Below are 502616 nucleotides of genomic sequence, written 5' to 3'. Positions count from 1 at the left end.
AAATATTTTATATTCATTAATTTTGATGTTTTACCTACGTGACTTTACCGAAAAAAACTAAGAATATAGTTAAAATTAATTTAACAATTTTACGTGGAGATACAGATCGGAAGTTAGTTCGCGTGTGTCATTCTTACCACGACCATGCATTTGAAGGCTATCTCTTGGTGATGTTGTGCGTGCGTGCGTGGTGAGCGATTGACACGTATTTAATTTCTATCAAAGCAACAACAACAAAAAACACAAGAGAATATTGACATTTGTCCGGCAAATACATAAGAAGGGGAGCGGTGGCATAATGGTTAGCGCACTGCGCCGGAAAGCTTGATTTACCTGAGTTAAATTCAATGGCAACGGCTACGTTCATTTACCAGTGATACGGCGCTCTGCCGGAACACCCACCAGCCTTGCTGGATTGAGTCCGGTCCGTCCTTGGAGGGGCTATCACTGGAGCTTGCCTTGTGTTGTAGCCACAAGGCACCCATTCGTATGCCTGGGGCTTTCTCCCGGGTTCTCCAATTACCTCCCAACAAACACTCAACAATATAATGAACCAAACATCATCCCAATGCGGCAGCAACATTGAGTGTTGCAAACGAGGCTGTTCTAGAATTGGTAGTATATTCTAAGACGTCCGGTCTACATGGAAGAGTAGGTCAAAATTCCCTCTGGAGGTGCTCTCGAAAGCTGCCTTTACTGGAGTCTTCTGCCAGCAGGGACAAGAAAAAGTAATTGCAGGGTTGAACCTTTGCCTATTATTATTCTCGCAGCAGCTTTTGGCTTTCAGATGCGCTTCAGCGGCCGTCTGGAACGCTCTTCCGATATTAGGACGCCACTGGAGCGATGTACTTTTAAATGTCGATTGAAAACGAATTTCTTTAAGAACTGCGTTTTGGGTTTAGTTTGTTGTTCTTAGCCTGAACCTCTGATTCGCACGGTTGGCTACGTACAGTGCGAAATAAGTTGAACGTACATTCATAACTTCAGTTACACGCTCCTAAATCCAGTTTCATCTCAGGTTTACACACACATCTCCACGGTGTGCCAGGTGTGTGTTGTTTGGGAGTTGAATGTAGCTCCCCGGGTGAATTGACATGACTGGCGTAGATAGTGTGTGGAGGATGAGCGTTACTCTACGGTACACCTTGGAGTGGTTGGTTTCGCAATGATAGACCCGTGGTGTAATTGTGATGGAAAATTGTTACCTTGAAAATATCCGTGAAATTTCACGATTAAATTCTTCCACTCCCCATCGCCAAAAATAAACTCAATTTGTTCCCCACGGGATAATAACGCACGTATACCCACATCTATGTCTGATATATAGCCGGTTGGGAGTTGAGTACCTGATGGTAATTCGAATGATGTGCTAGAAGTTCTTGATAGATCATATTGGGCACAGATGTAGCTGTTGAGTATGTTTATAACAAGAACAAAAACATATCCCACTTATTCTTTTTTATTTGGGACCCCCAAAATTGTGATTAAAATAACTTTTACTTTTTTTTTATCTTGGCCTACGAAAGGTTGTATCGAGAGATTAAGTGTGTGGAACGAAAATATCACGAAATAGCTTTACTCTAAATAGAGACGCAACTTATTCTTTATTTTTTTTAACGTCCACATTTGGCCGTTGCTGAATCAAAATATGGTGTCAGATAAAAAAAAAAGCCAAAAATAGAGCTAAATTATTCAAGCTAATTTTAAACTTTACTTTAAACGAGGAAAGAGAAAAAAAGAACATCTTGCAGAAGCGAGAAGGGGGTAGTCGACTGCGCTCGCCACACATGGGAGAACTTCCACGAATTTCCGATTCATAAACCCCACAGCCAACCAGCACGGGCCAACCCCGCAAGGTGACCACACCAAATGACCACACCACGTGACCACACCAAATGACCACACCACGTGACCGCACCAAATGACCACACCACGTGACCACACCAAATGACCACACCACGTGACCGCACCAAATCACCACACCACGTGACCGCACCAAATTACCACACCACGTGACCGCACCAAATCACCTCACCACGTGACCATCCAACGCGATCCGCTCGCTCGTTGTGCGTCTCTCGCACCACGCGAAGATGATGGCTGGTGGCTGCTCGGCTCAGGTGGTTTGAAAACCCCTGGGTTTATGCATAAGCTGGGCCCCTGCCAAAGGAATGTGGAATATCCACCGCCGGATAGGAGTCAGCAAAGTCCTTGAAAAATTGCGGGATTCATTTCATTCGAACGGAAGCTGATTGGGATAATTATCGCTATTCACAGTTCATATCGTGCCCGTCTGTCCATCCGTCCGTCCATCTGTGGACACGACACGTGTTATGAAAAGTTGTTTTTGTTTACAAAACCGCCAATCCAATCGCTACGAAACTTACAAAGCAGCTCGCGAAAACGAATGCCAAGATCGGGCAATGACGTTGTTTTAAAAGAAAAAGTGGTTTAATAAAAAACAAACCCTGCACAATGTACCCCACACGAATATCATTGTCAAAACGCGCGTGCGTGGGTCCCAGCACGCACGCGTACAAACACTCTAACGCGTGATAACATATTGCACGTACATTCACAACAGTTGCACCGTGCATGCATGGATAACCAAGGCGACGCCTCGATGTGCATGTTTTGTTTAAAAGTGCATGCGTAGGCGCCTACAAAACCAAATCATCCTGAATCTCGTTAGATCTCGTCAGGTTTAAGAAAACTGTACGAGCAGGCTTGAGCTCAGTGTTGCTAAATGTATGGGATAGTGACTGAGAATGATTGGTGTTGTGGGCTTGGATCCAAAGGTAGACAGGGAGGGATTGGGAGTACAGCAGTAATGCTTTTATATATTTTATATATATCGGTCTGGACGTGTTAGTGGTATCCTGTCGTATGTTTGGCTTTTCTCCGGGTACTCCGCATGGATCTGTCCAAATTAGCCACCGCCAGGATCCTCCTGAAAATGAGTCTGAAAGAATCAGTGAGACTTTCCCGGTAGGAATAAAACATTAGTATATCGTTATGTGCATCCACTTGCATACATTTCCAGGTCTTTTTCTTCCAATCAACTCCACTTGTAATGCAATTGTTGGCAATGATGTAATGGTTACCACACTGGACTTGCAATTCCGAGGTCACTACTTCTAAACTAAATTATTTTTTATTTTTACAAGGCAAGGCCCACTGAACTGTATAGCTCTTTTTCATCATATGGAAATTTATAGGAGCCAAATACTTCTCTAAACACATTTCTAAATATGGATGGAAAGACTTGAGGACCCAGAGAAAAATCCACGGGACCACCGGAATAAATCCATGCACGCTCTAAATATGCAGGCATCAGGGGTCAGGATCGAACCCACGACCTCCTGTATACCGGGCGAGGTAGTTAACATCTCCTAGCCACCATGACGCCAAATAGATAACCTGGCACCAGTCGGGCAGTATGGAGGCAGCGAGGGTTGGTAGATCACCGCACACATGTTCTGAAACTCCCTTCCCGTGGACGTCAAGGAAATGCCGTACCCTGGCTCGTCAGGAGATGGCAGTAGATCACGTGGACTAATTGGCATCAGTTTTCTATCTTTACAGGGGCAGAGTGGTTTCCCATATGCTTGCGTGCGGTTTGTTCTAATTGTCCCAGGTGTCCTCCCACTTGCATAAACCTTCACGAAATGGTTGAAAACATCTTAAAATAAAAATCCTATTTAGGACCTTCCTAAAGAAGAGTCATACAACCTTTTTTTCATCAATCCACTGCTAAGTTTAGAATCAAATTATGTACGTATAACTGGAGGAATCCGATGAGCTATGAAGCTCTTTGTTTCACAGATGACCAGTAGGTGTCGCTTGCGCGGATGAATAAATAAGTACAATCATTTGAAACGATTCACGTTTCTTCAATCACACGAACCGCCAATGGTTTCACCCCAGCCAACCGATAGAGTAGCGTGTAGTGGGGTAAAGTGTGGATACTCTAACTTCTAGCAAAGATGTCTGGCTAGCGTGGAGGAGTAGGCCAAAATCGAGTTGGAGGCCCTTCCTGCCCAGCCGTGGTATGCGCGAGTAATGCCAGGGTTGCACATTTTCCAATTATTAAAAATATATCTTACTCAATAAATTCAGCATTCATTGGATATGAAGATGTTCTTTAGGAATACCATTACATTGTTTGATACATTCAAGTGGAATAAGCCGGACGCATTTGGCAAAGTGTCGCCTTATTTCACGTGGATGCGCTTCTGTGGCCGTCTGGAACGCTCTCCCTTCCGATATCAGGAAGCCACTGGGAGCTACGCACTTTTACATCATCTAGATCGACAAACTCATCTCTTTGGAACTGCTTTTTGTGTTTAGTTTGTTGTCCTTCCACGCACCTGCGATTCGCGTGGTTGGCTACGTACGATGAGAAAGACGTTCAACGAACATACGCACTTCCGTTTGATAATTGTGCATTTAAACAAAGCGTTTTAGCGTTCGGCATCAATTAAACCAAATGGGACATTTTTGCCAGTTTCAAAGTATGAAAAAATAAGAATTGGTTTTACCCTTTCTGCCAATAAAACAGGAGATGTTAAGATGTTCAAACACCAAATAGAAACCTTTTGCAAGGAATCGTACACTGCACTAACCCCACACGGTACTTGTGGTGAACATATAAACAAACATACTCTGATAATATGATTATGAAGAAATGGCATTGTCTTTGAAACTGATTCGGCCAACACCAGAGGCAGCCTTCTTTAGGGCCTAGTCTCACCAGTGTCAGGCCAGAGAACGCCAAAGTATAGCGTCTAATATTGTCGAAGGTCTAAGGAAGAAAGGTGTAATCTATTAACGGGTGTTTCTCTCCCCCCCACCACCCCACTCGCGAGAAACTTTAAAGTTAGTCAAATCGAGTATCGGTTGAACGCAGCATGGGCGCTCAGGTAGCGTTCACGAACACGACGGATGTGTAAGCGCATGCTTCGGCAGGTCCGTTTAACGCAGGGGTGTCCAAACTTTTTGCAAAGAGGGCCACATTTGATAAAGTGAAGATGCCCGGGGGCCAATCGTTCCTTTTGACATTGTTTTAACCACAAAAGTTACGTGGAAATACACACACTGTTATAAAAAAAATTCATTGTCACAATTACCTTTATTTTTCAAACGACAATGTAACCAAATGTAAGCCACTCAGGCAGACGTGAACAACTCTAAAAACGCAATTCTGCCTTTCATTCAGTCAGATAACATTGAACAAACTGTATAGAATACCTTCAATTTCCATGTATGTATTTATTCTGACAGAGCTGGCGAGCCATAACTAACACATTATAAGACCGAAGCTGCGGGCCGTATGAAATCTGCCCGCGGGCCGTGATTGGCCCGCGGGCCAGACTTTGGACATGCCTGGTTTAACGCGAACGCTTAATTACTGCCACATCTGAGGGCGCCTAAACACCACAATTTACTACCGGCGGAGTGGCTTGATTTTTTTTTGTTGCTTTACATTTTTTTTGCTTTTTATTTTTTTTCGGGCAATCGTTGCCGGGAAAAGTGGCGGCGGTCAGTGACAAAGATCGTTTTTGATGAACCGCGCAGGTGTGAACTCCAGAGACCAGGATGAGTCACCTGGGGGCATCGGCGTGCCAGCAGGGGGCACTGGTCGCTCATGCATAATCCAGGACGGCGACGGCGCCGAGGTGGCCAGATGTTAACAACCTCGCCCGGTATACAGAAGGTCGTGGGCACGATGCCAACCCTGACGCCCGCTGTATATTTGAAGTTTGCGTGTTCATCTCCCGCTCGTCGCGTGGATTTTTCTCCGGGGCCTCCGGTTTTCCCCCCTCCACATTTAGAATCGACATCACGCGTTTAGAGTATTTATTTGGCTGCTATTAAATGTCCACGTGCTAAGCCACTGCGTTGAGCTATCATTTGTGTCTAGGTCGCTTCTGAAAAAGAGTTATACAGCTCAGCGGCCCTGACCTTGTAAAATAAAACAAAACATAGATGAGTTTTAAAGAGAAAACAATCCCGATTGAATATTTACGCAGAATGACTTTGGCAACTCGGCATTGCAATTGCATCGGGCGGCAGTTCTGTTTAGCCATTGAATTCTTTCTAGATTTGAAGCTTTCGTGACGACAAGGATTCATACTCTTAGTTTTTTCGGTAAAGTCACGTTGGTAAAAAATGAAATAAAAAATAAATTAAAATAAAATAATAAAAATCACGACGTTTCGGAGGCAACACAAGTCTCCGTCATCAGGTGGGACCATCACTTGATACAGTAAATTTAGCTGTGACGGTCCCACCTGATGACGGAAACTTATGTTGCCTCCGAAACGTCGTGATTTTTATTATTTCTTTACCGAAAAAACTAAGAGTATGAACCATTGAATTCTGTTTGTTCACGACTGTCTTTGATCGACGATGATCGGTTGACAGACTACAACCCCGAGTGGTCGTGTAACTTCTGACCGTGATCTGATTGAACGTTGCTTTGCCGGTTGCTCCTCGCGGGGGCGGGGGGGTGGGGTGAGCAGCTTGTTCAGATTTCGGAAACTCACATTTCCTACAATGGAGAATGGATGTGGCAGCAGTTGTCTGCAATGATTTCTGCCAACATGATTATCATCGGCCATGATCAATCCTTTGCTGGATGAAGGTCTCCCGAAAGCAATGACATTGCTCACCATAACAGCAGCCGACACCTGCACACGAGCTGATGCCATCGCTCCATCGGTTGATAAACCTCTCGGACGAGTTCCAGTCTCTGTATGTCACTCCATCATCAAACTTTACCATCGGCGGTCATTCCTTCAAGACTTGTGACTCTCCCAAGCCTAGTTGGGTGCGCCACGGTGGTGCGATGTTAACTCCTTCGCCTGGTGTACAGGAGGTCGTGAGTGCGATCCCGACCTTGACGCCTGCTGCTGCATATTTGGAGTCTGCGGTGTCTTTCTCCACGTGGTCGCGTGGATTTTTTCTCCGGGTCCTCCGGTTTTCCCCATCCTTATTTAGAATCAACGTCACGCGGTTAGAAGTATTTGGCTGCTATAAATGTCCACGTGATGATAAGCCACTTCGTTGTGCGACCAGTTGTGGCCAGGTCGCTTCTGAAAAAAAATCTGTATAGCTCAGTGCGCCATACTTAACATAAAATAAAAAAAAATATGTAGTTTAGTTTCCTTTAATTAACACTTGTAATTGTACCGTACATCGTTAACATGCATATCTTCTGGAATAAACGCTGTAACTCGTGGTGCCTCTCAATATTGTCAGATGACAACCCCTTCAAAACCACCCACCGCTCATTTAAGTCCACACACTTCACGCGCGCACACCGTAGTCGCGCCCACGGTTCGACGCAGCGGTAACCGGGAGCGGCGCATTTCGAGAGCGGGGAAACCCCCCGGCACTGGGAAACGCGGCGCGCGGAAGTTAATAGGTTCGTTTTAAATTATAAACTCGAAGCCGCTCGTTAATCAATTCCAACTGTTTACGACAGCTAAGGAGTGCGCAGCAAAAGGGTGACTCAACGTGACTAGGGCGCACGCGCGGTTGTGAGATTTGTGATTGCATAATTGATAGCTATAATCCCAACAATTGCACGCGCTGGACAGAGTGGTGGGGGTGGGGGTGGGAATGTGATTCTAATTACGCTTTGAACGAATGTTTGCCCGGCTAATGTGGGTCTACATTCTTGGGGGTGACAAGCACTCATTAACGTGCACTGTCTGTGCGCGTAGGAGGGAGTTGGGTGGAGTGGGGGTGAAGGTGGGGGGGTGGAGGTGGGGGTTGGGTGGAGGTGGGGTGGAGGTGGGGGGAGGGGTGGAGGTGGGGGGAGGGGTGGAGGTGGGGGGGAGGGGTGGAGGTGGGGGGGAGGGGTGGAAATGGGGGGGAGGAGTGGAAGTGGGGGGGGAGGGGTGGAGGTGGGGGGTGGAGGTGGGGGTGGGGTGGGGGTGGGGGGTGGGGTGGGGGTGGGGGGGGGGGGTGGAGGTGGGGGGGGGGTGGAGGTGGGTGGGGGGTGGAGGTGGGGGGGGTGGAGGTGGGGGGGGGGTGGAGGTGGGAGGGGTGGAGGTGGTGGGGGGGGTTGGAGGTGGGGGGGGAGTGGAGGTGGGGGGTGGAGGTGGGGGGGGTGGAGGTGGGGGGAGTGGAGGTGGGGGGGGGTGGAGGTGGGGGGTGGAGGTGGGGGGGGGGTGGAGGTGGGGGGGGGGGTGGAGGTGGGGGGGGGGGTGGAGGTGGGGGGTGGAGGTGGGGGGGGGTGGAGGTGGGGGGGGGTGGAGGTGGTGGAGGGGGTGGAGGTGGGGGGGGGTGGGGGTGGAGGTGGGGGGGGTGGGGGTGGAGGTGGGGGGGGTGGAGGTGGGGGTGGAGGTGGGGGGAGTGGAGGTGGGGGGGGGTGGGGGTGGAGGTGGGGGGGGGTGGAGGTGGTGGAGGGGGTGGAGGTGGGGGTGGGGGTGGAGGTGGGGGGGGTAGGAGTGGAGGTGGGGGGGGGGTAGGGGTGGAGGTGGGGGGGGGGGTGGAGGTGGGGGGTGGAGGTGGTGGGGGGTGGAGGTGGGGGGTGGAGGTGGGGGGTGGAGGTGGGGGGGGTGGAGGTGGGGGGAGTGGAGGTGGGGGGGGGGGTGGAGGTGGGGGGGGGTGGAGGTGGGGGGGGGGGTGGAGGTGGTGGAGGGGGTGGAGGTGGGGGGGGGGGGTGGGGGTGGAGGTGGGGGGGGTGGGGGTGGAGGTGGGGGGGGTGGGGGTGGAGGTGGGGGTGGAGGTGGGGGTGGAGGTGGGAGGTGGGGGTGGAGGTGGGGGGGGTGGAGGTGGGGGGGGGGGTGGAGGTGGGGGGGGGTGGAGGTGGGGGGTGGAGGTGGTGGGGGGTGGAGGTGGTGGGGGGTGGAGGTGGGGGGTGGAGGTGGGGGGGGTGCAGGTGGGGGGGGGGTGGAGGTGGAGGGGTGGGGTGGAGGTGGGGTGGAGGTGGGGGGGTGGGGTGGAGGTGGGGTGGAGGTGGGGGGGTGGAGGTGGGGGGGGTGGAGGTGGGGGGGGTGGAGGGGGGGGTGGGGTGGGTGTGCGGTGGGGGGGGGGTGCGGTGGGGGAGGGCAAAAAATAGACTTCAAGATTTTTGTGAAGAAAAAAATTAATTTCCCGAATGGCTTTCATACAAAGCGATGCCACAACGGTACGGCGGATAACACCAGTCTGTCACACTTAGGGAAACGCATGGAAATTAACGTGTCGTTCGCTATGCTGCTCTGATGTAATTTTTGACAAAAATCAAAGGAATGATTCCTCTCTGTTGGGAACAGTCGAGTGCGATACCATCCTGGGGTGCGTGTCTCATTCGACTCGGATATTACACCTATCGTGACGTTAAAGACATTCGTGGAAACTATGGTGTTCCGTTGTAAGCTCGTTTGCAAGAGTATCTGTGACTGCGCAACGCGATTGTAAATAACAAGAGCAATATTTCCGTAATGTTTTTTTCTCATCATTCAATATTCTGCTGTTCGGTTGGAGAAATAACTTACCTGTCCCAGTCTCGTGGCAAAAATGTTCAATAATGTAAAACTAAATTTCGATTTAAAGCTTTCGTGACTGCAGGGATTCATCTTATTGGTTCTTTCGGTAAAGTCACGTAGAAGGGAAATAATAAAATAATAAAAATAAAACATAATAAAATAGGAATTCACTGAATAGTTTTACATTTTTCTTGGTTCTTTCGGCAAATAAAATATGTTATTATGTTTTATTTATATTATTTTATTATTTCCCTTCGACGCGACTTCACCAAAAGAACCAAGAATATGAATCCCCGCAGTCACGAAAGCCTTAAATCGATATTCAGTGGATGTTAATATTTCGTTGCCAGCTCACATGCTGACCTGGCACCGCCGAGATCCTGGTTGGAACCTTATTAAAACCGGTTTCTCAAGCGCAACAAGTCGATGGGGTATCCGCCTGGCCATCGGTGACTCACTGCAACAACAAAAAAAAACGAACGCCAGTCAATGGGTAATTTAAGTGTTCTCAATTCCAGGTCTGATAATTGAAAGATCAGTTTCGCCCGTCATGGCCACGTCCCAAACAAAGCAGACGCGACTTTGATTCGAAATAAGATCGCGATTATTTCAGTGTGCTCGCGTGCGCTTGGACTCCGATTACACGTGCAATGTTGTTGTTTAGGACGAGCGAGGGAACGTGATGATATGATATCATTTTTGGAGTATTCGAACGAAAAAGATTTGGTCAAGGCTCGGAGTTCGACTGCTTTCGTCGGTCACGTGTTTCCACCTGCCTTCCTCCACGTTTATATTTTTGTCTCACCGAGTGAGAAGGCAAGCAACACGCGGGACAGGTCTCGTTCGCAAGGGAGGAGACCCTAAGTCAACAGAAGGGAATGGTCTTATTGCAGGCGCGTGGACTGCACGATTAGGGAAACGGTCCGTCTATGGTAGGGATAGAACATTTACTGGTAGGAACGAAGTGAACCAGCCTACAATAGATTATATCGTCCGTTCGTCAGTCCGATGTCCGATTAGGTGTAGCAACATCGCCCCCTACTGCAAACACTTGGCAGGACCCTACAAAAACCTTAAGACTCAGTGAGGCTTTCCTGGCTAAACAAGTGTAACATTCCCTTATAATTCCCTGAGATAGTTTTTAATTAAAACATTTAAATTAAAAATTAACTCATTCCCTGAGATAGTTTTTAATTAAAACATTAAAATTAAAAATTAACTCACAGCGGCCTAAAGCCTACAGCTAGGCCTAAAGCCTAGAACTAGGCCTCAAACTCTCCCTTCATATCGTATTTGTTCGTTCCTACCAGCCCACCCCGCAGGGACCTGTTCAGGCGTAAATGTCGATTTAAAGCTTTCGTAACTGCAGGGATTCATGTTCTTGGTTCTTTCGGTAAAGTCACGTAGAAGGGAAATAATTGATTGTGTTCACGCGTACGGTGACTTTCAGACCGCATTCCATTCTCCTTCTCTCCCCCCTCCTCCGTTCCGAGCACAGATGGACTCGTCCGTGTCAACAACCGTCAGTTGCTGTCCGTGGTGCTGACGTTAAGAAAAAAAACGCCACTTTTTTCAAATTTTCTTGCTGTGGTTTTCACACCTGACGATGATTGCTTGTGTTGCAATCGAAACGTCGTGATAATTTTATTGTTTTGTTTATTTGTTTTTATTATTTCCATTCTACGTGACTTTACCGAAAGAACCAGTAATATAATATTATCAGGCGTGTCAATTACGCCCGGACACGTTCACTTTTAAATAAACGCGTGTAAAAAAAAATAACATAAAGGCGCAAGCCCTGCAGTTGCTTGCTCGAGACACTGCCGGCAGAAGGGGGCCTCCACTAGAGGGCGCTCTTGAAAGCTCCTTCTTGATGGTGCCATGGCCCGCGTATTCCACGTCTTGCTGGAGTTGGGGAGTACCCACACTTTACCCCAGCGTGCGCGACCTGCCCTATTGGGTTGTCGTCACCTTCTTTGGCCAGGACGTCTCAAATGTACAACCCCGGAGTTGGAGCCTCTTCATTTGGTAGAACCACAATATGTAAGAAGCACCATGCTTCGAGTCGACATTTATCAGGATTATTGCTTCCTGTTAACCTCTTTCCCCTCTCTGTGCCATCTTCCAATTATTGCCCTTGAGGGCAGTGATGTCTTGACAGCAACATGATTATTTCCTACAGGAGCCCGTGAAAAGGGAGCAGCCGAGATCGAAAGGAGAGTGAGCGAGAGGGAGAGAGAGAAAGGGGAAAGAGACACATGCGATACTGTATTACTAATCTGTGCCACTCAAAGCCACAGCCAGTCCCGATTATAGAGTACACGGTGTGGCCTGTGTTTGAAAGCCCACCTGAAATGACCTCTATGACCTGCGTGCCACCTCTTAACATCCATCAAAGGCGTTTTCATCGGCTCATCCATGCCTCCGTGCCGGGTCCGATTGTGATCCAGAAACTCGGGGGCAAGGTTGGTGGTTCACAAAAGGATGTAGCCATAGCTCCAAATAGGTGTGTCGCACAAAACCATGAGTACTTACATATGTATACAGTATATGAAGGTGGAATATTCACCGAATAGACATGTTTCTACGTACGTATGTATGTTGAACTTCTTTCGCACCGTATGCAGCCAACCGTACGAATCGGAGGTGCAGTACGTAGCCAACCGTGCTAATTTAAGCGGTAGGCTGCTGCTTTTTTTAAAGCCCCTATTTGATCACATGCTGATATTCAAAGTAAACTTGGGTAGAAAAAAAATGTCTTTAACAAAAAGTAAGAAGCGTTAGTATTAGCTTTGAAAATCAGTACGTGTTAACAACGTTTAACATCAGCAGCCAACCGCGAATATCTGTTGGCTGGCCAAATATATGGCTATTCAAGGGTGGTAAGTTTAATCGACAGTGACAGTAATTGGCCAATTCCCTCGCGTTAAGTGGCATCTCAGGAGCGCAAAGCTCTCTGGGTATTCCCTGATTTGGCGACGATGAGTCGTGCCGCCCTCCGCGTGGAAGTGGCAGCGTCGCTTTGTCGAGCGGTGTTTTGTTTTTTGGTGGAGGAAAAAAATGGAACTTTACAGGCGGTTCGCCTGCTTTCCCGTGCGGCCGGCGAAAACGTGGCCACTCGTTCAGAAGGCGGTGCCGCAAGTGTACACAACAACAACGACAACAACAACACAAACAAATGCGACGTCAGTAAACGTGACGAGGATATGAAAGCAGATGTCTCAATGCGGCCGTGTTTGTGCCCTTAAGACTGCTATGCTCCTGCCCTTTATAGGACAAATGTGCACTCACATTCAAAGTCCGCAAACACGTTGCTGGGGTTCCTACACACGCTAGTGCACAATATGTATATGACTAGGGCTGAACGATTAATCGATTTCAAATCGAAATCGCAATTTGAAACAATGCGATTAGTAAATCTCAAAGGCTGCGATTTTTTGCGATTTGAAAAGTCCTAATACTTTCTTATTGGAATTGTTTAATTATTTTATTATTATAACTTTATTTATTTAACTTAATTGTCCTATGCTTGATTGTTCTATTTCAATTAAAACATTTTAATAAATACATGTTGGAAGCAATTCATATCTTTTAAGTTCTCATTCTTGCATTATAATATATAGAGCAGTTCATATTTTTATGGTATCATGTGGTAATGCTTTAATGTTTTAAATCTATTACACAGTGAGTATTGAACTGAAGCTTGACTTTAAAAAATGTAATCGCAAATCAAATCGCAATCGCAATATCTGTCGTAAAAATCGCAATTAGAGATTTCCCCAAATCGTTCAGCCCTATCTTCTTGACAAAAGAATTTGAAAATTTGAAAATTATTTTGTCAAGGTGCTCTTCTTCCACCTCCAACCCAGCTTATATATACGCTCCAAGCTTGGTGGTGTTTCATTCTTCACCTGATGACGGCTGCTTGCGTTGTAGCCGAAACGTCGTGAGAATTATTTTATTATGTTTTAATTTTTATTATTTTATTACTTACCTTCTACGTGACTTTACCGAAAGAACCAAGAAGATGAATCCCTGCAGTCACGAAAGCTTTAAATCGAAACGTTCAGCCCTAGTATATAATACCCGTACACTCTAAACCCCCAGCTATTTATTGCGTTACACACACCACCACCACAACAACAGCTACACATAAAACACCCAACAAACGAATGCACAACTCTGTGGCCCTAAATAAAAAAAAATATAGATACGAGGCGACGTTTCAGGCAAGGGTCCTTCCTCCGTAGCAGACGGCTCAAAGGCGTTGGCGGCCGCGCACGTAAGGGGGACGTTCAGCTGATAGAGCACCGCCCTCCGTGGACGCGCGTTAAATCGGATCGAGGGCTCATTAGCGAAGAACAGAAACGCGTTGTAAGTGGAGGACGGCTGAGCCTTTTTAAAATTGCGTTTGATATATACCGCAGCGCACCTCATTACCGTTATGGGATGTGTGCGTTGCATACCAAGTGAGATGACAATGCGGGCAACCATCAGCGCGCCTCCGCGCTTGCACCGGCCACGTGGATATGCTTAATGCGCATCGCCACGCAGAGATGTCTAATTTACAATGAACGCGGCACAGCCAACGTGCAATTTTGGGGCATGCCCGATTCACCAGAAACAATGGCAATGGCCATGCGCCGGTCGCATTACAGGCGAACGCAGAGCACGCCGGAAAATCGCGCTGAAAAGGACGGGGTAAGAGGCCGTCCATAAATGACGTCACGCACCGAGGGGGGCGGGGGGGTCAGACATTTGTGACGATGTGTGACAAGGGCGGGGGGGGGTTGAGATGAGAAATGTGACGTCACATAAAAATGCGCAACATTAAATAAATATAGAATTGTTATAACAACAATAATTGTTATAACAACACTCCTGCGACATCAGAGCGCAGCGGCACATTAAATACGCACTACAATGACAATAGTTTAAAGCGATTTGAAGCATGTTTTATTTTTTTTTGGGGGGGGGGGTGGCAGAGCTTTGTGACGTCATATTTGAGGGGGGTCTGACTTTTTGTGACGGCGTGTGACGAAGGCGGGGGGGGGGTCAAAAATCGTCCAAAATCGCGTGACGTCATTTATGGACGGCCCCTAAGCAACTTGGCGAGTTCCGTGCGTGTGCTGAACTTCTTTAGCACCGTACGTGACCAACCGCGTTCGAAACAGGCGACAAGAACGTATTTGTTGTCGATGTCATCCGAAAGAGGGGAGTGGGTGACGTTGGGTCCGGGGCACGTGGGCGAGATGTCGGACTGCAGGTTGCGGAGACAGGCGCTGGATTGACACGCGGATTTCAGCGATTCAAGGGGAAGACGTTAAGTCCGACGGTAGTTGTTGTGGTGGTGGTGGTGACTACGAGTGGCATGATAATTGGTTTTTTACCCTTCTATCTGGCAACAAAACTGACACCTTTTTTTACAAGGAGTCATGTTTACATAGACCACAATACCTGCAGTCATAATGCAAACAAAAAACATAACTCTGATAATGTGCACTGTCCTTGAAGTTGATTGATCCACACTCCTTGTAAAAAAAAGGTGTCAGTTTTGTTGCCAGATAGAAGGGTAAAAAAACAATTATCATATTTTTTACTGGCAAATCAGGTTCCAATGGTGTAAATACGAGTGGCATGTTAAGGACAGGCAGACTGTGTACCAAGGGTAGCGGCGGGGAGCTCAAGCCAAATGGTAGTAGCGATGAAACTGTAAACGACCCCAGGACGTGACGTTTCGACCTTGCAACAACTGGAGGATCTAGCAGAAGGAAGGAAGCGAACGTCAGGCGTGGTGACATCATTTGCATTGGCGCCGAGTTGCATCGGAGAGCTTGACGATTCTCTGCAAAATCATGGACGAGCCTTTGAGATTTGCAATAGGTCCGCGAAGGCATTGACAGCACGTACACACGCACAGGTGTGCAAAGCAGAGAGACACTTAATTTACACGTGAATCCTATGTGGCGTAATACACCCCTGTGGACAAACATGCTATTTCGCGTCTAGCATCACACCCAATTTATTCTGCGACTGTCATTGTTCAAGGCAACCAAAAGAAAAAACAAGCCGACAAATACACACAAGACAGAGATTCAACACCTTAACATGTTGATTGCCTGCGATTGTGCCTGCATTAGCCGTGACTTGCAAATCACAGCAATGGAGCAAGCCGCGTTTTCTTTTCGCGAGAACATGTGACATTGCGCTTAGAAAAGTGCAAGAATTGGCACCTCGATATCGAGCCGTGAACCCCACAGGGAGGAGGTGTAGGAGCGGTGTTGGTGAGATGGGCCTTGAAAAGTAGAATGAGAATGTGGCACAATAACAAAAACTCAGCACATTCGTCAACATACACTGCATTGTAAGATGCTCTTGAAGGTGAGACGTAACCCAAAACGTGTGCCCGGTATGAATAAAAGGACACAAACCCGGTCACGCACGCACACACGCGCTCCTGCCAGCTTACAGGACGCTTTAAAACACAGGGAGGTGGGGGGGATGTGTCTCTTATAATGCAGCGAATACGTTGACAAACAGCGTTTCGGGAAATGTCGTTGCGTGGAATGACACCCAATTATACATTTGTTTTGTGTGTGTCCTTTAAACGCCCCAGTGTTATCGACATACGTGAGCGTATTCATCGCAATTGTATTTTATTTCTTTAATTTTTCAACACAGTGATCGACCGTTACGGCACGCAAAGTGTTCTTCTGTCTGGCTGTTTTGGCAGCGCACTTGAACATCTGTCCACGTGAACATTGAGACTGTAGTGTGCCCTGTTAAAACACGGCGTTATATCAACAAATACAAAGATCCGCCGTACACACGTGTTTGGGGAAGTGCGCTGTTTGTAGCGAGCAGCACCTACGAAGGCCGGCACGGCACACGAGGGGGTGGGCGGCCAGCGCTACACCCGGCCGCCTTTGTCTCCCTAGTGGCGATGCTTAAACACCGCGCCAGGTACGCACTCATTTGAGGCTGAGTCGACCTAGGGGAGGCCCAGGCCCGGCTCAAATAATCGTCACTGGTATTGATGGTCGTTAGCGGGAACTGAACTCGAATCGCCGGGTTGGAAAGCGTAGCGCGCTAACCGCTGCACTACCGCTCCCCCCACATTACAAAGACAAAGATCCCCCGTAAAGCCTGGGCAGACTGTTGGGGCAAGTGCTGTTAGCGAGCACCTCCTCCGCATGAACACGCGCACACATTGCATTGTAAAGCATTTCCACATCTCAAAAATACCCAACGTATTTTGCAAATACAAAGCGCGTCTCAGTTTATATCGCCGTTTCGTGGCCCATTAGTTTCCAGCAAAAGAATCTCACACCCCGTTCTTCGGACCCAGAATAACAACAGTCCTCACAGGAGGCCTGGAGCAAGAGCAAGCGAGCACCTGTTAAGACATCGGTGGCTCATGCCAAGCGATGTGCACGGTGACCTCGAGATTTGAAGCTTTCGTGACTGCAAGGATTTGTCGGTAAAGTCACGTATGTAAAAAAAGAATACAATAAAATAATAATACATGAAAATAACTCAATTAAATCACGACGTTTCAGAGACAACACAAGTCTCCGTCTTCAGGTGGGACCGTCACAGCTAAATTTACTGTATCACTTGACACACTTGATACAGTAACGTCGTGATTTAATTTATTTGTTTTAATTTATCATTATTATTTTATTATTATTATTTTACCTACGTGACTTTACCCAAAAAATCTAAGAGTGTGCACGGTGACCTCAGACATTTCTGTGTTAAGGGGGGGGCGGGGGGCGGGGAAAGGCACGTGGTGTGTAGAAAGGTGTTGAGGTCTGTTTCAAAGCGCACAGGTTTCACGAAGTTAAGCATTCCCACTCCTTCACCCCCTTTCCTTCCTCTCTCAAAGCTTCACCTCTTCTCCAATGCCCCCCCCCCCCCCCCATTATTTATTTCCTCCCCTCGCCCCTCCATCCTCCTTCTCGTCCCTCCCCTGCCCTGACCTGACCCATACCCCCACGCCCGCTCCTGTCTTGGCCACCCAATCCTTGTACCTTTGCACGGCCCTGCCATCTCAACAATGTCTTCGTTTGCACCGCTGTTTTTTTTATTATGTTAAGCGCATTTAATAAAGACGCTCCATGAATATAAAATAATAAGATTAGTCAAAGATTTGTCGTAAATGTTTCTCGTTTGTAGGTCCTTCCCGCACCACCACCACCGCACCTCCGATGAGCACGGTTGGCTAAGTACGGTGCGAAAGAAGTCCATCAGATTTCGATTTAAAGCTTTCGTGACTGCAGGGATTCGTCTTCTTGGTTCTTTCAGTAAAGTCACGTAGAAGGTAAATAATAAAGTAATAAAATAAAACATAATAAAATAATTCTCACGACGTTTCGGCCACAACGCAAACAGCCGTCCTCAGGTGAAGAACAGGTCTGTCGGAAAGACAGCGTCTTTTCATTCAGACAGCGCCTTTTCATTCAACATAGACAGACCTGTTCTTCACCTGAGGACGGCTGCTTGCGTTGTGGCCGAAACGTCGTGAGAATTATTTTATGATGTTTTATTTTTATTATTTTAGTATTTCCCTTCTACGTGACTTTACCGAAAGATCCAAAAAGTTCAACTATAAGTTCAACGAAGACAAACGAATACAAAGACCCCCCCCCCCCCCCCCCGTGTAGCCTCATTTGAAGCCTAGACCATCCAGAGAAGAGACCCAAGGTCTGGTTCAGGTATCTCTCGCCACTGATCTTGGCCGTGGCCCGGAATAAAATGTGAGTATTTACGGATTCATCGCACACACGCTTGCAACTACACACACACCCACGCAACAAAGACAACGACTGTAGGAGCAAGTGCTGTTAGCGAGCACCTATGAAGGCCGGCACGGCACACGAGGGGGGGTGGGTGACCAGCACCACGCCCGGCCGCCTTTGTCTCCCGAGTAGCGATGTTTTACACACCGCACCGGGTACTCATTTGAGGCTGAGTCGACCTAGGGGAGGCCCAGTACCCGCTTCCGATAATCGTCACCGGTGTTGGCCGTGAGCGGGAATCGAACTCGGGACGCACGGGTTCGTAGGGTGGGGCTGAGTGGGGGGTGGGAGGGGTGGGGCTGGGTGGGGAGGGGCTGGTCACTCCGTGGTGCCCTTATAAAACTCAACGTTTAACCTACTCACGCCGGCTTGTGCCCGTCCTCACAGTCGGGCATATTTGCGGAATACACCACGCCGCCGTTGACCCTGGCCATTGACCGAGCAACCCAACGTTCCTACCAGCTCCCTCCGCAGCAGGAATGTGTTTTTGGGTTTTGTTTGGACGGAATCGCGTTCACGAGAACCCGACCGTTCTCGAACGACCCGCCGATGGCTCTGCGCCCCAAGCCCCGACGAGTCATCCCGGCGACACCGTCAATCACCGCCGCGCAAGTCACGAAAGGGTACAAAGTCGTCTTTATTTTTATTATTTATTACAAGCTTTTATTTAACTCACTCTGTCTGTTATTATTGTTGTTGTCGTATCCTCAAATCTTGTAACTCAATTTTAACCCACTTCCCAATGTGGTATCGACTGCAAACTTGGTATACTTAAGTCTTACTGATGACAATACTGTACTATATTCTATCATTAAAAATAAAAATATATATTTTTAAACAATATTTTTACACGCTTTTATTGAACTCTGTCTGTTGTTGTCGTATCCTCAAATCTTGTAACTCAATTTTAACCCATTTCCCAATGTATTATCGACTGCAAACTTGGTATACGTATGCCATACTGATGACAATACTAAATTCTATCATTAAAAATAAAAACATTTAAACCATATTTTTTACATGTTATGTTTCGCCTTAGGTCTAATTGTCCAAGCTTCGGGGCCACTTCCTGGAGTTGTGGAGTTTTGCCATTACTCGTACGGTACATTTCATTAAAGCGTTTTTAAAAAAAAAGTATTTTTTAATATTATTTATTTGCATCCGAAGAACGAACTGCACCCTGGGAATGAGCGATTGAAAATTGAAACCGACACAATGTTGACTCTCCGCGCGACAAATTCCCACGTGGAAGTCAAGGTGGAGGTTTTTTATTTATTTTTGAAATCCATTATTTCTTAGCAAGATCATTTAAAAAACAAGAATGCTCTGTGCCAGGTGTGGCTAATAGAGTTATTAGAAGCCCATTTGCATACACTTTCTCGACAATTACACGCCTCGTTTTGATGCACCTGGCGTGTCGAATTCTATGTAAATGCGGACGTCCGTTATTAAAGTTGGAAAACGATCCCGTGGAGATTAACGACCTGTTGTTTTATATTCTACACCGTAGCCGTGCGTGCACAGTTATTTGGACTCAGAATGCCAGCGTCTGCAGACTCAAGCGAGCATTGGGCGGCGGTACGAATCTCCATTGGCAGCACTGGACAAGACACAGGTGGATCATTCCCACGCTCCTAGAGTAAAAGTCCCTCCCCATATGACGGCCAACCGTGGACTGCTGTTACGGCCATTGGACTCGCGTGAAGATGTTTTGAATGGCACGGGGCATGCAAACAGTTGATATTCGTGCATGTCGCGGGGTTTCTTGTGTCATATTCTTAGGTTTTTTCGGTAAAGTCACGTAGGTAAAACATTAAAATTACTTGATACAGCTGTCGTGGCTGTGACGGTTCCACCTGAAGACGGAAGCTTGTGTTGCCTCCGAAATGTCGTGATTTTTATTTTATTTTACTTTTATTAATTTTAATGTTTTACCTACGTGACTTTACCGAAAAAACCTAAGAATATGAATCCTTGCAGTCACGAAAGCTTCAAATCTAAAATTTCTTGTGTCACTTCACTCGTCGCTCACTCGCCAGAGTCGGTCACTTTAGCATCGCTCTACGAACATTTTAGAGCGATGGGACCAGTCACCATGGCTACTGCTGCCACTGTTCCGTACGTTTTGTAAATCAGAATCAATTCACAACTCTCATCTTATTGTTTCTTCCCTTCCACTGCTCACATTTGAAATTCCCCTCCCACCGCCTCTCTTCCCAAGCGCCGATGACCTTGCTCAATTAAAGACATATGCGGGGTTCCCTCGCTTTATGCTGCCTACAGAGTAGCGTACAGAATGCACACACACAGTACACACACACAGCACACACACAGTACACACATTAACACAGTGCACACAGTACACACATTAACACAGTACACACAGTACACACACACAGTACACACACAGTACACACACACAGTACACACATTAACACAGTACACATATTATCACAGTACACACATTAACCCAGTACACACACACAGTACACACAGTACACACACAATACACACACCGTACATACAGTACACACACAGTACACACACAGTACACACATTAACACAGTACACACAGTATACACACAGCACACGCACAGTATACACGCAGTACACACATGAACACAGTACACACATTAACACAGTACACACACAGTACACACACAGTACACACATTAACACAGTACACACAGTACACACATTAACACAGTATACACACAGTACACACATTAACACAGTACACACACACATTACACACATTAACACAGTATACACACAGTACACACATTAACACAGTACACACAGTACACACACAGTCCACACAGGGAAACCTGTATGGATGCTCGTACCTTCAATGGCGATGTCTGTTGCTGGAAGTTTGACATGTTGAGACTTTTGTGTGTTTGTGGTCAGTCATCGTGATAATTTAAAACAACGCGTGTGTGATTGTGTGTGTGCTTTGGCAATGCCCCACAGAAGTCGATGATCAATCACAGCCATCGTCATCATCATGCGTGCTCCGGCAACACGCCATTCAAGTTGCTTCACGGAACAAATACAATGCCGTGCAGATAATAACTGACGACAATGAAGACGACGAATGACACTACAGCTTCGACAAGAGGCTGCACAACATGAAACCCACGTAGAGCAGTAACATCGCATTTCAGTTGGGCGGCTACCGGGGGTGATTTTACGCAATGTCAGAAACGTGTCTACGACGGACGTTCTCTCAGCGGTGTCCCCCCTCCTTGGGCTGCTATTCTGTTCTTGGTCTTGACCACCTCCGTCTCCGGAGCCGCATGCGGTTGCTTTTAAAGGAAACAAAACAAACAAACAAAAAGGGCTCTTCTTGTTATTTTGGTTGCCGGCCTCTGACCATGTATACGACCAGTTCACCATGGAAGACCAGTTCACTATGGAAGTCCAGTTTACCATGGAAGACCACTTCACCACGGAAGGCCACTTCACCATGGAAGGCCAGTTCACCATGGAAGGCCAGTTCACCATGGAAGTCCAGTTCACCATGGAAGGCCACTTCACCATGGAAGGCCAGTTAACCATGGAAGTCCAGTTCACCATGGAAGTTCAGTTCACCATGGAAGGCCACTTCACCATGGAAGGCCAGTTCACCATGGAAGGCCACTTCACCATGGAAGGCCAGTTCACCATGGAAGTTCACTTCACCATGGAAGGCCACTTCACCATGGAAGGCCAGTTCACCATGGAAGGCCACTTCACCATGGAAGGCCAGTTCACCATGGAAGTTCACTTCACCATGGAAGGCCACTTCACCATGGAAGTCCAATTCACCATGGAAGTCCACTTCACCACGGAAAGTTATTTCACCATGGAAGGCCACTTCACCATGGAAGGCCACCACCATGGAAGGCCAGGTTACCATGGAAGGCCAGTTCACCATGAGCCTCCGGAGAGGCAAGCGGCTCATTGAGGACTGTTCCGTGGCTTTATTTATCAAGGGCCGCCGTCTCGTAATCACCACCACGCAGTGCATTGTAGCTCTTGAAATATTGAGCTTTTTTTTGTTTACCGAATTCGAGAAAAAAATGTCTCTTCTTGTTGTTTTTGGTTTCCGACCACCCTGTATTGACCAACAGTCATCATCCGTGTTGGCAAACGCGTCCTGCTCAAAACCATGGGTGGAAAAAACCCGATTTTTCCAGCGGCAGGCATCTGGTTTTTTCCTTAATACAATTAAACCCGATTTCGGGGAATTAAAACCTGGTTTAATGAATACAAAACTCTGATAGGCTTAGGCTGCTTCCTCGTCGGTGCTGCTATCGTACTCGGGGCCGTCGGGCACGGGGTAGTCGTAGAATGCGGCGGGCAGGTTGGTCTTGATGAACACGAGCTTCTCCTCCACAATCGTGGGCGCCAGTGAGTTGCTTAGCTTGGAATGGATGAAGCCCATCGTTGAGAAGTTGGCGAAGTGCGCTTCTGCAATTAGAACCAATTAAACCGGATTTCTCCCAATCTCAGATGATCGGGTTTAATATAAAAAGACAATTAAACCCGATTGTAAAAACCCCAACTGTGCCACCCTTGGTCAAAACCCACTCATCAAAGCCCTTAGACACGTCTCTCAACTGCCCCGTGCGTTGGCTCTCTCTCTCTCAATGCGTCTCTGCCTCTCGGTGTAATTTCAACGCGTGCGTCTCTCTCGTCTTTGTGTCCCACCTTTCATCTGTTGTTCCATTTTCTTCCTCGACGTCCCTAGTGCTGATCCACGTCGTTAGCTGTTCCCTAATTCATCCATCAAGTTCGGGTTTTGATAAAAGCGCTGACGCCCACTCGCCTCGTCCGCCTCCTTAATTGAACCACTGGACATCTGTGAAACAAAGTGCTTCATAGCTCATCGGATTCCTCCAGATTCCTCCAGTGTATATAGAAACATATTCTGAACCGTTCAGATCCAGGCCTGCCGTCAGCACTTGCCACAATTGTACTATTTACAACGACTAATTCAATCTAGATTTGAAGTTTTCGTGACTGCAGGGATCCATACTCTTTGGTTCTTTCGGTAAAGTCACGTCGGCATAAACGAAGTTCGTGATTTAATTTATTTTATTTTATACCTACGCGACTTTACCGAAAGAACAAATGACTAATTCACCGCTCAACTCAACTGCCATTTAAGTTTTTTCGCACTCGCTCCTCACGACGCGTGTTGTGTGTGTACAGTCTGTTCTCCTACAACGGCGCTGGTAAGTCGCCTTCTGGAAGGACACCAGCGTGAGACAATATGGGCTAAAGCACAGTCCCCGATAACACGGTGAGATGCGCACCCAGGCTGAACAAAGACCGAGGCGCGTGGGTAACGTCCAGAAGCATCCAGCAGTATCCCACCGCCTTGTGCGGCGCTACGCCGAGGCAGGGGTACATCCGCTTATTGCTATAAAGATTAAGCTTGGAAAGAGCCAAAAAGTACGCTGATTCCGTTACATCAAAATACATAAATTAGGGGCCATCCATAAATGACGTCACGCGATTTTGGACGATTTTTGACCCCCCCCCCCCCCGTCGTCGTCACACGGCGTCACAAAAAGTCAGACCCCCCCTCAAATATGACGTCACAAAGCTCTGCCCCCCCCCCCCCCAAAAAAAAAAACATGTATCAAATCGCTTTAAACTATTGTCATTGTAGTGCGTATTTAATGTGGCGCTGCACTTTGATGTTGTAGGAGAAAACATTTATTACAAAGTCAATTTTATTGAGTCGAACGTGTTGTCTATATTTATTTAAAGTTGCGCATTTTGATGTGACGTCACATTTCTCACCCCCCCCCCTCGTCACACATCGTCACAAATGTCTGACCCCGCCCCCCCCCCCCCAGGTGCGTGACGTCATTTATGGACGGCCTCTTATGAAAAATGTGCTCACGAATACATTTATCGCGTTATATGCAATTCGCGTGATGACAACATGCAGCGTTATGGAGAAGACTGTACGTTGAACTTATTTCGCACCGTGCTCAACGCCTTTTAATAACATCATTGAAACTATATTCTTGGTTACTCTTTCGGTAAAGTCACAAAGAAGGGAAATAATAGCCCAAATGTCTCACCGCCACTTGTTTCAAATGTTCTTGCTGTGGTTTTCACACCTGATGATGATTGCTTGTGTTGCAATCGAAACGTCGCGAGAATTTTATTGTTTTATTTTATTATTTTATTATTTCCCTTTAGAACCAAGAATATGAATCCCTGCACTCACGAAAGCTTTACATCGAAAAAAATAATTGACACTGTTAAGAAAAGTAAGTCGGTTTGGGCAGGACACGTCATGGTTCTATATGTTTGTATGTATGTATGTTGTATGTATGTTTGTATGTATGTTGTATGTTTGTATGTATGTATGTTTGTATGTATGTTTGTATGTTGTATCTTTGTATGTATGTTTGTATGTAGTATGTATTTTTATATGTATGTTGCATGTATGTTGTATGTATGTTGTATGTATGTTGTATGTATGTTGTCACGCTCGTTTTTACTTCATCACAACCTCGCGGCCTTCTTAATTGGGCTGCCAAATGATATCTTGCAAGTTAATTTTAATTGGAAGCTATAATTACTGCGGAGGTATTTGTCATTATCCAATGATATTTTTTGCTAAAATGTATTATTAGGTAGCTATCGTCATCCCATTTGTATGTATGTTGAACTTCTTTCGCGCCGTACGTAGCCAATCGTGCTAACGGATGTGCGATATAATGTCTTGTCATACTTAAAATAAATAATCCCAGTATAATTGGCAAATTTTAATGAAGGCTAGTTATTGTTTTTAAGCATGGATTTATTGTTTCTAAATGTGGATTCGTTTCGGCATCAGTTTGCCAACGCTGAGATGAAACGCATTGAATGCTACAAGTCAAATGCCATTTGCACGGTCGACAAAGGGCAGGAAAAGTGGTGATTGATATATATTCCGATTTAAAGCTTTCGTGACTGCAGGGATTCATCTTCTTGGTTCTTTCGGTAAAGTCACGTAGAAGGGAAGTAATAAAATAATAAAAATAAAACATAATAAAAAATAAATAAAAAATAAAAAATTCTCACGACGTTTCGGCCACAATGAAACGTCGTGAGAATTATTTTATTTTTATTATGTTTTATTTTTATTATTTTATTACTTCCCTTCTACGTGACTTTACCGAAAGAACCAAGAAGATGATATATATTCATCTGTATTATCCCGAAACGGAGTGATCGTAATGTCCCGTGGTCAGAGTTATGAACTGAAGAGAAACAGCTTCGGTACCTCGGGGTTTGACGTCGCGGACACCATCAAAGGAATTACCATAGGGTGGTACAGTCGGGTTTGTTACAATCGGGTTTAATTGTCTTTTTATATCAAACCCGATCATCTGAGATTGGGAGAAATCCGGTTTCATTGGTTCTAATTGCAGAACCGCACTTCTCAACGATGGGCTTCATCCATTCCAAGCTAAGGAACTCACTGGCGCCCACGATTGTGGAGGAGAATCTCGTGTTCATCACGACCAACCTGCCCGCCGCATTCTACAACTACCCCGTGCCCGACGCCCCCCCCCCCCGAGTACGATAGCAGCACCGATGAGGAAGCAGCCTAAGCATTGGATCAAAGCTTCGTATTCATTAAACCAGGTTTTAACTCCCCGAAATCGGGTTTAATTGTATTCAGGATAAAACCCGATGCCTGCCGCTGTAAAAATCGGGGTTTTCCCACCCATGGGAATTACTCGCAGCTGTTGGACGACGATTCACTCACTCGACAGTTGACGTGGCACCACCAAACGAACTCCGCATGGGCCTCATTCTTCGGGCGGCATTGCGATATTGGACAATGCGACCTGACTTCAAGTTCAAGTTCAAGTTTCATTTATTAGGTACAAGCCCTGTGAGCCATTCGGCTCTTGAGACACTTGAAGAACCAGCCGTTCGCCTCTCCTCCGCACGCGTGTCACAGATTGCCACGGAGATCACTGGGGCCGCGGAATTTCGCGAGTTTTCACTCCGACAATGAGCCCGCGCTCGTTCTCTCAACAAAACAGTGGCGTCAAAAATAAGAACAATGATAATTATCGTTGTTATGAGCGTGCGGCGATTGTAATCAACGCACGTTTATTTTGCCCAATAAAAATTGCTTCGGCGCGTGGTGTGAAAGATGCTGAGTTGGTAGTGGTGCTAAAAAAACACAACTAATAAATACAAATTCGTGGTTCTTTCGGTAAAGTCACGTCGAAGGGAAATCATAAAATGATAAAAATTAAACTTAATGAATAAAATTCTCACGACGTTTCGGCCACGACAGAAGCAGCCGTCCTCAGGCGCCGTGGCTGCTTGTATTGTGGCCGAAACGTCGTGAGAATTTTATTTTATGTTTTATATTTTTATTATTTTATTATTTCCCTTCTACGTAATTTTACATGAAGAACCAAGAATATGAATCCCTGCAGTCACGAAAGCTTTAAATCGAATTTAATAAATACAACACAAAACTCAACATGTTTGTCGATAGCAGCACCGTGGCCAACAAGCGACGTTCCGGGCAATGGTCCTTCCTCACAACACTAAAGGACCGTTCATAAATGACGTCACGCGATTTTGGACGATTTTTTACCCCCCCCCCCACCCTCGTTACACGGCGTCATAAAAAGTCAGACCCCCCCTCAAATATGACGTCACAAAGCTCTGCCCCCCCCCCCCCCCAAAATAAAACATGCTTCAAATCGCTTTAAACTATTGTCATTGTAGTGCGTATTTTATGTGGCGCTGCACTCTGATGTTGTAGGAGAAAACATTTATTAAAAAGTCTATTTAAATAAGTAGAACGTGTTGTCTATATTTATTTAAAGTTGCGCATTTTGATGTGACGTCACATTTCTCACCCCCCCCCCCTCGTCACACATCGTCACAAATGTCTGACTCCCCCCCCCACCCCCTAGGTGCGTGACGTCATTATGGACGGCCCCTAAACTGTGCAATGAAGAGGTGTTTCGCGTGCTATGGAGAAGGCCTGTTGAGCCGAAACGCTACATGTTGTTCATGTTTCATTTTAAGGTTATTGACAAATGCGTTGTGAGTTGTTGTTGTTGTTGTTTTATGCTTCGCATTCGTAAAGCTGTCCTTTTGAAAGATCGCGCCGAAACCTCCTCTCTCCTTCTTAAGAAACATAAAAAAAATGGGTCAAGCAGAAACACAATGGGGCTCCTCCTGCAGATCAGGCGAGGTGTCCCCCTCACCATACATACAGCAGCTCCCTCCCCTACCCAACGTAATCCCACAGTCTCCCTCTTGACCCTCACCCCCATCTCCACGTGCCGTGTGTCCAACCCTACCTGGTTGATTACGTTCTTCCAAAGATTGCTAAATTTGAAAGAGAGACAAAACACAGTCACGGAGACACACAGAGACACAAGCAGAGAGAGACACACATAGACACACAGAGAGAGACACAACATAGACACACAGACACTTAAGTAGAGAGAGACACACAACATAGGCACACAGAGAAACAACGCCTCTGTGTCGAGGCCTTAAATAGAGAGAGGGGGGGGCAGAGCAACACAATAAGACCGCACGCGCCTTGCCTGCCTGGCACAATCGGCTGCACGGACTCTAAACGCGTTCCTCGCAAGCGCATTTGCTTTTTGTCGCTGTTGTTGTTGTTTGTTTACAAAATCAGAAACCAGCACGCAGGCATCATCGTGGCAATAAATACCGAGGACTCCATCAGCGTCTACATTTCCCGTGGTCGCGAGTAGCAGGCAAACAGCGGCAGGGGCAGCGGCAGCGGCAGGGGCAGCAGCAGCGGCAGGGGCAGCAGCAGCGGCAGGGGCAGCAGCCACCGCCTCCTCTAGCTTGGCTGCACGCCGCACCCCACTGCTGCGATAGATCACGTGACCTGCCGGGACCTCCCCCGTGACTGCTGCTCGTTCATGCACCGCACGATTCCAACCAAACGCGTCGCGCGATGGCTCCAGCTCAGCTCGGCACGCGCGCCGCAGAACGGTATACAGGGAGCGCTGAAACCGGTTTACAGGGAGCGCTGCAACCGGTTCACAGGGCGAGAGAGCAAAACAAAAAAATTGAGACAATGGACCAACGATTCAGCTCATACGCCCTATAGGCGATGTTCGATTGCGGTTTTTGCGTGGGGTGGTTGTGCCCGCCCCGTGTCGCTCGGCACAGTTGTCTGACGTTTCGTGGATAGCGCCTCCCCCCCCCCCCTCTATAGGAGCTAGAGCAACAGCGGAGCGGGGAGAGGGAATACTGTAATCTCCTAACCACGTTCTTGGTCTCGTGGGTGACAAGTTGGTGCGGTCACTATAAATTGCCCCTCGGCCGAAACAACTCCACGGCGTGGTGAGCGCCCGATAAACTCGCCGTGATTATTTGCTGAGCGCTCGCAGCATTTCGGGCTCACCTTAAACCTGTTGCCAAGGAAAGGTTTACACGAGCGACGTTCGCGTCTATAAGTTCGCCGATTCAAGCCGCGAAAACGTCGCGTTAACTCGCCATAATAAATATAATCAAGATGCATTTCGTGAGACCGCGATGTAATGATTTTTATTTCTAGATTTTAAGTTTTCGTGACTGCAAGGATCCATACTCTTTGGTTCTTTCGGTAAAGTCACGTAGATTAAAAATAATAAAATTATAATAAAATAAAAAATAATAAAATTTAAAATAACTAAATTCAATCACGACGTTTCGGAGGCAACACAAGCTTCCGTCATCAGGTAGAACAGCCACAGCAAAATTACTACTAAAATTACAAAAATAATTTTACTGTTCCACCTAATGACGGAAGCTTGTGTTGCCTCCAAAACGTCGTGATTTAATTTAGTTATTGTCATTTCATTATTTTTATTTTTCATATACGTGACTTTACCGAATGATTATTATTTTTGCACACTAGTTTGTCTTTTTTATTTGGAAACTGGCAACCCACCAAAGACGCCACGTTTGTTTTAATTCTATTTTATCTCGTGATTAAAGCATTGAAACTGGGTACACAATTAGCGTTGCAGTCAACTCCCGATTACCCGGGTTAATCGCGGATGTTGGCTGGGGAGGCCCGGATAATTCAAAATCGACGTGAATTATTGGGATATAAAACGCTATTTGTTGTGTTCCTGTGTGTATGCCGGGTGTGGAATTGAAAAAAATAATCAATTTTGAGTGTGTGTTTTTTTAGTCCAGTAACTGGTTTGCTGGCCGACTGAAGCCACGTGGTACGGCCGCAGACACCGCGATGAGCGAGGAGCGACAGTCGGCAATTCAAACCCGGAGCGCACGTGGCGAGCGGCGAGCGATGATGTCTCACTCGCACGGTTAATCTCAAACGCGGATTATCCGCCCACGCGAAATCGAGCCTTAGCCGCAAACACATCGAATACAAAGGTGGCGACGTTGATATCGGAACAAAAAAAAACATCTTGCACGTGTTCTTCGAATTTATATGACAAGCAGCAGTTTTGTCTCGCCTATCAACTGGACGTGTAACGACCAGTGGCCGCATTATCCCAGTAGCAACAGCAGCTGCATGTGCTACGGGGCCCGCACTTTCAAGGGCCCCGCGCTAAATGCTCTCAAATGCTCTCAATCTATCAATTCCGGTTCAGTGATTCTGCACTTGCTCTACTACTATAGTACTATACCGCCTTCAACTTTTATGAACGACTGGGTGTTTAAGGTTAGCTATTTGTCGTATTATCTGGCTGTATAGCAAATGAAAAATACAATTACTTTGCAAGTAAAAAGTGTGTTTTAATATTTAAGTGTTTTTTTTCTTAATTTAGGGACACTTTATAACATATGCGATAGGCCCCGCAATAGCTTAATCCGACACTGGTAACGACTTATAATTTATACTATTTTCTTATCCTATTTCGATTATGCATGCATCGGATCACACGTGTACATGTCAACGTTTGTTGTTTTGTATAGTTATCAAACGACGCACAGCAATGTGCGGTGATTAAAATCAGCTTGTGTGCACGGAGGAGGATTACCGCTGCCGAATCATGAGAAATGGGGGGGGGGCATCGCTTGGGAAAGCCTTCATCCAGCAGTGGATTGACCATGGCTGATGATAATGATGACGATACAAGGCCATCTTGAAAATTTGCCTTGAGACGTTTTGTTTTTCCCATTCCTGAGGCCTGAACACACGGACAACACATGAGCATATCGGTTGGAGCAAGCTTCGGCAGAGCTGCGAATGTTGCACTTGTGAAAATACATTCCTGCGGAGGGAGCTGGTAGGAACGTTGGGTTGCTCGGTCAATGGCCAGGGTCAACGGCGGCGTGGTGTATTCCGCAAATATGGCCGACTGTGAGGGCGGGCACAAGCCGGCGTGAGTAGGTTAACGTTGACTTTATTAGGGCACCACGGGGTGACCAGCCCCTCCCCATCCTCCCCTCCCCACCTAGCCCAGCCCCTCCCCACCCAGCCCCTCCCCACCCTCCCCTCTCCACCCTGCCCCACCCCTCCCATTTTTGGATGCACGACGGACGGACGGACACAATAATTCCCTGTGGGCTGGTGTAACCAGGAGGATCCTACCAGTAATATGGGTCTCTCTGTATGAACTCTACACCAACAATGGATCTGTGTTCCCCCCCCTCCCCCCGGTTAATCCAGCACCATCACGCAGGTCATGCTGCGCTTGACCTTTCGTAGCCTTGTCGGCTATACATCATCGAGATGACATCCCCAACAAGCCCGATCTTGAAAAGCTCGCACACTTTACACAGCGTTTGTTAATTTTCCACATTTTATAAAATAGCTCCATCACGGCTCAAATGACAGGCTGCCAAAGAGCGAGAGAGCGAGGGAGAGCGCGGGCCATAAATGGCTTCGTGATTTCTTATCATCAGGCAAAGTGATGGATACGCCAGTCGGTGAAACGAATGCTTCCATATCTGTGATTGATCAATTAGGGTACTCGCGCTGATTAATTCGCTATCTCTGTTCCAGCGGCGCTAGTTAAAGGTTGGTTTAAGTTCCTATTGATCGGCGTCAGTAGGAGCGTCTAAAAAGTGCAATTGAAATAAATGGCAAATTTTTTTGTGTATTGTTTTTAAAAACTAAAAATCACGCGTCAACATGCGCGTGAAAAGCTCCGAACATGATTTTGGCTTAACAATTTTTACACGGGCGATCACGTGGCCTCAAAATAAAAAATAAATACCAGCCGGGCGTCGATAGAAACATTCGCACAGCAGAAGCCAAATTAATTTTAATTAGCCACTCGCATTCTCCGTGGCTCTTAATTGCGCCATGGTTGGCAAAATAAAAAAAAGAGAAAAACGTTGCAAAGACAATTTGCTACGTTGCGAAAATAATTAACAGTTCTGGACCAAAATGCCATTATGACACATCAGAAGATTTGAAAATCAATGTCATAGAATGTAACGATGGGTTTGGCAAACAACACAAAAAAAAACCCAGGGACCGTGAGCCAAATGTGGGTAGAATAAAAAAAAGTCGATAGCATAGGACCCATCGGGAATGTAAACTATAATTTTCTTCTGCTGCGCCTTTGCGAATGTCTGCCAGCAAGGGAAGTCGTTTAGTGATTGAAATGCGGAGCGCCGAGTTTAACTTATTGGGTCCCGTGAGGAGCCAGTGATCAACTCCGTGGCATTTTGTCGCTACATACATAAATTAATAAATATTTTTTTTTAAAAACTATAAAATCACGTTTCGGAGGCAACACAAGCTTCCGTCTTCATGTGAAACTTGTGTTGCCTCCGAAACGTCGTGATTTTTTTTTATTAATTTTAATTTCATTTTTTACCTACGTGACTTTACCGAAAGAACTAAGAGTATGAATCCTTGCAGTCACGAAAGCTTCAAATGTAGAATTCTGTCGCTACATTTAACATTTCTCCTTTGCGAGGCCAGCACAGGTAGGTTGCTTGCTTGCATCAAGGGTTCTGATTCCACAGGGGCAAGAGGCAGTGACGACACATACATGCGCCACGCAGTGTCGTGATGTTAACTACCTCGCCTGGTATACAGGATGTCATGGATGGACGTTGAACTTCTTTCGCACCGTACGTAACCAACCGTGCTAAACATGGGTTCAACCCTGACCCTGATGCCTGTTTATTTGGAATTTGCGTGTCTCTCCATAGCCCCGTGGTCGCGTGGATTTTTCTCCGAGCACTCTGTGGGTTTTTCCCCCTCCACAATTAGAATCAACATCACGCGTTTAGAGTATTCGGCTGCTCTTAAATATCTACGTAATAAGCCACGTCGTTAAGCTATCATTTATGATAGCCAGGTCGCTTCTGAATTAGAGCTACATAGCTCAATAGGCCTTCCTTGGTCACATTACAATTCTTGAGAATAAACAATTCTTTTAAAGTAAAACCCCAACCGATTCTCAACACACTCTCGCCCCTTTCACCAACCCCACACTGACCAATGCGGTGAAGTATGGTCAAACAACCTCTGGGGGCGAGGGGGGGGGCGGGAGCTTCGTTCAACAATGTGATTGACAAAGGGTGGTAAACAGCTTTTTTATTTTATTGTTACCCAAGTGTGATGAGACAATGGTGTTGCATAAAAACACAAGTGGAGGAAGCTGAAATTAAATGTGGATCGTAGAGTAAAAGTCACAATTGTACAAAACAAAATATCAGACGTGAGATTTCATGCTTTCGAGACCAAATGAGTAATGCTAATGGGGTTGGAAGGACATTATACCGAACACCTGTTTCATCTGACAGCTGGAAATCACTTTTCTCAACAGAAAAAAATTATCAACGGATAATAACAACGAATATAGGGCAGGGATTCATTTTCTCTGGGTCGGCGTCCCGCAAATATCCCTGCACCCGGCGCAACCACATCCAGTATATCCACCTCGCTATGGCTGTGGGTCCAAATCACGTGGGTGGAGGTTTGCATTGCACTCAAGTTTCATAGAAGAGCGTAAACAAATAACAATAACGACAACAACAAAGACCCAAACGCGTTTCCTTCCCGTCTCTCTCGGTCTCTGGGTCGCGCGGCGTGCCAAGCTGTGCCTGCACACGAGCACGGAGAGGCATGGTCGATCGCCGCCGCCGCCGCTTCAGTTTCCCACGAACAACGATCACGTGGCCACGCACGCACGCACGTGGCCACCGCGACCACTCCACGCCGTCACGGAGATGGGAAAGCATCGTCCACAATGTCGCACCGCCGTGGTGTCTCTCTCTCTCTCTTGATCTACCCGTGTCAAAAAAGCGCACACACACCCCCCGCTCTATTCTTTTGAGGCGCATTCACCACCTTGTGAACAAAGTGTGGGGGCCCACTCCCATCTCCCAGCCACGCGCTCCGCACTTGCACCCCGACTTGATAGTTTCCACCCCCCCCCATCCACCGCCCTCCCGTTGTACTCCTATTTATTAGCAAGCAAAGTTGTAAAAAACAAACAAACAAACAAACATGAATTGTGGAAGCTGGATATATAGTGCACACCTTGGGAGCAAGGCCAGCAGTGTGCTTATATCCGAAGTAGCGTGCTTGTGTCAGAAGTTGCCCTTCACCATCACCAGTAAAATGTTCACTTATCGATTTATTTGGCGATACTGCATTGGCAGTGGTGCGTTAGCACAAACAACAGCAAATAGTTATCTCTTGAAAAAGAACAAGTATATAACAGGCGACGTTTAAGGTATTGACCCTTCTTCACGGCGCATAGAGAGGCCAATTAGGCCTCTACCTTTGGGCCTCTGTGTGCCGTGAAGATGGGCCCTTTCCCGAAACGTCGCCTATTATAAAACCTTTCTTTTCAAGGCCATTAATTGTGTCATTCACGAACGTGTTCAGTATTTTTGTTTGTTGCTTACATCAGACCTGTGCTTAGACACGGTGTGCTTATATGCGGATTCTTATGTATTCGTCCACTTCAACACTATCGCCACATTACATCAGGATTACAGTTCGTAATACAGTGTTACAGTTAAAAAAGAAAAGAACGTGGCAACGAAAGGGCTGGAGCTGTAAACAAGACGATGTTGTGATGGGTGGGACACGTGTGCAGGGTGGTGGAGGGAGTTGTGATGAGTTGGACACGTGTACAGGACATAGAGGGGGTTGTGATGGGTGGAACACGTGTACAGGGTGGTGCAGGGGGTTGTGATGGGTGGAACACGTGTGCAGGGTGGTGGAGGGAGTTGTGATGAGTTGGACACGTGTACAGGACATAGAGGGGGTTGTGATGCGTGGAACACGTGTACAGGGTGGTGCAGGGGGTTGTGATGTGTGGAACACGTGTGCAGGGTGGTGGAGGGCAGGCAACCCAGACCGGACATTGAAGTGGCACGCAGAGGGAACACCGAACGTCAGATGCTGGTGATGGTGAGACCGTTAGAGTTAGGGCAAGGTGGAAGGTCAGTAGGTCATTGCGGCCAATGACGCTGCCGTCAAAACACCTCGCCATCGCTTCATTGCTTTGATGTCTGCCGGCCGAGTCGCCCTCGAAACAAAACCTCTGATTCTCATTTATACTCGTAGAAGCCACGGAGTGGAAATGTCACCACCCGCCTTCCAAGAGGTACCCTCTCAGTCACAACACCGTGGCTCGGTTTCAGGTCGTTTCCCCTTTGCCAGTGAGGTTGACAACCAGGCTGGTGGTGGCGGTGGTAATGAGACTGCATGAGGGGGCCCTTGAAGGCCGTGCTGGCCACGTGACACCTCGAGTCAGATGTCGAGGCCTCAAATGTCGGGTGTCCACTCTGAAACAACGAAGTGACGTGGGAGCTGTTGCGCCATCAATGGCAACGGTGACCTCTTGATCTGGACTTTGTTTTTTTTGTACACGCACATTATAATGTGTAAATAATGATTAGCGCCGTGTGACCGAGTAACAATTGGGGATGAATTAGTGGAGCGCTATTCGCGTTCCGAATGGCTGGCAGGTACGTTGGCAATGGGGAATCACAACAACAACATAAAACTTGGGACGATCGTGGACATTAGTGGCACGGCAACATCTGTTTGTCTGTCCAATATAGCCATCTGTCAGTCTGCCGGTCCGTCTGTCCAACCGTCAGTGCATAATTTTACGATTCCATTCGTCCAAGTGACACATTGCTATGAATTGCTTGGCACGGGCTGGTTCACTATCGCAGAGTTGAGTGGCGACTGTTGGCAAAAAGCGCAGCACCATCACTTCAGCGATACGAGCTAAACAAACGGAGACAAGCTGCACTCTCAGCATATCAGCTGTGTGGCCCATACACACAACGATGCGACCATCCCCGTACGGCCAAATAGATCGTGCAGCATAACAAGGGGGCGGGGTGTTGCAGGCACCATGCCCAGCCACCTTGAACTCCCGTGTGCTGAAGTTTACACACCGCACCAGGTACTCATTTGAAGCCGAGACCATCCAGAGAAGAGACCCAAGGTCTGGTTCAGGTATCTCTCGCCACTGATCTTGGCCGTGGCCCGGAATCAAATTTGAGTATTTTCGTATTCGTCGCGCACACGCTTGCAACTACACACACACCCACGCAACAAAGACAAAGATCCCCCGTATAGCCTTAACAGACTGTAGGAGCAAGTGCTGTTAGCGAGCAGCTATGAAGGCCGGCACGGCACACGAGGGGGTGGGTGGCCAGCACCACGCCCGGCCGCCTTTGTCTCCCCAGTGGTGATGTTTTCACAACTTACCAGGTACTCATTTGAGGGTTGAGTCGACCTAGGGGAGGCCCAAGACCGCATCAGATAATCAGCACTGGTGACAGCCGTGAGCGGGAATCTAACTCGGGCCGCCGGATTCGTAGCGCAGCGTGCTAACCACTACACCCACCACTCCCCCACGCACGCACGCACGACAAACCGTGGAGTGCCCAATTCCATCTTTTCTCCGTCCGCTCGCTCTCTGAGCACACAGTGCAGACGGACAACAGGGGAGGCGCCCTGTAACACACAGCTCGATAGGCACCCACCCACGGTACCTTGCCAGCGACATTGCATTCATTTCCTCTGTTGATTGCACACGCTTCCCGAACTCGTTTCTGTGCCCTCCCCACTCTCTGCCAATGCTTGCCGGGGCCTTAATTGTTGGCAATACATTCTCATCCAGTGTCCAAGAGGTAATGCTGCTGCGAGTATACAATGAACAGCACCGCATGCATGTGTTAAATTATTACGTAATTAAATACATCGATTTTTTTTTATTCCAAAGCGCAGCCTAACTCGTAAGTATTTTCATTTAATTAACTTACAGCAATAAGAATGTATATTATATCTCGAAGCAAACAGTTTGTAAGCTACGAATGAAATTAACCGCACTAAACATTTTCAAGTGTTCCGTTACATCTATTTTCAGTCCACCTTGTGAAATAGGTCGACTCCATATTTTGGCCAATTATCACCACATCCACTCAGATCACTTAATTGGGATAAACCAAAGAGGCGTCATTAAAAAGCGGGCTCCCGCCTGCAGCATCTAGCTAATTGTGCGGGCTAGAGTGGGGTTAAATTACGCAGAGCCTGCTAATGTAAAATCTCCCATTCATTTGTATCCGCTCAACCCAAACGCATTTTACATTAAGCCATGCGTGCTGCGCTAATATGAGCGGATTACAAAGCAAAGGGGGGACGAGGTGGGGCGGGGGGCAGGGCACGCGGCGGCATCTGACGATGGGGGGGGGGGGGGGGCACTGTTCCAGCTCTATCCCCCCACGGTTTACGAATTCAAACGGTCGCCCCGCTCACGACCGCGGCTTTGGCAGCCGCGACTGGGGCCCGGTGGCTCTCCGTCCGTGCCGGGGCACGGGCCCCGGTCGCGCGCCGCCCTCCGCACCCCGGTGCGGCTCCGCGTCGTCGCGGCCGGCGCCCGCCGACGGCACCGCGTGCTGGCCCCACGCGCCGCCCGGCGCTCCGGGGGCGGCCGGGAAAGCCCCGCCGTCCTCCTGCGTGCCGGGCGGCCGCGGGGGCGGCCCGCGCTCGCCCGCGAACGCCGCCGGGCGGTGCGTCTGCCGACCGGGGATCGCGGCGGCCGGTGCGGCGGGGTGACCGGGGAGGGCCGCCACGACCCCGGGCGGGACCCCGGGCGGGTCCCACGCGAGCGGCGCGCGCGGCCTCGGCCGGACGGCCACGGACGGCGCGGCGGCGGCGTCGGGGGGGTCTCCGCGTCGGAGCCGCTCGTCCCCGGAGACGAACGGCGCCCGGGGTTCGTCGAGGGGCGGCGGTCCGGGGGGAGCCTGCGTTTGCCCGTGGCCCCGGTGGCCGTGCTGAGGCCAGGGCGGCCGGCACGCGCGGTGCTGCGCGACCGTGAAGCGGCCCGAGGGGCGGCCGGCGACGGGGGGCGCGTCGCGAACGCCGTCGCCCTCGTCGATGCGCAGCTTGGCGCTGAGGAGGGCGCTCAGCTCGTCCTCGCGGCAAGCGGCCTCTCGGGCGCCCTCGGCGGCGCGGGGGGGGGGCGGCACCGTTGGCGTCACTGGGGTCCCCGGTGAGCACCGGCCTTTGGGGATTTCCAGCCGCGCTGCTGCCCTGGGCACTGGGAGGAGGCGATGGTTTGAGCTGCGGGGCGTCCATGTGCGTGCGTGCAGGGAAGTTTGTGAGTAGTCAGAAACAAAAAGAGAGAAAACAGAATACATGAGTTGGACACACACAAGACGAGATCACCTTTTATCACGAAATGTGGCCGTGCGAATGGTGTCACGGGATCTTCAAAGTCGACTGTAAAGCAGACGGCGCGAATTTGTACGGTTAATACGCCCGCGGTGTTAATCAGCGCGGCCGCTGGATTCGAACCACGAACCTGTGCAACAACAATCGGTGGACGTGCTCCCACTGGGCCGTGTCGCAGCCCGTGCCGTTACGATAACCTGTCACGATTCCATTTCAACATTGACCCTTTCCCGTAACACGTTCGCGTGTCTGTTTTATTAAACGTAATCAGAATCAGACTCTTTATTCATCCTGGAGGAATCCGATGAGCTATGAAGCTCTTCTTCACAGAAAGTGACAACAACAAACAGTACAAAAACATGATCAGAGTACAAAGTATTGGAAAGTTAAGCAAACCGCCAAAAAAAAAATAACAACGTAATTCTCGTATAGGAGACCCAGACCACACCTTTGCCTTGCACTTTCCCACAACGAGAGTGGAGAAAGAGCGAAACAAAACAGCGGACGATAAACGCGACGCAACGGAACATCGTGAGTTACCGCCGAAACCAGAAAAAAAAGATGCAGACGTGGGGACACACCGGTCTCAATTCGGGACGATGAACATTGCACGTCATCCCGGCTCCTGCTTATCTGATGAAAGCGCAACAGAGGGAAAACAAACCAGGCCCTAAGAGAAAGCAAGCACGTAAATCTTACAATGCCAACGCAGCGAACGGCACCGGAGTAAAAAAAAAACTAATTATTTTTTATCCCCTTTCATCAGCATCCGCAAATCATATTTACAAAGTGAGGACGGAAACGGCGCACGCAGGTCCCCGCTTGCGTGTAAGCAACGTCCCCGGGCGCTGGCCAAGACGGCAGCGGTGGCGCCCTTCCACGCCCCTCCGCGCTTGAATAACTATCTCGAGTTTGTACGTCGTGAAAATAATCAGTCGTTTTTTTCTTTTGCTTTCGTTACTTTTCTTCACGTGGACCTCCGACCTCCCTGCCGACGGGTCCTGGGCTGCCGTGGTTGTGGCAGCGCTGCTGGGCTCAATAGTGGCCTTACCGGCCGAAATGATTAAGTCCCAGTCGATGAGTCTATGCGTAACTCTATTAGTCTCCGTGCAATTTTACGAGTCTCTACGGGTCTCCGTGTAACTCTTTGTAAACGCGACGTCCGGTAACTCTCTCTCTACTGCCGACAAAACCGGGCTGCGGTCGCCGCCCTTGTAAAAGAGCTGTTTAACTCAATGGGGCCTTACCAGCTGCAATAATGAAGCCTAAGTCGGGGGATAAAATTGGTCGGGGAGGCACAAAGCGTATCGAAAGCCCTCCCCAAACACCGTGGTTCGAGGTGCAATCACGCCAGCCCCCGGGATTACTGCGCCGGCCGCATGCGTTGGCGCGTCGATTCCGCCACGGGGAGATAACTCCCCCGGTTTTAATCCCGGAAAGCGGCTGGAAGTAAGAAATAAGTTGTGCACACGGAAGAACACAAACTGATGATGATGACGATGCGGGCAGTGACGAGAAGGAAACTGTGCACTATTTGGACACGCGTGTAGTATGGACAACGGCAGGGTGATTAAAAAACAACATGTTTGAGAATTTAATATTCTTACAACAATAAACATCCTTGACTCAAGACCATCCAAAGTAAGTAAATATTCACTTTTCTCAAGCGCTTTGGGGTCATTTTGGGTTGAAGAGAGGTCCCAGGACCAGTGACGTTTGCCATGGATGTGATTCAAACGTTGTTCACTGTGTTCATGGCGCAGTACGCTAACCACTTGCATCAATACACCCTCTCACTTAAATAGCATTGATGAGAGCAATCTGTTTAAACCAAAAGCATAATATCATTTATGTTTATACTTGGATCATCATGATGGTCATTACCTTTCTCGATTTACTTTTGTCGATCTAAAGCATCATTAGGCGGTAAGTTAATTTGCAGATGTTAGGGTATATCTCACATTGCATCATTGTTATATATCCATAAGACTGCAACCAAAAATCAAATGTTGTGAGTATGGTAGATTATATTTATGGGTTGTCCGGAAACCATGACAAGTTCATCATTTACAGGCATCATTACCATTCCATCAGCTACATGCATGAAAGCATCATGGAAGAGAGAGAGAAAACCGCTCTTTGAACAAAAAATAAAATCTGAAAAAATACATCGCATACTCATCGCTGGAGCAGGTACAAATAAATAAATTGCCACCACCATAATTTCCCCAGCTGCTTTAAAAAAAAAAAACATAAAGAGAGTCAGTGAAAGTTATCCTTTAAAACGTTCCCCTGGGGGAGATGTTTTAAACGAAGGCTTAAAATACGTAAAAAAAATATGCTAAAACGAGACCAACGTTCGGCCGCTCGCTCACTGCCCCGTCTGCTCGATCGCCGTCTGTGACACCCCCGTTACTGACAAGCGCCAGGCTCGTGAAGATCCCAGAGGAAGGGGTCTCATGGAGATTCCGCGGCATAAACATGAAACGGCGAAGAGAATGATGGGATGAAGGAGCTTAGTGGTCGAGCCTTTCGGATGCGCTTCTGCGGCCGTCTGGAATGTTCCTTCCTTTTGATATTAGTACGTCACTGGGAGCTAAGCACTTTGAAATCGACACTGAAAACTAATTTCTGTAGAACTGTTTTTTGTGTTTGGTTTGCTGTCCTTCCCCCGCAACTCCGATTAGCGCGGATTTGCTACGTACGGTGCGAAAGAAGTTCAACACACATACATAACTTCAATCACACGCTCATGAATCCAGTTTCATCTCAGGTTTACAAACACATCTCCACGGTGTGCCAGGTGTGTGTTGTTTAGGAGTTGAATGTAGAATCCCGAGTGAAATGACGTGACTGTCGTAGATAGCGTGTGAAGGATGAGCGTCACTCTGCGGTACACCTCAAAGTGGTTGGTTTCTCAACGGTAAGACCCCGTGACGTAAATGTGATGCAAAATTATTTCGGAACTGCTTTTTGACTTCAGTTTCTTGTCCTTTCCCCGCACCTCCGATTAGCACGTTTGGCTACATACGGCGCGAAAGAAGTTCAACGTACAGTAAAACCTTGGATTGCGAGCATAATTCGTTCGGGAAACGTGTTTGTAATCCAAAGCACTCGTATATCAGTTGTGATCACGTGACGCTCGGCAGACAAAGCGTAAACACGTACTACTCGTATTGCAAGACCTCGCTCGTTTATCAAATTAATATTTACTTACATTTTTTGCTCATCTTGCAAAGTAGTCGCAGACCAAGTTACTCACAATCCAAGGTTTTACTGTACGTACATGAGTAGTGGTCTGAAAGCGATTGAACGCTGTGCGACTGTGACGATAAAGTCCGATGTAAAGGGAGCTTTGTGCGGGGAGGTTTCTCCGGTTGGCTCCGATGGGTGGGTGGGGGGGGTAGAGCGGTGTCAGAGATGCGTAGCCGCCAATGCTGACATGAGGAGGTTTGATGAATCTGGGATTTGGGCCACCCGTGATTAAGCGAAGCCCTTCAAGTGTAGCGAGAGCTGATGGGCGCAGCCCGGTCTCGAGTGACCGCGTTTAACAAATTACATTAAATTTTGACGCAACTCCGGTTGACGTGAAAATGGATGTATGGCGTCGTACATTGTGCTCTCTAATAGCAGTTACAATGTACGCGATGTGACATTTAGTTGTTCACCTTGGAAGATGCCAGCTCTTGAGATATTAACATTTTGATCTGATTAGCATGACGAATACTCTTTGCAGGGCATATAAAAAGTGTGGTCCGATTGTGGAGTGAAGAAAGTAGTTCTGTCACATCATATTTTGGTAGCAATATCTGTAACGGGTTGGTAACAGGGTGGTGCACTGCTGGCTGCAAGAGTTCCAAAATGAAAAATATTTTTTCTCATGACATGATTTTTTTCGATTTAAAGCTTTCGTGACTGCAGGGATTCATATTCTTGGTTCTTTCGGTAAAGTCACGTAGAAGAGAAATAATAAAATATTTTTTATTTAATTAAATTTATATACATTTTATTTTATTTCTACATATGTGACTCTACCGAAAAAAACAATGAGTAGGATGGGGATGGTTTAATTATATTTGTATGTGTTTGGGTGGATTTGTTTACCTTTCTTGTACTTTGCACAACTATCGTGTCTTTGGTTTGTTTGGTTTTGCGACGCTCTTACCCGCCCCTACTGGACATCTGTGAAAAAAAGCTTGATAGCCCATAGGATTCCTCCTGCAGTATAAATAAATATTATGATTCTGAATGACTGGGTGGCAGTTTCATCACTAACAAATGAAATGTGCGTTCTCGTGTCTCCTGACTGCGATGGGGGACGGAAGAATCCATGAGAAGGGAGCCAGATGCCAGCGGGTGGACGGGTCGACCAAACGGAATGCTCCGGCAAGTGGACAGGAGTTGTGAAAGAAGTCAGGATGTAGGTTGAACTTCTTTCGCACCGTGCGTAGCCAACAGCGTTAATCGAAGGCATGGGGGAATGACAACGAACTAAACACAAGAAGCAGTTTTAAAGAAATAAGTTTTAAATCTAGATGATTTAAAAGTGCATAGCTCCAGTGGCTTCCCAATATTGGAAGAGCGTTCCAGACGGTCGCAGAAGGACATCCGAAAGCATTCGATGCAGCGACCGTCTTTGTTCGACGGCTAGCAAAAAGCTGCTGCAAGTCAGAATACATTTTTATTTATACTGCCCTTACAGGGGGTGGGGGAGCGGGGAGAAGATTCCGGCCTTCGTGGCTCTCACACGGGAGTTCGTATCTCCACGCAAATCAGTGGCCCTGAAACAGCGCGGTCCAAAGGAGGGCATTTGATAGGTTCCATCAAAGGACACAACAATCACATGCATCACAGCGATTCGGCGCAGCGTGCTCTCGACACTGATACGGCACTTCAAAATGTCCATCCTTTTCCCTCTGTCCAGAGACACCTTGGGTTTATTGACACAAAAGCTCTCTGCCCCCCCACCCAATCCCCTTCCTCCAGGGTCCCGCCCCCAAACCACCCGATTTTCTCGAGGCACTCTACGCGATGGCCGTGCTGCGGGGCAATGGTCCGCGCCGTGGAATTGCAAACCAGAGGTCCAAGAAGGTTCGATCCCACCCCCTGGCGCAAGAGTCAGTTGCAACAAACTGCTTTTGCAAGTTTCTCCATTCCCCACGCCCCCCTCCTCACCTCCACCCCCACCACCTCGGTCCACCCGGCAGCGTCAACGGGTGGCAACCACCGTGACAGCGATCGGGGGCGGGGCGTGGGTGGGGCAAAGCGTGGGTACGCCCCCACCTGTCCCACGTTGTCTGGCCAGTAATGGAAGAGGAGGCACGAAAAACGCCCTACCTCTGGAAAGGCTCTCTTTGACCTTTGACCTTGCTCAAGCCAAGCCCCACTTTTGCCCGTTGGCATTTGCGGGGCTGCACCTTTACCCTCCCCCCCCGTGCAGAGGACGGAGGGGGGGGACACCCCCGACCGGCAGATATACCCCGGCGAAGGGTTAATTAAAGATGTACGGCTTGTCACAAAATCTCTAAGCCCTACTCACAGCGACGTAAATCACTGAATGTTATCACTACCACCGTGCGAAATTGCTTTCGCCCCCCCCTTTCCTCCTTCTTTCCTCATTTTTACGCCAAGATTGTCTGAATAAAGCGAGTGAAAGTGGCCCCGAGGCAAAAAGGTTTCTTTTCTATTTTTTTTTCAAACAAAATTTGACCTTCAAAACCACTTTAGTGGTGCTCCTGGGGTGAATGGGTTTAGCAAACACGCACGGATTTCTCGCTCACCCAGTCCAGCGCTAAAATAATGACTTCTGAGCAGAATTCTCAAGCCCATGAACTCCCATGCAAAGCCGAAAAAAGTGGCTGGCTGTATTTCTAAAACAAAATAAGGAATTATAATTCAATGGCGTAATGTACACGAGCCATTACGATTCACAAATTAAAATCAGAACAAGTTTGAAGTTGTAACTTGCGGATTAGCGAGGGGGAAAGAGCAAGAAAAAATTAGTTTTGCAAAGCATGTCCTGTACTTTTCCCCCCAAGAAATGGCCAAATGTAGAGACGTTTAAATCAGTGATGCGAATGTGTAAAAACGAACGGCTTAACTTTCAATTCACACGAAATATTTGAGGGTGGATTTGAGAAAAATGAATCTTCCACACACCATTCTCTGAACACAGAGACAAAATTACATTTCGCCCGGGAATTATTTCTGAACATTTTTTTTTATATATTTGCCAGCTGTGTGCATTGTGCAGCAAGAAACGATGAAGGCATATCAGCCAACATTTTGTCCAATTCGAATTTTTTATCCCAGCGCGCGCATGCGCGTGTCACATTTTTGTGTGTTGTTCTATTCCATTAGCCTACTCCAAAGAGATTAAACCGGGGGCTGGGGGGGGATTTGTTGAGACATTCGCTCCTAAAAAGGGTTGACGTCAAAATGCAGCTTTCAGTGCCCCTCACATTAACTAAACGAGCACCCCGAACGTACGATTTAAAAAAAACATTAAATACACTCGTTGCGATATGCTCATTTGGAACTGTGCAAAAACACACAAATGTGATGATCAGTAAGCACAGGAAGAAACTGTTATCGGTGTTCAATTTAAATGAGGTATTTTAGAACGTTTCTCTAGTTTTTAAGTCTACTGCTTACAGCAATTCATTTGCTGTTACTAATTTACTATGCTTCTTAAAAGATTTTTTTTTATCACCAAGTCAGCCCTTGAAAATAATCATCTGAAAAAAATAATGCCCTTGAGCTTATCCAGAATCCAAGAGGCCCTTTCCCCAGCAGCGGTGTCAGGAGAAAATTGCAGGGCTGCACCGCATGACCTTGTATTTAACAACTATTTTTTTCCCAGGAAGGTCCTGCATTGAAATGTTTCGGTCAATTTCAGGTACCAAGAAGAAAGAATAAATCGATGCATACGAGGGGGTAATGTTCAAAGCTCAACACGGATTGATTCAACGATCCATTGAGGTTATGCGCCATCTTTATAGCCACTTCGCAGCCAAGGCTAGCTTCAGTGGTAAGTGATATCCGAATCAACTTCTCTGATCTGGACAGACAGACGTGGTGAAGTATGGTCAAACAACCTCCATGACCAACACGGCATGGAGATGACACTCATCCAGCAGTGGATTGACAAAGAGCTGTATATTATTGGTTATTATTTTATAATTGTACTTTTGCAATGATCGGTTTGTGTTTACAGGGGAAGAGGCAAAACAATCAATGCAGTAAATTCGATTTGAAAAAATATAAACATTTTACAATATTTAATCTGCGTTACAGGTCTGTCTGAATATAATGACGCATTACGGTACTAACAGCGTTACTATTCAAGGACAACATAATTAAGCAAACTAAAATTAGCATTCACGATCCTGTGAATTAATCTGTTTGATATAAAAGTAATATATTTCTAGAAGCCGAAACAGTAAGATATTTAATGTAATTCTAGACATTTACTAATGTAAATATCCACACACGTTTTAAACTCTCTTTACTGTGCACAAAGACAAAGATCCCGTATAATCGTAACAGACTGTGGGGGCAAGTGCTGTTAGTGAGCACCTCTGAAAGCCGGCACGGCACACGAGGGTGTGGGTGGCCAGCACCACGCCCGGCCACCTTTGTCTCCCTAGTAGTAATGTTTACACACCACACCAGGTACTTATTTGAGGCTGAGTTGATCGACGGGAGCGCCAAGACCAGTTCAGGTAATCGTCACTGGTGTTGGCCAGTGAGCGGGAATCGTACTCGGGTTGCCAGCTTCGAAGCATGGGGCGCTCACCGCTACACTACCGCTCCCTAACCGCTATGTTACCGCGCACGCACACATATGCACACTATGAATTCGGCGTTGTAATTCCATGGCCAGCCAAGGAGATATTTTCCTAACCAAGAGGATCTCAGTGCTGTGTGGATATCAAGATATCGGGCTCAGGACAAATGTTAAGCGATAACTCTGCAAGCTTCGGTGGTTCCTTTGGCCCCCGCGCAGGGTCACCGAGATACGATACATCGTACGATGCAACAGCCGCGATAATCGTTGAGAAAAATACCGTCCCATCGAGGTTATCATTGGTCACTGTCTCTTCGCTGCTGTATCCCCTTCACACAATATTTCTAAAATTCTAAATATGCCTATGCGAGTTGTACGTGAAAAGCAAAGAGCTAATTCAATCAGTGTTCTGTTCATGATTTTTCTCGTGTAATTGACGGATGGTGTGGTGGTGATGGCATCATTTGTTTGGTGAGGCACTGATGACGACTTCACCAATACAGCCACGCGTGCTCTGGTGGAACAAGCCAGACTACTGCACTCCGCCACCACCCTGGATGCCGTGGAACGGTAGATTGTGATTTTTCTCAAACGCCATACGAGAGAAGATGAAGCGTGTGTTGTGGAAGTCCGTTTGATGAGTAACTATATGTTGCATGAATATTACAAAGCGCTTGCGGATTGCAAAGTCGCAATGATGAAAAAGACTCTGGGCGGCCAGCTTATGTTGAGTGACCTCCAGTGAATTGACCTTTGAGTAATCTTCATAGTTCCTGGCAGTACAGCCGAGCACAAAATCACACGAATAAAACACCTCACTGCGATTACAAAGTCATGGCCAACTGATATGCTGATACTTGTCCTAACGCGATTTCAACGATATCGTATCGTGAATAAAATATACAGTGGGCACTCGTACCACGTGGCAAAGTGAACGTTTGGTGCCTTTAATGACCCCGAGTGGCGAGCAAAGGTAAACCTCGTGCACTGGCATTCGTCACTGCCGATGCGAGGCAGGGATTTAATAATACACGTGCATATTTTGGGATGGGTGACTGGCATTTGTTCAGAGTTTTGGTTTATTGCTCATCTTGAACTCGAGTTATAGGTGGAGCAATAAGCATATTTAAATTACAATGAAACCGATAATGGGGTGGATAGGAGTCACAGTGGTTAACGGACTGCGCCGTGAACCCCGGCTGTGGCCAGGTCGCTTCTGAAAAAGAGCGATATAGCTGGGTGGGGCTTACCTGGTAAAAATAAAAAATTGTTGAAATTTTCGAGTTTCATAGTTTAGTTATGTCCAAGTCCAGAAGCAGGATGGCCGTTAAACGTAAGTAGCCATGGCCAGAGTACGTCACACGTAGTGATGATGGCCAATCGTCAAGAAGAATGAGAGGGGCAGTGTGAGTGTACGCCCAACAATGAGATGGAGCGATAAGATCCGCTGGCACTCTGCGCAAGTCCTCGGTGAATCGACGCAGGATCGCGTTAGATGGCGGTGGCTTGGGAAGGAAGGCCTTCATCCAGCAGTGGATTTACTGTGGCTGCTGATGCATCCCGCAACACGTGGGATTACTGGTATCGTTATTCACGAACTTGCTCTCTGCAATTTCCCGAATTGCATCTGGAACTCTACACGACTGCATCGAGACAGAGAGAGAGAAAAAGCGATGAGGTAAAGGGATGGGAGAGAATGTGATGCGAGAAAGTGATGACGATGATGCTACAGCACAGCATCATAATTTAATTTAAGCTCATTTATAAACTATTATTTAATACTTTAATTAGTATTAATTTGTTTTTACTCTGTGTTTATTATAACCATTTTTCGTGTTATTATAATTTCCATGTATTAAATAGCTTATTTATGCACGTCTTCAGGGTAATTCACAACAACAACAAAAATCCACGAAATTTGCTGTTAACGAGCGCCTCCGGAACGTATCTCGCGAACAACGAGAGGAATGACGTCAGTCACGTTCACAGCGCAGTCCCCCAATGGGACAGAGATGAACGCAGCCGCGGGCCTGGGGGGGGGGGTGGGGGGAGGAGGGGGGCAATACGGTTTGTCTGGGCCCCAAGCCTCCCTTGGCCCTGAGCACACACTCCCTTCGTCCGGCAATGGGGCGAGAGCAGGGATGCACGCGGGCATCGCCGGCAAACGGAGTGGCACCATCACGAAAATTACTTTTGCCCGGGCGCAGAAGCCTCCGTTCATCATCCCCCCCCCCCCCCGCTGACTTGGCCATATCCTCCACTTAGCTGCAACCGAAGTTGGCGACGCCGCACTAATGAGCTCGACGCAGGCAACAATTGGATCGTATGAACGCATTACCGCAAAAGGTTACGCGAGCCACGCAGACGGTGGCGGCGGCGGCAGCCTCCGAGACACGAACGCATCTCGGAGGCACGCTCGCTCACACGACAGGCACGCGCGCACGCACGCCGCTCACCCGACCGTGCGATCGTTACTCATCATGTCACGACGATTCGTTTATTCGCTCATCGGCTGTCCAAACTGGGGGGGGGGGGGGGGAGGGGGCGTCCAAAATGTGACCCCGCGAACCCCGTTTAATCCGTGTCCGGTGGCGTCGCTCAAAGCCTGCCATGGAAGAGCCAGAAAAAAAATGACACGCCGTGAACTTTTGAATTGAAATAATAAAGTCATTAATTATTTCACACACGGGAGAAACGTGCGAGCTAATTAAGTGAACCGTCTCGGCGAGAATGGAGAATCTCTGCGCTTACGCGACGCGGAGGGGGCAGAGGTCAGCGCCAGGAAGGGAGGGAGGGAAGATTGCATCATTTGTAAGTATTGCAGAGACATGCCTTCGTTCTAGCTTCTTGGGGCGCCGCGGTGGCAAGATGTTAACTAGCTCGCCCGGTATACAGGAGGTCGTGGGTTCGATCCTGACCCCGACGTCTGGATATTTGGAGTTTGCTCGTCTCTCTCCCCGCGTTCGCGTGGATTTTTTTCCGGGTCCTCCGGTTTTCCCCTCAACATTTAGAATGAATGTGCGTTTAGAGCATTTGGCTGCTATAAATTTCAACACGATGGCAAGCCACTACGTGGAGCTATCATTTGTGGCCTGGTCGCTTCTGAAAAAGAGCTATGTAGCTCAGCGGACCTAGTAAATAGTATCTACTGCACCTCTTCTAATTACATTTGTGTAAAATATTTCTCTAATTATGTCTCTCGCTGAAGAATGTATATCCTGTCTCCCATATCTATTCGATCTCCGCCCTGTCTTTTTTATCTCTCTTCAGCGTAAACATTATCTCGTCTACTTAACACATCTCCCGTCTCAATCTGAATACATCGGTCTCCTAAGCACTCTCATATCTAGATTTGAAGCTTTCGTGACTGCAAGGATTCATACTCTTAGGTTTCTTCTGTAAAGTCACGTAGGTAAAAAATAAAATTAAAATTAATAAAAGTTTTACTAGCTGTGACGGTCCCACCTGATGACGGAGACTTGTGTTGCCTCCGAAACGTCGTGATTTATTATTTTATTTCTATTATAACTTTTATTAATTTAAATTTTTACCTACGTGACTTTACCGAAGAAACCTAAGAGTATACTCTCATATCTATATCACAACAACAACAATCTCTGCACATTTTGTGTCTAGTTTGTCCTTCCCCCGCACCTCCGATTATCACGCTTGGCCTACGTGTGGTGAGAAAGAAGTTCAACGTACGTACATGCGCACAATTGGTGCCCTCAATTTAAAACCATTCAGACATCCCTCGCCCCAAGTAGCACAACACAGTGGCACTCAAGCGGCATCATGACCACGCTCGCTTCCCCCGGGAAAGCCTCACCGAGTCTCAAGACTCTTTCTCAGGAGGGTCCTGCTGCTGTGTAACGCCGATTGAGTATCTTCTTGGTTCTTTCGGAAAAGTCACGTAGAATGGAAATAATAAAATAATAAAAATAAAACATAATAAAATAATTCTCACGACGTTTCGGCCACAACGCAAGCAGCCGTCCTCAGGTGAAGAACAGGTCTGTCAGAAAGACAGCGTCTGAATGAACACCACCAGGCTTGGCAGCGTATATTTAAGCTGGGTTGGAGGGGGAAGAGCGCCTTGATATAGGAATTTGTGGCCGAAACGTCGTGATAATTATTTTATTATGTTTTATTTTTATGATTTTATTATTTCCATTCTACGTGACTTTACCGAAAGAACCAAGAAGATGAATCCCTGCAGTCACGAAAGCTTTAAGCCGATTGAGTAATTTGCAGGTAATTTTTCAGCATTATGATGTTTATCCAATACCCGTTTAAGTTGTGTGTGTGCGTGCGTGTTTTATTTTGGCTATTTGAGGAAAGCGGATAACCCGGAGGAAACCCACGTGGCACCACGGGGAGAAGGTACAAACTCCGCACAGATAGGCGCCCAAGGTCGGGAATCAAACCCAGGCCTTCCTTTTCTGCGAGGCACGAGTGTGAGCACTGCGCTGCCTCCCGTGCTTACGCTGCTGTTGGGACAACCGTTTAACTATCCAGAACAAATGAACATTTAAGTGAAGTTAGCGTTAATTCAAAAGGTTGTTTATTTTAAAACCCCTCTATCTATTCCCCCGTGGGCCGGCTTGTGCCACCGTTGTTGTTGTTGTTATTGTTATTTTCGGAGTCTTTATCGAAGCAACAAGAAAATAGCCGCAGTCCGAGGACTTAACGAGGCTGACACAAGGTTCGTGCACCCACAACAAAGGGGCCGTCCATAAATGACGTCACGCGATTTTGGACGATTTTTGACCCCCCCCCTCGTCACACGGCGTCACAAAAAGTCAGACCCACCCCTCAAATATGACGTCACAAAGCTCTGGTTCCCCCCCCCAAAAAAATAAAACATGCTTAAAATCGCTTTAAACTATTGTCATTGTAGTGCGTATTTCATGTGGCGCTGCACTCTGATGTTGTAGGAGAAAACATGTATCACAAAGTCTATTTAATTAAGTAGAACGTGTTGTCTATATTTATTTAAAGTTGCGCATTTTGATGTGACGTCAAATTTCTCAAACCCCCCCCCCTCGTCACACATCGTCACAAATGTCTGACCCCCCCCCCCTAGGTGCGTGACGTCATTTATGGACGGCCCCAAACTCCCCACCCAGACCCCCTGCAGCCGTACAGATATTTGAGGAAGAAAAGTGCTGTTAGCGAGCACCTATTAAGGGCTGCACATGACGGAGGAGGTGTGACCAGCACCACACCCGGCCACCGTTGTCTGTCCGTAACGTGTACATCAAACAGCTGAGTACATGTTATTGAACAGATTGCACAAGCGGTAAAACTAGCTCACACATTACTCCACACTGTAGGCCAAGCGCCTAGAGCCTCTTGGGCGAACGCAACGTAATATTCATCACGCGGGGATTGGTTGTGGTGCACAGTGGGTTATCGGAGTGCGCTCCGAACCCGGTGACCCAAGTTTGATTCCTGGCCACGGCTAGCATCAGTGGCGAGCTATTCTGAGCTCCCTCCTTTCCCCAACCCGCACTCAACAACGCGTTGCGGGATGATCCATGACCCCGCATGACCTTAGTGAACATCTGTGAACAAGAGTATGAAAACATCTTCTCATTCCGATGGTGGGATGCCTTCATCCAGCAGTGGTTTAACAAAGTGGTTTTAAGTAAAAATTATTGCGTAATTTATTATGAAATGCATTACTACGCACTGAAGAAACCGGCATTTCTAAACACTGAGAAGCGTCACTTGCCGTTACGTCACCATAATTCTTCGCGCAAAATCAGAGAGCAACCTACGGTATCCTCGGGTGACTGGCGGAAATTAATCCTTGCGATGCGATTCGACCCCCCCCCCTCCCCTCCCACCCCGACCGTGAGAAGAACGAACAAAGATCGCTCAAAAGAGCGCACGTTATGCCTAAATAATCAAACGTGCGCCTGGTCCCGTGCGGGAGGATGCGAGAGAGCGAGATTGAGCGACGCTCCCAATTCCTAACGCGCCGAGCGAGGCGGGGCGAGAGGTGGAGTGGCGAAATTCTCAAAACAGTCACGCGCACAAGCGCGCGACCGCGACCCACCAATGCTGCGTGCGTGCCATGTAGCAATCGCGTGCACTCTCTTCCCTCTCCCCCGCCCCCCCTAATTAAATTAATCAGCCTCGTTCTAGATATTGTCTTCTGATCTGAGATCTCATTTCAATTGAACAGAAGGGCCCAAGATTTCCCCCGAGGCGAATGGAGAGAGATATTTGAGATATCTCTCGATAGTCGTTGTTGTTTACCTTTTCAGTTCTTTCTCACCGCAAATTTTAACATCTGTTCTATCAAAACAAAGAAATTAAACCCGTACCCCCTACTCGCGTAATTAATTACGCGCAATTTATTTTTTCCTCCGCGTTATAGGTCACGGCAGTAGTGCACAGGCACACAGCAGATGCCAATTAAATACATATATATATTCCCCACTTTCCGGGCACCGTTATTGAACGAACGGTGTTGAATTCTTAATTAATCACAGCGTGCTGGTTCGAATGAAGTGCACTGCGATGCTGCGGTCTGATGGGTCGCCCCCCCCCCCGCCCCCCGCTTCTCCCCCGCCCCCCGCCCCCCCTCGAGTGTCCGCTTATCTCGTCAGCGGCTCCGGCTATTTTATTTTGACACAATCTTTAGCGTCGTCTGCGGGGAACCGTGCCGCGTTGTTTGGCGAGCCCAAATGAACACGGCGGCAACAAACAAAACAAAAAAAACCAGTGCCAGACACTTGGAGGTCTGTTGGGAGGTCAGATGCCGATAAAACAAAATCCTATTTACCCAACCAAATGAAAATGTATAAGAGTACGGCGCAGTGTGGTTCCACCCACCCCCCCGCCCCCCGTAATGTTGTTGTGCTTCAGAATCTGAATTCGTTTCAGCTCTCTCCGACGTGGCCTTCGGGTTTGCGACACGGCGCGCTGCCCGGTATGACACCCGACGTTTCGCGCTCCCCCAGCATGTGGGAGCCCCTGAAGAAGCTCTCAGCACGCGGATGCGAAACGTCGGACAACGAGCAGCACGGACGACGGAAATGCGTTGGAGAGCCACGCGGCGCAACCGTGAAAATGTACGCAGTGGCAGCGCTGCCTGAATTTGTGACAAGGGCAAATTTGTTCCCGATCCGTGGTCATATCTATTTAGTTGGGTTCGTTTATTCAGGAAATGTGTATTTTTCTCGGTGTACTGTAATTACACGTACATTTAATTGTCCGTATGTACGTTAAACTTTGTTCGCGCCGTACGTAGCCAACAGCGCTAATCGCAGGATGTGGAGGAAAGACAACAATCTCTCCAGTATAAATGTTTGTATTCAAACACAGCCATGCAATGCAGAAAGATTGAAAGAAATCCAGCATTTTTATATCTCCGTCTTTCTGCCCCTCCTACCGTCCGACAATGAATCTGTCGCCACCGCAGCCTCGGCATCGCGTCGAGCGACGGAGGAGTTCCCGTTCGGAACCTCGCAAGCGACGCGTCCGCCCGTCGGAATGGCCGCAGACCATAACGCCACGCGACATCCTACTCCGCAAGTCTCTGCAAGGGGCCTCTTCATCGGCACACCTTCTCCGTGCGCCGTGCAAAGAGCCCGCCGCCAGCGCGTGGCATTAAAAGCAAAGTTTCAGCCCTCAGTGTCGTAATACGTCCAAACGCAAGTCGAGAAGCCGATTTAACATCTCCCTGGTGCGCATGTATGCATGTATATTGAACTTCTTTCGCACTGCACGAAGCCAACCTTGCTAATCGGAGGTGCCGTGAAGGAGGGCCATTGCCAGAAACGTCACCCGTCGCGTATTTTTGTCCTCTCGTGGCGACGTAATTTTTTGCGATGTGAAAACTATATTTTATTTGTTGGCAAGCCTGAGGCCATCAACGTGGGGGACATAAGAATCGTGTTTAATCACGGATGGTTGGCCGGATGTAATAACTCGGGATTTCCGCGGCGATGGATCAGTGCTCGTACACGGTGCTAACAGCCCCTTGTAGCTGTACATGCTATGGATAGATATATGATTACAATATTCATCATCATCATTGTCATCATCAGCCAATGCCAATCAATTTTGGAACGTTACAGCCGCTTTGGCCAATCCACCGCAGGTTAAGGGTCAGTGATTGTTGTGGATCGCTGGTCAGTGTGGGTCAGTGCGGGCCACTGATCAGTGTGGGTCAGTGTGGGTCGGTGGAGGCGAAAAGAATAGACGCAGGAGCATAGTGGTACAGCACAACTGCTTTTTTTTCTGCACTATCTGCACCCACCGCAGCACTTTCATGGATAAAAAATATATTGTTTTGATAAGTTTAACTTAAAGTTACCCTTTTGCAAACGACAACAACAGAAGACGAAGGGGAGATGTGGGGAGATCAGTTGGGGGTTAGGGGGTGAGGGGAGGGGGTTAATTGACCGCACAACGAATCTAGCCGCATGGATCTGACCTCTTCCGTTTTTGCCGTGGCCTTTTTCACTGATGAGAGGGGCAATTAGGCCCAATGAGTAACACCAGCAACGCAGACAAACTACTGAGTATTAATGCCTTCTAAGACCTCGGTAATAATGCCAATGCTTGTGGAAGTTTCTCTGCCCCCGGTGTTTGTTGTTTTTTTTTACTTTGGCCACGCTCATGGTGGAAGCGTGGCGGATCGCACGCTGGCAAAAGGCGCTCGCCGCAATAAGTTTGAGTGCAGGTGCACGCACGCAACTAACAAATAGAGACAAAGATCCCCCATACGGTTACGCAGACTGCTGGGGGCAGGTGCCGTCAGCGAACACCTCGCATGACCGGCACGGCAACGCAAGAGAGGGCGCCGTTGCCAGCGCGCACCATGCCCGGCCACCATCGTCTGCCCAGCGTCAATATTTACTCGCCGCTGTTAGGAACTCGTCTGCAGCCGAGTCAACCCAGTGGAGGCTCAGGACCGATCCTGGTAGTATTTGGCCGCTGACGTCAGTTGTGTGGCCGAGAAGTGAATTCAAGTTGCTGGGTTCGTTCGGAGCACAGTACGCAAACTCACCGTAACGACCATTCTTCAAAGAAAATGATCCCCCGTGTAGCCTTAAACAGACTGTTGGGGCAAGTGCTGTTCGTAGCGGGTAGCACCTATGAAGGCTGGCACGGCATACGAGGGGGTGGTTGGCCAGCACCACGCCCGGTCGCCTTTGTCTCCCCAGCGGCGATGTTTACACATCTCAGCACACACGCATAAACACATATACGCACACTCACATACAGAAAGACAGACAGCGCTTCTCACGCACTCACACGTACACAATCGCAGGCACACTCAACGAGGTGCAACCTATGGTGCACCAAGCTTTAAAATGTACATCAAAAGCTTACACGGATTGTTTCACGAATGTAATCTTCTCAATAACGTAATGACCTGAACCGCTCGAGTTGAAAATACGGCTTGAAAACATTCTGCTGGAGGAAACTGCCTGAGATCCAATCGATGGCCCCTTTTTACCATTTTACGCTTTCCAACTAAGACTGAGAGCAGTGGTGCCATGCGCGTTGGCTCTGTTCGTCCGTCCGTAATGAGAGGGGCACTGTGAATGCTCGCCAATGATGACGCAATGACCACCAAAGTGCAGTGTGAAGTCCGTGTTGCTGTGAGAAGATTGCTCGATGGAAAATCGGCGAAGTTTACCCCAAGCGTTGTCCGATAATTGGAGATGCAATCCGGAGCAAAAATGGAGAATGTGCAAACACGCAAATGACTGTGACAATTTAAAAGGGGGTTGAGCGATGTAAACTAAACTTAGAAGCCAAACTATTTTTTATTTCACGGGGTAAGGCCCACTTAGCTATATTAGCTCTTTTATGGAAGTGACCTGGCCACAAATGATAGCTCAACGAAGTGGCTCACCATGTGGAAATGTATTGCAGCCAATACTCTAAATGCGTGCTTCTAAAAGTGCTGGTAAAAACCGGAGGAACCTGGAAAAAAATCCACGCGACGAGAGAGACACTGCAAACTCCAAATATACAGCGGTCGTCAGGGTCGGGTTCGAACCCACGACCTCATGTATACCAGGCGAGGGAGTTAACATCTTCTAGCCACCGTGGCACCCCTCCTATCAATGTGGAGGTGGAGGTTCACCCCTCTGCAACCCCCACACACCCCACGAAACTGCGGTGGTTTGGGGGAGGGGGGAGGGGCGTGGTGCTGAGTGTCCACCATCTCGTCCGGCCACGGACGCTGGCATCGGTCAACCACCGGCCGAGTCCTCTCCGCGGCGATGATTTTACGCGTGCCAATGCAGCGTCACGCCACTTAAAACCCATTTCCGGAAGAGAACTGGAAGAAACAACTGAAATAAAATAACTGTATCGGCACCGAGGCGCGTGGCACGGTTTGGCGCCGGCTATCGCAGAGTGGCGGTCGTGTCGCTACGGTTCTCTGCGGCGAACGCAACGTCTTTAAAATCAGCGGCGCTACTGCGCCTCTCTAAATAAAATTAACTCTGAACCCCTTGCGCGTTCCGAGATTCAGCGGTGAATGGGACACCCGACCTGCAACTTGCAGATGGCCTCGGAACGGGAGCGGGTTAGTTATTCCGCGGGCGGTCATGGGCGCTCGCTGTCTGCGATGTGGCTATTGATGGTTTTGCCTCGTGGCAAAAAAAAAATCGGAGCCGTTTCCCCCATCTAAGACGAATCGCCGCTTTGCTGGGAAGCTAGGCAGACATTTTGTGGCTTTCCGTGATTCTTTTGCATATCACAAGTATAGTAGTAGTAATAATAAATTATATAACAAACTATATCTTCATCATGAAAAAAAACTTGTGCAGCAGTGTAAAGCCAAGTAAAATGCTAGAGTGGGCAATTTCTCCCGAGCAGGACGAGACAGAGAGAGATTACGGTGTTTAAGGGGTGGCTAGATGAGGTTGGGCAGTGGTGGTGTGGGGTGGGGAGGCATAGGATAGGGGAGAGGGGGGGCAGTGGGGGTTGGCAGGGGGGGGGAGTGTCGAATGTTCTAAAGGGAGCACAAATTTGCCTCGGGCTAAAAAGGAGATGAACACAAAAAACACTGCCCCAAAACCAAATATGCCTTTCTAGCAGGATGCAAGAACGGTGTGGTGGTGCGGTGTGGTTTGAAGCTCTTCCAAGGCTAAAAGAGCGACTCACATACGCTTTGCTTTTTAAAAGGAAAGGCCAAAAGATATGCGGAAAAAGCCACATGGCGGGCGAGAGGAGAGTTGGTTTATAGCGCAACGCCACGACTCGCGGAATTTGGAGATGAAAGAATAGGTATAAAAGCTTAAACAGTTGCTCAGCCAGATGGAATAAAGCGCTTTTTTTTTTACTCCGGAGAGCATCAGATTGCATCCTTGCCATGAAAGGTGCATCGGGCGATAACATCCTCAATGCCAAAAAGAACAACATTGGCGCAAAACCAAAAAAAAAAATTGTGCGTACGTATGTTGAGCTTCTTTCGCACCGTACGTAGCCAACCGTGCTAATCGGAGGTGTGGGGGAAGGACAATAAACTAAACAACAAAACGCATCCGTTAAAAAATCCACTAAAATACCACCTTGACGAAGACAGTCGTTCTCCACGTCCATTGACCCACAAAGCACTGGGAACCCTCAATAGAATATCACGGACCACTGTGCACCAATAACATTTTTTTAAAGCTTAAAAACGACCCTCAATCGTGATGTCTGCAACAATTCCTCAGACCACTTCCCACGTGGCCTTGTGGATCACAGAAGTTGGGGCACTGTGATGGCAAGATGTTTACTACGTCGCCTGTTATACAGGAGGTTGTGGGTTCAATCCAGAAACCCACTGGATATTTGGAGTTTGCATGTTCTCCCCGTGGTCACGGGTATTTTTCTCCGGGTCCTCTGGTTCATGCCTCCACATTTAGAAAGAAGATCCTTTTCGAGTATGTGGCTGCTCTAAATTTCCACGTGATAAGCCGCTTCATTGAGCAATCATTTTCGGGTTTGGAACCACCGCTCGAAGACATTTTGTCAAAACTTTTGTTACTTACGGGCCAGATATGATGCGTCGATTCACTGATGAAACTAAGTTATCACACTTACGGTGCACGCGTAAATGTATTCATCTAGCAGAATGTTTGTTACATGTACTCATAAAAGAAAAACTGTTTTATAACGGCGCGTTAAACTCATGCAGGCATCCTCAATTAGCGCTGAAAGGTTACTGATGATGGCAGCCATCACGGCAAAGTGACAAGAGCCACATATTCAAATACACGCACACATTGTTGATATGCCACCGCTAATCATAAAAAAAACAAGAACAGTTGTTTTCACTGTCAAAATATCACGTTCAGAGACTTAGTGCTCGCAAATGACTCAGTAATGCATTCCATCAAAGGGTGAGGCAGGTGGAATAGCAACAGGGAAAAAAACATGCACAGAGGCAATGCCTCATCATGGGACCTCCCTTGCCAGTATCAAAATATAAAAGAATTGGTTTCATCCTTTCTGTCCATAACACAGGTGTTAAGATGTTAAAACACCAAACAGAAACCTTTCGCGAGGAATCACGTCTGCATTAGCCACATATACTTGTGGTGAACTTGCAAACAAACAAACACATGCTCTGGTAGTATACGCATGAGACAGCTTTCTTTAGTATATATACGGGGTTGGATCTCTTGGAATTTCTCATTTACTTGATACAGCGAGCGCGCTGTGACGGTTCCACCTGAAGACGGAGGCTTGTGTTGCCTCCGAAACGTCGTGATTTTTATTTTATTTTTATTTTACTTTTATAAATTTTAATTTTAATTTTTTACCTACGTGACTTTACCGAAAAAACCCCAAGAATATAGCTTTCTTTAGAGCCTAGTCCCAAACAGTGTTGGACCAGAGGACGCCAAAAGGCGAACAGCACAAAGAGGCAATGCCGGCAACAATCACTACGAGACAACCGGTAGGTGTGACGCGCTCTGGCGTGTTTGTTTCGTGTACAGCGGTGCCTCAGTGAGGCCCACGCAACGCGGAGGATCGTGGACAGATCAAGGAATCGTCCTACGACTGTCGTCTGCGACCCGATTGGAATGGCATAGGGAGTCAATAGGGGTCACGTGAAAGAATTTGCGTATGAGGAATAAAATGAATTCATTATGTACGGCACTTTGTCAATCCACTGCTGGATGAAATAGGACTCTCCATGCCACGTTGGTCATGGCGACTGTGTTACCATAGAGTACTTCACCATGATGGCCAGTGTAGGCTGGTGAAGGGGGGAGTAGAGGGGAGGTTGTTGGGAGTAGGGCCAGTTCAGATATCACTCGTTACTGATGTTAGCCATGGGCAGAAATCGAATTCAGTGCCCTGGTTAATAGCGCAGTGCGCAAACCACTTTGCCACCACTCCCTCTCTTTCTTTTCAGTATCTCGTATCTTTCTGATCAAAATCCCAGTGCAAGACCCTCGTGAAAAAATAGATCTATTCAGCGAAGCTTTCCTGGATAAATTAAATTAGTATTATTATGATTATTTCACAAAGGTGACTAAACATAGAATTCTTCTATGGTAGAAGAGGAACAGACTGAACAATAATAAGCATACATTCAACTAAGCCTACTACAATTTGTCGCTAAGAGCCACTCAGTTGGAGTGGCAATCAAAGAAGACTACAGAACGACTCAAAATCCTGACGATGGATATCTCAGTAATAGTAGGAACAGTTCCTTGGGCGACAAACATTTTCATTGAATAAATGTAGATGGGCACTACCAAAGAATGACATATGCATAAAAAAAGAAAGCGCTGGTCAATGTGGTCTCTAGTTGAAAGACGGGGAGCGTGCAAGACCGCTTGGCGAAGCTCAACAAACAAACCATGCGGAGAGAAGTGGCCCTTGCCGCCCGCCCGTGAATGTCAGCCACTGAGCACACACGTCTGTGCCGACTTCCAGAGAAATCCATCGCACCCTCCTCCTCCAGCCCCACCGTGCCCACGTCTGTGGATCCGAGGGTTAATTCACAACGTCAAGTTGTTCCGCCGTCCGTCCGTACGCGCGCGCGCGCGCGTGTCTTTCCCTTCGATAAATGCCGACACTGAGCTGGGCAACGAGACCCACCGGATTGATGCGGCGAGTTCCGTCCACACCGACCGCGAGCCGGGCTGGGAAAGGCTAAAGCTGCTCTCGCCAAAGAGGGCACGCGGGCACAGCGCAACGCACCTTACCCCTGCCTCGTTAAACCAAGGGTCTTGGAGTCCATTTCCCAATGGCAGCGAAACGTCTTAAAGGAGTAAATGATACACGCCAAGGGTGATTTCTAAATGGCAAACGGTGCAATTGTGAGCACAGGCTCAGTGCTTGCATCACATGATATCGCAGATTAAAAACTTATTCACGCGTAAAAAAAAAAAGATACATTTTCAAAAGAACAATAAATAAAAAATCTATCGGTGATTTATAAAGAGAATGGGACGAAAAAAAACACGCCTCTTGATTAAATATGAGCGTAGGATGACCTTGAGTGAGCATAGGCTTGACCTATGCCTGCCCAGCAACGACACTGTATGGAATGAATCAGTTTACAGCAGTCCAGGCACGTAACTAACATCTCGTCGGTCACGTAAATTAAAGTTATGCTTCACAAACATGGCTTGGCGATTGGATAAATGTAACTCCAATGGTGATTTTTTGTTTATTCTACAAAGCAATTTTCACCCGAACATCAAAACGACAATCGACTAGAATGTTGCACCGCTTCCATCCGCGAGCAATTGAACAACGCGCGTTATAATTCGATTCTTGTTGCGCAAGAGCGTAACAAAAATTATCGAGGCATCTTTTTCCCCACCCCCCCCCCCCCCCTAAATTATTAGGAATTGCTGCACCGTGAAATGTCAAGAGAAATAATAACAAGAATGCATCGAATACACACGTCCTCACGTCCACGAGATAAACAGTTTCCTCTAACGGCCATACAAACTGTCGAGGCCGGAGTGATGTTCGCGAGCGCTTATTAAGGCCGTCGCGATGCAAAAAGGGTGGCGGGTTTAGCCAAGACCGCGTCAGGCTGCCTTTGTCTCCCGAGTACCGAAGTTAAGACGTGGCAATAGGCACTCATTTGAGACCTTGTTGACTAAGGGGGTGTTGGTGGTGGTAAAGACAACGTCTGATACCGCTCGCAAATGTCAGCCGTGGCTCTAAATCTAACTGGAATCAGTTTAACACGTCGGCTTTCGCGACCAATATCATCCATGATAGGTTTTTAGGGTTAGATCGCGATCTAACCCAAAAAAACTCTATTATGGACGAACTGGGATAGTTGGTTCCATGCTGCGAAAACACTAAAATCCCTCCCACCCTCAAACACAAAGATAAAGATGCCCCTACAAACATACACGCTGTTGGGGCAAGTGCTGGTCGTGATAAAAGGCCGACATGGGGGTGGTGTCATCGGCAACGTGCCCTGCTGCATTTATCTCCCCAAGAGCGCTCGATCTCGCCTCTGGCGATGGCCATGAGCGTGGACTCGAACTCAGGTCTGTCGAATTCGTATCACGGTAGCGCGTTAACCGGTAACAACTACCGCTCGACACACTTAACAACCCCTCCCTCCAACACACACGCAGAGACACACGGCGCGTGACACACGGGTGGGTGGGCGTTGAAACTGAAGATGGAGCATCGTGTCCAATGCCACTGCCCTTACGGATTCACCCAATATATCTGTGGCAGCACACGTGGCCAGCGGTGCGACGAGTGATTTGCATTTCATTTTGGTGAACAAGGCAGGCTGGACAGGACACCAGCTGCCCAACTCAAAGGCTGTACGTTCTGTTCAAATGCAGTCACATACACGCGCACACACACTTAGATCGCACGCACACGTAGACAAAGATACTCCTCTCCTCCCGTAGCTTTTAATATACGTGTGGGACAAGTACTGTTAGCGAGCATCCATTAAGGCTGATATGGTGTACGAAGAGCAGGTGCGCTCAGCACTGCGCCAGGACAGCTTTGTCAACCTGTGCTGCTTACGCAAATACACGCAGCGTAGTTATTGAAGGCTCGGTCGACCTAGTTAGCGTAGGCCCAGCATAACCATCACGTGAACTCCGGTCATCCTCACAGTGGCTTTTGGCTGGCCATAGAACAAAGATGGTCACTGCATCAAGTGCTTTCAGATGCGCTTCTGCGGTCGTCTGGAATCATCTTTAAATCATCTAGATTGGTGAAAACTCAATTCTTAAGAACTGCTTTGTGTGCTTAGCTTGGTGTCTTTCCCCCGCACCTCCGATTAGTGCGGGTTGCCTACCTACGGCGCGAAAGAAGTTCAAAATACATACAGCATACATCGGCAATATTCCAAGCTTCTTTTCAGCGTGCCTGGCAAGGAAATGTTGAATAATCAGTGGCAGGAGCTTTTGCCTGCACACCGAGTAGCGAGATGCCCCGGTAGTCGTGGCAATCAGTGCCAGCTCCCCCATTCCAAAGAGGAGCACCACCACGGGGGTAGCCTTCCAATCCTGTGACACCTGTTGCTGTTGTCCAGGCGGTTGAAATGATGCCATGAAAGGCAGCCTACCCCGCAAATCACCACGAAGGCAAAAGATCCCCCGTATAGCCCACGCCGACTTTTGGATGCAAGTGCTGTTAGCGAGCAACCTTTGAAGGCCTGAGCGGTCAGCACCATGCCCGGCCGCCTTTGCCTCCCAAAGCGGCGATGTTTACACACAACGTTAGGTACTCATTCGAGGCTGAGTCAACCTTAGGGGAGGTGCGGACAATCGTTCCTGGTGTTCGCCGCGAGCGGGAATCGAACGCGGGTCGCCGGGTTCGTAGCACGTCGCGCTCACCGCTGCCACGCACGCACGCTCTCACACTCCCCTCGCAGACGTACATTTAAAATAAAGTGACGAGCGCCTAACAACAAGTTTAAATGAGGGGGGTCAAGGAGTACAACGCTCACTCACCACGTCACCCCGCGGAGTCGCTAATTGCATTCTGTCACCATTCATCGGGGGCCCCGTAATTAAGCAGCGGCAGTGAACGTGGGCAGGAAACTGACGAGGTGTTTAGCGACGGTCTGTGGGGCGCGAGGGTGAAGGGGATGGGCATTTAGTGGGGGAGGGGGGGGGCAACGTCGTTCCCCCCAACCTTCCTCTCCGCCATACCCACGCGCAAGTCTCGCCCCAAAAGAGCTCCGTTTGGAGGAACGATGGGCGGCTCACGACCGCCGGAGGTGGACTTCACAAGGCGAGCGCCAGACGGCAGGTGACGTACCAGGTGAGAGTCACAGGCGGTAGAACCGACCCCGCGCCAAACCTCCCCCCCCCCTCCCCCGCCGACTAAAATGTTCGGCCGGAGCACAAGCCAAAATTTCTTCGGGATGTCACAGCCGCGTGCCCTCTGCTGCCTCACGCAAGACCTGAAGCTGAGATTGTTGCAGGTACAACTTGGAAAGATTGAAGTCGACAGACTTCCGCTTGTGTCTCCCACGTAGAAATCAAATATTATTATTATTATTTTGTCCGTCAGCACACGGGTGGGCCTCCCCAGACGGGTAATCTCATCCAAGAGCATTTTATTTTCAGGGAAACAAACTCTGGACCTGGTTTCACCCCTTCTGGGTCTCGTCAGGTTTAAGAAACCAATGTTGTCGCACAACACGATCATGAAGGCCCACGTGCTGACGGACATTTTTTTAAATTCATATAGACAGGAGTGAAGTGTGTTCATTTGATTAACTACAATGCTCCACAGTAGAACATAATGAGCTCGGGTGGTGTGGCGAGTAAGGTTGCCACCTCTGATGTACAAAAACCTGGGACATATCACAATACAACGACGTAAAAAAAAATGCATCTTGTGTGGTGTAGTACTGTATCATCATTATAATTATTGCGCAACTGATGAATACAAATTTAAACGTGGACACCTTCTCCAATGTCCCGGGAAGACTTGGACATTTGCCCGGCGACAGCAATCTCAAAAGCGGGACGACGATCCCCGGGAAAAAGCAGGACGGGTGGCAAAGCGAGTGTGGTCACACGGAGCGCGCAGCTGCAGCCGTCTCGACTCGGTGCCCTCCCCCCCACCCCCCTGGGCTCGGGGCGTCACGCTCCAGGAGCCGAGCAGTGGCGCCCGGCCCCCGGCTGGCTCTTGAGTGCACCATTCGGAGTCCTTCACAACACCAGGGGGTGTTTTTTTAATTGATTCGTAACCGTCATCATTTCCACCACCCACCCCCCGTCCCACTCCAAATTTTGTCGCGATCGCGCCATCGGCCTCCGCGTCACGGGGACGGAGCGCCCGTTTGGATGACCTCGCGCCCGTTTGGATGACCTCGCGCAACAGTGCAACCCCAATGTGTTCGAGAATGGCCCATGGAAGCGGGAATCACGGAGCTACCTCTGAGATCAACTCAAAGGGCGGCACTTTCCCACTCCCGCTTTGTATATACGAGAGAGCGATGTTTCGCCGCAGGGGATATTTTGATTCTCAGAGCCGGAATTTCGTCAAATTCAGCGCAGAACTACTGCACTTGAAAACACAGTTCATGGGTGGCTGACTGGATTTGAACACTGGGCCCTCAGCAGGATCAGCTTGGCCCTCTGACCTCTTGGCCACCTCATCAAAACTCGAGGTCTCAACACGTGCACGAGCACAACAGCCCCCTTTTGTCAACCCAACGCTGGATGAGGCCTTCCCCACGCCTGTTGTTTGACCAAACTCCATCGTGCTGGTCAGCGCGGATCGGTGAAGCCAGGGAGCGTAGAAGAACAGTGCAACACTGGACTTTTATGCACTGCCCTTTGCTGCCCAACACGTAGCCCCCACAGCAAGCCGGAACAAACTGTTTGCGAGTGGCGGTCGCCCTTCCAAGCGCTATCGAGGCTCAACTCCTGCCTAGTTTCCGAGATCTGAGGAGATTGGGCGCATTCCGAGTGATTTAGGGCACCGCGGTTGCTAGGAGATGCTAACTCCCTCACCTGGTATACAGGAGGTCGTGGGTTCGTTCCCGACCCAGACGCCTGTGTATCTTGAGTTTGTGTGTCTCCCCGCGGTCGTGTTGATTTTTCCCCGGGGCCCTCAGATTTTTTTGCCTCCACAATTTAGAATCAAACGTGCGTTAAGGGAGAATTTGGCCGCCATACATTTCCACATGATAAGCCACTTCTCGCTGAGCTATCATTTGTGATGGCACAGGTTGCCTCTGAAAGAAACCAAAAAGCTATATAGCTCAGTGGGCCCTTACCTGATAAAATAAAATAGAAAAAAAATAAACTTCTATTTAAAGCTTTCGTGACTGCAGGGATTTATCTTCTTCAGAATTGTATTTTATTATGTTTTATTTTTATTATTTTCTGAGAATTGTATTTTATTATTGTATTTTATTTTGTTTTATTTTTATTATTTTATTATTATTTCCCTTCTACGTGACTTTACCGAAAGAACCAAGAAGGAGCAAATAAATAGTTTAGCTTTAGATGTCTTGGCCATCGGCCTCGGCACTGGTGCACGGCCCCCACGGGCGTTGAGCACGGAGGGGCTCAGCATTGAGTGCGAGGCTTTGCGGCCTCCTCTCGCGAGCATAGCAGGGGTTAGTAAGGGTGCAGCAGCAGCAGGAAAGAAAGCAAGAAAAAGTCGCGCTGTAAACTTGTTCCAGAAAGAAGAAAATTGTCTCGTCTTCGTGTTGAGGGGGCATTTTGAACAGCAAGGGCAGGGGGGGAAAAAATTATAATAAGAAAAATAAAATAAAAATCGGCAAGGCGCGTGGACATTACTTTGTATCTCAGAAAGTACAAAATGTCACGGATGATATTGGCTGTGTCGAGTCTATTACCATTTCTTCCTCCTTTTTCTCTTTAGTCCAATAACATTTCAATTTCTCGTTTGAAGTGGGAGAGCCCGGGTTTACCGTGCCTCACCTTCTAAAAGCACGAGGCCACGGGGTCTCTAAGATCTATCGTTGCACGCTCAGTTTTAGAAGCCTTGTGTGTGGATTTTTTCCCCCCCTTTATTCCCCCAGAATAAAAGGTGGCAGAGGAAAGCCTTAGGATCGCAGGCTTGCCTCTTTAAAAAGGCGGAGGCATCACGCTCAAGAAGTCGCCACAGGCAACGACTTTGGAGAAAGGTGACTTCCTTTGGCATGAGCGTCAACATTTGGAGGGCTAGGCATGAAGTGAACGCAGCAAAAGCTTAGCAGCAGAGTAGCTCAAATAGCCTCCCCTACGATTGGTGAAGGAAAAGAATGGGACACACCAAACATCAAATCCTTATGAACATACAAAAGCTCAACATTCAAAGAGCATTATTAAAAACAACCGTATTTGAAAATGAGTGTATTACCTTCATGATAATAAAAATGTGTATAATTGCAACTCGTAACATGCCGCACAGTATTCGCTCGCTCTTGAAGAGAGGCAACATACGAAGAGACGGGAGCAAACACAGACGAGCGGTAAGGCAGCAGCCACTCGCTGAGCCGGTGCCAAATCCCAATCCCCATCCCCCAATTAATGACCGTCAAACAACGGTGACATAATTGGGTTACGTGGTTTGTCCAGCGCAAAATGCCTGCCTCTACAGTGGTCACGTGATGCGACCCAAAATAATTTCTGCCCAGAGCCGCCGAAGTGCTGGCAGCATCTGCGAGCGACGATTGAGCCGCACTTTCGACACTCCGCTGTTTCCCACATCATCAACATTTTTCACCGCACGAGGAGGACACGTGAATGGCCCGTGCCCACGACTGGGGCATATGGAGTGCGGGACACGTGGAGTTGGGAGGGGGTGGCAGGACTGGGCTGAGATCACTCTCGCCTCCACACTCACTCCAAACTCGATTTCACGACACCAACACGGAAACTCCACGCACGCATCCTTCAGTGAGACCACGTCTCACGGCCGCTCCGATCCTTCCACTGGCTCCCAACACCGTTGCGCATCAACTGCAAGACTGTCCCCCACAATCCAATCAATCCAATCAAAAAATTTAATTTCAAGATCACCCACGGAGTCATCCCAGGCCACCTCTTGCCTGCCATGTGCTCTCTGCTCAAGTCAGAATCAGAATATGTATCTCTTCAGGAGGAATCCGATGAACTATACACCTCTTTTTCACAGATGTCCAGTAGGGGAATGTCAGAATGTTACAACAACAAACGGTAACGTAAACAAATAACTAAAAAAATACACACACAAAATATTTTTTTTGTCATTCAAGGCAAAGCCTACTGAGTTATGAATTTCTTTTTCAGAAGCGACCTGGCCACAAATTATAGATCGACAAAGTGGCATATCATTTGGAAATTTATCGCAGCAAAATAATCTAAATAATCTTTAGTAACCAAGGCATCCTTGCCAACTTCTCCACCGCTGGAGTGTTTGTGTGTTCTCCCCCCGTGTGGCACAGGTTTCCTTCGGGGTTACCTGGCTTCCTTCGGGGTTACCTGGCTTCCTCGCAAAGCTGAACCCCCCCAAAAATCCCCTAAACTGTAACTGGTGTTGGCCAAACTTTCCAATGCCGAAGAATTCCCTGCTTAATTACTTAACTGGGATCACACAGAGCTGCAGCAGCAGCAGCAGCAACATCGACCCCCAATGCGAAATCTTAAAACTATGTTTTATTTTACCACAAAGCCCACTTAAGCTATATTGCTCTTTTTCAGAAACGATCTGGTCACAAATTACAGCTCAAAAAAGAGGCTCATCACCACGTGGGAAATTCATATCAGTAGCCAAATACTCAAAACGCATGTTTCTAAATGTGGAGGGAAAACCCGGAGGACCCGGAGAAAAATCCATGCAACCATCGGGAGAACATGCAAACTCCAAATATACAGCAGCAGGCGTCAGGATTGGGATCAAACCCACGACCTCCTGTACACCAGGCGAGGTAGTTAACATCTCACCACCGTGACCCTCCTGAGAAAAAGTCATGAGGTTCAGTCAAGATTTCCTGGGTAATCAAGCGTAGTAATGATAATAATAAGCCATGCTATGCAATCGCTCTGTTCCTACGCACACAATTCAATGCGTGATAAATACAAAAATGAAGGTGCAGCCCTGCAATTGCTTGCTCACACCACAGCTGGCGGAAGGGCCTCCCCAATTGCGGGAACTGTATGGAAATTCGGCCTACTCTTCCACGCGATCGAACTGCGGTCCACCGTACTGTGGTCAGATGCAGGAGGGATTCGAGAAACCTGCCCCGTTTGGTTCAACTGCCACGTCGGTTGATCGAACGGGCGACCTCTGGATTGCAATTCCCAGGGGTGACAACCGTCACACGGCAGCGTGCTCGACGCGTGGGTTGCGAGCGAAGGAAATTTTCTGAATTGACGGGTCGATGCCTTGTCCCAGGCCGAGCACTCTCACGCTCGCTGGCTCGCTCGCTCGCTCCCCCCAACTGAGGAGAGCGCTGCGCGATCATCGAACAACAACAAGTGTGCCCGCATCCCAAGCTGTGCCGGCATCACAATGGCTAAGGCCACCCCACCTCCCCGTGCCGCCCCCTCCCCCCTTACAAAATTGTAATTACTCCAAACCTCAACGCAAGCGGGAGTGAGCGTGTGGATCGTGGCAGAATGATCACCCCGGAACTCGGAAGACTGCAGGCTTCCTTGCGTTGTGCGGCGTACTTTAAATAAGGTGAGATTACCGCTTTAATTTGGCACAATCTTTTCCTGCGTTCGTCACAAGTGCCTTGACCCCCCCCCCCCCCCGGTCTCGCAAACAGAATGTTCCTGGGCATCGCTTTGAAGGTCTCTGCCTCCATATTCACACCGTGTTCCGGTCTCAAAAGTTACGCGCGTTAATCGGTCCAAGCCAGAGTCAGTTGAAAGTAAAGCCCCAGGAGTGAACGGGGCGGCTCAGAGGTAACGGCGTCGAGCGGCGATCGTGGGGGTTTGAATCTGAGCCGACGGTAATCAATCAAGCCGGGTTCTTAAGTGTGGCGAGCCGATGGCCAGCGGGCTCCAAATTGGAATCTTTTTTTATTGTGTGTGTGTGTCCTGGAGGAATCCGATGAGCTATGCCGCTCTTTTTTTAAACAGCTGTCCATGTTGGGGCGGGTCGGCGAGTTCCAACAACAAACAATACAAAGAAACAAATTATAGGAGTGCAAAATATTAAAAAGGTAAGCAAGCAATACCAAAGAAGAAAAACATATAATACAAAATATAGGAATCACTGAGAAGGTGGGTGTGTTTCGGTCACGTGGGGAGACAACAGGAAAATGATGTGGGTCAGAATGTGGCAAGTGATGCAAGTGGTAAGGAAAGAAGCGGTGGGGGGCGATGCGGTGTGATCGGACCGTGGTGGCCCGAGGAGCGGGAAGAGAGACGGCGCAGGACAGGGCAGCGTGGAGAAGGTTGGCAAGGACAGCGGAAAACACCCACACAGGAGTGGGACAAACGCGTGGACCAAGAAGAAGATATAATACAACATTGTATAAGCACATACATTCCTGACGATCTTTCAACACTGAATGCTTCGGCGAGGCAGCAAACATAACAAATAAACAGTCGCAGACCACACCAAGACAACACACAGACTCGCAATAAAATTGCACTTGAACATTGAACTATCGACTGGTCATGGATTGGCAGCCACGGTGGAGAACGCACCCAAGAGACGGACTGAGGAGATACCGAGTGAGATGGACCGTGCCACCGCAGCACCGAGAGGGATGCCGACAGCGCGGTGGATGTCCTCAAACAGCAGTAGATAGACGACGACTCACAACGATGGCGACGGAGGGGGGGGGGGGCGGGGGGGGGGTCTCAATCACGAAGGGTGACTGCACAGAGATGGTTGCTGGCGAGTGTAGCTCTCCCGCACCACCATTAACTTCTTCACAAAGCCACGCACACAGACAAAGGTCCCCCGTATAGCCTTCACAGACTGTCGGGGCAAGTGCTCTTTAGCGAGCACACGGCGCACGATTGGGTGGGTGGCCAACATACACACGCACGGCTGCTTTTGTCTCCCGAGTGGCGGAGTTTACACACCGCACCGGGCGCTGATTTGAGGCTGAGTCGACCTAGGGTGAGGCCCAAGACCGGTCCAGATAATCGTCACCTGTGTTGTGCTGTGAACTCGGGTGGCCGGGTTCGTGGCGCCAGCGCGCTGACCCTGCCACACTGCCGCTCCCCGCGCACGCGCGCGCGAGATGCGTACCGCCGTTCGCTCGGCTGCTCGTTTGACTTGAGCGTTCATAAGCTCACGGTCTGCCAGTTCGAATTTGCGTGCGTGCCAGGCTGGCAGGCGCACAGCAACCCCGATGGCAAAGGCTCGCGCACAACGCTCCGTCAAGTGTGTTTCCAAACGACGACGGAACGTGGCACGTTCACCGAACGCGTTCGCCGAGCGGCGCAGGCGGCCGATTGTGTCGGCGGCCGATCCCAGCGACTGACGATGGGCGGATTTGTCCCAGAGGGTTGTGAATGAAGCCATGTGCTTTAGGAGCTGCCCGTCAAAGGGTCTCACTCTCTCTCTCTCTCCTCACTCTCCTCTCTCTCATTACTCTCTCTCCTCACGCTCTCCTCTCTCTCACTCTCTCCTCTCTATTCTCTCTCATCACTCTCTCTCTCTCTCTCCTCTCTCTCACTTTCCTCTCTCTCTCACTCTCTTCTCTCTCACTCTCTCTGTCTTCTCACTCTTCTCTCTCTCTCTCTCTCGGGTTAATAAGCCGAGGATTTTCGGGGCGACTCGGAGCTGAGAGTGGGATGTCGAAGCCATCATCTCTATTCCGCTCACCCGCCGCAGTTGCCATTTCCGATTAGCGTGACATTTAGCGCACACTCGAGCGGGAGCCAGTTGCGCAATCACACCTCATTTTTCGCTGCCGTGCATATGCGGCAAATACCGTACATCACACTTTTCATTCCGTGCTAACAAACACGGGGGGGGGGCGCGAATTACCGCCGCCAGATTGCGATGGCGGCGGTACATCACGGCTACTTTGGGAGGACCGTAAGTCAAAGGTTAGACCTTTAGCTCCGATTCCATTGCTGGCCATTGATTTTCGTGTTGGACAATGGGACTCAGAGGAGCGTAGTTTAAGGACCATTACAAACAGATTTACCATTCATGGATTGCCACTGCACAGGCACAGCGGTTGTTATTTTTTTTATCTTCCTTTGAAGGCAAGCGAGGTAATGACAGCGGGAGAATGAGAACGCGCAACAGGAGTCAACGTCAAGGTTCCTCCCTGTACGGACGAGCATCCGGCAGCCTTCCTGTCCACCCATTTGTCACCCGTATTAAGCTCATCATCGTCATAGCCATCATCAGCCGTGGTCGATCCACTGCTGGATTGAAGGTCTCGCCCAGGGTGGACGTCCTCTCAAGACGCATCCCCTGGCTGACGCTCTCCGTCATTTACCCGTGGCCACCATTAGCCACCCGTCCTCTCGACGTGTACTGTCCAAGCCCCGCGAACCGTCGTTTAAGAGGTTGGAACGCCTCTGTACACCGTCGACCTGTCTCCGTTCTTCAACCCACCAGCTCCTCTTTCTGTCACTCAATGCACCTCCAGGCACGCACCGATCGATTGTTATTTGTCCACTTTTAGTTTGTGTTCTGTTCGTTTTATTACTGGGCAGGTTTACAAAGCCAAACGTTTAGCTGATGGTGGTAATTCCGCATTCCTATGGCAAGGGGCCCATTTACCCCGCGGTATCGCCACTGTTGATTTTTCACAAAGTGGCACAGGCTGAGTTGATCATCACTCAACCGGGACTGGAAAACATAACCTTCTGATTACGGGTCAAGTACTCCAGCTAGAGCGGTGTTCTTCATTGCAAGGCCCGCAGGCCACTGGCGGCCCCTGGTGGCCTTTAGTGCGGCCTCTGACGTGCGGCCCCCGAAAATACACAAACGGTTAAAACACCCACCCCCCATCATCATCGTGCTGCTGTCAAACCCAACAATGGTTTCAAATGTGTGGCGGCTCTCACACACTGATAATGTCTTATCGGCCAAAGTGTGACCCCCCCCCCACCCACACCTCTGAAAATGAGTGAAGAACACTGAGCTGTAGTGATACCGGAACTTCTTCGACGACACGAAGGGGCTCGCAGAGACGTCGCGATCGCGTCCGCAATGTCGGAGGGTCTCGGGGAATTGTCCACGACAGAAAGCACGAGGAGTGAGATCGCGTGATCTCTTCTCGATTCGGTCCACATCAGCAATTCCCCGAGTCGTGTCACACATCTCCATAAAAACTGTCTCCAAATATTTGTAAAAAAAAAAAAATTACCCCACCCTCATTCCAATAATTCACAGTCATGTCCAAACACTAGTTTATTTCTTTCTTTCACCCCTGGAGGTTAGGGGTTGAGCCCAATGTTACACAATGAACTATATCAAGAGAGCGCAAAGCATCAATCAGCTTGTGAATATAAGGAGGCCGGAGGTCTTACGGCCAAAGTATGCGCCGCCACTTTGTATTATATTGGCTTTCTGCTGCAGCCTACATTACCTTTCAGTTGAGACTCGAAATGCTAACGGCTGTTGTGTTTTTTGGTTTGTTGTCGCAGCCTCGCTCTCTCTCTCTCTCTTTTCCCCTCCACCCACCATCTTCCTCCTCCCGCCGCCCCAACCGAAGCTCTTACCGGATCAATTAGGGCTTCCTTGGGAGCACGACAATGATTCGCTGTTGAACGATTGTTGAGCGCACACAGGTCGATTCGGAATGAAGAGGAGGGGGAAAAAAAAAGCGTCGCGGAACGAAAAGGTCGAGATGAGGTCGTAGGGCGCTCGGTAATTGAAGCGTGGACATGCACGCCCGCCGCTCACTCGGCAACGCGCCGGTCCCAGGTAGAACGCCCATCCGAGGACTGGAGCGCAACTGAGGAGGAGGAGTTGCTCCCACCCACCCCAACCTACCCCTCCTCCCCCCCCCCCATAACGGTTAATTAACCATTTCCCGTTCCGAGAGTTCTGCAAGTCGCAGGGTGGGTGTCCCGTTCACCGCTGAATCTCGGAAACGCGCAAACGGTTTTAGCGTCAATTTTATTTAGAGAGGCGTAGCAGCGCCGCGGTTTTTAAAAGACGCTGCGCACTCACCGCAGAGAACTGTAGCGACACGACCGCTGCACTCTATGCCGCCAAACTGTGCCGCACGCCACTCCCGTGTGGCCTCCTGGGAGCCTCGCAACCGATAAAGTTAATTTTATTAACACTCTTCTACACGTACGTTGTCGAAAAGAAATCGGCAAGGAAAAAACTGAGGACGTACACGTACGTCATGGGAACGGTAGAGGGTTAAATGAAACAAAAACCATGATACCAAATCGTCGTCGTCGTCATCGTCGTAACGGCCTGCCCACGGCGGACACCTTAGAGGCAAAGTGCGGCCACGCTCGGTTCGACCTCTTGACCCCCCCGCGCAACGCCATGGATGCTGAGAGAGATTAAAACCCCGCGCACGGGTTGGAAATGAGGGAGTGAAACAATCGGCCCATGTGTGGCGGTCGTGCCCAATGCAGATAAACGAAGCAATTAGTAACGGAGGGGTAATTATTCGTTCGTGCGACGTGAAGAAAGGCGAAATACTTTAATCGTGATCACGGTCATCATCGTCGTCGTCAGCTATGGTATATCCGCTGCTAGATGTAGGCCTCTTAATCAAGATCACGGTCAGATATGGTCTGTCCGCTGCTAGATGAAGGCCTCTTAATCAAGATCACAGTCAGCTATGGCCTATCCTCTGCTAGATTAAGGCCTCTTAATCAATATCACAGTCACCTATGGCCTTACCCTCTGCTAGATTAAGGCCTTTTAATCAAGATCACAGTCAGCTATGGTCTTATCCTCTGCTAGATTAAGGCCTCTTAATCAAGATCACAGTCAGCTATGGCCTATCCTCTGCTAGATTAAGGCCTCTTAATCAAGATCACAGTCAGCTATGGTCTTATCCTCTGCTAGATTAAGGCCTCAATCAAGATCACAGTCAGCTATGGCCTATCCTCTGCTAGATTAAGGCCTCTTAATCAAAATCACAGTCAGCTATGGTCTTATCCACTGCTGGATGCAGGGCTCACAACGCCGTCGCCATTCCTCAAGGTGCTGCGAGGTCACGATTCGTCGCACGCCTGCACATGGACTGGTTCTCATCGCTCCGTCTCCGTGGCGATCGTCCTAGACCACCGTTATCAGTCTCACACATCGTCTATTCTCGGCCCTTCGAGTGATGTGTCCTACCCAGGCTTAATTATTTTCCTCAACGGTCAGTAAAGGTTTCTGAATTAGAATTTTGTTCTCCGACACGCGTGCTCCTCTCTCTGTTTCTCAGTGCAATTACATCTTACATCACCTTAACAAGTCGCCTTTCGCGACCAATATTATCCATAATGGAGGGTTTTTTAAAATTCCTATTATGGACCTTACATGAAGTAAAAAAAAAACGTTATTACAGAAATACATATAGTGCGTGCCTCCCCGAGGCTGACTTAGCCCTTAAATAGCAATTTATGCGACTTTAAATACATGTTTGGGCATTACATCACGGTGGGAAGTTACAGCATTCAATGCCCTTGGGTAAAGAGACACAATTTCACACATTCACAATCAAGGCAAAGAGCCCCCGTGTAGACTCACACAGCGAGCACCTATGAAGGCTGGCACGGCACAGCTCGGGGTAGTGTAATCAGCTTAGTGCGGATACTCATTTAAGGCTGAGTCAACCTAGGGCAGGCCCAAAACCGGTTCAGATGAATCACCACTGCTGTTTGAAGCATAGAACACTATCCACTGCACGACCACTTCAAAGACAAATTTCCAAGGTATAGCCTTAACAGACTGTTGGGGCAAGTGCTGTTAGTAAGCCCCCATGAAGACCGGCATGGCACACAAAGGGGTGGTTTGCCAGCACTACGCCCGTGGCGATGTCTACACACCACACCGGGTACTCATTTCAGGCTGAGCAGGCCTAGAGGAGACCGGTTCAGATAATCGTCACCGCTGTCGACCCCGAGCGGGAATTGAACTCGGCGAGCCAGGTTTGAAGAGCGGGCCGCTAACCGCTGCCCCGCCGCTCCACCCACGTGAACACGCACTCCAAATCCGACCGCAAACCGGTTGTGCGCATGGCAGCAACAGATGTGAGATGAAGACGGAGCGTTGAGCGAGCGTTGCAGAAGGGTGGTGGCTCCTAGGGAACGGCGGGGCGACGGGAGGAGGCCGCAGTCAGAGTACGGGAGGAGTGATTGGCGCGACAGCGAGCACCAGCTCTGGGCTAATGTCCTTCTACTCATTTATTTATTCAGCAGGCGCAGTTTCAATCCGATTTACGGGGGCCGCGTTGGGCGCGGGGCGCTGCCAACCTGCGCGTGACGGATTCGAGGCGACGTTATATCGCGTCGCGGAAGGATGGCCGCGACTAATTTTGCGCGGGACGCCGAGCCGGGCGCGGCTCGGCTCGGCTCAGTGTCCCGCGCAACTTATGTATTTATCAACGTCGTTGTCCTTTGACATCGCGGCGCTCGTAAGGGCGGCCGTGCAGAGGCGCCCGCCGCGAGCGCATTGCGGTTTGAGCCGTAATTCGACTGGAAGGTTGACAAGGGCCCGCCGCCCGCCTGCGCGTCTACGATTGCGAGCGAGTGACACGTACACACAAAGACAACGTTCACCCCCCCCCCCCCGAGCCATAGCCTTAGCAGACTGGATACCCATTGTAATTTATATGGATTCATTAAACCCCCCCACTTCACACGTGAAGGGCTCACAAGTGATTTTATCACATCTACCGATCAATTTAAGGAACGAAACAGGAGGATTTCTCCACAAATCTGGCTGTCGCCTGATGATGCCGGTTGTAATTACTGGCGAAACGTCGTACTCAGATTGTAAATGTTGTGGATTTGCTCTCCAACACACCGGTGTGCTGTTCTAGTGACGAATTGGCATGTTCTGTTTACGTGACAAACCTTACTGGTTGGCTGTGTCGGGTGGTGGCGGGTTTAATGACTCAATTATATTTACGCGCTCTAACCCAAAAAAAACCCTATATGGTCTCAGCTAGTGAGCAGCACCTATGAAGGCCGGCACGGCACACACGAGGAGGTTTTGCGGCCAGCAACACGTCCGGCCGCCTTTGTCTCCCCAGTAGCGATGTATACACACCGCACCAGGTAGTCATTTGAGGCTGAGTCGATCTAGGGGAGGCCCGCGGACCAGTCGCTGATAATTCTAACAATCAGATAATTGTCACTGTTGTTGGACGTGAGCGTAAATAGAACTCGGCTCTCTGGGTTCGGAGCGCAGCGCGCTAACCACCATGCCACCGCTCAAACAAAGACAAAAATCCCCTGTATAGCCTAACAGGTTGTTGGGGCAAGTGCTGCTAGCGAGCACTAATGAAGGTCGGCACGCCTAGCGGAGGCCCAGGACCGGTTCAGATAATCGTCACCAGTGTCGACCATGAGCGGGAATCAAACCCAGGTCGCCATGTTCGTGACGCAGCGCGCTAACTGCTACGCCACCACTCCCCCCAACATGCTCGCGCACATGAAGTCGAGCACCGAGAGAGTCATATTCTTGTCGGGTTGGGAATTAATTAAATAAAAATATAGAACCGGAGTGTCCCAATTCATTTCAGGTGCATTAATCCCTCCGCACATCTCCGCGATGTAGCGTGGGGTGCAAGGCGACCGGCATGCCACATTTTCACGGCTGTGTATAATGCCTACCCCCCTTGTCACCTGCAACCCCTCCCGAGTCACGACGAGGCGGCATCTCTGCGGCTGCCATTCCGCCACAACACGAAGCCGGCTCTCCTTGGCTGAGCTCGTTTCTTGGTGGCTGAGCGCGAGCCCGGGGGATTTCCCCAGAGGCCTCCCCTCCTCCAACACAGGTAGCGTGCGGCGGCGAGGACAACAACAAAATAATGAAACGGTTTCCCCAACCCGGAGGCACCTTTCCGGATTTTTTTGCTGATGTACACCGGCGCAAGCTTCCACCCCGCCCTCCGCGGCGTTTTGGTTAAGTTTGACTTCAAAAGGTCAAGGGTCAAGACACCGCACTTGACCTGCTCACGCCATTGCTGGGTGAAAGGGCCTCATACTCTTAGGTTGTTTCGGTAAAGTCACGTAGGTGAAAAATAAAAATAATAGAAATAATAATAGAAATAAAATAATAAATCACGACGTTTCGGAGGCAACACAAGTCTCCGTCATCAGGTGGGACAGTTACAGCTAGATTTATTATTTTATTTCTATTATTATTTAAATTTTTTACCTACGTGACTTTACCGAAAAAACCTAAGAGTATGAATCCTTGCAGTCACGAAAGCTTCAAATCTAGAATGAAAGGGCCTCCACTAAAGGGGGGTGAAGGAATGAACCCCCCCCCTCGCCCGCCCCCACCACCCACGAAAGGAAACACTCGGGGGCCTACTCTTCCACGCCCGCAAGATGTCTTGGGAAAGGTGGGAGTCACCCACACATGACCCCACCGGTCGACCTAAATGTGGTGAACCCATTTTTTCGGCTGGGTGGACAGAGGCAGTGGGAAGTAGTGGGGGGAATTTCAGAAACTCACCCCCCATTGTTTCAATTACCGTGCCGGGAGATAGAATCGAACCAGTGAGCTCTCGATTTTGAGTCTCAGTGGGCTTTGCTTGGTTAGATAAAACTAGTTTAGTGTTATTTTAACACAGTTTTTTTTTAAGTGATTCGCTTACCTCTCCTATCTTTTGCACTCCTGTCGTGTTTTCGTACTGTTTGTTGTTGTAACGTTCTGACCCGTCGCCTACTGGACATGTGAAAAAGAGCTTTATAGCTTATCGGATTCCTCCAGTATGAATACACATCCTGATTCTGAAGTCCAGTGTGCTGCCCCCGAAACCACTGCGGCAGCATCCCTTTTGTTGATATACTTATGCTTCAATTCGCACCACAGGCGATATGAAACCCTCTTAAAATCAAGTTGTGTAATCAATTTGCGAGTAATTGCAAAAGCGGCCTTTTTTAATAGTAAACACGAGAAATATTTACAAAGGCTGTGAGCCTCAAACAAAGAACAAACAAAGCACCTTAGATCATGTTTGAGCGCAGTTCTGACAAAATCCCTTTGAAGACTGGGGGGCGGCTCGATTGAGTTCCATGGCTGGCATGGCTATTGATCAGGATGGAATAGTTCAAGTGTAATTGTGGTAGAAATGTATTTTTACGGAATTCAAAGTAAAAAAAAAAGTTAAGCAACTGAGCTGACAATGACATTTTAATGGACATTGGTGTGAATTATAGAGAGTTGATTGGGTGCGACTATCCTGTCCCAGCATGTTTCGGGGAGGGGGTCCCTCCTGGTCCGTTGTTGCTCTCCAGGGGTCAATAGAGCATTTAGATTACCGTTCATAAATCTGACTCTCCCGCGCTGTTCAATTGCAAATTAAGGAATCATAACTTCTTCAATCCATACAATTTACTTTCATCGAACCTTGCATTGGTCCGTTTTACAAGTTTTTTCATGATTCAGAGTAAAAATTATAGCTTTTGTTTTACTATAGCCTGCGGCAGCCCCGAACAACCACAGCGTGCGGCGGCCCCCCAACAGACTGGTCAAGTAAATCCTTACGATCCACTCGCACAGCGTGCGGTGGTGGGCCTTCATCCAGCAGTGGATTTAAGCACCCCAAAAACTGCAGTACTAATGTAATTAGAACCGTGTGCATTGTTTGTCGCCTTGAGTGGCGTGCTTTTCTGGCCATCCCGATCCCAGCGCAACAGACTCAGCCGCCGCAAGCGCCCTTCCTCCACACCCCAAGAAAAATCATCGGGCACCCTCGCCCACCTCCGCGTGATCTCTGGTGGCCAGGAGTTTAGGGACATGGAGCTTGGGGCACACGGGATGGAGAAGCTCTGCTGGGTTTTTGGTTCAATTCAAGGGGAGTGGTGGTAGTGGTGGCACATTGTGGTGTGGGGGGGAGTGTATCCAAAGCAGACAATATTTTCGTTTTTATTTGTAATAATATTTGAAGTGGTTTGTTTATCTTTCCTATACTTTGCACTCATATCGTTGCCTTTGTAATGTTCTGACCCGCCCCTACTGGACATTTGTGAAAAAGGGGTTTACATCTCAAATGGATTTATCCAGTATAAATTAATATTGTGATTCTTTTACATTTTTAAGGCCCCCCTCTCCCACCCCCACCCCCCACCCTTTCAATTTTAAAACTCCCAGTGAGATGACATCAGAGGTGGAGACAAGACCACAGATGCACTGGATGGGAGAAATGTAGATAATAGAGGTCAATGAAGAGGAGATGTAAGCGAGATGAGAGAGCTTTATTTTCTATTTGTAATGTTAATTGGCTTATTATGTTTTATTAGGAATTGATTTGAGATAATATTTGTTCACTCGTCGTTTTTTTTTCATGAAACCCAGGGGCGGGGGGGGGGAAGGCCCGCCGAGCTGCTTAAGGGCCCCGAAGCGTTTGCTTTGCTTTCTGACGCCCAGCTTCACCGCCTCACTCCAGAGGGGAGAATTTTCTCACTTTGAAATCGTGCACGTTTGATATGGTGGCATTTATCTCATGTTCGTATCATCAAGAGCACCCGGTGTAGTTCGTAATACGGAGTTCAGAGATTTACGTACAATTTCACCCTATCTTAATTTTAGAACTTTCGTGACTGCAGGAATTATTATTTGTTTCTTTCGGTTAAGTCACGTCTAAAGATAAAATAATAAATTATTATTAATTATTTAATTTAATTTTTTATTTTATCTTTAGACGTGACTTAACCGAAAGAAACAAATAATAATTTCACCCTAATTTACTATTGTTCTTTCTGTATTGGACCACACATGTCATATCTATATAGTTTAAACATAGCATAACATTAGCGCTATTTAATCACATTGTGCCGATAAGGTTTGTTGCTTCAAGAAAAATACGCTTGTGTTGCTGTTTTTTTCACTTCTCATTTTCGCTGTACCCTAATAAACCGCTCCACCGTTTTGCAATTGGGAACACATTATCGGCGTAACTGTAAGCGTATTAATGCCGATATCATAACAAAAACGAGAAGTTTTCGAGAAAGTAATTGCATTTGGCCCGCACTCTTTCGTCCTCTTACTTCGCATTCTCTGCACATTTCTCCCCAGCCCCCCCCCCCCCGCCTCCAGCGGTGTACGTACCCAATGACATATTGTCCTATCGTCAAGTGTGCCTCGCAGATACCTTTGTGCGCCGAACCTACGGGAAGGAACGGCAACATCGTGCCGCGTTTAATTGTCCTGCGGGGAACAATGCGACCTCGACGACCTCGACGACCTCGACGACGGGAAAAGTCAGACGACCCTCGTCGCGTGCAGATAACTCGTCCAGCCCGCCAGCGGCGAGACGTGGGGGGGGGGGGAGGGGTACGAGTAATAATAATGATAAAGAATAAAGAACGAGCCACGGTAGATGTTCCGTTCAAATCGCGGTGGGCGAGTGGGTGGAATAAGTGGCCATTTTTGGACGCATATATACGGTGCGGTTGGCAGCACGTGCCCGATCGATTAAACCATCAAGCGGAGCCGTTCGTGTGTGAAATGTATGGCAAAACTCTCCTTTGATGGGGTGGGATGAGGGTGTTGGTGGGGGGGGGGGGGTGTTGGTGGGGGGGGGATGGGGGTGTTGGTGGGGGGGGGATGGGGGTGTTGGTGGGGGGGAGGGATGGGGGTGTTGGTGGGGGGGAGGGGTGGGGGTGTTGGTGGGGGGGAGGGATGGGGGTGTTGGTGGGGGGGAGGGATGGGGGTGTTGGTGGGGGGGAGGGATGGGGGTGTTGGTGGGGGGGAGGGGTGGGGGTGTTGGTGGGGGGGAGGGGTGGGGGTGTTGGTGGGGGGGAGGGGTGGGGGTGTTGGTGGGGGGGAGGGATGGGGGTGTTGGTGGGGGGGAGGGATGGGGGTGTTGGTGGGGGGGGGATGTTGGTGGGGGGGGGATGGGGGTGTTGGTGGGGGGGAGGTGTGGGGGTGTTGGTGGGGGGGATGGGGGTGTTGGTAGGGGGGGGGTGCGTTCGGCATCTCCTGTTCATCAGTGATTATCCACAAACGTGACTCCTTTTCATTCATGTGTGTGGGCAAAGACAAATGAGATGATTTGCCGACACTCCTGCGAATACGAAAGGGTGGACCAGGACGACTGTCAGCGTTTTCTTGCAGGAACATTCTGGTGGGCACGGTGGACTCAACGCGCGACTCCTTGTTATCCACAAAGAAAATGCCGAACGCAGGATGGGTTCAGTCCCGTGCCCACGGATACATCAATAATTCAATACGAATAGTAGGAATATTCAGTCGTGATCGCCTCTCGTTTGTGAAACTCGCAGGTTTTGCGAATCGATTCGGGGGAAGCGACGTTGTTATTATTGTTGCGTCGGTCAAGCTGGTCGGCTGATGAGTGAACAAATGGCGAAGACTGTCGCTGGCGATAAGCGGTGGGAGAGGAGAGGAGGCGAGGGTAGGGGGCGGCGAGGATGATGTGTGATGCGGTGGGCTGGGGGGGGGGAGTGGGGGAGGGAGGGAGGAACAGGCATTGAAGAGCTTGAGAAGACTACTGAGCGACGAGAGAAGTGAAGTCTAAAGTGACAGAGGAGGTCACCTTGGGATACCACCGTGAGATGAAAGATGGAAAAGGAGAGAGGTTGACGCACGCACGCACGCATACATGCAAAGACTCGCGGACACTCGCACCCACACGGACAGACTCGTGTACGCAAAAGTGAATGCATGTTTGCAGAGTTATATGCACACACACACACACATGCACATTCATACAAAGAAAAGATCCCCCCTATAGCCTCAACAGGCTTCTGGGGCAAGTGCCGTTCCGCGAGCACCTATGAAGGCACAGCACACGATCGCTTGGGTGGCCAACACCACGCGCGGCTGCCTCTCTCTGCTGGTGGCGATGTTTACACATTGCACCAGGTACTCATTTGTGTTGCGCCAAACGTCGTGATTTTTATTTTTTATTTAATTTTTATTTTACTTTTATTAATTTTATTTTTTTACCTACGTGACTTTACCGAAAAAACCTAAGAATATTAATCCTTGCAGTCACGAAAGCTTCAAATCTAGAAAAAAAAATATTCATTTGAGGCTGAGTCGACCTAGGGGGGGGGGGGGCTAGGACCGTGAGCGGGAATCGAACTCGGGTCGCCGGCTTCGTAGCGCAGAGCGCTGACCGCTGCCCACGAACGCAAATGCAGTCTAAAACAAAAGAGAGAGAGGGAAATAAAGTTTTCACAGGAGAGAGACGTGAGGGATGGAGGGGGAGATACAGGAGAGTGCGAGATGGAGAGGGACGCTTCGAGAGAGTCCATTGAAGATTGTAATCACACTCAGTCACGGAAAAGGGTTTCAGTGAACCGCAATTTGTCGTTTCAAAGTGTAAACGGCTACTAATAGTGTTTTTTTCGGGCAAATCAAAAAATTTGTTGTGTAAATGTAGATGTTTTAAGCCCATAAATTATAATTTGACAGCTCTTCAACCACGCATACATTGCCTTTGGGAGCATTTTAACAAATGTACACTTTCATTCCAATTAAAGCGGCTCTAACTTTGTTCCCAATCATTGTTAATGTTTTAATTGATAAAGCACAAAGTCCCTTCATAGAGTTCATATTACCAAGATGGCATTATCCATAATTTTCTTCAATTCATCGAGTGTGCGGGAGAAAAAAAAAACATCTTTAAAGGACCGGTAAACCAAAGTGGCTTTCTTCGTTAAGTTTGAGTTATAGTCGAGCGGCTCTGAAATGCACTGGATAAGGTCGGTGATTTACTGTTGATGTAAGAACTAAGCGGCGTTTGCAAAGGGGGGGAGCGAGCGATGATGTCGGTGAGGTAACGCAGGCTTCCCATGGAGACGTCAACATCGAGGCAGCGTAGCAAACGCCCCGCTTCCTTGATATTGATCCGGAGAGAATCGCACGCGTAAGAATCGTTTCAAGTAAGGATTCGTCAAAATGTAAGCGTTGGGTGATATGCGAATGTCACAATGTGGGTTAATGGAGCAGACACATCCAAAACAGAGTTTTTTTTGGGTTAGATCGTGTAAATATCAATGTGTCGTTAAACCCGCCACCACCAGATACTGTCGATTAGTAAGGTTTGTCGCGTAAGCAACACATGTCAATTAGTCAACTAGTTCAGCACAACGGTGTGTTGGAGAGCACCGTGACGCTTCGTACGACTATTCGAGCACGACGGGTTTAACGACACATTTAAATTCACGCGATCTAACTCAGAAACATCTCTTGTGGATAATATTGGTCGCGAAAGCGTGCGCATTAAACTGGAGCAGACACAACTGCGATGAAAGAAACGGAACAAAAAAAATAACCCACAATGCAATGGGAGGTAAAATCAAGAGAGGAAAGAAACGACTCTTAAAGCACGACTCCACAATCGTGACGATTCATCGGACCGCTGAGAATGGATCATCGTCGGCGTTATCATCAGACATGATGGATCTACTGCTGGATGAAGGCCTCCCCCAAGCCATCGCCACATCTCACGATCCTACGATATATATAATCATCTCTCTACCTGGAAACTGCACAAGGGCCGATGATTTTATCGCCACGCAGTCTACGCACTCTCCACTCCTCCTCCTCCTCCTCCAGTGCGCATACCCCAGAGTAGTACTCTCGGACTCGTTCTGTAATTTGACCATCATTTCTTCATGCGGTGAGATGTCCTACCCAAGCCCACTTGTCTAAACTGCTTGAATTATGCATTTAAAGTATGTGTTATTATTATTACTTAGTGTGCGCGTCTGGCGATATGTACAAGGACGTGTGCGAGCGTATCACACGTGTTTGTGCACGCACGCGTCCACATGTGTGAGCACGCATATATTGGGGTAGGTTTATATACGTACGTTCTGAGAAATATTTCAAGGTGAGCCTCGGATAAACCCATCATTGCACACTAAGGCTTGAGTTAGATCAGCTGGGATGGCCTTTGGCAGATCTCAGACCTAATTTCCGCGGGGGAAACATGCACACCGCGCGCACAAAAGCCACTCCCGTGCCGTTAGCATGAAGCCCTGGCCCATTCCAAGACCGATCTGGCAACCTCTGATTTGTTATTAAACCACAACAATGGATGGCGAAGGGTCGGAGGAGACACAAAAGGCCGGCACGTTCGAGTTAAGACTCCGAGGTGACAGCGGGGCAGACGGCGGGAATGTCACAAAATGACATGTGCGTCGCTCCGAAATCTTGAAATGTAAAAAAAAAGGCTCGGCGAGTTGAAGAAAGGAAAATATATTCAATTGAGTACAGGGGCGAAGAGCTTTGACGGACATCCAGAGACTGGGGCAGTGTTTACATATAAAGTATATATGAATATATACACACACATACATAAGAAATGGGGAAAAAGGAACTCGCGCCGTGCAAACCAGGCGCAGAGACAAAGGGGGCAGCGAGACAGAGGAGCGAGCGGGCGAGCGAGCGGGCGGTGTAGCAGCGCGTGCGGAGGTAAAGTCTAAGACGCCCCGGTGGATAGACGCGTCTCCAACTCAACCCGCGGCTCAGCGAGTGCAGGAAGCTGTTTGGCCATGCCAGGGTACGCGGGCAAGCGGGCACGTGGGTGGGCGCCCGCATGCCCCGGAGGGCGGTTTGTAATATTCCACTCGCTGTGGACCCTCATGTAAACTTGATATTTCTCGCACACCTCCCACCCCCATATACCGCTGTTCACCAGTGCCAGCACCACTAGCAACACAGCCACCGCACAGCAGCACAGATACACACTAAAGACAAAGACCCCACGTATAACCCGTACAGACTTTTGGGGCAAGTGTTGTTATCGCGAAGGCCAGTACAGCATGCGCGGGGGTGGGTGGCCAGCACCACGCCCGGCCGCCTTTGTCTCCCCAGCGGTGATGTTTCCACACCGCGCCGGGTACTCATTTGTCGCTGAGTTGATGTAGAGGAGGTTCAGAATCGGTTCAGATCATTGTCACCAGTGTTGGCCAATGAGCGGGAATCGAACTCGGGTCGCCGGGTTCGTAGCACAGCGGGTGAAACGCTGCTCCTACACACCGCACTGGGTACTCATTTGTCGCTGAGTCGACCTAGGGGAGGCCCAGGAGCCGGTCGCATATAATTATCGACATTGGCGTTGGCTGTCGTGAGCGGGAATCGAACTCGGGTCTCCGGGTTCGTAGCTCAGCTGGGCCCGAGTCGACCGAGCGGCAGTGTAACCGCTACACTGCCCGCTCCCCACTTATACACGAGCGCACACGCGCACCCCACGCAACACAATCCAAGCGCGGTCTCACCGGGCTCGTTCCCAGTCGTACTCCCCCCCCCCCCTGACTTCCACCCCACCTCCCTCCCACCCCCCGCCTGGATCTCCACGCTAAACCCCACAGACTCCGCCACCGCCAGGGGAAGAAACCGACTTCTGGATTAAAGTCCGAGAGATTTATGCCACTTAACGAGCTGTGGGGGCCTTTCTCTTACCCGGAGTGAAATCTCAACGTGCAGGTGGTGCGGCAGAACGCTCGTCGGCTCGAACACCCCCGAGGCCCACTTGGGTGCGGGTTATTCCTTTCGTTGCTTTGGATTTCATTAATTCGTTATTATATTGCAATGATTGTTTTTCTTTCACGATCACACGGTTATTATTTGGAATGAGGTCAATTTTCCGCTCGTCGATTTGACTAATTGCGGCAATTTAGGGTGGAGATTCGGTACAATGATTGGTTCTGGTTTTCTTCTACATTTCAGTGACTGTAAATGCCTCTAGTGGCTGCACGGGTTCACGTCAATCCATTACTATAAACTAAAACTACTTTTTATTTTACCAGGTAAGGCCCCACTGAGCTATACAGCTCTTCTTCAGAAGAGACCTGGCCATAAATGATAGCTCAACGAAGTGGCTTATTACGTGGAAATTTATAGCAGCCAAATACTCTAAAAGCATGTTTCTAAATAGGGAGAGAAAAACCGGAGGACTCGGAGAAAAATCCACAAGACCATGGGAAGAGAGACACTGCAAACTCCAAATAAACAGCCAGGCGTCAGGGTAGGGATCGAACCCACGACCTCCTGCAAACCAGGCAAGGTAGTTAACATCTCGCCATTGAGGCACCCCTTCGGTTACAAAGATGGTGCTATAATAGCTCACGAGAGAGTAAGTTTCTTGAAACGGGCAGAGGGATTTTTATGCAGATCTTGCGTGCAAAAGAATATCGTATAGCCCAGGAATGCAGCCACTTATCGGACTAAGAGGAAGCTCCAGATGTCACACTCGAAGAAGTAAATCCATACCCTCCGCAGTGCAAATTAGAGTACAACACACAAATCCAAAAACATTATTTCTTAGACAGGCTTGCACTGTGAATTGATGCGAGGTTCCACATGGTATTATTATTATTATCAGCAGCAAGTGGCAGAGAGTAAATGGATGAAACAAATGTTGAGCAACCCCCTTCCTGTGGGTGTCAAGGTGCCATATTCCTACTCTTAGGCTTTTTCGGTAAAGTCACGTGACTTTACCGAAAAAGCCTAAGAGTTATGCATCCTTGCAGTAACGAAAGCTTCAAATCTAGAATGCCATATTCCTGGCTTGCCCACGAACATGCAGGACAGCACAGCATGGACTAATCTCCATCTTTCCCTTCTGCATAGGATTAAGTGTGTCCCCCTCGCACATGTGGGTTCCGGAATCCGCACACATGTATTATCACTCTTTGATTGGTTGAAAACACTTAAATGTGTAGAGGACTGCAGAGCTTGGGCAAATGTTGGTAGTGCTGCCCACACGGCCTGGCAACTTGCCTTCCACCTCTTGTCTGTGGTTCCTCAGTGATCGCAAGACATGCAATTTGCACTCATGACAACGCTGTATAAAACTAAACATGATTCTAATCATTATAATAAGATCACTTCACCGATATGCCAGCATTTAAAGATAATTATTATAAGATCGCTCCACCGATATGCGAGCCTTTACAGATTAAAACAATACGACGTCTACGTGATGAACAAAATGTACCAATATCACGAGACTGGTCGTGAAGATTTATAGAGCACACCGCGAAAAATATTTTCCTACCATTTTATTTGCGAACATTTCGTCTCCGATCGATGGCATTTTTCTTTTTGGCACTTGCCGCAAGTGAATATGTTCCCATTAGAACAAACTTTGGAGAGGAGAGTGAAAGAGGAGAGTGAGAGAGAGACAGAGCGAGATGAGCGAGAGGAGAGTGAGAGAGTGAGAGACAGAGCGAGAGACAGAACGAGAGGAGAGATACGGGGATGGCCCGTGAGAGCCGGCGGAGAAAATGTGCCCTGACTCCAGACGCAGAAAAAAAACGATAAATAATTCGGTGGGCCAGAGTGGACGCGTTAGGCCGCGTGAACCGGCGGCCAAACGAGATTCTCATTTTCAGGCAGGGCGAAGAAAAAAAAGAGCTGGAAGGAGAAGATGACACTTCCAGTTCACCGGTTTAGCGTCGTTAGCGGGAGGTCACCGTGAATATTGTCGACGAACACACGGCGCAGGTGAACGCAATCTCGGAGAGCCGCATACGCATCACATTTTTTTTTTTCATTTTACTGGCCTGGGGAGTACGAAAGCCATGACCGACCCTCCCCCCCCACTGCCACCGCCCCCTTATGAAAGAGTCATCATCTCTCGAAAAAAGTCATTACCTTGTAGACTAAGCCCACGGTGGGCAGATCGGCTGCAGGCATCAGCTCGCTGTAACGTTATTGGATGAGCTGTATTTCATAGGTCTGCCTCTGCCAGTGCCCATTGTAAGTTTGGCGCGCGTATAAATACATGCGGGGAGCGCGGCAAAAATGTTATGATGTGACATAGAGGTCGTAATGCATCTGAAACTCAACCGCAATTTCCACACCGCCGTGCGTGGACATTTTATGGAATAATTTTGGAATTGTATTTTTTTCATAAAAAATGTTTGTGTGCGTGTTAAGTTTATGTTGTCCTTCCCCCAGCACCTCCGATAAGCATGGTTGGCTACGTACGGTGCAAAAAAAGTTCAACATACGTACTATATTATAGTAAGTAGAGGCACAAGGCAAGGCTGCCCCCTACCCCCACTACTATTTAACCCGGCCATGGAGCCCTTCGCTGAGGGCATCCGGAGCAGCCAACAGATTATAATCAGGGGTAAGTTGTGCAGCAGTGGGAAATAAAATTAACTAATATGCCGACGATATCCTCAACGACTTCACTGACACGGACAACCTCAATCCATGCCATTTTGGTCCGAGTGGGGGGTATGCGGGGGGGGGGCGTCGGGATTACGAGCTCAATGTAACTACATCGTAACTCGTGCCCGTCGCCTCCCTGTCCCAGATGCCCGTGGTGCCCAACCCATACGTACGCGTCAAACGACTGATGTTGTTTGACACGTGCTCTACCAGGCTGGTCAGGTTGATGTCCTAATGCAATTTGAATTTAAACATTTATCTAATATATTGAAGGGGGGCCACAATGTGATCTTCCTCCCCTGGTATGCAGGATGTTGGGATGACGGACGCTTGTGTTGCGCCCGAAACGTCGTGATTCAATTTATTCCCGAAAGAACCAAAGAGTAAGGATGTTGGGGGTTCGATCCCGACCCTGGAGCCTTTACATTTCGACTTTGCACGCTCTCCCCGTGATCGCGTGGATTTTTCCTCCGGCTCCACCGGTGTTTCCCTCCACATTTAGACACACGCCCTTCGGATTACTGACATTTATTTTGCTGCTATATTTTGTGGTGAGGTCACTTCTGATAAATACGGTAATAGCTCAGTGGGCTTTACCTGGTAAGGTAAAAATAATTGTTTGGTTTTAATTCTATATTTTTAACTGATTTGTTTACCTTTCGTGTTTATTGTTTGTTTATTGTTGTAACGCTCTGAGCCCATAGGCCCTACTGGACATCTGTAAAAAAAAGAGCTTTATAGCTCATCGGATTCCTCCTGCAGTATAAACATTACGATTCTGAGGTTGATGAAGGTTGAGGGTGGCAGAGGCAGGGGCTGGTCCAGATATCACTCGCCATCGATGTTGGCTATTGCCCGGAATAAACCTCGTGTAAATCACTCGTGGTGGGGCAAAGTGTGGGTATAGCACGTGTCGCTTGCCGTGGGGGTCTTAAAGCCCCTCCACCCAAGTAGGTGAACTCTGTCTGCAGAGGGATGGCCAGTTTTGTCAAGGTGTCAACCTTCTGCGTACGTAGCCAACCGTGATAATTTTCCGTCCTGTAAATCATCCGTCCTGCCTTCGACATAACAACCGCATGCAACGAGATGAATAATTCGCTTCGTTTGTCCAGGAAACCTTCGGCGAGAGTGTGACATTTTCACTTGTAATTTTTTTCCACGAGGATCTTCCGCCGTTGGGATGTTTGGCCAATTCCACGAACGGGGTCACCGCATTTGCCTAACTTCTCGTCCAAGGTTGACAGCACGGAGGCGTGGAATTGATTTGTTGTGTGTTACCGTGAGTTAACGTGGCATCTCCATCCCTGTGACTCATGTTGGGCTGTAGTGATGCAGCAGCGGCAGCATGCCTCGTGCATGAAAATGAACAGACTTTAACTCTTCATTCCCTCTGAGCGTGTTCGCCACTTTGTTGTGCAGGTCCCAAGCTCAAGTCGTGTGGCCACCCCGGTTAATACCGTGGGTGTATTAACCGTAAATAATGTGTCATGTGCTTCTCTACAGACCGATGCACACATCATCAACGGAAGCATGGGCAATCCACAGTCGTACCATAGTGGCCATGCAACCCGAACTAAGGACCATATAGTAATCTCACAAAGACACGTAGAGATACGCAGAGACCGACAGAAACCCACAGAGACACAAAGAGACCCACAGAGATACAAAAAGACAAGCCATGGTGCGGCTGTGGCCATGCAACTCACACACTGGAGTGTGTATTAAACCGCTCTAGTCTGGCACTTCTTCAAGAAGTCTCTCTCTCTGCTGCAGAAGCCCTCCCGTCGTGGCCAGCGGAGCTCGACATTGCCATTTAGCTCCTGAGAAACACCCTGCCGCCGCCATCACTCGCAAGAAGAGAATGTTCCACGTCGACCGGTGGTTAGCGCTTCGCATTGACAAAGGTGGCACCTGGGAATGAACGATCGGGGAGTGCGGTGGGGGAGGGGGGGCGTGGGAGGGGGCGTGGGAGAGGGTGCGTGGGGGGGCGTGGGGGCGGCGTAGAGGGGGTGTGGGGGGGTGGCAGGGAGAAGGAGGAGGGAGGTGGGGGGGGCATGGGAGGGGGGCGTGGGGGCGGGGGTGTGGGGGGGGCGTGGGGGGGGGCCGTGGGGGGGCGTGGGTGGCTGCCGGGGGGGGGGGGTGGCGGGGAGAAGGAGGTGGGGGTGGGAGTGTGCACGTTTGCTCATTGGGAATGGCGCGTTAATCCGTGAGCTCAGCTCCAGGTCCCGCGTCCGTTAGCGCCGCACTGGGCGCCAGCGCAACACCCACGCGTGATTTGCCGCGGCGAAGAAACGTCAAGACGCACGCGGCGGCGCGACGGTGCTCACCGTCAAAGAGTTTAAAACTATTAACGCCTAATCACGTACGGGGAAAAATATGTAATTACTCGCAAGCAGAGCGGTGCGTGTGCCCGGGTAGGGTTGTAGTCAAGTTGTAAGATTTTTTTTAGCCGTGCTGTAATGAGGCCATGATGGTACAATTAGTGAAAGGTAGTGCTCGCAGGAGCGTTAATATTTTTGTGATAATAGTCATGGAGACTCAGTGAGGCTTTCTTGGGTAGGCAAGTCCAAATAAATAACGAAGTATGATCACAGGGATGAGCTACTTGAACAAATGATTGTCTACTGGAGGCTGTGTGAGCACTATCTTCACTCAGTCGGTCATTCACTCAGCCAATCGCTACGGGGATACCACAAACCAAACTGGGCTTGCCACGTGCATATGTTGTGTGTGCACACCCGTCGACTCAGCCTCAAATGAGTACGTGGCGCGGTGTGTAGTTAACATCACCACCGGGGAGACAAAGGCGGTCCGGCGTGGTGCTGGCCACCCACCCCCCTTGTGTCCCGTGCCGCTCTTCATAGGTGCTCGATTACAGCACTTGCACCCAAGTCTGTTCAGGCTACACGGGGAGGTGGATCGGGGGGGGGGCTCTTTGTTTTTGCAAACTCGGGAATACCAACAATGCGCCAACGCCGCTTTGGCGGATTATAATAATATCGTTATAATATTATTATATTGAAATGCGGCGTTCCGGAGCAGCGACGACGCTAATCGCGGAGCGCCACGAACGGGGCTGCAGCTGCGGACGATTTAACGGGGGCTCGTTAACCCCCCCTTTTGTCGCCTGTCATTTATATTACGGATATATACAAATATATAAAATATTAAATGTATTTTGCAAGAGCCTGCTAGAAAGAGCGAGCGACGGGGAGATGGTGGGGGATTGGGGGAGTTACAGATATTCCGCGGACGACGATCCCGAGGCCAGTTGCCCAAGGTGTAGGAGAAATGGATGGGCACGGTGGTTGGGCTCGCTGCCCTCCTACCCACGTAGGGAGGGGAATACGATGGCAAGAGAGCGGAGGGGGGGGAGAGAGAATATACTGAAACCGAACCGGAAATTAAAGTAACGTGCAAGCGCCGCTTGTAATTTTTAACCGGCTACATAATTAGCGCACTGCCCTTCTGCACAAATGTGCCTCTCCCTATTGTGTGTTTTTTGTTCGTGTTCATTTTCTCTGTGTTGTCAGTGCCACCCCAGGGGTGCGTGGAGGCTCAGGCCTGGAGGCCCCAGGGCGGGATTCTGCCACTTGGGGGTGCCCCATTAGACGGTCACCTTTGTCCAAAATAAACTGACAATTCAGGCACTCATCCTCCTCTCGACAAAGACCAACAGCCACGGCCTCTTGGTCTCGTCAAGGAGCATAAACCGTCACACGAACTCCACTCATACTCGCAACGGCTTTTGGATGGCCATCAAATAAAGATGGTCACTGTATCGCGTGCTTTCAGGTGCACTTCTGCGGCCGTCTGGAAAGCTCTTCCTTCCGATATTAGGAAGCCACTGGAGCTACGAACTTTTAAATAATATAGATCGACAAACTGATTTCTTTAAAAATGCTTTTTGTGTTAAGTTTGTTGTCCTTCCCCCACACCTCCGATTAACGCGGTTGACGATGTACGGTGCGAAACAAATTCAACATACATACAATTGTTGTTTACGGAGTTCCCGGGACGTAAAAAGTTGTGATTTTTGTCAGTTGTGTAATACACCATTTAAGATAATGCATTTACCCGTAATTTTCCCTTCTTCGAGTCTTGTGAGATATATTTCTTCGTTCCGATTTTTTTTTTCAAGTCCCATTTGTTTTTTGTTCCGCACAGCTGGCGGCAACTCGTGACGTGACATCAACTTGGCAAGATGCACGCAGCGTCCGCCGGCGGCAGACTCGTAATTCTCGAATGGCGATTGTTGTTGTTCAGTCTATTTATGTATGAGTCCATTTGTGCGTGTAACTCTATGTGTGTGTATCAATGGATTTGCGTGTGTAACTACATGTGTGTCTGCCTTTTTCGCCCGGGCAACGCCGGGTAATAACCGCTAGTTCTCAATAAGTACCGTCTCGCCTCCTCACAACCCCCTCCCCCCACTTCCCTCATCTTCCCCTCCTCTATCCACGCTCCCGATCGCTGCCCCCTACGCTATTCGGGCCGTGAGCCAAGCCACCTTTCCCCAGTCCCTTCCCCGGGGGCACGTGGCCTCGGGGGGTTTGTCGCTCGCGAGCTCTCCGTAACCCCCATCCTCCACGTCGCTCGCACTCCGTACTGGGCTCTCGTTCAATTAAAAAAAAACGAGCGTAACAAAAAAAAACATAATCAAGTACCGTCTCATCTCCTTCCTCGATAGAAGCGCACGCTCCTGCGGAGACATTCCTGTTCAACAAAACGCACCTCCGATTCCCGCACCTCCGATAAGCACGGTTATGCGACGCACGGTGCGAAGGAAGTTCAACGTGCGTACACGCGTACGGACGTGCGGCCGCAAAAAAACAACAACACGGCACGGCAATTGAACACGTCGTCCATTGGGCACCAATTGCAGTTTTTTTGCAAATGAACCCCGAGTTCTGGTCAACTAAATCTGTCTCGACGTTGTTCCGTCGCGGTCCGGCTGCGAGCGGCCCACCGTCGTTGGCGTCCTAATCACAGCCGCTGGTTTCAGCGTCGCCATAACCGCGTTCGGTAAAAAAAAAAATGCTATCCGTTAGCCGAACACTACAGTCCACGTGAGAAGTGGCCGAACGTTTTGACTTCCGCTCAGCAGGTGCTTCTTAACCTGGGGTGCACGCACCCCCTGGGGGTGCGAGACACGGCCAGATGTTGTTTAGAAGGTAAATCATAGAAATACAAATTAGGCACGTAAGTACAACTACTTCGTTTCATCAAACGTAGGTATTTATTAAAATTCTAAGTTTTTGTAATGATTGAGAACCAAAGGGGTGCAAGGCCGCAGTAAAGGTTAAGCACCACTGCGTTGAGCCTCCCAATTCATCATTTCATCGCGAAATTAACTATGAACCTCGTTATGCTTTACCGTGGCGCACGATGGATAAAAGTACTAGAATTCCGATATGCGTATCTCCACACACGGATAAAAAAAAGACACGCGGTGTTTTAGCCCATCGGCCGATTGGCTCTGCATGGCAACATTGTGCAGCGGCATTTTTGTTCCAGCAAGAGAGAAAAACAACTTTGGTGTGCTGTCGAAGACCTTCTTGGCCTCGGCAGCAGAGTCGTTCTTGATTAACAAATGCTGCCGGGTTTGCCAAGATGTTAATGGAAAGAGCGCTCCATCGCAGCGATGGGTCCTGAAGGTCAAAAAAAAGGTCCTGAGTCTGCTTGCTTAAACAAATGCTGCTGGACAATATTGATATGGAAAGCCAATCAGCTTAAAGACTAAACGCATTTTTGCTTATACGTGTAGTGACATGGAATGGGTCACTTTGGCGCATAGCGCTGGTTGCAGGCAGAGAAAGGGAATCTGCAGTTGGGGCAGCCCTGTCTGCCAGCAAGTCACGTGATAAGCCCGAGAAAGGGAAGTGGGGCAAAAGGTGACAGAGGGGGCACGTGAGGTAAAGCCCAGGAACCTTCTAGTAGGTTCTAGGAGGGAGGCGTGGCCGAGGGCGGAGCGAGGCCACGCTGGGTGGATTAAAGGGGACCCCGAGCGAAGGTGTCGGGGCTGTTGTTTGGAGTGGAACCGTCGTGCTGCTGGAGTCTACGTCACCGTCTTCACCTCCTCGGCGTTGTTGGTCAGACAGCCTGTTAACTGTCCTGACCATAGTGTAGTTTACTCCTTGTACCTATGAAGGCTGTAATAGATAGAGTGCCTCCGACAACTAGTGTCTCTGAGTGTATCACTACATACCAATGGAGATACAGAATGGGGTTTCTGCCCATATATATGCTATGTCCCATAATGCTCAACGGCAAACCATAAATTACGGACAGCGTATCGCCAGTATAAGTTAATCGCACGACTGATAGACTTTAACTGAGAAGCGCCATTATTTGCCACAGGAGAGCCACACTTACTCATGGCTTATACCGGCTCATTTGCCGACGCGACGAGGCTGGAGTTTGCCTCCACGGCGGAATCGTTTGTCCAGCGTCAGCGACGGTCTCGAACAGTTTATTTTTTATTTTTTATTACGTCGTTCGCACCGACGGCCGGCACCGACGGTCCCTGCCGGAGCAAGCAGCGTTCGGCAAGCAGAAAGCGTCGGCGACAAAATGCCAACGGTACAAACAGGCGATAGAGACACAACGCAGGGCAGCAGACACATGATGTGCAAGGCAAACACTGATGATTAACGCGGAGCAGATACCGCTGTGTGGGGCTTGCAAGCTGCGGGTCCCACCGATGGCAAACAGCAACATTTTGGGTGCGCGGATGGCGTCGCCGGTTCCGCAGCGGAACTCGGCCGACATTCAGCTTCGCTTGGCAATGCGATCAGAGCGTCACCACGAGGAGAGTGGTCACGTGGCAGTAATTATTATATGTTGTTGTTGTTAAGATCGCCTTATTCTCCTCATCAGATTTCAAGTTGTGTTGCCGAATTCCAAGTTTGCGTTCGTAACCTCTTGCGGCGAGCACTGTAACGTCGCCGCGTGCCAAAGATCGACCCCCTGGGTAAATTGACATCGCAAAGCTACTTTTATGAGGTCCCACCAATTGCAACCTTCCCCACCTTGCTAGGTGGTGGCACGTTCGCGCACACGCAGCCCCCACTTTCGAGGCCGGTGGGAGTCTTTGAGCAATCTAGGTGAAAAGCTTGAAATCCTGGAATATGCTGCGGAGTTTTGGCACGAAAAAACATCTAATTTAACGCGATGGATTTTTTTTTGCTGATGACATAACCTCGCTACACTTGAGAACCCAGGTTTTAATAATGGATGGCTGAAAGCAGGATTTATACCCCAGGACCCCAGCGGTGCCATCTCCCCGCTTTGACATCTGTGTTAGCCCCCCGAGCAACCGAACTTCCTCCACTTTCACAGTTCCCAATTTCTAAAACTGACTGGTCGACAAAAACCCGATGCTGCTGTCATCTCGCGAGACCCGGCAAGCAAATAAATCTGCCCGATTGCACGTAATCACTTTCAATGTTTTGCGACACTTGTTAAGATATGTTTCTTTGTTCATTTAAATCATTCAGTTCATGTTGTTGTCATGCATCGAATCAGCTTTCACTGCACATGCATTAACGTCGATGTGATTGGTTGCAGGCTTTAGTCAAGCGGGGAACCGATGGGATCATGAACTTCATTTAACAACCTTTTGCTCACTTTGCTAATGATGTGACACAATCCCTAGTGTGTGTGTGTGTGATTGTGTAATGAATATTGCGTATGACAGTGTGTATGCAATCCCCCCTTGCGTGTATATTCCCCGACCCCACCCCCCCAACCATTTTCATTTTATTGCACAGCGGTCTTGAGATGCAGTCACATTTAGACGCTCCGCAGATCGCGATTGTAATTTTCTATTGTAACGTTATCTACATTAATAAGCGGCGCCCGTCGCCAGAGAATCAGATGCGCGTGGGACAATGAGGACATCCCAATGCATAGCGGATGTTATTAGTGTTCTTATTAATGCTGCATTACAGAGGCTCGGAGAACCGGACTAAGGCTCACCGAAGAATCTCAAGGTTCGGTGTTATTGTCCGAGACCAACTGGGAAAAATGAATCTTTTACCATTCTTAGGGGTTAATTTTTGACGCCTGAGACTCAGTGAGTCACGCTCAGGCAGATTGAGAATGCTTAGAGCTTGGTGTTAATTGGGGGTTCAAGACCCAGACGAAGGCACCTTTGGGATTCTCGTTGCTCAATGTTAATACCTGAGGCTCGCAGAGAAAAAGCATATCATGGTTCAGTGTTAATGCCCTAGGTTCAGAGAGGAGAATGTTTAAAAAAGAAAACCGGCTTAGTTTGTGTGGAACCACCTCGTTGTGTGTTGGAATGTATACATTCACTTCACGTGGCCTCAAAGTGCACCTAGCCTGGCACACGTGCTGTAGTGATGTCACCGCCACTTAGTGGCGAACGGTAGCTGTTGTGGCCGTTGTTGTATATGCCACCAACATAAGTAAAGGTGCAGACCCTGCAATTGCTCGCTCACGCCACTGCTGGCGGATGGGTCTCCGCCAGAAGGATCATTGGAGGATCCCTCTGGAGGGTATTTGGCCTACTCTTCCACATTAATAGGAGTACAATAACACCCCCCCCCCTCCCCCCACACACACCCACACTTCCTCCAGAGAACCGTCAAATGAGCAAAGCGTTGTTAAATGAAGTCTTTGCCGAGCTCCGTTATCACGGAGGCACGGCGCGGGCAAGCGTAGGCGCGGGCAAGCGTAAGCATCAACGTGGACAGAGCAGGGGATGGAGGTGAGTATTGGATTAGGGGGGGGAGGGGGATCCGGTGAGTGCACTCACTCTGTCTCCTCTGTGCGTGCGACAGGGAGCTCCCAGCATTAAAGGCCGACTGAGTGTGTGCCGCAGAGCCGTGCCTGGGACTCGACTGTTAACAGACACAAACGCACAGACACAGTGACGCGCATACACACAGCTGCCGTTAACAGACATCAGCACACACAGACACGGTGACGTCCTGTTATCAGACGCAAGCACATACAGACACGGTGACATACCGTTAACAGACGCAAGCACACACAGACACGGTGACGTCCTGTTAACAGACGCAAGCACACACAGACACGGTGACGTCCTGTTATCAGACGCAAGCACACACAGACACGGTGACATACCGTTAACAGACGCAAGCACACACACACACAGACACGGTGACGCGCACACGCACTGCTACCGGCAAGCAACAGTGCAGGAGGGGGTTAGACGGGCGGACATAAGCAGGGTTAAAGGTTAAAGCACAGCAGCAAAGTATCCCATCACAAAGTATGTTAATCACATTCCTCTCGCTCTATGGTTAGTACAACACACAAGTTTGCAGTGATTATGAAAGATTGTTTGTCTCATTGAAATTTCATGTTAAAAAAAAAATATATGTTTTCATCCGAAATGCATCTTGACTGTGCCGTCAGCATCATTTCACGAGACAACGTCATCCGCTCGGATCTCTCGCAGGGCACTGAAACCCCTTCATGTTTGCAGGGCCCACGGAAGCAGATATCACAGAGCTACATTCTAGGAACCCTTCAAGTGACGCCTCGTCATCCACGCACAGCAGAGGGGCAGCGCTTTCCACCCGCTCTGCGTGTGAAAGTGATGCTCGCCATGTAGTCACGGTGGTAATGACATTCTCACAGCTGGAATTCATCCATTATATACAAGAGCAAAATCAAATTGAATTTGATGGTTCTCTTTTGTGCAGTCCTCAGTGACCGGGCCTGAGTGTATCAGCTCGTTACACTTTGAGAAGCCGATTTAATCACAGCCAGCAGCTCGGATTAAACCCGAGGATCTGAGCGCTACCGGCCCAGCGCTCTGATCTCCGAGCCACCCGGCCACCTCACGAGAGGTACGTCATTTTTAAAGGGGTCCCGGCCATTCCACGACTTAAGTCTCCTCGCAGCGCCGTGGCAGAAGCGAACCATCAAGAGTTCCACGGCCTGGCGCGCGAGCGATGAGGGCAGAGCTGCAGCGGGGTGCCGCGACGAGAGAGAAAGCATTGCGGCGATAAAAAAGCGCTCAAGGGGGTGACGAAGGTCGGCGAAATTTGGCGGAAACCTCCGGATGGGATCGCAACTAGGGGCGACGTTTGCCGAGCGGCGGCGTCGGCGGCTACTGCTGCGATGGATTGCCGAGTGGGCGCGTGGCGGCGTTTTGGGTGCAAAGTTCACGACGGGTCACCTGCACAGGAGCTCCATTTTTTGTTGTTGTTGCCATTTTGTCATTTTTCTTTTCTCTCTCTCTATCATGATTATATTCCGATCGTGCCCGCAGGCGTCATGTCGTCAGGTGGTGAAGTAAATTTCCGATTCGGTAACTCTTTGACAGTTACCAGTTCATCAATCACTCTGTGCCAGAGAAAGGCCCCTAAAAGATGACACCACAAAACTACTTCTGATGTCACTTCAATTGCCCTTTTATTCACGCGAGGCAGTATACCCTCACAGGTGCACCCACTACAGCCCTTTAAAATTAATTAAGCGCCAGCGTTGAGGATTTTATATGGTAATGCACAGCCCGCTTGTAAATCCACTGCTGGATGAAGGCCTCCCAATTCCACGTAGGCATTTACGGTTATTTGAGCATACTTCACCGCAATGGTCAGGTAGGGCTTTTGAAGGTGGGGGGGCGGGGGGAGTAGAGTACAACAATGGATTTTGCTGCACTTTACCTCTACTGCTCACAACGCCTACTGCAACGTGCGCTAAGCAAAGGTTGTCGCCCATCCAAAGACTATCCAGGAACAAACCTGCTTAGCTTTCGAGGCCTTGGGGGACCGGCATTCCTGGTCATATGCTGAGGGAGATTATGCATGAGCACATTCAATACGGAGACAAAAATCGTCATCTCTACGGGCATGGCAATCGTTTCTTGGTGTCTATCGGCATATGCGGGCCTTCTGGACCAGTGCTTTCCAGTAACCTTTGTTGCAGCAGGCAATATCTGGGCCGGTTTCAACTTCCTTAGTCTCATCAGCAGAACGAGGCTTGCCAAACAAACTGCCGTTGGGTTGCGTGGATGCGTATTGTGTTCAACGCACTGCAACTCAATGTGATACCAACAAACTCGCCGCCACTTGAGGTCCCAGTTTAATCACGGGTGACCACACAGTATCTCAGTGGTGCCTGTTCAGTGTCTGAGTGTGCCATTAGCCCCCATGAGCCATCTGGCCAACCTCTTCTTGTAAGGGTCCTGCAGGGTTAAACGGAGTCGCCCTGTATTTACACACGCGTGGAGAGAGGGGGGGGAAATGTGACAGGATTTCCAGTTCACTATTTTTCGTTGAGTAATCGTTGTTCGCCTTCATAAAAGTTATTTTTATCCATCCTTACATTATTATTTTTATTAATGGGGGCAGACTGGAAAATACAAAGCATGGATTGAACAATTCCGATATTCTGTACAAATGTAACAAAATTAAAATGAAATAATAACCTATCTCGAGAAAGGATAACACCATTATACCTTCCTTACGTTGCATGGAATGAATGTAATCAGGATGCAGTGATGATTTAAACTGAAAAATGCTACTTATGACAGATCCAATCCAATCAGAGGAAGTTATAATTGGAGCCTGTACAAAAAGTACAATTCATGAATCACATCAAAAGACACCAGCAGTGGTTGTTATCGAGAAACAAATGTATTTTGGAAATACATTTTGTTAATTTTGGTTTACATCACTAGGTGTCGTTTATTAACTGCTGGATGAATGCCTACATAACCCACCATCCTCTATCATGGTCCTACAATGGAATAATCTCTCCATCTACATAATGCCTCGAAAACTTGTGTTTCTTCTCCGATCTGAGTTTTCCTCTCTGGGGGGTAAGACAGAAATTAGGTTCGCGTAAGGAAGGGAACACATCAAGAGAGGACGTCCATTGCAGAGATGGCGCGATTAATTCAGGGGGTGCGCAGATGCTCGACGAGTTGTTGCATCACAGAACCATGACATTATTATTATTATTATGTTGGCTTGTGGAGGCCCTCACCCAGCAGTGAACTGATCACGGCCCATGACGATGTCTGCAGCCGAGTTATTTCTACGACGTCTGCGTCTGTTTTCGCGGTTGCTGCTGTCTGGCTCTCCGACGCGTCTACGGTTCGCTGTCGTACCGTGTGTGCTCTTCGTTGAGATAGCCAACATTCGGCGCACCCCCGCCCACCATCTCTCACTTTTTGTTGTCGTTGTTGCTGCTCCGAAACGTCGAGACATCATGCCGAACAACAACACGCGGCACAACCCGAAGGCCCATCGCGAAAGACGCTTCTCCTCACCGCCTCGGGGAAGCCCGGCGAGCGATGAGCCTGCGCCGTCCGCATTCCGCCTGGGCACGGCGTCTCCCGCAGGTCTCCGCCGACGCGCCCGCACAGCCGACGCGTCTGCACCGATAACCTCACAACGCCTGACGAGCAGCAGGCCACCGTGGCCCAATTTCACCCAAACATTCCTATAATCCGGCCGCGGTAAGGTACAAGTTTTTTTTTCCGCCCGCTTGATTGATGGTCCTTATTCGACCAGGTGAAAGCCACACAGTGATTCATTATTTCTTTTGCGCGCCTGCGACCGCTGTTGATGGCGTGGTGCTTCCCGGGTTCCGTGCCTCCGCGCCTTGCAATATTCCCGAACCTTAGCCGGGTGGCCCGAGGTTGCAATGCAATCTTCTGTAGGGCCAAGATTAGGTTCGTTGCCCGAATCCAGCAAGTCAGCTCCCCCCCCCGCCCTCTTCCCCACCGCGATAACGTCCTGTACCCACGTTACTAGGGATGCCGCGATATCATTTTTTCATGACATCGAATTTCACGATATGACACTTATAGTGATATCGGTTCCCCTTAATCTTGCAATAGTATTTCCAGGGCTTCATTTCTCACTCGAAATTTTCGTGAACGCCGACAGGCTAGTTTAGAGTTAGGTATATATCGGCATAAGGCACTGCACCTTAGTACAAGGGACCGTCTATCCATAATGATGCGATCTTGTTGTACCCTATATTACAAAAATCTCTGCAGATATATTGTACCCTAAATGCTGATGATAGATTTTGCTTGCTGGAGCAGCACGAATAAAGGCCTCTGAAAGTCGGTCAGCTGCAGTCCACTCATGCACGTAAGCCAGCCACGTGTCCTCTTCATATCACTTCGACTTTTCAGATGAGAATGCTCAACAGCGGACATGGTTTTCAGGGGAAAAAAAAAGATGACACCATCCCCATAACTTTATCCACACAACTATATCACAAAGTACGTTATGATAATGAGAAACCAGCTATTGTTTTGGTATCAATTTAATCACTGTTGTGAACTTGAGTAATCGTTATTTCGTGAAAAATGTTTTCGTTGGAAACGCAAAATGTAAAATAAAATATAATGGGGTATATTTTGATTTAAAGCTTTCGTGACTGCAGGGATTCATATTCTTGGTTTATTCGGTAAAGTCACGTAGAAGGGAAACAATAAAATAATAAAAATATAAAACAATAAAATTCTCACGACATTTTGACTGCAACACAAGCAATCATCATCAGGTGTGAAAAACACGGCAAGAAAATTCAAAAAAAGTGGCGATGCAGAGCCTTGCCGTGTTTTTCACACCTGATGATGATTGCTTGTGTTGCAGTCGAAACGTCGTGAGAATTTTATTGTTTTATATTTTTATTATTTTATTGTTTCCCTTCTACGTGACTTTACCGAAAGAACCGAGAAAATAATGGGGTATGTTGCAAAATGGGCGATATGACTGCCATGGATATTATGCTGTGCGATCGTAGCATTGCAGAATCGCAGCATCGCCGTGCATAGCAGCATCGCCACAACACAGAAAGCCTGGGCCATCCGTGAAGCGTAATTCGAAAAGAGCAAAAGCCATTCTCTGTTCCACCGTCATAGCGACAAAGAGGACTTAAAGAAAATTTGGACACGGGCCCAAAGTACAGAGTACAGGGATAGCATTCAAAGGAGAGCTGATGCCTGCATATTGGATCACCCTTTGTACCAGTAAATGATGTCATCTTTCAATTAGAAAAAAAAAATTTCACTGGGATTTATTTATAATTGAAGTATACATAAAAGTGTTACATTCACATTAAAACAGCGGCCATCCCGTACGAGCCATGAGATGATTGCGAATAGGGAATCACACCCTGCTGTGTTGCTATAACCACACGTTCTAACAACAACTATAACCCATAATAGAGGTTGTTTTGGTTAGATCGCGGAAATATATAAATGTGTCGTTAAAACCCGCCACCACCCGACACAGCCAACTAGTAAGGGTTGTCACGTAAACAGAACGTGGCCAATTCGTCACTAGTACAGCACACCGGTGTGTTGGAGAGCCAAGCCACAACATTTACAATCCGAGTACGACGTTTCGGCAGTAATTACAACTAGCTTCATCAGGCGACAGCCAGATTTGTGGAGAAGTCCACCTGTTTCGTTCCTTATATAGAGGCATGGATGTGCAAAGTGGGGGGGGGGGGGGGAATTAATGAGTCAACGTACATTACGCATGTGCATTATGCGAGCCCTTTGATCATGTCCTTCCTGTCCATTTGTATATTAAAATAGCCGTACCAATGGTAATCCCTATTGAAGTACGCTGCCCTTTGTAGGCATGCATTTAAACAATGTAGTATTTGATGATTCGCTTCCATGCAGCACTAAGGCGGTAGCTATCCGAACGGTTACAATTATTTTTCTTTCAATTTCGACAGGTTCTCTAATTAGTCTTAACCCAAAAAACCTCTATTATTGATACCTACTATAATCACCCGGGAATGTTTGTCCTTAACACTCGTGACGTCACTCCACATCGACCAGCCTTCCTCATTAATATTCATGAGAAGGTGACGTCCTCCAAATGGACACCCCCCCACACCTCCTCATTAATAATCATGAGCGGGTGACGTCACTCAATATGGAGTACTCCCCGTCCCCAATCACTAATAATCATGTGCAAGTGACGTCAGTCCACATCGAACAGCCCCCCTCATTAATAATCATGAGCAGGTTACGTCCTCCACATGCACCCCCCCTCATGAATAATCATGAGCAGGTGACGTCACTCCACAAGGAGCACCCTCCCCCCTCATTAATAATCATTATAAGGTGACATCCTCCAAATGGACACCCCCCCCTCCATTAATAATAATTAGCGGGTGACGTCACTCCACATGGGGGGGGGGGGCGAGGCGCCTCCTACCCCCTCCTCGGCGTCAACTCACAACCCTCACTACAAAGGCAGAACCCTCACGTCACGTGATCTCCGTGACGCTGTTGAGACATCAAAGTAAAAAGGACGTCACGATGAACAAGGGATTATAACCTTTCAATTAAATAAGTGCGTGTCACCGCGCCCTTACAAATTGCACACGAATGGATGCAACGAATATCACCTCGCTTGCGAGTCTCAGATTTACTGCAATACACCCGTCCTTGGACGGGCAAAAGGCTAGTGGATGATATTGGTCGCGAAAGCCTGCGTGTTAAACTAACAAATAAAACACATGGACTCGGGAACGCTCACAGGTTAAATACATCTGTCAAACTGTTACGAAAAAAGTAAGTGGGCCTGGGTAGGACGAATCATGAGGAAGGACAGCTGGTGGTCAAACATAATGAAAAAGTGACAGCCCAGGATTGCAACCTCTGAGAGTGCCATATTAAATCAGCTATCGTATTTTTTGTTGTTATATTGTTTGTTTGTTGTAACTTTCTGACCTGTCTCCCTGCTGTACATCTGTGAAAAAAGAGCTTCATAGATAATTGTATTCCTCCAGTATGTAAATAAATATTCAGAGCATGATTATTTTACCATTTTGATCCTTGGCCTGCCGTCAGTACTTGCCATGATTGAAATATTTACACTCACTAGTTCACCGCCAAACTGGCATTTTAGTTCCTTCGCACTCTCTCGTCATTGCACGTGGATGTGTGCACAGTATGTTGAACTCCTTTCGCATCGTACGTAGCCAACCGTGCTCATCGGAGGCGCCGCAGAGGAGTGAGTTCACCTAAGCGCCAACTCTGATCCGGGATAATACCACAGAGCTAATAGCCCCCACCTCAAAGACGTGTCTATTCCCTCTTGCTGTCAGTTCTCAAAAGTCTGTTTCTATTCTCGCGCATGATGGCAGCAGCAGCAGCAGAAGAAATACGTTCAGGAGCTAGATGCCAATGTGGTGGTCTGCTGCTGGCCACAATGAGAGGGGCTTAGGCAGAGAGACAGTTTGTGTCGTTTAGCTGTTCCTCCTCCTCCTCTGTTGAAGGAGCACAGTCCACAGTGGGTTTACTGTCGTGGTCAATAGTTTGGGTTGCATGGATTGTAGTTGTCTACATTAACCTCTCTTTGTCTTTTTAAATTTCGATTTAAAGCTTTCGTGACTGCAGGGATTCATATTCTTGGTTCTTTCGGTAAAGTCACATAGAAGGGAAAAACGTAATAATAAAAATAAAACAATAACATTCACGCGACGTTTCGATTGCAACACAAGCAATCATCTTTGTCTTCTTAACTTCTGCCTCCCCATGGCCTACGATATTTTTTTTGTGTGATGTACAGCGCCGTGAGTACCTCGTGGAAAAAAAATTAATTTAGTGTCATTTTGTAGCAGTAGCATTGGAGTGGTTAGTAGCAGCAGTTGATATTTCACAGTCCTACGGACGCACTGAAAGAGCCCGAATGCTTGCAATGGAACGGTGGGCACAGCACAAACCTCCGCCCCGCCACCCCCCCCCCACCCCCGGAAAAGTCGCACGCAGCCAGCCAGCCACCAGCAGTGCGCGAGGGCCGAGCCGAAGATGCCGTCACAACTCGCAAAACCGCCCGCTTGCTAAGCCCCGCGACAGCGGAGGCGAACGTTAACCCCACCGGCAGGACGACACGATTGACATGTTTTTGCAGCGGAATCCAATTGCAATGATAGCGCCAATGACAACTTCATTGAGGCTATCATTCGTGGCCAGGTTGCTTTTGAAAAAGAGCTATATTGCCCGGTGGGCCTTACCTGGTAAAATAAAAAAGAATTAATAGTTTTTAGTTCAGTTGAGATGATCGTCCAAGAGCGGAGGACTGCTGTTGCTGCCGCTGCCGCCAGACGTTCATGTATCCAGCGGCCACTGTAAAGGGGCTGCACGATGGAGCCAGATTTGACCGCTGGGTCACAGCAAACTGGGCGCTTTAGCAGCACGCACGTGGCCTAGTGCTACACGTTGGGTGATTGGGTGCGTGGAATATTTGAATACCGTGTCATTAGAATTCATAAAAGCATCGACCTTGGCAGTGTCTAGTCAGTTCAGAGTTGGCGCTAAGATGTAACAATGAGGAGTAAATCAAACCGATTGCCTCTTGAGGCAGGGTTATTGAGAAAGGAATGCATGTCGGGTACTTTATAAATAGAAATTGCAATGACAAAAGCTAAAATAGTCATCCAAAGCAAAGGAGTTTCATAACATCTCCACCAAAACCCAAAAATAATTAACAATAAAAGTGCGTATCAAAGCTAACATCATTGGCAAATTGGAACGGTGGAACAGCGGTTAGCGCATAGTGCTATCAACCTGATATTTTATATTTTACCAGGTAAGGCCCACCTTATAATGATTAGAAGCGACCTGGCCACAAATGATAGCTCAACAAAGTGGCTTATCATCGTGTGGATATTTCGAGCTGCCAAACGCGTGATGTTGATTCTAGATGCCGAGGAAACAACCAGGGTTGCCCCGGAGAAAAATCCACATGGCCAAGGGGAGAGAAAGACGCGCAAACTTCAAATATACAGCTGGCGGCAGGGTCTGGATCAAATCCACGACCTCCTGTATACCAGGCAAGGAAGTTAACATCTCGCCACCGCGGCTAGATGTTTGTTTCATTCTCGGCCACGGCTAACGAGAGTCACGTGTGATTTTAAGACCGGGAGCAAGAGCAGAGCCTCACCATTCTGGCGAATTGCCCGATGATGCTGGATGTAATTACCAGCGAAACGGCTTACTAAAAAAATTGGAAATGTTGTGGTTTCACTCTTCAACACACCAGTGGGCTAAAGTAGTGAACTATTTGTCTTTTGTCAACGTGACACTTTTTTTGCTGATTGGCCGTGCCGGGTGGTGGAGGGTTACGACGCATTTAAAAATAATGTGATCTAACCCAAAAACGTTTATTATGAGTCACGTGTGATGTCTAAACCAATCCTGGGTTCCCCCGCAGCCCCCCACCCCATCACCAAGCCACGCTGACCAACGTGCTGAAGCAAGACATGACAAACTCTCGGCTTTCATCCAGTCATAGATCTACAAATATCATTCCGATGCGTATTTTAATTATTGAAACAAAATACCACAATGGAAGCGCAGCTGTTGCGCATGTAGCTGCTGTGGGCCACAAAAAAATATAAATAGTGTCTCGCATCCGGCTTCACAATGCTTTTCACTCCTTTTAGGGAATCACGCTGCTAAGTATTATAAACTAATTAAAGTAAAGTATTAAATCAATTAAGCAACAGCCCACTTAACCAAATCCATCAGTCGGCAAAAACAGTTGCAGAGAGACGGAGAGCCAACAGGCTTGCAAACACCGCCCATCGCGTAGCCAATAATCTCTCAACCCCAGTTGCGTTCAAGCGCTCCATTTTTATATCCTTTATATTAAGTTCGCTTGCTTGGGACCGTGCAAATCTTTCGGTCGTTTTTTAACCCACTTCCCGTGATCCAATCGAGCTGACATTTTCCACACAGACTCGTTGTGCGTGACAATTAATGTTCGTGATTTTTTTTTTCCAAAATTTTACACTTTTTAGGACAAAAATATTATATTTAATTACCAATTGCTTAATGCTGCCATGCAATCATCTGACCCATAGGTGGCAGCCATCTCAAGGCAGAGGACGAGAGGACTCTAGCCGCCACGCATATAAAGGATTTATAGTGAAAAACTTAGTTTTTACGGGTTATACTTCTTAAATCCTTTATATTAAGTTCACTTGCTTGCTTGCGCGCTTACGACCGTGCAAATCTTTCGGTCGTTTTTTAACCCACTTCCCGTGATCCAATCGAGCTGACATTTTGCACACAGACTCGTTGTGCGTGACAATTTATTTTCGTGAAAATTTTTTTCCATAACTTTACGCTTTTTAGGAAAAAAATATATCTATTTAATTACCAATTGCTTAATGGTGGCAGGCAATCATCTGACCCATAGGTGGCAGCCATCTCAAGCCAGAGGACGAGAGGACTCTAGCCGCCACGCATATAAAGGATTTATAGTGAAAAACTTTGTTTTTACGGGTTAATTTTTTTTTGTTTGCCACAATACCGGGTTTAGCAATTTTGACAAAGGGAGATTCGGATGGGGCCGTCGCTGTTGCCGCTGAAGTCAACGGCGGCAATTCCCCTGCAATTGAGGAGGAAACTTTGACAGAGAAACGTGTGAATTGTTCCGTCAATAATCGTGAAGAAGTAAATCCACGCAAGATTCTTCACTCTCACCGCTGCTGGTGGAAGGGGCCACACACTGGAGTGAGCTCCTGAGGGCCTCCGCTAGGAGGGTTTCTTTTGGTTAATTCTTCCACGCTGGCGAGGAAGTGCCCACACTTCGATCGACTTCTCGCTGCGGTGTGCTCAGTTATACTAGACGGGAGAGACGGGGGGAGGCAGGGGAGGTGGGTGAAAGGGTTAAGAAACTCGCACCGTTGTTTGAACTGCCGGGACATCAAGCAGCACTTGCTGCTTCTTGTCCGTAAGTGCCATGTTGTTAGCCGTGTGGCTGCACTGGCAAAGAAGAGTGTAGCACGAGCTTTGAGAATCTCTCAATTCCCTGGTCTGTCCAAGACACACCTATTCAGACTTGCCTTCCCAAAAAATCTTAAACGTGAGTAAAATAATGTCTCTTCACTTTTCATCTATTTTATAAGAATTTTCTTTACTACTTAACTTTCTTTTGCGGATTCGTCGCGCACGGTTGCACTTTATTTTGCGCGCGATTGCAATTAACTTTGCTCAGTCGGTGTTTGCCGCTTGCCGCTTGCCGCTGAGGGCGTGACGGCTTTCTTTTTTCATTCCTGTTTGCACCGTGGCCCCTGCACCATTCCCCGTTCTGTTGTAATTTTCACTACTTTACTGAAGGTGATATTGGCACGTAAAATAAAGATTGATTGATTTATTAAAAGTCGACCGATAAAGGTTTGTCCCCCGTGCGATTTGGAGGTTGCGATTCGATTCACGAATGTATTTATTTTATAATAATACTAAGAATCACTTGTTCATCCAGGAGTGCCATGTTGAGTCGTAGCACTGTTTTTCATGAGGTTCCTGCATTGGGTTTAAAAAATATAAATTTTTAGCCAATTAATGATGAGCGATCATTATACAAGTGGGAGGAAACTGGAGGGCCCGGATAAAACCCCATGTGCTTGAGGGGGAGCAACACTCAATCCCCGTACAGATGTAAACAGATAGCGATGAGTCCACTCGCTGTACTCCCTTCTCCCTGTCAAGCCAAGGCATGGCGCCTCCTAGACCCCCACGGTAACCAAGATTCAGAACTTCGATTTAAAGCTTTCGTGACTGCAGGGATTCATCTTCTTGGTTCTTTCGGTAAAGTCACGTAGAATGGAAATAATAAAATAATAAAAATAAAACATAATAAAATAATTCTCACGACGTTTCGGCCACAACGCAAGTAGCCGTCCTCAGGTGGAGAACAGGTCTGTCGAGGAGACAGACCTGTCGAGGAGACAGACTACGTGACTTTACCGAAAGAACCAAGAAGAAGATTCAGAACTTTTGTGCGGCAATCCACAAACCCTCGCAGCCTCCACAGCGCCTCCAGTGGCTGTAGGGGTGATATGAACCCATTGCATTTGACACAGAGAAGTCTCTCGATTATACTGGTAGGAACCTCCTGGTTACACCAGCTCACAGGGGATTATTGTGTCCGTCGTGCAGGGAGGGGCTGGGTGGGGAGGGAGGGGCTGGGTGGGGAGGGGCTGGGTGGGGAGGGTGGGGCTGGGTGGGAAGGGGAGGGTGGGGAGGGGCTGGGTGGGGAGGGGCTGGGTGGGGAGGGTGGGGAGGGGCTGGGTGGGGAAGGTGGGGCTGGGTGGGGGGTGGGAGGGGTGGGGCTGGGTGGGGAGGGACTGGTCACCCTGTGGCGCCCTTATAAAACTCAACGTTTAACCTACTCACGCCGGCTTGTGCCCGCCCTCACAGTCGGGCATATTTGCGGAATACACCACGCCGCCGTTGACCCTGGCCATTGACCGAGCAACCCAACGTTCCTACCAGCTCCCTCCGCAGGGATGTGTTATATCCGCGCTCACAATGGGGAGCATAGCGACGGATAATTCAAAATCGCGGATAATCCAAAAATATAAACTTTCCGCGGCTCTCTATTCCAAAATCCAATTAGGAACGCAGACTAGCGATCGGCCGATCGATGCAGCGTGCTCAGTGATGATGCTTTGCTGCTCACTCACGGAAGACTCGTATTTAATGTGCCGCTGCACTCTGATGTTGTAGGAGAAAACATTTATTAAAAAGTCTATTTAATTAAGTAGAACGTGTTGTCTATATTTATTTAAAGTTGAGCATTTTGCTGTGACGTCACATTTCTCAAACCCCCCACCTCGTCATACATCGTCACAAATGTCTGACCCCCCCCCCCCCCAGGTGCGTGATGTCATTTATGGACGGCCCCTAACCACATATACTTGTGGTGAACATGCAAATAAAAAATGCTCTGCCTTTCACGCAGCAGGGACAATCACAAGCAGGATGAATATTGAGACTAGGAACTATTTTTTTTATTTCACCAGGTAAGGCCCACTAAGCTATGTCGCTCTTTTTCAGAAGAGACCTGGCCACAAGTGATAGCTCAACGAAGTGGCTCATTGTGTGGAAATGCTCAACATCCAAATGCTCTAAACACGTCACGTTGATTATAAATGCGGAGGGAGAAACCGGATGAGCCAGAGAAAAATCCACGCGACCACGGGGAGAGAGAGAACACGCAAACTCCAAATATACAGCAGGCGTTAGGGTCGGGTTTGAACCCACGACCTCCTGCATACCGGGCGAGGTAGTTAACATCAGCGAACGTTGTTTTTGTTACTTTTTTCTGCGCCTCGGATTTTTTTTCTCGCTTCTCCGCGCCCGCTCACACAGACACACACACACGCACAAGTGCGTGCACAAACGTCGCGCACACCAAGGGAAAATCTCGATGTGCCACAAACTCGGTGCGGGCTTAATTGAAGTGGCAGGCCTTTAATTTTTGTAGACAGAGCGTGGAGATTAGCCTGACGGGGACAATACATCATTGAACGGGCCTCGTTCGCACGGAGCACCGGGTGATGTCAGCTTTGCCCCGGGGACACTTGGGACAAACGGTAAGAGGGAAAAAAAATTAAACACTCTTCTTTCGGCAGAGCAGAGACAAAGCTGCGTGCATGAGTCCGTGTGTCTGTGTGATTGAGAGTGTGAGGTTCTGTGTGTCGCTCTCTGTGAGTGTGTGCGAGTCCGTGTGTCTCGATGTGTGAGAGTGTGTGAGTGACTCCATGTGTCTCTGTGTGTAAGTGTGTGAGTGTATGTGAGTCTGTGTGTCTCTGTGTGTGTGACTCTCTGTGTCTCTCTGTGTGAGTCCTTGTGTCTGTGTGTATGAGTGTCTGTGAGTGTGTGAGTCCGTATGTCTGTGTGTGTGTGCTCGCTAACAGCACTTGCCCCAACAGTCTGTTAAATCTCTACTGGGGGATCTTTATCTTTGTGAGTGTGTGCGAGTCCGATGTCTGTACGAGTCCGTGACACCGTGTGACCGTGAGTGTGTGCGAGTCCTGGCACATGCGCCGCTGCGTGCGTGGCTTGCTAAGCGGGAGCCCTTGTGAAAAAGGGAAGAAAAAAACACAACCGTAGCATTCACGGTGACTGAATCATCACGCCTGTGAAAGAGCTATGCTCATATTAAGCGTACCAATTTCCTTTGCTCCTTTCCAAGGCTTTATCCTGTCTCTCCGCATCCCCATGCTTCTTTCTTACCGCCTCGCTCCCTGTCCCTCTGTCGCTCTCGTTATCTACCCCCCCCAACCCAATGTCAGAATCAGAATCTTTATTTATACTGAAGGAATCCGATGAGCTATAAAGCTGCTTTTTGCAAAGATGTCTGGGAGGGACACGGGGTCTGAAAGTGACAACAAGAAACAATGCAGACGCGCACAACAGGAGCGCAAAGAATAGGAAAGGTAAGCAAATTCACGAAAAAATAAAATACTGAACTATTCAATATTTCACCAGGTAAAGCCCACTGCGCCACGAGCTTATTTTACCGAAGCGTAAATAACACCGCCTCCTCCCTTAAGACTGAGAAAATCAACGGAAACTCCCCGCACGCCGCACCAAAGTGAGAACGACAAACAACCCAAGGCGTGGCTCAAGTATAAAAGAAAACTGGGCTAACGTTCAACTTAAGCTGTCAAAGCCGCGCACGGGTGCCAATTTATCCCTCTTTGTGACGCTTTTACAACTCAAGGCTTCCCCGCGCCGTCAGCTCGGACCGACGTCCCTCGTACGGAAGATCCGACGTGAATTCAACTTTCGTGCGCGAAGTCGAGTACCGGCTGGGAAAAGAAGAAGCGGGGGAAACCGCCCCCCCCCCGGGGGGTCATTTTGAGCCGAGGGCCGGCCACAATTTGGCGACTCGAGGCGGTAGATCGAGGGACCATTTAGGAGCGCGCAAACGGGTATGCAAATGAGCTATGGCCTGGCAGCTACCAGTCGGCGTTGTCACCGCCAATTAAAGGGCAAACGCGCGCACGTGGGAATTGATTATGGAAGCCATGCATATGAATGCGTTATTTTTTGTCCTTGTGTTATTTTTGTTGTTACTCACAGATCAAAGGCAGAAACCGCTTGACAATCCCCCCCCCACAACCCACCCCGGCGTAAATGCACCGCGTGCGAGAGAATCGTCACGTGCGGACACACGGGCACCACACGTTTGCTATAGGCGGCGCATCTGTTGCTAGGATGGGGGGCATTGGGCGTTGCGGTTGCTTGCGATTATGTTGCGGGTCAATAAACTAGAAGCCAACCCCGTCTGCAATTAAAGGCATGGCGACGGCCAGCAGTCATCATATGTGCAATAATTCGGTGATGCGGATTAAGAGACTGTTATTATTATTATGCTTATTTACCCACGAAAGCCTCATGGAGCATCATGACTCGTGTTCAGGGGCTGGTCCTGCCAAGTTTTCACAGGAAGGCGCACTATTCATTGCTACGCTAATCCCAAATTTAATTCCAAATTAGCGGGTAACGTATCGCAAATGGACAATTTGCCCCGTGGCGCCGGCACGCAACGGCCCTCCGCTTTCGAATGACGTCACGTGGGTCTGTTAGCGTCCACTGTTTCAACAGACAGCGCACGGTGTTGTTACCGTGAACGCACCCGCAGCAATAACCAGGGCGGCCGCTGGGTTCGAAGCATGAACCTTGGCAGAAAAACGGCGAACTTCTCTACCGGTTGGCAACGTAACAGCCCCATACTAAATGAGAATACTGAATTTCACCTAAATTTGTGTCATTTGATTTGCCTACAGTTTGTGCTCTCCATGTCATGTTCGGCAGTCTGGCAGAGCATGTGTGTGTTGAACTTCTTTTTGCACCTCACGTAGCCCACCGCGCTAATCGGAGAGCAGCGCGTCCATCTGTGTTAGAGGGCATCCCTTGAGAGGAGATACCTCGGAACGGCTTGCGAGATGCCGTAGAGTGACCTCGTGGCCACACTGGAGGTGTGATGCACTCTTCTACTGATGTCTCAACTGGTCCTGGGGCCGCTGCCTACCCTCACCAACCCACAAATACTGGCGCGGTGAAGTATGGCGGTAATCAACCCCCACGACTGACTGACACGGCATGGGAAGGCCTTCATCCCAGCAATGGACTGCCCTGTACTGTTGTAGTGATACACTCAGAGACACTAGTTGTAGGAGGCACTCTATCTATTATCGCCTTCACAGGTACAAGGAGTAACTACACTATGGTCAGGACAGCTAACAGGCTGCCTGACCAACAACGCCGAGGAGGTGAAGACGGTGACGTAGACTCCAGCAGCATGACGGTTCCACTCCAAACAACAGCCCCGAACCTTCGCTCGGAGTCCCTGCACCCAGCGTGGCCTCGCTCCGTCCTTGGCCACGTCCCCCTTCTAGAATCTACTAGAAGGTTCCTGGGCTTTACCTCACGTGCCCCCTCTGTCACCTTTCGCCCCACTTCCCTCTCTCCGGCTTATCACGTGAACTGCTGGCAGACAGGGCTGCTACAACTGCAGATCCCCTTTCTCTGCCTGCAACCAGCGCTATGCGCCATAGTGACCCATTCCGTGTCACTACACTGTTCTTGGCAGTGACGTAGGATTCCCAAACCCATCACCCAACAAAAGTGCCAAAGGAAGTGGAAGAAAACGCACAACACACAGGGCTGCCCAGAGGGGGAGGCTTGAGGGGAAATTTGCCTCAGGCCTCACCTAAATAAGGGCCGCATAACGGGCCTGTTCTTTTTTGTTGTTGCGAATAAATAACGCACTTATGTTACATTTCTTTGTACGTGTGTTGAATTTCTTCCGCACCGTACGTAGTCAACCATCATATTCGGAGGTGTGGGGGAAGGACATCACACTAAACACAAAAAGGCAGTTCCAAAGAAATGAGTTTTCAATCTAGATTTTCAAGTGCATAGCCCAAGTGGATTCCTCATATCGGAAGGAAGAGCGTTCCAGACGGCCGCAGAAGCGCATCTTGAAGCGCCGCATCATGCGGTGACCGTCGTTGTTTGATGGCCAGCCAAAAGCAGTTGCGAGAACGACCAGAGTTCGTGTGACGGTTTATGCTCCTTGACCAAGAGGCCGTGGCTGTTGGTCTTTGTCGAGAGGAGGATGAGTGCCTGAATTGTCAGTTTATTTTGGACAAAGGTGACCGTCTAATGGGGCACCCCCAAGTGGCAGAATCCCGCCCTGGGGCCTCCAGGCCTGAGCCTCCACGCACCCCTGGGTTGGCACTGACAACACAAAGAAAATGAACACAAACAAAAAATACACAAAGGCAGAGGCACATTTGTGCAGAAGGGCGGTGCGCTAATTATGTAGCCGGTTAAAAATTACAAGCGGCGCTTGCACGTTACTTTAATTTCCGGTTTGGTTTCAGTATATTCTCTCTCCCCCCCCTCCCCGCTCTCTTCCCATCGTATTCCCCTCCCGTGAAAAAATGACGTTCCCGAACGCTGCCCTCTACGTGGGTAGGAGGAGGGCTGCGAGCCCAACCACCGTGACCTTCTCTTTTCTCCTGCCCCCTGGCCACCTGGCCTCGGGATCGTCGTCCGCTCGCTCTTTCTAAAAGGCTCTTGCAAAATAAATTTTATATTTTATATATTTGTATATGTCCGTAAAATAAAAATGCGAGGCGACAAAAGGGGGGGGGGTAAAACGAGCCTCCGTTAAATCGTCCGCCGCAGCTGCAGCCCCGGTTGTGGCGCTCTGCGATTAGCGTCGTCGCTGCTCCGGAACGCCGCATTTCAATATAATATTTTTTATAACGAAATTATTATAATCCGCCAAAGTGGTGATGGCGCATTGTTGGTATTCCCGAGTCTGCAAAAACAAAGAGCCCCCCCCCCCGCTCCACCTCCCCGTGTAGCCTGAACAGACTATTGGGGCAAGTGCTGTAATCGAGCGCCTATGAAGAGCGGCACGGGACACAAGGGGGGTGGGTGGCGAGCACCACGCCCGGCTGCCTTTGTCTCCCCAGTGACGATGTTTACTACGCACTGCGCCACGTACTCATTTGAGGCTGAGTCGACGGGTGTGCACACACAACATATGCACGTGGCAAGCCCAGTTTGGTTTGTGGTATCCCCGTAGCGATTGGCTGAGTGAATGGCCGACTGAGTGAAGATAGTGCTCACACAGCTACCAGTAGACAATCATTTGTTCAAGTAGCTCATCCATGTGATCATACTTCGTTATTTATTTGGACTTGTCTACCCAAGAAAGCCTCACTGAGTATCATGACTCATTTGTAGGAGGGCCCAGAGAGTGTTCATAGGAGGGAGCGATGCTTGCTGTACGTATATATATTCCAATTAATTAATTTGAGGGCAATTTTGGACAGTGATGCCAGCACTCAATGGCCTACTCTTGCGAACGAGGTCACATGATCTTTCACGTCCACCGTGAAAAGCAGACGGCGGCGCGTTATCGGCGGTTGACACACACCGTGGAATTAATCAGGGGGGCCCGCTGGATTCAAACCGCGAACCTCCACGGCAAACGACGGGCGCACGGCTCGCTGCTAGGCCACGGCACCGTCCAATATATCGGCATGACAAGGGATGAAAACTCTAAAGAATTACCACGGAGGAATTTTTATACTTTGCACTTAACCGTGCCGGTGTTCTATGAAACCTCTCTCCTTCAACTCGTTGAACCGTGCGTCACTGTTTTGCCTCGGAGGGAAACGTACGGCTGTCTGCAAGAGCAGATGCCGCGGCTGCTGCTGCTGCTGCTGCCGCATTTCTGCGTTGCAGCTGCCTTGCTGCTTCTGCTGCATTGCTGCGTTGCTGCTCCTGCGCTGTTTGCTGCTGCTGCTCGTACATGCTCAAGCATCAGCAGAGCCTCGATACAGCTGCTTTCTGTCCCAGGCAACAAATCGATTCCCCTTGAAACCAACCTCCTGGAAATGTCAGGCTGGTGGCTTTTTGGGCTGAGGCACCTTACACGCACGTTCTCTCTTGAGAGAGAGAGAACGCGCAGCATACACATATGCGGGTTGCAGTAAAATAAATAAATAAGGTCAACAATTACGTCCCATGAAGTTAACCCACCGTACATACGAATATGCACGCAAAGCTGCAAGTAATAGGGGGCAGTGACAGAAGATGGACGGGGAAATTAGAATATGGCTCTCACTCAAAACGTGGCGCACGGCGGGGCTTTGAGGCGGTAACTCTTCAGCGGCGCGGTGTTGCCGTGTGCGCAAATGTCAAACGGGCGAGGATACGGACGCGATAGGTTTGAGACACGATGCGAATCACCAAGCATGCCGCTTGAAATAAATACAAGCTATCAAGCCACTCCATCGAGGGATGCTCTGTGTGTTTTTTTGTTTATTCAATTAAAAAAAACTATATATAGATATATTTGGTGATACTGCGATGGCAGTGGTGCATAAATAATAAAACAAACTCGAAAGGCCGCGTGTCTGGCAACAGGCCGTTCTTCATAGCCCATGGATCATGCTACGTGCTTTATCTACGTGCTATGAGGCAGGTCCATTGCCGAAAACATCACCCATTATACATTCATTTGCTCTTAAGGCCGCAGTGTTATTGACGAATGTGTTGAGTATGTTTTTTTTAAAGGTGATTTGAACACGCGGAAAAAAATTGGGCGCGGAGACACACAGACGCACGCACATTTGTGCACGTGATTCAGGAGCGTCAGGCTACTCGCATTAGGCCGTGCGCTCATGGCACCGGGATGCACCTAAACAGAAAGCAATCTAAAAAATGCATTACGCTTATATGATAATATTTTAATGGACAAACTTTAAGCCGAAAAACCAAACAGATGTGGGCATTTGCGTTGCAAAGCTGTGCCGTACGTTTTGTTGCAATCGATTTCGGGAACTTTGCAATTTCGTGAAAATGTAAGCATCGTCCTATCACAGACAGATGGATAAATATGTCATGGTTAGAGCAATGCATATCCGTTTGGCTCCCTTCAGCGGTTCAAATCATTATTTTCAGTCGCTAACTGTCGTCAATAAACAAAACAATTAGTGCATTGCACTACCGGATTTCCACATCCACCTGTTTTAAGCACACAAACACTGGACTGACCATAACCACTTGGGTCTCATCAGCAAAATCAGGATTGCCAATAACACATTCCTGCGGAGGGAGCTGGTAGGAACGTTGGGTTGCTCGATCAATGGCCAGGGTCAACGGCGGCGTGGTGTATTCCGCAAATATGGCCGACTGTGAGGGCGGGCACAAGCCGGCGTGAGTAGGTTAAACATTGAGTTTTATAAGGGCACCACGGAGTGACCAGCCCCTCGCCACCCAGCCCCACCCGTCCCACCCCCCACCCAGCCCCAACCTCCCCACCCAACTCCTCTCCACCCTCTCCACCCAGCCCCTCCCCACCCTCCCCTCCCCACCCAGCCCCACCCTCTCCACCCAGCCCCTCCCCACCCTCCCACCCCCCACCCAGCCCCACCCTCCCCACCCAGCCCCTCCCCACTCAGCACCTTCCCACCCAGCCCCTCCCCACCCTCCCCTCCCCACCCAGCCCCACCCCTCCCATTTTTGGATGCATGACGGACGGACGGACACAATAATCCATTATGGACTAGTGTAACCAGGAGGTTCCTACCAGTAAAATACTCCTGGTCTACCAGCTGTTACTAATTTGCGTGTAAATAGAGAACGGAGGGTTTACATGTTTCACTATTACCCACGGTACTCCACTCTAAAGCAATAGACTTCAACTCAGAGGTTTCATCTTCACGCACCGTGAACCTTTCTCTCCTTACAAATTCTCCTCCACCATCCATCTCTATTTGTTGCAGAGACAACCCAAGTGCCAAGAATGACTTCCCGTCCACGCCGTCATCCGGCGGAACAGGAGCAAGAGGTAGAGGGATGTGGTTCACCGGTTAGCACGCTTGCGCGGTGAACTTGGCAAACCGAGTTAGATGCCCGGCCACGGCTCACGTCAAGAGATGTCAGAACCAATCCTGACCACCCCCCCTCCACCACCACCCCACCAACCAACCCACACTGACCGTCGTCGTGAAGTGTGGTGGTAAAAAAACAAACAAGCGACAGAGCGCGTGGTACAGGCCCTTCCTTCAGCACTGGATTCACAATGGGTGGATTTCTTTTTCTCGCTCACACATATATAAACATAAAACAAGCGGTGTCAATGCGGCAATTGTTCTCGGAGCCTAACAAGGCTGACTTGACCTGCTTCTGTGTCACTCCAGTGAGCATCCTCCACTTCTGTCAAGTCACCAACTTTTATCTGCGAGCGACGGCAAACCGACTCTCTTCGGTCGTCGGCTGCCGCGCATTTGTTGAGCAACCTGCCTGAATTCGCACCTTCCCAAAGCCCCGCGGAAGATAGAAAGTCCTCGCCGCCCGTATGCCCAACCTCCATATGACGACGTGAGGGCGATAAGGGATAGAACGGTGCCCCCATTGGGAGCGGTGTAAAAATAATACCGCAGAGGTTTGTTTTTTGGGTTAAGATCGCATAAATACATAAAAGTGTCGTCAAACCCGCCGCCACCACCCGACGCAGCCAATTCGTAAGGTTTGTCACGTGAACAAAACATGTCTATTCGTGACTAGTACAGCACGCCGCTGTGTTGGAGAGTAAACCCAAAGGATTTACAATTCGAGTACGACGTTTCGCCGGTAATTACAACCAGCCTCATCAGGCGACACCCCCTCTGGATAATATTGGTCGCGATACCCTATGTGTAAAAATAAAGAGTTAAAGGCACAGCCCCGCAATTTGCTTGCTCGGGTCACTGCTGGCAAAAAGCCCTCCAGCACAGGGGAGCAAAGCAGAGCTCCTCAAGAGAGAACTTTAGTCTAAACCCATCCACTTTGGCCAGACATCTTGGAAGAGGTGGGAGTTACTCCACCGTACGTAACCTACCGATCGAATAACTCTGCTGTGCGCACATATAACTGCTCGATTGACAGAGATGGGGGGGGGGGAGGATTTAAACAATAACTTGACCCATTGTTTAATTTCCTGGACCGGGAGGTGGGAATGGAACCGGTGAGCTCTGGATAAAATGTCCCGGGTGCTGACCGTTTGTATCACATTGCAGCATCCCAAGGGCAGTATGCTGCCTTGAATAAAATATGAATATGCGCACACACACATCAACACATTTACATAAACGTATTTATATCCACGTAAATATATTGACTCCAACGTATATAGACGTTGTAGTGGTGCGGAGAATGATACACTGGCTTAATCAAACAACAAGACAATAACAAACATGCCCTGCATAGCTTCATTAGTGTGTTGAGGTTAACGCTGTTGGTGAAGACCTATTCAGGATGGGGGAGGAGGGGTGAAGCTAGAATCACCGCCAGCCACCTTTGTTGATGCTTACACAGTGCATCAGGCACCAAAGTATGATTAAGTCAAGTTTCAAGTTTTCAAGTTTAATTTATTAGGTATAGCCCTGTGAGTCATTCGGCTCTTGAATCGGGTGCAACCGCAACAAACAAAAAAACAAAAACACGAACAAGAAAACATCTTAAAGTGACTATGTGCAAACAAAAAATCCAAGAAAAGACAGCAAAATATTGCAGAAAAAGCACCGTACACCAACACAGTGTGCAAAAATCCCAGTGGGATGCAAGTCAAACAACAACAACCACAAGACAACTTAGATTAAGGCCATCAGTCTAACTCTGTACTACAGTCGAGGATAGTATCTGATACCGCCATCCAATGGCGTTACCAATGGCCAGGAATTAAATTCTGGTCTTCAAACATTCGTCACAGCAAGCGAACCACGACACGACAACGCAACGTGCACACGCCAGACAAACACAAACATCGCCGGTGTCGCCTTGAGCAGACTGTTGGGGAAAGTGCCGTTAGCGAGCAGCTGCGAACGCCGGCGCAGGACCCGAGGCCAACGCCACATCGCACCTAGGTATTCATTTAAGGCTGAGTCGACCTAGGGGAGCCCCAGGACTGGTTCAATTCCCGCTCGCTGTTATTGGTCGCGAGCGGGAATTGAACTCGGGTCGCCGGGTCGGTAGCGCGGCGCGCTAACCACTATGCTGCTGCTACTGACACGCGCACACGGACGGACGCATGCACATAAACACGCGCACACACAAACAAGTACAGGTAACGGATGGCACTGCTAGAAATAAACACGGGACCTTGGATTCCTGCATGTAACAATGGGTATAAGACAAAGCCGCACGCAGGGATACAAATACAGGGAGCTATTACTGTTCCCCATTTGCCGTAAGCCCTTACCAAGCCCCTCAACTTCTGCCATCCAATTATAGCATCAAATGGCCACAGAATACCCGGTGTATAATTTACATGCAGATTAGGGGCCGTATTATCGCGGGGCATGTTTCATTTCGGCGCAATACTTTCATGAACCTGGTGAACAATTACCCCTATATTCACCCCGCAGTTTTTGATGCATCGCAATGCATTACCGCATATTTACGATAAACACACATTCGCATTCGGACTTTCGGCGTTTTAATGATTTGCCGCCCAATAAAGGGATTTTAACACACGGGGGTCCTTGCCTCTCGCTCGTTACAACCTCGCTAACAGGCCTGTCCCACAGCGAGCTCACGGCACCCCCGCGAGCGGGCGAGCGGTCGACCTGCCGCCCGCACCACCAAACTCTTCCACCTCCTAACGGACCGTGGCGACTGATCCACGTTTGTTTTTCGGGTTAGGCCACGCGGTGACTTGAGACAAATAATATTTGTAATTGATTAACCCTCCACTACCCGGACGGGATTGTCACGTAAAATAAAACGTAATATTATGTTTTATTTTTATTATTTTATTACTTCCCTTCTACGTGACTTTACCGAAAGAACCAAGAAGATGAATCCCTGCAGTCACGAAAGCTTTAAATCGAAATTCAAAGACATCGTTATTATTTACACGTGGCCAAATGTAATTCATCAAATTCTGACCGATAACGCTTCAGACTCTCCACGAGTGGATCCAACAGATGACGACAATTCACTAAAACTGCTTTGAGCTGCGTCAAGATGATGAACCCAGAAGTTCAGCACGTTGCATAGGGTGACTTTTAAGTAGATTTTAAGTTACCATGGTTACTCTTTTCGCACGAACTTCACTCACTGATTCCTCCACCCACGTTGAGGTCCCTCAGTCTACCTCGCTCATGGGCGCCAAGGTGACGAGATGTTAACTACCTCGCCTGGTATGCAGGAGGTCATGGGTTCTATCCCGACCCTGACGCCTGCTGTATATTTGGAGTTTGCGTTTTCTCCCCGTGGGCATGTGTATTTTTCTCCGGGTGATGCGGTTTTTCTCTCCACGTTGAGAATCAACGTCACGCGTTCAGGGTATTTGGCTACAATAAATGTCCATGTGATGAGCCACTTCGTTGAGCTATCGTTTGTGGTCAGGTCGCTTCTCAACAAAGAGCTACACAGCTCAGTGGGCCTTAGCTGGTACAATAAAAGTAGATTAGTTTATAGTTTTAGCACTGTTTCATCTCATCCACCGTGACCCACCACCACGCTGCAGGTCACAACACTGCTCTCTCTGCTTCTTCCCTCCCGTCGTCTCTCTTCTCGAGTTCTGAGAACACTGCTCAAGTTAAGACACTTATCGACTCTTTTCTACCAAGAAAAGTCAAAGTGACTTCCTGTTCAAATGAGCATTGAGCCATTGGCGTTCATCTCCCGTTAACAGCAGCCCCTGCGCCAGTGGTGGAAATTCTACATTCCTATGGCAGGGGCGAGTCGATCAATAGAGCAACCACTGTTGACTTCCCCGCAAAGTGGTACTCACTTTATCGACCCAGAGAGATGATGGGCTGATTCAATCCGCCAGAACCAGGATCTGAGCTCGCGACCCTGCCAACCGCGGGCCGCTTCGCTCCACCGCCGAGCCACGCGGCCAGACCTACGACACCTTCAACGGGCGCTGTCTGTCGCCGGCCTCCCGGTGTTACGGGCCTCCGGGCCCTCTGCTCAACAACCGACGCCTTGGGACACGGCGGCGGCACGAGCAATCCTCCCCCGCCCTCCAGACCGCCCGCGGGCCACGCACATTACGCCGCTGCTGCTGCTGCTGCTCGCGAGCGAGCGGTCCCCCTTGCGAAACAAAACCAAAAAAAAATCACTTCCCCTTCCCGGAGGCAATTAAAAACCCATCTGCACGGCACACGGGGGAGGAGAGCTCAGCATTTCAGGGGGTGCCCAAAGCCCCACCCCCCACCCCGTGTCGCCGTGTTGTCTCATCGTCCCCGCTCCACGCACAAACACGGTCGCACATCTGCCGGCAAACGGCTCGTTTCTGTTGCTCTTCTAGAAACGCAGCTGGGTGGCGGCACGGCGGTCAGCGCGAACCGTTCTCTCCTGGGAAGAATGCGAGTCGTGATTCCGGTCAAAAGGTCAACTCAGCCATGTTGTCAACACCTCTCCGGGGTCAACGAAACGACTACCCCACTTCTGCGGGGAGTCGACAGCGGTTGCTTTATAAGAGACCCATCTCCACCATGGGACAGTGGAATCGCCATCACTGGCTCACGGTGGTAAGGTCGAGAACGGTTATTGCCCAATATGCCAGCCAGATACTTATTTTGCTGATATTACGAGAGGTATGAAACAATTCTACCCAATCCCGCTCCTGCTCCCCACCCCAAAACGAATCGATGAATTGTCACAACTCGATTCAAGAACATTGTTTTCGTGAAAATTTTCCCCATTAAGGTGTTCTCATTTGCGGCACACTGGCATCTCATTGGCTTCGTCCGTTTTGTCGAAGTTTAGTTTGCTCCGTGAGCCAAAGGTAATGTTAGCATGCCATTTTGCCGAAAATGATCAACAATCGATTCCCACACGCGTGAATTCGACGCGGGTAGCACAAGCGCGAGTATCAACATCAATTGCTGACTCGGTGCATCATCACAAGCTTACGATAGGCCCGTGTTATGATGACGAATCTGGTCATTTTTGCACGTCATCGTATATCACTGCCGGCGCAGTCAGTTACTTTGAATTGTATTTTTTTTTACACACACGTGTTCTGGTGAATAACTGTTGAATGTCGAGGTGTGGGGGCTTTGACTCGGGCACATCGCGGCCTCTCTGCTCGAGACAAATGACGTTTAAAAAAAAAGTTTTTTTTAAACGGCTTCTTGGAGTGTGATGTCAATTCCCCAAACGGGAGGTTATCAAGACATTTGTAAGAAGCGAACTGGCGGACTCCAACGCGAAATGGCTCGGAGTTGACATCGTCGCCAGTCAACAGTGCACGCGGTCACAAATACCCCGTGCGTGCCAAACGTGCACGAACGTTTAGATCTACTTGTGCGCAGGACTGCGCATTCGTTAAGCCAGCGAACTCCGCCGAGCCCTCCCCGTGTTTCGTAAAGCGAACAATTATCCTAAAACCACCGCGCACGAATCGCACGCGGGCGTCTCCTCGTGACAAAAACAAAAAAACCCACCAGACGTGGTGGGAGTCTTTTAACGGCCACAATAATCGGAAAGCGCATTTCTGACTTCCTCGCCCGCGGTGTTTTACAACAGCCGAGCGCAGCTGCGTCACGGCGCACACGGTCGCAGCGGCGGCGGCATCCGCACAAACAAACGGGAGCGGGACGCGGCCACCGAGCCTCGCTTCAAGTCGATCAGTGGGCGTCACGCGCGGGGAAACGTCGGGTTACTAACCGCCGGTTGCGTATATCTCTCTCGTGTTCAGCCAACAATTAGTTGGAGAACCGTCTGCTGGCGCGAATGCTGCCACAGTGCCGTGGTAGCGGTCGTGTCAATTTTCCATCAAGAAGTTGGGTCGCCCGGTACGATTTTGTTTCCCGTCGCCGCAGTTTAAACGATGGCGCAAATATTTCATATCCCCACCCCCCCTCTTCCAACGCCTCTGTCCACCCAGCAGTGCAAAAGGGTTCACCGCAGTTCGTTGATCGGCAAGGTCACGTGTGGGCAGGGTAATGTGTGGGTACTGACACCTCTTCAAAGGTATCCGGAAGAGTAGGCCAAACGGCCTTTCTTATTAATTTATACAAACGGTAAAAGGTAAGGCGCTGAAATTGCTGCTCACGCGACTGTTGGCGGAAGGGCCTCCAGTCGAGGGAGCTGCAGACAGTCCCTCGGAAGGATATTTTTGGCCTACTCTTCCATGCCAGAGGTGGGAGTACCCACACTTTACCCTACCACACGCGACGTGCCGAACGACTAACTGTGGTTGTACCTGTTGCCACTTCTGGGTGGACAGAAAAATGATTTCAACTGCCACTCCAGGGGATCGAATCCGCGACCTCTGAACTGCAACTCCAGCATGATGATAACCATTAGACTGCTGCGGAAGCATCCATTTATTTACGTCTTGCCCACACTTTTCCAAGGCAGCACACAATATATATATACGTTTATTTGGTATACTCCCTTAAAAAATTAATTGGTCAAACATTCAATTGCAGGACCCTTGGCAAAAAGGAGTCTTTGAATTTCAGTGACCTTTTTTTTCTGGATACTTAAACAATAAATACCACGACTGGTGTTATAATGATTTATTTAGTGAACACATTCCAGTAACCTAAACATTCATGTTTTTTTTTGTATAAATCTTCCACCAACACCAAAGACAAAGGTCCCTGGTATAGCCTTAACAAACTGTTGGGGCAAGTGCAGTTAGCGAGCACCTATGAAGGGTGGGTAGCCATCACCTCTGAATATAGCACGGTTGGCTACGTACGGTGTGAAAGAAGTTCAACGAATGTACATAAATACCACGCCCAGCCGTCTTTAACTCCCCAGTGGCGATGTTTACACATTGCACGAGGTACTCTTTGCAAGCTGAATCGACTTAAGGGAGGCTCAGGACGGGTTCAGATAATCGTCACTGGTGTTGGCCGTGATTGATTGGTAATCTAACTCGGGTCTCCGGGTTCGTAGCGCAGTGCGCTAACCGCTGCGCCACCGCTCCCCAACACCACCACCGCATATAGATAAGCGTATGTGTTTCAAAACCCCAGGCTATCCAAGGTCAGCACCATAACCTTGTTATAACACATTGGGAGCTGCACTTTACATTCTTAGAACATTCTCAACAGTATTCCACACTGTTTAGCATTGCTTTAGCGAACCTGTCAATGATACCGTGTTTTTTGTTATGAAACATGAAGGTATGTAATCGAGCAGCTATTACTTACAAAGCTGCACCGAAAAAATGCGGCGATTTTTTTTTCTTTCACAAAATGAACAGTCCCGTGATAATCGCACTTTTGGGCCCATTTTTTTTTTGCCAATCAATGAACATCCTTCCACAAGATACTTGAATACCAAAGGCAGAGTGCAATATTGCGCTCAAGAATGGAGCAGAATTTATCACACAAATGTATGCGCATTATTTATAGAAGGGGAATTTGAATTCCTCCGCAACTGGAAATCAGATTCGCTACACCGTAGCATCCTTGGACTTTTGGAAAATGACGTGTCAAGTAATGACAAATGAACTCTTTAAGGATTTGATTAGAAGCGGCAGGAAGATAACTTACGGCTGTATCTCAAAACTGCCTCGTGCCCTTCAAAAGGCAGAGGCGACGCTCGCAAAAAAGCCACCAAATAATACACGGCGCTTTCAGCCGGGGCATTGTTCGTTAGACAAAGCGGGGGGCTCATATGCTCGTGTCGCGACGACGTGGCGAGCGAGAACGGGGGCAGCTTTGACAATGACAACCCTTGCCGTGGCTCGCGGCGGAAAGAAATAAAGGGGCGGAAAATAGGAACACTTCATGAAGTTCATTTGAACAAAAGAATCTCTGCGTCAGGGAAGCGGGGAGCGACGCGAGCGCTGATGAAGAGATGGGTGCTTCCGTGTGTTCTAAATTGCGAGGCAAAAAAGCTTCCTTCGTGAGCTACGTTATAATTATACTGGTTGGAACCTCCTGGTTAGACCAGCCCACAGGGGATTATTGTGTCCGTCCGTCCGTCGTGCAGGGAGGGGCTGGGTGGGGAGGGGCTGGGTGGGGAGGGTGAGATCTAATTTTAACGAGTAGGCTTTCGCGACAAATATTATGCAAAAGAGGTTTTTTTTGGGGTTAGATTGCGTACAAATCTGGCTGTAGCCTTATGAAGCTATTTGTAATTACTAGCGAAACGTCGTACTCAGATTGTAAATGCTGTGGATTTGCTCTCCAACACATGGGTATGCTGTACTAGTAACGAATTGGCATGTTCTGTTAACATGACAAACCTTACTGATTAGCAGTGGCGGGTGGTGGCGGGTTTAACGACACATTTATATATTTACGTGATCTAACCCAAAAAAACCTGCATCATGGATATGTAATGTTGTATAAGTGACTGGCCCCCACATGCATTTAGAATGACAATCAGGGGCATTGGTTTAGGACCATGAGGAACCCCTGATGAAGACTGCAGCATCTGTCCTGAACACCACCCAGCAATGACATTTTCTGGGAAAAAATAAAAAATAATTGTCGGAGGTGGAGCCTTCTGCTTCCGTTTGCACTCAGTCGGAGCGTCTTATTGCGACTTTCAAGCCGTGTCTGGAACCAGGTTCAGATGCAGGGCTGTACGTTTTAAGTGTGCGCGCGTGTGTGTGTGTGTCTGTGTGCACGTACAGTAGCGCAGTGGTCACCGCACTGCGCTACCGATTTGGAAACCGAAGTTTGATTTCCTGGTCGAGGATAAAATCAAGAGGCGAGCAATATCTGAGAGCAGTTTAGGGACTTGAGTACGTGGTACGGGACGTGAATAACAATGAGCACGGTTGGCTACGCAAGGTGCGAAAGAAGTTCATCGTAACTGCATACGTACACGTCAGAGCTGGAAAGGCAAAGGTGGCCAGGCTTGACGCCCCCGAAGGCTGCCTCTTAGGCTGCACGGAGCGTGATTTACTCCGAAAATGCCAGCACATTATCCACTCTTCTCTCCTTGTGTGATTTTCGGAGGCAGTGTTTTTTTTTCGAGCCGTCAAACCGCGTGGCGGGTTTGACCGGGGGAACCAAGAGGTGGCTGTGGCGACAGTCCGACTCTGTTGCCTCTGTGGGACAGCCGGATAATTCGACCGTGGGCCCTATTTTAAAACGATAAGGCAGCAAGGGATGGATACTGTTGTTTGCGATGAAAAAGAAAATATGAAATCTGTACTTCCTAAGAAAAAGTGCTGCGTTGCCAAAACTGACGTATTTTCACTATATTGTGTATTGTGTCCCTATTCATTTATTGCTTTATATCTATATGCTGCGTATGGACAGAGACACGGCAATATATTATATTTCTTGGCCAGTTTTTCCAATTTTCCCCCGAAGGGTAGCAGAAAAAAAGGAAAAAGTATACCCAAGGCAGTGTTTGAGCTATTTCAGACAATAATCTATTTTGGAAAAATATATATACGAGCAAAAAAATAAGATAGATAGACAGATAGATAGATACCAATAATAACAACATTGAAAAAAAATCCCATTGCTCATCCGTACAAATGATGGGTGTTGCAGGATTGCTCAGGGAGCACCTACAAAGCTAAGCGTATGTTCCGCTGGAAATATCATCTCTTGAAAACTGGCATGACAACAGCAATAAATCCTGGCCATCTGAGCGACTATTAATCTGACAAATGCTAAACCAACCTTTATTTTTTATTTGGTTTATTACTTTAGTTTTATATATATATTTTTTATTTTTGTTATGGCTATTATGTTGCTTGAGGAATGGTGGAATTTGTGAGATGCGCGACGCAGGGGATGGGAGGGTTGGGCGTGAGAGGGGGGGGGGGGGTTAGGTGCAGGGGGGTGACAACGAAGGTTGGCTGGGTCAGATTGTGGAGGATTGAGCGGGGAGACAAATTCCCTTGAAAATTAAAAGGATGAATTGAAAATTGGATAAATTTAATATTTATCTTGATCCCTTATTTATAACCTGGTGGAGAGCATACTGAGATGGCATGTGTCTTTTTCCTTTTTTAATATGGATCAAGCAAACTAAATATATTAAAAAAAAACTCGCCCGTAGGTGCATGAAAATACGTAACAAAAAAAACAATAACTGGGGAGATATTTTGCACACCCAACCAAGAATTTTGAGATAAAATAAGACGAGTTCAACAACGTGTCGTGGTACACAATCCTACGAAAATACAATTATCAGAAAGCAGTTGTTCAATACGTAACATATTATTGATCGCGAAAACAATCACGGACCAATGAAAAAAAGAAACAAAATAAAAAATATATGGCATAGAGCTTCATTCTAGAATTGTGTTAAGAGGAGTGCTACATTCCTCTTTAAGAAATGAATCCAAAAGCATAATGCAATAGATAATTAAAACGTACATAGACACCATTTCGCATTGCAAGTAATGCACAATGATGCATTATTGAAAACATTTACTGGACATGGATCGTGGAAAAACCACAAATCACATTTTGTTCCTTGTTCACGAGAGAAATGGCCAAGAATTAAATCCATCCATGACCCTGAGCCCTTGATGTAAATTCCACGTTATCATGGGAAGGGCCCGGTCCTATAATGAGTAGCCCCTGTTGATTTCCCACAAAGTAGTTCACATATTACTGACCACATACATAGTATCACCTAAATCGCCTCCCCTGACATTGACTGGTGCCAGCAACCTTCGATCTGTGAGTCAAGCAATACTGAGGGCCAAAACTTTGCACCAATGTCCTCTTAATTTTAGATTTGAAGCTTTCGTGACTGCAAGGATTCATACTCATAGTTTTTTCGGTACAGTCACGTGACTTTACCGAAAAAACTACGAGTACCAATGTCCTCATTTGTTTCGTGTCGTTGCTTTGCCAACCTCAAGTCTTCATAACCAAACCACGGGTGAATCTTTCCACACTTTGCATTCATGCGCAAGTCAAGCTGCTACACACTGCGCGCACCTGATAGGTGGTATTCACAGGAAGCAGCACCACGGTCGAGGAGTCAGGCAGCTTCCGGAGCTTGAGATACAGAGGATGACTAGAGCAAGGGTCATCCTTTGAGAACCGTAAAACCTCCACCACTGGGTGAGGATGGGGGGCATCATTTGAAATGACCTCTCGATGTGTCTTCAGTTCGTTCCTGAAGCCAGCCAGCACGTGGAGCGAAACGTCGGACATCGCGACAACAAACGACCCGCAAAATAACGTCGGAGCAGCCGTACGGCGCGACATGTGAAAAAAAAAATACGTGCGCAGTGACGTTCAAAACGAGCGACAGGCCCCGTCGCTCATTCGCGCGTCGCCTCCCGTCCTGTCGCGGCCTGTGACCGCACAACCTCGTGACCGCACAACCTCGTGACCGCACAAGCTCGCGACGCCGTCTCTCGCTCAGAGGTCCGTGGGGCGTGCGTCCGAACCGCTGGCTACGGCTGACCGGCGACGCTCCCTCCAAGCGAGCGGCGCGAGAAAAAAAAAATAACGGAGGGCAGCTCTCGGGACTCACCGAGGACCGGCGCCGTCGTTCCGTCTGCGTGGACTTTTCCTCCGTCGCCGCGGCTCCCGGCTCCGACATTCCGTCTGGCCCCGCCACGCCGTCCGGCCTCAGACGAGCCTGGGGGTTGGGAGACAGCGGCGGCAGAGATAAGGCGTGCGCTTGCGCTGGGGTCGCGGCGCGGGAGAGCCGTCTCCCCCTTAATAGGATCTAGTTGTCGTAATAATATTATTCGGATGAATGCTGCCGCTGTGGTGGGATGGCTCGCACACCGAACTTCCCCTCCAGGGGGTCGCCGGTTCGATTCGATCGCCGAGCGCCGGAGTTGAAACGACGGTGCGAGTTTCTCGAAACCACCTCCCGCCGCCTCTGTCCACCCAGAGGTATGAACGAGGTTTGTCGATCGGCAGGTCGCAACGGGCGCCCGGGGTAAAGTGCCAAACCCTTCAAAAAACGTCTTGCCAGTGTGGAAGAGTAGGAAAAAATACCCTCGAGAGGGGCTCTGTAGAGCGCCATCTCGTGAGGATCCATTGCCAGCAGTGGCGTATGAAGAAGGAATTACAGAAGGGGAGTGGTGGAGCAGTGGTTCGCGCGCCCGCATATGATCCTTGGTGACCTGAGCTCGATTCCTGAACATGGCTGGCATCAGTAGTGAGCGATATCTGGACCTGGTCCAGGGCCTCCTTACCATTCATTATTTGGCGATCGTGCGTTCGACGTGGTACACAAGCACATTGGACAACAACAACAACAACAAAACAACTCGACCAAATCAACAATAACACTGTGAACGTAAAGGGAGAAAAATATATAATAGGCAACGTTTCGGGCAACTGCCCTTCATCATAGCACACAACTAGAGAAGCCAGAGGGCTAGAGCGTATATGAGCTGCAGACTGCGCACTTGACACGATGGGCTCTGATAAGAATTGAATTTTAAATATGGGATTCCGATGACCATCGTTTTTTTTTTAATTGGCATATGAATAGCTTCACGAATAGTAGCTATTGAGCTTCCCACCGAAACTGATCTTGTACGAAGCACAATCCGACATCCACACATGACCGGACGCACAGAATGGAGGGGAGGGAGGTGGCCTTTGTCCAGCAGTAGGTTTACAAAGGGGCTGGAAAGAGTTTGGTTAATTTTATTTTGTTACACGTACGATCGCCTTTAGCCAGTTGCCTGGCTATCTTACAAGGGAGTTCCACGGGTGTTGTGTGAGCACAGCAGCAGCAAAAAAAAAGTTTAAAAAACATCGACATTGCAGGAGGGTGCTGAAGAAAATATTACACAACTCAAAAAGCTATAGGGAATTTAACGGTCGTAAAACCGGATCATCGGGAGAAAAAACAGACGGTGCGACATAGTGCGACAGCGAAATGGTGGCGGAAAAAAAGTTAGGTGCGGTTGGAAGTAAGCTCTATGTTTTAGTTTAACGGAGACGTAAAGTTACACAGACATTAAATGTTATGCTATATTCAAGGACATATGTTTCAGCCATCCTTAAACAGATATATAATGATGATTAACCGTGGGCATACATCTTTGTTTTGGCTTATACTACTCACAAGAGATTTGGTGAATTGTCACGATTTAGGATTGCGAAAAATGTACGACGGAATTTGACGTAAATGTGCAGGCACGCTCATGAAATTTTACAAAAAATGTACAACAAAAATCCCTCAACGCATTTGTCCTGACTTATTTCAAGGCCACAGTGTTCTTGACGAACGTGTTGAGTTTGTGTTGTTAATCACCAGATAATTAGTTTAATTATGAACCGTAATGAAGCTTCGATACGTCCAACACAGACACAAGCACAGATACACAAAACGCATTGCCTTCAGTTATCAATACGTCATGAAATTCGCTCTTTTAATGAGGTCACTATATTTTAAGACATATATACATGACTGCAAATGTTGAAATCGTATAATCTCTTCACAACGTTTTAGACCAATGCTCCTATAAATACATTGCACAGTTTGCTGAATCTTTGTTCGATGTGCGTGCGCAGTGAAGTCAGCTCACACCAACTATAAAATCAGCTATTGTGAACAACCTGGACAGGCAGGAAGAAATAAACATTGAGAGTGTGAGATATTGTATTTTTTCTTTCATATTAAAAACAAATAACAATGTATGTTATAGGGTAAGGCACATGATATTGGGTAGGCATGTGTATGACTTTATTTCATGGTAATTCTTTTGCCAACCCTTTCCCCTTAGGGGCCTGACGGGAAGGCTGTTGTATAATCAGATTCTCCAAGGTCTCTTGCTGCAAATATTGCCAGTTTTCTACCACGTGCGCGTTTGTCGGCACGCACTGCATATAGATAATATCATCCACGTTAATACGATTCCAGACACTATGCTCGCTATGAAAGTGACCCAGTCTATGAGCATTGAGAAATATTGATGAGCCCTAGGAATCTTTCAATTTAAAGCTTTCGTGACTGCAGGGATTCATCTTCTTGGTTCTTTCGGTAAACTCACGTAGAAGGGAAATAATAAAACAATACAAATAAAACATAATAAAATAATTCTCACGACGTTTCGGCCACAACGCAAGCAGCCGTCCTCAGGTGGAGAACAGGTCTGTCGAGAAGACAGAGTCTGAATGACACACCCCAGGCTTGGAGCGACTATTTAAGCTGGGATGGAGGGGGGGAAGAGCGCCTTGACAAAATAATTTGTGGCCGAAACGTCGTGAGAATTATTTTATTATGTTTAATTTTTATTATTTTATTATTTCCATTCTACGTGACTTTACCGAAAGAACCAAGAAGATGAATCCCTGCAGTCACGAAAGCTTTAAATCGAAGTTCTGAATCTTGGTTACCGTGGGGGTCTAGGAGGCGCCATGCCTTGGCTTGACAGGGAGAAGGGAGTACAGCGAGTGGACTCATCGCTATCTGTTTACATGCTTAGTTTGTTGTCCTTCACCACACCTCCGATTAGCACGGTTGGATACGCACGGTGCGAAAGAAGTTCAACAAACCTACAGCCAATGCTACATGTATGCATACGTAGCTGCCTTATGTATATGCTAGAATGCAGTCATGGCTAGATGTACACCCAGCTGCCCAAGGTATATGCTAGGCTACAGTCAAGCATAGACGTACGTAGGTGCTCTGTGTATATTCTTGGAGCGCCGCCGTAGTGATAAGTTAACTGCCTCGCCTGGTATACAGGAGTCCGTGGGTTCGATCCCGACCCTGACGCCTGCTGCTGTATATATGGAGTTTGCATGTCTCTCTCTCCCTGAGGTCGCGTGGATTTTTCTCCGGGTCCTCCGGTGTTTCCCTCCCCATTTAGAATAGACACGCGTTTAGAGTATATGTCTGTTATAAATTTCCACGTGATAAGCCACTTTGTTGAGCTATCAATTGTGGCCAGGTCGCCTCTGATAAAGAGCTATCAAGCTCAGTGGGGGCCTTACCTGGTAAAATAAAAAATAAAAGTTTAAGTTTAGTTTATAGGTTTAGGATGTAGTCATGGCTACATGTACGCCTACATAGCTGCATTTACCTGTAGCACCACGATTCTACGATCCTGCTAGTGCCACAATTCTGGAAGGGATCGTCTTCTCAACTGCAAAGGATGGAATCACAGTTGCAGGCTGGGAAATGTTGAGCATCACCCTAGCTTCAACGAGCATTTGATGTTGTTTGTTATGAACGGGAATTCATTTTATTACAAACATACATTTTAACACTGTTCCGACAGCACAGACACTGGGGAAACCATTTGTTATTTATAAGTGGAAATAAGATCCATCGGTGCGCGCTTTATAATTATCTTCTTTGGTATTGCATCGCTGTCAAATTAGCGTAATACATTTTCAGCCCTGAAGAGTGAGGTCATTTTGACATCGCCTGGTTCCAACAAAACAACAGCAGGGGAAGGGATGGCGATGGTGGGAGGAGAGCCACGTGGTAATTCACGTGCCTGCCATCCGATAAATTTTTACAAAAATTTGGAGTTGCAAACATGCTCGACATTTCTTTTGTGATTTTTGTACAAAATGTTGTTCATTTCCCATCCGCTTTGTTTACCTCTTGTTCCGTCCCATTTGTGAAGATTTGTTTTGCTCCGCCAGCCTACATTTGACGTTAGATTACAATTAAATGTGGAGTGGATCGGCGGTGCAGCGGTTAGGAACTCGCAAACATCTCGGAACGGGAAAGGGTTGAGTGCAGAACCAAATTCATCACTTTTGCGACAGAGTCATCAACTCGCCGCACTTGAGAAGCCCAATTAGTGACGGCCAACTGCCCAGATTCGAACTGAGGATGTGAGCGGAGCCAGCCCCTTCGCCCTGACCTCCGAGCCACCCGTCCACCTCAAGTGACGGAGTCATATTTAATTCAACGTTTCCTTTTGTGCAGCTATTGGGCACTGGGCTGACCCAATCAATTAGCCACACTTGATCGTGGGTGGCCTGGAGGACTGGAACCCGGAATCCACAGCGGTGACAATCCAAGCTCTGATACAACTGCTTAGGCCGCCCAGCACCTAAACCGCTGTTAGATAAAACTCACATACTTGTGATTTTTCTTTTTCATTTTTACCTCTGCCTCTCTGTGCGTATGGCACGGTTTACTTCACGACACAAAGACAAAGATCCACCGTAAAATATCAACACACTGTAGGGGCAAGTGCCGTTAGCGAACACCTATGAAGGCCGGTACGGGACACGAGGGGGTGGGTGGCCAGCACTACGCCCGGCCGCCTTTGTATCCCGAGTGGCGATGTTTGCACACTGCATCGCGTACTCATTTGAGGCCGAGTCGACCTAGGGGAGGCCCAGCACTGGTTCAGATGATCGTCACCGTTGTTGGCCGTGAGCGGGAATCGAACTGGGGCCGCTAAACCGTGGCACCGCCGCTTCACGGCACAGCGCACGCACAGAACATTCATTGCCTTTCCATTTTATTCCGGCCTCAATTTTCCAGGCTCACGGCCCTGGAACCCAAATATTCCACTGTTGCGTCGGTGTAATAACAGAGAGGGAGAGACAGAGAGAGCCCTTATCTGGGTGGTGCGCGTTGCTAAACAATGCGGCGCCCCATTTAATTCGTTCATTTCAAAATGAAACGGCTACGGGACGCGCGGCGATGAGAACGGGATTGAGATTTTGTCGTACCGCTCGCAGCGATTTCCACTTCACGATTACGAACGCCGTCGTTCTCTCCCCACGCGCAGCATTCAAGAAACGTTCGATCGACACCGAGGTGTAAGCGGCACGTCGGGAGTGGGATGCCACAGTAGTCCGTCGCTCAAATGGTGGATACAATCGAATTCATTCATTTGGTTTCACTTTGCAGCATTTGAGTTTAAGACCGTGTTCCACTCACCCAATTCAATTGGCAAAAAACACACGCAAATATCCCCTTATGTAGATATTAACAGACTGTTTGGGCAAGTGAAGTGCTGTTAGCGAACACCTATTTGGGCTGGCATGGGGCCTTGGTGGGGGTGGTGTTGCCAGCGCAACGCACAGCTGCCTTCATCTCTCACTGCTGCACCAAGTACTCGCGTGTGCACGGGTCGACCACCGGTGTTAGCCGTGGCCAGGAACAGAATTCGGATCACCGGGTTTGTAGCGCAGTGCCACTAACCACTAGCAACTACCACTAGCCACTATGACTGGCCACTACGAAGCACTACGCTGCCGGTCTACCATCCACCCTCACCCCCATCAGCCCCCCAAACACGGCGGGTGCGCAGACAAACGCACGCCACTAATCACATTATTCCATTCCAGATGAGACAGCCGAGCTTTAAAAAGCAAGATAAGAGATCTCCGCGTTGGAGTTAAGGGATGGCGCTGGGCTGCGATGGGGGAATCAAAGTCCCGCGCTTGCGATTGCGACGCTAATCTCCAGCCGCGCGCCTCGGCAGACGCGCGAACAGCCACGCGCTGCCGACGAAGCGCCGCCCGCCGACGGCTCACTCCGAAGCGCCCGCGTCCTCATATTTGATTTCCCACCCTCGCCATCAGAGCGGCATCCAAGCGGCACGGTGCCTCTCGCGGCGCGCTCGATATAAACAAGGCGGAGCAAAATGGGGGGCGGGGGGGGCCGTGGAGGTGGCTGGGCCATTTTAATTCTCGCCGCCTGATATTTCGGGGCGGTGGCTGACGCGCGCTTGAAATGTGGCCAACGTGAAGCCAGGAACAGCAAAAATGGGTTTTGGTTTTCTGTTTGCCGTAACAAAGAGGGCCCCCTAGTCAAGAAAGCTGAAGCGCAGCAAGAAATACGTGGCAAATGGTAATACATAACCCCCCCCCCCCTAAAATCATCAAATTAGTACATTTCCAATTAACAGGCGAATTAGAAAATTCCTGTTGCCAGGTTGTACAAACTCAGTTGTTAAAAGTACAAACGCGCGGAAGCAGCAGCTTGGGAAAAAATAAATGTTCGTCTTGGCAGATCACAGGTCAAGCAGGGACAGTTTTTTTTCAATTCACGGAGGGGGGGGGGGAGTGAATAGCGATGGAGGCTAAGATAAAGGTCAATTACAAAGAAGCATCATCCTATTAATCTGCTAACGATTGAACCGCATTAATTACCGTGGCTGCACCAACGAACAAAAAATTGGAAGGCAGCGAGAATGCAATCTTAAATCGTAGCCGAGTCATTTATCGCGGGCGCAAAACTAAATTGCTCGGCTGACACCCGATACGATCATCCACCTGCGATTATTCCCCCACCGCCCCCTTTAGTTTCATGCAGAGCAGCTTAACCCCGCGCGAAGTTCCAGGCTGACCGCGCTTCTTGACGCATGATTGCAATTTTCTTCCAGAAGAAAGATCGGTGCCATGAGCCCAATCCATGAATGACTTTGGTAACGACAACCCAAATTACTGTCTAATCGAGGATCCACGTTTCAAAAAGGCTCCTGCATCATTTCACATTGAGCCATAGGGCCTGGCAAAGCAGCGAAAACTCCCGTGGAGACAAACGCTCCCGAATTTGCATCAACGGCAAGGCGCAGACGCCGAACGGAACACCGTTTCAATTCATCGGCGTGATTACTAATGCTCCCAGCGGTGGGACCTGTTGGGTTAAGATAACATTCTTTCCTCTGGCTCATCAACGAGAAAACTGCAAGTTGCAGGGCGGGTGTCCCGTTCACTGCTGGATTTTCGGAACGCGCGAGCAGTTGAGCGTTAAATTTATTTAGAGAGGCGTAGTAGCGCTGCTGCTTTTAAAGACGTTGAGCTGGCCACAGAGAACCGCAGCGACACGACCGCCACTCTACAATAGCCGGCGTCAAACCGTGCCACACGGCCTCCCGCGTGGCCCTTGTGAGAGCCTCGGTGCCGATAAAGTTATTTTATTTGAGTTTAACTTGCGGTTCCGTTCCGATGACGTACACATACGTACGTCATCAGTTGTACACGTACGTAATTGGAACGGGTTAAGTGGCACTTCTGCTGCCACTACTGTTACTACGGCCACTAATGCCGAACACTGTCGGGATTTTTCTGTCCCGCCGCCGTCCCCGGACAGAGGGATTTCGAAATAGCACTAGGAATCAGAGATAGGAATCAGAGATAGGGATGGGGCGGACGGGAAAGTGGGAGGTGCAGCCAGTGCCGGATTATCCTAAGAGCAAAAGTAGCCACTAATGCTAGGGGACCCACACTTTCAAGGGCCCCGCGCTAAATGCTTTCAAGCTATCAATTCCGGTTCAGTGATTCTGCACTTGCTCTATTACTATAGTACTATACCGCCTTCAACTCTTACGAACGACTGGGTGTTTAAGGTTAGCAATTTGTCGTATTATCTGGCTGTATAGCAAATGAAAAAATGCAATTACTTTACACAATAGACAGGAAGGACAAGATCAAAGGGCACGCTGAATGCACATGCATAATGTACGTTGACTCAGTAATCCCCCCCCCCACTTTGCTCAAGAGCGCAGAAGCGTGGTCAACACATCGACGCCTCTATATAAGGAACGAAACAGTTAAGACTTCTCCAATAATCTGGCTGTCGCCTGATGAAGCTAGTTGTAATTACTGGCGAAACGTCGTACTCAAATTGTAAATGTTGTGGCTTGGCTCTCCAACACACCGGTGTGCTGTACTAGTGACGAATTGGCCACGTTCTGTTTACGTGACAAACATTACTAGTTTGCTGTGTCGGGTGGTGGCGGGTTTTAACGACACATTTATATATTTACGCGATCTAACCCAAAACAACCTCTATTATGGATGATATTGGTCGCAAACGTGGGGAGATGGGAGTGGAACCGGCGAACTCAGGATCGCAAGCCCATTGTGCTGACCTCTATCCTGCAGTAACTTACCCCCCCAGACATGTGTGCCCACGTGATTTTACTGAGTGGGATAAACAAAAAATAAACTGGAGGGGTCGGGGGAGGCGGGTGGGGGCTAGGTGGGTGGGTGGGGGCCAGGCGAGTGGGTAGGGGCCAGGCGGGTGGGGGCCAGCGGGCGGGTGGGGGCTATGCATGTGGGGGCTAGGCGGGTGGGGGCCAGCGGGCGGGTTGGGGCTAGACGGGTGGGGGCCAGGCGGGTGGGTGAGGGCTAGGCGGGTGGGGGCCAGGCGGGTGGGGGCCAGCGGGCGGGTGGGGGCGATGAGGAGAGGAAGCGCCCCAGGGTGTCTGGGGTGGCGTGGCAGAGACGCAATGGGCCAGGGTGCCCGATTGTTTTACTCCTCTGTACACACGCGCCACTGTGGTCACAACGCAAAGGCTGAATCATCAGTTTGTAAGGGTTTCCGAGCAACGGCGGACGGGCATCAAGTCGGTAATAGGAGGCAGACTTTCGCTTGGATCCGACATGAGACAGACGCTCCATCCATCATGGTTAAGTGGGGGGGGGGAGGGGGGCGTGTTGGCTCTGCCACCGACTGCAATGCTGCTCAAAAAATAAAAAAAATAACCCTCAAGGTGAATAACAGTCTGCAAACATAACAATGACAACAATACGAAGGCCGCTGACGAGTATTTCAAGGATTTGGACGTCTCAATTTGAAATGCCACCGCCGTCGCGGTACAGCGAAGGGCGATCATCTTGGGATAAAAGAAAAACAGTCCCGAGCATCGATTTTTCAATTTGGGTTTGCGCCGCCTGGTTCTTGGTTCGGCGGCGCTTCACGGAATTGCAGTTCATATCCACCGCTTACGAACATTCGTCCTGACACACACGCACACAGACACAGCAAACTTTGTCTGTCAGTCAGAGGTCGCAACCGGGTACCCGATAACCGTACCCTACCCGATACCCGGCTACCCGTACCCGGCCGGGTACGGGTACGGGTACCCGTTTGCGACCCTGGTGCGGCCGGGTACGGGTAAGAAATCAAAACCCGTTTGCGACCTCTGCTGTCAGTCGCAGCGTTTGGTTGAACGGTTTTAATGGCACAGAGTGATTGTGAGGGCTCATCACCGTGGTCTGGGACTGGTTGTCTTGTTGTTTTTTAGCTGCCTCGGCCCAATCTTGATAAATCAGACTTTTGTGATTGAGTAATTCGCGAATTATATTTAGTGACTTGCTTGCAATTTCCTCGGTTTTGCACTGCTATCGTTTTTTTTCGTGCTGTTGTAGCTTGCTGACCAACCCGCTTGTACTGGAAATCTGTGAAAAAAAGCTTCGTAGCTCATCGGATTCCTTGAGCCTCAATAAAGATTCGGATTTGGATTGTAATCAGAAGCAGCCACGGCGCCCTGTGGTATTGATAATTGCGTACACATGCCCTCTGAGCTTTCACCCAGATCAGGAACCTTTGATATTTGTGTTGGGGCGCGTGCTGGGAACGAGACGGTGGCTGATGAGGGAGCGGATGGAGCTAATGGAGAATATTCACCCTTGTCTGTATTTTATAGTTTATAGAAGCCACGTGGGGCACCCCACACCTTTAATTTCGTCACACTCATCATACATGTTCCCACCTCCCCCCCCAAATATTAGCTCATATAATTAGAATGTAGTTTTTTCAAAACCCTCTATACGCACAAATTCATCAATGACTCATTGAAGTGGAATAAACAAATTTGAGCAACTGCACGAGGAAACCGGTGCTAGCAGCCAGAGGCAAACCCCAACGATGCCCCCATCACCAAGCGCCAGTTGTCAGCCTCGGCAACCAAGTTGTACGCGTGCACGTTGTTGGACTTCTTGTACGTACGTATGTTGAACTTCTCTCGCACCGTACGTAGCCGACCGTGCTAATCATTTCGGAATCAGAATGCTTATTTAGACTGGAGGAATCCGACGAGCTATGAAGCTCTTTTTCACAGATGTCCAATGAACGTCCACGTCACCGCTGCTGCCGTGGACGTATCGGTGACATGGGCCGAGACCGCCAAACACCCCGTTTCACATTGAGCTCCGGCTGAATGTGGGGACACAGGCAGAAAGCGTTGCGGCCTCCCTGAGCCACCGAGCCTCCTGATGGCCTTGATGGCCTTAATCTAAGTTGTCTTGTGGTTGTTGTTGGTTGTTTGACTTGCATCCCACTGGGATTTTTGCACACAGCGTTGGTGTACGGTGATTTTTTTTCTGCAATATTTTGCTGTCTTTTCTTGGATTTTCTGTTTGCACTTAGTCACATTCACTTTAAGATGTTTTTTGTTCATGTTTTTGTTTTTTGTTTGTTGCGGTTGCACCCGATTCAAGAGCCGAATGGCTCACAGGGCTATATACCTAATGAATGAACTTGAACTTGAACCGGGGGGCTCAGGTCCTTCGGGGAGTCCTCGTTACAAGTGACACGAGCCGGGACGGCGGGCGGTGATGACTGGAGGGGTTTCGCGGAAACGAATTTGGCCCTCCAACGAAGCCACCGGCGGCAGCGTGGGCTGCCCACGCATCTCCTCTCGCGCAAACACATGCCCCTTCGGGCAGAGGTCGCAAACGGGTTTTGATTCCTTACCCGTACCCGTACCCGGCCGCACAAAGGGTCGCAAATGGGTACCCGTACCCGTACCCTACCCGATACCCGGTTACCCGTACCCGGCCGGGTATCAGGTAGGGTACAGGTATCGGGTACCCGATTGCGAACTCTGGGATGAAGCCATGTTGCAGGCGCGAGTGGGTTGATTCTAGGAACTTGAATTGTGAGAAGAGACAAGACATTGGGAAATGAGTGACAAATGGTTACTCACCAGTGACTCACGGCCTACCCGTACCCGTACCCGGCCGCACCAGGGTCGCAAACGGGTACCCGTACCCGTACCCGGCCGGGTACGGGTAGCCGGGTATCGGGTAGGGTACGGGTATCGGGTACCCGATTGCGACCTCTGCCTTCGGGTCCGCACCACCCCTCCCCGGCAAGCGGTGGCCTTCGCGGCGAGCGCCTCTGCGTTGTGCGGAGGCAACGAGTGAATTTGTTGCCTTGCCGCCCGGGAACACAGCGGCTGCATGCGAACGCGACGCGTGGAGGAGAGGGGAAGGGGGGGAGCAGGGAAGGAAGAGCAATCAAAACTCGTAACCCGTTGCAGATCGGCATGGAAATTAATTAATAGATACAATTATTTTTAAAGTATATATATATATTTTAACAATTTTCGTTTTCTCCAGGGCTGCTATTTAATTGCTAATTACTTTAATTGCCGCTTCTTTGCACGCCATTACTTTTCCCCAGGCAACCCGTGCCACTCCGGGCCCTCTGCCACTCATTGCCTCCCCCCGGGGGAAACAGCGAGGAACTGTCCCCGTTATTTAAATATTTAGCCATTTATTTAAATATTTAGCCGCGTAAAGTCTTTCACGGGGAAGTGCTACTGCCGAGCAGAGGTCGCAAACGGGTTTTGTTTCCTTACCCGTACCCGTACCCGGCCGCACCAGGATCGCAAACGGGTACCCGTACCCGTACGGGTATCAAATACCTGATTGCGACCTCTGGGATGAAGCCATGTTGCAGGCGCGGGTGGGTTGATTCTAGGAACTTGAATTGTGAGAAGAGACAAGACGTTGGGAAATGAGTGACAAACGGTTACTCACCAGTGACTCACGGCCTACCCGTACCTGGCCGCACCAGGGTCGCAAACGGGTACCCGTACCCGTACCCGGCCGGGTACTGGTAGCCAGGTATCGGGTAGGGTACGGGTATCGGGTACCCGATTGCAACCTCTGCTGCCGAGCCAACACTCGGGGCCTTCCGTCATACGAAGAAACATCCACCCTGGGTTGAGAGGTGGAGGGACACGCAGAGGTGTCCACAATAAAGGGTTTTTTGGGGTTAGATCGCGTAACTGTATAAATGTGTCGTTAAAACCCGCCACCGCCACGACACAGCCAACTAGTAAGGGTTGTCACGTAAACAGAACGTGCCAATTCGTTACGAGTACAGCACTAAGCGGTGTGTTGGAGAGCCAAGCCACAACATTTACAATCTGAGTACGACGTTTCGCCAGTGATTACAACTAGCTTCATCAGGTGTGCCAGCACTGGCCTATCCACACCACCAACTCAACAGAACTGAATGTGCGTGGCCATTTTGTCGTTCAGACCACCGGCTGGCTCAAAGAGCTGAAAAAATGGAGCTGTCCCGACAAGCGGTAGCGACGCAAAGGCAAAACATTGGACCGGTTTCATCCTCATTAGGACTCATCAGTGCAGGACATCATCAACGTTCGCTGCTGACATATCGGTCCAGTCGCATCAAATTAAATTTGTAACTTTCACTTCAATTTGTAGCAAATCCCAGCTCTGCTAATTAAACACGAATTGGTTTCTAATGCGACGAACGGAAGGCACATTTTGCACAGCAAATAAAGAACGCGTCTAAAGTCTGGATTAATAACGCAAATGTGACCATCCGGGGTCATTCCGTTACACTGCTCCTCAGGAAGCCAACTCAGGTTGCCGGGTTCATAGGGGCAAGTGAGTTCTTCCACTGCACCACCATTTCATCGCTCAAGAGGCTCATACGCAGTGATAGACAGGAACAGTGAAAGTGGTGTCGTCTCTAAAGCGTAAATTGTCACCAGTTGTAAACCATCATGCGTGGCACGTGTGTTATGATTCTGGGAGGAAATCCAGTGTCTGGGAGGAAATCCAGTGTCTGGGACAGACACAGTAATACCAGCGTGGCAGGGAAAAGTGGATAAATATTTATACGTGAGAGATATATATTGCGCCGAGCACATGAGATCAGGTCGCGAGTGAATGAGTTGAAAGGAGGAATAATGAGTGAACGGTTTTAATGAAGAGGCTGCCGCAAAAGTAGTGCACAAATCACAGCACGCAAGGTGCCAGCAGCACCCACAACGGAAAATAATTCCATTTTTGGAGAATATAACCTTTGTCAACTTACGTGAATCTTTTTGTTATATTCCAATAAGCTAATTTATTTCGCTTCTTAATGGGCACCCAATGAATAATGTTAACTGAGATTCAGCTGACAAACTATTTCCGCAGTCTTCATTGGCAATGCTATAATCAGTGATTTTAAAAACTAGGGGGGCATTGGCTACTCTTCAAAGTATATCGGATGGAGGGCAGAACATTGGGATTTAGTTGCCATTTTGCAAAGTTGCGCCTTTAGAAAAGACTGGGAAATTTAGGGAAACGGTTCACATTTGCACGACGGTAATAAAACTCTGCTTGACCGAGACCTTGAATGTCGAAATCCAGTCCATAGGTCTCCCAGTTAAACACATTCCACGGGAAAACATTGGTGAAGAAGGAGCCGCGGCCAGTGGACAAAGCGGAATAGTATAAGGGATGGTCGCCGATGGATGAGACTGGCTGTGAGCTGGCAGCCAAAGAAGAAAAGATGCCTTAGAGCAGGGGTGGGGAACGTCCGGCCCGCGGGCCGTATAAGGCCCGCAAAATCATTTAGTCTGGCCCTGCCAAGGCAACCGCAGGCAGGACTCGAAATTCAATAAATCTAGGAGCAAGCCTGGAAACGCAGTTGCGAGTAGCGACATCATCAATAGCAGCTAACATCACCACACGCCTCGCCAAAGAGAAGCAGTTCCAGCCATCACATTAGGGGTGAGTTAATTAAATGTTCGACCAAATATAACAGGCAGATTTTGAAGTTGATAATTTTGTATGGGCCTCGAATGATGTTATAAATATCCAAATGGTCCTTGGCAAAAAAAAGGTTCCCCACCCCTGCCCTAGAGGATGACAATCGCGGAGATGGAGAGGTGGGACTGTGCCATTGTAAGGGTTGGCGATAGCGTGCGGAGTCCTTCATCTCACGGTGGATAAACCATGATTAACGATGATTATACATTTCCACGATTCATTTTAGTCTGTCAGAACAACAACAACAAAAAATCCTCCACTAATCACGCATCATGTACATATATACTCACACGTAATGAAATTCAGTTAACAAATAATTTGCATAATTGATTCGTCCATTAATTTAGACACAGGGAATTGTCCTTAGCTAAGAGGCATTTTGTTTCCGGAATGAAACTAACAGATAAAGAGGTCATCATCATCACCATCGTTGTGGCAGTTGCAGTGTTGCATTGTTGGTCGTGTGTTTTGTTGATGAGGGTCGCCGTGACGACGCGAAGGTCGCCGTGACGACGCGAGGGTCGCCGTGACGACGCGAGGGTCGCCATGACGACGCGAGGGTTGCCGCGATGGTCGCCGTGATGATGAGAGGTTACGCCACACGGTAACGGATCCACGGTAATCGCATAGTCCGTGTTTTTGGCAAAATATCATCCCGCCGTCGTGATTTATTGCCGCGCACGTTCATTATTTATTCAAAATATTTTAATTCCAGACGGGAAAAAAATACTTGTTAAATAACCAGCCCGGTAATTAGAGATATAAATAAATAACCGTTGCCCATTACGTTAGGGCTTTGCCAAACGTTATTTGCACCAGATTGATGGCGTGGAGATTACATGGGGGCATCATGTTATTACCGCAGTTCATTTAATTATTAAAATTATTTCAGGGAAACTAACAGCACACGTGCGTTAAAGGCGTTATAGATTATAACGATGAAGAGAATTGTGGCAGGCTCGTTTTGAAAGACCTGCAGTTAAATAACTTTTAAGTAGTCTGTAATTGGCACTCCAAGTATTGCAAAACACAACGATAATACAGTACGGTAAAAAATACAAAGTTCATGGTAAAATTACATTGCGATAACTTCCATAGTGTCAAGATGAATATCGTATCGTGTAGTGTCGTGAAATAACCCGAATTGTGATGCTGCTCCGAAGAATAATAATGAAGATGTCGACTTGTAACACCATCTTCTTGGTTCTTTCGGTAAAGTCACGTAGAAGGGAAATAATAAAATAAAATAAATAAAACATAATAAAATAATTCTCACGACGTTTCGGCCACAACGCAAGCAGCCGTCCTCAGGTGAAGAACAGGGCTGTCGGAAAGACACCTGAGGACGGCTGCTTGCGTTGTGGCCGAAACGTCGTGAGAATTATTTTATTATGTTGTATTTTTATTATTTTATTATTTCCCTTCTACGTCACTTTACCGAAAGAACCAAGAAGATGAATCCCTGCAGTCATGAAAGCTTTAAATCGAAATTGTAACACCATGCCGCCAGCGTCGCCAGAGAGCATTCACTCTCTCTCACAGAGGGAGAGAGAGGACGACTCAGAGGCGCCAGGGGGAGGAACTACAGACACGCGGCGAGCCACCGCCAACCATCGCCCAAGCTCTGCGGTCCTCCGTATAGTGAGGTGTTATCGGACAATTTCACGGGTGCTCACGCGTGGATGAAAACCGGAGCGTCCGCGGGAAAGACCCACCTGCGTGCGAGGGGGAAACACTCGATCCCATACAGGCGTAGCAGGTGGAGTCCACATTTTATTCTCTACCGCCTCCACAGCTCGTCCTCGAGGACCATGGGAAGGGAGATTCACAGGATCTGCGCGATCCACCGACCCTCGCTGCCTCCGCAGTGCCGGGGGTTACAGGCCACGTGCGTAGCCACCAACAACAAACATCTGCGCCAACTTGTGTGTTTATTTTTTGTGGCATCTATTTATTTATTTTCTTTCTATCTTCGCATGCACTCTTTGTGGCTGGTCCAGCATCACGATATGCTCAAAATTAATCCAAATCATTAGCCGTTATAATTGGTCAAAAATGAAAACGCAATGGCATTCAGAAGTGTAGAGCCAACTTTTTTTTGTTCTGTCCATTTGTCTGCAAGGGCTGGCAAAAGGGTTCTAATTTAGTGCTCTGTCCAATGGCAGGGCTTTGGCTCAAACTCCCGCTTCCCTGCTCTTTCTTGAGCTTTCTTTTTCTATTCGCTGTCCACCACCACCACCACCACCTCCCACCCACCTTTTTTTCTGGCCTAATTTCCAACATCATTCTACAATTTCCTTCATCAAGCTCTTACATCTGGGAATGTGCCCAAATCCAATGAGCCTTTTTTCATCGTTCAAAATAAACCTCCCTCCCCCATCCCCCTCCTCCCCCTCCCCTCTCCTCCTCAGCCTGCTCCACAGTGCTTCCTCGTCTCTCCATCGACGCTCGGTGACGCGAAAGAATGCCGCACATCCGAACCTGGCGATGCCCAAGCGCTGCGAGGCAATCGACTCCAATCCGTGCGCGCTACCCAAAGTTATCTTCAGTTTTCGGATGCGTGCATGAAGAGGGTGATTGCACATGCGTGCACGTGCGTGAGCTCATGGCGGAGCCATCGCGACGCTCACCAGCTCTGCCTTCAACCGAGCATTCTCCTCCTCCTTCGCTCTCAGCTGCCCCCGTAGCCGGGTCACCTCGTCCGTCGCCGCGTCCTGTTGAGCGGAGGGGGCACGCGGTCAGAGTGGGCGAAGGTGAAATGCTCAAAAGGAGAAAGAAAAGAAAACAAACGCCGTCCATCTGCGGCGGCGGACACGCTCACAGGGGCAGTCGCTACTCCAGCCCTCACGATTATTCGCTTTCTCCGGTGGCATTATTCGGGGGAGAGCAACTGTTTGTCGATGGGCGGCACAGGCACGCAGAGAATGACGGGGCGAGCACAGAGGATTATGTACGTGTACGTATGCTGAACTTCTTTTGCACCGTACGTAGCAAGCAGTGCGCTAATCCGAGGTGCGGGGGCAAAAGGAAAACAAATGAAACGCAAAAAGCAGTTCTGAAGAAATTCGTTTTCCATCTAGATTTCAAAGATTAAACTCGCAGGGCCAGATATGAATTCAAATTTTTACAACGTTCTCGCGAATCGGAGGTGACTTTTTAGGATTTAGGTGACCCCGCCGGGAAATCAGCCGCTTTGGCTGCGCCACGGGTGCCACCTCCAGACGGGGCGAAGGCAAAGGGGTTGGGCGCGAGGTTCGCCGTGTCCCCTTAACGTGATTGAAAAGGTATGCATTGGGTGCAAGAAACAAGGCACCGGTAAACAACAATAGAATCGCTCGCCACTTGAGTCTAAACTCTTTTCTTGTGCAGCCCCCAGACTATGCAGTGCTCCTTCACGAGATACCAGGGTCTCTGAGTAGGAGGTGATAAAAAAAAATATTGTCTGCAATATACATATGTTGAACTTCTTTCGCACTGTACATAGCCAACCGTGCTAAACGGAGGACCGGGTTCAAATAATCATCACTGGTGTTGATGGCCATGGACGGGGAAGGGAATTGAACTCGGGTCACCGGGTTCGTAGTGCAGCGCGCTAATCGCTATACTACCACTCCCAACATTAGAGGACACGTACAGATAGGTCAACTAAATAATCTGAACTATTTACATGAGAAAGGATGTTGGCTAACAATCAACATTAATCACAGGGTGGCTGAAGGACATTGTATATTACATGAATTACTTGTTTCCTTTAAGAAATGCCGGTTTGTGGGGGGGAGCCGGTAAGAGTGGCAATGGGCTGTCACTTTTTATTGAAAGTATTTTTGTTTACATTCAAAATAAATATACCTATGTCATATTTTCTATGGGGAATACAAATTCCGTGATGTTTCCATGAATTGCCATCGTCCTCCCCGCGCCGTGGCCATGAAATTTAAATAAAATTGAGCGAGACGAAAAATTAATCGCCTCTCTGTCACGCCTGACGATGGCGACGACGACGATGATGATGATGGATCAAAGAGGGCTTTTCCCTGACCGCAGATGCGTTCGCTCCCAAAAAATTCCCATCTGCCGGTTTCGTACCCTCGATGGGCGCCATTTAAACTTGGCCGTGGTGCCCCGGCTGTAACAAGCGGCATATCCATCCTTCGAGGATGCGGTTGGCTCGACGGAGGGAGTTAAAACACCAGACGGTCTCACCGTCGGAGGGCATTTGCCAAACAACAAATCTTTTCGGGCTGAAAGCCGGGGACGAAGTATTTAGAGAATTAGGTCCCATCTGCACGGCATACGCTCTTTTTTTCCTCCAAAGGAAGGATTCTCCGGCAGGGGTGAAAACATGAGAGGAGTGCTTTGATCCTCAATTCCGGCGACAGTAATTCTGACAAAGTCATACGCTAATCCACGTTGAGTAATAGTACAAAAGCAGTGGCCGATCGTTTCCGCACTGGCTTTGACCCAAATTTCACGCTGGGTTTATGCAACGCAATCGCTCACTGCCAACGCAAGGGTTTCATTTAACCTCCACGGTGTGTGTGGTTCGGTGGGGGGGGGGCAGCAGGATGGCCCAACATCTTCAGCCGAGGCCCACGTCAGGAATGTCCAATACACGTAATTGAATGATTGATGCTTTCCCCAGTGGGTCACTTTAAATCTGCACTCTGCAAAAGCTCGGGGTGGCTCGCCCTGTTACACGTATCGGAGTTTAAATGTGACCCTGCAACAAAAAAACACCTGGTAACGCGAGTGCACGGACACGGGTATATTCAATTACGGCATCGCGTTCCTGCGCGCGCGCGTGTGTGTGCGTCCCGTATGTTACGCGCGTGAGCGCACGTGCGCAAACTTGCAGGGTACCTTGTCGTGCGTCTTCTCCTGCCCTTCTGACTGACAGTTCAAAGACGTTTGCGTTCTGCTCCCAGAAACAAGCTCCTCGTCCTGGCGGGGAATAAATAACAAACGTGGCCGTAAATTACCGCACGCGCACGCCAACGGAACCCTGTACCCGGCGCTCCTGAGTGCACGAGAATGTGTGAATAACTCGGTAAGGTAACCGTTACAAATGTTTACACACACACACAAGTCAAATACCACTGTTTTTTTTACATACGAATGTTTCCAAACCTGTGGACGTACAGTAAAATGCGTAGTCTTTGCAACCCAATCTTAAATTTGCCTACCTCTAATAAAATGAGCAAACAAGAATGGCTAAAAATACGTGTCTCTGGATGATATTTTCTTCATCTTCAACATTTCGTGTCATCATAACTAACTTCTGAGTCGTTAAAATGTTTAGTGTAAATCATATGCAGCGGTGGCGGGGGATCATTAATGCATTGGTAAGCACGCTGCGCTCCAAACCCAGCAACCTAAGTGTGATCCCGGGCCACGGCTGACATCAATGGCGAGCTGACCAGAATGGCTAAGTGTGGTCAAACAACTCCCTCGACAAAACAAGCCACGGGGGAGACCTCATCCGGGAATGGCCCAACAAAGCAATGTGCGCAAGTGCAAGATCACCGACACCATGCGTCGCTGAACCAGACAATAATCGTCGTACAAACAAGGAATTACGCATTTGCCTTGTATACTATAAAACACGTTGAGAAAGACCACCGTCTGGAATGGCATTCTATTGTTGCGAGCACTCTTATTGTTGGGCGAGGCAGTGCTCATGAATTATGTAGACGGTCAGGTTCATTTCAGTCCACAAGTCGGTGTTTGTTCTCATTGTTAGTGTCTTGTGTTCACCCTGATCTGTCCGTATTGATGGAACCCGGTCTAGCATTCGCTGCACGTGCCAGGCAAAGCACTGTCAAAATAACCCCGATTGTCATTATTCCCAGATTGCATTTCTCTTAGTATTTTTACAAATTGCCGCAATTGCTACGTTCATGTTTTTTGTCCGCTGCAATAATTTTGTCCTCATGATGCAGGCAATCTTTGAACCTCTATCAATGATAAAAAATTTTTTTTTAAATAAACTCGCGACGCGTTCCCCATTTTTCCGATCGTATGGAAAAATCCGAAAAATCGAGGCGCGAAGCAAAACTCCGGACGATCGGAATTTGCGGTGCGTTCCGGGCTCATCCGCAAACGTGGCTTCACAGGCAATTGTGCAGCTTTCATCGCATCAATCCCCGCACTTCTTACGGCCAAAGCGTGGCATTTGGCCGATTGTCACTCTTGTTTGCACTAGGAAACTTTAAACCATTACATCCCGAAAATAAAGTAACACAGGACACATCTGACCTGTGTGGCCTGATATTGGGGGGGGGGGGGGGAGATCGACACAACCCGTGATACGTGCCGCACAAACATATGCAGAAACGCACATAAATAATTAAGAACACACATTACTCCTCATTAGCTACTAATTTACTGTAAAACGCATTCCTTCCCAAATATGAATTCCCGTGTCAAGGAGGCATGAAACGCGCAAGAGCGATGCGATATGCTCCATTAATGAAGTTAAAAAAAATAAATAAATTAGCGACGCGTATGGCTCCCCGCTACGTTGCATCAAAAGAGATGCTTTCGTGCCAAATTGAAGCGAGACGGCGGGCGTCCGGCGCGAACGCTTTCTCGCTGTGAGCCCTTCGGTGAAATGCGCGCACGACGAGAGGCGCAGTTTGAACCGCTTACAAACAAGCTCCGAATTAAAGCAGTCTTTTTTTTTCTACCAGGTAAGGCCTACCGAGTTCTTTTTTCAGAAGCGACCAGGCCACAAATGGCAGCTCAACGAAGTGGCTTATCACGTGAAAATGTATAGCAGCCAAATACTCTAAATGCGTGATGTTGATTCTAAACGTGGAGGGAAACACCGGAGGACCCGAAGAAAAATCCCCGCAACCACGGGGAGAGAGAGAGACACCGCAAACTCCAAAAATACAGGAGGCGTCAGGGTCGGGATCAAACCCACAACCTCCCGTATACCAGTCGAGGTAAACATCTCGCCACCGCGGCACCCCCATACATTTGCAAATACATATTGCATCCATATTACTGCGTTGCATCTCTCGCCACACTCGGCACGCGGAATGATATTGCGTCTCAAAGCATGGCAAACGTCGGTATCTTTTGTGAACCCGAGGCTCAGACGTCCGGACTGTGGCTCCGTGATCATTCTCAGGGTTCTTCACAAAATAACCCCTCAGTAATTCTACTTAGGCTTCAGGCGTTAATGTCTGGGGCTAAGACAGCCAGACTGAGGGCACCTTTCAGCATACTCAAGAGTTCAGGGTTTACTCCCCCCCCCCGAGTCTCGAGAGGGTCACACTGAAGGGCCCCTTCTAAGGTTAAGGGCTAGTTGGTCGAGACTAGACGCTCACATGACCAGAGGAGGTCACCTTTAGATTTATTAGGGTTCGGTGTTAATGCGCGAGGGCTAAAGGAGACGGCTTTGAGAGAGAGACATAGTCAAAGGAGAATGCCCTGAGCAGTTAATAAATTCATAAACGGAGCTGCGCCCTTGCGCTCACACCGGATGGTATATATATGTACCGGGGGCTTCAGCGGCGTACAGCAAAGCCCCAAGCCGGTGACACGCGGTTCTTCTTGCCGCGCGTCACTTATCACGCCGGGCGCGGCACTGCGCTGCACCGCCGCTCTGCGCATCTAAAAGCTTTTGTGTGTTTAGCCCTATCTGAATGGGGCCAGTTGACCTGATCCCCAACACGCTGCTGGACGGCGAGGATAACCTTGTCAACCAGACACAACGTTCACGGCACGTCCACGTTGTCCTTGTTTTTTTATCATCGTACGTACCGGCTCGTGCGCTGCGCGACGTCAGCTGAGCAACGGACGCGCAGGAGCAAAATTTGCCAGTGCCTCAAACACCCGAAAGGAAAGTCGGAATTTCCCCGTCGCATTTCACGTCGTACGCGGTGCAATGTGTTAGGCAGCGCACTGGACTTGCGATCCGGAGGTCGCGGGTTCGATTGACGGAGGTCGCGGGGTTCGACCGAAACAACGGCACGAGTTTCTTGAATCTCCATCTGCACCAGCAGCGACCGCCCACCCACCCCTCCACCCCGTTTCTGTCCTCCAAGCAGTATAAATGGGTTAGAGCACAATTAGTTGAACGGTAGGTGAGCGGTGTGATGGGGTGCAGTGTGGGTACACCCACCTCTTAACCGACAAGACATTTGGCCAGCGTGGAGGAGGAGGCCAGATTCCCCAGGACTATCTCACTCTCTCTCCAGTTGGAGGCCCTAGCGCCAGCAATGGCGCGTGAGAGGAGACCAACGTTGGGGCTGTTCCTTTATCTTCATCGCGTATTTTATACAAAAGTTACGATGCACAAGTTTTCAAACCATTCATTTAAAAAGGGACCCCTTTCTTCCGCCTGATGAGGATTGCTTGCGTTGCGATCGAAACGTCGTGATCGATCATTTTTTCGACCTACGTGACTTTACCGAAAGAACCAAAGAGTAAGGATTCCTGCAGTCACGAAAGCTTCAAGTCAAGATTGGACTCCTTGAACTTGTGACGTGAGTTCAATATCGCGAACGTAAAGAAATTGTTGATGAAAGGAAACTTGACAAATAAACAGACAAACGAAAACAAGAATGCGATGACAGAGGTGCCACAGAGATTAGGCGCTGCCCACTGGCCAGATGGAGTCACAGGCAGCGTGGCCTACCCTATAAGCATCGATACCAAGCAAAAATATGATTTGCCTTCAAAAAAAGAAGGCGCAAGCAGTCGGTTTAGCATTGACACGGCAATTCCCCTTGTATCGCATTGGCGAATTGTCCGGCATCCGGCGCTGTGGAGGCAGCGGCGAGGATTGGTGGATCAGCGCGTACGAACACTGACGATGTTGCGAAATTCCCTTCCAGTGGGCGTCGAAGAGGAGCCGTACTCTGACGATGCCAGGAGAAGCCGGTGCACGGCCAAGAGCGGTTGAATGAAATCTGTTCCTTCTGCACGCGATGAGTGGTGCTCTCCCTCACGGGCGTGGGTTCTCCCCCGGGCGCTCCGATTTCCCCGTACGTGTATAAACACTCAGTAGTCGGCTGAAAAACATCTTAAAATATAGAGGACTACAGATCTTGGGCAACTGTTGGTTTCGACTCATCGCCTGGCTGCTGACTTCCAGCTTGCCTGTGGTTCCACAGCGATTGTGGGATGCAATTTAGGCGAACGACGATGCTACGTATAAAACTAAATATCATTACGACGATGATTCTCGCATTGGCGACAGTGAAAACGACGCTAAAAATCAACGACTCTGCACGCACGATGCCTAATGGCCGCGTGGATGGGTCAATAATCATCACAGGCAATATATCATAACGCAGGCCACATCCATACCTCCGGTCACGTGATTGGGGGAAAACCCACTCCCCACCAAAACAACAGAAAAAACAAACGGGTTTGTCAGATGTTCATGGATGGGCTTTCATCCCACAGCGGATTAAGAATGCTCAGCAACGATTATTACGACGGGGAGCTCGCACTGCCCGTCTTTCCCAGGGGTAGGCTGCCGGCCACAGCCATCATGATAGCGCCTTAATAAACAATATTGTCATCGCGCTCTTCCAATCTTCACAATTGATTTTTTTTCTTCTCCTCCTCCTCCTCCAAATCATCCTCCGCCTTTCATTAGTTTCGCCAAATGTCAATATCCTTCAAATTGTCGGGGAAATCCGTTTTAATCCGGAGCCAAAAATTAACATGGGCCGCTACACGCGCACACACACACACATGTGCACGCACACACACATGTGCACGCACACACACACGCAACGCGACGCGACCACCACCGCGACGACGGTGTCTCTTCGGCGATCGCGCTCAACGGGCGACTTTCCTTGGCCGCCCCCTTTCATTTCCCCTTTCTCGCGCCCGGTTTAGCCTCGGAGCGTTATCGCGTTAATTTTTTGTAATGCTTATATATAAACACTCTACGTAACCTCGCGTGCACATCAATTTCGCCCCCACCCCCGCCGCAGAGCTCCCTGCAATCCGTCAAACGGGAAGCTGCCCCCCCACCCCCCCCACAAACCCTGGGGGTCTAACCCACCAACGGGGGTTTGACTGGAATGGAAGATGAGACTCGCGAGTGCGGCCGTGGAGGTATTTTGAGGACGGATCGCCGAGAAAACATCTGCATTTCATCAAAGTACTGCACCGGCGATGTTTACTCCTCTAAGCAACACAAGGGGGGGTTGGGGGGGCAGCAACCGGGGGGCGGGGCGATTTGGACGTCGCCGTAGACCCCCCCGGATGCGCAACTTGAACGAGCGCTGCGCACGCGGCGACTTGCGCGTCTCTGTGATCGAGAGATCAAGGCGACGTCGTCCTCGTCGGCGTCGTGGCCAGGGCTGCTGAAGCCACCACCGCCACCACCGCCACCACCGCCACCACCACCCCCACCACCACCCCCACCACCACCACCACCCCCACCACCGCTACCACCACTACCACTGCCACCACCACCGCCACCACCAGCACCAGCACCCCCACCTCCCCCACTATCACCACCGCCAGCACCCCCACCACCACCGCCACCACCCCCACCACCACCAGCACCCCCACCTCCACCACTATCACCACCCCCACCACCGCCACCACCACTATCACCACTATCACCACCCCCGCCACCGCCGCCGCCACCGCCGCCACCACCCTCACCTCCACCCCCACCCCCACCACCGCCACCCCCACCGCCACCACACCTTCCCTTCGGTCGCCGGACTCATGCAGACCACCTCCAAAGCCGTTCGCGGGTAGCGAGAGCACAGGTCCAGCCAAATGCAAACGTTTTGGACGAATCGTAGCCCTTCACGTACATACGAACGCGGGATCATATTTGAATTTCGTGAACGAGGACGCCATTCTTAGCACAATCTCGTGAGCGGCGTAAAATTCACCAGGGTAAAGTTCTCGAAAATGTTACATCCATGTGGGTACGTCGGTGAATTTATGAAAGTGTCCTCGCCAATTATTTTAAGGCTCTGCATTGTACTTGGCACAGCTTAGATTTGGATCACTGAGCAAAAGAGACTCCCACGGAGTCCAAAACGTCGTTCAACACTGAATTGCAATGAGGAAATTAATAATAATAGATTATTATCATTTTAAACTTGTTACGGTCCTCATTGCTGTTCAGGTTGGCGAGCAGCTAATTTTCGTCATGTCTCCTCGGGTTTCCAGTTTCGTTTTGATCGACAAGAGGAGGCGCCGTTGCAAAATGACTGAACGTGGTGAGATGCAGTGGTCTGCTCACTCGCTCTTCGTGCAGCAAATACGCTCCTTGATATCACACGGGAAGACATTCACGGGCCACCTTGCCTGCCCTGGCAGATATCACCACAGTCTGACTTCATAATTACACGATCGAGTGACAATAAGGCCAAGAATCTTTCCTCGAGCGTTCATTTAATTCCGTACTCTGTTACAACTTCGGAAAGAGGCCAATGCTACGTTTGGGCATAAACGCTGACGGCTTGCACGTTTGCAGGCGACAGGAGATGACCTCATTTACCAAAAGTGGGGGCTTCACACGATGGCTGAGCCGTGTGGAAATTCACGGCAAAGAGTGGCGTCGCTATTAAATGGGGTTAAGGCGACAGGACTCTACCTGCCGAAGTGTCACGGTGTTTTTTGTGTGTGTGTGGCAATAACGGAAGGAGTGATAAACCACAGATATTACTCAGGCTCTGCCGTACAACTGGGAATGACATGCGTGACATTCTCACACGCGCAACATTTGATAACCATTTTTACAGATATTAAAACTACGAATTTAGTCGCGTATATTTATCACAAAATAATACATGCACGTGCGCGTTTGCATGCTTGCGCCTGCGTACGCGACGTGTGTGTGTGTTTATTATGAATTATATTAATACGGACTCAAACTCCAACACGGTGGTGGGAGTTCGGTCAATTTTAATCGTGGGGACCCACGGCCAGGCGACTGAAAATGACCGCGGGACTGCGCGTCGGCAATATCCACTGACGAACACGAGCTCCAACTTAACTAAACAAAGCCACGACCCCAATTTTGTATGGTTCAACCGGTGAAGAAAATAGACATGCCAGTCACGGTGAAACAAAAAAAAAAATCTAATCATTGACAGGATGCTACTACCTCGAGTGGCAGCGGGAAATGATCAGCCGTTCAAGCTGGAGGGATTGCGGTGTAGCGACGGATTAGAGCGAGAAGGGACAGCCCTCGGGCCATGCAGTGAGCTGTGAGGCCAGACACAGCGGGCTGGATTTATGGTGGTTACTGGTACGGCAAATGGCGCCTTGATCATTGAGGGCCCTGGGTGGTGCCGGGCGGCATTATAAGCTGACAAAGTTGTCGCCATCAGGTTTAACGAGAGGCATTTCATTCGAGCGAGCTCAGGGCGGCCCCGCGCGGGTGGAGAAGGGGGCTCTCGTGTTATGGGAACCCTGTGGTCGAGATGGCTGGCCGTCAAGGGGTGTCACAGATGTCGTGCGTCGTGGGGCCTTCCTCGGGCTCACACAGGTGATCTCATCTGCCCAGGAAGGAAGGGAAAGTGTGTTGAGCGGATGAGCTTAATAATTCATCCACTTGATCGGCCTTACTCTAAACAAAACCCCATATATTATGGAAAATTTAGTTTTCAGTTACTGAGGTGTTTTTCTTTCGTTGTTTAAACACATCAAGTTAACGTTAATTTGCTTAATAACCACGTGAGAACTCGACCAGGATGTGTGCGTGTAGTGTACACAGACATCGAGGGAAACTTTCACAGCACCCGGATGCTTCTCCCACCATCATCTCTCCTCTCTCAACTCTCTTCACCTTCCTTTAATCTCATCTTCCCCCTAAGCCCCCACCTCTTCTCCACCACCCCCCCACCCCACTTGTAATACGCCCCCTACCCTGGCCAGAAGGAACCATCTGTTTCTATCATCAATTCAATTCCCCCCCCCCACCCCCTTAATTCACCCCTCCCCCGTCAACGCCCCTCTAACCCTCTCTACCCCTCCTTCATCACCCCATCATCACCCCCTCATTTTTTTTTTTTACTTTGTTCATTACAACTAAATTCTTAAAAACCATGATTTTTATTAGTGGCGTTTTATCGCGTGTGAAGCATTCTGAGAAGCCCTGGCGCGAACGGAGACCGCGGTTTGAAAAATAAACCATTTGAATGATTATTGTTATCGTGACCGGTGGTCATGATGATCTCCGAAGAGGATATTAAGCGACACACAGACGCCAAACGGGACATTTTCCCCTTCGCAAGACTGCGACCCTTCTTCTAACAATGCGACTTATTTACCCGGGAAGGTCTCAACGCCGAGGCTCAGGGATCTCACTCAGGAGGGCCCCTCCTCATTGAGACGTCTGCTCAATGCCATTGACCGGTTGTGTTTGCTTTCATCTGGTAAGGCGATGGAGCATCATCGGGTGAAGCGCCACGTGCATGAGTGGTGATCCGCAATGACTGTTGCAGGCCTCTTGGTCAAGTTCTATCACACACCACCCTGGCGTATTCTCGGGTAGTAATGCGTGCTGTTTGGCCTCATGCCCAACGTTTTGCTGCACGCGCCGAGAGCGAGCTTCTACAGGCAGTGAATGGGGCGGCTCACTTTCTGACTCGCGTGCGTAGCGTCGCCGGTGACTCAACCGTGCCGACGAGTCCCAATGAGGACGAAGTCAGTTGACAGTTCTTCTTGGTTCTTTCGGTAAAGTCACGTAGAATTGAAATAATAAAATAATAATAAAAAAACATAATAAAATAATTCTCACGACGTTTCGGCCACAACGCAAGTAGCCGTCCTCAGGTGGAGAACAGGTCTGTCGAGGAGACAGAGAAAGAACCAAGAAGATGAATCCCTGCAGTCACGAAAGCTTAAAATCGAAATTTAACAGTTGACAGTTGTCTGTCCCTGCCTCGCCGCCGCTGCCAGTCGGTCGCATTCGCTCACAATTATCTTGACGGTGACCCCAAGGCAATAAGTGGACCGTGATGCACTTCGTCGGTGAATGCTCATGATTTGTTTGCGTTTGCACAAACAGCTGGGTGCCCCTGACACATTTTTCTGTGTCGTTTGCAAATTTTGCCTCCACTGTTGCTGCTGGCTCCGACACCGATCGGCTCAGCCCTCTACAGTAGGCCGGCCAAAGGTGTTGATTTTTCTTATTGCACCTGCTTAGCTCGCGAGAAATGGCTGAGAATCGGCGTATGTAGGGTGAACGTTTCATAGGCTACGCACTTAATGTAATAAACAGGATTCATACTCTTAGTTTTTTCGGTAAAGTCACGTAGGTAAAAATGAAATTAAAATTAATAAAAATAAAATAATTTTATTAATTTTAATTTCATTTTTTATCTACGTGACTTTTCCGAAAAAACTAAAAGTATTAATCCTTGCAGTCACGAAAGCTTCAAATCTAGAATTAATAAACAGGCGTTGATATAACGTACAATAGACCGTAGCTGTTCAGCTGCACTGCACTGGCGTAATTATAAATGAGCAGAAGTGTGAGTCTCAGACTGCATACACCCACTTTGGGCCTCGGGGACCACGACTATTAAGTTGAAAAGTTACTCTCGGAGCACATCTTCTCATTGTCTCGCAGATTGCAAGTAAACATTTCACTTTGCAGAAATGGCAAAACGTCCAGGGATCCGAGATGTCTGAAGGCATGTGGACATACTTGTAATCAGCATTAGCATTTGTCTCCCCAATCATATGAAAGGAGCGAATAACGCTTTCAGTTCCGTGTTTAATCGCCCTTCATTAAATAAGGAGAGCTTTACTTTGTCAGAAATAAGGATTATTTGTTTACACTGCCAGGGCCAATTTATGCCAATAAATTAAACTCTTCACATGTCCAAAGGGTGCGGGTTTTAAGCCTGCATAATGCAACGTTTAAAATTGCTAAACACGACGACAGAATGACTTGACCGGAGTGAAATGAACGACATTCTTTGAACAATCTAATTCCTAAAAAGCGCAAACTTGTTTTCTCGTGACGGAATCAAGAGCAATTTTTTTAAAAATATAAAATGACAAGTTGCAAGCGAGTTTATTTACACCTGATGGTTACACCCGTAGTCGGTTTCCACAGCGCTAATTAAACGCTTCTGCGACCAATTGTGGAAGGCGTTATGCGAGAACGTGTGCGTGCGCTTTACGGACGCGTCCCCCCCCCACCCCACCACCGGCTTTATCTTAATGTTAAATAAACGAATATTGTACTTGGAAGAAGATGAAGAAACCCACCCAGAATTGAATGCCCCCATGGGCACAGAAGGTCAATGCAGTTATTTTCTCTACACGGCATTCTGCGCATTGTACACCTTGTGCTGCAGGAGACAAGATCTCAACATCCCCTGCTTTATCTACGTATAAAAGCCTCGATAAAGCCTTCGGTTACAAAAGGAGGATCCGGATTTGAAAGGAGAAAAAAAGAAGTGAATCATTAATTGTCCGAGTGAGTAACGCGGCACGAATTAAGTCCACTGAGACTTGCCGACAAGTGCACTCAAACAGATCAGCAAATTACTTGGGAAATATCAGTTCTGAAAATGAACGCGGTCTCTCAAATATGACATGGTAGGCAATTCCCATGGGCGGACGCAGTAGAATGAATCTCACTTTTTGCAATTCAAAAACGCGGCATTATGGTCGTTGTGGAGAATATAAGTGAAAACGTTAATACGCACACAATATGGCTCATTCACATGTATGTCTCTACACATTAAGAAAATAAAAGTATTTCTAAAACAGTCCGTCATCACAGCCGAACGGCATTCTGGGAGTGCGTCATTTCAGCAGCATTGTTTCAAGACAAGAAAACTGTGGACTGGTTTCTACACACAGCAGTGTCTCATCAGCAGAGTCAGGCTTGCTTGAGTCAATGCTGGTGAACTGATCTTGCAGGCATACGATATTTGGGTCAGAGTTGAACACAAACACTATAGACTACATTAATCGAAATAATCATTAATTTTGTGAATATTTTATACTTTAGTGGTTCTGATTGCATGCCTGTGCATTTGTCTTTGGCGCTGTCTGGAGGGAGTGAGTGCTGGAGCAGTGGATTGCACACTCTTGTTATGAAGCATCTGACCCGAATTCAATTCCCAACCGGGGCTACCATCGGTGTTGAGTGACAGGCAAACCGGTGCTGAGCCTCCGTCAAGGTCAATTCGAACTTAAAATGAGGACCTGGTGCGGGGTGTAAAGAAAGGCAGCGGGAACACAAAGGCGGGGGGCGCCAGGCCCGCTTTAATAGGTGCTCACTAACCGCATTTGCCTCAACAGTCGGTAAGGCAACGAAGGGACGGCCGTCTTTTGTCTTATTTTTAAGGTCATGTTTTCAATTGTAAAGTATTATTTTCTAGACTCCACCGACAACATCAGATTTTGTACTGCGATCCCACCACAACGCATGTTGAGGTTTTGCTTTAGCATGCACCGCAGTTCATCTCCACATATATATAAAAGGCAAAGTTGTGAATATGTGTGTCTGTTCAAAATGTTTAGCATACTTCCCGACATGCAACAAACTGCAAATTTGCCATGTGGGTACTTTCCAGACTGTACACCATGCAAAAATTATAAAAACACACTTTTTGGGGGGGGGGGGGGCTCAATAATGCACGGCAAGTGAGCGGTGACGTCACATCTGTCACGTGACCCGCGCATGTGGAAGCGTAACGCATTGTAGTGTAGCGGGTAGCGCGCTGCGCTACGAACCCGGCGACTCGAGTTCGATTGCCGTTCACGGCCACCGCCGGTGACGATTATTTGAACCGGTCCTGGGCCTCCCCTAGGTCGACTCAGCCTCCAACGAGTAACTGTTGCGGTGTGAACATCGCCACTGGGGAGACAAAGGCGGCTGGGTGTGGTGAATCCAAGTCCCGGGCGAAGCCGGGTAGTACAGCTAGTCATTAATAATTATGAAGGCGTGGTAGTGGAGCTACTTGTGAGGATTATAATGACTATTTAGATTTCTTTAGAAAGGTCCCTTTGGTCGAAATAACAAAAATCAACACTCACCTCTGTCGGAGGAGTAATTTCTGCCAAAATAAATCATCACAATATTCTGCATCTCGTTTTAATGTTAAAATTTAAATGTTCAGGATATGTATATTCAAATTATAGTAACTCATTACAGCTCAACAGAACTCTTGCTTTAGAGGCAACCCACAGACATGAATAGGCCGCACGCATCTCGGAATTCGGCGCATTGAAAGCCATGTTTCCTAAGAGAATCTTTTGGTGTTCAAAGGTTTTCCGTGTCAATGTGAAATTGAATTGACCTGACCAGCATGGTAATGCCATCGCACTCATTAAAACAAGGACAATGGTTTATTTGTTGGCGAATGAATACACATCCAGTGGCAATTTAGGAGCGGGCGCTAGATTTGTAATGAGAAATAAACAAAAATAATAATTAACGGACCCTTGTCAATCTACTGCTGGATGAATCCCTCCCCCCCCCCCCCCCACACTCTGTTGGCCACAGTGCTTAACTCAAATTGAGTTATGCTGCGTTCACAACGCGGTTACGGTACTTGCATTTCAGTGCACGAACCGCTGCTCCTGCCGTGCCGGCCATATCGCGAGTGCGATTTAAGCATTTATTTTTTCTTATTTTAAAGATAATAAAGGTAAAACCCGTGGCCACCTGTCTTCCCCGCATTGTGTTGATCCGTGCAATCGAAACAACAACTCAAGAAAACTAATTAACTTTACCAGCTGACTTCAGATTTACTTTGAAAGCTCAGACTTTAATTAAACGACAGTATTATTGCGTGTGAAGAACCATTATAATTTTGACATTTCCCACAGAGTGGGGAAAAGTAGCATCGCAGAATAAACAAACATTGATATGCAGGCACGCGCGCGTGCACACACAGACGGAACGGTACGGATGAGCGTGGCCTGGAAAGCACTCGCAAAACAGACTCGCTGAAAACTGCTCCGAGCAAGAAAATGTGCACCACCACTCTTCAGTTGCTTTCAGTTGATTCATGTTACATTTTCTCTTTTTTTATTGCAATTTTGTTGAAAAAGTAAAAAAAAAAATTCACGTCGGTTGTGTAACCGCACGCACGAAAATATATATTTCGGTAAACAACGTCGGAACGCATTCCGATCGAACGTCCATGGAGGAGATGGAGCGATCGAGTTGGTTTGCTTATTTGCACGGGCTACGTGAATTATTTTTGTGTACACGTCGAAGCATCGTGTCGAGAGGTGGCCGCCCGCTTGCGGCAAGCCTTGGTCCTGCAGTGAATTGACGACGGCTGGACCCACTGACCATCGTGAAGATGAACAGCGGTTGAGAACGATTTTTTTTCTTTTTTTTCTTTCGCGACTCAACGTGAGCCCCGTACAAAGCGCCGGTCACAGTACCAGGGGGCTTTCAAACAAGCGGAGGGAGGGCCGCGGAAATACGGGCTCTCTGCTCCCCCGAGATGGGGACGACGAGCGAGAAGATGAAAGCTCATATGGGGAGGGAAAGATGAGGGGAAGAATAATGGGCATAATGTGGGCAGAGAGGGGGCACGGAAAGTGTGGAGAGGTGGGGGGATATGGGGGGTGGGGAAAGAACACATTTGTGAACACTGGTTACCATGGCCTGCGATAGAAAACAAGGTTTCGTTAAACTTCCTTAATCTGGTACTCTTGATAACGTGATGTCAGGAACAATATGAAACAAGAGCGCCACGTGTTCCAGAACAAACCTCTCCTCCTCCTCCATCCCCTCTGCGCCCAACTGCCAAGCTCGTTGACGTGAGAAATCCCGGGGCAATGTTTGCAAGTGAAGGGGGACATTGCGTGCCGGTGTGCTGGCACAAATTCGCGTGGAGAATTTAACGGCGATCACCTTTGCGATACCGACCAAGGAAACGACGCTGCAGAGCGCCAGCAAAAAGCGGGCAGTCGCGTCACGCCGCAAGCTGCCCCGTGCCGCGAGAGAACGAACGTGTGGCGGTCGCGGAGTTGACGGTGTGTGAAACGGTGTTTTGTTTTGGGAAGCAGGCTCGCCTCTCGCCGTGGGGGGCAAGTGCGAAATGATAAAGGCTTCGTCGAATAGTCACACCTCTGCCAAAGTCTTGTTTAATTATTATTATTTTGAAGGAAGGACAAAAAACTATTTTTACGTTTCATGGCAGGATGCCCGTGGCAAAATATGAAACGTAAAAAAAATTCGACGAGTCACTGTTAATTATAGCCGAGAGGCAAAATGTAAATTTGCGTGCAAAAAAAAGACACAATTTTTTTTATACTGGGCAGCGCTGAATATCTTGTGTAATAGAACAGCCCTGGAAGTTACTGTCACAGAACCACTTTATTCTGAAGTTACTTTGGTGTAGAGTTCTATTATTCTTTAGTCCTATCGCTGCCATCCTGTCTGATCTCAAAGGTTCCTCCTCATTTCGCTTCATGGCCCCCTTGCTTCAAATCGTGTATGTCTCTTGGCCTCTATCCCAACATCAATTCCTTCCAGCACTTTCGTCATTTAGCTTCCAGAATGTTCCGAATCCAAGTTTTGTCCTTTTCTTGAAATCGTTAGACTTCTCCCGTGTCTTAACATGTTTGAGAAGTTTCTCACTTCTCTTTTCGATCCATACTCGAAAAGACAATGAGGTCCCCCCCCCGGCTCAAATGAGTCTGGGATGGTACTCATCGTTTATTTAATGCCATGAGCCGACGGTGGAAATTCCCCGTTCCTATGGCGGAGTCAAGTCTTTGTTCAGTAAAATCACCGTTGACTTGCCCACATAGTGGCACTAATTTCTGTCGACCCTGGGGTGAGATGAAGTGTATTCTTTGGGTCTTTCGGTAAAGTCACGGAGATAGAAAAATAACAAAATGATAAAAAAAATCACGACGTTTCGATCGCAACACAAGCAATCGTCTTCAGGTGAAAAAATGCAGCAGGCAGACTGCTGAGGCAGGAGAGCTACTGCAGCCAAAGGTTATATAGGTATGAGATGGGTACAACCCAAGGGTAAGTGGGCGGGGCTAGAGATGGAATTTGCAAGTAAATTTAAGATCGCAGAGCTAGGACTACCTCTACGTGACTTTACTGAAAGACACAAAGAATATTAATTCCTGCAGTCACGAAAGCTTTAAGTGGAGATGAAGTGCTTCGTAAACCCCCAACTGGAATTTTAACTCGTAAGCAATGGACTCTACTGGTGTACCATGCTCCTGGCTTTACTTAGAGAAGCACCATTTATATGAGCTCCAAAGCATAAATGCTTAATCCGCAGAGCTGGTATAAGTCAAATGAAGCGAAAACACTAAACAAAGCCAATTTAGCGTGCCGTTCTTTTTATCATTGCCTTGGGATTAAATATTTTAAATACATATAATTTTAAAAACTCCAACGGTTCCCCGCCCCATACATCCCCCCGCCGGTCAGTGTGGTTCGAACTGAATTTTGTGTTCCGTTTGTTGTCCTTGCCCCGCACCTCTGATCAGCACGGTTGACTACGTACGGTGCGAAATAAGTTCAACTCGCATACATTCACGAGGCATAGTTGCCACGGTATTTTTATTTTTTAAATATTGCCCGAGACTCTTTTTTGGTTTACGCTTCCAGACGTCAATGTTGAACGATTTAAATAAAAAAAATGTTCATCTCAAAAGCCAAACGGGGTATAAAAACACCCCATATATATGTCTCCTGACGAGAAATTGTTAATTCCTACTCTTAAAAAAAAATGGGGGGCTTCCATGAGGTGGCACGCATGGTGTCTCAGTCGTCACGGCACGAAGCCGGCAAACTCTCAAATCCTGGCTTGGTAATCATCTGGGTGTCATCAGCCGCCTGTGATTAAACCCGGGCTTCCCAACCGGCAGAAAAGTTGCCAATCTTAGACAACAACAACAAAAAATCCTGGCAGCCGTACGAGAAAATCAATCGTATAAAGCATCACTCGCGCAACGATCTGCATTCAAGCCACGTGGTAGTTTTAAGCCAATATTGCTATTGTTCATCCGCTCCACCGCCCGACAGGGTTGTCATCTTTCGATTTAAAGCTTTCGTGACTGCAGGGATTCATCTTCTTGGTTCTTTCGGTAAAGTCACGTAGAATGGAAATAATAAAATAAGAAAAATATTTAATTATGTTTTATTTATTTTATTTTATTATTTCCATTCTACGTGACTATACCGAAAGAACCAAGAAGAGGGTTGTCATCTTTACACAGCTATTTTATTATCATTTATACGTGCCAATGTATGTGCGTTCTTGGCAAAAACATCCGCGACTGATAGACAAATAAATAAGTAAACGTTTTGGTTCGATTACCACGAGATGGGGGCGTCTCCATAGCAAGGCGCGTGACGCAGCGCCGTGCCACTTGTTTGGGTAAAACAACGTGACTTGAAGGGGCCTCGGAAATAGTTATTAAGTCTGCGGTGTCGTACGACTTGTTGGTATTTTGTGCCTCTGATCCCTCTCCCGCCTCTCTTCTCTTCCCCCGGCGACGTGTTGTCGGTTCGCTTGCGTAAGGCGCTTTGCGATGTCATGGCATTTAAGCGGCAAATGTATGTAAATCCCCACCTTATCCTCCCTTGTGATATCTCCTTCTGCAGGCTGTGGTCTACAATGGGGTTATGTGTGAACGGACACTTTGTCTTATGGCATGAAGCCGATAGCAAAACTGGCTGAGAAAATAAGTCGCGATTTTTTTGGACATGTGTGTGTGTATATAAAAAAATAAACATTTGCTTGAGCTGTCATTGTTAACCGCCCCCTCGTATAAGTCGTGGCAAAATACTCACGAATGTGATTGGTCAAACACAAAAAAAGATCCCAAAGCAGGAATTTCGTGACACAGAGACGGTGAGGTTTCTTTCTGTGGGTAAAACAAGATGGCATTAACTTTATTATATTATTTGGGTCTTCGGTAAAAGTCACGTAGATAGGTTCAAAGGAAATATAACAAAAAACGACGACGTTTCGATCGCAACACAACTGGTCGCACCTTTTCCTGATGACGACCGCTTGTGTTGCGATCTAAACGTCGTGGTTTTTTGTTATTTTCTTTGAACCTATCGACGTGACTTTACCGAAAGACCCAAAGAATATGAATTCCTGCAGTCACTAAAGCTTTAAGTCAAGATTCAACTTTATAATTTCAATAAAACCACCGCCTCGCTTTGGGGTATTTAACGGCTTAACCGGGGAAAACATCTTTAAATCCCCCTCATCACGTAAAGTGGATTTGAGATTCGTAAGTAACACAGCGGTGACGACAGGACGGTTTTCGTGAGGGAAACGCAAACGCGCGTTCGATCTAACGGCGCGAACGCCATTCTCGTCAACGCGAGTCACGCTCACGAGACAGGCCGTGGGGAGGGGAGGGGAAGGGGGGTGGGGGGGGTGGTGCCTAGCCACACTTTCAAGCGAAGGGTAAGCAGCGGGAGCTGAGATCTCGACATCTCGCGGGCGACGTCGCATCGCGCCGGCGTGAGAAGACGTCAAAAAAACACGTGCGGCAGATCGGCGGCGGGGAGACGCCGGCTTACGAATCTGATGGGCGGGAGAACGCTGCGCTGTCAAACGGAAGCGGCTCGGACAGCGGCTTTTTTTTGCGTCTGGGCCGTTTTTTTCCGTCTCTTTTTGTTGTTGTTGTTGCAAAAAGAGAAAATAACAACAAAAATGCACCGGGCACGAGCTGGGATCGGGCAGATAGACAAGGATCGTGAGAATGAAAGAAACAGTTGGGGGGGAGGGGAGGAGGGCTGTGTGGGTATACCCTATAGAAAATGGAGAAATATGGATCTGCATTGATGGAACGGTAAGGCTAAGTGATGTGCACTTGTTGAGAGACGGCCGGCCGAGGGGGAGATTCTGTCAGTGCCAAAGTGCAGCTATCTCGTCTCCCCACAATCCCCCTGGGCCCTGTGCTTCAACCGGAGTTTAAGCCCCCTTGGCAGTACACGGAGGACGAGGGAAGGGGGGGGGGAAGAACCCCGAGGAATGCATCCCTCCGATGCTACTAGGGGTCGGCACGGTTTGGCTCAAACCACCAAACCGCGGTTTGAACCGAACCAAATCGGTTTGGTTTGGCTCTGTTTGAACTGGTTCGGTTTGGTTTGGGGCTACGAAAACCGACTCGGTTTGGCTCGGACAGGGTGGAACCGGCTCAAACTAGTTTGGTTCAAGCCAACTTAAGAGGTTTGGTTTAGCTTAGTTTGGTTTGGTTTTGGTTTGGTTTGGTTCAGTCGTCGCTGGTTTGGTTTGGATTGCTCAATTTGAAACCAGTTTGAGTCGGTTCAAACCGTGCCGACCCCTAGATGCTACTGCCATTGCTCGTGGTGCATTTGCGATGCAGTCACCCCAATCGGTCCCCGCCAACTCAAATCCCCCGCGCAAGAAGCTGGCCCCATCTCGCTCCAGACGACGGTTTGCGTTTTAGTTTAGCGCGCGCGCGTTGTGTACGCTTGCGCGCACGTGGTCAAGAAGGTTAACGCTTCAGACGACGGGCGGCCGATTAGGAGGGTGTCAGTTGATTGTTGTTTTAAGGCGTGCGATGGGAAAATCCTGCCGTGCAGAAAACCCCCGAGCACTGCGTAAGGTCTGCCTGGCTCTAATTATTTTTTTATAATTGACACCGGGGGGGGGGGGGGGGGGGATGAGTGCCAGATGATTATATACGCGTACACACATGATGACAAAACACCACGTGGGGTTCTTGTCCGCGCGCGGAATGGTTAAGACGAGCGTCTCTTGGATACATAGCGAGGTTTGAGCCTGGAGCTTCCAGGGTTCGGGGTAGGTTTCAGAGGATCAAGAATTCCATGGATTCCAAATTAAAGGTGACTCAAATCCCTGGAAAAAGAGTGATGTGATGGAAAGGCTGTCAGTCAGCGTGAGCCACCCAATACACCCAATTGAGCTAATAAAATCACTAGCAGCGTAAATTGAGGCCCATCTTGACTCTGTCTCCCTTTGGGGCATAAACGTGAACAATTGCAATCTATCCTTTTAGAATATAATTCCGTAAATATCCATAATACCTCAATTTATTCTGATGGATGGATTCGCGCCTCGGTGGCGAGACCTGATCTTCCTCGACTGGTATGCAGGAGCTCGGAGGTTCGATCCTGACCTTGACACCTGCCGTATATTTTGAGTTGGCATACTTTCCCCGGTGTTGCGTGCATTTTTCCGGGTCCTCCTGTGTTTCTCTCATTTAGAAAAACACGTTTAGTTTATTTCGATTATTTGGCTGCTATAAATGTCTACGTGATAAGCCACTTCGCTGAGTTATCATTTGTGGCCAGGTCGCTTCTGATAAAGAAGCTAATAGCTCAGTGGGCTTTACCCGATAAAATTAACCTAGTTTTTTTTCGCGATTTGCTTACCTTTCTAACCCGCCCCTAACGGACTTCTATGACAAAGAGCTTTAAAGCTCATTGGATTCCTCCGGTATAAATACAGATTCTGATATTGAAATATCGTCGGCTATGTGTGTGTCATCAATTGGCTGCTTCGATGAACATATAACTGACAACCTAATTTCAATCCACTGCTGGATGAAGGCCTCCCCAAACTGTGACAGGGCGTGGGCGGTCAGCACTACGCTCGGCCAGTGGCGATGTTTACACATCGCACGAGGTACTACATCGAGGCTGAGTCGACCTAGGGGAGGCCCAGGACCGGTTCAGATAACCGTCACTGGTGCTGGTTGCTGTGAGTGAGAATCGAAGTCAGGTCCGACGGGTTCGTAGCACAGCGTAGCGCTAACCGCTACACGACCGCTCCCCCCACCATGAAATACAAAAAAACCCACTCCGCACACGCTTACAAGCATCCGAGCGTGGCATATGTTTGAAGTACACGTGTATCTTATGTAGGTCTCAACTTGATCGATTGGTCGCCGGGTAAAGATTAAGTTTGACTGCATGGACCGGCCATCCTGTCGCAAACGCATCTTGGACGTCAGAGCCAATAAACGACGTGACGAGCCGGTTGGGTTCGCATCGGCCAGCCGTCGTGTGGAAACCCAGGCTGAAGGTTACGCGGCCACCATTGTCATTAGCACACAACGCAGCCTCATGATGAACGCAACAACAAAAAACCTTGGAATATTTCTAGATTTGAAGCTTTCGTGACTGCAAGGATTCATACTCTTTGGTTTTTTCGGTAAAGTCACGTGGGTAAATCAATAAAATAAAATAAATGAAAACAACTAAATTAAATCACGACGTTTTGGAGGCAACACAAGCCTCCCTCATCAGGTGTAAAAAAGCTACAGTTATTTTTCTGTGCCTTTTAACACCTGATGAGGGAGGCTTGTGTTGCCTCCGAAACGTCGTGATTTCATTTAGTTATCTTCATTTATTTTATTTTATTGTTTTACCTATGTGACTTTACCGAAAAAAACAAAGAGTATACCTTGGAATATTCTCTGACGTGATGGGCCACCGCCTAAATAATTTACAAACGTCTATGCGGGGTGTCCATAAATGTAATTAACCGTTGTTAAACACGTGTGATTATAGAGATGGAGTGGTGGCACATTGGTTAGCGTAGCGCGCCATGAACCCGGTGACCCGAGGTCGATTCCCGGCCACGGCTAACATCAATGCTCAGTCAGTCAGTTTCACGCAGTTCAATTCGGGTGAGGCCCATAGCAAAGACGCTCTTTTTCGATGGCGACCTGGCCTACAACGGCTGATACGATAGCGGGCACGGTATCAGTACTGGTCCTGCCATCCTCTCTTTCACAAACCTGTAGTGACCAGTGTGGTGAAGTATGGTAATAGATAAAACCTATGACTGAGATGATGGCATGTGCAAATCTTCATCCATTGGTGGATTGAGAAAGGCTGGCATAAAACTTTTTTATGAAAAGCTATATTGATAAAGTTCATGAAGTTGGAATCCATTGTTAAAGAATTATACCTAAACATATGCTCAGATCCTTGAGCTGGGTCAACAAAACTATCCAAACAAAGACAAAGATCCCCATATAGCCTCAACAGACTGTTTGTACAAGTGTTGTTAGCGAGTAGCACCTATGAAGGCCGGGATGGTACATGAGGGGGTGGGTGACCAGCACCACGTCCGACCGCATTTGTCTCCGAAGTGGCGATGTTTATACATCGCACCAGATATTCATTTGAGGCTGAGTCGACCTAGAGGAGGCTCGGGAACGGTTTAGATAATCGTCACCGGTGTTGGCCCGTGAGCGGGAATCGAGCCTGGGTGGCCGGGTTCATAGCACAGCGCGCTAAACGATGCGCCACCGCTCCCCGCAAAAAAACTATCCACACACAGAGACGCGCACTTTGTACCGTCAACATTTTCTCCCGCACGTCTCATCCCTCCTCCGCACCTCCACCAGGGTTGTTGGCGGCACAACATCGCACTCGGACTTGAGAGAGTCCCATGGGCTAGCAAACTTCCCGGCCGTGTGTTCGATTCGAACGGCCTCTTTCATGAGCAGCTGACAGCCACTGAAGCCTGTCGGCTTTCCAAAAACACCTGTGTACGCAAGAACACTTTTGCCGATATTTCATCCACGCCAATGAAACGTACGTCAAATTGTAACCCTTTTATTAATCAGCCGTTCATGGGAATGCTGTATATTTTCAGCAGGAATAATCATTGCTACGACTTGTGATTGTTTTTTTTACACTTTTATCTGGCAACAAAACTGACACCTTTTTACAAGGAGTCATATTTGCATTGACCACAAATACCTGCAGTCAGAAAAGCTGTCTCGGGTGTGGACCAATTAATTTCAAGGACAGTGCATACATTATCAGAGTTGTGTTTTGTGTTTGCATTCTGACCGCAGGTATTGTGGTCAATGCAAACATGACTCCTTGTAAAAAATGTGTCAGTTTTGTTGCCAGAAAAAGGGTAAAAAAAACAATCATATTTTGCTACTGGCAAAAGAGGTTCCAATGGTGTCTTGTTTGCTTGTTACAGTTATGCATTACCTCATACCCACCATGATACGCTAAGCTGAGTTCTGTCTTAAGAACAATAAAAAAACACAGTCCATGTGGGTAATATGTGATTATCTTAAATTCGTCAAAGAAACACCCGGGAGGCCATGACGCCTTCTGTAGCGATGCACGGTGAGCGTCACGCAAAAATGAATTCGTACAGAATTGGTAACACAAAAACAAACAAACATGCGGGCCTATGATCGCCATAGGTTTCGCGACCGACTAAATTTTTTACAACGGCTTCAAGTTCTGTTCTAGCCAATAGTTTGGACCGTTACCACGGCTCTTAGAAGCCGTTCATGACTGCGAGCACACTGAGGACACGCGCGGCGGTGCATCCACAAACCCACGGCCTTCCTGGCGGACAGGATTAGGCTAAAGCGGCAGAATGCACCATGTGCAAAAAAATATTTCACCGCACAGCTCACGATGGTATCAATTCTGAGCACAACAAGACCGCACTGCGAGGGAATGCTAAACAAATAAATAAACGTTACGATGGAAGTTTGCTGAAGCACATCAGCTCAGGTACGTCATGCTCGGATTTCTGTTTCTCCTTAACGCCGGCAAACAATGACACAGGGGGATTTCGTGCACGAAAATGTGGTGCGCGTTGTGTACGTGCGTGTGTGTGTGTGCGTGTGTGTTGCGTGCGCGTGTGTTGCACGCGCGTGTGTTGCACGCGCGTGTGTTGCGTGTGTGTTGCGTGCGTGCGTGTGTGTTGCATGTGTGTGTGTGTATTGCGTGTGTGTGGGGAGCTGTAGTGCAACGGTTAGCACGCTGCGGTACGAATCCGGCGACCCGAGCTCAATTCCCGCTCATAGCCAACACCAGTGACGATTATCTGAATCGGTCCAGGGCCTCCCCTAGGTCAACTCGGCGTCAAATTACTATCTGGTGCGGTGTGTAAACATTGCCACTGGGGAGACAAAGGTGGCTGGGCGTGGGGCTGTCCACCCACCCCCTTCGTGTGCTGTGCTGGCCTTCATAGGTGCTGCTAGCTAACGGCACTTGCCCCATCAGTTTGTTAAGACTAGACGGGGGATCTTTGTCTTTGTGTGTGTGTATGTGTGAGCATGTCTGGGCTATTGTGAGTGCAGCGTGTGTGTGTGTGCCCGTGTGTGTTTCTGTATTTCCTACGAGAAGTAGCACGGTCCACGTACGTTTAGGCTTTTTATTTTTCCCGATCCAGTTATTTGAAAAAAGCCTCAAGCGTCGCTCTGGGTATCGCCTTGGTAAGAGCGTAGCGCCTTGCACGACTTATCTTCTGATTTGAAATGTTCACACTTTCTTCACGTTATCTGAGTGTAAATTTGGTATTCGTCACGGATAAAAAAATATTCTGATAGTTTCCATCCATTAATTATCATTATTTTTATTATTATCAGGGGCTTGGTTTATCGAGAGCTTGACTGACCCCAGGAGAGAGACACATCGCAGCATCGTACGACCGAGGAGCGGTGTCGATTCGGGGAAGCCTTCAGTCCAGCAGTGGATATATCGCGGCTGATGACACGCCGATGATGAAATGCATCCAGCTGAGAAGAAGTACACATTTGCACATCAAACGAAGAACGATGCTGAAGGAAAGAATTAATCAAAGGAAGGAGTCAATGATCACATTAACAACGACGAGCGAAGAGAGAGGTGTTCTCATTACGATCTTGCTGCACTAACAAGCGGTGGTGTGGAAGTTATCTCCATTAGCAGCCCTTAGCCCAGCGGTAGGTATCCTACAAGGGGTGACTTAAAGGGGGTTATTATGAATAATTCCGTGACATCTGCTTCCACGGGGGTCATTGTCTCCCGTGCAGTTCTGATGGAGCTTCTTGTCTCGTGAACACGCTCCGATGACACAACTGGAATAAAATACGGATGACAAAAAAAGAATAAGAATAAAGGTATGTCAGAAAGAATGCAACGACCAAAAGCCATGCAACAATAAATGAGCAGCATCCTTGAGACTGATGTACAAACAAAGGCAAAGATCTCCCCGTAAAGCCTCCAAAGGCTGTTAAGGCCAAGTGCTGTTTACGAACACCGATGAAGGCTGGTATCGCACAGAAGGGGGTGGCATGGGATTGACCACTCCTGACCACCTTTGTCTCCCCCAATACTGATGTTGATACATCATTTCAGCTTCTCATTTGAGGGTTGGGTGGACCTAGACAAGGCCCAGGGCCTGTTCAGATACTCAACAATGATGTTGGCCAAGGCCGTGTTCCTAGAGCAATAACCACCACGCTAGCGTTTCCCCCCAAACAAAGACAAACAGGCTGTCGGGGCAAGTGCCGTTAGCGAGCATCTATGAAGGCCGGAACGGCACACGATGTGGTGGGTGGCCAGCACCACGACCAGCTGCCATTGTCCTCCCGATCGCCTTGGGGAGGGCCCAGGAACGTTTCAGATAATTAATCGTCACTGGTGTTGGCTGTGAGCGGGAATCAAACTTGGGGGATCAGGGTCACAGCGCAACGCGCTCACCGCTACACTCCTGCTCCCTCCCCTACACACACACACTCCGCGCAACATGAATGTACCCATCAGCACTTGCACCGCACAAAAGTGTAAGTTCACATTTTGTCGCACAATCTTGGTTTCACACACTCACAGCAGCAAGCTCTATTTCGGAGGACACATCTGCATCGCCGGCAGAGATCGAGAGAAAAAAATCTTCCCGTATTATAATTTAAATTTCAGCTGACATATTAATTCCATTGAAGTGGGTGTCCACATCGGTGCAATTTGGCTCTGTTTACTCGTCGGCGCTGCTAAATATTTCGTGTGATTTTTGGTTCAATTGCTCACGGCCAGAAGGCATGCGCCGCGCATATCAGCGGAATGGATCGGCGAGCGGCTTTATTGTAAATGAGACGTTCTATTCAGGCCCTGCACGACACGTCAGCAAATCGAGACAAACGGCAGAAGAAAAGAAATGTTTTTGCCAAAAGGTGTTAAAGCTGGCAATTATAAAAAAATAAATAGCGGGAAGGGTCCTGGGCATGAAACCAATTAAACACAAACACACGTGAATAATTTATCGACGCAACCATTACACGCAGCTTCAGATCGACAGCGTGGACTGATCACACGGCAATAATGGGTGGCAGACAACGCAGACCCTTGCCGACAGAGAAAAGCACACACGCCAACCTCGCACCACAACTGCGCCGTGCAGAGATCGGAAGAGGTGATCAATGCACCCATTAAAATGATTCTCTTGCAGGGAGGGCGGCTCCGTGAATGCAATGCACACGCATTCCCAATCGCATTTCAAGCGCCGTCTTTCCCTCCCCCTGGTGGGCAAATTGAACGACGCAGGCGATTCGATTTTTTTGTTGTTGTTGGCTGGACCGGCTGGGCACCTCGGATTCCGAGGGTTAACAGCGCACCTCAAAACCTGAGGTCACCTGCCGCCCCCCCCCTCTCCCCCCCGAGCACGTCACGAAAGGGGGCACAGGCTGCGGCATGGGCACCGTGCAGGAGAGGTTTAGACCGCTCGGGTGCGCCGGATGGTTGGGCGGCGGGGGGCGCACTGTAGAAACAAAACGCACGGATGCATAACGTGAAACGAACGTCTCTGACCAACATCACGCCGAGGAGACGCGTCGGGGCATTGCGATCGCGCTGGATTGTGGGTCTCGGGGCAGGCGGGGGGCACGCCAGCATTCGCCACCTTTTCCACGACGGACCAAAGCCGGACGTTGCTTCACGACCAGCCCAAGGTGGGTCTATCGAAACTGTTCAGTTGACCGTAACGAGGCTCAACGCAACGCCACCACATCTGGGCAGAAATCAATTCCTGCTGTCGCCCGAGCACAGATGCAAACTGTCGAACTGTCTTCCATAAATATCCAAGTGTCGTTAAACCCGCCACCACCCGACACAGCCAAATTGCAAGTTTTGTCACGTAAACAGAACGTGACCAATTCGTTACTAGTACAGCAGCACACCGGTGTGTTGGAGAATAATACCACAACGTTTACAATCTTGAGTACAATCTGTGGATTTTCTCTCCAACACGCCGGTGTGCTGTAAATTCGCGGGTAAGAAGGCTTCAAAAACAAAAAGTGCAGTCACATTATATTATTACTCGAACTATTCTGGGGGTTTGTAAAAAATTAGCCTCGCGACGATTGTGTCGAGGACGTTGTAGCCACTGCAAGAACCGTGGGGGGATGGCAACACAACGGAACCTTGCGATGCTTTTCCTGAGAAGAATTATGTGGTCCGACAGTTGCGTACACATTTAGCGATTCGTGTACAGTATGGTCAACTGATCTTCTTCCTCTTCCTCCACTTCTTCTTCTTCCGTACGGCATTTTTGGAGATTGCAACAAGATTACAAATTGATTTTGAGATTTGACTTCCATTCGACTGCGTCAGGCGTAGCCGCGTGTATTTGTTTCAGATCACCATTGGACGATTTCTCAGCAATCCGCGGTAACAGCGGGGCAAGGGTGACCCAGATGAAACCAAAGCACGGATAATACTTGTGAAAGTTAGACCAAAGGTGTAACACCCCAGTCGACAGCGGCATGATATCACCCGTTTAGCACTTATTAATTGGCCGATAGCATCGTAATATATAGAGGAATGCAGAGCTTGGGCAATTGCTGTTGCCAGCTCACCGCGTGGCTGCTGCTGCTGCTGCCCGCCGCCTGTGGTTCGTCCTCACGCCCCGAGTCGTCCTCTCTCTTGGAGAGCGAGTGGGTGCCGTGCGGCGCATTACATGTAAAAATTATTACAATTATTATTATTAGTTTACTTATTATCATAATGATGATCATTACAAGTTTATTATGTAATATTAATTAATCTTCTAGAACAAAATTAGCATCATTATTACGAGGTTACAAGCAAGGCGGTATTTGGGCTGACCGTGCGTGATGACGTTCAACTTCCAGGTTGTAATATTCGGAGGACCCAAAAAAAATGTTGGCTTTCCGATTTTTTTATGGCGATAAGCATAGACTCAACTTAATTTGTGAAACACATCAGTGCTCTCTCTCTCTCTCTAGTTCTTCTAGAACATGATTAAACATTACATCAATCGTCTATGGCCTCACGATATTCCCGCAATCGTAATATGATCGTCTCATGATATAATGCCGACGTTTGGGATGTAAAAAAATAACTATGCATATAAAATGGTGAGTGTATGTATACGAATATTACTGTTAAGCCTGTTTCATGGGGATAGAGCGGATTAACAATACGATGCTTGAAATAGCAGACAAATGCCACTAAGAGATATCGCAGCGGGTTTTGGCTCGCCATCCAACAAAGACGGTCACCCCGTGGCGCGCCTTCAGATACGCTCCTGCGACCGTCTGGAACGTTCTTCCTTCCGATATTAGGAAGCCACTGGAGCTATGCACTTTTAAATCATCATCTAGATTGAAAGCTCATTTGTTTACCACTGCTTTTTGTGTTTAGTCCGTTGCTCTTCATCCATCCACACCTCCGATTAGCGCGGTTGACTATGTACGGTGTGAAGTACTGTGTGAAAGAAGTTCAACGTGCATACACTCCCACGCACAGCATTCCAAAATGCATGGGCTTGCGTGCTCTCATGAGGACCTAGGTTATAAGAGTTGGGCGTTTATCAATGTACTTACTTTATACCAAAATACAATCTCCGAGAGAGGGGAGCTCCCTAGGGCCTGTTGAGGGAAGTAAGTGGGGCTTGAGAAGGTCACATCATCGCTTAGCAGGGATGACAGCTGACGGAAGAGACGAGCGGTGGAAATGGCATCCGAAGGACAGAACGTGTGGGGCAACCGCCGTGGAGATGGAGCTATGAGTTCGGTTGACGTGCCGGACGTAGACGGATTACGGCATCGAGGGACCGTGTGAGGGATGGCGAACGGCGCGAGGGAGACAATCATCCAACAGCAGTGGATTGGCAATGGCTGATTGAGATTTTAATGGTGTTGTTGATAATGATTATTATTATCATATATACGTCACATGTTAAAAACAAATCCTCTGTTGACGTGTCTCCCACTGATGCCTACTGGAGGTGCGCGGCACTCTGCTAATGTCCCATCGTTCGCTTTCACATCCCCCCCCCCCCACGCCTCCCCGTCAAAAACGCGAGCGACCTTTTCCGATCGCGGTTCCGATATTGGTGTCGGCGGTCACCTACGCCGCTGCGGGAACAAAACAAAAAAAACCTCGGGCCGAGTAAACGAGACAACCAAACGCGTTTTAAACTATTCCGCGGCGAAAAGCGCGAGGCTGCAGCACCGCGTCGACAGAGCGGTTGCTGGTGAACTGCACGGTCGACAGGCGATTATATCAGCCGCCTTAAAGCATCCCTCCGATCCCTCCCACGCTCAGCCCCCGCAGCAAACCCACCCAGTTGGGCCCCACCGCCCCTTCGAAAAAGGCGCCGGACATCTATTTACAATTGCGTGTTTGCTGACCTTCTCAGAGACATTACCCTTTGACAGGAAGGGAACCAGATTGCAGGCCGCTTGATACCGGATTTGATTTCGCGCATTTGCGGCGCGCCGGGCGAGCATGTTCCACGCCGCATCATTAAACGCAGCGTCGTAATAATGCCCCTTGCCACGGGCGCGGTAACCAATTAAGGCGTATCAACATTTTTGTTGATAAGGAATATTGGGATATTGTAATGGGCACGAGAGAGAATGCTAATTGATATGTTTGTTTATTGGACATTTTGTACCAACGCTCGGGAAAATGAAAAAAAAATCATAATTAAAACAAGAATATATAGTTATTCCATTGGCTTACTCTATTGGCCCAATGTATCAAAGCAGTATTTGTATTCAAAGCAAGAGTGTGATAGTGTATGCTCATTAAGGACTGTTGTGGAGCATTACGGGGTGAGAAAGGAGGCTCCTGTTCACTTCCCCCACACATTACGTGGGCAATTTCCGGATTAAAATTCAACATCAGATATATAAACCCCCGAGTTTGAATTCGCGGCAAAGTATCAGTTCCGTTTTTGGGTTGGAGCAACGGGTCGATTTGTCAATTCCTCTCAACTCTCGAGCTCAGAGTCGCCCGTGCAGGAATGGACGTTCGCGTGATCGCCCCGACCACCTGCAGCCGATCGAGGCGCTGCCATTCACGGTAAAAAAATCAAGAAAAAAATCGACCCTCAATCGATGAAAATGTATCGAATCGCCTGGCAAGGTGGTAGTGGGGGGCATGTGAATCGCATCGCCGCGAATGTACAGGTGGAGGTGTGAGTGCGGAGGGATATGTGTACAAGACAGAACTCACACGTGCATCATTCGAGATTTGTCTCACGGAAACATTAAATCTAAACGCTTTAGGCCACGTGACGATTATAACGATGGGAAAATGTCGTCACGTTTGACCATTCTCACGGAAATTTCACCCAGATCAGCGGTATCAGGCTCTGGGGCTCACCGGACTTTCAGCTATCGTCATCGCCTCCAAGCCACGAGCAAAGAAGACCAAATTCAGGGTGAACATCATCCAAAAGCTGGCAGGGACTTCCTCGGGATGTGATGCTGCCGGTGCCCTTCGAACATCACCGCAGGCCCTGCTCCATTCTACGGCAGAACACTGCGCTCTTACGTCTGTCCGCTGCCACGGCAATCACGCCGGGCTCGTTGACGCTCGAGTCGACGCTGGGATGCCCGTAGTGAGCAGTTCACTATAGATGTACGTCTCTGGACTCGCGAGCATTCCGCCGCAATGGAACACCTGACGCGATTCAGGGAGAGTGGGCTCCACGATGTCAAGATGTTAACTATCTCGCCTGGTATACAGGTGGGTTCGATCCCGACCCTGACACCTGCTATATAATTGGATTCTGCGTCTCTCTCTGCCTCCGTGGTGGCGTGGATTTTTATCCGGGTCCTCCGGTTTTTCCATCCACGTTTGGAAACATGCGTTTCCAGTATTTGGCTGACGTAAATTTCCATGTGATGAGCCACTTCGTTGAGCTATCATTTGTGGTCAGGTCGCTTCTGAAAAAGAGCTGTATATAGCTCAGTTGGCCTTACCTGGTAAAATAAAAAAAATAGGTTCACTTGTACAAGAAGATATGGGATAGTCCAAATCTCCTCCTCCGCTCTGCTACATATCGACATCAAATCTCCACCACCACCACCACCACCCTCGCGTCACAAATCGAGACATCCCATTTTGGAGGCACGCCTCGACTCTGCGCTGTTGAATCGGGGACCAGGGAGGAAAAAATATATATATAGAAAAAGCGGAGATACATTTGAAAGCAGTACCCGCACCGTGCCCTTTGCTACTGCCTACAAATGATTATCCTCCAATGCAGAGAGGCGCCAATCACACCATCGACTTCATGCCAAAGCTTTGTTTTGAGAAATAAATAAATAACGTAAATAAACAATGGACGTATTTCAGGATTGATGGGGCCGATCGACAGATAAACAGACGGATGGCCGTGTGTGTGTGTGTGTCGACAGACGTGCAGACACTGGTCGAAGGGAACTCTATCCTGGGTAGAGAGAGACAAAAACAAAGATCTCCTGTATAGACTGTAGAGTGTTAGGGCAAGTGCTGTTAGCGAGCACCAATGAAGGCCGGCATGGCACAGGATGGGGTGGGTGGCCAGCACCATGCCCTGCCGCCTTTGTCTCCCCAGTGGCGATGTTTACACACCGCACCAGGTAGTCATTTGAGGCCGAGTCGACCTAGGGAAGGCCCAGGACCGGTTCAGATAATCGTCACAGGTGTTGGCCGTGAGCGTGAATCGAACTCGGGTTGCCGGGTTCGTAGCGCAGCGCGCGAACCGCTACACTAGGGAGAGGCACACGCGCACACACGGGCAAAAAAAACTGAACAAAATCTAAATGAAAAAATCCAACCGCCAACTACAATTCGTATCCACACGAGGCGCAGCAAAACCCATCCTGGCATTTGTTTCATAATAAATAAATAAATGCCAGCCACATTCACAATTTTTCTTTTACACACCCAAAATAAATAAAAAATAAAAACCCTCGATGATACGCAGGGTTGTGCATAAAAATATCATCCATTATTAAATATTTACAATTATACCGGTTTGAAGCGTGCGGTTGAACGAGATGGGGCTATTGCGAGAGATAAAGCGAATGTCAAGTAAGCCCTGGCACAACATCTTGAGTGATCTTCAACAGCAAGTAACAGGAGCATCCAAGTCAATCACAGCCGAGGTATTGATGAACACTCGAGACTCTTAAATCTCGATGCGTTGTGTCACCAACACCGGGTCGCTGTAGAGGGATGAGGCTCGTATGATCAAATCTTCACAATGCCATGTGTGGACACAAGTGCGTGTGTGTGTGTGCGCGCGTGAGCGACATTGAACCCGGCGTACCCGAGTTCGATTCCCGCTCGCGGCGAATATCGATGAAGCACATCTGAATAGTTCTCACCGGGCCTCCCCTGGGTCAACTCAGCCTCAAATTAGTACCTAGTACGGTGTGCAAACACCAGCACTGGGGAGGCAAAGGCGGCCGGGCGTTGTGCTAGCCAAGCCACCCCCTCGTGCGCCGTGCCTCCTTCGTGGGTCCCCGTTAATACAGCACTTGCCCCAAATGCCTGTGAGTTGAGCTAACTCAAACTGCTGTCTAATCATACATCTTTAATAAAGGGAGATAGATACAATCATGGACACCATGCATGTCAGCGACGGGACAAACCGGGATCTTGGAAGCGCCAAGAGTAATTTATGCAAGTCACACACACAGCCTCATCGTCCACGCTCCATTTCAGAGAATGCACCATCCCCGGTTTTGGCCAGCACGAAGGTGGAAAAGAGGATTCTAGTTTGTGTCACCTTGCCTTCGGCCCTGAACAAAAACCATTATCCAATTGCTGACGCTGCTGCAGCTGCAGCTGCCAACGTGGCTGCCGCAGCTTGCACGGCAGGGCAGGTACCATGCCAGTTGGCATTCACTAAGTTCGTACGCAACGATAAGCAGCTTGCCTTACTAAACACAGATGCGTCCTCGCTTCGGGTTTCACACGCGCATTTCTATTTAACCGGGTGTAAATTCGACAGGAGACCAGGGGGAGTCTCATTTGTCAGAGTAACTTTGCTCGAGCAAAGCACAGCAGCAAGAAGGAAAAAGTGCAAAAGATTACTGTCGCGTGAAAAGGATAAAAACATTGTACAACTTGAGACAATGAATTTGCGGTAGCTTAAGTTGGCTCGGGCAGATTATTTTGAGACAGACTATAATTACAATCGCAATATTAAGTTGCAGAAACATTCAACTGATATCGGGTGACTATTGTACTCATATGTTAAGAGACACGTGTATACAGTATGCCCAATGCAATTACAGGTGAAGATAAGGGATAATTGTATTTGGTTGAAAGTAGAACTTCTTCCACATCGTACATAGCCAACCGTGCTAATCGGAGGTGCGGGAAAAGGATGAGAAACTAAACACAAAAATCAGTTCTAAAGAAGTGAGTTTTCAATCTGCATTTAAAAGTGCATAGCTCCAGGCACATTAGCGTATCTGAAAGTGCGCGATGCAGGGTTCGTAAGGCATGCATGCACTTATGAACTTATGCCCTAAGGGTACTGATTAGGCCCATGCCGTCTGCTCTGCAGTGCACGTGAGAAATCCCATAACGCGACGACCTCGCGCTATAACAGTGGCGGCAATACCAAAAGTACGAATCATTGGCGTGGCGGGCGCGTTGCCAGCCGGCGTGCGTGCATCTGCACATACGTGCCTCCCCTCCCGGTCCTCCCCCACGCCCCCCCCCCCCCCGTGCCCCCCGCACCCCCGCAGCGTGCGTACAAGCGGCTCGCTGTCGGCAAGGCGACCGATTTAATTTCGGTGACACAACAACAAATTATCGGCGAGTCTCTGTTGGACACCAGCGGGAACCTGGGTTTCCGGCACGAGGTTGTTTCACCGTCATCATCACGATGATGAGGAGGTTGCGTGTTTTCCAAACAGCAGACTGTCGCGCGGACAAACTGGTCCCAGTGTTGGTCTCTTTGTTGTGTAAAAATATTAACTGGTGGTCATTATTGACATGTCTTTGACAACAAATATAACGACACACAAAACAATGTCTCCTTCGCATATCCGTCTCTCCATACAAACAATAAAATAAATATTTCTTACACAACCGATCAGGCGCATGGCCTTCTGGGAAGTGCATTATTTCAGCAGCGTTGATTCCAGACGGGCAGAGTTGGGCTCGCTTGAACACATTCTGGTGACATTGAATCAATGCTGGGCGTAACGGTGGCAGGATATTAATTACCTCGCCTGATATACAGGAGGTCGTGGGTTTGATCCCAACCCTGACGCCTGCATGTTTGGAGTTGGCATGTTCTCCCCGTGGTGATCACGTGGATGTTTTTCCAGGTCCTTCCTTCCACATTTAGACACATGTGTTTCGAGTATTTGGCTGCGATACATTTCCACGCGATAAGCCACTTCTCGTCGAGAAGTGGCTTATCGCTTCTTGCTTATGAAAAAGAGCTATAAATAGCTCAATGGGCCTTACCTGGTAAATAACAAAAAAATATTCGTTTAGTTTTAACTACCAATGTTGCAGGCAAGGAGCCCCGCTTTGTGTTATGGTGTCCTCCCCAGTTCGGCGCAACATTACACAATACATGTCGAACATAATGAAAAGAAGCATGCCAATGTGGCCTGCAGAAGAAATGTGTAATCAGTGCGTACTTCCTGCTATGATGCATGGCTCAAACAACATGTTCACTAACGAACAAACGGAACAAAACATTAGCCCCAATCGAGCCAACGATATGTACAATCGTAATTAAACGTGACTATTCCATCTCGTGATTTTTTTGGACATTCATCAGCGACTGGGCACGGACTATTGACTCATGACACTGGACCCCAAATTTAATCTCGGGCGGCTGGAACCCAGGTTCGACCCCAGCCCCTCAGCGCCGTCAACTCGAGTGCTTGGGAGCCTTCAGTCGGCACGCACAACGAGGTAAACCTTTCTGTCAATCCACTCCTGGGGGGGGGTATAGTACAGTACAACAATTTATTTTGTTGCACTCTCCCCCCGCTGACTATGCACCTAGCTCCGAAGCCACCTATAACAACCTGGCATGCATGGCGGTCACCCACGCGTGCCGCCAGGTACTGTCAAGGCCCCAACCCCTGCATAGCTGCCAGGTTCTTGACGGGTCACAGGTTGCGTTCTCCACCGATTGCGAGATGGAACGCGACAAAATTGTTTTCATCCCGAGCTTCGCAGCGCCAGGTGCGGATGTCAATTCCACTCCGGTCGCCTTCGACAGAGCTGGGGGGGGGGGGTGGGGAACGTTTTTCATCGTCGGAAATGGCCCCAAAGGCTACGGCGTTTGCATTTGCGGCCGCTTTTATGTCGCTCGGATTAAAGCAAGGGCACAGCTGGAGACTACGGAGCATATGGAGTGCCGCGCGCTCTTGAATTGCACGAGCTCACCTGAGATGCGCAACTGAACCGCAGCACGCCTCGCTCATATTCTGATTCCCCCCAAATATCTCCTCGTCTTCATTGCCAATTATTTCCTCTTAACACCTGGTTTATTGATCCTATGAATGCTGATGTAGTGTAACGGTCAGTATACTGAACTTACGACCTATAGGGTGTCGGTCATATTGGAACGCCTGGCGTGGCAATCATCAACGTCTTGCCCAGAAGTAAAGGTGGGTACACCACACAGATAGTTTGCTAAGCACGCCGCGTGTGGTGGGGTAATGCATGGCTACTCAAACCCTCCTTCCGACACGTCCGTCCAGCGAAGGAGTAGGCCAAATTCCCTCTAGATGTTCTCTCCTGAGTTCCCTGTAGTGAAGGCCCTTCCAGAAAGAGTGGCAAAAAGGGCCCAGGACCCGTTCGGATAATCGTCACCGGTGTTGGCTGTAGCAGGAATTGAGCTCGGGCTGCCGGGTTCGTAGCGCAACGTGCTAACTGCCGTGCCGCTACTCCCCACCGTGACGACCACTACAACACCCCCCCTCTCAACACGGAACGTGAAAGAAACACATTATTTCCCGCATATGCTGACTCGCTCACTCATCCGCCCGCCCGCCCGCTCGCTCGCTGCTCATCCACTCACCAACTCACCGCTTGCCCAACTCAACCACACTCGCCCGCTTCCGCCCACTCCCCACCCCCGACTCCGACCTCACCTCCTGGAGTGCTCGCTTCAGCTTGAGCAGCAGCGTCTTCATGCCGGTGCAGTCCTGCACGAGGTGGCGCAGGAACGCGGGGTCCAGTCCAGCGCCGGTGATGCCGGCGGCGTTGGCGTTGGAGGAGAAGAAGCGGTCTCCGTCGCCGCGGTCGCTCCTCCACGTGGGGCCCGCCGAGCCGTCGCGAGCAGCCGTCTCTCCCGGGGGCGCCGGCGATCGCGAGTGGGGGCCGCCCGTGGGACGCGGGGGAATCTCGGTTCCCGGTGACGCCACCGCCGCGGACGTTCCGCCATCCACGGACCTTCCGCCGTGGGACCTGCGGGACAGGGATGGCGGGAGACCATGTCCGGCGGATTCGTTGGAACGACTCGAAAAAAAAAACAATCGCACCGCACACACGCGCAACGCAAGGGATGCTCGATTGAAAACTCGTTCTAAATTGAACGCTCGTTTCTTCAGAACTGCTCTTTGTGTTCGGTTTCTTGGCCTTCCCCTGTACCTCCGGTTAGCACGGTTGGCTACGTACGGTGCGAAAAAAGTTCACCGTAAGTACACGTACAGACGCGCTGCTGCCACAACAACGGTCTCCCAGCACGAAAATGTAAAACAACGGGGGCAAGTTTCTTTCCACCCCCTCCGACGCCTCTGCCCACCCAGCAGTGTGATTGGGTTCACCGCAGGTAGTCGATTAACTGTGAACCCTTGAGGGGCTGGGGAGCACGGCAACCTTGCGATGAATTCCTGGCGACGTGGGTAACAGCAGCAGCGGGGAGCGGTGTCCTAACGGGGGCCTAGCCTCCCCCCCCCCCGTTCCGTTCATCAACCCGCGCCGGCCAGCGTGGTGAAGTATGAGCCGGCAAAACGAGGAATTTATCCAGCAGTAGATTTGCAAAAGGATTCATTACTCTTCTCCTCCTCGATTGTTATGACTACATGTGTAGCTACTCGTTTGTATCGATTTACATTTTATTTACGTCCCATTTGCAGCATCCTGGTTTGCACCATTAGCCTCAATTAAACATTTAAAACAGATAATTTATCTCAATGGGCCACCACCTGGTAAGGTAAAGCATGGGCGGTACAAACAACACGGCAGCTTTCATTACGCGCGGCGTAACGCGTAGCTCCTTCGTTGATAATGAAAGCACTTATTTATTAGTCGCAAAAAAAAACGTTAAATAAGTAATTATAAGAAATAAGACAATTATAATGTCACCGTAGAAGAGTCAACTGGATTGAGGATCTACAGCGTTCACTAATTCAGTTGAGCCACTCGCTCACCGGGGGGTCCGGCGCCTCTGGATCACTCTTCTGTCACTACTGCTGCCGTGGTTTCTGCTCCTGTGAGCTTCGCTCGTGGATTCCTCCACTCCTGCTGAGCAGTCGGACTACCAGACACTGACCGATTCATCTCACGCACACCTGCGTTCAACCATTACACCGTAGGTCACACCACATACTCACCAGGTTAACATCTCACCACCCATGGTGGCTAGGAGATGTTAACTACCTCGCCTAGTATACAGGAGGTCGTGGGTTCGATCCCGACCCTGACGCCTGCTGTGTCTCTCTCCCCGTGGTCGTGTGGATTTTTCTCCGGATCCTCCAATTTTTCCCTCCACACTTGGCTGCTATAAATGTCCATATGACAAATTTCTGCATGATAAGCCACTTCATTGAGCTATCATTTGTGGCCAGGCCGCTTCTGAAAAAGAGCTAAATAGCTCAGTAGGCCTTACCTGGTAAAATAAAAACTGTTTAGTTTACTACAGCACCAGGTACTCATTTGAGGCTGAGTCGACCCAGGGGAGGCCCAGAACCGGTTAATATAATCGTCAGTGTTGTTGGCTGTGAGCGGGAATTTAACTCAGGTGACCGGGTTTATAGCGCAGTGCGCTAACCACTGCGACACCATTCCTCACACCCACCTACCCACCCACACACACGCTCACTCATCCAACTACCCACTAATTCACTCACCTACCTACCTACTCACGCACCCACTTACACACTCACTCACCACCCCCCCTGCAGTTCAAACCACAGCTCTTTCTGCCTCTTCACTCACTCCGCTACACTCTGCAATCCCACTCGCATGGTCCCACAATAACCTTGCTTACATTGAAGAAAAACGAATTCACGCTTATCTACGACAACTTTCACGGCACCGTTTCTTCCTGGCGTTTTGCATCTTTGGTCCCTGTGCTCAACAACCTTGAATTATAGTAATAGGTTTTTACCCTTTTAACTGATACAAAATCTGACACCTTTATACAAGGCATCATGTTTGCAATAACCTCAACACAAGAAGTCAAAATGCAAACAAAAATAAACAACTCTGATGATGATAATGATATGCACTGTCCTTGAAGTTGATTGTTCCACACCTGAGACAGCTTTCTTTAGAGCCTAGTCTCCATTGGTGTTGGACCAGATGACGCGAATTAAAGAAAAAACCCAACGAACACACCCAATACAAATGAAGTGGCAAAAACGTGACCAAACAGAATCGAATATCGAATCAAACCGTGACCCTGAATCGCAACAACAAATCACATCGCTGGGGAGGGATCAAATCTTAAACGCGGTTCAACCTTTTTATTTTTTTTCAAAATAATATCACGCGTTTAAAATTCACTCGGGATCGCGGATCTAAAGTTCACCGGCGCAAACGTGAAGCGGTGAGGTGCGCTCATGGCACAGTGCGGAACTCAAAAGAAAAACAGCCGGCAAAGTGATTTTCAATCTAGATTTGAAGCTTTCGTGACTGCAGGGATCCATACTCTTTGGTTCTTTCTGTAAAGTCACGCAGGTATAAAATAAAATACATTAAATCAGGTGGGACAACCACAGCAAGAAACAATTGCTGTGGTTGTCCCACCTGATGACGGACGCTTGTGTTGCACCCGAAACGTCGTGATCTAATTTATCTTATACCTACGTGACTTTACCGAAAGAACCAAAGATTAAAGTGATTTTCCACTCCGAAGGCGCACGCTGTGCATCGCTCGCTGACGACACCACACAACACAGACAGGGAGAAAGGAGTAACAACAACAACGATAATAAACAACGATGATGATAACGGCGAAGCGCTAAAATAAACGTAAAAATGCACGGGCGAATAAGTTGTGCGTGAGAAGTGTTCTCTGTGCATTTCGGTTGGGTTGGGTTGGGTTCCCCCCCCCCAACACCTCCCCCCACTTCCCCACACCTCCCCCCACCACCCCCACCTCTCCCCACCACCCCCACCACCCCCCACCACCTCCACCCGCTGTCTCCTCATCAACCTCCTAAGCCACGCTGGGCCCCCCTGCCCCCCCAACGTTGGACCGACGTCGTTACGGCGCCTTCACAACGGACGAGCTGCCACTTTCACGTCCTCTCGGCAGGAAGCCCCTCGAGAAGCGACGGGGGGGGGACGGGGGAAGAAATCCATTCCAAATGTCTCCCTCCTCCTCGTTATAACAATCTCACGGCGAAACAATAACACGCAAAATGTCACGCAGAAGAGCGCGCGAGCGAGCGCCTGCGAGTGTGCAGCTGCCGTGGGGGACTGGCGGCGCTGGGGGTGCAACAAGTGGGAGTGTGGATGTGACAAGATGTGACAAGACAAGAGACGAACACAGGGTGTCCCGCCACCGTCGTCGCCGTCGTGAGCTCCGACTAACCCACCAAGCGCAACACTCGCGCTCCGGCGAGGTCACGCAAGGCCGTGTGACCATTCACAACAACAACAACGACGATAATCTTAATTTCAAGCTTGTCACGGCGTCGCTCGGCGGGGTATCGGCTCGCTCTGGACGACTCGCGAGGAGCGGCGGAGGAGCGACGGCAGGCAAGCGGCGAAGGCAGCCACGCGGTGAGCCGGCGCTACGCAGCCAATTACCCAAGTTCTGCGGTCCTCTACATATGTGTCGGCCAATTAGTGAGTGTTTACACGCGGGAGGAAACCAGCCACGTGTGCGAGGGGGAAACACTCTATCCCACACGGATGGAACCGGTGGAGTCCACATTTTGCCGTACCGCCTTCTAACAACAACCCAGGGTTCCACCAACCCTCACCTCCACGGTGCTGGTTCACGTGCGTGCGCCATCAAACCGGAGTACCTAACAAAAGCCATTCACGCAGTACTAGGCAGTGGCACTAAAAGCTCCACACAGATGGATTCAAAAATCCATTGCTGTACTGCTATGTCTTGTGCACGTCAAAGTCCAAGAATACAACGCTTGGTATTGCAACCTAAGGTGGAGGGAGTGGCCTTTGAGTCTCCGAGGTACTGATCGGATGTAAATGGCGCGTCCAGGGTTATTCAGCACTCAGCAATGTGGCGCACGAAACAGAAAGGGAAAAAAAAACATTCATGCCAGCGTGGCAAATTAAGATCTTCAACTGAACCTCTGCCTCGTCCGTTGTCGCGCCAACGCGGATTTCTTTCTGAGAAAGCAATCGAGTGTCAACACTGTCAACTGTGGCGGCATCGCGCGGCAGGAAGTAAAAAAAAAGACCAACGCAGACAGTCAATTATTGTCGGGCTAAGAACCCGGATATATAGAAGAGCTTGGCTTGTGATCACGGGCTAAAACATCGTGTCAGAAATCAGAAAACGCGACGGCTAACTCTTGTAAAACAGAAGGCAAAATCCGTCGTCGTAGACATTTATGGTAACCGACGCTCGAGCTACGCGTCGGAGAATTCTTCTCCGCCGGGGAGATGGAGCGATGAAATCGGTTCGTGTGCCGGTGGATCGGGCGGACTGGCTACATCGCGGGGCCGCGAGAGATGGCGGCGCCTTTGCTAGGCCTACATCCAGCAGTGGATTCGCCAGTGACCGATAACGACGAAGGGCCGTGTTGCACGGAGTTGAAATTGATAGAATTCGCATCGTCGTCGGATCAGGGACCGAGGCTTCCATCTGGGGGGGGGGGCTGGACCACAGTTATTGGACATCTGTGAAAAAAAGAGCTTCATTGCTCATCGGATTCCTCCAGTTTAAACAAATATTCTGATTCTTGATTCATCAACTGAGACTCGACATTCGTCAACAAATACCAGCCCGCAGTTGCTGATCTCTCTGCTTTGGGGAAGGGCCAATGCCTGAAATGTCACTTATTTGTTTATATATACAATTTATATGCAGCCATTCTTTCCTGAGAGGGGCCACAGTCTTATTGACGAATAGCGGCGTGGAGTTCTTGTTATTTGAGCTGATGCACCGCTGCCGACGCAGAATCGCTAAGATACTTAATCGACAGCGATGCATGTGCGTGGAATAACTTGCCTGCTGACATCCACAACAAAGCAAAGCTGCAAAACATTTTACTGTCAGCCTATATGAGCATCTTTGGACAATTTGTCAGTATATTTTACTACGTCAGTAAGCTGACAATTTTCGATCTCATATTTGTGTGTATGTCTTATTCTGCGATGTTCCTTTTGTAGGAGTATTGAGATTGCTGATTTTTATTTTCCGCATCCGTCAATTGCTCCGGGCAACCTTGCAAAGTAAAACAAAATCGAGGCGTTTCAACTCGCAGCTTTCCTCGTGAAGCATTTCCAATAAAATAAAACATTTCCATCCGACTATCGTTGTCAATCGATCGGCAGGTCGTGCGCGGTGGGGCAAAGTGTGGGTAACTCCCACCCCTTCCGAGACGTGCGGCTAGCGTGGAAGAGTAGGCCAATATACCGCCTAGCAGAGAGGGCTCCCTCTAGTGGAGGCCCTTCCGCCAGCAAGCAGTTGCAGGACTGCACCTTTAGCAAGAGCTGTCGTCTTCCTCACGATCTCATCGCTCAGTGGTATCACGTTTAAATCTTGCTATATTTTTCACAAGTCACAGATATCCACGAGGTTTGCGTGCCGCGCGGCAGCGCATCGTGGGGAGGGCGGTCGACATTTCTCCCACGAGGGGGAATCCATTTTTTTCTCTCAACGAGCCGTGACTTTGGCAGCGGCGAAGGCGGACAGACGTTCTCAAGCGCTGCCTCGGCCGAAGAAAAAAGAAAAACGTCGTGGCGACGCGGAATCGTTCCCTTCGCGTTGATCACGCGCCGCCACACGGCGACGCCGCCGACGCAGATATCTCCCGAGACGACGGAGCCCCGCGAGGGGGGTTGAATTCCTCGCGCACCTCCCCCTAAATCAAACGAGGCAGCGGTCCCTCCGTGTTTTGCCGCTCGCCGCCGACCCTGCATCCATCACACGCCTCCTCCTCTACCATTTAGCAATCCCACGATACATCACGGGCGCCTCTCAAATGATGGGGGTTCCACTTGCGTCCCCGTGCCCCCCCCCCACCCCCACCCCACTGTTTATTAAAGCGTGGACACAGCGCCCAGAAATGTGAAATGAAGAAAATAATTCAGTTTCGCATTGTTTTTATCGACCATTCCGCCGTGCCCTTATACACTCCGTCTTTTCCGTGATGCGCGTGTCACGGCTCGCGCAATCTCGAGTAAAAAAAGAGAAAAAAAACGCGTAAAAATAAATATATAAAAACAATAATGCGATTTGTAAAAAAAAGCCTCCACGAAAACGCGCACGCGAGACGCTCGCGCAGAAACCTCCCGCGCACGCAAAACTCACGGACGGTCGCGGGAGAGTCGCACCGTGATGGCGTGCGAGACGCAGAACTCCTCCAGCCTGATATGAACGCTGTGGTTGCAATGACCGGGCCGAAACGTCGAAGTGCTCAACTTTTTCAAACAAACGTCGTCGCGCGTTTGCTCTCCAGCGCTATAGCAGTAACGAATTGCCACGTTCTGTTCGCGTGACAAACCCTTCCTGATTGGCCGTGTCGGGTGTGGGTGTCTTTACGGACACATTTACGTTCACGCGATCTAACCCGATAAACGTTCATCATGAATCCTCCAGTCGCGTTTTGGACCTACGATGCGGGGCTAGTTCACGGTGCCGCGACATTACGGATGCACACCGTACAGACGTAGACCCATGTGCGCCTACCCTCCACGATAGCTCGCTGATCTAATTTCTTTAGAACAGCACCTCCGATTAGCACGGTTGGCTACGTACGGCAGCACAAAACAAGTTCAACATACGTGCACACAACCCTACTGTTGCTGAAGCGGTAATAAAGTGGCACGTTTGAGTCACGTGACAACTTTATTTATCACCTGTCGGGTAGAGGAGGGGTCTACGACATACATTTTATTGACACGAAACCAATAGTGAATCGCGATATCTTGCGTTGAATCTCGCGATGGCAATCACACTTTGTATTCGGCTTTCACTTGTGAATTTCTGCAAATCCCTTCCTTTGCTTATCACCGCCAATGGTGTCGCTTTCAATCGGGGGGGTGGAGCTCTCAATGCGTTCTCCTCCTCTGCATTATAAACATGGGGTGTGTGGGGGGGGGTGACTTCTTGGTGGACTGGTCGAATGGGAAGCTTCGTTCAAGACAACGAAGCGGTCTCTATCAGGCAGCTGGGCGATGACACCCGGCACGCATTTGAGGGCATCGAGCTATAGGAAAGACCTTCCTATCCAGGGCGTTCATTGCTGGAGCAGTGTTGTTGCTGCTGCTGCTGCTGGTGGAATAAAAATACCCTACAGCTGGAAGTCCTGGTGTTCATTACCACTGCCCGAGGTGTCCGTGGTTTTGCTTGCATCACTCAAATGTGTTAACTATGGTTGTTGCCACGTGTCATCCGGCGCGATTCGAAACATCCAAGTGCTGGGGAGCTGCTTTCAAGGGGACCGGAATTCCACGTGGTGGGAGATTATTTTTTTTGTTCCAGGAAGTGAGCGAAACGTCGGACGTCGTGCCGAACAACGCGCGGAGCAGCTACGAGTGAAGCGTCCGTCGTCGGCTGATAACGACGAAGATGACGACTCACAGCTACAACCGGTGACGATAAAACCCGGGCGCCGCATCGCCAGAAACATTACGAATTCTATTAGCGTCGCGCGCACTTAGAGTCACGGAGCTCGCAATTCCACCCGTGCCTGTAAGTCAACGTGGCGAGAGTAAAAGGGTCAATGCATATATGCGGTAATATTCAGAGGGTGCGTCTACGTAGATGTGTGTGTGTGTCACGTGTTTGCCGTTGACCCTCGCGGTTTTTTTGTCGCGACAAATCAACCGGGAGAAAAAAAATAAACACCCACCGCGCTTCTATCAGCCAAGAGGCACGGCATCACAATTTCTTGCCGTTAGAAGCCACCAATCCCACATTTTTTTCTGCTCTATTAAATGAACCCTGTTCTTGACCCCCCACCTCACCAACCCCCCCACACTCCACCACCTCCCCCGCCGTCCCCCCCCCCCCAAACCTTGGCCCCTTCCTGGAAAAATCGCAGAGAAGCTCGCGGCGCTCGTTCACAGGGAAGCGCGTTGCGGTCAGCGAGATTCCTCTCGGCGCAAGAGCGCGTGGGTTTTGGGGCTGCTTAAAGGACTTTGATGTCTTTAAATAACCGGTAATGAGAGCGCGATAGGGAATTGGAAACGAAGAAGGGGGAGGGGAGAAAAAAAAAGAAAAACGAGAAAAAATATACACCCGGAAGTGCGGAGCTCCACGGAGCCCAAATGGGAAAGGATAAGAGGATTGCGCAACTGTGATCATTCATCAGCGGATGAGAGCCTTAAATTGCTCACGTGAACATCCTTAATGAAAAGAGCACACGCCTCATTGCAGCAAGTAAGGGGTGAAAGGTCAAGTCGTGGCCCCCTGCAATTGCCGTGCCCACGCCACTGCTGACAGAAGGGGCCTCTCCACAAGAGAGGAGTTATCGAGAGCCCCGACCAAGTGGATGTTTGGCCTACTCTGCCACGCCGGCCAGACGTCTTGGAAGAGGGTTTGAGTAGCAAGGAATGTGCAAAGTGCATCGTTACATCACAAGACCGGTGAATTTGGCAGATATTCATCCAGCAGTGGATTGACCGTGGCTGCTGCTGATGATGAATCATGGGTGTGTTAACCACCCTCGTCAGTGTATCCCAACCAAAGTGGCACCACAAGCCCTAATCCAACGCTTACCGCTACGGGCCGAACATGATGGATTTCCAACGGGAGTCAAAAGTTCAGAGGTCATCCATTACCACCAACAGTCCCTTTAATAAAACGAAACAAGAGCCACGACCACCGCCGCCAACGCCACAACCGCGACACCGTGCTCATTACCAAAAGCAGCGGGGGGTTCGTTCACGAAGGCCTGATCGGGAATCACAATCCTCGCAGTCATCTCTGAAAACGTCTGAATTTACACGGAGAGGGCCACGTGAACAATGCGTCCGCGGTTGTCTCCCGCCGCCAACCACTGCCAGCAAAAAAGCTATCGCGCGCTGCAATGGAACTAAGCCCATCGGAGAGCCCACTAAGCCGCGTAATATTAACATGTTAACATCGCAATTAGCGCCCTGCCGAGATGCAAATCTCTCTCGTGGGGCCGCGGAGGCTGGCGATAATTGACCGATAGTCCCGTGAAAATCTGGGCGTGTGCGACGGCATTACCGTGAATCTTCACGACGATCGGCATCTTTTTTTTTACGAGCGGTGCACGCCCCAAGTGCCAAGCGCCCGCGCACACCCGCTCTCGCATTTATAAACACAGGTCACCCTGGCGGACCGACAGAACGGCAAGAAATTAAATAAGTGTCTGTTTGTGCGTGTGTTTTTTTCCCCCTTTGAGTTGTATCTTCAATGCGAGAAATCAACGCGGCCAGGTGGCTCGGAGCTCAGATTGCTGAGGTCGCACCTCTGAGATCATGATTTTGAATGCGGGCCAGTTACCTATGATTTTAACACGTAGTAGGCTTTCGCTATCAATAATATTCATAATAAAAGTTTTACGGGTTAGATCACGTAAATATAAATGTGTCGTTAAACCACCACTACCCGACACAGCCAATTAGTAAGGGTTATCACGTAAACAAAACGTGCCAATTGGTTACTACTTCAGCACACCGCTGTGTTGGAGAGTAGTAATCACCAGCGAAACGTAGTATTCAAATTGAAAATATTGTGGGTTTACTCTCCAACACACCAGCGTGCTGAAACTCGAACATTTTGTTTACGTGACAAACCTTACTAATTGGCTGTGTCGGGTGGTGGTGGGTTAATGACACATTTGTATTGACGTGATCTAACCCAAAAACCTTTATTATGAAGTCACCTGAAACTGAACCGTGAATGGGTTTGACGTACTCAACTTGGCCACCAATGACTGCACACAATTAAAAAACCCCCATAATATTACCCTTCACGTCATATATGAGTGTGCACTTCTTTGGCTAAATTACAGTTCTGAGAATTAAAAATATCAGTTTCATTATCATATGACACACAAATGTCGTGCCAGAGTACAGCGGAAAGTATGAGAACCAACAGAGTGTAAATGACCGCTTGGAGGACTGGGCTTGCAAAGTTAGCGCACTATTTAGCAGTTGCCGTTATTATCATTCTGATTTTCGTTTCAAGCCCTCTGAAGAGTTGCTTCCACTGCCGTTCTTCCACATGGGATGAACCGCTCCGGGAGATTTCCGAATGGATTGTTTTGTCAAGTGGCGTGTCACACGCCACACGACACCGACAACACAACCGCAAAACATTAGCGGGTGATAAAAATTTTAAAAAGACCCAAGAAATATTTTTTTTATATATATACTGTACGTCTGTCTAAATGTGAAAATATTAATTTATTTTTTGTAACTTCAGTTGACGGAGAAGTACCATTGTCTGTGTATGCAGAGGATGGATGTCTCGTAACATAATCTGCCCCGGTCCATTAATTTCCGGAGGGAAACTGTCTTCAAGATTACGGTTCATCTGTCCTAGGCGCCGCTGTCGTCCCGTCTCTCAGTCTGACTGCAGATTAATGAAAGCCCCACGGTAAAATATCAACACGGTCGCACAATCCCACGATCGCAGTGCTTCCCCGACACCCACAAGTGTTGACGAACCTTCGCGATAAACAAACGCCAACCTTGCAAACCGGAACAGCACATAAATAATTCCAGCCATCCTCAGTCCATCAACGGACGAAGGCCTGCCCACGGCAATGTCGGTCATCGGGGGATCTTCGTTACCATACTTCACCACGCTGGTCAGTGCTGGTTTGCGAAGGGGGAGGGAGAGGGCCAGCATCCCGTTCTGATATCACTCGCAATCGATGCTAGCCGCGGTCGGGAATCGAACTCAGCTCACCAGGTGAACAGCGCAGCTCCACCTTGCTTACAAAACGCACAAGTAATCGATTTATAATAAATAAAACAGAGCTGTTTGCTCGTAGCTTGAGACGGCTTATATTCTTATTTCAGGTGAATTCAGGCGATGGCTTTTTTGGGGTCACTTAGGAAGCCAAGAGTTAAACTCCGCCCATGACCCAAGGCACCGCCGCTTCCTCAGGCTCATTACTCGGCCAGTGTCTGAAACCAATCGCGTTAATCTTCCCGCCAGCCCCACAGTTGTGCCGTCGTCGCCACACACACACACAGAGAGCGGGACAGAAAGCGGCTAAATTATCGGCACTGTCTGTTTTTATTGAATAAAAAACTGAAACAGTTACGATCGTAAATATGCCGAGCGAAGAGCTGTAAGTTACATTTTTATGACTTTTTTTTTTAGGAAAGTGCCGTGTTTACAAGTAAGGGCACTTCTTTCTTTTTTGGGGGGAATTTTTTGTCGTTGCTTTTATACCTTTACCGATGTCTAAGCCCATCGTGACCTCCGGAGGGGATCGCGCGTTTTTCTCTTTTCTTGCTACGGCGGATCGCACCGCTTCTAAATAAAATAACGGGTTGAAGGGCAATGAATTCCAGGTGCCTAACGCGAACTGCTATGATACCGGGGGATCAATGAATGAATAGGGTCTCCTAGTGCCTCGGCACTCGGGGCAGAAATCACGGCGGCTTCTCAACGCGCTCGGGCCCGGCCTCTCAACCCGTAATCGAATCTCATTACTGCAGGAATGTTTTATTCCGCCCGATTCAGTTTCGAAAAAGAATACACACACACGCACGCGCGGAAAAAGATAATGATCCCCCATGTAGCCTTGAACAGACTGTTGGGGGCAGGCGGTCTTAGCGAGCACCTCTTAAGTTCGGCAGGGCACACACAAGGGGTGGGTGGCCAGCACCACGCTCGGCCGCCTGTTTCCCCAGTGCTGACGTGTTACACGCCGTACCCATGTCGTAATTTAAGACCGAGTCGACCCATTGGAGGCCCAGTACCGGTTCGTATATTCGTCACTGAGTGGGAATTAAACTCGGGTCACCGGGTTCGCAGCACACACCTATTACGCGACAGCACCTCGAACGCACGCGCGCACACACACACACACACTCGCGCGCACCCCTACACGCACACAATTCCCCAACAAACGAAATGCGTAAACGCTTTCTAATAATGCGGCCGTGCGGCCAACACCAACCACCATCACCAACGCAGCCACCACCACAGCCACCGCGGTGATGTGGAATAAACGAGTTTTAAAAGGGGCCCGACGTTTAGCTTCTCAGTCCACGTATTCCGTCTACTCCCCAGTACTTCCCTCTCGCGGCGCGGGCCGCCCGCTATTAATCTGCTCGCTCGCAGACAATAATGGATGAGTGTCATTTCGAGCCACTAAGTACGGGGCTGACGGGTGAGAGAAAAGAAATTACCTGCTGGAAATGAGGTGAAATACTTGGAGGGGGCCCGTAACCTCCGCACACACCACACACACACGTACACACACCGTGTGGTTCAAATAATTCACAGCGGCAATGCCACATTGTTTGCAAGGGCTGGGATGCATGGACCCGCTGAGGTGTGTGGCAATTTCTGCTTACCCAAGGAACGAAAAGCCACCGCTATACGTTTGGCCGTTTGGCTCCACGCGTGTCTTTATCACACGTATTTTTATTTATTTAAACTGCCACATTTCAATGGCCCAATTAAGGCACAATTTAATTGCCAAATTATTATTTTCGTGACTATCACGGTGCCAACACATAAAAGTCTGGCTACCGCACGTGTGAATGTTGTTAACTCAATTTTTTAAATAGCTTCATAGAAGATTATACGTATGTATTCAAATTTCAAGCAAGTGTCGTTCTTTCCAAAAATAGTTATACGGAAAATTGGAAGGAAATGTAAAAACTTATTTCGTACTTCTGAGAGCACAAAATATTTTCCCACCCACGAACAAGATAAACATGCGTAGGTCCTTTAATTTGTTTTCTTAATATAATGCATTTAAGACCCAGTGAAAATGCAAATTTATAATAAGCCACGCATGACAGATTATACACAATTACAGACAGTTAAAATCAAGAATCAACTGTAAGCCAAGAAGTTATTGATAGTCACAGGGAAGCAAGTCCATTTTGGAAAATGGTTACTATGCTTATACAAACACATTCTTCATCTCACGAAAATGAGAACAGAATTGCTGCGTACAAAACTAGAACATTTCGAAATAATGGCAATTATTGGGTGATGGTGCATTGACAGTGGCACACAAGCAAATTGCCAAAAAAGCCAACACGTTGCGTGTCAATAACAACCCTATGGTCTTAAAAGAAAACCAATATATGACGGGCAACATTTCAGGAAATAATCCCACCCAGTATTAAATGCATTATATGCTCTACGAAGATGAAGAGATAATGCCCTGAAACATTGCCTTCATAAAAAGTTTCCTTTTCATGCCACCGTGTTGTTAGTGATACGTTACGCACGTTGGGCTTAGAGTAATAATGCTCTCTAGCTGCCAAGGAAAGCCTCGCCAAGTCTCAAAATTCTCTGCAACGAGGAGCGACGTTTGACTAATCGTGAGGTTTGTAAACAGCTTGGGGAGGGGACTTCATCCAGCAGTGGAATGACCAAGACTGATGACAATGACAACGACGATGATGAAATATGTTGGGATAATTCCTCCAAACGAGTGCTTGGCATGTGAAAGAAAAAAAACCAGGAGTTACCCAGATATAAAAAAAAACACAGATAGATTCAAGAATCCATTGTTGCACTGCGAGATGAGTCATTGAATCACCGTGGCGAGAGGCGAACGTCACCTGCAAGTGTAACGTCACATGCCCCTACTCCACTCTAGCAGTGCAGAATTAATAAATGAAGCCAGATAGCCACGTGTGCGTAAGCATTCGCCACAAAGTAGACGATTAACGGTGCTCCGCATGGAATGTTCGCGGACGAGCGAATCTGATGAACATGGAGATTTTGTACGTGAAATGTTTTTATGTGTATAACAAAAAATTGTAATGAACATACATATACGCACGGGATACTGCCAACAGTGGTGTGATTCCCAGCACATTCGAATTGCGATCCAGAGGCCGTCGGTTCGATTTGACCTCGCGGCTTGACAATTGAAACAATGGGCCAAGTTTCTTGAATTCTCCACCAGCCGCCTCCGTCCAAGGCAACGGTGGACGTAGGCTCACCGCAGCCAGTCAATCGGTAGGTCGCATACGGCGGGGGAAAAGTGTCGGTACTTCCACCTCTTTTCCAGATGCCTGGTCAGCGTGGAAGAGTGGAGGTGAAATGCCTCCAGTCGAGGCCATTTCTACGGCCGTTGGCGCGGGCGAGCAATTCCAGGGCAGCACCCTGACCTTTCGCAATGCACGCGGTCCCTCCGCTGTGCAACCGAAAGCTTTCATCGCCGCGTCTGCGATTTTAATTCGTCAGACAGGCGCACGAGAGAGCGAGAGCACCGCAAATCCGGCGGGTTTCAGCACGAAATCCACTTCGTGGGGGGGGAGGTGGGGTAGGGAGAGTGGGGGGAGGTGGGGAGGGGGTGTGTGGGGAGGGTTTCTGGGGTAAAAAAAAAACTCACTAGAATTAATGTCATCTCATTGAAGGCACAAATCTCAAACAGAAATATATATTTTTTTCCCTCCACCAGATTACGCCAATCTAAGTCTTTAAAACCAACAATTTTGCATCGCGCAAAAGAAACTTCCTTTCATTTTGAACGTCGTTCGTAAAAAAAAAAATCCGGAAAAAAACAAACCCAACGCGTGATTCCAATCCAAGTCGGATTAGCTGTGCCGGCATCGTTTGTTAAAAGCACACGTAACGTGTGTAAGGGTAACAAAAGCTCACGGCCAGTACTTGTCCTTGACCTCAAAGTATTCACAGGGTCAACCACTCAATCAACGGCTGGACGAATGCCTCCCACACAAAGAGGGGGGCGGGTTGCTGTGAGGCGGGGGGCCGACCCAGGACTACTTTACCCATCACTCGCCACTGATGTGAGTCGTAGTCAGGAATCAAAGCGCCAGATATTCACAGCGGGAGTTCTACTCTTGGGGGCCGTCCACTTGCCTCGACTGCCGACCTCGACGTGACGATGTTAAAACTGCTCACGAAACTAGAAACTAAACTGAACTGTTTTGCTTTCATTTCACCAGGTAAGGCCCACTGAGCCATACACCCAACCAATGCGCCACAAACACTTGCCCGGCAACAGTGTACCGATCTGCAAATGTAAGCTTGGTCAATTTGTGACAGCTACATGCACGTCACGAGACAGACACGTGGCAAGCATTTTTGTTGTAATCCACGCAGCTAAAAACCCTAACATCGTGACGGTATGAATCTGCGAAATAAGAGCCGGGTGCCTCTCAGATTGCAACGCCCTGCCGTCAAAACGAGATGCTGCCACGGCACGGCACAACACCAGAGGTCGCAACCGGGTACCCGATACCCGTACCCTACCCAATACCCGTACCCTACCCGATACCCGGCTACCCGTACCCGGCCGGGTACGGGTAGCCGTTTGCGACCCTGGTGCGGCCGGGTACGGGTACGGGTAGGCCGTGAGTCACTGGTGAGTAACCGTTTGTCACTCATTTCGGGTAGGGTACGGGTAGGGAACGGGTACCCGTACCCGGCCTGGTACGAGTACCCATTTGCGACCCTGGTGCGGCCGGGTACGGGTAAAGAATCAAAACCCGTTTGCGACCTCTGCACAACACTGCTTCGTGCCGTGGACTTGCAGTCCGCAGATCGCCGGGTTCGACTTGATCTCCCGGAAGCCGCGGTGGAAAGAGCGGCGCGCGTCTATCCCCCAACGGAAGTATTGATGGGCTCACCGCAGTCAATCGATCGGCAGGTCGCGGTGTGGTGGGGTAAAGCGTGGGTACTGCGACCTCTTCGAAGAAGCCTGGCGAGTGTGGATTCGGAGGCCAAATCGAAACTTAACTGGACTATTTTTTATTTTACCAGGTAAGGCCGACCGAGATATGCAGCTCGTTTTCCAAAGCGACCTGGCCACAAATGATAAGTTAACGAAGTGGCTTATCACGTGGACATTACCAGCAGCCAAATACTCTGAACGTGTGATGTTGATTCTAAATAAAAATGCACACGACCACGGGCAGAGACACCGCAGGATCGGGATCGAACCAACGACCTCCTGCACACCAGGCGAGATAGTTAACATCTCGCCAAATCCCTCTTTAACGAGGCTCTGCAGAGCCCCCTCTAGAGCTCCCTCCAGTGGAGGCCTCTCCAGCAGCAGTGGAGTGAGCAAAGCGATTGCGGGGCCGCACCTTCGCCTCTACCTTCGAGCAAAAGGAGCTAAAATGAGAACGATTGCACTGGTCAACAAAAAAAAAACATTTTATTCTGGCCTGGACTTTTGCAGCTGTTTTAGACTAATTTCAGGGTGCTGATTCCAAATATGATCTCAGATTTGCTCTATCACATCTCATTTTTATGCTATCGGCATACCCCATTTTCATTGATTTTACCCAAAATTAACTCTGTCACTTATGATTGCAAGTTTTTGCGAGTCAGTGACTGCTTTAGTGTTAAAATATGATGCTGTATTTTTAGGATAGTGTGTTTATAATATAATTTTATGTAGATATCCACATTTATTTAATATTTTTCTTCTGCAGTTTTTATTGAAAATGCAATATTTGATATCTCAAAAACCTGACATGATAGACAACAAGTAAACCCGTAAAAACAAAGTTTTTCACTATAAATCCTTTATATGCGTGGCGGCTAGAGTCTTCTCGTCCTCTGGCTTGAGATGGCTGCCACCTATGGGTCAGATGATTGTCTGCCAGTATTAAGCAATTGGTAATTCAATATTTAATTTGTTTTCCCTAAACAGTGTAAAATTTTTTCACGAACAATAATTGTCTGGTACAACGAGTCTGTGTGGAAAATGTCAGCTCGATTGGATCACGGGAAGTGGGTTAAAAAACGACCGAAAGATTTGCACGGTCCTAAGCAAGCAAGCACGCAAGCAAGCAAGCAAGCACGCAAACTTAATATAAAGGATTTAAAAAGTGATGCCAGATTTGGAATCGGCACCCCAAAATTACATTACAACCGTTGGAATACCTTATGCCGGAAAAAGTGTGTTGACCAGTGTTGTTGAATCGGTGCGTTGCTCGTCTTGATGCAGCGCAGAGGTCGCAAACGGGTTTTGATTCCTTACCCATACCCGGCCGCACCAGGGTCGAAAACGGGTACCCTACCCGATACCCGGCTACCCGTACCCGGCCGGGTATCGGGTAGGGTACGGGTACCCGATTGCGATCTCTGGGATGAAGCCATGTTGCAGGCGCAGGTGGGTTGATTCTAGGAACTTGAATTGTGAGAAGAGACAAGACGTTGGGAAATGAGTGACAAACGGTTACTCACCAGTGACTCACGGCCTACCTGTACCCGGCCGCACCAGGGTCGCAAACGGGTACCTGTACCCGGCCGGGTACGGGTAGCAGGGTATCGGGTAGGGTACGGGTATCGGGTACCCGGTTGTGACCTCTGAATTGCAGTGTGCGCTTGTGGTGTTTGAGCCGGGTTCGGGGTGGGGGGTGTGGTGGGGGAGGGAGGACGCGGGCGGTCAACCGGCTCAGCATCCAATCGCCAAGCAACCGCGAAAGACATCCGTCCTTCAAAGAAGGGACATTAAGCCCGACCGCCCCCCACAGCCGCCGCCGCCCCCCCACCCATCCACTTTAGGACATTAAACACGGCACGACGCGGCGCTCTCAGCGATGGGATCCGCGTGGCGAGCGGCCCGACCACTGTCCCGCTACGGCGCAGCGGTGCCCGGAGGCATACGGAGGGGGGGGGGGGGGAGGAGGAAGGGCCACTTTCCCCAAAAATAAAAAAAATCCGCATTCGTCGAAACGGGGACCGATTTGCACCACAATTTAACATTTGTAAAGGATAAATGAATGCAAACAACAAATTGGCGGCTTACGGATGGGCACGAGTGGCAGTTGTTGGCAGCAGCTCACACGCTCGCGAGTGTGGGTGCGTGTGTGTGTGCGTGTGTGCGAGTGTGCGTGCGTGTGCATGCGGGCATGTGTGTGCGTGCGCCTTTGTGCGCGTTTGTTTTATGCGCGCGCCTGTGAAATTAGGTGCCGAGTCCAAAACTGATTTGACAATGCTCTTTGGTTCTTTCGGTAAAGTCACGTAGATGGAGAAATAACTAATAGATCACGACGTTTCGATAGCAACATAAGCCATCGTCTTCAGGTGAAACAACTCAGCAGTCCGCCTGCTGTATTGTTTCCACTTGAAGAAGATGGCTTGTGTTGCTATCGAAACGTCGTGATCTATTAGTTATTTTTCCATCTACGTGACTTTACCGAAAGAACCAAAGAGTATGAATTCCTGCAGTCACGAAAGCTTCAAATCAAGATTGTCTTGACAATATTATGTCTTCGGCACCATCATCGCGGCCTGTGTTAGAAGGACTTAGCCTTGCACGTGGAAATGTGGAATTTCCACCAGAGGTTCAGGGCTGTACAAAGGAGATGAGTGGCTCGCTAATGCTTGCTTGAGCGAGTTTTGATTAAAAAAAAGTTTATTCTTAAACAAGTGATTCAGTGTACATGCCAAAAGATTAATAATCCATATTATTCCATAAATATATGCATAGTTCCATCATAAACGCATATACCGTAAATGTATTTGTGTAACCACTATAATACACAGATATTTTACTTAATCATTTTCGCTGCAAGAATCCACAATCTGACAGGCATAAAATATACGCGGAATGGTAAAATTTGCCTGTTTGTCAAAATGTCACAAAAATTGGCCAATGTTCCCCGCCGCCAACGCCGGAGTAAATTTTCGTGCCAACGCGATGTCCCGCCGTGTCGATGCTATGCAGCCCCTGCTCTCATTTCAGAACTATCCCGTCGCGCTGCCAACAACTGCGTCGAGATGAATGCGTGGACGCCCTGGCGCAAGTGAAACATGCCAGCACCTTCAGTAAAATTCCACGAGCATTGTCAGAAGGACAAGGCCCTGGCGTGCATGCAGCAGCCCACGTCGTAGAGGGTGGAGGTCCCCGAGATCAGGACTGGTTGTGTGAATTGGGGCGCCGTGGTATACAGGAAGGCGTGGGTTCGATCAAGACGCTGACGCCTGTATATTTGGAATTTGCATGCGCTCCCCATGATCTGCGTGGATTTTTCTCCAGGTTTTTCCCTACACATTTATAATCAACATGCGTTTAGAGTATTTGATAAGCCACTTCGTTGAGCTATCATTTGTGATAGCAAAGTCACTTCTGAAAAAGGGGTATATAGCTCAGTGGGCCTTACCTGGTAAAATAAAAAGTTTAATTTCAGATTTTATTGTGTGCAGGGAACGTGTGGGGAGTGGAGGAGCAGTGTTTCACATGCTGTGCTACGAATCCGGGGACCCGCTCATGGCCAACATCGGTGGCAATGATCTGAACCGGTTCTGGACCTCCCCTACATTAACTCAGCCACAAACGAGTACCTAGTACGGTGTGTACACATCGCCAAGGCGGCCGGGCATGGTGCTGACCACTCACCCCCCTCGTGTGCCGTGTCGGCCTTCATAGGCGCTCGCTGACAGCACTTGCCCCAACAAAACGTTGAGTCTATACTGGGGATGTTTGTCTTTGTTTGAATGTGCCCGTTGGGTGATCTGGTGAGACTTGGGACGTGCAGTAAACGCAGCGACCGACACGTTTCACATTTTGCTGGTTTGATAACAAAGATCGCTGCCCTGACCAAAGAGACAAGGAAGAGGCCATTCAGTTCGGCGTATGGCGTACGGGTTCAAACAGCGAAACCTTCACGGCCGCCATCTGGCCATGCTGATGAGATGCTAAAGATCAAAACCGATCCACAGTTTGCTCGCTTGACAGCGTTGGTCTCGAAAGAAGAAAAAAAGGCTGACGGACTAAAACCCCTTCATATTTGTATGTGTACGTGGAGACACAAAATGTAGTTCTGATATTTAAATATAAACCGATTAATCTGAAGCAGCATCAGGCTGTAATATGCGCGACTCATTGTAATTAAAAGAATAAAGACCAATACCTGTGGTTAATTAGCAGGTTAACACCGCACTAAATATTAACACCAGTAACCCACGAAAGCCTATTTATCCAATTAGGCGTAGTCAAGTGCTTAAATCCGAAGGATACTTCGTTCAACGGGACGGATGGGAATGAAATGCCTTTCAAAGGTCCCGCATTCGGACGATTCCTGAAGTCAAATGGCAGAGCCATACATCACGCAATGAGCTATATAATAGATCACAGTGGATACCACTTAGCGTAATAATTCACGACGAGAGACTCCTTTGGGCGGGACGCGTTACTCCGGGCTCTGCCCGAGAGGCGCCGTTCCCCGCCAAGGTCACCGCGAGCAGCCGGCGCACCGCGAGGAGAAGCCGCATCTTGGCTCGGCTTTGGTGAGCGCGGGAGGCGGAGGAGGGCTTTGACCGATACGGAAAAATGAGTTGTGACCTTGAGGCACGAACTCTCAAATAGGGAACAGCTGGCAGACATTGATTGGGCCCTTCGCGTCTGCCTCAGGAGGTCCATACGCTGCAATAAACTCGCGACGATGCCTTTGCTGCTGATGATGATATGGCGGCGATGATGATGATGATGGTGTTGTTGGCCAGGTTGCATCTGAAAAGTAAGTTAATACCTCAGTGGGATTTACCTGGAAAGAAAAAAAATGCTAAAGTTTAATTTGGATATTTTTAAAATGATTTATTTACCTTGTCTATACTTTGCACTCCTATCGTGTTATTTGTTATTGCGACGTTCTGACGTGGGGGACAGTCGACCGCTCTGCCATGTCGCTGCCCCTAGAAATGAAATTTTAAAAAAACCTCCGAGGCGAGATTGGCCGCTGATCTACCTGCCGCACCGCCTTCTGCCTGCAAGCCCCGTCGCGGATTCTAACCTTTCCCTCCGTTTCCCTTGCCAACACCAGCCGGGTCTCCAAAATGCAGACGCAGCAAACCAAATTTAGCCCGCGGGCAGAATGTTTGATTGGCTTATCAATAAAAGATGCTTAAAAGATACACTGCATGGCCTGCAGGAGGGGATGGGGAACCCACCATGCAGCGCATATTTGGCAGCGAGCAACAACTCTTTGTGACGGAGCCGAGACACGCCGTTTGGAAACACGCCACAAGCAAGGGCCGCTGCACTATACATGAGTTTTGTTTCCCCAGAAGACTAATACGACTTGTTTTATTCCCCGCCCCCACCCCGCGCCCACCCACCCACCCACCATTCGCCAACCCCCACCGCCGCACCCGCCACCTGCTTGGGGTATCGTCTGCAATCCCGCGCGCCAGGCAAGTTTCGCTCTCAGAAGCACGGCAACGACTCGGCGCGCAGGGCTCCGCTGACGCTTTATGGGTCGAAATTGGGCCCCCCTCATTTTTGCCGACTTGTCTCCGATCTGTGATCCCCTTTCACCCCCGCGGTGTGGGCTTACCGTCCCGTCGCTGCTCCCTCTCCGTTTTCCTTTTCGTTTGACTATCGCTTCCTTATCGCTCCTGTATTTATTTTATCTTTCCTTTCCCTTGTCTTGTCACTGCTTCCTAGATCACAGCTACGGGGGGGCACCGACCGTTACGCACGTTTATGCCGGAAGTACGGAGAGTGTGCACCCCCATTCTGCACTTTCCTGTCTTCGTTTTGAAAATGTGAATAATAATGTACAGTATGTTGAACGTCGTTCGCACCGTACACAGCCAACCGTGTTAATTGGAGGTGCGGAGGAAGAACAACAAACTAAACACAAAAACAGTTCTAAAGAAATGAGTTTTCAATCTAGATGACTTAAAAGTGCAGAGCTCCAGTGGCTTCCGAATATTGGAAGGAAGAGCGTTCCAGACGGCCGCAAAAGCGCATCGATAAGCGCGCGATGCGGTGACCATCTTTGTTCGATGGCCAGCCAAACGCCGCTGTTGCGAGGATGACCGGAGTTCGAGTGATGGTTGTTGCTACTTGATGAGATCAGCGAAGTATAATATGAATGGAATAAAAATATATATTTTTTTACGTAGGCTTTCATGACCAACATTATGATTCAAAACATTTGTACATGGCGCGATCTGAGATACTGTTAAACACCCGATGTTGCTGGTTGTAAAGTCTCCAGCGAGACGTTGTATATCACGCAAAAAATATCTAAACATTGCGTTTGCTTTTCAACACTGCTCCTCCTCCAGTTTTGCCGATAAATCAAAATCAATCGTCACGATGGCCCGCGTGACAACTTCTGGCTCTGTTGCTGGGTGGTGGAGGGCTAACATGACAAATTTACATCATGCCCACACAAAGCACGTCGAAGCGTTTCCCCCACGTGTGAAGCAGTTTGCGCAATTTATTTTGCGTTGCGATCCCCTAAATCGGTCCGTAGCGCGGATGTCGCTTTCTCGAGACATTCACGAATCTGACCTTTTAGCTTTAACCCGCCCTCATCGACTCAATTCCGCGGCGAGTCGCAAGCGCGACGTTGTACCGCATTCTCTGTCGCCGTCGTCCTCGTCGTCTTTCTCATCATCGCCATCAGCATTATCGGAATAAGAATATGAATTTACACCGGAGGAATCCGATGAGCCGTAAAGCTCTTTATCACAGATGTGCAGTAGTGGCGGGTCAGAACGTTGCAACCATAAACTATGCAAATCCACGATGGTAGTGGATCTAACTCACAGGGCACTCATTATGAATTACAATGAAACTGTCCATAAATTTGGACACATGAGCTTGGGGGGGGGGGGGGGCTGCTGAAACAACGGACATGAATAATCTGTCGTGCCGGAGAAAGTACCCAAGGATCTATGAAACAGGTGCTGTAATGAATGGGCAATTCTGCAACACAACAATGAGCATGCTCGCTACGATTACACATCTCAGCTTCGGTAATAATTACAACAATAATTACGGTATACGGCATTTATTAACACGAAATTACGTTAGTTATCAGCACAAATGTTACACTTGCTTGATGAACGGTTCATTTGACTATACTTCACCACGCTGGCCAGCGCGGGGTGGGTGTGACCAGGGCACCGCGTGCCACGGATGTCAGCCGTGGACGGGATATCGAACTCAGGTTACTGGGTTCATCGCGCAATGTTCAAAACATTACGCCACGGCTCGCCTTTCCCTCCCCCCCTCGAATAGTTTTAAAGTGCAATTTCATTGAGGGGCTGTGTGTTGATAGATACTTTAACTATTTTACGTATTTATTGTGTGGGGTGGGGGGGGTGTCAGGTGGAGGGTGTGGGGTGTGGGGTGGGTTGTGAGTGCCCCGGTTCAGACATCACTCACCACCCACAGATCGCTGATGCACAAATGGAAGATTAAAAACTCTCCGGTAGCGTGCGACTGTGGTCAAGCAGAACAGACCGTAGTACAACGTATAACGACGCAACGCCGACATCAGGGCGACGACGACGATGATGATACAACTACTCTGTTGCTCCCGCTGCGGGTCGTCAGCTGGCTCGACCCACCTGCATGTGAAATCGTTAGTTGTTGCTCTCCATCTACTACATCAGCAGCCGTACGAAAGAAGAAGACCCATGGTGTTAGCCATGGCTGGGATTCAAACTCAAGTTCCCCGCGTTCAAAGCGCGGGCACGCTAACCCCTGCCCCACCGCTCGCCCAGAGTTTATCACGATCATTTAATTACCGATACACTTATTCGGTTTGAGAATCAATACCGGCTCCGCTCACCACATATGCCTGTAATTCTACACTTGCGTGTCCTCAAAGATAACTGGGGCCATTATTTATCCAAGATAAAAATAAAAATTCTGATTCTGAACTACAGACATTATTATTTAAGAAATTCTCATTTACCGTCGATGCCCTGTAGCCCATATAACCTTTTGCCAATGACGGAGCTATTTTGCTCACTGGTTACTATGGATGCTTTTTATTGATTCTTTTGTTAGTTCCTCTCCCTTTGCAGAGAGAGGAGACGAAATTACAATGATCTGTCCGGCACGAGAGAGAAAACGTGTATGTGTGCGCGCCACATAATTGCGTGTGTGGGTGATTGAGAGTAGCGTGGGAGCAGTCGTAGTTTGCCCACTGCACTACCATCTCATTTCATTCCCAGCGGCAGCGAGCGATATCTGGAAGTGGTCACTGTGCCTACGTGAGGGCCAGCTCAGCCCTAAATGAGTGGTACCTGCTGCGGTACAGAAACATCGGCCCTTGGGGAGACAAAGGTGGCTGGGCGTGACGATGAGTGGTACCTGGTGGGGTACAGAAACATCGACACTTGGGGAGAGAGATATGGCTGGGCATGGCGATGAGTGGTACCTGGTGCGGTACAGAAACATCGGCCCTTGGGGAGACAAAGGTGGCTGGGCGTGACAATGGCCACATAACCCCCCCTATACCACGCCAGCCTTAAACAAGTCCTCGCCAACAGAAATCTCGAGCAAACAGTCTCTAAGGCGACATGGGGGGGAGAGGGCTTTGTCAGTGTGGGGAGAGGTAGAGTAGAGGCACTGTGCTACACATCCGGTGTGTGAACATCAGAGGTGGGGAGACAAAGGTGGTCAGGTGTGGTGCTTGCCAAGCCACTCCCTGATCATGCGCCATGACGGCCGAAGCAGCCGCTGTCGGCATTTCCCCCGGCAGTCCCTCGGTTTACGATGCCATTGATTAACGATATTTCGATTAACGATCCGCCTCCCATAGGGTCCCATCGTTTCTATTAACGGTAAATTTCCGCTTAACGATATGTTTATGATGTCACGCGGCCGCGAATTTCGGCCAATCGGAGCGCTCCCAAGTGGACTCAACCCCGTAAGCCGTCCATCTTCTTAGCCTGTGGTAAGAATTTGTATTTTATGCACCTTTTTATGCACCTTTTTATTCTCTGTTAATTCATTATTTATCCACGTTCCTGTGAATATTAATGCTTTAATGTGTTCTTATAAACTTTTATGGTGAAAAAGATCAACCTGCCGATCGTCTTGGAACAAATCAAGCATTTAACGTGTATTTCCTCATTATTACATCGACGATAACTTCCCAGTGGCTTTCATGGAAACCGATGAAACGCCATTAGCCCGAAGGAACCGCCGTGCGCATGTTTGCACGGTGCTAGGCCAATCCACCACCGTTCACCGAGTCACTCGGAGCCTTTGGAAGGGCTTGAGGCCACCAGTACCCTGCCACTCTTGTCCACGAGGTTACACAGAGTGGGGGGGGGGGGGGTCTCTGTATTTTGTATCGGCAGTGACACCCGACACGGCAGCAAACCTGTCAACCTCTTATCAGCGCCCTACCTTTTCGCGGACAAATTCAGACCCCATTGGTCACCCCGCGCCCCGAATAAATCTCAACGTTCATCCTACAAAGTCCCCCCACACGAGGGAGAAACACAAACAAATAGACAAAATAAAACGTGTGTCCGTATTGAAAGGGTTGTATGCCGTATGGACCTGAAAACTCAATTTCCCTGGACAAGAATACGGGGAAAACCGTGTGGGTTGACACGGTGTGCGGAGGTCTTCAATAATAGGAGTCACAGTGATGACGACCTCTTGCTCTACTTGCGACCGGGAGCTGGTAGATCTGTTCACAATTCTGGCAAAATCGCCCGATGATTACCAACGAAACGTCGTACTCAAATTGTAAATGTTGTGGGTGTACTCTCCAACACACCTGTGCGCTGAAGTGGTATCCAACTGGCACGTATTGTCGACGTGACAAACCTTACTGGTTGTCCGTGTCGGGTGGTGGCGGGCTAATGACACATTTACACTCACGCGATCTAACCCAAAAGAACCTTCATTATGAATCGGAGTCTTTATTTATTCCAGCACGAGGCACGGTCTTCAAATATTCCCTTTTACTCTAAGTGTCCCGAACTCCCTCGCTCCCCCTTTATATAAACCCTCAATCCCCTTTCCAGAAAGTTCCTTGACCTTCCGATTTCCCTCCAGCCAATCGCCTTCCACTTCTCATCGCGGATCCCAACCGTCCTCCCTGTCAATCATCCTCCGTTTCCCGCCCTTTCCACGTTGTATTTATACCTCCAATCCCTTTCAATGCCCCTGCCTCTAACCGATCCCCTCTCAGGCCCCGCTGAGTTACCAATTAAGGGGGCTTGTTTTTCACTTCCTGATTGTCCGTGTCACGTGGTGTCCACCACGTCAGGCGAGTATCGTCGGTGGTGACACAATCTGTACATAAGTGTGTGCGTGAGAGCGCACGTACAATTTGATCATCGAGTCTTGAAAATACAACACAATTTAACTTTGTATTCATGACGGTAAACCCCCCGTGGACATTTGCTTGCAATTACTGCTCGATTCACGTATGAAAAATGGTATTTTAGGCATCACTGCTGTACAATTCTCATACATCGCTTACTAAAGTAATTGCTAAACTGTATAATTTTATGAGACCAGAGTAGAACTTATATTATTACAATCACCGCAATCATTATGGCCGTCACTTATCCAAGTTGCTGGGAATTATTATGCAGGAATATTTGAAGTTACAAAGGGTCATTAAAACGCGGGTAGAGGAATGGACTTATTGTAAATGTTAAGTTACAAGTAACCCCCACCTCAAACAGCAGGGCAATTTAACACTATTAATCAAATTTGCCTCCCATAAAAGTAACACTCGAGCAATAAAGAGCTTTTAGGAAACTGAACCACCGTAAGTAAAAACCTGTTCGACAAAGGTCAAAGGGCGTTTGGCAGTAGTGCGAGCGAGAACGGCACGCTAGCTTTCTTAACGTGCGGGACGCCACCACCGCTGCCACCACCGCTGCCACCACCGCCGCCACCGCCGCCGCCACCACCGCCACCCACACTGCTACCACCGCTACCACCCACACTGCCACCACCGCCGCCACCCACACTGCCACCACCGCCGCCACCACCGCCGCCACCACCGCCGCCACCCACACTGCCACCACCGCCGCCACCACCGCCGCCACCACCGCCGCCACCCACACTGCCACCCACACTGGCACCCACCACCGCTGCCACCACCGCCACCACCCACACTGCCACCATCGCCGCCACCACCGCCGCCACCACCGCCGCCGCCATCCACACTGCCACCCACACTGCCACCCACACTTGCGCCGCCACCGCTGCCGCCACCGCCACCGCCGCCGCCACTATCGCTGCCGCCGCCACCACTATCATCGCCACCACCGCCGCCACCACCACCACTATGGTCGCCACCACCACTGCCACCAACATTACCACCGTCGCTCGCCATCTGCTCGCCGTGCGAAAGGAAGTGCTGACGGGCGAATCGATGAGGGCAGCGGAGGGAAGTGAGAGGGCGGGGGAGCGCAGGCTCGCTGCTCTGTTGGCAGTAATCACTCAGGCGGCGCAGAATTAAACGCATCCATATAGCGGCTGTGGCGACATGAAAAACTGTAACCGATGGGTAACTCCCGACCGTTTGTGTTTTTACATCCGACATAACGTCATTATCATCATCATCGTCGTGGTCATCATCAGCCACTTGTCTGTCCACCGCTTGATCAATGCCTCCCGACGTGGTTGCATCCCATGAATAGCGTACACGGCGAATAAAGCAAAAGATGAATTTATTGGAAATGCATTCGGTTAGAATACATTCCATATGCGATGATGGAGGGACGTGATTCGAATGGCACTGTCAGGATATAGATCATCATCATAATCAGCAATTGTCTGTCCACTGCTGCTGTCACCATCTTTGATAGTGTTGTGAAGCCACAATTCACCGCACCTTCATACCATTAAGACATTCCAATACATAATTTTTGCGTAAATTTTTTTTTTTTCTCTGCGATTCACCAACTTTCAGATGAAGCAATCTCATGGCGAAATCACTTAGGAGTGAATCTCTCGCGGTTACCTCTGCATTCGCGATATCGATGAAGAATTAAATTCACCATTGTTAGCGTCGCGGTTGTGGTAGTGGAGGCAGTTTTGCTCAATCAACTCAACTCGTGTGTTTTTTTAGCTTTATTGGTTCATGTCTTTGCATTCATATAATTTGTGTTGTTTTCCTTTTGATTGCTCTATGTACGTGCGTTAAACTTCTTTTGCACCGTACGTAGCCAACCATGCTAATCGGAGGTGCGGGGGGAAGGACAATCAAACTAAATAATAAAAAAAAACATATTTTTTTGCTAATTATGTTTACATACGGATGCCTAGCAGAGCACGTTCACATTTTCATGTTTACATGCTTGATGGATCTAAAATTAATATAATCAGAATTAAATCAACTATAAATTCAACACTCCATTTTCTCTTGATCATAAGATGCATCCAACTTGTAGACTATACTTGAAAAAGTTGAACACATAGGCCTTCGCGACTATTATTATCCATAAGAAGTTTTTTTTTGTTTTTGGTTAGATCACGTAAATATAAATGTGTCATTAAACCCATCAATTCCCGACACCAGTCTCGCAAAAAAAGGATTAACATAAAAATATGAAACATCTCTCACAAAAGGAAAAAAGTGCACCTTATAATCTAATCAATGCGGTAATGGTGGAAGCGTCTGTGCAGTGGTAATAAAGTTATTGACTGTACCCAGTGCCAAGAAAGTCATTCCAATATATTCACACATTTAAGAGTACGAGTGTCGCCACGGTGGCAATGGTGTCGCTGCACAGTACATTGCGTGAGTCCAATGTCTTTAAAAACAACGGCGCTATGCGCCTCTCCAAATAAAACTACCGCTGAACTGCTTGCACGCGTTTCCAGATTCAGTGGCGCACGGGACACCCACCCTGCAACTTGCAGACATCTCGGAACGGGAAAGGGGTTAACAGGGCCCGGTCGGAGATTTGTGCCGGAAGAACGGCACGGCGCTGCGCGGCGATACATTTTCTAATCCTTGGGGTGCGGCGGTGACCAGAGTCCCCTCCAGAGTCTCGGGGTCGGCCGTCGGCCCCGGGAGAGGGGGGTGAAGAGACAGAAGTGAGACGTGGCGACGCTACGTGCCGCGACTCCAACGAGATCGCCCCGAGGCGTTCACGGCCATTGCCGAGCGTTTGCTTTGCCGGAGAGGCGGGAGGCCGCGGGCTCGCTGCTACACGGCAGCGACTATCAACGCCTCTTTCCGCTCAGTCGACGTGGTTATTTGCAATGTTTTTTTTGTTTTGATGAGGGGGGTGGGGAGGGAGGTTTGTGTGTACGTATGTTGAACTTCTTTAGCACCTTACGTAGCGAACCGCGCTCATCGGAGGTGTGGGGGGAAGGACGACGAATTGAAAACCAAAAGCAGTTTTAAAGAAATGAGTTTTCAATAGAGATGATGATTTAAAAAGTGCAAAGCTCCAGTGGCTTCCTAATATCGGAAGGAAGAACGTTCCAGACGGCCGCAGAAGCGCATTTGAAAGCGCGCAATGCACTGACCGTCTTTGTTCGATGGCTAACCACGCGAGAATGACTGGAGTTCGCGCGATGGTTTATGTTTCTTGACGAGATCATGGAAAAGCGATCGAGCAAATGAGGAACAAACTAAAACGATAATAACTTTTCACTCGGATTACGGTTTACAGAAAAGAAAGGGTGATTACATAAACTTTTCCCATGTGATATTTCATCGGTGGCTTTGACGAGCCTTAATTTGTCAATTGCTTGCTCACGCCACTGCTGGCGGGAGGACCTCCACGGGAGATCGCTTGAGAGAAGTTCCTCTGCAGGGTAACCCGTTTGTCCTCCTCTCCCATGCTTTGCCAGGGATATTTAGAAAAACTTGCACGAAATGCTAGACAACTGCTGTGCCAGGATTGTGCCATTGATCCGGTGACCTCTCTATTGCAAGTCCAGTGTTTCCAACCATTGTGCCGACCAAACTAAAACTTTTTATTTATTTTCACCAGGTATAGCCCACTGAGTGCGATAGCTCTTTTCAAAAGCGACCTGGCCACAAACGATAGCTCGCCAAAAGTGGAAATTCATCACGACCAAATACTCTAAATGCATTTTTATACATTTTGGAGAGAAAAACCCTGAGGACCTGGAGAAAAATCCACGCGACCACATGCACACTCTAAATATACATCAGGCGTCAGGGTCGGGATCGAATCCACGACCTCCTGTATACCAGGCGAGGTAGTTAACATCTCCTAGCCACCGCACGGCAGAAGCATCCCTGGTGGGGCAGGACGGGCAGAGGGGGGGGTCATTTTTTGTTGGGATATTTTGGCGATCGTCAATTTTAAGGCCATCAGTCAAAGGGTATTCATTAGAATTTGTGTCAGCTGCTGTGACTAAAATTTGAGGGTGAAAACTTTATACAGACTCTAATGTATAAAGATAACACAAAACCATAATAACCACGCGCTGAAAATATTGATAGGTGGACTTTATTTATAACCTCGTGAAATTCCACCCAGACCAAGAGTCTCATTTTCAAAAGAGATCTCGGCTAGCGATACATTTTAATAATGTTACAATTATGGATAAGTCCAATATATTACCTCCTCCGACCTAACCAAATACTGCCCCATAATTGTAAAATGTTTACAAATCAATTTTATAGAATAGATTTCTATGATGTAATGTAAATCCAATATATGGTGTTGTTTATAGTGTCTCGATCAACAACATAAACATCATGATGCAGACGACACACCTGAAATGTTGGTATTATCTTTCAGGGTGAAATATAACATCACAATAATGGACAAAATCCAAATGTATTCATCAATTTCTTGCATGTGATATTTAACGGCATCAGCCCAAATATCAATGCATTTCATCTCATATACAATTAAGGCTCCATTTTCTCAGGCATTTCATCCGGATTCGCCATATTTGGAAAAACATTGAAAGCAAATGTGTTCACGCCTACGCTAAAAGATTCCCAGCATCGCGCGTGGGAGCGAAACGTTGGACATCGTGCCGAACAACAGGGGGTGCCGCAAACGCGTCGGGGATCCATCCCATCATCGGTGCTCTTGATCGGTCATGCGACTAATGCACAAAGATGAGACTCGGAGAGAGAATCTATTTCCTTATATTCTGGTGTCGATGCGGTTTTGAGCAGCAGCGGCGGCAGCAGTAATCACGCAGCTGCAGGAAGCAGCAGCAATCAGCAACACGCAGCAGTGAGCAGTGGCAGCAGCAAGCAACAGCAAGTAGCAGCGGCGACAAGCGGCAGCAAGCATTAGCGGCAGGCGAGTGGAGCGCACAGCCAAGGCACTCCCGCGGGAAAGAGGGCTCAGCAACTGTGGCACCAACTTTGTAAATTAGTCACCGCTGTCAGCGCTTTCGTTTTACACCTCGGCACTTACCACGGGTGTTTTTTGCCAAGGGATTGCGCGGGGATCTTTTTGCAAGTTCCGGGGAGTGGTGGATTGGCGGTGGATTGGCGGTGGATTGGCGGTGGCGAATGGTTCCGCGAGCAACCGGCGCACAATGTAAAAAATATCCGCATGGCGATAATACAAAAAAAGCATCCGTTGGCATGACAACCACAATAATGAAAGATGGTAAAAGCGCAACCCCGCGCTTGCTTGCTCGTGCCACTGCTGCCGGAAGGGCCTCCTCTAAGGGGACCTCTCGAGAGAGAGGGTACCTTGGGATATTCTTCCACGCCGGACATATGGGAAGAGACTTAAGCGCCCAAACAGTGCCCCGCACAATAAGCGAACTGCCCATCGACTGACCGTGGTGAACCCATTCATTAATTCTGCTTGGTGGACAGGGGCCGGTGGTGGGGGTGATGGGCGATTGAGAAGGAGGTGGGGAATTTAAGAAAGTGGCCCCCGTCGTTTAAAATGCCGCCACCGCCTCGAGATTGAATTGAACCGAAGACCTCTGAATTTGCAAGTCCGCAGTGCGCGCCGACCGTTGCGCCACCGGGCAGCCCCGATAGCGGTGGTGGCATCGACACAATCTGAACGTGGAATCGCGGGTAATTATTGCGGGCGGACGAAAAAGGTTCGGGAAAACAGAACGACAAGCAAGGGTTCTCGCCGCAGCTGCAACAGCTGGAGGGGGCGAGAGATGAGGGAGAGAGGGGAGCTCTGATAGCAAGGGTGACGATGGGGGCATAAAATAACGTGATATTTCAGCGTGACATTTAAAGCTTCCAATCAGACACGCTATTTAAAAAGTGTCGACGCACGGGAGCCCGCGGCGTGGGTTAACCCCGGGGGCTTGCGACTCGCACGCTCGCGGGCAGGATGGACGAGGATGCGGCTTTTAAATTACGACAGACATGGTCAGCGGTGTTAACTCGAGCTGTGCCGCAACACGTCCTCGTTCAGATAGACGGCCGCCTCGGCTTCAAGCCACAGAACGTCCTCGAATCGATAGACCGGTTCATAGACGGAGATAGAGAGAGGAGGAGTAAAAAAAAACTGAAGAGGTGAGCGCGAGTTTGAACAATGAGGGTTGCCGCATCGCGCGCGCATCTGCGGCCGTCTGGAACGCTCTTCCTTCCGATATTAGGCCACCGTAGCTATGCATTTTTTTATCTAGATTGAAAACTAATTTCTTTAGAACTAGTTTTTGTTTTTAGTTTATTATCCCCCCCCCCCCCGCCACACTTCCGATTCCCACGGTTGGCTACGTACGGCGCAAAAGAGGGAGTAGGCCAAAAATTCCCTCCAGAGGACATTTCGCCAGCAGTGGCTTGAGCAAGCGATTGCGGGGCTGCACCGTTCCCTTTGCCTCACGTTGCCTCTATGCAGTGCGTTGAGCCGCGCATTAAGACGTATAATTCACGTCGGTCTGCACAATTAAATGATCGTTGAAGGCCTCGTGTCACCAACGTCGCCTTCACGGTGCGCTCTTAAACCCTCCTTTATCCTCCGCATGCATCGGCTGAGCTTCCAGTGCCAAAATATTGCCAAATGGGGGGTGTGGGGGTGCATCAATAAAGCTGCCACCCAAATTTAGGTTGAAAATTAAACTCTTCAGAACTGCTTTTTGTCGTTAGTTTGTTCTCTTATCCCAAAACTTCCGTTAAGAGCACGGTTGCCTACGTAGGGTGCAAAAGAAGTTCAACATTACAAACTTAAAACAAACTTAAAACTCGCAGGGAATGCGCACGTGTGTACGTGCGCACGTCGAACTTTCGCGCCGTACGTAGCCAACCGTGCCAATCGGAGGTGGCGGTTGGGGGGGGGGGTTGGACAACAAACTGTCCAAAGAGAAATGCAGTTCGAAAGAAAAGAGTTTCTCAATACGTGCGTCGCTCCGGTTGGCTTCCCAGTAGCGGTTGAAGGGGCATCTTCAGACGCCTCGCCTCGGAAACCCCCAGCCGCGCGCCACGACAATTTACCGCTCGCGCCGACAGCACAACGGACGCGGGATGGGTGCACAACTCCTCAACAGAAGCCCCACGGCGTAGCGGGATGTAAGCAATAAAAAAACAGAATCTGACCTCGCAGGCCGCGATGCAAAGACCAACTCTCGCGGGGCGCCTCTTGACCGCTCCCTCCACCCCTCACCACCACGCTGATCAACAAATTATCAAGCGGCCTCTCTCGCTGGGTCCACGTTTCCCCAAGCCCCCTCATCAATTTGTCGACGAGAATGGCGACGGCCGCGCGTGGCGATCCGCGTCGATAGAATGCATCGGCCCGATGGAGTTTCTTAAAGAGTATCACACGAGGCCGATGTGAAGAGTGAAAAGTGTAAGCGATGAAGGGGGTGTGGGGCGATGGCGTCGAGGATGGGGAAGGGGGGGGTCAGCTTTCATTATTTTAAATTGCCACCATAAAGCATCGCTCGTGATGTTTATTGCCGACGTAATTCCGCAACCTAATAAGGCAGCTTGCCGACGTCCGCCGCGGTTTGGCCACGCGGCCGGCGGTGGCCTCCCCCTGCCCCCCTCCCTCCCGGACGTCGCTCACGGACCTGGCGGTGCCGAGATTCGCACACGGCGGAACCCACGGCGTGGCCAGATGCGTGTGTGCGTGCGTACGTACGCACGTTGAACTCTTTTTCGCACCGTACGTAGCCAAATGTGTTAATTGGAGGTGCGGAGGAAGGACAACAAACTTAACACAAAAAGCAGTTCTAAAGAAATTCGTTTTCAATCTGGATTTATAAGGGCATAGCACCAGTGGCTTCCGAAGACGGCCGCAGAAGCGCATCTGAAAGCGCGCGATGCGGTGACCACCCTCTTTGTTCGATGGCCAGCCAAAATCCACTGCGAGGGTGACCGGAGTTCGCGTGACGATGCTTTGTGCTCCTTGACGAGATCAGCGAGGTATTGTGGTTCATCTGTGGCAAACACTTTGTGCGACCTTAGAATGTATTCGTTCGGCAACCGGAAGCCAATGCAGCTTGGCGAGCAGTGTGGCCCCCCTCCTCAGATGTCGATGTGAGGAGGGGGGCCCCACCAGCACGACTGGAAAGTGTCAACTAGCACCCCATTTTTTCCACTGGCACATCTGAGCTGAGCTGTCACGGGGCTCTTTCGCACCGTACGTAACCAACCGTGCCAATCTGAGACGCGGGTACAGATAATTTTTACACCGGCAATTTGCCACGTTGAGCCAGAACCAAACCGCGGTAAGCTGGCACACGCGAGACATCTGGATCTGGCTCGGAGCCAAGCAGGGCCAGGGGCGGAGCTGATGACATCATGTGGGGTGCACTGCGAGGACACGGCGTTAACGTGTCATCTACACGCGGCCCAGACTTGTTCACACTTGCGCCGTTACAAACGGCCACGGCTCAGCTCGGCTTCTGCAGTGGGAAAAAACAAGCTGGTGCTTCTTGAGCCGTGTCAGGCTGGCTAATTGACTGACACGTGATGTATAATATAGTTTTCACCCAAATGTAATTCACGATACTCACCCAAATTGAGATGAACAAAAAATTTGACATTTGAGAATGTTCTAGACTTGCAGAGAAACGTGTGCGGACTGGATACAGATGAGAACGTGTTTGTAAAATAAGTGTATTCAACAGCAAAACCCTTCCGGGAATCTCAGCATGCCATGCATGTGGAGATGCCAAGACGGATTTTTTAGTGCACATTTCACCCAAAAAGCATCTGGAAGGCCACAAGCTCAGAAGCGCTGACACTGGATTGTTTTCTAAAATTTATGTTTCAGAAGGTCGTTAGTAAAATCGAGCGCGCGTTTCAAGGTGTGCCTTACATGCGCTTCGGAGTGTGCATAACATTTCGTCACAGCATAAAAACGTTTACACCGAACACGAATGCATAATTCACCTCGTCACGTAAACGTTGCGAGCTCCATTAAAGCGTGCCAGAAACTGCATTGCCAAACATCAAGCATGCGGCGGCGTATTGCAAGTATTCAACACGTAACTTCTTCAAATTTGTTCAAGCATACACATACGCGAACCACTTTTGAACGCCTACGTTCATAATTTGCACTACATTTCAGTTTGTTGATATAAACAACAATGCGACAAACCGCCTGCAAACAGACTCGGATACTTTAACTAACTGATATTTGAATGTGTTGGGTGGGAGTGAGGGAGTGTTTGGCAGGCAGAGGAAGAGGAGGGAAACAAAACAAAACACACATTGTTGCTTTGCAAACTTCAAATTTGCACCCAGAGTGAATATCCGCGGAATTGGGTGCCGGGAGAGAAGGGATAGGGGAGGCGGGGATGGACTCCCGGACACAATACGCCACCCCCTCCCCTTGACACAGTGATCGTTGCTCCCGACAGAAAAAAAAAACTGAGAATAATCTAGACATCGCGTTTATGTTATTTTAATTTGGGTCTTGTTTGGTTTAATTGTTTCCCCCCCCCCCCGTCTCCTTCCCTGCCCTTTTTCTCATTTATTTCCTTCACCACCCCCCCCCCCCTTGAAATACTTTGTTGCCGATCCATTAACCCTGGAACAGGAGGGTGGCGAGCCTAACTGCTCTCATCCCTTCCCCAAGTACGAGGGTGCGAGTGACTCCACACAACATGTCGTCTCTCGCCCTCCCTCCTTTTCATTATTCCCACTTGTATCCTTGGCTCTTGGGGGAAAAAAACTAAAACAATATAGTTCATGAATAAATAAATAAGCTTCAAAGTTGTTGCGGCTCTGTAACGGAAGCAAAGTTCTGCAGTAACAAAGTCAGCACCTCCAGCCGAAGAAAGAAAGAAAGGAAAAAAGAAGACTTTCCTGGACGCCGCCACGTAAATTTGCCGCCGCTGCCGTCGCGACAAAAGCAGCGACTAACGTAGCCCGCCGCCGCTGCCGCCAACGTCTGTCGTGGCGCGACGGCGCTGTGCCGAGCTTTCCCTGCGCTGTCATTCGCGGCGAGGAGCATTCACGGCGGTGGGCGCGCGAGCGACGCCAGGAGGGTCCGGCGATGAACGTATGCTCCTGCGTCCGCGATGCGCTGGGTCGTCGATTTGTGCGCCGGGCGAGGCTGGAGACGTTTTTTTCGATTCGCTCAAAATCATCCGGCGGCGTTACATTTTAGAGCGAAGCGGCAGACAAAAGCTCGCGCCGAGAATCGTAGGCAACGCGCACGACGCCAAGCGTCATACATTATCGAACCGTGACGATTCGCTGAGTAACTCGGGATGGGAGGGAGGGCAAGTGGGTGGCTCAGGATTTAGCCGTTCTCTCCTCCTGTCCTGGCTTTTAGATTTTTGTTCAACTTTTCCAAGACACATTCGCTTGGTAAATTTCAACAAGGGCCATTGATTTCGGCTTTCGACCGAGCAACTTTCAGCGCCGACGTCTGCTCATGGCACAAACAGAAGAAAAACAATATTGCTTTGCAAATGTTACTTTTACTCTTGAGCCACACACATCGTAGCACTGACTCTCAATCGTGACAGGTCGCGGAATCGCTGTGGGCTGAGAGCGGTGAAAGTTTTGCAAGCCTGCCTGGCATTTGGAATACTTTGGAAGGGAAGGCAACACGCAGCCACTGTGTACATTCCTAGTTTCGAAGAAAAGTGTACGAGTGAGAAATGAACAATAAGTGCAAACCAAGTTCAAAGCAAAACTGCATTTCATTAAAAAAAACAACAACTACACCTCGCACAGTTGGTAAAAATGAATGGTCGACATTGTGCAGCTCATATCGTTATGCTACAGATCTGTGAACAATCTCTGCTTTTAATACAACTGCATGTCTCATGAATGCATGACTCTCAGAGGAACAACGCACCGTGATGCAAGACACAATGGACCTTGGGAGAGGGCCCACAGCAACGCTTATGAGCTCTTCTCGGAAAACAATGGAATATGTCCCACATACGCACCCTTCATTGAGCCACTAACTGTTTTGTTCTCAGGGGTGACCTGGCCACACATGATAACTCATCGAAGTGCCCGATTTCATCGTCACACGTGAGAATTCACAGCAACGGGAAATTCGCCCAAACGCGCGTCGTTTCTAAATGTGGAGGGCAAAGCCAAAGGAACCTGGAGAAATATACACGCGACCGTCATGCCGAGAGAGACCACGCATGCTCCAAATAGGCAAAAGGCATCGTCACGGTCCGGGATTGAACTTAGACCTCCGGCGTACCTGGCGAGTTAGAGAACCTCATGCCACCGTGACGCACCATAACAATCCTAGCAATCACAGCGGCGCTTGCTCGTGAAGGAATGGTCAGACGCTATGGCTGTGGGGGCATCCAAAGATGGTCACTGCATCGCACAATTTCAGACGCGCTTCTGCGGCCGTCTGGAATGCTCTTCCTTTCGATATGAGGAAGCCACCATAGCTATGCACTTTTAAATCATCTCGATTGAAAACTCAATTCTTTAGAACTGCTTTTTGTATTTAGTTTGTTGTCCTTCCCCCTGCACGTCCGATTGGTAGGGTCGGCTCGTACGGTGCGAAAGAAGTTCAACATACATACATATGCTGTACGCTCGACAGGTTTGCGATGACCAAACCCCCGTCCGGTTTTTCATGCCCCTTCCCGTTGGCCCCTTTTCTTGTTCACTGATAACAGAGACGCAACTCGAGGTGTCCAGGCAGCTCAGAGGTCAGAGCGCTAGGCTCCGGCACAGCTGAGATCCTGGGTGTGAATCTCATCGATCATTCAATCTCCCCTGATTAAAAGTGGCTTGTCAGACTCAACACGGTCGCCAATAACACTGCGGCCTTAAGAGGAAGCGAATATATAATAGGCAACGTTTCAGGAAATGGCCCTTTTTCATAGCCATTCATGTGCTCTGAAGAATGGCCATCTTATATTCTCACAAAAGTTTCACCGGTCAAATGTTTTCAGTATATTTACTTCATGCAATAAAAACCAAGAATTTCGATTTAAAGCTTTCATGACTGCAGGGATTCATCTTCTTGGTTCTTTCGGCAAAGTCACGTAGAAGGGAGATAATAAAATAATAAAAATAAAACATAATAAAATAATATTATTTTCCCTTCTACGTGACTTTACCGAAAGAACCAAGACGAAAAAACCATTCTTTGGTTCTTTTCGGTTAAGTCACGTCTAAAAATAAAATAATAAATTAAAATAACATATTACGACGTTTCGATTGCAACACAAGCAATCATCATCAGATATAAAAGAAATAGCAACAAAAATCTAACTAGAAAACTATAGACAGACATACAAGCAGACAGACATCACAACGGCACACAGAGAGAGGACACAAATCGGCACAAAGAGAGGGGTCGTTTCTGTGACGGTCCCTTAAATATAGAGAGGGGGGGCGGGGACGGAGAGAGGGAGGGGGCAGAGAGAATTAGCATATCAATGAGTGTACGCCAACGTACTGCTGTTGCAAGTAAGATGACAATGTGGAACGGGCACGCAAAATTGAAAACGGGCACGCAAAATTGAAAATTAGGAGACAGGCACACGAAAATTAAATAACCTAGCAAAATATCGAAATGTGATGTAATACAACACAGAGAGTCGGTTAACACACAATTAACGCATAGCCTGGTTGATTACGTGTTTCAAAATTTGCTAAGTTAGAATTTAAGTGTGAAAATTCCAAAGAGAGGACACAGGCAGAGAGAACAAATAGCCAGAAAGAAAAAGGATAAGCTTAAAACTTCCCCGTAGAAGTGGGTCAATCTTAATTTAGGAGCTTTCGTGACTGCAGGAATTATTCTTTGGTTCTTTTCGGTTAAGTCACGTCTAAAAATAAAATAATAAATTAAAATAACATATTACGATGTCTGTCTGCTTGTATGTCTGTCTATAGTTTTCTAGTTAGATTTTTGTTGCTATTTCTTTTATACCTGATGATGATTGCTTGTGTTGCAATCGAAACGTCATAATATGTTATTTTAATTTATTATTTTATTTTTAGACGTGACTTAACCGAAAAGAACCAAAGAATAATTCCTGCAGTCACGAAAGCTCCTAAATTAAGATTGAACCACTTCTACGGGGAAGTTTTAAGCTTATCCTTTTTCTTTCTGGCTATTTGTTCTCTCTGCCTGTGTCCTCTCTTTGGAATTTTCACACTTAAAATTCTAACTTAGCAAATTTTGAAACACGTAATCAACCAGGCTATGCGTTAATTGTGTGTTAACCGACTCTCTGTGTTGTATTACATCACATTTCGTTATTTTGCTAGGTTATTTAATTTTCGTGTGCCTGTCTCCTAATTTTCAATTTTGCGTGCCCGTTTTCAATTTTGCGTGCCCGTTCCACATTGTCATCTTACTTGCAACAGCAGTACGTTGCCGTACACTCATTGATATGCTAATTCTCTCTGCCCCCTCCCTCTCTCCGTCCCCGCCCCCCCTCTCTATATTTAAGGGACCGTCACAGAAACGACCCCTCTCTTTGTGCCGATTTGTGTCCTCTCTCTGTGTGCCGTTGTGATGTCTGTCTGCTTGTATGTCTGTCTATAGTTTTCTAGTTAGATTTTTGTTGCTATTTCTTTTATACCTGATGATGATTGCTTGTGTTGCAATCGAAACGTCGTAATATGTTATTTTAATTTATTATTTTATTTTTAGACGTGACTTAACCGAAAAGAACCAAAGAATAATTCCTGCAGTCACGAAAGCTCCTAAATTAAGACGAAAAAACCAAGAATGTAACCCATCACGCTAAACGTGGCTGCGCACTTAATTTGTCTAAATTCCATCTCCCGTGTGTTAAAATAACAGTTTGACCATCACGTGATGAACATTCACTCTCACACGGCAGCAGAGCCGGTGGAGGTCAATGCTGCCCTCTACCCTGCGGTCCAGAGGTCACCCGAACGCGGACTGACGTGCGCTTCCGCGGACCGCTCGCCGACACGGAGGGCCGCGCCGCCGCGTCCCATCGCGGCGAGACTGAGACAGCTCGCAGCGCGCGCAGCCGTCGCGCGCTGCGCCGACCCTGCCTGCGAAACGCGAGGTCATCCGTGCGCGTCGGTTTGCGCGCGCGACCGTGTCTAATGCGATGTTTATGAGCAGCCACCTTAGCGTACGTGCGCAGCCGCGCGTGAAAGCCGCGCATTCCTCCAAGTACAATTTGCTTTTCAATGGGGCCCAAATTGATCGCCCGGCGAGAAAACCGCACCACTGCACGCAGCAGCAGCATCAGCAGCAGCAGCAGCGTAAAGACCTAGCCCATGAAACAAATGATAAAGAACAGCAGAGCGCGGTAATGCAAATGGTCTGCAGAGTTTAGGGCGGTCCTCTGCACCACCCTATAAAACCTCAAATGTTGTGTTTATTAACTTAAGGTGCATTCGTGCTGCGGATCGCACGTAACAATGCGCTGTGGCAAAAGTGTTCCCGATGAGTCGGCGAGCCAGAGACAATTTTTTTCCACTAAATAAATAAACAACCGCGCACACCGTGGCCTTAAAAGAAAACAAAAATGATAATTGGTTTTTTACCCTTCTATCTGGCAACAAAACATTATCAGAGTTATGTTTTTTGTTTGCATTATGACTGCAGGTATTGTGGTCTATGCAAACATGACTCCTTGTAACAAAGGTGTCAGTTTTGTTGACAGATAGAAGGGTAAAAAAACAATTACCATATTTTTTTACTGGCAAATGAGGTTCCAATGGAGAAAACAAATATATCAAGCAGGCGACGTTTCGGGCAATGACCTGTCAGTGTTTGGAGTGGCCAATGTGTTGAGGTTTTTTTACTTCTAAAATTTGCTTTTGCACCACTGCCGATGCAGTAAGTTCAGCAGCAGTGTCACCAAATAATGTTGGATTCTTATTCTGGCTTCATCTCGTTACTAATGAGGGCAGAAAGTGGTGGCATGCGCCTGTGATCCAGCAATCTGGAGGCAAGTGGTTGGGGATTCACGAGGTTTTGTGACAATAACAATGCTGCCGCACTGCGGTTGCCCGGCTATAGCAGTTCAGAGTGTATAATTATGATGATTATTTTTAAAGCTTGAGTGTTATCCTCTAGTACGCCTGCGTTTCCTCAGAGTACTTCTGGTTTCTTAGAATGCAATTGGCCAAACGTTGCATTGCAAGGCTATTAACGAGCCTTGAGACCCATTGAGACTTTCCTGGATAAGTAAACATTACTTTACTATTATCAACAATTGAAGATGTAACCTCCAAGGGGAAAGTTGCACATTTTTATCTAAACACGAGTTACAATGTATAACTCGCTGGCCTGATGAAACTCAAATGAACTGTCTGTGCACGTACAAAGTCAAAGATGTACCTAGTAGACTTTTCAAGCTGTTGGGGCAAGTGCTATTAGCAAGCACCTATTAAGGTCAACACGGCTCACGAACGAGTTGTGTGGCCAGCACCACAACCCAATCCTTCGTCTCCCCAGTTCCAATGTTAACACACCGCACCAGGTACCCCCGATTTAAGGCTCAGTGGACCAAGGGGAGGCCACGGGATTAATGCAGACACTTGTCACCGATGTTGGCATTGAGCGGGAATCGAACTCGAGTCGGCCGGGTTCGTAGCACAGAGCGCTGACTGAAGTGCGTAAACATTCCCACTGTGCGTATAGGGAAATAACATTTAACGTGCCCAGAGGTCATTCGGCTAACCAAAAACCGCGTCCGGCAGTGAGTTAGCGGTTCGTTCGTTTCTCAGTCCGCCCGACGTGGCGAGGCTCGCGGCGGAAGCAGCAGCGTGTGGAGTCGGGCCCCTCATGAACGGTTGAAAAACACAAGAATCAGAGAAGCTCGCCCTCGGTGGACAAGGGATAGCGGGACACACCCCTGGAGCCAGACCTGGGGGCAGAGGTCGCAAACGAGTTTTGATTTCTTACCCGTACCCGGCCGCACCAGGGTCGCAAATGGGTACCCGTACCCGGCCGGGTACGGGTACCCGTTCCCTACCCGTACCCGTACCCTACCCGAAATGAGTGACAAACGGTTACTCACCAGTGACTCACGGCCTACCCGTACCTGGCCGCACCAGGGTCGCAAACGAGTACCCGTACCCATACCTGGCCAGGTACGGGTAGCCGGGTATCAGGTAGGGTACAGGTATCGGGTACCCGGTTGCGACCTCTGCCTGGGGGTGGCCGGGTGACCCCACGTAACCCGGTCGGGCCCAGCCCGAAATGGCCACGTGGCGTCGTCCTCTGGGCCCACCATCCGCAGGACGACGGCTGAGGGGCGGCGGCGATGCCAGTCTGGCAGCGGGAGGGGTTGGCAGTACGGTTGTTTCACATTCAAGTGAGACACCCTCCTCTCAATGGGCTCTCCGCTTGCTAAACATTACGTAATGCGCGAGTTAATTCATTCTTTATTACATAACACCGAGCAATACCATATGACCAGCGCAGCAGGCTCTCCTAACTAATATTAATCGCAAAACCCCACGCGTGAAAATGTCCCCACAGTTGCCTGCTGGCAAAGCAACACGAAAAAAAAATCACAAAGACAAAGATCCCCCGTGTAGCCTTCAACACACTATTGGGGCTGTCTTTATCTCCTCGTTGTTTTCATTTAAGGCGTGTTCAACTAAAACTAAACGAAAACTCAACACATTTTTACTTATTTTACCAGGTAAGGCCCACCGAGCTGTATAGCTCTTTTTCAGAAGCAACCTGGCCACAAATGATAGCTGAACGAAGCGGCTTAATCACGTGGACATTCATAGCAGCCAAATACTCTAAGCGCACGTTTTTGAACGGGGAGGAAAAAACCGGTGGTCCCGGAGAAAAATCCACACAACCAAACTCCAAATATGCAGGTGTCAGGGCTGGTCTCGAACCCGTGACATCCCGTACACCAGGCGAGGTCGTTAACACCTCGTCACAGCAGCAGCATCAGCTCAAGGACTGATTCAGACATCGCTGATGTTCTCTGCGGCTGGGAATCGGAATCAGGTCGCTTGGTTCGATGCACAGCGAGTGGTGCCACTACTGCCACCACAAGGGTTGACACCTGTCCAGGTTTTCCCAGGATCGTCCATCCTGTTGAGGCAGCTGTGGTGGGAAATGTGTACCGCGGAATCTTCCAGGGAGATTCAAAGTCCCGCTTTCGATCAGCTGCGGAATACTAGTGCAGCGACTCAAGACCTCCGCTGAGCACAGTTGGCTATGTACGGTGTGAAAGAAGTTCCAACGTACATACGAAACAATGAATGTAAATATAGTGTAATATTGCGAGATATTCTTCTTCTTCCCATGATATGTCCTGATTCTTTGCACCTCAAGGGTGGCAACTCCACCCACCGCACCCGGTGGGGGGTGGTCCAGACCGCACTACTCCCCGTGCGCCATGCTGCTATCTAAGTGAATTCATATCCAAACAATCGTGGGCAAGGGACGATCTCGCCGTGAAGACGCTCGAAAGTTAATGAACGCTAATGAACGTTCTCAAAGTGAACTCCCATGTCACTTCCTGCTGGGCAATCACATTACTCGCACACGCCGCGCTGCGCACATTTATGCGTTGTCACTCGCAAAACTCGCACATGCTCATGCCAGTGGCCAAACTCGAGATACAAAGACATACACACGCACACACACATCGCCGTACACATATCTTGAGACACAATGCTCCATCGTGCACGCGTGCGACAACAACCGCTGTTCGCTACTGAAGCGGCGGTGACGTCGCCAAGGCGCGTGTGCCAGGCTAGGTGCGCCTTGAGGCCACGTGAAGTGTCAAAGGCTTGCTGGCAAGAGGTTATGGGACAGACCCAGGTGTCAAGAGTTAACCGAGACGGCAGGTAGATGCATCACCTTTTCTCCCTACCGTGCCAACATTCATGCACACACGCACACGTGTATGTATGCTTGCATGTTGCAATTGTCACACGTGATTTCGAACAAAAGTTAAACTAGACGTACACAAACAATATACCTCGAGCTCAATGATATTCTGAAAGTTTTGATCTTTTTTGTTGTTGTTGTTGCATCCAAAGCAAGAGAACGACTGCATTAAGCACGCCTTGTGCAGAGAGCTCTCGGAATCACATGTGTGCAGGGGCGAAGTGTTGTTTGTTGTTATTTGCTGTGCTCATGTCAAGTTTGTGTTTCCGCACAATTCGTCGCCATATGCCACCACCTTGGCTCCCGCTAAGACCATGCCGCCCGCCCGCCCGACGTGGCTGACGAGTGCTCTCTCGCACCGTGGGCGAATTCAGCAGGTGCTTGACGCGCCCTCGAGATTAAGATTCAAATAACACTCGCAAAAAGTGGTGCGCGTCTCATGAATATGCCTGCTTATGTTGTTCATGTTGTTCTTTTTTGTTCTTTAAGTACTATTTTTGCATGCACCTTTGACGTGCTCTGTTCCCACCCATGTCTTGCACGCATGCCGTGTGACAAGCGTCCCTGGTACGCAAGGTTCAATCTCGACCCCGACGCCTGCTGTATATTTGGAGTTTATGGTGTCTCTCTCCACGTGGTCGCATGGATTTTTCTTCGGGTCCTCCGGTTTTTCCCGGCAGATTTAGAAGCAACATCACGCGTTTAGAGAGTTTGGTTGCTTTAAATGTCCACGTGATGAGCCACTTCGTTGAGCGGTCATTTGTGGCCAGGTCGCTTCTGAAAAAAGCTAGATAGCTCAGTGGGGCCTTACCTGGTAAACTAAAAAAAGTTTAGTTTTTTTTCCGGGTGCTCCGGTTTCCGCCCACACGCATAAACAACTCTCCGCACTAGAAGATGATCATTGGACTTCGCGTGACTTTCCTCAATAAGTCAGTCAGTCATCATCATCATCATTATAACGTGCATGCACCCATCCCTTTATATATTCTTTGCTCCGGCCACCTGAAGGAGTTTGTATCGCATGTGGGCTGAAGAGAAGCGGTGGGGCAGAATCAGCGACGGGGTTTGCCAAAGCGACGGGACGGCTGGGGGCCGGTGTGGCTCGACAAAAATCAAACGGAGGCATTCATGAGCGAGAGAGAGAGAGAAAGAAAGCGCATTCCTGCCAGGCCGTGCATGATGATACAATCATCATATCGTACCCACGCCAGGGGCGGCGGGGGGGGGTTGCTGATAGTAAAGTGCGCATGAATGTAGTCCACACAAAGACACCCCATTATAGGCTTTAACCGACTGTTGGGGCAAGTTCTGCTAGCGAGTAGCACCCACTCTATACCTTCAGCCGAATGCGACGTGCCGATCGACTAACTCCGCACCGCTACCGTCAGCACGGCCGGCCACGTACGGTGCGAGAGGAGATCAGCGTGCACGCACACGACTCTGACGTGCCAATTTGCACTGCCTGCAACTGCCACGCGAGGGGTTCCAACTGGCGTCCTGTGGTGGGTCGCAGGTCCGGTGCCCGAACCGCTACGCCGCGACAGCGACCCGCAATCTCGGCTGGGCCGGTGTCGTTAGCCTCGCAAGCGTAAGTTGGCCGAGCAAATCTAATTAATTCATCCCGTGACGCCCTTTCTTTATTTATACGGACGTGAATGAATGATGCCAAGGTGGAATAAATATCCCCGTCCGACGACGACGAGAAATGAAGAAGCGCCACCCGATCCAAGATAGAGACGCTGAATTCCGACGTCAGCCCACGCCCTCAATTGCCCTCGGGCCTCGTGCAGCCTCACCGTAAAAAATGATATCACGAATCAAGCGATGGGCGAGTGCGACTCATTTATTTGAGCAACTTTGGAACGTTAAACAAGGGTGGGCGGGGAGGGAGGTGAATTACACAAACGGGACTACGACCGTAATATATACGCACCTACATGGCTCCTGTATTAGAGGGTAAATGATAGGACTTTTAGACTTTTTACAGCCGAGTTCACCAAAAGAAGATTTCCAAGACATTCGTCAACTAACGCTTCCCAAAATAAATATATGTTAGACGACGTTTCGCGCAAGGATCCTTCACAGCCTACACATTGGTGTCTGCTGTAGAGAAGCACTTGCGTGCACACACACACAGCCGAGGTAAATTAATAAACGCGAGCAGGCTGCATAGTTTGACGGGGACTAGAGAGATGACATTTATCGATTTGGCTTGCTGATTACGAGCGCTGCGCGTAATTGCCGGGTGCTTTTTTGAATTTACACTTGCAGCTGTTGTTTGTATCTTGGCTTTTAATGAAGCATCTGCTCTCGACGCACAGCGAGGTGTGCACGGAGAGGCACCACCCCCGCACGCGCCGTGGTGCCGCCACTCCTCGCACCCGTTGCTTGGGGAGCCACGGTGGCTAGGAGATGTTAACGACCTCGCCCGGTATGCAGGAGGTCGTGAGTTGGATCCCGATCCTGACGCCTGCTGCTGTATATTTGGGAGTTTGCACGCCTCTCTCCCCGTGGTCGCGTGGATTTTCCCCCTCCACATTTGGAATCAACATCACGCGTTTAGAGTATTTGGCAGCTATACATTTCCACGTGATGAGCCACTTCCGTTTAGCTATCATGTTTGGCCAGGTCGCTTCTGAAAAAGAGCTGCATAGCTCAGCGGGGCCTTACCTGGTAGAAATTTTTTAATAGTTTTTTTTTTTATAAAAAGCAATGGACGTGTTCCAGGTGAAACCGCCGCGAGATACGATGAATCAGCATGGCTTCAAGGTTCAGGATTAAAATCTTTATTTTTTTACTGTAGCGAATGCATTGCCTCTAGTGGCTGGTGGGGTTAAGTCCATCCAAAACAGGAGATACAAATGATTTAGTTTGCTTCATGCCAAACGTCGCTCGTTGGTGGGCAAAGTGGCGTCGCCGCGTAGTTTTGGATCTCTCCGGCGCTGACGTTTCGCGAAACGAGACGACCATGGGAAGACGACGATGAGACCGCGAGACAGCGCTTGTGGAGGTACCGTTGGGTTTTTGCTGGCTGGTGGTGGGGGGGGGGTGTCAATGGGTGAGTGGAGGACATATCGAGGGGGCAGAGAGAAGTGTAAACTCTGACACACTACGGAGAATTATTAAAAAATATTAAAAAATCTGAAAACTACATTCGTCATCAACGCGGCTGCCTTACGCAGGGTAAAGATGCAACTCTGCAGAGGCTTTCTCATGTCACCGCAGGCAGAAGGCTCTCGAATAGGAGCGAGCTCTAGACAGCCCCTCTCAAGGGCAGTTGGCCTACTCTTCCACACTTGACAGACAGCCTGGAAGAAGTGGGAGCAGTTCAACCCCGAGTACTGGTTTGATATTAATTAATTATTACATGATTGCGACTGCTGTTTTTGCACACCTTACGTTGGGACCGATGTCACGTCCATTTTGAAGAGCGCAAGAAAAATGCACAACTCAAAGAGTACGGCCGTTGGGAAACGTTAATGTTGAATGTTAACGAAAAACGGGAAAATCCTTCTCCGCTTCCAACGAACGTGGAATTGTTGAGAGCCATGAGCTGAGCGAGCAATGTGCCAGGCCTCGTGACGCGACGGGAAAAAGGGCTCCGCGAGTTTAAGGAGATTTGCGTGGCGTTGGCGAACACCGGCACTCTTTATGTCGTACGTTTTAATGATTTAACTTTAATTTGGCACTCAGTGATGGGGAGGGAGAGGGAGCGGGGTGCGAAAAGCAGCTTAACCTTCTCGACGTGAGATTTAAAAACTGTACGGACGAGTCGTAAAAAAAACACTTCACAGCAGCCACCGCAGATGTCATCTCGGTGGCGAGATGTTAACTACCTCGCCTGGTATACAGCGGGTCGTGAGCTCGATCCCGACCCTGACGCCTGCTGTATATTTGGAGTTTGCAAGCTCTCTCTCTCCCCCGTGGTCGCGTGGATTTTTCTCTGCGTCCTCCGATTTTTTTTCCCCCCTCCACATCTAGAACCAACATCACGCGTGCGAAACATTTCCACGCGATGATAAGCCGCTGTTGAGCTATCATTTGTGGCCAGGTCACCTCTGAAAAAGAGCTACATAGCTTCAGTGGGGCCTTACCTGGCAAAATAAAAATTGTCAGATATTGGAGGCTCTACCCTGACATACGACTCACTCACAATTGCACTGGCCAAGCTGCACTCTGTTGTAAACGAAAAATCAACTACGTCATGATCATTATTATTATTTTATCATTACGCTTCTTTACCCAGGAAAGGCTCGCCGGGTCTAAAGGTACTTTTTTCAGGAGGGTCCTACCAAGTTTTCGCAACGTCGCTGTGCGCACTCCCAATCGATACATTTTCAGTGTAATATTTCAGCATTTGGCTGTTTGGGCAATGCAATTGTAATTAAAAATAATAATAATGAAAGTATGTTTTATTAGCTAGGGAGAGAAATAGGAGAACTGATAGGAAACCCATGCAGAACAGGGGGAGAACCTAAAAACTCCACCACGCAAGACAAGACACCCGATTCAAAAATTTAATCCAGGAATTGTTTTCTTGCTGTGAGTGTTAACACAGTGCCGACCGTGCCGCCCAAATGGTCAATTACACTCGACAAAATCGTAAGAGAAAAAAATAATATAATAGCCAACGGTCTTTCTTCATAGCGGACAGATCATCCCTCTGCCGTGAAGGAGGGCCATTTGCCCGAAACGTCACCCATTCCGCGCGCGTGCGTTTCTCCTCCCGGCAGCGTTTGTGACCAGCTCTCTATTTGTGCTTGTGCACCGCCTCTCGCGCAGAATCACAAATGGAGTTTATCGCAGCGGAATAAAAATAATAATAAAAGAGACAACCTTAAAACAAGTTCTGAAGGATGCTGCTGGATTTTTCTAAATCTTGATCGATTTTTCTTTCAGTTTCCCTGGGACTTCTTTCAATTTCTGCTTCCAAATGGACGTCCTGAAGGAATTTGCTCGACAAGGTATCGCAGGGGATCTTCTTTGGAGAAAGAGAGCGAGAAAATCGCGGTGAAAGTTAATTTTATCGCATGGTACAGATTGTGCACCGATTTGCCCTGTAAGAATACATTTATACCTTCATACTTTTATTGCCTTGTTTAGAAAATGATGTTTGTCTCTAAATATGCATGTGGCCTTGAACACAGTATTATGCTTACAGCATACGTTATCTTCTTGGTTCTTTCGGTAAAGTCACGTAGAAGGGAAATAATAACATAATAAAAATAAAACATTATAAAATAATTCTCACGACATTGTGGCCGAAACGTCGTGAGAATGATTTTATTATGTTTAATTTTTATTATTTTATTTTTTCCCTTCTACGTGACTTTACCGAAAGAACCAAGAAGATGAATCCCTGCAGTCACGAAAGCTTTAAATCGAAATCATACGTTATATTTTAAATTTCGAACACTGCATTTTCATAGCCTGCAGGGTTATCAACTCAATGCCCGATTTACAAATACGAAGAAACCATCACAGCGATACGCTCTGCTACGCCTGATGCGATTATCTGGCTTAACCAGCTCAATGTAAAATAACCGTTCTTGCTTTATATATCAACAATGGTCACACATAGAAGAAGAGATCTAAATATTCACACTGAGACCCATAAACTCACAGAGGTCTATAGACTCACAGAGACCAACAGACTCCAATACAGACCCACAGACTCACACAGAGGTTCACAGACCCACACTGAGACCCAGAGACTCAGACTTAGACCCACAGACTAACACAGAGGTTAATACTCACACTGACACCCAGAGACTCACACAGAGGTCTATAGATTCACACTGAGGCCCACAAATTCACATATATCCACAATAAACCATGCGGTTATCGCAATTATGACCACCACGGACAAGATAATTTTTTTTAACCATACATCGCAACTCTCTATTTCAACAAAAAAAAATGGCTCTTAATCTAACGCAACCTGCGATTTTTGTTTTTTTTCTCCCCCAGAATGAATTAAAACGTTTCACTGCCGCCCATATCACACTCACTGTGTGCTCGCGCGCGAGATGGTCACATAACGGACCCAGCCGAAGGCTTTTTTTGCGTGTACATTTAATCTGGCACCTGCTTCCATCTCAGGCTGCACTCGTCCTAATAGAATTTGTCCTGGTTAGGGAAAAGAGAGCTAGAAGAGGGATGGAGGTGAGGGAGGTGAGGGAGGGAGCAGACAGCTGGCGGAGGGAAGGAGCTGGGAGAGGAAGCTGGGTGAGGAACGGAGAGGTGAGGGAGGGGAGGTGAGAGAGGGAGCGATGGAGTTAGGGAGGGGAGGTGTCGGGGAGGGGAGGGAGGGATGGGGAGAGGGGGAGAAGGAAGGGTAGAGGGATGCGGTGGGGTGGGGGAGGGGAGGGATGGATGGGGAAAAGGATGGATGGGGATGAGGGATGCGGTGAGGGAGGGGAGGGTGGGTGGGTGGGAGGGAGGGGAGGGAGGGTGGGTGGGAGGGAGGGGAGGCAGGGTGGGAGGGAGGGGAGGGTGGGAGGGAGGGGAGGGGAGGGAGGGGAGGGAGGGGAGGAGAGGGTGGGAGGGAGGGGAGGGGAGGGTGGGAGGGAGGGGAGGGAAGAGTGGGAGGGAGGGGAAGAGAGGGTGGGAGGGAGGGGAGGGGAGGGTGGGAGGGAGGGGAGGGGAGGGTGGGAGGGAGGGGAGGGGAGGGTGGGAGGGTGGGAGGGATGGAGAGAAGGATGGATGGGGATAAGGAGGGATGCGGTAAGGGAGGGGAGGGTGGGAGGGAGAGAGGGATGGGGTGGGGAGGGACGGACGGGGAGAGGGAGGGAGGGGATGGGGAGAGGGGGAGAGGGAGGGAGGGAGGGAGGGGAGGGTGGGAGGGAGAGGGGGGGTGGGAGGGAGGGGAGGGTGGGAGAGATGGGGAGAGGGAGGGAGGTGATACACACGGCAGCTGGGAAGTTGGGGTTGGCTGGAGCAGTGAAAACCACTCCCACAAAGCCCTCAAAATGAATCGTCTGAGTCAACTCTACAGAGATCTCAACCGCAAGCTGCTACTGCGGTGGCAATCCCACAGAGGGCACGAGGAGCCCTTCCCCTTAACCCGTTCGTCCGTGGCCGCCGCCGCCACACTCTCTCCGACGAGCACCAGAGTCCGTCACAACAACACAGGCCACTCCAGCGAAACACACATGAGCCAGAGGTCGCACACGGGTTTTGATTCCTTACCCGTACCCGGCCGCACCAGGGTCGCAAACGGGTACCCGTACCCGGCCGTACCCTACCCGTCCTGGCCGGGTCCGGGTATCGGGTACCTGATTGCGACCTCTTGGACGAAGCCATGTTGCAGGCGCGGGTGGGTTGATTCTAGGAACTTGAATTGTGAGAAGAGACAAGACGTTGGGAAATGAGTGACAAACGGTTACTCACCAGTGACTCACGGCATACCCATACCCGGCCGCACCAGGGTCGCAAACGGGTACCCGTACCCGTACCGGGTAGCCGGGTATCGGGTAGGGTACGGGTATCGGGTACCCGGTTGCGACCTCTGACATGAGTTGGCATCTGCCAGAAGAGGACAACGGCCCCTCGGGAGCGACGTCGGGAATAGACATCGCTCATCTAGCACACTCATTGCGGCAGCAGCAGCAGCAGCAGCAGAGAGCTTACATAATAACTGCGCTGGGAAAACAAAGCAAGCAGGAAGATCACGGTACATTGCACGGTACCTTGCTGGAACTCGAGATTAAGTCACCGTGAATGTGCCCGACGGTTCTAGCAAGCCAAGCGGTGTCGAGGCTGGTTGGAGCTTGGATGGGCGAAGCACCACCGGTTAATCTTCTTGGTTCTTTCGGTAAAGTCACGTAGAATGGAAATAATAAAATAATAATAATAAAATAAAATAATTATCACGACGTTTCGGCCACAACGCAAGCAGCCGTCCTCAGGTGAAGAATAGGTCTGTCAAGAAGGCAGAGTCTGAATGACCACCGGTTTGTTACAGGCGGTTTCGGCGTGTGACTGCGAGGAGCAAATCAGATGGAAGTTACTCCGTTTCGATCCCTCTTATCGGTGGATGGTTTTCTCCCAATTCCCATTGATAGACCATCCTGACAAAGCGTACTGAGGCTCAGTGAGGCTACTCTGGGTAAACAATGGACAATCATTATTATTATAATTATTATTTTTAATTGGAGGGATATACATCACTGATCTAATAATAATTATAATAATTATTATATAATTACACTTGTCCATATGCACTTCGTTGAAATTAAGAAGCATTAAAATAATTTAACTTCATTAGATTTAAAATTGTCATGAGTTTCATTTTCAAACGCTGAATAACTTCTCCAGCTAAGATACTTGGCCACTATAAATATACTTATTTATATTCTTTGGATCTTTCGGTAAAGCCACGTAGATAGAAAAATAATACAATTTTCACGACGTTTCGATCGCAACACAAGCAATCGTCATCAGGTGAAAAAAACCATTTCACCTGATGACGAAATTTTTTACAAAAACATTTTTCACCAGATGCCGATTGCTTGTGTTGAGATCGAAACATCGTGATCAATTTCTTACATTTCTATCTACGTGGCTTTACCGAAAGACCCAAAAGTATGAATTCCTGCAGTCACGAAAGCTTTAAGTCAAGATTTATACTTCATGTAATAGACAATATACACCAGTGCGCTGGCTCGGCGTCTGAGCCACTCGGCTAACTTCGGGCTGGCAGCTTTTGTTGATGGCCACTTGCCAAAGTCTTGCCACTGGAAGCTCAGCTGACGCACGTGGAGGGCAAGGAGACATTCAGGGCGCATTGTGTGAAAGCGGCGTTGGTGAAATGGGGCCTTCGAAGTTCACATCATTTGCAAACGCGTCGTAGAGCCGCGCAGCACAACCGCCAAAACCTGCGCAGTTGAATGACTTTCTATTTTGCGAATTGGAATGTGTTCTTTAACAGCGCACTCATGTGAGTGTACAGCAATGTATGCGTGATTTGTTGGTAGTGCCGTGATTTAGAGATGTCTGCGATTGAATGGGATTCATCAGACCATTTTCTCAATTGCTGCGTCCTAGATTAGCTTGTTATGAAAAAAATATTAATTAAGTTATACATAATTTCCTCTTGGTTGGGGGTATGCATGCATTTATTTGGGGAAAAATATATATATTACCCACCCTGATTTGAATCTGCAAGTTACGAGATACACACCACAACAGGACATTGAATACAGGTTGGGAACAGATAGATTAAACACAAGACGCCAAGCTGTGCTGCACTGCATGTACACGAGCCGTCAGCCTTATCCAGTAACACAAGCTCAAAGTCGCTGAATGTGCGGCCGCTTAATCGCCTCTCAAAACTCGTTGAAGTTGGAGGTCACAAATGACAAAATGGCCACGGTGTTCAGTTCTTTGAAGCTGGTGGTCTGGATAAGGCTGACAGCTCTTCTTGTACATGCGATTCAGCATATCCCTCTGTGTGTGTTGATAAATCTAAGACCCATCCTTTTTTTGTATCAAGTAACCAACACAAATTTGAATAACAACAAAAATTCAACCGTCATCCTGCCAAAATGTCAATGAATCGTGCAGTGAAACATTAGGCGCGTGCCCACGTCTGATAACAGCTAATTATGAAATGGAGGCAATTTATTACTTTCTTTAATGCCTCAGCTCACTGCACAATGCAACACTTAAATTAATTTGATTAACGCCACAAGGCAAGGCTTCAGTGTTCAGGCAATTCCAAAACAACGCGTGAGCATGTTGGAAAGAAAAAAATGGCGCACAGCGCATATACAAAAAGCCACACGCATTTCCTGAAAACTTGCATGACAAGCACTCTGGTCTTTGGTCACCATCCAAGTAAATTTGAGCAAATGTGACCCAACGGACAGGCAGGAGTGACAAGACAACTGTGGACCCATCAGCAGAGTAAAGTTGCCAGCGCTCGCCACTTCGCCGCTCAATGCCGCGAAGTCTGGCCCTGGAAATGACCGAATGTGGAGTCCCTTACCTCGAGGTTAGGGGCCTCATTAGCTTGGCTCATGCCAATGACAATCAAATATCTGTAAACGATGTGGAAAAACCCATCACGGGAAAAACTTGTGGCGTTACGGCATGCACTTGCGTCATTCTGCTATGCTGGATTTTTGCAAAATTTGATTATTGTTCAGGCAGTTGGAGACAATAGTTGATCGAGACACGCCCCTGAAAACAAGTTACTAATACTGATAATCACGACAAAAGTAGATTAAGCCGAGCGCGGATGGACGGTGGGACACCACTGTAAAGAGGGGGCCCTGAAGGATGGGTTGTCAAGGAATCAATCCTTATTTATACAGCGCACTTCACGTCAATAAAGGCGTCTCGGAACAAAGCACTTAATGCGAACGTAACGTTGCCGAATGCTCAACACTCGGAATATAAAACATGCAAAGGCACTTAGTCTCCCCTCTGCAAGAATTACAGGACCTGGCAGAAGGAGGGAGGAAGCGACAGCGTCACGTTGAGATGGCATCAAGGGCCAGCGGCCACGACGACCTCTTGACCTCGACGATAACGTTCAGTACTGTTATTGGTTCTGCAAACGGTATGCATGCATGCATGTTGAAGTTCTTTCGCAGCGTGCGTAGCCAGCCGTACTGATCGGATGTGCGGGGGGGGGGGGTGCGGGGGAAGGACAACAAACTAAACACAAAAAGCAGTCCGAAAGAAATGGGTTTTCAATCTCGATTTAAAAGTGCACAACTCCAGCGGCTTTCTAATATCGGAAGAAAGAGCGTTCCAGAGGTTCGTGAATTGGGCTGCTTGGTCAATTGCTCTACGAAGGAGCGTTGGGAACGCAAATGAAGCACCAGGAGAAAACGCAACATGCACAGAGCGATTGCACTCACAGCGCTCGGGACTTGATCATAAAAAAACCCAACACATTTGTCAATGACACTGTGGCCGTTACGGGGGCAAATCTACAATAGGCAACGTTTTAGGTGACAACTCTTCTTGATGCGCTTACGGTGTGCTATGAAGAAGGGCCATTGCCCGAAACGTCGCCTAGATATTTTATTATCTTAAAGGGCACAGTGTTATTGACGAATGTGCAGAGTGTGTGACAATTGTGCTTGTGTGCGCCACTGTCAACGCAACAACAACAACAGCAGCAGCAGCAGCATCGTCAAATACGTTGATTGACCGGCACATCTTCTCTCGTGTGCGCAGGATCGTATTGTGGCGGTTCAGGCTGTTGTGACTTGCTGACCTACCTCTACTGGACATCCGTGAAAAATAACTTCATAGCTCATCGGATTCCTCCTGCAGTCCATATCAACTTTTAAAACCATAAACTTTTTAATTTTTTTACCAGATAAGGCCCGCCGAGCTATGAAGCTCTTTTTCAGGAGCGACCTGGCCACAAACGATAGCTCAATGAAGTGGCTTATCACGTGGACGTCTATAGCAGCCAAATACTCGAAATGCATGTTTATAAATGTGAAGGGAAAAAACCGGAGGACCCGGAGAGAAATCCACGCAACCACGGTGAGATAGACGCACAAACGCCAAATACACAGCGGGGATCAGGGTCGGATAAAGCCCACGACCTCCTGTATACCAGGCGAGGTAGTTAACATCTCGCCACCATAAACATTGGGCAACAACAACAGCAGTGGCAGCAGCCGTGCCGGCTCAACGGCGACGCAGTCTCTACGCCCGGCAGGACTGTGGCCACGGTGGCCCTCTCCAGAACCGGCCTCACCAGCCACTCCGGGCCACTCACCGCCGATGCCCACCAAGAGCGTTGACGGAGACTCGGTCAACGTCACTCGACGGCGGACTACCGAGGGAAAATAATTCCTCTTGCTCACCCAGGGCAATCACGCCGAGTCGGAGGGATGTTTTGTCCAGGAGGGCCCTGCTGCTGCCACATTGCGATTTTGTTTGTAAGGTGTTTTCTGCCATTTCATGATGAGTCGTGTTGATGATTCACGTGGGCGGAAATACGCGAGCGCCGGGAGAAAACCCCACGCAATGCGCGAGGGGAGGGAAACGCTCTATCCCCGTGCAGATGGAAACAGATGGCGATCCATTCCACCGGCCTACTCCCGGCCAGCCACACAATGGCACCTCCGGAATGCACGCGGTGGAGCGAGTTGCGCAACATTCGCGCGAGGTGACCCGCCAACCCTCGCCGTTGCCTCCGCAGCGCTGGGCTGCAGGCGGCAGCCAATCCGCCGCCGTCCGCCGCCCGGTTAATTATGCACGGATGTCACGTCCCGCCAGAGCCGAACTCGTACAGCTGCGTTATCAGGCAAAGCGCGCCTTACGCGAGGAGGCATCTATGCCTGACGCGCAAGCCGCACGGTCTGATACGCACCGCGCGAAAAATGTGCTTCCGCAACAAAAAATTATTCGCTGACAACGAAATGGGCACGGGAAGGTAAGTACGGGCAGAGAGAGAGAGCGGTGGAACAAATTCGGATTGACTTACGCAAGCTCGTTGGCAAGGCAGATGTACGGTAAATGGTTTTTTTCCCATATTGATTAATGTAAAGAATTGCATATCGCAGCGACACGCATTAGTCATGTCGACGAGACAGGGGAGGGATGCCGCCGCGGTCGACGTAGTTTTTAAAAAAAGATTAAGGAGGGAGTCAGCTAACAGCTCCATGAATACGTCCAAACCGCCGCGACGGACCTGTTAACAAGGCGAGTAAAACCAATCACCGCTGGCTCTGACTCCCAAAGTGCGTGCACCGTGTACTGCCGGGGGAGACCCTGCCACAGCCATGCGACGGCCAGGGTGCCGCTCTCGCGATGCGGAGGTCGCGCCGGTTCCATTCGATCTCCCGACGTGGCAGTCGACACAAAAAAACGGGGCGAGTTTCTTAAAATTCCCGACCCCTCCAACCTCCTCCCTCCTCCCTTCCCCTCCGCGCAGCTTCTCCGTGCCCGGCCGTGCAAATGGGCGCGTGGCACACAGTCGGACGGTTGTTCGCATGCGGTGGGGGAAAGTGTGGGTATTCCCACCTCTTGCACACAAAGTGCTCGCCACAAATGAACCACAACACCGCGCTGATCTCGTCAAGGAGCATGAACCATCATCGCGCAAACTCCGCTCATCCCCGCTGCGGATTTTGGCTGCTAGCCATTGAACAAAGACGGTGGTCACTGCATCGCGCTGCGCTTTCGAATGCGCTTCCGAGGCCGTCTGGAACGCTCTTTCTTATGATATTAGTAAGCCACTGGAGCTGTGCACTTTTAAATCATCTAGATTGAAAACTCATTTCTTTCGAAGTGATTTTTGTGTTTGGTTTGTTGTCCCCCCCCCTCCCCCCGCACTTCCGATTCGCACGGCTGGCTACGTACGGCGCAAAAGAAGTTCAAAATACATACGGAGGTCGTAGGCCAAAAATTCCCTCCAGAGGACATTCCGCCAGCAGTGGCTTGAGCAAGTGATTGCGGGGCTGCACCGTTCCCTTTGCCTCACGTTGCCTCTATGCAGTGCGTTGAGCCGCGCATTAAGAAGCATAATTCACGTCGGTCTGCACAATTAAATGATCGTTGAAGGCCTCGTGTCACCAACGTCGCCTTCACGGTGCGCTCTTAAACCCTCCTTTATCCTCCGCATGCATCAGCTGAGCTTACAGTGGCAAAACATTGCCAAATGGGGGGTGTGGGGGTCCATCAATAAAGCTGCCACCCAAATTTAGCCGACTGGTCCAAGGGGGCTGACATCGTGTCTCAGACACTGAGCCCGCGCAGATTAATATTTATCCATTATAGAGCCGTATTTCTCCGAGGAAGCCAGGTTGCTCAGGGGTCAGAGCGGTAAAGCCAGCAGAGCTGACAGGGAGAGTTCAACCCCGGGTTAAGGCCACCCGTGATTAACCACGTCGGGTTTTCTGGTGCAGCAAAATTGATTGGCATTACAAAATAAAATCGTATATTCGGTTTTTCACGAAATGTAGTTTATTTCTGCTCTGAGAATGAGAATATGAACATTTTGATTGACTTGCGGATAAACACCGTCGTTTTCGGGGTGTGCAAAAGGCGTGCCCCTCTGTGTGGATGAAGAGATCCGAGTAACATCAGCACTCTCTGGCAGCGTGCGACGCGTGTGGTCACCCATCCAGAAGAGATCCACGGAAGGTGGGACACAGACTCCGTGCGCGAGTCACAAACAGCGACACTCTCGCTCCGCTGCTCCTCCTGACGCGATCATCCGGCTCAACCACCTCGATATGTAGAATCACAGCTGCTGCTCTGCGTCAACGTGAGAGCCATGCAGAGAAGACTTCAGAAGCAGCTCCCTGCCCTCTCCTTTCACTGCAGTTCTCGATGTCACAAGGCAGTGCAGCACTGTTAGCCCGGTAAAGTTTCCGAAATGGGATGTTCTTCGTTTGATAAAATGAGGCCTTTCTGGTCATTTTAGACGGGGGGGGGGGGGGGGTGACACATCTGCCACTTTCCCATTTACGTGGGTGTTTTTTTTTACCTATGAAACGACACCGACACACATGGACTCGGAGCCTCTTTGTTTGTGAAACGGCACGAGCTCTGGGCCCGGCTTCTACTCGAGGCTTGACTCTCGCACTCTCCCCCGGACGTCCCCTCCTCCATCTCGTGCTCTCCCCGTTGATCCCTCTCTCTCTCGAACCTCCCGTCACCGTCTTTCCTCCAGCCATTCCCCCGTCCTTCTCTCTCTTAACGGTTCTCAACCGTCGTCGCCTCCAGGTTCGACTTCCGCTTCTCGCCTTTTTTTCCCCGTTTGAACCTTTCCTCAAAATCCCTTCAAACCGTGCCTCCCGGTTCCATCATCCCGGAGGCCTCCTTACGCCAACCATCGCCTAAGTCCTGGAAGTACGTTTGGCTGCGCATTTGCTTGGGGGGTGAGTGCTTCCTGATTTCGGTCATGACACCTACATAATGATCGACTGACTGCGATTGGGCCAATGTTCATTTTAACACGTGGCGTATAATTTGTACACACAAGGCGTATAATTTTATATGCGCCATATTTTAGGCGAGGTGGGTGGGGGGGGGGGTGCCTTCATCCAGCAGTGCGACCGATGACAGATGCTAAAATAAATTCTCTCTTGCTAAACACTACCGATAGAACTGAGAAAGGCCTTCAAAAAAAACGAACAACAATATTACTTGCTGTAAACTGACAAGGGCGTTGTGCCAGGAAAGCAATGTCAAAATAAGTAAATAGAGCGCGCGGATAACTAAATAATTAAATATACAACCCAAACTTTCTCTTTCCCCCCCCCCCTTCTCTCCTTCCTCCCCAATTCTCAGCTGTTTGTAAAGGGGGTGCCCAGTGTGTGACTGACGGAGTGGCCTGCTTGGGATATTGACTTTTATGATGCGTGTCACGAGAAGGCTGATAGCGCAAATGTGGACTGACAGCCTCCTTTAGGCTGCTGTCTGTTGCATTGGCGGCTAAATTAGGTTTGGATTATGGCGATTTGGGACAGTTTAAGCCACCAGGATTTTCCCCCTCCTTCGTACGAGGAGGGGCGAACAGCGCACCATCTTAAGTCTTCACACAACCAGTTATATTTTTGGGATGAGCGTCTTAATAATAGTAAGATTATCTACACATTTTTTTTTATTTTTATATCACTTCATAAACCTTTGCGGTAAACGTGTAAAAAACAATTAATTTACGAATAGCTACGGTGGTGAGATAACCACCTCGCCTGGTAAACATGAGGTTGTGGGTTCGATCCCAACCCTAACGCCTGAATATTTGGCGTTTGCATGTTCTCCCCGTGGTCGCGTGGATTTTTGAGCATCACGGTACCCGAGATGTTACCTACCTCGCCTGGTATGCAGGAGGACATGGGTTCGATCCCAACCGTGATGCATGTATTATTTGGCGTTTGCATGTTCTCCCCGTGGTCGCGTGGATTTTTGAGCATCACGGTACCCGAGATGTTACCTACCTCGCCTGGTATGCAGGAGGACATGGGTTCGATCCCAACCGTGATGCATGTATTATTTGGCGTTTGCATGTTCTCCCCGTGGTCACGTGGATTTTTCCCCGGGTCCTCTGGTTTTTCCCTCCACGTTTAGAAGCATGCGCTTAGATTATTTGGCTGCGTTAAATTTCCGCATGATAAGCCACTTCACTAAGCTATAACTTGTGGCCATGTCATTTCTGAAAAAGATCTCTATAGCTCAATGGGTCTTACCTGGTAAAACATTTTTTTAATAGTTTTTTTGTTTCAAATAAAAAGCAATGGACGTTGTGGCTAAACACTTCCAAAACTATCGCGAAAATTTCCAGGTGAAACCGCCGCGAGATACGATGAATCGGCATGGCTTCAAGGTTCAGGAATAAAATCTTTATTTTTTTTTTACTGTAGCGAATACATTTCCTCTAGTGGCTGGTGGGGTTAAGTCCATCCCAAACAGGAGATACAAATTAACCCATTCAGTCACAGATTTAACACGCAAGTATAAGTTCAGGTTTCTGGGAAAACGACAGTATTTCTAGAGATTTAGCAATCTCAACTCATGCTAATGCGGAGAGCTTACTCGGCAGTATGGCATGTACAGCTATGCATAGTTCCCATAATGTAACCACACGTCGTATAATCAGGCATCCCAGCACTTGGGACGCATGTTCCAAACAAATGTCAGTGAACACGTGACGTCACGCAACGGCCTCGCACAACACCGCTCGTTCACACATCTCAATGCGTCTGGACGGCTTCTCTTTTGTATTTTTTCTTTATTTCCGCGCGTCATCTGCCTTGTTTGAATCTATTTTTTTTACCCGGGGCATCTGTGGTTCCTATCCGATGCAAGGCTTTGGTTGCTGGGAAGGGGTGGGGGGTGGGGCTTGCTCCTGTTAAGTTGGGAGAGTAAAGAATTCACCGCCAGCTCGTCAAGAATTGTGGTTTCGTTTTGTCCACCCCACCTGAAAAACTCAAAAGACAACCTCGCTCACGGGCAAGGCTGCGATTTTTTATTTTGTACCAACGCCATGTCAATTTTGCTGTCGTTTATCACTTTCTCTCGTCGTGACGTTTACGACGGCGGGAGGCTTGCGACGACACCGAGTTTCTTGACACGATGTTAATTTTCACGATGGACGGATGATGAAGATATCAGTTACCTGTAACTTTGCAACTGTTTCGTAATTGTACTTCCGAATCTGCTGTACTTGCAGTACAAATACAAATTATTTCATTTAAAGTTATTTCAATCCAGTCCTCTCCACATGAGCATGACACTGCAGTGTTTCACGGGAAATAATTACGATTGATTGAGTCAAATTCGATTTTTTTTTTTTTTGGGTCAGACCGTCGCGTGAGTCAAATGCCAATGTTGTGTCGTACACCCTCCTCCACCCGACACAACCCAAATAAATACAATTGTGACGTGAACAGACTCGCGGTTTCATTGATGATTCGGCACGCCGTCAATGTTGGGAGAGAAGATTTCACGAACTGGTCCAGAAATAATTACATATTCAGGCAAACAATTATCTACCATGTTGTCAATTACTGAGGATATAAAATTAAAGTAATAAAATACATTTTTCATTAAAAATAAAAGCAAAAAATCCACGACGTTTCCATCGCAACACAAGCGGTCGTATATTCTATCTACGCGACTTCACCGAAAGAACCAAGAATAGGAATTCCTGCAGTCACGAAAGTTTTAAGTCAATATTTAATTACTGACAACATCTGTTCGCAAAGCACTCATTGCACGGTAACAGCTATTCACGTATAACGTGAACAATTCATTATTGTTCGTCTGTTTGCTTCGTAACCAATTTGTCGGGAAACGTACACAAGACAAAAATTACACGAACGACCAATTGCCCAATAAAATGACGCCGAGAGACACGGAAGACACGGTTACCGCAGCTCGCTGTACCGTAGCACTGCATACAGCAGCTCGCTGTACCGTAGCACTGCATACAGCAGCTCGCTGTACCGCAGCACTGCGTACCGCAGCTCGCTGTACCGCAGCACTGCGTACCGCAGCTCGCTGTACCGCAGCACTGCGTACCGCCGTGTCTTCAGGGTGCGGACCAGCGCCTGCCTCTCGTTGTTGTCGGACGCCGCCAAAATAAATCTACAACAGTAACCCCCCCCCACCCCACCCAACACGTGCCAAGCAAAGTTCCATCGACTCGTGCAAAACACGTACCTGGGGGACATTGTCGGTGTTGGTCGTGAAAAACAGCGACACATTCACAATAGAATATCAAGTAAGGAATCAAGCACAGCTGTAATTACTCCCTAACAGGGGGCTGCTGGCAATGCCTGATGCCGACAGCACCACTCAGGCCCTAAATCGATTCCTAAGTGGCCGTCTTATTTCTTTTTTTACCCTCCCCTATTAGCGATAGCTGCAGGCTACCGGCTTGAGTGGCTAATTAATACCTGCCGTAAAGTGTCAGCGCTGTGTGGACCGTTAGGCACACGCAAAGCCTGTTTAGCATTCAAAACAAAAAATCACTTATGGACACGTGCTTAACTAAAGCCCCCCCCATGCTCCCGTGGCTCGCGGGGTATAATTAGAAATCGATCTAACACTTGTCAAACCAATCATATAAAACACTCTTCAAAATATGAGTCCCACTTAAATGACAGGCCCGAGCTGAGCTAGGCAAGCCTTTCGGAGTGCGATTTGCCTTTTATTATGGCCAAATGGCTCCGCGGTAGACCGGAAGGTTGGTTGCAAGTTTTGAATCCTCGTTGGAGGATGACTCAGCCCATCATTCCTCCGGAGTCGATAAATGAGAACCACGTTGTGGGGAGAGAAGTCATCGGTCGTTGTCAGACATTCGCCAACCGCCATGGCTACGGTGGAAGCGCCACCGCGCGATTCCTGGCTGTAAAGCGGAGGTGAGTGCACCATCCCATGTTGAATCGACCGAGCAGGAAACCACGCTGACCTTTTCTCAGCCACGGACAGAGAAGTGAGGAATATCTCCTCGAGCAAAGTGGAATTTCCGCCACTGGCTTACGGCTGCAAAAGACAAGGGAATCTGAACGCAACTGACTCAGTGCTCGTTGGAGCAGGGAAACCACTTTGGCTGAGGGCACTTTTTTTGTATTAATCGAGAGTTGCTGGTGTCGTTTTGTTGTAGAAACACTTCGCTGATCTCGTCAGGGGGCATAAACCATGGCGCAAACTCTGGTCATCCTCGCAGCAGCGGTTTTTGGCTCCATTGAACAAAAACGGCGGTCACCGCATCGCGCCTTTTCGGATCTGCTCCTACGGCCGTCTGGAACGCTCTTCCTTCCAATATTAGAAAACCACTGGAGCTGTGCACTTAAAAAAATCTATATTGAAAGCTAATTTCTTGATAACTGTTTTTTGTGTTTAGTTTGTTGTCCTTCCCCATGCGCCTCCAATTTCGCTCGGTTGGCTACGCACGGTGCGAAAGAAGTCCACCTTACACACGTACATTACGGCCGAAAAAATCGAGTCGTGGTGCCAGTCGAGAGCAGAGCGCTAAATCGTCGCCAGTTGGCACGCAGGGACCGCGCGTCACGTCTCCGCGGCGCTAAACATCCTCGCTGAATCTGACACGAGCGGGACGGGAGTTAAATTGCGCACCAGAACTTTTCTGCGTGGCCCGTCGCGTCTGGGGAAAAAACTTTTCATCCTCGCCGCAAATTCCTGGCGAGTCACGCGTCACGCGAGCAAACGGAACACGGCGGACGTACGAGGAGGGGACACGCAATGCCAGCGGCGGCCAACCTGTAACAAACCGAGAGCCAAAAAGTGCCCGTGAGTTCTGCGAAGAGCCAAGTGTTTGTATATAAGTGTGTCTATAAGTGTGTCTATATGTATGTCTATATGTGTGTCTATATGTATACATATGTGGGGAGCGATAGTGTAGCGGTTAGCGCGCTGCGCTACGAACCCGGCTACACGAGTTCGATTCCCGCTCACGGCCAACACCAGTGACGATTATCTAAACCGGTCCCGGGCCTCCCCTAGGTCGATTCAGCCTCAAATGAGTACCTGGTGCGTGTGTAAACATCGCCCACTGGGAAGACAAAGGCGGTCGGGCGTGGTGCTGGCCACATACCCCCTCGTGTACTGTTCCGGTCTTCATAGGTGCTCGCTAACAGCACTTGCCCCTACAGTCTGTTCAGGCTATACGGGGGATCTTTGATCTTTGTATACATATACTACACTAGCGGGGAGCGGTAGCGCGCTGCGCTGCAAACCTGGCGACCCAGGTTCGATTCCCGCTCACGGCCAAGATCAGTGATGATTATCTGAACCGGCCATGGGCCTCCCCTAGGTCGACTCAGCCTCAAATGAGTACCTGGTGCGATGTGTAAACATTGTCACTAGGGAGATAAAGGCGGCCGGGCGTGGTGTTGGCCACCCACCCCCTCGTGTGCCGTGCAGGCCTTTATATGTGCTTCCTAACAGCACTTGCCCCAATAGTCTGTTTAGGGTATATGGGGGATCTTTGTATTTTTTGTGTATATACTGTATAAACAGTTTTCGGTACAGCATGAGATACATTAATTATTCTTTGTTACTTCTGTGATAGGGCGCCATGGTGGCGAGATGTTAACTACCTCGCCTGATATACAGGAGGTCGTGGGTTCGATTCCAAGCCTGATGCCTGTTGTATATTTGGAGTTCGCATGCTATCGCCATGGTCACGTGGCTTTTTCTCCGGGTCCTCCGGTTTTTCCCTCCACATTCATAGACATGCGTTTAGACTATTTGGCTGCTACACATTTCCACGTGACGAGCCGCTTCGTTGGGCGATCATTTGTGGCCAGGTCGCTTCTGAAAAAGAGCTACATAGCTCAGTGGGCCTTACCTGCAAAAAAACAAAATGTGTTCAAATAGTTTAAAGTTACGTTATTCCCCTTCGATAGAGCCGCATGCGGGGAATTAAAGAGCCGCACGAGGCTTGGGACATGCCGGTTGGTGACCGCTGCTCTACGCCCGACCGCCTTCTCCTGACGAGCCAGCGTGCGGTACCGGTGGCTTTTATCCTTGAACAATTTTGAGAGCGCACATTGTGAAGTGTAAAGAAAACCGACAAGAGCACTAAGTAACAGATAATAATATTGGAAAAAAATGAAATTACACCGACGGCGTAGAGCATGACCATGCTGGGACAATGTTAAATTTTCGGTTCAATCTATCCCCTGTAATTACTCGCACATTTTAAAGAACGCAAGCTAATTTTAAAGGTCCTGGTCTCAATGAGCTCCATTGTGCATGTCCTACACTGCTTTGGAATGACTTTGATGTCAGATGAAATGAAAATGCCATGCCATTTATTCAAATACTATTACCCAACATTCCCAACGTCGCACCATGTCAGCGCCCAATGACATATTGTAGAATATTCCTCTAGCTCACACGACACAGACTCCCATGGTATTTGTGCAGATCCACGCGCCTCGAGCGGTCAGGCAAGCCTGCAGCTTCGCGGCGCGTTTTCGGTCTGTACCGTCGTTGCTCAGCGTTACCGTTCGACATTTTTCCCTCCGCACATCGCTGCTGGCAGCTTTTTCAGGAGCCGATATGACGGAGGTCGTGCGGTTCCAACCCGGCAAACCCATCAGAGAGCTAAACATCACCGCCAAGAAAAAACATCCGAAGAAAGCATTGTTCAACGGACCCCCCCTAACCCTGCCGATGAGGCTCAAAAAAGTAAACTGTTTTTCATTTACCATTTAAAGGCCCACTGCGCTGTACAGCTCTTTTTCAGAAGCGGCCTGGCTGTCGCAAATTATAGCTCAACGAGGCGGTTTATTACGTGTAAATAAAAAGCAGCAGCAAAATACTCTGAACGCATGCCGATTCGAAATAAACAGGAGGTATCGGGATCGAACCCACGACCTCCTGCATACCAGGCGAGGTAGTTAACATCTCTCCACCGCAGCGCTCGCTTACATAAAAGACTCATGTTAATCCCATACTCTGCCTGCTTAATCTCATTTTGCTGCCAAACATTTGTACATTAACATTTAAATATTTACGCGATGATGCCAGACCCTGATCTATTTATTATTTAACGACCCAAAATGCACCGTGACAGCGAGCACATACTGAATTTTGTCAGGCATGAACGTTGTTATTGTTTTGCACTCGGACCGCGCTCGCCAGGGCGACCGGCCTCCCTTTAAAACGGTTAATATTCAGGTCATGCGCTCCTGTCTGTATAAATGACCACAGCATTTATACACAATGAACGGGAATCAATGGACGGATGGATGATCTATGCGTGGATGCTGGCCTAGATGGATGGATCTATGGATTAATGGATAAATTAATAGACGTCCAATGGCCGGGTGGATTGGTGATTTCACAAACAGAGGCGCTGCTTTCCATACCAGAAATGGTCTCATTGGTTGCCACACTCCAGTACATCTGCAAAAGAAAATATACTTACTCTCCCGCAGCCAGTGAAATGGATTGCAGTGCCACTGAAGGCAGGTGTTCATGCGAGCGAAAACCAATCTGGTGGTTTTTGTACCGTCATTTCTGACCAGGCTGAGACCATTAACTCGCTACACTTGAAGACCCACACTAAATTGGGAGCGGCTGAAACCTGATTTTAAACCCAGGACCTCACGGGTGCCAGCCCAGTGTGTCCTGCCAAGCCCAAGATATCAGCTGTCCGCATCATCCAGCCACCTCCTCCTTAACTCTTTCCCATTCCAATGACGTACGTGACGTACGTCATCGGTACGTCTTCAGGTGGGAAAATGTACCGAGGCTCCCACAAGGCCATGCGGGAGGGCGTGTGGCACGGGTTTGGCGCCAGCTATCGTAGAGTGCAGCTGGTGTCGCTACGATTCTCTGCGGTCAGTACAGCGCCTTTAAAAACAACGACGCTACACCTCTCGAAATAAAATATATGCTGAACCGCTCGCATGTTCCGATATTGAGCGGTGAACGGGACACCCACCCACCGACTTGCAGACATCTCAGAAAGAGAAAGGGTTAATTTGTTGCGAACCGCTGGAGAGTACCCAATGTCTTTTCAGTGCAATGCGGCAAATCAACCCGCCACGTTTAGGGGACAAAGCTATCACTGGCAACAGGTGCTCTACGTTCAGAGTCATTGTTTTATGGTTTCTGAGCACAGGGCCCCAAAGGCCCAACGCGTTAAGCGGCCAGCAACAAACAGCGTAATCAAGGTTTTGCTGGGTAAGGGTTAATGTGTTAACTCTTGATTTGCGCAACGTTGTGAGAGCTTGGGGAATGAGACGATGGGAGAGGTTTTCAAAGGTCGGGCAATATGCACGTTGGATTTATTCCCAACGTACGTAGCCTACCGTGCCAACCCGTAGACCTGCAGCATGGTGTGGTGCTTGTTGAACACTGTGTTGGTGAGATGGAAGAATCAGTCTGGCAGACCGAGTCCTCAACTTCGGTTTGCAGGAATGGGCGAGTGGACGTTCACGGGAGCAGGGGCCACGGGTGTGAGAAGTCAGGGCTCATGGTGGTCGCGTTATGAGGTTGCTGAGAGAACGGGCGGTTGGTAGCAGCGGCGGAGAGATTTCACGGCATTGGGGGGGGGGGAGGCGAGCGTCGGACGAGAGCTCCGTCCGTGGAGACACAAAGCGTGCGGGGGGTCTCCCGGCGCGCGCTTTATCAACTCGAAGAATGCAAAGCAAACGTCCCCGCGGGAAGGAAGGGGGTGATGGGGTGGCAGCGATCGACTGATTAGCACCCATCGCCGCGTTACATCCTCGTGCCTGTTGTCCTGCGGTTGTTTACACCGCGTGGCTCAATTGTATGACATCCGAGCAAGCGATGGGGAAGCGACTCTCGCGCCTCGTCATTTTTCCTTTTTTACGGAGCTGGAAAATATAATGTATCGCTATTAATCAGAGACAACCACAGCGGCCCTCTCCCTCCCCGCTCCCCGTGCTTTCCTTTGCACATCCCAATCGGAATACCCACCACCTGCCCTCGTTCCGCAGTTACTGGGGGGCGCGGGTGTCTTCAAAGGATACCATTAACGGCGAGGCCGAGTGGCTCAGGGGGACTGATGGATGAGAGCCGGCGCTGCCGAGACTCTGGATGACAATCCGGGATTCAGCTGCCTCCCGTGATGAATGAAGGGATGGGGGGTGGGGGTGGGGGAACGCCTGGTCGAGTGAGCCCCCCCCAGCGCACGAGGTTCATTCTGACCACGGTGAGCGCCGGTGAGGTGAGCGAGCAACCTCACGTAGCAAGCGAGTGTCGCTTCAGAGCACCCGACCCCAGGACTGCCAAGATTATGGGTTCAAATCTAAAGGAGTTCTTCAAAACTTAATCATGTAAACACTACGAACTGTTTATTTTAACAGGTAAAGCTCCCACTGAGCTAGCGACAAAGGATAGCTCAGCAAAGTGGCTTATCACGTCGAAATTTATAGCAGCCAAAAATTGGAGGACCCGGAGACAAAGCCTCACAACCACGGTGAGAGAGACACCGCAAACTCCCAAAAATACAGGCGTCAGGGTCGGGATCGAACCTACGACGTCCTGTATACCAGGCGAGGTAGTTAACATCTCGCCACCGAGGTGACATCTGCCTTGTGTGTGATACGAATGTGATATGAAGAAGGGCCATTGGCAGAAACGTTGCCCATTACATGTGTTCCCTTTTAAGGCTGCGGTGGTTTTTTGTTTATCAAGTGTGGCGAGGTGGATGGGGGTCTCAACCCAATTGAGACTGCTGCTGCTGCTGATGATAATTTAGCCGAGCGGGGCCTTTAACACCCCAGACCGCGGCGGGGATGCAGTGCAACCATCTCTCCGAAGAGGGCCATGGAGAGAAAAAACGACGACGACGAGAAGAAGAAAATCCACCGGGCGTGAGGAGCAAGGAGGCACCTCGTCATAAATTCATTTCACGCCAGCGCCCTGGGAAATGTAGGTGATGTGGATGAATTAGGACAAAAACTGCATTTTAAATCCCCAGCCTACAGACCCCTATCAGACGAGCGCACAGCGCCTCCACTTGCGCTCCACCGCCAAGGCACTTTATTGCAGGTGAAGGGGTTATTTACGTCGTACAGAGTTGGGACCGGTGTCTCCCTGGTGGGCAAGATACCGCTGAACGGCATTCCGTCGCCACGCATCCTCCATGGGGGTGGGAGATTGGGGTGGGTGGGAGTGGAGGGAGGGAAGAAGGCAGTGGAGGGAGGGGAAGGTAAAAAAAAAATCCAGTAAAAAAAATTGGAGCTTTCTCGACAGATTTTAATTTTCTCAAATGTGTGTAATTGCTTGTTGTTTCATTTCCCCAGCGACGCCATAAATTAGCAAAATTGCGTTAAATGAAGTTCGCTTTTCTCTCTTTGGCCACGAGACAGACGGTTGGACGGCCAGTGGCGGTTGGGCCAGGCAAGGAGAGAAAGCCAGAATCCTAATGAGAAAGAGTCTTCTACAGACTGGCAGACGTGGGAGAGAGGCCCAGGACTGGTTTGGATATCACTCATCAGTGGGATTTAAACGCGGCCCGGGAATTGAACTCGGGTCTCTGGGTTCAGATGACATTCCGCGAACCACTGCACCACAACTCCTTCCACACGTAACGTATACTCCGTACAAATTAAAACATCGATCCTTACGCATGCGATTTGATGCACGCGTCGTGAGCCGAAGACTCTTTATCAACCTAAGAATCGATGCATCATTACACCCCTACCTATGTACGTACATATACCACAACCCTCCCGTGTACACACGCGCCGACCAGGGCGGCAGAGATTATTACGAAGATTAAATAACTTTTGGGATGTGTAATTCATCTTCGCGTGAGACTCTATAATAGCGTTCAGCCATATTACCTTTTCGGCAACATTATATATGGCAATAAAACATGACACTTGTGCTTCTAGTGCTCAGCGGGGTTATGTATCGCCGCTATTTTAATAAATCAACTTGCAGGGGATTTCAAGTGAAAATATCGTAAGGACGTGCACTAACCTCACCGCAATTTATTTCGGTAACATATAAATAAATAAGGCAAAATAAAATAAAACGCTGCGCGATGCACTTGCGAGCGCAGGAGAGGGGAATCAAATTCAATTTGTCCCAGGAAACCCAGCAAAAAGGTCGCACGGGGTTAATTAGATCTGTCAAAACACTGGGTAGAAATATCGACAGCGTAACCCCAGCGGTCCTTAATTACTGCAGCTGCGCTCGCAAGATTCTGGGAGACATCGGCTGTCCGTGCGTGCCCTCCGAACGTAGTAAAGAGCCACGCGGCGGGCATCGAGCTTCCAAGGCCCTCGGCTCCCAAGGAGATTTAGACGTAGGCCGGCGCAGTGATGTTGACACTGCGGGCCTACACGGACAGTTGCTCTCGACTCGAACCGGTCGTTCTCCTGGCGCGGCACTCGAAACGACATTGTGCGTTCGTCTTTGTCAAATTGTGAAAAATTACCCGCAAAATGCTCCAAATGTGTAATGTACAAAGCAATAATTTCCCCCGCCCCCCCTGCAATTGAGTCACGAGGCTCAGTGAGGCTATCCGGAGTAAACATGAGTAATCATTCTAACCGTAACAACAATCATAAAAGGTTACAACGCAGTTAGTCGGGCGGCAGGTTACGTGCGGCCAGTTTAGTTGCGGGCGAACCCGTAACTCCAAAGACGTCTGGCTGGTCCGGAGGAGTAGGCTAAAGCACCCCCTTTTACAGGGCGCTCTCCAGAGCGGCGCGGTTAGCGGAGGCCCTTCAGCCAGCATTTGACGTGGGAGTGAAGTTGCAGGGCTGCGCCTTTATCCCCTTTTCACCTGTCATGATTGCTCAAGAGGGAGCGCTCAAAACCATGAGCGATGGGCGGCGCATCGAATGATCGCGTGAACTTTGGCGGGGGGGGGGGGGTCGGGGGGCACCGCGGTACATTCGAGGGACGGTTTGAAACGACCGGTCGCCTTAAATCAGCGGCAGAATATTTAAATGTCCTTTGAATTGCAATCGACCGACGATACGTGTGGATCGTTGTAATGAGTTTCCCAAAATGGGAGAGATTAAAAGCGGGGCTTGCTTCAGCGGAAGGAAATGCATCAACAATGCCGATAACAAAAGAAAGAAAAACGTGTTTTAATAACGTTGATTATTTACCCGGGAAAGGCTTCATCGAGTCTCGAGGATCGTCTTATTCACGAGGGCCCTGGCTGCATTTGGGATATTTGGCCATTTCCATTGAACGAGTGTTTGGCTTCACGTGGACGGGGGTGGGGGAAGCAGAGGAGGCAAATAAACACAGGACCCATGTTAACAACTAATCGCTTCATGACGGGCCTCCGTAGAGCCCAATATGTAGTGTATAGTGTCGTGTATAGTAGTGTAGTGAATAGTAGTGTAGTGTATAGTAGTGTAGTGTATAGTGTAGTGTATAGTAGTGTAGTGTATAGTGGAGTAAAATAGTAGTGTAGTGTATAATAGTGTAGTGTATAGTAGTGTAGTGTATAGTGTAGTGTATAGTAGTGTAGTGTATAGTGTAGTTTATAGTAGTGTAGTGTATAGTGTAGTGTATAGCAGTGTAGTGTATAGTAGTGTAGTGTATAGTGGTGTAGTGTATAGTATTGTAGTTTGTAGTAGTGTAGCGTATAGTAGTGTAGTGTATAGTAGTGTTTTGTTTATGTGACAAACCTTACTAATTGGCTGTGTCGGGTGGAGGTGGGTTAACGACACATTTGTATATTTACGCAATCGAACCGAAAAAAAAACTTTTATCATCAATGGAATACATTTTCTTTCGTGGCTGAAAAGGCAATCTTTCTGCACATCTAAGCAAAGCGGCGAAGCAGTCAATCGCAATTGTTGAGGGGGTGGGGGGGGGGATTCAACGATTAAATTGTCAATAAACTCGCTTCACCTTCACCTGCCGGAGCAAACAACAGGAATGAAGGGCGCTGGGCTGGTGCCACCAGCGACACAAAAGACTTGGGGTGCCTACCAAGGGCCCATCGAACGCCACGGAGACGCGGAAACCTTCAAGAAACTCTTCCATTATTTTCTGGGCACAAAAGCCGCGGCGGTGAGTCGAGAGAAAAACCTTTGAAACTTCTGGCAATGTTTTGCTTGCAGAAACCGCCCCCCCTATAATTTCTACTCCGCTGCTGGATGAAGGCCTCCCCAATGCCGTGTCATTCCCGAGGAGGTTGTTAAATCAACACGTCGCCACGCTGCTCAGTGTGGCGGCTTGGTTCGTTGACGTGGGGAAGTGTGGACCCTCTCATCGCCCGGCTCATGGCGCACAGTGCGCCTCCCGCTCCCCCGTTCGTCGCAAACAGGTCTCCCCCTCGCTTTACGCGGTGGAAGTTGGGGCACATTCGCCTCTCGCGGGAACCGCGGCCAGGAATCAAGCACAGGCCGTCGGGTTCATCGCACGCACGCAGCGCGCCAACCACTACAACCACTACAACCACTAATCCCCACTGCGCTTGCTACATTAGAGTGTGTGGATAGAGTACAGGGTGTCCAACTGAGCTGTTAAAAAATCACGATTTTGCAAAAAAGCAGTTTCAACTGCTCGGTTGAAGCCCTGCTCGTGCTACGCGTCGACAGAAAGTGTCCGCCAATAAATCTGACTGACCGCCCGAGCGACCTTCAACGGCGAAGAACAGAAGCGTTGGAGCCGATCACAGCTCGAGAAGTTGGAGAAACACCTGGGGGCTCTGTCAAATATCGATGCGACGTCCCCCCCCCCCTCCCCCCCCCCCTCCCCCTCCCGAACGGCGGACGCGTGGAGGGTTTCAGCGATGAGATTCGTACGATAAAATCTTTATGCCGGGCCTGTGTGTACATGTGTGTGCTGTTTTATCGACCGAGGTGAAACTGCTCTCTAATTATAGCTCCGTAATTATAATGGATGATGGGGCTGGAGCGGAGGCACAATGGTTGGTCGCGCACCGCGCTATGAAATTGAATGAACCTCGGCGACCTGAGTTTGCTTCCCCGGCGAGGGCTAACTTCGCCCGCATTGACCAGCTTGGTGAAGTAAGGTCAAACAAGTCCCGTGACCAACACAGCATGCGACGGGGCCTTCATCCAGCAGTGGATTGCATTGACAAAGATCTGTATAATGAAGGGCTTTATTACAACTAGATTTGAAGCTTTCGTGACTGCAAGGATTCATATTCTTAGGTTTTTTCGGTAAAGTCACGTAGGTAAAACATCAAAATTAATAAAAATAAAATAAAATAAAAATCACGACGTTTCGGAGGCAACACAAGTCTCCGTCATCAGGTGGGACCGTCACAGCCAGATTACACTTGATGCAGCTAATCTGGCTGTGACGGTCCCACCTGATGACGGAGACTTGTGTTGCCTCCGAAACGTCGTGATTTTTATTTTATTTTATTTTTATTAATTTTGATGTTTTACCTACGTGACTTTACCGAAAAAACCTAAGAATATTTATTACGACTGTCAATGACAACCACGACAACAACAACAACAATAATGATGCACGGATGACACCTTCACGGACGAGCGGCGTGCGTGATGGTTGCGCAGAAAACACTCTCTCGCTCGCTCAGCGACACGCGTCTGTCGCATACAAACGCGCGCGTGCGCGCGACAGGGTAGGGCAGCTCTCTCTCCGGCGGGACGCAAGCACGGATCCTTGCCGGGCAGCACCGCAAGCCTTCCCGCTCTATCCCAGGCTCCCGCGAGTCTGGGCTTCGACGTGGACACCGAGGTCACGGCGATTTAATGCGGCCATCGACAGCGGCGTGAGGGGGCTTGTGCCGGGCCCTCCCTGAGGGTGCTGCTCTCGACCCGAGATGAGTGTCGCCAGACCTGACCTCCCCACATCGGTATGATGCACAGCGAGCGATCAGGCGCCGAGAATTATGGGGGATAAGGAGGCACCGATGGCTACTGCGGCAGTTTTCGCGGCTGTGCCGAGCGGGCCCTTTTTATTTTCCCCCCACCCCCATCGTCGGGTTGTTACGCGGCGTCGCGCGACGCGACTGTCCGACGCTTTAGCGGCACGCGCCGGGAGCAATCTTTAGGAACCCAGTTCGCTTCCCTAAGGAGCTCGCAGTACGTGGAGGGGAAATGTCGGACCTACGATGGGGGGGGACGAACTCTTGGGGTTTGAGTCCCCCCCCAATGGGTCCCCCGCTTTCCCCTCTGCTCCTTCCCACCACCGTCCCCTGTTGTCGGCGAGGGGGTCCTGGGAATCGCGATTGGGCATAGGGAGGAGTGGGGACAGAGAGAGAGAGGGAGCCGGCTGAATTTGTGAACAGAGAGAGTGAGCGAGAAGGGGCGTGGGCCACGAGGTGTACTTTCGCGTCACCACATGCTTCCCATTGGAATACCGCAACTATTCGGAGGAGAAACAAAGAATGTGTTGCAAAAAGTGATTGGCAAAACATCCCAACGCAGGACCCTCCTCCTGAAGAAGGGTGACTCTCTATTTGCACGACAAATGAGGAGCATTGTTGTTGCTATGCTGGTCATCCACCCGCGCATTGGCAATTTAGCGTGTCACACATCAGCAGGAATATCGATATCTGATGCTCGCAATAATGATGTCCAGAAATATGATCTATAAAGTGCTTCATCCAGTGCACAAGAGTCAGATCTTTAAAAATAATATCAGTGTGTGTAATTACCGACACAGCTAAATATGCAATGTTAGAAACATCAATTTCAAGGGTACCAGGGTTAGCCACTAACATCTCAAAATGTGTCCATAATTTGAAGAAATCATTTATTAGTTAGACCTTCAAAAAGTTAACAGTAATAGTAACCCGAACCCGAATTGACAGCATAGTAGAGGGTGTTTGGCTGCTATACATTTCCACTTGATGAGCCACTTCATTGAGCTAGCATCAGTGGCCAGGCCGCTTCTGAAAAACAAGTAAATACCTCAGTGGGCTTTGCCTGGTAGGATGATGGTTTAGTTGTATTTGTATCTGTTTGGGTGATTTTGTTTACCCTTATTGTAATTTTCACTACGATCACGTTTTTGTACTGTTTGTTGTTGCTACATTCTTACCCGCCCTAACTGGACATCTTTGAAAAATAGCTCTAAAGTCTTTGGTTCTTTTGGTAAAGTCACGTAGGTAGAAAAATAACTCCTGAAGTAGCTGTACTTCAGCAGTTTTTTTTCTTGCTGTGGTTGTCCCACCTGATGACGATTGCATGTGTCATGATCTATTATTTTTATACCTACGTGAGTTTACCGAAAGCACCAAAGAGTATGGATTCCTGCAGTCACGAAAGCTTCAAATCTAAGTTCCACATACATGAATACCTTCTGTTATTTATTTGATTTTTAAATACAGTAGTAGTGTTTGTTTGTTAAGTAGCCATGTGCTTCAGAGATCAGAACACCAAGCTGGCACCACTGCACGTCTAGCTTCTAACGTGGAGTTCGATCAGCCGCCTATGATTGAGCTGATAATCCGAAGTGCAGCTACTTGAAGTTCTCAACCAGGCTCACCTCATGAGTGCACCAAAGGAGCCGAATGCGTTCAATTTGGTTTTCAACTCAACTCGGAACGTGGTGGAACTTCCCCTACGTCAATGCGCACAGCAAAGTGCGGCACTCATCGTCTGTCTTAACAGGTCACAAGGAGGTTTGTCAGAAGCAGTTCCGTTAAATCAACTTCCACAGTTCATGTGATTGTCATTGAGCCCAGGAACGCTAAACTAAGCTATTTTACCAAATGAGACTCAATGAGCTATGTAACTCTTTTTTTCAGAAGCGACCTGGCCACAAACGATAGCTCGACGAAGAGGCTTGTCGTACGCACATTTATAGCAGCCAAATACCTCTAAACGCTTCTTTCTGAATGCGGGGCGGAAAAACCAGAGGACCCAGGCAAAAATCCACATGACCATGGGGAGAACATGCAAACTCCAAATACACAGGCGTCAGGGTCATGATCGAACCCACGACCTCCAGCCTAGCAGGACGAGGTCGTTAATTTATTATCATCATCATCAGGCCCCGTCGTGTATAATGCAGCAAATCTCATGATCTCTCTTGCCGCTCTTTTTATGTGCGATGAACAAAGGCAATATTTTCTTTTTAAGGCCACGCAGCATTATTGATCATTGTGTTTGTTTTGTTTATGTTATTTGTGCTGATGCACCACTGCCAACGCAGCTGCGTCGACCAAATAACGTTTATCCCTCTTCTAAGACAGCACGAGGCACGGGCGGAACCGTTCTCAATCTCACCAGATGCTGCCGACGGCACATTCTGAACACAATTTGGAGAAAGACATGCGCCGAGAGAAATGTACATATCCATTTCATTTAAAAGTCACATTAAATCACAAGCGCCTGATGAACACGATTATGGATGCACGACTGCAATCCCTCGGGAGCGGAGTTGGTTGCTTTGCGACTCCAACATAATCACCGTGGTGTGCAAGCAATCAAACCAACTACGCCCCACTAACGAAGTAAACTGCTGCGTATCCATGTCATGTCATATTCACTTATCTCCAATCGCGTTCTCTGTTTCCCTCGCGATGTTTTAAACGTGCCACCGAGGCACGGAACTGACGCCTATCGTATAACTTACGAACCGACAACGCCACATCGTTTCCTTGCCGTTGATCGCTCCAAAAAAGAGAAATAAACGTTTCACAACCCAACTGAGTTTGCGAATAATGTTCATGGATATCCGTTAACGACCTCGACTGTTGCCTATGTTGTTTCGTAAATATTTTTCTGGGAGAGGAAACTTGCACGGAGAATAAACGATGACAAATACCACATGATGACAATTTAACAAAACGGACAACATGATTATCACGGATCTTATATATCGTACCACAAGCCAGAGTATCGCCATATGGCGACATCCCGAGTGATTTTTCACATACGACAAAAGCCGACGGGGGTCGGTCGGTACCACTTGGGGTGGCAAATGCTAAGAGCATCCGCCGTGGGTCAGAGAGCTTAGTTCATATAGTGTCTGTGTGTCTGTGTGTCTGTGTATGTTGAACTTCTTTCACACCGTACGTAGCCATTACGTGCTAATCGGACGTGCGTCACATGCCGTCAATATTTACATTCATTATATTAATATTCTCACATTCTTTTTTCTCTCTCCAAAATCAACTTCTCTGTCAAACACATTAAGATGTGCCTTCTTTAATGATCATCTCCCCCGTAAAAAAAAAAGCTACCACGCTCACCTGGCTAACAAACACAGCGACGAACTAGCCATTAAATACTCTTTGGTTCTTTCGGTAAAGTGAAGTAGGTATAAGAAATAAAATAAATTTAATCACGACGTTTCGGGCGCAATCACGGAAATAAATAATTGCTGAAGTGGGCACTTCTTGCTGTGGTTGTCCCACCCGGAAAGTCGTGATTAAATTTATTTTATTTTTTATACCTACGTGACTTTACCGAAAGAACCAAAGAGTATGGATCCCTGCAGTCACGAAAACTTCAAATATAGCCATTAAATGTTTTTTTTTTAAACAACCCCTTTAGCATTTGCCACCCTGCCCGGTACCGGTGAGCCATCTCAACAAGGGCAGATAGGGAATACCTGGTGGCCTCGCCGACTGCCTGTAGCCTTGCACCACTGTAGTACACACGCAGACACTGCCCTCTCCAGTACAATCGCTCCATGTTGCCGTGGGGCACGGACCACCGTGCATCACCGCCCCACGTGAACTGCTGCCACCGCAACGGCGCGGCATTAAAACGGCCATTCAGGTCTGGGTGAAAGGTATACATTTTGGTAAAATACCGAGATAGATTTCCATATATATATTGTCTATGCACCTACACACTCGGGCGGAGCGCAGAGAAATTCAGGCGTAATGAAATGTATCAAAAGTGCTCAGCCACTGAGTGTGTAGAGTTGCAGGGGAAGTATTGGGAGTGAAGGGGTGGGTGGTTGCTTATGTGGCATATCCTGCTCTCTATCACGGGCTGGGTCGGGCTTGCACTGCCCCTACAACACACCCCATTCACGTTCTACCAGCAGTCCTCTTCATCCACACTACCGCCCCCTTTTTGTTTTTAACCACTTCCCCCACCAACTCCCTCCCCAATCCACTCGCAACACACTCCCCCCGCCTCCCCCCACTCGAGCGGCGCATCATGGCCAGGAGGACGGTGCAGCAGGGGTGTAGCGACGGTGCAGTGGTCCACACGGCGCTTTGTGAACCCAGAAAAAACGAGTTCGATTCCCGGCCACGATTAACGCCAATGGCAGGTGATATCTGCACTATGAAAGCGGTGACCTGACCTGAGTTTGATTGCCAGCCTATTTTTTTATAATTGGGCTGGGCCCTTTAAAAAAAGAAAAAGGGGCGGTCACCCTCACTTCCTGCTTCGCGAAGGCTGGAAACCCCCCCCCATAGGCAACGCCCAGAGTGGCAGGCCTGACGATGACATGACGGTTGGCAACGTTGCGATACATAGGGTGCGAAAAAAGTTTAACATACATACAAAAGCCATCACCTCCCGTCCAGCAGCACAAAGTGGATCAGAGGTTAGAATTTGTTTCCCCTCCCCCCACCGATTTCGATCGAATGCTGCGTAAACACTCGGAAAGCCCAGCGCGAGTTGAGACGCACCGCGTTGGAGGTCTCCGAATATTCATCGAGACGTCACTCCGGATCACGATAAGACATTTTATGATTTACGATTGATATTCTTGGGTTTTTTCGGTAAAGTCACGTAGGAAAAAAATAATAATTAAAATTAATAAAAGTAAAATAAAAATAAAATAAAAATCACGACGTTTCGGAGGCAACACAAGCTTCCGTCTTCAGGTGGAACCGTCACAGCACGCTTGCTGTATCAAGTAAATAATTTTAAATCATTTTACTTGATACAGCAAGCGTGCTGTGATGGTTCCACCTGAAGACGGAAGCTTGTGTTGCCTCCGAAACATCGTAATTTTTATTTTATTAAACTTTTATTAATTTAAATTTAATTTTTTACCTACGTGACTTTACCGAAAAAACCCAAGAATATGAATCCTTGCAGTCACGAAAGCTTCAAATCTCGAATTTACGATTGACCCCGATATTATAGCACGTTTAATAAAGGTCACCACGGCGGCACGCAGGGCGGCCGCCCATGAAATCACACAACGGAAGGGAAGCGTGATAATAGAAGTTTCAAAGTATAAATATCAACCTGCTCGTAATGTCAAGTAGGAAATCCAGACAATGAGGGAGCCGCCTCATAGTACACGAGTTGCAAACCAGGCGGCTGTGCAGCCCCATGCACAGCTGACGACTTGTCTTGAGACCAAAAAGGTCAAAGGTAAAAAAAAAAACATCGCTGCAATTGGCTTGCTCGCACCGCTGCCGGCAGAAGGACTTCCCACGAAACGCCGCTCTAGAGGGCCCCTCCAGGAGGGTATGTTTTGGCCTACTCTTCCACGCTGGCCGGGCGTCTTTTGAAGGGGTGTGGAGTGCCCACACTTTACCCCACGGTGCGCGACCAGCCGATCGACTTCACCGTGACGTACACATTTACTCCGCTGGGTAGAGGGACGATGGGGTCGTGGGGGTATTTTTGAAACTCGCGGCATCGGGCGCCAGAAGATCGCATCGAATCGGCGACGAGGACCGCCGGCTTGCGAGTGCACGGCGCGCCGACCGTTACGCCACCGTGGCAGTATCCATCACCGGGAAGTGCTCGTCGGCAAAACGCATTCATCGCGAAATCAAAAACCTCGCGACGATGCAACAGGTCTAACGATTTCCTTTTTTTTTTTTACTTACTACCGCTGTTAACAATTTTAAGGCAGTGCGTCTATCGGAATCAGAATATGTATTCATAGTGGAGGAATCCGACGAGCTATAAAGCTCTTTTTCACAGGTGCTCAATATGAGCAGGTCAGAGCATTACAACAATAAATATAAAAAACACGATAGGAGAGCAAAGTACAGGAAAGGTAAGCAAATCAGTCAATCCAAGGAGAGGCCGAAGGCAACTTCCACTGGTATTGTACTTGAGTAGGAATTGAATGAATGCTTGCCGAGATGGTAAAAGACCTGCCACCAAGTGGAGGTGTAAAGAATCACCACCTCTCCGTGGTGACCCCCCCCCCCGTCCACCCCCCCCCCCCACACCCCTTCACCAGTGATCTGATGAATTGTTGCTATTCAGGGCCGCGATTTGATTCAGGAGCAGATCTTTTTTTTTCAAATTGTGCTGAATGTAGGTCACGTGAACCCATAACATACAGCATACATGATTAGGAAACCAAAGGTACTTGCACGGACGATTCGATGCATGTATTGTGAGCTTAGAGAATCTATGTTAACCGATGCATAATTGTAACCCTCTGATACTGACACTCAAACATGCCTACCACTCAATAAGCCTCAATGAGCCCAAAGCACGTCAGATCTTGGAAGACAGGCAGTGTTGAGCCTGGTTAGTGCTTGGATATTTAGCCCACTAGGGCTGGCCAGTAGTTAGGTGCTGTGGTGGCAAAATGTTAACTCCCTCGCCCAGTACGCAGGAGGTCGTGGGTTTGATCCCGACCTTGGCACCTGTATATTTGGAGTTTGCGCGTCTCTCGCTCTGTGGTCGCGTGGATTTTCACCTCCACATTTGGAATCGACATTCGTTTAAACTATGTCTGCATACATTTCCACGTGAAAGGCCATGTCGTTGAGCTATCATTTGCACCAAAAGACAAATATCAGCACCACGTCTGGCTGCCTTTGTCTCCCGAGGGGCGATGTTTACACCTCGCACCAGGTACTCATTTGAGTCGACTTGGGGAGGCCCAAGACCGGTTAAGATATTCGTCATAGATGTTGGTCGCGAGCGGGACTCGAACTCGGGTCGCTGGGTTCGTAGCGCGGCGCGCAAACCAGTGGCGGCTCCTGCTAAATCTCTCAGGGGGGGCAAATGTCTGGATGATTTATAAGGATAAGGTCCACCCATGCAAAGGATAAATTAACAGCTTAAGCATGTAAAGGCAACTTCACTTCTTTAATATTAATGAAAAATAAAGTGACTCTTACAATACATCTTGTTTGTTTCTATACTTACTATTAATACAACCTACTCATGTTTCTTTTATTAAAGATTCCACTAGGTGGCGACAAATAATTTTGTTGGATGAAACGTGCTTACGTATGATGACGTAAGCACGTTAGTGCGAGCCCTCCCGGAAGCCATAGAGAATGCATTGCAGCGCCTCCCGTTCGAAAAAAAACATCTTTGAATGTAAGTCTATGGGACCACTCTGGGCGATTCTCAGCCGGAGTGAAATCGCCCAAAAAGAGGCGGTACTCCACAGAACGGGACATGACGCTGATTGGACTATATCCAGAGGCACAGTGACGGCTAGCGTGACTGTGTGGTTGAATGACATTGGTGGTGCGTCGCCCAATCGCCCTAATGAAGAAACCGCCCCTGGCGCTAACCATTGCACCACTGCACACACACACCCAGGTGAGTTGTGGTCTCCGACATGCAACAAACGGTACGACGGAATATGAACAGATCGAAGATTCCCGCTTACAGGCGGCGGAGGAGGATGAGGAGAGGCGGGCGGCGCGGGAGAAGTCTAAACGCGAAAGGGACGACAGACCACGGTCCCACCCGGCCAGCGAACAATGCCCCATTATGCCGAGCGCCTGCCTTCAAGGTGCACCTCATTAACAATTAACACGGAGCCTCGCCGATTGTTGAGCATTGCCAAGCATGTACATTCACTTGAATTATTCATTCTCTCTCTCTCTCCACATTATAATGAATGCCACGGTTCCTTCCCCCCACCTCTCCCCTCCCATATACCATGAGATATGTCCCGTACGATCAAACCCGGAGGCTTGGGAAGGGGGGCGGGGGAAGCGAGGGTGTGGGTGGAACTTCTTTTTTTTTTGGCGGTTCGCTGTTGGCACGGCGGCGGCGAGAGAGAGGAGAGGCAGCGACGGAAGTTGCCGGCACCCCTGCGGTGGCATTGCGGGCCCCTGGCACGCGAGAGGTGAAATTCGGGAGCGGCGTCACGTGGCCGCTCGGTCTTTGCGGGGCTGCCCCGTTAATGAGCGCGTGTGCATGCCATGTCTGGTTTAAGCAGCAACAGCTAATGTATTGACAATCTGCTCGCATCAATCAGAGCGCCGTATCTGGGGATTATTCAACAGAGGGGGCACACGAGGGAGTGCGGTTCCATTACAGGGTAGCGATTAATTCTGGGATGGAGGAGGCTCACGAGTGGCTGGGTCACGATTGAGTGGGGGGGCAACCCATGGGGGGAGGGGGGGGGAGGGACAGTGGGGGGGGGGGGCATGTCCAGGAGTGGAGGCTCATGGTGACCCCAACCAACCTTTTCCTGTGTAGTACCAGGAGGAGTGACACAGTGGTTGGCGCGCTGCGCTTGGGACCTAGCCACCCGAGTTCGATTCCCAGCCACGTGCTAACAATGGGTTGGTTGGGCTATTTCTTCCCTACAACAGGCCCCATCCATGTTTCCCAGCATTCCTCTTAAAACGTTTCTGACCCGCCCCTGACTGGAAACCTGTGAAAAAGAGCTTATACAGCTCATTGGATTCCTCCGAGATAAATAGAGATTCTAATTATGAATAAAGATTCGCTTCATCCATTCTGCCGCCAGTTTTTTTATTTTCACCGCTTCACCCACCAACTACCTCCCCCCCAATCCACAAGCAACACTCCCCACTCGAGTGGTGCATCAGGAGGACCGTGCAATGTGCACGCTAATGCGCCTTCGTTTAGCGCGGTTGGCTACGTGCGCTTGCGAAAGACGCTCCACATACGTGCATACTAGAGGGGGTGGAGAGCGGCAGGGCGGTCCAACAACGGGCACGATGTACTCTAAAACCAGCCGCCTGGGTTCGATTCCCAGCCAAGACTAACATCGGCGCGCAGGGTTATCCCGAAACCGGTTCTGGCCTCCTACACTCCCCTTTTAGCAACCCGCACTGACCAGCGTGATGAAGTACGGACAAAAAATACCCATGACTGACCCGGCTGGGAGATATACGACTTAATTAATATGCTCGACAGCCGGGGCAAGTGGAGGCGAACTGGACGCTTGAAGTGGAAACTGCGGGGAGACTTGAGCGACGCTGGCCAAGAACTCAATCAGTAAGCATGTGTGCGTGCGTGTGTGTGTGTGCGCGTGTGTGTGTGCGCGTGGCATGGCATTGGAGACGGGCTCGGAATTTAATGGTAATTGTTGTCTCCCCGAGAGATATTGGAGCCGACTGCACTTGTTTTGCTTCAGCAGATTTTGAATTATTCCCATAAATGTCAGCAGCCAGTGGTAATAATATGAAGCAGCGGACGATGATGACTTCATAATGTCACCGTCAATAATTCTGAACAAGTATGTATCGGCAAATCAATATGCTTTAAAAATAAGATCCCAAGCTGTGGGGGGGGTGGGGCGAGGAGATGGGGGGAGGGGGGGGGTGCGGGAAGAGGGGGTTAAATTACCCTGATCAAATGAAAGCACGATTCATCATCTAAAATATACGCTGGAGACAAACGGACACGCTCGTATATTATGGGTACCTTCGTTGTCAATGTGGGATAATTATAATAGCTGCCGCTGACAGGCGAAAGAGTGGGGTCTCATTCTCTCCCCGAAGAGATTTAAAAAGGCACCGTGATGCAGACCACACACACACACGCGCGCCCGCGCGCGCGCGTGCACGGCAAACCGTGGCGGAAAATATTTCACGAACATGGCACGCAAAAAAAATTGACGCGACGATCAGGTCCGATTGAAGTCACCGCTTTGACTACGGTTATCTCGTTGGAGGGTAGGAATGACCAGCGTGGTGAAGTGTGGTCCAGCGACTTCCATGAGAGAGATGGCGTTGGGGAGATCTGTGTGCGAGTGCTGCTAATCGTTATATCTCACGAAGATCTGGAAGGCGAGTGGTGACAGACGAACACTTTGGGTTTCATCGCCAAACTTTTTTTAATTCGGGAGTAACAAAAAAAAGTCTGAAGCTGAGAGATAAAACCAATAGTGTCACTTTTTGAGCTCTATTTTCAAATAATTAGAATCCAAAGCCTCTCTTCGGCATCTAGGGGCAAAGCGAAACATATTTCTCATGTACCCCAAAACGAACCATAAGGCAACACATCATGTGGGAAAACAAACCTAGAATTGACGACTGAGTGTCAATAGGCTGAATGTTCTGCACCGTGTCTCTGCATGGCTGGTCGCGCAGATGAGTGAAACATTTACTCCGCACCATCTGCTAAACATCACCGAAGAGCTGAACTGGGGCAAATTAACACACAAAAGCAAATGTATGCAAGCGAGGGTTGTTTTTCTGTCATTGGTGACACACGTATTTAAATTTAGTTTTTCTAATTTCACTTTTTTTTTATATTCGTCATAATCGCGAGTTGCTCTCTCTGCGGCTTAAGAGTGTAGCATTGTAACTGCAATTTCAAACGCCCTTCTGTTGTGTCCGCTGTTTAATCTGGATCGCTGTTGGATGAAGTGGTGGCCAAGCGATTGACGCAACCGCCACCCCGAGTTCGATTACTGGCCGGGGTTAGCGTCAGCTGCGAGTCACTTCCGCACTGGTCCCTTCTCTTCACCAGCACACGCTGTCCAGCATGGCGAGGTTTTCATTCAGCAGTGGATCGATCAAGGGCTGCAAATGATTGCTTATTGTCAGCTTTGGTAATGATAGCGGAACAAAAACACTGTCACATTTTGTTTACTTTTGCGAATAACCAAAAAAAGAATTGGAGCATAATTTGTTTTTATTTTGTTTATACTATTCCAAGCCAGTCGCGCTGTCATATCTTAAGGCATTCATTCAACATCAGGTTAATAGACAGCTGGAAACTATGATTAGGATGTAGGTTTTCTGTCACTATTTATAACCAAATTTTTTTCTCCTATGCCGTTTGAATTGACTCTACATTCGGCGATGCAGTCAGACGTGGGCACGTGTCTTTCGGTAAAGTCACGTAGATAGGTTAAACGGCAACACAAGCGGTCGTCATCAGGTGGGGATGACGATCGCTTGTGTTGCGATCGGAACGTCGTAGTTTTTTGTAAAAAAGAAATTAACCTACCCCGTATAGACTTCAATTTTTTTTATTTTACCAGGTAAGGCGTGTAGAGCAATATAGCTCTTTTGCAGAAGTGACCTGGCTATCACAAATGATAACTCAACGAAGTGGCCGATCATGTGGAAATTTATATCAGCCAAATACTCTAAACGCGTGCTGTTGATTCTAAATGTGGAGGGGAAAATCCGGAGGATCCGGAGAAAAGTCCACGCGACCACGGTGAGAGAGAGAGGCACCGCAAACTCCAAATATACAGCAGGTGTCAGGATCGGGATCGAACCCACGACATCCTGCATACCAGGCGAGGTAGTGAACATCTCGCCAACGGGACTGTCGGGGGCAAGTGGTGTTCGCGAGCATCCTACGAAGGCCGGGCATGTTGTGGTGGCCAACACCATGCCCGGACACGTGCTCACGGTCCAATGCCTGCGTGCCCCACTCGCTCGCCCACTTTCCCCCCACCAACCACTCACCCCCCCCCCCCACCATCATCTCTCGAGTCGCACACTCTGGCACTGGCGATGCGCGCGCAGGCGCTAGTGCGCCTTGGCACGTCGCCGCGCAAGCGCCCACGCGCGTTAATTCACATTCATTGGTTTTGGACGGATGCACAAATCGGATCCAACACCTATTTCAATTGTTATTTTTCTATATATATGCTGCCAAAACGGCAACACCATCTACACAAAGACAAAGAAACCCCCGTATATCCTAAACAGACCGCTGGGGCAAGTGCTGTTGGCGAGCACCGATGAAGGCAGGCCGGCACGGCACACGAGGGGGTGGGTGGCCAGCACCATGCCCGGCCGCCTTTCGTCTCCCTAGTGTACACTCACTCGCAGACACTCGTACAAATACCGAGCTTTCCGATTGAGTTGTAAAGGCTGCTGGGACAACTGCGGTTTCAAACACCTTCCTTATTATTACTTGTGATGTGGGGGCCAGCTTCACGTGTGGCTGGCAACCTGATGTTGATGACAAAGGTGTAATTATAGATCGATCCATCAAATAGCATCAGCTCCTTCTTAAGCTCACGGACACGAGCATCATTGCCGTTCGTACACGGTGGACGCAACGGGTTGTCGACATGAACCCTGTGTCCGCCAGAGGCCGCTACAACGAACGCGCATTCGTTTTTTTACGTGAAGCTGAAGCACAAACAAACAGAATGTCCGCAGGGGGTAGGGCAGGGTAGGATTGGCGGAAGGGGTGCTCACAGTACTCCTTCTTGGCTGAGCCGACCTAAAGGGCAGACCAGATTCATGCACCAATGGGTTGGACGACGTGAGAGTGCTCGGGAAGCAAACACAGGAGGCCGGGATCACAAGTGCAGCGAGCGAACCGCCACGCCACGCCACGCATACCCCTGTAACAAACGCAGTCGCTGCGCACGTACTCACTCGTGGACACATCTCTCTTTCTTCATTTCATCGCCACGACTGCAACACACGCGCGCACGCGCGAGAAGAACTTTTTAATGTGAGCGACAGTGGCTTGCTTGTGCGCGGTTGGCTACGAAGGGTGCGAAATAAGTTCAACGTACACGCAAGGCTCAACTATTTCTGTGCCAAATGCAATACCCACCTGTCAACCGAGACGGCAGCCAGTGACTATCATTGGGCGAGAAATTTTCAAGGCGGATGGTGGTGGTTGTAATGCATTGGCAAGAAAAGATACATTTTATATTCAAGTAAATAGCGTGCGATGCATTGTCAAAGTGGTCCAAAATGAACCCTTTTCGCACCGCATACCATTTCCGATAACTGTCTTTTTTCCCCCAACAAAAGGATAAAGATTACACAGAAAGTTCTCGCAGTGACAATGAATATAAGGTTGGAGAGTTTTAACTCGCGAATTATCATCCAGATTCAACACCGAGGGTTCTTTCTCTCTCTCTCTCTCCGCGAGAAGGAAACGGGAGCTGACATCCCAGGCCATTTACCATAAATCTCTAAGCCCCTTTCATGGGTCTAAAGCTTTTGGTTAACAGCTTCAAAGTGAAGATCGCGACTTCCGAATCCACCAAGAAGGAAAATGATTCACGCTCCGTAACACCGTCTCCACTTGTGTGTGTGTTTTAATTCCCAATTACAGTGCGGTCCTCTTTTGCACGAATGCATGTTGAACTTCTTTAGCACCCCGTACGTAGCCAACCGTGTTAATTGCCCACCGTATTTGAACTGTGGCTGAATTGTAACCTTCAATGGATGCGGCTGTGCGAATAACGAGTTCGTGTTTCGCGTTGTTTTACTTGCTTGCTACATTTCAACAATCCCTCGCTCTTATTGGCAATGTTTGATCCCACCTACGATGAGTGATTCGCTCTTACTCGCACGCCGCACGTTTGACTTGGATTACCAACGGTGCAAAATGGACCCCCGCAAATACAAATGGGCACGTGGAGACACATTAGCAGAGCGGGGCGTAAACAGCCGTCAACAATCGCACAACGGAATGCGAAAACGTCCTCGAATTTACTTAACAGAGGTGCAGCAACAGGCTCTCTCTGCGCGGTATCTCTATATATATAGAATACTAATTTGGCAAGGGCGACAAACGGCAGCGGTAAACAACAAAGGCAAAGATCCCCCGTAAAGCCTCAACAGACTGTTGGGGCAAGTGCTGTTTGCGAGGAACCTATGGAGGCCGGCACAGCCACACACGTGCGCGTACGAGAATACAAATAACCCACGCACCTGTTGCGCACGTGTGATCACTACCGGCGGCAATTCATACGAACTGATCCTGGGGCTCCCCTAGGCCGACTTAGCCTTAAACGAGCTATCACCTGGTGCGTTGCGTAAAACATCAGCACAAGGCGGGAGACACGGCCGTAGCAGCCTTGACAGGTGCTCGCTAACAACACTTTGCCCACAGCAGTCTGGTCCGCCTATGGCAGGCGAGGGTAGGTAGGGAAGTGAGAGGACGGGGGGGGTGGTGGTCTTTGTCTCTCTGCACATTCGGCAACGTTCGAGCACGTGTGGGGCGCACGCGCGCATGCGGGCGCGCGCGTCTGCATACCAATGCACTTTAGCGGCAGTCGTCTGGGGACATCTTTGATTCGATGGTAAAAGCGCGAGAGGCGAGCTGTCTTAAGGGCATGGAAACGGTTAATTTGCATTAAGCATGCAGCGTGCCGCGCCCGCACGAACGGAGAGAACCGCTGGCAAGGGGAGTGGGTGGTAAAAATTAATCGGAGCGTTCCGCGATCATCACACCCGAGGTGCCATCGTTGTTAATAAGGAGATTTTTTTGCATGTGTTGTTGTTTTGTCACTCCCCCACCACCCTCCACCCGACTCCCCCGACTGCCGCCCCCTCCCCCATCTTCTTGTGGATTAGTTATTAGTCGATAGTTCTGCCTGGAGAGCTGTAATAGAGAATAGGTTGGTGTGGGGTGTCAGGGGGAGGGAGACGAGGTTAAATATGGTGCGCGTTCATCATCAGCGGCACTTCTCATCGGCACGATGCGCGGGACCGACCAATATTTTTTCTTCTTCTTGGTTCTTTCGGTAAAGTCACGTAGAAGGGAAGTAATAAAATAATAAAAAGAAAACATAATAAAATAATTCTCACGACGTTTCGGCCAGAACGCAAGCAGCCGTCTTCAGGTGAAGAATGAAACACTGCAAAGCTTGGAGCGTATATATAAGCTGGGTTGGAGGTGGAAGAAGAGCGCCTTGACAAAATAATTTGCATATCACCTCCAATCCAGCTTATATATACGTTCCAAGCTTGGCAGTGTTTCATTATTCACCTGAAGACGGCTGCTTGCGTTGTTGGCCGAAACGTCGTGAGAATTATTTTATTATGTTTTATTTTTATTATTTTATTACTTCCCTTCTACGTGACTTTACCGAAAGAACCAAGAAGATGAATCCCTGCAGTCACGAAAGCTTTAAATCGAAATTTTTTTTTTATTAAAAAAAGTTTTTACCAGGTAAGGCCCACTGAGCTATGTAGATATTTTTCAGAAGCGCCCTGGCTATCACAAATGACAGCTCAAAAAAGTGGCTTATCATGTGGACGTTTATAGCAGCCAAAAGCTCTCCAAAAAACCACGCGGCCACGGGGAGAGAGAGAGAGAGAACACGCAAACTCCAAATATTCAAGAGGAGGTCAGGGTCGGGGTCGAATTCTCGACCTCCTCGTGCACCAGGCGAGGGCGTGAAGATCTCAGATGCGAGGCGCGTCAAAGGCCTCGACGCACGAAGAATTCCTCTCAAAGCTTTGCCGGACGCCGAAGCCGTCGGACTGGAACAAGCATCGGCTCACAGGGAAAACATGTTCACGTGGCTCGTTTGGGAACACGAGAGCTGCCAACGCCTCACTCCGGGGGGAGGGGGGGGAGATAGAAAGCCCTGCAGATAATGAACGCTTCAAAAGCCAACCTTTGCTTTGCAAAAACATTCGGGTTTTTTGTTGTTGTTGTTGTTGTTGTTCTCGTCTGCTCGTAAATAATTGAGGGGTGCTTTTTCGAGGATTTGTATGTTTGTTTGTGCGAAGAAGAGCGTTTTTTTTTGTGAAGATTGAAAGGCGAGGCAGATCGTGGACCTATTAATTACTGTAAAAAAAAGGAGTCAATTAGCTTAATTGTTACGAAGTACTTCTCGGTGGAGAGCACGCGCAGTGAACACGCATTCGCACAGAAACAAGCCGTAAATAACAGCTTTGGTTGATGGAACGCGATTTGACATATGAACAGCGAGGCATTTTTCGCACGCTCGCACGCCTGTCAACCACTTGTACGGCTGTTTCCAGCGACTGTTTATATTTTCATGGGAACGCAGTGATTCGGCGGGAGAGAAAGCGGGCTCGCAATGGGTATAGGTCGCGAGTTTAAATCCCGTTTGGGGATTTTCACCCGGCCCCACCATCATCCCCGCATGGTCGATAAAAGGAGTCATCAACAGCGGTTGTACGATGTTGATAATATAGTTTGTTGTCCACCCCATTTAGCCTCTGTGCCGAATGAGCATATCGCTTGCTTTATCAATTGCTTATTTCGCAAACAGTCAATTCTTACGTGGACAATCTGGACACGTGTGTTGTGAGCGCGACAATCACGGCGCGCCTCCGATAGTCTTTTTTAGATTCAATTTGTGCACCTTAGAAATTGAATAATGAATGAATTAAGGAATCAATTTTAATTAATGACTCGCTAAATCGTTACATGCCGAATTATTTGACGTGTTTTGCATCCGCATATGCGCGTGCGTGCGTACGGTTCAAGTACCAACACTGCAAACACAGGCCGGGGTTTGACACCTCGCCTTCAATAAAAACAGGTGAACACTTGCATCTGAACCTGACCTGTGTCTCCACAAGGTTGCCACAGCCTAAACTGAATACACTGTGCTGCTGTGAGGGAGACAGAACTGGGAAGCCAAAGATGGTTTAGGTGCAGTTGTGACCGTACCAACGTGTGAGCCTCAATACGTGCTCAGTAACAAAAAAAAATGCTCTCTAACATGGAGGTTAAACGGGCGATACTTTTCTTTTAATGAATTGCTGCATCATTACATGCCTAATGACTTGCATACAGTGTGTGTGTGGGTGGTTTGCGTGAATGCAGTGGGAGTAACCGAGCCGAGTAGTAATCAAGTGCACACTTTGACAGAGGCACATCATTAAAAAACGTTGCGACTATTCACAGGGGGTGGAACACGTTGGTGTCAAGCGAGCAAAAGCCATGATCACGAGACGATCGCGCGGGCGCGTCGTGGGATCGCCACATCGCGGAAACGTTGGCGACGGAACGCAACGGGAATGCATCTCGGTGAATCGCCGAGTTTCGAGTTTCTTGTTGTTGTTGTTCGCAATTACCCAGGCGGCCACCAGCGTGCTCCGACTCGGAGGGGCAATGCGGAGTGTGTCGGCAATCCGACGCGCGAGCAATAAAGACCGCGTGGGACTCCAACGCGACAGGGCGACAGCTCCAAAGCGAACGCGTGGCGCGCTGGGAAAGGCGTCGTCGTTGACGTCTCCGCCGCGTAAATAAGATCTCACTGGATTACGTGGCAGTGCAGCAGCAGCAGCAGCAACAACAGCAACAAAAAACCCTATTCATTAAGCCAACAGGGCTCACGCAGACCGGGAAAATAAACAAAAATTAACACGCATGTCAGCGAACGGTAGAGCTTAGGACACTCAGATTAGACATTAAACATAGGCGGCAATATAACAGACCGCAAGGCGCTGTTGCATGCTGCAGAAAACAGATAATGGCACGTTCCCTGCAAGTAGCAATTAGTCAACAAAAGCACACGGACCTTAAGAATTTTGCTTGTCATTTCTTCTTTCGATGTAAATATACGTTGTGATTTTTTTTGTACTTTTACACAGCGGTGCACATAACGAGAGTGGCTCTTTCATTACCGACACAAAAGGCAAACGAGCAGCGGCGAATGCGGGGAATTTTGTCCTCATGGCAATAATAAAAAAAAACATCGTACCGCATCTTTCCAGGAAATCCACTCAGGGCGTTGAAAGAACTCGGTTACATTTGCACGCTTTCATTAGAGCAAACAAGAGGCTTCAAACTTCGTGAATCGAAGGGCTCGTACCCATTGGCCTTTTCCATCGCTCGAATTTCTTCGGCTCTGCATCGCATTTTCTGACCGTCACAGGATTAGTGCATTTTTTGTTTCGCAGGCGTAGACCTCGCAGCCGATGCACTCGCGAACGTACATACGCGTTACTTTTTAAATCTCATTACCGCGTAGGTTTTCCTGCGGCCGTGCTTTACGGCTCTCCGCTGTGAAATCAGGATTGCCCGCGAGCTGTTGACACTCGTTCGTTGACACCTACTGCAATCAAACGCATTGCTTATTTTACTGTTCGATTGCCGCCATTTGATTCTCGAAAACAAATGAACATTCACCGAATGAGGGAGTGGTGTCGTGACGGTAAACACGCTGCTCTATTCATAATCGACGTTTTTGGGTTTAGATCGCGTTATTTATAAATGTGTAATTGCATCCAGCATCATCGGGCAATTCGCCAGAATTCTGGCGAATTGCCCGATGATGCTGGATGCAATTACCAGCGAAACGTCGTACTCAAATTGTAAATGTTGTGGTTTCACGCTTCAACACACCGGTGGGCTAAAGCAGTGAACTATTTGTCTTTTGTCAACGTGATACTTTTTTGCCGATTGGCCGTGTCGGGTGGTGGAGGGTTACGACACATTTATAAATAACGCGATCTAAACCCAAAAACGTTGATTATGAATAACAATTGGTCACGAAAGCCTCTCACGTGTTACGCTACTCTATGAAACCGCTAAACCTGATTTAGAACCTGGCGACCCGAGTTTTTTTTATCGAAATCAGGTCACTAGGTTCACACTGTAGTGTTGTCAGAGCGAACACTGCTACCTGGTTCTTATATTAAGGTCATCCATCTATCAACGTATTTCTTCAACCGCTGAAATAAAATATTGGCCAAAAGTTGAGTGCCCTTCGCATCGGTTGGCTTTTGTTGCCTCACGACAGACCCGTGTGAAACATTATTCCACGTCCGTGGAAAATAAAATATTAAGCCGAAAGTGACACATCATGTTAAAAGCACGGCCGCTGGAGGAACACAAATTGCAAACCCCTATGAATGATTGCATCAATGAATGAATGAATCAATCGATAACATGATTCACAGCCCAAATATAATCTTCAAACAACAACAAAAACTCCACATCACGTGTTGAGCTCCTGCCAAAATAAACGCACGGAGGCCACCCGCGAGGATTTCGAAGAGCCCTCCGGTGAAAGCCACCGGTGTTTTCCAAAAGAATAACGGTTGCTCGGCAATTGTTTTGTTTGCTTTCTGCCGCTTTCAGGTCAAGTTGAGAAGACATCGCCCTCTCTTCACGTGCGGTCGCTTCGCTGCCACGCTGAACTCAGGGTGGCGCACGCGGGCGAGTAGGAAACCGCCAACTGACCCTCGATGTCTGCCCACGGCTCGCACCAGTGGCGGGTGACGTCCAAAAACCTCCGATTGGTGCGTTTTGGCCACGTACAGTGCGAAAGAAGCTCAACGTCAGAGGTCGCAAACGGGTTTTGATTCCTTACCCGTACCCGTACCCGGCCGCACAAGGGTCGCGTTCCCTACCCTACCCGAAATGAGTGACAAACAGTTACTGACCCGTGACTCACGGCCTACCCGTACCCATACCCGGCCGCACCGGGGTCGCAAACGGCCACCCGTACCGGTACCCGGCCGGGTACGGGTAGCAGGGTATCGGGTAGGGTACGGGTTTCGGGTACCTGGTTGTGACCTCTGCTCAACGTACAAACAGTCTAGGCACTCCTCCCCCTCCACCCTTCGCCAACCCGCACTGACCAGCGTGGTGAGGCCTTCATCCAGCAGTGAATTGATGAAGGTCTCCCTTCGCGTTATTGTCATCGTGCATTGTAAACAGCACAGCACTCGTAATTAATCGAGTCAATGTTCCACAACACGTGAATTTGCACATTTCAGAGATGGGAAAACTTCGAAATGTAAACGCCGGTCTTTCAACATCATCATGCGTGATCTATCCGACACCAAGCTGCCCCCCATCTCTCGTACTCCGTCACTCATCTCCTGGCTACCTCGCAGCCGCACATCCATAGCGTTTGGCGAGCCCCGGTGGCTGTTTACCCATCCAAGTTAATAAGCAGCTTAACCCTGCTCAGATCCGAGGAGATTGGGTGCATTTGGGGTGATTTGGTCAGAAGCGAAAATATATAGCGGGCTAACGCTCCAGAACCGGCCCTTCCTCCGAGCAGAAAGAGAAGGTGCGACCGCACGTAACGTTACCCCACCGCCGTTACCTTTCCGCTTTTGGGCAGCGTTAACGATGAGGGCGGGCGGCGTGCCTCTGCCCGCCTGTGCCGAGCGTGACCGATGCGTACGCAGGAGCATTCCAAGTCCTGTTTTTCAATTGGCCTGGGCAGCTCGGGCGGAGGTGGCGTTGATGTCGGTTTGAACGACTGCCCTGGCACCTGTGGTTCCGCCAGGCGCATGGCGAGGATGCGCGTTAAGCGTTGTACGTTGAGCTTCTTTTGCACCGCACATAGCCAACAGTGCTAATCGGAGGTGCGGTATCTATCGCCTTATCGCAGCGTACCCTGATTACTACGACAGGTGAAACATCATCATCATCATCATCACACGCAGCCATTGGGGAATGTAATAATTACGAATGCCTTTTTTACGCAAAGTGGTAATCTAGGAAAAGGGACAAACCCCAAGATTGTTGCAGATGTTTCTGTCCTGGGTGAATTCAGCCCAAGAAGCACCATCTGCAGTGGAAACGATGCAGACAAATTGCACATTGGCACAGGCAGAGAGAGGGCAAAGGCAACTGCAGGTCGAACAAAGATGATGTTAGATTAAAAAAATGCACGCCAAATGTGTGTATTTATGTTGCACTTCATTCGTGCCATACGTAGCTGAGCTTTCAAGTCACAGATTCAAAAGCATACAAACACCCAAACTGATGAAACGCATGCCACCATTTCAATCAATGCAACAATAACTTACATAGTTAAGAGCAACAAGCAGCAGCATTTAGAGGGTGGTGGGGTGGCGTGGCAGGGGCGGCGGGGGGTACACTCAGGTCAAGAAACAGATCAAGTTAACTGAATTTCGATTTAAAACTTTCGTGACTGCAGGGATTCATCTTCTTGGTTCGTTCGGTAAAGTCACGTAGAAAGGAAAAAATAAAAAAATAAAACATAATAAAATAATTCTCACGACGTTTCGGCCACAACGCAAGCAGCCGTCCTCAGGTGAAGACCAGGTCTGTCGGGGAGACAGCGTCTGAATGAAACACCACCAGACGCTGTCTCCCCGACAGACCTGGTCTTCACCTGAGGACGGCTGCTTGCGTTGTGGCCGAAACGTCGTGAGAATTATTTTATTATGTTTTATTTTTATTATTTTATTATTTCCCTTCTACGTGACTTTACCGAAAGAACCAAGAAGAAGTTAACTGAAACCACGACGCTGTATAATCGAGGGGAGGGGGGGGGGGGCGTGAACCGTTTGATCCGGTTGCCGAAGAAGCTCCCGGCAACACGGAGTTCAACCTCGGACAACCGTGCCCCGAGCGACACAACCTGAAGCGGGCAACGGACACAAGCTGCTGCTGCGGCGGTAGCAGCGCAGCGGGGGGTAAGGGGGGGGGGATAACCCCCCTGGATCTACTGGCACCACCAGGGCGAGCATTCAAGTTGGCAGAGCCACGCTGCCTGCCCTCAGCTGGCCCGGCTCGGACGAAATTAAAATTAAACTTAGAACACGGCGTTGGCGGCGGTTGCGGGCTGGAAAAAGATTGGCGCCCCCGTCGCTCGCGCTGCCTTGAAGCGCTAACCGTGAAAGCCTTCGCAGGGGGTAGCGGGGCGAGGCGTCCGTCGAATTGAGAGCTGCTGCTGCTGCTGCCCAGCCTGGCTGCTCAGAGAAGATAAAACTCCCCCCCCCAGCCACCCCCGCAATCCATACGGGAAACGTGTTGAGTGGCATCGGCAACCTTTAACCAAACCACCTGCCATTCACGGGCGGTATCGCAAAACGTTTAACGAGAGAGAGAAAAAAAAAATGCATATGAAAAAAAAAAGAGACGACCCCACTTGCTACGGCCGGCGCGACACGCCGCTTGAAGCGACTGTTGTTTCTCCCAAAAAAATAAGAAATGTATTCGGAGAAGCGCAAATGAGATGAAGCCAAAATGTGGTATGAACCGAGGGAGAACGCTCGCTCCAGGTTATGCAGCCCACGTCAGGCAAAGCCTACATCTGAGGCCGAGCGTCGGGTATATAAATTATTCATTCCCCCGATGCTCGTCACTTTCGCAGCCGTACAAGGAGGCGGCAGGAGGGGAGAAAGAGTCTCAGACGGACGGACTGACGGGGAGCCCCTCCTTAGCGTGGCATTTAAGAGCCGCGTGACACATTGGCATGCCACAGCCAGAATAGAATTAACCTCTGACCTGTTGAATTTACATAAAACGGCAGCAAGGGCGTAATTAGGCAATGGGCTGTCCGGCGGGAGATGTGGTTTCTCGCATTTGCAGGTTTACAGACATGCATGCGGCGAATTAAATGTTTGTATAGACGGCGCACGCCTGTTGCCTCCTGCACCGTGACACATAACCCTGTTGGCCTCTGGGCAGACTCCTAACCTGCGTGCAAGGATGGATGTGCCGTGAGCTGCCTGGTCACAGTGTAAGTTGTTATTAACGCTCATAGTGAGCGCCATTTGAGAAGATTGTTTCAGCAAACAGGTCCATTTAGCGCCGGGGTTCCCATCTCCAAGCTCATCCCTTTCGCTTTGCAATAGGTTAGCTCCCAAGAGCAACGCACGTTTCACGCTAGAGTTCCATTCGAATCGGATCACCTTGATGAGAGCTACAACTAAGGAAGGCAACAACAACAGCGGCCATTCGCCACTTCGTGGCGGTGACGTCGCCACAGACCTTGTGCCAGGCCAGGTGCACTTTGTTTGAAAATTACGGACACACACGCACAGACAGACACGCGGAGCGAACGCACAAACGCTCTCAAACTTACCTGGAAAGCATTAAACAGACATCTTATCTCAGCAGGCTCTTAATAACAATTTACAAGCCTTTGACAACTCACCACGACGTCAAAAGGCAACATGTCAGTCATGAGTTTTTTTCACTATACTTCACCACAGCGGCACGTGCATACCAAAACATCCAAACGCACGAGAGCGATGACAGGCACTCTCTGTGCACCTACCACGTAAAACATACCGAATGAGAGAATGGTGGGGCCAGAACCACTTGTTACCGATTGTCATTACTGGTCACGCCACACAAATACGTACAAATATGTGCACGTACGGTTAACCTATGCGGAACGGGTGTGAAGATGTAGAACGTGTTCACTGTTTCCTGGTTCCGTCGAGGACGGCGTTTGCGGACACGCGAGTCGCCGAGTCGCCGAGCCCTCGACGGGTTGAGGAGCAGCCGACGACTGAAACGTGAAACGCGCCGTCTCGTTTCGTACCCGCAAAGTTTGATCCACAGCCCGAATGATGCACCCACTGGATAGCCACCACGAGTTAATCGCGCAAACGCAGGACAGCAAACCGCTGGGAATCCCTCGTCCGCCTCCACACGGGGAGCTGAAGCCTGCTGCAGAACCGAAACCTCGTTGGTTATGATGCCACCATTAGAACCTTACCATTACGTTAGCAATTCACACGGTCGCCTTCATCACTGCCAACGGTGTAAAAATGCGCACGCTAATTGCAAAGTTGTTTGTGCGCTCTAGTCGAATCTGTTTGTTTATTAATCAAAACACACCAAGCCCTGTACCTAGATCATTACAGCGATTTCAACGCACGCCCAAGAGGTCCGTTTGACCGTCGCCTTGCGCTGGGCTCTGCGTAACGAGCGCGGAGGGTGACCGCGACAATGACAGCGACGACGACCGCGACGACGACCGCGACACGCAGCCACAGGTATACGCTGAACAGCGCACGGCCAACTGGGAGAGCAACGGATGTCGCCGAAAAGAGGAAGCGTGATGTCCCGTGCGTTCGTCGCGTTATTCCGGCGAGAGAGCGAGCGGAAGAGCCAGACACCACCCCCCCTCCCACACTCTACCCCCCCCCCCCCCCCCGAAACTACCGAGTGCCGTTGAAATCTGTCCCCTGGGAGCTCTGCGGGGTCGGCAGCAGCGGCCTATTTGTGCAACGCATTGTCATTCATGGCTCTGGCTCATTCACTAATGGTGCCGTTAGACAATGCTTTAACGAGCCCCCCCGCCGCCCCCCCTCCCTCGTCCGCCCCCCCCCCTCCGCCCCTCGCCCACACCCCACAGCATATAAGGCAATTCTCGGAAGACACCCACCCCCCTCCCCGCCTCTTAATTTATTAACGTGCTCAGGTGAAGGAACGAGGTGCAGCCCTGCTCCCCCTTGGGATGGCAAGTCCAGCGTGCCGACCGTCACACCACCGTGGCACGGCTGAATCTCGGAGTGCCGTTGCAGGGCCGCAATCCGCTGCCTCGTAACGCACGCAAGGGTTGGCGGAGCACAAAGGTGTTTTTTTTTTTTTTGTCGCGCAGAAGCGAGCGCGAGTCTCCCGACGTGGTTAGCATGATACAGGACGGCAAAATAGCTGGCTGGGAAATGCTTATGGATATGCGAGTGTCACCTCATTATATTGCGAGTACCGTTGCCTCTGGACACTCCATTACTGGTACACTTTGCATGCAATATCTTCAGATTCACTAATGCAGTCCTGGATAAAGGGCAATATTATTACCGCTATCAAGATTATTTGAGCGAATAAAGGACGACTATCATTGACGCAATATGGGGAAGAGATGGAATGCGCAGGGCTGACCGTGAGGTGAGCAAATGCCCTGGAAGAGATCATGATTCAAACAAAACGATGGTAAGCAGCATCTTTACGAATTCAATTTTACTGGAGCGTTCGGAGGAAAAAGGTGACGTGACATCACTTACGGTCGCACGGACTCATAAATAGTAATAACCAAACTATTCACATGGACACCCACGCACACAAGCACATATCCATATATGCAGGTGCATTAACGCAGGCACGTGCTTTGTGTGCAAGACAACCCGTGGAACTTGATTGATTAACAAGACTTTACATGTCAACGGGTGAGAATCCATTGAGACTTTTTGCACCGAGTAACTGGGGGTCAAACGATGACTATTTCTTCCAACGGACAACTGAGCCGCGCCGGGCGACTTAAAGAGGTGCCCCAAGTTGTTTTCCCACCGAACAAGCCGTGCCGCACCGACGACATCACGCACGGTGTCAATGACGAGCGATGAGTGTGTGTCGTTAGCTCCGCTCCCCTTGGCCCTGCTTGGCCCCACCTCCACCACCACCATGCCGGTGATGCCGACGTGCATCGCGGTTTGTTTCGGGCCGGGCACGCGAAGTTGCCAGCGGGGAAAGCAACCGCGGCATCCGCACCGCGAACGCCCCTGTGCCGTTAGCTTGGCTCGGATATGAACAGCGGGAAAGTGGGGGGGGTGTAGAGGTGACAACACGGCACGGCGTGACACGTGGATCACACGGAGCTAGGAGCCGAGCGCAAGAGGCTCGGTTTGCTCGTGAGAAATGGACACAGGTTTCCGTGGTAAGGGATAAAAAAAATAAGCGAGCCGTGCCAACACAAGCAAAGAATGCAATGTATCACAGGCCACTGACGTATAGGGGACAGGCATTAACTGGAAACTGGAATGCAGGATGTTCCAGGTACATCGAGAGCATTGCGGACGGACGAAAATACCGTGCGCTCAATTTCGCGTCCTTTACTTTGCAAGCCGAGAGCCTTTCGTGATTAATTGCTAGCATATCTTGTTGCAGAGACCCAGGTAACCCAGCCACGGCGCACGCAGCGAATTATAATTTCGGTGCAAATACCACCGCAGCGGGGGGTGTTGCGTACAATGACCCATCCTCGTTAATGATAGTGTGTACGTACCGCCCCGTTGTCGATCCACTGCTGGATGAGGGCACTCTCCGCACCGTGCGGGTCGTTGGGAGTTATGTGACCATACTTCACCGGCTAGAAACAGGAGGGAATCTCCGCAACTCTGGCTGTTTGCCTGATGATGCTGGTTGTAATTACCGGCGAAACGTCACGGTACTCGAATTGTAAATGTTGTAGTGGGTTTACTCTCCAACACACAACCGGTGTGTGATTGAACTAGTACCATACACTATACACTACACTATACACTACACTATAATTGTAAATGATGTAGTGGGTTTACTCTGCAACACACAACCGGTGTGTGATGAACTAGTACACTACACTATACACTACACAATAATTGTAAATGCTGTAGTGGGTTTACTCTCCCAACACACAACCGGTGTGCTGTACTAGTAACGAATTGGCAAGTTCTGTTCGCGTGACAAACCTTACTAATTGGCTGTGTCGGGTGGTGGCGGTTTTAATAACACATTTATATTCACGCGATCTAACCAAAAAAACGCTCTATTATGAATACTTCACCACGTTTCTGAGCTACAAACGTGTGAAGCGAAAACAAATTTCGTAATGTAACAATAAAGTCTTGCGAGCCGTGGTGTTACTACTCCTACTGCTGAGCACACGCAGCGAGGTGGCACGACAAATAACTGAGGGCACGCCGCCGCTTTACTGTATTGTTCCGCGCACCGTATCACTCTGCTGAGCCACGCAGCTCAACATAATTCGTCGTCTGCTCAGAAACCACATTGTGAAAGGGCACGTCCCGCGTTATAACGGCTGTAACGGTGCGCGTACCGCGTTATAACTGTGCGCATTCCGTGTTACAGCAGTGCGCGCATTCCGCGTCATAACGCTGCACGTTACGCGTTAAAGCGGTGCGCGCGTCCCACGTTATCACGGTGTGCGCATTTTGCGTTGTGCGAAAAGTGTTCCCGAATGGAAGAGCCGCGTTGTAGTGCGAACACGTGTTGGTTGTAGTGCGAACGCCGCCACGCGTTAAGCGAGGACTCGCCATATATTGACGGGCATTTGCTGCAACGCCCTCCGCAATCGACCACGTAGCCCCGCAGCAGCATTAGCAGCAACAGCAGTCAATCGTGCGTGACGGTCGCCAATTCGAGAAGATGCAGGCCTCAAGCCGGCTTGACTTCTGAGATCTGGTGAGACGGAGCGCATTCCGGGTGAATTGGTAAAAAGGCGCGGTCATCGCAATGGGAACAAAAACATTCTTTGAATTGTGGGAATTCTTCGAATGAGGAGGCTGACGGATCATTGGTACGCACACGCGTGTATATGTATGCGTGTATAAAAATGCACGTACAAATGTACAAAACACTATTTCCTTCGCTGATATGATTTCAGAAAATATTGATTACCCATTTGCTTAGATTGGGTTCTGAATTTGCATATATATATACATACCATATTATGCACATGCATGACAAAGATCCCCCTGCATTGCTTTTAATAGGCTGTTGGGGAAAATGCTGTTAGCGAGCACCTATGAAGGTCGGAACGGCACACGAGGAAGTGGGTGGCCAACACCACGCCTGGCCGCCTTTGTCTCCCTAGTGCCGATTTTTGCACACTGCACAGGGTACTCATTTGAGGCTGAGTCCACCTAGGGGAGGCCCATACATACACACATACACACGTATGTATTATGGAAACATATGCAGCTACTATACATACAAATGTACAAAACAAAACACAATTTCCTTAGCTAATGTAAATTCAGAAAATATTGATCACCCATTTACTTTGATTGGGCCTTGAACCTGATATATATACACCATATATATACACCATATTGCACACATACATGCAGCAAATACAAACATCCCTCCGCGTATAGCCTTTAGGCGGTAGGAACAAGTGCTGTTAGCGAGCACCTGTGAAGGCCGGCATGGCACACGAGGGGGTGGGTGGCCAGCACCACACCCAATCACCTTTGTCTCCCTTCGCGGAAATGTTTACGCACCGCACCAGGTGCTAATTTGAGGCCGAGTCGACTTCGGGGAGGCCCAGGACCGGTACTGACATCGCTCGCAATTCATATTGGCTGCAGCCGGGAATCAAACTCGGGTTTCCGGGTTGGTAGCACAGCGTGCGAACCACTCACATACATATATACACACAAAACACATGCGAGTTAGACACACACGTGAACGCACACGCACGCAACGAGGGATCCGCATCAATACCCAAAACACGTAGTGGCTACGTGCAAGACATTTAAGAACGGCCGATCAATACAGAATACATAAGGTAAGCTGCAACAAGAGAGCATTAAGGTGCGTGCGATGAACGTTAACAGTGAACTAAAAAACAGCGTCGCAATATCAATCCGTAGGCAGCCGAGACTCTTTGCATTCTGTAATTTCACAGACGGAACTTATCCGTGACCTCGGGCCAATTAACCCATCGCGCGGTAATGCGTTGTCGACAGGCACCGAAACGCCGCATGCGATATTTAACACACGGACCCCCGGGCACACGGTCTGTATTGGGGCGAGTTTCGCAAGTTGAAATTCTCGTAAAATTGGCATTTACCGGTTATTTTCCCCCTTCTACTCAACCTCACCTCTGACCGCATATTGTCGGAGAGCTGAATTAGAATTCAACATCCAAGCAAATCACCGCTGATTTTGTACGTTTGCCCACTGACAAAGAAATGATCAGTCTATAATTTTAATGGTAGGTTTATTTGAACAGTGAGAGACAGAATAACAAAAAAATCCATAAAAACGCATGTCAAAAATGGTATAAATTGATTTGCATTTTAATGAGGGAAATAAGTATTTGACCCCCTCTCAATCAGAAAGATTTCTGGCTTCCAGGTGTCTTTAATACAGGTAACGAGCTGAGATTAGGAGCACACTCTTAAAGGGAGTGCTCCTAATCTCAGCTTGTTACCTGTATAAAAGACACCTGTTCACAGAAGCAATCAATCAATCAGATTCCAAACTCTCCACCATGGCCAAGACCAAAGAGCTCTCCAAGGATGTCAGGGACAAGATTGTAGACCTACACAAGGCTGGAATGGGCTACAAGACCATCAGCTTGGTGAGAAGGTGACAACAGTTGGTGTGATTATTCGCAAATGGAAGAAACACAAAAGAACTGTCAATCTCCCTCGGCCTGGGGCTCCATGCAAGATCTCACCTCGTGGAGTTGCAATGATCATGAGAACGGTGAGGAATCAGCCCAGAACTACACGGGAGGATCTTGTCAATGATCTCAAGGCAGCTGGGACCATAGTCACCAAGAAAACAGTTGGTAACACACTACGCCGTGAAGGACTGAAATCCTGCAGCGCCCGCAAGGTCCCCCTGCTCAAGAAAGCACATATACATGCCCGTCTGAAGTTTGCCAATAAACATCTGAATGATTCAGAGGACAACTGGGTGAAAGTGTTGTGGTCAGATGAGACCAAAATGGAGCTCTTTGGCATCAACTGAACTCGCCGTGTTTGGAGGAGGAGGAATGCTGCCTATGACTCCAAGAACACCATCCCCACCGTCAAACATGGAGGTGGAAACATTATGCTTTGAGGGTGTTTTTCTGCTAAGGGGACAGGACAACTTCACCGCATCAAAGGGACGATGGACGGGGCCATGTACCGTCAAATCTGTGGTGAGAACCTCCTTTTCTCAGCCAGGGCATTGAAAATGGGTCGTGGATGGGTATTCCAGCATGACAATGACCCAAAACACACGGCCAAGGCAACAAAGGAGTGGCTCAAGAAGAAGCACATTAAGGTCCTGGAGTGGCCTAGCCAGTCTCCAAACCTTAATCCCATAGAAAATCTGTGGAGGGAGCTGAAGGTTCGAGTTGCCAAACGCCAGCCTCGAAACCTTAATGACTTGGAGAAGATCTACAAAGAGGCGTGGGACAAAATCCCTCCTGAGATGTGTGCAAACCTGGTGGCCAACTACAAGAAACGTCTGACCTCTGTGATTGCCAACAAGGATTTTGCCACCAAGTACTAAATCATGTTTTGCAGAGGGGTCAAATACTTATTTCCCTCATTAAAATGCAAATCAATTTATAACATTTTTGAGATGCGTTTTTCTGGATTTTGTTGTTGTTATTCTGTCTCTCACTGTTCAAATAAACCTACCATTAAAATTATAGACTGATCATTTCTTTGTCAGTGGGCAAACGTACAAAATCAGCAGGGGATCAAATACTTTTTTCCCTCACTGTAAGCGGGGTTTATTTGTATTTTTCCACACGCAACAACAAAGCACCTTTCGTAGTCAGCAACGCTACCAACATCACAAAATATATGAAAGTAATTATTTTTTATTATGCGGAGGCGTTCGGGGGGGGGGGGGGGGGGGGAAGTCCACTAATTATAAAAAAAAAATAAATGTAACGTCCGTCTTTTTTAATTGTACGCCTACTTTTTTTGGCGAAGATTGCTGCGTTAAGAGGCAAACCTGCGCACGTGAGATTGAATTGGCGCAGAGGTTGATGTTATTAAACGGAATATGGGGGCTGTGACCTCAGGCTGCCAATATTTTCCGAAAGCAGACGTGCCACGCGACCCGCGCTATCGTACGTGAGTGCGTGCGTGCGCGCGCGAGCGTGCATCGTCAGCGTTTAAAACGCACAGGGAATTAATATAGCAGCCCACGGAAATGTTATCCGCGGCAAAGCTGAAATAAAGAATGCATCAAAAACGCGGAATACAATGCGAAATCCAGGAATTATTTAGTTGGGTGACCTTGGTAGCTATTTGCACTTCAAGTAAATGATAACATGTACATTCATTCTTTATTTCATTTCCTTTTCTTCGTACGTAGCGATACGCATTTTCCAAGGATGCAGCAGCAGCAGCATGCTGTTGCATCCTTCACGGAATCAAATAGCAACGTATATAAATGCACAGCAACGCCTACGCACACGGACCGCTACGCGCCACATTTTGGAGGCGCTGGGCTCGCGCGGGCTTTGGAGTTGAAAGGGTAGCCTAATATGCCGCAGTGGACGAAGCAAACGCCGAACGTTCCGGCCGGCCAAGGTCGAACGCACGGTTTGAAAGCCCACTGGCCAAAGCGGCTCGCTTTCTGAGTCGTCACACCACGCAGTGATGTCGTGTCCCCCACGGTTGAGTGCAACGAATGTGTCGTTCGCCCCCCATCCCAGGTCCTGTTTGGCCCCGAGCAAGATTATGGATGCCTTGCGAGGCCAGTGTATCGTGGTTCAGTTCCGACTCAGCTCAGTAACTAGCCAGTGGAAAACCACCCGTTGCCGTGACGGCCCCGGTGATGGGCCACGCGTCATAATTTCATCATGCTCGCACTGGCAATGAAGTTGACCGATCAGGCTCCTTGCGTTTCACACCCACACACACGCACGCGTGCGCGCTAAAGCGCGCGTGACAGTTGCTGTTCCCTATGCCAGTCAACCTCACAGCACCTGGGTCTGTCCCGTGACCTCTGGTCAGCAGAGAGCCTTCGACACTTGATGTGGTCCCCGAAGTGCACCTAGCATGGCACAAGCGCCGTGGTGACGTCACCGCCACTCAGTGTTGTTGTTGCCCTCTGCTGGCGTGCGGGTTACAGTGCCAACCCCAACGACGGCTCGACACTGCTTAGAAACGATGACGATGCAGATGAAGACGACGTGCGACGACGATGACAAGTAAAATTACGTGCTCATGATGACAACGATGGAGAAAGACGACGTCAGATCGAATTACGGGCGAATGATGTTGACGATAAATCATGATGAAGATGGCGGTGTTGATGACGATGATGCTGTTCACGATCCAGCAACCCATCCCAATTCCCGAATCCCTATCCCGTGGCGATCCCCCAAACCTCACCTCGAAAGCTCACACACCACCCATTTTAGGCCGAGTCACCCGAGGGATGGCTCAGAATAGGCACCATTGATGTGTGCCGTGGTTCTTCTTCAGAGAAGAGAGAAGGAGGGGGGATGCGGCACACAGAGATAGACTACCCTTAGAGGTGGACATTGCACTTCATAGTTTGCCTCTCTCTGCACTAAAAATAAACTTCAGTGGTGATTTAAAACAAGATATATTTGTTTTGTCCGTTGGCCAACAGAAGCGCAGTGTCGCGGTTTACAACGTAGCAATGAAACTGGTTCTGCTTATCGGAAGCGAGCCGATTCAAAAGGACGGGGGTGGGGGGGTCTGGCGGAGCTGCGATGCCATCAGGGGACGTAAACCGATCGATGCAGAAGGTGGCATCGGTGCGTGTGCCACCCTTTTCGGACACAGGTCCACTCTGATCGAGTGGGGAGTGGGCCATGCCCCACGTCACGCAGGATGTTGTTCGCAATACGCAGCCGACGCGTGGATGCGCGCATGGGGGCGCGCACGAGCGCACGCACGCACAGGCGCACGCACGCACGGACGCACGCGCCTCCCACAAAAAGAATCATCCGACGATGCTTTTCTCGGGTCCGTGGGGAACGAGGTCCATACGAAGCGAGGCCCTTTTTCAAAGATGCGTTGATGAGATTAACGTAACGCTCTAAACCCTAAGCCCATAAGTCAACTTCTTGACCACAAGGCATCGATAGAGTGCACCGCGCAAGATGTGTAAACCCATAGATGAAATGAATCGGGTTCAATCTCTACCTCACACAAAACCGCTGGAAATTTCAATCCTGAACTTGAATTGGGCCACAACGTTGGGTCGATAGCCCTTCATTATCATCAGTCAGGATTGATCCACTGCTAGATGAAGGCCTCCCCCAAAGCCATCACCACCTCGCACGATCCTGTGATGTTTACGATCCACCCCGCACCTGCACAGGTGCATAAACTTCATTGCTCCACTTCCACGATGGACGTCATCTCAGACGGGTTACCTCTCTTAGCCGCCACACCGCTGTGATTCTTGACCACCGGCCGTCATCCCTTGTGGCAACGTGTTCTGCACAAGCCCACTTACTTTTACGAATTAAACAATTCTGCTACGAGAGACCTGGGGGAGCCAAATATTTGGCCGCACACCACCAGCAGTTCGTGTGACATATCAGATCTAATAGGCATTCTCTCACCAACAATAATGTTCCATGAGTAATCCTTGTCTTGTGTGTCTTTTTACGTGGGGGAGTAACTGGGCTTAGAGCAAGTCAACTCAAGAGTTACGGGTCGGAACTATTCACCATCCATGCGATCTGACGAGTCGCGGCAATTCAGGGTCACGATTCGATTCAAAGGTCGATTCTTTTTGTAAAGTTGTAGCGAATGTTGCACCCCCAGTGGCGGCGTGGATTGCATACGCCAATGAGAGTGCGTGCACATGAGCGTGGGATCTGGAACGCAGTGACGACGAGGATCCAAAGGCCCTCCTTCCCTTTCTTGCTTAAATGCCACGCAGCCTCCGTACACACTTCTACGATTCAGCCAAATCCCACGATCTGCTTTGGGACCCAGATTCAATTCTGACAATCGACATGGAATACATTAAGCCCTGCAAATCGCTTGCTCATGCCATCGCTGACGAGAGGGGCCTCTCCATTAGAGGGAGTTTCAGAAAGGCCCTCTGCAGGGTAGGATATTTGGCCTATTTATGCCATGCTGGCCAGACGTCTTGGAAGGGGTTGAAGTCCCCACACTTGATTTCTCCACCACATAAAAGCCTGCTTATATGTAAAGCGGCATCGCTAACTTGCACTGCTGGGTGGACGGAGGCAGCGATGGTGGTGATGGCAATTTAATAAGCTGGCCGAGGCTCTGGTAGCCGAGCTTTTTTCCCCCATCTGTACCACGGATGATTATTTTTAAAAACATTGGGCGGTGACCAACGTAAAAGGCGACACGCGAAAACGACGAACGCTAAAGGGAACCGAAAAAAAATATAAACCCGACATTGAAAAGAAAACGCACTCGCACGCACGCCCGCCAAGGCACTCGGATGTTGAACAACACCTTGAAGAAAAAAAAAAGATAACCCAAATTACCCGCACCTGTTTTTTTGGTCGTGCCGTTTGAAAACCGCCACCTATTTTGTTGTCCGCTAATAGGCACACACAGCAATGCCTTGGAACTCCTGCGCAGTGGCAGGCAGATTAGAGCCGGGACGAATCATTTTTTTCCCCCTCCCCCCGCCACCGAGGCATGCCGAGCGGCGCGCGTCGCCGGCCACATCTTCATCGGCGTCCGTTCGCACGACAGACGAGCGTGCGCATCGTGACGTTGTGCCGCCCCATCTCATCCCACCCGCTCTCCCACCCCCACCCCCAGCCCACCCGCCAATCCTGGATGATTCACGCTGCGCACTTCCAGCCGGTTTTCGCCGGGAGCCGCATTTTATTTCTTTAACCGGCACGCGCATGGTAATGTCTTGGCACGGCGATAGCTGCAGGTGAGAGGAGCGCTTGTGCACACCGGGAGAACAAAACAAAAATCATCATCATTTCCATTTTTATGTTCCAGAAATGACCACCGGCGATGTGGAAGGCGTGCAACGGCTCCGATTTTTTTTTTATATTTGGCACAGATGATTTGCAATCAAGCTTTTACCTCGGCTGATCACCTCACACCTACTTATTTTCATTTTCTAAAGCAATCTCTCTTGTTCTAATAATAATGATGCCGTGTATTTACCCGGTAAATCATGAAGCGAGTCCTGCATTGGGGGATGATTGGCCAATGCCTCAGGAAGTGGGCGGAAACCTCGGCACTGGGGAATAAAACTCTTAAGTTGCGGGTTTATCGTGCAGTGTGCTCACCACAACACCACCGCTCCCTCTGCAACCCATCACTATTACAGACACGGCTTATCTGATGACACCGCAGAGGTCCCGAACAAACAAGACAACAGAGCCCAACCCAAATCCCCCCGCCCCCCGTCCGTCACCACCTTACGCCCGGTGATTCGACATTCGAAACGACAGAATCTCGCGTATCGCACGGGGAACAATGAAGCCCCGACTGGCAGCGTGGCGAGTCGTGGCGTCTGGGCGCGATTGCCGCCGCCTGTGTGCTCGCTCTGTCTGCGTCACCTGCGAGCGCGTTCTTCGACGTCACCCTGACAGCGGTGAATCGGGCGAGGTGCAGAGCGCCGCCTGTGCGGAGGCTCCCCGATCCAGTGAGTGCGCGTGACGCGTGACGACCGCCCGCCCTGAGCGGTTGCGTAACTGCATTTTTTTTACTATAAAAACTATTTTATTTTACCAGGTAAGGCCCACTAAGCTATATCGCTCTTTTTGAGAACGACCTGGCCATAAATGCTAGCTCAACGAGAGTGGCTTATCACGTGGAAATTTAGAGCAGCCAAATACGCTAAAGGCATGTTTCTAAATGTGGAGAGAAAACCGGAGGACCTGCATTCAAATTCCAAATATACAGGCATCGTCAAAGGTCGGGATCGAACCCACGACCTCCTGCATACCAGGCGAGGTAGTTAACATCTCTTAGCCACCGTGGTGTCCTCTAGGAGTAGAAGAAGAACTGTGGGTGGCCATTGTGGCCAGATCACGTGTGATAGAGTTAGGGGTAAATTACTGAGATGGTCTCTTGGATAAAGATAAAAAAAACTAAAACATTTTCCAAACAGTTTTTTTCTAAATCGGGGGAAAAAAGGTAAAGGGGCAGCCCTGTGGTGTCCTGATCTCTAGCCGCTTGTTGCAGGGGTTCACGGTTCGAATTCCAGAGTCCACCCTGGTTAATACCGCAGAGTCCATTAACCGTGAAAATACTACACGCCGTCTTCCTCACAGTGGATGTTTTAACATCATGTGATATAATTCGCAAGAGTAGGTTTGTCAAATTTTAAAGTTATCCACAAAATACTCAATTTCTTCTACCCTGGGTCAGGATACCCACATTTTACCCCACCACATGCAAACTGCCCATGTGTGGTGAACTCATCTATCTGGCAGAGGTGGAGGCAGGAGAGGTGGTTGCAGGGGGGGCTCGGGAGGGGGCAATTTAAGAAACTTGCCCCAATCTTTCAACTGCCACGCCAGGAGATAAAAATCAAAAACAGTCACCTGTACGCAAGTCCAGCGTTCCAGCCATTAGACCGCTGTGGCAGGGTCCTGGAATTATGAAATGCAACGGCAAATGGGATATGGTTAAGGGTGAATTACTGAGATCATTTTTACGATGGGAAAAAGATTACCGCTTTCTATTAAGCTGTTTATACCAACGTACGTGCAAAAAAGAAGGTAGGTCAATAAATTTGCATTAGGAAGGGAATCGGTGACCTAATATAACCCTGGCTGAGCCTCTGGTGACAAAAAAAAATATCGGGGGCCTTTCTTCAACTCTCTGGCTCTCTCTAGCTCTCAATTTGCATCTCTCCCACAATCGCCCCTTATTTCTTTCTCCCATTTCCATCCTGTCTCCCACCGTGTTTCCCTCTCTCGGTACGTGGCTCCTCTCTCCTGCTCTCTCCCGTTAGGGGTTTCAATCGTGGCGTGTACTTTGCCAAGAAGGACAATTTTCTCTCACTTGCAAATTAGCCCGGGCTCCCTAAGCACACATTTGCTGCGTGAGCACCGCGCCTATTTAATCAGAGCTATCCTGCGTGCACCCGCGACGCTTGCCTGCATGCATACATGCATACGTTAGTGTGTGCGTGGGTGGGTGGCGTGGGTGTGTGGGCGCATGTGTTATGGGGAGCGGTAGTGCAGTGGTTAGGACGCTATGCAGTGGTTTGGGTGCGACGAACCTGGCCACCCGAGTTCAGTTCCCGCTCGTGGCCAACACCGGTGATGATTATCTGACCCGGTCCTGGGCCTCCTCTAGGTCGACTCAGCCTCAATCGAGTATCTGGTGCGGTGTGTAAACATCGCCACCCACCCCCTCGTATGCCGTGACAGCCTTCATAGGTGCTCGCTAACAGCAGTTGCCCTAAGTGTTTGTTTAAGGCAACACGGGGGAATTTTGTCTTTGTGTCTGTATTTTCGGGTAGCGGGAGCGTAGTGGTTGGAGCACTGCACTATGAACCCATCGACCATAAATCGATTCTTTACCAGGGCCAACATCAGTGACGTTCATCTAAATGAGCACTGGGCCTCCCCTAGGTGGCCTCAGCCTTAAATGAATACGTCACGTGGTATGTAAACATCAGCAGCAGGAAGACAAAGGCGGCCAGGTGTAGTTTTTGGACCACATGATGACCTCGTGCGCCGTGCCGGTTTTCGTAGGTTGCTCTCTACCGTAGCTGGCCCCAACAGTCTATGTAAGTTACGCAGCAGATCTTCATCTTGACTGTGTGTGCGCGCGTCTGTCTGCGGCACATGTGACCGCGCACGCAAGCGAATCATTTTCACTGCCCAGGTGCTCCCTCGTTAAAACCCCGGCTCCTCTCTGTTGGCACAAATTAGGGAGGACACATTTGCTGAAATATTCATGAGGCCGAGCCAGGAAGACGTCAAAACCGCACGGCGGCGACACGCGGCAGGACGAGCCCCAATCAGGACCGAACTCCGCGCAATTCGGGCAATAAAACGCGCAGGCATCACGCATCCAGCGGCGGTGACAACTTTTGCCGTTTAAAGCGACGTGCACGTAACATATGCCGGTGCACGCGTGACTGTCCATTCCCTTACATTTCTTTTTTTTAAATGCATACCAACGCGATGAAAGGTGCGCGCATCTGGTAAGCCGCGTGGAATTTGGAAACGAGGACACGTTAGGAAAGAAAAATTGGCTAATGATGTCAAATTCCCCTTTTTGCTAATTTTGGATTTTTTTTTTTTTGGGAGAAACGTATTCTGGCCTCGTGACTCTCGCGGACTTTAACACGTTGTTGTTGTTGTAAGAGGTGAAAATAATGGTCTCACCTGAACAGAATGGTGTCACCTGATGATATACGGTAAAAGGTAAAGGTGCAGCCCTGCAATATCTTGCTGGCGTCGCCATCTGTTCGCACGGGTCTCCAACAGAGGTAGCACGAGAGGGCGTTTTTAGAATGTACGCTGGTCAGATGTCTTGGAACGTAGCGATGGGACTACCCACATTTTACCTCACGACACGCTAACTGTGGTGAACCCATTTACACTGCTGGGCGAACAAGAAGGGGGGGTGGGGGGGGAAGAAGATTAAAGAAATTTGCGCCGTCGTTTCAACTGCCGTGCAGAGAGATTGAACCCGAGAGACCTCAGGTTTGCGAGTCCACAATGCTAACAATCACACCACGGCAGCGTCCCTGGGGAGCATAACACAGCAAAGACAACGGATTTTACCGCGTTGTCCTTTCGGCAGCCTAACCACTTAAAGTTATAAGGCACAAACAAGTGGGTACGTTTTGCCGGAAGATTGTATCAGCCCCCGTCTGGCGGACACTTCCATCTCGCCGTCACCTCCCACCAGGTACGAGGAACATCGCGCAGCCCTTCGCCGTGCCAGCCGGGTGGCAGGGCCACAGTCGCAGTGGGCTTGTACCCTTCCAATGTGACCTTTGACCTCGGGGATCGAGCGTGCCACCACGCGGGCCTCGAAGGTGCCGCGGTTAAGACGGCGAACGCCGACGACGCCGAGGTGAACAAAGCTCCCCACTGGGAGCCGCTCCAAAGGAGGCCGCGCTCGTTAAGAGCTGCCATGCGCACAGGCATCTTGCGCGCATTAGCAGGTCAATTACCCGGCCGAGACTAATTAAGTTTAATCCGGCGAAGATGCATGCTGATGGGCTGATTACATTCGAGGACCTCACGCCCCCGGCCCCCACCCTCACGCCCCGCCCTCACCCCCCACACATACCTCGCCATCCCCCAACTAATCCCCCCAAACCAACGCCGCCCCCCAAAAAAAATCAAGTCCCGGACTTGCGTGAATTTCCTCGATTCGATTCCAAAGCGAGACTTAACGCTCCTCACGGCGGCACGCGTCGGATCGCGCACGCCAGATTCGGCAGAGTTGCACTTCACGGATATGATGCGGTGACGTTAGGGTCAGGTTCGTGGGGCGGACGCAACTTTGCAAACGAGACAACGCATTAAGTAGAAATACAAATGAGACGGTTGACCTACAAGACAATGGGTGAACAGACGAGCGGGATGGAGAGGCGGTGCAGTTGGTCGCTCGCTGACCAATGAACCGGGTGACCTGCTTTCAACTCCTGGCTGCAGCTAACATCAGTGTTGAGTTGCACCTGAACCGGTTTGAGGCCCGCTCCTCCGCCAACCCGCACGAACCAACGTGGCGATGTATGGTCAAACGACCCACACGACTGCTGCTGTGATGGCAGTGGTACAACAACAACAATAAAAAACACCCCACACGTTCCAGCAGCCAGGACAGCGCACGAGGAATTTTGCACGTGATCGGTAACACGCATCAGGGACATTGGAAAAATGGCAACGGTGGGAGAAACATGCAAACTCGACGCAGAAAGGCACTCGAGTCGGGAATCTAACCCAGGTGCTTCTTGTTGCGAGGCACGGAGTGGTTACCACCACTGCCGCCTTAAAACATTTTAAAAAATCGGATATTGACAATTTTTTTTAAAGGACAGGTGGCAACCCCTACCCTCCAGTAACTCGTTGTATGGCTGCTTAGTGCTTAACCCTGCCCGCACTCCCTGCTGCCCGCCCGCCCGCCCGCTGCTCACTGAGTTAAGTGCTGCGTAGCGAGCCGCAGATGTCGAGCGAGTGCTGGCGTCACACTGGGTTATGGCCCATCAAATATGCTGGCCCCAGCCGGGGGAGCCACTCAAGCGCAACACTTCCACGTAAGTAGGCCACACGCTCGCGACCATCATGCGCAAGGGCGCAACGAGAGCGGGGAGCGACGGCGCTGCGGTCATCCGCGCTGCGCCACGACCCCCGGCGATCCGAGTTCCGTTCCCCCCGCTCTCGACCAACAACGGTGGCGAATATTTTTTTTTTGTTACAGCTCCCGAAACCTACGCTGGGTCGACTCGGCTTCAAGTGAGACGCTGCTGCGGCGTGTAAACTTCACCACCCACGTGTGCCATGCCGCCCTTCGTAGTTGCTCCCTAGCAGCACTTGCCCCGGCAGTCTGTTACGGGTATACGGGGGACCTTTGTCTTTGCCTTTGTGCGAGTAAGAAGCGGTTGCGCAGTGCTTAGCGCCAGGCACTATGAACACGACCGCTCGAGTTCGATTCCCTGGCCATGGCTTACATTGGTGATTATGATCTGGAACGGGTCCTGGGCCTCCGACGGGTGAGCTCAGTCAAGTAGCTGGTGCGGTGTGTCAACATCAGCGTGGAGAAGCGACGGGGCAGCGCGGTGTGATACTTGCCACACCAACGCCTCCTGTGGCGTGCCGGCCTTTGATAGGTGCTCACTACAACAGCGCTTGCTCCAACAGCCCGAACATCATACGGAGGATGTCGGTCGTTGTCGTGCCCCAGTACACGTTGTGCCGCATGGGTTTTCACAGTTGTGTTGTGCAGCTCTCCTAGCACACGAACGTAGCCACCCTCGAAGCTTCCAGGACCACGGAGCGAGGCTGTCGGGGATGAACCGCAGCACGTGCGGTACAACGCGAAAGCACGTCGGACAGCTAAGTAGACGTTCTCTGCTTATTTTGCTCATGTCTGCTTGTACCGAACGGCTTGTGCCTGCGTGTATTTAAAATGTAACAAAAACGTTATTACACCCTATAGCACGACAGAAGTTTACAGCCCCATCATCTACGCATCCAAACACACCCCCAAGGACAATTAAACCATTTAATAGGCCTCAGTAAAAAAAAAAATTGTCTGCAAACATGTTGGCAATTTTACTTTCTATTTAAATTTGTTGCATTTTTTTTTAAAGCTCTCGATCGCAAAGTACGGAAGCGTCATACCTACGGTGTTAATTTGAGATCAATTCCTCAAGTCAAAAGTTGCGAGACAAAATCGAGGTTTGAAATATTGTACCATTCATCATGAACAACGGCGATGATCGAGTCACTGCTGTACGAAGGCTTCTCAGACATGTCACCGTCTCTCACAGTCCTACGATTACGCAGCCATAATTATAGTGATCGTGGCATGTCCTGCTGACGCCCATTTACTTTGCTTAACAATATGATGTCTCTAGCTTGGGTGTGTTTTCAAATCCAAGTGGTCCTCTTCCCGCCTCTCAGGGTAATTCCCAGCACGCACCTCTCCGCGCTTCTTTACATTTTGTTAAGAGGAATACATCGAATATCGAAATTACGTGAATCGAAGCAATTTACAGGGGAATAGGTGGAGGCGAAGGCTGAGAGGCGACGGATAACGACAGAGGATGGACGATGCTGTCAGCGACGCGAGGGTGGGCTGACGTGATGCAAATCGGGTAGTGGTGTTAATAAAGCGATGACGTATTTTCCAAACGAGTAAAGACCAAAAAGACTACCAACCTGAATTTCGATTTAAAGCTTTCGTAACTGCAGGGATTCATCTTCTTGGTTAATCAAAAAATAAGAAAAATAAAACATAATAAAATACAATTCTCACAATTGTATTTTATTATGTTTTATTTTTATCCGCCTCTTTTCTTTCACCATATCTATCCCAGTCTGATTTAAATAAGTGTCCTCTTAAGTATACAGCCGCCGATGTTTTTTTTCTTTCCACTCGTGTTCCTGTGACAGATCTCTTCCGTAATTTAACGAGCACGTACACGGCTTTTGTTTCACCAACATTCGCGTCGAAGTTTTTAATTTTTTTATTTTAACCAGGTAAGGCCCACTAAACGACAGAGCTCTTTTTCAGAAGCCACCTGGCCACCAATGGTAACCCAACGCAGTGGCTCACCGCGTGGAAATTCATAACAGCCAAATACTCTTGATGCACGTTGATTCTAAATGTGGAGGGAAAAACTGGAGGAAGTGGAGAAAAATCCACGTGACCACGGGGAGAAACATGCAAACTCCAAATTTACAGACATCAGGGTCGGGATCGAACCCACGACCTCCTGAAAATGAGGCGAGGGAGATAAAATCTCGCAACTGCGGCGCCCTGCAGACGTTATCGTCAAAAACACAAAAGCGATGCAGACGACGCGCTGATATTCTTTTCACAGTGCGATGTTAAAGCCGTAGCTTCCATAGCAACGTGATTTTGGGGTAACGTGGGTGGGTTCGTAGACAACCACAGAACTGCATTGGACCCAAATTGGTGGGTTGACAAGAATATGCCAAAGTGTCTAAGATTGTCCCATATTTGGCCAAGAAGGCATTAACAGTCATCGTTCAGACCTTACCGAAGCACAAAGTAATCGCCGCTCCCCTTCCTTAGCATCTTCATTTTCACCAGAGTGCTATGGCAACTCCAACGGTGGAGTTGATTTTTATCATGGGAAGCGCCCCCCCCCCTTCGCAAGCTTTCACGACCTAGTGCTTCTAACCGTTCCCTGTCGTTAATTTCCCACGGTTTTGTTGAGCGTCTCAATTTTAAGCCGCCTTGTTGAGGAGCCTCACCGTGGCACAGAGGTCGCAACTGGGTACCCGATACCCGGCTATCCGTACCCGGCCGGGTACGGGTACCCGTTTGCGACCCTGGTGCGGCCGGGTACGGGTAGGCCGTGAGTCACTGGTGAATAACCGTTTGTCACTCATTTCCCAACGTCTTGTCTTTTCTCACAATTCAAGTTCCTAGAATCAACCCACCCGCGCCTGCAACATGACTTCATCCCAGAGGTCGCAATCAGGTACCCGATACCCGTACCCTACCCGTTTGCGACCTCTGCCGTGGCGGCTTCTCCATCAGCCGCTCCGGAACCGCCACAGGAATGAAACCCAGGTCCACAGCATGCGGATGAGCCGTCGCCTCGCCGCTGCGAAGTGTGTGCAACGTAAAATCTCACGCTGCATTCAGGCTAGCGTAGGGATGCGAAACTGTGTTTGGGAAAAGAAAAAAACACGGAACAAATTGAGAAATCGATAATCGAGGTTTTCTATACGTGGTTAGATTCCGTAAATATGAATGTGTCCCTTAAACCCGCCACGACCCGACACAGCCAATTAGTAAGGTTTGTCATGTAAACAGTTCGTGTCAATTCATTACTAGTTCAGCACGCCGGTGTGTTGGAGAGAAAACCCACAACATTTACTATTGAGAAATGGTAAAAGTGAGAAAAAAAGAATCACCTCTCGAATCCTACGGCTCGCATTCCTGGATCGAGGATTATCCTCAAACCACAGCGGTCAGGGTGTGTGTGTGTGTGGCGGGGTGTGGACCATGATAATGTGGGGAGCGGTAGCGCAGCAGCTAAAGTGCTAACCTACAAACCCGTTGACCCGAATTCGATTCCCGCTCATGGCCAACACCGGTGACGATTATCTAAAACGGTCCTGGACCTCCCCCAGGGTCGACTCAGCCTCAAATGAGTGCCAGGTGCGGGGTGTAAACATCGCCACTGGGGAGACAAAGGCGGTTGTGTGTGGTGATGGCCACCCACCCCCTCGTGTACCGTTCCAGCCTTCACAGGTGCTCATTAACACCACTTGCCCCAACAGTCTGTTTAGGCTGTAAGGCGATCTTTGTCTTCGAATCATTATAATACTCCCCGTGTGCTTTCACGACAACACAACTTTTTAATTAACGGCGAATTCCAAACTCGCCAAACGTTGGAAACAAATGATAAGGCAACACCAATTTCTCAAAGCTAATCGAGCCGCTTGATTAACATCTTAAGATTGTTTTGGTTCGTTTTTAAACTTAATTTTCACTTCGAAAAACCGGCAGGTTTCCAAACCCTGCCGAGTTGCGAGCTCGTTTCGTACGGCTCGTGTCCTAGGCGTGAACTTAACAAAAACATTATCAATCTTGATTTGAAGCTTTCGTGACTGCAAGAATCCATACTCTTTGGTTCTTTCGGTAAAGTCACGTAGGTAGAAAAATAATAGATCACAACGTTTCGATCGCTACACAAGCAATCGTCATCAGGTGGGACAACCACAGCAAGAACAAAAACTGCAGTTTTTTCTTGACAATTGCTTGTGTTGCGATCGAAACATCGTGATCAATTTTTTTTCTACCTACGTGACTTTACCAAAAAAATCATCCTTCGGTTACTTTTACCGGCTTCGTAAAAAAAACTTGTTTGCCTGAGCTATCTCTACAACAAAAACCCATCTCACAACACCCCGACTGGAGGACTTGCGGACACACGGATGAGGTTAACTCCTCTGTGTGCCTATGTACGTCTCTCTCTCTCTAGGTATCTCTGTGATATCTGTCTCTACTTATATGTCTGTCTATATGTCTCTGGTTCTATGTTTTATCTATGTTTTATCTCTCTCTCAAATTTAGTATTCTCAGGAAGAACGTAATCAACCAGGTAGGGTGTTGACTGTTATGTTATCCGACTCTCTGTTGTATCACATTACATTTCTAAGTATACTAGATTTGTGTTTCTATTTAATTTATACCTGATGATGATTGCTTGTGTTGCAATCGAAACGTCGTATGCTAGTATTTAATTCATTATTTTCTCTTTATACGTGACTTTACCGAAAGAACCACAGAGTAATTCCTGCAGTCACGAAAGCTCCAAATTAAGTACGAGGTTAACTCCGGCCAGTTGGCAAAAGTGCGCGAAGGAAGACCAGTGGGGGTAATGAAAACTAAAAGGGAACCCGCCAACCCACCTGCCCTTCACTAGTCCGGAGTCGTCGCCGGGTTTTGTAATTAACAGTAATCAATTTGCAATGTTTCCCACAACACTGATAATAACCACCAACCGAGCTCCGAGTGAGAGTGCCTTAATTAATAATTAAGAACTACAGGATGGGGGGGGGGAGTTGCGGTTGAGGGGGCAGCTGCACCCGCCTTGAATGGCCTCTGCCGCTTTTAAATTATTCAGCACAGGGCACGTGAGAATCCCTCCCCGCTCCCCGCATTTGAAACGCTATTTCGTCCCCCCCCCTGCCTCCCGTAACCGATTGCGGTGTTCAACAACACATCCTTTTCATCGCCTGCTGTGCCCATCGTCCACCGTGCCCCAGAGGTCGCAAACGGGTTTTGATTCTTTACCCGTACTCGTACCCGGCCGCACCAGGGTCGCAAACGGGTACCCGTACCCGGCCGTACCCGTACCCTACCCGTACCCGGCCGGGTAGGGGTAGGGTACGGGTATCGGGTACCTGATTGCGACCTCTGGGATGAAGCCACGTTGCAGGCGCGGGTGGGTTGATTCTAGGAACTTGAATTGTGAGAAGAGACAAGACGTTGGGAAATGAGTGACAAACGGTTATTCACCAGTGACTCACGGTCTACCCGTACCTGGCCACAACAGGGTCGCAAACGGGTACCCGTACCCGTACCCGGCCGGGTACGGGTAGCCGGATATCGGGTAGGGTACGGGTATCGGGTACCCGGTTGCGACCTCTGCCGCGCCCTCTCCATTGAACCGGTGCCATTAAAAAGGCACACCTCCCCTCGCCTCTTGCTCTCTGACTCGGGAGGCGTTTCGGAGTCGCACGGCGAGTCCTTTCCGACGTGACGCACGGCGTCCCATCAAGGCGCCCGGAAAAAAACAAATGGAAATAAAAGCGGCGACATTCAATTATTTTTGTTACACCGATAAACCTTGCCGGACTTAATAAGGCCGGAGCTCACCTGGGAGGTGAAAGGCTCCACAATTAATGGCGCCACCGCTCTGCCGGCGTCACGCGAGCACGCTTCCGTCGAAGTGGCTGCCTCGGCACCAATAGGTGAGCGCGCCGCGTGACAACGCGAGAGCCACCGCGTAACAGAGGGGTGCCCCTTAATTTGGTCCCAGACGGCTCGGTCGCCCACCCAGTCATTGATGAATTCACCCAAATCCGCTCAGTCAGCCGAGTGAGGGTGCGCGGAGGGTCGGGTCCTCGATCCTGACCCTGACGCCTGCTGCTGTATATTTGGAGTTTGCGTGTCTCTCTCTCTCCCTCCCTCTCCGTTTGTAATGGGTGGATTTTACTCCGGGTCCTCTGGCTTTTTGCCTCCACGTGGAGAATTAACATTGCGCGTTGAGGGTATTCGGTGTTGCTGTAAATTTCCACACGATGTAGGACTTTGTTGAGCTATCATTTGCGTTAGCCAGGTCGCTTGTGAAAAAGAGCTACATTAGCTCAGTGTGCCTTACCTGGTCATTTTTTTTTTAAATAGCTTCAATAGTTTTAAACGAGGGTCTGCAGCGGTCCCGCTCACCGCGCCCATTTGGGAAGACGAGTGGTGGAAAAAGACAAAAAGGGGCATTCCTCAAGGAAGTAAACGCAATGGATACTCAGTTTAACATGTAGGCTTTAGCAACCAATATCATCCATAATACAGGGGTTTTTTTTAGATCGCGTAAATATATAAATGTGTTGTTAAACCCGCCAGCACCCGACACAGCCAACTAGTAAGAGAGGCTGTCGGTGATGGGCAGGAGAAGAAAAAAACATGATGGCCTTGCGATTGGATATAAACGGGAGCAGGTAGTCGACAGCACGGATTGCTGGGGGGGGGGAAGTGAGATGCCGGACTATGGGGGAAGCACAGGAGAATGAATGATCTCGTCCTGAGTGAAGGTCGGCTGCAAGGAAGGCTTCGACACAAAAACAAACGTACTTTTAACGACTTCATGGATTGTTGGTCTGACTTCCTGGCTCTTGTCCCGACGACGCTCAAGGGAGTGCCCAACAAATGGTCGCGTCTGACCGAGCTACATTTGGTCCTTCAATTTAGCCGGAACAATCGGAATCGGCTCGTCCTTAAACGCTCGCACACTCGGCCGTTCATTTGTTTCGGCGTGCCGGGTGGTGGAGGGCACCGGACGACACCATGCTTGGCCAGACCGTTACGTGGCCTATCCCGGAAATATCACGCATCGCATGACGACAATTAACGCAATGCGGCTTATGCAAGGGCGGCGTATTCGCAGCAACTGCTCAGATACCGGGCAGATGGGGAAAAGCCATCTGGCCAAGAATACAATGAAAAAGTCACTTTTGGAGCAAAAAAGCCAACAATAGAGTGAGATGTCAAACAATGCGCTCACTACCTGGGGATGCATTACTCCATTAGCGATGCATATGTATACATATATTCAGGCCATCCGCCAAGGTACCATCCATTATTAAGGAAATATTGACAACAGTTTGCTGGGTTATGTGAAAGATTAATGCCGCGGGGGTATTAGCCGTAGACGTACCGCCTGCTTCCCCGTGGACGTTAACGATCTCAATGACGTCATTCACGGGAAGAGACTCAGGTGTGCCGAAGTCGCTAGCCCACGAACCACTCGCTCGGAACGTTACACAGCGATCGATGATCAAGTTTCAAGTTTATTTGTTAGGTACAGCCCTGTGAGCCATGTGGCTCTTGACTCGGGTGCAACCGCAACAAACAAAAACATGAACACAGAACACCTTAAAATAACGACACGCAACAGAAACATCCATGGCAAACCAGCAAAATCTTTCAGAAAAAAAAGACTGTAAAAAACAAGGCTGTTTGCAAAAATCGCAATGGGATTTAAGTAAAAAAATAACAACTAAAAGACACAACAACCAATCGCCTCCTAACCCTCTCCCACCCCCCGCCCCCCGGGCAAAAACTCTCACAGGAACCTCCCTGAACAGAATCCAGTGACTACTCAGTGAGGCTCCGCTGCATGGGTAAGCAAGCAGAACCAAGCATTTGGCCCCAAAAAAAAATCCAAAACGCTTCTTTGCGTGATCTACCATTGCGTGATCTACCATTGCAGGTGGCAAAACGATCGGTCGAACTAATCGCAGCCGCGAGCGCTGGAGAACGCCTGGCACTGCCTCGCATCTCTTGAGGTCCTCAGAGTCGCGGTGGAGACACGTGGAGGTTTAGAGGGACGAGGGTCAACTTCCGTGCCACCCGGTAGAGTGATGCCACCGTGGTAGCATAACGATCAGCGGGTCACCGGAGGTCCGCCGGTTCGATCTCCCGGAGTGGCAGTTAAAACGACGGTGGACGTTTCTTCTTGAATCTCCCCGCTGCTACCTCTTTCCACTGCAGGTAGTCGATCGGCAGTCTACCGCATGGTGGGGTAAAGTGTGGGTTCTCCCACCTCTTTCCCGAGGCGTCTGGCGAGCGTGGACGAGCAGCCCAAACACGCCTAGAGAACGGTTCTCAAAAAGCAGCCACTTAGCGCAGGCTTCACAGTCAGCAGCGGCGTGAGCAAGAAATTGCAGGGCTGCACCTTTATCTTTTTGTTTTAGCAACAAGTGTGGGTTCATGTAAATGTATCATCGACTGCTGTTAAAATTATCATTCTTTAAATAATGGATGGCATATATTAATATGAATATATATATGGACACCCTATACAAATTCCGCCTCGTTAAGACACCACGTAGGGTGTCGGTGTTATTGCAACGATTGATAATGGATGCAAATCGTCCGTTATTACTGCCGTCATCGCGATTTCATTATCGTTGATTTTGAGTGGAAGCGGGCGATGCAGAATGCAATGTCCAGAGCCCCGCCCCCCCGCCGGCAGGGCTCTCGTGACGCGGCCGCGCCTGTGACCTGTCCGTCGCCTGGCCGCCCAAACGGCCGGCCGGCCGACCGGTCAGGTTACACCCCCGAGGCCACGTGAAGCATCCAAGGCTTTCTGCTGGCAGGAAATCAAGGGACAGAGCCAGGAGGTGCCATGGATCGACTGACCAAGGTGTACTTTTGGGACCTTTTTTTGCCAGTATCAAAACGATGAAGAAACAAATATAGGCTTTACCCCTTTCTGCCAATAAAACAGGAGTTGTGTCAAACACCAAATAGATACCTTTTGCAAGGCATCAAGTCTACATTAACCACACAAACATGCAAACAAATATGCTCCGATAATATACGCACTGTCTTTGAAACTGATTGGCCTACACCGGTGACTGAAATGGCTGGCAGATGCACCACTGTTGATCCCCACTGTATCAACCACCCAGTGCTCCGCTCGTTGTCGTGAGCGTCGCTCCTCTGCCCCCCGTTGTTTCTGGAGGACGACTGCCTCCAACTGCCCAGCAGCGTCCTTCACGAGCCTCCTCCACAGAGGCCAATCTTGACACCGCCGGTACCAGTCATCGGCAAGTCCACTCAGCTCCACGTCCTCTTGTACCACATCACTCCAGCCCGTGGCGCGCTCGTTTAGCCCCCTCTATCCAGTCGAACAGAAGCTGCTGGGGCATGCGGTGGATGGGCATGCACGCGGACACACTTGCACGCGCATGGTACATACGCACCGCTGCACGCCACCACGATGGCACTGACCCTTCGTTTGATTACCGCGTCCCAAACTGATTCGCCAAATTAAACCTCTCCCTAGGCACCCCACAGCATTGGCACCTGATGTGGAATTTTCCTAATGAATAATAATTCGATTTAATAGAGAGTTTAATGCAGGACTGTGGAGTGATGGGTGCAGCGGGTTTGAGCACTGCGCTGTTAGAAGCACGTCAGTTTGATTCGCGTCCGTGGCTAATGTCAGCGGTGAACGATATCTGAAACGGTCACGGGCACCACCATGTCCATCCCATCCTTCACCACCAACCCGCACTGATCAGTTGATCAGTGTGGTGAAGTACGGTCAACAAAGCGAAGTGCGTGATCGACAAGGCGCGAGGAAGCATTCATTCAGCAAAGAGCTGCAAATCATTATTGTTTGTCTGCAGCAATGCCTGAAGATGCTGCTCACGACGGGACAAAGATTCCCCCCAATAGCTTTCAGACTGTTGGGGCAAGTGCTGTTTAAGAGCACCTACGAAGGCCGGCACAGCACACGATGGGATGGGTGGCCGGCAATGTTTACACACCAACGCTAACGATGACTCCGTCACCCCCAACACCAACGCTGACGATGACTCCGTCACCCCCAACACCAACGCTGACGATGACTCCGTCACCCCCAACACCAACGCTGACGATGACTCCGTCACCCCCAACACCAACGCTGACGATGACTCCGTCACCCCCAACACCAACGCTGACGATGACTCCGTCACCCCAACACCAACGCTGACGATGACTCCGTCACCCCCAACACCAACGCTGACGATGACTCCGTCACCCCCAACACGAACGCTGACCATGACTTCCCGACTCCGTCACCCCCAACACCAACGATGTCTCTGCCACTCCGTCAGCCCCCAACAACAACGCCACCAATCAATTTTGATTGGCTGCGACCGCGTGCTTTAGAGGCGTTTTTTTTCATCGCCCGCCCGAAATCCATTCTCGCCTCCTCCTAACCATCACCAATAACAATGTCCGCTAACCCTCAATCGCTGCTGCCCGGCCTAGTCCGCCCCCCCACTGACCAAACGCCGCTCATCGCAGGAGCGCGGGGAGAGCGTGGCGAGGGTGCAGGGTGAGCGAGCGGGTAGAGCGTGCGGGGTGAGTGTCTGGGGCGAGCGAGTGGGGTGAGCGGGGCGAGGGTGCAGGGTGAGCGAGCGGGGAGAGCATGCGGGGTTAGTGTCTGGGGCGAGCGAGTGGGGTGAGCGGGGCGAGCGAGTGGGGTGAGCGGGGTGAGGGCACGAGGCGAGCGAGCAGGGCAAGCAGAGCGTCGCGACAGATGGACAACGAGTAGTCCCCCACCAGGGGCGGAGAGAGGCAGACCCCCACAAATCCTCATAAACGATCCCAAACGCCTCACAAATCGCACGTAACGAGCGGGCGGCCCCCGCTTGTGACGGTGGGAGAAGGCGGAGGCGGGCTTGGAGGGGCGCAAAGCCCGATGCGCGCGGCCTAAACGCGCGACGACGTTCGGAGGTAATAAACAGGCGGAGATGGAATTCTGACACGTCAAAGTGTCGGCTCCGTGGGCAATAAAAACAGAAAACAATGCACGGGGCGAACCGTCGTCTTCGCCGCCGTTGTTGTTGTTTCCAGCGTTGTGCGCATCACGGTAATAAGGCATCGGGCGTTTAAACCCCCCCCTCCCCCCCCCCCAGGGGGGACGTCGCTCACCGTTATTCATATTTTTAACAACGGAAAGAAAATGCAAGAACGTTCGTCAATAACGCCCTGGTGTTGACTCCCGTCGCGAGGGGGAAAAAAAATACATATCATACATGAGAGGAGACATTCCGGGCAACGGGCCTGTCTTGCTCCTAGCACGTTCCATGTCCTGATTTCATAGCACGGTAAGGGGCCAGTGCCTGAAACGTCTTCTCTTTGAATAATTTTATTAGCTTCACACACGCTGTTGTCGTTTGTGCAAATTGCATCCCACGGTCGCTGAGAAACCGCAGGCAAATAGGAACCGTGTGTATACATAACGTGAAGATTTGCATTTAAATCGGCGAATAAATGCAAGTATATCTCTAGGTGCTGCACAAGGCAACCGTTTAAACATAACGGAACAAAAACAGAGGTACCAAAATTACAACTATAGCATAACCACAAGTGGGGCAGATTCAGAAGCATATCATCATCAGCAGCAGCAGCAGCCTTGATCAATCCACTGCTGGATGATGGCCTCCCCCCAAGCCGCCGCCACCCATCATGGTCCGACGGGTGTAGTCACCTGCACGCCGATCTTAAATCACTCCCGTCTCCTCGCTCGGACGATCCCACTGGAATCCGCTCCGTTCCGTTGGCAACGCGAGAAGCATCCCATCGGGCAGATAGTCCATTCTGACAAGCGAGAATTCGATGGCGCATGTATCGTGACCCTGAAAATCGATTTAATCGATGAATCCATCAATAGTTAGAAACAGTCCATGGGGGAAACTATTGCCATCAGATTTTACCAGCAGCAGACCCCATCAATGTTGCAACACACAACAGAAATAATCTATTGAGGCTACGGGCTGTAATGCCCGTAAATATTACAGTTCTTCAGAAGTTCGGAAGCGTTACAGCCTCGTCCAAACGGGATGAAGTTTGGGGAGGGCTCGCGATGTCGCAACATGGAGTGTTTGGCCTGTGCGCTTGCAGGCAGACCCATTATTTTAGACAGAGTGAGGTGAAGCCTGTGTTTGTGTGCCGGCTAGGGAGGGGAGCGGTGGCGCAGCGGTTAGCGTGCAGCGCCACAAACCCGGCGACCCGAGTTTGATTCCTGCTCACGGCCACCAACACCAGCAGTGACGACTACCTGAAGCGGTCCTGGGCGTCCCTGAGCTCAGCCTCAAGCGAGCGGCCGACGCAGTGTGCCAACGTCGGGCTCTGGAGAAGTGACGGGCAGCCGTTTGTGATGCTGGGCCGCACCAACAGCCCCCCCCCCCCCCGTGTGCCGTGCCGGGAGACAGCCGGACGACGGCGCAGGGGGGAAGAGAGGGGGCTCAGAGGGCGCCGTGACGATGTGGTCACGCGGGCCACAGGGACGCGGGCGAGTTCTCAGATAAGACGGATGATTAACCTGCTTTACGCGTGGAAAAGTTCCCGCGGGTCGTGCCAATGGCACATGATGACTCATTCCTGCTCTGCAATGCGAGATGAGCAAATCACGGGTGGAGCGGTAGCGCCGTGGCCGGTGCACTGCGCTATGAACACGGTGACCCGGGGAGGAACGTGTTAAAATAATAATAACAATGATGATGATGAGTATAATTGCAGGAGTGTGGCACAGTAGTTTGCGAACTGCGCTGCAGAACCTGGAAAACCTGAGTTTGATTCCGGGCCACGGCTAACATCAGCGGCGAGTGATACCCGAGCAAGTCCTTTATGACAGCCATCGCTGCTCTCCCATTCACACAACCGGCACTGGGCCGGCACGGTTAAGTGCGGTCAACCAAACACCATGACCAACGTAGCGTGAGAGGGCCTTCATCCAGCAGGTAGAACGCTAAAGGGCTGCACGTTATTATTATAAGTTTACAGTATTACTTTATAATAATCTGTAAATAGACCTCGGAATGGCAAAATTGAATATTTCACGGGGAACAGGGTGAAACACGAGAGAGGGGTGACAACATGACAAAGACGAGAGCTGGAAAGAATAAAATAAAACAGAACAATGAATGCAACGTGTGGAAGTGATGCTATTATTGGGGAAGCGCTGTGAGTCGTCATGCCACAAGGCCCTTGGGTTTTCCCGGTGTTTTTTCATGGATTTTTCTGTTGCGCGTAGTCACTTTAAGATGTTCTTTGTTCATGTTTTTGTTTGTTGCGATTGCACCCGAGTCAAGAGCCGCATGGCTCACAGGGCTATACGTAATGAATGAAACTGAAACTGAAACGGGACCGACTAAGCAGTCCCGCCTTCTCAAGATAATATAATTAACTCACCCCACCCCACCTCCCCATGTAATTTAAAGCAAAAGCTGTGTGGGTGCATCTCATAACCTGGTAGGTGCACGTGTCCGAGATGCGACCTCTACAACTTTGTCGACACAGGAGGGGGTCTCATAATCCGGTGCAATACGGAAGAGGAGTAATTGCATGCCGCCGAATTCGAACGCGCGTGCGGACGTTACGATCGGAGCGACGTTGTTTGTCGTTGTTGTTTACATGAAGAGTCGATCAAAAGCCACGCGCGAATGAGACAACTGCCGTGAAAAACGTCCACAATTTCCATCAACCGAGATGGGTATGACAAGTGCACTGGCCAGGGCGCGCGATGGCTTTCGTCTAAGTTTTGGTTTTCATTTGCGGCACAGACCCTGAAGTGCCCTTGCAGTGGGGGGGGGGGGGTTGTGGTAAGCCGCCCACCTGCCCCCACCCCCCTCTCCCACCTCCACCCGTGCTTGGGTGTGCACGCAAGAAAAATAGGCCGCAAAGGTCAACGGAGCGAGGTCGCGCCATAATTGTGCCGCTTTTACGCTTAATAGCAAAGGGGCTCAACGCTGCAACTGGGCCGAAAAAAGAAAAGATATCTCGTGAATATGGACAGTTATTACAGGGGGGAATGGAATTTCGGCCTTGAATTTTGCTGAATGCTTTCCAAATGAGGTCGGAAGCGTTCACGCACCGGCCCCCTCCGTCTGTAGCGGTGTGTGCCGGGGCACTTTAATCGCTCATAAAGATTAACCAATATGTAACGAAACTTTGGTGTGTGAATTCGCTTCGCTATTAGAGACTCAACTAAAGTATTAAAACTATTAAAACTATGATTTATTTTACCAGGTAAGGCTCTTTAGCGCACGTTCGAAACTCGGCAAAATCGGTCAAAGAACTTGCCAAAACTGGGAAATGCAATCCGGAGCAAAAAATGACTATTTAACAACATGCAAACGTATCTTCCCCTTACACGCCACCCAACAGTTTCCAAGTTTCTCAATTATATTTCTTGCCTGTGGCTTAGTGAACAGCAACGCAAAGTATATATATATATTAGATTCAAGTTTTAATATCGCACAACGGCTGCAGGTGAGGCGGAGTGAAACCGCTAAATTAAATACTTCCGGAAGAGCTCAAATGCGGCTTTTGGAAAACGTCGAGGAATTCACGAGGCGCACACAAATATTACTGTATTTTCTCCCCACCTCCCGTCTTATTTTTATTTTTTCAATCCTGCGTGATGACCCCGCTCAAGGTCAAAATCTACCAAAGCTCGTCCGCATGATCCACAAGCGGAGCAGCAACCTCGAAGCGCAGGGCCCTCTAAAACAGAGCGGCCGGGAAAGGCTGCCCCCTACGAGCCCCGTGCGCATCCATTCCACCTCCACGCCTTCCAGATCATCGGCTTGCCTTGCCCACTAAATCTGGCGGCGCATCGAGCGTTGTCCGCCGGCCACTTTGGCGAGACAAAAAGAGTCCCGGGCAAGCCGCTGGACGGGGGGGGGGGGGTTGGTGGGGGGGATTAGCCGGCCAGGGTTTTTTTACGTGTTGTGCTTTTTACCCAGATTCATAAACGAGGCTTCCCCCCCCCCCCCCCCCCGTGTTCCCGTGGACATTTGTGTCAGCGGGCGTGGCAATGTGGAAATGGAGGCACAGGTGAGCACGGGGGAGTGTGCTCCCCCCAGAGGTCACGGTCTCCACTCTCGATTTGCCACGCTCACAATGAGCGGTCGTTTTTGTGCGCAATAATCAATTGTGAGAAGCAGCGGGGTGAGCAGCCACTGTGGGTGTTCATGAGGGTCTGGACACCCTAAAAAAAATGTGCAGATGTGGCACCCACGAGATTTTGCAAAGCGTGGTCAGCGTGCACACACACACACAGGGTCAACATCCACACACACAGAGTCAGCGGGCACACAACAATAAAAACAACCGCCATTCACCACTAAGTGGCAGTGACATTACCACAGAGCATGTGCCAGGCTATGTGCACGTCGAAGCCGCGTCAAGTGTTGAAGGCTCAATGGCAGGAGGTCACGGGACAGACCCAGATGCCATGGGTTGACTGACTGACAGGACTGGCAGATGCATCACACATTTAAACACGAAAAAAAACACACACAAATTCAGACAGGCGCAATGAACACACATTCACAGTGAGATAGCATTAGCAACACCGGGTCACTGAGGATCTGTATCCTAAACAAAACCACCAGGAACCAATCACAGGCGGGGCGTCCTGTCATATACGTAGCATGTAATTTATTTGTGTAAACTGCGCAGAAACTAGAGGTTCAAAATGCACCACAAAGGCAAAAATAAATCAGATTTTTTTTATATTTTAAACAAATCGTGATAGTGGACCGTGACAATTTGTCGAATCTCAACAAGGGGGTAGCGAAGCATTCACAATCTAATTTTTTTAATGTATTATTTTAGCGCCCGAACGAGACGTTGAAATGCTGCCTTCCCGCACCGGACGGGACTCGCCGCGCCGGCGGTGGCTCGCCGCATCGGCGGTGACTCGCCGCGCCTCAGTCCCGACAACGTCCCAAAGGCAGAGGCGAGCGGCGCGTCTCCGCGTCTCCGCGTGGCGGAGGATGGTGGCTCAAGTTTGCGCCAAGTGTACGCGAGGACACGAACGCGCGCGGGAGAAGGAAGGGAAAAAAAGGGCAGCTCCATCGCCGCAAGGAGCCATAAAATATTAACAGTCGGCGGCTGTCTGTTTTGACGTGCCCTTGCGCGAGCATTCTCCGGGAGCTTCCAGTTAAACTATCCATTATTTAACACCCCCACGCCGTTTTCCTTTTCGTATTTTTGCACGCGTGACCCGCCGAGCACCACGTAAGCGGTTTATCAAAATTTCGTTCTTTTTGGGGTTTTTTTTTCTCGTCCAAAACCCACTCCTGTGCCGGACAAAAATAATGCGTGATATAAACTTCGACTTAAACCCTCATTCTCTTCAAGATTCCTTCGTAGGCTCAACCTCTGCCTACCTAAATCCCTCTCATCTCCCACCGACGCCCCCCTCCACCTCTGCCTTTGACACTCCATCAACCAAGGCGTCCTGTCTAAGACTCCAGTCGACCTCTCAGTGGGAGTTCACTCCATCCCTCCGACTACCCCAGGAAGAATAACCCTCCCACTAGGCCATCTGCTCCGTCAACTCCTTGTTCCTTGCCAAGTCCAAGGTCAAAATCGTCTCCCTATCCTCCGCCCATTCGCTCTCCCTTTGGCTTGTTTTTTTGTTTTCACCCAGCAGTGTGAACGGGTTCGATTGGCGAACCCTCCGCATTTGGTGCGGTGTACATAGAACGGTGGCTAACCAGAGTTCGATTCCTGCCCACGGCCAATATCGGCGGCGAATATGTGAACCAGGGCCTCGGCGTTCCCTTGGTCGACTCAGCCTCAAATGAGTACTTGGTGCGGTGTGTAAACATCTGCACTGGGGAGACAAAGGTGGCCGGGCGTGGTGTAGGCCAACTGACCCCCCTCGTGTGCTGTCCCAGCCTTGACAGGTGCTCGCAAACAGCACTTGCCCCAAGAGCTTGTTAAAGGCCACACGTGGGATCTTTGTCTTTGTAGGCACTCCTACCTCTTCAAAATATACACCTTATCCACACCACCATTTCGCCATGACGATCAACACACCCCACTGTTTCGTGCAGCACCTTGATCGCATCCAGACACGCCGGGACGCCAGTTCAAGTTTTTGCCGCCGAAGACGCAGCCTCTCTTTGCGAACGTGTAATTCTCACGCCGCCTGCGCACATTTCCATTCGGCCCGTTGAATCGCTCCAGAGCACCGCTGGTGAACGAGACGAAAGCCCTCGAATTTGCTTCTCGAGGCGCCAGCAAAAGCGTTCAATTCCGCCGCGTTGTACGGCGGCCGTCGGCGACCGGTGCACGCGGTATTATTGTCCATCGCGCCCAAGTCGGGATAATGCGTGGACGATCTACAAGCGGCAACAAGGACAAACGCACGGCGGCCGAAAAGGTGGGGAGAGGATGGGGGAGAAAGGAAAAACACAACACGTCGCTAACATCTGGATTCAGTTTCTCTGGGCGAGGGATCGATTTCAGATATGCCGAGTGCGTTTCTGCGTCACGTGCATGGCGAAAAGCAGTCAGTCTCGGGGTTCACGCTGTTGTTTGAACCGCGGGGCTGGGAATTCCGAGTATTTGGGACAAATATTTCCAATGTGTCACACACTTCACAATGTCTTCATTATTAGCCGAAGCCTGGAGTGGCAACAGGCACAGACAAAGAACAGATGCTCTAAATTTCGATTTAAAGCTTTCGTGACTGCAGGGATTCATCTTCTTGGTTCTTTCAGTACTGCTTGCGTTGTGGCCGAAACTTCGTGAGAATTATTCTATTATGTTTTATTTTTTATTATTTTATTACTTGCCTTCTACGTGACTTTACTGAAAGAACCAAGAAAAAAAAACAGATGCTCTCTCGGGCATTATAGGCTGCTGAGGCCCAGCACCGACTGGTGAGGCCGCCAGCACCACACCCGGCCGCCTTTGTCTCCCCGGTACTGATGTTTGCACACCACACCAGGTACTCGGCAAACCAAAGGAAGGCATAGGACACGTTCAGACACCATTGCCAATGATGTTCTCGGTGAATGGGGATCGAAGTCACGGGGCAGCGATCGTAGTGCAGTGCACAAGCCCACTGCACGATCGCTTACCCGGACACACACACACACAACAGTCCACGTACTGCATAGTATTTAACAGACTGCTGGGGCGGGTGCGGTTAGCGAGCACCTATGAAGGCCGGCACGGCAAACGGTGAGGTGGTGTCACCAAACACGACGCCCGGCCACAATTTGTCTCCCCTGTGGCGATGTTTACGCACCGCACCAGAAACTCATTTAAGGCCGAGTCAACCTAGGGGAGGCCCAGGACGAGTGTAAATAGTCACCACTATTGTTGGTCGTGAGCGGGAATTGAACTCGGGACCGCATGGAGCGCAGGGAACGCTGAACGGTGCGGTAACCGTGGCACCGCCATGAAGATGAAGTTCCCCCGCGTAGCCTTAACAGACCGTTGGGGCAAGTGCTGTTAGCGAGCAGCACCTATGACGGCCGGCACAGTGGCACACGACGGGGGGGGGTGGTTGGCCACTCGTAATGCAAATAGACTAACGCAAAGGTTCTAGCCAAAAGCTTCCCCACTCCCCCCCCCTTGAGAAAATGTAAAAACAACAACAACAACAACAAAACAGTGCCCGCCGGTGTGAACCTACTCATTTTCAACGAGCCATGCCATTTCCTTTAATTTCCCTTTGACCCCCAGAACGTGGCCAGGTGTTGAGCACCACCGCAGGTGCTGCTGCAGGCTCCGCTGCTAATGAACGGCGGCGTGCGCTCAAGCGCATCCCCCTCACGGTGCCCGCGAGCGAACGAGCGAGCGAGTGCCCTTTTCCCGCGCCATTAATCCGGTTTGAAATACACACTCCGTTTATTTGTTTTGCGCCCATTACGAGATGAATTACACCTCCGTGTCTTGGGCGAATTAAATGTATATAGATATTTTTTGTTGTTGTTCAAGTAAAGGCGCGGGCCCTGCAATTGCTTGCTCGCGACACTGTTGGGCAGAGGTGGCATCCGCTGGAGGGAGCTCTCTGGAGCCCTCTGTAAGACAGCACAATATTTTGGCACCACTCTTCAAGGCTGGCCAGACCGTCTTGGCAAAGACGGGAGTACCCACACTTTACCTCACCATACGAAACCCACCGATCGACGAGCGGTGGTGTTTTCACGATTGAGTTTGGGGGGGGGGGGGGTGTGAGGTCACGTTAATGATCAAGCCATATATTTCGCGTTGCACACAAACGGAGAAATATACCTGGGCGACTGGACATCTGTGAAAAAAGGCCTTTCTATTCTTAGGTTTTTTCGGTAAAGTCACGTAGGTAAAACATCAAAATAATAAAATAAAAATGGGACGGTCCCACCTGATGACGGAGACTTGTGTTGCCTCCGAAACGTCGTGATCTTTATTTTATTTTTATTAATTTTGATGTTTTACCTACGTGACTTTACCGAAAAAACCTAAGAATATGAATCCTTGCAGTCACGAAAGCTTCAAATCTAGAATTAAGGCCTTTCTATCTCATCGGATTTACTCCAGTATAAATACATATTCTGATCCTGATAACCTGCTACGACAACTTAAACGAGCGTCAGGCAGGGATGGCTTCAATCCCCATTGGGGCTCTTCAGCCCTTGGTGAAATATCCACATTTCCTTGCCAGGTTACGGGCGTCCCCAGACAACAACCACGGGAGATACTTTTTGACAAGGGCAATGATAACCGCATCGATCCAGACCGGCGGTCAAGCTGCAACCCCGAGTTGAGTCTTCTGATTGTCGGTCACAAGCTCTGACCGCTCGGTCAGACTGACAGCCGAATTGATTGATTGGCTGCTTGATATGAGGAGCCATTCTCGAGCACGAAAAAGCGCACACAGGGAGAGAGACAGGGCTTTCCTTTCTGTGCCTATCGCCGCGTTTTGAATCATATATTTTGCTTGATCAAGTTCTGTAAAATTGAGCACAGCTTGCAAAATCAAGAGGACACGTGAATTATATATATTTATACAAGTCAATTTATATATCATCATAATTACGTCAAACACATCCGTTCATTCAAACGCAATAACAATGCCGTTGCAAAAGTGGGAGACCAGATTTGGCCGCCAACCGGACGAAACAGAGTCATGGGGCCAGGTACCGTACGATCGCTACCACCGGTCTTAACGGAAACCCAGTGATAGCATTGTCATCGTTTCCTCCAGCAGAATCCGGATATACAGGGTGTTTTAAATATATGGACCCAATTTCAAAGCAGTATATTTCACGATGGCAACACGTTACAATCACACAAAAAGTTACAAATGGTTTAATGAGTTATCTAGTTTTACTAACCATTTTATAAATGCTCTATGTGCCCTCCACCTGCTGTACGGACAACATCGAGACGATAGTTGAATTCGTCCCAAACGCCTCTCAAAGTGTCTTCTTCCACTGTAGTCACAGCTGCTGTGATTCTATTTTTGAGGTCATCCAGATTAGTTGCTAATGGTGGCACAAAAACACGGTCTTTGACGTATCCCCACAAGAAAAAGTCGCAGGGTGCGATGATGTCTGGCGATCTTGGGGGCCAAGAGTGTAGCGCCAAGTCTTGGGGTCCTGTGCGACTTATCCAACGTTGAGGCAGCGCGTCTTGCGAATGACTGAGGCTAGGGGCTGTTTGTGCGCTGGGAGAGGCATCTAGCGGTAATCATTTGAAACTCTATGCCCCGCCCTTTCAAGTGGTAAGAGTTTCATTCATGGGCGGTTCGAGGTTGCAAAGATATAGCGATTTCAAATCGGGTCCATGTTTTTAAAACGCCCTGTATTGTTTGGTCAGTGAAAGGTCTAGCAAAACTGAGCAGTGGTACACCGTGGATAAATTTCGGCATGCCACCAGAGCTGGAACAAATCAGTTGCTGCCACTCGAACACGAACGGCAAAAATCCTCCGCCCCATTCCCGCGCCCCTCCCCCCCCCGTGGTGTTGCAGTCAAAGTCAGACAAAAAGTGGCAGCAAATCAGCCGCGGCCCGACCCAATGAGTGCGGAGCTCGGAGTCACTCACCTCCAGTGCGAGCGCGCCTCCCTCCGTGCTTCTCCTCGTCCGTGGCCCCTCATCTCAGCCGCCCTCACTCCATCCGTGCCCTCTGTCGACGAGAGAGAGAGAGGTCTCCGTATACGATCGCTCGCATGAACCCACCCAGGGGGGGGACAGGACCGAGGTGAGAATTCCCCGATTGTGCCAGCCAATAGCCGCTGCGAGGATGACCGGAGTTCACGTGATGGTCTTTGTTACTTGATGAGGTCAGCAAGGTATTGTGGTTCATCTGTGGCAAGCACTCCGCGTGTGATGAGTGCGACCTTGTAATGTATTCGTTCGGCAACCGAATGTGCAGTTGCACTGGCTTAAAAATGCTTAGGCAACTCAAAACAGCTGATATCACACCAGATCTCAACTATTCCGATTCGCTACCATTGGCAGCCTTCCCTGTGCAATGTATAGATTTACATGGATACCTACAGACTCCCAGAGTTTACAGAATTTTGCTGCAATAAATTGCAACGCAATAAGCCACTGTCGTTGAGCTATCATTTGTGGCCAGGTCGCTTCTGAACAAGGTCTACATAGCTCAGTGGGTATTTCCTCGTAAAATAAAAAAAATGGTTTATAGCTTAATAGTTTATAGAGTGACTCGCACAGAGACCCACAAGACTGAAGCAGAGACCCAGAAGGGGAGATGATCAAATGTTTCAATCAAGTTTTTGGGGCGCTTCGATCAAAGGAAACTTCACATCACATCTCATGTCAACCATGCCGTGGTCTAGCCAAGAGGGGCCACCCCCAGTGGCAGCTGTCTCTGCGATGGCACACATTCAATATTTCACGACGCCTTCGATCACTACGTTCGCCACCTCGGCAAGTTGCCTCTGTCATAATAATGTCCTTGAAAGTAAACGCTCAATATAAGCACACCCTATGTAACCACGGTTCTCATATAAGCAACACGTGCTTGCATTACAGTGGTGGAGGGGAAGGCGAAGGGCAGCTTCTGATAAAAGCACACTAGTTTGGATATCAGCACGGCTGGACCTTGCTCTCAAGGGGGTGTGCTTATATCCAGCGTCTACTTTTATTCCTGGAGGATCTTGCATCGCTTGCAGGGGAGTGGGGGACAGGAATATTGGGAGAAAACCCACGCATATAGAGGCATAATACTCAAAGCTCCACACAGATGGATTCAAGAATCTATTCCTCGACCACCATCCTCTGGCCACCTCGCGGCTCACGGTTTACGATACGTGGTGTCCCCGCAGGCGGTGTATGCTCCAAGCCCCGGCCAGGCTGAAATCAGCTTAGCTTCCGTGATCTGACGAGATTGAGGGCATTCTGGGTGCACAGGTCATAGGCAGGCTCAGTTTATTTATACATATTAAATATTAACGAAGGCAGATGTTTGTTTATCCAGGGGAAAGGAAAAAAAATATCACTGGATGCCAAGGCTCAGTGCAGCACTCCCTGCTAGTGCTTCAGATTGGTTTTCCAATTCCTTAATGATTGTGTGTGGTGTGTGTGGTGTGTGTGGGGAGCGGTTGTGTAGTGGTTAGCGTGCTGCGCTACTAACCTGACGACCCAGTTTCGATTCCCGCTCATGGCCAACACCAGTTACGATTATCTGAGACGGTCCTGGGCCTCCCCTAAGCCGACTCAGCCTTAAATGAGTACCTGGTGTGGTGTGTAAACATCGCCACTGGGGAGACAAAGGCGGTCGGGTGTGGTGCTGGCCACCCACTCCCTCGTGTACCGTACAGGCCTTCATAGGTGCTCGCTAACAGCACTTGCCCCAACAGTCTGTTAAGGCTATATGGGGGATCTTTTTACTTTGGACAGCGGAAACGTAGTGGTTAGCGCACTGCACTATGCACCCAGGGACCCGAGTTCGATTCCCACTCACGGCCAACACCAGTGACGATTATCTGAATTTGTCCTGGGCCTACCCTAGGTCGACCCCTAGGTCGTGTTTTTTTCTGGAAGACATTGCTGTTTTTTCCAGGATTTTTATGTTGCGTGTAGTCACTTTAAGATGTTTCTTGTTCATGTTTTGTTGCGGTTGCACCCGAGTCAAGAGCCGCATGCTCACGGGCTTATACCGAAAAATGAAACTGAAAAAACTGAACTGACTCAGCCTCAAATGAATACCTGGCGCTATGTGTAAAAAAAAACATTGCCACTGGGGACAAAGGCGACCGGGCACGGCGCTGGCCACCCACCCCCTCGTGCGCTGTGCCACCCTTCACTAGGCGCTACTCGCTACCGACAGCACTTGCACCCAACAGTCTGTTCGCGCTGCGCGGGGGATCTTTGCGGGGAGTGCGTGGGAGTGTGTCTTCGTCTCCTTTGTCAAGAGAGGACTTAGGCGCGTGCTCAAACTCCACAGGTGCAGGCGTATGACGCGCTCATAACGAGGCCTTTCACAGCACAAGTGTGTATTTCTTCCTAGCGCGACAATATTATTTTAAAGTCACTGTGTCGCGTGGATAATCGAGATGATTGCAACACACTTCACACGAGTGGAGCATTTTGCACCAGGTGCTTTCATTTGGGATGATGCGATTTAAATTGCTTGCACAGGTGAAGGGTATGTCGCAACTTTCCGCTGCAAGGGTTTTTTGTTACTGAAAAATTAAGAGATGATAACTAAAACTGAAAAAAGGGATTGCATGTGAATGTTGTTTGAATAGATTCTTCTGTCATAAATGTTCTGAATTGTGTCCACGTTGCGATGCCAATTACCGTGCCACGGGACATTCAGATCTCTCGCACAGCAGAGCCAAAAGCCTTTTGTGCGTCATAGAGAACAGCCCACGGAAGTGGATGTCACAGAGCTACCTCCGAGATCCCTTCAAGCGACCCTGGTGCACACATTAGTGGGCGGCGCTTCCCCACCCGCTCCGCATATGAGAGGGATGTTCGCCAAATGACGGTCAAACTGACATTTGTGTCGTCCAGTAATTGGTGACCGGGCTAATATAATCAACTTGACGCTCTGTCCTCTAAGCCTCCTTGGCTACCTCTAACAGTATTTCTCTTCAAGGGAGACCTCGGATACAGAGCAAAATCCCCTATATGGCAATTAACAGACTGAAGGGGCAAGTGCAGATAGCGAGCACCTATGAAGGTCAGCACGGCACATTAGAAGGTGGGTGGCCAAACCCACATTTATCCACCTTTGTCTCCCCAGTGCTGATGTTTACACACACTGCACCGGATACTCATTTAAAGCTGCGTTGACCTAGGGGAGGCCCAGGACGACTGTTATTGGTCGTAAGCGGGAATCGAACTCGGGTCAGCGGGCGTCGTAACGCAGTGCGCTAACCGCGATAATTGGAACAATAATTAAACCTTCAACAATTAACAACAGTGTAAGCATCTTAATTATAACTGACATGAATGAGACGCACGGTATATGCTAAGGTATGGCATACAGTTCGAAAGCACTTCACATTCATCATGACCAAGCAAATGAAACCAGTTGCCCTCGTAACGGCTCATCAGGAAGGACTAGATTCTCAACACAAGGGAGATGCAATGTTACAAAGATTATTCCAATCAAGCTTACAAATCATACACATAGCGCCTCCGTGACCGGCCGCCTTTGTGCTTTGCAAACGGCGCAGACGGCAAATTACTTTGGTCGGAAAAAAATTAATAAGAGAAACTTACAAAAAAAACGTTAAGGAATACATTTCGTGTGTAATGACGTATTGGAGTTATTCAGAGAACGCCACAAATGTTTTCTCTTAAGTCATTTCACGTATTTCTGCCACTGCGGTTCAACCTACTATTTCGAACAGCATCTGCACATGATGTCAACATGAGAAGCAGGATGGCTCCGTTTACAGTTTGCCTCGGCAGACATCTACAAACAGCAGCATCATCCTAAACAAATAACAAAGACAAAGATCCCCCACGCAGCCTTCAGCAGACTTTTGGGGCGAGTGCTGTTAGCGAGTACCTATTAAGGCCGACGGGGCACACGAGGGAGGGTGCGGCTGGCCAGCACCACGCCAAGCCTCCTCTTTCTCCCCACTGCAGTTGTTGACGCAACGTACCAGGGACTCATTTAAGGCTGAGTCGACTTAGGCAAGGCCAATGACCACTACCGCTGCCCACGACACAACAACAACAACTAAGTGGCGGTGGCGTCACCACGGCGCTTGTGCCATGCTAGGTGCACTTTGAAAGCCGCGTGAGGTGTTAGGCCCGCTGGCAGGAGGTCACGGAACAGACCCAGGCGCCATGAGTTGACCGACTGAGGTGACACACAAAGCACACAAGGGCACAGCAGTGACGCGTGTCATTTCCCCCGTAGCGGCACGTCAGCCCACAGATCTCGTTTCATCCTTCAGATATCTGCCTGGCTGCGTAGCCATTTGTAAGCGGACACTTTCGCAAGGAACAGCCGTCGTAAACCACAGTGCTGGTAAACGAAAGGGGGTGAAAAATTGCAAACGCATCCGGCCCCGCCGCCATCCTCTCACTTCTCGATTCGTATTCCTGTCGGTGAGCTTCTTGTGTTCTCGAGCCCGCCGGCCACCTGTGTGACGGAGTTACAGGCCATCCTGGAGCTTCTACAGGTGTCCCACAGCCACTCGGAGGCTGTCATCCCCCTCCCCTTACCCCCCTCCAAAGCACGTGATGACGGTACATTGCCCTAAACGTCGCCTGGTATCTACATTCGTTGCGTACGAGGCCACGCAGTGTTATTAACGCGACGTGTCGAGTTTGCTTGTTGGTTCATTGTGCCTGTGCACCACTGCCAAGGCAGCAGCAGCAGCAGCATCACCACCAACAAGCAACGTTTCGTTCTTGATAGCGTTGACTTTGGCGAATGTGACACCTACGCAGCGTCGCCACGCCGTTAGCGAACCGTGCTCACAGCAAGAGCCGTTTAACACGAGAGGTAGCTGCAGGAACGCGTTTCACCTGTGACGATTTCATACCTCCACGCAGCGGTTGCGTTACGTCAGCGGCCCCCGCGAGTAACGACGACAAGCGCGTGCTGACAAATATCCCATCGTCGTCCATTTGTCCTTCCCGCACGGTGAATACCGTACACGCGTACCTGCGTGCGGACCACATTCTCATTTCGCCTTCGACCAGGTGACCACCCCCCGTACAAGTTAAAACGTGCACGTAGTTTTTTTTGTCATAAAAAAATTGGTATTGTCGGAAAAATCTGATCTCGTGAACACAGCTGATAGAACGAATGTGCCCCCCCCCCCTCCCGGGTCCGCAGGTGGTGACTTTTAAGGAGGTAACGCCTGTATTTTTATAAATCCATTCAAAGCGATCCAATTAATATAGAAAGGGCTGAGCTTCTGTAATGTTTTGGGATTTCATAGGTACTTAAAAAAAATCGTTAAGAAAAAATTCTCACCATTTGCCAACAACATCTCAGTCAGCTCAATTTGTTAGCAGGTAAAAAATAGCCGTGAATATTTTTTCAGAGAGTAAGCGTAACAACAAAGCAAGCGTTGTATTTTGGAGGTGATGGGTCCTATTTTTGAAGGGCCTTATTTTTTGGCCAATTTTTTTTTCAGCACAGGCACCCAAAAACGTTGGTTGTGTTCCCTATCACGTGCCGAAGCGTCTCAAGGAATGATCTCAACAAAATATTTGGTCCCGTCCACAGAGAAGGACCAACCTAGTTATCTCGCGACAGCTCCACGGGGAAACACTTTACAGGCGTAAAATTGCGTCTTCGCCCACGCTACGTCAAATACCTTTGATAGCTTTACATTGCCGCCGTCAACGACGTGTTCATCCGGGCGATGGTTAAAACAGAACCCGTAAGCGCTTGCTGGAAACGGAACTCTTTTTTTTCTTTCTCCCATCATGTGGAAATGATCGTTCGAGAGAAACAACGCTCAAGGGGGTGCGATTTTGAGACGGGAATTTATGCAAAAAAGGGATCCTTGCACACCCTACAGAATAATCAAAAGCACGAGTGCACATGCATTATCCATAAAAAAAAAATATCAACCAGCTGACATATTTCCCCAAAGTCTCCCGAATTAAAACAAAACCTCAAGGTTCCACTCCAAAGCACTGCCTGTACATACGTTTGCTGAAATTTTTTCGCACCGTACGTAGCCAACCGTGCCAATCGGAGGTGTGGGGGGCGAAGGACAAAGCGTATCATAGGTAAAGGTGCAGCCTTGCAATTGCTTATTCCAATTACTTGCTCACGGATATCCTGACGGAAGGGCCTCTGACTAGCGGTAGCTCTAAAGAACAGCTATAGATGGTGTTTTGGCCTACTCTTCCATGCTGGTCAGACATCTTGGAAGGGGTGAGAGTACCTCAACATGAGAGGTTTTGGGTGTATAAAAAATTAGGGAACCCGGAGGAAACTGACCATGTGTGCGAAGGAAGTGGCGCTCAGCACCACCACCTTTCAGCGCCAGACCTACGACACCTGGCAAGCCCCGGCGTGGTCTCCCATCCGAGAAATAACCAGGCTCAAACCCAGATGGCTTCCAAGATCTGACGAGTTCGGGCACATTAAGGGCGAATGTGTTGTCGTCGGCAAGACACGGTCCGTGTGCAATGAACACATCCGGTGAGGTTCATTAAGGGGTAAACATTTCTTGTCATCATGTAGGATATGGCCAGCAGGCAGCAGATGCTAAAGAAGCATAACTCTCATTATTGACGAGTAAAATAAACACACGCACGCACACAAAGACAAAGATTCCCCCATATAGCCTTAACAGACTGTTGGGTCAAGTGCTGTCAGCGAGCACCTATGAAGGCCGGCACGGCACACGAGGGGGTGGGTGGCCAGCACCCCGCCCGGCCACCTTTAACTCCCCAGTGGCGATGTTTACACACCGCACCAGGTACTCATTCGAGGCTTAATCGACCCAGGGGAGGCCCAGGACCGGTTCAGATAATTGTCACCGGTGTTGGCCATGAGCAGGAATCGAACTACGGTCGCCGGGATTGTAGCGCGGTGCGCTAACCACTACCCTACTGCTCCCTACGCACACATACAAACGCACACACGCGCACGCATACGCACACACGCGCACGCACGCAGCGCACTGAACACCACCGCGGCATCACAGCAGCGGCTTTTTTTATTATTTATAAATGTTTCTCCGTTGTTCTCTCCCTTTTTTGTTGTTGTTGTTGTTCACGTTTCAGGCCCCGAAGGAAGCCGGACCTCGTTAGAGAAGGAGCCGCTAAAACAAATCAATGTCGACATGGTTTTTTTTTCTTCTTATGCTCTCCCCTTGACGTCAACCGACGGCTGGAGAGCAAAGAGGAAACCCAACCGAGCCAGATGAGAAAACTCAAAAAGGCCAACGCCGCGGACAGACGAACAGAGACGCCTCGAGAGAGACCGTACCTCACCGGAAAGCCGAGCGACGAACTTTCCCAAACTTTAGAATCGTTTTTGTTTTCCTCTTTCGAAGCCCTTAACGGTACCCGCCGCGGGGCTCGCGAAGAAAATTTGCGGTGGCTTGACCGTGCGAGGCCCCGGGACGCGGCAGCTGCCCTGGCCAAAAAAGCCCAGCCCACGCGACGAGCAAGCGGAATGTGTTACGTGAAACGCTTCCTTTTTTAAACGCGGCTTGGAAAGAGGCGAGAGGAGTCGGTGGGTGGGGGGGAGTGGGGAAAATAAAAAAAATTTAACCGGGCAGTGCCGCGAGTTACGTTGCCACTAAAAATATTTGCGTCCCTTACGTACCGCCCCGTGGCATGACCGACTGGCCACGTGGAAAGCAAAACTCTACAAGTAAAATAGAAACGTTGCCGGACATTTAAGAAGAAAAAAAAATTGGGCACGGCAAGCCGGCTGACATTCAACAAGCGTCACACTTGGGCGACGGCGATTTGGATTCGTTCGGATTTATTGCGAGCGGCGTCTAAACGCAACCGGATCTCAACACGCGGCAAAACACACATTTGGGGCGTGCGCTGTGTGGAAACAGGAGGCGTGTGTGTATAGACAAACAAAGACAAAGATCCCTCGTATAGCCTTGACAGACTGTTGGGGCAAGTGCTGTTAGCGAGCACCTATGAAGGCGGGAACAGTACACAAGGGGGCCAGCATCATGCCCTACCGCCTTTATCTCCCTAATAGCAATGTTTATACAACTCACCAGGTACTCATTTGAGGCTGAGTAGACCTAGGGGAGGCCCGGGACCGGTTCAGATAATCGTCACTGGTCTTGGCCATGAGCGAGAATCGAATTCGGGTCGCCGGGTTTGTAGCGCAGCGCGCTAACCAGTACACTACAGCTCCCCACAAACATCATGCAAGCGCGCACGCACGCTTACATATAATTGACATGTATTTATATAATACAGACAGTCATAGGCAAGTGGAGAAGGGGAAGATCTTGGGCCTGGACTTGAAACAGAGGCAGGAAGTCCATGACACAGATGGCCGGATGGAGGGAGCTCCAGACCCACAGAGGGGGCAGAGGATAAACAATGAACTCATTGCACACAGCAAATTGCTCGCCACTAACGCACCACAACAACCTCGCCGATCTCGTCTAGGAGCATCAACCATCATCGCGCAAACTCCGGTCATCCTCGCAGCAGAAGCGGCTTTTGGCTCAGCCGTCGAACAAAGACGGTCGCCGCATCGCGAGTTTTCAGATGCGCTTCTGCGGCCGTCTGGAACGCTCTTCCTTCCGACCTTAGGAAACCACTGGAGCTATGCACTTTTAAATCATATAGATTGAAAATGCATTTATTTGGAACCGATTTTTGTGTTCAGTTTGTTGTCCTTCCTCTGCACCTCCGAGTAGCACGGTTGGCTACGTACGGTGCGAAAGAAGTTCAACGTACACACTTACAAAGGTTTACTCCGGCCTTGAAAAGAAGTCCTTCGTTGCCGGAGTATGGAGTCCACGAAGGAGAGGTCGAGTGTAAAAGTGAGATTAGAGGGGAGAGGCGGTAGGCAGGTCTTCAAGGTAGGTAGAGGAGATAGGTCGGCAGGTCTTCATCTTCGCTGAAGAACAGCGAGGGTGAATCTTGTCGATAATCCATGATGGGACCGAGTAAAGAGGACCGGAGTATCGTGGTGGTGGTGGTACAGTCGCATTTACAGGTGTGGGCGAGAGGTCTAGCAGCAGCATTTTGGATCAGGGAAGTTGCCGAATAATTTTTTGTTTCACCAATCCACTTGTTTACCCAGGAAAGCATCAGGATGCCATGGTGGTGAGATGTTAACTCCCTCGCCTGGTATGCAGGTCGTGGTTTCGATCCCGACCCTGACGATGCATGTTCTCCCCGTGGTCGCGTGGATTTTTCTCCAGGTCCTTCGGTTTTTCCCTCCACATTTAGAATGATGCGTTTAGAGCATTCGGCTGATATAAATGTCCACGTGATAAGCCCCTTTGTTGGGCTATCATTCATGGCCCGGTCGCATCGGAAAAAGGGCTACGTAGCTCAGTGGGCCTTACCTTGTAAAATAAAAAAAAATAATGTTTCGTTGAGTTTTTCACTGGGTCTCTTGACTCTCTTTCAGGAGGGTCCTGCCAAATCTCGTAGTACGGGGGGGGGGGGGGGGGCGACGGTTGCGGTGTATAATCCCAATTCTTTCAAAATTGGCTCATTTGGACCATGACGCCGGTGCACAGTGACCTGCTCTCGCGAACGATGCCACGCGATCGTTAGTGGCCACTGCAAAACAGACAGCACGTGGCAGTTTTACATTCTTTCCTTCTTTATTCACATTTACGACGCATGGCAAGTTCCAACAGCAAAACCGCACTGTCCGGCGCTGTTCCAAGTCGTGTCGCGTCTTTACTTACAGAGCTCATTGTCGGGATGTCATTTGTATGGACTGAACGCTTCTGGCGCGTACGAGTACATATATTTTTTTACGGTAAACGCACCAGCGGCAACAACGATGGCGGGCGAATGCATTCAAACCGGTGGCAAACGGGCGACCGCCGGGCCACGTCAGACGCAGGAAGACACCGCTCCGCCCGGCTGCATGCACGTGCGTACGCATGTTGAACTTCTTTCCGCGCCAAGCGAAGCCAACCGCGCTAACCGAGAGACCGAGAGACTCTGCATCGGCGACAGTTCCAAGCCTCTGGGCCCATCCTCGGCCGTCGCGACGCGCGCATTTATTTCAGTGACGAATCGAAAGGGGAGGCCCACGGGCAGTTGAAGGGACGCGAGCGTGCGCGGCCCTCGGCGCGAACGGAGACGCAACGCGAACGCCGGTGACGCAGTTCAAGCCGCGGTCAGTTATTGCCGGCGGCAGCCCCGACAACTTGCGTTGAATACGGGCGCTGGCTTCTCCCCCCCCTCCGCTCGTTTACGAGGCGGACGCGAAGACGCAGAGAGCGAGAGAGCGACAGTCGGAACACCCTAAACGTGCAGTGTGCGTCGTGGGAATTAGACATCCAATCGAGCTTGAAAGTAACCCCACAAACACGAAACCGCCGCTGAATTACGCGACGATAATATTTTTTTACGAGCTTCTGTTTGCATTTTTTTTTCAGAGGTAGTTGGAGGGGTGGGAGAGTATTTATATTTTTCTCTCATTTGAATCTCACTGCCCCGACCCTCCCCCCCCCCCCATTTCTTTCCATCCACCCATTATTTCGTTGCATGCACAATGTTAGGACACATGTCACCCCGGCTCCCATCCTGCTCAATCGGGGGAAGGAAACGAGATTCGCCATTGATGTCGGCCACGAGCACAAGCGGACAACGGTGCGCTGGAGTGTGGTTGTATCGGGGTAGCTGAGTGGAGCAGTCCCCTTGCTCCACCAGAGTGCACGTGATTGTATTGAGGTAGCTGAGTGGAGCAGTCCACTCGCTCCACCAGAGTGCACGTGGTTGTATTGAGGTAGCTGAGTGGAGCAGTCCCCTTGCTCCACCAGAGTGCACGTGGTTGTATTGAGGTAGCTGAGTGGAGCAGTCCACTTGCTCCACCAGAGTGCACGTGGTTGTATTGGGGTAGCTGAGTGGAGCAGTCCCCTTGCTCCACCAGAGTGCACGTGGTTGTATTGAGGTAGCTGAGCGGAGCAGTCCCCTTGCTCCACCAGAGTGCACGTGGTTGTATTCTGGTAGCTGAGTGGAGCAGTCCACTCGCTCCACCAGAGTGCACGTGGTTGTATTGAGGTAGCTGAGTGGAGCAGTCCCCTTGCTCCACCAGAGTGCACGTGGTTGTATTGAGGTAGCTGAGTGGAGCAGTCCCCTTGCTCCACCAGAGTGCACGTGGTTGTATTGAGGTAGCTGAGTGGCGCAGTCAGCTTGCTCCACAAGAGTACGCAGGTTGTATTGGGGTAGCTGAGTGGAGCAGTGCGCTTGCTCCACCAGAGTGCACGTGGTTGTATTGAGGTAGCTGAGTGGAGCAGTCCACTCGCTCCACCAGAGTGCACGTGGTTGTATTGAGGTAGCTGAGTGGAGCAGTCAGCTTGCTCCACCAGAGTGCACGTGGTTGTATTGAGGTAGCTGAGTGGAGCTGTCCGCTTGCTCCACCAGAGTGCACGTGGTTGTGTTGAGGTAGCTGAGTGGAGCAGTCCGCTTGCTCCACCAGAGTGAACGTGGTTGTATTGGGGTAGCTGAGTGGAGCAGTCCGCTAGTTCCACCAGAGTACGCGTGGTTGTATTGGGGCAGTCATCAGTGATAGGTTCCGCATTCGCAGCCTGGCAAGTTATGAGTCCACTACGGTTTGCTCATCGGCAGGTCGCGCGCGGTGGGGAAAACTGTGGGCTCTCCCACCTCATCCACGACGTCCGGTCAGTGTGAAAGACGATGCCAAACACCCCCTCCGCCCTCTGAAGATCTCTCCTCTCGTGGTTCTGCCAGCAGTGAAGTGAATATGAAATTGCAGGACTGCACCTTGACGATACGCAGCTATACGCTCAGAATCATTTACAAGTTCCCGCCGTACACAAACGACCGCTCGCGCAGACAAATACACACAAAGCCGCACGCAGAATTGAAACGTACAATTTGATAGACAGCACCGACCGTCCTATTTTTATCCAAAAAAAATTGTTTTTATCGCAGCCTCGGCGCTGTAACCGAGGTCAGCGCCGGCAGCGAGGCCGCCGTTATCGCTTCCGCGGCGAATATCGGCGGGGAAGGGGGGACGCTTCACTGGTGCCAGCCGGCTTTTCACCAACGACTCACGCCAGGTCCCTCCCCCCCACCACCTCCCTCCCTGGCCGTCGGGTTCCGCTTTCCCCGCCCGTCCGCGCCGGGGATAAAGTTGGAACGCTGTCGTCATCGTCCGTCTGTACAGTGAACTTCTTTCGCACCGTACGTAGCCAACCGCGCCAATCGGAGGTGCGGGGAACTCGGAGGTGCGGCGTGGGGAGCCGAGTTCCCGACCTCGCCGCGCCCCGATAGGAATCGACGTAAGGCAGTCATCGGGTTGATCGTTGATGCGGGGATTCACTCCGGCCACTCGCTCGCTGGCGGTCAGCCGTCTCCGATCACTCTTCTATCGCCACTGCCGCGGTTATCACTTCTACGCGTTTGCATTCTTCGAGTTTATAAAGCCGCGCCAAGAGACCCCCGCACGCTTTGCGTCTCAGCAGACGGAGCTCTCGTACGATGCTCGCCCCCCCCTGCCACCCCCCCCGCCCCAAATGCCGTGAAATCTCTCCGCCATTGCTACCAACCGCCCGTTCCTTGACCCCCCTCATAACGTGACCCCCACGAGCCGGGACTTCTCACACCCGTGGCCGCTGCTCCCGTGAACGTCCACTCATCCATGCCGAGCGCTCCGTCTACCAGAATGACTCTTGCATCTCGTCTGCAGGGTGTTCAACCAACCACCACACCTGCGGGTCGCATCACCGTCTGGCCAGAATGGAAGAGTAGGCCAAGCACTCCGGGGCAGTGCTCGCAAGTGGAGGACCTTCTTGCCAGCAGTGGTGCGAGCAAGCGATTGAAGGGCTGCGCCGTCACCCTTCCACTAGCAACCAAAACGTCTTTGCGATATAAACGCGCGTGCCATCTGTTGCCAGTGTCAGTGATAACTCTTGAATGTTACTCAAGTGTATCATTATCTTTAGAGAGGAGCGGCAATCTGCAAACACAACGAGCGATCTGCCCGTTCCACGTCAAAGCACCGATCCAGGACCACTGAGATCCTGCGTTTCAATCCAGGGCTCGGCTGCCCGAGACGAAACGGTGCACGGTAGTGCAGTGGTGTGTAAACATCGCAACTCAGGAGACAAAGGCAGGCCCGGGTGTGGTGCTGGCCACCCACCCCCTCGTGTGCCGTGTCAGCCTTCATCGGTGCTCGCTTACAGCAATTGCTCCTACGGTCGCTTAAGGCTATATGGTTGAATTTTGTCTTTGTAGTGGTTTCGTGCATTGCCAATCACTTGGGTTCAATTCCTGGCCATGGCGAACATCAGTGGTAAGTGATATCCTAATGTGGTTCTGAGCCTTTCCGCGGTGCTGGCCACCCACCCCTTCGTGTAGCTTTCCGGCCTTAATTGGTGCTCGCTAACAGCTCTTATTACGAGTCCGTTAATGGCTTGCATGACGAGTAGAGCTCAGCGGTGGGGTGCAGGAGATCCCATGCCGCACCACAAACCTTGCGATCCGAGGTGAATTCCCAGGCGTGGCTAACACCAGTAAGCCTCAAATGAGTACCTGGTGCGATGTGTAACCATCGCCAATGGGGAGGCAAAGGCGGCCGGGCATGGTGATGGGCCCCCCACGTGTGTGCCGTGGCGGCCTTCGTAGAGATGCTCGCTAACAGCACTTGTCACAAAAGTATGTTACAGCTATACAGGGGATCTTTGTCTTTCCAGCATAAGGGCTCAGAGCATTACTGCACAGGTTCACATTACACAAACACAGCTGTTCGCGTGCGTAGCGGAGGTCCTTGTCGCAATTTAATTTGTCCAGTGTTGTTCAGAAGGTCAAAGGGTTAAACCTAAAGAATGGCAATTACTTTTACCCTGACTATCAGTGAAGGAAGCCACACACACATACCCACACATACTCACGCGCGCGCACACGCGCGCACACACACACACAACTCCAGAGCACAGTAACTGAACGAGCCTCAATTAAATAGGCCAAGCGCATCTCATTTTCAATCAATCTCTGGCAAACCGCTTGCTCACACTGAATTTTTTTTTATTTGCTTACGTCGATACGCTGTGAAATATTAATGTGGAATTCTTAAGTAATGACATTGCGCAGGGAATTAATACGGAGGCCCGCTTATGTATTTATGCCGCACGGCAAAAGCGAAGAAATGTATAATAATATGAATGCCAAAGCGAGGGGAGAACGAATGAAAGAAAAACGAACGGCAATCAGTGGGTGACACGATACGGCAGCTCCCTCATTAATCTTGAGCGCGTGCGTTTTTGACCTCATAACGCACACTTCACACGACAAAGGTCACCGTCGGCGCTCGCGTGGGGACTGGTGGCAGGGGCGCGGGCGTTTTCGGATGGAAAGTCGAGCAGACGTCGCCACGCGCTGGCAGAGAATCCCCCATTCCCCGCCTCCACCATCGGCCCCCTAAAACCCTCTTCATCAGCCTCGCCAATTCCTCCCCGAATATTAAACCTCAACGCCTCCGGCAAACTGACTTTCTGTGCCAAAAAATAAACTTAGAAATACAAACAATGTGTATGTATTTATAGAAAGATGACCGGCCGTGCATCGATTGTGCTAAAATGTAGCGCGGCAACGCAATGCAACTTGAAAACGCTTAATTAAAAAAATTAGAGCCCTGTATAACGATAATAGCGCAGCGTGCTAACCACTATGCCACCACCACTCCCCCCATCGCCTTGTGTAATTTTCACCATATTGGCATTACATATTTCCTTCTGTTGGAATCCGTCACTTCATTAACACATCCTTATTGAATACGGAAAATATATAACCTCTATGATATGCTTCTGAGAGTAGAGTACTTCCTAAAAACTTTATCTTCAAGCCACACACAGCTGTGTAGACATAATATACAAGGGTCCCTTTTAAATCATCCAGCAGGCCAGAAAAACAACGCACATCGATTGATCAATCAGCTGCAGAGACCAAGACCTGGCTTCCATAATTCCTTTATTTATTCTGGAAAGCTTCGGGAAGTCCCAACACAATTTTCAGGAGGGCCCTGCTTACGGTGTTTAGCCAATTTCTAATTTTGGTAAACTACACTCTTGGGAAAAATAAAAAGCAGAAAAAAAACACCCCCCAAAGAATGATAACGTGCCCGCGAAAAAAAACACGCTTGTTGCAGCACATGTCGTTTGGCATCACGTGCGACGTCTGGCTTCACGTAGCGCGGTGGTAACAACTCGGAGGGCCTGGCTTCGATCCCTTGACTGTGGCGCCTCTTTTGTGCGGAGTTTGTACGTTTTCTTGGTTCTTTCGGTAAAGTCACGTAGGAAGGGAAATAAGAAAATAATAAAAATAAAACATAATAAATAATTCTCACGAAGTTTCGGCCACAACGCAAGCAGCCGTCCTCAGGTGACAGCTGTCTCCCCGACAGACCTGTTCTTCACCTGAGGACGGCTGCTTGCATTGTGGCCGAAACGTCGTGAGAATTATTTTATTATGTTTTATTTTTATTATTTTCTTATTTCCCTTCCTACGTGACTTTACCGAAAGAACCAAGAAGATGAATCCCTGCAGTCACGAAAGCTTTAAATCGAAATTTAGTTTGTACGTTCTCCCACTGCTCTGCATGGGTTTCTCCTGGGTTCTCCAGTTTCCTCGCTTAGCTAAAAAGCACAACCCCCCCCCCCCCCAGCATAATTAGCATTGGGCCCAATATCCCAATGCTTGAAAAATTTTGGGAAAATCACTCGGAAAGTGGATGACAACAACGCGACGCCAAACCGCAACTTCAAAAAACTTGCAGCACCCTCCGAAAACAGGGGTCTTGAGTGAGTCTTTCCTGGCAGAACCAGCGAAACGATAAAAAGCGCTGGGAGCTTGTGTCAGAAAGCGGAATCAACCCACGTGGGGCACAATCGTTGACACATCGTGCCAGACAGCAGGGGAGGGGCGTCGGGAGAGCATACGCGGCACAACCGCAAAAAACCGGTGGCCACGTGTGTTACTTGCTGTACTGCCTCCCAAAGGTTTACTTTTTTTGACCCCGCAACCCAACTCACCGGCTTCCGCGGCTGCCGCCAGCAGGGAGGCTTCATCCGGAAAATCGAGTTCAAGCATGAGGTCATCATCATCGAGCTCGCAGGACGGCTCACGCCTCGAGGCATCCTGCAAATATCCACCCACAAACACACGCGCGCGCACACACACAAAACAAACAACACGGAAATTAGACTCCCAGAGTTTTATGCAATCCCAGGCGCAGGCTCACACGAAGGAAGGTAGAGACCGTGTCGATGAGCGAGCAAAGCGGTTTACGTTTTCGCCACTCCAGGCAGGTGGCGCAAACTCACGAGCACCGCCGATTAGCGCGGCTAAGTACGGTGCGAAAGAAGTTCAACACGCGCAAACGCACGTATGTTGAACCTCGATCGCGCCGCACGTAGCCGACCGCGCTAATCAGAAGGTAGCGATCGCCACGATCGGCCGTTTGTCGGAGCACAGCGATCGTACAGCTGAGATCCTGCGTATGAGTAGCGCTATATTTTAGCCGCCAGTGATTAAAACGGGATTTTTGTTTCTTTTGCTAAGTCACTTTATTGCACAAACGATCCAGCTATACACAAAGGGCGTGTATGGGAATTAACGACAGTTTAGAGAGACAATGCGGAGTACAATGATTGTTACCAACGTTTCATATTTTGAACCTGTCTCTGGCCACGTGTGTCAATAAACTCTACATCCCTGGTGTCTGCTTCCTTAACTTGGATAACCCTCGAAGGGAAGGGTCGGCAACCTGCAGCGCCAGAGCCGCATGTGGCAGAGGTGTGGACTCGAGTCATGTGACTTGGACTCGAGTCAGACTCGAGTCATGAATTTGATGACTTGCGACTCGACTTGGACTTGCATAACAATGACTTTGTCCCACCTATGAGATGTGGACTCGAGTCATGTGACTTGGACTCGAGTCAGACTCGAGTCATGAATTTGATGACTTGCGACTCGACTTGGACTTGCATAACAATGACTTTGTCCCACCTATGAGATGTGGACTCGAGTCATGTGACTTGGACTCGAGTCAGACTCGAGTCATGAATTTGATGACTTGCGACTCGACTTGGACTTGCATAACAATGACTTTGTCCCACCTCTGGCATGTGGATCTTAACGGACTGCTTCAAACCGCAATGTGTGTGTACGTATCTGTGTGTGTGTATGTGTGGGGAGCGGTAGTGTAGCGGTTAGCGCGCTGCGCTCCGAACCTGACGACACGGGTTCGATTCCCGCTCATGGCCAACACCAGTGACGATTATCTGAACCGGTCCTGGGCCTCCCCTAGATCGCCTTAGCCTCAAATGAGTACCTGGTGCGATGTGTAAACATCGCCGCTAGGGAGATAAAGGCGTGGTGTTGGCCAACCACCCCCTCGCGTGCTGTGCCGGCCTTCATAGGTGCTCGCTAACAGAACTTGCCCCTACAGTCTGTTAAGGCTACAGGGGGATCTTTGTCTTTCTATGTGGACCCCCCTAAAGAAACATCTTCGCCGGTTAGAAACATTTAGGCTGGCCTGCCTACGATCCATCCTGGGTTTAACCAGGCTGGATTGTGTGAGCTCACAAATCCTTGAAAGATCTGGACAAAGTCCCATCGGTGAGCTCCTCCGGCAGGCAAGGCTGTGTTGGCTGGGTCACGTAGCCCGCATGCCCAGCCACCGCATGCCTAAACAGCTTTTGTTTGGCCGGATAGAGGGGGCTAAACGGGCGCGGCATGGGCTAGAGAAGAGATGGAGTGATGTGGTACAAGAAGATGTGGAGCTGAGTGGATTTGCCGATGACTAGTATAGCAGTGTCAAGATCGGCCTCAGTGGAGGAGGCTCGTGAAGGACGCTGCTACTGGGCAGTTGGAGGCAGTTGCCCTCCAACAACAATGGAGGGCGGAGGAGCGACGCTCACAAGAACGAGTGGAGCGCCGGGTGGCTACAACACAGCAAGTTTGCACAGTAGGGGGCAGAGGTGGTGCATCGGCCAGTCATCTCAGTCAGTCGACCCATGCCACCTGGATCTGCCCCGTGACCTCCTGCCAGCGGGCATTCGACACTTCACGTGGCCTCAACGTGCACATAGCCTGGCAAAAGCGCCGTGGTGACGTCACCGCCATTGAGTGGCTAATGGCGGTTGTTGTTGTATGTGTATATGTATGTCTTTGTGTGTGTACTTGTTCACGTGCGTTGCGGCTCTTGAAATATTGAGTTTGGTACCGAATTCGAAAAAAATGTCTCTTGTTATTTTGGTTGCCCATCCTTGCTCTCGGGGGAAGGTTGGGGGAGGGGAAGGAAAAAATAAAAGGGGGGCCGGGGGGGTGAAGGGAAGGGGTGGGCGTACCTTAATACCCGAATAAATGATCATGAAAATCAATGCCCACTGGAGGAGACGCCCTGGAGGGGGTTGAAACCGAGTTTTTAAAGGTAGCGGAGCTGATGGTCTCAGCTCGATCGATAATGACCGCACAACAACAACAAACCCCCCGCCCATCACATTGAAGTTAATTATTCACTTCATGTGGCCAAATTCCAGCTGACACAACGATGAATATGGGATTGACCGTCACGCAACAAACAACGCCGTAGCTGCGAGTGCCAGGACACGAACCCCCCGCCCCCCCCCTCCCCCTCAAGCTGTGTGTGGGATAGTCGGGCCGAGTTCTTCAGGAAATAAATCTCACGGGGGAGGAAAAAAAAATCTTCCGCAGCCATTCGCGGGTCCGCGTGGCACGCGCCGCACCACTCCGTGAGGTTTCCTCATGGATTCTCTACGTCCCGTGACAATGCCGATAGCGCAACTGCGACAAATCGAGATTCCAAAAAATCATTATAAAATTTTAAGCCAAAATTTTTGTTTACAAGCTCGATGCTGAAAAAGCATAATTTCTCGACCGGGTGTTTGGTAAAAGCTCAGGAGTTCCGTTGGGACTGCCGCTGCAGCGATGGGTGGCAAATCAAACGATAATGGGCCTTAAAAGCTGGCTCAGCGCAATCTCACGGACAATAAACGCGACGGGGACACCTGAGAGGCGTGGCACGACGTTGAGCGACCACAGACGCGGCCGCGTTAGGACGCTGTATAAATCAAAATCGTAATTACATCATTGCCGCCGCCGCCGCTCGCTCGCTCACTCGTTAAGCTTTGGAAAACACACAACCCCAGTCGCGGCTCCCGCGAGCATCGAGGCATCATTGGTGCTAATCTCCCGTTTTCAGCCCTGAGCCAGCGGTGGGAATTTCTATGGCGAGTCCATTCCATAGAGCTACCACTGTTGACGTCCCCGCAAAGTGGCTACTCATTTTATCGACCGCGTAGGGATGATGGGGCTGGGCAAATCCCCTCCCCCCCCCCCCACCACCCGCCAACCAGACTTCAAAATTGCAAACCTTCAAACTGTGAAATGCTGGCTCAACTTGCTGGAGCCAGCCGGCCAGATTGTGTGGACATTTGCGCAGCTTAAAACTCTCTGCCGCTCGTATTTGGGAGGAACAAAACCAATTACTGAACGGTTTGTTTTTTATTTGTTTCTAACTCCACAACTCCCCCCCCCCCCCCACCATTTTTGTAAAATATAACAAAATGGTCAAAAGTTATTTTGGCATCAGAGGTTTAATAAAGCTATGGGGGGAAGGGGGGGGGGCAATTATCGGTGAAGACCAGCGCTGTAAAGCTTTATCAGTCTGGTTGCGAATTTATGAAACTGTGCAGCGATGAAACCTCCTGTGTGCATGCGAGCCTCCAAGGGGAGAACAGGGATGTGTGTACAATTGCTTGCCGTGTTGGTGCGTGTGTATGTATGTGCCTGCGTACGTGTGCGTGTGGGGGGAGCGATAGTGTAGCGGTTAGCTCGCACCGAAGCTGGCAACCCGAGTTCGATTCCCGCCCACGGCCAACGCCAGTGACGATTATATAAACTGGTCCTGGGCCTCCCCGAGGTTGACCCAGCCTCAAATTAGGACCTGGTGTGGTGTGTAAATATCACCACTGGGGAGACAAAGGCGGCCGGGCGAGGTGTTGGCCACCCACCCCCTCGTGTGCTGTTCTGGCCTTCATAGGTGCTCGCTAACAGCACCTGCCCCAACAGTCTGTTAAGGCTATACAGGAGATCTTTGTCTTTGTTCTGTGTGTATGTGTTCGGGTTAGGGGAACAGCAGTGTCCTAGTTAGTGCGCCGCCCCACAAACCCGGCGACCCGAGTTCGATTCCCGCTCGCGGCCAAAGTCGGTGATGATTGTCAGAAAGCTGTGCTTCAAAAATCCTTCAACCGAAGATCAGTTCCCATCCACTGCAACATCAGCAGCGAGCGATACCAGAACCAGTCCTGGTTCTCCCATATCTTTACTCAACCATAAATGAGCGTACTCGATGCAGTTGGTAAACATCCGCACTGGGGAGACAAAGGCGGCCGGGCGTGGTGCTGGCCACATCAGCCGGCGTTAACAGTCCCCACAAGCCTGTACAGGCTACACGGTCGATGCTTAGTTTTTGTTTGCTCCGAGTGTGTTACAAGTGTGCACGGGGAACATCTGCGAGCCAAACTTTGCTGGTATGACATCAGGCTCACTATCAAACCACGCAAAGACAGTCACGCACGGAGCGGTGCGCACACACAAGCATCACGTGAAGCGTTTGTTGAGAAACATGGGCTGCTGCTTGCACTGCTGCCACTGCTTCCACTGATGGCACGGTTGCGCATCTTGCCAGCTGCCACCAATGCATCCCACGCCTCCGATGAACGCGGTTGGCTTTGTACGGTGGCGAAAGAAGTTGAACATACACACACGCACATCAGTACGGAACCATGTTGCAGTTCCACTCATCGCGGAATGGTTTGGCAGCCGGTTCAGTTGCACAAGAGGTAGATACGTATTGTTATTATTAGTTTGGGTGCCAAGTTATGGGTGTCTCTGTTATTTGGCATGGCTTCCAGTCCGCAAATGAAATGAAGACGACAGTCTGTAGCCAAGTGGTGGCAGTGCTGGCACATTAGTGTTGCTAAGCAGAAGTAATTTTTGGTCCACACCCCCCCCACTCCCTCCAGAGAGATATATAGACAAGATACAGAGGTGCAAGATATGGAGAGAGAGGCGAGACGGAAAGCTCGTGAAACGAGAGACGGGAGATGTGGCCAAGATAGAGATGACAGCAAATCAATAAAAAAAAACATTAAATGTGAATTGACTTGTTACGTTTATTCGGATTTGAATTTGAGCTGATATTTGGTTCTTCCGTATTATTACTAGTTTTACATTAATCTGGGACCACTTGATCTGCTTGGGGCCGTAAACCTTTGCCCGGTATCCCTATGCCTGGTGCTGCCACCGTCAGAGGCTCCGGGGAGGGTCACATGATGGGCAAACAGCCAGTCCCGACCACCGGTCTGGTTACACGATGTTTACAAGGCTTGGTGTCATTTTCTTATGAAAGCCATGATTCATTTTCCTGAGACACAGGGGAAAAGCTACACGGGGTGATCTTTTTTGTTTGCTCTGAAGCCGTACATATAACAAAAACAAAGAGCACTATCTGAGAATGTTGCCAACAGTGATTAAAATTGGGAATGGTGGGGTGGTTAGAGACTTACCACTATGCCCCTTGTCAGAGTAATAAACCTGCTACCCAGGTTTAAATCCCTGACTCCCACCGATGGGAACCCAGGTTCAATCGTGCATTGTGTGTGTTCGCTGATGATGATGATGATGTACGCTCCAGTCTAGTCACTTTTACTTTTTTTTTTCTCTCGCAGCGGCTTTTGGCTGGCCATCGAACAAACACAGTGGTCACCGCATCGCGCGCTTTCAGATGTGCTTCTGCGTCCGTCCGGAACGCTCTTTTTTCCGATATTAGGAAGCCACTGGAGCTATGCACTTTTACATCCATATTGAAAACTCAAATCTTTAGAACTGCTTTTTGCGTTTAGTGTTGTTGTCTTTTCCCCGCACTTCCGATTTTGCACGGTTGGCCACGTATGGTGCGAAAGAAGTTCAACGTACATATTTCCCACTGTACAACCCGAGCAGAACCTCACTGGGGTTCCGAGAACCGACGAGATGGGGAGCATGGCAGCGGTGATATGTTTGCCGCCTGTTGCAGAAAGGTTCGCGGTTCGAGCCCAACGGCCGCCCTGGTTAATACTGCAAATGTATCATTAGTAGCTGCTACTCACTATCTGCTGTGAACTGAAACGAAAAAACGAAACTGTTTTTGTGTTACTCGGTAAGGCCCACAGAGCTACTGTACAGCTCTTTTCAAGAAGCGACCTGGCAACAGACAATTGCTCAACAAAGTGGCTCATCACGTGAAACTTTATAGCAGCCAACCACTCCAAACGCGAACACGGGGAGAGGGACACGTCAGGCTCGGGATCGAACCGACAACCTCCTGCATAACAGGCAAGGTAGTCAACATCTCGTCACCGTGCTTTGTAGTGGACATTAACGAGAACCCGTGACGTGATGCTCACCACGTTAGGCCACACGCGCTGGCATTGTGGTCCAAATTTGGCAAACTTGATATATTGTTCGTAAATTGATTGATTGGGACAGCCAAGATCAAAATGACCCCCTTCTGGCTTGCCGTTTGCGGGGATCCCCCAGGCCAAACAACTGCGCTGTGAGACGTTGTTATTTTTTGGGCGCAATATAAACATGCAAGTATCCTTTACTATGATTTGGTATTCCCGGTGATTTGATTAACAGGGAAGTAAAAAATAAACCCATTCAAAATATTAAAAAGAAAAATCGTAAACCGCCACAACCAAATACAAAGATCCCACGTATAGCCTTAACAGACTGTTGGAGCAGGTGCTATTAGTTTAACACCTAGGCTTTTTAGACCAATATTTTGGTTCGCATGCATAAATATGAGTTGCTAAACCCGCCACCACCAGATACAGCCAATTAGTAAGGTTTGTCACATGAACAAAACACGCAAATTCGTTACTAGTTCCGCACATCGCTGTGTTGGAGAGTAAACAACATTTACAATGCAAGTACGACGTTTCGCCGGTAATTACAACCGGCCTCATTAGGCAACAGCCAGAGGTGCTGTTAGTAAGCACCGATGAAGGCCGGCACGGCACACGATGGGATGGGCGGCCGGCCAGGACTGCCAGTGGTGGTGTTAAGACACCGTACCAGGTACTCGTGAAGTTTAGTCTACCTGCGGGGAAGCTCAGCACCGGTTCAGATAATTGTCACTGATGTTGGTGGCCGTGAGCGGGAATCGAACTTGGGTGGCCCGGTTTGTAGCGCGGCACGCGCGAACCGCTGCACTACCGTTGCCGTACCACGGCGCGCGGCCACACACCACTCGTGGTTTATCTTTTTTTTACTCTGGCCCACTCAATGGAAGGCGCAGACACTCGACGTTTGTCAACTAAATCCCATGGACCTCGCAGCATCTGGGAGGATCTACGATCGGATTGGGAGTTAAGGAGATGGCTTTGACGAGCCCCGCGGACAACACGACAGGACAGAACACGACATCATCATCGCATCACATCACCCGCCGAGGAGATCTTGGAGAGCTTCCCGCGGAGGGTCCGGTCCGTACGCATCAACCGATTTCAGCGCAGAGTATGGAATTTCGATTGGGCAAGCAAAGGAAAGGCAAAAAAAAGATAAGGCGAAATGCACCTTGCCATACAGAGAGAGAGGTAAGAGGTTGCGGTATGGCCCCCTGCGATTTGCTTTGCTCACGCTACTGCTGGAATAAGGGCCTCCACTTGAGGAGGGGTGAGTGGTGGGGTGGGGGGGGAGCGGTGGTGAGAGCCGACCTCTCTATTGCGAGTTCAGTGTGTTGACCATTGCAACAACACGGCAGCGTCCCCAAACCCAGCCTGCGGTGGCACAACGCGTGGAACGTCTAAAATCAGCAAGCGGATTCACAAGCGGGCTGTGCGCGCGGCGTATGTCTCCGTGAAGTGGTGAACCCGGGGGGGGGGGGGGGAGGTGGGGGGGGCCACAGCGCACCGAATGTGCCCGGTCTCGGTCAGATCTCAGCGAAGCAATGCGAGAGTTTGGCCTGGTCGCCAGGCTTAGCCTGCGAGGTGAACGAGAGAAGGAGGTCTTGCGGCAAGCAGACCGAGCAGAGCTTGGAGCATTGACCCCCTCGTACGCACGAGTCGCCTCCGGGAACTTCGGTGCCAACTAAACGCAGGTGGGAGGACCCTCCTGGAAAGAGTCTTGAGACTCCGGGTGGGATTTTCAGAGTAAATAAAGGACTTTACTATCATGACATTATTGCAATTATAATTCATGTAAAATGAAATAATTCGTATAATTATTTATTTTTGTTGAATACCAATCTCTATGTGCCAAACGGCCCCTCCCCCTCTCTCAGGCACCGCCCACTGTGAGAACAGACTCCGCTTCACCATACAGCAGCAGCGTCAAGGCACTCATGCAGCCTCTTCCTCCTCTTCCTCCACATCCTCCTCATCTCTCCTGGCCCCTTGCTCCTGTTTCTCCATTCCTTTACCATCCGCTTCCTTTTTCGATTTAAAGCTTTCGTGACTGCAGGGATTCATCTTCTTGGTTCTTTCGGTAAAGTCACATAGAAGGGAAATAATAAAATAATAAAAATTATAAAAATAAAACATAATAAAATAATTCTCACGACGTTTCGGCCACAACGCAAGCAGCCGTCCTCAGGTGACATAATAAAATAATTCTCACGACGTTTCGACCACAACGCAAGCAGCCGTCCTCAGGTGACCTGCAAGCAGCCGTCCTCAGGTGACCTAAGGACGGCTGCTTGCGTTGTGGCCGAAACGTCGTGAGAATTATTTTATTATGTTTTATTTTTATAATTTTATTATTTCCTTTCTACGTGACTTTACCGAAAGAACCAAGAAGATGCATCCGCTTTCTCTTGTTTCCCAATCGTCTCTCTTGCCACTGCCATTTTTTTTCTCTCTTTATCACTTACTTTACATCCTCGAACTCTACTCCCCTTCCCGTGGTGTAGCCACGGCTACAACGTTGCAAATTATTATAACGACAGTAATACAGAGAGAAGAGGCATTCGCCCGAGTTGAATTTTTTTTATCGAGGCTACACCAAGGGCGGCCCAAGCACGCGACGAGTTTTTTTTCCCCCCCTCCCCTCACCCAACCTCGTGCGCCCAAAGCTTTGTTCTCCAGCCGGCGGAGAGGCCTCTGTAGAGATGAGAACAAAAACAAAAAGCGAGGAAATTAAACGCCGTGATCGCAGCTATTGTGTAGCATTAGCGCTCCAGTGATCCCGCAAATAAGACGCACGCGAATCCCTCTCATCTCTATTTTTTTTTAAAGAGGAGCCGGGCTCTTCGCGCGGCTGCAACCGCCGCGCACCACAACCAAGTGGCCACAACTGACGCTCTGCGGGCCCCTTGCAGTCACAAGCCAACATCAGAGCGCGCCTCACGCCGCTCGCTCTCGCCCGCCGAGCCACCGGCGGTAGAGCGAGCGGCTCCCAATCGGAAGGTCGAGAGCTCCCATCGTGGTTGGGTAGTTGGGAGAGGGCTGACTCGGCCCCACCGTCTCCACGGGGTCATTAAAACGAGGTGACACTTCGTGGAGAACAGCGCTTGTCCTTGGGATAGGCTCGCCCCCGCCATAGGAATGTGGAATTTCTACCACTGGCTCTGTAAGGGCTGTCAACAGATGAGCGCCGATGCCTCAATGCTCTTTTTAGAAGAAAACCACTTAGATTAATTTAATCATAATTTTAAAACAGATTGTCGTTGCTCATTTTACTTTTCTTAAATAATTAAAGTTGTAAATATATATCTAAAATAAAAAATGCCATCAGTGCTTTGCCAAAAAAAGTTTTCTGAAGCAATTATCAGAATGACAATTGCACGTCATCATTTTTCCGGCGAGTGGAATTTCTAATTGCTCCTTGCGTAACGGACAGCAAAGCGCGCTTTGCAAAGCAATCTCAGATTTGTAATGCGGCTTACGCGAAGGGCGAACTGAAAGTGAAGAACTCTCAATTTCCCTTCGTTGACGCGAGAAGAACAGCGAGGGGAAGAGCGAGGGCGAAGAAAGAGACGGGATAAAAAAAACGCAAAACGCGATCAAAGCCGACATCGCAATAATCCTCGTCACCGCATCACGCCGTCGTGAGCACGGATATCGCGCCAGCGCTCGTCGCGATGCTTTAGGCAATGAGCCGTGGGCAACCCAACTTCCAAACTCGCTGCACACAACAAAGCGCTTGCCAAAAATGAACCACGATACCTCGCTGATCTCGCGAATTTCTCTCGTCGTGCTCGCAACAGCGGCTTTTGTCTAGCCATCGAACAAAGACGGTCGCTGCATCGCGCGTGGCTTTCAGATGCGCTCCTGTGGCCGTCCGGAACGCTCTTCCTTCCGATATTAGGAAGCCACTGGATCTGTGCATGTTTCAATCTAGATTGACAACTCATTTCAAAAAAACTGCTTTGTGCGTTTAATTTGTTGTCCTTTCCCCGCACCTCCAATTAGCTTTATAGCTCACGGCGCAAAAGAAGTTCCACCTTCATGCAGACAGCTGACACACGGGGGGGGGGGGGAGGACCCACCGACCAACTCCCTTGGGCCTCTGTCGCAGGCTTCACCATTGGGTCTACCGGCAGTGGTCGCCAACCCGCCACTCCCGAGCCGCGTGCGGCTCTTTAAGGACCGCTTCGTGACGTCGTTTATTGAAGGATCATTTCGTGTGTTCACATGCTTTGTGCGGCTCTCGAAATAGTGTTTTTTTTTTTACAATTATTTTGGTTGCCAACCTGCTTGGCCTAGGGGGGAAGATCTGGTCTCCTCTTGTCCAGCTTCCCTTCTCCGTGCATCTGCCAGCCATCTCAGGGATTTCTTTACCTTGCCTCTACTTTGCACTCCTATCGTTGCTTTTGTATCGTTTTGCTTTGGTAGCTTTGTGACCCGCCCCTTACTGGACATCTGTTACAAAGAGCTTTCATGAGCTCATCCTATTCCTCCGGTCGAAATAAATATTGTGACATGTTCATCCCGTTCCCTCCCCCTGCCCGTTGTTGTTGTTGCTGTTTTGATTCCCCGTTGTTTCCCAGACCACAGCAATACTGGAAACTCTGGGCCTCATGCTTGCTTTGTGCCGAGTGCCTAAACGTCGCGCGGGTCTCCGGTTCCGCGCCTTTCTGCATTTTCTGTCGGTAAATATCAATGAAATAAATAAACAGAGGGAAAAAAAAACGCATAAGCCGAGACACTTTCTCCCGGAGTACAGACGGCTCTCGGATTCCTAAGGGCATCAGCGCTGCCCCTCACTCCCGCTAAAGGATTATCGATTTTATGCGGACCCTCTCCGACCGCCCACTCCATCTGCTGCCACCTTTGCACGGCCACGAGCTCACCGCACTGCGCCGCGGTGGCGAAATGTCAACTCCCTCACCTGGCATGCAGGAGGTCGCGGATTCGATCCCGACCCTGAAGCCTGCTGTATATTTGGAGTTTGCGGTGTCTCTCTCGCCCGGGGTTTAGTGGATTGTTTCTCCGGGTCCTCCGGTTTTTCCCCTTCACATTTAAATCAACCAGATGATGCACATTGGCAGCGTTCAATGTACATCTACTTTGTGGATATAATTAAAGGAATAACGTTTTTTTGGGGGTTAGATCGCCTGGTGAAGCTGGTTGTAATCCCCAGCGAAACGTCGTACTCAAATTATAAACATCAGTTTACTCTCCAACACACCGGTGTGCTGAAGTAGTAATAATTGGCACGTTAGTTTACGTGACGAAATGTTAACTACCTCGCCCGGTATGCAGGAGCTCGTGGGTTTGATCCCAACCCTGGCACCTGTGTATTTGTAGTTTGCATATTCTCCCCGTGGTCACATTGATTTTTCTCCGCGTCCTCTGCTTTCTACCTCCACATTTAGAATCACCACCCGTTTAGAGTATTTGGCTGCTGTACGCGATAAGCCACTTTCGTTGGGCTATCATTTGTGGCCAGGTCGCTTCTCAATAAGAACTATGTAGCTCAGTGGGGGCCTTACCTGGTAAACATATATTTTGTAAAAGACAGTTTAGACTACGATCCAGGCCAGACGCAGGCACGTGCATCCCCCAGCGCCCGCGATCGCACACACACACACACACACCTCCTCTTTGGCGCTCTCAACCCCGTAGAGTGCGTCCGTCACAGCCGTGCGACCACGGGGGTGGGTGGGCGACTTTTGTCTCGCGCGTCGCATTTCCAGGGGCGCCGACACACGTACCCACGCGCTCGCGACTTGCCGCTGCATCACGCGCGAGCGCAAAAGTAAAAACCCACGCCGCAACGTCGACGGACGGGGTCCACGTGGTAAATTAGGAGTGGGGAGGGGGAGCTGGTGGGGGGGGGGGGGAGCACGGGGTGGGGGGGGGTGGGGCGAAATCCGAGTATTTAATTATACCTTTTCGCGATAGATTACTAAATGATTAATTGGTAATCATGCAGCCCGTTCATTAATACTGGGAGAAAAGGCTTGTTGCAGGCCCGACTCTCTGCTATTGCTTGTTGCCTTCCCATTAATAACAATTAGCCCTCCGCAAGCAGCCTTGGCGCAATTGCGGGCGCGCGTTAGCATTCTGCACGGACAGGAACGGCTCGAAGGCGATCCACACCGCCCCCCCCCCCCCAGCAAGGTCCCAATGGCAGCTGAATAGGTCAGCACCTAATCGGCGGCACAGCTCTCCCGCAACCGCCACGTGTTTGCGGGGTCCGTGCCGCGTGCTGTTCGGCACGATGTCCGACGTTTCGCTCCGCGTGCTGGGAGCTTCTTCGGGAGCTGAATCGAGCAGCTGGCGTTCTCCCGCTGCATTGTACAGCGTTGCCGGCTGCTGCTGTTCATGCTGGTGCTTTGCCGGTTCTTGGCGCCGATTGGCTCGGCTCTGTGGCGTAGCTGTTACACCGGTGAGCGGCAGAGCTCAATCGCGAAGACTCCACGCAACGGGATGGGCGGTTCGTCTGCCGGATTACCGCGACCTCCGCCGATCCGATGTCTGACCACCGACTTCCCGCCGGAGGGAAACCCAATACATCAGGAATCGCCAGCGACCAAATCACCTGGAGGGTGCCCCATCCTGTCAGACCTCAGAAGCTAAGCAGGATTGAGCCTGGATAGTGCTTGCATGGGACGCGCAACAAGCGTACAACACACCGGTGTTATTGGGCATTGTAGACGGTAGAGGGCAGTGCAGGCAATGCGGTGTTAGTTGTGGACTCCCCTCCCCCCGAGCACCGCCAGCGTGCGCTGACCAGTGCGGTGAAGTATGGTCACGTAGCCCACCGTGACCCGCGTGCGTGGCCCAGCAGTGGATTCACAAACGGGCACGGGGTGTTCGTCCGCACGGAGGCATGGAACGAGACGGCCGCTGAAAATATAACACAGCCGCCAGCGGACGTCGCGGTGGCCAGGAGATGTTAACTACCTCGCCTGGTATACGGGAGATCGTGGGTTCGATCCCGACCCTGACGCCTGCTGTATATTTGGAGTTTGCGTGTCTCTCTCCACGCGTTTAGAGTGTTTGGCTGCGAAACATTTCCATGTGATGAGCCGCCAAGTTGAGCTGTCATTTGTGGCCAGGCCGCTTCTCAAAAAGAGCTGAATAGTTCGGTGGGCCTTACCTGGTAAAATAAAAAAAGTTTAGTTGAGTTTGAAACAGGTATTGTGGGTGTATGGCTTCCGTGGAAGTGAGGTTTCACAAGATGGCAGTATAGCAATGGGTGTGGTCCACAGATAGATTTGGTCCATTCACTGCATTGAGGCTGTGTGCAGCTTTGAGTCTCATACCCTCACACGCTAGAGGTTTCGACAGTCCACGACAGCAGGGGTGGGGGGCGGTGAGTGGCTGTATAGTTGTCAGCATACTGCGCTAAGAATCGGGCAGACTCGGCGTTAATCCCAGTTGAACGCGAACATCAGTGGCGAGTGACCCTATGAAAGCTGGCCCGGCACACGAGGGAGTGGGTGGGTTAGCCAGCACCACTCCCGGTCACCTTTGTCTCCCAAGTGTCGATGTTTAAACATCGCACCGAATACTCATTTGAGGCTGAGTCGACCTAGGGGAAGCGCAGAACCGGTGCAGATATTCGTCACTGGTGGCCGGGTTCGTAGCACAGTGTGCTATAACGTCGTGATTTATTATTTTATTTTGTTTCTATTAATTATATTTCTTACCTACGTGACTTTACCGAAACAACCTAAGAGTATGAATCCTTGCAGTCACGAAAGCTTCAAATCTAGAATTAATTCCCTCTACGGGGAGGAATTCCACCTATCTGTTAGAGTTTTTAACAGACAACGAGACAAGAAGTCACTTGATACAGTAAATCTAGCTGTGACGGTCCCACCTGATGACGGAGACATGCGTTGCCTCCGAAACGTCGTGATTTATTATTTTATTTTGTTTCTATTAATTTTATTTTTTACCTACGTGACTTTACCGAAAAAAAACCTAAGAGTATGTGCTATCCCCCCCCCCCCACACTACATCTCCCCACACAAACACGTGCATGACAGGTTGTCTCCAGATACACTGGTCTCATTTACAAAGGCACTGGCCTAACATCATCATGCAGGACCCCCTCCTGGAACGATTGTTGAGACCCAGGGAAGGTTCCCCTGGGTATACGAATGCCAATAATGGCGAGGATAAAAGTGGCGCTTGGCACGGAGTTGTGACAAGTGCACGATTGGGGAGGCCAAACGGAGAGAGCACTGGCCGTGATTGCGGCCAAAGAAGACAGTTGCTAACAAAATTTCGCCCGGGCAGTCCAATAGAATATTCTTTAAAAAGCAGGACCGTTGGGTGCTGGCACATTTCAGCAGGTGAAGAATTAAACTTTCTAATTTTGGAATTCACTGCCAATTTTTCCCAACGGGCACGGAGCAGCGGAAGACCCCCCCCCGATGGCTCTCGGGTCGCACTGGCAACTAACGCTCATTTGCAAATGCGTGTACCAACAACGCGTGTACCGGCGTACGTACTGACGAGTGTACCGACGAGTGTACCGCTGCGCCCTCAGCGGCGGGCGTACCAACCGCGCCACAAATAACACATCTGCCAAGTCTCTCCGACAGCCACTCTTAGTATTCCACACCATGGCTTCCCACGACGGAGCATCAACGGCATATTGTGCACGTGCGGCATGCGAGCGTGCGAGCGTGCGAAAGTGTGTGTGTGTAGAGAGTGTGTGTGTGTGTGTAGAGCAGTAGTGTCGTGGTTAACGCGCCTCGCTACGAACCTGGCCACCCGAGTTCGATTCCCGCTCATGACCAACAATCGAATATCGGAGCCGGTCCTGAGCCTTCCTGAGGTCGACTCAGCCTCAAATGAGTACTTGGTGCGGTGGGAGAACATCGCCACTGGGGAGACAAAGGGGGCCGGGCGTGGTGCTGGCCACCCACCCCCTCGTGTACCGGTCCGGCCTTCATAGGTGCTCACTAACAGCACTTGCCCCAACAGTCTGTTCCAGGGCCATAACAGAAATTGTACAGCGGAGCAGTGGTGCGGTCGTTTACCACGGAAATCCGCACACAGACTTTAATTCCCAGCCGCAGCAAACACCAGGAGCGAGTGCAGTCACGGGTCTTAAGTCGGTCCAACCTGAAATGAATAACTGACATGGTGTGAAAACATCAGTACTGGTGGCCAGGCCGCGTGCAGCATTTGCCTGCCACAACAGCCCGCATGGCTTCACAGGGGAAGGCTACCTTTGTCATGGTGGTGGCGAGCTCCAGTGCCGCATTATCCTCGTAGCAACAGCAGCTGCACCACGTGTAGCAGCTGCACCACGTGTAGCAGCTGCACCACGTGTAGCAGCTGCACCACGTGTAGCAGCTGCACCACGTGTAGCAGCTGCACCACGTGTAGCAGCTGCACCACGTGTAGCAGCTGCACCACGTGTAGCAGCTGCACCACGTGTAGCAGCTGCACCACGTGTAGCAGCTGCACCACGTGTAGCAGCTGCACCACGTGTAGCAGCTGCACCACGTGTAGCAGCTGCACCACGTGTAGCAGCTGCACCACGTGTAGCAGCTGCACCACGTGTAGCAGCTGCACCACGTGTAGCAGCTGCACCACGTGTAGCAGCTGCACCACGTGTAGCAGCTGCACCACGTGTAGCAGCTGCACCACGTGTAGCAGCTGCACCACGTGTAGCAGCTGCACCACGTGTAGCAGCTGCACCACGTGTAGCAGCTGCACCACGTGTAGCAGCTGCACCACGTGTAGCAGCTGCACCACGTGTAGCAGCTGCACCACGTGTAGCAGCTGCACCACGTGTAGCAGCTGCACCACGTGTAGCAGCTGCACCACGTGTAGCAGCTGCACCACGTGTAGCAGCTGCACCACGTGTAGCAGCTACACCACGTGTAGCAGCTACACCACGTGTAGCAGCTACACCACGTGTAGCAGCTACACCACGTGTAGCAGCTACTACACGTGTAGCAGCTACTACACGTGTAGCAGCTACTACACGTGTAGCAGCTGCGGGCCCCGCACTTTCAAGGGCCCACGCTAAATGCTTTCAAGCTATCAATTCCGGTTCAGCAATTCCGCACTTGCTCTATTACTATAGTACTATACCGCCTTCGACTTTTACGAACGACTGGGTGTTTAAGGTTAGCGATTTGTTGTATTATCAAGCTGTATAGCAAATGAAAAAATACAATTACTCTACTATGCAAGTAAAAAAATGTGTTTTAATATTTACGTGTTTTTATTTTATTTAGGGCCCCTTTATAACATATGCTACAGGCCCTGCACTAGCTTAATCCGGCACTGGCAAGCTCGTCATCTTTGCACTCGAACACAACCCCGACAAACATCGGTTCGATTTCCCAGGCCATGAAGATGTCGGTGTTGGTTTCTAACCGTTGTCCGGACTTCCCCTTGGATGAAGCAAGCCGACACTTAGCACCTGATGTGGTGACCTTCGGCACCGAACAACGGTTTGCCCTCCACCCATTCGTGTGGCACGCTGGTCTCAATTGGTGCTCGCTAACAGCACTTGCCCCAAAAGTCTGCGAAGGCTACTGGGGGGTGGGGGGGGGAATCTTCGTCTTTTACCACCCACAGCACTCTCCCCGACAGCCCACGTGACAGGGGGTGGGGTGGACCCAAACTTCTTGGACGCTCCGAGCCGCGTACCAAGATGCTCGCATGGCACAAAAGGATCACAACAAGAGCCACGTGGAGTCGGTCAATAAGGGGGGGCGAGGGGGGGGAGTCACACGGCCCAGGTCGCTCGCGCCGATTGGCCGTGAAGTTTTTCGGATTAAAAAATCCGCGGGAGCGCCCAAACACCAGCCCCCCCACCCACCACCACCTACTGCCAGAGGCGAGTGGCCGGCGCTCTTCTCCCGCCGCTCTCGACGATTTCTCCGGGATCAATCGAAGACATGTGGAGGATTTCGATTTAAAGCTTTCGTGACTGCAGGGATTCATCTTCTTGGTTCTTTCGGTAAAGTCACTGTCTCCCCGACAGACCTGGTCTTAACCTGAGGGCGGCTGCTTGCGTTGTGGCCGAAACGTCGTGAGAATTATTTTATTATGTTTTATTTTTATTATTTTATTATTTCCCTTCTACGTGACTTTACCGAAAGAACCAAGAAGACACGTGGAGGAGTTAAACATCGGCGGGGGCCCTCTTATCGAGCCGCACTTGAGCTGCTCCGGGCACGGTGCCCGTGAGTCGTGGCTCGGGCCACCCCTTGGCGATGCTAAACGGGGAGGATTTTCATCTTGATGGTTGTGCTGAGCACACTGAAACCCCCGCCCCACGCACACAATGGACCGAAGAAGCCTATGGGCACATCTTTGATGTCAAGTTGTTGTTGTTTAATAATGCATTTTGCACGGTGGATAATTATCAGTACGGTGCTTGGTGTTTTTTTTTTAAGGTGATGTCAGCTCACGGCGTAGATCTCTTAATGAATACAAAAGCTGTGAATGTTTAATGAAATAAACAAAAGGGAACCGAGCAATGGAAGGAGACGAGTGAAACTTTGTGACACCGCTCGCATTACAGCTGTTGCTGCATTAGCAGCGCAGCCAGGCGAAACAGCGTGTGCGGGGAAAAAACAAAACCATTAGCAGTTTAAACCTTTCCAAGATCACGGTGTCAAACGATAAATTAACGAGCGCAAAATGTTAATTTGAGAAACGGTGGAGGGGGGGGGTGAAGGCTCCGATGGTAATCAGGCTGCTGCCATGACGCGGTCGGTTTTACTGTCGGGTGCGTGCACTTAGCCTGCCATCTGCTGGTGCAGAACCGCATCACAATCTGTATTTACACCGGACTCCTCCACTTACGAACATTCGACTTACGAACTTTGAGAAATACGAACAACCCTGCCCCTATGCCCAGTCGCCTGTTCAGACCGAGCTTCGTAGGTTCAACCGCCGCGCAATAGATGGTGGTGGTGGCATCTGCATCTGCAGAACGTGAAGAACTAGTGGCATCTACATCTGCAGAACGTGAGGAACCAGTGGCATCTACATCTGTGGAACGTAAAGAATCGTTGGCATCTACATCTGCGGAACGTGAAGAACCAGTGGCATCTACATCTGCAGAACGTGAAGAACCAGTGGCATCTACATCTGCAGAACATGAAGAACCAGTGGCATCTACATCCGCAGAACGTGAAGAACCAGTGGCATCTACATCTGCAGAACGTGAAGAACCAGTGGCATCTACATCTGCAGAACATGAAGAACCAGTGGCATCTACATCCGCAGAACGTGAAGAACTAGTGGCATCTACATCTGCAGAACGTAAAAAACCAGTGGCATCTACATCTGCAGAACGTGAAGAACCAGTGGCATCTTTATCTACAGAACGTGAAGAACTGTTGGCATCTACATCTGCAGAACGTGAAGAACCAGTGGCATTAACATCTGCAGAACGTGAAGAACCAGTGGCATCTACATCTGTGGAACGTAAAGAACCGTTGGCATCTACATCTGCGGAACGTGAAGAACCAGTGGCATCTACATCTGCAGAACGTGAAGAACCAGTGGCATCTACAACTGCAGAACATGAAGAACCAGTGGCATCTACATCCGCAGAACGTGAAGAACCAGTGGCATCTACATCTACAGAACGTGAAGAACCAGTGGCATCTACATCTGCAGAACATGAAGAACCAGTGGCATCTACATCCGCAGAACGTGAAGAACCAGTGGCATCTACATCTGCAGAACGTGAAGAACCAGTGGCATCTACATCTGCAGAACGTGAATAACCGGTGGAATCTATATCTGCAGAACGTGAGGAACCAGTGGCATCTCCATCTGCAGAACGTGAAGAACCGGTGGTATCTACATCTGCAGAACGTGAAGAACCAGTGGCATCTACATCTGCAGAACATGAAGAACCAGTGGCATCTACATCTGCAGAACGTAAAAAACCAGTGGCATCTACATCTACAGAACGTGAAGAACCGTCGGCATCTACATCTGTAGAACGTTAAGATCCGGTGGCATCTAAATCTGCAGAACTTGAAGAATCGGTGGCATCTACATCTGCAGAACGAGAAGAACCAGTGGCATCTACATCTGCAGAACGTGAAGAACCAGTGGCATCTACATCTGCAGAACATGAAGAACCAGTGGCATCTACATCCGCAGAACGTGAAGAACCAGTGGCATCTACATCTGCAGAACGTGAAGAACCAGTGGCATCTACATCTGCAGAACGTGAATAACCGATGGAATCTATATCTGCAGAACGTGAAGAACCAGTGGCATCTACATCTGCAGAACATGAAGAACCAGTGGCATCTACATCTGCAGAACGTAAAAAACCAGTGGAATCTACATCTACAGAACGTGAAGAACCGTTGGCATCTACATCTGTAGAACGTTAAGATCCGGTGGCATCTAAATCTGCAGAACTTGAAGAATCGGTGGCATCTACATCTGCAGAACGAGAAGAACCGGTGGCATCTACATCTGCAGAATGTGAAGAACCAGTGGCATCTACATCTGCAGAACGTGAAGAACCAGTGGCATCTAAATCTGCAGAACTTGAAGAACCGGTGGCATCTACATCTGCAGAACATGAAGAACCAGTGGCATCTACATCTGCAGAACGTGAAGAACTGGTGGCATCTAAAGCTGCAGAACTTTAAGAACCGGTGGCATCTACATCTGCAGAACGTGAAGAACCGGTGGCATCTACATCTACGAGAGATTATACAACTTTTAAAGCCATTCCCCGTGTTGAGTGTACATGCCGTACAACGTGTTTGTAATCGACTTACGAACAGACCTCTGGAACCTAACTTGTTCGTAAGTAGAGGAGTCTCTGTATTCCTGGAAAAATCTGATGAGCTATGAAAGTTATTTTTTCACAGAGGCGGGTCAGCAAGTTGGTTGGGCTCACGATTGACTGGCCGATTGATTGAAGGCACGAATAAAATAACGGTGCGGTCAGGTAATCTGAATTGATCATTGCAGCAAAGCCCCTGCGTGTTGGAACCGAAAAAAAGCCAACGTTCGGTACATTTGATAGCCGCGCTTTTCTTACGGCACAAGGCAATCACGAAGGCCGCAACGTTTCACAGACGAATGTAGTCTGCTAGCAAGGGGGCAACGTTGCCAAAAGTGGTTTGACCAAAGTAGCTAATGCTGTACGGTATTCCCTCGCAATTCACGAACTTGTTATCTGCGAATAACGTCTGGAACTCTACACGACTGCATTGAGAGAGAGATAAAGTGACGAGATAAAGGTAGGTTAATATATAATCTTCTAATACTTATTAACCAATTTTATTATTTTTGTGTTATGATCATCTGCATGTATTTAACAGCTTGTTTATGTTTTTATTTGAGGTAATTAATTTAAAATTAAAGATTTCATAGGCCAATATTATCCGCGGAATGTTCTATTCACAAGCCACTCCCGGAACGTATCCCTCGCGAATAACGAGCAAATACTCGACGCGGATACGGTAAAAAAATTGGTAAAATTAGCACGACGACTCCGCAACTCACGTGGCCGGCTCTTTTTTTTTTAACGATGTCGTTGGATCTTTAACGTCCCCGCGGTGAGGCAGACACGGCGCGGATCTTACGGCTATAATACACCCCGGAGCGTCAACCAGGGCGGCAACGGGGGCCCTCACTGCTAAGCTCTGAAACAAAAACGATTAATTATTTAAGGGCCCTTTATACATTTGAATAATAATACAAACTCTATTACGGATAATTATTAAAGGAACAATGTGAAATTGCACAGTGTGTCCACCAGGGGGCGATAGTGCATTGGTTAAAGAATTTGTTTCAAAAATTGCCAGCTACGGTGGTAACACTTCGCGCACAACAATTACTGTAGGGTAAGTCCTCGTTGAACGCGTGTTCACACAACGCGTTTTCGCTAAAACGTGCTCTCATGTGCACACTACGCGGCACGCCTTTTTATAACGGGTCCGTTATTTTCCCAGAATTGTATTCCCGGTACACTATCGGCGATGCGTCTTTAGACAAAGAATGCATTTGCAAAAATATGCACAAGACACATTCACAGACTTGAAAAGCCCTTCAAGTAGCCGTGGCAGTGAAACTGAGATGTCTTAATACTCACAGCTGGGATTTGGCCCAATTAAGTGCAAATACAGTTTTTAGATGTATTTGCCGCAGTTATTCGTGACTCTGGCTGAAACCATAAACCTGGTTTGAATACGGAAGGCTGAAATCTGGTCTCCAATAGAGAATCTCAGTGCTGTGACCTCAAAGCTGCCCAACCACCTCAATCCAACAGAGCCGTGAAGACCCATTCATACAAGCCATTCAACCCTATCAGTTAAAAAAAACATCACTCAAACCTAAAAACTGTGATCAGCAATCGCTGAACTCTAACTCACCACAAACCAATCCATCTTCAGCTCTACAGCCTTCAGTGCCCAAAGGACAGAAAGAAGGGGCCCAGGCGCTGGGCCAAAAAGGCAGAGAAATCGGACAGAAGGACCCCCATTTCATTCCTTGCACCAGGACATCACTAAACTAAAACGCAACTTGTTTTATTTTACCGGGCAAGGCCCACTGAGCCATACAGCTCTTTTTCAGAAGCGACCTGGCCACACACCATAGCTCAACGAAGTGGCTTATCACATGGAAATGTTATAACAGCCAAATACTCTAAACGCGTATTTCTAAATGTGGAGGGAATAACGGAGGACTCGGAGAAAACTCCACGCGACCACGGGGACAGAGACACCGCAAACTCCAAATAGACAGCAGGCGTCAGGGTCGGGATCAAACCCACGACCTCCCCTACACCAGGCGAGGTAGTTAACATCTCCTAGCCACCAAGGTTTCGTGCGCCGTGCCCGTAACTTGGCTCCATTGGCAGTCGCCGGCCGTGCGTTCGCTCCCCGGAGTTGATGGTTTAAGCCTCGGGAGCCCACTTGAGCGTCCAGACTCCATGCCGCCGTACGCAGCTCCGGCGGGCCACGGTCAATACATCCAGCGCCGGCTAAGTGCTCAGAGTGGTGGTGGCGAAACACGCAGGGCCGGTTATGAATAATAAATTAAACCGCAATTTTTTTTTCAGCATCGCGAAGTTTCTCCGGACGTACGTTGAAATTCTTTCGCACCGAGGTGCAAAACCAGGCGGCCGTCAGTGGTGAGTGCGCCACCCATGTTTCCACTGGCACATCCGAGCCGCGCCACCGCGGGGGTGTGCGAGCGGGTGAGTGACTGGGGATCTGACAATGTATACCGACGCAATCTGGCCCAAAAGAAACGTATTATGAAACAAAAATACTTCTCAGCAAACGTCGTGAAATTAAAACGAAAGTTACTCTGCATTGCCTATCCGCTGCTGGATGAAGGCGCTCCCCCAGTCCCGCGTTGCTTGATGCAGGTCAGTGCGGCCGGGTTAAGGAGGGAGCCCAGGACCAGTCCGAGGACCTGATGTTAACTGTGGCTGGGAATAGACCTCACGGTGCCAGATTCACAGCGCAGCATGCACTATCCCCCGGTTCACCATGCCCCTGTTCACCACCGCAAGTAGTTCGTTTATTCAGAGAGGCCTCGCTAAAAATCTCAAGTTCCCCTTTCGGCAAGAATTCTGCATGATTAGGGCGTTTTAGCAAAAAATCCTTTGCACGTGTGTTTTTGCATTTGGGAAGAAACTGGGAGGGGGGGGGGACTTGGGGAGAAAAACTCCAAGACGCTCGTTAGGGGTACAAGACTCACAGACTCCGCACAGATGGGTTCCAGAAACCCACTTGCCATACTGCCATCTCCCGGCCACCTCGCAGGTCAGTTGCTTTGGGAGTTTCACAAACGGAGCGTTACCTCCGAACCACTGGGCTACCTGCATCACCCACATTGAGTGTAATTTCCACGAACGCCGGGCTTTAAGATCACCACTGGCTCTTCTCGCACATCCTTAATTCTTGTTTGTAGAGGTCGCCGGTTAATACTGAATTCTTATCACACAGGTTCTCTGTGAGAACGATGGCTCTGCTTGCAATTTTAGAAAACCTGGCCAAATCATGGTATATATAGACAAAGGCAAAGATCCCTCGCATAGCCTTAACAGACTGTATGGGCAAGTGCTGTTAGTGAGCACCTATGAAGGCCGGAACGGCACACGAGGGAGTGGGTGGCCAGCACCACGCCCGGCCGCCTTTGTCTCCCCAGTGGCGATGTCTACACACCGCACGAGGTACTCATTTGAGGCCGAGTCGACCTAGGGGAGGCCCGGGACTCATTTAGATAATCGTCACTGCTGTTGGCCGTGAGCGGGAATTGAACCCGTGCGGCCAGATTTGTAGTGCGGAGCTAACTGCTACACCACCACTCCCCACGTATACACAAGCACTCACTCGACTGCAGTGACGCTCACGGTCCACCCTAAACCGCATCCACTGCAGAAACGGTGGCAGATGATGAACAAATGAAAGATTAAAAACTCTCCAGTAGTAGTGGTGCGACTGTGGTCAAACAGAGTCCGTACAACGTGTAACGGACGCAATGCGAAGGAGACACATCACGGCGATGATGATACACAACTCCGCTGGCTCCTGACGCGGTTATCCGACTTAACCATCTGAATGCCAAATTGTAGCTGCTGCTCCGGCATCTACATCAGCAGGAGGCGAGGACAACGTGACGAGCCCTCGTGCCCGTGGCGTGGGGCCCCCCGTGACCCCAATGACTCCCAAACAGCGCGCGGTCCAATGTAGGTGGAGCCCTTATTATTACCTGAACTTGTCCACCCCAAGAGCAGCCCCCCCCTCCCCCACGCGCCACCCACGGGAAGACTTCACAGACGCACCCCCACAACACCCGGGAGGCCAGGCCCTGCACCTCATCTGCTGAACATCAAACCCCTCCTTGCTCCCTGAAGGGTGAGGAATTGAGGTCATTGCGAATAGCATGGATGGAGGGCAATGAATTACAAGGGAAGGTGGAATGTGGTGGTGGTGATGGAGGTTGATGGGAGGTAGTGGTGGTGGTGGTGTATGGGGGGGGGGCGGTAGTGTAGCTGTGTATGGGGTAGTGTAGGTGGGGAGCGGTAGTGTAGCGGTCAGCGCGCTGCGTTACAAACCCGGCGACCCGGGTTCGATTCCCGCTCATGGCCAACACCGGTGACGATTATCCGAACCGGTACTGGGCCTCCTCTGGGTCGACTCAGCCTTAAATGAGTACCTGGTGTGGTGTGTAAACATCGCTACTGAGGAGACAAAGGCGGTCGGGCGTGGTGGTGGCCCGCCCACCCCCTCGTGTACCGTTCTGGCCTTCATAGGTGCTCGCTAACAGTCTGTTAAGGCTGTCCAGGGAGGGGGGCGGGAGGGGGGCGGGAGGGGGGCGGAAGGGGGGCGGGAGGGGGGCGGGAGGCGGGAGAGAGGGGGGCGGGAGGGGGGCGGGAGGGGGGCGGGAGGCGGGAGGGAGGGGGGCGGGAGGGGGGCGGGGTGGGGGAGGGGAGGGAGGGACCGTCTTCTTAGTTTGTATAAAGGGGGAGGCATAGGGGGTGGACAATAGCAAAGAGAAACGAAATGAAAATGTCGCGCAGGAGACGGTTGAACTGGGATTGGGGAAGGCTGTGGGGCAGCCGATTGATAGTATCGAGCAGTGGCACTTAGCGGGCCTTGAGCGGGGCCACGTGTAAGTTAATTAGTCGTGACCCCCCGCGTTTAATTACTCTGCGGGCGGCGACAAACTGCGGGCTCAGCGGTTTGTCTTCGGCGGGCCACTTTGCAAACAAAAATTGTAGTCGAGACAAAGAAATTCCCCAAGGTCGTTACTCCGTCACACCGTTTTCCGTGCGCCTTCTCAGCCCCGGGCAACATGTGCTCAATAAATGATTGAAACAAATGTGTTTGGTAAGCGCTGCCTGGTCCACCTCCGAAAAAAATAAATAAATCTGATACGCTTGCTCATTATTAAATTTACTCTCGTGTAATGTTACCTTAAAGGCATGAAGATGAATGGAATGCATTGCCAGAAAATAATAGGCACACCGGTATTATGCTAACTTTCAAGTTGCATTTATTAACAATTTACATTTGAACCGTAAGTTATTCACTGCAGAGTACAGGCCGTAGCAGTGGGGAATGGGAGCATAGCGGTTAGGGATCTGCGCTATGATTAGCGCTCACGATCAATAAGTCACAAGCGAATCGTTTAACACCGGTCCTGAACCTCCTCGCCCGAGGTCGATTCCACCTTACCCGGGCGGAATCGACCTGTCACGAACAATTACTCTCACGTGCCGAGCGGGTGAGAAAGTGCTGCCCTCTACCGTGTGGACCCAGAGGTAGCTCTGTGACATCCACCTACGTGGCACATTCTCCGGCACGAATGGCCGCATGCACTTTCTGTTCGGCGGGTTGGCAGCGCATCCGTAACACACTCGTGCCTCTTGAGTAAAATAGAAAAAAAAACAACGCAAAGAACGATAACTAGCTCACAAAAAAACTGCCGCACTCTCCCGACGCGTTTGCTTGTTGTACCACTCGTTGTTTGGCGTCACTCTCGACGTTTGGCTGCAAGCAGCGCGGTGTGAACACTTGAGAACCTCGCAGTCAGGAGGCCCTGGCTTCGATTCATGACTCGGGGTCGCCCATTCTGTGTGCAGTTTGTACGCCCTCAGGCTGTCTTGCATGGGTTTCCTCCGCCTTCTCCGGTTTATCGGTCCCACGGCGAAAAGAAAAAGCGTGGCCGACACATCTCAATGCCGACAAACTACCTGCCAATTGCTTCAACCGGAATTACGCGCAACAAAGATCGCCCCCTCCTGGGAGGGAGAGGGGGGGAAATCATTGAATCCAGCCGTACAGCAGCCTTACCGGACTGTTCCTGTCCACGGAAGGGCCACTCCCGTCCGTCTCCCTCCTCCCTATCGGCTCTTCCCCGTCTCCTGCCGGAGCGGCGTCGCTCCGATCCACCGGGTCGTCCGCGTCACCGGCGTTGCCGTCGTCGCCGTCACCGCCGCCGTCGTCGCTGCCTGCCGAGCCGGTGACCTCGGCGGGGTCGGGAACCATGTCGTGGCAAACGGCGCCATGGGCCGCGTGGGCTCCGTGGAGCGGAGCGATCGTCTCGCCTGCAGCCGGGCACGCAGCAGAAGGCGCAGTGAGACTCGCGGCAGATTAAAGGCGCGCGCGCGGTGCGCGGTCGGGGCCGCGTGCGTACGTGTATACGTTTGTGCGCACGTCTAATTTCTTTCGCACAACGTACGTAGCCAACTGAGCTAGTCGGAGGTGCGGGGGGCAACGTAGCACTCATTTCACACGGATCGCCTCACGAGGGAATTCGCGCTGCCTCTCAACATTAATTTGTGACGATTTACAACTCTGCTTGAAAACCGTCAATGCATTACCTTTGTTCGTCCGTCCATCCATCAATGTCCGTAACATGGGGTCACAATGACTATCGTAAAGATGCGCTTTCAGATGCGCTTCCGCGGCCGTTTGGAAGACTCATCCTTTCGATATTCGGAAGTCACTGGGAGTTATGCACTTTAAATGTTTTTGAGAACTCCTTTTGTGTTTCGTTCGTTGTCCTTCCCCCACGTCTCCGATTAGCAGGGTTAGCTACGTACGGTGCAGAAGAAGTTCAACATACAATACATACAACTTAAAGCAGTATATGCATATTTGCACATATGCACGTTATACGCGAGCACTCACTCGACTCGCTGTCCTGCAGTGACGCAGTTTCGCTCCTGTCGACCTCCTCGGGGGGGCTCTCCGAGTCCACCTGCACTCCCCCATCGGCAACAGCGACGTCGTCCGGACCCCCGCCTGGACCTCCCCCGTGCGACTCCACGCAAGCGCCGATCCCGGCTCCCGGAGCCCCGCCGGATTTCGGGCTCGCCGGCTTCGCGGCAAGTGGGCCTCCTCGCCCGGCAGCGGCCCTGCCGTTGGAGCCGGGCGCGGCGAAACCGGGCAACCTCGGCTTCTTCAGCGCCGACGACGGGATGAAGCTCGCGACGGTCGGCGCCTCGTCCGCGTCCGCCGGCGAGCTCCTCGCGGGGCCCCTGAGCGGGCCGGGCGGTCGCGCAGCGCCGGCGCCCCTGGGCCTCGTCCGGCCGGCTTGCGTGAGGTTCGGCTGCGAAGCGTTGTTCGGCTGGCCGAAGCGGTAGCGCGAGGCCGCGCCGCCGTGCCCCGGCTGCGCCTGCAGCGCCTTGGACATGGACTTGGACCGCTGGAGCTGACCGGCGAGGAGCGGGAGCTGCCCCGCGCCGACCGACGCGGACGCCGCGGGCGCCGCGAGCGCGTGCGAGAAGCTCTGCGCCCGCGTGAGCGCCGTCTCGGGCGGGAAGCCGTCGTCGCCCAGGCTGCTCGAGCTGCCGGCCTCCGACTTGAGGCTCTCGGTTCGACTCCGGCACTCGCCGGGGTCGCCCGTGCCGCGCCGCTCGCAGTCGCTGCTGGAGCGCGCTCGGAGCCGGTCCTCCGACGCCTCCCGCAAATCCTCCACGACCGACCTCACCGGGGGGGCCCTCGTCGTCCGCGCCGGCCCGGCGAAGCCGAACGCCTGCCGGGCAACCCGCGGCTTTGACGGGGAGCGGGCGGGCGGCGGCCGGGCGGCGCCGCGATCGTCCGACCCGGGGCCTCCGTTGGCGGCGTCCGCGTCGGGAGCCGCTCGCGGTGCCGGCTCGGCCTCTCTCCGCTCCGATTCGCCGGCAGCGGCAATGCCGGCCGCCGGCCTCCTCGCGACGTCGTTCTTCTTGCCGCGGAAGCCGAAGGTGGAGGCGAGCGAGGGCCTCGACCTCTTCTCGTCTCCGTCATCGCCGGCGGCGGCGGCGGCGGCGTCGTCAGGTCCTCGGGACTTGGCGGCGCCTCCGTAGCCGAACTTGGGAAGCCTCGACACGAGCGAGGGTTTGTCGCGGCTCATGGTCCGAGCGGAATCAATTTAGGCGCCGCGTAAGCTCGGGGTCGACGGGCGCGGGTCTGCCATCGCTGCGTTGTGTCGCGTCTTCGGCAGCAGGAGCCTGCGCGACAGTGGGCAAAGAGGCGTGCCGTGGAACGTTCGCTGTTTAATAGACACAGATTAAGTTTAACGAGCGGGTTTCGAGATTTTAGCAACGTGATATTCGCTAATGGAGTGGTGATTAAGAGCTGAACATTTGTAGTACACAACAGCGACGCACACACACACATTAAACGTACCGTACCGCAGGTGCAGGTGCACGCAAGCGCTAACGCAGCAAGCGCCGGTGAAGTTAGGCGAATTAACCTGGCCTGAGCCACCCCTAGGTTGACTCAGCCTGAAATGAGTGCAACGTAAGTACTGAGAGATCAAAGAGGTCACGGCGTGACGCTGGCAACGCCACCCCCTTGTGTGGCACGCCAACCTTAATAGCCACTTAAAGCACTTGCTTTAAAAGTCTGTAACACTCGGATAAAATATATATATTTTTTTATACTACATAGGAAGCCAGAGAACATGAAATCCTAGGCTGTCAGCCAGGGTCTTATGTTTCCGGGTCAGAGACTTTGGAGAGAGAAAAACAAAAATCAGAGGAAAAAGCCCCATTATCTTCTCACAATGATCGGTGTCATCCAACGAATCCTCTGGGCACAGCGGCTCAACAATCCGGAATCTCTGCGTTGGCGACGGTGCACGAGCACAGCGTGACATTTTTTTCGCTTTCCTTTTTAAACCGACTCGCTCGTCAACAACAACGGTGGCCCGACAGAAAATAACACGACGTAGGCGACGTTTCGATTGCGCGTTCTTCGCTCTCGAATTGTTCCCCGCTCAAATGAGCGCCGAGGCGGTGATCGCCTCCCAAGCTACCGCCACGAGTGGTGGAAATTCCACGTTCGCCAAATAACGACAACAACAAAAGACGGCCTTGGGGAAAAAGAGAAGAAAAAACCCAACAACGACGACGTTTGCTTCGATAATCACAGTCGATAATGGTCGGATCATTGCGCAGTCCCCAAAAGCACCCCGAGGGAGCTTAAAGAAAAACGACTTCGTTGGCTGGAGAAAGTGCGCGCGGGGCTTGACAACCGCAATTAACGACGTCGTAATTACATTTTTAGGCAAAGTGTGGCGTGAGCGTACAGGCCCGCGGGAGAAGAGTCGGAAAGGCTCAGTTCCATGCACGCCTCAAATCAGCGTGGGTACGGGCGCCCCCCCCCCCCCACCATTAGGGCGAGCTCCCTCATCATTTGTCGCACAAATAGTCCATGGCTTTTAAAAAAGTGTCGTACTCCGCGCTCCCGGGGAGATTGTCAGCTGTGAGAGAGACGGGTCCTCTTTCTAAGACGGAACGTAATAAAGGGGATGAAAATAAATGCACGCGACCCGCCCACACGCACGCACGCGCAGGGCAAAGATCCCCCATGTAGCCTGCACAGGCTTTGGGGCAAGTTCTGTTAGCGAGCACCTATGACGGCTGACATGGTGCACCAATAAAAGGGGTCATGTGATCAGAACCGCGCCCGGCCGCCTTCCTCTCCCCAGTTCCTACGATTACGCACCACTCCAGGTACTTACTTAAGGCTGAGTTGACCTAGAGGAGACCCAGGACCGGTTCAGATAATCGTCACTGGTCTTGGTGGCCGTGAACCGGAATGGAACTTGGGTCGCCGGGTTCGTAGCGCAGCGTGCTAACCACTGCGCCACCGCTCCCCACACACACCATAATAATAACAACAACCGCCATTTGCCACTAAGTAGTGGTGATGTCACCACGACTCTTGTGCCAAGCCATGTGCACCTTGAGGCCAAGTGAAGTGTCGAACGCCCGCTGGCAGCAGGTCACGAGGCAGACCCAGATGCCACGGATCGACTGACTGAGATGACCGAGATGACTGGCTGATGCACCATCTGTGCCCCCTACTGTGCCAACTGCCACTTATAATGCACACAGACACACACGTACACCGCAACCAAAACACACTCGCGATTTCTGTTCGCTTCCAATTGACTTCGGTGTTGTTTCACGCTACTTTTATGCTTGCGGGCTGGTGGCCAGGTCGAATGATGTGTGTCCCATGCCCCTTCGAACCCCAACACCACGCCGGGTAAAAAGCACGGACGCTTGCGAGCGCGCGCGCACACACACGCACACTTAATTGCCTGTTGTCGCGCGAGGGGCGGTGATGAAACGAGGCGGCGTGGGTTGACGGGGCAAGTCACGCGGGGGATTATATCACGGCCGGGCCTCCTGCTGAAAATCGGCCGCAGCATTAAGTCTGAACGCTTCGTCATGGTGCGCACCCTCACGAGTCCGGCCCATCACGACCGCCCCGGCGTCGATCGCACGCTTGGCGAGCTCGTCGGAATGACGACACTGCTTTCAGTCCGTTTCAACACCGACTCGGACTCGAGGGTGGATCCCGAACATCTGCCACCGGCAACTGGGTCCAGGTCTTCGGGTCGGAGAGCCTGGTACTAGAACGTCTCAGAATCTTTCGTTTCGACTGGAGGAATCCGATGAGCTGTAAAGCTCTTTATCACAGATGTCCAGTCGGGGGGCAGGTGAGGACGTTACAAATCCGTCGCAACGTTGTGTCTGTGAAATACTGGACATCTGTGACAAAGAGCTTCATAGCCTCACGGGATTCCTCCACTACAAATATTCCGATTCCGATGAAACCGACGCCGGCTTGCGCGCTACCACGGGGAGCGGCAGTAGGAGCGCCGTGAGCCCGCGGGGACCCGTCGGCCGGTTTCCGTCGGGGGTCCACACTGAGGCCGCGGATCGGAGCAGGCGTGCTTCGTGACTGATCCGACCCGATATGTCGTGAGCGGAGCGCGGCGGGCACCGCAGAGAGAGCGCTCACGGCGCCAACCCCCGTGCGCAGAACCAAGGCGTGGCCGTCGGACGTTTGGCCACGGGGGACTGGAGGGGCGACACCTGCGGGGAGCAGCTGAGCGGGCGAAACGGAGAGCGGCGCGGCCGTCTGTCAGCCGCTGCCACCGCGCAGCGTCTCGGCGTGGCAGCCTCCAATTAGTGAAATCTCGCCGTGCGTTCAGTTCGTCGCTGCTGCTTCGGATTTGGATTTGTGGCGCACCGGTCCGGGATTGCTATTCCGTAGCCATGCGACAATCAGTCCTGTACTGTCTGCAATGGGGGCGGGGGGCAGGGGGGTGGGCACCCCCCACCATCCCCAACCCCCCCTTATCGTCAGTCATAAAAATCTCGGTACAATATTTCACACGAGTGGCGGCTTTTCTTCTTCCTCTTCACCCGTTCCAGAATGCACGAAAGGCAAAGGCAGATCGCACCAGGCCATTCATTCCGTTGACGTATTACATTTGTTTGGAGTTTGTTTAACATTGCCTGCCGTGTGATCCACCAACGCTGGCCCCCACAGTGCTGCACTACAAGTGTCCGCAGCCACCACTGCCCCAAGCTGGATACGCGGTCCTCCTGAATTGATATCGCAACGGCGATGCAGCGAAATGTACGTTCGTATCCCGAGAACCCGACTGTTAATTGCGGTTCACCCTCAAACGGCTTGCTGGGCGTTTGTGACGACTCCTTTCGTGCTCGTGGACAAAATCTCCTCCGTCAATGACGCCAGCGCCGCGAGAACAGAAATGATGCTCGTCGTGTGATTAAACTCGCAGTGGAACGACGCAGTACGTTTGCGGATTAAAGTGCAGTGACTCAACGGTACAGTCGTCAATTTGGGATTATCCTACACCGCACTTGTGTGCGTAATTGTGTACGCGACGGCGAGGGTGGGGTGTGCTCGTACTAGAAAATGCCCCGTGACATGTCGCAGTTTAAAAAGTCCTCATGCCAAACACTCCATGCGACTCACGTGGATCCCCTACGCGTGCGAGTCGATTTTATACACGCAGGCTTCATTTGAGGGCCTTCGTCAGGTGGTGGAGGGTTAGAGTAAAGAAAAAACCTACTCGGCCTAACCCAAAATAAACTAATTATGAAGCGTGTCAGTCGGTGAGTCAGTTGATTTCGGGTAAGGCCAATTCCATGACGACCCGGCCAAAGGGGCAAGCAGGTAACATGGGAAGGGAGGGTTTACAGGGGCTGCATAGCGGGGGTTGGTATGAAGATAGTCGGCACGTTACATGGGAATGGAGGGTTTACAGGGGCAGCATAACACGATTGGTACGATGGTAGCCAGCACGTTACATGGGAAGGAAGGGTTTACAGGGGCTGCATAGCGCGATTGGTACGATGGTAGCCGGCACGTTACATGGGAAGGGAGGGTTTACAGCGGCTGCATAGAGCAGCAGGGACATTTTATGAACATGACGAATAACCAACCAGAGCTATGTACAATGTAAATCTAGTGAGCAATCCGAAATAAAGATGAAAGAATGAGACAGGTGAGAGGAACTCGCGTGCGGCATGTAAAATGGAATTCGTAACTGCAAGGGCAAGGGGATTGGATTTCTGCTTTTTTTTTCTACACATGACAGTGACATGCTAAAGGCTTAATTGTCGCAGAGCACTGGAATCTAAAGTCTAATATTGAAACATAGGGAAGCGCGTTGGGAAGTTTTACAGAGCATATCAATGTACACCATGTTTCGAATCCGAGCTGGGCTGGCGTGTTGAATCACCCGGAGCTATCGGTCCCCGTGACAAGAGATCTGTCGCGCGACACAATTGCTTTTGCACAGATTTCTATTCGCTTCATTGCCGCATTGTCAAAAAAAAAAATCCGAATTATGTACAATGGTACTCCCCCGTGCCTCCTTCCCCAATACATTTTTTTTCAACGGTTTTACTTAACTTGATCCCCGTGTCGTGGTCAAATCTTGTAATCAATTCCAAATTGTGCACACGTACTCAGATCCGGTGACAATGCATGCCTGTACCAAAATCGGCATCAATTAATCAATTAATTCGCTACTTTAAAGCAATTAACATTTTGTATGGACGCCTTATTATTTATTTATATATTTGTGTAGGTAAAAAAAACGCCGTGGTCCCTAAACACTCGAATCGCCTGCTCAGTGTGAACGAGTTACGCAAGTCATCAATTAATTCAAGTAAGCGTTGATGTGGGAGCAGGCGCCGCATCATTGACGTACTTCTCAACCGCGAGTTAAAAGAAGTTGTTAATAAAACCGTTGTTTTTAAAAAAAAAACTTTTTTAAGGAGCTTATTTTCTTCCAAATTTGCTTTCCAAACTCTTCACGCACCGTACGCATTGACACACCTTCATCAATTCCATCCAAAACTTTGGATTTGTCTCGCAGACTCGGGGATTTATACTTCGGTCCCTTTCACTGCTTGATATCTGTTGTCGTATCGTGTCCAAGCGCAGCAGCGAGGACGAATGCGCAGAAGAGCTGAACAAGCGTATGCACTCCATGCTTGGGTATGGGCAGAATCATAAGCCTTATCCAACGCTGCTCAAACTGCCTACACGACTTGAGTCCTTTATTTGTCATCACGGTATGCATAATACAGTGAAACTGCTCTCATCAAATTGGAGACCTACCAATGTCTGCAGCCAGGATCAATCGATGACAATCCTATTACCTGCAGATATTTAACAGATGAGATGCGTCGCACCGTTAATTCCTCCTGTTTGATTATAATACTTCTCTTGTCCGTATGCATTTGTGCAGATAGTTTTTTTTTTTGCGGTTAAGCCATAGTCCCCATATACCGCTCGTATCAATGCGGATAAGAGGAGCAGCGACCCACTACTCTGTAGTGTGACATTGGTATAAAACGCGTGTTACAATATGAACAGCGCATTGAAAACGCGTACTATTTTATGTACTGTTTACAAAGTGTGTTCACAAATCCACACTGAGTAACACGATGATTGACAGAGAAGTGTAAATTATTTTTTCGATAGCGTATTTAAATAGAGGTACTGCAGGTAAGTAGTTTTCAGTTTTAAAGGCCTACTTGCCACCATCCTTCAAACCCATTGGTGAAAAATATCAAAGTTATTGTTTACATTAAAATATGTTTACGTGAGAGCCGGGGGCTTACGGGACCCCGGGGTCCCGCCGTAAGGTTCCTATATCTGTGACCAACACAACAATCTGTAGGCACTGTGAACAAACCTTCCCCCCATGACTGCTGCTGGTTTGCTGCCTTGTTCGAGCTTGCATTTTCATGTTGCAACATCGGCAGGAATCTATGTACTCGCGCAAATTGTACTCATATATGTTTTAAAAATGTATATATTTATATTTTACTGACTTAAATTTTTATTTAAAGCTTTCGTGACTGCCTAGAGCCACCCGGCAATGATGCCCCAAATCCTGCATTGGAGTTCACTGAAGGATGCAATGGCATCTTCTTGGTTCTTTCAGTAAAGTCACGTAGAAGGGAAATAATAAAATAATACAAATATAAAACAATTAAAATTCTCACGACGTTTCGACTGCAACACAAGAAATCGTCATCAGGTGTGAAATCCACAGCATGAAAATTTGAAAAAAGTGGCGGTTTTTCCTAACATCAGCACCACAGACAGCGATTTACCTTTTCTCTACGTTGCACACCTGTCGTGTTTGTTGTTGTAACTTGCTCACCTCAGCCCCTACTGGACATCTGTGAAAAAGAGCTTCATAGCTCATCGGATTCCTCCTGCAGCCTAAATAAACATTCTGACTGGGATTCTGTTTCAGCGTGGTTAAACGCTTTCCCCCGTATACGCATTCGGTACACGTAACTGTCTAACCATCTAGGCACGAATTACCAACTGCCATTTTGCATGAAGATTTTTTTTTTGCCGTTGCGATTTTCCTCCGCTAAGTTTTCGCATCGGAGCTGCTGCCGCCGCCGCCGCCGCTGCCCTTCGTCGCGGAAACAAATTCGGAAAAAGACGTGGACGGCACGACAGCCGCGCTTGGACGCGACGGGTGGGTGGAGTGGGGGGGGGGCGGTCACGCCGATCGATCGCGAAGCGCCGCTGTTTGGAGCGATGCGACGTGTCTCACATCGCCACGTGCCCAGCGAAAGTCCCGCTCGTCGCGCTGGGGAACGCCAGAACCCGCCCCCCGTGGACAACCGCAGCCGCAATGGACTGTGTCTGTCTGAATATACAGACGATTGTATTTATAGCGTAACAATGAAGCCGATATGAAGATGTCAAAGCGCGCCGACAGTTGCTCGGATTTTCGCCGTCTCTGACATGGGAATTTGTAATTTACGCCACTGATTCAGGGACAGTACTGGAAGTGAGCATTGCCAAGTGGTGAGATGTTAACTACCTCGCCTGGTATACAGGAGGTTGTGGGTTCGATCCCGACACTGACGCCTGTTGTATATTTGGAGTTTTGTGTGTCTCTCTCTCTGTGGTGAGATGTTAACAACCTCGCCTGGTATACAGGAGGTTGTGGGTTCGATCCCGACACTGACGCCTGTTGTATATTTGGAGTTTTGTGTGTCTCTCTCTCTGTGGTGAGATGTTAACTACCTCGCCTGGAATACAGGAGGTTGTGGGTTCGATCCCGACACTGACGCCTGTTGTATATTTGGAGTTTTGTGTGTCTCTCTCTCTGTGGTGAGATGTTAACTACCTCGCCTGGTATACAGGAGGTTGTGGGTTCGATCCCGACACTGACGCCTGTTGTATATTTGGAGTTTTGTGTGTCTCTCTCTCTGTGGTGAGATGTTAACTACCTCGCCTGGTATACAGGACGTTGTGGGTTCGATCCCGACACTGACGCCTGTTGTATATTTGGAGTTTTGTGTGTCTCTCTCTCTGTGGTGAGATGTTAACTACCTCGCCTGGTATACAGGAGGTTGTGGGTTCGATCCCGACCCTGACGCTTGGCCTATATTTGGAGTTTGCCGCGTCTCTCTCCCCGTGGTGGAGTGTATTTTTCTCCGGGTCCTCCGATTTTTCCCTCCACATTGAGAAACTTGCGTTGAGGATATTCGGCTGCTATCAATTCCCACACGATAAGCCACTTCGTTGAGCTATCATTCATCGCTTTTCTTGGCGTATGTATATACCGTGTGTATCTGTCGCTTCTGACAAAATAGCCGTATAGGCTCAGTGGACCTTGCCTGGTAAAATAAAAAAAAATAGTTTTAGTTTTAGGTAGGGGCTACTTTGCCATTGTAGATTTACGTTTAAAATAAAGGATGGGACCATGACAGATGGCATTGGTTTGGGGAGGCCTTCACTGAGCAGTAGACTGATAATGCACAACGATGATGATGACAATAAAAACCCCCAACATCGATGCCCATAGGAGGAGTTGTACTACACCACAAGGCTTTCACTGCGCCACATTCACCGGACACTCAACCACCCGCTCTCGCGCACAGCTGTACATACATACACATGGTATATACATATGCCAAGCTACCATAAAACCCTCTTAACCCCTGCAGGGAACACAAAACCTAATAAAACCAGTTTTTGACACTGACATATCTTCAGGGCATTGGTGCTGGTCAGTTCCTCTATCTGGTCTTGTGCTACGAGCAATAGATCTTGCACCTGTGTATACACAGAGACAAAGACCTCCCCCCCTCCCCCCGTATAACCTCAACAGACTGTTGGGGCAAGTGCTGTAAAGCGAGAAGTTAATACGAAGGGGCGGTGTGGCCGGCAACACGCCCCGGCCGCCTTCGTCTCTGCAGTGCTGATGTTTACACGTGGAACCAGGCCCTCGTTTAAGGCTAAGTTGACCCAGAGGGAGACCAGGGTCCAGTTTAAGGTATACTGCACCGACGTTAGCCGTGGCCAGGTATCCAACTCGGGTGGCCGGGTTTGTGTCGCAGCACACTGCCCACCGCACGACCACTCACCCAGTGCATCTGCCGTGTTACATCGAGTGAATCGGTCTTGCACCTGTGTACACACACACACGGGCGCAAGCACACACGCACTCACACAGAGGCCCTAGCCACCAGCTGCTCCTTGCTTGGCAGTTAATCTCTCTGGCTGTACAGATGGGGTCGTGAACTCTAACAACTGCCTCCACCGCGGGATGAGACCACAACCCCAAATCCATCCCCCTCTGCGCAACTGCGCAATGCCTCCCACTGACCCTACATGCCTCGGCCATCGAATAATAAATTAATAAGAGCAGCACAAGTTATTTGTTGAAATCGGGAGAGTAACAGACGATTAATACTAATAATAATTTACGTATTTATCCAGGAAAAACCACACCGAGTCGTAGACTCTTATGCAGGAGCTCCTGATGTTATCTGTGTTTATAGACGTGGAAGGAAACCAGAGCACCCGAGAACACCCACGTGTGCGATGGGGCAACACTCATCTCTGTACAAATGGAAACGGATGGCGATTAGTCCACTTGTTGTACCACCGTCTCCTGGCGAGCCAGGGTACGGCACCTCCTCGATACCCACAGGGAGTGGAATTTCACAACAGTTGTGCGACGATCCACCAATCCCCGCTGCTGCCTCGACAGCGCTGGATTAAAGGCAACGAGCGTTGCTACGAACGCCCGGCCGTCTCAAGGCTGCAGTTTATTTTTCTCAGGAAGACGCTGACTGAGCGGATGTTTAGTCAACTCCTTATTGAGCATGGTGCAACGCCTCCGTATTTTACACGCGCACGCACTCGCGAGGCCTATAAGGTAGGCATTTAAATTCCACAAGCACTGCTATTAAATATCGGCACTACCAACACACGACCAACGACAACAACAAAAAAGTAATTTCGTTAAAAAAAATACGTAACAAAAGCGTGAAGTAAAAAAGGCACTCAACCGCTCAAATTGGAAACCAAAATATTCTGAAATCATCAATTAATTTCATGCACAGTTACCGACATTGTCACCGTGGCTATTATCTCTGCGTGCGGTGTTCCGCACTAATCAGTGAGGTTCCATTCAATCGCATGATCACGTTTGCATATCGCCCCGCCGCAGTATGAAGGTATAACGGTTGCCCACATGACCCTCCTGCTCTCTTGAAGCCACTCCAAAATGTTCTAAAAAAATTTTACTTTCCCCAATTCCAATATATTCACCATCATGCAACGAGATGAAAATAATTCAAACTCTGCGAGCAGTGCATCGCCACATGTTGGAGAATGGACCGCGGAAGACAATAACAAAGAACTACTTCTGAGAATCCTTAGCGTGGCTTTTTGTCCAGGCGAGGGGAACTGCACTCTGCCACATGCACTGCCACACAGCCAGTCAAACCAACATTTCATATTCTAATTCTCAGAGCTGTAATTTAGCAAATTTTCGTGAAAATAATCAAATTTACAATGCCAGTTTCTTTTGTGTGCTGTGATTTGTGACAAAACTGAGACCCGTCACTTCACGACACCTTCAATAAAAAACACATTCACTCACGGGCAGCCGAAACCTGGATTCGAATCCAGGATCTCAGCCTTTCCGTCTCAATGTCTCCACGTCTCTGACCACTAATTCCACGCAAACACGGCCACGTTGGAATCACCCAATGCAACACTTCGGTCCCACCAGATTAGACAACGCTGACGTCATTGATACAGGACAGTTCCAAGATCAGTTGGGTTGGGGGGGGGTTGCTGATTCGTAAGTGTTTTCCCTGGCTCCCACAAGACCTCAGATTCACTATCTCCTAACCACTGCTTCTCATTCGCCAACTCCCACCATTCCACCGTGTACTAAGCTCCGAAGGGAAACGGCAGACACAATGAGGTCACAGGGAGGCCAGTTGTTACTTCTCATTTATTTTTCACCGTCAGGTTATCTCTCCACGACCTTCATGTTTTAGCGTTCTTGTTAACCGCCTGCTGGGCCTGTCGAGACGGGAAAGCTTTTAGGGGCCGTGCGTGGAGCTTAACGCATCTCCGCCGTTCTGGGTTCGAGAGCGTTCGCAGGTTAGCGACATCGCACGGGCTGTCAAGGCGAGTAAGTGAGGCTTAGGTAGGACGCGTCGTGGCTGGAAGGGACGACAGAGGTCGCAACCGGGTACCCGATACCTGTACCCTACCCGATACCCGGGTACGGGTACCCGTTTGCGACCCTGGTGCGGCCGGGTACGGGTAGACCGTGAGTCACTGGTGAGTAACTGTTTGTCACTCATTTCCCAACGTCTTGTCTCTTCTCACAATTCAAGTTCCTAGAATCAACCCACCCGCGCCTGCAACATGGCTTCATCCCAGAGGTCGCAATCAGGTACCCGATACCCGTACCCTACCCGTACCCAGCCGGGTACGGGTAGGGTACGGGTACAGCCGGGTACGGGTACCCGTTTGCGACCCTGGTGCAGCCGGGTACGGGTACGGGTAAGGAATCAAAACCCGTTTGCGACCTCTGAGGGACGATGGCCAGCAGCCGACTCCAATGACGAGGCGGTGGCCCGGGCCACCGCCTCGGGTCTATCCCGTGCTCTGCTGCGAGCGAGCCTTCTGCGCTCCACGTGACCTCACAGTGCACCCGAGCCTGACGTCAACGTCAATTCGCGGCGAGACGGTCGCCTGCTGTTGCCGTTGGGTCGCGCGGCCGTCTGCGACGGTGGAGAAGGCTTGGGGGGGGGGGAGCCTTCATCCAGCAGAGGATTGACCATGGCTGCGGCTGTTCTGCTCAGTGCCCCGCCTCCGGAATCTCCGATTGGCGCGGTTGGCCACGTAGGGCGCGAAAGAAGTTCAACGAACGTGCATACGCACGTGCGAGCATCGCCTCCGCGATTCACACGCTGAAAATTCTCTATCGGCCTGGCCCCGCTCCAAGAAGGGAATTTCCAAGCGATGGCGTCAACGGGAACGGCGGCGGTTTCACCGTGCGCCTGGTTTACGCCGCATTAATCTGCCCGCGGCAAGAATTGCCATCTCTCGCTCTCTCTCCCTCCTCTCTCTCTCTCTCCAAAACTCCTCGCAAATCCCCAAAACACAACCAGACGTCGGGGGAAAAATAAACCGGTTATTGATCCCCGCTCCCAACCCATCGCGATAGACGATAACTCCCTCATTGGCAGCAGGAAGGATGAAGTAGTTTGTTTTTTTCCGTCTTGCCGTTTTACAAATGACCCAGAATGCTCGGCTAGGTAGCAACAAACGGTGCCACTGCACCTCCGATTATCCCCGTTGGCTGCGTACGGAGCGACAGAAGTTAAAGAAACGTACGTACATGCTGAAGGCGTAATGGAAAAGAGTTAAAGGGCCCTTCAAGTAAAAAAGCTTGGGAAAAGAGATGATGCAAAGATAATTCCCAAGTGGAGCGGTGCGCGGGAAGAAGTGGATAGAGAAGTGAGGTGGGCGACGGCGATGGTGGTATGGATGAGACAAACAGTCAGCGTCTGGTAGAGCGAGCCCTCAAACATTGGGTGGAGGCATTAACAGGTGAAGAGAAGCGTAACCATGGTAGCGATTGGAGGAGGCGACGGACCGTCGGTGTGTGTGCGAGCGAGGGACCGGAGTGAATCAGCGGGTGCCCGGATCATTAATCACCCCGACTGCTTTACAGTGAATTCTTGGTGCTCCGGTCTCAATCAAAACTCGGCTCAGCTGCTGCCGATGCCTCGGATATGGAGCGGAGCGTGGCTTACATTTCATGAAAGTGACGTCGCGGTTAAGCTGCATTTTAAGCATTTTTTTTCATTGTGTCTTTTCGGTATGGGCAACATTGCTGCGGGGATCGCTATCGTGGCCGCGATTTGAATGTGCGACATTTTTTTCGTGCCTGCGTCTTTCCACACCCGTTTTTCCGAAACGATAAAACAAATATTGCCGCCACAGAGGCAACTTTTCGATCAGCCTTGTTGTTGGCGGTACCCACGGTGAACAGCGAACCGGTCGGCAAAGAGGCGCTCGCCAAATTGATGGAGTCGACGAAAAGGCGGTATCATATTTGCGCGGAACAGCGCCTAGGCATGAAGTGTTTATCTCTTTCATTCCCGGTTTCTTTTTTTGCGCGCTCTTGTTTCGCCAGAATTTGTTCCCATCGCGCGAATTGTGCCACATCAGGAGATGAAGAAATGTCCACCGGGAACTCTCAGAGACAGCAAAGCGACGCGCCGTGTCGGAGAGAAACCTCCGGAAGATGACGTCAAAGAACAAGTTCTAAAATTACCTCAACAGTCTCTTTAATCCAGAGACAAAGGGGGGGGAAGGCACACGATTTTTTTTACACATCCCGAAGACGGTGTTTGTATCCTGTCGATTAAAAGTAAAATTGTCAAAGTGATGAAAATGGAACAAGAAGTATGAAATTTAATCAAAAATTATATAAATGATGTGTATGTTGTCGCGTGTTCATTCATCGGTGACCAGACGAAGACAATCAACTCACTACACTGGAGAGAGCCCGGTTTATTAACGGGTTGCTGAGATTATTATTACCGAAAGACCCAAAGAATATTATTCAACGTCGCATGTCCGAATCGCTGGGGACTAAAGTACAGGAGAGGCGGATATATACGTGTGAAAAGATTGCATTCGTGAATATCCACGGGGAATGACGGTTACAGCGCCATGCATAAATACTGCGCAGCGTGTGGAGCCGTGTAATTATCGGTCAGGGTGGATATGCAAAGGTCGGATACACAAAACTTTACCGTAATTTAAAATGTCGTAAATATAAATTTTCATACTGCAACGAGGCCCCCCGAGATCTCCGGGTTGCCCTTCTTCTAAGCACTTCGAGGTCAAAGCTCTGTTCCTGGGGTGATCGTGCTTTTGCCAGAGTAGCTCCCAATCTTTGGAAGGTTTTGCCCTCTGCTAATCAACAAAAAGTTGTGTTTAGATTAAGTCATGCCTTGAAAACTCACCTCTCTAAACTGGCCTTTACCCCATCCGCCTAGTTCAGGCCGTGCACCCTGCGGGCTCTTGTTTGTCTCCTAGCTTTCCATACGCGGCGGCGCATTGGTGGGCTCTACGGATAAAAAATTGCGGCACTTCACACACGTGAATTATCATTCATGCAATGACGCTCATGCACGCAAGTCACTGCGAGCGTACGATCCATCAGGACCAATGAGACCGATGCGTCGTCACAAGCCTGAGCAATCGGTGCGCACTCGCCGTGGAATCTGAGTGAGGCAAGGTCGAGGAAATAATAACCAGGCTAATTAAACAAGCGAGCACACAAACGACGATGAGTTGCAACGCGCTCTAACAGTCAATCTCCCCTTTAGGAAAAAAGAAAATGCTACAGTTACAAAGGCAAAAATTCCCCGTATAGCCTCAACAGACTGTTGGGGCAAGTGCTGTTAGCGAGCACCTATGAAGGCCGGAACAGCACGCGAGGCGGTGGGGGGCCAGCACCACGTCCGGCTGCCTTTGTCTCCCTAGTGGCAGTGTTTGAGGCTGAGTCGACCTAGGGGAGGCCCAGGACCGGTTCAGATATAATCGTAGCTGGTGTTGCCCGTCGGCGGGAATCGAACTTGGGTCACCGGGTTGATAGCGCGGCGCGCTAACCACTACACTACCGCTCGCCACAGTACAGCCACACACACACACCCCCTGCATACCACTTACCTACATATAACAATTTACATCATGTTTGACAATCTGTTGCCGTCTGTACGGCGGTGTTACTCTAAAAGAAAATTGCTTTTTGGCAGCACAATTATATACTTTTTTTGGCAATTATTTAAATTGTTGTCGGCAGGCGAGAGTGTGAGCCGCTAAGGCAACTTGGCAACTAACATCAACGAGTGTAATGGAAAGACGACGCATTTCTAAGTGACCATTATAGGTTTAAAAAATAAATAAAAACATCGTCAAGGCTCACAACGGCAACGAGGACGGTAAGGGGCCGTCCATAAACGACGTCACGCGATTTTGGACAATTTCTGACCCCCCCCCCCCCCTAGTCACAAGGCGTCACAAAAAGTCAGAAAAAAAAACATGCTTCAAATCGCTTTGTGGGGGAGCGGTTAGTGCACAGCGGTATGAACCTGATGACCCGGATTCGATTCCCGCTCATGGCCAACACCACCAATGAAGATTATCTAAACCAGTCCTGGGCCTCCCCTAGGTCAACTCAGCCTGAAATGAGTACCTGGTGCGGTGGGTAAACATCGCCACTGGGAGGACAAAGGCGGTCGGGCGTGGTGCTGGCCACCCACCCCCTCGTGTACCGTTCCTGCCTTCATAGGTGCTCGCTAACAGCACTTGCCCCTACAGTCTGTTCAGGCTACACGGGGGATCTTTGATCTGTGTGCGTGTTGGCACAGTTGGGGGCACAGGTGGTGCATCAACCAGTCATCTCAGTCAGTAGACCCATGGCACCTGGATCTATTCCGTGACCTCCTGCCAGCGGGCGTTCGACACTTCACGTGACTTTAACGTGCACATAGCCTGGCACAAGCACTGTTGTGACGTCACCCCAAAGAGTATGAATTATTGCAGTCACGAAAGCTTCAAATCTAGATTGGGTACCTGTTTCAAAAGACGTTCGGCTGGCTCGCAGAGAATAAGCCACCAATGCCCTCTCTGGGGGTTGCTTTCTAGCGGAGGCTCTTCCGCTGGCAGTGGTGTCGGCGGGTAATTTCGGGGCTGCGCCGTTTTCAGCTTTCAGCTCTTGCGTTGAACGGTAAGTGTCCTAGAGCTGGAGACACTTCCCCGTGATTGTTCAATTTGCTCTGTTAACGGCCACGTCTGTGAAGGGCTGCCGTGTGTCGGCTCCTTAGCACACGCCGTTTAAAATCCATAAGCACACGGGTGCATTGCTTTTCACCGTCAAGTTAACCTCTACAAAAGTACTCCAAACCCTCTATGGGGCCGTCCGTAAATTACGTCACGTGATTTTGGATTATTTTTTATCCCCCCCCCCCCCCATCGTCACACAGCGTCACAAAAAGTCAGACCCCGCCCCTCAAATATGACGTCACAAAGCTCTGCCCCCCCCCCCCAAAATAAAGCATGCTTCAAATCGCTTTAAACTATTGGCATTGTAGTGCGTATTTAATGTGGCGCTGCACTCTGATGTTGTAGGAGAAAACATTTATTTATTTAAAAAGTCTATTCCATTAAGTAGAACGTGTTGTCTATATTTATTTAAAGTTGCGCATTTTTATGTGAAGTCACATTTCTCAAACCCCCCCCCCCTCGTCACACATCGTCACAAATGTCTGACCCCCCCCCCCCCAGGTGCGTGACGTCATCGTTTAATTCGGGTCAGTCTTCAACAGCTGTTTGAGATGCACGCAAGTCTCCCCGTTGTCTCCAATTGTTTGGGAATTTGTCGTGTGTTGAACTTCTTTCGCACCGCACGTAGCCAACCGCGCAAATCGGAGGCGCAGGGGTGAAGGACAACAAACTAAACAACCAAAAGCAGTTCAAGAAATTAGTTTGAAATCGAGATTTTTTTTAAGTGCATGGCTCCAAATTTCGATTTAAAGCTTTCGTGACTGCAGGGATTCATCTTCTTGGTTCTTTCGGTAAAGTCACGTAAGAAGGGAAATAATAAAATAATAAAAATAAAACATTATAAATACAATTCTCACGACGTTTCGGCCACAACGCAAGCAGCCGTCCTCAGGTGAAGAACAGGTGTGTCGGAAAGACAGCGTCTGAATCAAGATTGCATGGCTCCAGTGTCTTCCCAAAATCCGGAGGAGCATTCCAGACACCCACTTAATCGCATCTGAAAGTACGCCGTGCACCGACCGTCTTTGTTCGATGGCAATGACCTACGGGCGTGTGACTTTATCTTTCTCTGCCTGCTTAAACAAAGGCTGTTGTTAAACATGATTCCAGAAGGCTCATCGGTTTATGACCTTAAGCGTATTCATTTATTTCTATGCGGACAGCCGGTTCTCTTTGGCTGTGGGGTTTGCTTATTTACCTCTGGCAATGTTCTATGACAGAGAGAATAATTTGATTCGTATACTGCAGAAATATCACCATTACGTATCGTTGTGGATAATTATTGAGTGCAATGAAAACGAGCATGGGCGCTTTTGCCTTTCATCTCTCCAGTTGCACGGCGTGGGTTGTAGCGCGTGTTGTTCGGCATTACGTCCGACGCTTCACTCCGTGTGCTTGGGGCTTCTTCAGGATCTGAACTCTATTGAAGAAGCATCCCAGCGTTTTAACACAAGTAAACTCTCATCAGCAGAGTCAGGCTTGCTGAAACCAAATACTTGCAAGAACTGCCCAATGTCTCTTGGGCAGCGAGGTATACGAGTCCCACGACGTGTTGTTGGGGGGGGGGTGCATGTCACGTCGTGGTGGCCTCGGGGGCTAATAATGGACACAATGCGGAACAGCGCGCGCACGCGGCACAACTCGAGCCGGCATGGCGTCGGAGAGCTTCGCAACAACACGGCCGTGAGAAAAACGTTCGCAGCAGCGATGTCGCCGTGAGAAATCTCCACACGATGATGAGCCACTTTGCTGAGCTTTATCATTCGTGGCCAGTTGGCATACCTGGTAAGATACAATATTTTAGCGTATTTTTGTCAAGTGATTTGTTTACCTTTCCTATACTTTGCACTCCTTATTGTACGTTTGTATTATACTGGTAGGCACCTCCTGGTTACACCAGCCCACAGGGGATTATTGTGTCCGTCCGTCCGTCGTGCAGGGAGGGGCTGGGTGGGGAAGGGAGGGTGGGGAGGTGCTGGGTGGTGAGGGTGGGAAGGAGCTGGGTGGGGAGGGTGGGGAGGGGGTGGGTGGGGAGGGTGGGGCTGGGTGGGGGGTGGGAGGGGTGGGGCTGGGTGGGGAGGGGCTGGTCACCCTGTGGTGCCCTTATAAAACTCAATGTTTAACCTACTCACGCCGGCTTGTGCCCGCCCTCACAGTCGGCCATATTTGCGGAATACACCACGCCGCCGTTGACCCTGGCCATTGACCAAGCAACCCAACGTTTCTACCAGCTCCCTCCGCAGGAATGTGTTTTGTTGTTGTAATGTTCTGCTCCGCCCCTACCGGACATCTGTGAAAATAAAAAGCTTTATAGCTCATCGGATTCCTCCTACAGTCTGAATAAAGATTCCGATTCTGATACTCTGACATTTTGTTGTCTTTCGTCCCAGTGACATTCCTCTTGCTGACATATACCAGTGTTTTCACCAGAGCACTTTTATTTTTGGTACAATCTGTTCCTTTCATAGCCTTGATAAAGAGATAGTCATCTCGAAAGCTCTCAATGCATTCTAAATATATTATTATTCCGAAGTTCACGCAAGTCATCCATGCATTTCATTGTTATCTGATTTTTCAAAAAAATATATTTTGCTGCGCTGTGGAATCACAGTATCAACGTCTGTTATCGAAACGACTACCCTGCTTATTATACAAACGCTTGAACGCCTGCGATCCGGCACTTTGGAGGCAAGGGGTTGGCGGATCACGCGGAAACTTGTGAAACTCGCAAACCTCGCCGGCCTGCGATTTGGCCAGGCAACAGCAGCAAGGCAAAGGGGGGGGGGGGTTCATGAACCTGCCTGTGTGGACCTGTGAACGTTACCTCCTCCTCAGCAAGGGTTGTATCCTCTTACACCGGTTTCTCCTTACAAAGAGCAATTGGCCAAATATCCCAGTGCAGGAAGTACGTTCGTAATTTAAAGAACCCCGCACATGACAAACAAAAACAGATAGAAAGTCGGTTCAGAAGAAGGGCACCGCAGTGTCAAGATGTTAACTACCTCGCCTGGTATGAAGGATGTCGTGGGTTCGATCCCGACCCTGACACCTGGATATTTGGAGTTTGCGTGTCTCTCCCCGTGGTCGTGTGGATTTTTGTCCGGGTACTCCGGTTTTTCCCTCCACATTTAGAAATGTGCGTTTAAGAGTATTTCGCTGCTATAAATTGCCACGTGATAAGCCACTTTTTTGGGCCATCATTTGTGGCCAGGTCACTTCTGAAAAAAAGCGAAATAGCTCAGTGGGCCTTACCTGGTAAAATAATATATATATATATATATCTTAGTACAGGATACAAACACAGTTCCATTAACATTAATTGCAAGCAATGTACAAAACCATTTTAAGTTGTGTTAAAAAATAAATAGTATGGTAATCAAGGTTGTGGTTGAGTAACCTGTATGGTAGCGGAATTGAAACTGGTCTACAGCCGTCAATACTCTGAGTCACTGATGCCTGTCAGTTGGTCACGTGCTCAAATTCCTTTTTGATGGGGACCCCAAGACAAGAGGACCACAATGCACCTCTTCGGGCGGGAACTGCCGATGGGTTTTAGTGTACAGCACAAAGGCCAAGTGCTTTTTTGCACATTCTTGTTGTTTTGTTGGGGGAAAAAAAACAAATCTGAACTGAGATTTGCACCTGGTTGAATTGTGAAAAATGGAGTTGAACTTCAGACTGTGATGGTGGAACCTCTCGGGAGTCTTCACCATCTGGCAAGCAAACAGTCTGCGTCCGTCCTTAATTAAACGACACAGCGCCGACCGCATCCACGCTCCGCAGGGCTGGCATTTCACTGGATTAACACTTAATTTACTCCGGCAGGATTTATTTTATATTATTTATTACAGCGCAGGTTTGTCACGGTCGTGCTGCACGGCTATGCGATGAGTTGTTGCTGCGCGTTGTTCGGCACCACGGCTGGACGTCTCGCTCCAAGCAAAGAAGACAGGAATCCATTCAGTTCGCGAATTTAAAAAGAAAAAGAGGAAAAGCTCCAAAGAGGCTCCAAAGCACACAGAGCGAAACATCTGACATCACGCTGAAGCCACGCGTGGTACAAGCCGTACCACTCTCCGATGTGCTTTCAAATTGAACTCGGAGACAAACAAATCACGGTGTGCTTTGAGTTTCTTTTCTTTTTTATTTATTCACTAGTCCTAACACTTCCCCCATCCTTCCTTTCCATTCATTCGGGGCTATGTTTTGTTCGTCCATTAATTGACACAAGCTTCCCCGGTCAGGAAAGAACACCGGCACATGCAATATTTAGCCAAGTATAGAATTCAAAGTGCTAGTCCACTGCTGCACATGAAGGACTCGCGGTGATTTTATATGTAACAAGTAAACCCATAAAAACTAAGTTTTTCACTATAAATCCTTTATATGCGTGGCATCGGTTTTATTTTATTATTCATTTCTGTTTTTCTTGAGTAAGAGTTTCATTTTTATCACATTGGTATTTTAAATTAAATATGAAAAAAAAAATTCCTAAAAAGTGGAATATTTAGGAAAAAAATTTCACGAAAATAAATTGTCACGCACAACGAGTCTGTGTGCAAAATGTCGGCTCGATTGGATCACGGGAAGTGGGTTAAAAAACGACCGAAAGGTTTGCACGGTCGTAAGCCCACAAGCGAGCAAGCAAGTGAACTTAATATAAAGGATTTAAAAATAGTTTCACACGGAAACTTCTGGAAAACCCATTTTGCCGTCACAAGGTGGCACCATCACGGTGCGCGTTCAAACGAGCCCACGAATCCGAATGAGTGTGTTTGTCACGACCAACACCAGTGACGATTTGAACCGGTCCTAGGTCTCGCTTAGGTAAACTTAGTCTCAAATGAGTACCTGGTGAGACAAAGATGGTCGGGCGTGGTGCTGGCCACGCACCCCCTTCGTGTGCCGTGCCAACCTTCATAGGTGCAACTCGCGAAGAGCACTTGTCCCAAAAGTCTGTTAAGGCTAAAAAAAAGGTTTCTCTATCAAAGCTGTGGTCTAAACACATCGTCCCTCAATTTCAATACCGATCACGCACACACACGTGCGCGCATTGGGTCAGCGTGCCTGACCAGTGGATAAGGCAGACGGTGTCCGGTACGCCCAGAAATAAGGAGCGCAATCCTAAAGAATAAAAAAACACCCGTGTTTAACACGTAAATAATTTCATCTCTGTAAAATAATTTCACACAACACGCGAAAAATTGCGTAAAAAGCACTCGGCCTTTATGCATTATGCAAATGACATCAGCGGCTCCTGAAGAACTGCTTCGTTGTCTTCTCGCCTTAAGTCACCGTCAAAAGGAATCTGAGCAAATGTGACCGACTGATGAGCAGCGGCGAGACAGTAATAGGGCAACTAGAGATCAGTTTTGTCTTCATTAGGACTCATCAGCACGGCATTGGCACCAATCCTCAATACGGCATAAACACCGATGCGTATATAAAATGATTGGCGGGGACCGGAGTGCACCCGCCGACTTGAGCAGCCGCGAGTTGCGAAGTTTGCAAATTCTTTTGAGTCGGCAAGAAATTGTTCATTTTTTCACGGCTATTCAGCAGTGGTATTTTTAAAATGAAACCCGTTCACGCGTAACGTTTTATTTTGCCACATCAATGACGGCCACACATTTTTCAAAAACTAAGCCCTTTTCACTACAAAACCAGCACCCACGGTTAATAATGCATTTTTGCACAAAGCCGTTTGACAGCCAAGTTAGTCGAAAATTCAAACGTACATTACCTCTTCTTGGTTCTTTCGGTAAAGTCACGTAGAAGGGAAGTAATAAAATAATAAAAATAAAACATAATAACACAATTCTCACGACGTTTCGGCCACAACGCAAGCAGCCGTCCTCAGGCGAAGAATGAGACCATTATCAAGCTAGGAGCTTATATAGGTGTAGCGAGGAGGAGCGCCTTAACAAAAGAAAGCCATCTGGCTATCATGAGAGATTCGTTCATGAGGCGATCCACATATACAAACACAGAGACAATTTTAACCGAGAAGATGGATTCAGGCTTAGCAATCATTGGAAGGACGTAATAAACCATTTCGATACACATTAGGGTGAGTTGAATAATACATAGTGTTATATTAAAATGTATAAAGTATAGGGTGGTTTACAGCAATACAGTATATAATTTAATGTTGGGTTTATCTATGGCAGTATATAGTACTGTATATGCTAAGAGAATAAAGTTTAGATGGAAGTATATTATATACTTCTTACGACGTAGAATTGTAATTTATTATTTGTTGTTAGTAACTCAGCTTATTGTAGAGTATAGTAAGTATCAGTTTATATTTTAGTTTTTTATGTAGTTTTCACTTTGGTTTTCTACGTGGTTGTTTGGCAAATGCAGCTACATATCACTAACATTCCTTTCCTTTATTAACGCTGTTCCTTGCGCCCCCCCGTGGTGCTGTTGATCCTGCATAATGCATGGGCATAATGGGACTTTGAAACCCCTCCGCCCACCTCCTATGCATTGCCCATTGGTATGCTAAATTCCTCTTCATATGCACATTCTTTTGTTAAGGCGCTCCTCCTCGCTACACCTATATAAGCTCCTAGCTTGATAATGTTCTCATTCTTCGCCTGAGGACGGCTGCTTGCGTTGTGGCCGAAACGTCGTGAGAATTGTGTTATTATGTTTTATTTTTATTATTTTATTACTTCCCTTCTACGTGACTTTACCGAAAGAACCAAGAAGATGAATCCCTGCAGTCACGAAAGCTTTAAATCGAAATCGTACATTACCTTTTATTGCCAATGGAATTCTATTGAGGAGACAGAAATAGAAAAACGCACGGATTAGAGAACGTATACGGAGGTTAAAGACATCGCTCAAAACCGTTAAGAAAAGTAAGTGGGGGGCTTAGAGGCAGGACACATCACGGCTCGAAGGAATGACGGCCGATCTTTAAGAATAATGATGGAGGGGCGGTCACAGTGACAACACACCGCAAGGACGTCCGCCGCAGAGGGACGGGCTGTGAATTCAGCACGTGCGCTGACGCTAAGCGGATTATTACATCGCGGGAAATCGTGGAGGCTTGTGGGCGGGCCTTCATCCAGCAGCGGATTGACTAATCATCGATTGACGATGATATTGGTGCGAGTAACAAATGAGTGGCATGGCGACACAAACCATAACGCAATGCAGCCACTGTGTTCGCACCGCTCAAGCCAAAGTTTATCCAGTGACATCACTTCCCGTCGGCTCAAACCCACCAAGGGGCCATTAGGAAAGTGTGTTTTCACATAAACAAAAATAGCCATGGGGCATGTAATGACTCACTGCCTCAAATACGGCAATTACACGAATCGCCATGAGTCAGGGTCATAATTCCATTCAACAATTGATTCGTCTTTTTGTCTGTCTTGTACGTATATTGACGGTCTCGTTTGTTATGACACATTTGTTCCACCTCATTTGCTCCCTCAAGGTAAATTAGCAGAACAATTTGCTTATACTGTACCATCGTCATTATGCTCAGCAGCCATGCTCAATCCACTGCTGGACAAAGGCCTCCCTAAAGCCACCGTTCATCTCTCGTCGCACTCCTGCGATGTCACAATCCACCCAGCACCTGCGTGCAAGAACCGATTTCATCGCTCCATCTCCTCGTGCTTTCCGGACGAGTTCCATTCCCTGGCTGCCACTCCGTAATTACTCTTGACCGTCGGTCATCGTCGCTTCTGGCCACGTGTCCTGCCGAAGCCCGCTCACTTTCATCAACAGCTTGAATCGTGACATTAGCTGGCGCATGTTCTCTAATCCATTGTTGTGTCTCTCAAGCCATCGATTCTTAGAAGCAAATAGTGTTGTGTGTGTGTCTCAATAACGTTGCAATCCATTTCAGTCAATTAATCCAAACGTGCCTAATAACCAAACTAATCGGGAACTAATTGTTTATTTATACGCTAGAAAAGCACACACTCGCCTCAGGCAAGGGTGGGTGTGAAGTGAAATTGGTGCAATTATGAAACGGTCTGAAATATACAATAATTTGTGGACAAAAAAATTGGTCACACGACAATAGTGGTTTGGTTTACCCACGATTGTTTACACGACAAAAAAATAAACTCAGCTTTTAAAGGCGCAAACAATAAACTCGGTATATGTGCATCGATGTGGGCCACTGTGGCTAAAAGTCGATGTAAGCAAAAACCCCAATCTGTGTATCTCCACAAATACATACCAATCTTGTTTAGTCCATCAGCCTCAAGCCTACAGCCATCCAGAGTTTGCCTGCTTAAACAAATTACCGCTGGGTAATCATCATCAAGATCGTCATCATCATAATAATAGTGCAATTTGTAACAAGCACAATATTTCACGGACGTAAATAAGAGTGACTCGAGGCGCCGAGTCAAGTTCAGTGCTGCTCAAAAGCGAGGAGAGGTGGTCCGTAGGAGGCTTTCGCTACCAAAATTACCCATCATAAAGGGGTTTATTTTGGGTTAGATCGCGTAAATATAAATGTGTCGTTAAACCCGCCACCATCCGACACAGCCAATTAAATTTAACTAAAATTAAAAACATTATTTTACCAGCAAAGGCCCACTGAGCTATATAGTTATTGTTCCGAAGCGACCCGGCCACAAATTATAGCCCAACGAAGTGGAATATTACATGGTAATTATAGCAGCCAAATACTCTAAATGCACCTTGATTCTAAATGTGGGGATAAAAACCAGAGGACACGGAGAAAAAGCCATGCGACCACGGGGAGAATATGCAAACTCCTAATGCACAAGCGCCGGGGTGGGAATCAAACCCACGACCTCCTGCATACCAGGCGAGGTATTTAACGTCTCGCCATGTAAAAGAACTCGCCAATTATTACTACTTCAGCACACTGGTGTGTTGGAGAGTAAACTGATGTTTACAATATGAGCACAACGTTTCGCTGGTGATTACAACCAGCTTCATCAGGCGATCTAACCCAAGAAAAAACGTTATTATGCCTTTAAGTGTCCCGGCAAAGTAGATGTACATTGAACGCTGCAAATGTGCATCATCACATGGTCGATCCACTGCTGAATGAAGACTTACCCAAGCCACCGCCATCACTCGCACTATATCGCTGGTTGGAGTGAAAATATATAGTTTTTTTTTATCCATGGAGATAGAGAATAGAATTATGCTTGCATTTCTCACTATTCACGTGCATGCATTACCCAAAGTCCAGTACAACCAGGTGGTGGCTGGATGATTTGTCTCGGAACTTTATCCATTAACCAGACCATGTGATTTTTTTCCATGCATCTGTAAGTGATGGAGACTGTTGCACTGGTTAATGTTTTGATGAAGAGAGTGATTTTTTTTTCTTCCAGAGGTGGCAGGAAAAACCTGGGCACATTGTCAGATGTTGTCTAACGAACAACCAGTGATTGTTTTTTGTTGTTGTTCGTGAGTTGTTACTCATTAAGAGCTCAAATCAACCCTATCTCAAGCTGATGACAAGAGCAAATATAAGCACAACTCTGTTCTCTAGCTCCAGATATAAATAAAAATACGTGTCTAGTACACAGGCCTATTTGATATCCAGACCAATATTATTATCAGGCAGCATTTGTTCAAGCAAGCAACTCTGGACTGGATTTAGCCATCTTGGGTCTCATCAGCAGTCACACTTGTTAAACAAATGCTGCTGGATTAGCATATGATATTGGTATCAGAACTTCACTAAACTATGGGACATACTCTTTGGTTTTTTCGGTAAAGTCACGTAGGTAAAAAATAAAATTAAAGTAAATTAAATCACGACGTTTCAGAGGCAACACGAGCATCCGTCTTCAGATGCAGTAATTTTGCTGTGACGGTGCCACCTGAAGACGGAAGCTTGTGTTGCCTCCGAAACGTCGTGATTTAATTTATTTTTATTTTATTTTTTTACCTACGTGACTTTACCGAAAAAACCAAAGAGTATGGACCCTTGCAGTCACGAAAACTTCAAATCTAGAAAACTATGGGACCCCATTGAGGTGTATACCTCTCCGATGTAAGGTAATAATGATGATGTACGGACTGTAGTCAGTTTTGGCACCATCCAGTCGTCAGATGTGTCGTGACACCGGCCTGACCTTGCAGGAAGCCTGCTACAATGCGGTGAAACGTGGACACTTTGCGCAACAGGGCCTTTGTCACCGATGAGTTTCTCAAGATGATGACGAGTCAATCCACTTCTGGATAAAAGTATTCCCACACTTTGTCGGTCGTGGAGGTTGATAGCCGTGACCAAGAAGCAAACGCGGGTTGCCAGGTTCATAACGCAATGCGTGAACCACTGCGCCACCACTCCCATCCACATGCATCATACATATGTTTAACTAAACTATTTTATTTGTCAGGTAAAGCCCACTGAGCTATTAGTTATTTTTCAGAGGCGGCCTGGCCACATGATATAGCTCATCGAAATGGTTGATATCATTCTCAGACATGGGGATTTTTAGTCGCAGCCAAATAATCTAAGCGAGTGTTTCTCAATGTGGAGTGCAAATACCGGAGGACCCGGGAAAAAAAATCCATGCGACCACCACGGGGAGAGAGAACATGCAAAGATACAGCAGACATCAGGGTCGGGATCGAACCCACGCACATATGCAATGCAGCATCTCCTTGTTATCACGTCGCCCTGCTTTTATTTAAAACCAGGTGAGAGCCCTTTCATAGAGCAGGTGTCTATAGCAACTTATGAGACTATTTTTAAAAAGACATATCTCTTGCCAAGGGGCTTTTACCTGGTAATACATAAAATGGTATTTATCTATCTATAGCTCTCATTGTAATTCTAAGCACGCACCTCTCCACTTTTAAGCTTTTGTTTAAGTACCTTTGCCATTGTACATGTATCCCACCAATGTATCGGCAGATAATATGCACTGATTTAAAATGCTTTCTTTAGTTCACTTCTGAAAGAGAGCTATATAGCCCAGCGTGCCTTACCGGGTAAAATAAAAATAGATCGTGTTTTAAGTTGAAATAAGCCACATTTGACGAATTATATCCAATCACAGATTGGAGCCAATGATGTGTTTCAGATTGAAACATTTCTGTTTTTTTTATTTGAGGGGTTATTTCCATTATGTCCTAGACTTTTGTGCCAACAATAGCGACGTCACCCGATGCCACGTGCCACCACTTTTGGCGGGAAAACGTGGAAGCAACGCCATGTTTGACGTCACAGCGAACTTTCGGATCAATCCAAAACAAACAAACAAACGATCGGATCACCATGAATTTCATATCTAGGCCTGATTTTCATATTTTTTTGTTTTTACTCTGAAAATAAAAAAGAACATCCCCATTAAGGGCGGTGACATGGCCTAACGGTGGAGTGTTTGGCACTTGTTGCAGAGGTTCGAATCCAGTGGCCACCCTGATTAATACCGCGGTTGTGTAGTTACGATAAAAATCCGTGTCATTTGCTTCGCAGTGTCCGTTAAGCATCCCATGACATCATTCTCAAGAGTGCGACCTTTTTGTGTGTCAGCGTCATAGTCCAAATATGCAAATAAAACCATATGAATCTATACGCAAATTACTTGCGTTGAAAGACACATCGCAAGAAACAGCATCTACTGTGAAGAATTATCAGGACCCTCCTGAAAAGAAAGTCACGAGACTCAATGAGGCTTTCCTAGGTAAACTTAAGACTTGTGAGGGTGGTAAGGCCCACTGAGCCACGTAGTTCTTTCACAACGACGATCACAGCCCAAGACATTGGCAGTGGCAGCAATTGCAGGACATTGTAGGGTGGGAATGTGAAAACTAACAAAAGCAAAAAAGGGCCAAACAAATGCGAAGTAATGATAAGGGAACGACAAGATACGAGCTATTTGTTGTTTGGATGGAGTTTTTATTTCATTGGTGATTTAAAAAAACACAAGTGCCTACACCAATAACTCATCATAACACATTCCTGCGGAGGGAGCCGGTAGGAACGTTGGGTTGCTCGGTCAATGGCCAGGGTCAACGGCGGCGTGGTGTATTCCGCAAATACGCCCGACTGTGAGGGCGGGCACAAGCCGGCGTGAGTAGGTTAAACGTTGAGTTTTATAAGGGCAACACGGAGTGACCAGCCCCTCCCCACCCAGCCCCACCCCTCCCTCCCCCCACCCAGCCCCACCCTCCCCACCCAGCCCCTCCCCACTCAGCCCCTCCCCACCCAGCCCCTCCCCACCCAGCCCCTCCCTGCACGACGGACACAATAATCCCCTGTGGGCTGGTGTAACCAGGAGGTTCCTACCAGTAGAAGGAAGTGCATTGGTGAAAGAAGAGTAGGTGGCTGGCTCGGAGGTCAGTGTGCCTAGCTGGCATCGCTGACATCTCGACTCGATGCACGCCTGTGCATAAATTAGGTTCGCAAGTGCAGTGAGTTGATGGTCTTAGCTCAGTTGCCAATGACTAACACACACACAAATAAACGATCACGTTAAATTTGTTTCTGCACTAAAGTTAGCTAAATTCCAGCTCTGAGAATTAAAGGTATCGGTTTGATTGTCGCGTGATGAGCATTATTCTACAGCTAGGCAGATGGCAAAGTGCTGCCCCCTACTTGAGTGGGCCAGGGGTCTTTTAAAGAGAGTTCAGGGGTAGCCCTGTGATATCAGCTTCCATCGGCCAGAAGACCCCTGGGTTTGATCTTCCATGAAGCACATGGTCCACCCTAAACCGCATCCGCACGAATCACGGCAGATGCGGATACCTGATGCACAAATTGAAAATTAAAAACTCTCCAGTGTGCGACCGTGGTCATCCAGAACAGACCGTACAACATAAAAAAGATGGACCCGATTTGAAATCGCTATATCTCTGCAACCACGAACCGCCCATGAATGAAACTCTTACCACTTGAGAGGGCGGGGCATAGAGAGGGCGGGGCATAGAGAGGGCGGGGCATAGAGAGGGCGGGGCATAGAGTTTTAAATGATGACTGCTAGATGCCTCTCCCAGCGCACAAACAGCCCCTAGCCTCAGACATTCGCAAGACACGCTGCCTCAATGTTGGATAGGTCGCACAGGACCCCAAGACTTGGCGCTACACTCTTGGCCCCCAAGATCGCCAGACATCGCACCCTGCTACATTTTCTTGTGGGGATACGTCAAAGACCGTGTTTTTGTGCCACAATTAGAGACAAATCTGGATGACCTCAAAAACAGAATCACGGCAGCAGTGACTACAGTGGAAGAAGACACTTTGAGAGGAGTTTGGGACGAATTCAACTATCGTCTCGATGTTGTCCGTACAGCAGGTAGAGGGCACATAGAGCATTTATAAAATGGTTAGTAAAACTTGATAACTCATTAACTTTTCGTGTAATTGTAACATGTTGCCATTGTGAAATATACTGCTTTGAAATTGGGTCCATCTTTTTGAAACACCCTGTATAACTACGCAGTGCCCGATCCACAAACACAAAGGAGACATCACGGCGATACACTCCCACTGCTCCTGATGTGGTTATCTTGGCTTGACCACCTGCATGTGAAATTGTAGCTGTTGCTCTGCATCTACATCAGCCATGCAAAAGAAGAATGTAAATTTTTTTTTAAAATAACATGGCACCAAAAGCACAATCGGATTTAAATTAATAGTAAAAATAAATAACGGAGGAACAATCTATTATCAGGAGCAAAGGATGAAACAATCAGTCAATCCCATTACAGGGATGACAGTTGCAAACAACTCACGTTACACGATAACTTCTCCCACTTCTTACTGGAAATGCAGGGGAGTGTGCACGGCTGACATTACATGAATTCAACACTTATTGCGGGTTTGTGGGATTTAGTGGAAAATCCTGAGGCTCTTACGCACTCAATTTTGTTTTCTCTTGTAAAGTAGAGAGGGTGGATTGAACAAAAATCGTAGGAAACAATATAAATAGCAACAAAAGTAGCCAAGACTTTGTCAGTAAGACTATTGACAATGGGCCCTTGCTTTGCGATGAATAAATACGTACAACCCGTAAAAACAAAGTTTTTCACTATAAATCCTTTATATGCGTGGCAGCGAACTTAATATAAAGGATTTAAAAATATATTCGCCTGTGGAGGACGCGGGGATCGATCCCGCGACCTTTGGCATGGGAAGCGAGGGCGTTACCAACTGCGCTACTCCGCCACGGCCTGTGGAGGGGTTACGCTCTGGGCTCTTATACTGTGACGTTCAGCCAAAGACATGAATGAGTTATATTTGAATATATATAAAGTAATTTTTTTTTGCCTAAAAAGTGTACAAATTTGGGAATTTTTTAATTGTCTAGCACAACGAGTCTGTGTGGAAAATGTCAGCTCGATTGGATCACGGGAAGTGGGTTAAAAAACGACCGAAAGATTTGCACGGTCGTAAGCAAGCAAGCACGCAAGCAAGCACGCAAGCGAACTTAATATATAAAGGATTTAAAAACACTCCCATTCCTGGATATTTTGCTTGGACGCGGTCAAAATGGAAAAATTACACGCAGCATCTACCGAAAGGGAACGCACACAGATGCCTATCTGAATGCAGATTCGCATCATTACCCAGCACAGAAATCCTCTCTCAAGATACTCACACATCGGGCAAAGACAGTGTCAGATGGTGAAAGTTTAGGGAAAGAGATTAAACATGTTAAGGAAGCACTAAGACTCAATGGCTACAATAATGGTCAAATGAACAGAGCATTGAATGCCAAATCGAGATCGAACAACAATACGACTGAAAGTGATCAGATTATCAAAACAATTAAAATACCATACATCTCGGGAGTTACTGACCAATTAGCCCGTGTTTTGCAAAAGCAAAACATTCAAATGAGATTTGGTACGGTACACAAAATAAAAAAACGAGTGTCTTGTACTCAAGATGAATTACTGAAGTTATCAACAGAAGGTGTATATCAGATTAATTGCTTATATTGCACAGACGTGACGTAACATTAGCGTAAGACTAAAAGAACACCAAAGGAACATTAAATTATCCCAAACACAGCTGTCAGCAGTGGCAGAGCATGCTTGCCAACAAGGACATTCAATTTATTTTAATAAAGTTGAAGTGTTATGCAGAACTAATTATTAATTGCCAAGATTAGTTAGAGAATCGATTGAAGTTGAGAAGAATTCAAATAATTTTAATCGCTGTGATAGCTATTGACTCAGTGAAACCTGGAAGCTTATTATTAAGACAATACACAACACATTGCAATTCATCTTCTTGGTTCTTTCGGTAAAGTCACGTAGAATGGAAATAATAAAATAATAAAAATAAAACATAATAAAATAATTCTCACGACGTTTCGGCCACAACGCAAGTAGCCGTCCTCAGGTGAAGAACAGGTCTGTCGAGGAGACAGAGTCTGAATGACAAGCCCCAGGCTTGGAGCGACTATTTAAGCTGGGATGGAGGGGCGAAGAGCGCCTTGACAAAATAATTTGCATATCAAGAGGAATTTAGCATATTTATGGGAAATACAGATATGCGATTAGTACTACTTGTCATTCAGACTCTGTCTCCTCGACAGATCTGTTCTCCACCTGAGGACGGATACTTGCGTTGTGGCCGAAACGTCGTGAGAGTAATTTTATTGTTTTATTTTTATTTTTTTATTATTTCCATTCTACGTGACTTTACCGAAAGAACCAAGAAGATGAATCCCTGCAGTCACGAAAGCTTGAAATCGAAACATTGCAATTCCTTACAGGTGAGCCACATGCTAAGTGGCTGATTACTGATCTATTACATAATTACAAAAACCCCAACCTCTGATCTCGAATCCTGATGGGGTTCAACAATGATGACGTCAACCTGCACTATTTAAGACCGGAAGCACGTGGATGGCTTCACTATTCTGGCAAATCGCCCGAAGATGCTGGATGTCACTGTCAGCGAAACGTCGTACTCAAAATTGTAAATGGTCCACGCTTCAACACACCGGTGGGCTAAAGTTATTACATTTTTGTCAACGTGACACATTTTTTTCTGATTGGCCATGTCGGGCGGTGGAGAGTTGCGACACATTTATAAATAACGCGATCTAACCGGAAAACCTTTATTGTGAATAAAACTCTGCACATCAGGCACGGGTGCAAACCAATTCTGTTTGAATCGAGTCCATTAACTGGGCAACCACAAATCTGGGGCTGATCCAGTACGTTTAGGATCAGTGAACAAACATACTTGGATCATCATCTTGCAGAGCTATGTTGAGGTCATGGTCTTGGCTGGGCAAACACCATCCTGTATTACGTATGTTTTGAAGGCAACGATACAATTGGGCAAAACAACCTCAACAGATGTTTTTACTGGTAGGAACCTCCTGGTTACACCAGCCCACAGGGGATTATTGTGTCCGTCCGTCGTGCAGGTTTCATTTGAGTTGGGTGGAGTGTACAAATGGCATCAAAAGCTTTTAAAATGTTTCAGGCAATGCTTAAACAATAGAATGCCCGCAACTTACAGTACTTTTAAAAATTTCGACAGCTTATCAATTGTGAATAGAGAAAGTGGAGCAGTACATAACGTAAATGTAATTTAGTTTTATTAAACTTGGCAAAAGGCTGCGGACTGAGCTCAACAATTTAAGTGACTAAAGCACTGTACTGTATTGCGACGGGCGATTCTACTGCCCTGGTTAGAGATTAACGCAGTGAACATGTGATTTTCTGCACAGCTTAACAAAGCCACACATCGAAAAAAAAATACACACGCACGGCTGTTTCTTACTTTGAAAGTCGCTCGTAAAAACGTAAATTTCTGTGAAAAACAGCTTCAGAGCTCATCGGATTCCTCCAGCATGAATACAGATTCTGACGCTGACATTTAGAGTACTGGAACTGCGTCGCAATGAATGCGGCATACCAATATTGGATCATCGTGGGGTGAAAAAGACACCGACCCAAAATTGTTTCCCGTCAATGTAGGTAGGCAAGTGCTCATCTCTTTCCAGCCAAACAGGAAGTGAGAGAAATTCCACATTCCTCTGGCAGTGATACAATACAATTCGTATTTACATTGCATATAAATGAGGCATGTCTAGACGCTGTATGAAAGGAGGCATGTTTGGCTATTTAATTATTGAATACAGCCTTAGAGGAGGAGATGGAGGCCTAGAGACCAAACACGGTAAATGCACAGAAACACAATTTAACAAAAACAATTGGATTTGATTCACACACTTTGCAATGCTTTCAAGCCCCTGAAGCCAATATTGGCCACAAAATTTTATGAATAATGGCATGAATAAATTGGCTGAATGGCTACAGAGGGGCTAATAATGTTTTGCATTGAAGTGCGGTTTATTAGCGTTTCGATGACCACTGCAACCGAGTTAAACTCTTAAATGTAAAATATACTTTTCCAGGAGATTAATTTTAACCCAACGTTAGCAACTGCAGTACACACGCGGGACCTTCAAATGTCAAAAGTTCCACTGTTAAAAGGAGAAATATCACAAAGACATTGTCGGCAGAAGGCATGGCATCAACATACGTTGTTGTACTGTATTATGTGCCAACGTCTATGCTCCCCGCCTTCACAAACCCGCAATGACCAGCACGGTGAGGTATGGTTAAGCAACCCCAACAATCCGTACGGTATGGGGAGGCCCTCATCAAACAGTGGATTTACAAAAAAAATGGCTGCACATCTCAATGAACTTTGGCCATGCAATAGTGTGGTCGAGGCATTTAAACTCAGCTGACGTTCAAATCAATGTGTAAGCAGCACTCTAAATGATCAGCACGAATAATCTGGCACCATTTACATGGTTTGTGGTATACAGTACTCAATTGCTAAGTCAGAACAGCAGTTGGCTTCCCAGTGTAAAGTTGTGAGTATATTTGACTTACTGCCATCAATTGAAATTAGTGTCACTCAATGCTCGAGAGAGCATAGCAACATTTACATATTCATAATGAAGGTTTTTGGCTTAGATCGCGTTATTTATAAATGCATCGTAACCCTCCACCACCGGACACGGCCAAACAGTAAAAAATGTGTCACATTGACAAAAGACAAATAGTTCACTACTTTAGCCCACCAATAAGCATGTAAGCAAAAATAATTACTGATATTTACGTGTAATATTGACGGTGAACTATATACAGAATTTGGGATTTTAAAAAACCGAACGTGAAAATAAGAAGAATAATGCCATTAACTCTTACAATTTGTATTTGGACATCAGCTGCCTCCTAAAAAAATATTGGTAGTGTTCATGATTTGGGAAAACAATCAATTCTGAGGTCAAGAGTGGCGGTGTGGCCAACATTAACAGACTGTTGGGGCAAGTGCTGTTAGCGAGCACCTATGAAAGCCTGTACGGTACACGAGGGCTTGGGTGGTCAGCACCACACCTGACCACCTTTGTCTCCCCAGTGGCGATGTTTACACACTGCACCAGGTCCTTAATTGAGGCCGAGTCGACCTAGGGGAGGCCCAGTTCAGAAAATTGTCACGGGTGTTGGCCGTGAGCGGGAATCGAACTTGGATCGCCTAGTTCGTAGTGGTACACTACCACTCCCCACTCACACGCGTGCACGCACATCTTCTTTCAATTGGCCCTCAATATCAAGAGGTTATTATCACAGTGAACGTCACGGATACGACAATGTACACCACCATTCCTATACTTCAGAAATTGTAAAATTGTCACTCAACCTCCAAATCCGCTCTTACAGTCAAATCACCAACATCACCATCTGGCTTTAGGTCTTCTAATTTGAAACTGACCTCTGGTTGCCACTCCAATGCCCGTCTCGGTCACCCGCACTCCAACATCCTGCACATGTCCCGTTTCACCGTGAGGTCATCTTCCTGATTACATCTAATAACATGTTTTTTGAATTTCCGAAGATTCAATTTTTTTTGTACTCAATCCTTCCGTGACATTTATAGCATCTTACGTATTGCAACCCTAATCGAATTGGCTCTCACATGGTTTCAATAAAAGTTACACACTTGTTATCGAGTACCAAAGACCAGAAACCTATTAGCTGTACTTGCTGTCAATGTGCCATAGTCAAACACATATTAAGGCCATCAAGAATAAAGACCACCAATACCTCAGTGTTATAGATTAAGGATGCAAGGCTAGCACACACAGGCACATCGGTGCTGTTAAGAGCTGGATAATGTGTACCTTGTCAGCTGACATTTAAATGCCCCCCCTAGTGCTGCACTCAACTGATCCCAGTATACTGATTTTACAGAGTTCGTAAAACGCACATAGATTACACATTACAAGTCCGTGGAGAATGTGCACCATCATTGTCAGACAGGGTCAATCCACTGCTGGATTAAGGCCTTCCCAATCGGCCCCCATCTCTCGCAATCGTACGATGTGACAATCCACCTATAGCACCACCCATCACCTGCACACAAACATCCACGTTTGGCTACGTACGGTGCGAAAAAAGTTCAACATTCATACAGATCATTGGTGATGATGACAAAAACAAGCACGTGGCAATGTAGTATTGTTAACGACAGTTGTGGGACAACACATCTTCAATTACACTACAAAACATGCCAATAAGTCCTTTTTCTTATTTTAAATTCTTAGAACTTGTAAGAGTCACCAATAACTTTTGAACATCCTGTATGTATCATCCGTGTTCTGTTTGTTTAAGAGCGACAAGTCTTAGAGGGGACACAGACTCATCTGGCCAAACTCAAAACTAAACTTTCAAACTTGGCAGTACCCTCCTGCAAAAAGTGTCATGGGACTCGGCGAATCCCTCTACTGGTTAAGCAAGCTGTCCATTTAAAAAAAGACTCATCTCCTTTCAAACGCACCACCGCAGGGGAAAGAGCGTGTGGGCTCTTCGCCAAGCCACTGAAATTCAACATTAGCATGACGGCGACCAGTAAGTAACATCCAGAATTACTGTTCACCACCAGGCCACGATCAATTCACTCCTGGGTGAAGGGCTTCCCCTCCCCACCAAGTTATCGTCATCCCATCAACTTTTCTCCGATGTAACAATCCACCAAGTACCTGCACCGGAGCTGATTGCATCGCTCCGTCTCCTGGAAGGACGTACACTCAGTCGAAATCGCACCTTGCAATTACAATGAAGTAACTCCACTGTACAGCAAAAGCCGGCTCACCGATTTGGCCCTTTATTCTGCCGTTCGACACATTTTAACAGCATACATCACATTGTTCATTGGCGTCATGCACGCAACCAACGCCTACACCACACATACCACGCGCAAGCCAATGCACACACAGAGAGGCAAACTCCACTCACTCCTCTTACCAGTAATACGCCTTCTTACTCCACGTAACCCCTTCACTATGCTAGGGACGAAACCGGCCGCCCTTAGCCGGCCCAGTGCCTCGGTCTTCTCGGTGGGGGTGTGCGACTGAGAGACGCCGGGAGGAAGAAAACAATGCGACGTTGCACCGGCCACTTTCCACTCCGCGCTGCTGACTTACTGTCCCATTCTCTACGCTGTCAAGCGTGGTGGGTGGATGGGTGGGCGGTGAGGGGTTTAATAAAACGCGTTACCTACCCCGGCGTTCGGCGCGCGTCGGCCACCGTAGCCGGCCGACGTGGGCGCTTCCTACACGTGGGAATGTTGTGATTATATTTCGCAGCGCGCATAGGCGCCCATTAAATGACTCCGTTTGTAAATGCTACCGCGGGTAAGGCGGCGCACGGATAACGCGTCGACATTTGATGCTGCGCTAGGAGGGGGGGGGGTGTTCGTTTGACGGGATCTAAATTTTATTTGACAGTGCACATTGGAGTTATTCGATTGCATTTGCTTCCGTGCATGAGAGGCAACTCCTGTAAGATGTAGTTTTACTTTGCGATCACTACTCCGGTGATGTGCCCGGGCCGATTGGGGGGCTTTAAGCAGTTATTACATATTTAAAAAAATTGTGGTTGGGATTCCTCCCTTTCAATCTATAAAATCAAAGTAAAGATCGGAATCTTTCTTCATACTTAGAGGAACCCGATGAGCTATTAAGTAGTTTTTTTTCACAAATGGCAAAGATGCATTGAGATGAAAGCCGTGTATGCAAGTGTAAAGATGAGTAATGAGCGACGCAGATTGAGTTAAATGAGAGGAGACTTAGATTACTGGAGACACATCGATGGGAGTTAGACGTAAGAGAGAGAGAGAGGCGTAGGGATGAGAGATGAATTCGTGACCTGACATTAGGCTAGTCCCAATAATTGCGCGGGGGGCCCTGAATGTTCACTTTGTTTTGCTAATGCCTAGAGCCACCGGAAATGATGCCCCAAATCCTGCATTGGAGTTCGCTGAAGGATGCAATGGCATCTTCTTGGTTCTTTCGGTAAAGTCACGTAGAAGGGAAATAGTAAAATAATAAAAATAAAACAATAAATAAAATTCTTTTATTTTAAATAAAAGAATACAATTATTTTATTTTATTATGGTTTATTTTTATCATTTTATTATTTCCCTTTATTTTTTTAAATAAAAGAAAACAATTATTTTATTTTATTATGTTTTATTTTTATAATTTTATTATTTCCCTTCTACGTGTCTTTACCGAAAGAACCAAGAAGATGAATCCCTGATACGAAAGCTTTAAATCGAGATGCAATGGCATTTAATGGGGTATTGAACTATACATAGGAAGTAGCGCAGTGATGTGCCGGGTGGTCCAGATGTCTCGTGACCCCCCCCCCCCCCCCGAATTAATTGACCCCTAACATTTTTATTCCCTTTGCATATTCATTTCTGTGGCAAATAAACCTTGCTTTTAAAATATGACGCTTTGGAGAATGAAATAGGGGTCCCAAGACATCTGGACCACCCCGTACATGTAATTACATGACTACTGAACACGTAAGTACACTACTTTATTGCATTTAACACTGCAGGTAAAATATCCCAAGAATGTAATGTTTTACTACATTCAAGGTATCGAAAATGTTACATTAGATTTCTTGTTATAAGGGTTCGCTCACAGACGTGGTTATATGTATCACAACATTTCAGTTTTGTTAAACACGTGTTAGTCTCGTGCAGAGATAATGCATGCGCTCGATGGTAGAGAATTCCATTAATTCTAGATTTGAAGCTTTCGTGACTACAAGGATTCATACTCTTAGTTTTTTTCGGTAAAGTCACGTAGGTAAAAAATTATAATAATAAAATAATAATAAATGAAAATAACTAAATTAAATCACGACGTTTCGGAGGCAACACAAGTCTCCGTCTTCCGATGGGAAAAGAAAAAACCTAAGAGTAGAGAATGCCATTTCCCTCCGATGTGGATTTTTTTTACGCAGCATTCTAAACGTGACCGCATCCTTTCAAGACGCTGGTCAGACACAGTGACCGTACACTGTGCATATTTTACAGTGAAATGAAAAGGGAGAGAGTTAGAAAAAAAATCATGAGCCTCGAATTGAACGGGATAGGGAGTCTTCAGCACGGATGGCTGGGGGAAGGGATTCCGGGCCAGAGAGAACAGCAAATGAGAATTAATGAGGGCCCTGCCACTGAGCGATGCTACAGCAGCACAAACCTACACAACATTATTAAATGTCAAACTTGATTTGAAGCTTTTGTGACTGTAGGAATGACGCTTTGGTTCTTTCGGTAAAGTCACGTAGTAAGAAAATAAATTAAATAATAGAATACGACGTTTCGATTGTAATACAAGCAGTCGTCATCAGGTAGAACTAAATTTGAGAGAGAGACAAAACACAGACACGGAGACACACAGACAGACACACAAGCAGAGGAAGACACAGAGACCCAATGCCTCTGTATCGTGGCCTTAAATAGAGAGAGAGGGGTGGTCTGCTGGAGCAGAGAAATTAACATGTCAATGAAAGACCCAGCCAGACTGGTCAATTTTAGAGAGAGTTGTGTGGAAATCCACCCCAAAGCGGCCGGGGGAGAGAAAGAGCGAATGGACTTATGAGCATTGCATTCCATTTCCAAAATTTTTGCTAAGTTTGTTTTATCATACTGCCTATTTCTCTCTCTAAACATTTACCAGGCTCTCATAGGTCCATTCGCTTTTTTACCTACGTGACTTTACCGAAAGAACTAAGAGTATGAATCCTTGCAGACACGAAAGCGTCAAATCTAGAATTAATTTATTTTCTTTCTACGTGACATTTACCGAAAGAACCAAAGAGTGATTATAAAACGTGTTAGTTTCGTTTGGGAAGATTACCTCCAGTCTGAGAAGGCATTACGATCATTACGTTAGATGCGAGCTCGGAATAACAATGCCAGACGGACAGAAGGCATTTTTTGCGTTCTCTGGTCTGAAACTGGTGAGACAAATCCATGAAGAAGGCTGCTGTCTCTGATGTTGGCAAATCAGTTTCAAAGTCAATGCGTAGATAACACCGTTAACAATTAAATTTTTTGTCCCTCGGTAGTGTTATTTTCTAATTGCTTATTCCTCAAAAGTACATAAAATGGCTATTCTTCACCACGAACCTTTCTTTTGTGACCAGGACACAAAAGCAAAGTTAATCATTAATCTACTCCATTAATAACACTGTGTAACAATTTGTCTTGTTCCTGGGTAGTGTTAGTTCCTAATTGCTTATGCTTCAAAAGTACAGAAAATAGCTATTATTACCCACAAACTTTGCTTTTGTGACCAGGACAGTGATATACAGGGAGGAACAATGTTCCACACTGCCCACCAGGGATTATTTAGCTGTCTGACTGTCTGTCTGTCGTACATAAATAAATATATAATACACACAGCTCTTTGATTGGTGGAGACCTTACAAACAGCTCTTTGATTGGTGGAGACCTACTGCCGGGTACGGAGAGGGGAGGTGCCTAAGGGAGGAGGGTCAGGGGAGGGGCCTAAGGAAGGGGGGAGTCAGGAGAGGGGCCTGAGGGGGGGGGGGGTTCAGGGGAGGGGCCTGAGGAAGGGGGAGTCAGGTAAACAGCTCTTTGATTGGTGGAGACCTACTGCCGAGTACGGAGAGGGGAGGTGCCTAAGGGAGGAGGGTCAGGGGAGGGGCCTAAGGAAGGGGGGAGTCAGGTAAACAGCTCTTTGATTGATAATTGGTTTTCTTGGTTCTTTCGGTAAAGTCACGTAGAAGGGAAGTAATAAAATAATAAAAATAAAACATAATAAAACAATTCTCACGACGTTTCGGCCACAACGCAAGCAGCCATCCTCAGGCGAAGAATGAAACACCCCAAGCTTGGAGCGTATATTTAAGCTGGGTTAGAGGGGGGGGAGGTGGGAAGAAGAGCGCCTAAACAAAATAATTTGCATATCAAGAGGAATTCAGCATATGGAAAATGCGTAGGAGGTGGGCGGGGGGGTGGGGGGGGGGAGGGGGTGGGGGGGGTGGTTATTTTATTACTTCCCTTCTACGTGACTTTACCGAAAGAACCAAGAAGATGAATCCCTGCAGTCACGAAAGCTTTAAATCGAAATTTGATAATTGGTTCTTTACCCTTGGTAAAGAACCAATTATCATATTTTTACTGGCAAATGAGGTTCCCATAGAGCTCTTTGATTGGTGGAGACCTACTGCCGGGTACGGAGAGGGGAGGTGCCTAAGGGAAGGGGGGTCAGGGGAGGGGCCTGAGGATATGGGGGGGGTGGTCAGGGGAGGGGCCTAAGGGAAAGGGGGTCAGGGGAGGGGCCTAAGGGGGGAGGGGCCTAAGGGAGGGGGGGGGGGCGATAGTTAAGGGGGCTGTCTGCCTGGCTACCTAAAGTCAAGTTATCTTTTATACATACAGGTAGGAACAACAGGTTCCACACTGCCCACCAGGGATTATTTGTCTGTCTGTCGTGCACGAATGCGCTGTCCAACCAAGTTCCTACCTGCCCACTCCGAAGGAACGTGTTTTTGACATTTACCTATTTTCAATGAGAAAATGTGTGTATTTGTGTCATTCCTTCACATAAAGTCCTAGTCACAAAAGCAAAGTTTGTGGAGAATAATAGCCATTTTCTATACTTTGTAGGCATAAGCAATTAAAAAATAACACTTACTACCCAGGGACAAAAATCGTGTTACATAGTGTTATCAGAGCATTGGTTTAACACGTAGGCTTTCTCGACCACAATTATCCATAATATAGGTTTTTTTGGGTTAGATCACCTATCAGAGGATGTTTATTTGCATGTTCACCACAATTACTTGTGGTTAACGCAGGCTTGGCATCTTGCAAAATGTATCTATTTGGTGTTTGGCATCATAACACCTCGTGTTTGATTGCCAAAAAGGTCAAATATATTCATATTATTACTGTTAAAACGTCAGTTTGAGTGTCATGCTACGAACATTGCTGTCATAAACAGGGCAGATGGGAAGGTGCTGCCCTCTACCGTGCTGAATTGAGGTCACGCACCCGAAGGGTTCTCAGATCTAGCTCTATGGTATCCTATTTAACTATTTTTTATTTGTTTTACCAGGTAAGGCTAACGTAGCTCTTTTTCAGAAGCGATCTGGCCACAAATGATAGCTCAACGAATTGGCTTATCACGTGGACATTTATAGCAGCCAAATACTCGAAGCCCGTGTTTCAAAATGTAGAGGGAAAACTCGGGAGGACCCGGAGAAAAATCCACGTGACCATGGGGAGAGAGAGAGACACGCAAACTCCAAATATACAGCAGGCGTCAGGGTCGGATTCGCACTCACGACCTCCTGTATACCAGGCAAAGGAGTTAACATCTCCTAGCCACCATGTTACCCCGTTGGCCTTTCTCTTTGTAACACATAGCGTCGCAGTGGGGATACAAATGGGGTGAGAAATTACTTAACAAAAAAACATACGGTATTACGAGCGTTGTTGATCGAGGTTAATTATATTGGGAGCTTTTATAATGCTAAGGACTCTGGTAACCTTCACGTTGACTTTAATAACGTATCAATGTTGAATAGGGTTAAAAAATACGAACGATAGCCCATTAATCACTTGAACTTAAAGAAAAGATTAGTATCTTGTCCGACGTTACATGGTAAACTGGACTTCCATGGTAAACTGGACTCCCATGGTAAACTAGACTCCCATGGAAACTAGACTCCCATGGTAAACTGGACTCCCATGGTAAACTGGACTCCCATGGTAAAACTGGACTCCCATGGTAAACTGGACTCCCAAAGAAAACTGGACCCCCATGGTAAACTGGACTCCCATGGTAAACTGGACTCCCATGGAAAACTAGACTCCCATGGAAAACTAGACTCCCATGGTAAACTGGACTCCCATGGTAAAACTGGACTCCCATGGTAAACTGGACTCCCAAAGAAAACTGGACTCCCATGGTAAACTGGACTCCCATGGTAAACTGGACTCCCATGGAAAACTAGACTCCCATGGAAACTGGACTTCCATGGTAAACTAGACTCCCATGGAAAATGGACTCCCATGGTAAACTGGACTCCCATGGAAAACTGGACTTCCATGGTAAACTGGACTCCCATGGAAACTAGACTCCCATGGTAAACTGGACTCCCATGGAAACTGGACTCCCATGGTAAACTGGACTCCCATGATAGAGATGACAATTGGCTAGTGATGACATCATTAAAGCCGCGTATTGTATTTGGTAGAACTCACAAGATAATGAGTTTCTTTAACTTGATTGAATGTCATAGTCCACACAAGCAATGGGTGTACACGTAGTGATTCTACTGCACCCTGTACTGTATATGGAAACTCTTAGAATACATTACACTTGGTAGACCACGCAGGCAATCGGTTATAATCCAGCCATGCTCAATCCAATGCTGGACGAAGGCCTCCCCAAAGTCGCCACTGGGTTTGCGATATATCGCAGACCGCATAAGCAAGTTTCGACAAGATTGCATTCCCCCATTCGATCTATGAAATACAATCGGGGTCACGGTTGTATTTGATAGACCGTATGGAACACGGCTGCTATATTTCATAGAGCCCACTAACAGGGTTCGAACGTGCGATTGTATTTCATAGACCGTATGGAACACGGCTGTTATATTTCATAGAGCCCACTAACAGGGTACGAACGTGCGATTGTATTTCATAGACCGTATGGAATACGGCTGTTATATTTCATAGAGCCCACTAACAGGGTACGAACGTGCGATTGTATTCCATAGACCGTATGGAACACGGCTGTTATATTTCATAGAGCCCACTAACAAGGTACGAACGTGCGATTGTATTTCATAGACCGTATGGAACACGGCTGTTATATTTCATAGAGCCTACTAACGGTACGAATGTGCGATTGTATTTCATAGACCGTATAGAACGCAGCTGTTATATTTCATAGAGCTCACTAACATAGGGCACGAAGGTGCGATTGTATTTCATAGAACGGGCACGCATGCTCACAAAAGGCGGGTGGGGGGGGAGACCGAAAGCGAAACCTAAGCAGCATCATCGTCAGCATCATCAGCATATCCTCCTGAACGGCAGGGAAGAGGAAGTGGTGGCGGCGTTGATGATGATGTGAGCGCATGTCCACTGTCTCGTCCCCGTGTTAGACTCGCGTGTGTTCTGTTCTAACGCGGTAAAAACAAATAGTTTATACAATGCGGCAATTGTGTTCTCGCGTTCTGTAATGTTGCGGTCTTTCGGTCATTCTTGGCTTCACCGGTGTCTCCTCTGTCGTGAAATAATCGAGGGCAAAAGCCGCGCCTCGCCTCGGAAGGTAAGAACCACGGCCTTTGTCCAGCAGTGGATAGAGCAAGGCTGCTGCTGCGAATGATTATTCAACTACATTTCGATTTAAAGCTTTCGTGACTGCAGGGATTCATCTTCTTGGTTCTTTCGGTAAAGTAACGTAGAAGGGAAATAATACAATCATAAAAAATAAAACATAATAAAATAAAAATATAACATAATAAAATAAAAATGAAACATAATAAAAAATAAAACAAAATAAAATTAAACATAATAAAATAAAAATCCTCACGACGTTTCGGCCACAACGCAAGCAACCGTCCTCAGGTGAAGAACAGGGCTGTCGGAAAGACCGCGTCTGAATGAACACCACTAAGCTTTGCAGCGTATATTTAAGCTGGATTAGAGGAGGAGAGAGCCTTGACAAAGGAGTTTACATATCAACAGAGGGATTTAGCATATTGATGGAAAATGCAGATATGGGAATAGTCACTACTTGTGGAATGTGTAGGTGGTGGGGGGGGTCTCAAAGTCATATTATGCTCGTGTATTATGTAGGATTAGCAGTCATAAAGGGAGGAAGTAGGATTAGCAGTAAAATAAAATATTAGCAGTAATATTGTATTATTTCCCTTCTACGTGACTTTATATTCAACTACAGTTATACTATATTGTGTTATATCATTACAGTGCGTACGTTGTGTGTGTGTGTGGCTTGCGATGTTGTTGGCCTCGTTATGATCAGCTGAGATGATCTATCCACTACTGCATGGTGTACTTTTAACGCTCTAAACACACCGGTGTGATGATGTTCTAGTGACGAATTGTAATGTTTTGTGTACGTCACAAACCTTAGTAATTGGCTAATTTGTCGCGGGTTTAATGACACATTTACATGATCTCACACCCAATACATCTCTATTACACTATAACAGTAGTTTAACAGTACTTAAAACTGGAGTGTTTCTACCAGAGGTGTGGACTCGAGTCATGTGACTTGGACTCGAGTCAGACTCGAGTCATGAATTTGATGACTTGCGACTCGACTTGGACTTGCATAACAATGACTTTGTCCCACCTCTGAGATGTGGACTCGAGTCATGTGACTTGGACTCGAGTCAGACTCGAGTCATGAATTTGATGACTTGCGACTCGACTTGGACTTGCATAACAATGACTTTGTCCCACCTCTGGTTTCTACATTGTGTATAATATATACACAATGTATAGTGAAATAACATCTGGAATGTTTCTACATTGAGTACAATATACTGTATACACAATGTATAGTGAACTAACAACTGGAATGTTTCTACATTGAGTACAATGTATACACAATGTATAGTGAAATAACAACTGGAATGTTTCTACATTGAGTACAATATATACACAATGTATAGTGAAATAACAACTGGAAGTCACAAAGGTAAAAATAAAAATAAATAGAAATAAAATAATAAATCACGACGTTTCGGAGGCAACACAAGCTTCCTTCATCAGGTGTAAAAAGGCACAGAAAAATAACTACAGTTATTGCCTTTTTACACCTGATAACTCATGCAGCCAGCTATGGCTGCAGAGTTTGGTAGTACATGTTGTTTACGTCGTTTATTGTGAAAATTCGGTCACAGTTCCTATGACCACTGTTTCATTGCTTTTATGGCTTTAATTTGGTGATTTTCGAAAAGTTTTTTGGTTTGGCCGTGTTTGTTGTAGTACAGAGTTAGACTGATGGCCTTAATCTAAGTTGTCTTGTGGTTGTTGTTGTTGTTTGACTTGCATCCCACTGGGATTTTTGCACACAGTGTTGGTGTACGGTGCTTTTTCTGCAATATTTTGCTGTCTTTTCTTGGATTTTCTGTTTGCACATAGTCACTTTAAGATGTATTCTTGTTCATGTTTTTGTTTTTTGTTTGTTGCGGTTGCACCCGATTCCAGAGCCGAATGGCTCACAGGGCTATACCTAATAAATGAACTTGAACTTGAGCAATCCACTGCTGGATGAAGACATCCCTGAGTCACCACCACCGTCTCTCACGATTTCACAATGTGCGAATCTCGCCCTGCAAAAAAAAATCTAAATGTGTATGATACGTGTCACCGAACGACGGGAAACGTTACTGCTATAATTTTGTATTTGAACAACTTTCTTTTACCTCTAGGCTTGAATACACTTGGAGCAAGTGCTGTTAGCGGGTGTGCCTCTTAAAGCCAGAAAAACACAGGACGGACAGCAATCCGCTGCTCTCGCCCGGACTCTACACAAGGTATTCATTTGTAGCCATATTTTTCTTATTCACGAGTTCCTCTTTTTTTTTACCCCCTTCTCAAAACATTTTTACCACAACTCGTCTGCAAACTGTACGCGGCATGTCGCCCCATCCAGCATTGGGTTTCGTGCGAGGTGGTGGTGGTACAGCGTAACAACAACAAGGCTCTAACATCCACCGCAAGGCCTCAACCGGGTCTCAAGGCTTTTTTGACGAAGGTTTCCCGCATCGGGATGTTTGGCCAATGCCATTAACGAGTGTGTGGCGTGTTGGTCGTAAGTCAGAGTACTTGGAGAAAACCCACGGATATAAAAGGGTACTCGGATTGTAAATGTTGTGGTTTGGCTCTCCAACATACCGCTGTGATGTACTAGTGACAAATTGGCATGTTCTGATTACGTGACAGCCCTTACTAGTTGGCTGTGTCGGGTGGTGGCGGGTTTTAACGACACATTTATATATTTACGCTATCTAACGCTAAAAAACAACCTGTTATGGATTCCAAATCTCTGCACGAATGCATTCGATCCACTTGCTTTGCTGGCATCTCCGGGCCAGCCTCGCGCATTGGCAGACTTTTTTTTTTTGGGGATTCAGAAGTGCGAGGTGATGAATGAACTCGATGGCAGGCATTGCGTTGCCAATTTGTGACATGGCCATGAAAGTGAGTAGTCATGTCTCATTTAAATGACTCGTTTTTGAATACCAACAAATCTATTTCATCATTTGACCACCTTTGCCAGTACCAAAATATAAGAATAGGGTTTTTTTTACCTTTTTTCTAGCAACAAATCAATTATGAATGTATTCTGTTGGCAGTGGCGTACAAGTACAAATGATACAAAAACCTCACCATATTCATCATTAATGCTGCCTTCTAACAAACATATGGGCTGGCCTAACATGTGTGATAAGGCTGGGATATTACTATTTCCATATAAGTGTGGTGGTGAGGCAGAATCAGAATCTTTATTTATCCTGGAGAAATCTGATGAGCTATGAAGCTCTTTCATGTATGACCTGTAAGGACAGGTTCGGAACGTGACAACGCATCTGTCATGAACCCTAACCTCTGAACTACTCTTCCTAACCCTAAAGCAATATAAAATAACAAGTTAATGACGAAAAATATTTTTAAAAACAAGCTTTAATGAAATGTACCGTACGAGTAATGGCAGGATACGACAACAGACAGTGAGTTTATCAAAATTGTGTAAAAATTACATCGTTTTTTTCCTATCACTAAAAGTAAAGGAGCTTTCAGATGACCGACCATCTATGTGAAATGCTGAGTTTTACAGACATGGAGACATACAGGAAATGGTGGATGGGGTTTGGTGGTCAGTAATGTCAGGCTGGCTGATGAATGTTAATCCTTTTGGATTGCAGTTCACCAGATTGTGAATAGCTGACTGTGGATACGCCTTTGCAAAGATGTAATACACAGTGTACGTGGGTGTATTGAGTCTTGCATCGATGGTAGTGAATGGGTCTTTATGCGAAGCCAACCGTTTCAATATAATACATACCTTCATATTCAACGTTTTTGGGCTTAGATCGCGTTATTTATAAATGTGTCGTAACCCTCCACCACCCGACACGGCCAATCAGTAAAAAAGTGTCACGTTGACAAAGACAAATAGTTCACTGCTTTAGCCTACCGGTGTGTTGAAGCGTGAAACCACAACATTTACAATTTTTGAGTACGACGTTTTGCTGGTAATTGCATCCAGCATCATCGGGCAATTCGCCAGAATGAATAATATTGGTCGCGAAAGCCTACGTGTTAAAATAACACATACTTTGTCTCTTTCGTACACAGCCGCCACGCAAAACGCCAGACTCGTGACCGACATGGACGAGCGTCCGCGAGGAAGAGGAAGAGGCGGTGAAGGCATCGTGAGGAGCTGTTTATCTCAGGACCTGTCGGACCCATACCACGCCACCTACCTGTCCTTCTACCTCCTGGGACTGGGCTCCCTGCTGCCTTGGTACTTCTTCAGTACCGCCAAGGGCTACTGGGATTACAAGTTCAGTGCTGGCAACAGCTCCTCGGAACAATCGTCCAATTCAGATCTGCTCGTGAGTTTGGGGTTTTTGGCATACGCGGTGCCCAGTCGGGGTTTTGCCCGACGCATCTCTTTAATTATTTAAGCGGCTTGGTTGGTGCCAAGCGCGTACGCGCAAAAAGAAACTAAACTCCTTTGTCATGCAATGTTTTAAACTCCTTTAAGCTTATAATTTGATAATTGCTCGCGTTGCATAGTGCATTAACTGTTGGTGTCATGTTTAGACATGCACCCTTTCAATAGAAGAATATATATACAGTTGGATACCGGCTGATGCAAAGGCTCTAATTCATCGCAAAAGCAGGGCAGAAAGATTAGATAACATTTGAGTTTGGGCCAATTATTGCATCAGAATCTTACCCAAATAGGCCTTTTTCATTTATGCACCCCAGTACTTCTGTGTCCCCATTGCAAATTAATCCCTTGGAAGACTCCCAAACATACAGGCAATGAGGTGGTCATGAGAACAAAATGGTCAGTACAGCACCATAGGTTCATGGTCCCATCTATGCAGATCTCTGAATGTAATCCTTTTGAGCGTGTTGGGATTCCTCTTGGTACTCCAGTTTACTCCCACAAGCATTAACACTCATTTGACAAAATTGACCAGACATTCTAATGCAGATGTACGTCCTTTTCAATTGAACACGTAGGCTTTCGCGACCAATATTATTCATAAAATAGGTTTTTGGGTCAGATCGCGTTATTTATAAATGTGTCATAACCCTCCACCACCCGACACGGCCAAACAGTAAAAAAATGTGTCACGTTTTTCACCCTGATGCTGCTCTATTTAAGACTGGAAGCAACAGGAGAGCTTCACCATTCTTGCCTGATGAAGCTCATTGTAATTATCAGTGAAACGGTGTACTGAAATTTTAAAATGCTGTTGATTCTCTCTTCAGCACACCGGTGGGCTAAAGAAGTGAATTATTTTGTCCTTTGAAAAACGTGACACATGTTTTACTGTTTGGCCGTGTCGGGTGGTGGAGGGCTACGACACATTTATAAATGACGCGATCTGACCCAAAAACCTATATTATGAGTATGTCCTTTTGTCGATCAACTGCTGTATGTAGGCCTCGCAATGCCATATCAGTCCTTTAAAGTTCGTTTGCCCACACTTCACCATGTTGGTCAGTGCGGGTTCGTGAATGGGGAGGACCAGGTCTGAATCCTGTATCACTTGCCACTGATGTTAACCATGGCCGGAATTCGGATTTAGGTTTCCAGGTTCATAGTCCAGTACAGTACAGTGTGCGAACAACTGCACGACTACAGCTCCCATAAGTAGAGGGACTCCGCTACTTACGAACGAGTTAGGTTCCACAGGTCTGTCCGCAAGTCCAACTTTACTCCTGTCGATTCAAAACACGTTGTACGGCATGTACACTAAACACGGGGAATGGCTTTAAAAGTTGTATAATCTCCTGTAGATGTAGATACCACTGGTTATTCATGCTCTGCGGATGTAGATGCCACCACCGTCGTCTATTGCGTGGCGGTTGAGCTTACGATTCTCGGTCCGAACAGGCAACTGGACATACGGACAGGTTTGTTCGTATCTTTGAAAGTTTGTAAGTTGAATGTTCGTAAGTAGGAAGAGTCCCTGTAATGGTTGTGCATGGTTGACACAAAGCCGTTGCATACAACATGATGCATTGTCAACGTTGTTCCCTGCACATGTGATATGATTAAATGTATCATGAGCTGAAGAACTGATATGAATCGATGCATCGTTCCACCCTACTGCACATTGAGGATACATTCCTACTTTATTCGCACATTAAACGAGTGTTGTGCCATTCTTTATTTGACGTTGTAATTAAACAGTATATTTGGTCCTTTTTTTGGGTAAACAATTTCGACATGGGACAATTAACCTGAAAAATTACAATGTCTAACGTAAGCATCATTGGGGCTCTTGTAGACGTAAAACTTCCTTACACAGCAGGTTACTATGATACTTTGGATCCAATTTCATCGCTGTGTCTAATGCTTTTTTATTACTCCGTTACTGTAGTAGAATTGCCCATTTATGCAGAAAGGCTGTGTCAATTACCACTCGCGTAACATTACGTGCAATCTCTCCTTAGGTTGTGTAGACCGTGATGTACATGCGTTTTGCTGCACTGTTCATTATTCTTGGTGCCGTTTCACCTAGAAGCTGTATATGTGGAACAAGGTGTAATAGTGAGCACACTTCAGAATCAGAATGAAAATCTTTCTTCGTACAGGAGTATTCCGATGAGCTGTGAAGCTATTTTTTTCACAGATGTACAGTCGGGGCGGGTTAGAAAGTTATAACGACAAAACAATACAAAAACATTCTAGGAGTGCAAAGTATAGGAAAGGTGAGCAAATCGCTAAAGATAACCTTTTATTTTACCTGGTAAAGTCCACTTAGCTATTAGCTGCATTTTCAGTTGTCGACATTTTAATCTCCCAGCAAGGAAGTTGAAACAACGGTGAAAGTTTCTTAAATCCCCCACCTTTGTCCACCCAGCGGTATAAACGGGTGTTACGCAGTCGATTGGCATGTCGTGTGTGGTGGGGTAAAGTGTGGGTGCTCTCACATCTTCCAAGATGTATGGCATGGAAGAGTAGGCCAAACACCCTCTAGAGGTGCTGTCCAAAGCTCTCTCTCGTGGGGACCCCCCCAGCACTGCCGCGAGCAAGATTTCATGGCTGCACCTTTACCTGCAGTGGAGCATTTTGGGAAATAAATTAAATCTCCATGTAAACACGACGTATATTTTGTAATTACCGAATTTTTCCGCATATAGCCCGCATACGCATATAACCCGCAGACGCATATACCCCGCAAAAATTGCGTTTTGTGTAAAACAAATTTCAGATAGCCCGTACCTCCATATACCCCGCATGGATTCATATATTTAACGTCGTTACTGCAGCTTAATTCCATCATATTAATCCGAAGTTTACATTTGTAATATATTCCACTATCAATTATTAACATTAAAATCATAACGTGCACAAAGAAAACAAACTAACCGAAAACGAGTGAACTTAAAACCGTAAATAAGTAATAAAAGTAAATATCCAATAAATAAGTAACACATAACTGGTAGATAAGTACGTCCAGTTTTAGTACTGGTAGATTGCGCACTGCACAGATTATAGCAGCACTACCGTAACGCCGTTGCCTGGCCCCCCCACCTCTCGCTCCTCCCAGCTCTCCCGTCGCCGGTAAACAGTGCACGCACTTCAAACATTGTCGTTTAATTGTACAAGCAATTCATTTAAAACTTGATAACATGTGCAATTTTAGTGTGAGTGGTTTATTCAGCAGTGCTTTAGTCAAAGGTAAGTGTTGCATAGTGGATAGTCCTACCATGAAACAAGTAAACGAGTCGTGACATGTCACACGTGTCAAATATTGTTGGGATAGCCCGCACCTCCATATACCCCCGCAGGGTCTTGTTTTTTTTGTAGAAAGTGGTATACCCCACGGGTTATATGCGGGAAAATACGGTAATCGGTGGAGAGTAGCCTTTCAAACGTACTGTATGTTAGCCAGCAGCAGTTGTTTAAGCAAGCAAAATCTAAAGCAGTTTCGACCTCCTGGGTCTCATCAAGCCATTTTTATGAAAAAAATATGATTTGTAATAGCTCTCTCAATAAACCATTAGTACAAAAAGCACAATTCAGTGTGTCCTTAAAACTGGCCTCATTGAGGGGTGGGGTTCCCCAATATATGATATTTGTTTTCTCAACAAATATATGAAAGGTAAAAACGAACATCACTGAAACTATCAAAAATCGCAAGTCAAATCTGGTCTGCACAATCCAACGCCACAGTCTTACGCACAGCACAAGTACGAAACTGAGACTCCCTGGCACTTCGTGTTTTACACAGTGTGGAGATGCAGCTCACAACAGGTACACATGATTGCACGCGGTTTGTTTTTAGAGCTTCTAGTACTATTTTAAGTTTTGTTAAATTACTGCCCCCCAAAACCACATTTTACGTGGGACATAAAATATATGCACGCACCATTACATGTGGGTGGTTATACAAATAGTGCTTGTTAAAGTAAATCTGTATGGCCATGATTTTAAACCGTTCCTTATTTTTACACACAGATATGGAGCAAAAGGTGATTTATTTTGTTTACATCCAGGGTTTCCCAAAACCCCAACCCACCAATCATCTCCATTCTGTTCACAGTAATGAATGGAGTAGTTCTCATTTGAGAATAAAGCTCGGGTCACATTGAATGTTAGCATTTGTCACGTCTAAACAAAAGAAAAATAATCATACTATTGTCATGGCATAGGACAAATATTATTCCTTGCCTCTTGCGAAGGGGATAATTCATCTCAATGGGCTCTCACATTGTTGAAAAGGGGAATATTAATTACGGAGTGAAGTTCTTTGTTCACCCATTTAAAACGATCAATGTAAATGTTGATCTTTCACACCGTGTATTTTGTTGTGTATATTTTGTTTGTCTTTCAGGTGTATTTTGAGAGCTACCTGTCCATAGCGTCCACAGTTCCCAACGTCTTTGTCTCGGTGCTCAATGTTCTTCTAATTAACAAGTAAGAGTCTTCCTACTACATATCTGCACAAAGTTATTTGTCGGGGCCATCGCATGATCATCCCTTTTTAAATCCTTTATATTAAGTTTGCGTGCTTGCTCTGCTTGCTTGCGTGCTTGCTTGCTTGCTTAGGACCGTGCAAATCTTTCGGTCGTTTTTTAACCCACTTCCCGTGATCCAATCGAGCTGACATTTTCCACACAGACTCGTTGTGCCAGACAATTATTGTTCGTGAAAAAAAATTGCCAAAATTTTACACTTTTTAGGCAAAAAAAATTTATTTTACATATATTCAAATAGAACACATTCATGGCTTTGGCTGAACGTCAGAGTGTTAGAGCCCAGAGCGTAACCCCTCCACAGGCCGTGGCGGAGTAGCGCAGTTGGTAGCGCCCTCGCTTCCCATGCCAAAGGTCGCGGGATCGATCCCCGCGTCCTCCACAGGCGAATATATTTTTAAATCCTTTATATTAAGTTCGCTGCCACGCATATAAAGGATTTATAGTGAAAAACTTTGTTTTTACGGGTTATACTTATTAATCACCCCAGGTGGCCAGGTTCAGTTCAGTTTAATTTGAACTTGCTTTCCTACCCGGCTTCGCCCGGGACTTGGATTCTTGTCTTAGATTAATACACGGCCTACGCGGAGGGTTTGGGTGGGGGGGATGCGTGTCGTTAGCAGGCACACTGCGTGACGGTGCCGCATGTGGGGGATATCACAGATGTGACGTCACCGCTCACTTGCCGTGCAAAATATGACCATTATTGCGCTCCCCACCCTCCCAAAATCCAAAAGTGTATATTTATACTTTTTGCATTGTGTACAGTCTGGAAGCTACCCACATGCCAAATTTCAAGTTTGTTGCATGTCGGGAAGTATGCTAAACATTTCGAACAGACACACATATTCACAAATTTCCCTTTATATATTTAGATTACTCTGAGCCAATAAGCTCTTAAATCGAGTTTCATCAACAATAAAACAGCACCGCTTCTCCGACATACACAAGTCAAGTAAAATAAATCAATAAACAATAACAGATAAGCGAAATAAAAAATAGATATCAAATCATAATCACAAAATAAAAATCATCTTTTGTTTTTGAAAATACAAATTTAGTTAAATATATATTAACAAATAATACGCTTGATCTGAAAAAAAATATCAACTTAAATCTTCCATATTAATTGCAATGCTGATCGGCCTAAAACACGATGGCATTATAGTGAGGATTAAAAAAACCACAGCATCTATAAAAAAAACTTATTGTAAACAATGTGCAAAAGTTGTCACTTGCAGGCAATTAATATTTGCCTTCGGATCGGAGCCCTGAGCAGACTTTTAGTTTGCATCCAAGCTGCCGTGTGTGAGTAAACTAGGTTCTCAAATTTAGTGAGTTTATGGTTGCAGCTCATAAACTCTAATGCCTTGACAAGAAAAAAAACCCATCGTACTTTGTATGTATGTTGAAATTATTTCCCAACGTACGTAGCCTATTGTGCTAATCGGTTGAAAAGGTAAATATTGCAACTTAAACGATATTTATGGAATAAGTCCCGTGAAAAAAATCTCTTCGGCCACAGTAAGTTTATTGGCAGGCCGGAGATGATATTTCTGCACAAACATATGTGCCTACAATTCTCTTGCAATATTCTTGCGTAACATTGCACGGCTGCCCTTCAAGTGAAACGTCCCACGAGCCTTTTACCTGTGTCATCTCATGGGCCCAACCTTCACGGCGATCCTGGATTTTTATTGTCACCGGCAAAAATGTTTGCGCTCATTCTTTTGTAATGGAAAACATTAGAATGTCACCCGGGAAGTCGCATTTGCAAGTTCAGTCACGTTTTATAAATTTTATTGGTAGCTATTAGTAGCCGGACGTATAGTGACGAGCCATTACACTGTGTTCCCATCGTCAATTTTAGCTCCCTTGCGCTTTCTGCTAATGACAGGGAAACACAGACGCAGCGGCTTCAAATTCTGCAATCGCAACTCCTTTTGGCAGTACAGCGTTAAGTGTAACCACACGAATGGTCGTACGTGGAGGCGTCACCAATATAAAGTTGTCTGTGCAGCGTTGTCGCAAGATTTGCCGTTTAAGCGCGGATAATGGTTCAATCACGTGCTGCCTGACTGATATGTTCATTACACAGACGTCAAGAAAGGGTGACTGATAGCAGACTCCGGCTAGTTTACCTGATCTGACGTTGTCATAAATATTCCTTTGCGTAGCTCGTTATTAAATGTAATTTCGTCCAATGGTACGCATCACCATGCTGCAATATCCTTTAGCATGGGATGCATAACAATGTCTGTGACCCCCCCCCCCCCCTCCGTTGTGCAATGAGACTGGTTATTTTCCTGCATAAAAGTGCTATGATTGCAAATTCTGGATTTACTGACGGGACGCCAAGTCATGTGATGTTGTGCCAAGTGGGTTGTTTCCATTTGGTTGACTCGCGCTGTTTTGTGATTTGAAGGCTGTCAGCAAATGTCCGCGTGCTGTGTTCCCTGGCAACCATGCTGCTCATATTTGCCGTAACGGCCGCCTTGGTCAAGGTACAATCTTTCTCGGTCTCCTTCTAAGCACATCCTCTTTTTGAGACAAAGTTCGTTCCTATTAATTAGGCTTGTGTTCCAATAGGCAATTAACGGTCCCCCCCCCTTGAAAAAAGGATGAGTCTAAGGGCTTTCCTCTGGTGATATATAAAGGATTTAACAAATAGATTTATTAATTGTTTGATTTACCCACTCCCAAGCGGCATGATGAATTGTCAGAAATCAATAAAAAAATATAATTTGTCTTTTTTGCACTCTTTAGTTTGCATTTCATCTCGCGCTCAGTCTCATTTGTAAAGTTTTTTTGGCGCCATTAGACCATATGTAATGCTCTGATATCATTTGCATGTCATTTGCATTAGTCATAAATAATTGCTTCTTCTTGCACTATTTGATGCATCTATCATGAGCTTAAGAATTAATTTTAATCAATGAATGGATTCTATATACAAATGTATTTTAACACTTCAGACAAAAAAACCTACGTATAACATGAAGTGTCAGTATTCGTATGCAATCTATCTCTGTGAAACTTGTCATCAAATATTGCCAATGGAAGTCATATATTGACAGGTGGAATTAAATATGAATGTATTTCGCCTTAGGCGTTCATATACTGCCTGTCTGTAGACACAGCATATTGTTGAACGATATTATCTTGGCCCTGATGTCAAGCACGGTCAATCATCAGATTGGTGACTTCTAAAGAAAGACAAAAAATAAAAAACTGGTTTCGGCAGGAAGTCATATCTAAATTTTCCCTTCTGGGTGAAAACTCAAATCGGAAATGAGCGAAATCAAAGTTGTGCTTGTACTTTGGATATTAAAGACCTTTGTCCTGATTCTCATTTTCGTAAAAAAAAAAATGTACCGCCTAAAAATGTTTATCATCAGTTGTGGTTTATCCACCGTTGCCATCCCTCATTGTCTGGAGGCGCCACAATCGGTCTCACTCCTGCACATTCAGCGATCTCTTTATTCCATCTCCACGGTGGTCATACTCTCGAAGTACATTCTCTCGTTTCCTTGAGCTTCATAGAATCGTCACGCCCCCCCCCATCCCCGAATAATATAAATTCATAAAATAGCTCGTGGTGGTGCGTCAATCCATCCCTAATCCACGTGGACTTATATTAAGTTCACCTTTCAATTTAACACGTATTAGGCTTTTGCCACCAAAAAAATCATAAAGGTTTTTTCGGTTGGATCGTGTAAATGTAAATGGTTCGTTAAACACACCACCACCCGACAGATCCAATGAGTAAGGTTTGTCACGTAAACAAAACCTGCCAATTAGTTACTACTTCAGCACACCAGTGTGTTGGAGAGTAAACCCACGACATTTACTATTTATTTACTTGACAAAACTTAAGAATTGGCTGCGTCGGATGATGGCGGGTTAACGACGCATTTTTATTAATGCGATCTAACCCCAAAAATACCTCGATCATGATTAAGTTTCACCTCGTTCTCAGGTGGACACTTCAGCATGGCTCTCTGGGTTCTTTGGAGTGACCATGACGTGTGTGGTGGTGGTGAACTCTGCAACGGCCGTGTTTCTGGGCAGCCTGTATGGCCTGGCTGCCCTCTTCCCAGCAAAATACCCGCAGGCGTTCATCACAGGTGTGTGCGCGTGGCACGGTGGCGAGATGTTAAATACCTCGCCTGGTATACAGGAGGTCGTGGGTTCTATCTCGACCCTGACTCCTGTATATTTGGAGTTTGCATGTCTCTCTCCCCGTGGTCGCATGGATTTTTCTCCGGGTCCTCCGGTTTTCTTCTCCACATTTAGAATCAACGTCTCACACGTTTAGAGTATTTGGCTGCTATAAATATCCACGTGATAAGCCACTTCGTTCGGCTATCATTTGTGGCCAGGTCGCTTCTGAAAAGAGATCTATTGCTCAATGGGCCTTACCTGGTAAAAAAAAAAATTGTACAGTGGAAAATAGATATTAGGCGCGTAAGGATGCATTGACACATTGATCGAAATCCTTGTTTTGTCTTCTCCCCAAATCTTATACCGTTTGTGTTGTTGGTGTCATGTTACCAGACAAAGAATCCGTTCAGATTGCTCCCAGAACAGTGCAACCCTACACATGAGAAAAACCTTACCAGGATGCTGTGGCTCTAGAAGGGACGATGGCCGGTGGTAAATGATATAACGATGGCGTGACAGCCAAAGGAGTAAACTCCTCAGTACGTAAACCGAGGAGATGGAGCAATAAAGTCAACCCTTATGCGGGCACTGGGTGGATTGTTTCATCGTACGATTGTGAGGGTTGGCGATGACTTGGGAAGACCTTCAATACAGCAGTGGATTGATCATGGCTGATGATTATGATAGAAGTCAATTTACTGTCTGTAGTGTATGGCACCTGTATTTGCATTCAAGCAATGAAGCTAATTTTAACACCACGAAGCATTAGTGCTAATGAGAATGAATTCCAAATATATATGTAAATTTATACGTAATTAGCTCATCAATACAGCACTTTCAGCCCAGAGCACAGCTGGACATTTCTCTCCCCAAGACCTATTTATCTATGTCAGCCGAATAGTCTCTGAATAGTCTCATAGTGAGCACGACCGGCCATGGAATGAACCAGTTTGGTGGGAGGTAAGTAGTTTACATTTACGCAGCCTCGCATCAATGTCGATAAGGAATTTGCGAAAGTGCGGTCAGTGAATGCTGTCACACAGCCAGTGACGTAGCTGTCCACTGGCGAACCAACCTCGACTTGGACGTATCAACTCTGCTGAGCAACTCCCCACCTTATGGAAAAAATACAAAGGTAACATACTCTTTGGTTCTTTCGGTAAAGTCACGTAGCTGAAAAAAAAAACGTTTTTTTTTTGCTGTGATTGTTCCCACCTGATGACAGACGCTTGTGTTGCATCCGAAACGTCGTGATTTTATTTCCTTTTTTTTACCTACGTGACTTTACTGAAAGAACCAAAGAGTATGGATCCTTGCAGTCACGAAAACTTTTAATCTAGAAAGGTAACATAGACAGTAAAGACCCAGAGAGATAATTTACATAAGTAGGGCCATTGTATGCTAACCCAATTCAAATATTGAGCCATGATCCGATTGCTGTTTAGAAGCTTCCCTACCACTATTCCTCATGGTCCTGCGATATTACGAACCATCTCGCTCCTGCACATGAGCTATGCTCCATCTCCGCGGTGGTCGCTTTTGAGAGGTTTTCCTCCTTCGGCTGTTGTTCCACCAACCCGTCTTTCGTCCATTGTTAGTCAGCCCTCTGAACCATGTTAGTTTATGCCGACCAAATGTATGTTTGTTAGCAGTCAATTTAAACATTACATGCAAATAATTTAAACATTAATCGGAATATAATGAATCATCACTTAACAGTGATGCTTACGCTTCACAATAATCAAATCTGTAAGCGACAAGATAACCTGTTGTAACAAATACGATAAGAATCGATCACGATTCGTGCAAATTATTGCGAGTGAGAAGCTACAAATGAGATAGAACAAACGAGAAACAATACAAAGGAGACGGTAAAAAGAAAAGAGGCAAAAATTATAGAATTGTGACTAATGGGGACGGGGTGCGAATTATTGAATGCATTAGAACAATTCATCCCCATCCTCCGACCCCCCCCCCCCCCGCTGCCCCCGCCACCCCCCCACCGCCCAGCCATTCAATGTCCAGGATCATGATTCGATTCAATTCAATAATCGAATTATTTTTTTACATTTTTGTTTGACGGTAGCATCGGTAATAATGCATGTTTAGTGAGCTTAAGATAATTCTTCCACCCTTACCGTACATAACAGTAACTTCCCAATTTCGCTTGCTAAAGAAGGTTGGCTGACGATGCTTCCTCGTGGTGTTAAATATAGAGCAATGGTTTGAACAGAATCCGTCCCTCCCGCCCAGCCATAAATTACAAGGATGACCGGAGGCTGAGAACAATGTTGCCTTCGCCAAGTCTGTTTGCAAATCTACCTTGGCAAGGTCGTTATGCCATCCATGGGAGTGAGACCCTACGGTGAGAGAGTACACACATATCCATGCCTCATACTCTTTGGTTCTTTCGGTAAAGTCACGTAGGTATAAAAAAAAAAATCACGACGTTTCGAGTGCAACAAAAGCGTTCGTCCTTAGGCGTAAAAAATAATCCAGCAGTGGAACTGCTGAACCAGCGAGAGAGCTGTTACAACAAGGTTATATATATGTGGCGATGAGCAAGCAAGCGGGGTCTGAGCTACGTGACTTTACCGAAAGAACCAAGGAGTATGGATTCCTGCAGTCACGAAAGCTTCAAATCAAGATATCCATGCCTCCTACCCCAGGGAAGTCCAGCACGGATGAAGTGGCACAGCTTTATTTTCCACCTGGAAGCTAGTTCAATCGATCCCGCCCGCTGCTTTCAAACCATGGGCACGTCGTGTGTGTTTTACTCGCCCCTTCCTGTTTAAGTGTTGTTCTCGGAGTTCCATGTAATGAATCGTCCACATGCTGATGAACACTGGGTTATTTTTTTTCGAAGATCGAATCTCTTTCTTGCGCGTGTTTTGGCAGCTGTGCCGTGTAACTCTCCGATGTTGTTTTCGGGTTGCATCGCGTCTTGTTCGCTATGATTTCCTGACATTTCATGCCAGATGCTGTGGGAGCTTTTACAGGAACTTTTTATTTGTCCCATACAACCTTACTTTAATATTTATTATGTTTCAGATGTAAAGCTGAGACTGGTACGGTCTGTATCGCCAACTTTTAGCAGTGAGAAGGAATGGTCTTTTTTTTCTCCCCGCCATATGTGGTTAGCTTGGTTTGCTCCCGCACACGGTGGTACTCATTAAAACATGTATCGGCTAGACACCCCAATGCAAGACCCTCCACAAAAAAAGCCTTGAGACTCGGGTGTTTCCACACAAATTTTGTCCGGCTACTACTGGATGTACCCCCCCCCCACCACCACACTGCAGGTCATGGGGGTTATATGTCCCGACTTTACCGTGCTAATAAGTGGGGCCTGGTAAAAGCTGGAACCACAGGATGTGAGAGAATACTGTGGAACCACAATTTAATTTGCCATACTGCTGTCTGCTGCCCACAATGTTGCCTTGTAGCAGCCGATAGGAACCTGCATTGTGATGCATGCTGGTCGCACGGACTGTACAGATTCGACCTTGCTTCCACAGTTTTACAAGATTAGGCGAGTTGAAAGTGATTTAATTAAAAAAAACTGTTACTGCGTTATGAAAAGTCAGCTCATTAATGTTTTTGTGTAATTCCCCATACCAAGACAGCTTCCCAGTGGATATGAGCATTACCCCATGCAAATTTGACTCGATAATGGCCCTATGGGAAAGCAAAGTACATTATTATTATTAAGAACATGATTATATGGCTGTATAAACTGACCCCTGCCATATAGGAATGTGGAATTTCTATAACTGGCTTAGACCCGCCAATGGAGATGCGCGTTGGCCACACTATTTTGAGACGCGGCGCAGGCTTCCATAGAAAAGTAAAGGACACTGCTATTATGTTATTATAATAATAACAACGCTGCCCTGCAAAACGGGCGAAATGCTGATGCAATTAACTCGCACCACAGGACAGGCAATGGGAGGCACACTAAGCGTCCTGGCTTCCATAGTAGACATCGCGGCCGCGGGAGATGTGACGGACAGCGCCTTGGCCTACTTTCTCACGGCGGACATTTACGTGCTGGTGTGCATCGTCATCTACCTGCGACTGTGCAAGTTGCCGTTTGCCAGGTGCGTCCCTCCCGCACTCACAACAGACACTAAGATCCCCCCATATAGCCTTAATGGACTGTTGGGGCAAGTGCTGTTCGCAAACGCCTAATTAAAGCCGGCACGGCACACGAAGGGGATGGGTAACCAGCACATTGCCCGGCCGCCTTTGTCTCCCCAGTGGTGATCTTCTTACAATGCAGCAGGTACTCATTTTAGGCCGAGTCGACCTAGGGGAGGCCCAAGACTAGTGCGGATAATCGTCACTCGTGTTGACCGTGAATGGGAATCGTGCTCGGGTCACCGGGTTGGTAGCATAGCGCGCTAACCGCTAAGCTACCACTCCCCGCACAATTTTTACAATACCACCACCATCTACACACATGCGATTGTACTGGGATAATTGGCGGGATACACGTTCATAAACCAAGACGAATTGGCACTCAAATTTAAGGTATCGACACAAATTACGAGGATGTCAAACCGTCCGCCTCCTGTCTCTGCGCTGCGAAGTGGTCCATCACCCTGATTTCCACATGAGCTTCCTTGCAAAATATTACGGCTTCAAGCGCGAAAATATTAAATCACTTTGAATGCGTAGATTTTTTTTACTTGTAAATATTGGCTGCCAGACGAGCTTTCAAGCCACATGACATTGAACCCTTGGCGAGTCCTGCATTTTCGAACACCACGGCGGTGTGTGGATATCACGGGGCATGTCTTGAGTTGGATATCATCCAGCACAAAAAAAAGTCACATACACAGTGAGCTTCAACTCTATATTCTCTACACACCAAAGAAAGTTAAGGGACACTTTTTTGCATTAGTATTGATTCTCTCGTGATCTCCCATGTTTTTGGAGGAATTTAATTTGCATTACGGAAACCCATGAGTATCTGTGCCTGGGCAAGATGCCTGTATCTACAAATTAAGTTTCTTGCTCTGGTTTTAACGTGCAAGTTATGGGCTACCCTTTCATCAGTTTGGTCGGTTTTCTGTTACGCAAGTGCCCAGTAGCAACAGCTTTGTAACTGAAGTTTTGTTCGTATTGGAATTACCATGGCCCTGTGTTGCAGACAAATAGATAGACATACGGACATACAGAAATAATGCATCAACGCTTTCAATCTTAATTGCAACACATTAAAAAAACACATTTGTTTCCTCCATTTCTTCGGCAACCTGTTCCCCACCCATGTCCCCAATTAGGTACCACATCGATTACAAGGCCCCTCCGTCAATTAATTACGACGCGCGGGACGCGGCGAGCGTGCAGTCCGACACGGACGAGCCCTACCCGGCAGACACGGATGTCCTGATGGCGCCCGCCGACACGCACGCCCCAAGACAGCACCAGCAGCAGCGATCCTTCCCGCCGGTGCGGGCGATTCTGCGTGAGACGCGCTGGCTGTGCCTCTGCGTCTTCTTCTGCTTCTACGTCTCCATGATCCTTTTCCCGCCCGTGCTGGCCAACATCGTGCCGACGTCCGTCTCGCCCGAGAGCGTGTGGGCCAAGAAATATTTCGTGCCCGTCGCCATCTTCCTGGTGTACAACTTGGGGGACCTGGTGGGCAGGGTGACGGCCGGGTGGCTGCGATGGCCGGCGCCCGAAAGCTGGCTCATGCCGGCTCTCGTCTTCCTCCGCACGGCGTTTCTGCCGCTCTTCGCCTTCTGCAACTACCAGCCCCGGCGCCACACGTCCACCCTGCTGCTCGCCAACGACGCCGTCCCGGTGGTGCTCACCGCTCTGCTGGGGGTCACCAACGGGCACCTGGGCAGCACGGCGCTCACCTTCGCGCCAAGGGTGGTGCCGGCGGAAATGGCAGAGGCCACGGGGGCTGTCATGACGTTCTTCCTGTCCCTGGGCCTCGCCGCCGGGGCTCTGAGCTCCAACATTTTCATGAGGTTCATCTGAAGTGTAAGGCACGGATAGGTTCAGGGAGAGATGTCGGAGATGGGAGGGATGGGAGTAATCTGAGGGACGGGAGGGAGGGATGTGAGCTGTTTATGCGGCAATGGTGTAGTGTGTTTGTGTGCGTGGGTGGTTTTATGATGTTTTTAGATATAAACCCGAGTGCACTAGTTACGTTGAAAACGGCCTTTTCTTGTTTACTTCATCTAATATTTTAACCTGATTTTGCTTTTTCTTTAATTACAAAAGTGCCTTAACTGAACGCTAAAATTCAATTTTGAATTCGTAACTTGCACTCCGACCTCAATCTAAGAGGGCGAGAACACACCGTATGTCATTTTTAAATGTGAGCCGCATTTCAAATATTTGCTTGTAAAAAAATACAAAAGTTGCTACGAAACGTATAATTCCATTTTAAAAGTCATCAATGGTGAATATCACCGCGCAAATGGTGTACTCTGCGTAATTAAGAACATGTAATTAATAACATCCCCTCTGTGATACTCATGGAGGGAGTGTTGGTGTCGTAGGTTAGCACGTTGTGACTTGAGTTCTGTTCCTGGCCACAGCTAACGTTAGTGGCAAGTGATATCTGGGACCAGCCTTGGGCACCCCACTTTCACCAGCCTGCACTGACCAGTGTGATGAAGTACGGTTAAACACAAAAAAAAAACCTCCATGACTGAAACAGCATGGGGAAGTGGGCCTTCATCCAGCAATGCATGAACAAACATCTCTAAATGAACTAATAGGGTTTTTCCCCTTTTTTCTGGCAACAAAACTGACACCTTTTGCAAGGAATCATGCTTACATTAACCACAATACTTGCAGTCAAATGCAAACAAAAAACAATACTATTGTTTGCATTTGACTGCAAGTATTGTGGTTAATGTAAGCATGATTGCTTGCAAAAGGTGTCAGTTTTGTTGCCAGAAAAAAGGGGAAAAACCCTATTAGTATATTTTGGTACTGGCAAAGGAGGTCCCATGATGTAGCTCTAAATGACTTTTGTATGGATGTATGTTGAACTTCTTTCGCACAATACATAGCCAACAGCACTATCGAAGGTGTGGGGGAACGACATACATATTGTTTCCCTGTATAGCAACCTGCGCTCCTTCAACGAGGGATGGATAGCAAAACTATACCAACACTCTCCCGAAGCCTTCTTCTTGTGGCCAGCAGACCTCACTGGCTGGCATTCGGCGCCTGAACATATTGCCATGCGCAAGAACGCATCTGTTACGGTACGTTCCTATCAAATTAAGTCGCATGCATACCGAGTATGATGAATGCAAGCCATCGTTTCCGCAGAGTTGAAGCCAATATGCGGCCCTGAGATTGAGGTCGGGAGTGTGTAAAAACAAAGGAGGCGTTTTTCTAACTTTTTTTTATCGAATCGAGAGTTTCATCCGAAGCTATATTGCCTGCAACAAGTGCGACGCTTTGAAAAGGGAAGTGGCGCGCTCGCGCGTCGCGAACGAGGGACCTCGTCACGATCCGTGGTCGAAAACGTTTGGGCACTCAATTTATGGGTTGAACAAAAAGGTCAGCGATTCAGCCGAGAAGCTTATAACTGCCGGAGACATGCATGAGGCCCCGTGAGATAGCCGGGCTTTTACCTCTACGAGGAGGTCTGCACTTTAATGACCCTCGTTCCATGTTCTGTGTCCCAACTGAAAGCTCGCCGGCGTGCGTTTACCTTCTGCGGATGAGTTTGAGATTACATTTATCTTTTCTTTCCCATTATCTGATTTCCGTGCAGCAAAATCTCTCGCAGCCAGACTATTGGGGGAGAGACTTTCTGGCTCCGTGGATGTATCCGTTGTAATGCAATTATTTCGTGCATTCATACGCAATCATATTAATAACAGCTTCGTGTTATTAATCAACTAATATATTTAATTAATATGTTGTAAGGTTATAAACATTTTAAATGTAAGATTTACTGTTTAATAACACTTTAAAATAATCGCAACGTGTACATGTGCTTGAGGCAGAGGTTCAAGGTTGATTCCCAAACCCAAGAAACAGATGGTGACTGTCTTGGGCTTGAAAAATCTTAGAATTTTTTTTGTCAAATTTGAAATAAATATTACCACGAGGAGAGAGAGTGAGGAAAAGCCCTCGCAAAGCTCGCAGATAAGCACGGCGTTCATTAGCATGGGTTCCCCCAATTCCACACCACATATAAATGCATGCATTATGACGCTTGGGAATTGCATGGGTACTCTTTGTTTTTTTTGGTAAAGTCATTTATTTAATATTTTACCTACGTGACTTTACCGAAAAAAACAAAGAGTGAATCGTGCAGTCACGAAAGCTTCAAATCTAGAATTGCATGGGTGTTATTTGTATGCGCTGTGATGGTCAGTGATAGCATTTTTCACTTCCCAGTCTGAAGAACCACATCTAAAATTTCCTGCGCAAGATTAGCCTCGCGTTTTACTCTTTATCATACCGTGTGCGGCTTAATTAGCGCATGAACAGGTTGTAATTTTGTTGGTGACTTTTGCTGAGATCCATTTTATTTCTGTAGCCTTCTCCGAATTCTGGCTTATCCAAATCGGGCTTTGTGAGGATGTGTTGTGTTCTCAGATGACAGGTTTTTTTATATTTAAATAACGATCACTGTATATGTGCAAATGTAACCATTTCAGTAAATTCTAAAATACGGTTCTACAACGTACCTATTTTTATTACAAAATAATATTTAACCCCCTTCCCCAATTAGTTCAGCTTCAAGAGCTTTTACTGTGCGTTAAAACTGCCACTTCATTTCAGTATTTAAAAGTGTGGAATTGTTAACCATCATTTTAACTTAAACATTTCCATAACGAAAGCAAAATAGAAGTCACAGAATCATCAAAATTATGTAACATTACGGCATGTAAGTTATATAATACAAGTCGTGTCACTTGATGGTGTTTTGTCCAATTCAAGATGAGTTTTTCAGATGTTTGTTTTTATCTAGGTCTGGTTTTCCAGAATAAAAAAAAAATCAGAACACATCCATAATACCTTGCCTATAAGGGACCCATAGACTTGAAAAAGTAGGTACTTAAAAACAATGCCGTTGAAATAACTAGGCATGTAATGATTATTATTCATAGCTTAAAAATAGATTCTTAAAGCACACGATGTATGCATTCCATTTATTGTCTCTGGTTTGTGTGTGTAATTGGGTCACGTTAATGCAGCCACGATAGACGCTACACTCGCCACTATTACTCCATTCGCAATGTATGGTCTGGCAGCTGCCCTCTTCTCAGATCAGAACCCGCAGGCTTCCATCACAGCTCCATGCCTTTGTGTGGATTAGGTGATTGAGGTTGCCTTGATTCTTCAATAAAATCCATTATTTTTTTTGGTTTCTCCCCCTCCCAATTATCTTTCCAATTGTCCTATCGGTGCTGTGGAACGAAACGAAGGAACACGCTGATATCTTGGAGCGTGTTGGAAAACGGTCCGCGTAAGTGGATACCAGAGAGCTCCCTCTGGGATCCCTTCAAGTGAACTTTGGTCCTTTCACAGCAGATGGCAGCCCTCTCCCACCCGCTCGACATGTGAGAGCGATGTCCGTCACATACCGGTCAGATCCAATGTTTTAATTGGCATCAGGAATTTAACAAGATTAAGTTGAAAGCTAAACAAAAACTGTAAAATTTGAAAGATTAAAAACGGTAAACTATTTTAATATTAGCAGGTAAAGCCCACTTTGCTATATTGCTCTTTTTCAGAAGCGACCTGACCGCAAATGATAGCTCAATGAAGTGGCTATATGGAAATCTATCGCGGCCAAATACTCTTAAACGCATGTTTCTAAACGTGGAGGGGGGAAAAACCGTAGGACCCACAACCACGGGGAGAACGCGCACACTTCAAATATACAATGGGTTGGGATCAAACCCACGACCTGATGCATACCTGGCGAGGTATTTAACATCTCTCCACCGTGGTGCCCAATGTAACATGTTTTGGGTGTGCAGTCATTGGTGACCGCGCTAAGACCATCAACCCTCTCCACTTCAGAACCCTGTTTAATCACAGGATTGAAACCCAGCTTCTCTGTGGTGCCAGCACAACGCTCTGACCTTTGAGCCAGCCGACCACCTTTGCATGCTTTTTTTTTATTGGCTGATTATTCATTGCCAATCATCCGTACTACCTTTGAATTTCATTTTTTTACAGCGGAGGAACTTGACGTACAGTGGAAAACCGTTCAAAGGGAAGGAGAAAAAAATCGAATCACTGCTAAAAAACGGAAAGTTGCCAAATGTGAAATATTTTGTTTAGAAATACTTTTATTTTTTACAAATGTGTATTGGTGCGAATCGAAGGCGTTATATTTTCAGGACAATGCAAAGAAAAATCTAAATCGCACGCTACATGGGAGAATATTGAAGTCCCGATTTTGCCAAATACTACTCTAATGGTTGTATAAAAACTCATGTATATACGTTGTAAAGCATTTGTAATGAAACCTTTGTGTCTAATTTTAATGTGTAGAATGAACGGAGGCCTGTATCATTTCTGAATTAATCAAATGAACGTATCCCATGTCGCAATGTTAGCTGACTTCAGTGATTTATCTCGGCAAGTGATGGAAACTCCACATTCCTATGATAATGCTCAGTCTCTGCTTAGCACCACTAACTATTTAGTTTCTACTCTTAGGTTTTTTTCGGTAAAGTCACGTAGGTAAAAATAATAATTAAATAATACATGAGAATTTTTGTTATTTTTCATTTATTTTTATTTTTACCTACGTGACTTTACCGAAAAAACCTAAGAGTATGAATCCTTGCAGTCACGCAAGCCTCTAGAATTATTTAGTTTCTGCCACGTAGTGTCTAGCTGGTGGTGCTTTATCACCAACTGGTGATATTACTGCTCGCCATATCGGGTCGAAGCTCAAGATGCCCATCGGCCAATGGCCGTTGACCCCACCACACCTTGACAGCCGCTCGTTGACCTTTCACCAGATCCCGCAGCTGCTGCATAGTAGACACGTGACCTCCGCAAGATTTGAATTTGACGGTCTGCCACCATCTGGAGAGAGACGCGTTATTACGGAGGCGTGGGTTTGTGCGTTTGGTGTTTAGCCCGCTCGTCGCCACTGTTTCGAGGCCATCTCGCGCTTGCACACGTGATCGTGTTGAGGGTAAAGAACCCCCAATTATCATCCTTCGGTTCGTGGTTTTGTCCACGTGTTTGCATTGAACTCTGTTTTTTGTTTCGCTTGCATTTGTCTCTTATTTTCATTTATATTTTGTAAGAAGGAAATGTTCAGAATGTATTGTTTGCACGTTACTCTGAAAGGTTTTTTTCTTTCTTTAAAGGCTAGTAGTGAGAATGCGTTTGACACGTCGCATTGCTCGGGATAGGGGTGCACAGAGCGATGTTCTATACCAAGCGACACGCGTCTTTCACTCTGCGCCTCGCAGGAACAAAGGGAAAACCACGATGCTATCATGTGAGGTCAGAACCCAAAGCTTTTACCCTGTGTTTAATGCCCTCTGCATTAAAGCACATTAAAGGGGGTGGCGAGAGACAGCAGTGGTGTTTGTGGTGATGGTGGGGTGGTTACCACACTGTACTCGCTATCAACCCAGATACCGAAGTTGCATGTTCCGGCCACGGCTAAAATCGGTAGTGTGCGATATCAAGCTCCTGTACCCCCCCCCCCGTACCCTTCACCAACTCACACTGATCAGTGTGTGGTGAAGTACCCCCCCCCCCCCCGCGATTGACACTATGGGTTGAGATCTACATCCAGCAGTTAATTGAGAGAGTGCTGTACTGTACATTATTACGACTTCAAAAAAACATACAATTCAATAAAGGACGTTTTTTCCCCCAACAATACTTGTTTCATTATATTTCTTGTTATCTGCTGAAGATAATCTGTCTCGATGATAAATGCTCTTTTGTAAACGTTATTTAAATTTAGCAAAACTTCGCTTAGTGACACACTCGTTACACCACGCATATTCTCTGTTACTACTGTATTGCATTATTTTTCATTGACAAAAAATAATTACGGGTTGAACAATTCATCTACCAACATTTAGCAAATTACCGAGATTAAATTTGTTCAGGAATTGAGTGTGTGTGTTTTTGTGGTAATAATGTGAATGTGCCAGCTTACCACTGGCTGGAGGCTTCGTATCAACCCGTTATAAAATGTAATCTTGCACACACATAAATTCGGTCCACGTACTTCGTAGTTTTCTTTTGTCGTTTGCATTTTTACACCGCGAATAATTCCTTTCATCCAGGAAAGCGTCGCAGAGTAACAGGTCACTTATTCAGTCTGGTTCTGCATCGGGGATGTTTGGCCGATTCTAATTGGATGCGGTGTAATGGCACGTGGGAGGAAAAACACAAGATTGACCAGAGCAAACTGACTAACACGAGGAGGTAACGCTCAAAGTTCCACGCAAATAGATTAAGTAATCCACCGCTCTGCTGCCCTCTACTGGCCACTTCGCAGCGCGTGAATTTCACCTCGTGCTGGTCGCTTTATTTATCTGCCGATCTGAAAACTCGTCCGCGAATTCTGTGGCAAACGTCTCGAGAAGAATTACGAGCTCGCATTGTGTGCATTCGAATGCAACAGAAAATGAGCCATCGTACTAGCTCCAGATTTAGTGCCAGGTGCCTTGTGCGGGCCTTCAAAACTTAAGGTCACTTGCAAGCCACGGGTCAGAGTAAATGCCACGATCCAGCCTTCATATAACCCAATATAAACCCGGCAACGAGAGGTTCATATCAAACGCTGCGGCCGTCGGTGTGAGGCATGAAATCAATGCGGACTGGCACGCAGGCAATCGATCGGCAAGTCGCGTGCGGTGGGGTAAAGTGTGGGTACTCCTCTCTTCTAAGAGCCTTCTGGGTGGAGTCCCTTCCATCAGCAGTGGCGTGAGCAAGCAATTGCAGGGCTGCACCTTTACTTTTTTTAACACTTAAAAAAAATACACATTGTATAATAAATGTTCCCGACCCATTTTAATCAAGCAAACCCATTGATTCGGGAATAGGGCCAGTCTTACTTTTTTTGGGGAGAGTAGCGGGGGTTGGGGGAGAAAATCAATGGACGTGGATAACCAATTTATTTACCTTTTTCAGTTCCCGACACAAACCCACGGTAGTTGCAGTGCTGGGAAATGCCATTGCTTAGAATGGATGGATCGTGCTTTGGCGCTCCCTCGAGTGAGTGGGCTAGGCCCTTCTGCCTTTTTTAAAACCTTTATATTAAGTTTGCTTGCTTGCTTGCGCGCTTACGACCGTGCAAATCTTTCGGTCGTTTTTTAACCCACTTCCCGTGATCCAATCGAGCTGACATTTTGCACACAGACTCGTTGTGCGTGACAATGTATTTTCGTGAAAATTTCTTTTCAAAATTTTACATATTTTAGGAATTTTTTTTAAATATTTAATTACCAATTGCTTAATGGTGGCAGACAATCATCTGACCCATAGGTGGCAGCCATCTCAAGCCAGAGGACGAGAGGACTCTAGCCGCCCGTTTCAAAGACCAATGTGGGCTGGGTTGTGGCCCATTGAACACGCATATAAAGGATTTATAGTGAAAAACTTTGTTTTTACGGGTTAATTTTTTGTTACTTTTAAACCACTTTTATTGCTGCCAGCAGCAACAGCACTGGAGCCGATTTCGATTCAAAACGCAGGGAAAAATGCAGCTTCGCGTGTGCACGGCACAAACCCTTCTCAAAGCAACCACGTGAGCGAGCGTTTGGAAGGCCGCCTTGCACCGTTGCCCCTTTTTTTACACGCAGCATCATAACTTGTGGGTGCATTCCTTTGGGCGTGATGGATCGATGCCGCATCGATTAGTATCGAGTTTTAATCTGACAGTGCACGCATCGGATCGCAATGGGTACGTATCGATGTTCTCAATAAGACTTTTTTTATTTCTGCGTAATGGGGTTCACGTGAACTCTCTCGCAACTTCGAGTGCGATACATTAATCACCATGGGGCTGGCGGAGAGGCGGAATAAAAAAATAATTGAATATAATTATGACACCAAAGTTGCGAAGAGTTGGTGAATCTCCACGGAGGAAATGTGTACATCCATTAGCATGGAGAGCCGGTAATGATGATGATGCTTCGCCGTTCTGTTCCATAACCTCCGCAAGACAGTCGCACATCAAGTGGTCAATCACAACAATTTCCCGAAGTAGAAATGTTTCGAGCCGTTTATTTTACGGAGCGAATTGGAATTATCGTTTGAACACAGCTGTCTACAAATTAAAATTTCATATTGACGTTTGCTGGAATAGATTTGCCTTAATTACGTGGCGAGGTTTTTTCTCTCTTTTCTTTTGCCTCCTTTTCCAATTTATTACGTCAATTACTTTATCGATGATCCACATCCAATTATAGATGCCCTTTGAGGGTGGGAGAGAGGCCGGGTTAATGATGTGGTTGATTTCTTGTCTTGCAGCAACGTTTGGTGACAGTGGTGGTGGTATATCTCCAAAAATGTTGAGTGCCATCGCTCTCAAATGCGTTTTCGGGTCGTGCCGCGTGTCGTTTGGCACGACGTCCGACGTTTCGCTCCGCATGCTGTGGGAGCTTCTTCAGGAATCGAGTCGAGCAGCTCGCGTTTTCCCTCTGGATTATCCAACGTTGCCGGCTGCTGCAGCTGGTGGTGGTGGTGGTTGACGGTTCTTGACGCCGATAATTGTAATCGATGGGATAAATTCAGCCTTTCCAGTTCCATTCTTGAAGAAGCTCACATATTCCCGGCACTTGGCGCGAAACGTCGGACGTCACGCTGAACAACACGCGGTAACAATCCGAAACACACTACGTATGCATGTATAACACGCAGGCTTTCGCGACCAATATCATCCCATAATACAGGTGTTTTTTTGGTTAGATCGCGTAAATATATAAATGTTTCGTTAAACCCGCCACCACCCTCTTCATGCCTATATATACTCTTTGGTTCTTTCGGTAAAGTCACGTAGGTATAAAATCAAATAAATCACGACGTTTCGGGCGCAACACAAGCGTCCGTCATCAGGTGGGAAAGCATGCTTAGGGGGAAAGAAACGTCGTGATTTATTTGATTTTATACCTACGTGATTTTACCGAAAGAACCAAAGAGTATGGATTCCTGCAGTCACGAAAGCTTCAATTCAACATGCCTACCTAGTTCACCATACGACAGTGGGGATTACCTGTGAGCAGGCACTGCTATTTCAGTGCACACGAACGACAGGAGGTACAAGAACAGTGTGCATGCATCATCAACGTTGACTACCATGTGAATAACCTAACCGGTAATGGATAGCCATTGTCAGTTATAGGCATTCATTAATCCGCCCCACCCCCCTTCGCACGTGAAGGGCTCACAAGTGACGTCGTCGCATCTAACCCCCAATTTAAGGAACGAAACGGGAGGATTTCTCCACGAATATGGTTACCGCCTGATGATGCCGGTTGTAATTACTGGCGAAAGGTCGTACTCAGATTGTAAATCTTGTGGATTTGCTCTCCAACACACCGGTGTGCTGTACTAGTAACGAATTGGCCACGTTCTGTTTACGTGACAAACCCCTTACTAGTTGGCTGTGTCGGGTGGTGGCGGGTTTAACGACGCATTTATATATTTACGCGATATAACCCCCAAAAAACCTGCATTATGGAAGTATGTATATGTGTGTTGAACTTCTTGCGTAACGTACGTAGCCAACCGTGCTCATCGGAGGTGCGGAAAAAGTACAACAACCAAAATATAAAAATCAGTTCTAAAGAAATGAGTTTTCGATCTAGACGATTATTTAAAAGTGCACAGCTCCAGTGGCTTCCGAATGTCGAAAGGAAGAGCGTTCCAGACGGCCGCAGAAGCGCATCTGAAAGCGGCGCCGTGCGATGCGGCGACCACCGCCTTTGTTCGATGTCCAACCAAAAGACGCCGCTGCTGCTGCTGCTGTTGCTGCAACGGGCGAAAAGAGCTGCACTGCACAACCGCGACGACTCAACAGTTGCGAGCACATGCGCGTGAGTGGCCTCCTCCCCTCCTCCTCTTCCCCCTCTTTATGATACCACAACGCAAGGCCGTAATTATAATATATATTGGGGGGACACACATTTTGAGCATATTTGAATATTGGGGGACACATCCCCCCCAATATTCAAATATGCTCAAAATGTCCCCCCCACCCAATATATTGCTATGAAATAAATTTATGTTCATATGATTGCGGTTATGGTTGTATCTTCTTGGTTCTTTCGGTAAAGTCACGTAGAAGGGAAGTAATAAAATAATAAAAATAAAACATAATAAAATAAAATAATTATTTTATTATGTTCTATTTTATTATTTTATTACTTAATAATAAAAATAAAACATAACAAAATAAAATAATTATTTTATTATGTTCTATTTTATTATTTTATTACTTCCCTTCTACGTGACTTTACCGAAAGAACCAAGAAGATGAATCCCTGCAGTCACGAAAGCTTTAAATCGAAAGTTATGGTTGTACTTTATTAATCCCTAATCTTTGCCATTATATACAATGAAACAAGTAAAGGAAAAAATAAAAAAAACAGAGCAATGTAATACAATACACTATTAGACATTATTGTAAAAAATAAATAAAAAGTCCATCCTTTGTGTTAGTGATTTTTTTTATATTTTATGCAGGAAATTCGTTTTCAAATTTAGATCTTTTTTCTGGGGGGGGGGGGGGGGAGAGAACCCCTGAAAGATTTGGTCCCCCCCAATGTTGACTCCATGGCTACGGCCTTGCCACAACGCCACCACGGGGCGCACATCGTCACCCGCCGACGCCAAACTTCACGGAGTTGTTCGATGCAGACGGCGATGAGTGAGTGCACGAGCACACGCCGTCCGTGCCACCGCCTCCAAGCGCGCAGTGCCTCACCTGTGGGCTGGCAAGCTGCCCACCCTTTTAGTGCCCCGTAAGGACTTTTTTTATGAATTTGTCCAAGGGGTAATAACTGCGGCGGGAATAGAATTTCACATTGACAATTGGGCACGACGAACGCGCGCCAGCCCGTTAACAACCGTGGCAGGGTTGCCATTGTGAAGTTCCAATCGATAACGCTCTCCTTCGGAAAGCACATTTGGAAGAGGAGAAGACGAAATATGCATTTCGTGTCACCGGCACGGCGGTGATTTTCTTCCTGTTATTTTGTTTGACAAACAAGCGAACTCACTCCCCTGGGATTTTTTTTTTTATAATTGCTCCCCGTGATCGTTTTTAAATTGCGGAATCGTCTTGAATTGTGATGTATGTATTTTTTCTTGTGAATAAATGCACGCGTTCGTTAAAATAATACACAGACAAAAATGGCATCTCACCACAAGAAACAAGCACATTTTAGTCAATCGCTCCCATGGCACTTAAGCATGGTGGTAAGCATATGGCAGAACAGCTAATGGGATCGTGAACCCATCCTTTTGGACCTTTGAATGTTATGCCCCCGCTATGCCCAGTGGGTTTAGTCCAGGCACACCAGTTTCTCCCAAAAAAAGGGCTTTTACTTAAGATGTCTTGAGACCTAGTGAGACTTTCTCGCGTAAATAAATGTCCCTTCAATTAGTAACAGTTAAAGGTGCAGCCCTGCAACTAATTGCTTGAGCCACTGCTGGCAGAAAGGCCTCCATCAGAGGGAGCCCTGGAGAGTCTCCTCTAGAGATCTACTCCTGCAGGCTGGTCATACGTCTTGGAAAAGAAGGGAGGACTCACACTTTACCCGACCATGCGAAAAAAAACCTGCCCAACGACTGGCCACGGTGCTTCACGATTGCTCTTTAAGTTGGGGACGTATACTGACCGAGCCAAATATGGCGTGATCGTTATCAGCCGTAATGTTGGCTGTGAAAGCCTCCGTGTTGAGTTATCTGTGCTGAGCCAATGGATAAGAGGCAGAGTTAATAAACTTGCCCTGCTATGCCATGGATATCGAATTGTAATTTTGTCTTATCGTAAACAAACAAAACATGTGTATGCATACAAACCATATGTATGATTTTTTTTTTAAATGAACACACGATTCGGGTTCAATGTCTACACCATAATCTCACCAACATCCAAGGCGTAATTTTTTCTCACAAACCGGTCACTGCTCTTGACGCGGTCAAACCCACGACCGATATCGCTCCTTAAAGTTACGGATGTGCGGCCCCCACCTTGATATATATTTATACTGTGCATACAGCAGGCAAACGGTGCAATAGAATATAATGCAATTACCGCAACCAGTGGAGTTTACTCCATTAGCCTGAAGGGTTTTACTTCAATTCCAATTTGGTAACGCTGCTCCCCAGTGAACGCGGTGGCACCTGGAGGGTGGATTAGCCACCTCAACAGCCCCGAGAAACCCACCAGGCACTCGGGCTTAATCCAATACTGGCCGCATTCCAGTGCATCTGTTACGTTCGGCCACGTCTCGCTCCTTTGACGTCACACACCTGGGGGGGGGGGGGGGGGTTAGACATTTGTGACGATGTGTGACGAGGGATGGGGGGGGGGGTTTGAGAAATGTGACGTCACATCAAAATGCGCAACTTTAAATAAATATAGACAACACGTTCTACTTAATTAAATAGACTTTTTAATAAATGTTTTCTCCTACAACATCAGAGTGCAGCGCCACATTAAATACGCACTACAATGACAATAGTTTGAAGCGATTTGAAGCATGTTTTATTTGGGAGCAGAACTTTGTGACGTCATATTTGAGGGGGGGGGGGGGTCTGACTTTTTGTGACGCCGTGTGACGAAGGTGGGGGGGGGGGTCAAAAATTGTCCAAAATCGCGTGACGTCATTTATGGACGGCCCCTTACGGCGGCGTTGGCCAAATGTGTCACCATCAGCCGGCGGCGCTGGTGATATGCCGAGCAGACAGTGCGTGCCACTTGCTGCTTTGGCGCGTGGATAAAGGCACCCGTGATTGGCATTGGAGTGGTCTCCACGAGTCCAGAGACCGAGGGGAAGACCTAAGGTGCAGATGATGGGGTCAGGTCAGACCCACGAAACGTCGCTGCTTGTCTACTCTGTGCAGCAGCTGCGAGGAGGCACGGCGGTCGTGGTGCTGCTGGTGGTGGCTTCAATCGCTTTGGCCACGATGTTGAAAGCGAATACATTTCAAGTAACGTAAGTTGGTGGCGGGTTTAACGACGCGTTTATATTTATGCGATCTAACCCAAAGTAAAAACCCTCTCTGTTATGGATAATATTGACCGCGAAAGCCTACGTGTTTAAATAACGGGAGTTGTCTTGGATATAACAAATAAACAATCTGTAAACCGTTCACAGTGCAATTAAGAGACAGAAACTCTGAGCAAATTCAGGGTGATCATTGCCCGAATGTGTGGAGATGCAAAGGCACTGGCCCAACCAACCCCTCGAACAAGATTTGCCCCAATGGACCATTTTTCTAGAGGCTACACTTCCCAATAATGAATCTAAACAGCGGGGCTGGGGTAGAAAAATCACAGCGGCTGTTCTTGCCGGGGTGGGATGCATTCAATCGATCAACAAATGATGGAAATGCTTCAGCTGAGACTACTCTTTGGCCTATAGCACTTTGAAAATGGAACGATAGAAGAAAAAAAAATCCTAAATAGCACGGCGTGCAAAGGGGTCAAGGGTTAGCTAAATTTCAAGGTCAAAAGGTTTTTAGTTTGGTGTTTTTCCAGTCATCTGGGTTTGTTTCTCCAAGGTCACCGGCCCCATTGTGCACATGGTGTGAAAGCGCTCCAAAAAACACGTAAATATGAGCCGCTCAATAAAAAGTGTCAGTTATAGAAATACCGCCTCCGTACATCGCCTCCCACAAACGTATATTTATTTTACGAATATTTTCTGTGTGTATCGTTGCAGGGAGCGGTAGTCTAGTGGCGAGTGCACTGGGCTACGAAGCGGGCGACCCGAGATCAATTCCCGTCCACGGCCAACACCAGCGACGAATACCCGAACCGGTCCTGGGCCTCCCTTAGGTCGACTCAGCCTAAAGGCGGTGGTGCTGGCCACCTTGTGTGCCGTGCCTGCCTTCATTAGGTGCTCGATAGCAGCACTTGCCCCGACAGTTTGTTCAAGGCTATACGGGGGATCTTTGTATCAAAGTGCAGGTTTTTTTCAACACTAAAAATCATCATTAGTCATGATCAATCCACTGCTCGATGAAGGCCTCATCATATCTCATGATTCTGCGATGGAGCTTATCACTCAGAACCTCCGCACAGGTCCATATCCCGGCAGTAATTATCTGAACTACTCTGGACCGGTTTCAAAATTGAAGGCCTTATCAGCGGAGTAAGGCTTGTTTATTCAGTACGAATGTCGACATTGCTGCCAGCTGTTATTGGCCAAAGCACTCCCGACACAATACATGACAAGGGCTCCTGTTCAATATAACAAAGCAATGACCTTGCAAATCCACTGCTGAATGAGGGCCTGTCCGTGCTTGGGGAATATTTGACCATACTTCGCCTTGCTGGTGAGAAGCATAGGACGTGGGAGCATAGTAGTGCATTACAGTATTTTTTAGTACAATGTCCACTAACCCATGTAGTAATACTGTAATGTACGTATATATATATTTAAAAAAAACCTGCGTCTAGTAGAGAATTATGGGTACATTTTTATTACCCACAAAAACAGCACATTATTATAAAACCCATGAATGTAATTATATGCCCATGATTACCTCCGCAAGAGTGCAGAGCGATTTTGTCTTAATATGTAGAGGGTGATCAATCTATGCTAGACGCCTCACTAAGGCCAAACGGGAGAAATGAGACAACACGATGGTGTTACGCCGTAATGAGGGCTGCTAATAAGCATAGCATCCAGGGCCTGCCAAGTATTCTCCCCCTCCGTTATGAATCTGGATTTGTCTTCACGTTTACCAATCGCGCCGTCGCAGACTTTGCGATGCCCATTCGGACATCGATTCTCCTTTGACTGCAGTGGACGCTGCAATCGCGCCCTGGCGTCGCGAGTAACGGCAGACCCGTGGATAATCTTAAGTTTTCAAGTTTCAAGTTTCATTTATTTGGTATAGCCCTGTGAGCCATTCGGCTCTTGAATCGGGTGCAACCGCAACAAACAAAAAAACATGAACAAGAAAACATCTTAAAGTGACTATGTGCAAACAGAAAATCCAAGAAAAGACAGCAAAATATTGCAGAAAAGGCACCGTACACCAACAGTGTGTACAAAAATCCCAGTGGGATGCAAGTCAAACAACAACAACCACAAGACAACTCACCCCATCCGTGCCTCCATCTTAAACTAAAACCTTAAGCTAAACACATTTTTTTTATTTTACCGAGAAAGGTCCACTTGAGCTCAGTAGCTCTTTTTCAAGAAGCGACCCGGCCAATCACAATTGATAGCCCAACGTAGTGGCTTATCACGTAGAAATGCATAGCAGCGAAATGCTCTGAACGCGTGTCGATTCTAAACGTGGAGGCAAAAGCCGGAGGACCCGGAAAAAAACCCACGAGGAGAGAGAGAGACACGCAAATTACAAATGTACATCAGGCGTCAGGTTGAGTATCGAATCCACAACCTGCTGTACACCAGACGAGGTGGTTAACATCTCCTAGCCACCAAGCACTACCCTGTACGTCCGTGTGACCAAGTACTGCCCTGTACGTCCGTGTGGCCTTCACGACACTGGCATCTCACGTCGTTGAAAATCGGTCGCAGGACCAGAGCCCAATCGCGTAGGGGAGTTCACGGAGAGGCGACGATAGCTTTGCGCTACGCCAACAGTGCCGACTTTGATGCGGCCGAGGAGCGTTTCATGTCAATATCTAGCGAGAAATTAAGCTACTTTTTAAAAATCCTTTATATTAAGTTCGCTTGCTTGCTTAGGACCGTGCAAATCTTTCGGTCGTTTTTTAACCCACTTCCCGTGATCCAATCGAGCTGACATTTTCCACACAGACTCGTTGTGCGTGACAATTAATGTTCGTGAAATTTTTTTTCAAAAATTGTACACTTTTTAGGACAAAAATATAATATTTAATTACCAATTGCTTAATGGTGCAATGCAATCATCTGACCCATAGGTGGCAGCCATCTCAAGCCAGAGGACGAGAGGACTCTAGCCGCCACGCATATAAAGGATTTATAGTGAAAAACTTTGTTTTTACGGGTTATACTGTACTTATGCCCGATGAGAACGAGGGCCGTTGGACACCAGTGTGGTATCTATAAATGGATCACCCCGTGCTCGTTCCTTATTAATATTTTGCAAGATGCATTTGTGCGCGTGCGTGTGAAGGACGCAGGGCCGTCGTGATATGCTAACACGGGTGCCTGGGTGATGATCTCACCCCCCCGCCCCCCCCCCCCAAGAAAAAGCAGAAATAAGCGCTAATTGCGAGCGAGGTAATGTACATTTACTGCAATTCTACTCTCAAAAAAGGTTAAGAAAATGACAGTCGCCCGTTCAGCCCCTTCGTTGAACTCACTTTGCCCCCCCCCCCGCTGTTAAAATGCTGCTTGAGGATAACTACGCTAAGATTTGATTTCACACTTTTAAATTAATAACGTTGAACGAAAAAAACACTGGAATAAATTGTAATAGGATGGGAGAGAGTAGGTGGGGATTTGCGAAACTATGATACGCGGAGGTTGAGTAAACTCGCGATATACGGTACTTACTGCTTGATCAGTCGCCTCCTTATCACTCTTTTATCGCTACTGCCACGGTTTCTGTTCCCGTGAACTTCGCTCATCGATTCCTCCACGGTTCTGACTACCTTTGGCCGGCAATCGAACAAAAAACGGCGGTCACCGCATCGCGCGTTTTCAGGTGCACTTCTGCGGCCCTCTGGAACGCTCTTCCTTCCGATATTGTGTTAAGTTTGTTGTCCTTACCCCCCACGCCTTCGATTAGCACGGTTTGCTACATACGGTGCGAAAGAAGTTCAACGTACACATACATACCAACCACTGTCTGTTTCGTCTCATTCACAACGCCCGGCCACCTTTGTTTCCCAAATTCTGATGTTTATCCACCACCCCTTGTACTCATTTAAGGCCAGGGTAGGAGGCACAGGACCGGCTCAGATAACTGCTACTGAACAAACAAAGGCAGCAAAATCTCCGAATGGCCTTTCATGGACCTTGGGGGCAAGTTGTATTCGTGAGCACCTACTGAGGCTGGCAAAGCGCACGACGATTTCACGTGTCCATCACCACACACGCCCGGCCATAATTATGTCTCACCGCACCAATGTGATCCGTTCAGATGTTCGCTATACTCTTAGTTTTTTCGGTAAAGTCACGTAGGTAAAAAATTGAAATTAAAATTAATAAAAAATAAAATAATAAAAAATCACGACGTTTCGGAGGCAACACAAGTCTCCGTCATCAGGTGGGACCGTCACAGCCAGATTTGCTGTATCAAGTGAGGCAGGGATTCCAAGATGCAAGTTCTTAAATACAAGTTAAGCCAATGAATGGAACGTATTGGGAGGGGGGGCGGGGCTAAAAGAGGTGTGCGTAGACGATGACGTGGACGTGTTTGTGTGCTAGCCCCTGTTGGTGCACATGGCCTGGCACAAGCGTCGTGGTGACGTCACCGCCACTTAGTGGCGAATGGCGGTTGTTGTTGGTGCACATGATGACGTATTGGAAGGGGCGGGGCTAAAAGAGAGGACGAAAAGTACGTGTACGTGGACCTGTTTGTGCACAAGCACCTGTTGGCAGAGGTGTGGACTCGAGTCATGTGACTTGGACTCGAGTCAGACTCGAGTCATGAATTTGATGACTTGCGACTCGACTTGGACTTGCATAACAATGACTTTGTCCCACCTCTGAGATGTGGACTCGAGTCATGTGACTTGGACTCGAGTCAGACTCGAGTCATGAATTTGATGACTTGCGACTCGACTTGGACTTGCATAACAATGACTTTGTCCCACCTCTGCCTGTTGGTGCACATGATAGAAGAGAACGAAAATGCTCATCTTCTTGGTTCTTTCGGTAAAGTCACGTAGAAGGGAAGCTGTCTCCCCGACAGACCTGGTCTTCACCTGAGGACGGCTGCTTGCGTTGTGGCCGAAACGTCGTGAGAATTATTTTATTATGTTTTATTTTTATTATTTTATTACTTCCCTTCTACGTGACTTTACCGAAAGAACCTGCAGTCACGAAAGCTTTAAATCGAAAATGCTCATGTTGTTTTTTTACCAGTGTTGGCTGACAATCAAATACGAAAAAGGAGAGTGCTGTTAAACGCTGGGGATGTTAACGCTCGGTAAAGTAAAATAGTGCCTGTCAGATAAGATGGTCCAAAAATGTGTAGTTAAATCACAGATGTTCGCTGTTGAATATTTGACCTCGGTTCGCCGGGTTCGTAGCGCCGACCACTGACACACTCCCGTCTATCTACAGCCCACACACCACACGATGTACACAAATATCCCCCGTATAGCCTGAATAGACTGTTGGGGCAAGTGCTGCTGCACCCATGAAGACCGGCACGGCACACGAGTGGCGATGTTTACACACCTCACCAGGTAATCATTTGAGGCTGAGTCGATCTAGGGGAGGGGCCCAAGACCGATTCAAATAATCGTCACCGGGTGTTGGCCGTGAGTGGGAATCGAACTCGGGTCGCCGGGTTCGTAGCGCAGCGCGCTAACCGCTACACCACCGCCCCCCCCACGCACTCACACACTCACACACTGACACACCAGACAATGCAACGGCAATCAATATTGATAAACAACAGACGCACAAAAAAACATTCTCTACCTTTTATTTTTATTTTAAAGCCACTGTGTTCGAGCCGGCGATATCTGCGCGAGAGATATAAGGTCGCGGCACTGCGTTGCCGTCACTATCTTCCACAACACAACCTTTGGCATTCTCACCAAGACCCCGAGGCTCGGGGAGCGGGAGGGGGTATTATTAAACACGGAGAGAGCAACTGAGGCTAAATGGACACGAATGGACGTTTGGAGACGTTGAGCCAAAGGGTGGTGCGAGTTAGAGGTCAAATGGCCTCTCCCAACCTTCCGTCAGCACCACGAGGCCCTGCTGCCAGCGCGCGGCAAGACGTTGCAGGGCCGCACCTTTATCCCCGTTTACAAAGGCCTCCTCCCGTGGCGTCGACACAATGTACACAGGGCCCTGTTGTAGTGAGAACTGATCTCATCGCTTCGCTCCGTTCCCGTGATGCCTTTCGCCTGCGTCTATTCCCCGAATCCAGTGCGTTCCTTTCTCTGCCTCCTGGTGCAATTCCGAACGTGCACCCTATGCGTGCTCATTTGAACAATTTCCATTTCCTCCGTTGATGTCCGCATTTTTCACATTCAAGGTTCACGGCATTATCGTGAATTTTTTTTATATATAAAAAAAAACCTTCCGAGGACAAACGCCGCATTGTTTGGAAAGCCTAATGGAAGCCACGCGTATGCGTGATTTTTCCAACCTTGTTTTTATTGCAGGCATGAACGTTGAACTTTGATATAATCCTCATATATGGCACACCTGAGCCAAGCATTATGCGACAGCAACAAGCACTGTGGGCGTTTTTTTTTGCAATCGGTTTCTTTAGAAAATGGATTTAAACGGCTTTAGGAAGCTTTGCGTTTAGTAGTCAGATTGTAAATGTTGTGGATTTACTCTCCAACACACCGGTGTGCTGTACGAGTAACGAATTGGCATGTTCTGTTTACGTGACAAACCGTGCTAATTGGCTGTGTCGGGTGGTGGCGGGTTTAACGACACATTTGTATATTTACGCGATATAACCCCCAACAAAAGCTATATTATTGTGCTTTAGGATGTTTACGGTGAAATCACGTGATTAAATGTGCGGCTTTCTTCGTTTTGTTGTTGTTGTATAGCTGCCGATATTTAGACGCAGAGCCAACAACTACGATTTAGCATTTACATTTCGATTTAAAGCTTTCGTGACTGCAGGGATTCATCTTCTTGGTTCTTTCGGTAAAGTCACGTAGAATGGAAATAATAAAATAATAAAAATAAAACATAATAAAATAATTCTCACGACGTTTCGGCCACAACGCAAGCAGCCGTCCTCAGGTGAAGAGCAGGTCTGTCGAAACGTCGTGAGAATTATTTTATTATGTTTTGTTTTTATTATTTTATTATTTCCATTCTACGTGACTTTACCGAAAGAACCAAGAATACGATTTAGCATTCAGGTGATAATTCCAGACGACCTTGCCCGTAGCAGCGGAGTCGCGTACCGTCGCCACGACGTCTCCTTCGTATTTTGTGGATCGCGCATTTGCGTACGCAACACGTTGCACGGTGTCCCTTCTGGATTGCCACAGTTGCACCACGACTACTGGAGAGTTTTTCATCTTCCGTTTGTGCATCATCAGCTGTCCGCATCTGCAGCCATGGTTTGTGTAGTGGATGCGGTTTGGGGTGGACCGTGAGCTTCGTTTGAAAATCTAAAGCGGGGATTCTAGATTCGAAGCTTTCGTGACTGCAAGGATTCATATTCTTAGGTTTTTTCGGTAAAGTCACGTAGGTAAAAAATTGAAATTAAAATTAATGAAAGTAAAATAAAAAATAAGTAAAAAAATAACTCACGATGTTTCCGAGGCAACACAAGCTTCCATCTTCAGGTGGAACCGTCACAGCACGATAGCTGTATCAAGTAAGAGAAATTCCAAGAAAACAGTCTTTGTATATATACTGGTTGAGGGTGGGAGGAGCCAAGGTAGGCCCTGGATATTATTATTGTGAGGTTCGGTGCGGCTGAAGCACGCTGTTAGGAATGAGCCTTTGTTGTGTAGACTGGTTGAACTCGGGAGGTTCCAAGAGTTGTTAAGGTGCAGGGATCTTCTCGGTCGGCTTTTTTTCAGATTACGCAGCATGTAAGGACGCAGCCGTGGTGTGATGCTTAGCACAACGCGCTCGTAAACCGGAGGGCGACGCCGATTCTATGTCCCGGCATGGAAGTTGAATCAATGGGCCACGTTTCCTAAACCCACCATCCACTCACCCAGCTGACTCCGTACCCCCGTACCCCGGTACTCACCCAGCGGTATCATTGGGTTCATCACCGCGAATCGATTGGCATACCGTGTGTTTCTTCTCATACGTGTGGCCAGTGTGGAAGAGTAGGCCAAAATCCCCTCCAGAGCTCCCTCCTTCATGGAGGCTCTTCCGCCAGCAGGGGCATTGCAGGGCTGCGCCACGGCCTCCGGTGTGCACAATTCCACCCTTTCTCGACGCGCTGCACAAAACAGTGGGACATGCGCAACATCTCGATTGAAAACTCATTTATTTAGAACTTCTTTTTTTTGGCGTTTAGTTTGTTGTCCTTCTCTTCCACCCCCCCCCGCCCCGAACCTCCGATTGCCACGGTTGGCTACGTAACGGTGAGAAAGAAGTTCAGCATTCATACGTACACGGGGAAAGGAGGCACAGGCGGCGAAGTAGACGTAGGTCTATGTGAGTCAATCTCCACTTTCAAATCTCAATTGAAAACTCATCTGTTCATACGGGTCGTACGATCTGCCTTGAATTCCCTCCTCTACTCTCCGTCCCTACAAAGCTATCTATGCTGCTATGTTTTATACATATGCCATTGTTTATCTTCTTTCATCTAATAGTTTTTTGTATATATATAATACAGGGTGCTTCAAAAATTGTGAACACTTATATGGGGCTATCGTTTTTAATGGAAAGAGAACGGATGATACACTGCAACATGATAAACACATTCCTGCTGTGGAGGGAGCTGGTAGGAACGTTGGGTTGCTCGGTCAATGGCCAGGGTCAACGGCGGCGTGGTGCATTCCGCAAATATGCCCGACTGTGAGGGCGGGCACAAGCCGGCGTGAGTAGGCTAAACGTTGAGTTTTATAAGGGCACCACCGGGTGACCAGCCCCTCCCCACCCAGCCCCACCCCTCCCACCCCCCACCCAGCCCCACCCTCCCCACCCAGCCCCTCCCCACCCAGCCCCTCCCCGCCCTCCCCACCCAGCCCCTCCCCACCCTCCCCTCCACACCCAGCCCCACCCTCCCCACCCAGCCCCTCCCCACCCTCCCCTCCCCACCCAGCCCCTCCCTCCCCACCCTAACAATACAAATGCACGTTAATAGCTTTCAAAAGTCAAAGAGTCTCCACTTGTTCGCCATCATTGTCAACGCGTACCCGGGATCTTCTCCAGGTGGTCTCCAGAGCCAGGAGACACATTTCTTGTGGTGTTGTCGCAAATTCTCAGAAGTGTTCAAAATGTTTTTGAAGCACCCTGTATTGAATATTGATTTACTCTTCAGTGCTTTCAGCGTGGGAAAAGCTCTCCTTAAAATGAAATGCACTTTCATTATTATTATTATTACTGCTACAACATGCGTGCACTTGGCCAGAAGCAGGCAGTCACGACTGCGAGTGGCTGGCCAAGACGGAGTTCCAGACCACGGGGTGAGAATACGAGCAGCCTCCCACAGAAATGTGGCTTGACTTTGAGCGTGAGCAGCAACCACACCGCCCCTCGAGTTCAGGTCAGGTCCAGCGATTTGAATTTTACTGGTAGGAACCCATTGGTTGCACCAGCCCACAGGGGATTCTTGTGTCCGTCCGTCGTGCAGGGAGGGGCTGGGTGGGGAGGGAGGGGTTGGGTGGGGAGGGGAAGGTGGGGAGGGGCTGGGTGGGGAGGGTGAGGAGGGGCTGGGTGGGGAGGGTGGGGCTGGGTGGGGGGGTGGGAGGGGTGGGGATGGGTGGGGAGGGGCTGGTCACCCCGTGGTGCCCTTATAAAACTCAACGTTTAACCTACTCACGCCGGCTTGTGCCCGCTCTCACAGTCGGGCATATTTGCAGAATACACCACGCCGCCGTTGACCCTGGCCATTGGCCGAGCAACCCAACGTTCCTACCAGCTCCCTCCGCAGGAATGTGTTTATACTCAACAAAACCCAAGGGACGATGGGTAGGGCTTCGGATTTAAACCGAATGGGAGCTCTGGGTATCTTGTGCATGAAAACAACCCAAGTGACCCCCACACAGTATAAACGTGAGTTCTGTTTTTGTTACACGTTTAATTTAAATTCATTATTGAACGCGATTTTAAGACGTTTGACCTTGCTATTTCAATGCGGCTCATCATTAACATACACGCCACACCTCAAGCTCATGGCCTCACCTTGGTTACTAGCTGATTGCACACGCGGCTAAAGACACCGCGTTCAATTTGGCTCTGCATTTATTATTTGGCTAAATTCCACCTCCCAGAATAAAAAAAATACGTACATTTTACTGTCATTCGACAGACGTTACTCGCCGTTGAGTGGAAAGGTTTATCGGCGGGATCTCAGACTCTGTTCTGTGATGTCCACTTCTGCAGGCCGTTCGCTAAAACAAGGTGACGACGATGCACTCACCGCTCTAAGATGCCGGTAGCACAATCAGTTGAATGTTTGGGGGCAAAGGGCCGCAGTTTTTTCACAGAAAGGCTGTAAGAGCAGATGCAGCTTTTGGACCTGACCCTTGTACGGTTCAGTATAAAACCGGAACCATCAGAAGCAGGAGTCGCCGGTGAAACAGTGCAATAAAGGGGGCTGAGCGTCTTATTTACAACAGGCAAATAACAACAACAAAAAGCAACGTAGGAACCCATTGCGCATCCGTGAGTCAGTCCAATATTGCTTAAAAACCGCGAGTCCCGAGGGTAATCCATAATAAGTTCAAGTTAATTTATTAGGTATAGCCCTGTGAGCCATTCGGCTCTTGAATCGGGTGCAACCGCAACAAATAAAAAACAAAAACATGAACAAGAAAACATCTTAAAGTGAATATGTGACTGAGTGCAAAAGGGTTAGAGCGCGTAAATATAAACGTGTCGTTAAACCCGCCACCACCCGACGCAGCCAATTAGTGAGGTTTGTCACGTAAACAAAACGTGCCAATGAGTGACTACGGCAGCGCACAGGTGTGTCGGAGAGTCAACTTATTTATATTTACGCGAACTAACCCAGAAACAAACTTTCATTATGGTTAATATTGGTCGCGAAAGCCCACCACGTATTCAACTCCCAAGGGTAAGCCTTGGGATGTCGCCACGTGCCCGGTAAAGATATTTCTTAAGGGCCATTAAACCCCGCTACACGAGGACTATGGGGCGGGGGAGGGGGCTAAGAGTTGGTGATGGTGGGTGTGGGGCGGAGTTCGGGGGGAGAGATGCTGGTGGTGGTGGCGGGGGGGGGCGATGATTGGAAGGAGGAGGTCACCGTGTGGGCTGAGCTGATGGAGCCTGGCGTCCTACCTCTTCACCCCCCCCCCCCCCACTTCGCCGCGCCAAACTGACCTCAATTACGCAGCCCCTATTAAACACGACGCGGTCGATTAGTCTCCGCGCAATGCACGGGCGCAGCATATGCACGTGCGCCCTAATTGAGGCCACGGGCTAATGTTAAACCTTTCACTTTTATTGCCGTGTAGATGTCAACGTCTAATCCGCGCGCGCGCGTGCGTGCGGTCGAGCGGTGGAGCTGGTGATTGTTTCCCGAGTTCAATTCCCCCGCTCACGGGTAACACCAGCGACGATTATCTGAATCGGTACTCTGATTTCCCACCTAGGCCGACTCGGCGTCAATTTATTTCTTGGTGCGGTGTGTGTGGAAACATCGCCGCTGGGGAGACAAAGGCGGCTGAGCGTGGTGCTGACCACCCACCCCCCCCCCGTGTACCGTTCCGGCCTTCATAGGTGCTCGCTAACAGCACTTGCCCCAGCAGTCTGTTAAGGCTATACGGGGAATCTTTGTTATAGTGGGGAGCGGTAGTGTAGCGGTTCGTGCGCTGCGCTGCGAACTTAGCGACCAACACCAGTGACGATATTCTGAACCGGTCCTGTGACCTCCCCTAGGTCGACTCAGCCGAAAATGAGTACTTGGTGTGGTGCGTGAACATCACCACTGCTGGCCACCCACTCCGTCGTGTGCCATTCCGGCCTTCATAGGTTGCTCGCTAACAGTGCTTGCCCCAAAAGTTTGCTCAGGCTATACGGGGGACCTTTGGCTTGGTCTTGTATGTATGTATGCCTGCTAATCCGTGAATTCACGACCGGCACAATGCAGAATCATAAAACAAACTACAAAAATAGCTGCGCTGTTCAACTTTTTCCTGTGCCTTGGAGCGGGTGGGTGGGGAGGGTACGGGGGGAGGGGGGGCTTTCTCTATTCACAAGACAGACAAACAATCTCTGCAAGCAATATATTCGTACTACAGACTAAATTAATAAATAATGCTCACAATAACCATTACACAAACACACGTAGCGACAAGAACAAAGAAATCCCACCCCCATCCATCCATCCTTCCCATTGAATGGCGTTCCCCAGTGCCACGATGGCGCCTAATGCACTGACACACCAGCGTGTGTTTGTGTCGGGAACTGACAAAATTGGTTATTCACGTTCATTGACTTCTCTCCAGAAAGTAAGACCGGCCCCTGCCCCCCCCCGAGTCAATGGGTTTGCTTGATGCACAGGGGGTCCGGAACATTTTATCCAACATGTCATTTGTGTTGTTTTTAATGTATTAAAAAAGTGAAGATTCGACCCTGAAATTGCTTGCTCAAGTAGTTACTGCTGCCGGAAGGGCCTTTCACCCGAAGGTGTTTTCGGCCGACTCTTCTCCGCTGACATGGAGTTGTTGTTAGAGGTGGGAAGCATTTCGATTCAAAGCTTTCGTGACTGCAGGGATTCATCTTCTTGGTTCTTTCGGTAAAGTCACGTAGAAGGGAACCCCCCGCCCACCTCCTACGCATTTCACAAGTAGTACTAATCACATATCTGCATTTCCCATAAATATGCTAAATTCCTCTTGATATGCAAATTATTTTGTCAAGGCGCTCTTCCTCTTCCAACCCAGCTTAAATATACGCTCCAAGCGTGGTGGTGTTTCATTCAGACGCTGTCTCCCCGACAGACCTGGTCTTCACCTGAGGACGGCTGCTTGCGTTGTGGCCGAAACGTCGTGAGAATTATTTTATTATGTTTTATTTTTATTATTTTATTACTTCCCTTCTACGTGACTTTACCGAAAGAACCAAGAAGAAGGTGGGAAGCACTCACACTTTACCCAACCCCACGTGACCTGCTGGATGTCCTCGCTGGTGCCGCCTCTCCATTAGCCTCTCTACCTCCCTGTCACTCTGTCACTCGTCTCAGCCGTCAATTTTAGTCACGAAGTGTCCTGCACCAAGGCCCATTCACAATTTCTGAAGCTACCTTTTTAGGTCCACAGGTTAGCCATTGATGTGCGTTTGTTCCGTGGTCTTCCTCTCCTTGTTTCTGTCTCTCGGCGTCATTCCGAGCACGCAACTCGCCGTTCTTCTTTGCGCATTTTTCAGCATTTTGCTTAATTTAATTCGTCAGTTGGTCGTGTTTTCAGAACAATTTGTCATGGCTTGCAACATGTACTGATTGAAACTTGTGTTCGCTAAATTCAGTTTTATAAATGGACTCCGAGCGATGGAACGCTTCAACTCAATGTTTTTATTTAATGCGTTTTTGTGGAAATTAATGTCGCTGTGAGCATGCGGTGACTGTTTAAAACGTTGTGCAAAATGGCCTTTCTCTCAGAATATTTTGGCTCGGCTTCGGACGTAAGCTTCGTCAACAGCTCGCCCACTCACGCACGTACCCACACACACACCCACCCACACACATATACCCACCTAAGCACACACTCGCCCGCCCATCCACCCACACACCCACACACGCACCCACACACCCACCCACACACCCACGCACCCACACACCCACCTAAGCACCCATCCGCCCGCCCACCCACCCACTCACCCACCCACACATGCACCCACACATCCACCCACCCACACACCCACCCACACACCCACAAACACACCCACCCACACACCCACTCACCCACACACCCACCAACACACCCACCAACACACCCACCCACACACCCACTCACCCACACACGCACCCACACACCCACAAACACACCCACCCACACACCCACTCACCCACACACCCACCAACACACCCACCAACACACCCACCCACACACCCACTCACCCACACACGCACCCACACACCCACCCACGCATCCACCTAAGCACCCACCCGCCCGCCCGCCCGCCCACCCACTCACCCACACACGTACCCACACACCCACCCACACACCCACCCACCCACACACCCACTCGCCCACAAACCCACTCACCCACACACGCACCCACACACCCACCCACCCACACATCCACCCACACACCCACCTAAGCACCCACCCGCCCGCCCACCCACGCCCCCACCCATCGGCCCGCCCACCGACGCAATCCACCCACGCACACAAACACGTACCCATGTACTCACCCGCCCACGCACCCACCCACCATTGGTCAAGTAACCTCCACGACACCTCGCAGCCGTGGAAGAATGCTCTCATCCAGCAGTGGATCGACACGAACGCGCTCGGCCTGTGTATCGCTCAGCAGCGCTCGCCACTTCTTGAGCAAGGTCACTTTTGCAATAAAGCCTTGAACTCTCCACAGGTTCTCACCTGCTAAAATTAAGGCGATCAATCAACTAAATGAGTAGGCCACGTCAGTTGTTATTTCCGAAATAGCTATTACAAAATGTTGCTTTTGTTCCAGCACTCGTGGCGCAGAAAGGTGAAATATCTGATCTGGGTTTATCGTACAAAATGCCCCAGATAGAAAGTCAATACTGCTTCTAATTCGTTCGGGGTGTGTTTAAATCCCATTGACACTGCCTTCCGTATACTCCTGAATATTTTATTATAATTTAAGCCCCAACGCTGTTATCCTGAGTGTTCTATCAGCGTCGTGTCTCTAGATGAAGCATCCATTTGGAACTCGCACACAGCCGTGTCACCCTCCGTGCTCGGGAACAGGCCACGGACGTGGCTATCGTGGATCTACCTCTGACATTCCTTTTCAAGTGACCTCTACTCGATTCAGCACGGAACACCACTTCCCCACACACTCTGTCACTGACAGTTACGCGCATTGCATGGCTGGTGGCAGAGTGGCGCAGTGGTCTCAGAGCAAGAATCGGCTGGGGTTGATTCCCGACTCAGGCGCAGTTCTGTGTGGAGTTTATAAATTCTCTCCCTGTTCTCTCCGTGTCGTCTGCGCGTTATCTCCCTGTTCTCTATGGGTTTCTTCAAGGTGCTCTGTTTTTTGTTTGTTGCTGCCATAGCTAAAAACCCCCACATACAAACGTACCTGGCCTTGGCCCAAACATCCAAATGCAAAACATATATATACCTGCAAACTACTCAAATGGGATTACACATAGCAACATCGCCCGCTACCAATAGCTACTGGACATCTGTGAAAAAAAAGTTGTATACCTCATCGGCTTTCTCCAGCAAAAATACAATATTCTGATTCTGAACTTAGCAGTTGGCAGGGGGTGGGGTTATAAAAATAATGAAATGAATTCGCACATGGATAAATCGAGCATCAACTGTATTACTCTTTGGTTCTTTCGGTAAAGTCACGTAGGTATATACCTACATGGCTTTACCGAAAGAATAAAAAAAGTCACGTAGGTGAAAAATGAAAAAAAAAAAAAATTTTCACCTACGTGACTTTACCGAAAGAACCAAAGAGTATGGATCCCTGCAGTGACGAAAACTTCAAATCTAGATTACATCAACTGTATTATCAGTCGTTGGTGACCGGGCTGAGATCGTCACCTGGCTACAGCTGGGTTCCAGCCGCAAGCGGTGCCACACCACGGCGATCTGACCTCTGGGCGACCTCAACGCGTTGGCCCCCATCGAACACAGCCACGCGTTGGCTCGCGTGTCCAACTAATCCGGCCATGGTATCGCGACGCGCCCACACTCGGCTAATCAAACAGAGGCTGCGCAATAAGTAGCCCGGCCCAACAAGGTTGACTTCAGCCAGACGAGCTTAATGAGTCTCGATCTCGCGCGAGGCACGCTTAGAAGATGAAATGTTTGTCTCTGTTAACGCAGGTTATATAGCACAAAAGCAATTATGGACTCGAAGCGAACGAGCAAATTGGTGGCGGCGTTCGGAATTCAAAGACTGTTTCTGTTGTTGTAATATATAAATTGAAGGAGGTATGGCGAGCGAGATGGGGGGGGGGGAAGGTGCAAACAACGTGGTAGATGAGCGATCTCGTTAACGGTCTCTTAATTAACACCGCCCCCAACATGAATCGCCTCCGATATTAATTAAAGGGCTCTTTGTGTGCAAGCTTACGGGACAACCGCCATGCATATATATGTACGTAGCTGAAATTGAGGGAGGATTTATTGAGCGTAGGTAACAACAACAACAAAGTACACTTCAAGCAAAAAAAGTTAATCCATTATTCGTGAGTTCTCACTGAGCGCAGTTATTTTTTTTTTCATGTTTGGCAAATTTAATTGGGTATTGTTTAAGCAAAGCCCATTGGGAGACCCACTCGGGCAAATCTGATTCAATTGGCGATTTAAATGCGGTTATTTGTTTTCGGTTGTCACGATTTAGCGAGTTGGTGAACCCTCCACAGTTGGGAAATGTCCCGCTCAGACGTCCGATGGACGTCAGCTGTAAATTATGTACGGTCATATCACGCCGTCACGTCGCCACGATTGTCTCTTACAAAACTTGAGAATAATAATTCTCTAACCTCACAGCGTGCCCAGCCCGACAATGTCTCTCCAAATAGCGTGGGCATTCATAGTCGCCCACGGCCAACCGCTCAGTAGGCATCTGAGCGAGTTATCCATAATAGAGGTGTGTGGGTTAGATCGCGTGAAAATACAAACGTGTCTTCTTGGTTCTTTCGGTAAAGTCACGTAGAAGGGAAGTAATAAAATAATACAAATAAAACATAATAAAACATAATAAAATATTATGTTAATAAAATATTTTATTATGTTTTATTTTTATTATTTTATTATTTCCCTTCTACGTGACTTTACCGAAAGAACCAAGAAGATGAATTCCTGCAGTCACGAAAGCTTTACATCGAAATACAAACGTGTCGTTCAACACGCCCGACACAGCCAATTAGTAAGGTTTGTCACGTTTAACAAAAGAAAACGTCGCTACAAGTTGCTGTAAACAGTTTAACACGGAGGCGGCCTGTCACGACCAATATTATTCATATTATGGGTTTTTGGGTTAGATTGCGTAAGTATAAATGTGTCGTAACCCTCCGCCACCCGACGCAGCCACGTAAACAACGCGCCAATTAGTTACTGCTTAAGTCCACCGGTGTGTTGCGCAACCGGTCAGCAACCGGTCAGCAACCGGTTGCGCAACTCCCCGCGACCGGTTGCAGAGATGTCCGCGCATATGAGCGATTCAGTTGCGTGGAAACAATTAAAGCTAAGCGACTGATCGCTGAGGTGTGGACCGGGCTGTATAAGGGGCCTTCCATAAATGACGTCACGCACCTGGGGGGGGGGGGGTCAGACATTTGTGACTATGTGTGACAAGGGGGGGGTTGAGAAATGTGACGTCACATCAAAATGCACAATTTTATAAACATATAGACAACACGTTCTACTTAATCAAATATACTTTTAAATAAATGTTTTCTCCTACAACATCAGAGTGCAACGCCACATTAAATACGCACTACAATGACAATAGTTTAAAGCGATTTGAAGCATGTTTTATTTGGGGGGGGTGGGGGCAGAGCTTTGTGACGTCATATTTGAGGGGGGGTCTGACTTTTTGTGACGCCATGTGACGAGGGGGGGGGTAAAACATCGTCCAAAATCGCGTGACGTCATTTATGGACGGCCCTTAAGAACCTATCCGAGATCTTGTAAAGGAATTACATCCCCCCCCCAACTCCGAACAATAATCATCTATTCCAATTGTGCTTTCGGCATCGTGTCGTTATGAGCAGAACAGCGTGCTTCAGCCGCACCGAACCTCACAAAAATAATATTCAGGGCCTACCTTGGCTCCTCCCACCCTCAACCAGTATATATACAAATATTGTTTTCTTGGAATTTCTCTCACTTGATACAGCTATCGTGCTGTGACGGTTCCACCTGAAGACGGAAGCTTGTGTTGCCTCCGAAACGTCGTGATTTTTATTTTATTTTTATTTTACTTTTATTAATTTTATTTTTTTACCTACGTAACTTTACCGAAAAAAACCCCTAAGAATATGAGCAGAAGTGCCCACCGCGCTGCGTCAGCAAACAACACTGGAGGATCATCGTCGACAGCGTGGTCGAATGACTAGCGAACGGCGAGCGAAGTGCCCACCACTCGCGCTCGGCTGATGTGTCCACGTGGGCACCGTGATAGCGTCCGCGTGATTGCGGAGCAGCTATCGCTGTTGTTGATAATTGTTTTTTTACCCTTTAATCTGGCAACAAAACTGACACCTTTTTTTAAACCAATTATCATATTTTTGACTGGCAAATGAGGTTCCAATGGTGTAAATGCTTAGCCCCGAGCTCTCATACTCTGATGGTGCATTGTCTTTGAGTTGTGCGCCTTTTGGCGTCATCTGGTCCAACACCATGTGAGACTAGGCTCTAAGGAAAGCTGTCTCGGGTGTGGACCAATCAACTTTAAGGACAGTGCATACATTATCAGAGTTTTGTTTTTTGTTTGCATTATGACTGCAGGTATTGTGGTATATGCAAACATGACTCCTTGTAAAAAAAAAAGGTGTCAGTTTTGTGCCAGATAAAGGGTAAAAAACCAAGTATCATATTTTTGACTGGCAAATGAGGTTCCAATGGTATTGCTGTTGTTGTTATTGTCGTCGTCGTTGTTGTTTGTTGTTGATGATGCGAAAAGAAACCGCCGCTAAGATTGCTTTTCCCATTGACCCATCAAATATTTACGTTCTGTGATTCGGCCGCGATGGCACAACCGCGAAGCGAGCCGTTTCATAATGAGAATAGAGCAGCCCTCCCTTCGACCGCGCGGGTGAGTGCATTTGCAAGACGAGACGTTTAAGCCTTAACACAGTCTGTATTATAGAATACCGAGATGTATCGGAGCGCATTCAATGTTTCTTCCGATGTGATGTTCTCGATAAATCATGCATTCTTAGACACCATCTCTCTCTCATAAGGGCTACCACCTGAACCTTGCTATCGTACGGAGATGTGATCATAGCATTTGCATCCTCTTTGGTAACCGGACCACAATTTTTTTGGGCTAACGGCTCAAGAACAAATAGGCCGGGGGGAGTAAGGAGATCCAACGCATTATATGACTCTCAAATACATGTTGGTGGGCATAGACAAAGGCAAAGATCCCCCGGTATAGCCTTAACAGACTGTTGGGGCAAGTGCTGTTAGCGAGCACTTATGACGGCCGGCACGGCACACGAGGGGGTGGGGGGTCAGCACCACGCCCGGCCGCCTTTGTCTCCCCAACGGTCGATGTTTACACACCGCACCAGGTACTCATTTTAAGGCTGAGTCGACCTAGGGGAGGCCCAGGACCGGTTCAGATATAATCGTCACAGGTGTTGGCCTATGAGCGGGAATCGAACTCGGGTCGCCGGGTTCGTAGCGCAGCGCGCAAACCGCTCCACTACCAAGCTCTCACACATAGACACTTCCATTACAAGCCGACAAGCCCATCAGTAAAGTGAGCCTCAACTCTCTTGTTGGTGTTATTTGATTGCCCGCCACGGCTATCGTGAGTGGCGGAGTGATGTCTGCACAAGTCCAACCCTCTCTGCCTTTCACCAACCCGCACTGATCAGACAAAGATCGTACCGTACAACCTTAACAGAATGTCGGCGCAAGGCACTGGCAGAGAGAGAGAAAGGCTCTGTCTGATCTCCGATCCTCCCTCGCATACCGCCACGGTTGCACCTCTCCATGTTGACGAATCTCCTTCGATCTTCTCGTGCCAGGCTTTTCTTCCTGCAGCGGGCAATACACGGCATGATTGACGTGTACAATGCGCGCTTCATCCAAGGATCTCAGTGCGCCGCGCTCGAGTCCAGAGCCCACTGGTTACACGTGGGAAGTGTTGGCCAGGCGAAAAACGTGAGTCGCTCGATAAGACGTCAACACGGTGAGTGACCTCATCACTGTTTCACTGGTTTCATGGCTTTATTTTGGTGATTTCGAAAAGTGTATTGGTTTAGCCATGTTTGTTTGTTGTAGTACAGAGTTAGACTGATGGCCTTAATCTAAGTTGTCTTGTGGTTGTTGTTGGTTGTTTGACTTGCATCCCACTGGGATTTTTGCACACAGCGTTGGTGTACGGTGTTTTTTTCTGCAATATTTTGCTGTCTTTTCTTGGATTTTCTGTTTGCACTCAGTCACATATTGACTTTAAGATGTTTTTTTGTTCATGTTTTTGTTTTTTGTTTGTTGCGGTTGCACCCGATTCAAGAGCCGAATGGCTCACAGAGTCACAGGGCTATACCTAATAAATTAACTTGAACTTGCGTAACCACGGGTGACATGGGGCGTCCCATAGTCCTGGCGCAACGCATGCAAAGGCTCGGTAACCCCAGGTGCAGAGTCTAGTTCTCGTGCACATGAGCGGATCGTCGAGGTCGTGAGGGTGCGTACGAGTGAATCAGCTGATGTGGCCCCGCTTTCCGAGTGACCTCTCTCTCTCTCTCCACAGCCTTCGATCCATCGCCGTCTCCACGTCCCACGCGGACGACTTCGCAACCACGCCGTTTTCGTCGGTCTCAGTTTCTTTTTTTTCTTTTTTTTTGGTATAGCCCTGTGAGCCATTCGCCTCTTGAATCGGGTGCAACCGCAACAAACAAAAACATGAACAAGAAACATCTTAAAGTGACTACGCGCAAAGAGAAAAATCTCAACCTCTTTCCCCTTGAGTCGTTGTTTGTTGACACTCTGGGCCCTTTTCTCCATCGATTTAGGCTCCATTAATGCGTGGGGCAGGTGGTGCATTTGCCATTCATTTCAGTCAGTTAGCTCATAACACCCTGGCATGGCTCGTGGCCCGTGAGCCTTTTCACACTTCACGTGGCCTCGAATTGCACCTAGCCTGGCACAAGCACCACGGTGACGTCACAGCCACTTAGTGGAGAATGGCAGCTCTTGTAGTCCAATGTGACTCAGCTTGAATTCACAGAGCGAGAGAGGGCTATTGTGCAGAGGTGGGACAAAGTCATTGTTATGCAAGTCCAAGTCGAGTCGCAAGTCATCAAATTCATGACTCGAGTCTGACTCGAGTCCAAGTCACATGACTCGAGTCCACACCTCATAGGTGGGACAAAGTCATTGTTATGCAAGTCCAAGTCGAGTCGCAAGTCATCAAATTCATGACTCGAGTCTGACTCGAGTCCAAGTCACATGACTCGAGTCCACACCTCTGCTATTGTGTCCTTGTGTGTGCGTGTGTATGTGCGTGAGTCTCATGCGTTAGTAGAAAATGCTGTTAATTTACAGTCCACTTTTTGTGCCATCAACAAGTGTCATTGGCCGTGACGTCACGTATTAAATATACATTGTTCTGCTCTCAAGGCCACGGTGCAATCGCTGAATGTGTTGAGTGGTTTTAGTTGCTGTTTTTAAATGCGCAATGCAGCAGCAGTAGCAATAATAGTAATAATCATTATTCAAATGTATAACTACGCATTTCATCCTAGGATCCCAATGCGCAATGCATGAAAAACAGGAAACAAAAACAGAAGCAGGGCCAACCGGCCAAACAAGAGGCAAGACCACTTTAAAGAGATGGGGTTTTCAAAGCAGACTTGAATCTATGTACCGACTCCAACTGCCCTGATTTCAAGTGGCAAGGCGTTCCGTAGCGTGGGTGCCACGCTAACAAAAGGCCGGTCGCCGAAAGAAAGTTCGAGTGAGTGATGTGACTGACTCAATTCACTCAGGAGAGGGACACATCTCGTATCTATGGCAGCAGCAGAGGCGTGTTACACTCCACGGAGCTAACGTGACGAGGAAAAGTTGATCACGGAGAAAGCGAGGAATTGATTTCGGGGCTGATGATTTTTTTTTGTTTTCGCCCAACGAAAGTGTGTAGCTCAAATCTCCTGCTGCAATAATTAACAAAAAAAAACAAATCCGAACAAGCCTCGCTGCATTATTCACGAGCAATATGTGCACGTGCATACGCACACAGTTTGAGAATAATTGGTGGGATTTGTTTAACACGTGTACTAATCTCAGCTGTGGTCTCCGTTCATTTTTAATGCGCTACGGAAGAACCCCCCCCCCCCCCCTTACGTTTTGCTCCTTCCAAATATGTTGTAACGCAAATGCTATTATTACATCGCTGGGCAAGTGATTAGTTATGCAGAATGCAGCGTGTGACCCATAGCAGCTCGGTACGGGGACACGGCCAGCATTGAATGGACGGGCCCACGACCAGAGAAATAAGTGAAGGCGCTGGGCACAAAACCAAAAAGAAGACGCGGAAAACAGAGGGGGGGATACAAATTGGCGGAAAAAAGGGTCGACATTAAATATATACACGGCAAGTCCTCACATCCACGGGTTAGATGCGTTCCCGAAAAGCGCCGCGTCAGGGGAAAAACGCGTTAAGCCGAGACATTTTCCCCAGGCATAATGCAGATGATAAACTTTGGCGAGATACGATGCACTACTACTACTACGCACACGCGGCGAGATGGAGGGAACAAATAACTCACGGTCTGCCGCCGCGTTACTGTATCATTCCGCGTTACCGTATTACACGGGTCAGCCGAGCAGCTCAAAGAAAGTAGTTCGTCGTCGACTGCTCAGAAACCGCGTTATAACGGTGTGCTTTCCGCGTTATAACGGTGCGCATTCTGCATTATAATCGCGGGTATTGTGCATTAAAGGCGCGCTTTCCGCATTTCAAAAGTGCGCGTTCCACGTTATAACAGTTCCCCATTATAATGGCGTGCCTTCTGCGTTATAATGGTTCAGCGTTATAACAGCTCCCCGTTTCAATGGTGTAGGTTCCGCGTTACAATGGGGGGCGCGTTCCACGTTGTGCGAAAAGTGTTCCCACGTGGAACAACCGCGTTGTAGCGAAAGCGCGTTTTAGTGAGGACTCGCCATAAGGGGGTGTTCGTAAGTCAGGTATTCATAAGTACAGGTGTTCTTAAGTCGGGTGTTCTTAAGTCGGGTGTGACTGCCTGTACACACACGCTCCGCCGCTCAGCGCCGTACGCTCCAGACGGGACGTGCGAGACAAGAGGTGGAAGACTCAAGCGACTTTCGCACAGACACTGCGCAGCTGCAGAGATATGCTCTTGAGCGGCACGGAGAAACAATACCCAGGCGCATTAAATATTCAGCAGACATATGGCGGGTGTGTTCGTGGAACAGAGTGAGTGCCTCTGTGGGTTGTGAACATATTAAAGTGTTGTTCAGTGGATGGGAATTATACGTATCTTTTTTTTTACGCCCTTAACTGTGGATGCGTTTTTGCTCCAGCGATGGTATATATTTTCAATCATTTCGAGGGGCCGTCTCAAATGTGATGAATTAAGACTTTTTTTTATATTTCTATATTTATATGTCTGCATTGTAATATATTTTTACATATTACTTAAGTAAGATGTACAGATTCAGCTTCGCTGAACTTTGTTCAAATATCGTCGCGAAGACGATTTCACATTTTTTAATCCAATATGCATATTTAATACGCATATATGGTATATGTAATATCCATATTTAAATGCATCGGTGAGAAATGAGAATACGTTTTATTCTTACTGCGTAGATTTTGACGGTTGTGCCGTACGGCTTTCTCGGTCGTACTGTTCGGCACGATGCCCGAAGTTCCGCTCCACGTGCCGGGAGCTCCTCCTTTAAATCAGTTCCTGAATAAGCTCCCAGCACGGGGATGAAAACCGTCGGGCATCATCCCAAGACAAAACCGCGGTCCAACCCGACAACGCACCTCCGACTAGCACTGTTGGCTACGTACGGCGCGAAAGAAGTTCAACATACATATGTCTTGGAGTAATATGAAGACGTGACGTCATGCGCGCCGGGAGGGGGCGATGACGTCACGTCTCACCAGGGTACTTAAGGGAGACCCCGTGACGAAGGCGAGGTCGTTGTGGGAGCCCGGGATAGAGAGCGGTCGAAGAGACAGCCAGGGGTAGAGCTCTGGGAGTCACAGTTCCTATGAATGCTTTTTCATTGCTTTCATGGCTTTATTTTGGTGATTTCGAAAAGTGTATTGGTTTGGCCATGTTTGTTTGTTGTAGTACAGAGTTAGACTGATGGCCTTAATCTAAGTTGTCTTGTGGTTGTTGTTGTTGTTGTTTGACTTGCATCCCACTGGGATTTTTGCACACAGCGTTGGTGTACGGTGCTTTTTCTGCAATATTTTGCTGTAATTTCTTGGATTTTCTGTTTGCACTTAGTCACATATTCACTTTAAGATGTTTTTTGTTCATGTTTTTGTTTGTTGCGGTTGCACCCGATTCAAGAGCCGAATGACTCACAGGGCTATACCTAATACATGAAACTTGAACTTGAACTTGAGTCGTAGAAGGTGCTGCTCTCCCCAGGTTGGTCGATGTTGGCTGAACCCCTGATCCGACTCGAAGGAGAGAGCCCTGGAGCTAGCCGAGCTACGAACAGACAGAGTGAAGGACCCTACCCCGGGTGAATTGTCTAAAACCCTTAATAAATAACCGGCGCCAAGCCCTTACCTCTTCGTCATTTGCACCTCAACACATACATAGAATGGCTGATGCCCTTCATTTATATAAGGATAACATACGGGATATCCAGACCTTGTTTTTTGTAATCTCCAGAGGATTGTCCTCATTTGCATGTTTGACCGATACCGTATTGACTAAAACTCAACACTTTTATCAACAATACGTGTGCATGTATGTGGAACTTACTTCGCACCGTGCGTAGCGAGTCGTGCTATTCGGGGGTGCCGGGGAAGGACAACAGACTGAACACAAAAAGCAGTTCTCAAGAAATGAGTTTTCAATCTCGATTTTAAAGTCTCTCTGTGTCTGTCTCTTTGCACGTCTCTCTGGGTGTTTCTGACGGGCCCTTATCTCTTTATCGCTTTGTCTGTGCCCATGTGTTTATGTGTTTGTAATGATTTTTTTCCCAAACCTCTTGGTGTGTTTCCACGTCAGCTGGCATGACTATCATCTCCATGCAGCTGTCTCTCTCTCCGTCTCACTCTCTGTCCCTTTGACTCTCTCTCTGTGTCGGTTTTATTCTGCGTCTGTCTCAGTGTCTGTATCTCTCGCTATCTGCCTCGCTCAATATCCAGGTGTAGTCTACGGTTAGCGCGCTGCGCTACGAAGCCGGCCACCCGAGTTCGATTCCTGCTCACGGCCAACACCGGTGACGATTATCTAAAACCAGTCCCGGGCCTCCCCTAGGTCGACTCAGCATAACATGGTTCAATGTGTAAACATCGCCATCAGGGAGACAAAGGCGGCCGGGCGTTGTGTTGGTCACCCATCCTCTCGTGTCCCATTCCGGCCTTCAGATGTGCTTGCTAACGGCACTTGCCCCAACAGTCTGTTAAGGCTACACGGGGGGATCTTTGTCTTTGTCTCTTGATATACCATGCGTGGTGCGGGTTACCCATTCCCTCGTGTGCTGTGCCGGCCTTCATAAGTGGTCGCTAAAAGCACGTGAACCAAAAAAAGTATTTTAAGGCTATACCGGGGATCTTTTCATACGTTTGTATATCTGTGTGTGCAACTCTTTCTCTCTCTGTGTCTTTGCGCATGTGCTTTGTCTATCTCTGTGTCTGTACATCTATGCGTTTGTCTATCCTAGTTACGCGTGACCCCCTACTCCGGCCCCCAGTGCTAATGATTTCCCTTTCACATTTAGAAGTAATAGAAATGTGCCTTTCCAGAAATTTGGGAGGGCGAACAGTCGCTTGCCAAAAAAACAGTGGGGGTTGTGTCCCGTTGTAACGATTTTCCCCCCTCATCAAACGTGTCACATATACCCACCTTCATGTGAAAGATCCCGTGTTGAGGTCTCTTTATGGCACGTATTCAGACTCGAGGTCACCTCGCAAAAACCTTAAAATAGGGCCCGTATTATGTAACTTTGCCTGCATCCGCATCCATTAAAGCTAACCATGCGCAATCCATCATCTCATGGTCCACCAACCACAGTGCACCCAAGCCGCCGGGCTATAGACATGCAAAGACAAAGGTCCCGCGTGTAGCCTCTGAATAGGCTGCCGGGGCAAGTGCTGTGCGCGTATGACGGCACCGATGAAGACCAGCACAGCACACGAAAGGAGTGGGTGGACAGCACAATGTGTAGTTCTGCCTCTCTTTCTCTCTCTCTGTCTCTCGCTCTTCATTGCATTTCTCTCAACGTCACCCTCGATGTATGTCTGCCACTGCGTCTGTCTCTCTCCGTCTCTCTCTCTAAATATCTGTGTGTCTCTCTCTGGCAGTCTTTGTCCTGGTCTCAACTCCAAATATCTCGAGCACTTTTCCTGCAGCCTGCAACTCCTTTGATTCTCAAGCGTAATTCTTTAAAATAATGTTAATACATACATAGGTTTGATGAAACAATATCGTTGTAGAATGGGAAGTAATAAAACAATGAAAATAAAACATAATAAAATAATTCTCACGACGTTTCGGCCACAAAGCAAGCAGCCGTCCTCAGGTGAAGAACTGTTTTATTGTGTTTTATTTGTATCATTTATTATGTTTTCTTTTAATTATTTCATTATTTCCATTCTACGTGACTTTTCCGAAAGAACCAAGAAGATGAATCCCTGCAGTCACGAAAGCTTTAAATCGAAATTTAATATCGTTGTACCTACTTGCCCGCAACAACTATCCGGTCGCGCAATATCCAGCGAAGACGTAAGCAACAAAGGCGGCGAAGACGACAGCGACGACGGGACGAGTCCACTCCCAGAACCGGAAGTCGCGAGCAGGATCGAGCTGCACGCAGGAGGAGCGGCGTCTGTTTTCAGAGGGGGCGGGGAGAGGGGCGGGGCTCAGAGTGGGTGGGGTGGGCAGACAGAAGTCACGTGATCTGAGCCAATCTTAGAGCTCTGGATAACAAACCCGCTTTGCCTGGGGTTGTGTCGTAATGCAGCAATGGTAGAATTGTGTTGTGGACATAAGCATGCGACTGCTGCCCAGTTGCATGTGTTGTTACTTTTCACAACTCGCATTACACGTGAAAGGCGGATATGTTTTGAACCTCCCGAACCCAATTATTTAACTCGGTCTGCAAATTGAAGCCATGCCCTGGGACTTCTAAACAGGCAATTTTATATATATATAAGCACCGTGAACATCGCGAAGAATAAAAACTAAACTTGCCAATTGACAAGCAACATCACGTCTGCCTTTGGGGTGCGGATACATCGGGGAGACAAAGGTGGCGGTGGTAGTGGGGGGGCAGCGTGGGGGGGGGGCTGAGTTTGGATCGTGTTGCCGCTGTTAGACGCAGGGTTGGCACGCGGCTGTGTCACACAAAGCGGTGTTTTAATCGCTCTCCGTCCGGCTGCCGAACGATTACCAATATGAGGTCGCACTTATTACACACACACAGTGCTCGCCGCCACAAATGAACCACGCAATACATCGCTGATCTCGTCACGTGAACTCCGGTCATCCTCGCATCAGTAGTAGCAGCGGCGGCAGCGGCGGCTTTTGGCCAGCCATCGAACGAAGGCGGTCACTTGCATTGCGCGCTTCTGCGGCCGTCTGGAACGCTCTTCCTTCTCAATATTAAGGAAGCCACTGGAGCTATGGACTTTCAAATCGAGAATTAAAAATCATTTCTTTAGAATAGTTATTTTTTTGTGTGTGTCTAGTTTGTCGTCCTTCTCTCGCACCTCCGATTAGCACGGTTGGCTATGAAACTGCGCGAAAGAAGTTCAACGTGCACAAATACATTCGCTGAATCTCGTTTGAAAAAAGATCTCCGTACCACTGCAACAAGCTACAGCACTTCGTAACGGGAATCCCACTCTGTGAAGACGCACAGCCATTCTCTGTCAGTCCACTGCTGGTTGGTGGATTTAGCTGACCATACTTCACCACGCTGGTCAGCACGGATTGGTGAAGGTGGATGCGGCGTAGACGTGAGAGCAAGGCCGTAATTATAACATAATTAAGTATAATATAATTATTTATAATATAATTAATTATAATATAATTACGGCCTTGCTATATTGGGGGGGGGGACACATTCCCCCCCCAATATTCAAATATGCTCAAAATGTCCCCCCCAATATATTGCTGTAAAAAAACATTTTTGTTTATATGATTGTGGTTATGGTTGTACTTTATTCATCCCTAATCTCTGCCATTACATATAATGAAACAAGAAAAGGTAAAAAAGAAAAAACAGAGCAATGTAATACAAGACACTATTGGACATTATTGTAAAAAAAGGTCCATTCTATGTGTTAGTGAATTTTTTTTTAACATTGTAGGCAGGAAATTCGTTTTTAAATTTAGATTTTTTTTCTGGGGGGGGACCCCAGCCCCCTGAAGATTTGGTCCCCCCAATGTTAACTCCATGGCTACGGCCTTGCGTAAGAGCATAGAAGTGCAGTGCCTGACCAAGGTGTGTTGATCGTGGATGGTGGTTGTGGACCATTCTTCAGCGCCACTGATCAGTGCGGGGTTGGTGAAAGGTAGAGAGGGTTGGACAGGGGGCAGGACTGGTGCAGACATCACTCCGCCACTCACGAAAGCCGTGGCGAGCAATCAAATAACACCAACAAGATAGTTGAGGCTCACTTTACTGATGGGCTCGTCGGCTTGTAATTGAAGTGTCTGTGTGTGTGAGCTTGGTAGTGTAGCGATTAGCGCGCTGCGCTACGAACCTGGCAAAGCGGGTTCGATTCCTGCTTAAAGCCAACACCAGTGACGATTATCTGAACCGCTCCTGGGTCTCCCCTAGGTCGACTCAGCCTCAAAATAAGTACCTAGTGCATTGTGTAAACATCGCCACTAGGGAGACAAAGGCGGCCGGGCGTGGTGTTGGCCACCCACCCGCTCGTGTGCCGAGTCGGCCTTCATAGGTGCTCGCTTACAGCACTTGCCCCAACAGCCTGTTCAGGCTACACGGGGGATCTTTGTGTTTGCGGGGCGATGGAAGTTGAATGAGCTAACACAAGGCAGCGTCCCGTTGGGGTTGGAGGCTTTAAAGAGGGACGGGTTGGGTGGTCGGTAGATAGGTGGCCGAGCGGTGCTCTGATTGATGATTCTCATCTGGTTCAGCCCACAGGCTCGTGGATGGGGCAATGCCCGCTGACCACTTCACACTGCCCGCTAATTGCTCAATGCAACCCGCCACGGCTCCGCTGCCCACGAATTGCTCCGAGTCCACGCGCCGTTTGACTTTTTGTGACTTGGTGAGGGGGTCAAAAATCGTCCAAAATCGCGTGACGTCATTTATGGACGGCCCCTAAGCCCAACTACGCATGGCACATTTAATTCGTGCACACGCATTGCCTTCACAGACTGTTGTGGCAAGTGCTGTTAGCAAGCACCAGCTATGACAGGTTGGCAGGGTCGGCCAGCACCACGCCCGGCCGCCTTTGTCCCCCCCGTGGCAATGTTTTTACACGCCGCACCAGGTACTTATTTGAGGCTGTGTCGACCTAGGGGAGGCCCTGTACCGGCTCAGATTATAATCGCCACTGGTGTTGGCCACGAGAGGGGATCGAACTGGGGTATCCCAGTTTTAGCGCGGCGAGCTAACCGCTACCCCCACCCACACGCATACACTTCATACATACACACACCACACATACACACACAGACACTTCACACACACACCACACATACACACACCACATACACTTCACACACACTAGACACACATACACTTCTCACACACACATACCACACATACACACACCACATACACAGACACTTCACACACACCACACACACATACACTTCTCACACACACACACCACATACACTTCATAGATACACACACCACACATACACACACCACACATACACAGACACACTTCACCCATTGCCACCCTGCACCAGCAGTGAAATCACTGAGGCTGCGCGCTACATCAGTGGACGCGCATTAAGCGTGGATTGCCCACACCTGGCGCGGGGAATCTCAAAGCCCGCAACGGATTGCTCCTGGGAGCCGGAATCTATGACATTTTAATCGAGACAGCCACTCCTGTCTGTGTGCTCGATCGTCTGTGTGTCTGTCTGATTATCTACGTGCCAAATACTGTGTCTGGCTACATGTCTGGTTGTTTGTCCAGGTGTCTAACACTTTGCTTGACTGGGTCGATATCTGTCTGTATTACGTTGCCTGGGTCCATGTCTGCCTATTCGTCTGATGATCCGTCTGTCTAATAGTTTGTCTTTCTGGATGCTTGTCTGTCTGATTATCTATACAATTATTTGTATTCCTGGGTCGTTGTCTGTCTGGCTGTTTAATTCTTTGTCAGTGTTTGTATCCCTCTGCCTTTGTAACGCTTTAGCTGTCTGCATAATGCAGAACGCCTACTGCTATACGTGTGGGGTCTCGGATACAAAAGCAGTGGTGTTTATCCACGTGGACAACTTCATTTCTCCTGTCACTTTAGTCGAAGCATCCCCCCCTCGGGGGCTCCTCACGGTCAACACCACATACTCCTCTCGCGAACTCTCCCTCTCTGGCTCTGCTAGCCTGTTTAATCCGCACTCCGTTAGCCTGTCATAGACACTCTTTCTCTCTCTGGCTCTGTTCTCCGCTAGCCTGTACTCCGCTAGCCTCTGACTGTATACTCCGCTAGCCTCTCACTCCGCTAGCCTCTCACTCCGCTAACCTCTCACTGAGTGTCCCGCAAGCCTATCGCACTCACACTAAGGATTCCGCTAGCCTCTCCCACGCTAGCCTGTTACTACACCCACACCTCCGACATCGCCCGTGCCCCCAGCGGGGGTTCAGCCAACACCGGTGGGGAGGACGAGGCGTGGAGCAGAGGTCGCAAACGGGTTTTGATTCCTTACCCATACCCGTACCCGGCCACACCAGGGTCGCAAATGGGTGCCCGTACCCGGCCGGGTACGGGTACCCGTTCCCTACCCGTACCCTACCCGAAATGAGTGACAAACGGTTACTCACCAGTGATTCACGGCCTACCCGTACCCGTACCCGGCCGCACCAGAGTCGCAAACGGCTACCCGTACCGGTACCCAGCCGGGTACGGGTAGCCGGGTATCGGGTAGGGTACGGGTATCGGGTACCCGGTTGCGACCTCTGGCGTGGAGGGGCGAGGTCCCGGACTTCTCTTGTTTTGACTTCTTCACTTCTTCATCTCCGACCAACTCAACTCCTGTTGCTTCACACATCCCCTTATATCCCCCTTCCTCATGAAGTGTCCTCTTGTGGCCTTCGTTAAGCCGGCGTCCTTCTGGCATCTCCTGCACGTGCTCCCCCCCCTTATCGCCTCTATCTCTCGCCTTCTTGGCGCCTACTCCGTGTTTGCATTTGCAGCCAGCCAATCACTGCCTCTTTCCCTAATTGCTGGCGTCTCTCTGTCTGCTGTCTCCCAGGCCTCACGCTTGCACCTGCTTGTCCTGATCTGACCTTACTGTCTGCAACCCCATGTTTGAATGCAACTGCTGTTTGCAAACCCTGCGCGCGTTACGCCACTACACAAATACATTTGTATAGAACGTCACCTCGGTAGGGTTCTTCCAAACACTCAATTTAATTCCTTTTAGAACTGCTTCTTTTGGTCTTATTTTTCAATCGTGCCTCCGTTTAGCACGCGGTTGGCTACGTACGGCGCGAAAGAAGTTCAACGTACGTACATGCATGCACTCACAGGACACGAGACGCACGCATCATGTGAAGGAACACCGTTCAACTAGTCAGATGCCTCAACGTCGCGTTTCGTGTGACGCCCACAAACTTTGGCCTGCGCAATGGTAATGAATTATTATTGTGCCCTGTTAGTGTTGGTTATCTTTGCTTAGTTGGAAACTTTGTTTGAAACTGGAATTGCACTGTCAATTAAACCGCACTTACAAATTAATTAAATGTCGGTTTATTTTTAATTTAATTGGAATTTTCTGTCTTGCCATTTCGTTTAATCTTGCGCGTGATTTAGCGTTTTTTCTCATTTGCTGCTCTTTTAACAACGGTCATCAGCCATGACCTATCCACTGCTGGACCATATCCCCAAATGTCCCTTAACTCACGTATGCTCACTAACCCACGTGCTCTTTGTCCCCCCCCCCCTCGGTTAATTACAAGCGTGCGTTCTCTCCACGCCTCTTTGCGCCCACTTTCCATCTGTTTGCTCCACGTGCTTCGTAAATATCCGCTCTCCGCTCGAGTCTCATCATCCCTCCTTGTCACGTGCGCCACAGGGGAACCGGTGCTTGCGGGGTAGGGGCAAGGTTCTGGAGTGTGGGCCCTCAACCACGAAACATCTCTTTGGCAAATTCACTTTCCTGTGGCTACGTACGGTGCGAAAGAAGTTACACGTACATACATAATGGTGCCCCCCCCCCCCCATACAAGCTCTTTAAAGCCCCCTCTCTCCCCCTACCCCTCGTCTCCCCTCCGAATATAAGAAGAGTCGGATTCTCTTTCTGATTACAACCACGACACTTTCTTGCCACGATCATTCCCGAAATCCCAAGTTCCTTCCCAACCATCCATTGAATTACATCAAACCCATGTCAACCCATCCGCTGACACGCGCTTGCTGGGGTGTGCAACTCCGATATCCGTTGACGTGTTGAGGAGGTTGCTCGTTTCTTTTAGCAGACGCAAACTGGACAATTTAAAATATCACAAAAAAAATATATAGCACCGTACCATCCATTGCTTTTACACCCCCGAGAAAATTAATGGCGTTGTCAGACGGGATGGGGGGGGGGGGAGGCCGACAGCCAGAGACGACTACAATTATAAACAAGAAAAAAAGTTAAGGACCACTACGCGTTTGCCCAATTAGATGTAAGTCAACCGAACTTGACCTTAACGCGTCTCTAAGCAATGGAGAGCCCGCTCTGATAAATGTCAGCTTACGACGATAATATCAGTTCAGCAATTTCAGTGGACAGAAATAATCCTCTCTGGCTGCACAATCCTTGGGGGGGAGGCGGAGGAGGAGAGTGCGGAGGCTGGGGGGGGGGGCGGGGGGGGGGCACGGCTGATGTATGGGGGCTGTCCGGATCGGTTGGAATCCCCCCCCGCTTTAAGTCGCGGCCGAGAACGCGAATTACGACGCTTCCCCACCAATCTCAACCACCAGCAACCACCAGCAACCTCCAGCAACCTCCAGCAACCACCAGCAACCACCAGCAACCACCAGCAACCTCCAGCAACCACCAGCAACCACCAGCAACCTCCAGTAACCTCCAGCAACCATCAGCAATCACCAGCAACCTCCAGCAACCACCAGCAACTACTAGCAACCACCAGCAACCTCCAGCAACCACCAGCAACCACCAGCAACCACCAGCAATCACCAACAACCTCCAGCAACCACCAGCAACCACCAGCAAAACTCCAGCAACCACCAGCAACCACCAGCAACCACCAGCAACCTCCAGCAACCACCAGCAACCTCCAGTAACCTCCAGCAACCATCAGCAATCACCAGCAACCTCCAGCAACCACCAGCAACCACTAGCAACCACCAGCAACCTCCAGAAACCACCAGCAACCACCAGCAACCACCAGCAATCACCAGCAACCTCCAGCAACCACCAGCAACCACCAGCAATCACCAGCAACCTCCAGCAACCAGCAGCAACCACTAGCAAGCTCCAGCAACCACCAGCAACCACCAGCAACCACCAGCAACCTCCAGCAACCACCAGCAACCACCAGCAACCACCAGCAATCACCAGCAACCTCCAGCAACCACCAGCAAAACTCCAGGAACCACCAGCAACCACCAGCAACCACCAGCAACCTCCAGCAACTACCAGCAACCACCAGCAAAACTCCAGGAACCACCAGCAACCACCAGCAACCACCAGCAACCTCCAGCAACCACCAGCAACCACCAGCAAAACTCCAGCAACCACCAGCAACCACCAGAAACCACCAGCAACCTCCAGTAACCTCGTCCAATTGAGAACGAGGTGATGATTACCCAGCACCGATTCAAACGCCAGCTGGTGCCAACGCAAGCAGCAACGCCGTTGTGCCGAGGAACACAACGGCGTTCTCGTAAAGCACGCGCGGAACGGTAGAGGATCATTGTTCTTAGTGGGCGGAGGTTTTTGGTTTTGAAGAGAGGGCTCAAGATGCCATCCTTGCCTGTTTTATTTTAATTAACGATGTCTACATTCTGCCCATGACCCATGTGTTGGGGTACACGCGCGGTGTTCTCGATAGACTGGTATGACCGAACCACCCAGAATGCTCTCCACTCCCCTCTGCTACCACCCCCCCCCCCCCCCCAAATCTCTTGAGATCTCGGACTGCTCGGATGAGTGCCCGTAGCGCACGTTCTGTAGACCTGCAACGGTGTGGGTGGGCCTTCATCCAGCAGTGGATTCACCAAAGGATATAGAGTAGATAAATAACAACAACAACAAAAAACAATAATGTATTAAATTAGGTGCCCGTGATTCCACTCCAGACATTCGAGGCCGCTACACACTCCACATTAATAAAATATTCAAAGTTTGTTTATAAAAACAAATTAGGTTCGTGATGCTGCTGCTGTGTTCGCCGTGGTGTACACGCACAGTTAACAAACCAAAGTTCAATACATTCGCCAATAACACTGCGTGGCCCTTAAAGGAAACATTGATAACAGGCGACGTTCCGGGCAGTGGGCCGTCTTCACGGCACTTCGGCATGGAACATTTCACGCGCTGCAAAAGATCCGCCACTGTAGATCTGCTATTGACGAATGTGTTTATTTTTTTATTTAATCATTCTCAAATGTAATCGTGCCCAACCCCTGCTGAGTGATTTGGCCACGGATTGCTACAGAAACTCAATAACAGCGGACGCAGTGCTTAATGTGTCGTTAAACCGGCCACCACCCGACACAGCCAACGAGTAAGGTTTGTCACGTAAACAACACATTTAAATTAGTTACTCGTTCAGCACACCGGTGTGTTGGAGAGTAAATCCACAACATTTTACAACAATCCGGTGTGCTGATCTAGTAACTAATGTCACGTTTTGTTTACCCGTGACAAACCTTACTAATTGGCTTTGTCGGGTGGTGGCGGGTTTAACGACACATTCATATTTACGCGATGTAACAAAAATAAAATACCTGGACAATATTGGTCGCGAAAGCCTGCCCATGTGTTAAACGGACACATTGCCGCTTTCCCTGCCGGTGAATTTCCCAATTTCGTCGGATGATATAATTATTCATGAACCCATTTCCAACCAACTGGTTTTCAAATTACGGCGCTGGTATCTCGATTGTGGCTCAAGCGAGTGCTTGCATGCGAGGGGTCAGGGGTCGGCAGCCTGCGGCTCCGGAGCCGCATGCGACTCTTTTACAGACTCCTTCGTGAAGTATTGTACCCGTGTATGTAGTCACATTGCATTGCGGCTCTTCAAAATATTGACTTTCGTACCGAATTCGAATTTTTTTTTCTCTTCTTGTTATTTTCGCTTGCCGACCTATGGTTCCGTAGGGGAAGTGGTTTGCCCACCCATTGGCACACCGCACTGCCAAACCCGACGACCTGAGTTTGATTCCAAGCCACGGGCTGACAGCAGCGGTGAAATGAAATGCCCGAGGGACTGCTAAGCCGAGCAATTGGCTCCACCTTTAGAGAGAAAGCTGTAGATTGCCAATTATGAACGAGTCAATACCTCCGCTCTGTCTGCTTCGAAGAAGGGCTATCGCCCAAAAATGTCAGCCTATTGCCGTATTCTCCGGATTATACGGCGCTACCGGAGAGGAAGACGCACTCCGAAGTTTGTAGCCCGTGTCAATGAAGTTATGCAATCTGGTGTCTCGCACACACGTACACACGCACACACGCGCACACGCGCACATACGCACACACACGCAGACCTACCACATTATAAGACGCTCCTCTCCCCTCCCCTCCCATCTTCTGATTAAAAATACACGGAGAAAACTGGTGCCCGAATCTAAAGAATACGGTAAAAAATGGTATTCTGGTATAAGGCAGAGTTAGTCAGAATATGTATTTAGACTGGGAGGAATCCGATGAGCTTGAAGCACTTCTTTACAGACGTCCAGTATTCACAGATGTTCAGTGTGATGAATACGTCGAGTTTTTTTCCTCTTCACATCTGCGCTCACGCAATTCCTTTAACACATTTTTATTAAATTAGATTTTTGCAATTCAGGGGTAGGTTACTGGTTTGATCCTCAGTCTCTGCCAGCTACCTGAGCCTCACCCTTCTCGTTTCTCGCCAGGGAAACATAGTTCCTGGTGAAAACTATAAAACAAGACAAACTAGAAACTTTTTATTTTTTTATTTTTACCAGCTAAGGCCCATCGAGTTACGTCGCTATTTTTTAGAAGCGAACTGGCCACACAAATAATAGCCCAACGAAGTGGCTTATCACGTGGAAAAATCGGAGGACCCGGAGAAAAATTTCACGGGACTACGGGGAGAGAGACACGCAAACTCCAAATATACAGCAGCAATCATAATTCATCAAGGTCTGGATCGAACCCACGACCTCCTGTATAACAGGAGAGGTAGTTAACATCTCGCCACCATGGCACACCTGGTGGAATGGCACCCAAGTCCACTCCCCCCAAGCCCACTCCACTCACCACCCACTCCACCACCCAACTCCACTCCACCCAAATTCCATAATGGCCCAGATATTACAAGTGACTTGGCTAATTTTCCAATTAACCCATCCTCCACGCATAACCCATCCCGGCAAGTGGCCGTAATTGATCTGCAGCCAATCCTCGGGTTTTACGCGCATTAAACACTCCGCGGATTGCTCTCCCCCACCGTCTGATGAACGCTGAGCACACGCAGCATCGCGGTTCGCAGCGGCAGCAGCAGCAGCAAGCGGCGGCATCAGCGGAGCGCGCAGGCATATTCGTGGAGACCCGCTACAAAGGTAAAGGCAAAATGACTGCGACGTCTTTTCACGACTCTCCGCCGACGGAAGGCTCTCCACCAGAGGGCACTTTGGCCTCCTCTTCCACACGCCCGAGCAGACGTCGTGGCAGAGGTGGGATGACACGCACCTGAATCCGTCACCGCACGCGCGCCGCCCGATCGACAGATGAACGTGGTGAACCCGTGTGTGTGTGTGTGTGTACGTTTAACTTCTTTCCCACCATACGTAGCCAACCGCGCTAAATCGGAGGTGCGGGTGGACAGATGAGGGGGGAGGGCTTCAAGAAACTTGTCCCGTTGTTTCAACTGCCGTGGCGGGCGACCGAATGCAACCGGTGACCTCCGAGGGCACGGGGGGTGTGCCCAAAGGAATTGCGTTTTCGAGAGAACACGCGCTTCTGCTGCTGCTGTTTGTGGTAAATCCGTCACCATGAAATAAATCCCGTGATGACACATCGGGGGGGGGGGGGGGATTGGGGGGGCAGCTTAATGGCTTTGTTTTTTTGCTTGTTGAGTGTCTGCCGCACCAGTAGGAACTACCTCGCCCACAGCCGTCTGTACCCTCGACTTCCTGCCCCTTCGTGTTCAGGTCCAGCAAAGTTCCAGAGCTCCGATTTGTTTCCCTCTCAGCATCATCACTTACTGCGCCTCTGCCCACGACAATAAATATGTCCACTATGTACGCACGGTGTCTCGAGACGCCATGCAGTGTCCCCAGACGCTATGCTCTTCAGTCGACCGTACCAATCATCATTTTTCGGGCAGATAAAATCAGTGCCACGTTGTGGGAAGTCGGCAGTGGTTGTCTTCGCAAGATAATGGGCGTCGCAATCGAAACGTGGAGTGGTGGCACCAGTGATTAGCGCACTGCGCTATTCATTTGACGCCCCGTGTTAGATTCTCGACAAGAGCTAAACATCAGTAGCGAGTGATGTATCAGCCCTGCAGTAATGCTGTCCCGCGTGCTGTCGACCATGGGGGCTATTTAACCATACTTCACCACGCTGGCTATTAGTGTGTGGATCGATAAAATGGGGGGGGGGGGGTCTGAGGTTGTTCCCAGGATCAGTTCAGATATCACTCGCCGAAAACTGAAGTTTGCTTTTGGTTATGAATCTTACTCGGGGTGCCAGGTGTTTCGTAACGGACAGTGGAAACCACTGCGCCACCGCTCCCCCCACCCCCCATCTGATGCATTACTAAAGTTGCATCGCATGCGAATCTAATAAGGACATTATTGAGATCCCCCGTAAATTCTAGCGCCCATGTGCCGTGCACGCGTAATGAAACGGTTACAGAACGTGTTATTAAGCGTGACCGGCAAGCTACCATATTTCATTGTGGCATTTAATTGAAAGCCTTTCATATGGAGTGCCGGCAAATTGTCACAGGTGAGTGCAGGTAATTGGATTGACTAGTTTCTTTTACATTCCCGGCTGCCTTGGCATTGAATACTTAACTTGCACTGATACGGTGATACGGGTCCAAGCCTGTGAGCTGTGTGTGTGTGTGCAACGTATATGTGCAGGGATGAATACATATTAATTCCACCCCGAGGTTATGTCATTTATATAACCTGCATCCCGTCAAGAAATGAAGTGTCCGTTCGAATCTCTCGCACGGCGGTACAACTCTTGGTGCCGGTGATCCTCTGGTCCACACCACGGCAAAGGGCATCACTCTGACCCACTCGGCACATTACGGTTCATGAATTGTCACGTAACTGTCAAACCGATGGGGTTTTTAAATTCTCGCAACTGGAAATGGAGCCAAATTAACTGAAAAGGAAAGTTTACCTTGGTGGGGTTTTTTTTTGTTCGTGCAGTGATCTGTGACCGGGCTTTTAAGACTGTCAACTGTCGACAACTGAGAATTTAGTTTTGTCCACATGGCCTGGGAATGGAAACGATACGATCTCAGCTCGGCACAATGATCTCTGAGCAATCGGCCGCATCCGTGAGCTGTGTGTATGTATGATGCGAGACGAGGCCGTAGCCATGGAGTCAACATTGGAGGGGGATCAAATCTTCCAGGGTGTCTGGGGGTCCCAACCCAGAAAAGTATCTAAATTCGAAAACTAATTTCCTGCCTAAAATATTTTTAAAAAATGCATTAACACATGGGATAGACCTTTTTATTTTTTTTACAATAATGTCTAATATTGTATTGTATTACATTGCTCTGTTTTGACTTTTTTTTACCATTTCTTGTTCCATTGTATGTAATGGCAGAGATTAAGGATTAATAAAGTACAACCATAACTACAGTCATATAACCATAAATCTATGCTTTGATTAATATGAAGACAAGTCCAGATATTGTGGCCAAGGTTTAGCAAATTGTTGTTTTTATTTACATAGCATAACAATTTATTTATTTTTATAGCAATATATTGCCAGAAAACCTTACGAGTGGACATGCCAACGGGGGTGTGGGTGGCCGGGCGTGGTGCTGACCACCCGCCCCCTCGTGTACCGTGCTCGCCTTCCTAAGAGCAATTCGCTAACAGCACTTTCCCCAACAGTCTGTTAAGGCTATGGGGGGGGGGTGATCTTTGTCTTTTGTGTTATGGCGAACGGTGGTGCAGTTCTGAGCACCCTGCACTCTAACCTTGTGACTTTTATTCAATGCCAAGGCCGTGGTTAACATCCGTCGGGCAAGTAATATCTGATTAGGTTCTGAGCTTCTCCTAAATTGAGTCCGCCTTAAATGAGTGCCCAGTGCTGTGTGTGAACATCGGGACGAGAGAGAGAGTCGAAGCCAGTTGGGGTGTGGTGATATCCACGTGGTCGTTCCACCATGCCTGCCTAAAATAGGCTTTTGCAAAGAGCACTTGCCCCACCAGTCCGTGTAGGTTATACGGGATGTCTTTGTCTTGTGTGTGTGTGTGTGTATGGTGTGCAGGATAGATCTGTAGGCAGATAAAGACGCGGGGACATCTTTCAATCTTCCCAGGACATTAAGAGTGCCCGTTTATGTCCGCTGCATAATGATGATGATGATAATACATCACTCCAGACAATGCATATATTACACGGCGTGGTTCTCCCCTATTCCAATATTGTATGATGGTGTTCTTTCTACGCGTGACTTGTCCGGGTTTTAATTTCTCTGCATACGTTAATTTATGCCACACCTCGGCGAGGTGGCCAACCCTGCACGCCATCGGTCAACCAACAGGGGCTACCGCCCGCGGCAGGCGCTGTGGGTTCTATTTGTTCCACGCAGAGTGAGTTGGAGTGCACGGGCCTTCCCACAATCGCTCATTATTATCATCGACAACGAATTCACCCCCATCACCTTGCACTGCCACGCCATCTGATGAATTGTCATGAATCACGGTGGCGATTTATTTAAAGATCGATATTTTACGTTCTTACTTTCACCCCCCCACACCCCATTTCTCACTTATATTCTAATTGTATTGCCCACGTGATTGTCATGAGAGTTAGACCGTTTTCTTTTTGTTTTTAACTCAACGCGAACTCGGTACACAGCACCGATTTTTTTTATAGAATGCTTTTAACACGTGACTGTCACACAGAGCACCAGATACGCAAAAAACTTCAATAAATACATATGTCAATGCAATATGTGAGTGGGAGTGGACGTCAGCCCACGTAGCCACAGAGCTACGTGACGAGATGTTAACGACCTCGCCTGGTATACAGGAGGTCGTGGATTTTATCCCGACCCTGATGTTTCTACATTTTAAGTTTGCATGTCTCTCTCCCTGTGGTCGCGTGGATTTTTCTCCGGGTCCTCCGGTTTTTCCCTCCACATTTAGAAACGTACATTTAAAGCATTTGGCTGCCATAAATGTCCGCACGACGATGATTGGCCACTTCGTTGAGCTATCATTTGTGTGGCCAGATCGCTTCTGGAAAAAATAGTTATACAGCTCAGTGGGCCTTACCTGGTAAAACAAAAAAAAAGTTAATAGTTTAGTTTAGACATCATCATCATCCTCCTCGTCCACCACGATCAGGGCAACCGGTCCGCCTGGCACAGCCCTGACGGACTTCATCTGATAGTGCATTGTCTTTGTGCTGTACGCCTTTTAGCGTCCTCTGGTCTAACGCCGTTTTGAGACGAGGCTCAAAAGAAAGCTGTCTCTGGTGTGGACCAATCCGTTTTTAAGACAATGCATATATTATCAGTGTTTTTTGTTTGCATTCTGACCACAAGTATTGTGGTTAATGCACACATGATTCCTTGTAAAAAAAGTTTCAGTTTGGAGTTTTAACACATTAACACCTCTTTTGTTGCCAGAAAAAAGGGGAAAACCTATTCTCATGTAAACATTTGTAGTTGGTGTGGATGAAAACTCCAATTCGCCCGACTTCAGGGAGTAGTCCTGTTACCTCCTGGGTCTATTCTCTGGCACAGGGTGATGCACTGCTCACTGCAACAGTGCCACGCTAGCACAGTCTTCTTTATCTACACATGGCGCCGACAGCAGCAGCAGCACCGAAATGAAAAAAAATGCTGTTTTGGAAGAGAGTTTTGCTGGCTGGATTCCTGCCTGCCTGATGTGCGGCTAACAGCGCGTGCGTGCGTGCTGATGAGCTTGAGTACGTCCCCTCCACTCTGGCCGTAATAATATTAATAAAACTCAAGTTTGGCTGGCTGGCTGGAGGAAGGCTGTCACCGCTAAATGAGGTGCGTGCTGATAATCGTCAATTAAACATTTCTGTTGCCAAATAACTCCGTTGCAGGACCCTCCTGGGAAAAAAAAGCGCATCACCGAAGCACAACCTGGATTTATATATATATATATATAAATAAACATAGATGATTATATATTTTTGTACAACTGCCTGACATCTCACGCGAGCAAAAGAAAAAACCGCATTTACTGCCCAGCGATCACGCGTGGCCTCCTTTCCCGCACGACCACGCGCGCCGCGTCACTGAGGCCTCTCTCGACGACGCCCCCCCCACCGTCACATCCCATCGTGCCAGAGGGAGTCTCGTGTCTTTGAAGTTGCATTTACCGTCAAGAAACCCACCCCCCCCCCCCACTTTCATCGCGCGTCCACATTGCTTCGCCGCCGTTGAAAGACCTTGGCCGAAGAGTGGCTGCGGGCGATGTGGGCATTAATCAAAATGCTGCGAACGCGGCAGACGGGAGAATGCGTGCGCGCAGCACGCCGAGGCTGTGCCGACCGGGGACCGCGTTTGTTCAGAAGTGCACGGAGCTGGATTGCTGCCACGGCCTGTGGAATGAAACGGTTCGCCGGTTCCCATGCGACGATCTTCCAGCGAGGCAGTTTCATCGGTGGTGCAAGTCTCTCCTTAAACCGTCGGGGGAGCCCGCCGTCACCCAGCAGTGGATGTGAGCGTGGCCGATTGCGTTAATGACGATGGTAATGATGATGATAATTAATCCGACAAGACGGCACGCAATTATCTCGTGGTAAATTGCTATTTTATTCGGTGCGGAGCGAAGGCATTTTGTAGTCTCTGAATTATTAAGAGCGCTCATTCTACCCTGATGAATAACAGATGGAACGAGGTTCGTATGAAATGTAACAGTGACGTGGGTCAATGTCAATCAATGGTACACAGCGCTTCTGCACGGTCCCTTAAGCAATGCCCTAATAGCTCCCAGTTGACAGCGAAGACACGAGTATTTATGTTCCAAACCGTAACCATGAAATCTATGCCTACCTTTATTTAAACAACGGACAGATGCGAGAAGCATCCAAGGTTAAATTTAACTTCTGTGTTCTAAATAACTCTCCAAGCAGGGGCTTAGTTTCTCACCGAAATGGTTTCTGGGTCGGCACGTGACTGGTCGCCACGGCCATAGCGAGAGGGGTGGATGATGGATGTGGTGCGCCGGCCAGATGGCTGCTGACAGTTTGTGGAGCGGTCGGGGCAAGTCAACATGCCGACATTGCGCCAAAGTTAGCATGTCGTCGGAGGCCCTCTGGACCAACGTTGGCTCAATGTTGGACGAACGTTGGTTCGACATTTCACGCTCACGGGGGCGTTGCCACGTGCTAATGGGACAGCAGCGTTGTTGTTTGTAAAGTTTTTTTTGTAACAATTTTTTTTTATCAAGCCAACTTTAAATCACAGAAGGTTGGAAACCGCGCGGTCTTGTTGGCGGTGCGCGTCTTATTTCGCGCAGAAGTGTTGTGTTTTTCGAGTGGTGCAGAATGTTCAGAAAGTGGACCGCACATAAGCGTGATGGTGAGTGTGTGTGTGTGGGCAAAGTCCCATCGGTGAGCTCCTCCGACAGGCAAGGCTGCGTTGGCTGGGTCATGTAGCCCGCATGCCCGGCCACCGCATGCCTAAACAGCTTTTATTCGGTCGGATAGAGGGGGCTAAACGGGCGCGGCACGGGCTAGAGAAGAGATGGAGTGATGTGGTACAAGAGGACGTGGAGCTGAGTGGACTTGCCGATGACCGGTACCAGCGGTGTCAAGATCGGCCTCCGTAGCGGAGGCTCGTGAAGGACGTTACTGGGCAGTTGAAGGCAGTCGCCCTCCAACAACAACGGAGGGCGGAGGAGCGACGCTCACAACGAGCGGAGCGCCGGGTGGCTAAAGCACAGCAAGTTGACACAGTAGGGGGCACAGGTGGTGCATCAGCCACTCATCTCGGTCATCTCAGTCAGTCGACCCGTGGCACCTGGGTCTGCCCCGTGACCTCTTGCCAGCGCGCGTTCGACACTTCACGTGGCCTCAAGGTGCACTTCGCCTGGCACAAGCGTCGTGGTGACGTCACCGCCACTTAGTGGCGAATGTCGGTTGTTGTTGTTGTGTGCGCGAACAAAAGTCCCGAATTGGCTGCGTTCGCTGTCCTGGAGAATTCAACGCTCGCGGCATTGAGATGCCACAGCGCGGATGAGAGGACACATGCGTGGGCGACATGCGTTGGGGGTGAAGACGTTGCAATCCGGAATATATTTCCACATCCGGCACACCACATCCAGTGCACCACCTCGCTGTGGATACTCGTCACGTGCCCACTCCAGTCTATACCGGAGACCGGGAAATGATCTGTTCAGAAGTTAAACCCTGATTATTATTATTATAATATACTCATCACTGCGGCTCGGATTATTGTAATTCAGAAGTGGGATTGCTGCTCAAATGAGCATTGCAGCTGTGCTCATCTCCTATTTTCTAGCCCGGTGCCGGAAATTCCTGATTCCTATGGCGGGGGCAAGTATATCTATAGACCAACGGCTTTTGATTTCCCTTCAAAGTGGTACTCGTTTTATCAACCCCAGAAGAAGGGGAGGTGGGGGTGATTATAATGGGCTGAAGTCAGCCACCCAAGCAGGATTTGAACTCTCCATCCACCTTCCAATTGTGAGCCACAGAGCTACCAGGCCAGACGGAGAGAGCTTATTGAAATTAAGTCTTCCATAGCCAAAGACAGCGTCCAGATATCAGGGTGTTGGCTATAGGAAGCAGCTTTGGCTGTCTGCCACTAACGCTTCACTCCGACGCATCGAACGATAACAGCGACGGCTTATTTGCTGCTGCAATCAAAACGACACGGAGAGTTCTGCTTGGTGTGCGCCGCACGTTATCTCTAACGCGAAAACGAATGCCACGACGCGTGAGTGAATGTGTGTGTGTGGTGGGGGGAGTGGCGGTGAGCGGTGGCGCAGTGGTTAGCGCACTGCGCTACGGAGCCCGAGTTCGACTCCCGGCTCACGAACAGTAACGGTGGCGAATATCTGAACCAGAGTCCAGGACCTCGCCCATAGATCGTCTCAGCCTTAAAAAAATATATGAAAAAATTAACCCGTAAAAACAAAGTTTTTCACTATAAATCCTTTATATGCGTGGCGGCTAGAGTCATCTCGTCCTCTGGCTTGAGATGGCTGCCACCTATGGGTCAGATGATTGTCTGCCAGCATTAAGCAATTGGTGATTCAATATTTAAAAAAAATTCCCTAAACAGTGTAAAATTTTGGAAATTGTCACGCACAACGAGTCTGTGTGGAAAATGTCAGCTCCATTGGATCACGGGAAGTGGGTTAAAAAACGACCGAAAGATTTGCAGGGTAGTAAGCACGCAAGCAAGCAAGCAAGCGAACTTAATATAAAGGATTAAAAAAATGAAGTGCCTTCTCTCCTGTCTCGCGGTGAGCGTGTAGCAACGTGGAAGGGCCTCTGTCATTCGTGCTCACTTCCATTACATCTGACGCCGTAAATCGCTGCCTGACAGCCAGCGCTGAAATCGCTTTTTAATCGGCCTCCGCGCCTGCCACTAATTCGGCGCAAGTGACGTATCCTTCCTTGATTTTTTTTGTTTAAAGATGCGAATATAATGATCCAACCGCTTTCCGCGCGACACCAAAAACTGTTTATCTTATAATCTCACCAGCCCACGAAAGAGATTAAGTGTGGCTTGGAAGGGGGGGGGGTAACATTGATGTGCGTTTTGTAAATAATCTGATGTTCTACAATAGATGGCGTTACATTTCCCTAACATGCCTTCGTGTTAATTCACTGCTGAATGGAAGTCTTCACCCCCCCCCCACCACCGCCCCGCCCACACACGCTATGTGCTAGCCAGGGGGAGGGGGGGAGGGGGTCTCACCCATACTTCACCGCACTGATTGGCAAGGGGGAGATCGGAGGTGGAGCGGTTGAAATGTAATTCGTCACGGTTCAGGAATCAAACTGGTTCATAGTGCAGTGCCGCTGTAATCACCCCACCACTGCTCCAGCCCAAGTATAGCATCAGCAGGTTATACATGTTTTTTGCCCTTCTATCGGACCGGAGATAGATATGTGTGTAGGTATATAAGTTGCGTGGGTGTGGATCACAACAAGATTGTGGCCTTTGACCATCAACCTCTGTAAAACACAGCACCTGCCCTGGGTATTTTATATCATCACACACTCCACTCCCTCGCCTGTCTGTCAGCAATGATGTGGGGGGGGGGGCAGTTAATGAGAGAGCGAAGGAGTTTCCGTCTGGGGTGGTGAGCTCATGAACTCACGAACAGCTCCGAATTTGCAGTGTAGGTCTCGCTTTGAATGAGCCGAGCGGCATTATCTTTCGAAATCGGCTGCGCACCGCTGTGTGTCAAGCTACCTGGCCTGTTGCTCCGTTAAAATATCCGGGTCTTCTCGGCCACAGTGACGTCTCCTCCCCTTCTGTACCTGGATTTTCAACATTGAGGCTGACGATCCTGAATTTAACCAGGCTGCATAGTGCGAGAAGCTTACGGATCCTGAAAAGATCTGGGCACATTCCCATCAGTGAGCTCCTCCTCCTCTAAGTTGGCTGAGTCTCGTAGCCCGCATGACCAACCACCGCATGCCCAAGCAGCTTCTATTTGGCGGGATAGAGGGGGCTAAACGTCGTAGAGAGATAGGCTGGTATTGTATAGGAGGATTTGGAGGTGATCGGGCTTGTCGATGACTGGTACCAGCGGTGTCAAGATGAGCCGCTGTGGAGGAGCCTCTTTAAGGACGCTACTGGGCAGTGTCGCACTCCAACAACAGCAGAGGGCGGATAAAGCGACGCTCACAGGAACGATCGTAGCGCCGGGCGGCTAAAACGCAGCAAGCTGGCGCAGTGGGGAGCACAGGTGGGTTGCATTTGCTTGCCAGTCTCTGCAGTCGGTCAACCCATAACCAGCTGGATTACGTCCCGTGACTTGTCAGCGAGCCTTCAACGCGGCATCAAAGTGCACCAAGCGCCGTGACGACGTCACCGCCACTTAGTGACGAACGGAGGTCGTTGTTCTTGTTGTATGCACGCACATCGCATGCATAGCAGGGGCCAGCGACGCAGACAACCCACTTACTGCAGTTATTTATTGCTTTGCTTTAAACATTCCCGAGCCGAGTGTAAGCAGTAGGTGTAATTGAAGAGCATCTGAAATAAGGTTGCATCCAATTACAACCAATGCCCACACCTGCAGCGGGCATTTTAATGATTTGCAATCCATCACCTGCACCATATAAATAGTGTGTGTGTGTAACCCTGGATAGGCTATATGCACAGGGTTAGGTAATTGGGAAGGATCTATTGACGCGTCTTTCCCAAACAAAAGCGGGCCCCCATCGCAAGTGGTTTGTGTTGAACTTGGGTTTCCGTGTTTCGTTGTGTTCAGCTGCTCTACGTTATCATCATCATCATCCATTGTTTATCCACTGCTGGATGAAGGCCTCCACCACGCTATAGCCATCCATCACCGACCATTGGTTGTCCTCTCTGTACGGGGCGTAAATTTGATCTCACAGCGGAAATTAAAATCTTCTAATGCACCGCTCCAAGTTGTACTAATGGAACACCGTTAATTACTTTGAGTACAAATAACGTAATGGTCGAGATTCGTTTACGTGGTATACGATAAATTGTTGGATTAATAATAAATTTACCGGAAACCTTAATCATAATGTTGGTTAAATGGAGCTGTGTTGACGGTCAACCTAAGTGGCACATGGAATCTCACCCAGCATGCTGTTAAGGAAAGTGGTGTTAGCGAGCGCCTATCAACGCCAATAGGGCGCAGGAGGGAAGGTGTGAGCAGCACACGCCCGGCCGCCTTTGTCTCCCCAGTGTTGACGTTTACACGCCGTGCCAGTTACTCATTTTGAGGCCGAGTCTCATTTATTCGTCACCGATATTGGTCGTGGGCAGGAAATCGAACGTGGGGACATTACCCAGGGGCGCGCCGTTTCGTGCCACGTGTTGCCCAACGCAATAAGAGCCAATTTTTCAATGGGACCTTTGTGCCAGCACCAAACTTTGAAAGAAATGAGAACAGGTTTAACCCTTTCTGACCTTTATAAAACAGGAGGTGTTAAAATGTTCAAACACCAAATAGAAACCCTTTTGCAAGGGATCAAGTCGGCATTAACCGCACACGGGACTTGCGGTGAACGTGCAAAAAAAAAACAGCACGTGGCTCTGATAATAAATGCGTTGTCTTTGAAACTGATTGGCCAACACCAGAGACAGCAGCCTTCTTTAGGGCCTAGTCTCACCAGTGTCACACCAGAGAACGTCAAGAGACGAACAGCACAAGGACAATGCCACTATCAGAGCATGTAAACAGCTCGGGGTGAGCAGCTACAAAATGGGACCTTTTTGCCAGTATCAAAGTATGAAAAATACGACTAGGTTTTACCCTTCTTCACAACAACACAGGAGGTGTTAAGATGCTCCAACACCAAATAGAAACCCCTTTTGCATACTTTGATGCTGGCAAAAAGGTCCCATCCTCTGGTCTGATACTGGTGAGGCAAGGCCCTAAAGAAGGCGGCTGTCTCTGATGAAAGAGAATCAGTTTCAAAGACAATGCCCATATATTAATTATCAGAGCACGTTTGTGTGTGAATGTTCACCACAAGTACCGTGGGTGGTTAATGCTGACACAAGTCCTTGCAAAAGGTTTCTCTTTGGCGTTCGAACGTCTCAACACCTCCTGTTCTATCGCCAGAAAGGGTAACGCCGATTCTTGTTTGTTTTTTGTTCAGAGCGCAATTTTTTTCGATTTCTGTAAGAACAAAAACCTCAACATCTCAACAGCCCCAGAATGCAAATGTGAATACGAGAGACGGTTGGTCCTTGATACGTCACCAAGCAGCCCTTGAAGAGCCGCACTTTGCTCCAGAGCCGCGGGTTTTCCCGCCCCTTCCTTGCCTCACAGAGGCTGCTTCCACGCGCTCCCGTTCACCCCTCCCCACGGACTCGATAAACGCAACGCGTTTTGTCGTTCGGGATTCCGAGCGAGGGGCCGGGTTGACCCCCCAGCTCGTTCAGATCGCGGCTTCTTGAGTGCTCGCACCCACAGCGCGTGTTATCTTGCCTCTGTTATCCTGTCTGGTGGACTACGGGCATCATTTCTGCTGCTGACCTACACGGCTCGTAAGGGGGTCAGCCCCACACGTTGTCTACCCGGTTACGAGGTGCCCGAGATCTTCAGGACTCCCGGGCTCGAGGCTCGGTTCCACGGAGGGGTTGGTCGGGTTTTTTGTGTGTGTGATGGCGCTGCTACCAGACTGTGGAAGAACGCCTTTGCTTTCCAAATGATAGTCATGCGAGTTATTTAAATCTTCTAGATTTGAAGCTTTCGTGACTGCAAGGATTCATATTCTTAGGTTTTTTCGGTAAAGTCACGTAGGTAAAACATTAAAATTAATGAAAGTAAAATAAAATAAAAATCACGACGTTTCGGAGGCAACACAAGTCTCCGTCATCAGGTGGGACCGTCACAGCCAGATTTGCTGCATCAAGTGAGGCAATGATTCAAGATGTAATCCCTTAAAAGCAAGTTGAGGGGTGAGGAGAGGGGGGCGGAGCTCATCAGAATGTGGTAGCCAATGAATGGAACGTATCGGGAGGGAGGGGGGCGGGGCTCAAAGACGGCACGACGTGGTACACGTCGACGGTGTGGACGTGGTTGTGCGCAAGCAACTACTGCTGCACACGCGAACGCATTGGACAGAGAGGGGGAGGGGAGGCCAAACGAGAGTGTGGTGCAAGTGTACGTGGACATGTGTGTGTACAAGCACCTGTTGATACACATGATAGAAAAGAACGAAAATGCCCATGTTTATACCAGTGCTGGCTGAACAATGAAGAGAGTACTGTTAAACACTGGAGATGTTAACACTCGGTAAAGTAAAGTAAAATAGTGCCTGTCAGATAAGATGGTCCAAAATGTGTAATTAAGTCTTTTTTGCGTGGTTGATAACATCTTTCCAATGATTACTAAGTTTGTACCCATCATCACGGTTGAAATTATGTCTGTGTTTGTATATTTGTATGGCTTCGTGTACAAACCTTTGATGGTTGCCAGGAGGTTTGCAGAGAACCTTGGTCTCGGAAAAGACAATTTCATGAGAGCCCACCGAGTTGTAGCAATGATCGGCAACGGCCGAAGAATCAGTTCTGCCGTGTTTCAGATCTGACTTGTGCTCGCGGACACGATCAGAAACATGACGTTTCGTTTCTCCAATGTAGCAATCACCACAAATGCAACTCAATTTGTAGACTCCAGGATACTGTAAGTCAGGAACGACATCCTTCACAGATGGAATCAGATCACGGATTTTATGCACCGTACTGAATCGGACTTGGATCTTATGTTTGTTTAGAATTTTGGAGATCTTTTTGGTCACGCCTGCTATGTATGGTAACGTGATAGTTTTGGTCGGAGTTTCATGTGGCTGTTTCTGTGTGGTGGGAGAAACAGCTTGGCGGATAGTGCGGTCAGAGTATCCGTTCATCCTGAGGGCCCGATGTACATGTCTTAATTCACCGGTCACGTGGTGTTGGTCAGAAATGCCATGGGCTCTGAGGTATAGCGTTTTAATGAGAGAATTCTTTTGAGATGGGTGGTGGTGGGAATCCGGTTTCAAGTAGGAATCTGTGTGGGTGGCTTTCCTGTAGACAGAATGTCCCAAGGATCCGTCAGGCCTCCTCTTAAACAGAATATCCAAGAATGGTAGTTTACGTCTTTCTCCACTTCCATGGTGAAAAGCTAACCTGATTTCTAAATTCAACCTCCTATCTAAAAAGAAAAAAAGAAACCAGAGCCACACATCGCAAAGCTGGATGTTAACAAGACCGTGATTAATCAGAGTAACATCCCAATTTCTGACAATCTAAAAACGGTACTGGCCAAAGGACTAAATTTCGACGTTGGCGCTTCATCTCTCGCTAACGCGAGGCGCCCTCGCGTTCCCGACGCGCCCCCATCAACGCGACGCGGCCACTGGCGAGAACGCGACGCCACTCCCGATCTCGATTGGCGCTGTCCGTGGTGGCTCGGGCGCTCACGGATGGAGGGGAGGAGGAGTGGGGGGCGAGCGAACGCTCTGAAGTGGGGCCGATACTCCAAGCGGTGGTCGCGTCTCGTGTATTCATGCGGCGAATGTCCTTGATGGTTAGTAATAATAATGATCAATTTGAAGATGAATAATGTTGTACATTTATATTTATGCACGCAATGCTCGAGACGCTCTTGTCGGGAGTGGTCCGGCAATTGAATTATGTTTAGCCAAATCGCTTGGTTGTTGTTGTTGTTGTGGCTGCTGCTGTTTGTAGCTACCAGCTCTGACCATCTGTCCTCTCGTTCTTAGATGCTGTGCGTGGATCGCTCTCCATAACAACATCACCGGCGATGCTTCTGCTGAATAATGAACACATCGGGCGCACGTTTGCTCGCGTGACAACTTTCACAAGTGGCCGTGTCACTTGATAAATTGGGCACTTGGTAAGGTGACACCTCCGATGAGCACGGTTGGCTACGTACGGTGCGAAAGAAGGTCAACGCGCATACATAATGCATGAAGTCGTTGTGGTTCTCGGCCATCAGTACAACTCTCGGGCACTGCCGACGGGTTGAAAGTGCGCGGGGAAGCGTGGAGTGGTGCACGCTTGGACTCGCGCTGAGACGTGACGAGGAACACGTGTGCAAAGACAGTACAGGGCACTAGCGGTCACACGGGGTAATGCCAGGGGGAATTGGCAAAGGGAGAGACTAGGGGCCATAGGGGGTAATGACAGGAGAACTATCTTGGGTCGACGAAAAGGATCGAGAATAGGGGCTGTGGCCAAGTGATAGAAGGGGAAAGGTTGCGGATCAAGGACCGAGAGCCGTCGAGAAGGTTCGAGAGAAGGGGCGTGGGCCAAGGGTCAAGAGAGATGGCCACGCTGAGGATAAAAAGGGGGTCGAGAGGAAAGGCTCGGAGCTGCTGTTGGAGTCGCGGTCTTTGCCTGTCGAGTGTCTTCAATAGAGATCATCACGAGGGCAGTGACTCCCGGAGTCGCTACACATGGATCGGAGAACGATCTGCACGTTAAGAGATATTCCGATGACTCCACGGATTATTGGCCAGTGGTCGGACGACGCGTCTCAGCTTCGCGAGAGACTGCAGCGGCTTACGGGGGAGGAGGCGTTCATCCAGCAGTGGATGGGTCACAGCAGATGACGGTGGATGCACCGTAACCTTGCCGTTTTGTGTTAATAATGATTTAATGTTATATTGCGTCATTCATGCTAATTGCATCTCATAACGTTCTACATTAATTACATTTACGTAAATAAGTGAAAGTAATTATTTCCTTTCTTTTTCTTTTCAATTAATTAAAGTCGGCGTGGGGTGAGCGTGGTTAACGAGACTTGTCCTGCTTGTGGCCACCCAGTATTATCCCGCAAGCTTCCCAAAATCTTAATTATTGTTGTTATCATACTTAATTTGGAGCTTTCGTGATTGCAGGAATTACTCTTTGGTTCTTTCGGCAAAGTCACGTATAAAGATAAAATAATAAATTAAATACTAGCATACGACTTTTCGATTGCAACACAAGCAATCATCATCATGCATAAATGAAATCGAAACACAAATCTAGTATACTTAGAAATGTAATGTAATATAACAGAGAGTCGGATAACATAACAATCAACACCCTACCTGGTTGAATATGTTCTTCCTGAGAATGCTAAATTTGAGAGAGAGATAAAACACAGAACCCCCCCTCCCCCACCCCTGCCGGATTCCTGTGATGACTTTCACGTGTCAATTAATACCTAAGCACCAAGTCGCTTTGAAAGTCGATGATCTGCCACTGCACCAGATTCATTCTCAGTGACAACGTGATGAGGGCAGAGGGGTTGGCACCTTTTTTTCGAGATTGTACCAGATATGTGCGAAGTTGACACGCGAAAGTAGATGTACCGTTCTTCAACGTCACATCCTGGCAGATAGGCAGCCATGGCAGAATGGTTGTCGCACTATCACGCGAAATGTTTAATGGAAATCAACAACAACCGACAATAATATTTGATTGAAGATGTCGTATAGCAAGAAGGGCAACAACACAAATGACGAGAACAATTTGCGCATCTCAACTTTTTTCCGAAAACAACAACAACGACGACAACGATTGAAGATGTCGTACAGCAAAAATGCGCAGCAACACAAACGGGGAAAACAATTTACGCAACTCAAATTTTTTTTTGCTAGCACCAAAATCGTGAGAACCATCGACCTGGAAATGTCAGAGGCTCTTCTCGCGAGGGAACGCGCGTTACGAGTTGGTCTCAAGAGCGTGGGCACGCGCGTGTGTGCAAGGGTCCCGGGTTCCTGCGCTACGAACGCTCGGCGCATTCGGACACTCAACCACGTGGCGCACATACAAACATTTTTTTTGTCGAGATGAAACTTCCCATCGTTTGAGTGTTTTTTTGTTGTTGTTTTGTTTATACCCAGACGGCACCGCTGCTGCTCCTGCTGATGTTGCTAACGTGTCGTATACCCACGAGAACATTGTAGGCACATTTGCAAGCAGAAAACGAGACGAAAAACCCTGAACAGACCAAAGGAACAAAGGCTGTTAGCGAGCACTTGGGAAGGCCGGAACGGCTTACAATGGGATCGCGTGGCCTAAATCTCCCCGGACACCTTTTCTCTCCCCGCTGCCAATATTCTATACAAACACTCCGCACCAGGTACTCATTTAAGGCTGAGTCGACCTCGGAAAAAGCCCAGGACCGATTCGAATCTTTTCCACAGTATGGTTGCGAGCAGCAATCGAACTAAGGTGGATAGTTTAGTTTCGTAGCGCACTTGACACACGCACACGTTCACACTTTGGCTTGTTGCCAGGCTAGGTACGCTTTGAGCGCGCATGAAGTGTCGTAGGCTTGCTGCTGACCGGAGGTCACGGCACAGACCCAGGTGTTGCGGGTTTGACCCTGCCTGAGATGATTGTCAGACGCGCCACCTGTGCCCCCCCCCCCTACTGCGTCAACTCGCCGCGCTTTTTCTCAATCCGCCCGGCGCTCCGCCTCCGCTAGTTCGTGATCGTCACTCGTCCCGCCCTCCGCTGTCGCCGATGGGCGACTGCTTCCAACTTTGCTCAGTCGCGTCCTTCACGAGCCTCCTCTCTCCGCTCGCACGCACACACGCACGCTCTCCACACGCAGCACACGCACGCTCTCCACACACAGCACACGCACGCTCTCCACACACAGCACACGCACGCTCTCCACACACAGCACACGCACGCTCTCCACACACAGCACACGCACGCTCTCCACACACAGCACACGCACGCTCTCCACACACAGCACACGCACGCTCTCCACACGCAGCACACGCACTCAGAAGTCTCAAACGCGAGTAAATGCGCTGCTCCAAAAAAACATCTCTCGCGAGACGAGACGCAGATTGGAAGTTAGCGGTGCATTCCAGTTTTCTCAACTCCGCAAAAACGCAACGAGTCACCCGTTAGACTTGTGGGGCCAAGTGCTGTTAGCGAGCAGCAGCCGACGAAGGCCGAAACGGCAAAACCAGGGGGTGGGTGGCCAACACCACCGCCGGCCGCCTTTGTCTTCATTTGCACCAGACGATGACTTGAGGTCGAGTCGACCGGGGGGAGGCTCGGTTTTGATAATCGTCTCTGGTGTTGGTGGCCGTAAGCAGCGGGAATCGAACGCTATCTAAATCGCCCCCCTCCTCACTCCTCTGTCCCTCCACTCCCCCCCACAATCTTACCCCCCCTCACTCCCATGTCCCCCACTCCTCCCCCCCCCAATTCCTCCTGACCCCCTCCCAACTCCCCATCGCACACCGCACACACTCCCATCCTCAGCTTGTTTGGCTCATCTCCCGATTCGACTCTTGAATACATTTTTTTGTTTAAACAAAAAAGTCAATTCCGCACCGCTGCCCTCCATCTCCATCGGCCGTATTCAATAATTCACAGAGTGCATTTTGTAAAAGGCGGGGAGGGGAGGGGTGGGGTGGGGGCTTGGGGATGGGGGTAAAACTCCCAACTTTTAAAAGCCAACGAGAAATGGCACAAGATGTGAAACGAAATAACATTCAAAATGAAAAAAAAAAGGATAGTGGAAGACTAAAACGCGAAGATTCCATCTCGGAGAACTAGTTAGTGACCCTGGTTAGGTGGTAACCACGCCTTCAAAGGCTTGCCAGGTGTTGTAGGATACGGGGCTGCATTAGGCGTGGCCAGGAGTTGTCAAAGTTGAGTGTCTTCCCTCCATCGCTTGGGTTTCCTTTGGGTATTCTGGGTTTGGAGTTTCTTCCCCCCCCCGCCGCGACACGAAGCGAAACTCTCACGGAATGTTTCAAATATCTGAATGTAGCAAACAACCCTGCCCGTGTCTCCACTCCGCGTGAACTCTCCTGGGGCATGCAATTGGAATTGTCACAAATATTAGCGTGACGTGGAGCACTCTACGCTCGGCTTCTTGGTTCTTTCGGTAAAGTCACGTAGAAGGAAAATAATAAAATAATAAAACTAAAACTTAATCAAATAATTCTCACGACGTTTCGGCCACAACAGCCGTCCTCAGGTGAAGACCAGGTCTGTCGGGGAGACAGCGTCTCATTCAGACGCTGTCTCCCCGACAGACCTGGTCTTCACCTGAGGACGGCTGCTTGCGTTGTGGCCGAAACGTCGTGAGAATTATTTTATTTTGTTTTATATTTATTTTATTATTTCCCTTCTACGTGACTTTACCGAAAGAACCAAGAAGATGAATCCCTGCAGTCACGAAAGCTTTAAATCTAAATTTACACTACGCTCGGCTTCACACTTGCGGGGTGATCGTCGCCTTTGCAATTGCGCCACCGAAACTCTGCAACTCGTTGCCGGTCGAGGTCACGACTTCTGAGACATTCACAAATCTTCAAATCTCGACTAAAAACGTTAATGTTTAAAATGGCGTTCTCTCTCTATTTTGTTATTTTTAAACCGTCTTTCTCACTTCTTCGTTATTTGCTTGTTAACTATTTTCCGCCTTGCCATGCATAGCGCCCTGAGAACGACTGTTTAAGAACGCTTCATAAATTCTAATTATTATTATACCACAGAGTGTCTACAAACGTGTCATCCACGAGGAAAGTTGCAGCAAAGTAAATATAGCGTCAGCGACCTTTGCTTTTTGTTCTCATGAACAAAAAGCAAATTTGAAGCAACAACAGCGGATAGGTTGTGACACACCAACCGTAATCATGCACGTGTTTAAGACGTTCGGCAAAAAAAAATGATCCGTTCATATAACTGCTCAACTTGGAGATATTCATGCTTTGATATGTGCTTGCCTCTGTGCTGTGTGGTCCCTTTGGCGTTGTCCTCTGATCTAACACCGGTGGTGGCACAAGGCCACGAAGGAGCCTCTCTCTGGTCTAGGCCAATCAGTTTCAAAAACAATGCACGCATTATTATTATTATCATCAAAGCACGTTCGTTTGCATGTTTTTACCGCAAGCATGTGTGCTCAATGCCTTGCAATGGGTGCCTATTTGGTGTTTCAATATCCGAACAACTCCCTCTATGATTTCCGATTAAAGGGGTACAGCCGATTATTTTCTCACCTCGACGCTGTGGAGGTTTCGATGGATGGGACCCGTACGATGAAACCGTCACGATGCCAAGCGCGCGTGTGCTTCGCTGCAGGGAGTATTTGGCTGTATAGTCTTGGTTCTTTCGGTAAAGCCACGTAGATATAAAAGAAAAATTCAAAATAACACAATTAAAAAATAATAATAATAAAAATAAGAATAAATTGAATTTTTTTTTTAATTGTATTTTTATTGTATATTTTTGTCATAAGTGACTTTACCGAAAGAACCATGAATATGAATTCCTGCAGTCACCAAAGTTGTAAGTCAGTATTTGGCTGCTATAAATGTCGACGTGCCGTATCAATCGTCATGGCCAGGTCGCTCCTTAAAACGAGCGATCTAGCTAAGTGGGCTTTGCCAGGTAAAAAAAATATATACGTAATCATTTTATAGCTTTAAATAGTTTATAGTTTAAACTGATATCTTATTATAGTTATTTAATTAATAAGAGACTACACACTTTATACACACCCTGTGTGTGCCCACCAGACCCAGGCAAAAAGGCAGTGGAAGGACGCGGTGGTGGTGGGTGGAGGGGGGGTGACTGAGCGAGCGGGTTTGTGGCGTGTCTCTTAGCGGCCAGAACACGTGCTCTCATAGCAATGCTCTTTCGTGTTCCAAGCTCTGCTAACTCTGCCGGCGACTTGACAATGACACGCACAGTCGTGCGAGAGAGAAGCCATGCGAGAGGGAGAATCTGGCTTTGCGGTGCATTAGGGAACGGTTCAAAGTGCCCAAGTGAAAAATGCACTCCCGTTGATGACGATGCCTTTAGAGGATTCGTTCATGAATGTTTGATTATAGCCAGAGGCAAACAATGGGCAGTTATGTTTCTCTCTCCCGCGCACTGGTCCCGTTTTTGTGGTCTTTTGTTTATAAGAACAAGACGTGTGTGTGTGTATATATTTTCAAATGTTCATCATCTTTGGTGTGGTACACGGGGGAGTTGCGTACGACTGAGAAGCGGGTTTGTAATCGCGATGTGACATGTGTGGAGCAGTCGGTTGGCACTGCTGTCAGTGTTGCATAGAAGGTTTATGGAACTGACTCGACTCCCCGTCGACAACAACACAAACAAAGACAGATGTCCCCCGTATAGCCTAAACAACATTTTTGGGCAAGTGCCGTTCGCGAGCACCTAACGAAGGCAGGCACTTTGGCACACGAGGGAGTGGGTGGCCAGCATCTCGCCCGGCCGCCTTTGTCTCCCCAGTGGCGAAGATTAGACAACGCACCAGGTGCTCATTTGAGGCCGAGTCAACCTAGAGGAGGCCCAGGACCGGTTCAGATAATCGTCACTGGTGTTTGCAGTGAGCGGGAATCGAACTCGAGTCGCCGGGTTAGCGCAGCGTGGCGAGATAACAGCTGAGCCACCGCTCCCCAACACACACACGTCTATCACCCGATGTGTAGACTACTGTGAGTGAGTAGACTTGGCTAAGAAGATCACATTTTGCCGTAGATATAGTTAAGTAAATGCTCACGCGAACGGTGTTCGAGACAGTCAAAAAGCTGACTTTTGGCAGAAGTAATGAAGTCAATGCCTCGAAATTGGAAAATCTCATTTGGACAGGTTGATCAGCTTGACTCGTAGAAAGTCAGTCTGTAGTTTTGCATTTCCATTAGCATCGTGCTAAACAGAGAGATATATATATACAGAGTATATATACAAGGAGGATCATCAGTGAATCAAGTCTTTCCCCTCTATTCTTTGGGTCTTTTGGTAAAGTCATGTAAATAGAAAAAAATATAACAATACAATAACAAAAGTAAAATATGAAAAGAAAGTGAATACAAAATAATAATTTCATTCACTTTATTTTAATTTTTTAAAATTATTTTATTGGAATTATAAAACAAAATTAAGTGAAATTTTCTCCGCGTCCTTCCGTTTTTCCCTCCACATGTAGAAAACACGCGCTTAGAGCATTTGTCTGCTACAAATTTGCACGTGACAAGCCGCTTCACAGAGCTGTTATTTGTCGCTTCTGTAAAAATAGCTACATAGCTCAGTGGGCCTTACCTGGTCAAATGAAAACATAGTTGTTTTATCACTTCATGAAGCAGTCCCTCGAGACCCGCACGCGGCCTCCGAAGCTGAGGGTTGCTGACCGCTGTCCTAGCGTGTGGGATAAGAGGTAACGTATAGGCGCCTCCGAAGTAGTTCTGTGGTATCACGTTCCGCGGGACTGTTCTCGAACTCGGGTTCATTGCAGTCCTCTGCGAGAGATCCGATCAGACACATCGTCCGCTGGCATGGGGCCAGTAGCACACTTTGAACGTACAAACAAAACGAGGAAAACCCCTTCTGGATAGATGCGTGAGAGTGATGGGTGATGGGTGATGTGTGTGTGTGTCACGTGTGTTGGAGTGTGAGCGTGGCTGGGTGTGTGTGTGTGTGTGGGAAGCGGTAGTGTAGTGGTTATCGCTCCCCGCTTCGATTCCCGCTTACGGCCAAGACCGGGTGAGCAGAGCCATCCCTAGGGTCGACTCAGCCTCAAATGGCGAATCGGGGCGACTGCCCGGGGCCCCGCACTTTGGGGGGCCCCACGCTTCGACGTCACGGTGTCGGATGTAATAGTCCCGGTTTAGTTTGAAGGTGTCGAATCGGCGGGGGGTCCACACACTGCGAGTTGCCCCGAGCCCTGCACCACCACCACCACCCCCACCCCTCCATAGGCGGCCTTGCCCTTGACGATTATTCGAACCCCTAGATCTGCTCGGCCTCAAATGAGTACAACATCTCCACTCGGGAGACAAAGGCGGGGCCGGGCGTGGTGCCGGCCACTCTCCCCCCCGCCCCCCGCCCCTCGTGCGTCGTGTCGCCCTTCACACGTTGCTGCTCGCAAAACAGCGCTTGCCCCCCTCTCCCCGTAGCAGCAGTAGCAGTAGTCTGTTCAAGGCTGCCACGGCGGGTGGGCGTGTGGCGGTGTCGGCGACTCGAACCGGCCAAGGCGTGGGATGCCCACGACCGCGCTCCAAACCTCCCCACCGTCGGATTTGCCTCCCCACCCCCTGCCACCCCACCACCCTCGCCCCCCCCCCACCGCGTGTGTGTGCGTGTGTGTGTGCGTGCGCGTGCATATGCGTGCGTGCGTGTGCGCGCGTGTGCGTGTGTGCGATGAACTTCTCACGCACCGCACGTAGCCAACCGCGCTAATCGGAGGGTCGGGGGGAAGGCCCCTGGGCTACAGGTACTGTGAGCCCCCCCCCCACCCCAGTAATATTTTCCCAAAAAAACCAAAGTTAAAGAAAAATTAAATGTATTTTTACAAGGCTAACAACGAAAAAATTCAGAATTCGCAAAAGACATAACTTTTCACTTCATCTCTGCAGGCCCTCCAGCTGGCGGAGGCCTCTGTGCTACAGCCCCTAAAGCCCCCCCCGTGCCTTGATGCGGCCCTGCGAGCAGCGAGCAAGCGGCTCGATAGAAGTGAGGTCTCAATGTCGAGCAGGGAGGGGTCTGCAACCTCTGCGGCTCTTTCGGGACTGCTTCGTGACGTCGTTCACCAAAGTTGTACTGCGGCTCTTGTAATATTGTATTGAGTGTTTTTTTATAGCGAATTCGAACCCCCCCCCCCCCCCCCCCGGCTCTTCTCGTTGTTTTGGTTGCCCACCTCTGATCGAGATATAAAAGTGCGCAGCTCCAGTGGCTTCCGAATATCGGAATGGAGAGCGTTCCAGACGGCCCGCAGAAGCGCGTGTGAAAGCACGCGTCGCGCCGACTGCCGTATGAGTTCGATGGCGATAGCCAAAAGCCGCCGCTGCTGCTGCGAGGGCGATCGGACGAGATCAGCGAGGTACTGTGGTTCATCTGTGGCAAGCACGCGGTCTGCTGAGCCTGTTGCGGTGCGTAAACATCGCCACTGGCCGCAGACAAAGGCGGACCGTGGATTCATGGGGCTGCCTTTGGTGATGCACGTCACGTGGTCCAGCAGAGATGTTGCGGCTCGCAAAGCGGACAACGCAGCAGAGGAAGTGGGTTCATGAAGCCATCTGTGCAGACCATAGCGTGTAATCCTCTCGTCTTGGGGTGCTCAGGTTAGTCTCCTCCTGCACGGCAACTACTCGTAAACACTAAAAATTAACCCGTAAAAACAAAGTTTTTCACTATAAATCCTTTATATGCGTGGCGGCTAGAGTCCTCTCGTCCTCTGGCTTGAGATGGCTGCCACCATTAAGCAATTGGTAATTAAATATAAAAAAAAAATTCCTAAAAAGTGTAACATTTTGGAAAAAATTTTCACGAAAATAAATTGTCACGCACAACGAGTCTGTGTGCACAATGTCAGCTCGATTGGATCACGGAAAGTGGGTTAAAAAACGACCGAAATATTTGCACGGTCGTAAGCGCGCAAGCAAGCAAGCGAACTTAATATAAAGGATTTAAAAAAAGGGCCACTAGCCAAACATCTCAATGCAGGACCTTCCCTAAAGGGGGTCTTGAAACTCGCAGTGAGGCTTTTTTTAAATGTGTGAAAACATTACAGATGTAGTGACATAAATGGGGTCACTATGGCGTTTAGCGCCAGCTACCGTCACAAGAGTGGAGCTGTGCGTCTTGGGCCTCTCTCGGGCACCAGAGTGGGCATGCCATGGAAGCGAGCCCCAGGGGGCATCGTCCTGGTGACAGGCGAGAGAGAGGTCGAGTGAGGACGTGACAGTCTGGGTGACCCCAAGAGGGCACGTGACAGGACGAGGTGGCAAGGGGGGCCCGAAAAGGGGGAAAGAGGGACACGTGATGTAGGGGCTAGAGTCCTCTGGAAGGATCTGGAAGGGGGCGTGGTCACGGGCGGAGCCCGGCTTCGTCTCTCCGATTTTCGGTCTTCGCTCGGCATCGTGGGTCAGTCAGAATGTTACTGACTGGCCTGGTTACGTATTTGCCCCGTTGTGGCTTAGTTAATGCTCAAGTGGCTATCACCTATGTCGTTATTCCGTACGTTTATGTCGTTACCCGGTTGGGGTTTTGATATAAACGTGTTGCCTTCAAGTCAAGTGTGTGCCTCCTTGGAGAACGCTACACATATATGAAGTAATAAGGCCCTGGTGTTACACCCATGTGTTTGTGCGTAGATTCACACCTTGAGCTAAGCCACGCCTTAATCAGCATCTCGCTCCTCGCAACGCTCCGTCTATCCCAGGGGTCGGCAACCAAAATAACAAGAAGAGCCATTTCTTTCCAATTCGGTACAAAATTCAGTATTTCAAGAGCCGCAATGCATCTGAGTACATACTGTACATACGTACATATTGTCAAGAAGCAGCCCGTAAAGAGCCGCATGCGGCTCCGGAGCCGTAGGTTGCCGACCCCTGCTCTCTCCCAGGTCTCCCACCGCGGAGAGAGAATCCCAAAACTCCGAACTCGCCGTGCGTAAAACAGCCGCGCGCAGTCATTACAAAGACAAAGATCCCCCGTATAGTCTCATACAGACTGTTGGGTCACGTGCTTGTGCGCTGAGCAGGCAGCTAAGCAGAACGCACGCACCACATACAACGCGTGCACACATGCACCACACACAGACAAAGATCCCCCGTATAGCCTCATACAGACTGTTAGGGCAAGTGCTGTTAGCGAGAACCTATGAAGGCCGGCACGGCACACGAGGGGGTGAGTGGCCAGCACCACTTCCGGCCGCCTTTGTCTCCCCAGTGGCGATGTTTACACCGCACCACGTACTCATTTAAGGCTGAGTCGACCTATGAGATGGCCAAGCCTGTGCTATTCGGATGTGCGGGGAACGGGCAACAAACTGAACACAAATCGGAGTTCTACAGAAATACATTTCCAATCTTGATGATTCAAAAGTGCACCAATAGATGTTACTCGCTAAACAGAACTTGCCCCAACAGTCTGTTAAGGGGGATCTTTGTCGTCGTCTTGCAGGACCATTGATGTTCATTTGGTGCACTGATGGGAGAACGGAGAAGCAGTGTCTTTGAAAGGGCAGAGATGAAAACAAAGACGCAAAGGCAGGGTCTCGAGAAAATCCCGGAAGGCCTCAGGAGGGGGTTGGCTGATCTCGAGAAGGTAAGCGGGAGGTGAGATGTGGGTGGATTGTGCGTGCGTTTAGAAGAAGACGCGACTGGAATGGCTGTGGGAGATTGGAAACCTACAGACTAACACAGGCCCATCAACGTATGAGACCCCGTAGACTCATATCGAGACCCATAAACTTCTATAGAGAGCCATGGACTCGCACAGAGACCCATAAACGTGCACCACCCATAGACTTACATATGCCCCTATAGCCTCACACAGAGACCCAAAGACTCGCACAGAGACCCATAAACGTGCACCACCCATAGACTTACATATGCCCCTATAGCCTCACACAGAGACCCATAGACTCGCACAGAGACCCATAAACGTGCACTACCCATAGACTTACATATGGCCCTATAGCCTCAGAGACCAATAGACTTGCACAGAGACCCATAAACGTGCACCACCCATAGACTTGCATATGCCCCTATAGCCTCACACAGAGACCCATAGACTCGCACAGAGACCCATAAACATGCACAACCCATAGACTTACATAGGCCCCTATAGCCTCAGAGACCCATAGACTTGCACAGAGACCCATAAACATGCACCACGCATAGACTTACATATGCCCCTATAGCCTCAGAGACCCATAGACTTGCACAGAGACCCATACACATGTACCACCCATAGACTTACATATGCCCCTATAGCCCCACACAGAGACCCATAGATGAGAGGGGCTGTGGAGACGTCATCGGTGCGGGGCGGAAGGAGAGGAGGGAGAAACCGGTGTGGTGAGGTGGTATGATGCTGTGGTTAGAGCGAGATACGAGGGCTCGAGGTGGATGTGAACTCGAGAGGAGACGCGGTAGAGGAGCAAATGCAGAATTAAAATCCGAAACGGCCGAACGCGTTCATGTAGCGGAGAGGCTCTCGCCTTGCGACAAGAACGCAGCGTGATCATCTTTTAATGATCCCGAAATCGCTTGCGTCGTTGATTTGGGCGCCCTAATGAAGGGGGTGAATAATTAAGATTGGAAACGAAGTTTGTGATTTTTTAAACATTCAGGCCATGCAATATGAATGAGTTTAACTTTTTAAGGGAATCGTTATTTATTTATTTGCTACGCTGTCCACTCGCGATGTGATTTTCGTGGTAAAGACGCGCAGTCGAATGTGCCAAAAAAAGGAAGAGAACATCCATTAGTGCTGCACAGGCAGCGAATAGCATTGCCCCTAGGGCAATACTTTAACACGCGCACTCACACACACACACAGGGGTGGACACGCGCACACACACACAGGGGTGGACACGCGCACACACACACAGGGGTGGACACGCGCACACACACACAGGGGTGGACACGCGCACACACACACACAGGGGTGGACACGCGCACACACACACAGGGGTGGACACGCGCACACACACACACACAGGAGTGAACACGCACATGAGTGAACCACGCGCGCACACACACACAGGAGTTAACACACACACAGGAGTGAACACGCGTGCACACACACACACAGGAGTTAACACACACACAGGAGTGAACACGCGTGCACACACACACACAGGAGTTAACACACACACAGGAGTGAACACGCGTGCACACACACACACACAGGAGTGAACACACACACATACACAGGAGTGAACACACACACACATATAGATATTGGCACACGCGCGAACAAAGACATACGGACAATACACACGCATGAACAAGACAAAGATCCCCCGTATAGCCTTACCAGACTGATTGGGCAAGTGGTGTTAGCCAGCGCCTCTGAAGGCCGGCACGGCACGCGAGGGGGTGGGTGACCACCACCACGCCCGGCCGCCTTTGTCTCCCTATTGGCGATGTTTACACACCGCACCAGGTACTCATTTGAGGCTGAGTCAACTACTCCAGACACAAGTACAATCATACACACGCGTAGGAGTGAGCACCAAAGACAAATAACCCCTGTGTAACCTAAACAGATTATTGGGGCAAGTGCTGTTAGCGAGTAGCACCTATGAAGGCCGGCACGGCACACGAGGGGGTGGGTGTCCAGCACCACGCCCGGCCGCCTTTGTCTCCCTAGTCGCGATGTTTACACACCGCACCGGGTACTCATTTGAGGCTGAGTCGACCTAGGGGAGGCCCAGGACCGGTTCAGATAATCGTCACCGGTATTGGCCGTGAGCGGGAATCGAACCCGGGTTGCTGGGTTTCGTAACGCAACTACCGCTCCCCATACACACACAAACACACTCACAAAAAAGACAAAGATTCCCCATAGAGCCTTAACAGACTGTTGGGGCAAGTGCTGTTAGCGAGCACCTGTGAAGGTCCTACATGCACACACACACACGCACGCGCAGTAAACCGAGCAATATAACCCTTCTTCTCCTAAACCTTCACTGATATGGGATAATCTTTACAACCCGTTAAGAATTACCCCCTCCCCACCACCCCCTCCCTCGCCTGTTACGGACAGACAGAGCTAACGCACGAATGATTTGAGCCGCAGTTGGAATTATTTTCAAGAGGGTCGTCAAATCGGCGAGCAGCAGCAGTTTATTTTTTTTGGACAAAGCCATCGCACAAAGACGGCGGTCACGCTCCTGCTACCGATATTAGGAAGGCACTGGGAGCTATGCACTTTTAAATGCTCATCTAGATTGATAAACGAATTTGTTTAGGGCTCATTGTTTGTGTTTAGTTTGTTGTCCCCCTCCCCGATTAGCACGGTTGGCCACGTACGG

The 502616-nt window shown here is 48.8% G+C and overlaps 2 protein-coding genes across 5 annotated transcripts; one reads left to right on the top strand and one right to left on the bottom strand.

Annotated features, from left to right (window-relative positions):
* Window positions 1–32835: 32835 nt before the first annotated feature.
* Window positions 32836–398266, bottom strand: LOC144946474 (uncharacterized). Of its 3 annotated transcripts, XM_078875375.1 has the most exons (11): window positions 398052–398266; window positions 360999–362302; window positions 360159–360412; window positions 333892–333997; window positions 317801–317882; window positions 183238–183553; window positions 147997–148077; window positions 145767–145850; window positions 129128–129235; window positions 96662–96746; window positions 37586–37820 (listed from the first exon to the last, which is right to left on the bottom strand). In XM_078875375.1, exons 2-11 carry the CDS (start codon window positions 362203–362205, stop codon window positions 37735–37737), a joined length of 2409 nt encoding a protein of 802 aa, XP_078731501.1. In that variant the 5' UTR covers window positions 362206–362302; window positions 398052–398266; the 3' UTR covers window positions 37586–37734. The 3 variants fall into 3 exon arrangements, with proteins under 3 accessions (XP_078731498.1, XP_078731499.1, XP_078731501.1); XM_078875372.1 differs by lacking the exon at window positions 96662–96746 and having other exon boundaries at window positions 32836–37820; XM_078875373.1 differs by lacking the exons at window positions 96662–96746; window positions 398052–398266 and adding an exon at window positions 375968–376040 and having other exon boundaries at window positions 32836–37820.
* Window positions 398267–405121: 6855 nt separating this feature from the next.
* Window positions 405122–424570, top strand: SLC29A3 (solute carrier family 29 member 3). 2 transcript variants are annotated; one of them, XM_078875370.1, is made up of 8 exons: window positions 405122–405216; window positions 407553–407657; window positions 409483–409742; window positions 414213–414295; window positions 416780–416858; window positions 418334–418481; window positions 422456–422618; window positions 423807–424570. In XM_078875370.1, exons 3-8 carry the CDS (start codon window positions 409515–409517, stop codon window positions 424510–424512), a joined length of 1407 nt encoding a protein of 468 aa, XP_078731496.1. In that variant the 5' UTR covers window positions 405122–405216; window positions 407553–407657; window positions 409483–409514; the 3' UTR covers window positions 424513–424570. The 2 variants fall into 2 exon arrangements, with proteins under 2 accessions (XP_078731496.1, XP_078731497.1); XM_078875371.1 differs by having other exon boundaries at window positions 405122–405418.
* Window positions 424571–502616: the final 78046 nt, after the last annotated feature.

The sequence above is a fragment of the Lampetra fluviatilis genome, chromosome 41 (assembly GCF_964198595.1).
Source record: "Lampetra fluviatilis chromosome 41, kcLamFluv1.1, whole genome shotgun sequence".
Classification (NCBI taxonomy): Eukaryota; Metazoa; Chordata; class Hyperoartia; order Petromyzontiformes; family Petromyzontidae; genus Lampetra; species Lampetra fluviatilis.
This window is presented reverse-complemented; position numbering and strand designations above follow the sequence as displayed.

Excerpts from the sequence above, each read along its gene's own strand:
- LOC144946474 (XM_078875372.1), bottom strand. The coding sequence starts at position 362,205 with ATGAGCCGCGACAAACCCTCGCTCGTGTCGAGGCTTCCCAAGTTCGGC. Across the intron at positions 333,998-360,158 it reads CCGTGGACAGGAACAGTCCG|GATGCCTCGAGGCGTGAGCC; the intron begins GTAAGGCTGCTG and ends GGATATTTGCAG. Across the intron at positions 148,078-183,237 it reads TGAAGCGAGCACTCCAGGAG|GACGAGGAGCTTGTTTCTGG; the intron begins GTGAGGTCGGAG and ends ATTCCCCGCCAG.
- SLC29A3 (XM_078875370.1), top strand. The coding sequence starts at position 409,515 with ATGGACGAGCGTCCGCGAGGAAGAGGAAGAGGCGGTGAAGGCATCGTG. Across the intron at positions 409,743-414,212 it reads CGTCCAATTCAGATCTGCTC|GTGTATTTTGAGAGCTACCT; the intron begins GTGAGTTTGGGG and ends TTTGTCTTTCAG. Across the intron at positions 418,482-422,455 it reads CCCGCAGGCGTTCATCACAG|GACAGGCAATGGGAGGCACA; the intron begins GTGTGTGCGCGT and ends CTCGCACCACAG.